Raw genomic sequence first — 544,243 nt, forward strand, 5'->3', positions numbered from 1 at the left:
AGATCCTAGAGAGATCATGCGTGAGAACAAGCTTGGCTTTGTTGAAGATCTCCCTCTTCCAATCAAGGAGGCCAGACTGAAAATGCGACCTTTGGTGAATAAGGCACGCAGTGAGGGAACGCCTGCTTACTTTGTTGGAGCGAGCCTTTATCGATGGGAAGGAAATCACCTGAAGTACTGGACTATACTGACGGTGACCTCAAATCACCTGAATGATGAGCACAAGACATAACTCCATGTCCACATATTCTTGATAATGTCTGGATGAAATACATATTATTTTTTCTTTATTTTTAGGCACACTGCCTAAATGAGTATCCAGGCTCTTAGTTTATTTTTGTTGCCTTATTATTGAGCCTGGTCTAAGTTTTGTTTCGAAAACGTTTCTCTTTTAAAGAATATACTTACTGACCAACATTCTGAGAGACTATTATTTTAAATATGTTGGTCTCTTTTCTTTTTTGAAACTCAATACTTAGAGATTTGATATTCCACCGATAACCTTGTTATTATCCTGAGGTGCAGGTTGATGCTCGATATGACATTATTAGGTTACTTGTTTCGTAGAATCTTATACGCTTTTTCTAGTTGCAAATATTTCATTGTCTATGGTTTCTTTAAATGCCAGGTGGTGAAGAAATTTTACTAAACGTAAAGGTTTTTTTTTTTGTTAAACAGCTGAACACAGATTTATTGTTTTGTCAGGAATCTCCTTCAACTTCCAGTGATGTAACTTTTCGGAGAACTCGGTGGGGCAATGAGTGCTTGGTGTCTTAACGATGAAGCAAAGGTATAATGGTGACATTCAACACAGATACAGATCCAAAAGGACTTTTTTTTAAGTGTTTTGTTACAAAAAGATTGTTGTTTTCAATATATATGGGTACAATTCTAATCTAGAAAACTTCCAACTATTTGCTGACATAGATCATAGATCAAACATGGGTGAACAAAGTATCCACACTCTCATATTTTGCTTGGAGGAGACCTTAATGTTACTTTGAGTTCCCAGATTGATTTGACCTGCGCGTGAAAGTGGTTGAAATACATACTTTAAGCTTTTCATGGAAAGATATGATATAACTGACATATGGAGAGTTAAATTCCCAGATGTTTTATCCTTCACCTGGAGTAACAAAGACAAAACCAGGCTTTCCCGTATTGACTAAAGTATTAAAGAAGAAGATGTCAGTAAATATTCTTCTCTGCCCCCTAAGTGATCATAAAGCAGTTTACATTTCTGTTAAATTATTTATGTTATTTACAAGAGAACCTGGATAAAATATATAAGAGGACGGCGGAAGGAGCTTTTAAAGGTCTCGGAAGCAGTGGTTAGAAGAAGGAGAACAGAATTCTTCATATTTCTTCAAACTGGAGAAGTGCAATGCAAAAGTTAATACCATTAATGATTTATTAATGATTTAGTTATTGAAAACTCTACAACTGATGATCAACAGTTAATATTTAACTTTTGCTCCTCATTTTACAAAACGTTATACACTTCAGAATATTCAGAAAATTATGCACAACACTCCTCAACTCGACAACTCAGAAAGGGATCTTTGTGATCTCCCTTTAAAGGAGAATTCCGGCCAATTTTTATGTTAATCTTGATGGCAAGAAATATGCGAGTACTAATACTTTAACATGGGTGGAGTTCCCCTTTAAACAAAATGCATCTGCTAACTGATTTTAGTACAGTTAGCTCGGCTGTGGTAGGAAATACAACTATTTGAAATTAGTCATAAAAAAATTGTACAGGATTGTACAGGTTGTGCTCTGGCCTAGCTTCATATTTAAGGTTTCTGGTGGAGGATGGATTTAAAATATCTCCATGTCTCTGCTACAACTTGGTGGCTGGTGATCACCAAGAATAACTGGGCTCATCGTGGGACTGGCCTGAACCAGCCAGATTCCCACGACCCCTCCTCTACACGCACGCACGCACAAACACACACACACACACACACAAATCAAAACACAACTGCAGAGGCGCGCAAGCAGTGAGGACACAGAGGCAGAGCGGCTTTGCACCACTTTTAGTAAGACTGTTTTTACTAAAAAAGCTTCATTTCAGGATCCGCAGCGCCTTCTTTTGCGCTGCACACTGGCTGACACAGTAAAGAAAAGGATGAAAAACGTCTTAATGTGAAAAGGAATACTGCAAAATTCGGGATTTAACACACGGAGGAGTGGGAGGAATAACGCAACTCATGGTTATTTATTTTGATGATGCCGAGGAGCCAGTTTCTGCTTCGGATTTACGTCCTAAAACAAGGCAAGTACCCAATCTGATTGTATGACTGCATTAAAGTAACCGTACAGTGAGCTGCAGTGAATTAGGCTACTGTAGTCAAGTAAGCAACATGATTTAAAATATAACATTACATATGCATGTATAAAAGCACTTACAAAACAGCAATTCATCTAGCCTACTGTACGTTTGCGTCCTGTTGAATCACCCGTAGTGTTCACTCGCTCGAGGAAATTAAATCATGAGTTCAACTGGAGCAATAACCGTATTAATGGGACTCTGTTTTCACGACCGCAGTGAGATTGTGGAGTGAAATTGCAAGGTCCATAAAGGGGTCAGTCGTTTTTATTCCCTGATGATGAATGAGTGATTGGATAACAGTTCAGTCCGGGTTCAGGGAAGCTGCTGCAGGGTAGTGTAAAGAGAGTGGCGAGTCTCTGTGTGGCTCCACAGAGACACTGGAGGAGCTGCAGAGAGGTTGGCATCTCATTAAATCAGCCACATGTCTTATTAAAGAAGCTATTTCCTGTTATGTGCAATGCAGAGTAAACTATCTTCTCTCTTACACCCTTGTGTTCTCCCTCCAGTGCTGCAGGCAACACCTTACCTAATTCTTAAATGTCTGCTCTTAGTAATCTTTTCTGTCTTCTCCTCTGTGTTCAGTCTGAAGCCAGAGGATGACAGCAGCCAGTCCTGTCTGCAGCCCCGCCTCCTCCCACTCTTCCCAGCCATCACCTGTTTGCCTCCCAGCATGCCAGAGACACCTGATGAAAGGCAAATCCCTCCAGACCAAACTGCCCTTGCGCTCTGCCCCAGGTGTGTGGCTCCTGCTGGGTGCCATGGTGGTTTTGGTGGGGATGGCTGTTGCGGTGGCAGGCTACGTATCCGCAGCACCGAAGCCCGTCAGCGTCAGTCGAGGCAGCACCCACATTGAGCGGATGAAACTGGCTGGCCCCGTGATCATGGGAGTGGGCCTGTTCATCTTCATCTGCGCTGCCACACTACTGTACGAGAACCGGGATCTGGAAGTCCTCAGACGAGAGTCACCTGATGATCTTGAGGATCTGAAGGGAGGAGACGGCTGGGAGGATTTGCAGGAGCAGCCCAGCTTCAGCTGTCAGGAGCAGTGGGAGTGCAAAGATGGAGAGCAGGGATCTTGGAGCGCTTCGACCCACACACTCCCCCCTTCAAACCAGAACTGTGGACCTCCTCTTAACCCACCTCACAGGAACACACACAACACTGGCAGCAGGCAGTCACCGCCGCCTCCTTCAGATGCAGGAGGTGGAGATAGGGAGGAGGTGGAGGAGCAGGAGAAGGAGGGAAGATCCACTCTGTTGGCCCGAGTTCTGCACCACAGGGAACCAACTCCTCACCCTCCCTCCCCATCCATCTCCCACTCCTCTGTCTACTCAGACTCTTGCAACTCCAGTGAAATCAACTTCAACATACGGACAGGCTTTCCTCAACACTGAACCCCCCCTCCCCCCCAACTGGTTCAACTTCTACTGTATCATAAAATATGCATGAGATTCATTTGGAAGTTTCACGTGCAGACACACTAGGACAAGACTATGCATTCCTCAATGAACTGATGAAATGTTTGTCGGTATGTTTTAGTGCCTCCGAGTGGCGCAGTGGCTCTGAGTCACTGTCTGTGAAGGGTGTTTTGTCCTACATCGTTCTCTGACTCACCCACATTTGAAAGATTGAAGCTATGCTGTTTGATGTCAACTCGCCATCTTGTTGTCTTTGAACTAACCCATGCCCCAAAAACCCTAAAGCCACTGCTTGTTTGACCATATTTGGACGTGAGAAGGATTGTTGAAAACTTATTTGGGTGCAGTACTGGCAGATGGACTCACTCCCTCTCCCTCTCCACACACACACACACACACACACACATGCAGTGGTACAACGTCTTCACTTCTTTGCTGGAGAGGTTTGTGTTAAGTGGATGAGCCAGATTAGGTTTTAATTGAGTCTTTATCTAATCTCACACATACTGTAATCTACTCTTTATCTGAGGAAATTGCGTCTCGGTATAAACAGGAGAAACACACAGGGCCACACTCTTTCTCGACACCTACATCCACGCTATAAATACCAGCTGCTGCTCTGTACACATGCAAGTGTAGACTCCAGTTTCAGTGTTTTCCTGTAATTCAACTTCTTTATTTTCTTTAATTCACATTGTCAGCTGCTCAGTTTTCTCCCTTTGTCTAGTGTGGTGAGTTGAGATATATTTGAATTTCAATCAGATGGTTGATAGAAAAAAAATGAGCAATGACTGAAAGGCAAAATCTGGTAAGGCTGTTATGAGTTATCCCTGACACAGCTTAACTGAGTAAAGCAATCCTATGAGTCGTGTAACTGAAGCCTCACTCTCCCACCATTCCAACCTTTTATCTGCTCTCGCTTCATCATCTGATTCCTACGCTTTATTCAAATACCCCATCCTCCATCTCAATCCTTTGCTTCTGCAAAACATCAACATAAGGAAAACAATGCAGAGTAAAATGTTTTTTGGGGTCCAATTAAGTAAAAGTGAGCCTGTTTGAACAGTCTGAGAGGTAAAAGGGGGTAGGATTTTAATTATCGCCAGAATTTTCTCCTCCAGCCTCTAATTACACAGGGGATCAGTCTGAAGGTTTTTATAGGTGCTTTAGGACCGCAGAGTATTTCCTTGTTGTTCAGGCCCATGCTGGGATCCTGCCATCCAGATGACGACTGAGACTGAAGCGTACAACAATTTCCAGCCACACATTTTACTCACTAACAGCTCCTAGCTCTATCTTTATCTCTAACTTTATCTCTCTCACTCTCTCTCTCTCACACACACACACACACACACACACACACACCACACACACAGATTCAGTAGAGGATTTTGTGTAGGTACATAATGGCATTATAAGATGCTGAATGTATTTCAGTAGCAGGTATGAGTCGGGCAGATGTGTCTGAATCTTGACTGAATCTTGCAACAAGCCTTCTTCGCACTTATAGCTGAGAAAAGCAGCTCTCTCTTCACTCACTCTCACACATACACACACAAGTCCTTCTCACTGTGAGAGATGCTCTGATGCGTTTACATTTAGAGGGAAAGATGCAGGATGTCAGAGCTGCGCAACACTGTTTATCTGCTACACCCATTTTAAACTAATGCAGATTCAACAGTTCTATCTTTGGTTGTAATGTGTTTGTTGAAACTGTTGTAGAGGTTGATTTAACGTTATGTTCATTTAGCAGGCTGCGGTTTTTAGCGGTGTTTATACCGGAAGGGGTTTCTATTATTTTGTCCACCTCCTTTATATCAATGAGGGTGGGCTAAAAAACACACATCAAACCTACATCCTGCAAAATGATTATAAAGTTGTCAGAAAATATCGAAAAATGCCATCACAAGTTTTTTAAGTTGCTTAGGATGAATTGTTTGGTCCTAACAACAGTCAAACAGAAATTGAGTTTAGTATCATATTAGACAAAGACAAGTAACAAATCTGCACATTGCTTAAGCAATTACTCCAACAAGTAATCAACTACTACCCATTTCAGCTCTGTCAGTAGCAGGATTAATCTTGCTCCTGTTTCTGTATATATGTTGTATAAAGTCTGATTCACCAGGCATCAATCTGACACCAAACTGACCAGAGGGGATTTAAATATCACATGCAAACAGCACTGCAGCAACACAGAATACAAGAAATCTTTGAGGTTTCTCATGTGTGTATGTGCGTGGATAATGGTGTCAGCGACACACATTTCTTTGCTGCATTGAAAATGTAACTGAATCAAATCCCCTTCTCTGAGAGATGAATGTGTTTGTGTTGATACATATCTAAGCAGATGAATGGGAGGCTGTAAGCTGCTTAACCCTGCGCTGACTCAGGACACATGAAATTCCTCTGTTCCTTAAGAGAGAGAGGAGCTATGATCGACATATTTTGCTATAAAATATGTGAGTGACTGAGGATCAACCACCCAGAAGATGCCAGTTTAAAGAAGTGTTGTTGTTTTTTTAACTCACACACATTTTCTTTTGCAAGCAGGAAAAGGGATTCAGTTCAGAAGTCTTTGTAAAAAAGTGAGAAGCATCAGCTGGATGGAAATGTTTTAACCATTGTCTACATCTGGCATTCGATATTTCATGGAACCAGAGGGATGAGTTACCAGCTTGGTTTTACATGTAACATACATGTTGTATCTTCTAATAAAAAAATCTAAAAATACAGAATTACATTTTCTGAGATTTGTTTTTATTTTCCCAAAAATGTCAGTTGTTTGATCCTCTTTAGTATCATCTTTCCTAATCGGAGCAGGACAAATAGCAGATGGATTCCAGACTAGTCCAATTTCAGAACTGCGTCTGGTCTCCCCAGCAGGCCTCGTCCTTCAGACAACGGAAGAAGAGTCCTGTTCAGAATGAACTAATATTCTGTGTTTTTGCCATCATGATGCTCACACTTTCTCAAGGTGAGATGATAAAGAAATCTTATCCCTCAAAGATCAACAACGGCGCAATGAAATCTTATTCTGGTTGAAAGTTATTTATAAGCAACAGATTATAGCTGGTTTCGCAAAATTAGGAATGATATACTTAATTTTTGTTAATGTAAAATGAATAAACTTCTTGATTTGTGACATTTTAACAAGGCCTATTTTACCAAGAGCTACAGATATAAATGAGCTTATAGCTAACTGGTACAGATAAGAAGCTGTGTGCTCTCACTGGCAAAAAAAGAAATATCAAATGTCCATACTGTCTATTACTTAAGCCCTGCAATAAATTATTGCAACTAACGATTGTTTTCACTATTGGTTCATCTGCAGAGCCTTTTCTTAATTAATCTATTAATTGTTTGCTCTGTAAAGGTCCAAGGTGATGTCGTCCAACGTCTGTTTTTTTCTAAAACCATTTTTGCTCCAAAAATGACTCACAAGATAAATTGATACCAGTAATCGGAACATTTGTCGTTACATTTTCTGTCGATCGACTAATTGAGTAATCTGTTTGAAATAGCTCATAGTCATTTAGAAAGCATGGGGTAAAAAAAAAATAGTAAAACAGTTCAACAGCAACAGAAACTGAGCATGATAACATGATCATTAGGGTAGGATTTATTGTAGGATGGTTGCATTGGGCTGCACTGGTTAGGTGTACCTAATGAACTGGCAACTGAGTGCAGATTTAGTAAGTTTGCATTCTCCACACAGTGAACCCCACCTCAACGCTCTTTTGTCTGCTTGTTTCCCTGAGCTAGCACTAGCTAACAAGATGAGCGGGGATACAGATTTTTGAGTCTCACTGAAACTCCTCTTATGGCGACAAGAAGGAGATCAGTCCTTCAGCAGTAGCAGCCTATAGCATGGAGCACTGGCTGTGCTCGGACAATGAACTCCAAGAATAAATCTCAAAGATAGACACTGTCACATCCAAAACTACCTGGATTATCATGTTTTTTAATCGAATTATGCTGTAATTGCAGTTATTTGAATATAAAATGGATTAAACTTGAATGGGATTTTCAGCCACATTTCAGATCACATTTTGATAGAATATATTTTGCTCTGTCACCTATTTCACACTGCCAAACAATCTCTAGTTTTAGGAAGATTCCTCCTTGCTTTTGAAGTGCTAATGTGTGACACAAGTTCTATTATTTTGAGGGATTGTGCAGTACAGCCTGCTCGCTGTAAGTAAGGGTTTGTCCCACTCTTGCACTAAGTTTTGCTGCCAACTCTTTCTATTAATTCCAGTATCTGTCTGGTTAATAAAAAACACAATGCTGCCCTAAGACTTGGAGCACTCCCTCAATAACACAAGTTATCCACTTAAAGAAAAATTCAAGAATGCTGCAGAATAAACAAAGTATTTCTGAGATGCTCAACTGCTCGGCAGAATGTGGCTCATCAGTTTGGCTTGATGTCCCTCAACAGCGCTCCAACACTTTCACACATTCAGCGCCCCCTAAAAATGTGTCTAACTACACATTATGTAAATGCTGTGAAATATGAAAAATGTAACGCTTTTCATCAATTAAACTGTTAATAAGTATGTATATTCTCTGTTCTTAGCTTGTTTGTCTTTTTCACTTTTTATCCCGTCGTCTTTGTCTCTCTTACAAAAGAAGTTTCAATAGGGCTTATAAACAATATAGTTTATGAGCCCTATATAATACAGTCAACATCATTTTGATAATAACGTTATTTTTTAGTCAGTTATCTTGATGTTAGACACTGTCTGCTTTGGCAACATGTTCTGTCGAAATTCATGCCAGTAAAGCTTCACTGTCAATTTGTCTTGTTTCTGTTGTGTTTCTTGAGCTCAGCTAAGGAGTAGGAGCAGCTAGAACACCTCATGGAGTCAGCGGAATTTGAGAAAGAGGAATCTATGTTTATTAATTACTATCTAAGCATTATAACCATAGATTAGAACGGATGTAAAGGTTAATAGGGTAAACTTATCAAATGTATTTGACTTTAATTCACTTAGAGCTCTTACAGTGAATACCATTGTCTTGTCTCCACAGCCAGTAGCCTGGACGGTGAGACTTTGGGTTGTGTGAAGGCAGATGAGTGCAACGTAGAGACTACAGTGGAGCTTTTCTCTAACAACCCCAATTTTGTCATGACCAAGCACTGCTGCGTTACTCCCATATGCAACCTGGCTATCAAACTTCCAATCGCCACACTTTTGTATCTCACTGTAGCTGTACCTACCAACTACCTGACAACTCACTGAAGCCTCAAAAGTGATAACATTAAACAACCTGCAATTATTCATATTGTCAATAAAAAAAGACTGCAAGGACTTCAACCGAATGGTAAAGCGATATCACCAGGTTTGAGCAATTTCTGTACTGTCTAATTGATTATTGAATTAGAATTCACCATTTAGATAATTATAGCTTAAACATATTCATTTAGAAAAAATTGTTTGGTACCATATTGAACATGGTCTTTTAACTAAAAAACCCATGCAGTATAATAAATCATTAATTCATAGTGTAATATAATTCTTGTCATGTATATAGATATCCTGTCTACGGATGGAGCATCAGTAAATCTCTGCCCAATCCCAAAACCAGCTAAAAACGTTAGATAGTGAACAAACAAACCACAGAGATGAACACACATTTTTGCTGTTGCAGCAGAACAGGTCAGCTGCGGTTCGACAGCTCCCCAGCAGAGGGCAGAAGCTCCTCTTTCATGAAGTGCTGAAGGTCCAAATCTTTGTCCTCCAGGTCTAAGCTCAGGAATGTCTCCACCACAGACCTGCACCTGTCAGTCACACACAAACATACATATCTGTTTCACATACACTGCTCTCCTGTGTTAATTTTCGTTGTTGCTCTGTAAAGCGGTAGGTTTAACAAACCTGTTGGCCTGCTCATCTGATGATGCTTTGTCGATGCGCTTGATGAGCCTTCCTGTCCTGTACAGTTCAGACACCTGGCCAAACACACCCACCCACAAACATTCAGTCTAAGAGAGCATGCTTGTGTGTGTGTGTGCGCGTGTGTGTTTTTACCTCCACTCCTCTCTGCACAAGGCTAGTTGGCAGACCTGCCAGTGTAGCGATGTTGGCAGCATAGCTGGACTGGCAGATTCCTTCTTTCAGTTGGTACAGAAACACCAACTCATCCCCATCCACTGCTGTCTCTAGAGTCTAACACACACACACACACACACACACACACACACACACACACACACACACACACACACACATTATAAAATAAATTTCCAATGAGGTAAAACAGATCTCCTTAGCTCCTCTTAGAAGTTTTGCTGTCAACATTTTTCTGCAGCACATTAGTTTATCATCATAAAACCTCACTGGACATTTACTAAATGCTTCAGGCTACATTTCATCATTGTGCTAGCTCAGTTGACTATCTTTTAGTACCAGAAGAGACAGCAGGCCAGAGGAGGGTAGCAGGCCCAGCTGCAGCAAACTGTGGAAGTTAGTCGCCAGCAGGACATGAGGAACATCCACCGGAGGTTTTCTCAGCCAATGAGAGATTGATGCAGCCAGCAGGGACAGTCCATCCACCTAAGTGAGAACATTGTTTTTTTCTGAGCATAGATTTAGCTGCTATAGGTCCAACTCTTCAAGTTAAGCTCTTGACACAAACCCTTGAAAGCCTGAGATTGATTAGGTGTCATGACTAGACAAATTAACAGAATATTCCTGCAATAGCTGCTTAGTTTTAATACATGCACCACTTGCAGGTAAGAGTGTTAACGTTTCTTTATTTATTTGTTAGAACTGTTTTTGTTATGCCAGTGCACTTTTGGGGTTTTACATGTAGCACTTTGTTACACTTACTTCAGGGGAACATTACTAATCAAACTGTTAGTCACAACAGGACTGTAAGTCCAATATTCACTGTCATGTAGCTGTTTTTGGTCTATACCTAAACTCCCGAGGGAAATATCTGGCTCTTTACCTCCTAAATGCTCCACTCTAGTGCATTCACCAGCGAGTACCTAACTGTGTCCGGCTGCTGTTTGATGCTGGGCAGGTAATGTACAGTATGTGTTTAGCTAAAAACAGCTAAAGAAATATCAATTATAGCTATTTGAAATTTTTGTCTTAAACATTTGAAATGGGCTTAGACGGCACTCATTCTACCTTTACATTATTCATTTTCTTTTATTGTTTCCTTCTGTTCTCTGCCTCCCACACGTGTATTTCTTCTTTAAAACAAATAAATTTGGTTTGGATCTATCCATCCCTCTCTAGAGTAACCTTGCAGACAGTGATGGAGGACAGAGAACATAATGATACTCAGAGCAGAGTGAATTCCTAGTTACTAGCAGGAAATATACCCCAATTGCCAAAACTAAAAATATTAAACGTTGACATTTTTTTATAAATGAAGCCCTATAACACAACTAAGCAGCAACTATTGAAAAACAATTTGCCTGCAGGTTGCACAAGTGTTCCAAATTGCATTATTACTTCTCTTGCCTGTAGATGGCGCACATCAACACCTCTACAGTATATCTGCAGATCTGAACAGCTGCTGCTGTTTTCTTGCTGATAGGTGGCACATGTTGGGCTGAACTAAAGGTCTGTTCGTGCTACAGCTATAAAGTGGATAATATTGGCTGGGATATACAGTTACGTTCAGAATAATAGCAGTGTGTTAAAAAAAAGTGAATAATGCTCAAAATCCTTAGAATAGCTTTTAATTCCATAATATCAATGCATTGGGAACACTGCACATTCAATTCCAAATCAAAACATGAGCAAAACTGAACAGGTTTGTGATATACCTTTACAGAAAGTGAAGAAAATTAATATTAGGCAGCTCAAAAAATTGCAGTAATTGCATTTTCTTTACAAACTCAAATATTTACTGTATAAACTAAAAAAAGTCTCGAGGGTTTGCTTTACTTTGAATCACTACACTAATATTTTGTTGCATAACCATAATTTCTGAGAACTGCTTCACATCTGTGTTCCATGGAGTTGACCAACTTCTGGCACCTGTGAACAGGTATTCCAACCCAGGACGATTGAACTACATTACACAATTCCTCTACATTATTGGGTTTTGCCTCAGAAAAAGCATTTTTGATGTCACCCCACAAGTGTTCCATGGGATTGAGGTTCGGGGATTGGCCTGGCTGCTCCATAACATCGATCTCGTTCATCTGGAACCAAGACTTTGCTTTCTTACTGGTGGGTTTTGGGTTGTTGTCTTGTTGAAAGACCCACTTCAAAGGTATTTCCACTTCAGCATAAGGCAACGTAACCTCTTCAAATATTTTGATGTATTGAAAATGATCCATGATCCCTGGTATGTCATAAATAGGCCCAACACCACAGTATGAGAAACATTCCCATTACATGATTTTTGCACCACGATGCTTTACTGTCTTCACAGTGTACTGTGGCTTGAATTCAGTTCATAGGGGTCATTGGGCAAACTGTCTGCAGCCCCTAAACCCAAAAAAGAACAATCTTGCTCTCATCAATCCACAGAATGTTGCTCCATTTCTCCTTTGGCCAGTCAATGTGTCCTTTGGCAAATTTCAGCCTTTTCAGTACATGTCTTTTTTTCAGCAATGGGACTTTGCGGGGGTTTCTAGCTGATAGCTTTGCTTCACATAGTCTTCTTCTGATCCTAACAGTACTCACAGGTACACAGGTAGGTAAGTCTTCTTTGATTTTCCTGGAGCTGATCATTGGTTGAGCCTTTGCCATTTTGCCTATTCTTTGGTCCATTCGATTGGTAGTTGACCTATTGGGAGTTGTTTTTTCCCATGTCGTTCAGGCTTTGGATGCCATTTCAAGGCATTTTAAATAATTTTGGCTGAGAAGCCTATACCTTTCGGAACTACTTTATAAGAATATACATCTGGGTATTTCAGTGTGAAATGCATTATAACCAGCATGCACAACATTTGCTTCCTTCCTTCCTTAATTATGGCTCATAATTGACACTTGTTTCTTTACAGAATCAATCACCTTACTAACTGAACACAACACTGCTATTATTTTGAACATGCCCCTTTCAATTACAGATTCAATTACGTACACAGAATGAAAAACATGCATGTCATGACCGTTGGGTATGTTGGTTTTCTATAACCTTTCCATAACACTTACTAGTAAATTATTTGCCATGTAGAAATATCACTACCAAAAATATAATTTATGAGGTTAGTGATGTTGGACTTCTATTATTTTGAACACAACTGTATAATTATGTATATATATATATATATATATATATATATATATATATATATATATATATATATATATAAACTTACACTTTACATTAATGACATTACAAAGTCCTGGAACAAGTTCTTACTGTGTTAGTTCCTTTTCCAAATTCATCGATGAGAACTAATGAGTTGCCAGTAGTGCTGTTGAGAGCCTGGGCCATCTGGAGAATAGAGACACACGAGTTATACTACCTTTTGTTTTATTGTGTGTGTGTGTGTGTGTGTGTGTGTGTGTGTGTGTGTGTTTGTGAGGTACCTGATTGAGGTCTATCATGAAAGTGCTGAGGCCAACAGACACAGACTCTCTGCTCTGCATGCGGGTAAAGATCCCATCCACCAGACCAATCTCTGCCTCCTTTGCAGGCACGTCTGAGCCAATCAGAGCCATGAACACAATCAGACCCACCTGACAAAGTAAAATCAGAACAATGATTCTCAACAGCAGCCTGGAGCTACCAGCACCAGCAGCTACTGGTGCTGAATAAACAGATGTTAAAAGCAGATCATGTGCAATTATGCCACCAGTATTGTCTCCCACTTGTATAACTTTAAGGGTCTTTTGTTTCTGAAAGCTCTCTATTAGTTTTGCCGTAACTGTTTGTCTGAACACAGCCTATCACTGGGTGTAGCAAAAGAAAAGCAAAGAAAAAAATAGTTGGCCGCAAAACATCAAACGACAAGCCAATTTCAGGTAAACAGATTACTGAAGCAAATTCAAATTGGGCCACATACAGAAACAGACATGTCAACAGAGTGTCAACATGTGGAGTATACTGTAAGAGTACAATTGAGCTAGTCAAGACCAGAAGCAGTTTAGCACTGGACCTGTCACAAAGACGATCAAACTTGTATGCAATTGTTAGGAATTTTTTTTTTCTGACTGTCCCACCTGTTTGAGGTAGATGCTTTTGCCCGATGAGTTGGGTCCAGTGATGATCTTGACTCTGCCTTGTGACTCTGAGCTCTGGAAAGAGTTGGCCACAAACACAGGAGAGCACAGCTCTAACAGCGGGTGTCTAAAAAAAATCGTAACATACAGAAATGTATCAGTCCTGCACTAGAGCTGATAAAGGATTTTTAAGGTTGATACCGATACAAATATTTGGTTATTTAAAAATCCGATATGCCAAAATAACGGCCAATATATTGTATATTTTAAAACAAATCCAGAAACACGTTACAAAACATAAACAGATTTCCCTAACATTAGTTATTTGTAGTTATTTATGATTTCTCACTAAAATATTAAGATGATGATTTGTTTTATTATCACAACAGAAGTTCAGTTCTGATAAATAAAATGTATAAAAATAAAGACATGAAAGTTAAAGTCCTTTGAACAAAAACACATTAACAAAAACAAAATCAGTGTTGTCAACAGGGACGTTGTAGAGTGCCCTCTGGTGGACAAACTATGCCAATACGCCAATGCTCATAACATGGTTGGCTGTCTGTTTTTATTTTTTAAATATTCATTTATCAGAATCATTTATTTGTCATTACAAACGATTTTGGTGAATGAATTTTTTTTTTAAATCGGCCATTATAAATGCCGATACCAACAGATCGGGAAATGCCTATAGTCAGCCAATAATATTGGCCCCCCGATATATTGGTCGGTCTCTATCCTGTACTGCATTCTTCATTCTCTATTCTCGCATTGAATACAACTGTATTTGTGTGCACTGTGTATGTGATTAGTAATCAAATTAATAAAAAATAAAATTACAAAAAAAACTGGAGTCCCTAGACAATTCCATCTAGTGTGTAGGTAGCTACCTGCCCTGTGTGACTCTTATCTGCCTGTGGCTGGCTAGTTTGGGTGAGGTGTAGCCGTACTCTTGGGAGGCGCTGCTCATAGCCATCAGACAGTCCAGCTCAGCTGTGAGATCCAAAACCTACACAACACACACATTACACCTGAACAGAGCAGTTTTGACCAATGAAAGAGCAGTAAGTTACATACCTTAACAGGGTTCTGCATGTTAAATGAGACAGAATCTGTGCATGTACATTTTCTTATTTTGGTGGAAAATATGAGTATTTGGAATATACTGTGCATACAGATAAACAACAAAGAAGATTATTATGTTGCAGGAACAGTGTAATAATTGTCTTTGTATGTTTTGATACCATTATAACCACAGGGAGGGTGGGTGAGTGTTAAATTCTCAAAAGAGAGATCTTGGGTGGGGTATCATTTTAATAAAGCTTGATAATTTAGAAACCCTGCAAACCTGCATCTTAATACACTAATTGTATCTTTAACACTAATTTAATTGCCAAGTTGCAAACACAATTATTCATCATCTGAATTTACTAATCACTCTGCCCTAAAGAAAAAACAATAACATTTGCAATTACAGCATGCAAAATCTGTCATGAGACAAATATCACTTGAATAGAACTTGTAATATGATCAAAATAATTTTATCAGAGTGAGAGTCATGTTTCAAACACTGAGACCTGGGCGTGCACAGTGATGTACACCAACCTTGTAAAGGGAGGCGCTCCTCTCGAGGTTTGTTCTGCAAACTGGGCATTACCCCTTCCCCATTCTGAGAAGCAAGAGAGACAACAAGAAGCCTTCAGTGGTTGTGGCCTTTTCTAAAAAAGCGGAAAACCCAGTTTCATAGAAAGAAAGGTAAAGCCCTCTAATGTCACGTGAAAGTCCCCTAGGAGGTGCTGCCCTTGGTTTTTTGGCGCGGTGTGCAAGGGCCCCCTTGACAGAAACTACCCAAGGACACAGGAAAAAGGTATTACAGACGGGGAGCTTGTCTTTTGAAAAAACCAAAAAAACCCAAAAACTAACCTGTTGAAAAAATTTAAACAAAACCATAAAATCAAGCTCCCTTTCAAAGCCCTCTTTCTCCCCCCGGGGGGAAAACGAGGGAAGATAGCAAAACCCAAATCAAGGAGAATTAAACAAAATTTTCCCTGAATGCGGAATCGAATGCTCCAGACAGTGTTGCATATCTGCTGTTGAATCCCAACAAAAAAAAGTATTGTGGGCTCAACCAGGGAGTACAAAAATTTTTGTTTTTTTGGAAAGATACCCGTTAGCTGGTCTCAAGAAGCTCGCCCAGAGGGAGGGAATGACAGCGGGGAACGAGGGTCCAGGTGTTCCAACTCTCTCTGGTACATTGCGGAAGGACGTCCCCCATCACCTCCTCTTCTCTACAAGGGGGGGAAGCATTTTAAAGTTTTAAAATCAACCACCTTTTTAACTTATAAACAAGCTCCAAACCAAAAAAGATTTTGATCGGCTTTTTCACTTTAAAAGATGCCAGTTTTTAAAACCAGTACGGAGGCACTTACTCTCATCAATTGCAGGGTCCACGTTTGGTTTGATGGTGAAGCGGTTCTCAGCTAAGCTTGTTTCAAAATCCACCTACATGTTCCAAATAAAAGGTGGGCAAAAGTTTAAAAAAACTGAAAAACAGTGAGGGATTTTTGGATTTGCCGTGGTATTATTTTGGTGTTACAAGGCGATGAGGGAAAGGAAATGGTGGAGCATGCCCCCTTTTACTAATATCTCGAAAGAGTTGAATGGACTGAGGCAGGTGTCGTACCGTGTCCCTGATACACACTGCATTGTACACTGTCTGACAAACACACACAAACACAGCATCTTGCACACATTTAAGAGAACCTGGCATGTGGATAAAGTGTGTATGGTTATATTGTAACTCCAACCTTGTAGAGACTCTGCCAGTCAGTCACTTTGGTGTGAGAGAGAGACATCCTGCGCAGAAGAGTCTAACACACACAAGCATACACAAACACACACACATTCAGTTTGTGACACAGCAGGTAAAGGGATAAATGGTCTCATATGGAGAAAAAAAGGAGGTCATTGGTCAGACTTGTTACTGGTATGTTACTGATGTTGCGTAGCGAGGACTGCAGAGTGCTCAGGGCGTCGGAGTTCCGAGGTGACGTGAAGAAACGTATCACTTCCTGTCTCCTGTGTAGTACGGCCAGATCCAGTGTTGGCCGCAGAAACCACTGGCTGAGAGAGGAGAGAACATCACTTACACTTACGGTACTTCTAGAAAGTAAACAGTACAAACTAACAAACTTTAAGTTCTCTGTATGTGACAATAACCAGAGGTAACCAGGTATTCTGTGTATAAAAAATAATGTCTGTTTGTTTGTTGTTGTTGTAAAGAAAAAAAGCACAAACACGCAAATGTAGGTTCCCACAATTATCACAGCATGGAATTCAAATCAGCATAATAGCATTGGTGACAGTGCCAAAAACAGATGATGTATTATGTTGGATAAGCTGAAACATGTATCTTGTTGCCATAGATACAAGCAGCGGAATTTAAACCTTGAAATTCCTGAAACAAACACCAATCCTCTGCCCAAATCACAAAACATTAGTGCTGCAGTTTGTTTCTAAACACACAATACTTCAATTTGTCTTGCTTTAGTTATCCTCCAATTGTTCCATTTTAAAAATTGACTTATATAATGGAGATAAATGTTTTTCATGATCATTTTAACCACATACTGTAGTTCTAATTATATAATTGTTATATTCAGTATTATTGTAGTGTAGGCATGAGGTAGAGCACTTTGAATTTGCTTTGATGCAGTGAAGGCCCCTTCATACTTTTTTGTTGTGTGATTGGACTGTAGCTCTAACGGTTGTTTTGATTGGAACTATAAGTAAACTGAATAGCAAGGTGTTTCTCACCGTAGCAGTTTGGAGCCAAACTTGCACCTGCAGCGGTTCAGTATCCCTGCAACAAACAATGAGTACAGAAGTTCATGTAATAACAATTACATTAGACAGAGTAATAATGTCCTGAATTACTATCTTTGGGCCACATACCATAAAGACTGAGTCCTTCCTTTTCACCTGAATGCAGCTTGTACACTGATGGATGAAGTTCGGATTTGAAGATCTGCAGCACACTAAAACAAATACAAAGTCCATGGTAATGTCTCATCCAGCCCTTGACTCTTTCTACATGTCTTGCATTTGTTAAGTAAATGTATAGAATAAGGGTAGGAGAGCAAAAGTAAAATGCTGTCCGGGCTTGACAATGGTGGAACAAAAAACTATTAAAGAGATAATGATATAGGATAAAGATGATCTCTGTGATAAAGAAAACTTTTACCTGTAGGTGTCTCGGTCAATGCAAACAACACCTTTACTACATTGGGAAGAAACAATGCAGTTTATAGAAGCAACATTTTGAATTCCTGAAAACCTCTGCAACACACAATTTTTAATCTGTTTGTAGATGGTATATAGAATAGAAAACATGTAATACAGTAAATTAAACACAATGCACAAATGCATACTACTGCCGCCTGTCTAACAGTCTGAAACCTGTGTAGCTAAATACGGAGCAGTAAAAAAACACTTTTCATTGACAAACTCTTTCAAGGTCCTCATTACAGAAATATGTGTGATCACAGTCATATGTGTGTGTGCCCAGTTACATTAATGTGATTCTTACAGCGTGTAGGAGTGAAACTGTAGGATAGGAACTCCAACACTGCTGTCTTCCAGCTCCACTCCCACTCTCCTCCTGTCCAGACATTTCAGCAGAGCGCCTACTGCCCTCAGCTACCCACAGGATGCACACACACACACACACACACACACACACACACACACACACACACACACACACACACAAAAACATGATCATCTCCAGTACAAAGATAGACTGATGGATAGGATGACATGTAGACACCTGGCTCACCATCAGGGGTGAGTCAAAGGAAATACAGGAGGAGAGGTAGGACATTTTGTCTCTCTCTGAAATGGAGGCAGGAATGAAAGGCAGATGGGCCGAAAGGAGCCTCTGCTTACTGACCTCCAGACCTGCAACAGTAAAACAATAAAAAAAATCAATTTGTTTATTGTGGGAAATCATGAAAATGTATTGCAAATAAAAATCCTCCCTAAAATTGTTGAGGATATTTGGATATTATGGGTAGACATTTGTTTACCAAAGTCCACATATGGATAAGTAACCACTTCCGGTTTGTAGTCTGGGTTTGAACCTGGGATATACAACAGAGGGGGATTTGAAAAAAAATAGTATGTTGAATGATAGAAAACATTATTGTCAAAGGAGTTATTTCACATGACAGAACTGTTTCACTATAGTCTCAAAGGGCTTATGAAGCTGTGTGTAATAGCTGTACAATCACTCTTCTCCCTTATCACACTATCTGGCTGCAGTGTCAAACATCCCTAATCTCATTTCATTTCCTTGACCTAGAAACTGCTTGTCTTGTATGATGTCAAAACAAAACTTTCTCTGTGTGAAATTTTCCTGTTTCCACACCCAATGCTGATAAAATCTTTGTCTCCCAGAACTCACCAAGTTGTCGCAGGAAGCTTGTCATGCAGCGCTCCTGCTTTGCACTGGTAATTATTACATGGGGACTAACCTCTTGGATGACTAAACAGAAAAGAAGGGGGTACAATGTACACAGTATATTAAGGCAAGGACAAGTGTATGAAAGTAACTATGGTGCAAAATGTGAGAGCGCGTAGATGCGATGTGAGCACTTGTAGAATAAGATTTGAGAGCTTGTAGGAAAAAAATCTGGGCTCGTATTTTTTTTTTTTCACTTGAGTCACTTTTCCAGTACAACCACAACTCAGTGATTCCAACCTCTGGAATCTGTCGCTGCAATGTGCTCTCTCGCATCATCACAGCGGCGAGTCGACCTGCGCCCTCGACTTTTGCAACACTTCTTGCAATACATTCTTGCAAACTAATTTGTACCTGTGGACTTAGTCTGTGGAGCTCTGAGCCAACAGGACGGCCGGGGACAGGAGGGTTTTTATCGCCAGATGAGGAACTCTATCCGGCTTATTTATGTAGCATTCAAGCTAGCGTTAGCTAACTAGCAGCCAGCCCACCCTAAATATTGTAAATACCTTTTAATTATCTAAATACTTTTAACAGTCCAACTGAAACACTGTCGGTGAGCTCCAGAAGGACACGGAGAGGTCGAGGTCGGCAGCGAAGCTTTTTAGCGATGTTTCCACGCTGGCCAAGCCCCACTGATGGCGGTTCGTCTGCGGCTGCAAGACCTGGAGCTTACCGCCAGTGTTTCAGTTTGCCTGGTAAAAGTGTTGAGATAATTAAAAAAAATACGAGTACAGATTTTTTTTACAAGCTCTCAAATCATATTCTACAAGTGCTCAGATCGCATTTACGCGCTCTCACGTTTTGCACCATATTTACCTTCATACAAGTGTTGGGTTATATAAATAATTGACATTTATGAGCAGTTGAAAATACATGAAAACCATAAACCTAATCGTATTTAGGAAGAGACAAATATTATGTAACATGCTGTGTATTGTTTACCCCTGGCCAACAAGTGCAGCTCGTAGTTGTCTGAAGTGTCTAGCATGTAGTGTAAAGAGGAGTCCTTCATGTCATAGAAGCAGAGGCCCATCTGTCCATGCTGGGCTAAAACACTCAGTAAAACCTGGTAATCAACAAATACAGGAATCTGACCGTTGCAAATATCTACAGTACTTCGCCAGTGTGAGAAGTGACGTCTGAGCTTACAGTAGGTGAGTCTTCCTCCTCTTCTTCATCTCCATTTATGCCAAGCCGACCAAAAACTATCCCTTCCTCTCTCAGACTCTCAAGTGCTGCCATGACCAGTTATTTCTAGATGTGAACAGTCAAATTACAGTGGTTATTTCATTATAATAAATTGCGCAATGTTTAAATTTAAACTTTCAAAAACAAAACGTTTAGCTAGTTAGCATTTAGCTAGGTTAACAAATTGATATCGGTTTGCAGCCATTAGGTAGCTAGCTAGGCGAGCTAGCTAACTGTAAACGCATGTTAACTACCTTGAACCAAGCTAACTAACGTTCGTCACTAATATATACCCTCAGGATACAATATGGAGTTGATAAAATATTTTCTCTGACAGTCAATAGAGCTCACCTTTACGTACGTCTTTTGCGCGCACATTTGTACTTGTCCCACTGTTGTCATGACAACAGTGTCCCGTTATGCCGTTTCCACCACTGATACTAGCTAATACTATTAAATGCTAGCACTTTTAATTCAGGACCTTATGATTCAGAATAAAGTATTAACAATACTAGACATTACTAAAGTATACCATATAGGCCATTGGAAAAAAACATGATAAATACTATAAATAAAATGTTCTTTTAATTTAATTTGGCACCTGTAGCTGCTGAACACGGCAGCCAAGAAGCTGACTCATCTTTAATCTATCCACAAAGATGCTCATTTAAAGATGAATTCAAGCGTTTTGTTATCAGTGAGCCATATAGATTAATACAGAAATGTAATTAATTCATAGTTTTGTTTAGGAGTAATGAATGAAATAACCAACTGTATCATGCCCATTAAGGCATCATACATTTTTATAACTGACAGAAATTAATGAAAATGGCACAATCACAGCTCTAGGCTCTTTGACTCTTTACAACCATTCCTTAACCTATTTACTATAATCGTGACTCTCTTTTTGTAGCCTAATTATTATTATTGGTTTTATTCCATCATCTCCTCTTGTATAGCCTACCAGGTAGGTGTTCAGTCAATGAAAGAAGATGTAGCCTATAGACCCCTTTGCAGGGAAAAGTTTTGGCTGCTTAATGTTTGTTGGAAACCTTAGGATCGGATAACGGTTTCAACATTATATTAATTCCCCCTTCGTTACATAATGTGATTTATGTTTTCTAAAAGGGAAGCCTCCATACCACCAAACAACACTAGCCTACTGAATTGCCCATATTGTACTTTCTTTTAACATTCACAAAACAGCAATAATGACGTCAAATTCAAAAAGGGAGTCATTTATTTTATACACAAAGGAAGAAACAGAAAGAAAATGTAAAATGCTTTGAAACTTCAGTGAAATACGTAGGCCTATATTATATTGTAAAAAAGAAGATAGATAATACATCCATTTGTCTGGCCATGATATAATATGTATGTAGCCTATATAAATTTTCATATGCAAATCTATACATTCTCAGAATCAAAATCAGCTTTATTTGCCAGGTATGAGGACACATACAAGGAGTTTTCCTTTTTTCTTATTGCTCACAATGTGCTTACTCATACAAAACAAACAACAAAACAAACAATATGTACACACACTATAAACAGAAACAATATAGACAGGTTGAGACTAGTGTAATGAAGAGTGCAAAGTATGGAGGAACAAATTATAATTAGGATAGTTATAATTATTTTAATTATGGAGCATAGTCCAAAGGGTGCTGGAATAAATAATATGTTATTATATAAGTATTATATTACAATATAATTCTTGGTACACTTAAGTGATTAAATATTTCCTATTGTTTCTGTTTGTATGTATTTACTGTAAGTGTACACTTGTGAGTCGAAAGCAGGTAGTGCTGGAGACGAGGGGCAAGAGGGAGTTTGTCCATTTGATTCAGCCTCTGTTGCCCTAAACACTGCCGAACTGACAGTCCACATAAAGCCATCAGGGCAGGGGGATCACCTGGGAAGTAGAGAGAATTTTTTTTTTATAAGATCCAAGTAGATTTAAGCAAAGCAGATCTGTGTAAAAACCCTAATACTCACGTGTGGCACCGTTCAGGTATCGTAGTCGTATGCTGGCTCCTCCTCTCACACTGCTTACTGCTGGGAACAGCTCCACTCCACGAGGGAGGTCTTTGAAAGCTACGCCAAGGAAGCTGCCATCAACAACGAATCCCAGAGTACCTGCGTCGGTGTCCAAGACCAGCAGGATGCGTTCAGGGACGGGGAGAGGTGTCTGTGCCACCTTTGCGTGTGATGAAGTTAAAGATTGTGTCACAGCCTCAGAGTGGCACCTCCTCCTCTTTCCTGGGTAAAGCCCCAGACTCTGTCCAGCATGCCAGAGCTGATTGGTTTTAAGTTCCCAGCCCCAGGACTGTGTGTCTCCACCAATCAGCACGTTGTACCCTGAGGCCTGCAGAGGGCAGCTCTGCCTGGAAATGCCCATGACAGCATGACTCCCTCTGTGGTTGGGGCTCCACAGCACCTCCCAGACATGAAGCCCACTCTTCACCCCCAACTCTGCCCTAACCCCATCGCTGCTCATCTCAACGGGTGAACGTGTCACTTCCTCTTTGCAGGCAGAGAGCAGGAAGTGTGGAGAGCAGTGGACTGAGCTCCATTTTGAGCGACTGTCTCCTGGAGCAACCGGAGAAGAGTTCAGAGTGACAGCGAGGCGAGAGGATGTCGGGACAGCCAGGGGATGGAAAGCTGATGAAACGGAGGAATGGGTTTTGTCTGCCCTGCTGTACAGCCAAACTGAGAGTGAGACACCCATTGGTACAGTCTATGTCATCAGAGAAGAACTGTGGAGAGGACAGACAACAAACTATATTTTATATATATATAAGTTTATACACTGTAAAAAACTACTCTTCTACTTTCAGCTCCAGTTTGCATGAAGTCTGAATGTAAAATATAACTAACCTAATAGACGTATGTTTGAACTTTTATACTGAAAGGAAAAGGGCTGCAACTTAAATAATTTTCCTCACTGTTTTATACAAACCAGAGTTGAGAAGAATAAAGTAAGTAAGGTATATGGTCAGTGTAGAGTAGAGTAAGGTAGAGTAGAAAAGTTGAAAAGTAGCAGACAACAAGGTAAAGAGTAAAGAAGCATGGTGGAGTAGAGGACAGCAGAATAGGTTAAAGCAGAGCAGAATAAGGTGGGAGAAGTAGGTGTTTTTGCATTTACTGTAAATCACATTTTATATTCAATATGTGTTTAGAGCTGTCAGATAAATACAGTGGCGTAAAAGGAACAATGTATCCCTCTGATATGTAGTAGGCCTAGATTGGTGTAGCCTATAAAGTAGCCTATCTTGATATTAAAATAGCCTATAGGCCTACTCTTCTAAGCCTATCTCAAAATTGTCCCGAAGTACGCTACACAGCAAATGAATGCCGTCTTACTTTCCACTAGTGGGTGATAGAACAGGCTTAGGCATATATCGAGAAATATGGTAAATTAGAAAGTCTCCGCGTGCACGTATTTAAATATGATTCGGAATATTTTACCTGTTGAAGCATGTCAGCAAAAACAAACAGTACATAGCCTACATCTTTAAATCTTACCAGATGTTTTGCTGAATCCTGCTCTGTGCTCATTAAACGCAGGCTGTTTCCAGACATCGTCTATCAGTGTGTCTATTCGAGTCTCTTATAAAGCATCTCCTTGGTCTTATCGCGGCTCGGTAACGTAACCCCTCCGCCCGCTCCGGTGTTTTGGTTATGTGTTTTGGGACGACCTCCACGGGAACAGCACAGTCCATCACTTCAGAGCTGCAGTGACAAGGACGGGAGATCTAATGACGTGTTTATTAAACTGAAAAGAAACCTGTATTAGCCTTCCACTGTCTGAGGAGATCACGAGCTATCAATATGTCTAATTTCCCCACTCTAATTTACCTTTTTTGTTATCGCGTTCGGTAATGAATGTAAACATAAATGGCGAAACACAAAAAGAGAATGAAACTCGGGCTTTTATATAATAAGAAGAGAAAAATAAAATAGAACCCAAATCGACTCATTATTGCAGAGTGCGCATGCGCATAAAGAGGAACGGCGAGCAGGGTGATTTAAGCCCTGGATGCTGTTTTACCAAAGTGTTTTACAGAGAACGACAGACACTAGGCAAGATTAAATTTTTCAATAAATAGAGTGCCAGGTGATTTTCGTGACAGAAAAAGGATAGAAATAAAGGGCAGCACTAGTTGTAGTGGTTGGGCTAAACGTGCATAGCAAGATACAACCAATGCAGCATGTGTTGTCCCACCCTCAAAAAAAGATCAACAAGTCAGTTTATGTGGCTCTTGTTTATTTTCTGTTTACTACTTCCCATCATTTACCTTCCCTATATTTCACGTGAGTAGTAAACAAGGTTAGTGTGCCCAATCTGTTCAACCTTGGAAAGGGCTACAGCTATGACTGAGGGAGGCAATACCCTCAAGCCTGACCCTCTTTCATGAAAGTATTTTTTTTAACATGTAGGCTATGAGTAAACATGAGGAGAATGAGCCATTTAAGGATGTCAGCACACAGACTGCAACATTGGATTTGATCAGGGTCCTCATGTAAATCTCCACAGGCCTCTCTGAATTTTAGGTGTGTGCTTTGTATTTAAAACCAGACTATTGAGGCAGCTAAATTAAATGTTTCAGACAAACTAACATGACAAACTGTTAAATGTAAAGTAGCCTACCTTAAACTACCTTAACGCATTGGCACTTGATGTTGCACTTTAGAAAATGAGAGTAAAAGCAGCAGGACAGATAAAGAAGGTAAGGACAGATTGGTGAACAACATGGGTCTTAAAGGGACGATGAACAAAAGTCAACTCAAAAGATAAATGCATGTGTATTCTGCATGAGCAAGTTCATCCTTACATAGATAAACAAACCTCCTGGAGGTGAAGTAAGAAAAACACAATCATTAAAATTAAATAAAACTTTGATAATTATGTAATAAAAGCTAGTTGCTATGATTGTTAATTTAATGTTTTTGTAAGGATTTATGTTGCTGTAACTGGACAGTTAAATCTGCAACATACAACCAACAAATAACAACCAAAAGAATACCATAAGATTTAGGTGTTTTTTTCAAACAGGCTCTTATATAGTATTGATAATCTCATGTCTACGTAACGTTAGCAGATAACTATTCACACATTCACATTCACATTCACATTTTGGCAATTGTGCTTTATTTTGTTTGACATATCTTTATTTATGAAATATAATCTCTCTGTTTATAGTAAAAAACAACAACATAGAACTGCTGTAACAGTAGGTTTTGTCCGTTAAGTAAATAAGATACATGGCAATGCTGGGAAAAAAATCAAATCACACGTTCCTTGCAGCTAAGGATGGTCATCCCGTTATCTGTCCATTTCTCTTCTCGTGGAGTCTGTTTGTCCTGATAACTCTTGTGGTGGCACACTGGTACTTTGTAGCTTGCTTTTAATGTCCAACCGAAATCACACTTAGTCATCCCTTTTTGCAGTCAAAATTAATGTCAACATGTTTTTAAATGTATTGTATAGTTTTATGCAATTAAAGGAATAACAAAAGTATTTGGGGAAATATCAGAAATGCTCCTTTCTAATATTATATATATACCAATTGTACACTGCCGTTTGGACGGGCCGTTGCTATGTGCCTGATGGATCAACAGCAGCTGACAGGCTAAGCTCTAGCAGGGGAACAGAAGACAACCTAAACAAACAGGCTGTAGCAGACATATTGTAGTGTTGTTGGTTGTATTAAAGCGTAAGGAACTGACTGACGTAACATTTGCAGCTACAGCTAAATGCTGTTTAATATGCTGCATCTAATTACCAACTAGCTTGCTGACTTTAGGTGAATTTCCCAAGTGAATGTTTGTTTGGTCGCTCGTTTAGCAAGCTAACAGGCAGAACAAGATGTGTATTCACGTTTGTAATTTAGATAGGAAGGAGACTTTAGCAGGAAAGCTAATGTGTCTTGTTGTTCAAAGTCTGTTTGTGATGTGTAGCCAGGGGTGTAGCACAACATTCTGGGCCCTGGCCTGTAGAAAGGCATTTTCTATGGGCTCTTCCCTGCATGAACAGTTATTGATTCTAGCATCTTTTTGGGCCCTCCTCACATCTGTGCCCTGGGTACTCATGCCATGTTAACCTCCTCAAGAAGTGAGTGCAGCTCTTTTGCACATGCATAACTGTGTGACTCTACATACAGACCTTATTTATTAGATCCTTTTTTCAATATTGGCTTGTATTACAAATGTTTCAGCAAAAGTAGCAGACTGCCTTAACTTGTTGGCACCAACACTTGGCCTAGAATTAAAAAAACAAAAAACAAAAACTAAGTCACACAAAGTTGATTGACAATAATTTGGTGTTTATAGGTGTTAAAAACTAGCCTTAGGCTCTTGTCAAAACTACATGAACTCATTCATGATGGATTGAGATGTGAAAAATAATCACTGGAAGTGCTGACTTTTATCCTCTGTGATTTAAAGGATAATGAAATTTAAAAAAAATTCGGATAGATTTGATGCAGAGACATCGATGATTGGCACTTCAGACAACAGTGATGCAATGTAACAGCGGTATCAAAAGCAGAATGTTCTGTTTGTGTATTTGTAGTCTTTAGATAAGGCCTATTTATGTCGTCACACTCTTTGCCTCAGCTGATAACACTGGAGGTTTAAAGAATTTGACTCTGGTAGTGTTTTAGTTAAATTGGTCTTGTTTCTCACCAGCAGTAGTCTTCTTGCAGTTAATCAGCCCAGCAACTAAAAACACAAGACCCAACAACGGCCCTGCTGTCCCGACAGCAATCTTGTTTTTCTGTGACCCACGTGTCAGTTCTGAAAACACATTCATCACAAACAGTAAATCTTCTATGTAACTATTCAAACGAAGATTTACCTTGGTAAAATTTAAGTAATTCAAACCTGTCACTCTCTCACTCCACTCATAAAACTTGGGCTCCATGAGGCCTGTGTGCTCCACCATACAGGAGATTTTATTTCCAGGTGCATTTGGTAGAGCCAGTTCCCATTTGGCAGTTTGTCAGTGGACGTCATATCAGATGTCACCTCCTTTCCATTTCTCAGCCATGTCACTCTGATTTGTTTGGGATAAAAAAGACTCACACACCGCAGACGAGCATGCCTAGATGTTTGCTGCCCTCCGCCTCAACTGACTGCAGCCCAACAGAGGACTCTACTTGGGGAAAGAACCCATAGACAAAACAAGTTGGCATGAAATAGCACATTGTTCACTTATTATGCACCTATTATGCAGAGAGTTTTGGTAACACTTTAGATAACAGCCAGCAAATTACTGGGTTTCAATGGGAGGGAGAAGAATAGAAGTAAAGGCATTAAAGGAGGGAAAACAACGTAATTTAGTACACTGTTGGCCTACATTACACATTTAGATATGTAATAAATGAGCGGACTTTCAAACTACATGTTGTGCGGAGAATGGGTCCTTGTGAGCGATTCAGATTGCCACCTAGCAAATGTATTCTAAGAAGAACTCCCATTAACTTAAAAACTGTGCCATTTTTATTTTTGCTAAAATAGTCTGTAGTAATCTATTACAACTTTATATGCTTATTCTACATTAACTATAAACCTATATAAATATATAACCTTATAAATAAACTTAAAACTATTTAATTAAAAGAACAATTTCTTATTTTCTTTGGTATTATATACAGATATGCAATGATGATAGCTGAGTAATATTTATGTTAATGTAATGTATAATATGTAGCTCATTTTGGTACATTTGTCAAGTCTGACGAGCTGAGAATATTTGCAAGCCGAGCGAGTAGCCATGCCCTTAAAACATAAAAGGGCCCCTCATAATAGTGTGCAGAGGGGCCCCTCACCGCACTGACTACTACCAACTAGCTAACATATTAGCCAGGTGAGTTGAACTTTATCCAGAGGCTTGGATCCTCTGGGTTCAAAGCTAATGAACAAGAAAAAGGTAAAATCATGGTTTTGGAAGGATGTCAAATGCCAATGAGACTTGGGATTTGCATTTTTCTGCATTCTTTTCTTCCCGTTTCAAAAGAACAGGGCTTTGGTTGAAGCCAACCGCAATTTCTTTTGTTTTCTCTGTGTAGCTATTATATTTTCCGTTAGTGCTGTTGTATTGGATCTGAAGCACCTTATTGAAGTAGATTTGCACAAGATAAACAGTTTCCCCAGAGGAATTTAAACTGGCAGCGGAGCTAACCACAACCAAAAAGAGCATCTGTAACAGAAAGCCAGTAGGTGTTAGATCATGTAGAAACCTGTTGTCGCAACTGAATATTTGACCCAGTCTTGTCAACAGAAACACACAGCAATACAAACAACCTCATTACACCTTTGTTTATGTTACTTCCTTGCTCTTGAAAACAACAGGAGCAGAAACAGCATTGAAGAGAAGCTGCAAATATGCATGGTCACATGCGAAAAGACAAATTAAAATCAGCAGTGAATCGATCTTGCACAAAAAACATGGGGAAGTGAAGCAGCAGAGTGCTTAACAACATGTTTGTATGCAGGTGTGTTCACAGAGTTTGCCCTGTGCGTCACAAGAAGATCTGAAGTGTTGCTGTTCAGGTAATCTGACCACCAATCACCTTGATTTTGTCTGATGTCGTATAATTTATTGAAGTTATTTATAATTTGATCTCAGCATTGATGGATGAACTGGGTTATTCGTAAAATATTTGAGTTAACTTTGAATTCAAGCAGCTGAAGTCACCTTCAGAGGTTGGTTGCTGAAACTTTATGAATAATAGATCACAGTGAAAAATATGAATGTATTCTAAATCATAGTAGGTGTCAAGAAAACACCAGTAAACATCACAAATTATCCATTTATATTTTACGTTGTTACACATGAAGTGCATTTTCACTTTTTGAAAGAGAAGCTTAGTTTAAACTACCTTTATATGCTGTTATGTACAACTTCATGCGGTTTATCATGCTTTGCGTTTCATTTCAGGAGATTAATATGAAGTCATCACTGAGTACTATTACAGTAGAAGTAGGCTGGTCTGCATCAGCAACAAGAAGAGAGCTACATTCTGTAAGTTTTATTTATAAAGGTCTGCAAAAGCTGCCTCACTACATCATTTTTTATTTTCATTTTATCAACTGTACTCAGGTCCTTCTTGCAAAAGAGATATTGATCTCAAAAATATTACCTGATTAAAGTAAAATAAAAAATAAATAGAATTTTTCTAAAGGACGAGTTAGTGTATAATTGAAATCTCAATATTCTTAACGTTGATAAAAAGTGACAGATAACAGTGAGCCATACGAACAGTACGTTACATGCTAATGTTAATAATAAATAAATAATAAATAATAAATAACACTGTAATGACATAGAAGACAAAAAGTAAACACCAAAAAATATATATTGAAGAAATGAAATAATAAAGTTTTATTCTGACCTTAATGCCCTTTCACATTTAATGTTTGAATCTAAAACACCTCTTGATATTCAGTAATTTCACTTATATAATATTTAGGTCTGTTTACAGCCAAAATTAGGCACCATGAGCTGGTCATACCAGACCAAGTGAGGCTCCTGAGTGTACCGGCTACTAGCAGTGATGGAATGTAACTAAGTACATTTACTCAAGTACTGTACTTATGTACAAATTTAAATAACATGTACTTTAATTGAGTCTATTCTTTTTATGCCACTTTATACTTCTATTCCACAACATTTCAGAGAGAAATATTGTACTTTTTACTCCACTATATTAACCTGACAGCTTTAGTTACTAGTTACTTTCCACATTAAGATTCTTGCACACAAAACACATAGTTTATACAGCATGATGCTATATTTTTATTTCAACCCCCCAACAATACAGGCTATAGGCCAACAAGCACAGCTGCAATGACTAAAGGATTAAACACTAAATTGATTGACACAACTGTTTGGATTGTTTCCAGTTTCTAAAATGTGAGGATTTTTTTCTGAATTGAGTACTTTTTACTTTTAATACATTTTCCTGATGATACTTACATACTTTTACTCAAGTAACATTTTCAATGCAGAACTTTTACTTGTAAAAGACTACAGTGTGGTATTAGTACTTTTACTCAAGTAAAGCATTCTGAGTTGAGTAAGGTTCCTTTTATGAGCATTTGATTTTAAGAGGAAGAGTAGGCTATTTTGTTTTTCAAAAGTTACATAGTCTCTCTTCAAAGGAAAACATAACCTAGCATATGTATAAACTAAGGTGTGTCCCCATGTAAATGACATGTAGAAACACAGCTCATGAATTATATTTTTTCTTTGTATGTGGTGAAGAAATATGTTAGAACAGTGTAAACTTTCTTCATTTAATCCTGATATTCAGACCTTTCTAGAAACCAAATCATGGTTTAGAAGCCGATGCATGGTGCACTTCAAAATGATTGTTTCAGTAAAATGCATGTGTTGCATGTTTTTTCTCAAAGAACAGATTCTGCTATAAGGAGGGGTGGTAGTTAGTAATTTACTGATGTGTACCCACAGGAGATTGACGTCTAAAAAAAAACAGAACCAGGAGAATCAAAGACTAGCCTACATCAGTGAGACATAGACTACGAAACAATGGGTCAAAATGTCATGATGTCTTCTGAATGAGGAAATGACCATTTGATGTAAACTGTTTGTTCGCTCAAATAAATAACAAAACAGAGCAACCAGACCAGTAACTTACATAAGAACAGGTAACATGATGTTGTACATTTCTCCATGTGTAAGAAATTCCCCCATGTTGGGCTGCAGGTGGCGCTGGAGCTCTGTAGATGAGAGCAGGAGGAAGAGGCTGCCTGTTTGTGTTGTCTTTGTTAGTAACTACAAACACTTCAGCTTGGAAACCAGGCAAATCTGCCAGCTCATGTTTCATTTGCTTTGGCTGATACGCATTTGCAAATTATTTTAGCTGTGCCAGGCTACAAACTCAAAAACAACAAAAGTGAAAAGGGAACTGGTGGAGGTTAAAGCAGGTGTTTCCACTAAAGTGATCTGATTATTAGAGTTCTTGATTGTAAAAACATAACTTCACCCAACGTCCACTTAACAAGAGGTCTAATAACAAGGTGATTGAAAACACCTGCATTGGAGTGCAAGGCTTACATTTATGAAAGGAACCTGAATATGATATTAACATATACTTTTCAGCATGCATTGTTTCTCTCTTTCCTATAGTTTGTAAAGCACGCAGGCCTACATGATGGAAACTTGTGTCTTTTAATACATGGTAAATTAATTCATGGATGTGAAAAATATAACTATACACAATAAAATATAAAAAAATAAAATACACTGGTGAAAAAAGTATATACCAAGCTGCTGATTAGTGGTAAGGACTAAATACTTTTTGTTTAGTTGGTTTTTAAACTAACTAATAATTAAGCTGTATTTTCCTTCTTTACGCTCCATTTTCATTATTCAACTAATATTATTTATTGATGCGTTTATTTTTATTTTGGAATTTGGACTTGGTCTGATAAACTTTTTCTACATGTTGTCAGTTTTGGGGCTCCATAAGTTTGAACACAAAATGAGGCAATAGGCGTGTTAAGTTGGCACATTGAAAGTGTCGGGAAAAACGCGGATAAAAGGTTATCAGACAAGTCAGAAATAGAATTGAATACATCAATAAAGATTATTTTCATTATTTGGCCGGCAGGTGGCGCTGGAGGACCGCAGACATTAGCAGTGCTGCGTATGAAAGAAGCCGCCTGTTGGTGCTGTTTTGGGGCATGAGGCTCAGAGGATTGGTGGGGCCGTCTTCCTCTCTGACCCGTCGATAAAAAAACACGACCGAGCGGTACAAGGGCCGGGGGATGCACAGAGGAAACACGGCTTTATCGGCAAAAAAACAGGAATGCTGATCCCGCGAAATATGGAGTGTTGCCTCCTTTGCGGAATAAACCGAGTTTACGCTGAAGTAGCCGGTCAGTGAGTTCGTAAAAGCAAAAGATTTGGCTACTTTATTTTTATTTAACCGTTGATACACATCTGCAATGATGCAGGCTGTGGATCGGAGACAAGCTGCTGCAATTTTAGTCTGCCTTTTGGGATACCTTGTCAACAGAGCTGTCGCCAAAACATTACTGGAGGACACAATCATACAAGGTAAAAGTGTATTAAACATTGTGTCCTTAAAAACAAGCTAGTTAGCTGGCCATTTTTGGTGGCTAATGGTGCTGCTAGCCAGCTTGGATGCTGATGTGACTTTAAGTTAGCTAACGTTAGCAAGTTAGCTGGAGGCAGAAAGAGAGGAAACTTCTGACATGTTTAATATCCAGCATAGTTTAATATCTCAATAACCTTTTAAAACTGTTTTTTTCAATGTGGTGTAATGTGCGCCATATCTTCGTAAACTACTTTGCTAATGCTGGGACTGAAAACATGCCCTCATATTTTGCAGAATAATGCAGCAAAGGAGACCAGCTGCTGTGATTTGTCATTTGCAGCGTTACAAAAAAAGAGTCTCTCTCTCTCTCTCTCTCTCTCTCTCTCTCTCTCTCTCTCTCTCTTCTCTCTCTCTCTCTCTCTCTCTCTCTCTCTCTCTCTCTCTCTCTCTCTCTCTCTCTCTCTCTCTCTCTCTAAGTGTCCGTCTGAGAAAGGGGGTAACTCAAAATTTTGTGAAGTAGCCTACGGTATGTTGTTGTTACTGGGTGTTTTTAACCAGAAAGTCCACCTTGTTCAGGTGTCAAACATCAAGTAGATGCAATACCAACAAACTCAGACTTTATACTTGGCATTTGTGATAGAGCTGAAGCTAATGGTTATTTTCTTGGTTAATCAAGTAATTAATTTGTCTTTAGAATGTCAGAAAATAGTTGAAACTCATAATTTCCCAGAGCCTAAGTTGACATCTTCCGAATGCTTGTCTTGTCCAACTAACAGCACTCAACTCAAAGCTTGTCAGCTAACTATCATAAAACATCAAATGTTAACAGAAAGTGGGAGCCAGCTTTATTGATAAATGATTGTTTGTCATTTTCTTAAGCAAATGCCAGCCCTGGTTCTAGCTTTTACAATGTAAGGATTTGATAGAAAACTGCTTTTTCTTTTTACCATTTCCTGACATTTTATAGACAAAGCTATTAATTGACAAAAAAATAGTCAAGTTAACTGATGATAAAAATAATCATCAGCCCTACTAAGTAATATGTCAAGCATTAGGGGTGTACAATTCAGAAAATGTCACGAGTCGATTCAATATTGATAATTCAAACGATTCTCGGTTAAAAACAAAACAATAAAAACAATTCACAGTGTGCATGTAGTTACTTTTCGTATATATGTACTGTATATTCATATCTACATTATTCATGTGTATTTGTTTATTGTTGTTTTATCATTCTGTTATGATGGATGTGTATGATCTATCTATCTATCTATCTATCTATCTATCTATCTATCTATCATGTGATTGCAGTAGACATACAATTTAAAAAAAGAAATTAAAAAATATAAAATAATTTTTGGAATTCTATAAATCAATTTTGAATCTGTAGAGTTAGAATTGCAATTCGAATATAAATAGATTTTTTTTCACAATTCTACGAGGCATCCCCAGTGTTGTGAGATAATAAAAAAAGCCACGAACAAAAGAAGGCAGACAAAGACAATATGCTGCAATAAAGAATTAAATACAAATAGTGCACTTGATAGAATAAAAATTAGTGGATAAAGTTTCTCGTGTCTGCAGATTGCGGTGTATGTTTGAGGATATCCTGTCACTACAGCAGCAGACACATTAAAAGTTTGAAAGCCAGGATGAATCACAATAATCTGTTGGCATCTCATTCTGTCACTAACTTCAAAGCTGCAGCTCATAGTAACTACTAAAGTGGAGCCACATCTGTTTAATCCGTCACTTTTATCTCTCACTTTCATGCATAACCACGCACACATCGCAGTTGTCTGTCTGCTTACATTTTTGTCCAACCCACATTCTCACTACAACTGTGTTTACAGTATGGGTAAAAATATGAATGTAAATATACAGTAACTAATGCTGTAAATCAGTCAGGGTAAAAAAAAGCAGCACTGATTTCTCTCCAAGCTGTTGAGTTAGTTTCTGATATTTTATAATTTTATGATTAGTTCAAGAGTTTTTGAAGTAGTTCTACTTAAGACATCACATTTCCTTCACCATGGAAAATTTTCTAAATTCACAATAACAAGCTCCTGTAAGAACAAGGTATAGTCTGTCCCGGCCTCTCTCCGCTCTCTGTTTTCTCTTTTTTTTCTCACTCTCTTTCTCTGGAGTTCACTTTGCCTCAGATTGACCTTCAGTTGTCCCCAGGGGGGTTATGTTCAGGTCGATACTGAGGACTTTTCCTGGTCTGTCCAGCAGACAACATAGATAACTGGAGCCAGACAGACAATCCACCCGCAGATATAGGTCTCACTCACATTACTGCTGCCCATAATAAACATCTCCAGCAGACTAACATTCGCTGAAGCTGGACAAGGGTTGTCACCAGCTAGCCAGGCTTTTTAATAACAAGATGCTGGTGTGAGTGCTAATGGCAGATCCACTTTGAAGATGCATCATGTCACGAGAGAGCATATTTAGGGAGGGGGTCAACAACCTCCTGAGCCAAATAGCAGAACCAGTGTATGGATTGTAGTACAGTATGTAGATGGTAATATTTACTGTAGTGAGATGAGTCAGTTTGCTCTCCAGCCTGACATGATGATGTAACCTAATTGTTATGTCCCCTGCTAAGTTAATTGGGATCAACCATCGCGTTCTGATCTCACTTAAAACCAGATAAGGCAAAATAGCAAGCTGGACACCTAATGATAGCCCTTATCTTTATTTACAATGACGATATAGAAGTGTGTGTGCATGTCTTTGTTTGTTTTTCCACATTTTGCATGTTTCATTGACCTTTTGTGTTATTCACATTTTGTTCCTACAACATTTTTCAAAAGGCTTTTTTTATAAAGATAACAATACCAAGGCTCAGATTTTGGATATTTATCTCAATGGTAAACAAATAGCTTCCGTTCTTGTGGTTTTCTGTTAGATGTGGTTGATCAAGTTATTACATCTAGAAACACAAACAACAGTTTGTTGGAGATTAGATAGATAGATAGATAGATAGATAGATAGATATTTATTGATCCCAAAAAAATGGGAAATTACAGTGTTACAGCAGCACACAAAATATACATACATACAAGGACGTTTGACATTGACGTTTAAGCATACATTGGTGTAGTTTTCATAGACTTGAATCCTTAACTGCATTGTTGTTGTTTTCTTTTTATTGTACATAAATGATAAAACACTTATTTTTTACTATATATTATAATATTTTACTATACCTTACTTTATTTGAACTTGCCAATATTTCAAGAGCTCTTGCAGTTCTGTCACATCTAGGCATGGGCCGGTTACCGGATTGAAGGTATACCGCAGTTTAAAAAAAGTCATTGTTTCAAAACCTCTAACATTTTCTGTCATACCATTCCTAAGATATAAGCTGTTTTTAGTGGTCAAGGACAGAAAATCCACTTTAGTAATAATCTGTCTCCTTGCCAGTGTGCAGTGTGTTTAAAAAAATCAAATACATTGTGTTCAATGGAAACCCGGACATAACAAAATACTATAAAATAGTGATATCTTTGCTGAAGTTTATCATACTGTCAGAAAGTAATAAAAAGAGCGCCAGTCAACCCTCAAATGTTGGAAAACAGTGTATATAATGTGATGGAAATATGACATTAATGTTTGTTTTGTGTATTAGAATCGATGGACAAACGGGTGGACAAAAACGCTCTTTGTGTTTGTTTGTGCTCATTATTTTTTTCCGCTTTGAGCCCCAGTAACTTGTGATAAGCCATTGATTCTAATAAGCTGCAATTTTGTTATACTAGATGTTGTGTACAAGGCTTGTGTGTACTCACACTTGTACTCAGCCTTGTGTGCAGAGAATATTTGTTTCCCCCTCCTCTCTTTGGAAGAACACACCCAATGGATGCCAGCCATACCATGCATTTCCAGTTTATCACGCCTCACTTTTATGGTGCTGAAAGGCTTTGCCTCCCTGTAACTTTTAAATAAAAAAACAAATACATATTAGTTCAAGCTGTTGTAGGCTGAAAAACATACACACACTCATTTTGTCTTTCCCGTTTTTTGCGTCTTGGGTTCATCTCTTTCTACTTGGATACAAACACACACAACCATCAAGCTGCTTTGGCTGCTGATGCCTTGGATAATTGGTTGAGATTGCAGCATTGGTCAGGCAAAACTCTTTGATCTCTTTATCCTCCATATGGTACTCAAACACACACAGATAATGAGTTAATACAGTAAAGGGCAGTTATAAAGGTGCTGGTTTAGCTGCAGAATCAAGGTCTTCGGTCATTCTCCAGGCGGAACATCTTCCTCTTTTGTGTGTCGGAGCAGAGTGGAGACTCCTAGCTTGTTTAACAATGATGTCACCACAGTAGTGATTTATTGGACGAGGATTGGGAGAGGGGCTGTTGCATTTGTCAATCTTGAGTCTCCAAGGGGAGTTCTTTTTTTAAGTGAGCACAGCTGGTACCCCTTACAACCTATCACTGGGAGTGGGACAGGATGTGAGGTTATGATCTCTTTCTCTTACACACTCACACAAACACACACACACAAACAATCTTAATGCAATGGGGAGTTTCTGTCAGATGTCTTTTGTTTTCCAATCCCGTAGCTGTGACAGTGCAAATGTAATAACGTGGAGGAATGAAGTGAAGGGTCAGAAAGCAGCCACAGAGCAGATCTTCTCACCAAACCTTTCTGGGTAATTATGTGTGTGGTTTGAAATTGACACGTTGCTCTGCTAAACCTCCTAACTTCCACACATGCAAAGGTATCATTTGGTGCAGCGCGTTGTTTTTAGGTGGAGCCTGCTGCACTCGGGCTGAACTCTCAACAGATTTGTCAGAGTGGTTCCTTGCTGACTGCAGGATCCCTGAGTGGGGGGAGGGGGATCAGTCTAGCCAGGGGTATGTATGTGTTGGTGTGTGGTGTTACCATAAAGAGTAACGATGAAATTCAGTTGCCTTGACTATGGGGGAGGTGGGCATGTTTAGGTGAAGGGAGAAGGAGGGAGAAACCCTTTTAGTCTTAATTGAAAGGTCACCATGGGTCAACCAGCAACCCATGATCAAACAGGGTTTAGGCTGAAGTGAGAGTTTGGGTTTATGTGGATTTTAAAATATAGTGTTTTTGTACCAAGTTTGTTTTTATCATACCTTTGGGATATAAAGCTGAAATTGACTTTTTGTTTGTTTTTCAGCTTTTGATATAATCAACCTCACAGTGTTTGACATGCCTTTCTGTGGAGGCAAAAATAGATGTGCATTCTTTGTTTGGCTGTACGTACTGGAAAGTACATTTACTCAGTAGTACAGCGCTTAAGTACAATATTGTATTATACTTTTACTTTACTTGAATATTTACATTTTCTGCCACAGTGACCACATTTCAGAGGCAATATTGTACTTTTTACTCAACCACATCTATTTGATAACTTTATTGACTTTGCAGATTCAGACTAGCAATACATAAAATAATCAAAAAATGTATGATGTACTATTATAAGTTAGGACAAGGCTTTATTTATTCTTAGGGGGATTCCAAAACCACCCAATAGTATATAAAGTAAATTAAATTAAACCAACACGTATTACCTGTAATGATATACACCAATGTATCAGTAATTATAATCAACAACAACCACTTATCCAAATTAACATCGATGTAACAGCCCATCCTGCGGTCACACTTGACAGTTGCCACAGAATATGTAACCTCAGGTCAAAACCCTTCTCTTTTGAGATTTATCTTTTTGCATAGCCCTTTTAATACTACCCTACTTTACTAGGGTTGCATCTAATTATTTTAATTGAATAATCTACTGACCATTTTTTCCCCCTGAATAATCACTGTCTGTAAAATTAAATTAGTGTGACAAAATGTAAAGATATTATCAGACCCATCTCGCCAGTGTGACATGCATTGAACTTAATATTGTTGTTCCATCTATAGGTGCCTTTTAGTGTAAGCTTTTCATCAATCAACAGGCAGTCTGTGTACATTATTTTATTCCTCCTCTCCTTTACAGAAGGAGTTTATACATACAGTTGTTTTTACCCTCTGGTCCAAGGCTTCTTTGAGAGAGGGAAATGCTCCATTGTTTTTGAGGGGAAGTGCCAATGGCTGGAGTCCAGGAAATGGTCAGACAACCGTCTCTCTGTGATTGGCTGGGATGTGGAATGCCATCGCCCTGGACTAAAGGCAAAGGGCCTGGCACGAAAACAAACCCAGTCAAAGAGATGACTGTATTTTAGTCTGCAGTAATTGTAACAGCAGTGTTTTATGTCTGTAGATCCCTCCTCGCTGCAGTCTGTTCACACCAACACTCACATATTTCACAGCTCAGTACTCTGTGCCATTACAGAGGTGACTCTGAAGGTTCACCTTAGCGATGCCAGTACTCACCAGCCCCTGGGAGGAGCCACCATACAGCTCTTCGCCAACCAAACTTCGGTAACCACGGAAACCTCATCACCTGATGGCAACACCTACTTGCGCTTCCCCTACCGCCTTGGGACACCGTTGGTCGTCACCGCATCCAAACAGGGATATGTGCCAAACTCTGTTCCCTGGAGTCCCTCCAGGTTACCTGGTGAGTGTGTGAGTGTGTGAGTGTGTGAGTGTGTGAGTGTGTGAGTGTGTGAGTGTGTGTGAGTGTGTGTGTGTGTGTGTGATGCCCTAATGGAACAGCAGCCAATTGGATTATCACGCTTACCAGCTCTGAACAATGGAGGAGTGAAAGGAAGGAAGAGGAAAGAAGTGCAGTTTGCTGGGTCAGACTTCTGTCCTGCAAAGCAGACTAGATGAAAGCAGGACTATTAAACATGTATGAAGTTGATTTAATGACAGATAGCGTTTATGCCAGATAGTTATGTCATTGGCCAGGTAGATTGCTGCAGTTTGTTTCTTATCTGATTTTTGAAATTTGAAAAAAATGATTTTTATACTTTTTGTGGTATTTATTTGTGTTCCAGTATTTTCCTCGATCAGCCTCGACCTGCTACCAGAAAGAGCTGCTACTCTGATGGTGTATGAAGATGTTGTGGAGATTGTTTCAGGCTTACAAGGTAAAGTGGTGTGTGTGGTGTGTGTGTGTGTGTGGTGTGTGTGTGTGTGTGGTGTGTGTGTGTGTGTGTGTGGTGTGTGTGTGTGTGTGTGTGTGTGTGTGTGTGTGTGTGTGTGTGTGTGTGTGTGTAAGAGAGATTAGGGCAGCATTGGCAAGAAGTCTTATAAAACAATATATTACCTATACATTAAAGAGCCCACTGTTGAGTAAAAATCCACCCTCCTACAATCCACACATGCACAAATATAAGTCATGAGTCTGTCTTTGTTAGTCAGCTTCTTTGTTAAGGTGTGTGTAATTATATTAGATATGGCTTTTTCACTCAGGCAGAATCAATATAGCCTCTTTGTCTGCTGGGTCTTTTGTGTGTCTGTGACCGACAAGGGAGTAATTTAATGTGTCATCTGTGTTGTCTGACTAGAGGAAAAACTTCACAGTAATAAATATGCAGACACCATTAACATGTAAACCTCTTGAGTACACACTACTCACAGCACGTGCCTGAGTGGAGTGTAGCTTCTGCCCTGTGTCCGACACACTGTTTAGGGGCCTAGGGGAGTGATAAACCTTGGCATGTGGCACGAGGAAAGAGAATAAAAGAGGGGGAAGAGGAGGAGGAGGAAAAGGATGATACAGTATGTGCTGGAAAGTGAGGTTGTGGGTGGAGCAGTTGGAGAGAATAGGGGAGAAAGGGGGATGGGCAGAGCAGTGTGCAACAGAAGGAGGAACAGATGAGGTGAGAGGAAAGTGGAGGGGAAAACAAGACAAGAAGAGGAGAGGAAAGGAACACACAAGAACAGAAACAGGGTCATTTCCTTTCACAAAAACAGAGCCACAAAAAGGAAATAACATTCACACCTGAACTTTAAGAACAAGCCTTAGACAGAAACATGGAAGTTTAAAAGATGCACATAACTGTAGAGCTCAATTACATGTCGAGTACAACTAGGAGCACAGTGAACGCTCGTATACAGCTGGATGTGTGTCTCACTGCTCAGGAATGTGCACTCGGTACAGTCGGACCACAATGACATCACCTTGCTGAGTCCATCTACATGCAGATTTCACAGTTTATCCTCTTTTATGTATAATTTTTTAATGGCAGGCAGACACTGGGTGGGAAGCTATGATGCAAAGGCAACTATTAAATGCACAGCTAAGTATCAGAAATAAGCACTACACTGGCCAGGAGGAAAAAGTCAAGCAAGGCATTATCTCTACTATGTACAGTATATTGATCTGGAGTTGCCTCCATTAAGCCTAATTTGATGGCTGACTTTATAAAAAGGCATTAGGCGAAGACGAGGAGTTGAAGATTGCCATGTAAAACATCCTGAAACATCATCAGTATGTAAGATACACTGTTTTGTCAGAATTATCTGTTGAAATTGTAAGGGAAACTTAGCTTTTAACAAATACAACCTTTTGAATCTTGAATGTAGATGGAGAACTGGTGTTTTTTATATTTTTTATTTAACCCTTGTGCACTCAAGTGCCATAAAGCCTACTTTGTTTAACCCTAAAATCCAATTAGAACCCCTTGGGACAATTTCCAGGGATTTGTTAAAAATATGAAATCACCAGCCTCATACTTTAAGACGTACTAAAGTGATCTGGTCTTGGCATTTATTATTAATACAGACTAAATTAATAGACTTTTTTTTTTTAAAAGACTAGATTTTTAAAGAGAGGTTTTACCAATGTATGTATTGACATGCAATACTGAACAAAGTTTTTTGTAATGGCTAGCATTACAAAATATCTTGCATACCAAACAACTTAAAGAAGTACCTAATGTTATTATAACAGAGCAATGTTCAACTACAGAAGTAAGGGCGACATGCCATTAAAACGATTTTTTTAAAAGCTATTTGAAAAGGGTTGAAAACTGAAACTTTAACACTGTATATTCATTCAACATGTCCATGCTTTCTGATTTCTCTCTTTCTGTCACTCCTTAAGGTTTCAGGAATCAGCCCAGTGTTTATTTCCAGCGCAGAGCTCTGAGTCTTCCCTCCAACACATCTTACGCCAACCTTACAGCTCTGCTCACCGTGGCCAGTTCCCCCTCGCACATCCAGCACTTTCCCCACCTGCAGGTCCTCAGCGGCAACGGCACAGGTGAGGCTCAAACTGGCGGACGGTAACAAACTCAATCGTAGAAATAGGGCCAAGGATAGTAATACACAGATGACAGAGGGGAAGGCTGCTGGGGGGGGGGGGGGGGGGCGCTATTAAAGAGAAGAAGCAGTGGTACATCAGAGAGACTACCCTGGAGAGGCCTCTCTATCTGACCTCCTGAAACACAATAACCCGTGTGTGTGTGTGTGTGTGTGTGTGTGTGTGTGTGTGTGTGTGTGTGTGTGTGTGTGGTGTGTGTGTGTGTGTGTGTGTGTGTGTGTGTGTGTGTGTGTGTGTGTGTGTGTGTGTGTGTGTGTGTGTGTGTGTGTGTGGTGGTGTGTGTGTGTGTGTGTGTGTGTGTGTGTGTGTGTGTGTGTGTGTGTGTGTGTGTGTGTGTGTGCTTTGTCTTACACAAGTCTGTGTGTGTTCGTCTCTCTGTCTGTCTGTCTGTGCTTCAGCTTGAGTACCTCTAAAAAGCTCCCCCCCCACAGCACGTACCTTCTCCCTCCGGGCAACACAAAGCTTAAGACCCTGACACACCAACCCAATAATTGGCCTTCCGACAGTCTGGCAAGGTCGGTGACTCAAGTCTGATTGGTTTGTTCCATGTCGTTGTCCTTTGGAGGGGCCGGCGGCCTTCATTTTGGCCAACCTGATATGCTCGGTAGGTGAGCACTGCCGGCACTCAGACCAATCTGATTGGTAGAGTGTTAACCCAGAAATGACGAGCGGGATAAGAGTGACTAGAGTCTCTCAAAATCGGACAAGTCTTTTAAACTGACCTTTGTCGATCTGAAATGAAGACAGATTCAGCAATTGCATGGCTTATTTCTCGCTTAAAATGTTTTCAGAGATATGTTTTTGGTAAAATATTTTATTAAAATATGAGATTGTATTCTAAACAAGCCGCCATGACAGCCTGGCTTTGATTTTTTCCGGAGAAACCAGACCCACGTGACGCGTTTGTCCAGTCAGCGGCAGTCAGCAGTTGCCATCTTTTTTTGGCCAACTTGGGGAGGTGGTCAGTCCAACTGCCATTTCTGCCAACGGTCAGCCGTCGGGTTGGTTTCTCAAGGCCTTTACTTGTGCTTTGTGACATTTTCCACCCTCAGTCTCTCAGACTTTTCACTCTCCCTCCTGTTTCCTTCTTTCCTGTCTTTCCTGTCTTTCCCTTGTTTTCTTTCCTGTCTCTCTCCTTTTATCTTTTTGTGTTACTCACCCCCTCCTGCTGTATGCTCCTTTCTCTGCTCCCCCTCCTATGCACTTCACTCCCACTCACTTTTCTTTTTGCTGCATTTTTCTCTCTTACACTCTCCTCACAGGGACCGAAAAGGGATTTGAGTTGACTCCTGTAGCGGCCATCTCTGTTCACTTATTGGCCAGCGATGGAGTGGAGCTGCAGGTGAATGAGCCAATCACGGTCTCTGTCCCCCTGCCGGCTGACAGTGGCCTGAAGGAAAATGATCACATTCCTGCTTGGAGATTTGACCCACGATTGGGTATGTACTGACAGAAACACAAAAGCTTTTCTGACTTTCTAAACAAAGTTTTCTCATCTACACATGTGTTTGTGTCTTCCTCTAAGATTTCTGAAAATCTCTTTTGAGAGTGCAGTGGCACTTATTCTTTGTAAACTAGGGCTACTTCCATGGGTTAATGATTTATTGAATTGTCAGAATATGAGCATTAACACAAACCACGTGCATATTCACACAGTGCGGCCAAGTCACAACTTGAGTCTGAATGATGAATGAACTTATTCATAAGGTCATAAAAAATGACCGTTAATCTGCAAATCAAAACACAAATACTGCCACACATCGGAAGATCAGAGCGTGGAGGTATAATCTGCTGGAGCTCAGTTAGGTCTTGAACTGAACTAAACAATAGCAAAGAGCTCTGCGGTGCTGGCTCCCACGGCAGAAACCCTTCAAGCCTCTCAGTATCCACTGATTTATTTCAGCAATTCCAAATCTGTGTTGTCAGACGGCCTGCACTATGACACACCCAGTTCTTCTTGGAACGGCTGAGCTAAAAGACTGTGTGATTAGATCATCAGTTGAGTCTGACGTGTCTCCGCAACAAAACATCCGTCTCTGTGTACATTAGTCTCACGTTTCCAGATCAACTGTACATTATGTTTATGCTCTGTCAGGACCTATTCAAATTCTCTTCAAATTCTTCTTGGTTATTTGATGAGCTGAAAGATTTAGACAATTAATCGCTTATTAGTGACACAGTATAATCTGTAGCAAATTTGATATTCACTAAGAGTAATTTTTTTTAAAACCAGCAACAACTGAGGTTTTTCTTGCCACTTGGGGGCAGCCAAAACAAGCTGTGATCACAACACTGATGTATAATAACCCCATCAACGTTGATAAGGAAACTTTGCTAGCAAACACTATTTACACATCCAGCAAAAAACATTAGCATTCATTAGGTCCAGTATTCACTCTCTTTAGCCCTGTTTTTGGACTCCTGAGGGAAATGTTTGGCTCTTTAGCTGCTAAATGTTCCACTGTGTTTACCAGCTACTTGCTAACAGTGTCTGTATGTTGCTTTGTGCTGACCAGGTAGTGTAAAGTGGGTTCATCTGAGATTTTTTGTTGCCCTCTGTGTCAAACGACGTGGTGATAGTATGACAAAATAGTAAAGTTGTGGGCCTGAAAACTAAAACCGTGAGCTGAAAGATGCTGAGGGTAACTGCAGAGTGGGGGAATAATTATTTGTAGGTATGTCACTATAAGTGACTCCTTATAAGTGGTATATAAATAAATGCCAAAAGATTCACTTGCTCTAGCTTGTCAAATGTGAATATTTGCTGATTTACGTACTCTCTTGTGGCTGTCAACTGAATGCCTAGGGGTTAGGGACGTTTTGATAAAACAAGCAATTTGAATATGTGACATAAATGCAAGGACATCCCTTTTTTGGGTGACCAGTTTTCTCAACTTTTCAACTAGAAAAGAAAGCCGGAACAAGAAGTTAACAGTTGTTGCCAAATAGTCTGAGGCGTACCCCAGCAGTCCACATGTGTTGAGTCAGACTTCATGAACATTAACAGGAGTAATTGGCCACTTGTCAGTGGAATTAAATATATTCCAAAGTAAACATATTTTAGTTCTAACTGCATGTGTGATGAGAGTAGCATTATGCTAAATCTACGCTAAATCTAAGCAAGAAACATTTTTATTTGGCCATAAATGTTTAAAATCTGGACAATCTTTGCTCTTTAAGAATCTCGAGCTTCAGTTTAAGGTGCTCAAAGTTGCACTGTAGCTTATAAAAAGGGCTGAGAGAAACACACCAACCCCACACACACACACACACACACAACACACACACACACACACACACACACACACACACACACACACACACCACACACACACACACACACACACGCGTGCCGAGCCTGTAGCAGCGAGTATTTCCACAACTGAAGTCCTCTCCCGACCCCTCTTCGGGCCAGATCTTGTGTTCCATAGCAACCCACCAAATAAATAAATAACAGAAAGACCTGGCTCCTGCTTGAGTTTCTTTACTGTGTGTGTGTGTGTGTGTGTGTGTGTGGTGTGTGTGTGTGGTGTGTGTGTGTGTGTGTGTGTGTGTGTTGTGTGTGTGTGTGTGTGTGTGTTGTGTGTGTGTGTGGTGGGGGTGTGTGTGTGTGTGTGTGTGTGTGTGTGTGTGTGTGTGTGTGTGTGTGTGTGTGTGTGTGTGTGTGTGTGTGTGTGTGTTTTGTGTGTGTGTGTGGTGTGTGTGTTGTGTGTGTGGTGTGTGTGTGTGTGTGTACAGTATGTGTTAAACAGAGAATAGTAAACAAACACAAAGAAAGATCTTTTAAAATCTGTCTGGGGCCTTTTTGGAGGAACACTAAAAGCTCAGTTTTGTTTACAAAGTGCGCACTTGGACGACATGCACAAAAACCAGTTTTTCTTGTATTAACTGCTCAACAACTCGATGTATCGTTCTAGCGTGGGGCAGAATTATGTCATGTACAAAGAGATCAAGTTCACCTGTTTGTATGTCTGTCATTCGTAAACAGACGCACCTTCGTCTGAGTATTTTGATAATGCAAATCAGCTTCCACAGATGAACCGACTACTTTCTGAACCAAACAAAGACCCAGCGTCAGCTGTGTTGACTTTGCATGAATGGAAGTCATATCAAGTAATATACAGGCTGTATTGAAATGTTAAATGTTTGCATTGTATCTTAGAAGTCTCCAGATTGTCTGCTGTGTATTGTACTGAAGCGTGGGAACAGAGTCATTAAACATCGCTGTGTTTATTGGAAACACTCTGACAGAACCAGGGGGAATCCGTGCAGGGCTGGCATGCGTGCATGTGGTGCTGAGTCACACAGGCTTTCTCATTTCTCTTATCTTCGCCTCAATTTCTTGTGCCTTTTCCCTTCTCTCCTTCTATTCATCCTTTGTCTGCTTTGTTTTCTCTGCTTGTTTTTTAAAAATATATTTGTCTTTCCTCTTTGAATATCCTCTCCTTCCCCATTTTTGTTTCCTCTCTCCTGAAGATTGATGCAGATTCCTGACCACTTGAGGTTGTGTAACTGGGAATAAACAAAGAAACAAAGTGGCTCTCACCATGTTAGCCCTAAGAACCAAAGGAAGGGATGTGTCAACTGAGGCATAACAGAATATTTCCTCTTGGAGCAGATTTACTGTGAGCCAATAAATCAGTGACTCCGGCAGTGACTACTTTTTTGTACTTTCACTGCTGGAGCTGCTATTGTGGTCCTTTTCATATTCCTGCAGTCACATGAATGAGCATGCTGCCCCCTTGTGGGATATTTAGGTACTGCTAGAACACTCCTCTCGCACTCCTGAGCTTGAATCTGCGTTTTTAAAAATATCTTGAAGTCTCATAAAAGATTACATTGAGTTTCTTCTAATTAAACCTTAGAATGTATTACAAAGTCTTACATTTAATTAACAAAAGTAATAGAAACTTAGTAGTGTTGTAAATTGTTTTTATATCTGATTGCTGTTTATTTTGGGAAACATATCTTAAAAGTGTGATTATTTCAACAGTGGATTGTGTGTACACTTATGTGGAGTTTCTGTCCGCACCATCAGACCTGTAGCAAACGCTGTCACTATGGCTAGAAACGGTAGCCATTAGGCTAAAATGATTTAATAAAAAATCATTCTTGGCCAAATTGTTTGGTTTTTCTTCATACAATCATACTGAAACATGTTAAATTGCATTCAATGTTTCATTAACAATTACTGTTATTTGAGCTTACTTCTGTCAAAGTATTATTTTTTTGTTCTTAAACATAAATAATTTAAACTTGACAGATACGTTAATTTATTGTTGGTCAAATTTGATTTAAAGCCCGTGTGTGTGTGTGTGTGTGTGTGTGTGTTTGTGTGTGTAGGTGCCTGGATAAAGAGCAGTTGGGGTCACGTGCAGCGGGAGGGCAACCAGCTCTCTTTGACCTACATTGCTCCTCAGTTGGGATATTGGGTGGCCGCCATGTCGCCACTACACTCAGGTGAGATAATGCTTTGATGCGGATTATATTTATTGTAAAAACACATTCACATGTTGTCATGCATGTCCTCACATACTGTATGTACAAAGATTTTGAATAGAGATGAAGTCATAATTTTAACAAATACTAAAAGAATAAACAAACAAGTGAAATCGTTTTATTAAATATTATCAGTTTTATATGGCCTCTTGTCTGTCCAACAGGTCCAGTGTTTGCGAAGGACATCAGCACATACCACACTGTGTTCCTGTTGGCTATACTGGGAGGCATGGCTCTCATCCTGCTCTGCCTGCTCTGCCTCCTGTTGTACTACTGCAGGTGTGCAAATCACATTCAACAGCAATATGGTTCCATCTTAAGATTGTCAGAAGTCGCCAGACATGAGGTCAAAAAGGCATTTTGACAGTGTCAGAAATGTACAATAATATGACTCAAGTTCTCATGACAGGTTGTGGGAAACATGTGGATGTACAGCAGCTGACTAATGTAGACTTTAATTTATGTTGTCGTCCAGTGTAAACTAAATATATAATACTCATTAGTGCATGTATCTCTTGTTATGGCTTCAACATGAATATGGCTTGAATGACACATTTTATTCAACATTGACTTATAAAAAGCAGTTTTAAAGGGTTAATTCTCTTCAACTGTATGTGGCTTGTCCTCTTAATCCATTCATCAGTTGTGATATCAGTACCAAATACATCCAAATCACATGGAAAGTTGTTCATAGCAGGTCACATTAAATAATCTGCAGCATATGACTAGTTACTTAAAATGGTTGATTAATTGAGCGTAAACAAAGCAGACTGGTACTGCACAAGTACTCCGGTACCAGTGTGCTCTACTGCAAGCACTCAGGGAATTCTGTTTTCCAATGCAAGTGCCTGTTTATATTATATTATTTGTGTAGAGGAGAAGCATTTCAAGTCAAACGGATTCCTCTGATTGAATCATAACTTCTGTTGTGTCTCTGTGATGTGCAGGCGTCGTTGTTTGAAGCCTCGAGCGTCTCACCGCAAGCTCACACTGTCCTCCGGTCTGGACGGCAGTAAGAGGGACCAAGCCACCTCCATGTCCCATCTGAACCTCATCAGCAATGAGGTCTGTTTGTCTGAATTACAGAGAACGGTTAAATCACTAGTCTACAAAGCACTGTCCTCGTAAATGTCAGAGGTAGTACTTGCTCAGGGAGCATCTGGCTAGTTGAGGGGTTAATCATTTATCAAACATTCCTGTGGTGGGCAGCCTAATTAATTTCTCAAACTACGAAGAACCATTAGTGTTGCAAAATATGCTCTCTTATGTTGTCTGTGATACAATTACTTCAGTAGATAAGTTTTCCTTGTTTTGTGTCTGGGTTATATTTTAGTTTGCATTGAGTATATTTTAAGATTCTCACACTTACATATCTTGTTGTCTTTAGGTGCAGCTGGAACTTGTTTCCACAGCGACTGAGCCCGATATGACCACACCAATGCTGAAGCCTTCTTCATATGAGCACCAAGACAATCATCGTCAACACAGCCTAATCCATCACAGCAAACACAGCCGCTCCTCGCTCGGCAACAACAGCCACCACGGCTCATCTCTTGGCAATCTGACGCCTCGCAGCAGAGACTACCGCCAGTCCGTGGAGACGTTCCAATTAAAGGCTGCCCTTTCATGCGAAACAGACAGAGGCTACCGTCAATCATATACCTCTGTCTGCTCATCCAGCAACCCAAATTCAGATGCACTGTCATCAGTCAATCACAGACAGGTGTTGGCTAATCAGATGAGCAGTATTGGGATTGTTGATTGCATCTCACCATCCTCTCCTCCCCACTCCCCCATTAGAGGGGAGGGATGTGAGTGCAGAGCTCCTGACTACCTTCTGTCCCGCTCTGTGGACCACCTGGAGCGTCCCAGCCCCCCGTTGCTCTCCCGGCCAGGCCAGCTGCTGTGCTGCGGCTCTGTGGACCTGCTGAGTGGAGGAGAAGGCTACCCGAGAGTGCGTCCTACACTGGTGATCCCAGCGCACTACATGCGTCTGCCTGGGGAGCACCCTCTGTCTGGTCAGGCCCTCCTGCTGCAGACTGACCAGCAGAGTGACTTGGAGACCATCCAGGCTGAGCTCAATGCCTCACATTCCCAGCAGCCCCTGGGGCAAACCCCCATTGACTGCACCCCACGTCCCACCAAGCAGGGTGACGGAGAAAGGCACGGCCTGTCAGAGTCTCTGTCTATCCCAGCAGCGCTTGGGGAAACGGGTCTAGTGGAAATAAACAGTGAGGACACCTTGTTGGCTGAAAAGACTTTAATGGAGCTCAGAGGAGGTAAGCCTTTGCCTCACCCACGAGCCTGGTTTGTCTCACTTGATGGACGCTCCAACGCTCATATTCGCCACTCCTACATTGATCTCCAGCGGGCAGGGTGCCACAGCAACACACCAGGTGGAGGAGGTCAGCAAGGTAATGTCAGCGGTGGGAGGCGTGGCAACGATGCCAGTCTGGACTCTGGTGTGGACCTGAACGAGCTGAGAGTGGGTCGCAGAGGGAGAGATGGAGGACGGGAGGAAAGAGATATTGAGAAAAACAGGGTGAAGGGGACAGCACCAGCCATGGCCTACACTCAGCTGGTGTATGTGGATGATCTGGATGGGGGAGGCAGCGAGGAGGAGATGCCCAAATGCAGCCCACAGGACAGTAAAACAGGACCCATCTTGTCAGACAAAGCTGAGGGTCAGAGAGGGGATCAGGTGCAGGGGGGTGTGGAGGGGAAAAGAGTAGAGGAAGTACACATACAAGAGGAACCGCCCTCACTTTCCTCTTCATCCTCTGCTTCTCCTCCTCCCCTGCCAACACCAGAGGAAGAGACGTTCAGGACTGATCATGCGCTTCTGTCAGTCTCTCCGGATGACGAAGCAGCACATGAGGATGGAGAGGAGGAGGAGGAAAAGAAGAGTCCTTGGCAGAAGAGAGAGGAGCGACCCCTGTTGGCTTTGAACCTAAAATGATCCACAGAGAACCACTTAAAGGATAGGTTCACATCTTTCTCAATTGTATGAATGGGCACATCAGTTTTGTTTTGACATAGACTTGAAAAAATTTGAACTTATCCTTTCAATCATAACCCCCCCCCCACCCCCACCCCTTTTTGCTCATACCAAAACGTGAAGGATAAGACCATTTTAAATTGAAGCCTTTGTTTTTTTTAATAGAGCACTGACAGTATATTTCAGCACTTGGATCCCTTATAGTCCAGAGCATGAAGGGACGATTCCGGACCTTCATGAACATCCAGGTCCCCTTTATTAAATTACCACTTTTGTACTTTTTCGTCCTCACAACACTCTACATAAACAGACCACTCATCAGGAATGATGTACACTTTGCCTGAGGCAAGAAATTAGAATATTTTATGCACATTTTCTTTTTTATAAATAGCCTTGTAAGCATAAAGGAACGTAGAAACAAAAGAGTAGTTCTCACTCAAAGACTACAGCAGCCCTTTTTCTCGAGCCATATTGGCCTCAGCTCACTGACTGTAAAAAACATGTCTTTAAAGTGATAATTTAACCCTAATTTCTAAGATTGTAGAGCATCTGTGCAAAATACAGCAGTAGTTATTTTACTCTTGCGTGTCTTTTAGGAAATAGTCTTACAGCGTGTTCCTGCACAAGAATCAGCCCTGACTTAAACATGTGAATCCTGTACTTTGAATGGTTTTAAGTATGTCGCTAGAATTAAATCTAGCCCGTCACTAGGCTGTATGGGTATTTGTTTATGATCTGTAGAGGGGACGAAGTGTTTGGACTGAACAAATTAAACCACTATCCGCACTGCAACAGATAATGTGACACACCACTATGCTGGTGGGTAAGGCTGTAATACCACTACGAAACTGTAGTTCCACCCAAAATATTTGTGAGGTGTAATAATATGAAGGGTTTTATAATTGTTGAACCACTGACTGGCATATTTTTGCATATTTCTTTTATACAGCTGCTTGAAATGCCTTTTTTTGTAATTTTTATCACTATGATTTTAGTTGCCAACCTGAAGTATTTTACCTGGAAAATAGGCTATTTTTATTTCTTTGAATGTGTTCAGGGCTTTTCTTCTTCACCTGCCTTATTGTTGTTTACAAAAACAAACTCATAACTGCATAGGTTTTACCTGAAACCAAACTTTTTTTGCATGCTGTGTTTCACCGTAATTGTTTTGACCATTTTCTCATGTTCCAAGTGCCTTTGAACAACCTGACTCTACATTGAATTTGTCTAACAGATTACCTTATTTATTTCTCACCTTCTTTTGCCTTCAGCTTTTCTCCTCTACCTCAGCCTTCCCTTTCTCTACCACTTGTGAAAGAAAGCATGCAGTAAACTTTCCTCAGCACTAGCGTATTACAAGCTACACTGCAGACATCCCAGGAAATGTCTACCAGTTGCTGCAATCGTAAAATCCTCTACAGTAATCAGCAAGGCACAGATCTGTCTGTGTAAAGCATTGTAGCATGGGATAAATAAAGCTAAATGTGATTGTATGTCAAGCTAAACTGCAGGTCGTTTCAGTGCATTTTTGCACTCAAATGTTTTTTTGTGCACCTGGGTGGTGCTGACTGTAAGTGTGTGTTGTCAGACTGTGTCCACATGAGAGCGCAGACAAATAATCTACATACATCCACTCAAGGTTCATATAGTCATAGCTATCATATTACAGAGTGTGTATAGTTCTTTCCTTTCTACCTGGTCAAAATGATGTGTGAGTTGGTGTTGTGAATGGCCTTTTCTTTCTTAGTATCCCACAGCAACATCCAGTTGCAGTACAGCATCCTGTTTGTTCAACATGGTTCCTTACATTATATTTGAAGTCTATTATTCTGAATAAACTGCCAAACTGGAATTGTGTGTGTGTGTGTGTGTGTGTGTGTGGGGGGGGGGGGGGGTGTTTTGTCTAATTTGCAGCCTTAAAGTTTTTTTATTTTTCTATAGGTGAATATAAATGAAATGCCTTCTTAAAGTAGTTTCTAACACTGTTTAAGTGTTGTATGTTCCATTGGCATTATTTTGTATGTTGCTCTTTATATCATGTAGCCATGGTGATTTAGTTAAAATTGGTACATTTGTAATGCTATAGTGAGAAAAAAAAAACATTGGCTTTGTTTTTTTCCCATGATATAAGAAAATAGATTACTACAAAAAAGGGTTATTTAAAAAAAGGCTCTATTACCCATATCTATAGTATTACCACCCAGTTAAAGCCTGGCCAAGCCCCCCAAAATAACTCACTAGCTAGCTCCATCAGTTGTTTTTCTAATTAAGTTTTAATTTTTTGTGAATTTGCACCCTTAAAATACAATACAGCTTTTGCATTATTGCCTGATGTTATGATTCTGTCTTGTTGGGGAGTATCCTATATTTTAATTAAAGCCCCCGTGGTGCATATTTGGGGTTGGAAAATTTTTGGTTTTTCTTATTTTTAAAAGAAAAAATTTGTTTTAACTTTCTTTAAAAAGGAAGGGGTTTTTCCCCCCCAAGGCCTTTAGGCGGTTTCGATTTCCTTCGGGATTTCTTTTTTTTTTCCCATCTCTCGCCCGTTGCCAGTGGGTCTCTATCAAAAAACGGTTTGGGTGACAAATTTTTTTTTAAAATTTTTTTTGATGGCGAGGGCGTGAATTCCCCGGCCATCGCAAGTCGGAACTGGGGACCAGGATACCCGCGGGTAGGCGGGGAAAAACGAAAGGAGAATTAGCCCAAAGCAAGGTTAGGATGGCCTTTTTCCCCTTTGGGAAAAGCAGTAACCGGGTTTTTTTCCCCCCTGCCTTTTTTGTTGTGCCCGGGCGGGAATAGCTACGGGGGTTTTGCTTAATTGGCCGAAAACAAAACCGCCAGGCTTTTTTTGTACAAGGCCGGCCTTTTAAACTGTAACCACCCAAAAAGGCCCGGTTTGAAACCTGAAGGGGGTTGAATTTTCTTTGTTTTTACGTCCGGGGCAACAGTAAAACCCCCAGCTAGCGTCCTGACTAAAGAAAATTATAAAAGCCCAAACCCTTTAGAAAAACCCCTTTTTGTTAGCTTCATTTTTGGGGTATGGTAGCTAAAGTTAGCTGTGTGGGGTGTGTTTTGTTGTGTGTGGTTTTTCGTGTGTTTTGTGTGGTTTTTCGTGTGGTTTGTGTGGTTGGTGTGGGGGTTTTGTGCGCGCGGGGCGTGGGGCCTGTTTGCGTTTTAAAAGTGTGAAAGTCGTTTGTGTTTATTCTGGAGGAGTCCCCGGGGCGGAAATTTGGGGGGCCCCCAGGGAAAAAAAGAAGCAGAAGAAAAGAAAAAGAAGCCAAACTCGGGGGGGGCCAAGTCCGCCCGCCCCTGACTCTCAGGAGATAAAAATGCGAAGACGGGCCCTTAAAAATTTTTTTTAATTACCAAACCCACCCAACCCAGTGGAGTCCTCGGCCCAGGGTGATGGTTTGACAGTTTTTGGGAGTATTAAAAAGGGGGGGCGCAAAAGGGGCCCGATTTCACACAACAATAAACCCAAGAACACCCAGTTTGTTTGCCATGAGTGTAAATCGGTCAATAGGGGTTGTCCATCTTGGTCTAGAGTAGAATTTGCTAATCATAACTAGAGTTACTGAGGTAATCCTAATTATAATATGTTTGTGGCTTCTAGTTAAAGCAACCTTGAAATGCTGGGCGATCAAGCACTGGGTTTTTATTTGAAATAGTAATACATTTCACACATCCTCTGTTGTGTGTTTATGGCTACCATACATTTGAATTATGTATTACATTCTGATGATCAGATGTACAAAAGTGTTACATGTTGCATGATCAGTGTCTTGTGACACATGCAGTAAGGTCCTTTCATGTTGTCTTTGTAATTAAATCACCGCTGCCTTTGATCTTATTTGTGTACATGTCCCCTCTCTACATGTAGAACCCTGGCTTGCCCATTCAGAAGCTGCAGGACATCCAAAGAGCCATGGAGCTGCTGTCCTGCCAGGGTCCAGCAAAGAGCATCGATGAAGCAGCCAAGCACAAGTACCAGTTCTGGGACACCCAGCCTGTGCCGAAGCTAAGTTAGTACCTACTTTACTTAGGCAGAGTGAGCAAGAGCATTGTTTATTTGATTGTAATCTCATTTATTTTAATTGTGCTGCATCAATAGTTCATGTTGTGTTTGAATAATTCTTTTATTGAGGAAAAGCATGCATTTGGTACCCTTTGAGCTCTTAATGATTTAGTGATTTTTAATCATCAGCTTGGCCAATAGATGATTAAGGACATGGCTTAATTTGCTTTCCACACAGTATTAGTTCAGCTGTCAGCAGCAGAGGCTCAATTTATCATCTTTCTTGAATACTCTTTCTGTGAACCAGTGCCATCTACTGGTTTTACTTCGTCACAGTCTGTGTTGCTTAAAGCGAGTGTCCCAAAAACATGTCAGCTGTGGAATTCAGTGGGGGTCCATTCATACTCACTGGACATGCTATTTGCCATTATTGAGCTTTTTCTATGACAACAAATGGCCAAAGAGTTAGGCCTATGCAGGAGGGCTACAGCCATGGGCTTGCCTGGTCGACACTGGACCAAGAGAAGCTGATTCGGTCAGCAATTTTAACAAGACACTCATGTTTGGTCAGGATCACTGTCACCTCATCAAATTGCAAAGTTTATACATTCATTAAATATGTGCTGATTGTGGAAAAAAATGGTTTATATCTTTGACAAGAGCTGTGCTATGTTTGTAGACGAGGTGGTGACCAGTCACGGGCCGATAGAAGCAGATAAAGAAAACATCAGACAGGAGCCATATTCCTTACCGCAAGGCTTTATGTGGGACACTCTGGATCTCAGCAATGCAGATGTAGTAAGTAAAGTGTTTGTCTCACGCTAAACAATCTGCTGAATAATTATTTTGCCCATCACAGTATACTTGCACCAGGTGACAAAATTCAATTTTAATATAAGACCAAGTGGGAGATTTTCAAATTTGAAAACCTAGACCCATCAAATGTTGCCATGGCCATTTTTGCTTGAAAAAGGCCTTAAACGATTAATCGATTATCAAAATATCATCATTATCATTATCATCATCACCATCAACTTTATTGCCAGACTCAAGGTCCATTCAGAAGAGACAGACATGACATACAACATACATTAAAAAAGACAAAGATATACAGAGAAAACAAACAAAACCACAATACTGCTTTTCTGTAAAATACACAAGAATAGATGACAATTCATTTAATTGTATTAATTAATTGAAAAATTAACTAATCATAGCAGCTGTAAAATACATTTTGTAGAAACGATACACAAAATAAATAGTTTGTCTTTTTCAGCTGAAGGAGTTGTACACATTGTTAAATGAAAACTATGTGGAGGATGACGACAACATGTTCAGATTTGATTATTCACCTAACTTTCTCAAATGGTAAGCTTTCAGTTCTGATTGTTGTTTATTACTTTGTTGATGTTTAATCAACTGCTCGCCAAATATGTTTACAAGGTATTTAACTGTCTTCTCTCCTGTTAAACATTTCCTTTCCTCTAAGGGCTCTGCGTCCACCTGGCTGGTTGCCACAGTGGCATTGTGGCGTGAGAGTGTCCTCAAATAAGAAGCTTGTTGGCTTCATCAGTGCCATCCCTGCAGATATACGCATCTATGACACGTGAGCGCTCATTACTGATCATATCCATTTGAAGAAGAGCAGGGATGTGAGTCAACAGAAACCCTTTTACTGTAATGTGCATCTTCTTTCCTTTTGCTGCTCCAGACTGAAAAAGATGGTTGAAATCAACTTCCTGTGTGTCCATAAGAAGCTGCGGTCAAAGCGTGTTGCTCCAGTGCTAATAAGAGAGATCACACGGAGAGTGAACATAGAAGGAATATTTCAGGCAGTATATACAGCAGGAGTGGTACTGCCTAAACCTGTGTCCACATGCAGGTATTCCATGCAGTATGCAAACATGAAAAACACAGTGTCAGAAGGTCATCATTAACGGGTTTTTTTTCTCTGCTCCTTTTTGGTTCCATTTTTCTCTGTGTCAGGTATTGGCATCGTTCGCTGAACCCCAGAAAGCTTGTGGAAGTTAAATTCTCCCACCTGAGCAGAAACATGACCCTGCAAAGAACCATGAAACTCTACAGACTACCAGATGTAAACGCTTAAACCTGTCAGTCCTGGATCTCTCTATACAAGACTTATTAATGGCAGGAACTTATATCACCTTCTCTCTCTTGCTTGCTACACCCCATATAGAGCACCAAGACCACAGGTCTGCGGCCGATGGAGAGGCGTGACATCCGCCAGGTCACCGAGCTTGCTACAGAAATTCTTGAGACGTTTCCAGCTTGCACCTTCTATGGGAGAAGAGGAGGTGGCTCACTGGTTCTTCCCACAGGACAACATCGTTGATACATTTGTCGTAGAGGTATCTGAAATGCGTTTCTGTTCTCATGATACTTACTTACGGTCTGTCTGTTGATTCTTTTATCTGTTTAAACAGTTATTGTGCCTCTGTCTTCCCAGGGTGCTGGTGGCGTACTGACAGATTTTGTTAGTTTCTACACTCTGCCCTCGACTGTGATGCATCACCCTCTCCATACGAGCCTGAAGGCAGCGTACTCTTTTTACAACGTTCATACACAAACCCCACTGCTGGACTTAATGAATGATGCACTGATCCTGGCCAAGCTGGTAATGTTACTCTTTATGCAGGGTTGTTGTAAAACACTAACAAAAAATCAACCTGTTCTATGGTACTATCAGTTGTTAATTTTTAAATTAAGGAAAAAGAGAAGGTGGCTTCCAGAGCTGCATGAAAAAGGGCACACTATAGGGGCCTAAATAAATAAATCATCCTTTTTTAAAGTTTAACTTTCTTACTACTGTGTAAGTTATCATGCTATTTAGTTTGTGACTTCTTCTGTGTGTGTTTAACAGAAAGGTTTTGATGTGTTCAATGCCTTGGATCTAATGGAGAATAAGGTGTTCCTGGAGAAGCTCAAGTTTGGAATAGGAGATGGAAATCTGCAGTATTACCTCTACAACTGGAAATGTCCCGCTATGGACCCTGATAAGGTCAGCAGCATGATTCGTCTGAGAACGATCAACTATTAAGACCCAGTAATGTGAGGTGAAGCAGGTCCTAGATTTATTTTGTAGACATAATTGTTAGTGGAAGTAGTCTGTAATTAACATCTCTGTTTTTATATCAGGTTATGTCATTACCTCTGCAAGTTGCACAATCAAATTTAGTGGACTAAAATGCTGTAGTCAAAGGGATTAGTAATACTGTGGAAAAGTAGGATTGAGTTGCACCAGTTGTAAATTCTTCACTAAGTCTGTGTAAAGTCCCTTCTAAATTCTTTGTAACTACCAGCAAGTTTCAAACTAGTGATTTACAGGTTGCACCAGTAAAACTAAAGGGATGTCTTGTTTACTTGATAGTAAAACCTCACAACTAGTAATGTGTAAATTAGTTACTAGGGAAACATCTGTACCACTGTCCAGTCAAATGCAAATTTGTAAAAATGTAATTTAAAATCTTCAGTTATCATCACTATTAAACAGCAGTTTGATCATTTGTCTACAATATCTCTTTTACTCCCCAGTCTAAAGCGTACTTTCCGTAGCAATAAGCAAATGCTAGTTTTGTCAGTTACCTAGTTCAGTTAGCTCAGCAAACACTATAGTTGTAATTAACTTATGAACAGCTGAGGCAACCAGCTTCAGCATCTATAAAACTCCTCTAACAACCGGTTCCCCGCTGTGTGTCTCAGGTTGGCCTTGTCCTTCAGTAGCAGGTCTCTTCTCTGCTGCTACTCAACTGCTGATCAAGAGGCCGTTGGCAACTTTTGCCTATTCCTTACCTGGACATACAGGTAGCCCAAGCTGGACAATGAGAACTACAATAGTAAAACCAACCTGGAGACTGGGAGACGGTTCAAGAACATTCTCAGTTCACCTGGAGGGAAAAACTCTTACATCAACATCCTGAATGTGAAGTCATGCTATGCCTGAGATACTCATACAGTACAATACAACGCTCCTGCCATGCACACTCACATTTAAAACATACTAGTTTGACATATAAGAGGATGCCTTGACATTGTCAATTTTGTTTAGTTCTTTTTCCTCAGCAGACTTGTTGTTACAAGGGACTGGCATGTCATTAATTTCACTGACATTGAACTACGTAGATAATAATCAACCAGTAAACATGACCACAATACCAAGCGATACGTTATTGTGTCCCCACTGTAACTGCAGTATAGAGGGTCTTAATGGCGTTATTCTGTCGTTCTCATATCATTGTGTTCTGAAGTTTCTCTGCTGGCTGTTTTGGGCCTCAGTAGATTTAGAAATACTAAGAATGTGTTTCTGTGATAGCTGACATATAAAAGAAAAAAACTTTCCTTCAAGCATTTAGGAGAAAAATATCGTTTCACACATACAAATAACTCACATACACACAAAGGATATCTTCATGGAAGGACTCATCCAACTGGTGCATTGCTATACGTGTTTTTTTTTTTTTTTTTTTTAAATATATAGTTACCTGTACATTTAAAGCCAGATCATATTTATTCTTGTTGTGTGAGTTTGGGGTTTGGGAGGGCTGATCCAAAGTATTTTCCTCATAGGTAGTGTAGAAGTCACTGTCTGTTTTGTTCAGACAATGTGGATTTAAAGTGTTTTTTTTTTTTTTTTTAAAGAAGAATGTATTGCATCAATGAAGCACAATTTTTGAGTTCCTAAACAAGCAAAGGGTTAGCAAACGTTCCTTGTCTTTTATTTAAAGGGTCAGATTTCAAAACGGGTCAAAATGGGTTGCAGTACAAACCAAGCAACCTTGGTTTGTACAAAGGATGTGAGCTGTTTTCACATTATAAACCTGCTTCTAGAGTAGATTTTGAAGAGAACATCTGAACCACATTTGGTTATATCCACTGATACACTCATGCAGCTCAGGGTTATCTGCATGTAAATGGGTTGTTGTGTAATCAGCAAGGCGGTCAAATAAGAGGCAAAAGTTACAGTAGCCCAAAAAAGCAAAGATGACGTGCTGAGTGCGTAAGCAGAACAGTGAGAATTACAGAATCAAAGGCTGGAAAAAAAACAAATAAAAAATTAAACTACATCCAGAGTGGATTTTATTTATAATTTGTACAAATACAATATCTCAAAATAGTCTAGAAACAGTTTTATATGGTAAAAATGACTTACTTTAAAAGAGTAACGAGCTTAACGAAGTCTTATTTAAAGCAGCCAAGGTCAGTTTTTTGTTTAGTCATTGGCACTCCCAGAGAAACTGACTTCTTGCTGTTACGAGCTGGTTGCAAAGCCATGATGCCCCTTGTTAAACGGCACATTGGCCAGAAGTACAACACTGAAACTTTCCCTTATTAATACATCCATTACCATCAGTTTCCCTTGCCTGCATTAGGATGTTAGACATGTTCTTAATCAAACTGTTCAAAATTAAAAAGAGAACTGAGCTCAACATTCAAAATGTCTCGGGAATCATTAGACGGCATGTATTTAGAGCTCAGTGGCTGAATAAACAAAAGCCTGTATCTGTAACTGCAGCATTTGGAACATTTGAGCTTTTCTGTTTGTTTTTTTGTGGTCCATTTTTAATTGACTTCTCTGGATTTATTTTTTTAATTTTTTTTTTTTTTATATATAATGGTACTGTATTTATGTGTGTGGAAAAAAATATACTGTGGGTCATTTTCTTTGTGTCGTGCAGCTAAACAGCTCTGATATATATATAATTGTACTTTGCAAAAATGTCTTAAGACATAATTCCTGTTCTTTTTCTTTCTTGTATTTCCTAAAACTTTCCAGTCAAATTGGCAACTTCAAAACACATTTTTGAGGGTTTGGAGTATTTGGCATTTTCCTGTGTTCAACTGAGCGATGAATATCTTGTCAGACCACTTGCTCTGTGGAGGAGCTGCTGGTGTACTCAAATGTTAAAAATTGTCTTTCTTGCCTGAGTTTGTTACTTTGTGTATGATGCTCCTGTTCATGTAGCTCAGCATAACTTAAGAGGTCAAGGCTGCTGCCATTTGTTACTTCTGTATGTGATATAATTTTCTTCTCATCCCTTTATACATTAGCAAGAAAAGGACAACTATTGGACAGTCAGTGCTTCAGGGCTTAACTTATTTTACTATGTAAAGGTAACACATTGACATAGACCAATGTTACAGGCATTCATTTAACACCGACATCGGGTTATTGAGTCGGTGTGCCTCATGGATGTTGGTTGTGTCACGGATGTGTTGCCTGCAGCTGAATGAACTTTGAGCATGTCAGTTTTGCTGCTGTGATGATTTTTAAGCCTTGATGTTACTAGCCACACCCTTTAGTGTGACCTCAACACAAAGTACCTGCCTTATTTAAAAGATCTTTTTTTAATTAAGATTTTGGGGTGGGTAGGATGCACTTTTGAAATGACGTACAGCTTTCTCTAACTGAAGAACAATATTTTTAATCAAATCCATTGTGAAGCTGTGAAAAGGCAGAGGAACTTGTACCAGCATCATTTAGACATGACCCCCATGCAAATAATCTGTTTCAGCACACACGTCGGCTATACCAGCATGGATATTTGATTGAATAAACTCACTTTAAAAAGGGACATGAGTAATGCACTTCTTTTTAACATGACAGGGGCAATGGAAATACAAAGTATTCTTTCTTTATGCATATTCAGTTTTAACTGTGAAATGGACTCGGCCCAAAAACGTAACCAGGTTGGGCTGAGATGTATGTTATATTGTCATTATTACTGAAGAACATCAATATATCATCTCACACACACTTGGGTAGGTTTAATTCAGAAGCACAAAAACAAAAATGTAAAGGTCCCGTTATGTACCTGTTTCTGGCCAATTAAATCTCACTAAAATAAAGTCAATTAGAAGGATCATACCAGGGTCCTTTACATTTTTAACCAAGTTATTTTAGGTCATGTAAGCCAGCCTCAAAACCATACAAATTGGAGTTTTTCCTACTACAGCTACTGGTTTCCATTCGTTTTAATGGAGTATTAGAACAGAGACTTACTTGACAAAGAAGGCCCATTCCAACATATGTCTGCTTCTATTTTTAAAAGAATTAAATTCATATTTTTCTGTTTTAATGCGTTGTTTGACTTTGAAAGGTAGTCAACTGCTATACCATGCAATACTAACATAACTGACAAAAATGAAAGTTGACATGGTGTTAAATGTAGGGCTGAAACTAAATTATATTCTGCCCATTACTTACTTGATTGTTTGGTCAATGAAATAAGAGAATTTGTGTAATAAACCTAAGGTGACATCTAAAAACTGCTACAGAAACTCACATTGAAGAAGCTTAAACCAGAATATCCTGACGATTGACTAATTGCTTAGGTATTTCAGCTCTACTTCACTGTGATAAAATACATACTGTAACTATCTCAACCAAGTTTCAAATCCCTGTCCGATATGCTGGAAAAAAATGCAGTCAAAAAACTAAACACTGATGTGTTAATTTTAAGTGAATGAGCTAAAACTTGAGGGTCAGGAAGTGAAATACAATTTATTTTTCACTCTTCAGGCCTGTACAAGTGATCAACCTGAGAAAGAAAAAAATGTAATCATGTCCACACTGAGTCAATAACCTGTGACAAAGGGTCATTAGCAGACCGCCTCTTTTTAGGTTGTCAAAAACCAAAAGAAATCATTGGAAACTAGTGGGCGAAAACATCCAAAAACATAGGAATGGTCCTTTTAATATCTAGGCAGAGTCTCGTTTCATTTTACTGGCTATGACTTAACCTTTTTTCTTTTCTTTGCAGGGTTAGCAACTATTTTTTTCACTTGGAGAGGCTGCAGAGTGCAGGAAGAGGGAGATCCCGAAACCACCTGAGATTCACTCTCAAGTTTTCTTTTCTGACCCTTCTTCTCACCAACTTCCTCCTCCTCCTCTTCCATGTCAACGGGGTCTTTAGGTGTTACTCTGGCTGCTGCACCTTGTAACCATGCAAGATCCAGTGGGGGCACTCTGGGTGTAATGGCATCAACAGTGTCAGTGAACACCTCGTCATCTTTGGAGGCACACCGCCTGAATCCCAGAGCGAGGACACTTTTCAGCCCCAGCAGCTCCGACACACTCTGGCTCAGACGAGGCACCTGGCAGGCCGGCACACCTCTGGTTGCGCTCAGCGCTATCAGGTGATCCGTCATGTGTTTCGGCTTGACAGACTTGCACACAAGCAACAGTCTGAGCTCATTCCTCTCCAGAGCTTTGGTGACCTCGTTGATGCCAATGGACAGTTGTCTCCTAGTTGCCACATCTGTCCAGCCGTTTTTGGGAGAATCCTGCTCCTGTCCATCCTGGCTCCCCTTAACAACAAGTTCTGATGTGGTAGAAGGTTTCTGGTCATTCTTTTTCCTCCACGGGCGAAACACTTTCACCTCTTTTTTCTCAAGTCCAGTGGAACCCAGCTTGTCCTTCAGGGTTTTCAGGATGAAATGCATGTCTTCTTGAGGAAGTTCACCCCATTTTGGACTGAATGGTGAAGTGAAGGAGGTCTTGGCTGGAATGTACTTTTTGATTTCCTTTTTACCTGGCTTTCTTGGAGTGGCCATAACTCCTCTGAAATCAAGACAAGAACACCTAAAGTAAACAAGAAACATTTGTACACAACAAGTAGGTCAGTCAATATATGTGTATTTAAACTGTAGAATGTCCCATTCAAAACCTAATATTTATTTGTATAATGTTAGCACTTTTCAAAAACAGATTTAAAAAGAGCTGAACAAAGGGGATACTGATAGGTACACCTGATAAACATTTATCAAGACTAATGTAAAACTGTAATAAAACTACAAATATTATAAATACAAAGAAATCACGACAAAAAGGCCAAGCATTACAAATAACTTTTTACTGACCAGATATAAGGGATCCTTATCAAAATGTTTGTGTAGATTTACATATAGCGTTACTTATAGCCGTTTCAACCTATTGTATATGCAAGTTTAAGCTGGGTACAACTAGGCTAATATTAATAGTCATGATACAGAAATAAAGTAGCACTTATATGATATTGTGGCATTGTTTTGATGTGATTATCGATGATTCCATGCAATATTTAACTACAGTTTATTTCTCTGAAGGGGAAAAGAAATACAAGTTAGATAGTCTGGCTGTGTGATGGGCAGAGAAGTTTTTCTGACAACGGCATCAACACTATGACCGTTAACAAACAAGAGTTACTTTACCTGCTTTTTAAAACAGCAAAATTGCTTTCCGTTTTCTTTTCTTTTTAAATTGGTGCTCCGTGCACATTATTAGCTAGTCCAAACACACGGGTGGACCACAGGGCGCTGCCATTTTGTTTGAATTGAAATAACTTTATTTAAAATAAGAAGAGGGGAAAAGGGGGTGGGGCTTGGGAGAGGCCCACAGCGCCGACCAGCGTTTAACTGGCAGTGCGACCTGTAGTGCATGTGTGGCACAAAAAATAAAGGAGTCACCTAAAACATACTATGTTTAAAATGGTTTCTTGAACCAAATTAAACTTTAAATGAATTGTTTCATTTTATCCAAACATGAACTTTGAAAATATCTATCTTGTAACGTTATTCCTCTAAATACCACCACACCCCAATGTAGGAGGTCCAGACCAAAACCGCAACCAGTCCTGTTGGAGGGAGTTGAGTGGAGGCAGTCCAATCATACAAATACCTCGGGCTGTGCTGGACAACAACTGGACTGGACAACAAACAGCAGCCACCTGTACAGGAAGACACAGAGCCGGCTGTACTTCCTGAGGAGGCTGCGCTCCTTTAACATCTGCAGCAAACTGCTGTGGATGTTCTACCAGTCTGTGGTCACCCAGTGTCCTCTTCTACACTGTGTGTGGCTGGGGGGGGCAGCATATCAAAGAAGGACACCCACAGGCTGGACAAACTGATCAGGCGGCCGGCTCTGTGGTCGGCATGAAGCTGGACTCACTGGTGACGGTGCAGAGAGGAGGACATTGGACAAACTGCTGGACATTACTGAAAATCCAGCCACCCCCTGCACACCGTCATCAGCACCCAGAGGAGCCGGTTCAGTGGAAGGCTGCTCCTTCCCAAGTGCCGGACCAACAGACTCAAGGACTCCTTTGTCCCTCATGCCATCAGACTCTGCAACTCCTCACTAGGGGGGAGGGGAATGGCAGAGGACAATACATACATACAACATACATACATATATACATATATACATACATATATACATACATGCATACATGCATACCAGTACACATACATACATACATACACACAGTACACATACTACTACATACCCGCACACCTAGTCACTTTATCACTTTAATCACTTCAATACTGGACTCAACACTGACACTTTAATAATAATTTATGGTCTTTTGTTTGTTTTATTTGACAAATGTTCTTATTGTTGTTATTATCATTATTGTTATTTGTTGTCTTTATACTGTCTTTTCTTTTCTTTTTTAATCTATTTTTTAATTGTTCTTTCTTGCTAAAACTGGTGCTGGAATTTTCAATTTCCTTGCGGGAGTCATCCCAAAAGATCAATAAGAGAAGTCTAAGTCTAAGTCTAAGTCTATGTAGCCTAAACATTCTCAATTTTATGGACTGTGTTCATAATTTTTTTAAGTAAAAGTATACAGCCAAACTATGAGTACCACACCACAGAGCAGTAATCCAGATGTGAAAAAAACAAAGCCTGAAGAACTCACACCTCTCTCTGCGGTGTGAGGGGGTTTGCACACCTTTTCATAAATGACAAGGTGTTGCTCATTTTAGTTACCAGTTTCTGAACGTGTTTGTCCCAACACAATCTATTGGCAATCATCACACCCAAAACTTTAGCCTCTTCTCTTTGCTTTACAGAAGTTTACACTGAGTTCAAGTTTTGGTTTGGAACGTAAAGAAAAATGAGTTCCACCCACTAAACTGGTAGTTTTAGATCATTTGAGAATCAGTTTGTTCCTGATCCAGTCCACCACTGGCTGTAGCTCTAGCTGTAGTTCAGTAGTTAGATCACCAATATCAGTTCCTGATAAATATATAGTGGAATCATCAGCAAACAATGAAATGCTCGCTTCATCTAAAACAGATGGTGATTCAGTAGTAAAGATCGTGTAGTGGAACGGTCCAAGACAACTTCCTTGAGGCACTCCATGTTCCAAAAACCTTACCTTTGAAAAACTTTCATTAATATAAACTAATTGTCTTCTATCAGTCAAACTTTCCATCCATGACAATGTGGTTTGTGGAAAACCATACTATTCTAGTGTTTTTAACAGTAAGTTGGGGTCAATTATATCAAAAGCTGCAGTAAAATCAAGCATCACAACACCTATTATTTTCCTCTCCTCCATGTCCTTAAACCAGTCATCAACCATCTGAGTTAGGGGAGTGAGTGTTGTTAACTGTGATTAAATTGTTATTTAAAAAAAAAGAATCTGTTCATAAATAATTATTTCCATTATTTTACCGAGAATTGGTAATAAGCTTATTGGTCTACTATTTGGTCCAGAGAAAAGGCAAATCACCTTCATTCGTGTGTGTGTGTGTGAGTGAGAGGAGAGAGAGAGAGAGAGAGAGAGAGAGAGAGAGAGAGAGAGAGAGAGAGATAAGGAGAGAGAGAGAGAGAGAGAGAGAGAGAGAGTGAGTGAGTGTGACATGCAGCCAATCAGCTCCACAGCAGATCTCTACTCCCTCCTCTGCAGGCCTCTCCTTGCAGATTTGGCAGATTTTATTGCATCGATCAGCTGTGTTGTAATTACAGCTGCGCGGAGCCATCCAGCCAACAGAAGAAATACATTTAACCGAATAACGGGGCTACATCTGCGAAAATGTCTCCTCAGGTAAAATAATTACTGCTTTTGTCTTCATTTTATCTAGTAGTAGGCCTGACGCATTAATCGCTATGAAATGAATAACGGTTGTAGCGGCAGGGTGTTACCCCATCTACCGCAGCCTATAGTGGTATCATCCATCTTTGACAGTGTGGGATGAGTTATTATGTAAAAAAAGCGTGACTAAACATTTTTCATCCTTTGGCTCTGTGGTATTTCTGATGCCGCAACTATAGTTATTGCAAGCAGATTGGGAAGATATTTGACTTATTTGACTGATGTAATACCCATTTTGACTAAACGTTAGAGTTAATTTTTGTTGCATTTAAACTGATTTCTGGAGCATCTAAGTTTCTACACTGAGAGTTAAAGAGTTGTCAGGTTTCCTATAATGGTCTGTTGTGCAATGTCCTAGATCCTTTAAAGCATGCTATTTAAGTAGGCACAAAAGCGTTAGAGTCTTGAATAAAAGCCCATTGTTTATCTCCAACTTGTGCAACAATAGGTCCCCCGGGCTCTGCACCAGGACTAGAATACTAGGCTCAGATTTAGTGTTGTTTGTACCGGATTAATATGCACATTCTCATTGTCTGCGTTCATAGACTGCAACTGCACCAAACACATTAGAGTGATTCATCTGTCAGACGTTGCAAAGAGCAGAATAACTATATTACTCCTTACCCTGCACAAACATAAGAGCCGTTTGAATAATGCATCAGCAATATGGAGTGATATCTTTTTGGATCATTGATTATCTGCAGGCAGAGTTTGAGAAGATTGCTGAGGATGTGAAGAAGGTAAAGACAAGGCCTACGGACCAGGAGCTGCTGGACCTGTATGGCCTTTATAAGCAGGCAATCGTAGGAGACGTTAACAGCGGTATGACTTGCTGCAAAAAAACAAAAACAAAAAACAGAGTGACTTCCACGCAATGTTACGTGAATTCTAAACATGCCTCTTCCCTGTGTCCGGAATTGTAGATAGACCAGTGATGGACATTAAAGGAAAAGCCAAGTGGGATGCCTGGAAATCCAGGAAAGGTAACAAGTTCAGAATTGCTTGTAAAACAGCAACTTATTGTTACTTTGTGTTTTTAATCCAAATATTTTGTGTTTACACACTTTTTCAGGAATGTCCCAGGACAGTGCCATGTCAGCCTACATTACACTTGCAAAGGAAGTCATCAGTAAATATGGCTTGTAAGGCTTGCATTGAACTAAAGCGGGAGAATTAATGCCACAATGACAACAGTCTCCTAAATCTAAACTAATGCTGCAGTCTCTATAACAAGTAGCCTTTTGCTTTCTCATGCCATACTTATGCAGGATGAAGTGTAATTTAAAATTTGCTGGGATTTCTTTTCATGGATTGACCTTTTTTATATAGATTATTAATTGAACAACTTCTATGCATCCTTTGAGATCAGAAATATTACATATGCTAATTGCCTTTTTATCTAATTTATTTAGTTTGTTCTTAAAAACTGTTTACATGTGCACTTTAAAATGTAGCTTGAATCCTACATATGTAGCTTGAATCAAAACAGGACAAATTAAATGCTGTCAAATGTGAAAATAAAATCTTTGTGCTCTGCTTTTGTTTTTTGTTGTTTTTAGCCCAACCTCATTGATGTATTAATGTTGTGGTCCAAATAATAAAAACACCTGACAGTTTGATGTAACACAATTCAACAGCAACACAAACGGCATTCTCCAAAATGACCATAAAGTTGAATCAACACTTTTCTGAAACTGTTTAAACAAAAAATGTAACATTACAACCTTAATGAAGGTATGATTTGTCCCAGGACTGTTGTATTAGACTGCATTAGGTTTAGCTAGGGGTACCTTGTAAACTGACAACTAAGTGTATTTCATGCTCTTGTTCCCCATTACTTACTGTACATTTGAAGCATATTAGAAATTAATCTCTTAATTGATTGTATGAACAGGAGGACTAATTAGAGCAAGGAAGACCTGTTTCAATGTACATATGGGAATATACTTGTTAAAATAGACTGTTGAACCTATCCTTTAGGATTCCTCTTCATTAGGTGTAGGCCTAGTCCAAACCATGCAAAAACAGAGCCAGACCAAAAATACACAAAAGTTCTGAGCGTCTACCTTTATTGTTTGCATTAATATTTTATGATAATTGTTTTAAGTTTAATTGCCCTTATTCTGGTGGTTTGGTTGTTACCACTGCCTCTAAATTATTCTACCTCTCTGCAGAATGCAAACTCATTTTCACTTGAGATTATTTCACTGATAAAATGAAGGTCGATCGCCCCAGGCATGCGCAGTACGATCTTCCGGGCAAGCACCGGGACAGTTAAGTGGGGTAAAGGTTGCTGGGACCTCTAAATACACAGTGCGCACAGCAACACTAACCCTAAATAAATCCACCAGCTGACTAATATTTCTGCTGTGCGTAGATGCAGTTAGCTAAAGTCAACCCATCCTGAAGAAGGTGAGCAGACAGACGCACTGTGTTTGACAAAAGGTTTTAAATCAAGTTTAACCGACATGACAAACGTTGTTGACAGCATTGTCGTTACCTTAGCCTTTAACCGCAGACGAGAGTAACGTCAACGTTAGCTCGTATCATGAGCTGTATACGTAACGTTAGTAACATTAGCTAACTGTTGTTTCTGCTTTAAACAAGCCCGGTTAGTAGTCTGTATTTCTATTTAATTAGGCGCTGAAAGTCAGGTTTCACTTACAACTGTTAGCGAGTTGTTTGGTCCTAAAAGGAGTTTATGAATTAACATAACAGCCTAGCGTCACTTTAAAGCTAACGTTGCGCGTTATATTCCGGAATCATTAACAATGGTAAGAAAAAAGCACATCATTTTGGATAACGTTAATGCTAAACAGACTGTGGTCAAAGTGAAATTCAAGTGTCTAGTTAACGTTATTGTGTACACCTGTCATGGGATCAGATTGGGTAGCTTTTAACTACTCTCGTTTTAATGAGCAGTTATTGTTTGCTCTAGCTACATATGTGGCTATGCTTGACATTTGAGTTTAAAGTAACGGGTGTTTTTCAGGAGAGATGAATCAATTGTTGTCTTTTGATAATGTCGATTGATTAGTCCATATAGCTCAGAAAATGGGGAGGTTTCCCGCAGAAGCCAAGGTGAAGTCTTATTTGCTTGTTTTGTTCTACAAACAGTCCAAAACCAAAAAGTATTATATTTACAGAGATGTAAAACAAAGAAAATCAGGAAATCACCACGTTTGGGTCGCTGGAACTCCGAATGTTTGGCATTTTTGCTTGATAAATGACTTTAAGTATTCACTTTTGGGGGCCATTTTAACGGGGGTCTGGGGGTCCTCCACCAGGAAATTTTGAAAATTTTAATTGTTATAATTGTTATTTTGATGCATTTTATGCGCCAATTTGTTGTGGAAACATCTTCATTTAATTGAAGCAAAACACAAAAATTCAGGAAGCAGGTGACGATTCAAAATACAATGGAATATAATGCAGTACGGGGGCTTTCACATCAGGGACCTGGGCCTGGATCTTAGTACACTTGACCCCAAAGTCCAATTTGTGTGATTATTGTGAACACTGTGTACTGTACCCAGGAATGATTAGGGAATTCATGGCCAAGTCCTCTTGAGAGGACTCGTGGCACAGTTCATGTGTACTCCAGTGGTGTGTTCTACGTAGTGATACATTTTGTTATTACATTGGAATAGCGGGGTCACATTACATTGAAGTAATTGGAGGGAAAACACATTACTTTTCCATAAAATATTAAAGAAGCAGTGAAGTCCCACTTGTACAGTAATTATTCTAGATAGGGTTATTTCAAAGGGAAATTAGTCTCGTTCAGAATAAACCATTGCATTTAAGCTGGACTGGCTGATTTTTGGAACTTAGGTTTTGAATTTTCTGTATATGAAATCTGAAACATTTAATTTAGGACAAAACAATTACAGATGTTTGTTTTGTGGATCCAGTCTGAATTCCTTCCAGGGAGAAAACATGGATAACAATTTGTCAGAGTCTCTGCCAGAGAGGACCTTCCAGTACCAAAGCAGCCTGCCGTCCCTGCCTGTCCCATTACTAGAAACAAGCCTTTCGAAGTATCTGGATGCAGGTGGGATTGTAACTTTGTACAGCCGGCTGTATCACGAGTTCCTCTGTTTCAGGTTTTGTTAACATTCACTATGCAAATTTAAAAACATGAACTCTCTTGATTTTATTTTTGCATGGGTGCAACGATTATTCTCCCCACAACACTGGAGTTAGAGATGTTGTAATTTCTATTTAAAGGCCCATATTGTAAAGAGTGATTTGCCTATTTTTTAACATCATAAATTAGGTAAAAGTATTAACGCTCAATCCACAGAGATATGCACTAAGCTCATACTCCGAAAAAATGCCTTAAATGTCAGGACTTTGGTACGGTTTGATGTCACATCTATACTATATATAGGTAGAAAGTGGCACTACAGTGTCATTACAGTTATTCCCCGGCTGCAGTGATGGTGCAGAGACGGCAGAATCGGTAGACCCGGAAATGGCTGACCAATGATAGCAGACTGGGCTTTTCAGGAGGGTGGCTTGAAGAGATAGTTGCTAAAACAGAACATTTCAAAAAGAGGCTGAATACAGGTTTATTTAGATTGACAGTATGAGAAAAATAATGTTTTAACATAAAAGCACATAAACACGTTCTAGTAGAAACTCAAAATACAAGAATGAACCTGAAAATTAGTGTAAAATGGGACCTTTTAATTGTATGTCAAATTCAGTAGGTCTTTAACTCTACTCTCTATAACAACATACAAGTGTGTTAATGATGTTTTGCATGTTTCATAGTTTTTACAATAGAAGATGTTGGTGTTACTTGACGAATTTTGCATTGTCATGTTTTCCATCAGTTCATCCATTTGCATCTGAGGAAGAGTTTAAGGCTACAGCGGACATTGTGAGCAAATTTCAAGCAGGTGTTGGTAAAGAGCTGCACCAGAAACTACTGCAGAGAGCCAGGACGAAAAGGAACTGGGTGTGTAATTGAGCTGTTAATGTCTTTTTTTTGGTTTTACAGATGTTCTCTTCAGTCATGGATGTTTTATTAAGCTGCTGTTGGTTTTTGTTTCCGTAGCTGGAAGAATGGTGGTTAGACACTGCATATCTGGAGGTCCGCATTCCCTCTCAGCTGAATGTGAACTTTGCTGGTCCGGGGCCCTACCTGGAGCACTGCTGGCCCCCTGAAGAGGGAACTCAACTGCAGAGGACCAGTATTACCATATGGCATACACTACAGTACTGGAACTTGATCCGCACGTAAGACATGTCCACAAACATTTTTACAATCTGTGTTGTTGTGGTTTGCAAGAAGTTGCTTTTCTTTTTTTATTTGAAGTCAGGTATATATGTAATTTGTTGAGTTTTTTCTTCCACTTGCATGTTTTAGGGAGAGGCTGCATCCTCAGAAAGCTGGCAAAATACCATTAGATATGGACCAGTTCAGAATGCTGTTCTGCACTTGCAAAGTACCTGGAGTAAAGAAGGACACCATTCGTAACTACTTCAAGACAGGTAGAATAAACTTGGCTCTTATCTCTAACTTTCAGACACACCTGATTACGCTTTAGCACAGTTTCTCAGCGTACGTATTATTGTTGTGTATGTGCATGTTGTGCTGTGCCACAGAGAGTGAGGGTCCGTGCCCCTCCCATTTGGTAGTGATTTGTCGTGGACGGATCTTCACATTTGACGCGGTCTGTGATGGACAAATTCTCACTCCTCCAGAACTATTCAGGTAGTGATTACACACAAGTACACCCATCACATACATAAATAAACCCAAATATGAAACCTAGTATCTAAGAGAACAAACTTCAGGCTGGAGGTTAAGGCCATGAACCAACTTCTGCTGACACTGCTAGTTGAACTTTTGAAACCATGGAGGAACGTTCTACAGTTTACCATTGAGTTTGAAAAAAATCGCATTCCACCATTTTAGCCGAAAGAGGGCGCTAACAAGAGTCTTAAAATCTACAAGTTGAACACAAATAAGCACTGACTTAAAAAAAAGCATAAGGTTGGCTACATAAAACAACAAAGGCATAAAATAAATAAGAATATAACGTGTGTGCGTGTGTGCGCGCGTGCGTGTGCGTGGTGGTGTGTGCGCGTGTGTGCGCGTGTGTGCGGTGTTGCTGGTGTGGCGTGTGTGTGCGTTGTGTGCGCGTGTGTGCGCGTGTGTGCGCGTGTGTGCGCTGTGTGCGCGTGTGTGCGTGTGTGTGTGTGTGTGTGTGTGTGTGTGTGTGTGTGTGTGTGTGGTGTGTGTGTGTGTGTGTGTGTTGTGTGTGTGTGTGTGTGTGTGTGTGTGTGTGTGTGTGTGTGTGTGTGTGTGTGTGCGCTAAATTCACCCTGTTTTTAAAGGGATTGATCTGCCCAAAGGTTGAAACATTTTGAAGTTTTTATTTAACTTCAGTTTTTAACCATTAATTTGGAGACAGTTGGAGCAAAACATTTTCAGAGGAAGAAACAGCATAATGGAAAACAGGCTTATGTCCTGTCTGCCCACCTGTACCAACAAAGTATCTTTGGGGGGGGTGGAGAAGGGGTGCTCTCCATTTGGGTAACACGGCTCTTTGCATGTCTTAACTCCTCTTAAAAGAGGAGAGAGAGATGTGATGAAGAGATGCGAGAACATATTTTAAACACAATAATAATAATGCACAGCATCCCTACTGTCCTTAGAAATAATCAAGTAACAGTTTAAAGGAAAAATACCCTTTTTAATATAGATCTACTGCAGCATCACGGCACCACAGAATATCACTGATGAGATTAATAATTTTAGTACTTTAAAGAACAAGGCAATGAATCGGTGTTAATGTTATCAGAAACTTCAATTAACCTAAATCACTTAGCTGTTTTCCATTAGTTAATCCATCTATCCATTTTTACTGCTTATCTGGGTTAAGTTCCATTCATGAAAACATTGTAAAATGGTAACAAATAATTTTTGGCCATATTGTCTTTACTGGTTTTCCATAATTATTTCATACTTTATCCGGTATGCCTGTTATACAGATTTTGAATTTCATTCTGTTGGTATTAAAAAGTTTTAACTGTAACTCCCTGAACCCTGGAGAAACCCTGTAATAACAAGCTGGAGGACGAGAAAGCATAATTAGCTGAATGGAAAGCCCCAGGGTTTAACGTTGCCATGTTTTATTTTATGTGTTAACCTGTAGGCAGCTGAGCTATGTGAAAGAGTGCTGTGAAGGAGAACCAGAGGGAGACGGAGTGGCTGCTCTCACCTCAGAGGAGAGGACTCGTTGGGCACAGGTAGGAGTGCTCCCATTTGGACTTTTGGTGTGTCTTGGTGGATAAGACCTAAAACCAATTATGCATCACATTTGTGAAACAGTTGAAACAGGATCAGTACTGTCCGCATTTCTCTGTTTACTTTCTCTGCAGGCCAGGGAATATCTCACAAACATTGATCCACACAATAACACCATCCTGGAGATCATCCAGAGCAGCCTGTTTGTCATATCTCTTGATGAAACAAAACCCTACTCCACTCCAGAGAACTTCACAAACGTATGGACTGCACAGAGTTATCTAATGACCCACATGTTCACTGTTTTTTTTTATTGTTTCTTTTCTTTTTTTTAAAGAAAGTAGTTGATTGTTGATTGTGTGACTTTAAAAATATGAACACAGTTGACCCTGGAAGCCCTTACAGGCAACCCCACCATCCGCTGGGGTGACAAATCGTATAATTCCCTCGCGTTTGCAGATGGCACTTTTGGATCCACTTGTGATGTGAGTTCATGTGAAAATGTGTAATACTAAGAATGTAATGAGAAACACTGGGAAAGCTTATGTGACACATTTTTAGATTCAATATATTCATGTTGCTCATCTTGGATAGTTCCTGTTGAAAACAAATCATTCTAAAATTCAAAACATCAATTTTAAGAGGTTTGAAATAATAGATCAAAAACTTCAATCAAATTGTTTTTCAGCATGCACCATATGATGCCATGGTACTGGTGTCTATGTGTTGGTATCTGGACCAGCAAATCAGAGTTACATCAGGCAAATGGAAGGTAAACATTGACTATTACTTTTTTCTGTAAATACATTTAAGTAGTTCTTGTTAGTTCAATTTAAATGTATCCGTCCACTTTTCACACAGTGATGTCTACACTTTTTAGGGCTCAGACGCAGTCAGAGCCGTACCTCGCCCTGAGGAGCTGGTGTTTACTGTTGATGAAAAAGTCCAAAGTGACATCAGCCACGCCAAACAGCAATACCTTGAGTCGGTAAGCCAGTGTTAAACACCAAACTACAGAAGAAGAAGCCTGATGCAAAATGACTTGTTCATAGTCACAGCTCGTGTGTGTCCACTCTGTTGTTGGTATTACAGGCACAGGACCTGCAGATTGTGTGTTACGCCTTCACAGCATTTGGAAAAGCAGCCATCAAACAGAAAAAACTGCATCCAGACACATTTGTTCAACTAGCAATGCAGTTGGCCTACCAAAAAATTTACAAGAGGTATGGACCGATTAAAAATGGGACCATACCTTCACTAATGTTTAAAGTCTATAAAGTACTGTAAATGGCCCTAAATGACTTTTCTAACCCCTGATAGGCCAGGAAGTTGTTACGAGACTGCAATGACTCGCAAGTTCTACCATGGCAGGACAGAGACGATGCGCCCCTGCACGCAGGAGGCTGTGAACTGGTATAAAGTCATGGTGGACCCCACATGTGATGTGCGTGTCTGAAACCCTGCACTGCGGCAAAACAACAAAGTAAAATTAAGTGGTAACAGTTGGTAACATGTGGTACATGAACATTTTTCTGTCAGGCTGATGCCAAGAGGAAAGCCATGCTGCTGGCCTTCAATAAACACAACAAATTGATGGGTGAAGCCCAGGAAGGACAAGGTTAGTTCATGTACACACATGTCACTAATATGTAATTGGTTGATATTTCTGTACATTACTGTTTAGTAGTCATACCGCCCTTTTTTTCTTTTTTTACTAAACAGTAGTTTGTTTTAATGTCAGTTACAATGTTAACTTAAACCTGCCTACACATGAACCATGGGGAAAAGTGCTCTGTGCTGGTTGTGCTGCTCGGAATTGCCACCGAGCGCCGCGCTCAAAGTTCAAATTATTTAAACTTTGACCTTGTTGCTGCTGAGCTTTTTTTCAAGGCGTAACCAATTCCAGAAGCAACGATGACGTATATTGTTTCAGTAAGGATTGCTATAGCAACATAATGTTCAACAGAAACCAACTGCTGGTGCCAGAACAGTCATTATTTTCACTGGGAGTATTAACCTTTAATGGCTCAGTTTTACATGTTTATATTAGATGCTAAAGGGGGGAACACTGACCATTGTGTCTCTGATTATAATCCATGTCATTTTGTGACGTTGTTAAAAGGTTTTGACAGGCATCTTCTTGGGCTGTATCTTATCGCCAAAGAGGAAGGACTTCCCACTCCAGAGCTCTTCATGGACCCCCTTTATGCAAAGAGGTACAATCTGTAAAGCTAATTTATGTCTTTTGAAACAGTGTTTCTTCATTGGTTATATAATTGTGCACAATCACATGTAAAACTACTTTTGATTTACAGATTTAAATGACCTCTCTCTTCACTATACACTGCCCCAAAATTAATTTTGTAAAAAAGGGCACAGGTGTAACAAATGACAATAACAATGTCCTAGTAAGGAAAGTGAACTGCTCACCTGAAAATAATTAAACTAATTACCCATGTCCTACTATGACACAAAATGTCTGTGGTAAACGAAGTCTGTATCAGCAGGCCCATGTTGCCAACTGTTATTGGCTTATCACAGCTACATTATGTCCATTGTGTATGTGTGTCCGTAGAATGTATGCTAGATGATTAGCAGAAATAAACTACAGCACAAAAATGTTGGCATTTTTATTTCCAACCCTTACTTTTCTTCAATTCAACATTTAAAATATATTAGTTGTAGGGCCTACTGTATTTGTCTTATTATTTAGAGGTCCTGTTTATGTTTAAGTTTTCAATACATTTTATGTATTCAAATTTTACAGTCATTTTCTAATCACTGTTATTGTACACTTGATAGTGAAGGAGTTCAAATGTCAAAATTCTTTGCTCTTTTTCACAACTGCTAAATAACCAAATTTGAGGAATTACTGCTGGCAACCAGTGTGTTAAAAACAAGTTTGGAAGCACAAAGATTTGAGATTTTTAGTAATTTTTTAAAAATGATACTACTACTACTGCTACTACTATTTCAATAGACATTCTTATAAATGGTCTGCTTGATATCTGAACTGCAATACAGACAGGATCAAGCAGACTCAAGACATTGCATTAGTTGAGAAGAGTTTGGGAGGTCTTTCTGCCTCTAACAGAGTTGTGTTTGTGTCTGCAGTGGTGGTGGTGGGAACTTTGTGCTGTCTTCCAGTCTGGTGGGCTACACTACAATCCTGGGGGCCGTGGCTCCCATGGTGCATCATGGCTATGGCTTTTTCTATCGCATCAGAGATGACAGGTGGGCAGACAAGACATAAGCCATTTATCCATTATGCTGTTTCTTCTTCTGGAAATGTTTTGCTCCAACTTTCTCCAAATGAATGGTTAAAAACTGAAGTTAAACAATAACTACAAAATGTTTCAACCTTAGGGCAGATCAGTCCCTTTTAAAAATGGGGTGAATTTAAAACACACACACACACACACACACACATCCTCATTGTATTTATATTCTTATTTATTTTATGTCTTTGTTGTTTTATGTAGCCAACCCTTTTTTTTTGTTCTTGTTGTGTTTTTGTTGCCTTGATTTTATTGTGGAAATACACAAATTCAAAAATGACTTTTGGTTTAGCAAAATCAACGCTGCTTTTAACAGGATTTTCAGAAATAGTCATGATGCGCACCTACGGAAGCCCTAAAATCTAATATAAAATCTCTTTGTTTTTTTTCACTAACCTTTCAGGGCTTCCGTAGCATCAGTGTCAGTCAACTGCAAAAGTTAATTTCAATGCAGTTTTCAACATAAAGGTTGAAGTTGTGCATACTTTCCATTCCAATCATATTCGTACTACATTCTTTTTATTCCAGGATTGTGATGTCCATCTCAGCATGGAAATCTTGCCATGAAACAGATGCTGCGTCACTGTTCAACATCTTCTGTAGCTGCTTGCATGAGATGCTCCACTTGGCCACCACATCTCAGCTATAAGTACTCACAATAACACAGTAATGCACACACAGTTTCCAAACCCTTTGTTAATTGCTGACAGCTAGCGATAATTATGTTCTGAGCACAGATCAATGCAAATGTACAGAATCCGCGCTGCAGGGTGTTAGCCGCAGGCTTTGGCATTAAAAAGTCTATCAACATTCTCTTAGTGAGAAGACTTTTAGTGTAGATTGTTCTTTTCTGATTGTATCATTTTCTGATTCATGTGTAAATTATGTTGAATGTTTAATTTTAAATCCTGACAGTATTAATCCACATTTAACTTAAAGATGAGCTGATGCTAAGGCTCAATAATAACTTCTGGCTGCTGACTGTTTTGACTGAACTTAGATTTTTCTGTGATACTAAAAGGCATTCCAATGAAACCTATAGAAAAAGAAAAAGGTAAATAGAATTGATTTGCCTATGTTTAAGATTAGTGGAAATCTACATAAATATACAACAACAGTACTACGTTGGACTGAAATTGAAAAATAGTTTTCTTAAGAAATCAGTACATGTCTTATCAGTTGTTGTTTTTTACTTTTGCCTTATATGATCCAAAGTATACTCAACAAAAAGAAGTAATTAAAAATTTGCTAGTGATAGTAGGCGGGCACTAAACATAGATTATAATATGCTTCAGTGCCAATAGCCACACAGGCATATGATAGACATTCCCTACATTAATCTCTGACTCAATTTGAATTACATGGTAATGTAACCAGTGTTGAGGTCACAGAACTACCTGTTGTGGGTTTTGTCTTGTCATTTGCCATCACTATTACTGGTCCACATTTTGGTACCTTCCACTTTCCAACCGAAATAGACACAAAACTAAGGGTTGCCATCTATTCTATTAAGCTGTTGCACATTCTTTTTCTATTACTTGTTGGTTTGTGGATTGTTTGTACTTATTTGGTAACTGCACCTTTTTATAGCACTTAAACACTACACAGCTTTCCTTTTATTTGTTCCCTGTCTGTCAACTTAAAGATGGCTGAAGTTCATATGACTTTATATGAGGATGACTGCTGTAAAACAAATTAGCCTTAAACTGATTTATTTTTTTGCTCTCTATGATTGTTGACGATTTTGGAAATGGCAAAATGTAAATAAGATTGTGGTCGTTTTAAATATAAAGAAATAGCTTATACATTTTACATGCAGGTTTATGATTGTAAATTTGCTAAATGTATGGGAATTTGGAAATGTAGCAAAGTTGTTAAAATTAGATGATGGTTCAATACCAGAACATAAAGAAATGTAAAAGTTGCATACAAGCATATTCTACAAAACAATTAGTAATTCCTTGCATTTGTGGAAACAGGACAAATAGGATTCCTAGTGATTGCAACCAATGTGTGACAATAAAAATACAAATCTGCACAACCATGTGTATACAATATTTTGTGTTTAGATACTTCAATTCCATTATTACCTCAAACTGTTAAAAAAATGCTGCATCATGATAATCAAAGTAACCATCAAAAAGTGTGCTCAAATACACAAACTGTAGAGCATAATCAATTTGTGACGATGAGACCCGTTTCAGAGGTATACTCAATGCAATATGATACATAATAAATCCAGTGTATTGTTAACTTTGATCACTTAACATATGTCCTAAGTATTTAGCAGATAATGGAAGATGATGCCAGAAATCAAGAACTAATGAGTCCCAGTGTACGAGGCTCAAGCTTGGAAGAAACAAGGAAGAGAAACAGAGGATAGAATACAATATGCCTTTTTTTTAAGCTGACATTTTGACTTGTGATTGTAGGAAAATGACAGGTGGTAATACAAATAACATTCAAGTGTCCAATGACAATGAGCCAGTATGCACAATACCAGGAGCCTGGAACTGTAGCAGCTAAATGGAATTGAATCACTTTATCATGTACACTTGTGCCTCTATCATTTGTGAAAAAGGCCCAATGACTAATGAACAGTGGTACACTATGGTGGTACTTGCGTTTTTACTGAAATGTGACTTGTCTGATCAAGAACAAACTATGTGACCTAAAGAGGTACAGCTGCACCGCATATTCTCACAAGGCTGAAAGGTCCCTGAGGAAGATCTCCAAACAAGTCAGACCACAACAGTTCCACTGAAGCTGGGCAAGGAAACAAAAGAATTGAAAACAATCTGTTTACAGTAGGACTCCTCCCTATGTCCTCTTTCTGCACCCTTATTCCCTCCCGTGGCCCATCTGTGTGGTGACCAGCATGTGGTAGACTCCCTTTTTGGTCAGCAGCTGTTGATGTGTCCCCTCTTCAACCACCACTCCTCCCTGGAAGACAGCAATGCGGTCTGCGTTTTGGATGGTGGACAGACGGTGGGCCACAATGATACACGTCCTGCCCTTACTGGCCTCGTCCAACGCATCCTGAACCACCTGGAAAGAGCAGAATGACTGAAACTACTTAATTTCCAGTGAGTTTTGAGTACACTTTAAAATTTCAACAAAATAACTAATTTGAGTTATTTTTTATTTCCATTCACCTTCTTATTGGTCTTACTGGTGCCAGCGTTGTTTGTGGGAAGTAATCATTTAGTTACCGATGACTTAGTTAAGCCCTCCCTCCCCCATCACTCACCTTCTCACTCTCAGTGTCAAGTGCAGAGGTGGCCTCATCCAGGAGCAACAATTTAGGGTTGCGGAGTATGGCTCGGGCTATGGCTATACGCTGCTTCTGGCCACCTGACAGCTGCGCTCCCTTATCACCTGCCTGAGTGTTGTACTTCTGCTCATACAAACAGAAAGAGAGAGGGGGGCACATGATGTTGTTATACTGTCCATCGAAAGAAGCATGATGTAATCCACCCACTTTACCGTGAACAGTTCATTGTAAATACTTTCTACTGAAGAGATGATCTGGTAACACTTTATTTAACGGGTGGATTTCTTGAAGCACCTGGGTATGCCAGACTGAGCCTGTGACAGGTTGAATATCATTGTGAACACTGCTGCTAGTTGGTCAGCACACATTTTGAGTACCTGCTTTGTTGGTTGGTGTGAGAGGTGCACCCACCCATTAACCTCTTCTTTAGCTGTTCATGCTTATATGCTGCAGATGGCCTCAAATAAGCTTATGATATCTTGTTGGAAACTGATCCAGGCACGGAGATCATCCTGTTTATTGTTGTCTGTGCATTGGCTAGTAGAATGCTTGGAAGAAAACATCCATGTGGCTGGGATTGGAATTGCAGCTTGTGTTTAATCGCTCCACCTTTGCCCTGGTGCCTCCTCCGATGCAGAGCTGGTCTACTTTGTTGTAGTCACAGCTGGATTTCAGCTTTATTCACCTTTTTCTCTGTTTTCTCTCTGATATTTGCATTTGAAAACTATGACTGCCCAGTTAGCAGTCAGCAAGTTGATTTCCCTATCCTGATGAGTGACTCTTCGTTGCCATATGTTAACATCTTTGTCCAATATTGATCACAAAACATACAGCTAATATTTGTAAAAGAAACCTAAATAGCATAAATTAGCATTAGACATAGTGGCATTGGGAAGGCTCCATGGCTTTTAGGTTGTCCCAGTACCAATAGAAGGTTGTTGTGAGATTTTGTAATGCTTAAAACTGCTTGATTATAAAAACATAACACTTCCCTTTTATTTGTGGCTATGTCATGACTGAGAACAGAGCATTGAGGAAAACAAAACTATCCCAGCAGTTACCTGTGGCAGGCTTTCTATGAAGCTGTGAATGTTGGCCGCTGTAGCAGCTTCCTTTATCTCCTCCAGGGTTGCAGTGCGGCTGTTGTCACCATAGGCAATGTTTTCGGCCAAGGTGCAGTCAAACAGCACAGGCTCCTGGGATACGATGCCTATTTGGGATCTCATCCAGTGGATGTTCAGCTGTTTTGCATCTATATTGTCCAGCAGCTGAAGAAGAAAATGTTAGCAGTAATTATTGTAGGAGTTGTGGAGCTTGTTGTCATGTAATAACGGATAGTTTTGGTCTCCCCTAACTACTGAGTAAAATATCTTTAGGTGCTAAATACTCCACTATGTTTACCAACTAGTTGCTAACTTTGTCTGTGTGTGTAATCGTGCTGAGCACATAGTTAGTGTGCAGTGGGTTTTTAGAGCTTATTTGCGGAAAAAGCTACCTGCTGTGGCCGAAAACGAGGTTAAAAGAGAATTTCAGTGGTTTTCATCCATTTCTATATCGATCTGAATGAGGGATGGTGTAAAAAGCCTGCTGCTCTTTCCAGTTCTCTGTCTCTGGGGCTCAATCTCTCATAGCTGCAAGCAAAGTCGCGGCTAGCACGCAATGCATCATGGTATCTAAGGCACAGCTGCCACAGCCGTGAGCAGGAAAACTTGCTTACTCAGTCAATATAGCACACTCTGTGGAATCTATTTCTCCAATAGACTACATATACAGTACTGATTGTACAGCCACATCCAATTTTCCCTTTAAAGTGAGCTGTGATTGCAAACCAAAACAGTGAAGTTGTGGGCCGACTAACTTAAACAATGGTGAAAAACTGAATAAAGCTCCACAGAGCCAAGGGGCAGTTGGATGATGATTATCTGTGTGTTTGTTTTAAAAAGTCATGTGCATCACTGGAAAATATGGTAACACTTTACTTGAAGGTATCTACATAAGAGTGACCTGACACTGTCATGACACTGTCATGACACATGACAGTGTGACTACAACTTGTCATGATAAAACCGAATGACTCTTGCTAAAAGAAGCGTTATGTCATAAACGTGTATGACTTGTTTATAATGTTTATGACACGTTTATCACAGTGTCATGTCACTAAAGTGTAACCTAAAATATTCAAAAATAGCTGAAGATGGGCTTTAAAAAAAGGACCTTAAGATAGCAATCAATATCAGAAGGCAACAGAAGGAATCCCATCAAGATTAAAAGGAACCTGTTGGTGCAGTAAAGATAAAAACACACATGCTACCCAAGCCTCATCCAGTCTCCAGGTCCCAGTACAGTGCTGTAAAGCCGCCATAAACACACTTGCCATCTAATCTTTAGCTAGCTGACAAAAGGTGAAGAGACAAGTGTTAATCAGTCAGTTACACAGAGCGTGGGTGTGTATTTGTCTTCTCACCACTCTCCCCTCCCTGGGATCGTAGAACCTCTCTAGCAGCTGGATGGTGGTGCTCTTTCCACAGCCGCTGCTCCCCACCAAGGCCAGAGTCTCTCCCTTTTTCACCTTCAGGTTCATCCCTTGGAGGATGGGCACATCAGGGCGTGAAGGGTAGTTAAACTTAACACTGTCAAAGTGCACATTACCATCAAATTTGTCCTGGGGTTTTAAGAGATGACACAAAAGAGTGGTGTGTTATTGTACATGTGTGTAATGAGCTGTATTAGAGGTGTTGTGTTTGGTGTGTGGGGCTATGTGTTTTATACCGGTGACTCTCCCGCCTGTGAAAGATTGTCAATGGCGGGCACTTTGTCCAGCAGCATCATGAGGTGCGAAGCTGAGATTTTGGCCTTAGCATAGTTTGGAGAAAAGGAATTGGCTTCTCCGAGAGCCATGGCACCGTACAGAATAGCAGAAATCACACTGGGAGAGGAAGTCAAAGGCACCTTTTACCTTTCACATTAACGAGTGTTAAATGACATTACATTGATTAGGTTAAGCTGACATGGACCAATGACAAGTTCTATTAAATGTTGAATGGAAAAGGACAATTTACTTTTACGTTATAGCCACCTAATGTTCCCTATATCCTCTTTTAATTTACCTATAATTGGTTCCAACTTAGATTTTACAGTTTTTAACAACATGGCTTTAGGGATGGTAATGATGGTTGTGCAGTCGGTTCATTTTGTCAAATATTTTGCGTTATAACCACAAACCTGCAAAACCAATGGCATTCCCATTAGCTTCAGCTGTACTTTAAATTAGCAAATATTAGCATGCTAACACACCAAACCAAGATAGTGGTGATTGTGATGTATCTGATAAACATTAGCATGTTAGCTTTGTCATGTGAACATGCTGTTAGCACTTAGCTCCAAGCACCACTTTGTGTGAAGCTTCACACTGACATTAGCATGGTTGTAGACTTAGTGTTGTTTTGACACTGATACCATTTCATACAATACAATGTACATCATTTTGATATTGATTTAAATATTGATTTATTCCAAAATTCATTTTTTATTAGAGCAAAATAACATCAAACCGATCACTCTAGATGTTTTGTGCATCACTGTAAATACATTTCCTATCATTTACCTTGACAACACTGGGTGTCTTTGAAAACCTTTTGGAAAGTAAAATCTGGGGGTTTACAATGCATACGTTTACATAAAATGCTTCATGGGGTTGAGGAGTTAATATTTATTTTTTATAGTTTTATGTTCCTTCAGAAGTCCATGTTGCAATGACCTTTGGACTTCCTCTTTGTGTAACAAAGATTATAAATGAAGGTGGATGGCTCGTCCTCAACAATATCACACGTTATGTAACGTTACGTTTGCAGCCTAAAACACGTGTGTGGATCTGTTGGATGATCAAAGGTACAGGTGTCTTGTGGGACTATGTCCTCTGGGTTTGAAGCCAACCCATTTACAGTGTCTCCTTGCATACTTCAGGCCAGGGTAATAATTATGAGACCTATAAACCGGCTCTCCTCCCAACAACAATGCTTGTGTCTGATTTTACCTGCTGTAACCTACCAGTGCATGCAAACTGTTCATCTTCTCTAACATAAACTTAAACGTAATCTCTTGATTAAAAGACAAAGTCATGAGGACTGTTCACTTACAGGAATACTCCCTCAATATCCATCCTTCCTTCCTCAATTAGCCAAGCTCCAAAGCGGAAACAGCCTGCATAAGCAAAGTAGAGCATGGACTGGGTTAAGGAGAAGGTAATGCCATGCACATGGGCATTTTTCTGTGAGTTCCTGTACAGAGAGGAAGAGAAAGATGACATTAAAGAGAGCATTCCTTAAATGAATCAAAATTGATTTTAGTATATATGGATCTGTGGTTTAATTAAATTTTATTTTTCATACTTGAATGGGATTTTGAGGTTTTCCTGATACAAAGCCTCAAACTTGGGTTCTCTGTTAAGAGAGACAACAGTACGAATATTCTCGATGGCCTCTGTGGCAATCTGTAGAAACAAACCATACAAATATGCTGATGCCCACGAATGATGCTTGATGAGTAAAAAAAGGAATTTGCATGTTACTCTGGTGAATCCACACTGAATCCTTACCTTTCCAGACTTCTCCAGCTCCTTCTTGTCCTTAGCAGCGTTTCCAGTGAGCGCCTTCATCTCCACAGCTCCAGCCAGTGCCATTATGGGCACCACAGCCAGGACGAGCAGAGTCAGTTCCCACCCGTACACAAAAGAAATGATCACACTGGTGCCCATGTTAGCTATGTTCTGGGCCAGCATGGCCATTCGTACTCCTGTAGCCTGAGCAGACGTAAAAGATTGGAACAAAACAGATAAAAAGACAACAAATTTTTCTGATATTCCAGTTAAGTGCTTTTAACCCTAAAGGTGCAAACTCCAGACAACAAGTAGTAAGTGCAAGTACATTAGCTTTAAATACGCAAAACTACAAAGAGACATGAAAGTGAAATTTCAAGAAGTAATTTTTTTCCTCCTCTCTTCTTTTCCTTCTTCATGTATATCCGAAATGTAGTCGGAAGAGATGTGTTTTAAGCCTTCAGCAGAAGATGCGTTCGGACGGGTTTGGGTATAGGGTTTGACCATGTTCTGGATGTAAGCTGGGGCTGATCTGTTCGTGGCCCTGTATGCAAGTATAAGTGTCTTGAAGCGGATGCGGGCAGTAATTGGAGAACTTGGAGAGGTTTTAGACAAGTTGAGCTGCTGCATTCTGAAAGAGCTGCAGGGGCTGGATGGCACATGCAGGAAGGCCAATCAGGAGGGAGTTTCAGTAGTCTAGACGTGAGACGACTAGAGCCTGAAGAAGAACCTTAGCCGCCTTCTGCGTTAAAAGGGGACGTATCCTTCTGATGTTATGCAGCATCTATCTACACGATCAGGTAGTTGCAGCAATGTTGGCAGTGAAGGAGAGGGTTTTGTGGTGTGTGTGTGTGTGTGTGTGTGTGTGTGTGTGTGTGTGTGTGTGTGTGGTGTGTGTGTGTGTGTGTGTGTGTGTGTGTGTGTGTGTGTGTGTGTGTGTGTGTGTGTGTGTGTGTGTGTGTGTGTGTGTGTGTGTGTGTGTGTGTGTGTGTGTGTGTGTGTGTGTGTGTGTGTGTGTGTGTGTGTGTGTGTGTGTGTGTTGTGGAGAGTGACTAACCCCTTGTACTTGGGCTGCATCTGTGGCCAGTCTTGTAGTGAGGGCTCCAACACTGTTTTTGGGGTGGTCAAACCAGCTGAGGTCCTACAAGTAAACCGGGAACAGAATACATTCACTTAGAATTAAAAGACTTTTAATATAAGACAGACCTCCTGAAAACCTCACTTTACTGTAACATTAAACATAATGAATAATCAACAAAATAAAAGTTATGTATTAAGAATTGAATTTCTGGAGAACCTCAGTCATGACAGAGAGATAGCAGAGTAGAGAGAAAGAGGGACAAGACTGCAACTTGCCAGAACTAATTAGTTTTTACAAACACTAGAACCTGCTCCTATTTAGATCTGGTTACACTCACCTGTCTCATCATGGCCTTAAAGGCCCCCAGTCTTAGTTTGAGGGTCAGAATCTCTCCAGATTTCCCAAAACAGAAACCCTGTTAAAAGTTTACAGACAGAAGACATGAGCACACCTGAACACTGGCATGAACTTCTGTCGCATCACCTGCATCTGTTTATACTGCAACTGCACTTTCAACTCTTGTAATATCTCGTAATACAGCGGGACAGTAATATCACACTTACGTCGTGATATTACTGTCCTGCTGCATCCCGCTACGTCCACCTATGCTCTTCTATGCCACACTACATCTTGTAACGCCCTGCAGTGGCCTGCTATGACATTAATTACTACGAGTACCATTTGTAGTCACTGTTCCATTATCTTTATTGTGACTATTATTGCCACTGTGCATCACACCCCCAACCGGCACCGTCAGACAAAGAGCCTGGGTCTGTCTGAGGTTTGTTCCTCAACGGGAGTTTTTCCTCACCACTGTTGCATTCACTAATTGCTTGCTCTTGGGGGAATTACTAGATTGTTGGGGCTTTGTAAATTATAGAGTGTGGTCTAGATCTACTCTCTCTGTAAAGTGTCTCGAGATAACATTTGTTATGATTTGACACTATAAATAAAATTGAGTCTGTGTCACAGGTATCAAGGTTTTTACATTTCTAACAATTCCTAGTCGTAGTGCTAATGTAAGTAAAATTAAAGTAAACTTTGGGTTTCATATATGAAACAGCTTGACATTTTGGGAAATTGACACATTAGCTTTCTAGCTTAGAGTTAGATGAGAAGATTGAGATCACCCTCATGTCTGTCCAGTAAATATAAATAACAACCTAGCTTAGCACAACGACTGGAAACGTGTTTTTACGTTTCCTTTTTTGAGTGGTATCTTTTCATCAAACTCTCAGCAAGAAACACGTATATATGTTATTAACAAAATGTCAAATATTCCTCGGAGGCAATAAAAACGTGTGTGTGTGTGTGTGTGTGTGTGTTTGTGTGTTGTGTGTGTGTGTTGTGTGTGTGTGTGTGGTGTGTGTGTGTGTTGTGTGTGTGTGTGTGGTGTGTGTGGGTGTGTGTTTGTGTGTGTGTGTGTGTGTGGTGTGTGTTGTGGTGTGTTGTGTGTGTGTGTGTGTGGTGGCGTGTGTGCGTGCGTGCATACCTGTAGGAACATGGTGACAAAGGTTACAGCTCCAATAACAACAAACATCAAAGAAAGAATGTGGCTCTTTGGTTGACAACCGCTTGATCGGGATGTGCAAACACCTGAGAGGAGAGAAAAAACAGCTTATGTATAGCTTTTGGCAACATCTGACAAATGTTGCAATTAACAGGAAGCCTTATAAAAAAAAATGGTGGTACACAGACACTAAGAGTAACATACAGTGATGATCTTTGAGAAGATGATAGCAAACAGTGGCTGCATTGCTCCATTAATGATAGCACAGATGGTCCCCACAAAAATGTACGGCCACTCTGGAAGGTTGAGACGCATCAATTTAAGGAACGGGATGGAGGGAACATTTCCATCCTACAGAAAGAGGAAAAACAGCTGAGTCACATCTCCTTTCCCTTTACCTCTCCTGTTTTTCTTCAAGAAGAGATTCAGAAAGGGAGACTGTGGTAAACTGAATATAGTATGTAACCGTTGGAATGTGGGGAAAATATGTGTTTAGCAGGAGCAAGTAAAAATATTTTCTAAAATCATAATTTAATTTTTTTCACAATAGCGTCATCAATTACGTAGTTTAGAGCCAGGGGTAAGGTAGAAAAGCCTTCGCTAAGGATGGAATAGCACTGTTCCATCTGTATCACTATCAGAGTTAACAGATTGTACTAAGCAGGAGAGGCTGCATAGTCATCTTGGAATTGAGTAAGTCCCATTTTCTCTATGTATTCTGTCCAATGTTAACAATCTTTCCTAATTCCTAATTCTCGGTTTCTTCTTTTATTCTCCGAATGCAATGTAATACAATGTTATCAAACAAATATAACACCAAATGAAACAAATTTATCCTAATAAGGACAGGGATAGTTTGAATAGAAACAAACATTTTGGATGAATATTTATTTTGACCTTGTTCAATACTAAATTCTAATTGGTCAATGACAGCATTCTACGTTTACATAACGGAGCACAAGTTAGCTCCATGTTCAGCTCACTCACCGAGTTGACCTGGCTTCCATGGAGAGTGGTGCTCAGCGGGAAAGTTTACCGTTCTAATTCGCAATAATTACCGGCTTGCTCTACGTTATTCCTTACTTATTTTACCAACAAAAAAAGATGGGACTACCTCTCCAATTCAACACTACAACCCTGAATGAAAACTGTGACTATGAGATACCCTTGGTTACAGAATTTAGTGGTAAAGGTTGAGTTTGTAACCAGAGAGCCATTCATTCCACTGGTTTTGATTTGTCAGGATTTTTTGTAGCTAGGGGTTCGAGAGCAGGGACCAGTTAAACAGGGAAGATTCCCTGATTCGTCATAAAGGGAATAACCTGGATCTAAAACAGTTAGCTTAAGCAGAGGAGAGAGAGAGGACACAGGTCTAATTACCTCACCCATGCATTTATCACCAAAACCGGTTAAAGACCAAAAAAAAGTCTAACTTGACTATTGGTATAAATGGACTTAAGGTAATGGTGGGGTTGGACTATGAGAGTTCTGATTATCATTTTGTTTAGCTTGCATAGTACATGTTGACAATGTTGACCCAGCTGGTCAAACTCCGGAGATGTTGCACCACAGCTCACTTCTTCTGTCGTGTGATCCTGGAGCTTTTGCACCTCTTTCTCTTTTTCTGAGGTAGTAAAGGAGGAACCTCTTATGGACTTCTTCCTGTGCAGAGAAGACTGAGAGAGGGACTTGACTAAAGGGCTCTTCTCATCCGCAGAAAGCTCCCACTCTGCCTCCTTCCAGTCTTTGTCATTCTGAAAGGTCTGCGGCAGAGAGAGACCACAGAAACAAACAATCAAAGACTGGCCATTCTGAAAGGACAAAGTAACTCAGTCCAGTCAAACCAAATGGTGTGTCAACGTGTTTACAGTATGTGTCTATATTACCTGCATGGTGACCAGTGTATGGTAGACTCCCTGTTCCTTCATCAGTTGGCTGTGAGTCCCCAGCTCTACAACTTTACCATTCTGAAAGCCAGCGATGACGTCAGCATTTCTGATGGTTGAGAGGCGATGGGCAACAATTATGGTGGTACGACCCAGTCGGACCTGCACACAATGATTTTGTGTCCAAGTTAAGGACACTTTTCTCCCCAACTTCTTTTGCTTGGGGACTCTGTAATTAAAGGAATCAGGCTCCCAGAAGCCATCACATACTCGCTTAGTGATGGAAAGGTCATGGACTTTGTCCTCCTCCTACTCCTACTCCTACCAAAACTCCTTGATCTTCACCCCTCTGTCAAATCAGTCATTGTACATGCTGAGGCAAATGATGTAATGAGCAGGCAGTCAGCCAAACTGCACCAAGACTTTGAGAACCTCTGTTTTAAGGCTGATTCCCTGGGGAAACAACTCATTACATCAGGCCCTATTCCCTCTCCCTCTTGGGGGTGTGAGTGTTTACGCTGCCTTCTTGGGTTGCACAAATGGTTAAAACATTTGTGTTGCTGCTGGTTTTATTTTATTGGGAATTTTGATTACTTTTGGACTAGTGGTGATCTGTTTGGGAGCGCTGTCCTCCATCCAAATAGAGATGGATTCAGACATCTGACTTATTTTTTGAAATGGCCTTTGGTATACATTGACAGTTTTTCCAGCTAGACCTACTGTTTGTTTCCCAGCCTATAAGTTATGAGGGTCCCGCTGGAAAGTAGTAACAAGTGATAGGAGATTACATCCAGCCCATGGAGTAAATCTGGCCAATCTGCAGAGTAGCTGCACAGACTCAGAATGTTCAAGCAGCTCACACCACCATAGTGAAATTTGCCCTTTTGGATGTCATATTTCAACAAAACAAGTCTTTTTTTTAATCAATCTCATTTGCTAACTGCTAATAACCTTAATTTCTTGTTTTTAACTGAGACTTGGCTAGTCGTGGCAGACAATGTGCCTACCCTCATTGAATAAGCCTCCCCGCTCAATTATAAATTTATGAGTGCCGTCCATACAAAGAAAAAAGGAGGCGGAATATCCACAAGGACGAAATGATAATGGCGCAAAACCAAGCTCCCAGTACATTACAAAATATACAAGGATATGCTTAAAAATTGTAATACTGAAACCGGTAATTGTTCTTTTCTAATGTCATAAACCGGAACATAAACAATGCTCAAGTTCTTTTCTCAACATGCTTGCAAACAAACTAGTGTTTTTCTGTTACCTATCACAACATAAATTGAGGAAGAATTTAATACATAGGGCCAAGGCTTGTCCGGGAAAGACTCATGAGTGCCACTAGGCGTGCAGCCTGGACCTGACAAATATCAGTTAAAGCTTGCAGCATTTTGTGCAAAAGCATCCTTATCAGTCTGGAGAGGAGTTAGCTGGCGTCCTTGAGGGGGCAGAGGTGCTTGGCATTTTACTTTCGGTGACTGAGTCAAAACGGGGGCAGTGTGATGTCGGGGGCGAATGATGGGAGAAGGAATAGCATATACCAGCTGCTTCATCTGGTCAGTAAACTCCAACATGGGAAAGAGGGGGAAAGAGGGGGAAAGGTGAGTGGAGAGAGCGATGGCATTTCTTTACTATTCTGTAGTACTCTAACCGACACCTTGTGTTCCCAAGTAAAATTGAACTTTGAGAATAACCAGTGTTCTCTGTCCATTTATTGATAATGTAATTATTCTAACAAGACATTAAAACCACTCAAAATTGTTCAGAATAGCGCAGTCAGGATCCTTACTAAAACAAAAAGAACAGATCATATCACCCCAACCTTAAAGTCCTTACACTGGCTCCCTATTAGATACAGAGTTGATTTTAAGGCACTTTTGTTAGTTTTTAAGTCACTGAAGGGGATGGGACCAAACTACCTGCATGACATGTTCCAACAATATTCTCAACCAAGACTCCTTAAATCACAACATAAGCAACTACTACTGAAACCTACTGTCGGAACAAAACAGGGGTAAGCACATTTTAACAACTGTGGCGTCTATCTCTGGAGCCAGCTTCCAGAGAACATCATTTTTGTTTTTTTTTATTTTTAAAACAACGCTAAAGACCAAGCCTACAGGGACAACTCTGGGCAGTAAGGCGATTTTCTGCCACACACATGCATGAATGAGGCAGAGCATTTGTCTGTGTGTGTGTGTGTGTACCTTGTCGAGTGCTGCTTGCACAACAGTCTCGCTCTCGGCATCAAGAGCAGATGTGGCTTCATCCAACAAAAGGAATTTAGGGTTGCGGACTAGAGCTCGAGCAATCGCAATCCTCTGCTTCTGTCCTCCACTCATTTGAGTCCCTCGGTCTCCGACCATCGTCTCAAACTTCTGCTCAACGATAAGAGTCTCAATATTAGTACGTATTGGAAAGAGTGCTTGACAAGCACAGAGGACAGGGAGTCATAAATACAGTCATACCTCAGGAAGGTTCATGATGAAATCGTAAGCGTTAGCCTCCTTGGCAGCTTGTTCGATGTCCCACTGCGTCACGTCAGGTCGGCCATATCTGATATTCTCAGTGATGGTGGTGGCAAAGAGGATGGGCTCCTGACTCACCACTCCGATCATCTCTCTCAGGTAGCGGACGTTAAGAGTACGGATGTCGTGACCGTCAACAGTTACCTAAAATAGCCATAGTCAAACAGACACAGCACTTACTGCAGTGACACAGCGTATAATTCCTTAACTACAGCTAAGTGGATTTAATGACGACTACTGAATCAATCCTTTTGAATGAACTGGTTTAGACATATTACTTACAGATCCTTCCTGAGGGTCGTAGAACCTCTGCAGCAGCTGGATTGTGGTGCTTTTACCACAGCCACTACTACCCACCAAAGCAATGGTTTGTCCACTTTTCACGTTCAGAGACAGGTTATTTAATATCTACAAATGAAAACAATGTCAGATAGACGTTGTAAGTAATATGATGTTTGTCTTAGAGAGTAAACCGAGTCTATGGGGAACGTACTTTGACGTCTGGCCTGGAGGGGTAGCTGAAGTGGATATTCTTGAACTCTATGTCTCCTGTGATGAAATCCGGCTTGAAGCCAGCCTTTGAATAGCTGTCGATGGTCGGTGGCTGTTGAGTCAAGCATTATAACAATATTTTTACTTCTGAACACTCTGTTCTCGTTTGTAGTTTGGCCACATTTCGATAAGAACCTGATTCTTCTCACAACCTCAAACAGACAATGGGAGGAAGGCTGTTAGCCCTCCATGTTAGGGGCAGTATATTTTAAAAAAGCTATCTTTGTTATCATTGCTTCTCTCTGTGCGGATAAACACACGCACGCACACACACCACCATTGTCCCTCAAAGGTTGAGCTGAGACTTGTTTATGTACCTCTTGGAGGCCTCACCCTTCTGTATTTCAGACTAGACAGTAGAAAATGTATGTATGAAAAGCACCTTTGTATAGCAGATGTCGCAAAGTGCTTCATGAGAAAAGGCATTAAATAGAGACACAATATAATAGTAATTCAAATAATAGAGATTAAAATAATTAAAACCTAGGTATCCACAGATCTTAAGTCAAATGGGAGAGAGCTTTGGGGATGGTAGAACTAAAAACCCTGAGAAAGAATTTCATACGTTTTCAGTTTAGCTTGAGTCTGTGTGTTAACTGCTTATTTGTATTCATTTGCACACAGATGGTGTTTGATGAGTGTGTTATCACACTGACAGACAGGCAGGTCCCAGAATAGCTAGAGACAGGACTTTATAGTAGTTACCCTCAAAGTGGTTTCTGAAGCTATATGGACCATTTTAAATCCATTGATTTATAGTTAAAGACATGCCATGACAAAGAAGCCGCTGTACATGTTTGATAGGTGTGTTATATTTGTAAAACCAACACCTTATTTAACCTCACAGTACATTCACGGTTAAAATCAAGAAGGGGAGAGCCACAGCTGTGCAATATCCACCAGATGACCTGACCGCAGGTGCTCCAATTAGAGCCAAATCCAACATGTCTGACTGCAAGTTGTCGGCTGCATCAAAGGGGCTTCCCACAGTGCCAGAGTACAGCGGTGCATGTTCAGTAATACAAACTGACAACCATCCAGCAGCAAAAAGATCATTCAATCAATGTTGCATTTCTTACATGGTCAATAATGCTGTACACTTTATATGCAGCTCCCTGGGCGCTGGAAAAGGTCTGCAAGTTCGGAGAAGTTTGTCCCAAAATGAACGCTCCAATAAGCCACAACAAAGAACACCTTAAAGACACAACACACACACACACACACACACACACCACACACACACACCACACACACACACAACACACACACACACACACACACACACACACACACCACACAAAGTTACAGCAACCATTTTTTAGAGTCTCCCTTAAAGGGGAATTGTTAGGCATTCCGTCGTAATGTGTTACTCACAGTGAGTACAGTTCCAATGGTATACTCCTTACTCAGAACGAGTGTACTTCCGTACCAGAAGGCCAGAGCATAGGACAGGTAGATCATCAGGAAGCAGAAGCCCATGGAAAGGTTAGCAGACGCTGCCTTCTTTATTCCCATGTTCTTTGCATCCTCCAAGTTCTTATTATATCTGTCGTGCAACACACACAAATACACAAGCATAATCACTAGTTCAATGGAAAGCAAAGTTAAATATAAATTAATATAAATTAGATTGCAATGGCAACAGGGCCCTTTGGCATCAACAAATGTTGCATCAGTAGAAAACACAAATTTAATTACATGTTACATACATATATATACTGTGTGTACACACACACACACACACACACGCGCACACACACACAGTACATATAGTATATAGTATATATATATATATATATATATATATATATATGTATATATAAAACATGTTTTTATGGGGGTTCATCCAGTAAAAGTCTTTGCAGGAGCTATTTCTTGGACTTTGATCAGTTTATAAACCAAGAATTTTCTGCCCAACACAGAAATTTTGCTTTGTTGAGTAGAAAATGACCACATGTGGTCTCATGACGTCAAACTTAATATGCAATAATGTCATAATGTGAAAATCTTGCACACACGCACATGCACACGCACATGTACACGGACACACGCACACGCACACACACACACAATACTGTAAATACCTCTTGATTTCTCTGTCCTGCCCACTGAAGGCAAACACTGTCCTGATAGCAGAGAGCACCTCTTCTGCCACAGCTCCAGCTTTGGCATATGCAGCCTGCTCTTTAGAAGTGAAAGACGCCAGCACCTAATCAGACAAGGAGAAAAACAAAAATGTTATTAAAAACACAAACAGGGGGGGGGGGGCTTTGCCCTTATGAGCAACAAATGGATTGCAAGAAAAAGTCTAAAAGATGGACAGAGAGAACGTGAATGTTGAATGAGCAACACAAAGACAACGGAGAGAAGCTTACCTTAGAGAAAAGACCGGCTGAAATGCCCAGCGCAGGGCTCACAGCCAGGATGACAAGAGTGAGTTTCCAACCTTTGATGAAGCCGATGGTGAAGGCAGTGATGAAGCTGGAGAAGGCCTGGATAAGCTTCCCCGCCTTGTCCCCAATACCCTCTTGGATCTTATAGACATCACTGCCCATGCAAATATAAACATGATCTTCAGAGTACTACAACATTTATGTATTACAAATCAAAGGAAAACCATTTTGCTGTATTAATTTTGACTTTAATGTTTTAAATTTAGATTTTTATTATACGATAATACAAGAAATCATGAAAGCAAAGAAGTTTTTCTTTATGATGTCCAAAATGCAATCCATTTTACAGAAGAGGTGAAATAATTAATTGGTTAGTCAATCAACAGAAAAGCGTCATTTTCATTTTATTTTAAAAAGGATTTCTTTTTAAGAAAAAATGACCAAAATTCACTGGTTCCAGCATGTCAAGTGGGAATATTCTATTTCAATTCAATTTTGTACAATTTTAGTTACAGTGCCAAATCATAATAGAAGTCATCTCAGATCATTTACAGATAAAGTAGGTCTAGACCACATTCTATGTACAGAAACCCAACAATTCCCACAAGAGCAAGCATTTGGTGTGAAAGGGGTGAAGATAAATTTCCTTTTAACAGGCAGAAACCTCGGACAGAACCTGGCTCTGCCTATGAAGCGATAGGTAGGGGACAGGGTGAGAGAACGCGAGAGAGAGTGTATATCTGATGTTAATGTCTTGATGTCTTTTCGTCTCTTTTTTATTAGAATTTCTTTTTTTTGGTTTTGTTTCACATTGCCTACTAACTTTTGTTTTTATATTCAAATTATGAAAATTGTTTTAAAAACAGTTACATTCAATTATTTAATTTGTCAAGGGTTTTCCTTTAATTTTAGTTCTGTTAAATTTTTGGAAAAATTTGTATTTTGTTGCTTTGCAAATGTTGAAGAGAAAAAGAGAGAGAGAGAGAGAGAGAGAAGAGAGAAAAGAGAGAGAGAGAGGAAAAGAAAAGAGAGAGAAAAGCGGGCCCCTACAGAAAGGACCCCTACTTATAAAAAGTGTAGGGGGAATGCTTTCCATCCTTTTTTACTGTTTTTCATTTTGTTTTGTTTTTTCCCCTGGGGTTTAAATAATGAAAAATAAATCAATATTTTTATTCTTAAATTCTATTTTGAATTTTCGGGTTCAACTTTTGTTAAAAAATTTAAAAAATAGAAAGGTTAAATATGTTCCCCCACTCTGAAAACGTGTGTTGAGCTCTTTTTTAATTTCCCCAGTGAAAATCAAACCCAAGCCGATGTCCGGGGGGGCATGATGCTGGGGAAAAACAATTTGCGGTTTTGGTGTGCCCCCCTTCCGGTTTGCAAGGCCCATAACCCCCTGCCCATAGGCAACCCCCCCACCACGGCAAAACCCATGTGGAGTAGTAATGGCATCCTTTGAAAAAGAGAAAAAATTGAAAGGATATGTTTTAAAAACTTTTTTGTTTAAATTTTTTCTTTAGAATCTGGTAATATCTCCCACTTTTTAAAACTTTGCGGGTAATTTCTACATTTTCTTACCACAAAGGGCCCAGTAAAATCCAAAATTTTTCTTTCCGGTTAAATTACGTAAAAACTTTTGCTTTAGGGGTTTTTGACATTTCATTCAGTGTTTACTTTATTTTAAAAATTTGCGGAAAACACTTTTTAAACTTCCCTGTATTTTTTCAAGTTATTTACCCAAAATTTGCCCCGTAAAATACGTAATTTTTTCCTTTTCCCGGTTGTTTTGGGGAAAATTCCCTTCATTAGGGGGTGTAACATTTTTTTTACAGTGATTTACTGTATTTTTTGAATATGCGGTAGTCTGTTGTAAAACAACCCGCCCCCCTAGTGATACTGTGTTAAAAAAGACAGACAGAAAATATTTATTAAAAGTTAAAAAACCCTGAAAAATTAAAAAGGAAAAAAAAAAACTCTTATTTCAATTAAATTTTTTCCTTTTTTAAAAAATATTTTTTCAAGTTCCTTTACATTTTTTGCTTTTTTGCGGTGAAGGTAAAATTAAATTTTTTGTTTTTGACCTCCGACTTTAAAAGTACCCGGGGAGATACTTTAAAGGTTTTGAAAAAAAGTAGCGGGTCAGACATCAAAGGAGTACCCCCCTTGGTCCGTGCGCCCAGGTTTCCTTTTCCCCCACCCCTACTCCCAAAAGAGCTGGGGCAGTTTTAAGGGAAGATCAATCTTTTTTTTAAATTCCCGGACATTAAAAACTTGCTGATAGCCTTCGCAAAACGGCACGTTAGCTTAACCCCACCTGTGGGATACTGGGCTAGGCAAAGGGTTTAACTGCCCCTTCCCCCCCCAAAGGGAAAAAAAAGAACCCCGCCCAAACCAACATTTTTCCCCGGTGAGGATTGTGCTCTAAATTTGACGTTTGGGAAACTAACATACTCGTTTTACCTTCCCCGGGTTTTGGGACATTTTTTTTTTTTTGGTAACAAAACCCCCGTTCCGAAAAACATGGAACCCATATTCTGGGAGTTTAAAAGGTCGGTTTCTGCCACTTATGACTTGCGTTGCCCGTATTTGGCTAAAATTTCCCTTTCCTTCTGCTAACGTTAAAAATTTCCCCCTTTTGTTTGGTTTTGGGTTTTGTTTTTTTTTAAATGATTAAAACAAATATTACAGCTATATTTGTGTAGTTTTTTTTTGCTAAAAAAAGACGGGGGGTTTTGGGAAATTTAAATTTACTTTTAAACCCCATTTAAACCCATTTTTGGTGGGGAAATTTGGGCCCCCAGCATTTAGGGAGCGTTTTTTTCCTTGCTTCAGGGTTTTGGCCCCCAAAACCCCTCGTGATGTCCCGCAAAAAATTTGCCTTTAGTGCCCCTTCTTTGCAGGAGTATTTTCTTTCTAAATGGTTTTTGGGGGAAAAGAAAAATATGATTTTCCAAACCCCTTTAAATTAAATTTTTTACAGATTTTTAAACAAAAATTTTTTAAGGACTCTTAAATGAAAATAGTGATTAAATTTTAAAACTCCAAAACCTTCGTGTTTTTCTAACCCAAAATAAAGACCACATTTAATGGTTACCTGCATCCAATGCTGCATTTTTTTTTTTGTTGTAAATTTTATTTTTAACCCCTGCATGCACTTTAAAAAAAAAAATTTTTCCAAATTTTAAAAGTTTGAACCAAAACCAGTGAAGGGGCAATGAGAGAATGGGGGGAAAGAAAAAGCTGGAAGGAAAAGGGGGTTTTACCCATGGGGCCCCAGGGGGAAAATGTCCCTTTTAACAATCTATCATCCCTAAAAAAACAAAAAAAAATATGTACAGGATACGTTTTGCAACCTGGTCTCAAAAATTGAAAAATTCTTTAGACATGTGAAAAAAATCACTAACGGGAAACTAAAAGGGGTTTCCCTTTTGGAAAGAGCCCAAAGGGCCCCCTTCCCTTTTTAACCGGGGAAACCCCAAAAACATCGTGTGGGGGTGGGGTGTGTTTTGTGTGGGTGTGTGTGTGTGTGTGTGTGTGTGTGGGTGTGGAATAAAAGGGGTGTATTTAAAAGGGCTTTCCCTTTATTTTGAAAAATTAAACCCTGTTTTTTTTTTTAAGATTCTTCTTTAAAGGGTCAAACCCCAAGGGGGGCACCAAGTGCCCTGGTAAGTTGGGGACAAGCTACAAACGGGGAAAAGGGCTCCAAAAAAAAGGTGACGGTATTTGTCCAGGGGTCCCACCCTTCCCCCAACAGCTCCAAACCCAATTTGAGTTTTGACATCAAATAGGTAAGCTTTTTTTGTGGGGATGTAAAATGGGTTTAAAATCCGAAAAAATTTTTACACATTTCATGAAGTGGGCGGCTTTGTACCCCCCTGGGTCCCCCAAAGACACAACCCAAATCATCTTTAAATTTTCCACTTTTTTTAAGTAAAAGGTCAAGTTTTGCACAAAAACTACAAAGGGTTTTTTTTAATTTTTTGTTAAAGTTTTTTTAAGGTTTTTTTTTTTATAAGTCCCGATTTAAAAAAACAAACTTTGAAATTGGGCCCCGGACTGAACGAGAAAATGGAACCCGCAGCTTTTAAACCGGGGGTTTTTAAAAGTAATCAATGGGGAAAAGTGCGTCGTCCCTTTTGTCCCTAAGGTTTTTGTTTTTGCCCCTGATGGGGGCCAAAAATATTTTTTAAATTTCTGACACCCTTTGGAAAGGATCCCAACAGAGATTAACCTTTTACTTAAAAAGGAAAACCTAGTTAGATCAGTTTTGTGAAACCCTTTCCCAAAACATCCTCACCAAAACCCCTCGGGGCCGAAAAGCAAAAAAAAGTTTAAAAAAACCTTTGAAATTTTCTGGGGACTTCACTACTGGGAATTTTTTTGGGGATATTCCCAAACCTTTTTATGCACCAAATTTTAATTTGGTTTAAAATTTTTGATGAGAAAATCATGTCATTTTTTTTGTTTTCCTCAGTCCAGAGGACCCCTCAAACCCAAACATCTCTGGATTGGAGGCTCCCCCATCTTTTGGGCCCCTTTTGTCCCCTTCCAGAAATTGGATAGCAAGCAAAAGTCCATGGGTCCCGGCCCCTTTACCAAAAACCTTTTAAGCAGACTTTTTTCCCCCCTTCCAAAACCCAAAAAACTTCAGTTTTTTGGGAAAAACCCCCACCACCTTTTTTTACATTTGCAAATACGGGGTTTTTTAGTTTTCTTCCCGGGGTTTAAAAGTTCAATTCCCTTTTTTGGGGGCAATTCAAATGGGAAATACATTTTTCAGACTTGTTTTTCGCCTCGGGAAACTGCCCCGGTTTTTGGGGCTATTTTGACTGTTTTGTTCACCCTTTTTTCCCAAATTTCTGGGTTTTTTTGCACTTTTTGAGTTAAAAAAAAAACCCCTTTTTTCCTTTTTTTTTTTAAAACCCGAAATAAAAAAGTATTCCTTTTTTACATGGGCTAAAGTCAATTTTTTGGAAAATTTTTAAATTCATGAATGATGTAAAATATTTTAAAAATTTTTTGTCAGCCCAAAGCCAAAAGTTTTAAAACATGTTTAACCCCAATTACAATAAAAAATAAACAAACAAATTTAAATATTATTTGCCCAAAATTTTAAATTTTAAATTTATTACGTAAGGGGATAACAGTAAAAATAAATTACAGTAAAGGGGAAATTTTTTAAATTTTTAAAAAAAGGGGACAGAAAGGGAAAATATTACTGTTAAAACTAAGGGAAAAAGGTTTAAAGGGATTTTTTTATGGAAAAATAAGGTACCGTAAAGTTTATCTGTAAAATAAGTTTTCAGTGGGTTTCTAATACGTAAAACCCAAGGTTCAGTAAGGGGATTCTAATCTGTTTAAAAATAAGTTACAGTAAAGGGTTTTTTACTGTAAAAAAAATTCACGGTTTTGATTTCGTAATGGGGGGTTACAGTAATTCTGGAACGTTTGCCAGTAAATTACTGTAAGGGGGGTTTTTTTACGTAAAAAGCAATTAAGTTAGGAAAACTGTAAATTTGGGGAATTTTCAGTAACTTTTGGCAACCCGTTGCCAGTAAGGTTTTCCGCAAAAATACAATAAAAGTCTAACAGTGTAATTAGTCCCCATTTAAATAATTTTGGGAACGGATGATTCAAATTTACAAAAAATTCATTTAAAGTAAAATTTTTCCCCTTTAAAAAACCCCTGCAATTTTCAAACCGCAAGCACTGCATGACAAGACCTTCCCGCCTTTTTAAAAATAAAAAAAAATTTAAAAAATTTAAAAATTAAATTCAAAACATTTTTGGGGACATTTTCCCAACCCCCCAACAACAACAGGGTTGATCTGTTTATGCAGATCATATAAAGTCTACGTCGTCTGTCCCCTTAGGGTGGGTTACTTTTCCTTTTTGTTTGGGGAAAATCTGAAGATGCAGGGAACAAAAGACCTTGGTTTTTTAAATCCCCCAATTATTTATTTTTGTAAATTATGTGGCCCCTGGCCCGGTAGGCAAAGAAAACCACTGAGGTGGGTTGGGATTGATTTGGGCCCCTCATGGAGTCCGCTATAAAGCGGGCGTCCCTGTCCCCCAAAACCAAAACCCCTAAGAGGAAGCACTACACCGTGGGAAATGGGGACAGGCGTCCCACCAAAATTTTCCCAAGGGCCCCGCCATCGCCAAATAAAAAATACACTCCAAAAGGAGAGAGTTTTTGGGGCGGGCAGAACAGCAGAAAACATATCTTTGGTTGTGGAGGTCATGAATTTTAGGGGGGCAACTTTTTGAAATTAGGAATCAGAACAGGGAAGGGGCTTTAAAAAAGCCATTTTATTCCCCCAGCAAAGGGACAGTTGGACCCCAAAAAACCGGAGGGGGTCTCACCCCCCCCCTTCCTCTCTACGGGGCCCCCTCCCTTTCTTCCCCACAAAACCACACACCCCCCACCACACACACACACACACCCCACACACACCCACACACACACCCCCCACACCACAACCCACACCCCCACACTCACCAAAACCCTTTTTGTTTGGGATCTTTGCAATTAAAAAATAAAAGGAAAAAAAGGCCCGTAAGGGTAGTGAAAAATTAACTAAATTTAAATAATCAAAAAAAAATTAATGAGCGGGTTTCCCTAGGGAAAAAGATTACGTGTGATGGGTGACAACTTACACTCAATGGGGCCCAAACCCCAGGCAACCTTTTTTTTTTTTTTTCTTTTTTCTTTCCATTCTTTTGCTCACACTGGAGGATATAAAAAGCATGATGCATGAATATAGTAATTGAATACAATTCTTTTCCAGAGAATAACTGAGACACTTGTTATGTAAATTGGTGTTGTTTTAAAACCATATCGCTCTTGAAATCTTAGTTAGAAAAAGAGAGTAGCCCATATGAAGTAGACCTACTTTAAATCTCCGTTTTGTTCGAGTTTGGCTGTGGCCAACTTTTCCGTTTTGTCCAGATCCATTGCTGGGTGCTGTCAGGAGATTTCACGTCTCAATCGAAACAATCTATAGGATCCTGTCTGAGATATAAAAAAAAAAAACGAAGAGCAGCTTTAGGATTCGTTTAACGATATTAACATACACATTCATTCAAAACAAAAGTAGAGGTAGCAGAATAAAAAAGAAATAGACCAAAACAGGCGCCGACCCACCGTTCTCCTCCGACCCGTCTCAGTCCTCCGGTCTGTTTTTGACAAAGGTGGAAATCAGCACACGCGCCTCTCCTCTCCCCTCCTTTTTCTGCTTCATATTAAACGCTGAGGGTACAGAAGTCCGTTTCCTTGTAGGCTATGTTTCACCTTAACATCGCTTTCTTGAAGCAGTTAAGGCTGAGAAATAGTCCAGCTCATAACCACAAAGCCGTAAAATTGCATTTTTAGTTTTTTATTTGATTAAACAAAGAAGTTATAGACTAACGTGTCCTAATCAAATAAATAAGATAAATAAATAAAAAATAAAATATATCGAAACATTACGTCATTTACACAGTTGCCTACCTAGGCCTAGAATCGGATTTTGAGTGGTTTAGCCTATTCATTTCTATTTATTTCATCTAAATGAGGGTGGTGGCAATTAACCCCATAGTTGATCTCTGACATAAAGCCAGTTGTAAGTCGTTTTGTATGAAAGTGTCAGCTAAATGACATGTAATGTAGGCTAAATATAATTAATTGAATGGCATGGCACTTTTCTTTTTGTCTTCCCATTAAAGGAAAAAAAACTCCCACAATATTCTGGCTATGTTGTCATAGGGCAGCAGCTTATTATTTATGGGCATTTTTTTGGTTGGCATTTTAATTTGCTTCAAGCATATGGAGCATGATCAACAGACTACAGGCAGGGCTTTAAACTAACACCAGCCAACCCTCCAAATGCTGGTAAAAATTGACTTCTGATTGGCTGGTAACTTTGAAAATCTGTTGGCCATGTTGGCTGGTGATCAATAAAGTTAATTTAAATCCCTGGCTACAGGGTTGACAAGGGCGCAATATGTAATTTGTGCAAGAGCTCCATTGCTTGAGGCGAATTCAGAACCAGAAAGATGAAGTTAGTTTATATATACTGAGTTAGTTTATATATACTGTATATATAGTTGCTTGTTTTGTTCATATTCACTACAATGTAGTTTTTAAGTACAAAATAGTATAAGAGTTATATACTCTTATATACCTCAGTTTTACACTCCAGAAGTCAAAATTGTAAGAAATCTCTACTTACTCTATCTAAAAGCAAGGAAGAGAGTAACACTAAGTAAATAAAATCATGTATTGTTTAAAAGTTGACATTACTGCTGAATCTTAAGTGTGTGTGTGTGTGTGTGCGTGTGTGTGTGTGTGTGTGTGCGCGCGCGCGCGCGCGTGTGTGTGTGTGTGCTATACGTAGCCTGTGTTCATGCTTTAATCACTTGTTGAACTCTATCATTATTTGAAGTACCATCAGGACAGCTTTCACCCTGTGTTATCATGTCACGTTTAACTTCAACAGGTTGAAACACTGCAAGGCTGGTGAACTGATAAGACTTTAAAGGGAAATATTGTAGGCTACTTTTCACTCCACAACATTTATGACAAGAGTATAGTACTAGTTACTTTGCTGACTAAGATTTTACTTAAAAAACGTGTTAATATGATACATTTGCCATAGATTAAACCAGTGGTTGCCAATCTTTTTGGCGTATAACCCCTTACAAGAAGCAGTGTCTATTGGAGCACCTGGTCTACTTTCACTGAGTTGTTAGCAGTTCCACTGCAGAGCCAGTTTGTCCCTAAACTTCTCAGGTTTGACTTGAATACGTTTTCCGGCAGAGCCCCAGAGAGGTAAAACTATGATATTCTACACAAAGAATAATAACAAATAACAAAAATAATGTATCGAAAAAATAATGACAACTCTAATTTATCTTGCGTTTTACAGTAGCCGCAGCCGAGCCGGCATGAGCAAATGTGGCTTGTTCATTCTCCTGCGTGGTGGTCCCGACACTTGCAGACTTCTCCTGAACAGAGGTGGCGCTACTGAGCAAAGGCTACCGACATTGCTATTTCTACGGACCAGAAGAAGAAGAATGCGTCATTTGGATTCAATGACCTACTTTGTCAGACCCAAGCCTCTTATTCACCATAAAAGAACTCATCTTAACCCAGTAAGTTTACTGTCGGTACACAATCCGTCCTGCCTGCACGATCAGTTCTGCGCATGCGCTTAAATACGTAGCTGAAAACTGGCTGTTTCCCTACACTAATGGTACCACGCATGCGTCGGAACATCATTTTTATTTCATTTTATTAACAAAAAACAATTATATCGCAAAAAGTCAATACCAGAGGTGCATATACAGTATATATATCTAGATATATATATCTAGATATATATATCTATATATGTAGGAAAAAATTATATATTAGCATTTTTTGTAGGCTAGACTTTTTTGTAGTTCACAAGTGCTCAACATGTAATCTACACTTTTTAGTAGTTCAGATATATATATTTTTTTAATAAAGATATTTAAATTAAGACTTGTCACTGATCCAAAACTGTGTACCGACATCTGTGTACCAGGCATAGGCGACATTATTATTAAGTGATCAACATGTTATGTTTTTTTTTTTAAATTATCGTTTATGCCAGGCTACGAATTACGAGGTGTTTACGTGATGGCCAGTCCAAAAATATAAAGGAGTTGTTACATTAACATTTGATTACGTGTGGAATGGGAATTCTTTTTGACTGAGGGAGGGTCAAAGTAATAAAAAAGAAAAAAAGAAAAAAAAAAGCAAGACAAATACTGGGCCCAGGCCAGTAAAAAGAATATTCCAGCACCACATTAACAAGCCTCAAATCATGTTTTATTTTATTGTAACATGTTACATTAACATACACTCATTTGAAATCAGCCGAAGTCTGCATTTTTACACTGGGGCAATTTATTTTGCTGCATAAATTGCAGATTTCCATGCAAAATAATGCGGGGCTTGCATGATTTCATAACTCCCTGATTTTTGTTGCAAAAAGTCAAAAATATCTTAGCAGGAAGTTGAAAAATGTTGTGTTTACTTTACACTAGGCAGCCATTTCCCCTGTTGCCATGGTAATGTTATGAAGTGACGCAATTACACAACAAGACAAACACATTCCCTTTTTCATCAAACCGCAGTTGTTCCAAGTGCCCGCAATTTCGTCACATAACTATCCCAGATATTCCATTGAATTTTTTAAGAAAACGTTCCGCATAATCAAGGATTTTTGCAACAAACACAAAAAAAACTGGATTTTTGTGGAAGGACTGAGATCTATACAAATAGATTCTTTAAACAGGAAAGAAATAAAGGCAGTCCTTTTGAAAAATGGCATTTTAGAATAACTAAGCCAGGAACAGAGAAACTGAGAAAGTGAACCTGGCAACCTGCCTTCTCAACACAAACAATATTAATTAGCAAAGGTACAAAATAAAATAAAATGAAATAGTTTTCTTTTTCGAGAAGCTTTAAATCCTGCATGGCACTCTGAGCAATGTTACCCAGCATCCCCTGTGGTATGTTTTGCTGCTGTGGTGCAGCAAAACATGGTCATGTGGTCATGCCCTGCTTTGACGGCCGCATGGGGAGGCATGACCCCAGCCGTTTGGAGGCCGTGTTGCTGGGGCATCATAGGCCTCTGCATGAGCTGGCCCAGCTGGAGCACTTTGCTCTCCTGAGCCTGCTGAGGACTAGCTCACTCTCTAGGGGGACTGTGCACCTCACATCCAGTATTAACCCTAAGGCTGAGCATGTCTCTACAAACACCCATAAATGTTTCCATGTCCTGCATATGGTCAAATGTGAACATAAATGGCTCCTTGGCATCCAACTCCATTGTTTCCGTCAACAACTTCCAAGAAGTAATTTGGTCATCATGATCCATCCACATGAATGACGGCTCGTGCACCCGTCCCGTAAACAGCCTAGGGTTGTTCCTCACAATGTATTCAGCCGTGTACATGTCTTTCCCTGTTAACGGCAGCTCCTCCACTTCTACCTGCTGATAAAGTAAAATACCTTAAGTTAAGAGTTCTCTATAACATAAGAGGTTTATGTCACCAACATGGTATAGATTATAAATTCAAGACATTTTCTCAGGGGTTTCTCGTTGAAATGAGTTGCCCAGTGCTGTCCATTCCTGTGAGTTTTTGTTCTTTCTAAAAGGGACCTTAATACATCTTTTCAGCATAAATTAAGTAGTTGTTATGAGTATATTGTGATATTTTCCTTAGGTTATTGATCACTGATATTACATTGGCATTGTTGTTCATACGGCTATTTTTCTTAATGTAGTCTTACCCACATTTTAAAACTGTAATTTTTAACTTTTGTATTGTTTTTATTTGTCACAAATGGTTGTCTGGTTAGTTTGGCCATACCTTCACTTTGTGAGGTCGGGGAATCAGATAAAAAGGTGGGAGGGTGCCTGCCACCAGCTGTTTGGCCTCCTCTGTCCAGAAAGCAAAGCGCTGTCCGAAGTGCTGCCCATGTCTTTTCAAGAGTCAGAGTATGGTACTTTTAATATAACTTAATTGTAAAGCAGACCAATGTTATCTGCTTAAAATGTGTCCTACCTTGTGATTGAGAATTTCTCCAGAATCTGGAGACACCACCACTTGCGAATGGATGGTATGTCCCTCTGTAATACAAATGTAATATTGGAGACTTGCGCTGTTTATTTTTTAACATTCTTACTTACGGTATATTCTATGAATTACAACTTACATCCAAAAAGTGAAACTGGGTACCAGTACAGATGCAGAGGGCGTACTGTTAAAGAGAAAGATACCGATTACAGATATGTAGGACAAACAGGAACAATTGTGTGGAAATTGTGTAAGCTTACCATAAGCATGAAGATCCCACAGCTCTGTCCATCTGTTTGAAGTGGAAATGGCTGTAAAGTAATACACAGTTACTCAGATGCAATGTTGACAACCAATACAATACACAGTGTCCGCTGTGCAAAATGAAATGCTGAAATATTTCATAGTAAGTAAAGGTATCAAAATCTTTTCCCGTCTTCTTCACCCACGGCCCACTAGCCACTGCTCCTGCAAGTTGTCCTGAAAAAAAAAATGTATGTAAGCTGTTAGATTTAAAACCTGAAGCCATAGAACGAGGCTTTTGCTGAAACCTGAAGCCATAGAACGAGGCTTTGCCTAAACAGGATATCAGTCCAATTAACTCAGTTTGATCTGTATTTGTTAAGGCTGTCAAAGAGTGTCATCAGAATTACAATTTTCAGAGTGCTGTACAGGCCTAACTGGATGAAAGAACTGTATAAAAAGGCACCCATCATGTGTTAACTTTAATTCCCATAGTAGCATGTAACTACATACACTGGATGTTCCCTGTTTGAGCCTTAGACAATCACAGGTCCAACCTTGCTAATGTCCTCTGCTTATGAGTTTTAAACCTGAATATCGTTCGGTACTCCTTATCTCCAAACCCATTTGGACATAATGAGTACAGAAAAATAGCCTCCCTCTTAGCAACTAACAACACCTGTGAAGTCCATATGCCATGAATGCCAGCTATAGGTCAACCGACTGGTTTAAATAATAGAGGAAACACTAAAAACAAATTTACTGTACACAAAGCATGTAGTGGCTTGCTGTTTTTGACTTCCTACTCCATGCTGGCAAAATGATAAGGTCTTTTGACTCCATGGTTTCCTATAAAAATAAAACAATGTTCAGATCTCCATGGACATATCTTCACTTAAAGAGGTGTATCTGCTGGACTAATGTCAACACATTATGCAACTTACTGGCAAACTGGCTTTACTATGCTTCCATATAGGGACTGTATACAGGTCAGCATTGAGGAAAATACAAATACGTATGTCTCCGGGCTGCCTCCTCTACCAGCCTGAAGCACGCATTCCCAATATGAAAGCTCAGAATGTTTTCCATAATTGCAAAAAAAAGGCATTAGAACCATCCAAACTCTTCAAGGCAACATCCACTTGCATTGCTCTCCACCTCCTCATCCAGCCCCAAGCTCCAAAAGTCCTCCCTTCTAAGACACATTGGGCCATCCAGAACAACAATTTCATTTGCTGGACGTGCCCTACTTGGTGGCATAGTAGGGAATGGATGTCCACATTGCTGACCTGTATACAGTCCCTACATGGAAGAATAATGAAGCCAGTTTGCCAGTAAGTTGCATAATGTGTTGACATTAGTCCAGCAGATACAACTCTTTAAGTGAAGATATGTCCATGGAGATCTGAACATTGTTTTATAGGAAACCATGGACTCAAAAGACCTTATCATTTTGCCAGCATGGAGTAGGAAGTCAAAAACAGCAAGCCACTACATGCTTTGTGTACAGTAAATTTGTTTTTAATGTTTCCTCTATTATTTAAACCAGTCGGTTGACCTATAGCTGGCATTTATGGCATACAGTTTCTTGCGAAAGTATTCGGCCCCCTTGAACTTTTCAACCTTTTGACACATTTCAGGCTTCAAACATAAAGATATAAAAATTTTCTTTTTTGTAAAGAATCACCAACAAGTGGGACACAATTGTGAAGCGGAACGAAATCTATTGGATATTTTAAACTTTTTTAGCAAATAAAAAACTGAAAAGTGGTGCGTGCAAAATTATTGGGCCCCCTTGCGTTAATACTTTGTAGAGCCACCTTTTGCTGCGATTACAGCTGCAAGTCGCTCGGGGTATGTCTCTATCAGTTTTGCGCATCGAGAGACTGAAATTCTTGCCCATTCTTCCTTGCAAAACAGCTGGAGCTCAGTGAGGTTGGATGGAGAGCGTTTGTGAACAGCAGTTTTCAGTTCTTTCCACAGATTCTCGATTGGATTCAGGTCTGGACTTTGACTTGGCCATTCTAACACCTGGATACGTTTATTTGTGAACCATTCCTTTGTAGATTTTGCTGTATGTTTGGGTTCATTGTCTTGTTGGAAGATAAATCTCCGTCCCAGTTTCAGGTCTTTTGCAGACTCCAACAGGTTTTCATCCAGAATGGTCCTGTATTTGGCTCCATCCATCTTCCCCTCAATTTTAACCATCTTCCCTGTCCCTGCTGAAGAAAAGCAGGCCCAAACCATGATGCTGCCCCCACCATGTTTGACAGTGGGGATGGTGAGTTCAGGGTGATGAGCTGTGTTGCTTTTACGCCAAACACATCGTTTTGCATTGTGGCCAAAAAGTTCGATTTTGGTTTCATCTGACCAGAGCACCTTCTTCCACATGTTTGGTGTGTCTCCCATGTGGCTTGTGGCAAACTTTAGACAAGACTTGTTATGGATATCTTTGAGAAATGGCTTTCTTCTTGCCACTCTTCAATGAAGGCCAGATTTGTGCAGTGTACGACTGATTGTTGTCCTATGGACAGACTCTCCCACCTCAGCTATAGTTCTCTACAGTTCATCCAGAGTGATCATGGGCCTCTTGGCTGCATCTCTGATCCATCTTCTCCTTGTCTGAGCTGAAAGTTTACAGGGACGGGCAGGTCTTGGTAGATTTGCAGTGGTCTGATACTCCTTCCATTTCAAAATGATCGCTTGCACAGTGCTCCTTGGGATGTTTAAAGCTTGGGAAATCTTTTTGTATCCAAATCCGGCTTTAAACTTCTCCACAACAGTATTACGGACCTGCCTGGTGTGTTCCTTGGTCTTCATGATGCTCTCTGCGCTTTCAACAGAACCCTGAGACTATCACAGAGCAGGTGCATTTATACAGAGACTTGATCACACACAGGTGGATTCTATTTATCACCATCAGTCATTTAGGACAACATTTGATCCTTCAGAGATCCTCGCTGAACTTCTGGAGTGAGTTTGCTGCACTGAAAGTAAAGGGGCCGAATAGTTTTGCACGCACCACTTTTCAGTTTTTTATTTGCTAAAAAAGTTTAAAATATCCAATAGATTTCGTTCCACTTCACAATTGTGTCCCACTTGTTGGTGATTCTTCACAAAAAATAAAAATGTTATATCTTTATGTTTGAAGCCTGAAATGTGTCAAAAGGTTGAAAAGTTCAAGGGGGCCAAATACTTTCGCAAGGCACTGTATGTACTTCACAGGTGTTGTTAGCTGCTAAGAGGGAGGCTATTTTTCTGTACTCATTATGCATCACTTCATAACATTACCATGGCAACAGGGGAAATGGCTACCTAGTGTAAAGTAAACACAACATTTTTCAACTTCCTGCTAAGATACTTTTGACTTTTTGCAACAAAAATCAAGGGGTTATGAAATCATGCAAGCCCCGCATTATTTTGCATGGAAATCTGCAATTTATGCAGCAAAATAAATTGCCCCCCGTGTAAAAATGCAGACTTCGGATGATTTCAAATGAGTGTATGTTAATGTAACATGTTACAATAAAATAAAACATGATTTGAGACTTGTTAATGTGGTGCTGGAATATTCTTTTTACTGGCCTGGGCCCAGTATTTGTCTTGCAAATGTTTTTTTTTCTTTTTTTCTTTTTTAAATGCTTTGACCCTCCCTCAGTCAAAAAGAATTCCCATTCCACATGTAATCAAATGTTAATGTAACAACTCCTTTATATTTTTGGACTGGCCATCACGTAAACACCTCGTAATTCGTAGCCTGGCATAAACGATAATTAAAAAAAAAAAACATAACATGTTGATCACTTAATAATAATGTCGCCTATGCCTGGTACACAGATGTCGGTACACAGTTTTTGATCAGTGACAAGTCTTAATTTAAATATCTTTATTAAAAAAATATGTATATCTGAACTACTAAAAAGTGTAGATTACATGTTGAGCACTTGTGAACTCCAAAAAAGTCTAGCCTACAAAAAATGCTAATATATAATTTTTTATATATCTTACCTAATATACAACTAAGGACACGATAAACATATTTTAACATAATCCTTTTTGAAAATTATTAAAAAAAAGAAAATAGTTTATGTGACTATATCTGGTCATAAAAGTATAAAGACTTGATACAGGAAACGCAAGAAAAACATATTTCAAAAATAAAACAATTAATACTGAAGAGGAGCATGTCTTAGCTGAAAGATATAAAATGAATAAATTATTTAAGGAGTAAATACAATGTGATTTTTATTTTTTTAAACACAGTGGTTCTGCTGATGACCATATTATTTCCAAAATCCTAACTATGGCCTAAGTTGCCTCTACACCCACGACTGCAGTCCGACCCACAACAACAACCTCATCGTCAAGTTTGCTGACGACACCACAGTGGTCGGACTCATCTCAAAGGGAGACGAGGCAGCCTACAGAGAGGAGGTCCTGAACTTGGCAGCTTGGTGTTCGGAGAACAACCTGTCTCTGAACACCAAGAAAACCAAGGAGATCATCGTCGACTTCAGGAAGAAGAGTACCGACCTAGCCCCCCTGTACATCAACGGCGAGTGTGTGGAGAGGGTCCACACCTTCCGGTTTCTTGGTGTCCTCATCTCAGCTGACATCTCCTGGTCAGCCAACATCACAGCGGTCATCAAGAAGGCCCAGCAGCGACTACACTTCCTGAGGGTCCTCAGGAAGTACGACCTGGACTCCAACTTGCTGCTGACCTTCTACCGCTCATCCATCGAGAGCCTGCTGACCTACTGCATCACAGTCTGGTACGGCAGCTGCACCGTGGCAGACAGGGAGAGGCTGCAGAGGGTTGTAAGGTCAGCACAGAAGATCACCGGCTGCCCTCTCCCCTCCCTGACGGACATCTACACCTCCCGCTGCCTCAGCAGAGCAGAGAACATCATAAAGGACAGCTCCCACCCCGGCTCTGATCTGTTTGACCTGTTGCCCTCAGGAAGGCGCTACAGGTGCATCAGAGCACGGACCAACAGACTCAAGAACAGTTTCTTCCCGAAGGCCATAACCACCCTGAACTCACATATGCACTGACTCCACTCCACAGCCCCCCCCGGCCCCCGGACTGTCTTCTTCATTCCGTCCGACTGTGCAATATTATTGTTATACTGTTACTGTTATATAATACCTCATAGGACACTGGAATCTGTGCAATTTCATTTTATACAGTGCAATATTTAATACATTAACCTTTCCATTACTGTGCAATATTTATTTACTTAATATTAGTATTTAATCATTTCATTCCATCACTGTGCAATATTATTTATTGAGTGTTAACACTTACCTATGCTTATTCAAGCTGATTTATATATGTACACTTGACAGTCACTACACTTTATATCTTTGACTTTATATTTTTGATATTTTATACTGTTATATTTTATACTGTTATATTCTTATATTTTCTTGTGTCAACACTGCAAAGGGATTGCTTTAATCTCGTTGCACAAGTACCGTGTACTTGTGTATAATGACAATAAAGGCATTCTATTCTATTCTAAGTTCCTCTTTTGGTTAATTAGAATAAATTAACCCACAAGCAAAAGTGAATACACATACAAATCAAGTAAACTAAGACTTGTTTTAAATCAATTTAAAAAAAAACCTTTATATTTAGTTTTCACTTTTAATATGTTACACGGAAGATGTTTTTTTGTGAAAGATTAGCCGGATGATATATTTACTATTGCGGTTTGCATGACCATCAATAGCCCGTTAGCATATCACTCTTACACAAGGACTTATTGATTTAAGCTATTGTAAACGACTGACAGACACAAGTGAACAAATGTATATTTTTATCATTTGTACGCAAAGCTAAAACGTTATTTCCAGCTGTGGTTCCGTTTGTATTTGACCGTTAACGTAACGTTACTTGTAGCTAACGTGGCTAAAGCTCAACGGCTAACAGCTAGCTATCTGTTGGTCCATGTAGTTAAAGTTGCATTTAATTACACGTGTCTTGTCTAATAATGCTACCATGCCAACTATCACTTAACTTAGCTATAGAACAGTGACTTTGTTGCATTTAGACGGACATAACCAGCAGAATGAGGGCTTCTTTTTGTGTGAAAACACAGCTGCTAATCAGAAGAGTCTGCAGTCGTCCATCAACAGCAGGTGATCAATAACACTTTGTTTAAGCACAATTTTATAAAATGATTTCTTAATATTATAATGGAACTCTATAGTGAAACCTAAATGTGATATTTGCATTTTGACATGTTTCACCTGTAATGCCTGTTTTGTTGGTCTGTTTTTTGCGTGCATCCCTTATTTGCTTTTTGTTGAGTAATCGATGTACTTTATATAGAATATTTAAGTATTCTTTGCGAGATATACATTTTCTGTTCTTAACTGTAAATTGATTTCAATTTGAATTGTCTACGTGCATCGATGTTCTGTACAAATGTCTGTCCTGACGTGCTGTAACCATGTTTTATGTTTCTGCAGAACAGGAACCAGTTTTCAGCTGAGTCAGGCCTGTTTAACAATGTAATGTAATGTTCCTATTTTAACTTTCCTGTATAATAAATATGAATGAATGAATGTATATATGTTGTACATTGTTTTATACCTACTTACTAGGTATTCTGGTATCTATCGATCTATCTATCTATTTAATTGGGTTAGACACTTGCACCAAACAACCTTAAAGTCATTTTTAAACTATGCATGTTTGTAAATTGCTGGTCATGTCATTCAGGAAAAGTTCTTTGTTATTAGATATCTATTTTTGTTTGTTTGTGTGTGACAGTGCAATGGCGAGCAGCTCAGACCAGACTCTTCTGCAGCCCTCCAACAAGCGAGGAAAAGCCCCAACACTCCATGCTGCAACACCTGACCACTAACATGAAAGCCACAGGTCCGACTCCGGTGGCGGAGGACACGAGGGAGGTCCTCACCAACCCGGCGACAGTGAGTGGAAATCAGTCACCCTAAAAATCTGGGAGAAGTGTTTCAGTGTTAGTGTTTGATATTCAGTTTCTGAACTCTGTAGGCACAAGCCAACAGTTTGGTGACACCGTCTGAGCCTTACGTCATCATTTTTAATTAGTCATGGTGATACCGTAAAATAGGGAGGTTTGACGGTATCAAAATTTGGAGACCGCCCAACTCTACTGTACACCAGTCTCTGATTATCCATCAACATACGTTCCTCTAATATTAGTCAAAATTGTTCCTAAATTCAGCTTTTTAAACTGAAAAATTTGGTCTAACTTCATATACACAAGGTTTATTGACCATGAATTCTAAAAAATAAAACTATAGTGGTTAGTGGAAGTGAAAAGCATGCGTCAAATGTTAAGAAAAACGACAAAAGTGTCAAAACAAAGTGTCTAAGTCATCGAAAAAAGTGTCAGAGGGTTTTTGACCCGATAGGACATGGTTGAAAGGAAGACCACTCAAAGGTTGAACTGTTCCTTTCATATAAACCTTTTTTGACCCTCTGCCGCTGCTCATCGTCCCTCGTTCTCTTTCAGGGTTACTACGTGAGGAACAACATGCTGGGACCGGACGGAGATTTCATCACGTCACCAGAAATGAGAAGTGAGGCTGGAAAAAAAATCTCAAGCCATCTCATCTACAGCTACTTTACTACAAGTTGTTTCAACGTGGAAAACCTCAAAGACGATACTCCATATCTTGAAAACATATTTTAACTTTTAAAACGGCTATGAATAGTTACAGTCAGTGATTTACAAAATGAGTTTTTCAATCACAAACCTGACACATTTAATATTTATATTATATAGATGTTAATTTAACATCACACTCTTAGTTGGTTATTTCCCTCAGACAGACTGCAGCGTGATTTATGTTTCTGCGTTAAATCTACTCCGTGGCTACATACGTAGCTGCGTGGAGACACCAACCCTACGTACCGCCGTAGCCTGACGTGCACCCCTTGCCTTCTTCTTTCTTACCCCTGACGTGCCCCTTTCCTTGGTGTTTTTTTGCTTTCAACGCAATCTTCCAGGCAGCTAACCATAACCACGCTGCCTGAAAGATCACGTTGAAGGCAAAAAACACCATTGAGCCACAAACTACTGCTAATGTCTTTCAGAGACATACACACACACAGTGTTTCCCCCCCCCCCAACGTCTCCTTCCAGGCAGCGCGGGAATGGTTATGTTTAGGGTTAAGGTTAGGGTTAGCTGCCTGAAAGGATTGCTGGCCAGCGACGTCCTCAGAGTACGGACTTTATTAGTACAGCAGCAGGATCTGAGAAGTCAGGGAAGTTTTCAAAAGCAAACAAATGCATTAGAAGTTTGACGGGGCGGCGGGTTAGCGTGCCGCGACTTCCTGGAGTGTTGTCATCGCTGTTAGTGGAGACTTCAGAAAGTTCTGGTACGTGTTTGTCGTCAGCATCATTTCCAAGCTTCCCATTCGGTTGTACAGGAGCGGCGGTGCAATGCATTCTGGTAGCTTTGCAGGGACTTTGTACCAGTGCGCCTTCGAGTAACCCGCTCCTCATGTGCATAAAGTTGAATCCAGGAAACTTTATGCACATAAGGAGCGTCCGTCCTCTCAAAAACTGTCTAAAATCTTTATACTCAAAATCATAGGATTTATTGATTATTCCCAAAACAAAGAATTATACTGATAATTAATAATTACCAAATAATTCAAGTTTGTACCTGATTTGACAATAACCAGTGTTTAGGTTGAATGAATGAATTAAATTACATCAAACTACCACCAGATGAAGCCAAGGTGAAATAAATTTTTTAAATCCCTCACTTGTTGAAACCTGCAGCGCCCTCATGACGTACAGACCAACCTCTCTCCTGTGTTTAGTTTTTTCATATAAACGTAATAATGTTGGTGTTGTCCCTCGTACGGATGAGGATTAGGGTCACTGGTGAAACATTTATTTAAATTCTGACTTTAAACTCAGAATTCTGCAAATAAAGTCAGAAATCAAATAATTTTTCACCAGCGGCCCTAATCCTTAAATGCGCGGGGATTACAAAAAATGAAAAAAGCATTTTCCCCATACATTCTGTCTCTTTGTAGTCATGTTGTGTCTCTTATTAGTCATTTTCTTTTCTTTGTGGTAGTTTTGTGTCTCTTTTTCATCTCGTGTTGCAGCATTATTATCTTCATATCAATGTAAAACGTTGGAAAAGATAGAGCAGATGATACATGAATAACACTCAAAAAGCTTAAAGACAAAACTTGCTAATTACTTAGTCATTAAATGTGAGAAAAGTCTTTAAGTCTCATTCATTCATTCATTGCTACCCAAACGGCTCAGATGCTGCACCTAAACCCTGAATGTGCGTAATAATAACATCAATAATGTGTGTTTGTCTTGTGTAGCGGACGCAGAAAGGCTGGAGGGAGGTGATGGTGGACATCGACCCAGAGAAGCCCGTCTCCCACTCTGGCCTCGTCCACACTCGTACAGGTAACGGACCTGGAGACCGTGTGTCACACAGCAGATATGAAACTACATATTTGTTGTTATTTTCACCTTACATGTCAGCTAACTGACAACTGAAGTCGTGGTTGTTAAAGAGGCATGCTGGGACGTGGAGTACATTCCACTGATTCTCCTTTAGAGATCAGGGCTGTAATGTAACTAACTACATTACGTACTAGGGATGATCCGAGTATCCGGCTGAAACGAGTATCCGGTACGGATGAAGCACTTTGGCCGAGTACAAGTATTATACGAGTAATACGAGTCAATATCCGTGCTCGGATTGATACAACTTCTCAACTGGCCACGAAGCGTTCTGTGATAGTCACAGCGCCCCCCCCCGCCTACAAACACGCTCGGCTCTATCACATACACACAGAACACGGAGAAATGCGCTCCCTCGGCCTCTCTCTCTCTCTCTCTCTCTCTCTCTCTCTCTCTCTCTCTCTCTCTCTCTCTCTCTCCCGCTCCGTCAGTCAATCAGGTCCGCGGGTCTGTTACGTTAACGTTTAGGGTTTCTTCAGCTTCAGGTTTGTTTTTAACTTCGGTTTGTAGTACTTACATACTTAGTAACCAGTAGATTTCTGGTGAACGTGGGTTTCAGACACGCTGCTTGGTTTAAATGCAACTCCCGTTGCGTCTCTGCCATTGGAGATTTTTTTTTTTTAACTGTCAGCTACTGTCATTACCTCATAATTGCAACCGCATGTGTTGTATTCATTGTTGCAAAACGTTCTGTATGTAGTTTGTTTGTTACCATGACAACACCATTGATCTGAAGCTTGATGCTGTCATGTAAATAGTTTTCTAATCAGCAATAAATATAACAATTTCTGATCAACCCATATCAATTGAATACTTAAAATAACATACTGGTTAAAGCCCCGCCCATTTCAAGACAACCCGATCCACTTCCGGGTTAAATATGACCACTTCTGGTTTAGGCCCCGCCCAGTCCGAGTACGGATACGGATACAGATAATTCATGTGGTAAACAGATACAGATACAGAGACAGATAATGCTGTACTCGCTCATCCCTATTACGTTCTTGTACTTTTTACTCCACTACGTCCATCTTTGTTGCTGGACAAACGATCCAAAACCCAAATTTACAGAGAAAATCCTCCCAAATCCTTTTAGAACCAGAGAAGTTTTAATTATTTTGATTGATAAACTACTTATTATAAACTACTTAAGAGATTTATTAATCATCAAAATGATTATGAAAATGTGTGTTTGTGTGTATCTATTTGTCTGTCTGTCTCAGGCAGATGAAGGGCGCAGCCACGTGGAGGTGTGTGTGGAGGGCGGAGTCATCATCCAGCAGCTGGCCCGGCAGATCCAAGAGGACGGGGGCGCGGCGCTGACTGCCGACTACGGTCACAACGGAACCAAGACGGACGCATTCAGAGTGAGGCGAACACTTTTAAACTCCACTTTATTAGGAACACCTGTACAACCTAATGGAGTCCAGCCATAACATCTGTACATTACATTGAGACTATATCTTATATTTATAGAAGTTTTAGTTTAGTTGCATAAAGAGTGAACAAATCGACAGCTCCAGTGTCAAAGTAAACGTTGAGTATGTTTTTAACTTCACTTTTTATAGGATGTCATTATCATTTGTAAGACTGGCCCTTTAATTTCTTTTTTCACTGCTGTGAATATTGCACTTAAGATGCTATTTTTAGTTTTCTGCAGGTTGTAAATTGCTTATAGCTTGTCAGAACCAGTATTGTCCGTACTGACCATATTTTAAGTTGTTGTGTTTTCTTTTTGTCTTGAGGAGACATGTAAGACCACATGAATATCCCCTTTACGGGGTCACGGGGTATGACTTTGCCGAGCAGCAGAAATAGAGCTGGAGTTCTTTAGCTGGTGTACCTAGAATTTACTTTATGTATCTTATAGCTTTTGTGCTCTTGTAATTCTGCTGTCTCTGTGAGGACCTATTTAAGATTTGGACTTTAAAGTAGTGAGGACATTATTTGGACAGTTAGGACCCTTTGTCCGGTCCTGTCTTAAGTTGGTTATAGTTGAAAGAAACAGATGTAGGAAGGAGTGAAGTCCGTCTGCTGCCGGCGGAGAGGAAACCAGTGGCTCTTCCGCGACGACTCCTTCGCCTTTGGCATTTTTTTTCTTTTCATTCACATCATACAGGGTTTCCGCCAGTGTATTTAAGAATTTAAGTTTTCATTGTTTTTGTCGCTTCTTCTGAACTTTTTGCAGTTTTTCAACTTTTTGGTTGCTTTTTTTTTGGACATTTGTCACCTTTCAGGAGTTTTGGTTGATTCTTTTGGATTTTGTCGACTTTTTGAGGTTATTTTTTTTTAAGCTGTTTGGCACCGTTTATGTTTTAGCCTTTTGACGTTGAGGTTTTTATTCAATTTTTCCTAGGTTTTTGTTCCTTTTTTTCAACATTTGTGTTTTGTTTCTGTCACTTTTCTCAATCCACACAGACATGTCCAACACGAAGAGAACTAAAAGGAAAGTTTCTCTTTAAAATCTTTTTTTTCTACATTTAATATTCAACTGAGGAGACACTTTGTATTTTCCTAACCCAAACATTTGGAAGAAATTAAGTGATATTGTTATTAAAACGCCTCCAACTGAAGATGTTTGAAAGATTTCTGGCCTTTAATTGCCACCACGGTTTGAGTTGTGCTTTTTAAATCTGACTTTAGTTTGGGCTTAACTACAATCTGAACAACATTTATTAAACTCACTCAGTTTATAGTACGTAAAAAGCACATTCAACAATCAAATGGCTCACATCATGGTCTCTTAATGGTCTTTGTTTATTGAACTTTGTAAATTATTAACCAGGTGAAGAAAGCTCAAGAATGACTGTATTTCTTGAGGAAGTATAAGAAGGCCAAATTCCCACGCCAAGTTAGTGTCAGCTTTTACAGAGGAGCAATAGAAAGCATCCTGGCTGGAAACATCCCAAACTGGCATGAGATGTTAAAACTGCTCAGAAGATCATTGGTACCCATCTCCCGAGCGTCAGTGATATTGGTGAGGTGAGGTGCATACGCAGAGCCCAAGGGATACTAAAGGACAGTACCCACCCAGCCACAGCCTATTCACCCTGCTGCCTTCTGGGAAGAGATATAGAAGTTTCTAATTCATCCTCAGCACTGCTCCACTGATTATATTTTATTTCTGTTTACCATTTTTATAATTGCTTCTACAGTATATTAATGTATATTGTCCGCTATGACGCAGAAGGGAGTTAGAAACTCAATTTATACTTTATACTATATAACCTGTCATGTTGTGACAAAATAAATCTACCCACCTACCTTAAAGAAGAATAAAATTAACGTTTTGGAAAGGCCAAGTTAAAAGTTCTGACCTTAAAATGATTGAAATGTTATTGAAGGATGAGGAAGCAAGCAGCTCATGTGAAGAACCCCCCCCCCCCCCCCCCAAACATCCAAGAGTTGAAGCTGTTCTGTACAGAGGAATGGGCAAATATCCATCCAAGTCAATAAGCAGGACTGTTCAGAAGTTACTGGAAACGTTTTGTTGCAGTTATTGCTGATTGTACTCAGCTTTGACAGCCTGTTTTTCATAATGTAATTATGTTTGGACTTTCTTTTGAGGACATTGTAAAATGTTCCTACCTTAGGGATTCACAGTAAATGTTCTGCAGACATAGATTGTACATGCAATGCCTTTGAAAGCATGTGTGCTATATATGTTGAATACGGGTAGTTTACATGGGCTGCTGGCGAGAGACCGCAACTCCACAGGAATCCTGCCATTTTTTCACATGGAAGCAGGCTGGTTTAGTGTTAACTTTTAATGTAGTTTGTCAGTAAATGCGTTCTGCCTTTTAGTGAGTGTGTGATTTGCCTAGAAACCTTCTATGTGAAAAAAATAGATAAATAGACTTATTTGAGATTTGGAGGTTCCAGGTGAACTTGAGGAAGACATTGCAGATATGCGGTTTTAACACATCTGTGAGGATCCCTGTGGAGGTGCGGTCTCGCCATGTAAATTACCGGTAAACCACGCCCTCTTTGTCCCTCCCCTCAGGCCTCTCCTCCCTGTGCCAAAACTGTGACAGAAAGTTGAAATTGAAAACCAGTAACATTGTAAAAATCTTGACAGCGTAAAAAAAAAAACTGTCACTGAAAAGACACAGACATCATGAAAAAATGTAGACGGACAATGAAGAACCATTATGATGCAAATGTCAAAGTGAAATAATATCATAGGATTGTGAGATTATTACTTTTTGATGTTTGTATTTTATATATCAGTTCAACAGTTTTCAGTGCTGATATTTGTTGTTTCAATGCCAAATTTTATTTTCAATACCACAGGTTACTGTCACTGTTCTAGCTCCATAAGTCAATGCTTTACGATGCTGTGAAAGGTTTGTTTACATCTGCAGCCTATTGTTAACACAGGATTTAGTATGACCCTAAATGCATTTATGTTTCCAGTAGGATAGCGTATGATTAACTGGGAAATTCTTGTGAAGTTCAAGTTACAGGTAAATATAAGATTCTGAATGTCTTTTATTAATTTTGTTGGATGCATAAGCTTTTTAACGCTTGAAAATTAAACAGACATGCCATTCACACATGAGATCATTTTCGGTGTGTGGAAGATCAGCAGTCACTCACACATTTCATTTAACTTCTCACACTGATGACAGGCTAAAAATCATCTCGCTTTTCTTTCAGGACCCTCCACAGTCAACAGTTGGGAAAATCTTCCTTCAAAATAAAAGTAGCCTAACCCGGGTCAGTATTTGGAGACTTAACAGAATGACATATGCAGGTAAATAATGCGTATAACACTATCTGTAAAAACTGTGATATGAACAGATAGCCTTATTTTAAAGCGAACTTATTATTATTTATTTGTAAAAGAATAGGCCTTTGACTCGACATAACAAAGAAAAAATATTTTATTTAATGTTTTATTTATTCAGTTCAATGCAATTAAAAAGCTGATGATCCGTTAATAATGAAAGAAATAATGATAATACAATTAATCATCATAATCCCAATAATAATACATCTATATAGCCTATAAATAAATAAGCAAGGTCCCTAAAACGATGAATGATGAATGAATACAAATAAATACAGAACTGACATTAGTGTCTGTAATGTTAAATTTTATCCCTGGTTAAATAACACTATTGCAGGATATTAAAGGAGATCTACCAACATTGGCCCACTGTGTGTTGACATAAACGAATTTGAAAACAAAAAGCCTGAGCACATATCTTCCTGAAAAAATCCTGCATTTCTGCTGCTTGTCTGCCATACAGGCTTTTATTTTAAAAGTTACAGCCGGAAGTCCTACGACATGTAACTTGACCAAAGACTCACTGGACTTGACGCAGGTTGCTTTGCCCCTCCTTCCGCTGAGCGTAGTGTGTTGCTCCGGTGTGACGGAGACAGCTACTCTGGTGCAGAGGGAGCGGAGAGGGGACTGCGCACCACCTCCGCCCGCAGCCTCAGACACGGGCCGGGGATGGCTTCGCTCGGCGTGGGGCTGCATCTCATCCGCAAGAGGGGAGCAGGCAGGAGCGCCGCGGTGGAGAGGAGGAATCTTCTCACGGTGTGCAGGTGGGAATTCCTCACATTGTTCTTTATTCTAATGGTGACAGAGGATGAAACAATGTCTGACGGCAGAATTGTAATTAATAATTTCAGAGGCGTTTTTTTTGGGGGGGGGGGTTAGCTTTGGGAGCAGGACTGCAACTCCGCACTCCATCAGTATTTAAAAATATGATTTCATTTACATAATAAAGTAATTCTGTGTCTGCTGGATGAGATACATTAAAATATAGTTGAAAAAAACATGAATCAATCAGCTGGCTTAACTCAGGTAAATGCATCGCATTGATTCACTCAAACACTCACGCACACAGATAGCCCACACATTTACGCCCACCACCCACATTCAGCAGCCTCCTATAATCACATTTCACTTTTAATTACCCTCCAAATCAGTTCAGTGTAGGATAAGCCCTGGTTTTAAAAAAAAGTCAAGTCGAGATTCCAAATTCCTCCATCACAACCCCACCCAGTAAAAATGTTAGATTAGTCATAAAAAACAGTTTGTAAGATGTTCTGGTTAAAAAAAAAAGAAGAAACACTTTGTTATTCATGTAACTGCGAATATGTATATTTTTAATTTCCCTTTATTGATGTTTTAAAGACAGTTTCCAATCCCCCTCCACACTTCCAGCACTAGATAGATACTAAGTGCTAAGTGTGCTTTATTTGTTTCAACTATATTGCCTGAATTTAGATGAGTTTATAAAACACATTCAGTGTTTTTGTAGAATATACAACAGTCCAATTAGTTTATTCATTCAATTCAATTTCCTCAATACATTCACAATGATATGCTGGTTATTAAATATGGAGCATGGCTGACAGATGAATAGATAGATGCTAAGGTATGCACACGCAAGTCGTCTGCTTGTTTGCCCTTAGCTCTTTGTCAGTCGTAGTGAAAAGCACTCAGAGTATTAATCTGTGCTCCTCTCAGTTACTAACTGACAGTCCCTGTGATGTGTCACCAAGAAATGGTGACAGTTTAGAAAACAAACTGCTAATGCACCACCTGGTCAAACTGGTGGATAAATATCATTTTCAGGTTTCAGGACAGTGTCAGGTGAGACTGTGCCTGGTTGGCCTTCCTCCATTACTGTCACTGTAAAACAGATGTAAAGGGAGAGTAATTAGACGCAGGTGCTCTTTGCTGGCCTCTCTTCTTCTCTTCTACCTCAGCACCAGCCATCAACTCGCTGGTGGCTCAAGCAGAGGAGGGACAATAGTGGGCAGATTGGCAAAATTAACTTTTTACATATAATTTACTTTTGTTTCCTTAGGTAGCTTTAATGTTGTTGAAATTATCTTCTACGACACTGAGACAGAATCTCATCATGGAAATGAAATGATTCTGTTGAAGACAGATTGATAAATAAGTTTTTGAAAATCAAGCCAAATATCCCCTTTTTCCAGCTTTTAAAATGTGAAGAAATGTGAAATGTAATTCTTGTTATTTGTACATGATAGTAAACTTTGTAGGACAAACATATTACAATATTATTTTATACTGTTTTTCTGTCTTTTATAGACAAAAGGATTAGTCAAGCAGACAAATCAATAGTTTTTCAGCCATATTAACATATACATTATGTCATTGCTTTTAGTTTCTCTTTATTTGAACTATACATGATAATATGATGTTTAACACTGCATATAATATTTTTTGCAATTTTGCAAATTGTGGAAATCTTGTACAAAATTTCTACCTGGTATACAGTATTTGGTATCTTTAGGATTTTCACCACAGAATGAGTCTTTACTGATTGGTCTGTCGACAGGCTGCTGCTTATCAGGAAATTTAAGCTTTAAGAAAAGTGTAGCTTGCTGCTGGGAATGAGTGTGAGAGGAAAGCAGAGACTCTATTATAACTTCTGCAGTAGCTGTCAACAAAACTACACACATGCCATTGAAAAGATGCCAGTTGTTTTTACTTATCTAATACTGGTAATCAATCCACAAAACCTATTCTTTCCGCAGATGTCCAGATCATTTGTCTCAGGCCGAAAAAGCCTCTTAACTTGTATGTGATGCTTTGATAGATGTCCCTGGTTGCTCCTGTCTCTTAAAGTCTTCTCTGCTGAAATGGAGACTTTTCAGCCTTTCTTTTATGTTTGGTGCAGTCTGTCTTTGTTAGACAAGCCGGAGACCCTAATTAGCAAGTTTCAAGATTCTCCATCATGTAAACCATGGAGGAAAACAGCAAACACTGCTTCAGTGGTAAAAAGGGTTTTATAAAGAATTGAGGAAATGTGTTTAAGAGAAAAAAAAACCCACCCTTTTACAATAGTCCACTTTAATATAACTGTAAAATTGTTCAATTTTTTTCTGTTACAGTTATGTAAATATTTGTTTTACTTACATTTTGTAAATTGTATTTCTCTTTAGAGAACTTTGTGCTGTTTGTTAAATAAGGGCACTATTAATTATTCTAACTTGATTCTGTATGTTAAAAACCATTTTTACAATGATATCACATCTAAGACAAATATAATGTAATGTAGTGTAACTTAATAAAACTCACATGGCCTGAAAATCCACCAGGCCAAGACATAGACTGTACAATATTAGTGGACAGCTCATGTGTGATATCCTCCGCAAGAAGGTCATGACTCTGACGAGAGAGGAGTGGCACAGGAGAAGGAGGAAAAAGAGGGCCAGAAAGCAGGCTGCCTTCATAGCGAATCCCTTTGGGTTCACAAAGCAGCTACTTAGAAAGAAGCGGAGTGGCTGGCTCACCTGGTCCAAAGCTGAGATCAGAGACCTCAGAGACACCTGTGACAGATCCAGGGAGCAAGATCTGGGCCACTGTCAGCACCTGATAGATCCACCTGCACCAACTCTGGACATCGACGGGAAGGAACCCAGCTGGAAGGAGATCCAGAAGGTGATCAAAAAGGGTAACCCTGAATAAAGGGTTCAAGGTGGCAATGTGGCTGAGTACAGCACAAGGTTCTGTAGCCATGAGTAACTCATGGAAGAGCTGGCCTGGGTAGCGGCACAACATCTCGCTACAACAAAGCGCAGGGGAAGGACAGGAGATTACTGGTGCAGCAAGAGGTACTGGCATCAGTAGAGGAGGATCGGGCCTGCAGTATGGTTAGAATGGAGCAGCAGGGAGCCTGGACAAGATGGGAGCATGCAGTGGACTCATGGCAAAGCTGTAGAAAGCAGACCCACATCACATACAGTTCCTGATCTATGATGTACTACCAAGCCCATCCAACCTGTTCACCTGGTGATTAGTGTGGTCACCAGCTTGGAACCTCTAAGAGGGGGACCCTGGAGCACCTCCTCAGCGGCTGTTTGAAGGCCCTTGGCAAGGGGCGCTACCACTGGCGCCATGACCAAGTCCTAAATGCCATAGGGAACACCATCATCTGTGGAATTGACCACTGCAAGCACCTTCGCCCAGTGAAGAAACCATTGTTTATGTCTGGGCTGGTGGCTCACCTTGTTTAGTGAGTACACAGAGAGGAGATTAGGTTTGTCTAAATTGTCTATCCAGCTAAATTGTTTGAAAGTGAAATATACATATGTGGTTTAAAGCTGAAATCTATCCGTTTTGATATCTTTTCACAGGAAGTGTGTACTCTGTGGTCACCCGGCTGCTAAGCAACGAGATAAAGAAAGGAGAGATGAAGTCAGATTTTTAGCTGATGTTCAGGGCTACACCCAATTTGGCAGAATTGGCACAACACACACACACACACACACACACACACACACACACACACACACACACACACACACACACACACACACACACACACACACACACACACACACACACACACACACACACACACACACACACACACACTCACTATTGTGGCATTGTCCATTAACTCTGGTTTATGGCTGGTTCACCGCAGGATATTATAATAGTTTCATTACAACTCTAGGAGACCAGAAGTGTTTATTTTCCTTGCCTTGTAATTAATGACATACATGTTAAATTAAGTTTTGTTTGTTTGTTGGTATGTGGATTTGGCAAAATGTGCACTACCAGTTAGTGTCTTTGTCTTTGACATTATTCAGTTTGGGATCAGACAGCAACAAAAAAAGTATTTTATCATTGCAGACAATTAGATGAAACATGGGAATGGATCCCTTGCAGATTAAAGGGTTACTCACTTTCATAAAGTTTGGGAACTCACAGTGGCCAAGATATCCTGACTTTATAGTGTGTGTTACTGAAACACTTGATTCTACAATTACCATAATGCAACCAGTAGCATATCTTAATAAGACCATCCTGGTGTATGCCTATAAAGTTTACCTTTAAGCAACAGTCCCAATAACTTTTTTTAATAACAGCGTGTGCATCGTTTTTTGTCTTCAGGTTTTCTGTAAAGACTCTACTGGACCACTCCTGTTTTGAGACAATAGATGACACATCTCCAGACTTTGTCAACTTTGTTTCCATCCTGGAGCACATTCTCAGTCATCAACTCAAAGGTAAAAAAAACATAAGCAACCCTCTTTTCATCCACATGCAGGTAATTAACCTATACACGTACAGGTAATATTTAAACTGCAAAATGCCATAGTATTTGACTTTATTTGATAGTTGATAGGAGAGTAACAGGAACAAGATGATGTAGAACAATGGTCCTCAGTCGGAAATAAGCATTAGACGTTGTGTCTGTATACCGTCGACCCATAAGGACGAAGAGAATATTGAAAAATAAGCAACATTTTTATGTGAAATGGCTCATCAGTTAAATCACAAGCTTTTTGTTTCCCTTTATTGAGATTAGTGTCAAGTATGTGTCAAGTGTATTCTTATTTTTCTTAAACTGTTGTATAAATACTGGCCTGCTAAAGACCAATATTTGAGGTATTCACTTTCAGTAAGTTTAAATCTTTTCTTTACATTTTTCTTACCCTTAATTTTAAAAGGGTAAAAGAGCCCTTTAACTGTGTTCCACTGCCATTTGAATAACAGCATCTTGTAAATTTAGAGCATCATAAATTTGATTTGGATTCAAGCTTGTAAAACCTCTGTTTCTGTCTCTCTTTCTATCAGGACAGATCACTTGGTTTGGCTATGAGAGTCCTCGGAGTTTCTGGGATTACATAAAAGCCGCCTGCATTAAAGTCCCTCATAATTGCATCCGAAGCATCGAGAGCATGGAGAATGTGCGAGCATCCAGAGCTAAAGTGAGAATAAAACTACCTGTCTCGGGATCTGATTTAATAACGCAAGGCATCAGGGAGACAACAACTTGGATTTCCAAAACGTTAGAAAGTCGAATACAAACAGAGCATTTGAAAGCACACACATACTACAGAAACAGGCATTTGTTTGTTTAGCGTACTTAGCATTATCCACTCAGAAAAATAACAAAGGGAACACAAAAATGTTAAGAACACTCATGCACAGAAAACATAACTAAGTCTTACCACGTGGGTAAGAGGACAAACAATTGATCTATTATTGTTCTATAATCAGGCTGTAGGTAAAACAAGGGACACATGCACATGCACGCACGCACGCATGCATGCATGCATTCACGCACACGCACACTGCTCAATGTTACTTGTTCCTCTCTCTCTGCAGGGCAGGGCATGGATCAGAGTGGTCCTGATGGAGAAAAGATTATCAGAATACATCTCATCTGCACTGAGGGACTTCAAAACCACCAGGTCTTAATGTGGTGCTCATATACTGTAGACACTGTTTCCCCTTTAACCCTATTATAGACATTTTATCAAATGAAGTGTAATTTAGATCTTTTTACACTTGACCTCAACAGTCAGTTATTACAGTTCAGTTGACTAGATCTAGAGAAGTTGAATGATTGCCGATAATGTGCGTACATGTCTTGATTGTAGGAGGTTTTATGAGGATGGAGCAATCTTACTGGGAGAAGAGGCGGGGCTGTTGGCAGACACACTCATTGGACTCAACACCATTGACTTCAGGTACTCATGTTCTGCTGTTTCTTACTGTAACTCTAAAGTCCTGCTTTCTCTCCCTGCTGCACATTGAGTGTTTAGCACTCTCAGCATCAAACACATTTTTTGGCAAAGTGTTATCGGAAAAGTGACAATTATGAGGCTGATCCAAAAAGGCTTTCATGTTATTAGACTTAAAAAATGAGAATGTGGATGGGATAATAAGAGGCTTCTCTTGACTGAAATACAAATATGTTTACGATGAAATCTTATATAATATATAGGACCAAGAAACCACAGAAACCAGAAACAAAGAGGCCAGAGAGTCACTGCAGTCGCAAAAATTGCAAAATTGTGCGATGGGGTAAGAAAGAAAGCTTTAAAAAAAATCATGTACTAACGTAACACACTCCATTAGCTGCACAAGAGACAGTGATCCTCAATGGTAATGGGATATTTGCTGAACACCACAAACAATGTCCTTAAATATAATCATCAAGTAGAATCCGTCTACAGTCTGTCTTACAAAGTCGGTACAAATTTGTATTTACTTTCAGGTTGTTGATAGCGCCTTAGATGAAATTAATAGAAGAGATTTTGAATATGCAAACATGAAACATGTGTGTATCACATAGAGGATTGGAAATTAGTAAATCTGTGCATTTGGTAAAGCACTAGTCTGGACATTTTAGATAAAGTTGGAGGAGGTGAGGGAGAAATAAACCATCATCTGACCTTGCTGAAAGACTTGTACAAAGCTTTTATAAGGTTTTATTTTATTTATCATGTCTTATTGTTTATGCATCAAAGTAGATTAAAGTTGTTTTATTTGGGTCAACAGAAAAAACGTTTAAACAGATTTCTACAAAGTGATCGAAATGAATCACAAATATAAATTACAAAACTTATGTTTATAAAAGTATTCACCTCAATAAGACACATACTTTGATTTTCCATCCTGTCTTTTAGCTTCTGTCTGAAAGGAGAGGGTCTGGACGGCAGCTGCCACGCCGTGATCGACTACACACCTTACCTCAAGTTCGTTCAGAAGTGTGTGAGGTCAAATAACACCCATCATACAGTTAATTGTCAGTGTACTGCATAGCAGGTGTCAACAAGCCATTTTAATGGGATTTATATGTTCCTGACATATACATTATCCACAGCAGATTTGTAAAAAATAAAAATGTGTAAAAGTTTTAACTATGAAAGGTTAGACTTCAGCTGTGGATGGGGGGACAACTATGATTTTGTCATAGGGTCAGATTTACTACACATCCCACTGTTTTTTTGGATGTATACTAATATGCTGGTTCCCTGTGCAGTGCAGACAGCATCAGCAGCGACGAGGAGGAAATGAGGACTATGGGGAGCAGCGGCAGTGAGAGCAGCAGCCCAGACAAAATGGCCACCGCCGCCTCCATCTTCACCGAGCAGAGCAACTTGGTCAGCAAGTGCAAACGCTTTGAGCAGAAGTACCGAATGGCACTGGAGCAGAAGGTGTGTGTTTAACATGGCTGTTATTTTGTTATAAACAAATTGGATGACATTTCCCATGATGTCTGCATGATCATTAGAGGCTTGGACGGGGAAATGCCTGGAGGAAAGGTGTTCCGTGAAGACTTGATCGTTTTTCTTGAACATACAACATCCGTAATGTTGCTTCCCTCTGTGGCTTCAGCTGTTATTCAAGATGATGGAGCTGCCACAGTCTCTGCTCTCCTATTTGGGGTGGCAGTAGCTCAGTCCGTAGGGAGTTGGGTTGGGAATCGGAGGGTCACTGGTTCAAGTCCCCGTATGGACCAAAAAGTACGGAGTGTGGATTGGTGGCTGGACAGTAGCCACTTCACCTCCTGGGCACTGTCAGGTGCTGTTGAGCAAGACACCGTACCCCCCCACCCGCTCAGGGCGCTGGTTCAGCTGGCAGCCCACTCACTCTGACATCTCTCCATTAGTGCATGTATAGGACCTGAGCATGTGCGTGTGTGTGTAGTTCAGGCCTGTGTGTGATTACTAACTAAGTGTGTACGCAGAGTGTAAATTGGAATTTCCCCACTGGGGACTAATAAATAAAATAAATAAAAATTTTGTTTGCTTTGAGCCAAAACAAAAAACTGTGTGTATTCATACTGCAGTGCCTTCATTAGTCAAACACATGGAAAATGTGTGTGTGTGTGTGTGTGTCTCTTCTCAGGGTTACCTGGAAGAGCTGGTCCGTCTACGAGAAGCCCAGCTGTCGGAGGCTGTGTCTCATAGCAAAGCTCTTCAGCAGAGCCTAGCAGACACACACCTCACCCACACACTGGAGAAAGAACAGCTTGAGTACATCATACTGGAACTACAGGACCAACTGTAAGTTCATCCCACTCAGTGTGTGTGTTTGTCAGTGCATATGAGGTCACTGATGAGGAGGTGGAGAGGACTTTGCATCAGATCCAGCTGTGATTTTGACATTCAGGACACAGCAGGAAGCCTGCAGGCGGCAGGTGGTTTGTTATTTGTGTGTTGTTGAAGCAATCACCAAGAAGAAAAGTTGCATCAGCTTTGGTTCTTTGAACTAATGTTCTAATTAGCAGGGGAAAAAAACTTTCTCTGTTTGGTCACTAATTTAATGTAGGCTGCAAAGTCTGTCTAGAGGATTTGTGTCACGGTCCCTGGCGAGAATGGCAATGTGAGTTAGAGAGTATTTAGGGAGTACACAATGCAGGTAAAAGTCTCATAAGGCTCATTAGGCAGTTTGCAAGAGTGTTCAGGCTAAAGTAATGACCTCAAACTTTGTAGTAATGTTTGACAAATGTAATAACGATGTTGATACACTATGTACAGTATGTAATGGTGACACCTGAGTTGAGATAGTTTTTGTTTTTTATTAAGATTGTTTAGTACTATACCACTAACAGAAAAAAAGTCGGAGCTACGGAGTAGCTGCCAGTCAAAGGTGACTGCATTGAATGACTCCCATCCTTTTTTAATTAAAAGAGTTTATTTAATTAAAAAATTGTATTAAACTCAGAACGTCTATGGTCTTCAGAACGGTGCTGAAGAACAATGATTTGCGGTCCAGACAAGAGTTGACAGCCCATTTGACCAATCAGTGGCCGTCTCCCGTTGCCTTGGATGCCAACGCCGTTGCCTTGGACACGCTGCTGTACAGGAAGAGCATGGGACAGTGGGAGGAGTATGTAGATGAGTTTACATTCTTCAGCTTCCAGCTAATTATTATTTTCATTATTGATAATTCTCAATTATTTATAATCAATTGTGACACTGTTCACAAACATCTTAGGCAATTGTACATGGAGTACAGATCTTGCTAATAATCTATATGACGACGCTTCCAGTGTCTTGTGATTGTAATCTTTATCATTCACACCAGTTAGGTTCTTTCTTGCATATCCTACACTGTTATTTATTTTTGGAAGCAGCTTAGTTAAATGACTTTACTACACGAGTAATGCTATTAAATTATGATTTTTAACTTGACCTTAAACATGACTATTATGTTTATTATGGCTAGCGAGATCTGCAAGCAAAAAGATGGAAATTAATGGTGCGGTGCATAGTTCGATATACTGACAGTGGGTTACCTGTTTGAAGCTGCTGGGGGGCCAGAGCGGGAGCCATTAAACAGCTAAACATTTCCTTTCATAACTACACACCTTCCAAGATGGTGATGTAGTTTATTTGTTATGAATTGATCTCTAAATATTTTCTGTTACATTGTCGCTGATTTTAAACCACAAAGAAGATATACCTTTTAGAATTTGTTAGAAATTATGAAAGCGGGAAACTGGATTTTTCAAATAATTGTAGTATAGTGGAAAATTCCAAAGTAAGAAAACCAGTTAATCAAAAAGGGTTGTTGTTTCATTTTCTGTTGATTGACTAATTGTGTCAGCACTATGTGTGTTATGTGTGCTCTTTACTGATCCTGTCCTTTGACTGCAGGAAGAGTTTCCAGAGTCTGGAGCAGCTGTCTGCAGACATGAGTCTCTCCCAGACGTCTCTTGGACCGTCGCACACACTGAGTGTGGAAGCCAGGCCGACCAGCACACACTGGCCCCACCAAGGTACGTCTCCTTCTGCAAGTAAGCACCCTTGGCCAGGAGGGGATCCTCTCTGATGCGGGTATAGGCAAGGGCCGGTATGAGATTCTGATGGTATGATAACCTTCAGCAAAAATATCCCGCTTTAACGGTATGGCAGTTACAGCTTGAGCAACATGTTTAAGTTTTGAAATGCCTTAATTGCGATTAATCGCATTAATGTCATAGTTAACTCTTTATTAATTGCACATTTTTATCTATTCTAAATGTGGCTTGATTTCTTTTTGTCCCATTTTTTTTTCTCATTTTAATGCTCTTATCAACATGGAAAAGTGGATCGGCTCGCTTTGTGCAAATGTTTTTTAATTGAAAACAACATTGGCATGTAGCCTACTGTAGTGTTCAATTTCAGCGTAACATTCTCACTTGGAGCAAAAAATCTCTCACACAATGATCATCACTAAAAGGGTGAAAAAATACTTTGTCGAAGTGGCAGAGAATTTGCATCAGCTGTGTGCTTGGTCATCAAGTGGTATTTCAGACTAGATGTTGCTGCAATAATAGCTCGGTTCACAACGACAAAACACACAGGTCATTTTTGTCTTGTCAATGGAACCATTTGGCAACTTTTAAAAAGTAAACTTTCCATTCAGAATTGTATTGGCATCCATTTCGGTGTCTTGCGCTTGCCATCCACTCAAAACGTAACGTTACTACTCTTTGTGCGACATGCCTGTTTCTGGCTTAGCTTGATCCAGTGTGGTGTTGTAGTTTTTCTAACATCACTAGTTGTTGCAACAGCATGTGAAAAAACTACAAAGTTTGCTAAGCCAAAAAGAACGTTAATTTTGTGATAAAAAAAAATTGCGTGACTTTTTCAAACATATCTTGAAACCGGTAACTGGCCCATGCCTACACGGGTATTGATCATGTGCATCTTTACCATTCAGGTAAAGAGGAGACTCTGTCTCTAAGAGGTCTGTGTGGCTCCCTGACCTCAGTCGCCAGCTACAAGTCTTTGGCCAGCCTGAAGTCCAGCGAATGCTTGGCCAGTCCTGCAACAGAGATCAGCAGCCCAGGCTTCACTCCTTCATAGGGAAAGGAGAGCTTAAAGGTCCCATGACATGGTGCTCTTTGGATGCTTTTATATAGACCTTAGTGGTCCTCTAATACCATATCTGAAGTCTCCTTACCAAAATTCAGCCTTGGTGTAGAATTACAGCACCTAGAGCCAGTCCCACAATGAGCTTTCCTTAGGACGTGCCATTTCTGAGTCTGTAGCCATTGAGGTGGGGGGAACTCATATTTATGTTAAAAAAACTCATAAATTGAAATTTTCGTGCCATGGGACCTTTTTTGAAAAAAAAAGCAGATCTCCACCAGGGCCAGACAGTCAAGGAACTTTCTTAATGTAAGTTATATTGATTTGTAGACTTGTATGTTCTGTACATTGAACCCAGAGCTTTAACAGATAGAAGTCAGGTTTGCAAGTTGAGGAGCCGGTGTAGCATGTTCTTAAAACTCAAAAGCAGCTGTATCAGACCGAATAATGTCTTGTTAAGGAACCATTCAGCTGAAACTGCTGTTACTTCCTAAGTATGTTTTACATGCTTTTGTTTTGTTGGCATTTTTATCTGTGAAGCATCTGTTTTTTCTTTTATAGGAAATGAATTGAAATAATAGACATCTGATGTAAGAATTGAAAAGTTTATGAGATGACAACATGCTGAAAATACAGATCAGAGTTCTGAGAAAACAAAAATACTGAAAGCCTCGATTGTTGTTTCGTCTCATCACTGTTTTGTTTTTGTTTGTTTTGTTTTTTGTTTTATTTGTTTTGTTATAACTACTTACACTTTTCTGTTCCCTGTATCTGTCTTTTATTGTCTGTAAAGCGTCCTTGAGTGTTAGAAAGCCGCTGTTAAATAAAATGTATTATTATTATTATTATTATCATTATGAATCATTCCCTGTAGTTATTAGGGTCTCTCATTATCTTGTGCTGTTTCTGCTGCCACTGAATGTATATAATTGTTTTTTAATCTACTATTCTTTTTGATTTATGATGAATGCACCTCCACTTTTATCAGTTTTAACTTGTCAGCAAACCTTTGCATAATGCCGTCTTATATTCTATTCTTATGTGTACATGTTCTTGCACTTTTCTGTTTGTATTTTAATTTTATTTGATACAGTATTATGTTGTAAATGTCGTGTATAATACAGTGTCACTTGGTTTTGTTATCAGGTAAGGATTCCTGTAATTAATATTCCCCCTTCACTTCTGGATTTACTTTAAACTTAACTCAGATTCAGACTCCTGTTATTATTCCCTTTAATGACTAGTTTTACCACAAAATAGAAAAAAAATCCTTATTATAAAATAACAAAAATTCTGAATGACCTGTGTCAGAACCCTTGTAGGAATATCTTGCAACAGATATTTGTGAGAAGGAGAAACAAGTGCATTTGCAAAATATCAGTTAAACGTAGTTTGTATCATTGGTGCGTAGCTGTGTACCTCAACACTGTACTCAAGACTTTGCCTTTAGCTCGTTCTAGCAGTCATTTGCACAGACCTGCAGCAGATGTTTTATTGGATTTTTTTGCCTTTTTATCCTTCATTTTGAATAAACTTCACTTACTCAACCAGTGAGAATTTGAAAGCGGCATTTGACTTTCTTGTCAACAATGAACTGGTGTTGTGATAAAGCTTGTATAAAAGTCAATTATTGAAAATAATTTCCAAAGAAAATCAGTTGTGTGTATTGGACATTTGAGACGTCACATTATCAGTTTGCTTACATGTGTCACAGTTGTATTTTACAGGCTCTCGTCATGGCTGTACACTGGCACATTTTTTGCTTTTCTCTCTCTTGTCACATGTATTCACAGGTTACAAGGGATTGAAGTCGAAGTGCAAAAACATGGAGACCCTCTCTCTCGGTGTCGGGGAGGATACACTGACTCGGAATGACACACAGAGGAATAACAGAGATTAATCTTTCATCTCTAATATAAGGACTTCAGGCACAATGCACACGGTCCCAGCGAGACAGCCACATTTGAGACCTGGAAAATCAATATTAATCAAATATCCGCTGGCTGTTAAATGCGTCAAAAAGCACGGGATTTGAACACTGATAATAACAAAACATTTCTTTTCAGTTGCGCGCACAGGATTTGTTGTGTTGAATAAAAAACAACAACATTAAATTAGAAATACTAATGAAAATAATATATTAATTTTGTAATTCAAAAAAGTGTCAAGCATTTCATTATTTTGTTCACTTCCAGGTATAGTCTAGCAGTAGTTGTGTTTGATTTGAAAAAAAATGAATGTAAAGCTATCAGGTGTTACTGGTCTGCAGTGGCCCGAGTATCCTCTCCTGGTTGTGTTTGCGGAAAAAGGCCTTTCCAAACTCATAAGTGCTGATCATAATGGCGCAGGCTGGAGCCACTTTGATCAACCTTGGGAGGAAACCTGGCAGAGAGACAACAGAAAAGAGGAGTGATTACATCCCATGTAGTTGGCATGTACTGTAGGCAACTATTATGACTCACAAAATATCACATCTATCTACCTGCAAGCAGTCCACCGATGCCGTCCTGCGCCACAATCTTGCTCATCATGCTGAAGGTGGAGGAGGAGACCTGACATGACACTTATGAGACAAAGACAACAGTCAACATCAAATGACACATTGACGCTACTCAGAAGAAGAACACAAGTGATGTAGTGTCAGTAATGTAGAACAACCTTTTCTGTCGGAACATACAGCCCTGTCAGATGAGCTCAAGTAACTTTTCCTCACCACCACCTGTCATGTTTCATAGACCGGTATGTTGATTTTAAATGATTTAACACCTTCACATACAATTAGCTTTAATGTAGAAAAAATGGTTCATCTTGTTTCACACTGCCTGCCAGCATCACTTATATATTCTCTGTCAGCGTGTTCCAGCTCTTCATTGAGGCTATTTACACTGACATATTTTAGCCCAAAACTCAAAATTCAATACAGACAGACAGTGGGGAGAACAAGTATTTGATACACTGCTGATTTTGCAAGTTTTCATACTTACAAAGCATGTAGAGGTCTGTAATATTTAATCATATGTACACTTCAACTGTGAGAGACGGAATCTAAAACAAGTTTTGGGGCTGTCTCTAGCCAGTACGGACTTTCAGCTCCCTCCAAAGATTTTGTATTGGGTTCAGGTCTGGAGACTGGCCACTCCGAGACCTTGAGATGCTTCCTACAGAGCCACTTCTTAGTTACCCTGGCTGTGTGTTTTGGGTTGTTGTCATGCTGGAAGACCCGGCCACGACCCATCTTCAATGCTCTTACTGAGGGAAGGAAGTTGTTGGCCAAGATCTCGCGATACATGGCCCCATCCATCCTCCCCTCAATATGGTGCAGTCATTCTGTCCCCTTTGCAGGAAATGGACATGCGCTGGCTTGAGCAGGCGGACCCTGAGTGGGCTGCAGGATTTTAATGGATGACGAGGTAATGTGTTACTAATGGTTTTCTTTGAGACTGTGGTCCCAGCTCTCTTCAGGTCATTGACCAGGTCCTGCTGTGTAGTTCTGGGCTGATCCCTCACGTTCCTCATTAACACTGATGCCCCACGAGGTGAGATCTTCCATGGAGCCCCAGATCGAGGGAGATTGAGCTGGGATTCTTACTGGTTGGTAGGTGATCAAATACTTATGTCATCCAATTACATGCAAATTAATTATTTAAAAATCATACAATGTGATTTTCTGTATTTTTGTTTTAGATTCCGTCTCTCACAGTTCAAGTGTACCTATGATAAAAAAATTACAGACCGCTAATTGCTTTGTAAGTAGGAAAACCTGTCAAATCAGAAGTGTATCAAATACTTGTTCTCCCCACTGTATTTGGCATATTTGCGATCTCTTACATTGTGAACTGAAAGAGAACATTTTCTTGGATTAAAAGGAATCCAAGACAATGTTTAGAAGTACTTTAGAAGTTTAAAACGTACCCGTTTGGGAATCGGATAATGTAAAACCTTTGCAATTGTCAGAAGCATTTACCTATTATTACAATAAAGAAGGAATGCTGTAATTACAATTCTTTGCTTGTAGCTCTCCCAGCATCACCTGCCTTCTCGTTTTGACGACATCAAAAGGTAACGTTACAATGGACGCAATCTGAAAGAAATGGAAATATGTATTAATTACTAAATTACGGTTTACTTATGAATTGTGATATTTTCTGTTGAGTTGAAAGCTGAGCAGTTTCAGGAGACAAAGGGAAGATGCACTCACAGAGCCCGACACTGCTCCAGATACAAAGGTAATGGTAAATGTAGGTTCACTGGTGTTATAATGTTGACACAGCCAGCTCTTGCCCTTCTCATAGTTGTACCAGTACATGGCTGAGAAGGGCACGTCTCGGAGGAGCGTGGGCCCCAAACCTCGCCACAGAGACAGCCAGCCCTCTGTTTGCACTGCAGAGCGGATGCAGTCGGTCAGCTCTCTGTACGACTGTTTCTGAGACTGCAGCTTCGTACGGATCAGCTCCAGAGGGCTGATCACTGTCGCTGAACCCACTGGCGCACACACACACACACACACACACACACACACACACACACACACACACACACACACACACAGTTCAACAACAAGATAAAACATCTTCTCTTGCTGCCAGACAGAAAAGGACAAAAACCAAGCAACAATGACATTGAAGACCATTTTTTAGTTTGGTGGAGCGCAAAGAGAGATAACTGTTGTTGTGATTTAGCGCTATTTAAATAAAATTGAATTGAAATAATTAAGTAAATTGTAGTCAACCTCATCAACTGTACTTTTTTAAATTCTCTTTTTAATAATTGCTTATGGGCCGTTATTAAAAACAGAGCTGAACCAAGTCAGGGTCACGATGTGCCAGACTACTTTTTCAAATTGAAATCTAGTGTAGGATGAAATTACAGAAATTCAGGACTGTATGGCAGAAATTATAGGTGGTTGCCCTTGGAAATTAAACCACTAGCATTATTAAAATACTGCAAAAAGCTAACCATGCTGAAACCGAGCTGAGAAGAGCTCTAATAATGCCTTTTCACCTCAAATGTTTTTTGTAAAATATACTGTATATGTTCTATTCTTCAAACACTAATTGAATGCAGACGATCAACGGTAATTGATGTTAAAACCTGTAACAGATCTGAAATCTGTCTTGTTCTCTTGATGTGACAGCAGTCAGCTCACCTCTAGCCATGGCTCCTGCCAGAAGAGGAGCCTCTTGAGCACGGTCTCCCATTCTGACCCTCATCGCTGCACACAGCTGGTCATAGCACGTAAAGTTGATCACTGTAGCTGGGACTGCCATCACACTGGAGATAACACATACAGCAATGATCCACATCAAGATGGTTCCAAGCAGGGAAAATGTCAATCACAAAAACAACACCACCAATAAATGAATAAATGTGAATTATTAAAGAAAATTCCATTAACCTGACCATCAAACTTTGGTGATCTGCCCTAAAAAATTGCACCAATCTGCACAACTTCAAACGAAAGCTCCCTTTACGAGTGCATCAGCTGCCGGCTAAACGACTGATAACCAACCGCATTTGCGCAAAAATAACTATAAAAGGAAAACAGGAAAGGGTTAAAATGCAAGTGGGGAAAAAAAAAGAGACTTCACCTCCAGGGTTGGGGTAGACCGCTCCAAATGCCTTAAATTCCCATGGCGTAAATCTTGACGAAAGGGATCCTCAAACGAGTGTAAGGCATGTAGGAAATGTGCTGTTTGGCTTGGGAAAGTAGGGCATTTTTCTGACAAACTACTAACTTTATATTTTCTTTGGTGAAGTGAGGGAAGGGTGCAAACATTGGTTTGAAAGGGTTTCCATTGGCCCCGGGAATGACCCGGGGGTTGTACCGGCCTTTGGGGTTGCCGTTTTTTACACAACTTGGGTCCACATTCCCTTCAGTAACAAAACATTTCCCTGAAAGATATTGAAAGAAAAAAACACATTTAATATGCACTGTATTAAACATAATACCAGACCAATGTTGTTCATATTCATTACCTTTGGGAAAGGGATTTTTCTGCGCTTGTAGTCTGATCTTCACGACATCCAAAGGTGTAACTGAAAAAAAGAAAAAGACCCAATTGACATACCTGAAAGTATAAAATTAAAGGGGGAAAAATGTATTAATTGGGGTTTTAAAAGTGATTCTTTTATGCCAATTTTACTCTACTGTCTGTAAATCACTGAACACAAACCCTGCTTTTAAGTTTTTTGGAAAAGTGAAGTTGGCCCTGGAGGGAAAACCCCAAAATGGGCCTGCTGGGTTGGGAGTCCCTTATAAGAAGCAACACTGGTTTTTGGGGTGTTTTCCACACCAGCACCCCCAGAACGTCAATACATTTTAAATATTTCCAGTGAAATATTCCCTCACAGTCCCCTTTTGTTTTTAAAGAAAATTTTTTCACAACATTTAATATTTTTTTACTACATTAAAGTTTACTTTTTGTTTTTTTCTTTTGGGTTGGGGTTTTTGGGAACAAAAAACCCAAAAATGCAATAACCTGTTGTTTGTTTTTCCCTTCCCTTTTACAATTTTTGAGCTTTTTTCCCAGCATTGGGAAAAACCACTTGAACCGGCTTTTGAAAATTTTTTTGGGTTAGGGCCCCAACGCCACCAAAAAAAATGCTAAATTTAAATTTTTAAAAAGGAAAATTGAAAAGAAATGAGATGTTCACTGTGGATTGCCTAAAATATTGCTAAACAGTATAGAATTTTATTGGCACTGCATTAGTTTTAGACAAGGTGTACCAACTAAAGTGTCAACTGAGATAAAGGTTAAAAGTCTTTTAAGTAGATTTCCATTATATGCTGAATTGAGTAGAAAACACTGACTGCCAGGAGAAAAGGGAAAACAAATGTTAAGAGAAATCAACAGTATTACATGAGCTAAAACAAGTAAAAACACCAGCCTAGTTCTTCAAAAGAAAAATTACTACACATAACAGATAATACGTCTCTCTAGCATCTTACCAAACAAAGATGTGAGGATGGCTCCGGAGCAGGACGCCACCATCTGTTGGAGTGGAGTAATGCCATTACAGGCTTGAGGAGCAGTACTGTGACCACTCATACTGTTTTCTTCTTAGAAACCAAGATACAGTTTGACATTAGACGTATATAAATCTGCACGTTAGCTATCATGTATAGAAAAACGTCCTTTGCCAAATGATCTAAATAGCGGCTGCATAAACGTTAGTAGCCTACGTTATAACATTATCGTTCCAGGTGATGTAACATTGGCTAGCCTATCGTCACATGAAGAGAGCTCTCTGGCTAACGTTAACCCGAGTTTAACGTTCCCTACCTGCTAAAGCGCCTCAGGGACAACGAAGTCTTCCATGAACAGACACATCACTCTCAGGTCGTTTAGTTACCCGACATATTCTTTAAAAGGAAAGCGTAGGTCAACACGTGTTCAGTGTTATGGTCTTGACAGTTACCAAAGCTTCCTGTAGTTACATAGCAAACATTACGTGATAAAAACGTTTCCTACGCAATATTAATTTTAGCAGAGCACATTCTTCCAATTTTCAGAATTGCACGTTACATCTAATACCATAAATAATACAAACACAATTACACGTATAATGTATACAATGTTTTTGGAAATTGAATAATTTGTCGACATACATTTTAATCTATCTATTTATTTTACCATAATTGCAGCAATGTGGAAACATCACATTCAAACACAAAGAGAGCGTTTACTTATTTTCGGTGTTGCCAGGGTTGAAGAGTTTCCGAAAAAAACATCTCAGTTTTTCAACAGTAACGTTCAGCCAAGCTTTGTTATATAATAATATTAATTAATAATGCAATCTGAACTTGATGCAATTTGAAAAATGCTGTGTATCTAATGAATTAAATATTCTAGCTATATTACCGATTCTAGTATAAATTACTGCTTTTAAACGTGACAGGGGTTATGTGACCGGAAAGTGTCAAACATGGCAACGTAGATTTCCTCCACCATTGGATTTAAAGCGGGAATGAGACGAAGCAGTAATCTAAAAGTTTACTAATTTACAGCTGGCATAGCTAACAGTAGAAAAAAACATCGTGCCAATGGATCGTGTGCTGTAATAAACACGCTAACACAACTCGGGTACCGTTTATTAGTGTGGAATTACGGAATAATGTAACTAACATACGTTGAGCAAAGCAGCTAACCGACAGATCCGGGGAAACGTCGAGACACTAACGTTACGGTAAGACTGCATTTGAATGAGTAGCTAGCTAACCTTAACGTTAACGGCCAAACAGCTAACACTAGGCTAACTTTACTTTGCTCATATATTAACGTTACTATGTAGACCCCCTTTTTGCCTTATTGTTTATCTTCTTTGTAAATAACACTTCCTTTGTTTACAGTAACGTTACACGGGACAAACAAGGACATCCTGGGTATGTTGACTAAAGAAAATAGGGCAATAACGACGTCTTTTACTCAGTGAAAGAGAAATGAATGAATAGAATGAAGCCGAAACGCATCCAGAGGCGTAACGTTACAGGACCCAAGTGGCAAGGTAATGTTATTATTTACAACCGTGTTACGCTAGCTAAATGTTTGTATTATCATAGCCCGTTTCCGTGTTTTCTGGTTGCATTTGAATGTCCCCTATTATGTTAATTTTCACTTTCATACTTGTATGTATAATATATTAAGTTAACGTGATTAACGTTACATGCTTTAATGTAAAAAATAAAATAAAAAATGTCTACTTGCTGTCCCTAGTGTAAGAACTAAACATGGAGATTCATTTTTTATGCACCACATATCTGAAACAAACTGCAACTTTCAGTTCTTTAAATCAGGGCTGAAGACTTTTCTATTTCTATATCAAGTCACGTTAGGCCTATTTGTTTATTTCTTACACTGCACTGTAACTTTTAATCTGGTATGTTATACCTTATTACAATTGTCTGATTTATATATTCTTTTAATTATTTTTTGCTATTTAATGTTTTTATGTAAAGCACGATGCATTGCCTTGTTACTGAAATGGGCTTTATAAAAAAACGCTGCCTTGATTTGCTCTGTCTGTCCAAAGCTGTATTCACCCTCTGCCTGAAACCATCCGTTTTAGCACTTGAATATACATATATATTCACACAAACACATGATGTGTATGTACAAATGAGTCCTTTTATTTGAAGTCATGTTGTAACATTTGCTGCAATAATTACAAGTTTGATATTTGACCAGATCAATGACTCAATTAATGATCAATCATTTATAAGCGACTTTGAGTCTGTGAAAATTGCACTATATACATTCCTTTTTCTAATTATCTCAAATTAAATTGGTTTTATTTGTGATTGATCAATGAGTTTATTAGTGACTACTTATTCAAGCACTTAAGCACTCGTCTCCCTCTCTCATCCTGTGACTCACTGATTGCCTGTTTAGGGAAAGGTGCCAACACTGGTGGTGACAAAGCAGCCCTGAGCCAAGCTAAGCCAACATGTGTGTCCTCTACTGCTCAAGTCAAACCTTTTGCTGGGAAATTGTTTTATCTGGATCTGCCATCAAACAGAATAGCAGAGACATTGGAGAATGACATCACAAACCTGGGAGGGGTGAGACAAAAACACATTTTGCTTGTTTTTAGCATTACATCATTTCAGACATAATTTAGCCCACAAGCAATGATTTTGCACTTTTACTTTAGTTGCTGTTGTATACTTTTATTTCTATTGAAATGTTTTAGTTGTGTTCATACACAACTAAAACATCATTTTTATTTTTTACTTTATTATTTATTAGGGGTGGAACAGTTCACAAAAATCACGGTTTGGTTCATATCATGGTTTTGGGTTCCCTGTTTTCGGTTTAATTCAGTACATTTTCAATACACGTTTTTTTAATGTATTTGGCAAAAAAAAAGTGTAATTGTTTGCGATGACCAACTTATGACTAAGAACATAAGTCCCTTTTATTGTAACATCTTCATTAAAATCGTTTTTTTTTTTTTAATGCAGCTTTGTTTTTGTATAAAAATAGCCACATTAAGGCCATCAACAAAGTAAAGCGTATGCCCAACAAGCACTAGGCATTTACTTTAAACAGTTGCCTATAACATGTCAGTTGTCAATCAAAAATTAGTTTTTTCACTTGAAATAAGTGCAGCATTTTAAAAACAATTAAAGTTTTTTATATATATATATATATATATATATATATATATATATTATATATATTAGTGCCACTATTTACAATAAAAATAAGTGCAACATGAAATATTTTGATGTTTCTCTGGAAGAAAAATACAGTTTGGGATATACTTTGTTACTGAAATGTGTGCGAGGAGATATTATCACTTGGCTCAAGTAACGCTACTTCAATCATATGCTGAACCTGCGCATCCTCCTCGGCTTCATATCTTTTGCTATTAACCTTTGCAATGCTTAGTTATGAATTGGATTGTCTTGTCTGAATCTGCATGGAGTGATTGTTTCCTACACAGCTCTCGCCTCCTTGTGCTGTCAACGGACACACTGGCTGGATGTAAATGCGCCCTCGTACTGAAAGTATTGCTGCTAGCAAAAGCCACACGTGTTGCACAGAGCTTGCACACAGTCACCGTTTTATCCTCCACTTTTTCTCGTCATTGCCAGGTTACACTAAATCTGTAATGCTTCCATACAGCAGACAGAGACAGCTACACTCGGCACCTCATCTGTGCCCACCGCGGTTTCCTGACGGTTTTGGTTTTCAATATTTGCAAAATGCCATAATTATTTTATTTTATTTTTTCATGTAACAAAACAATCCAATCTTTTCAAATGTTTAGTATTGGCTAAATAAAGTATTTTGATAAAACTGTAATTAAAAAGTTGACAGTTTTCAATACTCTTTGCTATGGACATATTTAGGGTGGCTATCCATCCAACCCTGTAAGACACTGCTAACATAGTGTGTGTGTTTGCATCCGTATAAAGGTTGTAAAGCTTTCTCTAAAATTGTTATCCTGTTTTTCTCTTGTTTGTCACTCAGATTGTTGAGAAGTTCTTCAGTAAGGACATTAGGTATCTGGTATCCAACAAGAGGGAGGCTAGATATGTGCAGTGTCTCAGGCAGGACTCTCCTGTTCCCAGCCCGGACACCGGCCCGAGTTCACCTTACCCTCGAACAAACCAGCACCAATCTGGCACCCGTGAGGACAACAGCAAAAGCAAGTCTCAGGGCCAAACGGACTCTGTAAGTTAAGTTAATCAACCATTGTGCAGATTTGTTTCTAGGTGTCCCTTCTTACCAGTGCAATTCCCTCTTAGATACATTTTACTAAGTATTAGTGTCATAGATTTTCATTTCCTTTTTTGTTGTTGCAGTTTGTTCAAAGTCGAGGGAAGTATTTGGTGGAGAGAGTGGTGAAAGAGCAGGTTTGTCACGGCAATACTAATGAGTTTAGTAAGGAACTTTAACTAACTTGTTTCTTTTCTGTGCTAATACACATATGTTTGTTTTAAGGAGAGGGTGAAAATGAACAAGATCCTGTCAAATGCTCTGGAGTGGGGTGTGAAAATCCTCTACATAGATGGTATGTTCATGTTGTAAATAATGGTTGCTGTAACAAAAACTGACAACACTGGGATCATTTGAATTCATAATGTAAATAATGACTTTCTGTGGTTTGATTTCTTTTATGGCCCTTTTTTTATTTTTTATTTTTTTTACTTTTATTTTTTAGATATAAAGGCATATGTTCAGAAGAAAAAAGATATTGTCAGCCGCCTGTGTCCTGCTACCACTGCTGTCAAAACAAGTGTCAGTTTACAGGTTTGAAATCTTAAAATATAAGTATAATAGTTTAATCACATTTTGGATTGTAACCTTAAAAATGATTGTTTTAACATTGTTGAATTTTGTTTCTTTAAATGCGTTTCCTGTTATTCTGTATAGGTCAAAGTTCAGTCAGAAGCAAAGCAAGGCTTTCAAAAATGCAAAGGTAAAATTGTAATGTAGCAATTACCCAGTCTTTTTTTTATTTATTTTTTAAGGCAGAAATGTTGTCTGTTGTTTTGAATGTTTTGTAAATACATGCTCAAATTTTTAATTGTTGTTCCAGGGGGAAGGATCAGTAAACCGTTTGTCAAGGTTGAGGATTCAAGCAGGTAAGAGACAGAAGACTAAAAGAAGCTGACATCCACCCGCTGTCCATGAGTTGTTTATACCTATTGCCTATAAAATGTTTATTTTTCTCTCCTCAGACACTACCGTCCAATCTACCTCACTATGCCTAACATGCCTGAGTTCAACCTGAAGACTGTTCCTCCATGTAGCCCTTTCTGTGTCGAGGACAAGGATCCTCCTGGGAACAAACAACCAGCACACAGGTATGGTGTTTCTTCTCCGCTTTGCTTTCAGCTAATTTGTGGTCAGCACAGTATGTCATGCTTTCACAAGGACTACATTTTTAAAAAGAGCTTCAGAGTGAAGCAAACCTACTAGCCACTTACATATTTTACCAGCATTTGGCTAGCAGAGGGTGCTAATTTTGAACCCTGTCTGTTCTGTAATTGTTTTTGTTTTTTATACTGTGTGGTGAAGCCAAAGACAAACTTGTCAATGTGAGAGAGAGAAAAAACTTAACACCTGATTTTTCCACACTGTTTGAAAACATTTTTCACAAATGTTTTCACTATTTGCATACTTTTCTACACATTTTAGCTGTAAATCAGTCTGACACATTTTGTATATTTTGAAATGTTTGGATAGGAGTAGAATTTAGTTCTGTGGGTTTGAAAAGTGCTTGTCCCCACAATTTCAGTTGGTACTGCTGGAGTGACCCATTGAGACGGAATTCAGATTTATTAAAATGCAGAGATCCCAACTGTTTTATATCTTAGTTTTGGTTTAATTTGTGCAAACTCTGGGAACAGAGGTGCGAAAGCCAGTGAAGAGCGACAACATGGCCGAAAGAAGACGAGAGACAAGAAACGAGGCGGCTACTGCGAGTGCTGTATGATCAAATATGAGAACGTCACAACGGTGAGTTATCACATGTAAAAGCAAAAACTGTCAATGCAATGCCATGACTATAATACAATAATTAATGGTAATGCCACATAAGCTAAAACCCACACAACACAATGCATATTTGTTTTGGATACTACTATTTAAACTACCTAGATTTAAGCAATGGTAGGTGTTTTCCTGTGATTCAGTAGTAACCACTTTCTGCAAGTTAGAAAACCGGTTCATCAAAGTAAAGAGAGACATTATTTAAGTGTTTTTTTTGGTAAAGTGTTATGAAATGATACTAAATGTCCAACTCAGCAGCTGTTAAAGCTCAGTAGCCTCCACTTGCCTGCTGTAATGCTCAATTGTTACACTGTTGGATTTTTCTTTTGTTTAGCATTTAAAGAGTGAACGTCACAAGGCTTTCTCCAAGAGTGACAAATACCTGGTGGTGGACAAACTGGTTTCAACTCTGCAGCACTGCAACTTTCTCCACATCAAAACTCAAGTTAAAAGGTAATTTGTCGACATCCCTTTAAAAAAAAAGAACACTTTAAGTAACATATATTTACAAGAGAGAAATGCATGAAAAAAAATTGTTTTTGATATATCCAGAACTTTTATCTTTCCTTTTCATTCTATTCATGCAATTGTTTCTTTTCTTTGCTGTTAGACCAAAGTGCAGTGTTTCCTCTGTTCTGATTGTTCCTGGACCATGTGGGAAAACTGTACAAAGACACAAGGGAGATCTTGATACCACAGAAGAAGAACAGCATCAGACTCTTGATGGGCATGAGGGTTCTTATTCAGGACAGACTTTAAAAATCCGATCAAATGCTGGTTCTGCTCCTCTGATTAACAGGGAGGGGGAGAGGAGGAGCTATTACACACTCTCTAACAGATCCAAGCACAAATCTATTGCATGTAAACGGACGTGTAGACAGAATTCTTTGACTTCTTGCTCTCAAAAACCTGAGCAAGATCCAATTTCTCAGCCCAAGATGGAAACGTCCCCCTCTAGAGGTGAACGTCTTCCCTCTATTCCCTCCAGAGGTACTCGGGTCAACAAGGTGGCCCAAAAAATAACTCAAGACATGAACAGCCCAACTGCTTACTTCCACAATACGAACGTACAGAATGAAGCTTCTTCAAAATGCCTTGATGTTAAAACAAATCGACAAGAGGAGTCTGATAATAAACAGGATTCTTTAGTGTATGAGGCTGTTGAGGATGGAAACGTACTGCCTGACAAAATGACTGCAAACAACCTCTCAGAAAGGGAAGAAGCGAGCCTTCCTACCCTAAGCTTCTCTCCGGTCCAGAAAATACAGCGAAGGATAAGAGTTTATAAACGCAAAAGACAAAAAATAAACACACTCGTTGAACGCGTAAAGCCGAGTGTCATTCCCAATGGCTCGAGGCTGAAACTTTGGGAACTTTTTCAGTCAAGTGATGACATGGATGTGGAATTTCTGGGCTTTAAGGACTAGGAAATGAGGGGACTGAATTGAAGGGATGAACTGGACTATTATTACTTTTTCATATACTTGAACCAAATCAAATTCTGAGCCATGGACTATACAAGCTACTAGATTTTTCTTGTCTTTAGAAACATCAGTTTAACTATGGTCGAGTGATCTACAGTTGCCTATTGTCATTCAGGGATGAAGAAAGCCTAATTCTTCTATTTTGTTTCATATCAGATGAAAAGCAGCTTCTGATGTGCTGTAGCATTTTGTACACAGCGCTGTATAAGATAATAGCTAAACCAGCAAACGAGGACATTCCCAATTCTCTTTACAATGGCTTTAAAATGACATTTTTGTGTGTGGCAAAAACTGGTTGAAAATAATTTTTTATATATTTAAATTCTCAACCCAAAAACAACACAGAATTTGCAATTTGAAAAAATGTCTTTGAAACTAATATTGCCATAAAATTCGTCTTAAATGTACTGAATTTAGTGACATCTTGATATTGAGTTGCAGCCCTTTTCACGCAATCCACATCTTAGCTAAAGTTGAAAAAGATTTCTGTAACTCATCTTGTCTAATCTAAATTACCTTGTGATGGTACTAAGGGAAATCCTAGCTAATAGCTTTTACCTGGGTTCAGTTTATCAATCTAGAAATAGCTTTAAATAATTTTATGAAAAATACATATAGTGGTTGCATATGTATTTTAATGTGAATACCTGCAGGTTGGATGTGTGGTACTATGTATGACATTTTAGGATTCTTCCTAAGTGCACTTTTCTTGACCTGCCTTTGGGTGCTTTTTCAGATTCATTAGCGCAGCTTCATTTTTTCCCCCGCATTTAGTGCATTGGCATAGCGCCCTTGCTCTCTCTGACTGCTCTTAAATGGATGCACCGGGTCAAATGACAGGCTCTTTGAGGTACAAGCACAGCTGCAAATAAACTGGCATAGGCAACACTGAATGCATTAGTCATTCATTATTTTTTTTTCTCCTCTCATACAGATTATAACTTGTTGCCACTGTGCTTTTATGATCATGGCGCACAAACTGTTCCTGCCTCATACATGCAATTGTATACCACACATTAAAGGGTCCATCCATTATTTATACACGTTTATCCTGTGTGTAGTCTAATGTATTTTAGCGGGTATACTGTACTATATAAATATATGGACCAGAATGGGCATCAAAGTGGGGCATCTGGGTAGAGCGGGGCAATATATCGATGTATCTATTCCCCGATATGAGACTAGATATTGTCTTAGATTTTGGATATATCGGAATATGGTATGTGTTGTCTTAACCTGGTTTTACAGGCTGCATTAGAGTAAAGTGATGCAATTTTCTGAACTTACCAGACTGTTCTAGCTGTTCTATTATTTACCTTGATCCACTAAGTTATTAAATAATTTCTAGAAAATATTTATCAAAAATCTCATTGTGTAAATAATATTTTGTTAAGGCACCAATAATCAACCACAAAATATCGTCGTAATATTGACATTTAGGTATTTGGTAAAGAATATTGGGATATTGGATTTTCTCTATATCCCTCAGCTGTACATGTGGGTGTCCTCCCCCAAGGAAACTTTGAGCATCAAAGACTTCATTTCCTGCATTCTGATTCACTGTAATGCAACAATTTAAATAACTTTTATTTAGCCTATCAAAGGAAAACACTGATGAAAATTCAAATTATATAAAAAAATATAATGGAAAGTATGTTGTTGCATGAAAGGGTTTGGGTTTTTCAAAGGGTTTTTGGACCCCCCATTTTTCTGAGCCTTTTTTTTTTCAAAAAACCCCTTTTTTTTTTCCCCCGCTTTTAGGCGGGCTACCCCTCTTTTAAAATTTTTAAATGGTCTGAATTTTGGGAAGAAAAAAAACTCGAAATTGTGCTGCCCTTTTTTTTTTTTTAAAAAATAAAATTTTGACTTGTTTTTTTAAATAAAAAAAAATTTTAAACGGGAATTTACCCAAAAAAGGGCCCCTTTTTCCCCCTTTTTGCTTTCCGTTTTTCGGGGGAATGTCTTTTAAAATCCAAAAGGGGGGGGACCCTGGGGGGGAAATTAGTTTTACCCCATAAAGTTTTTTAGAGGTTATAAAGGGGTTTTTAAAAAATTTTTCACGTTAAAAAATTGAAATTTTCAAATTAAAGGGTTTTTTGGGCCCTTTTTTCCCTTGTCCCCCCTTTTAAAAAATTTTTAGAAATTTTTTAAAAAATTCCTTTAAAAAATTTATTTTTGAACACCAAAACAAAAAAAATAGGTTAGAAAGTTTTTTTGGTTTGAAAGGGTTTGGAATACCCGTTTGGGGGCCCCCCCCAAAAAAATTTGGGGGATAAAATTTTCCGCTTTTATTAAAGAAAAAAATTTAATTTTTTAAAAAAAAAAAAATTTAAAATTTAAAAAAAAAAAATTTAAATGGAAAAGAAATTTTCTGTCAGTGATTTTAGGGTTATAAAAAATTTTTTTCGGGGGTATTTTTTAAAAAACCCTTTTTTAATAAACCCCTTTTTTTTGGGGGTTGAAAACCCCTATAAAAAGGGACTTCGAAACCCTTTAAAAATAATGCGTGAAATCTTTAAAAAATTAAAATTTTAAATTTTTAAACAAAAAAGTTTTTTTTTTTTTTTTTTTTTTTTTTTTTGATAATAAAATAAAAAGGGGTTAAAAACCATTTGGAAAAATTTTGGAGGCGGAATGGGACAAAATTAAGAAAGGAAAAAAAAATGCCTTGGGGTCTTTTTTTTTTTAATTTCTTATCCCCATTCCAAAACTCCATTAAATTTTAAATTTTTTTAAAAATTCCCCTTTCACAAAAGAAAAAGGCTAAACAGAAGCCGGTTAAGAAAAACATAATTTGATGTGTGCATGCGATCCCCTGCACTTTAAAACCGCCCAAAATTGTACCCCCATTAGAGGTTTTTTTCCCAAAGTGTGTGGTCAGCTTGTTGTTCCCAATTTTTAAAAAAGGGATCATTGTCAGGGACAATTTCGACCAAACGTAAAACCTACATGCAAAGCCCAAAGAAATAATTTCCCCCAATAAAAACTTTTAATACATCATTTTTCCCTTTTAAAGCAATTTGGTTTTAGAACTCACCTCCCCGGGAAAAAATTTTTTTTTTAAAAAAAATAATTTACTAGATAAAGGGGGCAGGTTGGGCGTGTTTTTTCGATTAAAAAAAACCCTTTTTCATGAAACCATAAAATATTATTAACCAAACTAAGCAAATTAATTTCCCCTTTTTGGAATAAAAGGATAGGGAAATCTATCGAAACGTACAAGGGGTCAGGATCCATCACCCCCCTGCCCTGCCACAGGGGACTCAAAGGTCTATTTTTGGGGCCTCCTTTTTCCTTTAATAAAAACCCCCTTCATTTTTCCAACGTTTTTATTAGATGTACGCAAACCAACACAGTCATTTTTTCCATGGTAAAAAAAAAAAAACAAGTTTCGAAAAAGTTTTCAAATCTATGGGCCCTTCTTGAAGGGTAAAAATCCCGCTTAAAATTAATGTAAATAAAAAAGGTTCAATGTCTTTTTTAAATGGCATTTTTAAAAGACTCTAAACTAAATTTTAAATCACAGATAAAAAGGTCAAGTCAAATGTATTATCGCAAATTTCCGAAGATTCTAAAGATCACACTTGTCACTTCAGGCAGCTAATATGTTCATGTACAGTATGGTTCTGTCCCACATCACTTACTGTCTTACAACCTGGTCACAGGCAAACAACACAACACTAAAATCTTTAAAATCACTTTACATATTCTGGATAAAAAAACATCAAGATATCACCATTGTGCCATTTTACAAAAGCATAAGCTTTTAAGTTGGGAAGATGTCATCAAGTATTCAAACCTCTGTCTATTATACAAAATCCTCCATGGTCTGTCATCTCCTCCACTCAGTCAGTTTGTAACCATCAGGAACACCACACAGAGTAACACGAGGGTCGGCCCGAGGAGACTGTTGTTCCGCTGCGAAAAAGTGCATTTAGTTAGAGTGCCTTTTCCATTCACAGCAGCAGTGGAGTGGAACTCTGTCCCTCAGAACATCAGAGAACTCATCACATAGTTACACTCTGTTCAAAAAAACATCTGAAAAAACTGGTTCATAACACATCAGACATGTCAGCATTAATAAGAATATGTATCTTCCCTCAATCCAACCATGCTGCCACTTGTGTCTCTGCTGTGTCAATGTGTAGTATAATTTTGTATATATTTTTTTTAGCCTAATGTCTGTATTATAGCAAACTTGTACAGTGTATTTATCAACAGGATTTGAAGAGTTATATCTGTTTTACTACTTTTTATATTTGTATAGTTCACTGTACTCTTCTCGTTGTTGTTTTTTTTATTTTGGGTAGACCATTTTGAGATCTGTCCAGGGACAACGGATGAAAAATAGCCCTTTGTGGCTAATTCTGGTGCATTGGCAGCAATGTTAATTAATTACATTGTTGCTGTCAAATAAGTTAATAAATAAATGTTGTTTTCCAGTCAAAGCCTAAATGACCTAATACCATTATTGAACCAAAGCAGTGCAATCTGACTCTAAATATTTTGGAAACCTGGTTGTCTTTGAGCCCTCTGCCGTCTACTTGGTGGTTAGATTGATGTGATTTTAACTGATTTGTCATGCTATTGTATGTTCAGTTGATATTCCCTGATTCAATTTAAGTGCAAACCCTAGACTAACCTGTTTCTATTTTGAAGTTTTAAGAATACACACCAGTTAATTCCAGCTTGTTATGAGCTACATTATTTTGTGATAGACACTGAAACAGGATCCTTTTTTCTATTTAAAACTGCACAACTTTAGATGCTAAGCTTTCTGTTTTGTTTGTTTTTGACCCAATGACTGGTGATTTCTTCTATTCTTATTTACCTGTTGCTCAGAGGTAGCTTAATCTCTTTTCTTCCCTTTCAATTGTCAGTCTGGTGTAACTATTGTTCAGCAATTTGTTCGCCATCTACAAAAGAGATTACTTATTTCATACTAAATAACATTTGGAACATCTATTTGTAAAGAGGACTTTCTACAGCCTAAAAGATGAGATGATTCAAAACTATAGAGTAGCACAGCCATCTGACTGTACCCAATCAAGCTTTTGTGGCAGGCTATTGCCATCTTTTAAACGGTTGTGTTAGTGTACATGGGTTCATTTATTTTCTTTTGTTTTTATTTGATCAAATAAAAAAAGAACAGGAGAATGAGTGTAAGGGGGCGGTTTTTAATCCTTTATAAATATTAACTGCCCATAACATCTTCAGACTTAATGTAACATTGTGCCAGATTCTGTTGAACTCTTTCCCCAGAGCCACATCTTTTCTCGATACAATCCTATTGTGTTAGGGGGACTAATCATTCTCATAAGCTCATTAACTCTGTAAGATTTGCTGTGTGGTTCTGGGGCAAGTCCACACGGAGGTTAAGCATCTGATGTGTAGGCCCATCGAATAGACTATATACTCTGGTCTAGAGTTAAAGTGACATGATTTTGTTGATGCTGCCTTGTGTCAACATCTTAAAGGTTTGTGTGAAGATGTCAAATATATTAATGAGAAGTTACCTTATGAAAACGGCTTATGAATTTTTGATATGATGTTCGGTATTTTTGCAAAACTGGAAACCATGACCGAACTCAAGTGATCAGTCTTTTATTGTGGCAGTCTTAAAGGGAAAAAACAATTGAAAAACAGAAACAATGTCACCACACGTACATATAGGAATAAATTAATATTCCCGTTATTAACTTGACAGATGATGGAGTGACTCATGGTGCTTACATAGCAGGCAGATTTGGGCAGGAATGGCGCTCTTGCAGCAATTTAACATGGAGGAAGGTGGAGGAGGCGGGCGTTGATATCATTCAATTCGGGCTTTTGTCCATCCCGACTCCACGGCTCGCTCATATTTATGCATTAGGATTTTCTGCAGTCAGCCTCTGGATATTGATCTGTTTTAAGGAGGTGTCCCCAGTCCTCTCCTCCCATCCATTTATCTCTCTCTCTCTCTCTCTCTCTCTCTCTCTCTCTCTCTCTCTCTCTCTCTCTCTCTCTCTCTTCTCCGTGCTGCTGATCCGCGGGGTCTCGGGGCGCTCAGACGCGCTCGGCGTTCAGACTCGGAAGGACCCCGATGGCCCCCAACCACAAGGACTGCGCTAACCAGACGACCAGCCTCGGCTTCAAGCTCCCCTAGCGAAGGCAGGACCCCGAGAGCCTGCTCCTGGAATACCGCATTGTTTTATAATTTGCAACAAAAGAGAGAAAGGTGATGATGCTGATGATGCGCCCGCGATGGTGGATTTCCCTTTTGTGCGTCTGTGGATTGATGCACGTCGGTCAGCAGATCAACCCTAATGCCCAAAATGGTAACTGATGTTATTTTGGATTGCTTATTACATAAATTATTATCGCGCAAACAAAGCGTTTGATCACCGTTAATGTGCCTGTCTGTTTTTTTGTTGTTGTTGTATCAAACCTTCATCTACTTCATGGTCTCCATCTAAAATATGCATAGCCTATAGCTGGTTCGTGTTATCAAAGGAAATGGGACCAATCGACATTTCAGATGGCGGTGTTTGTGATGAATGTGTCTCGGTATCACTCCTGTTTCCCGCAAGGTTGGGCAGGCGGATAATGAAATCGTTGTTTTCCTCTCTTTGCAGGAGACGCCTTGTCGAGCTTGAAGGCTCTTCGTGATGCAGGCAGGTTTGTCGGGAAGGAGGACACGGTGCCTCTTCGCCTGCTCTACAGCAGGCACAACCACAGCCAGATCACAGAGGATGAGCTCAGCACCAGGGCTAAAGCCAGCCCCGGCTCCACTCAGGTAGCAAACACAGTGTTTACTAGTGATGTCAGGATGGAGATAGGAATCTCTGGATTGTGTGTGTGCGCACGCACCGTGCTCTCTTTTTCCTGCATGTTTGTGTTTGCATTGATTCATCTCCTCCTCTGCCCTTGTCCTCATTGTGGAAATTAATAATTAGTTCATTACGAGCAAAACAGAAGAAGCTTGAAACATTTAGAGTAACAGGCCGCAATAATTAGACTGTTTGCAGGTGAAGTATGGGTCATCATCGCCTTCACATTCAAACAGCTGACCACTATTGCTCTGAACTGATATAGAATATTCAGCTTAGTTATAGGTCCTACATTTTTACTCTGTCCACACTGCACATTTACTGTAGGAAAGCAAACAGGATAATTAATAATGTAGGGATAACTTGCATCTTGAGTGTCCAGCTGGGCTGCTGTCCCAGCAGCTGCCTCACCTATACCAGCTCATCTCCTATTATGAAGTATTCTTCACTTCATTAATACAAATAAATGTTGGTAAAAAATAAAATAAAAAAGGTTAACCGATGAGCTTGATTGATTCATACCTGAGTGGACAATATTATCAGCAGACTTTTGCATATCACAGATACTCCATGGTGGCCGATATGTAGCAAGAAATTGCAGTACAGAAATGGTAAACACACACAATTTTAGAGGTAATTAAAAAACTGTCACCATTACACAGCCTGTCCACCAGGAGGCACTGAGGTTAAAGTTTATTCAACTTCTTAAATAACCAACTTTGAAGAATCCTTATTTTTGTTTTATGTATTGTGTTTAAGTTAAAGAACTTGGCCGATATATCATTATTAGATTCATTTAGCTCTCAAATAAATAAATATCAGTTGGTTGTAGGCTGCTAGCTTAATATGTAAATATTTCCTGATAATCTGCAGGAAAGAGGGATTGATTCCCAAGATTTATTTTTTTTTAAATAAGGAAATACAGTGGTGTGAAAAAGTGTTTGCCCCCTTCCTCATTTCCTGTTCCTTTGCATGTTTGTCACACTTAAATGTTTCGGAACATCAAACCAATTTAAACAATAGTCAAGGACAACACAAGTAAACACAAAATGCAATTTGTAAATGAAGGTGTTTATTATTAAAGGTGAAAAAAATCCAAACCATCATGGCCCTGTGTGAAAAAGTGATTGCCCCAAAACATACTATAACTGTGGTTGTCCACACCTGAGTTCAATTTCTCTAGCCACACCCAGGCCTGATTATTGCCACACCTGTTCACAATCAAGGCATCACTTAAATAGGAGCTGCTTGACACAGTAAGGTCCACCAGAAGATCCTTAAAAGCTACACATCATACCGAGACCCAAAGAAATTCAGGAACAATTGAGAAAGAAAGTAATTGAGATCTATCAGTCTGGAAAGGGTTATAAAGCCATTTCCAAAGCTTTGGGAATCCAGCGAACCACAGTGAGAGCCATTATCCACAAATGGCGAAGACATGGAACAGTGGTGACCCTTCCCAGAGTGGCCGGCCGCCCAAAATTACCCCAAGAGCGCAGCGACGACTCATCCAAGAGGTCACAAAAGACCCCACAACAACGTCCAAAGAACTGCAGGCCTCACTTGCCTCAGTTAAGGTCAGCGTTCATGCCTCCACCATCAGGAAAGGACTGGGCAAAATGGCCTGCATGGCAGAGTTCCAAGGAGAAACCCTGCTGAGCAAAAAGAACATCAAAGCTCGTCTCAATTTCTCCACAACACATCTTGATGATCCCCAAGACCTTTGGGACAACATTCTGTGGACCGATGAGACAAAAGTGGAACTCTTTGGAAGGTGTGTGTCCAAGTATATCTGGCGTAGAGGGAACACTGCATTTCATAAAAAGAACATTATACCACAGTAAAATATGGTGGTGGTAGTGTGATGGTCTGGGCTGTTTTGCTGCTTCAGGACCTGGAAGACTTGCCGTGATAAAAGGAACTATGAATTCTGCTGTCTACCAAGAGATCCTGAAGTAGAATGTCCGACCATCTGTTCGTGTACTCATGCTGAAACGAACTTGGGTTCTGCAGCAGGACAAGGATCCTAAACACACCAGCAAGTCCACCACCAAATGGCTGAAGAAAAACAAAATGAAGCCTTTGGAGTGGCCTAGCCAAAGTCCTGACCTGAATCCTATTGAGATGTTGTGGTATGACCTTAAAAAGGCCGGTCATGCTCGAAAACCCTCTAATGTAACTGAATTAGGACAATTCTGCAAAGATGATTGGGCCAAAATTCCTCCAGGACGCTGTAAAAGCCTCATAGCACGTTATCGCAAACGCTTGGTTCTAGTTGTTGCTGCTAAGGGTGGCCCAACCAGTTATTAGGTTTAGGGGGCAATCACTTTTTCACACAGGGCCATGATGGTTTGGATTTTTTTTCACCTTTAATAATAAACACCTTCATTTACAAATTGCATTTTGTGTTTACTTGTGTTGTCCTTGACTATTGTTTAAATTGGTTTGATGTTCCGAAACACTTAAGTGTGACAAACATGCAAAGGAACAGGAAATGAGGAAGGGGGCAAACACTTTTTCACACCACTGTACATACATAGGCTACATACAAACATTTACAGTTATTATATTTTGTGCTGTTGCCAGTGTTTGGATTAAACCAACCCCTCTAGGCTTAAAGGTAAAGTAGGCTAAGTTTGGACATCACCATCCACCACATCCACAATGTAACAACACTATGCTGAATACTATTGGTGAATACTGAAACCCAATGAACACAACGACACTGTTTAACAAGAAAGCTTGCAAAGAAAGCTTAGAATAATTTGGCCTTGTCTATAATAATCAATACAGTACAGTAATAATCGTAATCACTGTTACTGTGTTCACTGACTCAGTTCAGTGAAGCAGCATGTCTGCTGGGTTCATTTCAAGAGATGAGTAAATTAACATTGTGCAAACCTGTCATGCGTTTTTAATTTGTGCAGCTTAGTTTGTGCAGACTAGCCTATTCAGGGTTGTGATCGTGGCGAGGGCTACAGATGGTAGCATGCAGGGAGGTGTTAACCCTTTGTCTCTCTCACACCTCAGACAGAGCTGCAGCATGATGGGTAAACAAGCTAACAGGAACCATCTGCCATCAGATATAATTTTAATGTTTTCCTTTTGAAGCAGAGACTAACCTCCATCACAGGTTTATCACATAACAGTCTTTCTGTGAACTGGAGTTTAAAAAAGACTAATTTCTGCAGAGCAAAGAAACATTTTTACTTTCTAGATAGATTATTCAGAAAACTTGCTCAAACTATATCATCATGCCTAAAACCTCATATTTTCACAAGTCAATTACCAGCCAGTCAGGATAAGTGTGTAATTCCTGAATTTACAGCTCAGGTGGTGCTTTTGTTTTACTCTGAAAAAATTATTGTGGCAGCTAATAAAATAACAGGCAATCAGTAACAGCCTCAAAGTTCTAATAAAGTCATACAGTATACATTGCAAGTAAGGAATAGATCCCAGGTAGGAGAAGGAAGAGAAGAGAGTGTTTTTTTTTTTTTTTTTTTTTTTTTTTTTTATATTCTCCAGAGAGTTGAATCTGGGCTGCAATTAGCCGTCATGTCAATTGCATAAAGCTTGATCAGTTATTTGGCTGTTTTTAGATCAACAGCCTAAAAAAAAATCTGTCAAATAGTTCTGAAAATGGGTGACACACCAGAGGTTATTTTTAGACTCCTGTTGCATTGCCTATTTTCATTTTCAGACACAAACGGCTTCACCACTGAATGAGCAGTGGGGAGTTCAGCAAAGTGCTCATGTTGTTTTGGTGGAAAAACAAATGCTTCTTTAAGTGGAATCTGTGTGTGTTAGTCTGCCTTCCTGCGTCTCTGTCTGTGTGCAGTACATTGATAGCACTTAGATAGTTTGACAGTCGTGAGTGGAAAGTCAGGCCTGCTCTAACTCAGAAATCAATGTAAGAAGAGTCAGTGGTGGCCTCAGAATATTGGTCCGGCTTAGTCAAGCAGAGATATGCTTTCATTGAACACAATTACTGGTACCTCCTCCCATCATGGATCCAATCTGCCAGATTAGATTTCATCACAAGTGTGCCATGGAAAGGGATTGCCCTTTGTACATGCTCACGCACGTACACACGTACGCACGCCCCCCCACCCACCCGCCCTCTCTCTTACACACTCTTATATGCATTGACCATGCACAGACACACGCCTACAAACAATAGCGTCCTCGGTCAATGGGGTCCTCACGCGCAAAGGTCATCCTTGGGTGAGCACCAGGGGCATTTCCTCAAAATGGAAACAAAAAAAGCCACACGCACCCCTCCCCCCTCGTTGTCATGCGGTGTCCAGTCTGTAATGAAGGTAGCCCATGGGACGAGCCTGGGGGAGGGTGAGCTGCGTTTTAGCTGAGCTCTGGGACCCCCTAGACCTGCACAGGAATGATTGTGGGGAGTTCTCGTTGACCCAAGGGCGTGCAATGCGGCGCGTACCATGTGTCCAAAACTGGAAATGAATCACAGCAGCACATGCTGTCAGACGAATAAAGAGTGTGCATTTGTGTACATGTATCATTGCTGCCTGACAAAAATGTGGTTCAGAATAGGTTTAGGTATTTCAATGAATCCTTGACTTTGTGAAACTGTTACAAAACCAGTCTGGTAATAAAGAAAGTCATCAATGGTCATTGAGGTACAATAAAATGGGCATGTTTACTGTATGTGTGTGGGTATTACATACACTTTATTTTTGATTTTTAGCAGTGAAGTGTTATGTGAGATATGGAGAAGAAGACAGACGTTGATGTCTTAATTAAAACAGTTGTATTTTTTAGTGCTGAACGACAATGCAGCCATCTGTTAATGTAGATGAGAATTGATTCTTGCATATAATAATATATTGATGAATGAATTACTACAGGTAACCTTTATCAGATAAAGGTTACCTGTAGTAATAGTAAATAACCTTTCTTCTCTGCTTTTTTTAGGTGAACCATGTGGCCCAAGCAATCTTTCAAGTCGATGCATTTGGCAGAAAATTCATCTTGGATGTTGAACTGAACCAGTGAGTATTACATCATTAAATCTGTCTTTCTTTCTGGTTATCTATCTATTTTTCAATGTGTCCGTGGGTTAATGTCTTCATTACAGATGTGTTAATTTAGTTAAGCTTATGTCGCCACTCGCTTATTATTTTCAAATGCTGTGGCTTGGCTGACAATCGCAAAAATGTTTGTGAATGAATGAAGGTGGCTTAATTTCTTTCTTAATTTCTTTCTTGGTGCCTAAACGTTCACTTCCTTATTGAAATGATTCCAGCAGTAGTCATGTCATTCTCTGGCGTCTGAGCATCACTTTTGAGTAGAAATTCACATTGGGTTTTTGTTTAATGTAAATCCCCAAGGACATATTGCACGTTAATCGAGTGCTGACTCCAGTATTTTAACTAAGGTCGTTGTGATTCTACTGGACTGAGGTCATATTTTCCTGTTCTCTGAGTGCTGTTTATTGCCTGTTTTTTGGGAATGCACTCATAAGACATAAATATCTAATGCTGGTGTGTGCTGAAGTGGGCCATTGTATTTGTATTTGTATTTGGTGTGTGTGTGTGTGTGTGTGTGGTGTGTGTGTGTGTGTGGGGTGTGTGTTGTGTGTGTGTGTGTGTGTGTGTGTGTGTGTGTGTGTGTGTGTGTGTGTGTGTGTGTGTGTGGTGTGTGTGTGTGTGTGTGTGTGTGTGTGTTAGAGGTTCCATCATAATAGGAAGTGATTTACGGTAAAGGCTGGAGCACTGCCCCGTCAGACACTGATATTGATCACAGCACTGCTGATGGAAAGCGAGCAACTCTCTCCTTATTTTCTCTCACCATCTTACCATTATCCCTCATTCTCTTTTTGCCTCCACCTCATACATCACCCTTTTTGACATCCTTCTCTGAATCTGTCCGTGTTTGTTTTGTTTCTGTTTTCATCTGTCACCCAAGAACATGCCTTGTGTGTCTCATTAGGCCCCATACAGAAAGCCTGCAAACACACATACAGTGATGCTGCCTGCTCATCACAGTGGAAGTCTCTCCCCTACTGAGTGAAACGTTACATCACAGGAATTCCCACGTTTAGATGTTATGTTTCTGTGAAGCCTACAGCTCACTGCGTGACGCATCAACCAGTAAGGAACAGAAATGTCTTCTCCACACGCACACACACGCGCACACACACACACACGTACACACACGTACACACACGTACACACACGTACACACACGCACACACGCACACACGCACACATGCACACATGCACAAGCTGTCACAAATGCACATACACTTTCATCAGCACTTGGTTTGAACATGCTGAGTCATTAATCATGTGAGTAGTGAACTTACGGCGTCCTTTTTCCAGAATGTCTTAACTGGATGTGGTGCAGAAAGGTCCATCAGAATGTCGGATGAAAGGAAACACATCCTGTTTTAGTTTACCAGAGAGTGAAGTTGCCTCCAACCAGACAGTTCTGTTCAACAGTTTGACATGTGTGGTTCTGGATAAGAATGAGAGACTGAGATCCGTGCAATAGAGCATTGAACTGTGTGACATTCATCAGTTTTCTCTAAAAATCATTTTACTTTTTGTAAGGCTGAAGCAATAAGCCAGTAAATAGAAAAATAGTTTATTTGTGTTTGTACTTCATTTTCAATTCTCGTTCCAGCTTCTCATGTGTGATGACTTTTTAGATTTTTGACTGTTGGTTGGGGAAAACTAGCAATTTGTTAATACCACTTTAGCTTTAAGAAACTGTTGTGTTAAGTAATGAATGATTAATTGATCGATCAATTGATAGAAAATAAACAATACATGTGGGGTTCTGAGAAATTCAATTAAATCGAAAAACAATCCACAGATTAATCAATAATGAAAATAATCAGTAGTTGGAGCCCGGTGTGTATTGTTTATTGGTATATAGTTTAAATTGTGGGGGTGTTTTGTTTTTTTGTTTATAGTTTTTTGTCCCTCGCAGGGGTAGATTTCCAGTTTGTTTCCCTCTGTGTCTGAATGAGTTAACCCCAGATTCCTCCACTTCCATCTTCATCGTCCTCTACCACACTCCATTTTGAACTGATCCTCTGTTTGACAGCCACACGGATATTGTTTACAAATAGCTTTCATGCCAGACTTATTATGATGTGTGTGTGGGTGCAGGTGTAGGAGTTTTTTTTAGCTGAATGGGCCAACATTTGTTTTTTGGGACATCAGTAACAAAACCTAATTCACTCATTTTGGTCAATGACCTGACTCTGCTGCTGGGCATTATCTGTGTTCAATTGTTGCCATGAGCAAACATGAAAGGAGTGTGCTCTGCTTTAGTTGTCAACTTTGTCTCTAGTGCTTCTCTGAACAGCCGTTTCAGAGTCTTTTCCTTGAGGTAATGTTTAGCCACAGACTGCGAAAAATAGGAGTTTAGGCGTTTTGTTATAAAGTCATGTCTTGTGAATTTGAAGCATGTGCATTTTGGACACTGGATACTTGTATGTAAATTTTCAGTCTAGTGTTCTTGATTTCAGATAGGAATATTCTTTGTTTGTGTTGTCCCCACAGCAACTCTGTGGATGCTTGGACGGTTGGTCTACCACTTTGGTCCAGACTGAAATGTCTCAATAACTGACATAGATTGCCATCGCATGTTGTATGGGCATTCATGGTCCCTGGAGGATTCATCCAACTGACTTTGGTCATCTTAAGAGTTTTGTTCTATCACCATTATGAGGTGAAACTTTCAGTTTGTTCAATACTTTGTGTTATGACTAAACACCTAAAACAATTATGACATTCTCATGAGCTCAGGTGTACATTGTGTTTAGCGCTAATTTTAGCATGCTAACACACTAAACTAAGGTGGTGAACATGGTATTCACCTGCCTAGCATGAGCATGTTAGTATGCTGAGGCTAATAGACATTTCCTTTTTAATTGTCCACATATGTGCTTGTATTTTTTTTAAATTTTTTTAGATGTGACCTTTATTGTAGGTTTTCCTACCTTTAGACCATCCATCCATTCTGATTATCCTGTTCAGGCTTATGCAGGCTGCCTATTCCAGCTTGCACTGCACAAGAGGCAGGGTAAACCAGAGACGGTATAGAACTGAGACGCCTATATCACTACACCTTCAAATGAAGCCACGCAGCGTGTAATATGCTATCTTTTGTAATAGAGAATCTTTGGCTAAACCCTTGAGAGGATGCTATCCTATCACAAAACTTGTGATATGAGTGGCATGTATATTGAATATAATCAAGTATATTAATGTGTAGTAGTTGTTAGCTCTTTCAGTAGCCAAATGCTGTATTGACACGAGTCACTCATCTGAAGTGTGACAGTCTATAGAGAGGAAGTCAGGAGGGGGTTAAGGGGCCTTTATTTACCCCTCCTTCTTTGTCTTCTTCTTACTTCTTCATCTCAGTATGGCTACAATTTCCCATTCATGGGACTAGAGTGAGCTGGAAATGTGCACAGAGTGGGGGGTTGTCTCTTCTTTTTAATCATCTTTACACACACACACATATATACATCTCCACCCTTGGTTGCTCCTACGCTCCACACCCATTCTCCACTCAGCCATGCCCCTACTACCCCTTTACCACGCCCCTCCCACCTGCTCTCGCTGAATAATAGATGGTGCTTTAAGATTAAGGAGGTGTGTGTGGTGTGTGTGGTTGTGTGTGTGTGTGTGTGTGTGTGTGTTGTGTGTGTGTGTGTGTGTGTGTGTGTGTGGTGTGTTGGTGTGTGTGGTGTGTGTGTGTGTGTGTGTGTGTGTGTGTGGTGTGTGTGTGTGTGGTGTGTGTCTCTCTCTCTCTCGTCGGGCCTCAGGTGCAGAAGAGGCACGTAAAGTGTTGTCTTAATTTGAGTTAACAAGACTGAAGCGAAGGATCAATACTCAATAAACAAAGAGAATCCGTCAACATACACAAGTTGATTTTTTCTGGAATATTTAAATCGGGGGTCTTCAACGGTTGTTAAGTCAAGGAAGGAAAGATGGAGCAGGGACCCCCTACTACATACATTGTATGAAATTAACTAGACCTACGATAACATCTACGTAGGGTGGCCTAAAGCCTATATACATACAATTTTTACATAGAATCCTAAGCTATTAAAATAACCTAATAATAGTTGGCATGATTTTATAAATTATATTTCATTGTTAATGTACATTTGTGGATTTGTGGCTATCATAGCAACTACCTTATCTATAGGCCAGTAAGCAGTGGGGATTTATACAATGTTGGATTATGTTATGTTTTTAAGTTTTGAAAAAAATTAACAATAATTTGGTGGCCCCCCCTGCGTTTACTCTAAGGATACCCTAGGGACTCCCTGTTGAAGACCGCTGTTTTAAATCATGGATTGTTACATCATGCAACAATGATTATAACATACATTACATGTTTATAGCTAACAGTCTTCCTTTCCTTTGACTTCTAATGGTCAGGGTACCTTTAAAAAAGACCTCCTACCTGAGGTGGAAACTTAAAGAGCCCCAATTATGATTATTTGGATTTTTGTGTGTAATAGATTTATAAAGTACAGTGTCTATAATTTATTTCTATTATATATACTGTATATTTAAATTATTTTATAACCAGATATTTTCAAATATCATCCTTATTGTTTGTATTGATGATTCAATGGGGAGAGTTTCTTTCCCATCCAAGCCTTGGAAGTGCTCTAAATTGTGACGGAATGATGAGGGGAGGACCCAAATGCAGAGATACGAAGGCAGGCAGGAGCAGATACACAAGGCTTTATTACAGTCTGTTAACAAAAAACGATCCAAGAAGGAGCACAAAGACCAGGGGAAAAATCCAAATTCCAAAAGTCCAAAAGATAGGCACGGTAGCAGGGCAAGATGGAAAAACAATAGAAAACAACACTGGGGGAAAAACTCACAGGGTGATCAGGAACGTTGCAAACACATGGAACAGGCAGGCTGACAAAACAACAATGATCCAACAAGAAGCAGAGGAAACACTGGGGTTAAATACAAGAGGTAATTAGGTAATGAGGAACAGGTGAGACATCAGGTGAATCACATTAAGGCAGGGCAGGGCAATCAGACAAACAAAGTAAAGGTAGACAAGACAAGACAGGAAGCCGACTTCAAAATAAAACCGGAAGTGAAACACACAGACGCTTACCGGGGGGACGGAACAGGACACCGCACACGGGACCTGGGAAAACACTGAGACATTCACAGGGAGGCAGAAACGGGAAAACAAACCCAACAAAAACCCCAAACCACAACACTAAATGCCAGTCATCTAAGAGTGTCTTTGGAGGAAATGAGTGGTAAAGCATCTCCTCCTACTTGTTTATGAGCAGCATAGTGGGAGAAAATGCCGGCTCTAAAATAATTTTGTACCCAGCAATTATCTCTTGTTCACTTGCAAGACAAATACATTTATCAAAATGCCATTCAGCTGATGTCATGTTCATGTTGACTTTATGACTTTGAGTGGACTATGTTAATTTAATCTCTAATATGTGTGTAGGTGTCTGGCAGCCTGGGACTGTGAAAGGTGCTGAGTCTGTGGTGTTAGCCGTGCGTGTCCCTGTGCTGTGTCTGCGTGCATGTGTGTATTTATGTGTGTGTTGCTTGTGCATGAACCTTTACATCTCCACATATATGATTTAGCTCTCTCTCATGCCCCATTCTAAGATAATCTATCATCCACCCGTGTCTTGCTCCCTGCATCCTGACATTGCTACAACCCAACTCCACTCTTCTCCTTTTTTTCCACACCCATCTCTGTCTCTCCTCCTCCGTTACAAGTCTGTAATTTATTGTAGAGAGGCGTGATCTGAGTTACTGTGGAGTTAATGAGAAAAACACTGTGTGTGTGTGTGTGTGTGTGTGTTTGTGTGTGTGTGCGCTTGCGAAATAGTTAAGGATGGAGAGAAAGAAGAGGACACAGAGAGAGATGTGTGGATGTCCTTCATGCATCCTTGGTGGGTTGAGTAAGTGCAGGAGATAGGGAGAGATAGAGTGGTGTGTGTGTATACCCTAAAAAAGAAAATGGTCCTTGCTTCCTCTCCATCCCTATCTCCTACTTTCTTCTTCCTCTTCTCTCGCCTCAGGCAGGGTCCTCTTTCAGATCTGTGTGTAGTTTATCATACACACGCACACACTTTAGCACATTGCTTTAGCTATCACATTGGGAATGGTTTGTGAGTGTGTCTCTGATAAAATGCAATGCTCACAAACCGTGTATTACAGACTGTGTTTGCTAAGTGGCTCAGCGTCACATCCTGACTGTGTACAGTATGTCCTGGTAATATACAAGTCAGTTCATGCGTCTGTTTTGTAGATTTTCTGGTGTGCGTCAGGTGCAGGTAGGTGCGGGTACAGATTCATTTTATGTAGGTGAGCAAGGTTAATTTAGAAGAACAAATAGCAGCATTGTGCATGCCTTGCAGGAGTTCTTTAGACATTTTGAAAACAGACAAACAGTGTTAAAGTAAAATAACATTTTACAGATTTTTTTTTTTTTTGGAGTCTTAAAAGAAAACTCCCATATGTATATCGAAGCAGTTTTGTTTTGTTGCTGCATAATTCTTTTTGTTCATACCACCGTTAAGATATCAGATCAAAGTCCACATGAGACCTCAGCAGTCTGAGGTCCCCAAATGAAGTGGGTATCATCTAAAGTGACAAAAGTATTTTTGAGTAAAAATTCTCCTGTTAGTGTTACTATCCCTCCATTGCAGCTTAGCAAGGAAACACTGTCCAGGGAAACAAAAAGATAGAATTGTGTAACTCCGACTGCTTAAGTCTTAAATAAGGTTTAGTTAGGCTTGTTCTTTAAAATGCATTTTTTGTGCAGAATGAGGACTGTGTGTTTTATTCCCCATCACTTACATTGGTGTTGTGTCAGGATGGGATCTCTTAAGGCCAGTACAAACAGGAGGAAACAATAGCAACCAAAAGTAAGCGTTGAATTACTGGCCTAACCTAGTGCTCCATCATTCTTTCTTCCCATCTCCTTATATTGCTTTTTTCCTCCCCCTCTGTCTCTCCTGCCCCTCTGTTCCCCCTCTCTCTTCTGTCGAGCCTTCTGGACTCAGTATGGAGGATTAGAAGAAACAAAGAGAGATCCAGGAGCTGACTCTCGATGAAGACAGGGACAGAAGAAAACACTGTTGTTCTCTCAGCAGGAAAAGATACTAAAGCCTCTCTAAAGACTATTGTATCTTATAGATTACTAATTTCCTCTGTCATGCTGAATAAAATTCAATCGAGATGATTATTTACTGTCAGAAGATTAACTATTTAACCACTGCCCAAAGTCTGATGGAGTCAGTTGATAGATGGAGAGCACATATAAAGCTCTCTGCTTGATTCTTGCTTTTTGTTTGTTCTGTAAGCATCACTATTTCTTGTTCGTCAGTATTCCCATTGCAAAAGTGTGCTGGTGGAATTGCATGTCTGATAAGTGATTGGAGAGGGAATGAATTATAGCCTGGAGACCTTTAATGAGGCCTCAGTGGAAGGGGAGGGTGAGGTTAAAGGAGAGAAGGGGGTGGTGGGCAGGTGAAAGCAGCTGCAGCTTTTCTCAAAGAGAAACCTCCAGCCCCCTCTCTTCTCTCCTTCAGTCCTTGTCACATCTTTATTTCTCTTAACAACCTTCCATCTTGCTCCAGCCCCTCCTTGTTTTCACCTGTGCACTTATCCCTTCTCCTGTCTCTCCTCAGCACTACCCCATCCTCATTACAGACGCCTGACACAGCACATGTTCAGTCCTTTGTGCGGTGGTGCTCTTTTATTACCGGGTTAGATGGCAAAACAATCCATATTTTGAGCAGAAGTCCATTTGATGACTACAGTGTTGCTTGTGTGCAGATGTGTATGGATGTAAGGATGCATCTGATTACATTTGCTTCATTTCTTTTGTTGTGTGCTTGTGCTTGTGCTTGTGTGTGTGTGTGGTGTGTGTGTGTGTGTGTGTGTGTGTGTGTGTGTGTGTGTGTGTGTGTGTGTGTGAGACATTGAAGTGTGTTCTAGGTAGGTTGGCTATGAAATGTTGTAAGCTAAAAGTGGAGCATCTACAGATCCACCTATGAAATCTTCAACAGAGCAGGAAAGAAAACTCCGGTGTAGCGGAGGATGAGCAGTCCATTTAAAAAAGCAATGAGCTGAGAGAATGAGAGTTGGCTAACAGACACGGAATGAGACACAAAATGAGCAGGAGATGTGGGTGCTGTTCGCTTCGTCTCTGTTGCAGCCACACATCTGGTCTGCACAGACGCCTTCAGGTGCCAGATCCCACACACTTGTGCCATCATACTGTACAGTTGTTATTTTTAAGCTCTTGAATAGTGTAATTATGTGATCATTTATAAACATGCTCCTATTTTGGTTTTCCCTCATCACTTTTTTCTGTGTATTCTTGTTAATGCAGTCCTCAGCTTGTTTTACAAACTGCCTCCCTGATCATCATTTATGTTGAAAGTTTGTCCACAGAGAGATCACATGCAAACAGCGTATGACTAAGTCTGCATTTCTGTCATTCTGTCAGGAACATACAAAGAGGCAAAGAGGTCCCTCACAATCATCATGTATACATCTGTATGTCTACTCATGATAACAGGAAGAGGGGGGAGGCTTTGTGTGTTGGTGGGGGATCTCTCTACATTTGTGTGTATGTGTCAGTGTGGGGGATGGGGTAGAAGCTGAGTTTGCGTCTTTGTCTGTCAGATAAATTATTTAAATCCTGCAACAATTAAAGTTGAAATCTGTTATCTGCGTCCTCCATTAGAGGCCCGTGTGTCTGCACTGCTGCCTCAGTATGCTCCTCATTTGCTCCCCCCTGTCTGAGCTCAGCGTGGGGCCAGATAAAGATCACAAGCTTTGAATCTTAACCACACATCCCAGCACAACAAAGGCTAACAGCACACGCCCGAGACCCAGGGACTCTAATGTACATACCAAACGCCTTTATCACAGGAGCGTGTGAATATTTTGAAAGTGAATCTTTTAAGTGCAAAATGTTGATGTGTTACTTGTGTCTCATGAATCATGGCACATTTAAATTTCAGGATATCATGGACAGCCTGACGTGATGTGTGAGATGTGTAATCTGAGGTTCGAGCGTGTGATCTGTGTACAATGGGGGTTGCCTGTGTTACACATACAGTTTTTTTCCAAGAGAGAGCTTCATGCTGGTTCATTAAGGGATATCTGTTAGGGCCCTGATCTCTGTATTCACACCTTTATAACTTTCACCGCCTTTTTCCTTTCCTCTGTCTAATTATTATTCTCCCCTTGACAACCATTCTCTCCCTCTTTCCATTTTACCTCAGCCTCTCTCCTCTTTTTCCTGCATATGTTTTTATTGCTGTAGCAAACTGCCCATTAGTCATCGTAGAAATGAGGTGCGTGTGTGCGTGCATGTGTGCATGTGTGTGTGTTTGTGAGGGGGGGGGGAGAGGTTTCATTTGAATAACATATGGTATATCATCAGCTCAGATAATATTTGAAAAACATGTGTCTGCCTTCAAAAGAAGAATGATTTCCTACCATTTGCCTTATTATGATTTATTACAGTAACTGATTTTTCTTTGTTTTCAATAGTTTGTCCTTTTGTCAAAGATATCACTGTTATTAAAATGGTGGATCTTAAAAAAAGGTTTAATACTTTGAGCGGATTCATGACAAAGTAGAATGATAATTTGGACAGATGTTAGCAGTACATTTGACAAAAATCATGGCACATACCCTTATTTGCTTTCTTGCCAAGAATTTGATGAGAAGATTGATATCACTCTCATGTCTATATGCCAAATATGAAGCTAAAGCGGGCAGATGGTTAACTTGGCTTACCTTAGAATAAAGACTGCCCAAAAAATGTCAGTTTACAGTACATTTTGATTATTATGAGCCTTGAACCATCAAATCTGTGTCATATTTGCTTTAAATATGACTAACGATGATTTTTTGATTATTGATTAATCTGCCGATTATTTTCTAGACTAATGATCTATGAATGTCAGAAAATGAGTGAAAAATGTCCATCCCACTTTCTCAATGTCCAAGGTGATGTCTTTAGATGTCTGGTTTTGTCAGTCCAAATCCAAAAGATATTCAGTTTAATATGATGCAAAACAAAGATAAGCAGAACATCTCCATATTTGAGGCTGAAAACAGCGTTTTCTTCCATTTGTGCATGAAGAATTACTTTAACGATTAATCAATTATCAAAATAGCTGCCACTTATTTTTTTGCCTAATTAATGCAGTGACATCACACTTTCACCTACATCTTCCCCGTCACTGTACCCACAAACTACTTCTGTGACACTGAAAAAAGGCTGATTTGTACGTTGGGTGAACAAGGTAAAAATTCATCCCATCTACTCATCTCCTGTCAATGCCTGAATATTAAAAGGAAGTTGGAGTTAATTGATAGCTCTGACTGCGAGTATACATTAAAATGTTTTGGTTGCATATTGTTATGTCATTTCTTGTACTCTGACTGATAAACAGCAGCCCTGCCATTGATTTAGTTTTGGACAGTATTTCAAGGCTGCTGATTCAGCAAATGTAAACTAAGTTTAATCTGATGAAATGAGTTTGTTAAGCTGATTGTACAGTTTGATTTTTATACTGCTCTGTTCTGTGCTGTGTGTGTGTGTGTGTGTTTACACACCTTACACCTTTAACTTTAACTGTGATATATTTTAAAACAGGCTTACGAAGGGAGAATTTCCCATTCATATGCCGCATTCCTGTGTTTTGTGTGTGTGTGTGTGTGTGTGGGGGGGGGGGGGGCGGGGGCTTTATGTGCCCTAAAGCTCATCTATCTCTGTCTCAGATTGGGCCTGCAGTGTGTTTCTCCATTGGGATTCATGGGTCCAGCTCTGCTGAGAAAGCACACACAGAATGATTTCTTTTTATGTATGCCACTCTTTCTCTTCCTTGCTCTCTCAATGTATTTCCTGCCTCTTACCCATTTGTTTGAAGGCTGGATTTGTGTAATTGTGTTTGTGTGAGTTTGTGGGCTGGAAATAGCCTTGTCCCTATACGCTGGTCATAATTAGCCAGGCTGATGCTGTGAAGCTCTGTGCTGTCAAGACTGAATACAATCATCCTATGAAATACAAACACTCATGCGTATCTGAGTGACACTTTAATGAAAATCACACATTTTCTAACTTTAATTCTCCCTTTTCTTTCCTCTCTGTTCCCAGTGATCTGCTGTCTTCAGGGTACGTGGAGAGGCATTTGTCAGAAAAAGGGAAAAGCATCATCACCAATGTAAGATTCTGCAAATCATCTCTCCTCATGCTTATTCACACTTTTGTTTTTTAGCAATTGCAGGTAGAATGGAAGTTACAGTGTTTTATTGGAGTGGTCTTGACATTAAAACCACATTTACCCCTGATATGACCATGCAATCTGTATCTCGTTATGTGAATATAGATAAAAAAAACAGTTAAGCACAAGCTGCAAATGCATGTTGAACAAATTGCATTAAAATGCTATTGGATCAGCCAATTCTCCACTTTATCTTTCTTTTTTATAAGCCCAGCAAAAGGCCACAGAAAACCTCTGTATTTTCTTCAGAGGCATGGTGTATGTTTACCCGACGCTGTTGAATCCAAGACACAGAAGAGTGGCTGAATTGGCTCCAATAAACATTTGTTCTCAGTTGTATTTTGAACAGCTGCAATTTCCTCCAGACCCCACAGGATCCTCTCCCTCCCTTAGCCTTTTATTGGTTAATCAATCTGTTACTTTGCACATGCAGAGACATCTCAGCCCATTCAACCATCCATTCTTTGTTCATCTTAGATTCCATAAAACCAAAGTGGCCTAATCCAATCCATCCATTCAATTTGCATGGAATTGAGATTGCTCTGATAATCCTCTGAAATCTGGACTTTAGATACAGTACAGGTCACCCACTGAGGCGTAATGATGTATCACATAAGTGGAGGGGATCATAATGGTCAGGATTTCTTCAGCTAAGCAGCAGATTAGTGAGATAGATACTTTTGAAAGCATGATCCACATTATTACACCACATATTGTGTGATACTGTCACTTGTAATTAAGGAACTTATTATGTCGTTCTAATCATTCTGTGAATTAATTTACCTTGTATCCAGAATGTACTCTGTCTGCAAATTCTTAATTTTTGTATAATGGAAAGAATAAAGGGGCAGTTTGCCTCTTTATTAATGGCTGCTGTTCTGGAAGGTTAATATGAGACAAGCTGCTTTTTGTTACTCTGCTCACTAAAAAAGGTCAAATGCCATTGTCAGACAGCAGCTGTTCTAATAATGCAGAACAGGAATGCTTGTTTGTGGCCAATCCACCAAAATGAAATATCTACGAAATCAACGTACTACAACTATGTTGTGTATAATTGTTTATTTGTAGGGTACAATGCACATTTATCAGCACAGAAATTAAAAAAAAATGTAACGTGCAATTATTTTGCTAATGCAATTAAAACCAGTATTGCTAATTTGTACCCGTAGTATAGCATAGCGTTATGCATTGTAAAGTTACAATTCATATAACATAAATATAATTTAATTAATCATAACCCTTTGTCCCAACAATTCTAATCCAAAAATATAACCAAGCAAGTATAAAACAGTGTGGATAATTAAGAATCAATCTATATGAACAGAATCTACTTTTTTAAACTTACATACTGGTGAGATTAAATATCTAAATGATATGACGATGGACATTATAATTGGCTTTGTTATGGAGTAATTCAAGTGTTTGTTTATAGAGTGAGTCTATTGGCCCTAATATAGAGACTTTCATCAACAGTACTGCTCATTAACCTTCAGCACTTCTCACAAAGGCCTGATACACCCGGAAGTGTTACAAAAGTATTGATAGAGTACGTCAGTGCCTCTATAAATAGTATGACAAAATCTGTTTTATTTTCACATTGCCCAGCTCTTTATAGTATGTAGTACATGAGTGATAAGTGCAGATAGACGGAAGTACTTTTTATAGTGGTACACACACTTTCTGTCTCATGAATAGCAAAATATGATATTTATTTGTGTACTGTCCTTATTCCTCTTCTTTAGCTAATTTCCCCAAATTTCAAACTGCACTGACATCAGGGGGCAGAGTGCCTATTTGTTTACCAACTGACTGACCTTGACCTTTTCATTGTGCATTGTGTTGTCCAGAAGATGATTTATTACCTTTCAAGAGTCTAAAGAGAGAGCAGATCAGACCAATTTAGCAACACACACACACACACACACACACACACCACACACACAACACACACACAACACACACACACACACGCACACACACCACACACACACACCACACACACACAGAAAGTAGTGTGCCTGAGTTGATGTAAGAGTGTTCTCACCCAAAACCCCAGCACGTGCGCTGGAGTTTTGGGTGTTTCTTGCTTTGTGAGAAGTGGAGCAGAAGGTTCAGGGCGCAGGGAGGAGACGCTGGGATAGTAGAGCACAGCACCACTTATAAATAGCCCTCTCTGTCTCTTCATCTTAGTCTTGCGCTACCTCTCTTTACTCAACCGCTCTCTGTTCATCTGTATCTCCATTTAAGATATTTAATCTACTAAACTTGTACAACTTCTTTTGTTGCAGCCCATATTTACTGTAAGTTTCATCTCTCAGACAGTATATCCAATCTTTGTTCCTTTTTTGCCAATAATGCACTTCTAACTGTGCTTAAGTCTGATTTGTCAGTTCTGGTCATATTGGATGTGAAAATAGAGACAGAAATTATAGCGGGAGTGACATAATTTTGGGAATGAAAGAAGGCAAAGAACCGCAACATTCAAGAAGAAGAAAAACAACAACAAAAATCTCAGCACGACTAACACAATTTAATTTAAACAATGATCTACTGAACGTCAGCTTGAACAGTTGAACAATTAGAGCAGATGAGTTTCACATGCATGCACGCACGCACACAAGCACACACACACACACACACACACCACACACACACACACACACACACACACACACAGGTCCTTTCCTGTTTCAGCATGACAACATTTCCATAAAAGAGCCATGTCAAAAAAGAGTAGAAGAATTGGGTTGTTATGGCCACAAATCATTCCAACACTTTTGGGATGAACTGGAATGCCGACTCCCATCCGGGCCTTACTGCACAGCATTACTAATGCACTTGTGGCTCAATGGGAGCAAATTTGTGTTCCATAAAATTATCATTGTAATGCTTATAGTTCATGTTTTCAGATACTTTTGGCTATGTAGTTTAAAAACCACAACAAATGTATACAGGCATCCTCACACAAACCCATAAGTCAGGCATGGATTGGGATGAAGTTCACAGAGAGCTGGAGGTTAAAGTGGACGTGGCACTGCTTTGCTGTGAACAGCATCAGACTGTAGAGCCGAAATTGATCCTCGGATGAAAGCTGCGTTTTCCTCAGGGAGGCTGACTTCCTTCCTAATGGCTGTTAGACAGCGAGAAATGGACCAGGAAGAGATGGCCTGCAGAGCACTTAGACACTTAGATATCATATACGTCTATAGAAAATAATTTGTGTTTACGCTCGCAGAGAGGGAAGAAACACACACACATATAGACAGATGGAGAGTGAATATGGAGCATGAGTGGTTGACGGCAAGTTGTGACAGAGATGGAAAAACTTTCCCAAATGGCCGATGCTTTGCCCTCCTATTGTGGGTAGAAGTTAGTATGGAGGACAGAGAAGTCACAGAGCAGTTAACACACAAATGGTAGGATGCATAGTACCCCACAAACACACACACAAACAGTACATGCACACACACATATCTACACCACATCATACTTGTTAGAAAATAAATTCTGTGTGATTTATTGCTCTGAACTCATTTCCTGATGAAACATGGTAATGAAAGCAGCAAGTGGGATCCTTTGCACTCTGTTTGAGTGCATGAGACATTTCAGGAGGCAACCATGTGTATGATCTTAATCTGTGAGTGTTTGTGTTTTGCTCACAGGGAGGAGAGCACTGCTACTATCAGGGGAAGGTCAGAGGCATTCCTCACTCCTTTGTAGCTGTCTCAACCTGTCACGGATTGCAGTAAGTACACATATTATGTGACTTTATCGGTGTGTTTCTCAGCCAGCATTGCTGCCTCTGTGTCCAGCCTCTTCAGCCATGCTTCCATTCATCTGTTAGGTCGTTGTAATTAGTTTGAGTCAGCCCTTCTCTGTCTCTCTGCATTTCCTATTACACAGGTTATCATTCACACAGACAGGTGCTGTTCAGACGTCTTCTCTTCTTTTTTTCTTCCATGCATTGTTTTTTCTTTACAGTTTGTGCTCAAAAGCAGAGAGACGGGCAGAGATGTGGCATGCTCATGTATTACAGTGTTTCACAGTTGCTTCCACACATTTATCATTTTCCAAAACCTCAGACATTTAACACATTATACAGTGTTTATTTGCACTCACTGTTTTTTACGTTACTTATTTAGATAAAGCTGAATTCATTGCTATCTGTACAAAAGTAAGAAAAACAGTGCTAGCTACTTGTCAGTCTCATCTACTGCTCTTTCATAAACAGGAATCCTTGTATGAATGGCATGTTCCATTATTCTTCTTGGTTGATATGACTTTTTATATTGAATAACAGTGACAGTGAAATTCAAGGTTTGAGGTGCAAAGAATGATCTAGGCTTTATGAAATATATAACACCATTCACATCTGCACATCATTGACAGTATACACTATTGCATCTGATTATCCATTTCAGTTGTTTCTGAAAACATTATTAATCGGTCCCGATTCCATTACGCCTCATCAAAGCTTAATTCTGTCCAATATATCTTTCTTCAACATAACGTCAGGCTAAATAACCAAATCAGTGCAGAGAAATGAATTCATCTAATAAAGGCAAGTGGGTGAAATCAGATTTATATTTGCTGAATAAGCTAAACTAAACTCGGGCTTTTAATAACGTTTGCATATTTAATGTGATTGTGACACCATGTTGGGAAATGTTTCAGCACAGCCAATTAGTAGGGCATGAATGAATCAATCCAAAACTTGATGAACGTGTTGCACATGCAGTATAGTCTCATATATAAGACACAATAGTATATACAGTGACAGACAAGATGAAGTGTTTCCTGCAGACTTCTGTAATTAGCATGGCTGAATTTTGACATGCAACTTCTAATTAGTCTAAATATTAGTGTAGCATGTAATATTACTGTTGTCATGTATCTGTTTTTATTTGCTGTAGTAGTATTAGATGTTGTACTTTATTATTGATAGGATATATTTGATTGAAATCTCAGGTTTTGGGGTTTTCATTCCTGATTTTAATAATGTGGAATGAAATGCACAAGCTGACATTTTAAAGGAGACAGAGACACACCCATAGTATACCCTGCACACACTAATTTGTGTGTGTGTGTGTGTGAGGGAAAAATAGAGTGACAGTGAGAGCGTATGAGTTAAGGGAGTGCATAGAGGTGTCGAGGGCTTAGACATTAGAGCAGAGTATTTCCCTCATGCTGAGTCAGGTATTTACTGTACCTCCTCTTCTTAGTCACATGCACCCGCACACACGCACACACGCACGCGCGCACGCGTGCACGCGTGTGCGCGTGTCCTTCCCCTTTGGATGAGGTCCACCGGAAGTGGAGGGACTTCTCCTCTCCATAACTATTATCAGCTTTAGATTCAAATGTTCATGCTCAATGCTGATTGGTGCATAGATGTGTGTGGCATCATTTTTGATTTCAACTGAGCCCCTCCACTGTAAACCTGTAAAGACAAAAGACTTAAAGACAAACATACAGATTTCTTATGTGCAAAAACAGGAATTGTTCTAACTTTGGCATAAAAATTGTGTCTTCATGGTGGATCCCATCGCTCTGAAGACCTTCAGTCCTTTAAAGTAATTCTGAATTTCCCCTTCTAGTCTTGGCAGAAGACTAGTTTGGTTTGGGTTGCCAAGAAATATATATAAAAGGCACTCAAAATCAGTATCACATTTCTTTTGTGAACTGCAACAAGGGTTACATGTTACCTTCTGTTCCAAAATACACTTTCTTCATATTATTTACAGTTTTTAATTTAACAATGACAAAATATTGAAAGGACAAACGGAACAATAGAGGGAAAATATAACATTTTCTTTTTCTCTCTCCGTGTGTGTGTGTAATCAGCTGTAAGTAAAATGTTAGACCTGGACAAAGAGTGTGTGTTGAAGGCCACAGAGGTAGAAAAAAAAGAACAGAGACAGATTGTGTATGTTCCTGCAGTGTTCACTCTTCAGATAAAGTTAATTAATAGATGATGTCCATTTTTTTACAGGACAGTTATGATTTTTATACTGCTTTATTCTTTGCATTGACTGTGTGTGTGTGTGTGTGTGTGTGTGTGTGTGTGTGTGTGTGTGTGTGTTACACCTACAGTATATGTGATAAATGTATTTAGGATATTAAGTGCATGTAAAGTCATTCAAATATTCAATAAATGTTAGTGAGGAGTTAAAATGCACTCCTTTCAAAGTAGCCTTTGTCATTGCAATCTGTGGTCAACCAGTTCAAACTCTTAGTTATTGTTCCAGAGATAAAATCCTTAGGTGACCTTTGGGTTATGCTGTGTGTGTGTGTGTGTGTGTGTGGGGGGAGGGGGGGGATCTCTGAGATGATTGGATGACCTTTTGTTTCACATTACCCTCCACCTCTCGAAAGCTGTTCATAAAGCAGGACAGCAGATGATTCTGTCCAAAACTGCTGCATGTACAGTAGCAGTGCATTACTGTTATTATTCAAATAAATACTCCAATAATACAATAAAAAACCTGGGCAAGCACTGAAATTACTCTAATCTATCACACTAATGGCTGAGGATTCAGATCCATTATTACATTTAGTGATGAATATAAACAACAGCAAATGTGCTCTCCATTTCTCCCCTCCCCACCTCTCTTTCAGTGGGATGTTTTTTGATGGCAATCACACCTACATGATTGAACCTGGAGGACAGGGCAGCAGCAATGTAAGTACTCTAAAATATAATTTATTTTGTAGGAGCTTGAGATGGCTCCTTCTGGGGCTTTATCAATTTTCTTTTCTTCCATCTCTTCATGTCCAGCTGCCTCTTAGCCTTGTTGAATTTTCCGTGGTCAGATATTGTTATATCATTTTTTGTATACAAAATGTAGTTATCCTTGAACATCCTGGTGGCCTATAACAGCAACGCCCACGGCTCGCATCCAACTGAGATCCTGTATTGCATGTCATACCCCCCCCCCTCTCTCTCTCTATATATATATATATATATATATATATATATATATATAGTTATCCATGAGTCATCCATGTTTAGGCTTTGGTTTCCTGGTATTACTGTATTATTCATACAGGGGTCACTTATAGTCCTGAGAGGATGTTGAGACTAAACCAGAATCAGCTACAAATCACAAACCATTTGTTGCCTTTTTCTAATGAACCATGAGTTCGGCCTGCAGGTCACAGGACAGAGAGAGATTTGCTGGAATCCAAAGCCAGCAGACAGCAGAAAAGACTACAGCCAGTTAGAACACGCCAGTTAACACAGGCATTATGGTCAGAATGGAAGGACACATCTGAGATTGTCTAAAGAAGCCTTGAGCATGAGAGTGAAAGAATAAGCTACTGATACTTTGTGCGCGTGCGTGTGTGTGCGTGCATGCGTGCGTGCGTGTGTGTGCGTGTGTGTGCGTGTGTGTGCGTGCTTGCTTGTTCTAATTAAAACATCCAGAAGAAGTTTCTGTCTGGTGTTAATCAGTAAGGGGAAGACTAGATAAGAGAGGTCAGGGATTTGTCTCTGTGTTTGTGTGTGCACTTATTTGAAGAGCCGGCCTGGCACACAGAAGCTTCTTAAGATGTATTCCAGTGTGGCATTTTAGTGCCAATGGTGTTGAAAGAGTGGAAAGGAGGGGAAATAAAGATAAATAAATGGATGTAAAGAGCAAGTGTAAGGCTAAGAAAAATAACTGAGAATTGATCAGAAGGAGACAGGTACACAGAGGGAGGCGCAGCTGAGCCAAAATCACAAAGTTGTTGTCATATTAAATGTGATTAGATTGCTTGGCATTGTATCTTGGGAAGAGAAACTGTAAAACAAGAGGAACTACTTGGTTTGGAAAGGCAGTTGCTATGTCACAGTTATACATTCAAAGAAATCTGAAGAATATTCTGGATGTGATAGATTTATGAAAGATAACTGACAGAGAAAGAAAAGAGAAAGAATGAGAAAACCACAATCCTTCAGCCTACTAGGTTTATTTTACATGTCACAGCTCTCTCTTCCCGCCCTTCCACCTCTGACTCCCTTCTATTCTGGCCTCTTCTTCATCTCCTCTCTGCCTTAGTCATTCCTCTCCAGTGTTTTCTGGAGGGACTGAATTATTCAAGCAGAGAGAGAGAGAGAGATCTTAACTCAGAATATTGCTGCAACACTCGTTTTCAGAGATACAGTATCTAGTAGCTTTTTTTGGTAATTCACAAGGCCACAGTGACGTAAAATGCACATAAAAATTGGAAGAGTTTCTCCACTGGTTTATTTTTTACAAGCATGTCGCGCCAAACATTTGTCAAAACACTGGTGCATATCAAATATAAAAAAAATACAGCAATTCATCCGTATATATTACACATAGAAAGCCAAAAGACAGGTATAATTTCAGATATAATATACCTATGTTTAAAAAAAATATATTTTTTATGTTTTAATCTTACTTAAAGGGTTACTTACTGATGTAAATCCACCTCTGTGTCATGGCAGTGTGTTTTGATGAACGGTGTTTGGCATCCCACTGTGGCTCCAGTGCACAGAGCTGAGGTCTGCCGAGAGAAACTGCGGATCCCGGCAGAATTCTGCTGCTCTGCTCAGCTCAGCTCATGCACTGCGGCCACGGAGGGAAGTCACACACCGTTCATCTGCACACACTGCCCACACTGCCATGACACAGAGCTGGATTCAAATCAGCTAAAATATACTGTATCTTTAAAAATATACTGGGTAAAAAAAAAATAATCATTATCATTGAGGTGACACATTGACAGTGGTGGAAAGTAACTACTGTAAGTACATTTAATCAAGTATTTTACTTGAGGATAATGTTAAGGTACCTGTACTTTATTTCCATTTTATTTATTGTTCACATTTATCTGGCAGCTTTAGTTACATTGCTGTTACAGATTGCACATACACAACATAAATATGATACCGTGTTATGGATTAAACCACCCAAACAAATATAAATTATACAATAAACTTAACCTTGACTTTAATCAGCTACAGTTCTGAAATGCTACTTAGACATTAATACATTATTAAGTATAGTCCAATAACAGTATATGACAGTATAACAACATGGCCCTTTTTCTGCCTAGTGAGTACTTCTACTTTTGATACGTTGAAACAGTTAGCTGATAACACTCTATACTTTTTGAATGAAATTTAACTTCTAGTTTAGCATTTTTACATTGGGATATTACTACTTTTGCTCAAGTTAATACTCGTTCCACCACTGCACTTTGGGCACAGTTGCCCTTACTGTTCCAGTGTGTTCAGTTTTATCATTTAGTTGTAAAACATCAGCTCTTAACTGGGCTTAAAGATCTATTCTTCATCTTCTTAGTCAAACGTAATTGCTGTCCCTTATTTTGTTTTTTTTGGAAAAATATTTGGAGTACTCCATTGCCGTGTGGTTTTGGGCTTTTAAGGGGGGGGTTCCTGCTGGTGACAGGTTTCCGACAGCGTCCCCCCAACCCGCAACAGCTGTCGGGCACCCGACTCTGGGATTGCTCCTGCGGGCATGGCCCACTGCCCTGTCTCGCCCCTCGCTTCTGGGTTTCGTGTATCCTTTCTCTTTTTCCCCTCTGTTATGTATCTTTTTCTTTTGACGGGTTGGGGTCGCAAGTCTTCCTCCATTTTTGTCCACGCTTTACGGAAAAAAACCTAAGTTTGGCAGTTCCTGGGGTACACACCCACCACACACCAAAAACACCCCCAAAACCCCCCCACACAACACCAACCAAAAACAACTCCTACTTATCTTCCCCTTTTCTTCTCCATCTCAGCGTCCGGCCCACAATTTTTTCCCTTTATGCGACTAAGGAATTTTTTTTTTTTATTTATTTTGTGGGGGAAAGGGAAAGGGGGGGGGGGTTTTGGGTTTTTCTTTTTAAAACATCTTAACCACCACACACCCCACCCCGCACACCCGCTGCACCACACACACACACCCCACACCCCAAAAACCCCACACCACACACCACCACACACACCGTGCACCCCACGCACACACAAAGTAGGTGCCCCGATTATTTAAGGGGGGTTCCTTTTTTTTAAAAGGTCAAAGTTTTTGTAAAGACCCAAAAACAAACCACTTTTTCAGTTAGTAGTATTTTAAAGCAAGGCTTTTTTCCCCCGATAACCCAAAAACCGTCCCGGTTTTTGTCTAGTTTTTAAAGGTGGAAAAAAAAAAATATGGCCGGAAAGGGTGGGGGTTTGGAGATGGATAAATTTGACATATGGTAAAACCTTTGCCCTTTTTCCCCCAAGGGAAAAAAAAAGTTATGCGGGAAATTTGCCCCCTGTTCCTGAACCCAAACTGCTTCGTCACCCTTAAAGCCGGGGAAATTTTTTTTAAAATCACCCCTTTTTTATTTAAATAGGGTTGTGAACAAGTAGACAACAGTTGTAAGCAATACAGAGCGCCACAATTTAAGTTCCTAAGCTTAAAATGTGATTACGTGACTGATAAATCTTGCACTTCTTGAGTGTGTAAGTGTCTGCTTGAGCAGGTGCATGCAGTCAACTTGGTCTGATGCTGTGTTGTGTTGATGGTGCAGTGATCATGAATTCAGGGTTGCAGCACATTTAAACTATGAAGGTTAAAAAAAAACAAGACATGGTAGTATTTTGATAAAAGGAAAAAAACCTATATACTTATAATAAATGAATTGTGGACGAGGGTGAAAAAGCTTCAGAAAGATGTAACAAGCAATCATACATTTTCTTTCGATTTGTAAAGTTTAACTTGCAGGTTTTTGTCTACACAGTGTTGAAACAGTATACTATAATGATTAGTATGTAGTACATACTGTATAACATTTTCTAAACGGCACAAACACAAAATACAGCCGAGGTGGATGGGAATGCACATGTATTGGACAAAGTAGAATTGGGACCTGATGGTCACCAAATAAATTACAATCCATCCTCTGGACACCATGCATTTTTTGTATGTATGTTCATCTTCATCAAATAGTTGTTCAATTATTTTATTCTGGACTAAAATTGACCGTCTGATTTTTCTCTTTTTTTAAAATATCTTTTAAGCTGTTAGCATCTCTGCATTTTTATAAAATATTCCCAAACCTAGGAGATAAATGAGGAGGCGAGGGTGGGGGAGTTGGAGGGGGAAGTAAGGGGTGTTTGCATTAGGTGCCAATAGGAGTTTTTTTATACTAGCTCATGCTGGGAATAAAGCTCAGTGTGAGTTGGAACTGATGGGATGAAAAAAAGGAGGGGGGGGGGGGGGGTTGTCTCCCTGTGGCCTCAAGCCAACTTCATGTTACTAAACCTGGACCAGTTTATTCACACATGCAGGCAGAGTGAAAATGAAAAGCCTTTCACCCTGCTTTATATTCATGAGCCAGTAGTCTGTGTCTGAGGTACCATCTCCCATGGCAACCCAGGCTCCACCCCTGTCTCTTTGTAGCAGGACATATGAAAGCCATCTGTGTTTAAACCCTTAATCTCCATCACTACACACTCCCTGTCGAGTCTATATGCTGTGGTTGTATTTGGGAGGTTGTGGTTGTATATGGGAGTGATGATGTGGGGAACAAAGAAGACTCTGCTCCAGAAAAGGCTTTATTACAACGGTTAATTCAGAAATAACTGCTCTGATTATGATGTGTGTATGTGCTGCACATAAAACTAAAACAACTATATTATACACGTTTGTTAATGATTGTTTTATTAATCATCAGCCACTGAACTCTCAGTCAACATGAAAGTGTCACAAAATTATGGAGTTGGTTCCAATTATGACTGCTGCAGTTTAGTCTTGTGGCTTTTAATTCAGACGGTCAGTCCACCAGGACTACATCAAAGATAAGACAAAACACTGGAACACTAAAAACCTCATTTTAAAAGAGTGCTCATTGTTCTTAATTAGCTTTGGCTTCTCTCTGGAGCCTATGATGTGAAAAGTCAAATATTTACCCACAAAGCAGATCATAGTTTACGGCAACTGTCATTTAGTTTAGTTGCTTTTTAAAGATCTGTGTTTTTTTTTTATCATTTCAGCCATGAAGGTTGAAATAAAATCTTGCTCCAAAGCCAAACAAAGCCTGTATTGTTGCATTTTGCATTGTCATAAATTACAGTGCATGAATAAAATTAGTTGAGCAACACAATATTCATAACCAATTAATCTAATTTAAGCAATTTACCAAATTCACTATCTGGTTTTAGTTTCTCCAATGTAATATTTTGGGCTGTTCCCTATTTTATAACATTGTAAATTTAAAATGTTTGGGTTTTGGCTTGTTGGTGGTTCAAAACAAACTCTTTAAAAGACTCCAAACTGGACTCTGAAAGGAGTCTTTATACTAAGTATATAGTCCCGGTGAAATAAAGTAAAATGAACTTGAATTATAAGGGCTATTTTCTGTAAGAATTGATCATGAAAGTCATTGTGAGTTGCATGTATGTCTATGTAACAGCTGTCTGCAATTTTCTAGATTTGTGCACTACGTTTGTCATTTGAGATCAGTGTAGCTGTGGGAGGTTGTACAGTAGATGTTCACTGAGCCAGAGACTTTCTTGAGTGCAATGACTACCAGCCACTGCTGGGAAACCTATTACTTAACACACCTAATGTGCGCTTATCAGATATACAGATTCTAAACAGATTAATTACTTGGCGAGGCTGAACAAATGTAGCTCCTATCATCAACCTACGGATGATATTGCCAGAATTTGTTATGATTTGGAAATGAAGCTGCTGACATTTGTTCAGTGGGACATTATGAAAAAGTAGATTAACACCTGTATAACATTAACAACCTTTATGCATCTTTTATTAACTTTTACTGTAAGTCACTTAAAGGCACAGTCTGTTAATGTAGAAGAAACTAAAAGGGTACCGCACGGTGTAAACATAGCTTTGGCATCGCTGGTGCAGACTGGCAAATGGAAAACTTTAATATCAAGTCATCATAAATGAATTACAGAAGGAAATATACCATTTTATGGCAATACATTTTGGGAAACCAGAACCTCAACAGCCATTTTATTGTCCATAGCAATTTATTAATTAAACTGTAAATGTGGTGACAATCAGTTGAAACCTTCACCGGAGCAGATACACCGGCCACTTTATTAGGTACCCCATGCTAGTAACGGGTTGGACCCCCTTTTGCCTTCAGAACTGCCTCAATTCTTCGTGGCATAGATTCAACAAGGTGCTGGAAGCATTCCTCAGGGAGTTTGGTCCATATTGACATGATGGCATCACACAGTTGCCGCAGATTTGTCGGCTGCACATCCATGATGCGAATCACCCGTTCCACCACATCCCAAAGATGCTCTATTGGATTGAGATCTGGTGACTGTGGAGGCCATTTGAGTACAGCGAACTCATTGTCATGTTCAAGAAACCAGTCTGTGATGATTCCAGCGGCGCATTATCCTGCTGAAAGTAGCCATCAGAAGTTGGGTACATTATGGTCATAAAGGGATGGACATGGTCAGCAACAATACTCAGGTAGGCTGTGGCGTTGCAACGATGCTCAATTGGTACCAAGGGGCCCAAGAGTGCCAAGAAAATATTCCCCACACCATTACACCACCACCACCAGCCTGAACCGTGATACAAGGCAGGATGGATCCATGCTTCATGTTGTAGACGCCAAATTCTGACCCTACCATCCGACTGTCGCAGCAAAATCGAGACTCATCAGACCAGGCAATGTTTTTCCAATCTTCTATTGTCCAATTTCGATAAGCTTGTGCAAATTGTAGTCTCAGTTTCCTGTTCTTAGCTGAAGGAGTGGCACCCGATGTGGTCTTCTGCTGCTGTAGCCCATCTGCCTCAAAGTTCGACGTACTGTGCGTTCAGAGATGCTCTTCTGCCCACCTTGGTTGTAACGGGTGGGTATTTGAGTCACTGTTGCCCTTCTATCAGCTCGAACCAGTCTGGCCATTCTCCTCTGACCTCTGGCATCAACAAGGCATTTCCGCCCACAGAACTGCCGCTCACTGGATGTTTTTTTTCTTTTCGGACCATTCTCTGTAAACCCTAGAGATGGTTGTGTGTTTAAAATCCCAGTAGATTAGCAGTTTCTGAAATACTCAGACCAGCCCTTCTGGCACCAACAATCATGCCACGTTCAAAGTCACTCAAATCACCTTTCTTCCCCATACTGATGCTCGGTTTGAACTGCAGGAGATTCTCTTGACCATGTCTACATGCCTAAATGCACTGAGTTGCCGCCATGTGATTGGCTGCTTAGAAATTAAGTGTTAACGAGCAGTTGGACAGGTGTACCTAATAAAGTGGCCGGTGAGTGTATATTTGTTGCAATTACGCATACAATGTACTATGTAGCAATTAGTCAATTATTTTTGTTATCCAGAAAAGAAACAGGCCTCACATACATTGTGATTTCTTTTAATAACAAAAAAAGATCAGTGTAGAAAAACATGGGACATAAAATTGTAGAATAACATGATGACCACATAAGACTTTGTAGAAATGTTAAGTGCTCGTTACGCCAAACATGCAAAAGGCAGGAATTTAACTGTACGTTAAATTTGTCTTAGTCACTAGTACTACCAGCACTGAACGTTACGCTTCCAGCTGAGTAAGTTTTAATTATTAGCAAACATGTTCAGAAAAACGGTTTGCTCATTTCTGTTTTTAGCATTAAAGTTTTAATCAAAGTGAAATCTACAACTACACATTCAAATTAACACGGCTAACTAATTCCTTAGATTCATAGTTTTTTTTTTTATTAACACTTTGGAAAAGTATTCTACAATATTGATTACTACTGTTAGAAAAATACTCAAGGCTTTAACAAAGTCAGTGAACAAAGGCAATGTAAACTGGCACAGTATTCACATAATTAGTGCATTAAAAACTTCAACAGCGTTGCTTTACAGGGCAATGTGACATTAACAATTCATGATACACAACAAACATCTATTAACAGGTGAGTCACTTAGTAGTTGTCCATTCAGAACCACAGAATTTAAAGTAATGTCAGTAGTGATAACAGAAGACTTTTATACTGTAGGCGTTACACAGGTAAAAGTGTCCAACATTTAAAAATGTAACAGAACAATATAACTTTGCTGACTAGCTGGCACTAGCTTTTTGGCAGCTATCATCAAGGTATCTTCAATATAAAATCAATAGTGGTCATTTATATTCAGCCACATCACAAATGCAAGTAACTATTTGCTTTGAGCTATTAAGTTGGTCCACTGGACACTTCAGGTTAGAAACTACTGTTTAGTGGTCCTTCTCTGCTGGTAAAATAGTGGAAAAGACGAGTTGGTTGAACTGGCTTTCAGTATGTTAGACATTGTTTGCACCAGTGATTTAGTGATCGTCATTTCAAAGAAAATATCATCCTTCATAGTAAACGCAGTGTTCTTTTAACTTTTAATCTTCTGAGTTTAATCTTCAATAATTAGCAATTTACAGACCTGGACTGACTGACTAAATCACTCTAGGGGCTGTAAATAGCTCTCATATTATTAACTTTCATCTAACATACTCTATTAGTATCTGTTAGTAGTATCAGTAGTGAACTTCATGTAGGTTTATGGACAGAAGCCTTTAATGTGATGATGTTATCAGCCACTCTTCTCTTACTGTTCCTGTGTCAGCACGGGAATGTCAATCTCTATGGCAGACATACGTGAGCGGGAGGAGTAGCGGTGGCCTGCGTAGCTCTGTGAGGGTGCGTAGCTCTGTGAGGGTGCGTAGCTCTGTGAGGGTGCGTAGCTCTGTGAGGGTGCGTAGCTCTGTGAGGGTGCGTAGCTGTAGGCCTGGGTCACTCCCACCTCTGAACCATAACCATCTGGAGCAGAAACCTGAGACATGTACACCTGTGGCGGTGCGGGGGCAACCACACTTTGAACGTAGCCCTGGGAGGTCACATACGGCTGGGCGTCAATTACTGTGGGAGGATAGGTCTGTGGTGGGAAAGGCTGAGGACCATAAACTGGAGAAGGAGGATATCCATTGGCAGTAAGAGGCTGGGTGGACAGAGAAGTCGGCAAGGAGGGCAGAGGCAACCAGAAGGGGGAAGGCAGCTTTTTACACATACAGTACCACATGAACATCAGCAGGGCGGCCAGCATCAGTCCTCCAGAGCAGCCTATAGATACATAAACAGCAAATCCGTCTGAGAAAATGTTGTCATATCTGATGTTCATTTCCTTGGTGCGGAACAGGAACCACACTGAGGGTGCGATGGCGATAGCTCCACCCAGGAACAAGAACATCCCAGCCACCAGGTGACAGCCTGCATTGTTGACCAGGAATCTAATGGTTTTAATGTCTGGTTCAGGCTTGTCTGAGCAGCAGCAGGTCTTACACATACCTGCCATGCACAGCAGCAAGGCTAGAGAGCTGAACAGCAAGGCTGTAGGGAGACAGAACTGCAGTAGCCGCAGATCCAGCTGGTCCACTTTAGAGTACCACTGTAAACAATAGAACACATGACTTCTTTTAGAACAATTTAGGACAGAAAAGCAAAATCAGAGGAGAGCACCTTTCTCAAAGTAATACCTCTGAATCGTAGTAGTAACATCCTGAATAGCCATCCTGTTTCACACATTTAGCCCACAGCCCGTCATACACGCTGATATTCTTGGCATTACGATTGAAGGTGACGAGTCTCGTTACACGCCACTGTGGGATTAGCGCTGCCACAGCAATACCTCCCAAAGACACAAAGGCAAGAATGAAGGCAAAAGCGTTGGTGGCGTGGATGTCCCGGCACGACATGGCGGTGCTGACAGGAACTGAGGCCACGAGGAGAGGACCTGTCTGAACAGATAAAGAGAGGAAGTCAGAAATAAGTGGCTGGCCAGTCCAATTGAAAATGATGGGGCCATAATGTGACAACAGTAAATATTTTTTTCTTTTCACAGAACTCCTGATTATAGAAAAAAAGCCATGCTTATACAAGATTTTCCAAATAGCCCCATTACAATTGAAGAAAGCTAACTGTGCCACAGACTGACCTAGCTATGGGCAACCCCCCTGTATTTATATTCACCACAGCATAGTTGACCCAATATCTGCTGTCCCCGAGAAACAATGCTCTCATTTCATTAAAAGAAAGAGTGAGAGTGTCTACACTGCAGTGCATTACATACAGTAGATTGTACAGTTAAACAATGAGCAACTGAATTAGATGCTTGAGGTCTCTCTGTGACAGCGTGCACCAGTAACTGTGACTTTATCTGGAGAATATATGTGCTTTTATACCATCAAGTCAAGATATGTTGATGTACTCAGATTAAAGCCAAACAATTTATCTTACACTTTCAGATGATACAAAACACAGCTCTCTCGGCTTTAAACAAATCCAAAGAGAAGCGATCAGACCACTCAGGTTCTGGCTTTTCTTCACTGGTTAGTTCACTAGAGTTGATTTAAGATTAATTGATTATGTTCATAGCACTTGATGAGCTGGCTACTAGCTGTTGTGATAAATTGTTGGTTAAGTGGTTGGTAAAGTGATGACGCAGGCTATGTTCCTCAGGCTGTCTATTTTATATTCTGGTTCAAAACTAAAGGTGAGCAAGCCTTGCACTTCTGAAGCTCCCTGTCTGAGGATCTGAGGCTTGCAGTTTGCAACATCTTTGTTGATTATCAAAACATATTTTTAAAACGGGCTTTTACTAATGCTTGCACAAAGTTGTATTTGTCCAGCTGTAATCACCTTATCTGTTTCGTTTGTTTATTTCACCTCTCACTTATGTATTTTATTGTTGCGTGTTTTATTCCGTTTTACCTTTTTGCATTTTTAGTTGCCTGCATCATTTCAATAAAAGTGTCTGACAATCCACTGACTATACCAATGACATCATTGTTTTGAAATCAAATATTATGATTAACGTTACATCATAACCTAGTAATAACAGGTTATTATGAAGCTATTAACGCTACATGCAACAGCTTGCCACATGACGCCTGTATGTGTAATTTCCCCAGCTAGCTAGCTTAACGTTAGCTAACTTATGTTATGTCAGCTCTTTTAGCTCGTGGACTGAAAGCTAACTGGAAACACCTATAACCTGATAAATAGCTGCATATATCAACAATTTGGTCACTAAAATATACAGTCGAATTATCGACTAGCGTTAGCGTTAATTAACACAAAATGGGTTATATTTAACGCTAACGGTAGTTACATTAGCTAACGCTAGTTACATTAGCGTTGACGTTGGCTAACTAGCTAGCTAGCTGATGGCTAAAATGTTAGCATTAGCTACAACAACCTGTTGCGTCCTGAATTTGTGCGTCCTGAGTAAAGCTCAAAAATGGCAGTTACATTTAACATTGACTACAGTACCTTATATCATTTCAGTATGGTCCTCTTAACGTTACACACTCGATCCAAACCACACTGGAGTAACGTTGCACCGCCTTTGCAATGAAGGAACGTTAGCTACAGTTGATAAACAGGATGTGGCCTCAATAGAGATGGGTGTTTACCTCATCCTGCTGGTTTCTGCCCTCAGTGTTGTCTCACTGGTGGTTAACGCATGCGTGCAGAGCATTAAATCACAGTGTTTATAAAATTAAACATAGAGCAAATTAAAAGTAGATCAAATATTAAGGCATGATGTATTAAAAAAAATCTTATTATTCAAAAATCTATTAAAATAATAAGAATACACTGTACATGTATCATTTTGATGATACGGTGCAGATATCTAGGGCCAGCAGCTTGGTTTTTTACTTTTAGATCCCTAAACCGTAAATTGCCAAAACATACAATTTGGTGTGCTATTTACAGTCATGTACAGTGCAGAAAAGTATTTTGGAACACGTCAGAGGTTAAATAATATTCAGTCCAAACCCGCTTTAATGTCCTTTTTTTGTAGCAACCATAAGATAGTAGGCTATGTGTGTCTGTCCAATTATTTGTCTCCCCTGAGTTTGACAGATGTAAATATAGCTTTTTGTGCCAAGTGCAATATTAACAAAACTGACAGTCCACCTATTCAACATAGGCTATAGGTCATCAATACAGATGAGACTGAATTAGCAGCTTGTAGTCTAATTTTTGGACACTTTAACTTGAACACAGCTGTGTGACTTCCGTTTGTCTGTAATCTGTCTCACTGATGAACTTGATTGAATTCTGCTTTTTGTGTCTTTCAGGGCGATGTCCGCATTCACATGATTTATAAATCTGGAGGGACTGAGGGATTTAATGATCTCCTCAATGGTAAGATGATGACTGAATGCAAGAGGAGGAATTTAATATGATTAATATTTATTTAAAAAGGTATTGACATTTTCTATTCATTGAATGTTTCTGTTTTGTAGGTGATTTTCCAGAGCCGCCTTTTCCCAGCCCTCCATTTCCAGGGTCCAAAGTTGTTCACAGGAGAAAAAAGAGACAGGTATGACTCCTCTGCTGGCATATTTGTTGGGAAATCCTCATCATTAGCAGATTAATGCTCATGAATGAACTGATGTTGACTTTATGATGTGCATATGAATGTTTGTGTGAGTGTTTGTGAGATAAAGATTGAGGAATGCTGTTTGTCCAAACTTGATTATTACGCTGTTTCCTCGCCTGTATGTTTCATGTAAATTCCTAACGCTAAAGAGAGAGTGCTGTTTCTTTACTCTCTTCCCACACAGCAGCTCTCCATCCCTCTCTCTTCTTCTTTATGAAATATTTACCTTGTGAGTTGAGGCTGCTTCCTCATCTTTTCTCAGTCACAGTCAAATGTCTGCAGCTGTCAGTTTCTCAACCCTCGGAGCTGCTCATCATCTTTATTTGGAACCTGGAAAAAAGACGAACCTGGTTTAGCTTTGCAAAGTTCATCCTTACTGATTATTGGTGATGCATGAAACATGAGTTGATGTTGGTATTTACTGTGGATGCTGTTCTGAAAATCCATTTGATGTTTAAAAGTCTTGGTGAAGGAAAGCTAGCTGTCTGTTATTTATTTTTTATAAAAGTGGCAATTGTGTTCTTCTTCTCAGGCTCAACATGTGTTGCGTAGTGTAGAAGATGAGACCAAATACATCGAGTTGATGGTGATCAACGACCATTTAATGGTAAGCATGATATGATATATATGTTATGATAGACTGTACACTGCAATATTAATTATATAACTCCAAATATTACCTTTATTGTGCATAAAAGAAACAGTTTGGAGCCACTGACTTAAATTCACTGGGAATGAAAACAATAAATGTGACACTGACACTGGCTCCTTATACACATTTAAATGGCTTAAATTGAATTTGTTCCATTTTGAATTTCTTTGTTTCCTCTCCATCCCTCTCTCTCTGTCTCTCTCTTCAGTACAAGAAGCATCGGCTTTCTGTTGGGCACACAAATAACTATGCTAAGTCAGTGGTCAATATGGCTGACATGGTAAGAATTGTATTGATCCTCTTCTTGGAAAGCTTGCCACAAGCACTCCGAGGTATTGGAGCTGAGCATTGCACTGATTTCTCATTTAGCCAACCTTACTCTCTACATTTAAAACCTCTCCTGGCCAATAATATGCTGCGTGCAGCCATTAACCAGCCAGTCATGAGTTTTCAGAGGACTGAAACAGCAGTGACATCTCAACAGTACTGAGGCAGATATTTCAATGTTTCATTATTTGTAGCCATGTCTGTTTGATGTGGTGCTGAAATCTGACCTGCCACAGGGTCATGTCTGTAAGCTGATAGGCTGGTGAAGCTGGGGAAAGGTCACACTTTCTGTCGTGCCCTTGGAGAGGATCACATAAGCAGACTCTATTTGGGATGTACACATTGATTTACATATGCGAGTATGGTTGCCTTTTTCCCCAGTGTATCCTGTCCCCAACCACAGCACAGAGGCCGCATTCACATTGGCATCACATATGAAAAATATTACAGCAATTACTTATCACAATTAACAAATTATAGATTGTAGTTAGTGAAACGCATCCTTGTTTAGAAAAGGAATTTTCAGTTATGGTCCCTTTCCCAAACCAATGTCCACCCACCACATAAGTCACATGTCACATGCAGGAAACATCTGTCACCATAGAGTCTGATAGACACAGTGCTCATTCCCAAAACAAATCAGCATTTATTGTAAAGGAAATGGTACACTCCCTTTTAAATTCATTGACATGTGCATGTATGGTTATAAGAAAAATATAATCCTAACTCAAAGTCCACTTTTTCAACCACATCTCACAGATCTAATTTGTGTAGTTGTTATCTCAAGACATAAACCTTGAACTAAAATATTTTTGTCAGATGACGAATACATTTTTGGGGAAAAGGGATGGCACCTTTTACTTCTTGTTAATGCTCTTCTGTGATTTCTAAATCCAACATGAGAAGGTGGTGTTAGAAACGTATAAATGTATGTGCATGACCGAAATAATCTTTACAAAGTAACGTAATGCATATGATGTTTTCTCCATTATTCGCACAGTAGCTGGTTTGAGATGCTCCTATCTCCAGTTTGCGCCTCAATGTATTACCTTAACTTTTGAATTTCAGAGCTAATTATCCCAATTTCTAAAAAAAAAAGAAATACCTGGCAATCTTTGGAAAAACCCAAAAGTTGTTTACCAACACTTACTGGTGCTCTGAAGATATATCCAGAATCTCTTCCAAGACTCTTCCAACTAAAATATAAAAAAAACATTTCATACTCTGCACAATAAAAAAAAAAAAGGTTTTCAACTCATCTCTCAAATTGTGACTGCATTTTCTAGCCAAGGAGCCGAGAGTGACATAAGCTCTTGTTGTGAAGCACAAGCAAAGCATGTATAAAATAAAATGTTGGAAAGAAAAAATCAATATATACCACTATAACGGAAAAAATATTTGGTTCACATACAAAGTGAGCAAGGACATGTCTTTTCTGGCTGCCATCTTTGTTCAGTTTAGGAAACAAAGGATGTTACACTGGTCTTTTCTAGAAATACCTTCAGAATGGTAGTAAGTGTTGTTAAGTGACCTTCTGGGTTTTTCAAAGATCACAGGTACCTGGTAGGGCGGGCATGTAGAGGTTTAGTCCTTGACGCAGCAGCCGAGGGTTCAACTCCAACCTGTGGACCTTTACTGCATGTCATTCCCCCTCTCTCACTCTCCCCTTTCACAGATTATTTTGTATATCTAAGAATTGGATGCTTAGCTCTGACTTGAATGTACAGAGGGACAAACAAGAACTCTGATGGATCTCAAACCCAAGTGGAGCTGATAGGGTGAGGTTGTAGGGGCCAGATTGGCTTTGGATATTTTTTATGTCACTTCCTCTCTGCTCTGTCAGCTTTGTCTTGAGACTGTTGGCATTTATCTTAAACAAAGAGGCTTTGCTCTTGTTCTCTTCTCCTGGTACCCCAATAGATTTCCATCTTATGAAAGCAAACATTATTATTTGTCAGTTTGCTCTCTCTATGTCCTTCAGACTGTTACCCTTATTGACTGCGTCTAGCCGGTTGTAATGTGCTGCTGTCAGGTGGCAGGATCAGACTGATCACACTGACTGTCTGACTGGTGCTGTTACAACAGACAGCTGGAGATGTTGATGAATATGAAGCATGTCAGTCAGTTTCAATATCCATCCATTTATCTTTTGGCATTTTCAGATTATGACTTTCAAAGATAACTTGCTGACAATAAATCTACTTTTGACTGGCCAGATTTTCAAGGAACAGCTTAATACCCGGATTGTGCTGGTTGCCATGGAGACGTGGTCAGCTGACAACAAATTCAACATTGACGATGACCCTATGGTGACGCTGAGGGAGTTCATGAAGTTTCGAAAAGACTTCATCAAAGAGAAATGCGACTCTGTTCACCTCTTCTCGTGAGTCAGAATAGTTAATGCAAATATTAATGTGTTGTCTTTTATATATGTAGACTTTGTTGTTCTATTTTCTAGCTGTTGTCTATTGACATTGAGAGAAATAAAAACCGGTCCTGATTCTGATTAAAAGGATTTTCTTGTGTGCTCGGCACTGAGTATCTTTTTATCAAACACATAACTTTTTTTCTCATCAGAGGGAATCGTTTCCATAGCAGCTGGGGAGGAGCTTCCTATATGGGAGGGGTTTGCTCCCGGACTAAAGGAGGGGGAGTCAATGAAGTGAGTCTTAAACCACAAATGAGGGATTACAGATTTCCCAAAACTCCAAATCACTGTCAGCTGACTTTTGAACAGATATAGGCAACATGAGTACAATCATGTTGCCAGTGAATCCTAATCTTTTGCTCTGTATTCTCTTATTAAAAAGGCAGCATATTTAAAATTTCTTATCAATTTACTGTGCATTTATTCCTGTTATACACTGCAGTTTTAGCCATTGAGTTTCTGTTACTCAACTTAATGAGTGAATCTAAGGATTTTGGGATGCCTTTGTAACACCATTTATTCTTTCCAGCCTTTGTCTGATATTCTGTTGATTTATTTCCCCTTCTCTCTCTCTCTCTCTCTCTCTCTCTCTCTCTCTCTTTCTTTCCTCTCTCTCTCTCTCTCTCTCTCTCTCTCTCTCTCTCTCTCTCTCTCTCTCTCTCTCTCTCATCAGTATGGGAAAACCGATGAGATGGCCATAACCCTCGCTCAGTCTCTTGGACAGAACATTGGCATCTTCTCTGATAAGAAGAGGATCCTCAATGGTACACAGTTCAACCTTAATGAATTTGTTTTTCTTACTTTTCCAGAAAACATTTTTCATTCATTTTTTAAGCTTCCTTTCTATTTGATGGGATTTTTTCTAGGCGAGTGCAAGTGTGATGATCGTTGGTCGGGCTGTATCATGGATGATGTTGGGTAAGTAACTTTTACAGAACATTTCCTCATCAATTCATCTCAACAGACAGACAACAGTTTCCACAACAAATTGACAAAAACCCTGCCGTAATCTAAAAATGTCCATTTAAAAAAAATTGTTTTTTGAGTCAGTGAGCAGTTTTTTATTGATATTTGAGACAAAGTTAAATGACCAGAGTTGGATACAATGTTATACTTGCTTTAATGCTAACATCACACTGGACTGAAAAAACATTGCATATTTATTTGCTCTAGAATTTGTTTTTTATTTGAAATGGATGTGTATTGTCACCAAAGAGTTAGATGAAAGCAAAACACAGACTCAGTTTATACTAGTGTATATGTCCTATATATCTCAAAGCAGTAAATAGTTAATAACATTTTTATAATCTTTATTTTATTTGCAAGGAGCGATGTACAATAATAATAATAATATTGCACCAGAGTTAGCATGAAGCTAACTTTTATCTTCAGTCCTTGACAATTCGCAATTAAAACATATAATACACATTGACAAAATAGCACTTAAAAAATAGACTAATATCACACATCATATAACACACACACACACACACACACACACACACGACACATCAGCAAAAAGTGTATGTAAGAAGAATTATCTCCTTCTCTAAAATTAAAAGTGTTTATTTGTTTATCAGTGTAAATATGCTGATATTAATATTTTCATCCACTGGAGTGTGATTGTAGTTTGATCATTCTCCACTAGGTGTCAGCCTATGTGTATTTCCTTAGGTCTATGGCTTGTTTATGTAACTTAATTGGGCTTTTTTAAGCAGAAATGTGTTATATGATCTGATGCTTTCTAAGATTAGAAAATAGGTACTACATCAGTCTGTGTATGTTTTGTGTTTCCGGTTTCATGCAGAAATCATGACAGTGTTTGTCTTAAAATGCGTTTTTGTACATCTGCAGTGTTAAAACTGTATAGGCTTTCTGTGAGCATACGGATGTAACTTTGTGTTGTGTCTGTAAAAGCTTCTGCGATGTGTGTGTGTGGGTGTGTGTGGGTGTGTGTGTGTGTGTGTATATATATTTATATATATACCCCTCTTTATATACCCCTCTTCTTAAATACTTCTTACGTTCCCCCTCTATCCCAAATGGGACAGCAGGTGAGCAGAAGCTTGGCTAGAACGTTGCCTGTGCTGTTTTTAACCAACTGGCTGCCTCGGAGGGGTTGTCAGTCATCACAACCTTTCCCGTCTCATCCAACAGCACTATAGTCGCTGTGGCCCCAGCTTCTCTTTGTTATCCAAATGATATGAACAAATACAGGTCAATGTCCCTTTATCGTTATACACAGACTAGGGGTGGGGGAAAAAATCGATACAGCACAGTATCGCAATATTTTCAGTGGCAATACTGTATTGATACACAGGCGCCAAGTATCGATCCTTTATTATACATGTGTTGGTCAGTTTGTCTGCTTGACAATCCCATTTTGCAGCAATAAAATTGAACTTTGATGAACAAACGAAATATATCTTTTTAGATAAAACAGATGTTGACAAAGTTTCCTTTTGGGGACATCATTTGAAATTGGGAAAAATTAGAAGTTGGAAAAAAAGGTTATAAATTGCAATATATCGCAGAATATTGCAATATGTTTAAAATCGCAATAATATGGTATCGTGGCATAAGTATTGTGACGATATTGTATCGGGAGGCATCTGATAATTCCCACCCCTAACACAGACTGTATTTTTCATAATCATTTTGTACAATTTTACATGTACTTTACATGTATTATTTAGTTTTTGAATGTCACCGGCTGATCAGCCAAGACAATTTTATTGATTTGATTATTCTTACTATTATCAATAGGCTCCTTCTCCTTCATGCCCTTTGAAAGTCAGGACTTTTCATTACTTCCTTTAATCCATGTTTAACCGATTGATACAGTCTGCAATGTCATTCTCATCTTAGGCCAATTTTGACTACCTCATTTCCCTGTAACAACAGTGCACTTCCCTAACACTCCCTGTCCAGGTTCTGCTCTATTGGTTTACCATAATAAACCTGCTATAATGTCACTGCCACATGACAGAGGACAGGTGACTCTGTGCTCCTATGAGCCTGTCACTGTGTATGGACCCGGCCCAGATCTATATTCTCTAAAATAAAGTCAATGGTATTTCAGACGCTTGTATTCAATGAGCAACCTCAGTCATGTCCTGGTCAAGTCATGGACATTTCTTTTTATCCCTCAGCACCTGCATGTCTGATCAACTTAACCTGACTACTAACTGTTCTCACATTTCTCACAGGGTTCTAGCTGTATGTATGTATGTTTGTGTGTGTGTGTTCACATATGCACGTATTTTTGGAGCATACATTATGTTTGAGTTAGTATTTAGAATTGTTTAATATAGTATAAACATATACATATCTATTAGGTATCTTCCCTTTTTCACGAAAGACTTGATTTAGCTGTGAACAAACCAGAACCAAATATGAATTATAAAGGTTGTAACTTTGAATTTTATTTATATTTTCTGATCTAATTAAATCAAAAAGTCTGATATACTGTATACTGTAACAAGGACACAGATTAATCATTGTGGTTCAGTGTGGTTCAGACACCACTTAACAGCCACTAGGGGGAGGTAGACTGACTGAATGAATGATGAAAGAAATGATTGAGGATGCTAGTGGATCTTTTTCTGGTACATTAGTTGCTTTATGTACTTTATGAAAGAAATATACACACTTCAAGCAAATAATACTGTAGTATGTGTTTTAATCTATGGAAATACATATTTTAATCCCATGGTTTTATGTGCTGTGAAATGAAAAGTCTTCTACTCCTCCTGGTGACCAGTGAATAATTCAAGCATGTTTCGTCTTTGTTTCACCCCTTGTTATGGTTTAAAGGGGAATAAACACTACAAGATTTTGATGAGATTGAGCACTGGTGCAAATTTTGAAATCAAAGATGCAAATCTCTCTGATAGTCGGGACAACTTTAAACCTGATTAGGTTAGGAAATCTACCTGAAATATTGTAGTGTGCTTCATCCATCATCAAGGCGTCATTACTGGCTCCTTGTACAACCATTATCACTGCAGGTGGTTTCATGTAGCTACATTTCATATCAAACGATGACAACCTCTCACTGAGTCTGTCTGTTATTGCATTGTCTCTTGAGCCAATCCTGATGAGCTGCGCTACCAGAGGCACTCTAGTTAAACATGTGCCAGCATCATAATCAGCATTAAGCGACGGATTGTGCAGCAGAAGATATTTAAGTGCTGCTCAGGTTTCTCAGGGTCAATGTCGTTAAAAGCATCAAAATGAACACTGGACATTTGATTGTAATAGATGTGCTCATATACTTCAGATGTACTTCAAATGGTATTGTTTGGGCTTCAGGTGAATGTGACATAAAGCTGGATTTTTATGATATTTTAAATTTGTTGAATACTGATCATTTTAGTATCACATGATAATGCAATAACTGTTTTTGTGAATCATCCACAATATTTAAGTTCATTTCCAGGACAAATTCATAAATGCATCTCCATATGATCTTCACAATCTTAGCTCTAATGTATATCTACTTCCATGTTGTTGTAAGGATCTCCTCAGAACTGTGAGTATGGTATGGTAAACCTGTGGTAATACCTGAAATATTAATGGAAAGGTGAAAAGAAATACAACATTTATTAAATATGACAAATCTGCTATGGCATTGTCTGTTTCACTGAAATTAAATATAAGGTTTGAAAAGTTGTGTGGGTAAAAACATTTATAAGTGTTTTGTCTTTGGGGAACAAGGCTTGTCTCTCCCAGTATTATCTCAAGATGCTCTCTGTATCCATGGTAACTGCATAATATGCTGCGGTTGTGTTGAACAGTTTCTACCTGCCCAAGAGGTTCTCTGACTGCAACGTGGAGGAGTACCATAACTTTCTAAACAGCGGTGGAGGAGCCTGTCTGTTCAACAAACCTCTGAAGGTATGTCACACTCACATATACTCATACATGTGTATTTTTAGTAGTTAGAATATTAATTCTGCCCTTTCCCCCCTCAGCTGTTGGATCCTCCAGTGTGTGGAAATGGCATCGTGGAGCCAGGAGAGGAGTGTGACTGCGGCAACCCAGCAGTAAGTTACAGTAATGTAGATGACTGGAGGCTAATATGAAGCTATACTACCCTTAGGGTTAACTTAACAAAACCACTTGCTGTATCTGACTAATAAGAAGTAACTTGATGGAGCAATGTCATTGGAGAAATCAAGGTGCTGCCCACAGTGATAACAATTATAGAGTTTGTCTGGAGAAACCTCTGTTTAAAGGGATCATTCTGTTAGATGAGATAATGTATTACATAAAAGAAATTACGTCAAATCAAAGGAAGACAACTGAGAGCCACTGTCTGTCTTTTAGGAGTGTGCCAGAGAGGGGGAGGCCTGCTGTGACAAGTGCACCCTGACCCAAGGGTCCAAGTGTAGCAACGGACTCTGCTGCAACAGCTGCCAGGTACACAACAGGACACGGCAACACCCTTCATCCTCTGCTGGGGTGTAGGAGGATGCCTTTTTTGGTCTTCATTGGCCATATCCACTTGGATGTACTTCAATGTTATACTGCTCTGGTTTTTCAAATTGCTAGCAAAGAAAACCTTCTCACAATTAAAGTAATGTTAAATGTACTGCATTTAACATTACTTTTACTAAATTGTAATTTCCCCATTGGGGATTAATAAACAGATTAAAATTAAAATTAAAAAATTGAATTAAATTAAAATTTATATAGCGCTTTTCTAGTTTTAGCGACCACTCAAAGCACTTTTAAAATACGAGCCAACAATCTTACACTGGTGGCAGAGGCTACCATGCAAGATGCCAAATGCTCGTTTGTAGGGAAGGAATAAACATTCATACCCAGATGACACAGCCAGGCTCAGTATATTTGACAGCACTTTAACACTCTCAAATACCTGAATAAATAAATGAATGTAGTTGAGTTGTGGACAAGTACACTGACTTGTCATAGATAGAGTAATGCTAGTTTGGGATGTCAAGAGGAAAGAGGAAGAGAGTGCCGGGAGCCAAGAACTGTGCAGAGGGATGACAATTCCTGATTAAGTCCCTGTTCCTCTGACACCACGCCTGATTACAAACACTCTTAATTCTATGCTTCTACAGATGGAGTTCATGGGAGTTGTGTGCAGAGACGCCGTGAACGACTGTGACATCCCAGAAAACTGCACAGGCAACTCCAGCCAGGTGAGCATGAGCTTCCCTTACAGAGTTTTCTGCATCCTGGGTCGTAAAAGTAATGGTTAGAATATTACAGGATATGCAATACTTATACAGTGCATCACAGTATCTCTGAGGTTTTCTTTGTATTATTTGAAGTGTCCACCAAATGTGCACAAGATGGATGGCTACACGTGTGAAAAGGACCAAGTAAGATATTGAGATACTTTACGTTTAAAAAGTCTTTACCTCTGTACAGGTGATGCCTTTAAGACACTATATTTCTCACTACAGGGTCGATGCTTCAATGGAAGGTGCAAAACCAAAGACAGACAGTGCAAGTACATTTGGGGAGAGAGTAAGTGGGATAATCCTATGTGCAAATTGATTTGTATTAGCAAATCTGCAAAAGACTACATGCATCTACTGTAAATGTTAATGTTCATTGTGTTGTGCCTCTCTCAGAGGCAACAGCGGCCGACAAGTTCTGTTACGAAAAGTTGAACATCGAAGGGACGGAGAAAGGTAACTGTGGGAAAGACAAGGACACCTGGATCCAGTGTAACAAACAGTAAGCGAGTCCTTTCTGTGACTGAACCCTATGCAGTTCTGTAATTGTCTTATTTTACTCTCTGTGATGTTTGGATGCATCTTTGTGTTTCAGGGATGTTCATTGTGGGTACCTGCTGTGTTCCAATATCTCACCCGCCCCGCGATTGGGAGAGCTGCAGGGAGGGCTGACCTCTTTCTCAGTAGCCCAGCACAGTGCTTCGCTTGATTGCAGGTACACGTCATTGAGGAAACTTCTTAACAAAAAGAGCCTTGCTCCCTGGTTCTGTATTTCAAGCTGTGCACAGCAGAGCAAAGGCAACATTCACAGTTCTATTACAATTAAGTTTGAAAGGATACATTTTCAGTGGCCCCGTGTCTTTTATTCCAACATTTATGTGAATTCTACACAGTCTCTCTCATGTTAAGTGCTGTGTCTGACTGCATGTTTTGTTGTTCAGCGGTGCTCATGTGGTGATCGACGGAGACACTGACCTGGGATACGTTGAGGATGGGACCGCCTGCGGAACAGACCGCATCTGTTTCAATCACAAATGTCTCCCCATCCAACAGTTCAACTTCAGCACCTGCCCTGGGACCACCGACAAGACCGTCTGCTCTGGACACGGGGTACACGCACGCACGCACGCACGCACGCACGCACAATAATAAGTCAGTGATGTATACATGTATATGTTTACCATAAAGTTAACAACAAGTACATACATTTCTAATATGCTTGACTGACTAAGCTTGCTGTTACTTATTAGAGAGATAGATAGATGCATCAAAGACCAAATAAAAATAAAGGTTTGACACCTCACAGGTATGGGACAGTGACAATTTTTACACTATTCTTTTTTTAATTTCATGCTGTAGGTGTGCAGTAGTGAGTTGAAGTGTGTTTGTTACCTGGGCTGGGCAGGAGAGGACTGTAACTCCACAAATCCTCTCAGTTATCTTGTGGTCGGACCCACTGCTCCAGTTTCAGGTGAGAGATGTTAACTCTCTTACTATTTGTTGCCTCTATCCATACCTCTCTTCCTCTCACATTTTCTGCATCTTTTCTTCATCCATTCATCTTTGCTTCTCATACCTCTCAACTCTTTACACCTTGTTCTACTTTTAAACTACCTCCCCTTCATCAATCCCATCCACAAACATTATGTTGACGCTTTTTTTTATGTTTTAGCTACTGTCAGGTTTCATGTCTGCTCACTAAAACCAGCTGCATTTGTACTCACTGAACCATGCATGTCATCATTTTTGTTTGTTGTTATTTTCACACTCATTCTTTGTCGACAGGCTGATGTCTTTGATGGAGGGACTTGAGGTCAGATTTGAGTTCCTTTTCATTGTATTTGTCCTGTCTTTGATGTCATATCCTGATCCTCTTCCTCTCTCACCTCAACTTCAGCGTCACCTCGGTTGGCTAATTCTGAACATTATTGAGTTAGAAAAACAGACCGTTTGTAATGTTATCCTGAATGGGAACCAACTGCACATGTAAGTTCCCCTCAGTAGTAGAGGTAGTAGTAGTGCTATGGGGAGACAGCAGTTTGTTCTCAGTTTTGTCCCCCTTGTTCTCCTTTTACACTTTTCCTGCTAAGTGTATTGTGTTTTTGTGTTCTGCTGCAGTGTTTTGTGGTTTGTGTATCCCCTTGTGTCTTCATGATTCAGGAAACAAGAGACACACATTCAATTAACACACATTCACCTCCCTACTCTGCTCTCTCCCTCTGTCTCAGGTATCACCAGTACCAATATCATCATTGGGGCCATCACAGGCTCAATCCTCGTCCTCGCCCTCATACTAGCTGTTACTGCCTGGTGTTACAAGTGAGTTTTCCTTCAGCCTGCATTTGTCAAGTTTTGTATCCGTGGTTCCCAACCCTGTGGTCTGGCCTCCCAGTAGGGGTAACCGGGAGTGGTCAGCAGATATTTAACAGAATAGGAAAGATAAATCATATTTCTGCTACACACAGTAATGTTTTTGAATTGCACAATATTCTTGGACCTTGAGGACTAATAAAACAAATTCAAACAAACCAAGAAAAAAATAACAAGGGGTTCCCAAGTTGATATTGCATCATTTTGAGGGGTCACAAGTTAAAAAGGCTGGGAATCACTGCTTTATATAATGCAACACATTTAACAAAAGTTATATTTTTGCTGGACTGAGGATATTTTTTTCTTCACAGGAGCTACAAGCAGAGATGCTACGTTGAGTCTGAAGTTCATCGAAGATTCTGCCGGTTTGATCACTTTAACTCTATTTCCACTGTGCTGCATTTAAGTTAATTTTACATGACATTTACATGTTATGAGAGATAGTGTCCTGTTAATAATGTTTTTTAACACATTTTTTGTCTGATGGTTAAAAACATGGATATATACATCCTAAACCCAGTGCAAAATCTACATTGCAAATCAGCTGTAGGAAGAAAAATATCCTTGTAGTCCTGCAAAAAGACCAGTGGTGGAAGAAGTACTCAAATAAAACTATCAATACCACAGTATTAATTTACTGGGGTGAGAGTAGCTAAGTCCGTAGGGAGTTGTGTTTGGAACCGGAGGGTCGCTGCTTCAAGTCCCAGTAGCAACCCAAGTGTGGTTTGATAGCTGGAGAGGTGCTCTTGAGCAAGGCACCGTACCCCTCAACCGCTCACTCTGACATCTCTCCATTTGTGCATGAATAGGTCCTGAGCATGTGTGTTTATTTCAGGCCTATGTGTAGGGATTTCTAACAAAAACAGAGTATAAATTGTAATTTCCCCACTGGGGATCAGTAAACAGTATAACTTATTATATTGAATTATTGTTACTCTGTTATAATTTTACTTCTTTAAAAATACACAAGTATTATTATCAAAATGTACTTAAAGTATCAAATGTAAAGAAAAAAAACATTTTTCAAATGTCCCCACTTGACTGCTATTACGTATGTGTATAACATTATTAGATTATTATTAAAGATGTATTAACATGTAAGCAGCATTTATCTGTTGGAGTTGGCCGAAAGTGGAGCCATTTGTTTATATTGTGGGTCAGTTTAGTCTGTGAAAACCACAATATTTTAGAGGCTGATCCTACTGTTGTGTACACAAAATATTAAACTGAAAGTTAACTAGTAACTATAGCTGTTTCATAAATGTAGCAGAGTAAAAGTTATCTGTACAATGTAATGGAGTAGAACAAAGTACCTCAAATTTGTTCTTAATTACAGTACTTGAGTAAATGTAAATGACTGCTTTCCACCACTGAGAATGGCATCATTATGCCACTGCCACTTGTGTTAAACTGTAAGTAGGAGGGAAACCTAACTAATACAGTTGGAGGTTCAGTAGATTTAAATGCAACACAGCCACAAGCTATAACTTTGCAGTGCTGAACATGTGTTTTTGGCGAGTTGTTGGAAGTTAATTTATTGAACATCATAGATTTGTGATAAATAACTTCATAGAAATATCTGAAGGGGGACTATTTCTGTAATTACTGTGATTTCATATCTAAAATAATTCTTCTGTATATCCAGGCAAATGCCCCCAGGTGACTATGTAACAAAGCCTGGGGATGCAGACTCCTTTTACAGTGACATGCCTCCAGGTGTCAGCACAAACTCCGGCTGCAGCTCCAAGAAGAGGTCAGCCTGCCTGTCGCACCTCCAGATTTGCACCCTGTCCTTCACTCCCTCCATCCCCTCCATTTCTCAGAACATCTCACTGTTTGGCTTCAGGTGTGCCATCTCATCATCACTCATTCAGTCACTGGCAATTGTGTGTGTGCATATGTGATTCTTGTAAATCACTGGTGTGTTCATATCATGTGTTGTTACCATCATGGCTTTTGTGTCGTGTTTCATTCTGTAAACATTTTGGAGTTGAATCAAAATGTTTTGAAAACGATGAACATTTTTCAGATGGCGTATTCAGCAGAAAATACCTCACTGCTACATTTCTCATATCATGTCACTTTTAGCTGCCATGATGTTGTCTTACGGCTTATAATGTTGCCATCTGCTGCGCTGGTGTCTTCATATTCAGCCTCTCCCTCGTCTCCATACTCTCCACTTATCAACAGGAGCCGAAGCGTTTTAGTGATTTGTAGCAGCTTGGACGGACAATGCTGTTCTGATAATATTCTGTCCATGCCGTGTGTGTTTGTGTGTGTGTGTGTGTGTAGATCTAATGGCCTATCCCACTCATGGAGTGAGAGAATCCCAGATGCCAAACACATCTCTGACATCTGTGAAAACGGGCGACCGAGGAGCAACTCATGGCAAGGTGAAATCAAAATCCCCACTCATACTTACAGTAAGAGAAAACCCTGCTTCTGTTGCACTGAAATCTAAAACCAAAACTAATGCGGGAAAAAAGCAGGACACCTGTGGTGAAAAAAGGAAAGAAAAAAACCTCATGTCTTTAGCATTATTGCATAGTTGTCTAAACTTCTGTAGCTAAAACACAAAGTTGCCAGAGCCAAAATAAGTGAATTTGTTTTGGGGATACACATCACAGTCATACTCCTAAATGTTCTCTCTTGCATTAAACATCACCCCTAGTAAATATTTTGCATGTGTTTATTTTTTGTTTCTTTGCAGGGAATCTGAGCGGTAATCGTAAGAAACTGAAAGGAAAGAAGTTCCGTGCTCGCTCCAACTCCACAGAGTAAGTTCTCTTCGGGCAAGCTGGTCATGTCCTGAAGTCAATGAACACTGAACATGGGATGTGCAGATAAGGAAAAGCTTAAGTGGAAAATAGACTTAACAGGTTCTTTAAAAAGGATAAACTGGTGATATGCTTTACATTTTTTTTATGTCAACACATGCCATGAAAAGACCAAAACAGAAACTGTTTTAGTCAGGTCTCAACTACCGCAACTATCTTGTCCCACTGGTTCCTACTGAAGATGTAAATCATCAATCAAAAAAAAGAATAAATACAAAAATGATAATAATAATTTCAAAACACCTGGGCACTGAAGGTTTTAGCAGAGGTTCCTCCAACAGAAGCATAAACTGTATTTGTTGGGAACTATTTTCACCCGTGGATTAATACACGTTTGGGTGCGCTCAAGAGCATTGACAGGAATAAACTACGGTTCACCCAGTGAACGGTGTGGCTCATTTATGTTTTTAATAGTGTTTGAACAACAATGAAGGTCTATGGCACAGAGGAATAACGGACATCAAACTGTAGGTAGATAGATAGATAGATTGATTGATTGTTTATTTCATTTCTTTCATTAGATTTATCTGTTAAACGTGTAGCGTATAGCTATGAAAAACACAACACTGTCCCAGAGATAGAGAGAGGTACAGTTTGAGGAGTATGTTACACTGAGCCTCACAACTAGTCAAATCGCAAGCCAGTAAGATCATGTTGTCTCTTGCAGTGTGAAAGCCCGGTCTGGCTTGTGAGGCTGTATTACATCTCAAAATAACCTTTTCTTACCTCATACCTACATACAAGTAAAGCATTTGCACATATGCCTGTTGACGGGGGCGATTCTAGGATCAGACCTTTAGGGGGGCTCTGCCCCTGATGAGAATGTGACATGGATACAGTGCCTTGTAAAAGTGTTCTTAAATCGCCCATGCCTGTTGACTGTGAATGAACAGTGTGCATCGGCTGCCTCCGAGCCTGGCCTGTTGGTGTGTTTCTTTGTTTGTGGGTTTGAAGGTCTTGGCTTACAATTGTCCGCAGTGCACCTGTTCTCATTGCAAGCATGAGACTGACTGCCAACTGCTTGGAATGATGTGACATGTAACCAATATGCAACTGAGCCTGTAACACACGACAGTTGTTTGTGATTTCCATGGTGCTGTTTTCATCTGAAACCACACACAGGTCTGTCCGCCATCTTCTCACCATTTTCTTAATTGCATCTTGGTGTTTGTTTAGGATATCTTTGCTCTGCTCTGCTTTCCTAAAATATTTCCTCTTCCTCTCTCCCCCCCTACACTCGCTTATTTCTGGAGATTGTCCTTTTCAATTTCTATTCCTTTTCTCTCTTCTCCCCCTCCCTTTGTTGTGTCCATCACCCCCTTCCCCCTCCCACAGGTATTTAACCCCTCGCTTCAAAGAGTTTTATGATGTAACTAAATGGGTAGAAGATGTGAATAGAAACACTCAAGGACCTTACCTTAGGTATTATCTCAGACCATGTCCCGTACCCCACACGCTTGTCTAAAAACCCCCTCACTTTTGGTTTGATTTGTGGCTTGGTCAATGAAAGTTAGCTTCAATCTGAATATTTAAAAGTAAAATCTCAGAGAAAGTGTTGTCGACAGCTAGCATGTTGCGACTTGGGGTTCCTAAAAGGGGTTGCTTTACATTATGTTTCCAATTTTTCATCATTCTTCCTTTTAGTTTGAGAAAGACATTCGTTTTTTTTGATCAGCTGCACTCAACTTTACAGACTTATTTTCAGCAAATGATTCTGCAAAAACAACAGTCTCTCACTGCCTGTGATAGTGTGACAATTCTAACATTCCTTATTCCTCCTTATTCCCTTCTTTGCTTCTTCCCCTCAGTCTCTTGTTGCCTCTGCATGTTGCGTGTTGTTCTGTCAGTAAGTGTCTGTGTGTCAGCCTCACCTCGCTCTCAGTGACCTCACGTGCCTTTGCGTCAGTGTGATATCACTGCCAAGCCTCTGCGCTGACATCATCACTGTGCTGTAGGCCTCCACTGTGATGATGTTCAAGGTCTATAGATAATCACAAGCCACAAGGTTTCCTTGAGAACAGCAAGGAAAGCTCATGGGCTGTGTTCAGTATCCGTACCATGTCATGGACTGTTTTTGTTTTTTACTACTGCAAGTTAAATGTCAATAAGTAGTGTAGTCTATAGACCTTCACATGTTCAGGAGCACACTCCTGACCTTCTCCCGTTAATACATCTAGTGAAGGACAGAAACAGTCCAAAGGAGTAGAGAAATGTAGAGGGTTACATCGGGGAGCCCTGGTCTCAGAAGTAAAACTAAAGACATGTTTTTCTCACAGACAATTTTACATAATTGACTTTTTATTTCCAGCATTTAATCGGCACAAAATGCTTCTTATTTATTTGTCAGCTGCTTAGAAAGATCTATAATTAATCCCAAAAAAATCACAGGTACAGTTAGCATACAAAGACGAGCTAATTTGCTAATTAATTCTTTGGTCATAAACCAAAGCATTGGACAAATTGTAATTTTGACCGGAAGAGTTAAGGGTTTCATTTACAAGTCATCCAGAGGTGAATGTGTGTACCACATGTCTCAGCAATCCATCCAATAATCATCTCATTTAAACCACAAATGTAAACGTAATGCAAAAAAGTCAGGGGCACATTAAAGTCAGTAGGATTCATTCTCTGAGGACCATGAATGTCTGTATAACATTTGATCTTAATTCATCCAATACATTGAGATATCTCTGCCTGGACAAAAGTGGTGAACTGCCATCCATAGAACCACACTGCTGACTAAAAAAACAAACCTTTATTTATTAGAAAAGGATAGCCAAAACATTTCAGTAAATCCCTTTATTATTTGTGGCAATTTATTTTAGTAATATTGATAAATAAATTGTCAATATGGGAATCTATTGTGAAAAAAAAGAGGATTTCTGGAACCAGCGGTCCACCCGCCCCCTCCTCTACTTACTTATCTGACTTATCCAGGTATTGCGATCACCACCCAGCAGCCATGTAAACAAGCTCCTGTTGATGGGGCAGGCTTTCTGTGGCTCTTTCATTGTACGGGACCTCTCCCTCTGATTCTCTGGGTGTTGTTCTCACCCAGCATCGGTCTGGTCTGTGGTCCCAGTTACCTCATCATACTCACTGCTCCCAGCATTCCTCATTTAAACACACACACACACACACACACACACACACACACACACACACACACACACACACACACACACACACACACAGCTAGCAGCTTGTATTTTTAACAGAGACCAAAGGTGAATTTCTGCTAATTCTGGCCTGTTTGTGTGTCAGTGCTGTCCCCATAATGAAGAAAAAGTAATGCTGTGGCAAGGTGAAGCATGTGAGTTGCAGTAAACTATGACTAAGCCCACACCGCTGCTGGGATTTGTGTATAGAGGTTGCCCCTAAAAGCTGAGCCATAGACACACATACATGATCTGTCTGTCTCTGTGCTTTTTGGTGAACAGCATTTGGAGCTTTTAAGATCAACCTCTTTCAGTAGGAAGGTGAAAAATTGGAGCATCAGGAGGATGTTGCCCAAAGTCACAGATCTAACATTAGCTCCTGAATCTAGCCTCATTTATCATCTGTGTCTTTGACCAACTTATTCCTAAACCAACCAGAATATAAGAGGGCAATATATTAATAATGTCACTTCTTTTTTTCCTCAGGACGCTATCACCTGCCAAGTCTCCCACTTCCTCTACAGGATCTATTGCATCCAGCAGGAGATACCCGTACCCTATGCCCCCTCTCCCCGATGACCAGAGGAAAGCCAACAGGCAGAGCGCCAGGGCAAGTACCAGGAGCACATTACATCATTCAAATCCAGATTATAACACTGATTTTGCTAAATAGATTTTTAATACAATGGAGATTCAAAATAGGGCAGGTCATTATAGATTATTACATGTTAATGTAAAAAGTAGTTAGAAAATCTAATCTTTTGCCCCAGACTGAGCTATAAAATCTGAACCAGGACTCCTCACAAAACTTTTCAGTATTTCAGTAGTTGGATAAGTCAATAGTTCAATATGTGATGACAAGTCTCCATAATGTAGTGTGTTCATGGCTTTACAAAGAAAAAAAAAACTATGAACACTGAAAGTTACTGAAACACCGCTAATGAGGATCATGATTTAAAGGCTGGTGTATTTTTGTTATATCATAAAAAGACCAAATAAAATAATAAGCCTTATATTTTAAGTACGAATGTTAAAATAAAAATGTCTTTTCTTTCATTTTCTCTTCCCCCAACCCTTTCTCTTTTCTGTGCATTTCCCTTCCTCTCATCTCCTCAGCTGTGGGAGACTTCAATATAACAGCCTTCTTACCCACTCTGCAAAAGACCTTGAGGAACTACACTTGTCTCTCCTTTTCTATGAATGAAAAACACAAAAATGTAACAAAAATGACTCTAAGCGATTTGAGAGAAAGAAAGAGAGAGCCCACCACTGGAGTGGAATTAGGCAAAGGTGTGTGTGAGTGTGTACAAGCATCTCTGAGGCTGTCTTGCCAGACAGCGGCATTCAGTGGGTATCTACAAGGTGTTGTTGAGTGCCGGCAGAGAAACCAGCTCCACATCCACTTCAGACCAGCTGGAGCTCAGACTGAGCTGTTCCTGTCCGCTCAGGCCACATCTATGGAACTGGAAACCCCGTCCACTCCGACCCCCCATACCTGTCCTTAAACCCCCCCCCCCCATCCCTGCCGTTTTGAGCTCCTATCTAAAAGGGTTAGTGGAGCCAGGAGCTGGTCATCGTATCAAACTGCATCTCTGGATTTGTTGAGACATTTTGACGCACGTGAATCACTGTAGAAACTCCAACACTGTATGCATGAGACAACCCTGTTTATCAGCGACCTCCTCCTACTGAAAAGACAAGAAAAACAGTGGTCTGATCTGAGAGGAAAGCATGCGAGGCGGCAGTGATTTTTTACCTTCTGTATACCCTTTCCCTCCACTATAGGTAACCCATATTGTATTACCAGTTATATAACCGATGACATGGACCCAACCTGACCCCGCCCTGCTCTCCCTCCCCCCGGATTGTCTGAGCGTGTGTAAATATGTACAGTGAAAAAACCCACAAAGTATGTTTTGCTTTTATGTTGAAAAAGGAAAGATCGAGACGTCTCTTCCTGCTGTATTGTGTTGTAGACACAAAAGCGGATCTCTGTAGAGACCCCAAACGTGTTCTTCTGACTGTGATTCCATTTTTTCCTCCCTCTGGCTTTTTTCCTGTGTGACTTTCTCTATCCACAGCAGAATGTAAATGTGTTTTTATTTTATCTTAGCACTGGTTTTCATCCATCTCTGGGAATACACAGACATCCAGTAATGACTGACAGCATGGTTAAGATGTTGATTGTGCCCAATTAAGATTGTTGAGTATTATTTAGGAAACTTTACATAGTTTTATGTACCATTCCTGAGTGAAATGAATGGGATGTGTTGGTGTGTGTGTTGGGTGTAGTTATAGACGTACCACTTTTCACTCATGGTGGTTTTGGAAATTTCCCATTGATAATGATGAGATGTATTTAGTTCTCCCTGATTCTATATTTAGATGTTTGAGACCAGTGTGCTCCTATTTTCACAGTGGGCAGCACATAAAGTTGCTCAGATGAATGTGAGAATAGTAATAGCGTGAGTGCGGTTGGTGACCGGCTCAGGTGAGGAATCTGGAAACTGTAATTGAAACGTGCATTTTGGATTTAGCAGTGACGATTGAGATATTTAGCCTTGTAAATGATCAACTATGCTGTACAGTGCTTGCTGTTTGAGCTTGTGAAGACCAACAGCATGACAGTTATATAATCAAATTATTTCTCTGGTAGGCTATTTGTGAGGCCATAACAGGAAAAATGAATGTCACTGAAAGACTTTTCCCCCTCATCGCCTATTTGCTGTTGTCTAAAAGTTTGTGTACGACAAGCTACACTGTCAGCAAAGGTGGGACCGGGAGGAAGTTGCAGGGTTAAAAATGATTGAGAACAGTTTTTGTGCTGATGTCATGCCAGTATAGCAGTTTAAGATGGATTGTTTTGGAAACTAGTCCCAGATCACTCCACAAGAGGAAGTTCTGTGTATAGTTACAACTCATTGTTCTACCTTGTGTAGAAATTGTTGTCTTAAGGCATTCTGTTTGTCATTTTACTGTTGTTCAGTTTTGTTCCAGTGGGCACTCGTTCATTTTTAATTTATGTACGCATTAGGACTGTATAGGTAATGCGATCGTCACAATAATAGACTAATATTGCTACTAGCATCTTTTTTTATTAAGTACCTTTGTAATGTTCACTTTTTTCTCTGCGTTCTGTACAGCAACGATTCAAAAGGTAATTAAGTGCATTATTGTAATTATGTGTGTTGATGAGTTTGAATGAAAACAGTTTTTTGAAACACATTCGTCCTGGGGCCAATAGAAGTGGCCGTTCCTCTGGCATGTGGTAATCTGTAACATATAAAGGATTGGACACACATACTGTAATGTTGTAAATGTGACCTGTATGGGCTCATGATTTGCCTTCTGCCAGAGCTTTCTTATTTGCTATGGTCTTCTTAAAGTAGTGGTCAGTGTCTAGTGGCTCTTTTACCTTCCTGGGCTACCCGAGGCTGTGGAGAGCATTATCTCAGCGCTCTTGAGTAATATTTTTAACATCATATTAGTGTGCTACAGCAAGACATTTGTCCTGGTGTCATGGACATTGCACTGTACTACACTCTGAGGACTCTCCACTAAGGATGGGACCACGCAGGCTGCAGTGATTTGGGTCAATCCAAACATATCTATTGTATCTGCCTGCGCACACAGCTGGACTGACAGATTCTGACAAGACAATTTTGGTAAAACGTCCCCACAAATGGGCTGTCTGTCTCTGACTGGCCAGAGACTTGAATGTATTTGTGTACCACCCAGTCTCAACCATGTGGTCCCATCCTGCCAGACACATCAGCTGCAGGACCCTTTATAACCCCCACATGTACTAGTTCAAATCTAAATACTGCAGTTGCTGTCTTTTTTTATTTTTATATTTAATTTTGCCTGTATGCTGTACAGACTGAAAATGCAAAAATCAATCCCCATATTTTTTCCTCTTAATCATTCAGTATTGTAATATATTTAATATAAAATAAAACTTTCATCAACATCTGTCTATGCTGACATTTCTTAGAACTTCAGATTTTATTTGTAGATGAAAAGAAACACTACAGGTGTACTGGAAAACTGACTTTATTATTCTTTTGTATAACAATATAGTAAATTGGCAACACACTTGGGACGCACTGATCCAATACTGATCTTATTTAGTGGATAGTATTATAAAAGTAAGTGTTTCCACTACCGGTAACATTTATTTAGTCATGGCAGACTGCCACAGTAATTCCTGGACACGTTATCTTAAATAAAAAATTAATTCAAAGCTTTTAAACTTGGGACAAAGAGAGCACTAGTATCGGATCATACTCTCTATGTATGTATAACACACCAATAAAAAAATAAATACAATCTTCAGGTCTTATCTTCAGGTGAAACAGGATATAACTGGTGAGTACACCTGGTGTACCTTTCCTCTTCTTTCAAAAGGTGCAGAAGGACACTGTGTTATTCAATAGCCCAATCCCAAAGTGAGCCCTGAGGACTTAAGACTCACAGACTTAATTGATCTTAGGTGCTAATAAGTGAGTGAGTGTGTAAGGCCACATGGGCTCAGAGAAGGTATAAATGAGATTGGGACAGCACTTCACAAGATCACGTTACCTTGGTGATGTTTAATACATTTAAATGTTTAAGATATTTGTTGCTTGTTTTACAAGCTGGACAAACAGGTCACTTCTGTTCCGTGTGTCGTGCTGTTTACCTTTGTAACTTCCGGATTTCCCTATGGTCTGCGCGGTACTGTGAGTAATTCCCTTTTGGTGACCGGACTTTGGGATTGGGCCAATGTATCTGGCACTACAGCTGTTACTGCTTTTGCTTGACCAACATTTTGTTGGTAAGTTACCAATTATGTTACAGTGAACTTGTGGAATCTCAAAATCATCTTCCATCACTTCCATGGACATCTCTGCATTGAAGCTGTAGTTTCTGTTGTCACGTTTCTCAGTGCCATTAGAGTTCAACTAGTTTTACACTTTTTTGATAACAACTCATCCGACATCGTACACTACAGCTCCTGCTGAAACGTGTGATATGTTGTCCGTGTTCATGACAATTGCTTGTGTGAGTGGAACCTCAGTGTCTGCAGTCTGTCTTGATGGATGGCTTCGTATGCCTTTGCTGCGTCTTCATCAAGTGATTCCCGGATGCAACTTTTCAAAGTGTCGACACCAAACCCAGTGGAGGCAGAGACGGGAACCACGTGTCTGAATGTCATGTAGTTTTTTGGTATCATGTCATCAGGCAACAGATCAGAGAACTCTGCAGGAAGGTAAGACAGCAGAATAGAATGATGATACAGGCAATACAAAGGGTTGTGATTCTTGTTTTTTGTTCTAATCAGCCAATATGAATGTTTTAATGCTGTACCTTTTTGTTTTTTTTGTATATCTGTTGACACTTTAATTATTGCAGTTGATCCCAATGTTAGCTCTTTCCCTGTTTTCCTCTAAACTGCTCCAAGACATACATCCTCTGACTCCACCTTTGTATCACTCAAGTACATCAAACTGGTATGCAGCTACAAAACCATCCTTGAAATGAAAAAAAAAACTGAACATCAGCTAGTAAAGAAAATTATAAAGTTAATGAATAAACATTAAAATTCACCATCTGGGTTTTGGAGTTGGTCCTTCAGCTCTGCTAATTTGTCCTCAGCATCAGGGAGGTCCATTTTGTTCACCACCAACAAGGCCGGCTTTGATACAAGCTCCTCTTTGTACAACTCCAACTCCTTGAATGCCATGGTGAGAGGAGGAGAGGATGAAGAAGAAAATACATACATGGTGTGCGTGTGTGGGGTGGATAGATCCGGCGTCAAGTGAAAGAACAATGGTAAGAAAAATAGTTACAATTAGAACTTTATTGCAAAAATCCTATAAATTCTGAGCCTTTCAAATCCTCATTCTCACCTTGGTAAGAAGCTGAACAGCTTCAAAGGCCGACCTGAACGGTGTTTTACTTGCCAGTTGGAAACCGCAAACATCTACCTGCAGCCACACAAAGCAGAACCACATCAAACACCATTTTCATCAGCAGGTAATTCTGACCACATTCAAACATACTGTATGTAGGTGTCCGCTTATGTACTTTCTGTCACTACGCACCACAAACAGAATCTGCTTGGTCCTCTCCACGTGTTTTAGGAACTTGTGGCCCATGCCTTTGTTTATGTGAGCTCCCTCGATCAGGCCTGGGAGATCAGCAACAGAAATCTACCAAAAATAATAAGAGCACCACTCAATGAGAGAAACCCACAAAAAATAAACCAATGTTTAATTAAATTTTATTTATAGCATCAATTCATAACAAGAGTTATCTCAAGACCCTTTACAGATAGAGTACCGGAAGGTCTAGACCAAACTCTATAATTGACAAGGACCCAACAATTTTAGTAATTCAACCAACGGACAGTTAAAGGGACAATGCACCAATATGCCTTACCATACCTGTTTGTAATCTTTATACATCAGTTTGCCGATCTCTGGCTTCAAAGTTGTGACTGTGAAACAACAAACAAGTTGGCATGTTGACCTGAAGAATTATTTAACTTGACAGTACGGTACATGTTTGTACATATGTGTAGTAATATGTACTCACAAGCGTAGTTGGCAATCTGAGGTGTGGCATTAGACATGGCAGCCAGGAGAGAGGACTTTCCTGCATTTGGGAACCTGATGGTGAATTACCACCAAGAAAAACAGATAATCAAGTGAATCTCAGTTGAAATTAACCGATATGTTCATGTTTCTCTCTGATCTTACCCAACAAGGCCTAGGTCAGCGATGAGTTTGAGGTCCAGCCTTAGGTTTTTGGTCTGGCCCTTACTGGGTTCAAAGGCAGAGTGGTAGGAGCCTCCATGTCCTCCTTTCACCACCATCAGACGATCACCCTCAGTATTCAGGTCACCTTGAATAGATGGGAGGGTTGAAAAATTTAAGATTTTACTGCAAAATCAATAGACTACTCCCATTTGACTTCCGATACGCTAGGTTTTATGCCATATGATGTAATATGGACTGTTCTTGTATAGCGACTTCTTAATGACTACTCAAAGCTTTTACATAGGACAGGAACCATTCACACACATTCATACACTGTGGCCAAGGCTGCTGTACAACGTGCCGCCTGCTCATCAGATAAACATTCACACACACACACACATTTACACTTGGAAGGCGCAGCATCGGTGGCAACTCGGGGTTCAGTGTCTTGCCCTTCAACATGGGACTGCGGGCCCAGGGATCGAACAACCGCTCTACCACTGAGCAACAGCCACCCCTATGATGTACTTAACCACATGAATCAAATAACCTCAAAACAAAATAAGGGCTTTATTCTAAAACGGTATCACTGACTATGCTGCACATGCATTTATATAAAATAGGGGAGGTATTATACCAAAGAAGTATGACATACCAAGTATTTTGCCATCATCAGTGGTGACTGTGATACCAACAGGTGCCAAGATCTCCTTGTCCTTCCCTCTCTCTCCCTTCAGTGCTCGGACACTGTAGATAAATTAGAATCTGTTATACAACATGTTGGAGGATCTCTGACGAAAATAAATCATCAGCTGATGTCAATGATTGGTGAATAATAGCAAATAAATATTCTGACTTGGCACTTTAAATGCAACTTAAGGTTGTATATCTATCTCTCTCTCTCTCTATCTATCTATCTATCTATCTATCTATCTATCTATCTATATATATATATATATAGATATAGATATAGATATATAGATATAGATATAGATATATATATATATAGCAACAAACCTGCTGTTGGCTCCTGCTCCACCTACAAAACGTTTCTGGGGGTATTTGTCCTTGATCCTCTTTAAGGTCATATTCTTTGTAGCTACCACCCAAACATCTCCCCCGTTTCCTCCCTGTCCCCCAAGACGGGGTAGACCCATACCGCCGCTACCTCCACGGACAAATAGGCGGAGGTTATCCACAAAGTTTCCATACTGCAAGAGGCGGAAAATAGACATTACAGAGATGAGAATAAAAATGTATTGATGGTTACGTTTGGTTTGAACACAAATGCTAATGTTGGCATACTGCTATTTCAAAGATATAGATGCTTGTTAAACTCTCAAGCCAACATGAGCGAGGAGTCCTAAAAATGTTACTGATTTATAAAATCACAACAGTTACTGAGCTTGCATGCTAACGGATCCATTTGAAAGCTCAAGGATAAGCTACATTGGGACTGTTTGTCAAACATTACGCGTTAAATCACTAGCTACTTGACAAAATGTCAATGACAATGAAGTCTATTTCCATGGCCAACAAATAGTTTCCATGCTTAAAAAATATATAATTGTTGTCAAAGCATTTTACGCATTTAGTATCACATAAAGCTGTGAAAACACGTTAGTCAATGATGATGTTTTGACAGCAGTTAGCAAGAGCCTGCCACACAGCTAGCTACCTAAAAGTTAGCTTGCCAGCCTAAGTCACCATTACATTTGTTAGTAAAGACACACTGTGGGATTTTTCCATTAGATTCAAATTATGTCTGTACTGTACTTACTTTCCGGAAGCATATTCTACTGAACTGGACCATCTTCAGTGGCGTCTATTGCCACGGTTTGGTGTTGTAGACTGAGCTAGCGGGTAATCGGCATGTTGTATGAAGGACCGGAAGCGTTGGGTTCCTTCCAGCTTATTGGATCATAAGGGCAAAGAGGCGGGACTCTGCAAGGGTGAGTGACAGCTGCTGAGACCCCGGTCCTTTTCTATTTATAAACGTGAGGTTATAGCCCCTGTAAATACAGAAATAGTTTATGAATACTTATGTTGAATCCCACGATCAACTACACTTTACTTTTACCTAATATTCTAAATATATGGCAAATTGTGCATATAGGAGCAGCTGCTCCATCAGAATGATTGAGCTACCCAAATAAAATTGCTGAGGTGTGAAATATCAAAATGGACTAAAGGTAGGTCGTTTTGTCAGGTGGAAAATGTATGCCTATCAAAATGACTTGGTGCCAGTCCCGTCGCCAGACCTCAGTCTTAAGGGGGCATATGAAATGCATGGGTGGGCACAATTATTATTAGCCTACAGTACGTATAATTATAAAAATCGTATTATCTGTTTGCGCAGCACGTAATCTTCAAGTTAATGTTTAACTGTCAAACATAACCAACAATATGACTAGGTAGCCTATAGCCTACACCACACATAGAAGCAATGTTATGAATATCCATAAAACACTTGTCTATACAACATTAGATGAAACAGAAGCATCTCTCAAACATGTTAAAGCAGTCAACAGATGGATATGCATTGCCATGAGACACACACACACACGCACTCGCACTCACATACACACGCACAGACACTTTGAACCGACAGGTGTCATGCCAATGTATTTATCCCCATCAGGATTTTTTGTGTCCCCTGGCCGCGGGAGCGCGCGTGCACACAGCGGAGTTTAACTCCTGCCCTTCGTTTACAATTTGCTAAATGGAAGAGTTATCAATGACATCAGATCGGGTTGTGATGGATCTGCACTACGATAAGTCTATGACGTGGAAATGATGCTAATTAATTTAACTGCACTACAGAATGGCGACAACGATGAGACCTGATAAGGATTACTCCTTTCCATTTAATGACATGGAAGGTGACGACTTTGGTGAACTTGGAATCACCTGACTGTGTAAGTAGTATCTCACATACACATGAAAACTATGAAAACCTGAATCTAGAAACTTTTGACCCCAATGAACATAAACTGTATGAAATGGAGAACAAAATTGATCCTGATAAATATTTCTACAACAACATCCACCGCACCTGTCAGGCTCCACGGAGTTAATAGCATCAGGCTCAGACTGTCGTCCAGGGTCTCCTTCTCCAGCTACAACATTCAGGAGGCATCGGTGTCGTATCCAATTTGTTAGAGGACAATGTTTGTGGGCTTTTAAACTACTTACGGATATCCATGATGACGAACTGAAGCGAGTTAGCCGGCGAAAACTCATCCAGCTTTCAAAAATGCGCGGTAACTGTTGAGCGACTACGCTGACGTAGGCTACGTCACGTACGTAACCTAACCTTTCTTTTTAGTAAGAACGTGATAGGCTGTTGCAGTGTAGATTCCCATCAATCAAACAAAATCAAAACAGTGTTTCTTTATATTTTTAACGTTTTAATGATAAAGAATGCAACATTAATGCAACACAAAGTTATCAACTACGATAATATAAAATTAAAGTAATTTCTTTTAAGAGATCTGTGCCTCAAGTGGGTGGGCACAAGCACTTTTGGGGGCGGGCCTGGCCCCCTATGACCTGCCCATAGCGACGGGTGTGCTTGGTGCTATCTTTCCTGCAAACAGTCTTAATGTACTCATTAGAATATATAGAGGCCTTTATAATGTTACACTGTATACTTAATGGTCCACAATGGGGAAAATTGTTTTTGGCTTCACCGTACTGAAAACTGAAAACAACACAAAACAAATTAATGAAGACAAGCATTGGGACATAGCATTAACAAACCATCCATCCATCCATCTTCATCCGCTTATCCGGTATCGGGTCGCGGGGGCAGCAGCTCCAGTAGGGGACCCCAAACTTCCCTTTCCCGAGCCACATCAACTAGCTCCGACTGGGGGATCCCGAGGCGTTCCCAGGCCAGGTTGGAGATATAATCTCTCCACCTAGTCCTGGGTCTTCCCCGAGGCCTCCTCCCAGTTGCATTAACAAACAATACTTTTAAAGGACATAAATAGGCTACAGTTTAAAAAACAGAGAGCGATTGGATCTTGAGCATTTGCCTACCTTTAAAGGTCCCATGAAAATTTCACTTTAAGAGGTTTTTAGCATTAATATGCCGAGGCCTGGGGATCCTGCTCTGCCTTTGAGAAAATGAAAGCTCTAACGGGCCGATCTGGAATCGTGCTCCTTATAAGGTCATAAGGGGCAAGGTTACCTTCCCTTTCTCTGCTTTGCCCTACCAGACAATTTGGCCCACCCATGAGAGAGAGAGACATTTCCCCCCCCCCCTTCTCCTCCTCAAAAGCTACAGAGTCAGAAATGGCACATACTAAGGAAAGCTCATTGTGGGACTGGCTCTAGTGGTTGTAATTCTGCACCAAGGCTGAATTTTGGGAAAGAGACTTCAGATACAGTATTATGGGACCACATATATTTAAAAGCATCCAAAGACTGGGACCCCTGCCTCAAAATTACTTGATTTCATTCAGGTTACCAGATGGAATTCAGGCTACCTTTAAAGGGACAATACAACATGTAGCCTACTAGATTTGGGCAATGCATTTCTTAAAAATAAAACTCTCCACCTAAACCCCACTCAGTTAACAGCAGAGTGTCGGCGGCGCTGTGAGGATACTGAAAGATGCTCTGATCTTCCGGTTCTCTTCTTTTTCCGTGAACACGCGCACGACTGCCGGTGCAGAGTGAGATGCGCATGTGACGACACAACACAGGACCCGGTTTTCTTTCTCTTTCTCTCTCTCACACACACACACACACACACGCGCGCGCACGCACGCGCACGCATACTGCCATCAAGGCACAGAGAATATCTAGCTTACCTTTGAGGCAACATTTAGACTATGCTATTGCCTGTTCAGAATTAAATAAACCAGCACAACTCAAATTTAACTGGTCCGAGGTAAGTATATATGTGTGTGTGTGTGTGTGTGTGTGTGTGTGTGTGTGTGTGTGTGTGTGTGTGTGTGCGCGCGCGCGCGCGCGTTTGTGATGACGAGAGAGAGGTTGGCTTATTATCTCATGCAGGAGCCCGGATAGTTGGATAGGTCCTCCCACCGGTGTCTGCCTATTTATACGGTTAGAAACGCAGCCGTGGGTCGTGATAACAGGACGCGACTGGGACATTGAGAGATACATCACAGTGCGGTAAGAGATCGTGTTCTTGGCCGATTGTTGAGGATGCCCGTGAGTGTGTTTGACCTAAATTATGCAATGATGGTGACATAGCCGCTGTAGCATGTGCTCATTGTGCCTTATTGGATACAGGCAGCAAGGATCGCTGCTCTGAGTCAGGAGTTTATAGTGGGAGGTTTGAGCACATTAGGATAAAGTATGATGGTGTAGCAGACTGCTACATCATCCATCATCCATCCATCCATCCATCCATCCACACACACACGCACACACACAGACACACACACACACACACACACTCAGGCTTTCTGTGGACAGGACTTGGTCTGCGGTCCCAGTCACCTCATCCTCACTGCTCCCAGCATTCCTCATTTAAACACACATTTGCACGCACACGCACACACACGTTGATTTGAGGTTAATTTTGCTGCATAAAATGAACTCAAGTTGCAAACATGAGGCTGTAGTTGTAGGCCTGTGAAAATCAAACACACTTTTAAAACCGAGCCTGTACTAAGTCAGAAAAAAGAGCAATTTTGATTGAAACGCATTCAAGTATAGTTTCCATATTAATGGTAAAAGGCTTTTTATTATTCCACCATGTGAACATGAACAAGTGTAACATTAAGTTTAATTTGTTTTCCATATATTTCCCACAATACTCAGTACACTATTCTAGAAAAGTAAGGCCCATCCTCTCTACACATGCTGCACATGTGGCACCAAAAAGGCTGTAAGCCAGTACAACAAACAAAAAAGTAGCATCAATAATATCTTTTTTGTCACATTTTAGTTGTGGATTGTTTTTTACTTTCAAGCAGTTTGAATGATTGTAACTGTTTACTTTTGTATTAAATTGAAATTAATTAATTATGAAAACCCAACAACAACAACAGTAGGCTATTGGCTAAATAAAGCACACACATGCTCATTATTTTCTCCTGTATTTGTCACCATAATCTCAACCGTATAGCACTGTCGTTGGATAATGTACTATTTACATCTGTCAAAGGCACTTGAATTAAGGTAATAGTAGATACCAGATAATAATAAGCTGCATGTTCAGGGGACTAAATAAAAACCTAAACAGACACTACATACTGCTCTGTGTTTAAATAATCTTGGTTTTTGCTGATTACCACACAGGATACATTTGAAAAGCTAGTATTTGGACCTTATTGGGATTCTTTTGTGATACACACTGTTTTTTACATGTGAAGTGAAAGTTCAAGCAAAAAAAACAAACTGTTTTGACTGTAAACACAAAGACAACCGATTACAGACAGGTCAGACGGGGAGGGAGGGAAGGGTGCACGTGAAATTAGGCGGACTCCCGGCTATTGGCAGCAGGGAGACATGGGGGTTTTAAGGGAAGTAAGCCAGAGTTTTGGGCCAAAAGACAAAGTGGCGTGGCCATTGTTTTGGTTAGTATGAAACTGGGACAAGTGGGCACTGTTTGCTGTGGCTAGTGGGTAATGTTTTGGCGGGAGTGCCTGTGAGTTTGTGTGGTGGTGGGTGGGTATGAGAAGAGGAGGAGCTCTGTCATGATGCCAGCACCACATTCTCATCCTGCTGCTGTTGAAAAGGGCGGTAAGGACATAAACAAGCCCAGTGGGATTAGGTCCCACTCAGAGAAGTGATCAGGGGGGATTTACTGCCCATTGGGCACACAATGGCGCTGCCGCGTTACACACCACACATGCTCAACGGCAACGTTTCACAACAGACCCAAGCCTATATAAATCTGATTAGAACTCCCTTTTGTTTAGGAAGCGGCCCCGGGGTTAACACAGGCTAGCCATGCCGCGGGCCATGTTTGATAAGACAGGGGGTGTGTAGACGTTGGCGGGACGGCAAAGAGAAAAGCTGGGGGCACGTTGTGTTTTGGCGGGGTGTTTCCACGTGTGTGAAGCCCCAGACAGACAGGGAGGCCAGTGGCTGTGTATGGGAGCACAATAACAGGATGAATAACACTCTCCCCCCCCCCCCCCAGTTAGTGCGTGTGAGTCAGCTGATGGTGGTGGATGGAGACAGGATCTAAGCTAACATGAGACAACAACAACATTGGCAGACACAAAGACAGAAAGCCGGTTTGAACCTGTTCAAATAATCTGAGCCGTAAACGTGGAAGCAGTTTGGGGGGACAAAGCACAAACAAGCCTCTGCTTTTAGTAGAGTATCAAATGGACAGCTACAGAAATGTCAGGAACTTTCTTCTCATTTCTTTCATCCTCCTCAGTGCTCTCTCTGGCCCAGGCTGCAGCCATGCCCCTTCTAGAAGAGACCACTCTGCCACAAGATCACCCACCCACTGTTCCTGTGGTCATCATAGGTAAACATATTGCTCCTAACCTCCTGACCTTTTAAAGGTTTCACATTGTTACTCCAACTTGCCCCAAATCCTGCACACAATCTTAAAGGTGTCTTTCTCAATCTATCGTTTGTGACATAATGCTGTGTGCTTCTTTGTGATGCTAATCCACCATTTCTCAAACTTGGGGCGTTTTTTAGGCAATGGCCCATCAGGTATTTGTCTGTCCTACCTGCTGAGTGGACACAAACCTTACCTAGACACAGCAACTGTTCACCCAAACCCAATAATATACAGGAAACTGCAGGAGACAAAGCACCTATCCATCACTGAACAGGTAAAACACAAATAAAGCAGATGTACACAGCATGTACACATGATCACATTCACTCAGGTGTGTCATGATAGGGACTATTTTTTTGTTGCTGCAGGATCTGGAATATTTGAGTGAAGGTCTTGAGGGGAGGTCAAGAAACCCTGTGGCTGTGCTTTTTGACACACTTCTGCACCCCAATGCTGACTTTGGCTTCGAGTTCCCCCCTGTCCTTCAATGGAGGAGGGACAAGCAGCAACACATCCCTCATCTGGTGCTGGGGAAGGCAACGCCTGGAGGTGCTTGGCATGTAAGATACAAGGTTTAGTCTGCCACACCTTTTGTAATTATCCATATTTTATGTTAATCGTTTGGTTCTCTGAAATTGCACTCTACTCTTCTTTTTTTCAGGCAATGGAAGGCTCCATGCTGACTATTAGTCTTGGCATTTGGATGGAGCTTCCAGGGGTTAACTACAGGGACTTGACCAATGGGAAACGCAGGTACTAAGAGGTTGACAGCTGCAAAGACATGGCTAAAGTCTTGGTTTATTTCTGTGCTACCTCTTTCCTAATTGTCCCTCTCTTCTCTCTAGGGATGCCACTAGTGACAGAGCCACCCCAGAAGAGATCTCATCCTATTACCGTAACTATGTGAAGCTTAAGGGCCTCCAAAAGAATTTTGTTGACAACACCTACGTGACCTCTGTCCAGAAACTCTGCCGGGGGCACGAAGGAGAAGGTCTGGAAAATGGGCACACTGATCAAGGAGATGGAGGGGTGGGAGATGGTGGGAATGAAGGATTTGAGGGAAATGGAGTTGAGTGTCTAAATAATGGAGGAGGGGGGGCTCTCTGGGAAGTAAGGGGATACCAGCAACTGCAGAATGACACTCATGTGCCATTCTCTTTGTTCGCTGAGAATGTAGTTTTGGCCACCGGTGCATCTGATTCACCGGTTCGATTAGGTGCAGAGGGTGAGGACCTACCATTTGTATTCCACAGCATCTCAGATCTGGGGTTGGCTGTAAGCCGTAGAAAACTGGACATGAACTCTGATCCAGTTTTGATTGTAGGTGCTGGTTTAAGTGCTGCTGATGCAGTTCTGTGCGCTTGTAACAGCAACATCAGAGTGCTGCATGTCTTTCGTAAGAGCGTAGACGACCCAGAACTTATCTTCAAACAGCTGCCCAAGACCCTGTACCCAGAGTACCACAAAGTCTACAACATGATGTGCTCTCAGACCTACACAAATGTGGCTTCCTCCTCTGCTTTAAACAGACCCCAGGCAGTATGTATCGCCTCTTCAGTATGTGCCAAGATGTGCCCAAAGCCCCAACTTGCTGCAGGCAACATGGCTGGTAATACCAGTGTCAGCCTGTTCCCAGACTACACTAGTTTCCCCGAACACTGGGTGGTGTCCTTCCAGTCTGACATGAAGTGTTTGTTGCAGGGGAACAACTCCCTCAAGGCCTTCAAGATCTCCATGGCCCTAGTGCTGATTGGGACTAATCCAAACTTGTTTTTTCTGAAGGGTCAGGGCCAGTACCTTGGTCAGGATCCAACAAAACCCATCTCCTGCACACAGAACCCCATTGACATCCACCCCTACACTTTTGAGTGTACCAAGGAGCCAGGTCTGTTTGCCATGGGCCCGCTGGTGGGAGACAACTTTGTTCGCTTTTTGAAAGGTGGTGCTTTAGGCATTGCCTCGTGTCTACTGAAGAGACTCAAGAAGAAAGGGAAGCTCATCAGCAATGGAGAGAATAACTTTATTTGAAAACATATGAAGAGCCGTACACATTGGTCGTAGGGCAGATTTCAAGTGCTCCTACCAACTAATGTAAAATATGAAGGGGAAAGGAGTATGTTTTAATCATTTAGGCAGCGTTTTCTCATCAAATTTAAGGCATTTCATACAATTTTCTGAGACCAAAAAGACAATGGATGTACACTAATTAGTTTCTAAAGAAACAAAACACAGCTTTCAAGAGTCTTGTTTGACTCCAAAAGAAGTCCCCAGAAGTCCAAGCTATATGTGCCAATGTTTTCTAGTCAATCTGTAACCTCACAACTGAATGGGACCTTATTTTCATCAGGGTTATTTATTTGTTCACCATATGTCTTTCAATCTATTTACTAACAGTTAAATTGGTGTCATATCACATCATACTTTAAGTCGTATTTTAGTTTTTATGCTCAAAACTATAGGCAACTGCGCTCATTCTCAATGCAATTTATAGCTATAGTTATGTAAGTTAGGGACAATTGCAAAAGCAATCTGTGGTCCCGCTGTTGTACAACCTGGAGTGGTGAGTGTTAGTAATAGTGAACGCACACAAGATTTAACTCGGAATGTGTAAACCAACAAGTTCATAGCTAAACAATCTTAATCTACTGATTATTCTGAGCCTACCTTTTTAACTTCAGAGGATTATTTGTTTAGCTGCTATTGTAGGTAGCTGGAGCCATATACCTAAGAAAAGTTTTTTTAAATCTGAACGGTTGCTTTGGTTATAGTGCGAATGAAAGGCTTTCTTGGGCCACATGACTGGCAGACCATGCTCTGATAAGACGTCGGTTTAATTGCAATCAGGCTCGATGGCCTATCCTGTCCTGGGTAGCCCGGATGTGAATTATTTCATCTTGAATTTTCGGATCTTAATTTGAGCAACCTGAATCTATTGTTTTGAAATTTGGAAACTTGAATTTTAAGATCGGTAGTTGTGACCATTGGGGAAAAAAAAATTTAAGTTCCGCTTTTGAAATTGCAAATTAAGAAATTTAAAATTCTAAATGTTAACTTCAAATAGGTAAATTCAGAACTAATAAATTCAGATAGATGACTTTCGATATGAGTAAATAGTAAAAAAATTAAGTATTCAGTGGCTGTTACAATTCAAATAATTATGTCACTTATTTGCTTCCATAATCTATGCAAATAATTTCAACTGCACATCTGAATGTATTCTTGTACAACAATTGCTATGTTTGAATTCCTGGCATAAGATATGGTCTTAAAGGATCATTTTGGTGTTTAATATTTTCTTCTTTTTTATTTATTTGAATGGTAAAAATCTTGGCAGATTTTTATTTTTGTTTAGATTTACATTCAAAACAGTAATACCGATAATTATGCTTTTTTTATTTCCAGAAAGATGGTGAACATTCTCCCATTTGGTAGCCAACTTTCCATTATGAGACTTGTAAACTTCTCATCAAATCAACACATTCTTCAAATTGTGCTAACCAACAATAATACATTTAGACAAATTAAAGCTGGGCATGGTGTTTACCAAGAGGGTTCTTTAGGGGCACAAGAAATAATATAAAATAGGATAAAACAAGAAATACCAGTATGGTCCTTTTCAACTTAACAATTGCCAATTACATCATGACAACAATATAGTGAAAATGTAATACTATTCTTGCCATAGCAATACATTTATCTAAACGCAACAATTACACCACTTGTGCGCATTTTCTTTTTCTTTTTGTCAGTCACTCATGAAGAGAACAGGCTTTCAAAAAAAAGAAAACTTGCAGAAAACCCATTTTTAAAATCGAAATAATTTTATATTTTTAGCAAACCAAATCTTAGTATCCTCTTTGTATTTTTTATAATTACATAGTGCCATTTTTTTTTAGCATGTTGTGGCTATCCTCACGAAGGCTAACATCTAAGCTCCATCTTAGAACTATTCAATCTACCTGACTGGGTAATATGTAAATTACTTATTGTCTATCACTGTAGCCATATCATGTTTCTCTTAATTGTGAAACATGGCACACAGCTTTGTTTACTTAACACTACATAGGAATTGCCAAGTCAGACATCTTCCATACCTATTTCTGAAATACACCAAAGCAGGTGATGTCCTAAACATGATCAACACGAAGACTTTAATTTTTTTTCCACATTGCCCAACTTTACATGTGTGATGATAAAAAATTAATAATTTTTTAATACGGCTTTGAAGCAAACAGACAATATTGTTTTGTTAAGTGTCAAATAAGAGAGCAGAGCAATCTATTCATTTTTACTTTAGTTTTCTTCATTATTTAAACACGGTCTGCAAGAGTGTGATGCCATATGCATAATTTGTTTTGTGTGCTGCACAACTCATGGTTTGTTTGTGATGTGACACTTTGATCCCTGTGTAGGGAATTTTTTTCTTCTGCCTCCTTCAATACAATATGATAGAGTCAGTGTTGGGGGTAATTACTAAAATAAAACGCTACTGTCGTCACATTACTTTTTCCACTAACAAAGTTAATAGTTTAACACATTACTGTATAAGTTTTAGTAATCCTATTAAACTAGTGGAAATGTTATTACTTGTGTTAAATATTGAATTTTAGCTGAATTATGCCTTGATGCTTTTTTCATTGACTTCTGAATATTGTTTTGATATGAATATTAATTATATGCATGCAGGCATGAACAATTGCCTAGCAGCAGCTGCTGTGAGCAGAAGACATAAAAGTGCTACAAGAACAGATGTGGGAAGAGTACATTTAAGGACTGCAGAGACTGGGTGACTTATTAGTAAAGATAACTCTTATTGGTTTGAATTTACTTAAAGGAAACTAAATAAATATGATCCTGGACACAACTGTCCACTGCTTTCAGTTCCAAGAGCAATCTGCTTGCTTAATTAAGCACCAACAAGTTTATTGTGTGTCCATTCACATACTTTTCATTTTAGTACCGATTTGTATGAATTTTAGAAAGCAACTTGCAAGTACTAAGTATAATAAGCAAAATAATCCCATTGTAATTTAAGAAAAGAACTGTGTTTAAACTTCCACAATACAAGCTGAATATCAACGGACAGATGGGCTTCAACTATCTGTACAGAAAGGCCCATAAATCTTGTGGCATGATGACAACTTAGCGGAATAGTTTCAGATGTGTAAAAGTGCCTGCAGGCTCATAGGAGATCATTTAAGAAACAGCTACTTGAATCCCTCTTAAGTTTCTAGCACAGCTAAAACCAAGAAACACATTTGGTCTTAACTTTAAAACCAAGGGATAGCTGCTTTCAGCATGCAGAGTTTAAATGCTCTCTTGTACAATTGAAGAGTTTTTATTGTTTTGTATGTCACATTTTTTATTATTGACAAATAAAACTGAGAGAAATCTCTGAACATGAAACTTTTTACTTACATTGCTCGCTGCCAGTGGCTTAATTAGTGACATGTATTGATAGATAGCACAGGTAGAACAGAAATACGAAAGAATGACAAACATTTTTGAACATTTGAGCCGTTATGAAGCATTGTAGCTGAAATAAAGATATCAGGAGTTATCTGTCTGTTAAATATTTCTGGAGTCCTTTTTATGTGGTGTTGATGGAGTTTGACATACTTTCTGCGCCTTTTGAAATGAATTCCCTCTGGATGACGTTAAGATGAAGGTATTTCATCTTCTCCTGGTTAGTTTGGTGGGATTGTACCTAAAGACACACACACAGAGAAGATTTCATCTCATAGGTCTGTCCATGTCAGGATGGGCTTTTTACATCCCTCATGCATCATTCCTTAATGTCCTTAGAGGCATTTTGAACAAACAATAAAAACAGACCAAATTAAGTGTTGTAAAACGGGGACAGTGTTTGAACAGCTCAAAGCAAACAGGCTTCCTATAAACCATGTCTGGAAACTTGGTTTTCAAAAGATACCGGATTGTTTTCTTAGCAGCAGAGTCTGTCCCCCTGATACGCATGACTGGCTGAGCATGAATCAGTAATCAAACAGCGCACGCACGCACGCACACGCACACCACACACCACACACACACACACACACACACACACACACACACACACAACACACACACACACACACACACACACACACACACACACACACGGCAGCTTACATCACCTCGGTTACCCAGGCAACCACTGTGACGAAAGAATGACTAAGATCTGATTGGTTAAACTGAAGCTACACAGTGGATCCATATCCATAATTCTTAATTATATAATGTCTGCATCTGATTATAATGACAGAGGCTAGCATCTTTATTTTAGTTTTTTTAGTTTAGTTAAAGATGCAGTAGGTAAGACTTATAAAACTAACTTTCTGTCATATTTGCTGAAACTGACTATGTATGTAGAACTACATTAGGCAAGTAATTTAAAAAACATATCCAGCTCCTCTGCACCACCTACAGCCTGTAGTGTGATTTGCAAAAATTCACCGCTCCCTGTTCAGATGCTCCAGTCAGGGCCGGGGGGGGGGGGGTCTGACTGCGTGTCAATCACTGCTCAGGCACACACATTCATTCTCCCTTATGGGGGTGGGGGGCTTAGGAGACTGTTTGGGCTTTAGCAGAAAGGGGGGGGGGAGGGACTGGGGAGTTTTCAATATTCAAATTAAAAGTCTGGACTTAGCCAATCTTCACAATCCTACCTACAGCACCTTTAATGGGATAACAAAGTTACTACACATCTTACAGAAAATGAAATCCAGCTTCTCACCTAAAGAGATCATCTCCAACACTCTCGTCCCGTCTGCTCTGACGCTCTTCCTGAAACAAACAGACTCAAATTATGAATGCAAGGTTTAGACAGATCACACACAGATAAGAGAGATAGTGACAAAAGTACCTCCGCTGCATCTTTCAGCCATTCATCCAGATCAGAGTGTTTGCCCCTGTTGTGAACCAGTAGATCAGATCCTCCAATGATATGGGATGAGCCCATGGCACCTGGCGCGCAGATCTATCCCACAAGGACATTTATATGAAAATTAAAAGGATTCTTTACATATGGCAAAAGTTTTCGGAACTTTGTGATGGGGATTAAAGTTGATTTATACCCTACTGTATGTATCCATCATTGAAGACAATGTTTTCATCAGGGATACATGATCGACTCTTAAACCTACTCAAAAATTGGACATGTGTCTTGCAAATACTTTAAATTTTATGAAGAAAAATAATTACTCACTGATGCGTTTGGAGGGGAAAACAAGTTAGGAAATTAAAAAAGCACTTGTCCACTGGCACTGATATGATGACAGATATTTTCTTTTTTTAAAACGACATGGATGATAGGGTATTATTTCTTCTTAAAATTTCAATTGTTTTCACTTAAGAGGTGAGCTGTATAATTTGTGTATAATCAGTGGAGGATTACATCTGTTGGCACCAGAGATGGGAAGTAACGAAGTACAAATACTTTGTTACTGTACTCAAGTACATTTTTCAGATATTTTTACTTTACTTTACTATTGTTTACTTACTTTTTACGTTTACTCCTTACATTTTAACACAAATATCGGTACTTTCTATTCCTTATATTTTACAAAATTGGCTCGTTACTTTAGTTTTGTACAAAAGGTTGTCTATCAGGTGTGATTGTTAGTGCATGTCGGAGAATAGCGCGGCTACGTGCCTCACACCGCGAGCGGGCGCACCCACCACACAGAGAAAAAAGTGAGAGCAAAAAAAAAGCGACTAGCTGTCCGGAGGATAATCAGTTGAGATTGTGTGTGTGCATCCTTGAGAACTGTAAGTCTTATAAATGATGTTGTCAGTTCATTAAGCCTGTTGTTGTATTGGTCTGTAGTTCTGCACATTTAAAGCTAGTTAGCTAGTGATGTTGTTGTTTGTGTTCTTCACCTGTTACCTAGGTTACACCTGGCTGTTGATGCGATATAATGGAGATTGTTGAACGCCATGGCTCACGTTTGTATTTTAGGTGCAGTATTTACATGCTACAGTAGTTACTCTGCATTTAGATAATGTAATTAATAGTGGGTTTTATTGTTATTATTTACAATCATATATGATTCCTATGCATTGTGAATGGTAGCCTTTACAATGTTATTTATTACAGCACATAAACACACAGCCACAGCAGAGCCACGCCCGTGTTTGTACTGTTGCTTGATTGTAATAAAGCATCAAAAGAGAGAAGTTGTCTCTGTCCGTGTTTTAACAGACACAACTGGGGCCAAATTGGAAACCAGAATCAGCTTTAAATAGTCCTAATCTAATCCTCACTAACAAGTTTCAAAATTTTTTACTGGAGTTCCCGTTATTTTTTGTGTCATCAATACCAAACGTAATCTAATTGGATGGTAATATACAGACTTCTCACAGAATCACAATTTAATTCATATCTTGCTACTCGGTCAGATAACTAACCTGGAGTCCCAGTCTCTGTCACAATAAATAAGCTATATGTTTTAGGCCTGTTGGCAAACATCCATTTAAAATGTAGCCAATGGTATATAAAGAGCCTTTTCTCCATGTCCACTGTAGTTTCTCAGCGTGCTCATTAGTAACATGTGTCTGGTCCAGGGAGCTTTGTCATTCTTTTTTACTTTTATACTTTAAGTAAATTTCCAAACCTGTACTTTGTTACTCTTACTTGAGTAAAGAAGTTAAATCAGTACTTCTACTTTTACCAAAGTATTTTTTAACATGAGTATCTGTACTTCTACTTGAGTACAGGAAGTGAGTACTTTTGCCATCTCTGGTTGGCACACATGCAACTACAACTGAATAAAACACAACAGAGCCTCTTAGGAGTTTTATAATTTGTAAATACATTTTATAAAGTGCTGTTCCTGAATTTCAAATGAGGCTCTACTGTGTGTTTCTGTTGTGTAAGTAGCATCGTAGTCTGACCTTGCGGAAACATTTAAAGTTCTTTGCAGAGTTGTTGCTCTGCATCCTCTGTGGTTTGGTTTTGGGAGGTGCAGTCACAGTGAGAGATCTAAACTCCACCAACACCAGCTTTTTAGGAAGGTCATCATCAATCTTTGACTCCTGCAAAACAGCACAGTATTAAGTCAACATTTGTCTGATGGACAGCTATTGTTATTTCTAGCAAAGAATAATGTTGTAGAATATATAAAAACACAACATAAGTGATTTATACAACAATAACATGGTGTTCAGACTAGAGCTGGGCAATATATCGATATTGTATCAATATCGTGATATGAGACTAGATATCGTCTTAGATTTTGGATATCGTTATAGGACACAAGTGTTGTCTTTTCCTGGTGTTAAAGGCTGCATTACAATAAAGTTATGTAATTTTCTAAACTTACCAGACTGTTGTAACTGTTCTATTAGTTGCCTTTACCCACTTAATCATTATATCCACATTATTGATGATTATTTATCAAAAATCTCATTGTGTAATACTTTGTGAAAGCACCAACAGTCAATACTACAATATTGTTGTGGTATCGATAGAGGTATTTGGCAAAAAATATTGTGATATTTGATTTTTTTCCATATTGCCCAGCCCTAGTTCAGACAGTATCTCCAGTGAATTCTGATGGGTTTTCAATGCTGTGTAGCTAACAAATACTGGATTCATGGGGCCCGATACCAATATGGATATTTAAGAGCAAGATAATCTGATAATACACTGTCTGCTTTTCTAACATAAGCTATTTAAACATTTTTAATAAGGATATTTTTAATTTGTTTTTTATTTTATTATTATTATGTGGTTTCAGATTATACTGCATATGGGAGATTTTATATGTTACCAACACAATGAATACACCAGCTAGCCACTCTTATAAATTCTTGGATGTGAGCAGACGTGAATCTAACAATCTGGTGATTGAGACTGGTGATTTGCAGCCGCAGGAAATGGTAGGTGCTTGTATTGACTTTGATGCGTCCAGTGCTTCCTATCTGTCCCAAGCTTCAGACTAATTGAAAATCCCAATTTTGACAATTTATTTAAGCTAGATAATAAAGCATCTAGGTACAGATTGAAATTGAGCTTATTCCAAGGGAGAAAGAGAGAGAAAGATTTTTCACAGAACTTACTTGGACCTCTTGTTTAATTGTGACGGGTTTTGGAGGGTTCTTAGTCTCTTCTTCAGGCTGGCAAATATCAGCATTGAGTAGTTCTAAATCCTACATGAATAAAAAGGGTGAAAAATGTGCAGTAACAGTGAAACAATTATGTATAAAAACCAAGTGTGTGCTGAGACAGTTTGAAATTGTTAATTTTTGCTCTAAATTAGTGGTGCAAAAAAGAACGCGACAGCAAATCCTCTGTCCTCACCTCAATGAAAGACGCCTCGTCATCGCCAAAAGGCTGTTTATCTTGAGTTGTACCAGCAGATGACACCTCTGCAGATTTGCTGGACTCATGATTAGTTGTCCTGTATTCTGAAGGATAACCCTGCTCTGTCTTGATGGAGACAATGCACTGTTCAGACGTTTGGTTCTTATGGCAACCTGACTCTTTTTCCAGGCCCACCGGCGGCCTCTGGTTCTTTCCATTTTCTTCTGGGGGGAGCCGTTGCCTCTTGCTTGAAGACGGAGCCTCAAAAGTATTTAATCCTTGTTTCTGTTCAGTTGAGCTGTGCATTATTAGCTGTTCTTGCTGGCCTTGATTACTTGCAGGTTGCTCATCAAAGAAGTCCATATCCTCAGACATAAGAGACTCCAGTTCATCCATCTGTATCTCTGCCTCCATCTCCTTCCTCTTTCTACTCTGTGGCTCTTTCTGGACAGTGTGGGAGACCCTGTCTGACTGCCCTACAAAAAGATCAGCTGCGGACCCCAGTGGATTCTGGGATGCTGCTGCAAGGACTCTGTCTGAACGTGAGTATGTTGCTTTAGACATGGCTGAAGTGTTTGGTGCCTGTATGCTGATGGCTGATTCCAGTACAGGCCGTTTTGGCTCTGACATGACAGAGGAGAGCTCATCCTCCAAAGGCCTTGATGACAGGGTGAAACAAAGAGAAAGGTAAGGAATAGACTTTCAACTTATATTATTGCCAGGTGATGGTATGTACATTGTCATTGGGTAAAGAATTTGTATAGTTAGTGCACTTACATGCAGTACCACTGATAAAGTCCTTTTCTCCGTTTTAAGGAGCAGATGTTTACCTTTTCTTGTTGACTGTTTGAAAGAAACTGGTCAGAGCTGATTGTTTCTGTGGGGAAGCTTGTGCAGGGAGTTTTTGTTTCTGAGGAGACTGCTTCTGTAGGAATTTCTTCATGCCATCGCTGGCACTGGGAAGGGATGGCTGGGACCTAATGCCACTACTGGCTGCACCTGAAAGTGCAAAAACACTGATTGATTGGTTACAGCATACAAGCATGCAGCTGACGTTCCTATTATGAGTGCTTTAAAGTGAAAGGTTACTCACTTGCTAAGAGGATTGATACCACTCTCATATCTGTCCCCATCGCCTGCTGTGCGCAATCTTAGCCTAGCATAAAGACTGGAAACGGGGAAACTGATAGCCTGGCTCTGTACCAAAGGACCAAAATCAGCCGACAAGCATACGCCTAAAGCTTGATTTATGATTGTGCTGAGGGTCCACACAAAGCTATCGCCGTAGCCTACGTAAGTGGCCTGAAGTTTATACTTGCGTGTGTTGGTGTGTGCGTTGATTTAGCAGGGCCAGCATGTGTGTGTGGGGAGTGTGTGGTAGAGCGAGTCAGAAAGTGTTGGTGATTAGCTTCAGAGTAAGTGCCAACTCTAGAGGGATAAGGAGGCAAACAAATGGCATTTCCATTGAATGGTACCAGCTTTGCTTGACTCAGCTGGACTTTAATGTGGTGCCTGTTAGCACCTGTTAGCAGGTAGGTACCAGGGACTTATTTCATAATGGAAAACCAAAAAAGGCGAGCAGAGTCTAGGCAAGTCGAGCAGGTACCAAGTAATGGAAAAACGCCAAAAGTGTCTCTCCTGTGCTTTCTGAACACAGTGAGAAAACTTTAGCATGAACAGTTAACCCTCTCCTTGATTTCATGTTGTTTATGGAGAAGGAGAACCAGGAAATAAGTAGGGGGAAATGCAACGCTAACAAGCCATGGCCAAGAGACTTAGGGAGGTAGGGAGGTGCACTTCAAGTCACGGCATAGATTTTACGCAGAAGCATAAATCATGCTTAAGGCTCAATAATATATATATATATATTGTTAATATTTGTTCTATGATGTGTAACAGAACAACAAACTATTTAAAATGTACTACAAATATCATTAAACAATAAAAAAAAAGGTCTAGAACCTGCATCTGTTGTTTAAGTGACCTATTTATGAACAATTACAATTGAGAAGAAATGCTTTGTCCATACAGCAAAGCTCCATGTTGTGTTGCAAAGAAAAATCTAATCTGTTTCACACAGATTTCAAATAAATTAAATAACAGAGAACTAATATTGGATGCTGTTTGTATGTCTCAGACATTAGGTATCAGAATCGGTATCAAGAAAGGAAAAGACAGATTGGTGCATTCCTGATTCAATCATGCAGCTACCTGTCTCAGGCTTCTTCCTCTGTGAGGCCGTGTTCTCTACAGTGTTGAACGATGAGCTCATTGTATCAGCCACGATGCACTGAGTGGTCGTCTTGAGAGCTACGGGTTTAGATCCACGGAGCTGACTGCTGTTATGGTTTTGCTTGTTCTCAGGAGTCTCCCCTACAGCGCTCACCTCTGTTCCTTTAGATAGCTCTGTCCTGATAAATAAGTACAATTTCACACATCAGACAGGCCTTCTCGTCAAACAGACAAATGAAAAGTTAGGACAACTTTCACACATAATAAATGTGTGTCTGAGTGATTGTCGGTACCCTTGTGATGGCTCTGTGTTAACTGCATACGCTGTGATGTTCTGAGATGTTGTAGGCAACACAGTCTCATCCACCGCCACGCCCTGTGATAGGGAAGCACTTGGGATTCTGGGTCCCACTTTTGGTGATGAATCTAAAACAAAGATAGAAAGAAAATCAAAGAAAAATGATTTAAAGGAAGAAAACTGAAATAAAGACTGCAAAGAATGCTTTTCTGTCTGGTTACCCACCTGAGTCGAGTGTTAGACTGGATGGATTGCAGTACTTGTCACAGGAAGCATAGATGGTAGCCAAACCAATTTCGGACTCTATGATGACTCTGAGGCCTTTTCTGTGTCAGCGGAAAAAGAGAGAGCATTTGGAAGTGTTCACAAATCATGACTTTGACAAATTAATTGCCAAACACTCAGAAGTTTGTGCAAACCTTTTAACAATGTTGTTCGCAGAATTCGCCCACTCTGTAGTAGAGGAAGGAAGCAGAATTTGGGAGCTGCCTGTCGCAATATCAATCACACAGCTCTGTGGAGACTCCAGCAGGTCCCTGGGCAGAGAGCCCTCCTCCAGTAGCTGGCTCCGGCCACCTCCAAAACTTACTGCTGCACTCAGGCGCTTGTGCTGCAAACAACATTGAAAAGCAGGAATTACACAACCATGACTTTTTATCTGTACAGCAGATCAGAGAGAGACAGGAGGGACTGCTTGTCTTCTGACAATAACATTATTATATTTCTCCTCATCAGAGTCTAACTGAAAGCTCAAACCTTGGAGCGATCCATAAATATTTTAGTTATTGTAAAAGCATTTCATCTGAAGACAAAGTGCTATACAATAAGGGAAAATAGTCATAGAATGAATATAAGAAAACAAGGATAGAATGCTTTAACTAATGGAAAATGAGATGGAAAATAAAACCTACTTATACATATATATATATATATATATATATATATATATATATATATATATATATATATATATATACACTAGAAATAGAATGCATATGATAATTTCCATGCACATATAGATCAATAAACACTACAGCAGCATCTAAAGGTCTCTATTCTCTTCAACTTTCTTATTTAATGTCCTTTTCTTTTTCACATCAGTGTAGAAGAGTATATTTCCTCGAGTGCACTCTTTATTTATCAGCACCCAGGTCTCTGAGGTTATAAATGAACACGACAGAACCTACTTTTCGAGGCAGCACTGGTCTTGATCACATCAAAATAAGCATTTATTAGCTACCAGCTATCAGCCGATAGGTTCAAAACATGCACATGCTCTATGGTGCATGTGATGTCATCTGGAGGTTCTAAAGGAAAGACACAGTCAACTGCTGAAAATATTAGTCAATTCATTAATCTGTTTTAATTGCAACTTAATTTTATTTGTGCTCTGGTAAATTATAATGGACTTACTTGTCTGTGGCAGAGAAAAAAACAGTGAGATAGATACATTAATTCTACATTTCTAATCTGTTGTGAAAATAGTTAGTTGCAGCTCTTTTAAAACCGGGAGCAGTAAGTCCCCCAGAGGATCTCCGGCTGCCAACTGCCTGGCAACCGATGTTAAGCTGATAAATAAGATGCTGACAGGACCAAGTGACTTTCCATCATTTCTTAAGCTAATGACAGAAGAACAAGCAGGGAGATGGACAGTGATACAGCCTATAACAAGTGCTTATTTCTATAACTCTCTGTGTGGTGTTTCCTTGACTAAGGAGGACAACTGCAGAGCAATTATAACTGATCACCTGAAACCCCCCTATTCTGTGACCTAAGGGTTTGCAGAGCATGAAAACAATATTAGGTCATCACAAAGAAAGAAGTAGACATACTTGTTTGGCACTGAGGAATATGAAGGTCTTCCCGGTGAAAAGCTGTTTGCGAATCGGAATCGTTCCAAGGTTAACATCCTCTCTTCTCAAGCTGGGCTCATCGATCTCAGGGATGAAACTTAAAAACAATGACGGATAATGTTTGGTTCAGTGTGGCCTCTGATGTTCAGTTCATCCTCAGTGTGAATGTGTATACATAAGGATGGACTGTTTTTTACCTCTCGGCTTTAGGAGGGGGTAATTTTTGCTGAGAGGCTTTGCTGAGCTCTAAGAAAAACTCTGGCTTCACAATGGGACGACAGCACAGCAGAGCAGAAATAGTCTAATTGGGAAAACAAGGAAGACAGTTAAACACATTTTCAGGGACAAACATATCATGTATCCACCTAATGAGAATACAAAAGTCTAGTCCTCCTGACCTTGACAGTGACTTTAGCAGACTGCATGGCCAGGTGGGTGCAGTCCTGAGTCCAGCTGTTGACCAGCTTTCCCCCCAAAGCCAGCAAGGCCTGAGAGAGTGACACCTTGCCATCATTGTCCAAACATGACGAACACACCACAGGCTTTTGATGGTCCACACTAATGTGAAGATGTGACAACAAAGAAGATTCATATTGTAACATGAAATATTAGCTGCATTTAGCATTTTTTGAATTTGGGGAAATAAATCTAGGTGTGGGTACATTTAAAAGTAAAAGATGATGTCAGACTTAGTGATCACAAATCTGTGATGTGAAACATAACTAGCCAGGTATTGGTTTAGTTACTTACCTGAATTTGCTGTAAAAAACCCCAAATGTAACATTGTCTCCTGACTTTAGGTTCACTGGTGTGTTCTCTGTCAAGCGCTGGTTGTTGACAAATGAACCGTACTTGGAGGTGTCTTTCAGAGTCAGGGACTAGGAATAAAATTCAGAAGTCAGTCAAACAAACCTTGCTCCATCTTCCTGTTCAATTATTCATGGCTCAACAATAAACCCACCCTTTCAATTGCAGTCCATTTTACATTTAAACTTTTTTGTGTCATGTTGTACAGTTTTGCATAAGGAATATACATGCAGCTAGAACTCACTAGGATTCTCGCTTTGCATCTTGGTATAATTTCTAGCTACAGAGAAATGCAGGCTTCTGTATGTTATTCATTGATTAAACTGTTTAATACATTTGCATAAAGCCAATATGAATTCTATTGATTATGGCATTGCACATAATCATGAACATACAGTAGCCCTGACATGGAATATATTGTGCATATGATGCAGTGCAGATTCTGTTGAACACATTAAATCTATTAAATAATTAAATATATATTGCAGAACAATGTGTTGTGTCACTCACGTGGTCAGTAGCAGTCAGATGCGCGTGAGCCCTGCTGATGGACTGGTCGTTGGGTAAGAGGATGTCACAGTTCTTGCGCCCCACCACATACTCTTTATTTGAGAGGAGATAGTGGGTCTCACCTGCGTGTGACAGGAGGCAAGTTATTGACCTTCTATTGTAAAAATCACAATAACTGGTGGTTTTACAAACTCGTCTATTTACATTGAGTGCATGTGACTTTTATATGCGTGCCAATCCTCTTTCCATAATTATGATTCGGGGCGACTAAGTTGTTAAAATCCTACTCCTCCTCGAGCAAGATACTGAAGCCCAAATTGCTCCTCATGTGCCTCGGTCGGTTAAGAACAGTTCATTTTTTTTACTTTTAGCGTTAATTGTTTGGTTTTTTTATCATAACGTTACGCACTCTTTACACAGCTAACGTTAACAGGCGTTAACTTTAACCCGCGAGTGTGTAAAGCTAGCGTCACAATGTCAGCTACGACAATAAAAAGTTACCTCCAGCCTCCAGGGGTGTCAGTATCCACATTTTACTGCTTCGTGTTGCCTTTGCATATGTTCAACCCACCAGTAAGTCAGAAGTAAGGCAACATTTTAGGACAATGTACAACAATTATCAACAAGGTGAACTCAACGCGCCACCGTGTGACGTACAAACTGTGCGCCGTCACTGTATTTTCAAAATAAAAGTCTTAACCCTTAGTCATCAATGGTTGGGAAATCTACATGGTCTCCAACGAATTACAGCAAATTAATTTTATTAAAGTAATATTGTACATTTCTAAAGAAAAAGAATGGTAATAGGCTTGGTCTTGATGTCCCTAACACTCATTGGTGCTCTACAATGGGAAATAAATAACCATTTTAAGGAAAAGTGGTGGAAAGTAGCCTACGTTTACTCCAAATAGGCTGCCTACCTAGTATAATTTGTGGTACTTGTACTTTACTTGAGTATTTCCAGTTTCTGCTACTTTATACTTCTACTCCACTAAAACTCAGAGGCAAATATTGCACTTTTTACTCCACTACATTTGATAACATTTGTACTATGCAGATTCAAAATAATAAATCAAAATATAATTAACAAATGATTATGATGTACTATTTTTGGTTTAGATAAGACTTGATCCCCGGTTTGAATTGACAAATGGATGCATAATGTATAATATAAAATACATAATTCTAAGATGTAACATTGTTAACACTTTAACATAAAGTTCTGATTAATTTCAGAATTTTAACAACCTTTAGTATGTTCAAATAATGTTGATGTGATTGCGATAAATCCCTAAGCCTGCAGATTCATTGGAATTTCTGTGTGAATGACTTTCGATTTTGATGCTCTAAATTCCACATAGACTGACATGATGTCTTTCATGTGTTTATTGCTGGTACTCAGTGAACTGCCAAATATGTATGGAATAGCACAATATATGTACATTAAGTTTTGGGGTGAATTCCCTATTCTGTAGGACATTGTTCAGTCGTAGAGCTAGCAAGTAATACAATAATTAAGTGAAGTTAATTGGAAACAAGAAAATGCATTTCCTGCAGACAATGCGTAGGAATGCTGTGTAGCTGAATTACTAAAGCTAACCTGGTTGAATAGCTTATATCAGTAAAAGCTGTAAGAATAGTTGAAAAAGTAGGAATGGTTTAATTAAGTTAAACTAAAAAAAAATAATTAAATGCTAAAGATAACCTGGGTAAATAGCTTAAATCAGTAAGAAGATGTTGAAATAGTGAAAATAGAAAAGTAGGAATGTTTTTTATTAAGTTGAATAACACCACTACATCATACGGAGCTAGAGCTAGATTTCTAAAGTTGAATGGCTTTAATAGCTGAAAGTATGCAGAAGATACGGACAACCAAAAAACGCACAGAATAAAAAAAAAAAATCATATTGGGGTTAAAGGCCTTTGTCAGCGTTGATGTACTACAGCGGGGATCAAACCCCAGTCCATATCCGCTGGGCCATCACTAGGGGTTAACTATATTTATGGAGAATACATTGGGTGAGGTATTGCTGTGAGAATCGAACCCCAGTCTCCCACACAAAAGGTAAGTGCCATAACCACTATGCCACCACTGTAATTTCTGTGTGACTGCTATACATGGTAATATATAATGTATCTGTGTGTGTCTTTATCTGTCTCTCTGTGTGTGTCTCTATCTATCTCTGTGTGTGTGTGTTTGTGTATCTGTCTGTGTGTGTGTGTGTGTATGTGTGTGTCTATCTATCTCTTTGTGTGTTTCTGTGAGAGTCTATCTGTGTGTGTGTGTGTGTGTGTGTGTGTGTGTGTGTGTGTGTGTCTCTGTGTGTATTGGTGGTTGTGTGTGTGTCTCTGAATGTATATGTGTGTGTGTGTGTCTGAGAGAGAGAGACAGACACAGACACAGGCAGATATAGATGTAGACAGACGGACATACAGAGTACGGTTCCCTTGGTTACTAAGACCAATAGGAAGCCTTTTATCTCTGTGATGTCATCTCTTTGATCTGTAATCAGTTAACAATGCAGCTGTCACCTGTGCCACCAGCTATTCAGACACTGAACAAGCTCTCAAACAAATTGTCAAACTGGAAAAGTGAAAAGTTATTTTCGTCGATTGACCGCATTTTGAACACCAGAAGGCCTTTGTTAACGTATTGATATAAAATTCATGTGGATAAAGTTTAAAATGTGGGCATGTCAGCGCTTTTAAAACTGCATTATGTACAACAGCATTCCCACAAATTACAAATGACCAAACTCAAAATTAGACATTGGCCTACATTAGACATACAGTACATTTTTATTTAATCTTTAAACATTAACCAGAAACAATCCAGACATTCAGACAGTGCCATCAACAACAAACATCCACAACACAATTTTAAAATGTTAAATTATACATAAACCGAGTTGATAGATAAGTCCTAAAGTCATATGTAGATTTTGTTTTCAAATTCTGTACCGTTAAGTCCCTCACAAAACCTTGTGACAAAATGGTCTTTATTTGTTGAATAAAGATGGTCTTTATTTGTTGAATCCAAAATAAAAAGCATACATTGCTATATTGTTATTTTTTCATTAATTGCTGAACTCAAAATAAAGGATCATTGTCGTAATTCCACGGTTTGCCTGAAGCTGGTCTGAGACGGCCTCGTCCCCAGAGGCAGGGTAGTTTGTGATTTACTCTCATCACTGCAACACTTGTACAAGAGTCAGGTTTACGGATGATCTCACACCAGTCTGGATAGTCCACAGGTTTGGATCCACTACAGGGAAATTCAGAGTTAGAGTAAAGATGTGCTACATCCAAATATATTTAAGTACTTTTTGGAGAACAGTGTGAATTTAAAAATAAACTCACTGGTCACAACATCCTACACCAAAAGGCTCCATGCAGACACACTGGAAACAGTCATTGGTTATCCAGCTTTCTCCTATCCCATACACCTGTCCCATGTGTTCACAGCTCCCTGAAAATTTAAAATATCCGTTACTGTGACACATACGGCAGTGGATTTACTTGGGTAGCAGTAGAAATACTATGTATTTACAAGTAAACGTCCTGCATTAAACAGGTTTACTTACAGGTTAGACAGTAGAAGGGAATAACAATTAGCATTATCAGCAAATACTGGTAAATAATTATAGATATTATATTATAGTTTTATTATTACTGATTCATTATGCAGCATTTAAATGTTACAGCAGGTCTGCATAGAGCTAATGTTTAGTACTTTATATACCGTTGGTTTGTTTATTATAAAGCCTAAGTATGCACTATGTTAAATAATCATAAGGTTTGGTTGGAAAAACCTATATTTGCAAAGTGATTGTAGCATAACTGTCTTATAAATGAAGTGGGATAAAATGTACAATAGCGCCCTCTCAAAATATAGTGAAGAAATATAATAAAGGTAAAGTACTAATACAAGTATCTCAAAAAATGATTAAATCACTTTCTACCCCTGGACATGTACACATAAAGTCTGTAGAAAACACATGTACAAACAAATGTAAGTTCCACACATACATTTACGTGCATATACTGCACCTTTAGTGTTAAAGAAGCACTCGCCACTGTTATACACAGAGAAACATGGTACACTAGCACTCAGTAACATTAATGCCAAAAGCACTCTTCCTGCTGTGTTGACCATTTCTGAAAAGAAACAACGCACAGGTTAGAAACAACAACAACCACAACCAAATTTAACAACCAGATGAGAGAAATGCCTGACTGTTATTCTCACCTATTGTAAAGTTTCCAATATGTAATTATAAAAATCTTCCCTTTCTTCTTTTTCTGTTCCTCTTGCCTTCATTCACCCTCTTGTTGTTTTTCTATTCCCTCTTTGCCCCGTTCGGCTCTCTGCGTCTTCTCCTCAGTGCCACTGATGCTCTCTCTCCCTGTGGGCTCAGATATTTATACTGAACCAGCACGTCTTTATCTCTACTTTCTACATTGCTATTTGTCCGCAACCCCCCTTGCCCCCCACTCATTAATTACCTTCTATATCTGCACGCACACATACAGTATAAAGACACACACACACGCATGCATGCATACAAGCAATATTATTACAATGTTCGTCATTCACTGTTGTGCTGCTTCACAGAAATTGCCCCAGAGTATATAGTGTGCACTCTTTCAGATAACATTTGTCTCAGAGGTGCCATTTGACCCTATCATAAGATCACACTGGTGACCCTGTCCATAGGACAACGAGCCGGTGGCCTATTGTCCTACCCACAGAGTGACCCCTTGACCCCTGCTCAACATCCAGATGCATGTATACGTATTTTATTGTGACATCCAATGGAAATAATGCTTAAAACCTCATTTAAAAAAAGGCCAAATTTTTTGTTTTTAATGTTAAAAGCTAGTATTATTTCTGTTCATTGATAATTGTCTTTTTCTTACAGCCGACGAATGATCAAATTCATTGATGCACATCAGTTGCTTGATTCAATTTAATTTAATGTTGTGCAAATTACAAGATTCGGAATCTGGATTAACTTTCCTATTAAAAGTCTCTTTAACATGGTATGTTTTGCGTCATTGTGGGGGTGTTTTTGGTCAGGTGCAGGAAAGGGGGCATAATATTTAAGGCCTTCTCTGTAAAACTGGAGGCTATTTTTGTGTCAGAGGATGGCTTTCAGTGTCTTTGTGCTGGAAGTTGTTTGAATAAACCACCCTGAGTCCACTGATAACATGCACCTATGTGGACATACGCATGCACACACACACACACCACACACACACACACACACAAACACACACACACACACACACACACACACACACACACACACACACACACACACACACAAAAACACACACACACACACACCTATTGTCTGTGCAACCAGGATACAGGTTAGCAGAGAAGTCTGACGTCCCACACCCTGACTATTGTGTACATGTGGTGGAGCATAATGACATAGTAATAGGGTTTCTTAAAAGTTCAAATGTCAACCCTTTAAACCTGACCAGCACACAACATTTGCACACACACACACACACACACACACACACACACACACACACACACACACACACCACACATTTGTTTGTTATTTTAGAAGATTTCATTGTCTCAAGGCTTACTCTGCAGCACAAAACCAAAATAAGGACACAATTCTGGTCTTAAAATTAGAGAACCATCCCCAACAGAATCCACAAGTTTAAAATCAAACCTGAAATTTGTAATCAAATGTAACCAATTCAATTCAATTCAATTCAATTTTATTTATAGTATCAATTCATAACAAGAGTTATCTCAAGACACTATACAGATAGACCACACTCCAGAATTTACAAGGACCCAACAGTTCTAGTAGTCTCCTCCACAGATCGGATGAGTGATATAGACACACAAACTCAACCCAGACGCCCTCTAGTGCTGCAACAAACTGATGTATTCATTGTTTAAAAGAAAGGCTCTGATGACTTCTGTGCACCCTGACCTGTATATCAATTTTTCTAACTGCTGTCAGATTATTTTTGGTTTCAAGAATAGTATTACCCAAGACAATCCTTCAATGGCCTATTACACGATATTGTCTATATGAATATGTCATTTTGTGATACCCTGTTGTTGGCTTTGTTTTCATAAATTGCAATCTTAAACAGTAACTCATTTTATTATTTCCAACATCAGTGTCACTGTTTTTTCAGCCAGTGCTCCCACAGACTTGTGCACATTAGGATGTAACCTATCAAACTATTACATAATAAAATGCCCATTGAAAAAATCATTGGCTGGTAGGTAGGACGTTTCATTACCCAAAAGTCCAAAAGCATGTTCCCTCTTGTAAAATCACTTAGTTAAAGTACAAAAATAGAATCTCTAGCATAAACCAAGCAATATCTTATGCAATAGCATGCAAATCAGAGATGTGGAGACAGTAATGAATCGCTGCAGATGATGTTAACATGCCATCAGGCTTTATTTATATTCTGCTTGGATCAAATCACAGATGATGACAGAAAAAAATCCTTAATTGCACATTTCTACAGAAAAAAAGCCAAAAAGGCTCCTCAAGAGAATTTAGGGAACACAAATGCCAGAGTTATTAATAAAAAACTGTGGAGAGAATAAAACATGAGTGAACCAGTTGTTATCAGTTTATGATCTGATGTCACACACCTTTTACAATGCCATTAAAAACACCTGTTTGCTCAAGGAGCAGGATGTACCTGCACACTTCCAGTGTAGGCGGTCAGTCTTAATTATTGTGAAGTTTGTGTGTGTTTGTATGTTTGAGATAGTATAAAAGGAAGTATAAACAGTAAAACTTGATCTTTAGGGACATTAATGTGTATATATCAACACCCGTTACCTGAACTTCATGGGAATTTTTCAGAGGTACAAGGATCAGAAGTCAATGCCAGACTCTGTAGGAATATGTCTGATATTTAGTTGACATGATGAAGCACAAAAACAACCGAATATCAAACATATCACACAGCTTCTAGCCAGTCAGAGCCTCAGCAGATTGAAAAAGCCTGTAAACAAGAGACAATTCAGTGATCACACAGTCAGTCAGCTTGTTTCAGAGTGAATGTAGGACACAGACCACACCACAGAAAGAATGCATTAAGTATAATATGATGAAGAAAGACCTGACAAACCTGTCCAACACAAGAGAGGTAGGGCTTGAGGGAGGGAGTCATTATAACAGAGGTATGTAGAGATCCTGATGGCATTGAAAGTCACCAATCGGTGACACTACTGGCTTTAGGAAAGACAGGGTGGAAGAGAAACAGTGGACAGCAAAAGCAAGAAGAGAATGGGCATAATCCTACATCACACACAAATACAAATGTAAAGCATACATACCAAATCCCTTTATCCATACACAGTGTCCCCGTGTCCATTAAGTAAAAAAGTGGTTACTTTGAGTTAAAAAAGTTAAAAAAACAATAATAAAGTGATTCATAACTAACTGTTAATGTGTGTGAGCAATGAGCTATTCCTCAGTGGGACAGCATTTATATATACAACCCTGTGGTTTGGGGGGGGCAACACCTACACTCACTCTCTCAGTAACACACACACTCAGTGCCCCATGTAATTAGAGGTATATTGATTAGCTACTATGGCCTGCAGCCTTTCCTCCCCACATTAGCCTCATCAATAGATGTGATGTTCATCCTGCTGTGAGCTCTCTCTCTCTCTCTTTCACACACACACACACACACATGACAGCAGATGCAAAGTCAAATCATTTTCAGTTATTGCCTGTAGGGAGGGCATGGCGGTCACTTCACCGTCACTATAGTTGTGTGTTTGCTTTAACAATTCAAATATATCATATGGTTTATATCTCATAATATCCCCTTTTATTGTATGCATTCATTAAATGTAGTTAATGTTTAGTATTTTATTAGAATGCTATTATAATAATATGCAGAGAGCAGCATAACAAAAACATTGACAGTAAAGAAAATGTGTTACCATGAATCCCATCCTGTGACAGCCTCCACAAACGTAAAGCTTTTTTTGTTTTGTTTTACAATATCTGAATGATCACCAAAATATCTGTATGTGGGAGTGCATCAAGAATGTTAATTGGACATTTGTTCAACATGGCAAGAAAGACAATCCTTACATTTTGGATTTCCAAAGTTAAAGACTTGTACTATGTCAGGAGATGGTATGAATGTTGGTCATTTGTGGTGGAAAGTAACTAAGTACATTTAATAAAGAACTCTACTGTACAATTTTGAGTTTAGTTTAGTTTATTAGTTTATGGTGTTGTGGGCAGTCCTCCTTAATTCATTATAAAAGCAGCAGCTTTAGCCTCTACGGCAAATGTCCAGCTGTAGAGCCGGGCAAGCACTTGCACTTGCACACATATAAATCTACAGTATATATATAGTATATATAGTATATACAGTAGTAGTGCTTGCAGAGTAATGCTTCAAAAATAATAATAATCTAATGATATAATATAACACTGAGAGTTGTGAATGCTGCCACCACCGACAGGTAATTTTACGTTTGACACTTAAAGTACATGTTACAGCTCATACTTCTATATTGCTATAGATAATGTTTTTATGTTACAGGTTGTAATACTTCTAACACCATTGCTGTTTGGTATGCAAGTGTGTGACTTACTATCATACCTGGGTTATGTTAGGTTAGGTTAGGTTCCGATGGTAAGTATCTCCGACTGGATTAACAAAATTTGTAATATTCAGAATCTCAAGTAAAAGTTTAAGAAAACTTCAGGGGCAGTGTCAAGATCAACTATGCACCATGTTGATTTCTGGTTGTCAGGATGACCTCTGGTTGTCAAGGTGACTGGTGATGGTATAATCACTCCATGTGTCTGTTTTTTGGGGGGAGGGATGTGGTGGTAATGAAAAATACAACACTTTCACCTGAAGGTGAGTTTTTGTTTTAAATCAACAATAAGCAGATGTAAATAGGCAATAAGAAGTACATTGTGAAAGTGAGAATTTATTCTGTATCCAAAATAACTCATAAAGACATTAAGCATTTGATTTGTATTGTGTATTGCGTTCATGTCATTCCTTTATTCACAATCATCAAACAGCGTCATCAGCGACAGACAACATACTATTTTAACACGATGCTAGATTGTACGCAGTGTTTTAAGATTGGACAGTAACCTACATTTCATTAACAGCAGCCCTCGTTTATGACATCAGTGAGACTGAATGTCCCGCCTCTGCCGTCTCTGTATCCTCTCCTGGTATGAGGCTGACCTTGTGAGCCTATTGGGGCGGAATGATAGCCCTCTGATTGCTTAATTGTGAGCCTGGGGGAGTATTTTAATCTCCAACAGATGGAGGGCAGTGTGAGGCAGAAGTAATACAGGGTAATATAAAACAAAATGATGAAAAAAGGAACTATATGTGGATTAAAAAACTAATCCTTTATATTCAGTCTAATAATTTACATGCACGTCTTTTTATAGCCACCTCCTTTAAAATAAGGAGAGCAAAATCATTTACATTGGATTCAGTCCAATCTTCAAAGTTACTATGCTTTTCCGGCCGCATACAGTATTAAGATCTTTGAACAAGTCAAAGTTTTCAGTTTGGTTGAACATGTATAATCCATTTGCTATAAGGATGCAGCCCTAAAATCTCTTATTTAATAAAACATCAATAAATGATTTGACAATTTTAAAACTGTCAAAGTACAGCCAATTCATCAATATCTATATATATACTGTATATTCCACATATTTCACCTTATATCAACATATATATAAAAATGTAGCCCCATCATTAGGATACAGTTGTGACCAATATACAGTATATTAATCCAGTCCAATGCAATTTCTTAAATAAATTAATTGTAATTAATCTGTGACCTACAGAAATACAATCATCCTACAATAGAAACTTACTGAAACTTATGAATCCTATATTTTTAAATCTTTGTTGAAAATGTTCCAGACCAGTAAAAATATGCAAAACTTTCTACCAGGAACACAAAGCTGCTGTTCTAGAAATAATCTAAAAATGTCAAATGCATAACTAAAAAAGTATTTTATTTATTGATATTTTCAAGTGTTTTTTTCTCTGATAAAGATGGTTCTTTAGCTTTAGAATCGGCCAGAATACAAACGGCACAGCCAGACCTGTTATAGAGCTAGACAAACAAAGGCATTGTGTTCTCTGATTGGTCAGCGCTCACTCACTCACTCTCTCCCTCCCTGAGGCAGGGCCACTAAGATAGAGAGAGGCAGACAAGGTTAACAACGATTATTCAATACCTATTTCTATTTTCAGCGTTGGAGGTGGAGGAATTACCTAACAGAGGGGGGAAAAAAACTAAGTAAGGGCCAGAAAAGCCAAATGTACAGCAAAAAAAGACACAAATCAGTGGTGCGGATAGTGTGCAGGTTGAACAGTGGCAATAAAAAATAGACAGAGGGGAATTTTGTTTCTCTTTTCCTGGTTCAGACTTATTTACCCATTTACATGCAGTCAAGTAACTGACATGATAATATATACGTATATATATTTAGATAAATAAAATAATCATATTAAGGGAGGAATTTCTCACACACACATTATGACATAATAAGGTTTCTTAAAAGTTCAAATGTCAGTCAACCGTTTAAACCTGGCCAGCACACATTTTCATAATGACATCATCCATTTATTACAAAAAGCATTTTGCACCAATTTACATACAAAACAAAAACATATGCCCACATCAAAATGTAACTACATTCTTTATTTTCTTGTATAAAAAACAAATAACAGATGAAATAATCATTAACATCCCATGAGTGACCTAAGTAGTTCTACTACAGCTCCTACCTGTATGTGTGTACCTGTATCTGGTGACAAAGTATAAAAAACTATATCTTTTTTTTAAACCGATGAAGTGATGTTGAGTGAAAAACACAGGTTGGAAGAGCTCATCTCTTCTTGGGAGCCGCTGCTTTCGATGCTTCTGGTTTAGGGGCCTCTGCTTTAGGTGCTTCTGGTTTAGGGGCCTCTGCTTTAGGTGCTTCTGGTTTAGGGGCCGCTGCTTTCGGTGCTTCTGGTTTAGGGGCCTCTGCTTTAGGTGCTTCTGGTTTGGGGGCCTCTGCTTTAGGTGCTTCTGGTTTGGGGGCCTCTGCTTTAGGTGCTTCTGGTTTAGGGGCCTCTGCTTTAGGTGCTACTGGTTTAGGGGCCACAGTCCTTCTACACAGATTGCTTTAAGAGAAAGTTCAACATTAGAAAGTGTAGTAAATGCATCCAGTACAAATCATTTCGAGAGCATGCATACTTTTTTATGTATAAATATATATTTTTTTAAATATTTTGTAATTAGTCCAGTATAGTAGCAGCCATACCTTGCTATCTGTGCATCTGCTTTCAAAAAGTTACACACTGCGCTCTCTGCTGCTAGTTGCTGTTTCTGTGTTTCCAGTTGTGTTGTCCAGCTGGTCTTCTCCTTATCATGTTCAGCTGTAGGTATTATTATACGACATGACAAATTTTAGTGACAAGTCACAAAATAAAAGCAAGGTTGGGACCTTCACTTGATATTCCAATTTATCAACTTGAAGAGAAATACATTTAAATGCATTTGAACCACATGCTCGGTAAAAGAGGGAAAAGTTGCTTTGTCTCCTCTTTGAATTACTGAATGAATTACCACTTTTTGGCATTTAGGCCCATAAATCAGTGCCTACCTTTGAGATTATTGGATTCTGTCTCTACTGCTCCCAGCCCATCTTTTGCCAATTTCTGCAAAATGGAAAAGCAAATGTCAATGACACAAACCTGAGTTTTTTAGAGAAATCTTCTCTACACAAACTAACATCCTGCATTTATACTGTACATCTTAAACAGTAAATATTTAAACACTTCTGTAAGAACATTAACTGGATCTGCACACAACACAGTTCTGGCATCAGTGTTACATGATCAAGTATAAGGATGTACTTCATGTATTCCCCTTACTTGGCTGAAAAAGATGACTTCTCCTATAATTTTCTAACATTTTGTCAATCCTTTTCCCATTACCCCATTTTCTGTGCCCTGAAAGACTCTTTTTAGATTGATGATTTCCTTAGACATTCTAAGAAACACTGTGGAATCCCCTTAATCCACAATGAAGCCACTTGATCAATGTTGCAGACAAGGTTCAAAGTCAAAGTATCTTTATTAGTCTCCCCAAGTAAAAAATCGTGAATCTGGCAGCAGAGGAAGGTTTATCTTATGTGATACGCATTTCCATGCATTTATTGCCATTTGAAGTTTAGTGTTTAGAAACATGACACATTCCAGTACAGTACCACTTGGGGGCAAAGACAGATCCTATTTATCATTTATAATAGAGTTTTTTTTTTCTAAAATAATAATAAAATAACTGTGTAAAGCAACATCCACTGTTATAAATAGTTTTATGGCAAAAGTAATTTGGTACCAATATAACAAAATTGACCTATTGGCAAAGGCGTGCCATGTATACAAGCAGAGACAGTAGATGATTTCAACAATAAATTTATAAAATCATACAGTAATGTAGGAAAAAGTGCACTGTTGCTGGAGTTTACTCGTGGCTTTTGCCAATCCTTGCTCTTTAGTACAAGACAAGCCAGATTTTCTTAACAATCAGGTTCTTTGTACTCCTTGTGTATACACCTTATGCAAGTCAAATCAGTTGTTCCTCCTCACAGAAAGAGACTACATTGCAAACATCTTTCTAATGGCTATGAAGAGCAAGGTGATTCATCTCAAAAGGTTATAAAGTATTTTTTTAGCCGTTAGGTGATCACATTTAACCCCTCAAGATCAAGTTCCTCTTTCAAATGTGGAGCATTTAATTGCCTTTTAATTAAAAACAATGTCTCTCTGTGGAAATTAAATCTAACACAACTTTCACAAGGGATCACTATTCATTAGCCTGCTCTCTCTGCTCGCATCATTCAGTTTTTCCCCACCTGGCCTCCCTGGCAGACGTCCACTTCACCCTTCGCCTTATCGACTTTGGCCTGGGCCACGTTCACGTCCACTGTCAGCGCTTTGAGCTCAGATTGGGTCTTCTCCAGCTTGGCCTCCGTCTCTGTCTTATCGTCCTGATACTCTGCCAGCACATCGTAGGTCACCCGCAGCTTGATATCTAGAAACTTGTTCCGTTTTTCCTCCTTGTCCTGCTCCTTTTGCCGTATTTTAATAGTCCCAAACAAGACGACAGACACGACTAATGCCACAGGTATCAGAAACTGTACCTTCATGCTTCAAGGGAGCTGTGAGCCGTATTGTGAGTTGTTTGTCCTTGATGATGGATCTAGGCCAAAGTGTCGGCAAGTGCTCGCGCGAACACAAAGGCTAATCTCAGTGTCGCCCTACACCTATCTACGTTTACGAAATTAAAATCAATCAACCAAGGAGACTGACTCACCTGCGCTCTTAGTTTGGACTATCATTGATGTGTGTTGGGTCTAGCTGCTCTGCATTCCCCCAATGTGTCATAATAAACACGCCCTCTTCCTGTATGGTATCTGAGGAAAGGTATATGCTGTCACCATATCCTGCGCACTTTGATGAAACCATATTGGGCATACCTTATAAATCATAAAATTCAAATGACTGACTGTTCATTCTAACACCAAATAGCCTACAACAATGTAAACGAATTGTATTAGTTATATATTTTTAACAAATGTATTTACTGTGACTTAAAAGAATATGTGGTTAAATATAAAGCAGCCTGATATTCTTTAGGTTTATTTAGAAAGTGCCGGAAGAAGTAGCCTATTCAGATTTTTTATTGGCCTATCCCACTGTAAGAAAAACAAATTGTTTTGATGTTTGTGGAAATTGTATTTTGACATCAGTTTCTCATTGCTCATCGAAACCAACAGTAAGCCTATAAGGCTATGTATGTAGCCTATGGGAAACAATGATCATGTTGCAAAGCGTAAGACCGTGTTTGTAGGGAGAGGTCGAGAGTCTGTTGAGGAAATACTTGAATTGTCACGCCCAGCCTGTTGAGCAGGTGGAGCAGGTTACAGGTATAGGCCGACAGTGAACGCGCAGTCACTCCGTGCACGTTTGGAGAGACATGAACAACAAGTGTCCCGGCGGCAACACTCTCCACCACTTGGCCTCTTGTGTTTTTTTGTCGTCTCAACCAAGATGAAGGTCGCGATTTGTTTGGCCTTCCTGAGTGTGGCTGTGATGGCTGTAATGATTTTCCAAGCCGTGCGCCAGGAGTTGAACCTGCGTGTTTTAAAAAGCCGCATGGTGGAGAACACGGAGCAGGTTAAGAGGAAGGAGGATGCCATCATCGAAGTGAAAAGCAAAATCCAGGCGATGAAATCAAAGCTGGTGTTTGTCAACACCAACATAGATACGCTGAAGAAGAAGAAGACAGACGGTGAACAAAAAGCACAGGAGCTCAATAAAAATCTGCAGACCTGTAACACAGAGAAGGTAGGTACACACACACACACACACACACACACACACACACACACACACACACACACACACACACACACAACACACACACACACACACACACCTTTAAGACAGAGCCTGTACTAAGTCAGAAAAACGAGCAGTCCTGATTGAAACGTATTCATGTCTTCAAGTATAGTTTCCACATGAGTGGTAAAAGGCTTTTATTATTACATTGACACACACACACACACACACACACACACACACACACACAATCGCACACGACGCATGCTCATGATGTCCACTATTGACAGTGTGAAGTTGGCATAACTGGATCAACTTTGCTGTTATATTTGATTCATGTTTCTCTTGAACCCTTCCTCATGCATTACCATGTCTGCTGACAAATGCTTTCACCTGTGTCCTTATTAGCAAGATGTTGAGAAGAAGACCTCAGGTATGAGAGAGAGCCTGAATAAACTCAAAGGTAAGACAGCTTTTGTGTAACTTCTGCTGTTGCGTAATCATCTCTGGCCAGAGACTCAAAAGTGTGCTTCTGTAAAGTGTGCTTCTGTAAAACACTGGCCAATCCCAAACAGATGCAGATAGGAGAATGTACAAACCATAATGCATCTTTAACACCTTTAATAGGTTTTCTATTGGCCTTTAAAAGGCAGATGTTGGATTGGAGCTGCTGAGATCTGTCAGTTTGCACCCTCTACTCAAACACTTGTGATTAATAATCCAACCATAGACTGTTAATATTAATTGACTGAATATTAACAGTCAATGGCTCAAACCTATAGGGCTCCAGGCACACTGTCCTTGGCATGACTCACTCACTGAGCTTATCTGCTCCAATTTCATTCATTTATTGTGTATTAAATATGGAACTTCACATTTGTTTATCTCTGTTATATTGTGTCATTTCCTCAGCTGATCACGAACAAGCTAAAAAGAAGGCTCAAGAGGACATTCAGAGCTTGAAACAACAGATTTTGGATAGAGACAAAGCTATTTGTGCTTTTGCTGATACCACCAAGGAGGAAGCACGGTAAGATCAGAAACGCCTACTTGCATCTTCAAAATAAGACTGTATTTGTGGTCAGCAAGAGCTGACCAGATCATGAAAAACTATTTAACAGTTCAAACCCCTTAATCCCATTAGGCAGCAGAACCGCATAGAGCCATGACTGTAACACTAAAGATGTAAGGCAACCTTATGTCATCAGGACTCAGTACACCAAATTAACAGTTTTTTCTACTCTAAATTTTGCAGGAAGCTGTGTGGACTGAAGTAAACTCAGAAACATTCACCATTGACTGGGAACAATAAAAAAGAGAAGCATGTCATGCAAACGAGGATAGAATTTGTAATATTGCTGATGTGAGTACAGCTCTGATGGTTTCTTATGAGAAAGTAACAACTGTGTTGTTTTGTACATTCATTAACTGGACAAATTGCACAGTCATAGGGAATAGGGAAATATGTTGCAAAGTTTTGTACCGTTTTGTAATGTTATTATTTTGGTGGGATTTAGTTATGCCCTTTGTCTCTGTAAAATACTTGTCCATAAATAAATGAACCTGACTGTCATGCAGATGCAATTTTACCCTGATTAAACCAGTAAAGCTATAATTTTAACACCTGAACCAGCCTGCTTCTGTTTTTGTTGCCCTTCCCTCGATAAAGCATCAGTGACTACCAGCAACCACAAAAGTATATAGGCATATGTTTCATCTCTTGAGGTATTTTGGGTGTGGCAGAATTTGTTAACCAAATGTACTGCATTGGGGTAAATAATAAGCTTATGCTCATGGAAATATCACATCAAGTCACATAGAGTGTGAACAATTTCAGTTTATTAAACACACATACACTTTAACTGCCAAGCAGATACACTTATTATTAAAGCCACAAAGATCAAAAATTGCCCCATGGTATCTGGAGTTTATATAAAATATTGCCTGACTGGTGAGCTTTCTGGTGTTCTTTCCTGATTTTAGAGGGCTGTTTACACTGCAGGGACATTACCAACACACTTGAACTAGAAATTATATGTGATGTGCACATATTTCTGACAAATCTTATTCTTCTTTATCCATTCAACAGAAACCAAATTATGGTAACAGTTCAACGACATGCTCCTCTACCTCCCCCTAGTGTAGAATCGAGGATTATACTGACCGTCTTTCTGCAAATTTCAGGTTTCATATTTAGGATCTACTTAGTCATTATCTACCTCTACTGATGAAGAAATGTGTTCCTTCATTAGTATGCATAGTTTGTCTTCCATGTCCTGTCCTACCTCTTCAGCTGTTTCATTCTTGGTGCAGCCAGTCTGTCAGGTTTGAGTCTGCACCCTCAAAGTGCCTCCAGCTTGTTACTAAATGGTACATACTGTTTTGGTAAATGGCATAACAAAGGTGCAGTTTCTGGAATAAACCGAGAGACATTGGTTGAATCAGTCAGAATAATTTATTAATACTCTTTATTGATTCCCAAAGGGGAAATTACAATTTACACTATGTTGTTATTACACACAGGTCTAAAATATATACAAGCTCAGGTTCCTAGACATGCACTAATGGAGAGATATTAGATTGAGTGGGCTGCGACTGCTGAACAGGCATCCTAAGTGGTTGGGGTGATCGGTGCCTTGCTCAAGAGCACTTTGGCAGTGTCCCAAAGTTGAACTGGCATCTCTCTAGCTACCAGTCAACATTCCGTACTTTGGTCCATATGAGGACTTGAACCATGACCTTCGAGTTTCCAACCCAACTCCTAGGGACTGAGCCACTACCACCCCCAAATTTAACATTTCTTGAAAAGGTCAATGCACTGAAGTGACTGGAAAACAAAATGTGTCTTAACGCATCACATATTTAATTACTTGGTGTTCAGTGAAATTGTTTTTCCATTACATTTTAAAGATGACTTTTGTTTAGAAAAACAAAATGTGTAAACAATTGTAAAACAATACTACAATAAGGGAAATAATTGCCTTGGGACCTTTAGCTCTCCTCCGCAGACAATCTTTATTACCTGTGTTTTTTTGACGAGGGGGTTCAGATGTCCTCAGGTCTTTTGGTTTTTGCGAAGAGGAAACAAAGGGATATAAAGTGTGGTTTCACCTTTTCAAATGTGTTATTGTGTAAAAAGTTTTTGCCATGAAGGATTGTGTAGTTTTACAAATTTGCTGTGTTCTATCTCAGGTGACCATGGAACTTGTGCCTCAATATACAGATTTAGACAGGCTTTTCAGGGGTAATGAACAGGCTTTATTATGCCTCAATAGTACAAAAATGACTTATGTAATAAAATAAAATACGTAACAACCTGTAACAAAATACTATCTCTTTTCAAATAAATAGATATGAAATAATGTTCTAAATATGACTTATTCTGTGTCAGCTTCAAAATCCAGCTTCAACTAAATATCTCTTAAAACCTTTTCAGTGTAAGAAGTTAAGGTTGTTCGGTGTCCATGTGAGCTTTGAGATCTCTAGCTCCTTTAGACACTGAAACATACAGTATGTGCTATAGCTTTGCACATAGTGCACTCTGCCTCCCACTTGTTCCGACCGGGATGGTTCGTGGAAAGTCTTTTTTGCAGTACAACTGTGAAGCTGCACGTATGCTTCGGCATTTTGTGTGTAGTGATGCTCCGCTGTCTGATCTGCTCCGCTGTCTGATATACTCCCTGTATGTCCTCCCTGTCTGATCTGCTACCTGTATGTGCTCCCTGTATGTGCTCCGCTGTCTGATCTGCTCCCCGTGTGTGCTCCGCTGTCTGATCTGCTCCCTGTATGTCCTCCCTGTCTGATCTGCTCTCTGTATGTGCTCCCTGTCTGATCTGCTCCGCTGTCTGATCTGCTCCCTGTATGTGCTCCCCGTATGTGCTCCGCTGTCTGATCTGCTCCCTGTATGTGCTCCCTGTCTGATATGTACACGTTGCAGAGCTGCCCGCAAGGCAGCCTTTTGGGAATTACGTCACACAACAAAGTACCGTAGCATTGTGTGCAAAACGCCAGTCGATTTAAGAACATGCTTAATGGTACCATGAAAAACAGTGAAAAACGGGCATTTTCATGAATTGATAAACCCCCCTGGACCCTACGTAAAAAGTGGGCATGTCCGGGCAAAAGGGGACGTTTGGTCACCCTATTCTATGTACCTGAGTTGTATACTTGTGAATACCAAAAATCAAATCCTCACTATTTTAATTCAAATTAGGTGTGACATCTTCACGATTGAAACCACGTACAGCCAGTCACATGCAAGGTCTAAATCACGTGATTCAATGACGCTGCTCGTTCCGGAAGTTGACAGGCGCTAAATGAATCTGATGACACCCTGAAAGTCACCGGTAAAACAATAAGGCCGTAGTTTTAGTTTTTGAGACAGCCAAACAGGAACATGTGTTAAACATTCTAAAGGTATATAATTACATGCTTTTACGGTAAATCAGTGGTTATTAAATCGATAGCCCATTGTTACGGTGCTAGCCTTATAACCGTTAACGTTACACAATCAGTTATAGACATCAAAATACAGGCTGCTTGGTCTCTGTGAAAGGGTTTTCACTATCCTCGTCATTTTAAACAGTGTACAAATGGCAAGGAGCCTTGGTCGAATATACAAGGGCTTTCAACGCCTCGGCTCACTCTCATCTACACAGACTCAACTCAGACACCCGCCTACCACCGTCTCAGTCAGGGGGACCACCTTTGTACGGACCATGGTGGTAAGTAGAATGTGCACTGTTTTGATGAAAGTGCTTTAAAGGACTGCTTGCATCTTTATGAATGGGATTTTCATCTGTGTGCCCTGTGAACTCACTCTCCTCTCAGTGCTACTAGATGTTTCTCAGTGCAGTGATGGGTTCATCCTGTGATTCAATGTAAACGTGTGCGTTCCTGTACAAACACTGGACATTAAGGGGAATAGAAAATGTATAAGTCAGGTCAACCAAAAAAGTTAGTGCAAAATTCTGCAGCCCTCATAGTTAAAAATCCTTATTGTTATTATTATTTACATGTTACGTATTTTTATGAATGGAACTATAAGATGTGGGTAACATACTACATAACATTCAATATCATATAATAATCTTTTTATAATGCAATATTGACATACAAATACGTGGCCACTTTATAAGGTAACCTGTAAAACACCAATCCAATACAATGGCTAAGTTGTTAGTTAATGTTCCATTTTGATTGACACTGTCAGAGAGGTACAGTATTAATTTAACTGAATGTTTATTATTGAGGTTGTAGTTTGCAGGGGTGTTGAACTGTACTGCATCATACTGAGAGGTGTTTTTAAGATTTTGCCAATCCCATTTACAAACATGAGGGGGAAGAATATTAGAAACAGATTTTGATGTAACGCAGTCCGGTACAACAACACTGCAGACTCCAACCCCATTTGTATAGTGAAATGATTCCATCTCAGTTGATGTAAAACCAACATATTTACTACAGTTTTGCAAAGGGATTTACTGGACAAAAACAGTTCCAATAGGCTAGACATACTACCCAAGAAAACAAGGTCACAAAAACAGGTGTGTATGGCTCTTCTTGTGATCTTCTAGAAACAAACATATCTTTATCTATATGCATTTCTACCATTTACAACATTGCCTCCAAGGGCCTAATACAACTAGAGTTATAAAAGGGATAGAGACCTCAGTAGAAATGGTATGATGGATGACAAATTTCTATTGTTCTACTTTTTACAGAATTCTGTAACATTCCCTGTTGCAACACAGCCAACACAGTCCCAGATACAGTAGTAGACATAGGTTGTAAAGGATTTCCCTGTTCACCAGGCGCTGCCATCGCTCTTTTTCTCCAAGCCCCGGGACTTCAGCCTGCCTAACTCCTCATGGGGCTCGGAAATGATGCGGTTGTACGAGCATTATAACAGTCAGTGTGAGGTGGAGACGGAGGAAGGAGAGAAACAGGAAGGGCCATGGCGGAGACTGCCAAGCTACAATCGCTTCCTCAAGTATGCTACCGGTAAAAGTGCAGACTGTGACATTTCTCTGTCTTTCTGCTTGTTTTGTTTAGAAAATAGAGTGACGAATAGACTGAATAGACTGATGGTGGAAGAGTTTTTTGTTGTTGCAATAATCAAGATCTGAGGGTTAAAATGTTTTTGTTCCTGCTGTATTTTAACAAAATATCTATTTATTGATTAAATGTTGCTTCTAGGCCTGGTTTGGTCATGACTGGTTTGAGTGGACATGGCCTATCCTCAGCGTAAACTATTTTTTGTACTTGAACAACATATATATATATATATATATATATATATATATATATATATATATGAAAAATCCCTTCCACATGGTCACATTGTTTTGGAAGGGATTTCTCATGGTGATGAACCTACAGATAATTATCACACAGACCTGCAGCTAAATTTTTAGCTGTCCGGTTTGTAACTTTACTGTTTTGGTTTACTGTCATCAATCTCATGGCGTTGTGTTCAGCCCCAGTGAAAAATTTGCAGTGAAAAATATATGAATATTGGACATTCAGGTGGCCAAAAACATGACTCAAAATGTATAACTGTTGACAGTTCCCTTGTGTGTTTTTCCGTCAGGTGGAGTGTATCTTAGTAAGATAATCCAGTCAAAAGCTCGTCTTTTTACCCGGAACATCAGAGACCCGGGGGCAGCATTTGAGTATGTTTTGTTTGTCAACAGTGAGGAGCAGAAGTGTATGTGTATTTTCCAGGCTGGACACCTTCTGGAAGGGCCACCAGGGTGAGATAACCATTAATGTTTCTGAACACATTATATGCGGGGGGGGGGGGGGGGGGGGGGGGGGGGGAGTTTACATACTCCTAACAGTACTCTACTCTGAAAACGACACAATGATACCTTGAATATTTACATTTAATAATTTTAAACAATTTTCAGTCTTGGTCTGAGATATGCTTGTTTGGGGCACCACGGTAGAGGATTCCAGCCACAGACCATTGTTGGAAGTCATACCCTTCACACTCCCCCATTTTCTGTCTGCCTCTATATTATCCACTTCTAAATAAAGACAAAATGCCAATTATGTAATCAAAAGGAATAATCTCATAAAATAGGCTATTTTTAAATCCTAGAACTTAATAAAATAATAATTAAGTTAATAATAATAATAGACATTGTGTGTGTTTCCAGACATGTCCATGGGGGGGCAATAGCCACTATGATTGATACTGTGACAGGTACTCATGCAACTATACTCTCTGGACCCGTAATGACTGCCAACCTTAACATCAACTACCGCAGGTACAGTAAGAATACATTTTAAACGCATGCAAAGTCAATTTGTTTTGTAAATAGATATAGGTATTTTGTCATACATAGCGCAGCAGAATTAACATATGGTGCTTTGTTTAAAAATTCAACACAATGTAAAATATCTTACCGGAAATGTTATTTTTTCATTGGTTAGCATAATGATAGATGAAAGGTTTCTGTACATTTTGAAGACCCAACACCCTATATTCAGCAATATGTACTAATTTTAATTTAATCACATCTCAGTATTAGGTGCTCAGGAGGAGCAGTCTGTGGAGCGTAATTAGTGTGTACTGTATTACTATCATGATCAGTTTGCCCTGACAAACACTTGTGTTGTCCCCAGGCCCATCCCACTTGGAAGCACAGTGTTGCTTGAATCTTCTCTGGATAAGAAGGAAGGCAGAAAAACGTTTATTTCATGTAAAGTGACCAGCAGCGATGGCTCCAAACTGCACACAGAAACAACAGGTAAAGTACATTTTTATCCACACGTGTCTGATGGGACATGTTGGTGTGAAAGCTTGTAGTTGGTCACATGTCTGCTCTTTGATCTTCTGTAATGTCACTGTCCTGTTTTCTTTCATGCCTCTTGTGCAGCACTGTTCCTGTCAATCAATTTCAGCCAACTACTACTGGGAGAGTGACACAAGCACTGTCAACAAGCTGAGGCTGCAATATATATATGTGTGTGTGTGTGTGTGTGTGCGTGCGCGTGTGTTTGTATGTATAATTGGTTTGCAGTATTTTGTGAGGAGTGTGTACTTATTTGCCAGCTGATTTAAGAAATAAATATGACATTTTATCATATCTTAACATCCATACTTTTCTGCTGGCCAACATGTTATAACTTATTACCAACAAACTGTACAGTTTCATGAAATACCTTTACTTGATTACCTCTGCTTAGTGTTACTAACACATCAACAACAGTATTTATCTAAACATATTTTATTGAGCTAAATGTTAGGGTATTATTTATTGTAACTTTTACAATATTAATGGTTTTATGTCACACTGGGGCCTTTGGAAGTGAGATTGTTTCTCAAAATGTACTGATAATGACTATTTAGTTTCCTCCAATAAAGCTTTACCTATTGGTAATATATGAATTGAGCAAACCACATGTTTATTCATTTGTCAATGAGTTAAATTGTTTGTAACAGGGAATGAAAATTGCATTACTTTCCTTTTTTGGTTAACAAAATTCTAAGGTTTTTGCTTCCAACCTTATAAATAACAAGGGCGAATTTGTAATTACTACGAACACATAAGCACTCACTGATAAAAATGTCCTGCTTAAACCACTTAAAAGAATTAAGGAAACTTTTGCATCAGATAATTATGTAGCTCACGCAGGACTGGTCTTTGTATAAACTACTAAATTTTTTGAACAAAAAAAATAATCTTTGTGATTAAAGTCAACTTTTACAAATTTAATTATGTACAGTAGATCAAGCAAGAGTATTTTGCAATTGGATCTGGGTCTTGAATTGGATATAGGATTGCAATGAGATTTTGCCAAAGAGCATGCAAAACTCTATACTCAAGCTTCTTTTAATTAGTCCCATGATCAAACTTGACAGTTAAACTGATAATATAACTAACAGCATAATATAGTAAATTGCATAACTGTTAACAACACTGTTATTCCTATATTTGATAAAAGTCAGGATTTTGTACAAAAATATCCCATTTGATTCATTTGTCAAAGATGAGTGAAGAATGTCATATGCTGCTTTTTGTCTGTCAGTATTTCATGCGTTTTTATTAAATATGATGTATTTTTTAAATTTATTTCAAAGTTAATTGCAGCTATCACTTTGACAAATTGGTGCAATCAAAGAGATCTAACATTTGAAACGCATTAGTTAACAAGACTGAGTTTCAGGCCTCTAACACATTTTAAGTTATATTTTCAGGTGTGGGTTGTTAACTGTTACCCCACCATGTGGTGGATGTGGTCGTATTTAAATACAAGGTGTGGATTTATATGCCATGAGAATATCATTACTTACAACGGAGACACAAAGGGTTCAAACTTAAAATCATCATGATAGCAGTGTCATCTTGTTCATAGGCTGGTTTGTCTCACTCACTCTGACTCTTTGAACATGTTTCAACAGTCAGAAATGACTGATGCATGCCAGGATATGCCGGCATCACTGTCCACATCACAGAGATCAGTGCTGCTCAAGCAGTTACTGCAGACCACGATGCCGAAGAAGTGCACCTCTGAAAGACCTGAAAGCATATGGAGCACTATTTAGATTATATTCGCACTGTACCAGCTATAGTTTGAAGACATTGCATTCTATGATTTTTATATTGGACTATGAAACATGGGAAAGTAATATTAATATATCATGCTGTAACACTAATGTTTACATGTTGGGGGAACAGAACTCGCTGCTTTAAACAACTGACCTTCTGCAGCTATGGAACAAACATAAAATTACATAAAAAGAGAGAGAGTTTAAATTTTCCTAAGGAGGACATTTTTATTCTCATAAATTTAACATCAAAATGTTTGTGTTATTAGTCATGTGACCATTTCTAACTGTGTTTTGTCACCTACCAACCCAGCCAGCAACCACAAGGCTTCAATACAGCTCTTAATTTTACCCAAACTGTCAGAAGACTTACAGCTGGAACACAACGTATAGCAACTATTTTCATTTTGGCGCCCATGTTATACAATCTGTCAAGCCACACCGGGTGCTTATCGTCTGCATAGGCCTGTACGCTGCAGCGATAGTTTTGGTGTCTCCTCTATTTTTTGCACATCTGGTATGAATGGCCAGGCTCTTGATCAGGCACGAATCTATGCTACGCAACACTTAAGAATGTTTTATGCTTCTGCGACGAATCAACAGCGTACCCCCGCAGACCCCTCTGCGTCGCCCCGAAACCTTCTTCAAGCCCTCCGTCGTAGCTCGACGTGCACCTTCAAAAGAAATTTACTGCGCGTCAAGGCAACGCAGACTGCAAGGAATTTGTTGTTGTTTCAAGCAGCCTACTGTGGGAAGTAGCGACATGCTAGTTCACTGACTTACGCTTTGCAAATAAACTTAGACATACACTCACCTATAGGATTATTAGGAACACCATACTAAAACTGTGTTTGACCCCCTTTCGCCTTCAGAACTGCCTTAATTTTACGTGGCATTGATTTAACAAGGTGCTGAAAGCATTCTTTAGAAATGTTGGCCCATATTGATAGGATAGTGTCTTGCAGTTGATGGAGATTTGTGGGATGCACATCCAGGGCACGAAGTTCCCGTTCCACCACATCCCAAAGATGCTCTATTGGGTTGAGATCTGCTGACTGTGGGGGCCATTTTTGTACAGTGAACTCATTGTCGTGTTCAAGAAACCAATTTGAAATGATTCGAGCTTTGTGACATGGTGCATAATCCTGCTGGAAGTAGCCATCAGAGGATGGGTACGTGGTGGCCATAAAGGGATGGACATGGTCAGAAACAATGCTCAGGTAGGCCGTGGCATTTAAACGATGCCTAATTGGCACTAAGGGGCCTAAAGTGTGCCAAGAAAACATCCCCCACACCATTACACCACCACCAGCAGCCTGTACAGTGGTAACAAGGCATGATGGATCCATGTTCTCATTCTGTTTACGCCAAATTCTGACTCTACCATCTGAATGTCTCAACAGAAATCGAGACTCATCCGACCAGGCAACATTTTTCCAGTCTTCAACTGTCCAATTTTGGTGAGCTCTTGTAAATTGTAGCCTCTTTTTCCTATTTGTAGTGGAGATGAGTTGTACCCGGTGGGGTCTTCTGCTGTTGTAGCCCATCTGCCTCAAGGTTGTGCGTGTTGTGGCATCACAAATGCTTCGCTGCATCCCTCGGTTATTTCAGTCAAAGTTGCTCTTCTATCAGCTCGAATCATCGGCCCATTCTCCTCTGACCTCTAGCATCAGCAAGGCATTTTCGCCCACAGGACTGCCGCATACTGGATCTTTTTCCCTTTTCACACCATTCTTTGTAAACCCTAGAAATGGTTGTGCGTGAAAATCCCAGTAACTGAGCAGATTGTGAAATACTCAGACCGCCCCGTCTGGCACCAACAACCATGCCACGCTCAACGGTCAATTAATTTTACTGTCTGTTTTTTTTTTTTTTTTTTACAAAATCTAAGCAAGAAAATGCCAAACAAAAAAGATTAATATTTTAGCACAACAGTCTATGGGGTTTGGCATCCTGAGTACCGTTTTGGTTAACATCTAATATTGAAGTTCATCAAACATGGCAGTTAATACTGCTGGACTCAATTAAAATGTAGAAAAAGAGCTTAAAGGTGCTCTAAGCAATGTCACACGTGTTTTAGGGTACATTTATTGTCACATACAGCAAACTCTCCTCTCCTCACTATCCGCGAGCTGTCTGTCCCCAGAACACATTGTAAAAAAGATGCCGTCTCTGTAGACAGCCTATGGTCTACATAAAGCAACAAAAATAAACTGTACCCACCTGCACCGCGAAGCAAATACAAGCAGTTTTCCAGCGTTTCAGCCAATAACTGACTAGAAGCATTTCGGGGGTGGAGGTGTGGGGGTTAGTGCGAGGAAGCACAGAAGTGAGTGGGAGGGGCTATTCTCTTTTTGTTTGAAAATAATTTGAATGTCAAAAAGAAGTAACGTCACCCAACATCGCTTAGAGCACCTTTAACATGTGTCTTTTCAATTAATATTTCCGGTTGTTCTCAGTCACTGCTTATTATATCTGTGAATTATTTCTGATAAAGCGCACTGATTTATTTGACATACAACTTATAATATTCATCATACCAGTCTTTTGTAGGCCTATCTTGTTTATTAAGCAATGTGCTTTGAATAATCCTAAAATTCAGTTTAGTTCTCACACAGTTTGGTCTGATGTGTGGTTTCTGAGTGTATATGGGCTCATCAGTACAGGCCTGGTGGTCTTCTGAGGGCCCCTCACATCTTTAACCTCAGTAAAGTGCAGTTGGAAATGCTACCTTAGTTTCTAGTGTGTGTGTGTGTGTGTGTGTGTGTGTGTGTGTGTGGTGTGTGTGTGTGTGTGTGTGTGTGTGTGTGTGTGTGTGTGTGTGGCATGGGTGGCGGATGCAGCACAAATGAAAAAATGAACACCATCAGTTATTTCTTCTCCCCAAAAGAGTCATGTGGTCAAGTTGGGTTTGAGGAAGTGGGTGGGGGGTGGTTGGGCAGTTGTTTTCATCGTTCATTTCAAACCACCTACAACAAGCTCTGTCCACTGTAGCACTTTCGTAATAGATTTTTACTTTATATTTTAGCCTAGAAGAATTTACTTACATTCAATTTAATTTGACCTGTAATTTTTTAAAACAAATAATCCTGCTAAAAGTAGAAGCACCTGACAGGATGGTGAGGTGTCTGTCAGTGACATGACTGTGAACAGTTATCTTATTACGGGTCTCCTTTGGCAGGGGACCAGTAATGGGTCAATTAGTAATTTGACAGAACATTAATCAAAGACCCTTGTGAATGTCAATCAAGTAAAACTACATTCCTGTTTACAACCACTCGGAAGATTTTGTAGTGAGTAATAAGACTGGGCTCTGCTAATTATTGACCATGTGGTTTGTGACTTTTAGATTTAATGAGTAATTAGTAATGGTAAAAAAAAAAAAGAATTGCCCGACTTATCTGGATGTTTGTGGGCCCTTATAGTTACCAACAGCTTGTGTTTGTTAAATATTAGGTAAATTAATTATGTAAAGTTAGGCTACTCTAACTGTCATATAAATGTAATGGAGTAAAAGGTACAATATTTGCTTCGGAAATGTGAAATATAAAGTAACTTAAGAATACCTCAACATTGTACTCGAGTAAATGTAGCTACTTAGTTACATTCCACCGACGACAGGCTATTCGTGTGTCTGGACCCAGTGTAAGCGCCATGTCTTAGGAACATTTACCACAATGATGTAAACCGAGAAGACATATCGATTATTCATCGTTTTCATTGTGTCTGCAGTTGTCCTCCCTCAGATAAAATGATAACTCTCTACAAATAGCCCACTGCATGTACAGAGCACTGAAGGTGGTCTTTACAAGACACTATACCGGCATATGAAGATCAAATTGAATGATTTTCATTCCAAATTAATAATTGTATGATTCCACCCGCCCCCCCCCCTTTAATGTGAAGTAAAAGGCCTTTACATTTACTGAAATGTAATGTCTTCTATACATTGTGTTTTTCCATTATCGTGGCGGAAATTTGTGGCAGCAACATGGGATTATATTTCTCAACTGAGCACTACAAAGCAAAACTCGATCCGCTGCTATTACGTAACAGCCGGTGACATAACTCTCTCCAGCCTGGGACGGCCAGGGCGCACAGAGAGTCCGGTGGGGGGGGGGGGGGGCGCAAGGCTTGTGAACGGCCGGCCGGTCCAGCTGCACTCTCTCCTCTCTGCTGCTGCTGCCTCGGGGGGAATTAATTTATTTCAAAACAACCACACAAGAGGAGGTGTACTGCTGAATAAAGGGCCGCTGACAGAGAGGGGTAAGAAGATGACGAACGAGTTTTGGGACCCGCTGTAATGAGAGAAAAGAAGGCGAAATGGCAGTGCATGTTTTCAAATGCCTGCGCCGGCCCGGGCGCTAGAACAACCAACAGGTAGTAGGAGCTCGAGTTTTGTCACGTTATCGTCCGAGTCAAATGGCGGCAGGTGGAGTTCAAAACCGACTGACTTGGCAGGCGTCTGCGGTATCTGTGTTTGTTTGAAAGTGTGTAGGGCCACCCACTGTTTTGACAGAAGAGTTATGGAATATGAGGAGCCCGACGTGCCCCCCGCTGACAACCCCATTAAAAGAGGTAAGAGGATCCATCACTGAGGTTTTATTCTGCAGCATGTGTGGGCTGCTTAAACTGCAATGCCTTTGCATGTAGCATGCAACTTGTTTTAGCTGAGTTTTATTCTCATGTTTACATTCTAAAGTGTTATTTTGTATCTTTATGTCCCTCTATCTTACACAAAGCAAACATTATCTGCCAGCATGCCATTCTTTGCACACTCCCACCCACATCTATCTCCTCCTTCCTACTCTTTATCTCACTCTGATCACCTTTCCTGCACCGACTGACTCTCAGTTTCTATCTTTCCTGTCACTGTGTTCACTGTTATCTTCTTTTCCTCCACTCTCATCCATCTTTAACCCTCCTCATCCCTCTCACTTGAGTGTGGTTAAGGTGCTGTGAGTGGGTAAGAATGGCAGTAAGCCTGAGTAATCCTCGGGGATTAGTTCTTATTTTTGCCTCTGTTTTTGGTCAATGCTTTACTATTCAAAGCCTCTCCCTGGCTGAAATCAAACTGTTGGCACTTGAGACAAGACACCTTTTCTCCCACAGAGACCCACTACACACCTTTATACTCTCATATCATGGCAACACAATTTGCTAGAGTTTACCTGCATTGCTTCACTAATGTAAGTGCAGTGAACAGAATAAAGTGTCTTTATTTAAAGTGATAGAACAACATCTATACCATTTACTCACGTAATAGTAACAAGATCACAGTTGAATGATACTCTATTACAACTCTAAGTCCTGCATTTTAGATTTTACTTAAACGGACCAACGTCAGTGATACGGAGCATTGCAGATAGTTTTGATTGCTTATGCTTACATTCCACCCATTTTGTTTAAATTAAGTGATGTATTTTGACTTAGGGGTACTATAGTACAAATACAGAGATTAACAGAGAGGACAAGCGCAAAACTGAATTTAAATTATGAGTCAAATATATACACAGCTATGGTCCAAAGTGATACATTTTCAAGTGGTAGATATTTGACATTTTTAATTGAAATGTAATCATATACCCAATTTTGTAAGGAAACACAGGTTAGTCTTTTTGTCATACCACAATTGTTATTAAACTATTTCAACCTCACTACCTTGCCTTGGGTCAGCTCATGCTGTGCAGCCAAATATTAATCAAACCCACAGAATCTTAAATTCTTATGAAGATGCCCAAATATACCAAATAATAATAATACCAAAAAAGAACGCCATAAAAGCTACATTAGGTGTAAGGATTAAGGGGTTAAAGGTTTTTGTAAAAGAACAACATCAGCTAACTTAATAGCTCGTGGAACTGCTGTAATGGTGTTTCAGTCTGGTCAAAGTGGAGTTTCAGTGTGGTTGTACAGTTTTTGATACTGCTGAGATGGCTCTTCTTAAGGTGATGAGTGTCTTGGTTTTAGTGGCTGTTGTGGGTGTCTTCTCATTTTTCTCGAGCGCTGGGTTTAAGTCTCTGGTACTGCTCCACATTGCATTTCCTCCTGCCTTTATAGGTAAAACTCTGCTCCTGTTCATATTTGTTTACAAACTGTCTGTGGCGTCCCTCAGGGATTTATTGTGGGTCCAATCCTCTTCTCCATATACTTTATATGTTATTCCGCAGTAATTTGTGAACATATTATCTGTATCACAATAGTAACACAGTAGAATCTTTCTGTAAACTAAAGTGATTTCCAGCATGCAAGGCCTCTTCGTCTGTCTGCTAATTTCTTGCAGCTTAATTCAAATTAATATATGGAGCAAAAATACTTTCAGTTCGTAAATTCACAACCGGTTTGACCTTTCTAATGTGACAAACGTTTTAATGTGACAAACACATGTTGGCCTGTGACGTTTGTCACACTTTTATTATATCACAACTAATTTTTTTTTTTTTTCTAGCAAAAATACATTTTGCCCCAAATTTAGTCTTCTCCACTAACTGCCAGTGGATTGTAGGATTGATATTCATGGATTTTTTGGGGTTGTTAGGGGTCACTGCTAAGCTGCATTTATGACATCTTCATGATTCATGAACCTGATGTTACCCTGAGCAACATCCAAACCTACCTATCAGGTCTAAATGTATACATGTGTTTTTTGTATTACATATTCAATATGTTGTTATTATATATTGATCTGTTTTACTTTTGAACTAGTTATCCCAACCATCAGAGACTTAAAACACCATCTGCCTTTGTGACTTCTCTTACACTACATTATGTTACTTTGACATGAAAGAGTAATGAGAAGGTAATAAAGTAGCTAATCTGGCTTTATTATATTTATGTTTTGTGTCTTTTCTGTGCTGTATGGCTCATGGTTTATATTCAGGCAAAGTTATCGGCCTACTCTCTGGGTTCAGAGAGTAGCTTCACTGCTGTTATGTAACGCAGCAACTGTCACTTCAGCAGTCAGCTTAGATGTCAGAGTGTAGAGATGTTAGGGAGATTTTTTGACTGATTAAGTGGTGTTAATGTTTGTGCCCCTGTAATCATGTAGCCGTGTGTGTGTGTGTGTGTGTGTGTGTGTGTGTGTGTGTGTGGCCTTGTTGACAGGTGTGTCTTTCTAAATGGGTGCATGCTGTGTCACATTTAGTCTGTACAAAAGCTGACTTTGGCCATTACATTAGTTTTTTTTACCCATGCCATTAAACACAGACTGCAAACCATTATTCCATTTGGCGTAGAGATCAATAAGTCAAAATTAAATAATAATACCACATTTCTGAAAAGACAATTGCGTAGCCCGAAAGTCAGTATGTTGCAGGTAACTTTCAATTATTTAACCTTGCTCATTCATTTCTGTATGGGATTTAGCAAAGCACAAACAACATACTGCTTTAATCTTTTAAGTGGGAGTGCAGTAATTTGGTAATTATATAAAGAACAATTTACAAATGATCTTAATATATTTTAGGGAACTGACTCATGAAAAAAAAGACAGTCACTCATCACACTACTTGCTGAAACCATATAAATGTGCAATGCTTATGTTATTTAAAATGATAACAAAGAATAAAAATGCATTGCTCTCAATTGGAAATATAGCCTATCCTTTTATTTAGCCCCAAAAAGTATGATTTTTTTAAGCAATCCGCTTCAAACATTTGCTCAGTTAGTGTAGACATTTCTTTACATTTTCCATGTGTGCATGCACTGCACTGCTCTGCTTTCATTCCATGCTTTCTGCTTATGAAGCAAAACTGATTTGATGATGGGAGGAAAACAGTGGAAACCACAGAGGGCCTGATCTGGCACCAGACAAAGACCAGCTACCTATATGTCTTCCATTGATACTTATCTCCCCTGCCTTCAAAACTCTCTGTCTCACACAGACACACGCACACATACGCACACACACAGCACACGCACACACACACACACACATGCACACACACACACACACACACACACACACACACACACACACACACACACACACACACACACACACACACACACACACACACACACGTCCATAAATAAACCCCCTGTTTCAGAATCGACCCTCCGTGTGTTTACTCACACTGCAATTCAGACTTTCTCACAATTGTGGTCAAACAGGCAGACAAAAAATAGGACCTATTGCTTCACAGACACCCACCTTCCTCTGCCTTTATCTGTTGTGTGTGTGTGCGCGCGCCATAGAGTCACACAAACATAGACACACAGCAGTGTAAATAGGAATCCTCTAATTCTACCTCTCTATTATCAGTGAGGCTTCTTATCTGTCCTTAGGCCTTTGTACATTGGAAAAAAATACTGAAACCCTGCACCAAACTGCCATCCAGGATTTGACAATGAAAAGTTTATCACAGCTGAATCTGTAACTTGAACCCCGGGTTAGTTTCTGTTACATTTCATACTAGTTTTATTTAATCCCTTGATGAAAAACCAACCCTTTGCATTTCATTTTCACGATGTCACATAGTTAGATGGTCATGTGCGTATTTGATAGGTTTTGCTACATTTCACCATTCCAATAAGTTAAACTATTGTAAGAATTATATTTTACTGCCAAACTAACACTGCTACTGTGCAGGTTTCAGTGATGGAAAGAATTATTCAGATAAATGATCTGAATATTTATTTTCACCACTGTTACCTGCATTTACCGGTAAAATTAGCAATACAAAATTAAGTAAAAGTCATGTATTTAAAATTTTACTAAAGTAGCAGAAGTATTTGCAACACAATAAAAAAAAAAAAGTCTTTATTATGCAGAACACCCCCTCTAACTGTTATATTATATAATTAAACCGTTGTTATTGATGCCTTAACCCGTAAGCGGTACTTTCAGGTTGTAGTTGGTGTTTTTGTGATTGTTTAGTATAGTACATTTATCTGTGAAAAATGATTTTTGAATTTAACGGGGCAGAAATAAATTCCAAAAACTTCAGTAAAATACAATTAAAAAAGTATTTGCGTAAAGTACTTAGCCTTTTCCCCAAACTGGCAGAAAACAAAAAATTTCCCAGACACCAGTGTGCTGTTTTGTGCTGGTTTTTAGTTTGGGGGGTTTAAAACCCGTTTTAAATTTAAAAAAACTTTTTAGCACCCGGCTGTTCTGTTTCTCAAATATTACCGGGGTGCTCAATATGTAGTACCGCTTGTTAAACCTTAGATTACATAAAACTAACTTTTTTGTTCCCTTGGGCAGGAGGACCTGGGCCAAAAAGAAATCATTTGGTAAATTTCCCCATGGAAAAATTTTTGGGGAATGGGGTGTGTGTGGGAAAGACCTTGGTTTTTTGCTAGAAAATTTTGCATGCATTTTGGGGGATAGTTCGTGAAAAATACCAATTCCCTGTATAGCAAAACCGCAAACCCCCACCCCGTGGTGTCGGGTGGAGTTTTTTTCCCTTAGCAACCCCAGTTGGGAGCTGGGTGGTCACCTGGCTGCCCCCCCCTTTATAAAACCACACACACACACACACACACACACACCACACACACCCCACACCCGGGTTGAGAAAAATACCAACTACTAGGCTGTGGGAAACCCTTTGGGATCTAAAGCAGGGTGACACATAACTCTCGTCTTTTTTTAACCCTTCCCTTTTTGGGTTTAAAACTTTTTTCCACCTTTAGCACCCCTGGGTTGGGTTTTTTCATGTTTGGGAAAACCCGCCCAAACCTTTTGTTAGGGGGTGTTATATAAACAAATTTGGGCTTAAATAAAACCGTTTTTTTGATCGGTGCTTGTTGGGGTAAGAGCACATGTTTTTAAAAACCCAAAGAGTGGAAAATCCTGTTGGATTTTTCTTCAAGGGGGTGGGGTGGGGGGGGTTTAGATGACGTCATGGTGAAACTTTTGTTTTTTTGGGGCATCATTTAGGGGCCCATAGATGGAGGTTGTGGAGGGAGAAAAATTTCAAGTATACAAAGTACAAATAATAAATTAAATTAATTTCGAGGTACTTGTACCTTTTTAAATTGAGTTTTTTCCCTTTTCCCGCCCCTTTATTGTTTTAACCCCCCTTTCAAAATTTTAACCGGGGATCTGCTCTACCTTTCTGAAAACAATTACTATGAAAAAGGGTGATGTATTGTTTTTAGATTAAAATTATAACTTTGTTTAAAAAATTTTTCCTCCACCTCGTCCAGCTGGCCCAAAATTTTTAAAAGCGCTTTTCTTTAAAATGTACCCCTAAACCCTTTTAGATTATGCACATAATAATTCCCCCCGTAATAGGGTATAACCCTCATTCTTTTTTGGATACATGCCTGCAATACTTTTGAACGTTTTGAACGTTAACCTGAAAAGAGAATCATTTAGTTGTGTGGTATTGATACTTTTACTCAAGTAAAATATCTCAATACCTTTCTTGAAACACCCATGTCCATCATAAGCTTCGGCCGGAAAGCATAAAAAATACAAATTCAAATCTTAAGTGTGAGTTTGAGAATAAATACAATTTTACTTTACTGAAATTCTTCTTTAACTTACATGTTTTACTGGATCCGCAGGTATTCCTGTTGAAAATGGTTTGATTTAAATTCTCAGGGAGAGTCTTAAAGGTGCCAGACACTATAAAACACTATTTATTTTAAACGTGTATAGTGAGGGGGAGAAGGATAACAACAAAGGTAAAAGGAAAAAGTACCTTGAAAAAGAAGCCAGGGCAGGGGACAGTCCCCCCCTTTCTTTGTCTCTTTCTCCTCTCTCTCTCTCTCACTCTCACACACACACACACACACACACTTACACGCACACACTCACACGCTAACAAGGAAGGTGAGGCGGTGACTGACACTCAAAAGTCTGAATATGTGTGCTGAAGTTGCAGGGAGCACCTGACCCGGCTTGCTAAAGGACGAACGGAAAAAGAAGACAGATTGAAAGAATAGATGGTGTGAAAAAAGTGTTTAAAAAGAAAGCGTATTGTTAGACAAAGTGAGAGGACAAGTGAGTTTGTGAAAGTGGGACAAACGTCGAGACAAGTGGAGGATGATGCGAGGTAGGGATGAAGTTCTTTAGTGTGTGTGTGTGTGTGTGTGTGTGAGAGCGTGTGTGTATGTGTGTGTGTATGTGTGTATGTATGTGTGGGCAGTTCAATCAAAGATGTGTTATCAATTACTTTAAATACATGCTTTTTACTCATCAAAGCTTCTCTTCGATCCTGATTTTATAGTTTATCGAAAGTGATTAGTGCAACCTGATGCTTCTGATGCACTATGTAGTTATAAAGATGTCTAATGTCAGTCATGTTTAGGTTTAAAATCAAATCTGAACTAACTGTATTCATGCACTTAGACACCTGTGGGTTCAAACACGTCAAATCTTTTTTTTTTACTTTATCATGCTATGTGATGAAGCTTTTTCCACTTTTCATTAATATTGGGTCGCACAGGGAAACCCTGAAGTTGATTTAAACATGTATTTGATGTTTAAGCTTTAATCAACCATATTTTAAGTAGCTCTGTAACAGATCACATACACACACGCGTGTCCATACAGTTTAAAGCACACCCAATGAACGCAGATGTTCATATTTGTTTTGAAACTTTATTGGGTTTCTCCAGAGTTCAAGACTGGCGGACTGTTGGGTATGTTCACATCAATATATGTGTTTCAGTTTTAGGGTTTGGTAACATGACTCAATTCTGAGCTCTCTTTGATAGATAAGATTTGAATCATGTCTCAGATATTTCTTCCCTCTCTGCCTCCCACATGAACAAGATAAGAAGAACAAAAAGTTAAAATGTATTCGTTTTGAAACAAATTTCATACCTGCAAACACTTCCACAGAATACTTTAAAACAAGAGTGACAGGAAAACAGGATGCTTCACAACCACAGTGCATCAGTTTGAATGGACTGACTTCACACACATACAGTAGACAGGATGCAGAGGAAATGCTGATATTATTGTAAAAATGTGATAATGAAAATGATTAAAAGATGTGATTTCCTTTACAAAGTAAACTCACACACAACACCTAGAAGCGAAGAAGAGACAGATGAAGAGAAATGATTATTCTTTTCAATGCAATTTGCTTACACAGTCTTTCTCTATTGCAACATGCAAGCGAGCAAACACACACACACACACACCACACACACACACACACACACACAACACACACACACACACATACATATAGATGTAGAAGCACACACGGATCCGCAGGTGTTTTTAGATGGCGCCTAGATATAGCATATCTCAGCCGTGCAGCTGTGTGTGGATACTGTGTGCATGAAAAAGAGAAAAGAAGGCTCCCATTGCTGACAATATGACTTTTTGTGTGTTCAATTAAGCAGTAAACATTTCATTATCTAATTCGCTGATGTTACACACTCACTTCATGCAGTCTGAATTTTCGCACACACACATTCTGTATGGCTTTGTTGTTGTGTTCGGGAGATTCCTGTGTACATTCTTACACAGTTTCTTTATCAAAAAGGATTTCCTTGTTCCTCTGCACTTCCAAAGCAGCAAAAGCGGTTGGCTTTAGATCAAAGCTAACATCAAAATCGCAGGTGACACATTCCCCCCCAAAATATGGTAAAAGAAATATAGCACTTGAGCTGATTCACCCTTTGCTACTGTCAAAACATTACCGCTCAACACCCCCCCAAGTTCAGCTTCAAAGTAAAATATGGTAAATCTGATGCTAATGGGTGTTCAGATCAGCTTTGACAATTTCGTTTTTCTCAGATAACTTACTGTAGGCAGTTGTTCTCACTATGTTATTGTCTTCAAATAATGAATGAAACTCCTACTGAGTTCTCACATTTATGTTACAGCCAACACAGTTTGATTCAAAAACATAAAGAGCGGTAGACCTGCAGTCAGCATTAAAATATATGTAACCAGAAATGTGTAGTAACAATATATTAATACAGAAGGGTGGGATGAAATACCTCTTATCTCTTAACCTTTATTCAATCTGATGATAAATAGTTATGTTTCTTTCTATTTGTTTCTCTATTTTTAGGTTTTGTCTTAGATCTTTATTTACAAGTTACAGTTAGGATTGAGATATTCCTAAAGCATTTCGTGTAAAGGAAAATCATTTGGACAGGAATATTTCAATTTTGTTTCAGTAAGTAATCTTTAGAGCTTTTAAAGGTTTTTTTCTGCACTGCACGGCAGGGTCAATGAATCTAAAGCTGAATTTGTGATGACATTTACCTTAAATTTACTGTATTTGTAATGAGAAAAGAATGCATTACATATTAATAGTATTTAAATATTTTGTTACTTACCAAGATATCACAATTTACTTTCTTCCCCATATGCATTTTGATGCAATACAATATCTAGTGTGGTCTTGGTAGTACCTAAGTGATGATGAATGATGCCAACATCTTGCCTCAGCAAGTCACTAAAATTTAAATCTTTAAAGCATTATTTTTATATATTACAGTAGATTGCGACACCAACAAAAAAGCCTTCTTAATTATCAATAATAATGACAATAATTATGATTTAAATTATTTTATGCAAGTTATAAAAACATTCAACTTACTGTGGTGTTGTTGATAAATAAAAAGATCATAATTTGTTTGTTTGTTAGTCTGTGTGTGTGTGTGTGTGTGTGTGTGTGTGTGTGTGTGTGTGTGTGTGTGTGTGTGGTGTGTGTGCATACAAACTTTGTTTGCACTCATTCTTGCGTCAAAGGAAAGTTTAGTTTTTTTGTCCGTTTACAGTGCAAAGACCAGACTGCTGACAGGTGGTTTTAGGCTGTGACTGAAATTTTAAGTGGCAAAAACACACACACACACACACACACACACAGACACGCACACAGACACAGACACCGCAAACTGAAATAAACTCTTTCTAGGTTGTAATTCAGAAATCAAAACGTTCCTTAAATTTTCTTTTCTTTTTATCTGATTTCCTCTGTATCTTTTAATTGATACATATTGATGACACTTTTTTCCACCTTTTCAAGCTTGTTCTGTGATTTCTCACATTAGGAGGTAGTACTCTGTACTTTGTCTTGTCATCAAGCTTGACAAGACTTAAAAAAATTGAGAACCAAATTTATTGTCCAGCGTTCAGCAGGAAGTTATAACACCTTGAATGTTTCAAAGTGTCTGTTTGCCGTTATACACGGAAGCTTCCGTTGTTTGTACGACAACTCTGACAAAATGTTCTTCGTCTTTCATTGATCATTCTAAAACCTGATCAAAAGATGTAAATCAGTCCATCTCTGTACAGCAGTGTCCTGGTATACTTTGTATGAGGAAGCGTGGGAGGTGGCATTTTTTTATTTTGACAACCCAAACCAGAACATTTCCACCACTGCACTACTGAACTCAAACATCTTTACTTCTTAACATCATCTCGCACATAATGCATTGATTTTAGGATGAACAATTGACATCTAGTTGATCAGTTGTTTTGTGTAAATGGCTGGTCTCTCTTCAGTATGAAGATGTAATGCAGCTGTGTGTGGTGTGTTCATGGTTAGTTTCATATAGTACGGTGTTACTGAAATGCAGTGGAAATATAAAGATATTGTTAACAATGACATAATGTAACTAAAGTAAATAGTGCTACTTGGTCCACTGGAAAACAAAATGAATCTTCATTACTGATTGAGCAAATACGCACATAAGATTTACGGCAGAAATGTATTTTTAACTTTATTAATTGGGTCATGCTGAGGGGTTGAGCAGGCCTACCACATGAAGCTAAACCAATATACTGTAGGTAACCATTTGCCAGTAAAAAAAAGTTAAATTCTAGATTAAACTTACGTGTATTTGTAAAAGAAGCACGGCCTTTCAGCCATATTGGCTAAAAAACACCCACAAAACCCCCTTCTCTGTCACTAATAAAAACACAAATGGAAGAAATAAAGGAGGTTTAGTTCTTTTTTGGTGTTTTATCTCTCTCTCACTCACACACACACACACACACACACACACACACACACACACACACACACACACTAGGAGATGCTGGGTTTGATTGGTCTTAGCCTGTGGCTGAAGATAACAAGGTGAGACCATAGTAAAATCGGCTTTGTTTATCTAAATATAAGGATAATTTATTAACTTGATTCTGCTTTTGACACTGTGCTGTGTCAGTAGGTTGTTTTATAAAGAATGATCAAATTTATGATTGTATGGAAAGTTGATGGAGAAGCGTTGTGATTGCTGTGTGTGTTTGTGTGTGGGACTATGTGCGTGATCAGTGAAAGGTTGTGGGTCACAGTGGATTTCCTGTTGTTTGAGGTTGACAATCAGAAGTGAAATAGCAAAGAAAAAATACAGAGACCACTTATGTTCTTTCTGCCTATCCTGCACTACCGATAGAAATACAAGCATAATCACAGCTCAGTGACTTTATCTGATGACTTTAAATGATATGATAGAATATTTATCTTGCAGAAAAGGTTTCTATTGAGTTTATTAAAACCAAATAATCCAGTCAATAATCTTTTACAGTGTCATTATCTCGGTGAATTTATAAAATACTCTAATCCTTATCATGGTGAATCTTGAGGTCAATAAATCACCTCTATTGGCAGCAGCAGCCACAGCAATTTCATCTCTCATTTTAGCTTCATCGCACATGCTTGTACTCTACGTGTGCATTTAAAAGCTCTATTTCACCTTAGACTGGCTGTGCTCCTCAGGAGCCTTCCGTTGATCCCTCTGGCACCAGATAAAGAGGGCACACACTGACACACTAACACACACTCGTGAGAAAAGGTGACACAGTTATGCACGGAAACGCAAATACTACTGTATATAAGCATCAAACGTAAGAGCTTGTCTCGCATCTTCACTACATTTGTGGAAGGAAGAGAGAGAAGATGACAGGAATAGATAAAAGGAGAAATTATCTAGCATGAATATATGACAATACGTGACTCTCCTATTCCTGAATGTATGTCATTATTTAATGAGATGTTTTTTTAAATTCATAATATAATGTGAATTATACACAGTAACATTGTATTGGTTTGTCAGGACATAGCCTACTATACAACTGTTCACACCCGTCCCCAACACAGGGATTTAGACATTTCTAATACTTCAATGGATCAAAAAGATTTTGACAAAAATCGCCACTAAGCAAAAGACTGAGGGGCGTGAGAGCTTGCAGAGATCAGGGGCCCGGGGGGAGGCAAGAGGGGGGTGGGCCGTTACTGGCAGTGATGAAGTTAGAGAGAGTGCATTACTGGCAGCTGTGTCCTTTATGAGCGAGACAGAGAAGGATTCACAAAGAAAGAAATGACATGAAAGAGGGACAGTCACAGTGAAAGAGAAGCCAGTCAACCACTTAAAAGGACTCTGAGGTTGACACCTTCGTATTCTCCGCCTTTCTCCATTTGCAAATATTCCACGTCCTCAGAATTTTTTGTGGTTATTTTGTTCTTTATTATTAACGCAAGAGGTGTTCGAGAGGAAAATACCTTTGGTTCACTCAACAATCAATATATGTTTAAGGGGAAGTACAGCAGACTGAAGTTCTCACAGTGGGAATCGCTTTCCTGTTGACTTTATTGGGTAAAAATATGCTGTGTCATTGTGGGATATTTTACTTCCACGGTGAGAAGCTGTATGCTATAGAGATTAAGATATACCATTGGATATTGAAATTATTTATGAATCAGAAAACATATTGCATTCTATAATATTATTCATAGAACATAAACTGTTGTATTGTTTTAATTTAATTGAGACATTTTAGCTTTTCATATCCTGCTCAGTATTGTATTATCTGAGTGAGTGTGAAGCGGCACTTGTGTGGAGGAAAGTAGAAGAGGACTCCATTTGAAAATATTAAAATAACTACTTTTATTTCTGTTTGTTCAGCTCAGATTGAAGTTATCCCATGTAAGATCTGCGGGGATAAATCCTCTGGAGTACATTATGGAGTCATCACTTGTGAGGGCTGCAAGGTGAGATGACAGCATGCAACACATACTGTACACACACACACACACACACACACACCACACACACACACACACACACACACACACACACACACACACACACACACACACACACACAAATTATCAGTATAAAAGGAGCAGAAAATACACTTTAGAGAGTTGATTCTCATTCTCATGTCTGTCCATTCAATATGAAGCTACAGCTAGAAGCCTGTTAGCTTATCTTAGCATAAAAAACTGGAAATGTAGGAAATCACCCTACGAGCACCTCTAAAGGTCATTAATCAACACGTTATATTGTTTGCTTAATCTGTAAAAAAGAAAAAAACAAGTCCAACAACAACAACATAGTGTGGTTTTAGGGAGGGTTATGTGTCAGACTAATTCTTGACCGGGTGAAGTTAATTCTTGGAGTTTCTTCCTGGTTGCCAGAACCAGGCTAACTGTTCCCTCCTGAGACGGTATCCTAAGCTAAGCTAACCGGTTGCTGGCTCCAGCTTTACACTGAACAGACGAGAGTGGTATCAGTCTTGTCATCTAACTCTCAGCAATACAGCAAATGAGCATAATTCCCAAAATGTTGAACTATTCTTCTAATAGTAAGAGCTAATCTATATATTACATATATACATATATATATTATATATAACCGATAAGTAACAAGAAATGTGAGCATAGAAATGCCAAGTATGTTTAAGGTAGCCTAATTAAGAAACAATGTCCCGTAACATAGTTTGTTTATCACAGCTTTATAAGCTAAACTTTAAAAAAAATGTTTGTGTAGGCTATATTTAAATATGTCAATATATATATGTTTATGTATTAAAGAATACTGTACTGTACATACTAATGATGTGTGATCATTACACTGTTGTAAGTCTTAAATATCAATATTTGTATCTGCCTCAAAAATCCTGTTTCTGTCGGGCACTGTTAACCATGCCATGCTCACCACCCCTCAGGGATTTTTCCGGCGTAGCCAGCTGCCTACTGTATCCTACTCCTGCTCCAGGCAGAACAACTGTCAGATCGACCGGGCCAGCCGCAACCGCTGCCAACACTGCCGCCTGCAGAAGTGCTTAGACCAGGGCATGAGCAGAGATGGTGAGACTCAAACACACCGACACAGACACACAAACTGTATTCTTCATCCACAGCATTTGGTTATTTTTATGTGTTCATTTTTTGTCCTCCTCAGCGGTGAAGTTCGGACGGATGTCCAAACGTCAGCGGGACTCTCTGATCGCTGAAGTGGAGAGGCACCGACAGCAGCAGCAGCAGCAGCAACAACAGCAACAGCTTCAGGGAGACGCCCATTCTCTCTTGTCCTTCCCCACCAAGGCTCTTCAAGACCGCTCCCCACAGCTCCTTCAGCCCATGGCCTCAGCCTACTCCTTCACTGGGGGGGCCGAGCTGCTGTCCTACAACGCTGATGTTCACCCTTACCTGGTGTGCTCCCCGAACGAGACGCAGGTGTCGGGTATGATCTTCCGAGGCTCAGGTGTGTCTCCCACATCGAGATCTCAGGAGAGGGGGGACAACAGCGGACACCCTGACATAAGAGGTGAGGCACTCATGTGTGTACACACATGACTGTGTGCTGTTCCTTTCATCCTCTTCTGCTTATTTCTTATTTGTCTTCTCTATTCCTCACGTCAGAATTTGACTCCAGACAGCCATCTCATGATCTGGTGGCGATTCATTCCTACAGTCCCCTGGAGGATCCTTACAACCTCTATCCTCACTCTCTGAGAAGCATAGGTGAACAAACAACAATGTGGCCAAACTTGAATAAAGTTGTGTTGTATTTTTAATATTTACAAGTGCTTCTTTTTCCTTTGCAGATGAGCTGTGTGCCAGCATTGTGCGTTCTCACAGAGAGACCAGCAAGTACAGAGTGGAGGAGCTGCAGGCTCTCAGATGGAAACTGTTTAGCAGAGAGGAGATCCAAGCCTACCAGAGCAAAGTATGCCAACCTGATGACTGTTTTTTGGTTCTCAAACCTCCTCTTGCATTTGTGTGACCTCACGCAGTCTCAAAACAAAACATGCCATTTCAGATGGCTTGAGGCTGAGGCTACGTTTGACTAATCATACCGAAAACTGAGAAAACGTTTATAATTTCCCTCTCCTCTTCTTCTCCCTCTTTGATCACACGGGATGTTCAATTTTAAAGTGAATTACTTTGTTAGTCTTCCAAGATTTGCTTTTCAGCAGCACATATGCTATAATTTTTATAGGATAATAATATATATTATTTTATACAGAAACATGCTACGCTGAATCAGTAGACTAGAACGTGAGGATTTGTTTATGTGGGATGACTTCAAGTTTAAGTCCCTTTTTTTGGTGGATTGGAACATTATGTTCAACAATCTTATTCTCGCTCCCAGTCGGTGGATGACATGTGGCAGCACTGCGCCATCCGACTGACTGATGCCGTGCAGTATGTTGTGGAGTTCGCAAAACACATCCCAGGCTTCCGTATGCTCAGTCAGAATGACCAGATTGCTCTCCTGAAGACTGGTGAGTTTACCTGACACTTACAATAAATCAGTGTCTCCTTCAATCCCGAGCTAAAATACTTTTAATCTCTATACCATCTTTTAAAAAATCCTTTATCTTCCCTCTTCACTCAGGCTCCATGGAGGTGGTTTTGGTCAGGATGAGCCGCTTCTTCAACACCGAGAACAGCACCGTCTTCTTCGACGGGAAATTTGCTGGAGCTGAAGTCTTCAAGTCTTTGGGTGAGGATTTCTCTACACGTTGCTCCAACCTGAAGCACAAAGGCAATTTTAATATCATTTGTGCAGTGAGCACAATATATGCATATATGGTGGTTTATCAATGCTCTGTGGTTTCTTTTCTTGCAGCATGTGGGGATTTAATCACAGCAGTGTTTGACTTTGCTCATGGTATGTGTGCTTTAAAGCTCACAGATCAGCAGATCGCTCTATTCAGTGCTCTGGTGCTGATCAACTCAGGTAAGATCACCTCACCTGTCTCTCAATTATGTTGCATGTTATTCCTCAGTTTTGAAAAATATAAAAGTGTGAAGATGCTACAGTAGTCAGAGTTGGTTACCTGCAGAATAAGCAACATATTTCTGGCTTTGATCTCTTCATCAGGCAACATTCATTTTTTGGAAGCAGGTTTTTCTTCTCATGTTCTGCAGGATTTAGCCTGGTCTATGTTGTCAGGTGCTGTGGTCATCTTTAAGACCAAAAAGTTAACATTTTGGAAATAGCCTATAGTTTATTCATTTTTGTCCAAATTAAGCAAATTACATTTTTTATCAATATTACAAAACATTTGTAAAAACAATTGTAAAAACATTCAATTAATATTGCCCAAATACACGTACAAGTCCTCCTTTTAGCATCTTTTCCTTTTTTGCCCTTTTTTGGCCATTTGGCCCTCTGGTTTTCTCCATCCATTCCACACAAATGGCCTTGCTGCCCCCCAGTGGCTGTTAGTAGGCATTGTAATTTGAACTGGCCACAGTGAACAACTGTTGAACGATCTGAGTTTACAGTAAGGTGTTAAAATAAATCCCTCTTTGCTTTTTTGTCTTCCTGTGCAGATCGTCCATGTTTGGAGGACAGAGGCAAAGTTCAGCGAGTGCAAAGAAGCGTAGAGTTTGGACTCACACACATTCTACACAGAGACAACCAAGAAAGTCTAATGCACAAGGTACAGAGCAGATACTTTCTCTTTATTTATTTTATCCAAATACATATTATTATTTGAACTGCGTGTTTGTCACTGTAGTAAAGGGTGAATGTCTGACTGTGTCTGTGTCGTTCCTACAGCTGTACCAGAGGATGGCAGTGTTGCGTTCACTGTGCAGTCTGCACATGGAGAAGCTGCGCTGGTTCAGTCTGCGTTACCCGCTCACTGCTCACTCTCTTTTCCCTCCACTTTACAAAGAGCTGTTCGCCTCTGAGGCAGAGCTGCTGCCGGCAACCATTCACTGATAATTCACTAGAATATGCAAAGACACACATGCACACATTATTTCAAGTCTCATCATTACTTCTTGACAGAATCTATTTTTCTAATAATGACAATAAATGAGAAAAGCACAGTAACCATAGCGTGTTAAATAGGCTACATGAATTCCAGCAAAGCTTTTTTGGTAGATTGTGTCGAACATAAATTTCAATATTTTGATAGCTGAAAACTATTTTGATTATTCCAGGGAAATTGTCGTTGACAGCACATTGCCAGTCAGGTACGGTATTCATTTTCTCTCAGGATGTGCTCTTGCGAGTCACAGTTACTAGGTGTCACAGTGCCTCGATCATAGAGATTCAGAGGCAGGACACCGACTGTTGTCAACTGAAATTTAGAACGGTATTCCAACCAGAATCTATCTTTATAGTAGAAAACACTGACCTCCTGTAGAATCAAAAGGTGACTCGTTGCCATCAGTAAATAATATACGTATATATACACTGTACAAATAGAAAAATAAAATAGATCTCTCACTCTTCCAGAAGCCTGCAAAATAGCCTGCACCCACAAATTACATACATATTTAAAGGTTGTTAATATATTGCATAATACATTCTCTCTTGAAAACAGGAAACATTGGTATGTGTTATTACATATTTAGTGTTGAACAAACCCAGAAAACAAGAGACAACCTGCCTCTTTTTGCCTCTATTTGTACGTCTGTAGAGAAGTGTCTCTCCTCAGGTTGATAATAAGTCCCACAAAGCAGCAGAACTTCTCAAATGTTATTCTTTGTGTTTAAATAAATCCTCACAGGCGTTTATGTCTTTTGAGCTTAAACATATTTTGCATTAAATGTAGAAATTGAATTTAAAGTGCGAGAGGTACAGTAGAAGTCTCTTCCACCGTGTGCAAACCTTTCCTTTTTTCAGATTATGTTACATATTTTATGTTTTGTTTCCTTTACATATCTTTGACTAAAGCCATAAGTAAAGATATAATGAGAGGCTTCAGCATTAAGTACTGTATGTTCGGATGTAGTCCTCTCTGTTCCTGGAACAGCTGAGATTGTGGTGAAGATAATTCCATGTAAATCTTCTAATAAATGAGGCTGGGAAACCAAGTACATGTGGTAACTTTATTTGTCTTTTGCAAACTATGCAATACAAACAGTTGAGTAAGACTGAGATAAAAAAAAAGATCTTATTATGTTATGATAAGACTAATCCTGAACTCAACAAAAACTGTTTATTCATAGCAGACATCGTTCTAAAGTGATATGCATGATATATCATTCTCAGTAGCATTTTGGAGAACATCCAGGGCCAGGCACCATATACTGTAGAGCTGGTGCTGCAGCTTTCAACAAAAGGAAAATATGAATCATTGTGGGTGACCCTTTAGCAGTGGAAAGTTGTTATCAGGTCGTCATAGACAACAGCTGTTGCTAACCAAGTTAGGAGTAAGCAAATTAAAAGACTGAGTCAATTGGGTGTGGTAAATATGACGATTTTCCTAAGAAAAAAGAAGATAAATAGATGTTTTGTCAAATGGACCTCCATTCATGCTAGAAAGCTAGTTCCAGTTATGTTTCTATCTCCTTCTCTGTGTGTTTGCTGAAAAGCAACTTTCTACATGCAGTGATTTTTGCTTTCATATTTCAGTCTGGTTTGGAAAGACATCAGGTAAACATTTCCTGTTGTGATGTTGTGTCTCTCGTGTTGAATAGAGGACAACCACAGAACAACTTTCTGCACAAAGTTTTTCTGTTTCTGTTTATTTAATTACTATTTCCCCACTGGTGGCAGCTAATGAACCCACAGTAACCTGTTTTAATGTCCTCTCCTATGGTTTCTTCTTTTTTTCTTGCTAAGATACTTTTGCTGTTTTGGACTTGTAAAGTTCATAGAAACATTAAGTGTTATTGAACAATTTAAAAAGTGAAAAAAGTAAAGGAGAACAGCTGGAAATTATCTGTACTGTCAACTCATACGCATAATAAAAATCTGTTTTCAACAGTGTTAAAGGAAGCAAAATTTGTTGCATTGTCGCAAACCACAGATCTCTTTTTCCAGGATGAGTATTTTAAAAAGTGCATTGCAGCCCTGCTGGGTTTGTTTGCCACTATTTTCTCTGTGACCTCTCAAGGGGATTTCTACCCGGGACAAACAATTCTACAGTTTCTGTACTCCCATCATTTACCACCACCGACCAAAAACTTTGATCCTGATATTCACTGTTTATGATGAGAAAGAGCTTTGGGCAGAGCAGCAAAGGAAGTCTAATCCTCCCAGTTTAAGCTGTGGCCTCAAGAGAGCAAACTGTGGGAACTCATTAAATCACAGCATACAGCTGCACAGGGAGTTCTTCTCTGGTCTGATTTGGCTATTTTTTTATTTAGTTATTTTTCTTACAGGAGAACATGGTGGGAGGGATTATGAAGAGGTCACAGCCAGTCTTCCAGACTGGAATCTCTGAGGACACAGTAACCCTGGACTCCAACTCAGCCTGAGATAACAAGGAATTTAAGGTCTTTAGTATTAATCTCTCGACAAACCACATTCAAGGTAGCAAACACAGCATTATCTTGATACTTTTATTTGTTGTAAAATATTTTAAATCATATCCATATTCATTCTGTTAGGTATTTTTTCAGTGTTTTACTGAAAACTAAGTGTATCAAAAATATATATCAAGTATTTAAAGGACCACTCCACTGATTTTGGTAAACATGGGCAGGGAGGGTCTTATGAAACCCACTTGAGGGGGGGGGGGTGGCAGTAGCTCAGTCCGTAGGGAGTTGGGTTGGGAACCAGAGGACCAAAGAATGGAGTGTGGACTGGTAGCTGGAGAGATGCAAGTTCACCTCTTGGGCACGGTAAGGTGCTCTTGAGCAAGGCACCGAACCAGCCTCAGCCACTCAGGGTGCTGGTCCAACATTGGCAGCCCACTCAATCTAACATCTCTCCATTAGTGCATGTAAAGGACCTGAGCATGTGTGTGTATTTCAGGCCTGTGTGTAGTGTGTAATAACAACAGAGTGTAAATTGTAATTTCCCCATAGGGGATCAATAAAGAATATAAATGATAGAATGTATTGCATTATGGAAAATGTAGGATCCTGTCTTTTCTTGACCTATATATCAGGATATGTAAGGCTCTGCTGGTTTGATGAGAAATATAAAATATTTAAATATTTAAATCTAACTCTATAGTCCACCATCCCACCTTCCTCATGGAAGCACAACATCACTGGAGTAATCCCTTCAAGGTCACTCTGTGACAGAGTTTGGTAAAACTGTAACCAATTATTTATTTAGACACAGGAACTGTGATCCACATGTGGAGCAACGATTTATGTTTTCCTCCTTGGGTGCTCATGGGGATGCACACCCCTGAAAAAAAGTAGGCTAGTAAAAAAAATGCTCGTGTTATAATGGAGCCCCCCTAGTGTCAGCTGAGAAAACGATGTAGGGCCTCCCCTCGGTTTTCTAAACTTTGTGCACTGATTCATAATCCGTGCTCTCGGTTTTATTAACATGAGCAAAGTAGAAAAGACATTCACAGATTCGAACTTCTGGGATAGAATCCTGCTGGAACCGTCTACACCGACACAAAAAAAATTAAAGATTAAATAGTGTCTCCAAACTTACTATTGTAACTTGTCTCCTCCTATAGGAGGAGACAAGTTGTAGGCTACTACAGCGTGTAATAAAATAAAATTTGGAGATACTATTAATCATTAAATTAATAGATATTTTTGTGTCGATGTTGTAGTTTATAGACGGTCCATAAGCACTGCCAGATGAGACCAATCTTATTTCTCCAGGGTGGAGGACGTTTCGTTTTGATAAAAATTATTTAATGTACTTTCGCTATAGAGAAATTTATCCCAGAAGGTCAAATCCGTGAATTTCTTTCTAACTTTGCTCACGTTTATAAAACCGAGAGCACGGATTATTAATCCGTGTGAACAGTTTATGAAACCGGTTTAGTTTAATTTCTCAGTTGACCCCAGGGGGGCTCCGTAGCCTAGCCTACTTTCAGCAGAACCTTAGGAAATGAACAGCGGCCAACACGAACATAGGCTACGCTTTTTAACTCGATAGTAAAGCCGTAAAGTAGGTTATCTTAAGACCCAGGACAGCGCCACTTCTCACAAATACAGATAGGATTGGAGATGAGAAGTTGAATTGACACGTAACCGCGATTAGCGCTCACACGCTCCACTTTAGCACCAACCGCTATGTTTAATTTTAAATGTAGCCTGCTGGCAGTCTGGCACACACGTGAGGGCTCGAGCTCCGCCGGAGCAGCCACGGTATCCGCGCCTATGCGTGGATCCACATAATTATGCAAAGGCGTTAAAGCCAAGTAAACATTCACAGTAAATGGTAGCCGTTTCATTAGTGGGCTCTTTGGCAGAATAAAATAGAACATTTTTGTTAAAGGGGAATTCCACCAAAATTAGATTGTTTATAGACATTGTTTATAGACACGGGCTCAATGGAAGAGAAATAAGTGACGAGTTAATAGTTTAACAGCCAACCTGAAGAAAAAAAGAAAAAAAGGAATGAACTAAAAAAAAGTGTGCATCATGTCTCATATAAGAGCAAGATTTCAACAGATCACCTATGAGTCATGTTGAAAAAACTTCCTTCCCTCCCTCTTTTCCTCACTCCGCCCCCCGAAACCATACAACAACCATAAAAACAGCACACTAGCCTTTGTTGGACCAATTAACTGACCCGTCCGCGCGCTGCCTGTGCGAGCGTGCTTTCTTGGCCTCTGGTCGTGTTTGAACAGTCAGCCGCAGCAGCGCCACACAAGTTGAATCCGGACAGGCAATACCAAGTGTGCAATGGGGTCGTCTGGGGCTCTGGTCTGCTCCGCCGCATTTGTCTTGGTTTTACTCAGCTCAGCATCCAAGGGTTGGTATTTTCCCACTTCTTGTTGTTGAAATTGTTGTTTGCTTGTGGGCTGACTCCATTTTGGTTCGTCTGAGCTGCTGTAAGTGCGTTTATTTTGCCTGTAGACATACCGACATTCCTGTAGCGAACGATTTTAGGTCTTTTTTATATGCTACATGTCTGTTTTGATGTCTCCACTTGTGGGATGTAGCTAAGTACAATTACTTATTACCGTATAACTTTCAGGTAATTATGCTTAACTTGACTCTTTGGCTTTTACTCACTACATTTAAAAGGCAAATACTTATTGCTACATTTATTTCATGGTTAAATCTTCTTTGAGGATACAGATTTTGCATGAGGTTATGTAATATGATGCACTGTTATAGATTCTACTAACAATATGTAGCCTACATGTTACAAAATTAGCTCCACCCCAAGCAGCAACATGTAAATATGTTATATAATATATCTTTTATTTATTTGATACAACACTGACAGTATATACTTCCTTTTCATACTGTCAGAACATTTTTCTGATAATACCTCTAAACCTTACACCACTTTAAATGCAGGAATTTTACTTAACAGAGTATTTTCACTGCTTCTATGACTTGAGCAAAGGAATTCTTCTTCCATCACTGGCTGTCTCTTAGTATAATTTGTGGAGGAAGAGTTACATAACTTTGTCTGGGTTTCTGCCTCTTTATCTTTTGTGTGTACAATTTTTCAGATGACCGCACCTTTGAGCAGCGTGAAGTCACCTTTGACCTTGACAAAATCATGCAAGGTGCGTGTGTTCACATTCTATTGCAGTATCTCTGCAAGGACCAATTAGAAGCTCAGATGTTCAGAGTGGCATTTGGCCACCTCTCTCTACTTCAAGAGGCTATTTTAAGGGTTAGGAGACTGAGGTTTGAGGAGTACTCTAACGCTTATTTTTACGCATGAAGTTTGCATGTCACTACTTAACATTTGAAAATGGCTATGTAACATCTTTGTGGCTCCGCAGTGACTTTGCTAGTAAATTGGTAGAAAACCACTTTAAGTTTGTTAGGATAAGATTTTAGGTTATGTATGACTGTAGTTTATGTGCAGTAGGTCATGTTCAAGTATAGAAATGTAAGTATTTTTTGTCTCTGTGTAGAATCATTTTTTTTGTCAATCATTGTTTAAAAATATATCCATTTGTCTTTCAGAAATGGAAAATCCAGATTCCTTCATGTTGCAGAAAGAGTCGGACTTGACGGACCTTTTCAATCCCAAAGGTACTGTTTGTCTTTACTATTATGACCTTGCTTTTACATAAAGACATTTTTTCACTGCTCAGATTTGTCTGCCTAGCTTGTTGTAGTCTAGCCAGTAATGAATCATACAGCCATAGGTGTCCTTAACATTTATATAAACAAAAATTGTGAAAAGTACTGCTTAATAATACAGCCTTTATTCTGTTAGGGGTTTCCAGACCAGGAGTCTTGACACCTAGAGGACGTTCGTATTTACTTTCCTCTCTTTCTTTTGAGTTTTCATTTACTCTTAACTGTACTACTGTAAAACTGCTATAAAAGTGTCAAATCACAGTATGATTCCTGTCTTTTCCTCTAAGGTCGACCAAGTTTCTTTAGTGGTCCTCCTAGCTGGGACTATCCTGTTCAGTTCCCCCTTGCCCGACCAACCTCCGACAATCTCCAAGCCATCTGTCTCCATGGAGACCATCGTCCCCGCTACCCAATATCTTACTTTCCTCCCTCTGGTTTTAGCAAGCAGAAGCGAAAAGCCAATGCTGTTAATATGGCAGAGTCCTGGTTTAGTATGTGCTGCAAAGGGAACCAGACTTGGGAAAGGGAAGTGACTCTGTGTTGCGCCACACAGGCGGTAAGTTTTCACAACAGCTCTTGTAGCTAATTCAGCAGTGTTTACCCTTTATCAATTTATGATATGACATCCTGTATATTGTTGCTTAAATTCTTCTCACTAGTCTCAACATAGTACTACAACAACAAGTACTTTCTCAAGAAGCATGATAAAGAACATAATGAGATTATGCACTGAGAAGATCAAACAATTGTGATTGCATGATAAAAACCAAGAAACAATCAATAACTCATGTGGAGGAAGTCTTTCTTAGACATCATCTTAATTGCCAGATTAATGTGATATTCATATCAACTCCTTTCAACTCAAATCAATTAATTTCCTGAAGCTCTAATGTTCAGGCCTATTGTCCTATACTCAAACCTCTTTGAGGCGTTTATGTTACCCTGGACATTAAAAAGGCATGAAAACATTCTTCACATTGCCGAGTTGATTGTACGTGCATGTTTGGGACAGAGTTGAAGGCCCTCGGTGCTTCCAGTTGATAAGCCCATTATATGCAGCCCAGCTTGACATAACAGACAGGCTTTGGTATGAGCACCAGTGGATCTGTCTGAAGGCGAGCAACAAACCTGTCTCAAAATCTTCAGTGAATAAAGCATATCAGTAAAGCATATCTTAACCTTACCTCTGTGCCCAAAAGTGTCAAAACAAAGATAATCAGAAAACGGTATATCACTGAAAACACCAGTGACACATTTATACAGCTTTTCTCTTCCACACCCGCCCTCTCTGGGCTCTCAGTCACTGAGCTTGTAGATAATTTCAACTGCAAAATTACAAATGTTATTGATGCCATTGCTCCCACTAAGGTCAAAGTTGTCTCTGGTAAGAAAAGATCTCCTTGGAGAAATGTCCTACTGGTGAGAACAGAAAAAAGAAAGTGTCGAAAAGCTGAACAAAGGTGGCGAAAAACAAATCTCCTGGTCTATTATAACACTTATAAAGAGAGACTTCGCATTTATAATTTGGAACTGAGGAATGCAAGGAGGTCCTTTTTCTCTGATATTATCTCTAGAAACAATAATAATTCACATGCTTTGTTTGCTACTGTTGATAGGTTAACAAACCCTCCAGTACCAGTAGCATCTGAACTTTTATCTACCAAGGCCTGCAATGACTTTGCCTCCTTCTTCAAAGACAAAATTCAGAAGATTAGACAAACAGTCAGTGACTCCATATCAAGTACAGGATATGTGTTGTCAGAGTGTTCAAGCAAAACTAATTCCAATATGACAGAATTTAATACAATTTAGTGTTGGTTAAGTGGGTCTTAAGATACTGTACATTATTGCGGGTAGCCTATTCTCACAACCTCAGGCATGCAAACTTCATGTCATGGAAGGATTGAATGCATAAACCCTGACTGTCTGAGATATTGTTCTGTGCCAACTACAGTGGGAGCTGTCAGTCCAATCCTTCTGTGAGGAGGACTCCTCAGTAAAGGATCGTCTTTATCACTGCTGCGAACAGAAGGGCACGGACAGGCTGAACTGCTTCAACAACAACGCTCCAAACCAAAACTATGAGGCAACAGAGGAGCTGCCAGTGCCGCCGCTTTCCTCTATCACCAACTTTAGCTTCGACTCCAACACTTGCCAGAGGTATGCAATAAAATGAGCACCAATAAAAATGTTGATAATGACAATTGAGTCTTAATTAAGTAGCATGACCAAAGTTCATCAGTGAAAATCAAGAGTAATGATATGGGTTCTACATTTCTCGGAGATTATAGAAGAATGGAGAAAAAATCGGCACCTTTGAAAGTTGACATCCACTTTCCTCCCGGACGACCCACTGCTGACACCATTGAATCCCTATGTCGCGACCAGAAGTTACGCCCCCTCTATAAAACCAATTGCATGCCAGGTGAAGGGTACAAATGGGTGGCTCGTCAGGCAAAAGCCATTAATCGCATAGAGAAGGGATTCAAACAGTGCTGCAAAAAGAAGCAGGATGTGCTCAACTGTGCTGATTTGAAGGTAAAGCAAGACCTGCTAGAAACCTACAAACATAAATATTTAGCATTATTTAGTATTTTTTTCTTCCTTCTCGTGTCTTTTCTCCTTTTGTATTTTAGTGGCGTGATGAGCTTGACAAGTATTGCGTGGGCGAGAATGGTGACCATGTGCATTCCCACTGTTGTTCCGGTGAAGCGGCAAATGATCGATTCAGCTGTTTCCAAGACATTTCTCCCGACCCATATTATAATAGGACCTCTGTCGCTGAAGAGCTCTCACTTAACAAACTCTGTGACTCTCACAAGATCATCAAGAACAAGTAAGACCAAACTTCCTACAACTGGCCTTGGATTTGTTTTTGTGTCTGCTTCATTTTCTTCCTCGTTCCTTTTCATTTTTTGGCATTTGTACCGTTTCTCTTTTTTTATGTTTCTTTTGATGCTTTTTGTCATTTCTTCTGTCACAGAAAGATATCAAGCAGCCTAACATGCTGAAGTATCTCTTTAAACACCCCATCTGTGCACGATGTAAAGTTAGAAACATTGTAACAATGCCACTGTGCTTTAGGTTTCCTGTTGGTTTTCCTCTCAAGAGCTTTGTAAGCCAATGCTGCCGTCCCCTGCTTGAAGTCGACAGGACTATTTGTTTTCTGGAGAGTGTGAGTTGAAAAAAATATTCCCTACAAAACTTAGCACGACAAATCAGAAGACAAAGTTTGGGCTAGGAAAAATTAAAATGAAATATTTGAAAATGAAAGTTTAGGAGCTATTAATCCCCCAAAAATTCTAAAGCTATTTCTTATTTTTTGTTATCTTGTTGTCTTCATGAAATCAGCTTGATCAAATGTCAGAGACATGTTCATCAAGGAAGGCCTCTCCTCCAGCTCTCCGTCGCTGCTGCCGCATGTCTTCACCTCAACAGTGTATCTCCAAAATTCTCATGGATGCCATCACCAAAGCAACCACCTTTCGCCAGAAGAAGATGAAAAGGTGCCCTCTCTCCTAAACACTAATGACCCTACTGGCACTGGGCCATTCAGGGAACCTGCAGCAGAGGTGAACAGGAAATGTCGACGTCTGTAAGAAAATATGGAAATTCTAACTTCATCTATTGCCAGTCTTATTTTCATTTTTTAAAACTGAGATCACATGAGATGCATTTTTCTGTGTCACTGTACCACTATTGTTATAGGCTGCTGTTTACATATTTGATTATGAATGCATTATATTGATGTATTTGGAGCTGCAAGATCATTCTTTTTACAGGGTTTTGTGGTTAAGATCATATCTACAACAGTTCTAATAAAAACGTTTTTAGATGTACCTTTCATGTGGTTTACTGTCTTCTTAGATGCAAGGCCTATGTTGTTAGTTAAACCATGGTGTGCCTAGTACAATGAGTTGACATTAAAATCTCTGTTAAGTCACTATCTATCAGTGAAAGAAGAAACATAATAGTGGTACACGGCTGAGAATATTATATCTATTTGCAGTATTTTGAACATGTCCTGGAAAAAATCCTGTATTACAGTTTTTCTTCATTGTATACACACACAAAAAATGGAAGTATGTACACAAATCAGAACACCTCAAACTTTTGCATCAACAAGACCGCAGACCACAGAAAAGAATGAGATTATTCATATTTCTATGCTCTTGCTGCTGCTGCTCTCTGACTGCTAGTCAATGGGTGCAATGTGAGACTTCACTATCAAATGATTTAAGATAGTTTGAGTCACTGTTTACTGTTATGTCACAACAAACAAACAAAATAATAATATAAAAATACAAACCAGCATAACAGGAAATTGGAAATCAAAGTGCAGCTTGTAAAGTAAGATTATTAACATTAAAAAAATATTACATTGTAAATGATGTATTCAAAGCTATTGGGGAAAAGATTGCCTGTTTTATATTCTACACTCTTAAGCTTGAACTTGAAAAAGGGGTGATGATGTAGCTAGCCCAGTCAAACTGAAACGGAAACTGTTCCACTGCAGTCCACTGGGGGCGCTGTGGTGCTGCCGCTGCGACACGACCATCAGAACTCAACTGTCGATGCTGTCTGTGATGAGAACAGCCAAATCGTAATGGCGACTGTCGGAACAGCAGACTTGGGATCAGCGGCACCGACAGGTATCTCACAAATAAACCTTCCTCCTCTGTTGCCTTTAAACAAACTAACAGAAGTGTGCATCACTTTGTAGCAACGATAATGGTGTGACTCGGTGACTGGCTTTCTCAAGTCCCGGTTAGCAAGTTAGCTAGCTAGTTAGCATCGAGGTTTCCAACGTAACAAATGAACAATTAATTGGCTAGCTTGTTTAGCTGCCTTTTGATAAACCGTAGTTGGTGTTGTTGCTAATCACACGAAGATTTAGCTATCTTATTAGGCCGCCAATATTTAGCGCTATATCAAATTATCTATTGGGATTAATAACATCAATAAATAACGCTAATTCCCGCGACCACGTTGGCTCAAGTGATGCGTTTTGTTATTAACTTAAACCACGGTGTTTGTATGTTAATGAGTTGTCTAGACGCAGTGGGATGACTATTCTCGGATTTAAAAATACCCGTATATTGTTTAGTAAATATATATGAAGCGCTAAGTGGCTGCTGTTCCAAATGGGTCTGTCTGTAGGAAACTAACCTGGTATCCCCCAGCCCTCCTCGTCTGTTACACCCCTCCTTTTCCTCTGTCTGTCCAGGTTTGTGGTAAAGCAGCTAGCAAATCCATTTTCCATTTGGCACTTAACTAAGCAACAGTAACCTCATCACTTAGCGTTACTTTCCAAAGTTCCACAGTTGAGGTGATGTAATTATCTGAACAAATATTGAACTTATTGACTTCCTACATTCTTTTCACCAATGATATATGCTTGTCATACCTATTTAGTTAAGGAATAGGCTCAATTGACTCTGTTGTCCCTGTTCAGCTGATGAAAGGTTTGCCTCTTATATTTCACATCAATGGAAGGTGGTTTTCAGTGCCCACACAGATCCAGATGGCTGGTGGGCAGTTAAAGTGCTTTCAGAGGTGTCTTATTTTCTAGACAGGACAGATGATGGAGAGGTTAGATCTAGCTAATCCGTTTAGTTGTGCCACTGATTAGCTTCCTTGTGTATAGAGTAGTTGTGCTTCCCTTGGTAACCACCCAGACTGAATCAGTGAATAAAAATAGTGGCTTCAAAGCACTCATGTAGCTCTATCAAATACACACACAGTCAGTTGAGTGACAGTAACATAATGTGGTATCCGGTATATTAGCCCTTATTTGCCTTGTTTCCTAAAGGGTCCAAGAAGCAGTTTATTTATGGGGTGCTCATAGGCAGAAAATTATGTCAGGAGAGTGTGCATGCCCCATATTAGTTGCTTGTGTATGCTGCAGGCTACATGTGAGCAAGGCTAGCAGGGATTTGTTTAGTATACAGAGAAGAACAGATGGTTTGCCTATTGTTGTTAGGGCTGTCACTGATGAGCTAAAGTCATTCCTAATTGGGTTGAGTTGTGTAATTCCTACTCTGAGTCTGCAGCACTGTGTGTTCTAATCTAGTTCTACATTGACTCATCAGAAAAATTGCAATGTGATGAAATGAGGACTGAGGTTGATGATTCATGTTATTGTTTAATCTGATTTTATTTTCTTGATTAACTGTTTTGTCTTTAAGACAGCAGGACAATATAATGCAATGCATTTCTTGTTTTAGCCTACTATCAGTCCAAACCCACAGATACAGTTACTATCAGATATGGTAAAAGAAAAGCAACAAATTGTCAAATTTAACAAGCTGGAACTAGAAAATGTATTTTTGCTTTAAAATGACTTATAGGATATGTCTATTATCAAAATAGTTGCTTATTAATTTTCTAATTGACTAATTAAATTGATTGATTAATTATTTCAGCGCTACATGAAACACATTTTATTGTACTTACACACAGTTAGTAAATGTGTTCAGTGTTGCTCATTTACTGGGCTAATCCGTTTAGGTTGACGATGTCCTACTCCACAGATATTAGGACTCGGTTCTGGAAAGCATTTCAGCGAGGTACGACGCATGGGTGTGCGCGAGTGTTTCTGTGTGAGCAGAGTGTTTCTGCGTGAGCAGAAACTGCATGAGTAGTGATGATGATATAGTGTGTTGTTTTTACATAATAAGAGGGAATGTGGGCAGAATGATGCTCATTGTGTCCCGGAGGATTGTCATGTGTCCCCGTTAACTGAGAAGAGATGCATGGCATTAAGTGACTCTACCTTATTATTAACATCCCCACCTTTGTTGGGTTTAAGTGTCTGGATTGAATCTGCTGAGCATGGATGAATTTTCACAAAAAGGATTGTTACTACAGTTGTATAATCTTCCCAACATCCTTTTGTATATATTGACCTGTGGCACTGCAGCATTGAAGTAACCTACATGTTGCCATTGGTTACAGGCTAGCAGTGCTTGCATAGTGGGCGAGATAGTAGGTTTAAACAGCAAGTTTATGTAAGGCCATGGGAAATTATGTTTAGTATTTGTATTCATTTCAACTGTCTGCCTTTCGTCTTTATTTCTGGTAGTTCTTATGCTTACCTAGAGGATAGATCATGTGTTGTGGTCATGTATTACAATTTCAATTCTTATTTTCGATTATCCAGCCAGTAAATTTGGCACACACCCAGAGGTCTTTGCTTGGTGAGGGCTTGGATTTTTAAAATTTTTATTTTTTACAAGATACTACTTTTTTGCTGAGTTTGCTGAATGGCTTAATTTAACAAACATTAGCATATTGGCGTTAATCAAATTTAAAAATGCAGTTACTCTGAGACACAAAGTAGACTGTTACAGAAAGAGCTAGAAATTGTAGTTTTGTGGAGGAGGTCCGTTGTGACTGTAGACACTAAGATAAATCTGGAGCAGCCAGCTCAGGGGAGGAGTAGTTCCAGTACAAACAGAGCTGGTGTATCAAGGGCAAGAGATAGTTTCTGTGGCCATATTTAGTTCTGGGTTCATCATTGGCCTCATAGTCATCAGCCAGTGCTGTAAATAGCCCTGCTAATTAACCAGCAGAGGGTTTTTTTAAACAGTCATTAACAAATTATTCCACGTTAAAGCAGCCAACTTAAAAGTAAAAAAAAAAATGTTTTCAAGCATCAACTTCACGCTGACTGCATGGGTTGACATTTACATAGCAGTAAACAAATATTTTCTATGTAAATATATGATGGAGTAATGGCACCCTGAGCAGAGAGGTGTGTTTGTGTGTTGTAATCTAAGTTTTTCTGTTCTTTGTTTTGATAGCCAGTCTGGCCACGCATGTGTGTGAGAGCCTTGTGCGTCGGTATCTGACCCCGAGGGCCGTGACAAAGCGTCGGTATTTGACGTGTTGGGGAACGGTCTGTGAGAGCCGTGTGGAGGCAATCCCAAACCACTTCTTTTCTGAATATCGAGCACAGCTGCTTTTAAGGCTTTAGTGTTATAAGTTCTCAAGAGTCAGTGTCATTCTCACATTGTAAATACCAATTTAACTTTGTTTTCTGTCTTTAGGGACCAGTGGCATCCGAAAAATGGCTCCTTCAGAGGTAAGGACGTCAGAAATTGTCTTACTAAGTTTACAAAATAACTCTATATTATGTAGATTTCCAAGTAAAGTAAATGTTGATACAGTCAATCCTCAGGAGGGAAGAATAACAGGTTTTGCATCATCAGCATGAATCGTAAGAGACAGTCCTGTTTGTTACACAGGTGATAACAGGTGAATAAATGGCTTAAAAACACTTGGTCAACTCTTTATTGTTTTGTTGGAGAATTTGTGTATATTGTATAAATGTATTGTATATTGTAGGGGTGTATATCTTCATTGGTGTGACGATTCTATTTTGATTATCCTGTCAACGATTCCATATCACAATGCATCTCCTCAATATAAATATATATTGCTACACATGGTTTTCATCAACAAATTCAAGCAGTCAGATATATATGAACTCCTTTTTTATTGTATTTGCTCTTAAAAAGGCTTCCTGAATATAGTGGAGTTTGAACACAGCAGACAGACAGTACCTATACATGCACTAAATGGAGAGGGGGCTGCCCATGGAAAGGCACCCCGAGCAGTTGGGGGTTTGGTGTCTTGCTCAAGAGCACCTTGGCAGTGCCCAGGAAGTGAACTGGCACCTCTCCAGCTACCAGTCCACCACCAGACTTTGATCCGTATGTGGACTTGAACCAATGACCTTCTGGTTCCAACCTAACTCCCTACGTACTGAGCCCCTGTCCCTACTCTGCTCAGAAGCACAAACACACTCAACAGACCATAATTTAATGTTTTTTTCCTCTGCCCCTCTCCTCAGATGCCTGGCTCTTCAGGCACAACTCAGAGTATGAAGAAGACCATCGGACACCGGGGGGTTGAGACCACCACAGGAGAGACTACCTATAAAAAGGTTAGAACAGGGTGGAGGTCAGTGACACCATTGGTTTTGCTGATGGTGTTTATATTCTAAAATTAGTTTGGAAATTCAGCTTACTAGACATGAAAAAAAATAGTCAGTGAAACAGCAGAAGTCATAGGGGTAAAATCTTGTTTGTTTCAACACTTACTGTTTTTTTCCTCTCTGAACCCTGTAGACCACATCATCTGCCCTAAAAGGTGCCATCCAGTTGGGCATCACTCACACAGTTGGCAGCTTAAGCCAAAAGGCGGAAAGGGATGTTCTCATGCAGGACTTTGTGGTGGTCGAAAGCATCTTCTTCCCCAGGTTGATAACAGCAGAAGTTTTAGTTGAAAAAACCATTGTGAATTTGTGGTTTCTGATTTTATGTAGTTTAATTGACTGTCTCTCTTTCTCTCATATATGTGTTTTCAGTGAAGGCAGTAACCTGACTCCTGCTCACCACTACAGTGACTTTCGTTTTAAGACCTATGCTCCTATTGCCTTTCGCTACTTCAGAGAACTCTTTGGCATTCGACCAGATGACTACCTGGTCAGTACTTGTACCAAACACAAACTGTCGTGTTTACAAGAACTGCTCTTGTTTTGGCTTTAGTCACTGTTTCTAACTTTTCTTTTGTAGAACGGTTTCGTTCTGAGGTTTAACCACTATACTATACATATGAATTGTAAGGCTTTCCAGTTTTGGCTATCCAATGAGAGATCATTCTTGCAAGACAGATTTCTGACCTTGTAGCTCCTGTAGTTTTTATTTCTAAAAACAGTTTTTTGTCTGCAATACTTTGTCGGGTTTGCAAGTGCCTCAGCAGCTTGGAAGGTTTAAGGCTTTCCTTCACCAACACATGGCCATAAATTGTTGACACTGTGGTTGTGGATCTTCACCATCACAGGTCTGAGTGAAGCCTTAATCCAAGTATTTTTTGTCGTATTTCTGGCTTTTTGGGTTTTTTCCCTCTTGATTCTTTCTTTGCTGGCTATTTGTTATATCAGCATTTGGAATTTCACACTCACAGAAAACTGCTCGATATGCCAACATGTTTGCTTTGTTTCAATTCAATACTAATACAGACTCCTCTTCCTCTTGAAGTATTCTCTGTGTAACGAGCCACTGATCGAGCTGTCTAACCCCGGAGCAAGCGGATCCCTCTTCTATGTCTCCAGTGACGACGAGTTCATCATCAAGACTGTTCAACACAAAGAGGCAGAGTTCCTCCAGAAACTCCTACCTGGATACTTCATGGTGAGCCTGACGAATAAGTATAACAGACAGTGTGATTGTGTTTGATATGAGTGATTATTATTGCAGTATTTATAATTATCATGAGAGTAGGAGTCTTAAGAGTGGGATCTCTAATTATTCTAATAACTGTTCTACTTAAGTGTGTCACATACCTGTTTTCCATATTCCTCCTCCCTTCCAGAACATAAACCAAAACAAGCGCACCTTGTTACCCAAGTTCTACGGGCTGTATTGCGTGCAGGCAGGTGGGAAGAATATCCGTATTGTAGTGATGAACAATCTTCTGCCTCGGATCATCCCCATGCACCTCAAATACGACCTGAAGGGCTCCACCTATAAGAGACGAGCTTCCCCTAAGGAAAGAGAAAAGGCCGTTCCCATTCACAAAGACCTGGACTTTATCCAGGACTTGCCTGACGGTCTGCTGCTCGAAGCGGACAACTATAATGCACTGTGCAAGACCATTCAGAGGGACTGCTTGGTGAGTCACAGAGATACTTGTTTTTCATTTTTATTCACGCCCCTCAGCCCACATGGTATTACAGGACACATTTGTATGCATTGTTTTTAGGTCATCATAAAAAAATGAAACAGTTTTGTTTTCCTGTTTGTTTTGTGGATAGCTTTTCTGTTGGGTACCAACAAGCGTTATTAAAGCCCCTACATTTCTCAAATATTTAGCTGGAAGTTTGACTAAGCACCAAGTGCAATAGGCTTTTTGGAAATGTGCTGAGCTCTACCACTGCAGAGATGACTCAAGCTTGCATGAGACTGCAAACTAATTGTTTCTTATGAGGGACGATACATTTTCAAGTGATGGAAGAGAGTGGTGGGATTTATCATATCACACAGTGGTTTATCAGACCTGATAAAGACAAACAACTTGTATAACAGAGGCTACGTATAATTTATTGATGTGGGAACTCTAATAATTTCCTCCTACTTTAAGTGTGTCACATCCGTGTGTGGAAATATCTCATTCCATTAGAGGCTAATCTGTCTTTGTGGTCACTGTTACTTTGTTTTTCCACAGTCCACTTAAATTTAAGAGACAGGGGTATAAATCAACAACTCATTTATTACCATATCATAGTATTTAACTTTATCTTAGAAAATATATTCAAACATTTGAAAAATATTTAATTAATGGTCCTCAAAACACATAAACCATTGTGGACATTTTTGAGTGTAATCAAGCAAAATAACAAATAATAACAATGTTGTTGTGAGTCTGTGGTATTCTCAATGAAACTAGTATGAAACTATGAAACTTGTTATTGTTAAGACGCGAGTGCCTTTAGTAGGGATGTCACGAGACCCGGTACTTCAGCACCAGCTATAAGACTGACGTGTTCTTCTGATAACAAAAAAGATGAAAAAAACATGAGACCCCCCCCCCTCTCAAATGTTTAAATTAAGGAATTAAGTATTGCTGTTCATTGATATCGTGACATCCCTAACCTATAGCCATGTCGACTTATTTATTATATTTCTATCTTTTATGTAGCTCTTGCAGAGTTTCAAGATAATGGATTACAGTCTGTTGATGGGCATCCACAACATGGACCAGGCCAATCGAGAGCGTAGCGGGGGCAACCCGGGTGACAGTGGGGGGTCAGAAGGAGCAGTGACCCCAGATCAGCGCCGGCCACAAGCTCAGAAAAGTCTGTACTGTACAGCCATGGAGTCCATTCAAGGCGAGGCTCGAGGGAAGGGAGTTTTGGATTCAGAAGACCAGTGAGTCTTGACCACAAGCAGAGTTGAAACTAAACTAGTGTTTTGTAGTCTAGTCTGTGACAATGACAATCAAGTTATTTGTTATTGATCATGTGGCCTTGTCCTTTCAGCATGGGCGGTATTCCATCTCGTAATACTAAAGGAGAGAGGTTGCTGATCTACATCGGCATCATTGACATTCTACAGTCCTACAGGTTTGTTCAGAGCAGCCAAATCAGTTCCTCGTATAAACATTCATTCTGAATTCATGAGCAAGCTTCCCACCTTCATAACCTATTTTTATGACTTCTAGTAACTTGTTTTATTATCTTATTATTTAGGTTTATTAAGAAGTTGGAGCACTCTTGGAAGGCCTTGGTCCATGATGGGGTAAGAGCCTACACACTACAGTACTATCATTCATGGCTGTACATTTTAATATACAGTGTGGAAGTGGAACGGTTAGTCAATTAATTGATTAGTCGATGACTGAAAGAAAACCACAATTTTGATAATTGACTAATAACAAGACAATACCTTTTTTGATGACATTACCTTGGGCTTCAGGAAATGAGACATGTTTCTCTAGTTTACTTGATTAATTAAAATAAATGGCAAATTAATTTGATAATTAATTGATAATTATTCAACAAAAAGTTTAACAGGACAATTTTGATTAGATATAAACATGCATATCTAATAGCTCTGTTTCTGTTTTACTACTTTAGGACACAGTTTCAGTTCACAGACCTGGATTCTATGCAGATCGTTTCCAACAATTCATGTGCAACACAGTGTTCAAGAAAATTCCACGTAAGTAATGCATTTGTGTGAATTTTTTAAATGTACTTAAATTAATTGCCTGATACCTGATTTCTATTGACGACATAGAAATCCCAGGGGTAAAAAGTAGGCCTGCAGGATTTGGGGGAAAAAAGGAATCACAATTTTTTTTAGTTTAGAATTGATATTTCTCACAAAATGTAGTAATTATTGCACACATGAACCATGACAAAACAAAACAAATTGGCAGTAACAAACCTTTAGCACGTTGTGTATCACCACAAGCCTCTAAACATAGAGGTAACAATGAAGAGAAGGGAAAGCATTGCAGCGCTCGGGAGCTCTTTAAAACCGATTTATGACAGTCTATGTTTGAAACTCACGGATGAAAGTAGTAGTGTTTGTGATGCAGTTGGCTCGTAAAATTAAATGAGAATCTAAGTCTAAATCGTGAATTGAGAATGCTATTTTATAACTATTAATTGTGTAGGCCTAGTAAAAAGTCTACGTGCCCATATTGATCATTTCTACTTTTATGTGCTCCATCTTCAGTAAAACCATCACCATCTAAGAAGAGTCGTGGTGGTGTTCCGGGAGGTCTGAGGAGGGCCCCCACCCTGGGAGGTCCCACCCCGCTCTCCCACGCTGCGGGACAGTCAGCCGTTGACTCCAGACTTGTCTACCACAGCCACTTTAAAAGCACAGATTCAGAGGCAGACAGCGGTAAGAACCCAGACGTCACAAGCAAAGTGATAAGAACGTTAAGTAGATCTATTGTTGTCATAGCTTTGCTGAGATTGGAGATACTGCTGTTGACATTTGGTTTATTAATGATACCTTTTCCCAGGTGTTCAGTTGGGCAGACCAGATCTTGTTCCGAGGACCCCTCCGCTGGGAGAAAACTCTGCTGACTATGAGGCCAACCTGTCCACCTCGTCGCTAGGCAGCACAGGAGTTGCCTCCACCTCTCCTCCCCTACGGTAAAGCATCTCCAAGATATCAATGCATGGCCTTGATACTTCCACCTCAACTTTCACACTTTTTAATTTTCTTTTGCTCCAACTTTTCTCCATAGGTCTGTAGGGGTAGAAGTTCATAAATCGGCAAACACAGACATTGACCATCACAGGTACAGAAGGCAGTAATAGGTCATAAAATACAGCCTCATCAGACTGAAAATTAGATGCATTCTTTTCTCGCTTGTGTAAGTTGTTTTGAATTAACGGCCTTTTCTCTGTTCCAGTTTGGGGGAAGAAGGGGCGGTCGATAAGTCAGGCAACCTGTCTGGAAACGAAGAAGTAATTTCACTCTCAGACATAATCCCTGAGACCAACATCTGCTTTGTAAGTATAACAGATGAAACTATACAGCCGTAATTAAAGATTATTTATAGTATTATTGTTGTTGCAGCAGCAACTATTAGTTGAACATTACTTGTTATCTTGTACTGACATTAGTTTCATCTTCACAGTAAAAAACAGACATCTGAAGACTAGGCGTTTCTGGATGAGGTGAAGTGGGCGGAAATAACAATAAAGAGAGTGAAACACCCATCCAACACGGACCCTCTGTTGCACCTCTGTTGTTTTCTCACACATAGAGTTTATACAGGGATCGCTGGATCAAGCAGCAAGGTGCAGTGGAGGTTGTGACAGTGACGAAAACAGTGATGGGAAGATCAAGAAGAAGGCGGTGTGTCATCGACATCCCAAAGCCCAATTTTCTCTAATACACACCTGGATAATGCGTATTACCCTGAATTGGCAGCGCTGTAGTAGCTCTGGCAGCACTACATTGATAAAAAAAAAATTCCGTCATGTTCCAACAAGAAGGATGCTTCGATGACTAACTGGACAATAATTAGTTGTATATTGTGAAAGTCCATGCCCCAGTCACCGGTGGATGGTAAAGACAGTCAAATTATTCGTGAAAAGTCCTCTTGTCCAATTTTCGCAGCATGAAGCAATTTTGAGATGCACAGACAGCATTTCAGCATGAACACACACTTTAGAGCACATGAAGGGCATAGCCTGCATTTGTAGGAGTGAATACTTCCCTCTCCATTCATGCGGAAGTCTAAGTGGCTTCACATTTCCGTGATTCACACTCGAGTGTTGCCATTTCCACCCATCCATTTCCCCCTCGGCCCCTCATGAGCAGGGGCACTCTGAGCTATCAACGGTCCTTGTTTGTATCAGCACTTGCTACTGTTGACTCTGCAATCATGTATGCATTTCTTTTTACTGATTGTGGATGTACAGTATTTGACAAAATATTTTGAAATAGCACAGGGATGGGTTGAACCAGACTTAACACGGCAATTTTTGTTTCACGTTTTGTTATTCCGTTGGAAGCCACGGTGGTGCGGCTAAGGTCCAGCTAGATCTTGCCACTGCTGAATGTACTTTACAATGTTTTTCTTATGTAGAATGTGTCTTATTAACATGGCAGACCACATTTGTACAACCCTTACAAACCTCCCACCCTGTTGAAGACCATATGTGCTATAAATGAATACAGAAAGGAGCTGTTGACCGCATCGCTGACCAGTAGATGCTGTTAAATGAAGTCATGATATTAAGCTAGTAGAATAGTAGTAATTTCCAGCTACTGTCATTCATCTTCGTCATGTCTGTGCCTTTACATGTTTGTCCCCTCCTTAACGTTTGATGTATAGTATGTCTGACATTTTCTACAGGTTATTGTCACACAAAGAAACCTGCCTTATCACTACAGCTAAAGTCATCAAACTGCCATTTGTATGTTTGGACCAACAGTCAGCTTAAAGGAATTCAATTTTAATGCAAACACTAGTACAATCCCTTTTTGGTTATTCGTGCAAACGTCAAGCGCTCAGTCACTGGTTCATCAGCTCAGCTAATCTTGTAAACTCTCCCAACGTCAGACAGTAAGGATGTCTGTCTCTTAATATTCATTTCTGCTGGTAACAGAAATGACCTCTCGCCCACATCCACGCTTGACCAATATTAACCATGTGTGTAACTATTATTTGTAATTTTTTTGTATGTAGCCTTACGCCGCTCTTACTCTGCTTTTCATAACAATTATGCTTTGTGCTTTGTTTTCACAAAATGTTTTTGTGTTGATGTTATTTAGGGCACTATGCAAGCTGCAGAGGCGGCTGGCTGAGAGGTTCCCCCCCCCCCCCCGAGAGATTTCTGATACAGAAATTTGAATCACTACCAAGTGACCGTAGCAACACTCAAGATCATAGATACCATCTCATTTAAGGAACTACTGTTTGTTTTGTAGGCACATTTGGTCTATGCAGCAGAGAGGGAGAAGGGAAAATGGGAGTTGTGAATATAGAAGGAACAAAAACTACGTATGTTCATCAATGCACAGTTGAGGAGTCTTTTGTAGTATAAGTCAATCACTGCACCAAAGAAAGGAGTGGGGAGTTCTTGCAAATGTTAAGGTCCAGTACAGTTAACAGGAAAATGAAATCAGGACACTCCTCGATACCTGCATTTACTGATGTGTAAGACATGGTAATAACACTGGGTTGACCTGTGTTTAAGGATCTATTATTGAACTGGATATTTGTTTTCCTAAATAATTTCACGTCTGATAAGCTGTATCTGACAATTTTTTTTTCTTTATCAAACCATTGGTTTACTTTGTGGCCTGAGACATTTAAAAGATTTACCCCACATTCCTGTGAAATTCAAGTTAAATTTACTACAGTTGTGGTAGCTCTTAGAATCTGTTATTTACCACCTTTTATGTATTTGGGGTAATGTACTTGAAATTATTTTTTTCTGATATGCTGAAATGTAAAATATTGATTATTTCAAACAGATCAGTTAAAAGTTGTATTTAGTTGGTTGAGTCAAACAGCCGCCAAAGAAAACACTCCAGGAAATTCTTTCTCATAAGAAAAATCCAGATTATATTTTGTGACAACTGGATTTTGATGTTTTATGTTGTGACATTATTTTTGTTGTTGTGTGGTACTGTGCAATTGCTGGATGTAGACCAGCTGTGTCACAGTTATGTACTACACAATGACACAAGAGAAATGTCATCCTATGGTGCTTAAAGGGCGGTGCACTCAGTGTAGACACTACAGAGTATTTGAAGTATTGCAATATGAACCACAATCTACCACCTTTTCAGCTCTAAGAAGTATATTTATTATGATTAATCGCTGCAGGCTGAAAAGATGAAAGTTGTATTATGTACCTTTTTAGATGATTGTACGTATACTGACAAAAGGATGTCTGAAACTTTATAGTGTGTATTGCCTATGAAGGGGGACAAGTTGACAATTTCACTTTTTATATTTCATGTTTAGATTGTGATATGATAGACATGTTTTCGCCATGATGATTCTGGGTTGTTAATCTCCCACCATTTTTCAACATGAATGTTTCACACGGCTTACGAGCCACCATTGCTGGTTGTCCTATAATGCTTCAATTACTATATTTTTACTGTGTATAAAATGTGTATATGTACATAGGAGTCACAGAAATGCCTTCTCATGCAATATGTGCTGCCTGTCCCTCCTGCCATGTTTCTGTTATGTGCTGGTGATGTTTTCATGTCTGATTTTAAAGGATTAAACATATTTTCTAAATCTTGGTTTGGTTCCTTTGTTCATGTGTATCATCCAACCACCTTTGACTAGATGTTTGTGAATAATGTGTGTTGAAAAAACAAAGTACTACCATCTTTTAAGTGTTGATTTTAATTATTTCTCAAGAACATAACACTGTTAAACACCCTGTTACATAACTTCAGACTCCTCATCCACCAAAACCTGCCCTGTAATTTCGTACTGCAGGGCGCCCCAGTTGAACACGTTGCCTGAAATGAAGTGTTTGTCATCCATATAGCGTTTAATCTCAGCGGTGGGGATAATATAGTCCCAAAGGTGGACTTTAGTAATCATACCAATGAATGATTGTTTGGCATCAAAACTCCCTCCATGAGTACCCTGCTTTTGGCCCAGGGTGATAATGGGTGCTCCAGTAATAGGCCCAGCTTTGATGTATCTCTTGATGGTTGCCTTGCCGTCCACCCACAGCTGAGCCAACCCGTTGTCGGAGCGCCAGGTGGCACACATAGAGTGCCAGGTGTTTGGAGCAAATGACAGTGACAGGAAGTCTGTGGCTTCGCCCCGAGCATGCATCCTAATGACATCGTCTGAATTAATCTTAAAGAGCACAAAGTCATTGCTCTGGGCAGAGGTGGACAAAGAGAAGAGTCCGTAATTCCTGGTGAGATCTGTTTTGAATCTGAACAGATGTTCCAGGTGTGAGAAACTGGGGCAAAACAGATTTTCAAACATTACTTTGAACAAAGAAGCTTTATAATTACACCACTAGTTACCTGAGACAGGTGGTCACAGAGCTGAATTTGGTTTGAGATGTCAGGAGTCTCACACGATCTGTGTTGCTCTCTTTTGGAAAGACAAACACTTTGCCTGACAGATCTGCACAGGTGGAAAATCAAAACCAAGAAATTCTTTCAGATGAGGAGAGCGAGCAAGAATACTGACTACATTAACTAAAATGTTCTGTAATTGAAACAAACAAGTATTCAATCTATGTTATATCATTCAAATACTACTCCGTAAACACAAACTTGTGCACAAAGCTTTGTTGATTGAAGGTTGACATACCTTGGGGTGCTGCCCAACATGTTGCAAACATCACCATCAAAAATAAGAGTGTCCCCATCTGAGACAAAACAAACAATATTTTACTGTTCAATGAAAATATTCAAATGTTTTTCCAGCCATCCTACAATCACTTCAACTAAATAATGCATCAATTAATCGCTGTTAGGCAGCATCTGCAGGTTCCAAGCCCCAAGTTTTTACATCAAATTTTGTCATTAGTGTTTTTCCAATCGGCAATTGAGTAAATATCACTTCAATCAATTAGTTATTAGCCTATATATCATGACAGTACATTCAAACAAATCAACAAAACATAAAGGATCAGATGCAAATGACACATTTAACAATTAATCGGTAACTATTAGGAGGAGATATAGTTTATTTCACCTTGTGGCTGTGTCAGCTTCTTGTCCTGGTTGCCCCAACCTCAGGATGACTGAACTGCTTGTGTTTGTGAGAGGAGTTGTTTGATCAGCTTTCATAATGGAGGACTCTGGACTATTTCCCAACCGTAGGGTAAATCAAACATCAAAGGGAGAACTTTTTGGGGCCTATGGGACATACTGTGGGACACTTGCATGATTTATTTTAGCCTTAGGAAGGACGTTTTTTTCCACAGATAGACACATCAAATGTGCACACCTGTGCTAGAACTGTGTACGCCTGAATTCACATGTGTCTTTTGTTTGTAACATACACCGTCTTTAAATATCTGCTTTGTTGACAGCTCTTTAATCTTGCTTGTGCACCCCAGTGCTTAAAGAAATAGCTCTTACATTTTTGCAGTCGGCCTTTTGAGATTTTGCATAGCTGCAACACTTAAGCATGGATTCAACCAAACTTTTGGATCGCATTGTACATTAAAATTGTTATTAATCACCCTAACATTTTCTCAAAACATTTTATGTTATGCATAGTATTTCCTCCACAGTTTTTTTTTCTGTTCATAAAAAAACACCATTACCCAGAAACCCTTACGATGACGTCGTAAACCACCGACATCAAGATGGGGCTTGAAAGTACTATGGTCTGGTAAGGAATTATAAATATGGTTAAAGTTAAAAACTGAACAGGCTATTTTTTTTGTAAAAATAAGTTATTATTTGATAAACGAATATGCATATTTTGACGTATTTTGCTTGAAACTTTTGAGCAGTTTTATTTGTTTTTTTTAGGATTTGGGGAAGCCTGAGTCACTCCATAACCTAACGTTAGCTAACGTTAGCCAGCAGGAGCTTCTAGCCCATCGCTAACAAACGGCTTTTTAGTCAGTTTATAGACATTTACCAAGTTAGCTATATGTTTACTGACGCTAGCCAATGTAGTGTTGCTATCTTACGTGTTTAGACGTCAACTGTAAAGTCCAGAGTGCGCCTCACGTTGGATTAAAAATGGCTTTGTTTATCGCGTAGCATTAGCTAGCTAACAAAACTAAAACCCACTGTCATTGTCAAAACATGCAACTAAGTGGGATCTATTGTTGTCTTTGTTTGACCAACCAAGCTAACATGTTATTAGGTTATCACGAATAGACTGTCTCTTAATTTTGGATGCATTCAGAGGGGAACATAACATTAAACATCCTTCTGTTTCGTTAAACAATGTACAGTTTTTCATAACGTAACGTTCGCAGTAACTACATGCAGGGATTTTAGCTACATGCCTTACATTGTATATGTTCAGGTTATTGTATTTACTGGGGCTTCAACAATAATTTTCATTAATGTGTTATATATTGATAGTTTTTTTAATTAGTAATTTTGTCTATTAAATGTCAGAAAATACTGATAAATGCGTGTCACATTTTCCCAAAGCATATTGCTTTGTTTGTCCAACCAACAGGCCAAGACTCTAAAATATAGACATTAAAACTGCAAATCTTCACTTTTGAGAAGCTGAATGTTTGAAGTGCTTGGCATTTCTGATTTTGATCAATTACTTTTATAAAAACTGTATTCTCTGTTGATCAATTGATTGATTCATGAGCTTATTGTTTCAGTTTCTTTCCCCTTTACATGTTATACACAAGACTGTACATACATAGGTTAAACAGTGTTTTTATTAGAGTTTCACATGTATATTGTCATACTATCAACATACCAACATTTGTCCAATCAATGTAATTTACATTTTATACATTCTTAACGCTGTGGTTTTTCTTAGTGTGGACAATAGTGAGTACATGCGCAATGGAGACTTTCTGCCCACCAGGCTTCAGGCTCAGCAGGACGCAGTTAATATTGTTTGTCACTCCAAGACCCGCACTAACCCTGAAAACAACGTGGGCCTCATCACCATGGCGAAGTAAGAGGCATTGTGTTTGAATGAGTGTACAGACACTCAAAATATGTTCATATAATAACACAAGTGCTATTTCCCTGTGAAGTAACTGTGAGGTGCTGACCACACTGACACCAGACACAGGCAGGATACTGTCCAAGCTGCATGCTGTGCAGCCTCGTGGAAACATCAGCTTCTGCACCGGCATCAGGGTGGCACATGTGAGTTTGTGACTTTCATTACACAGTGAGTCTTCTCCTGCTCCTTTAGGAAATCAGCTGAAGAGCTGGTAAACAGTGTGAAATATATTTTAGGAACGCTAGGACATATGGAGAGGTCAGTTATAGAACGGGCTCGCCTACATGTAATGAAGCCATCGTTAATCACAGCTGTGTTTTCCTTGTTATACATGCCAAAATGTCTGTTGTGGAAAGATCAGTTGTGTTTTATTCTATTATGTCATATGAATGTCATAATGTTTCTTTTTATTTTCATTCATGTTTCTCTTTGTAGTTGGCGCTGAAGCACAGGCAGGGCAAAAACCACAAAATGCGCATCATAGCATTTGTTGGCAGCCCAGTGGAGGACAATGAAAAAGAAGTGAGCTTACTTCTAACATAATTCGATGTGTTTTGCTGATATAAGTGGTTATGTATTACCCACCAAATACTACATTTGGGACATTTTATATTAATAACCAGGAAAGAGACTTTCAACAATATCAGATCTCTTTGGATGGGATGGTAAACATCATCTTGGAAAAGTGTCCTGGTCACCACACTCTTACTTAGTGCAATTTGAACACTATCTGTATACGCCAAGCGATATTAACACTTAATTATTCACACTTTGGTTATCTAAAGAATTCACCGACTAAGCCATAAATGTAGAGTAACACAAGTCTCCCTGGGTTATTTAAAGAGTTAACGTCAACACCAAACATCAGTATCTTTGAAGAAATTTAACACCACTTACCACTAGTATTTTCTTTCTGCAAATTGTGCCATTACATTATCGGTGTAAATATGCACACAGCAAAGGAGGAGGAGAAGAAGACATACTTTTAATAATCCCCACAGGGACATTACATTACAGGCCTCCCTCACAAAGGAGAATTACGTTATCTGGATAACATTGCTGAGTGAAGCATGGACATGGAGTGATGTAAAAAGAGCTGTTCTAGCTGTTGTTATCTAGCTTAGTTTCTGTAGTAATGCTTTCAGGTCCCTGATAACACGTGATTGCATGTATGTGTTTGTGTGACGGAAGTTTTTTTGTTTATTCGTAGATGGTCAAAATGGCAAAGCGTCTAAAGAAGGAAAAGGTCAATGTGGATGTCATAAACTTTGGAGAGGAGGTATTTTTTCATCACTCAACATCTTAAAAAATTAAATGTGCTCTTGTGTGTATTTTTGCCATCTCTAAGCTGTTATCTGGTCCACATGCTTACCCTCGTTCTTTCTGACCCCCGCAGGAGATGAACACAGAGAAGCTGACAGCCTTCATCAACACACTGAATGGCAAAGAGGGAGCAGGCTCCCACCTGGTCACAGTCCCTCCAGGCCCCAGTCTGGCTGATGCCCTGCTGTCCTCACCTGTCCTGGCTGGAGAGGGAGGTGCAGTGTTGGGCCTGGGTGCTGGTGACTTTGAGTTTGGAGTGGATCCCAGCGCTGACCCAGAGTTGGCCTTGGTAAGAGAGCAGGGGAAATACACTACAACAAGTCACTGTAGTGTGTAGCATTTGTATAGTTCATTCACCACAACTTTTCTTGTCTTTTTCCACTGAATCCTAAACTACTTTTAACGACCACCTTTTTAAAAATATTCTCTCTTCATTGTATATTTGTGTGGTGGCATGCTATATGTTGATTTATGAGATTTTTTTCTTCCTTTCTTCTCTTCTTTCTAGGCTCTAAGGGTGTCTATGGAGGAGCAGAGACAGCGACAGGAGGATGAAGCGCGTAGAGCCACTGTCGCATCAGCTACTGAAGCTGGCATTTCCTCTGCAGTTGCAGATGGTCAGAAAAATGTCCAACAACTTGATTTGCTATTATAGATGCCAACTTCCTTCAGTAGAGGGTTTATAGCTCCCAATGTGAGTGTGTTCACACAGTGTGTTTTTTCCTTTCTTTCTGTTACAGAGTCTGAGGATGCCTTGTTGAAGATGTCTGTTCCCCATACGGACTCATCCACACCTGCTCTACCAGACTTCAGTCGCATGACAGAGGATGAACAGATTGTCTATGCTCTGCAGATGTCCATGCAGGGAGATGGAGCAGGTGAAACAAACTTCAATTTAGTTTTCTGAATTTCCCTGGCCAGGAGAATTGATAACCTCTAATACAATCTGAGATTCAGTATGCATCACATCACATTATAAGGAAGCACACAACCAGTTTGGTGTTGTGTGCCTGATCTTTACTTTATAATTTGAATCTGAATGATACCTCGGACAAACTCCAGAATATAGAACATGTTTGCCTTTTATCACTGTAGGTAGATAGAAGGGAATATATCTTAACTGCCAATTTGGATAATGGTTACCTGGAAATGTTGACATTAGGGCTATTGTTTTGTTTGTATTAGCACTCTAATACAATAACTTATCCCAGGTGGAGTCTTTGGAGTCTCAAACATTTCCACATATCCTGCTTGTGATTACTTTACAGTTGGCGATAGCAGTTTGTACTAGTCTGCGGTCCATATTTACAGAGTATTTTATCTGCACTGAATTTAACATGAGAGTACAAGCATGGTATTGCTCTTGTTACTTAAGATAGCAAACCTTATTATGCTTTACTTTTTGTAATTAGATGTGGATATTAGATTCAGTTCAAAGTGTCCAAATGTGTTTTTTGCACAGAAGCACATCAGATAGAGTAGGTTAAAACTGACCACTATTGTCCATAGACCCCATTTTCCCCTACTCAACCATTTCTGTCCCATTTTTCTTTCAGAGTTTGGTGCTGAAGACATGGACACAGGAACTGACATGGACTCCAGTAAGGCCAAAGTAAGCACAAACCTTTAGTAGTTCTCATTTGTCTTTTTCATCAGATTGAAAAGCGCTAGGTAACAATGTCATTTTCTGTGTGCAGGACGACGAGGACTATGATGTTATGCAGGATCCGGAGTTCCTTCAGAGCGTCCTGGAAAACCTTCCTGGAGTCGACCCCAATAACGAGGCCATCCGTAACGCTATGGGGTCTCTAGCTTCCCAGACGGGCTCTAAACCCGACGCCAACAAGGATGAGGAGAAAAAGAAATGAACGCCCAAAGAGAGAAACTTAATATATGATAAATAAAAAAAGACCTGACAATTGCACCGCATGTGTTATCCACAGTAATGTTATTACTCTCCTCCATACAGGAACCATTTTATTCATTTTTTGTATATGTAGCTGTGTAAACTTAACTTTTGCCTTGGCAGATTTCCTCAATAAATTTACAGAATACAAGGTGCTACTTCATCTGACGCTTGGAACGTATTTACAATTCTGTTCGCCCAGCATTTAATTTACATATACTGTACTTACCAAAATATCAATGGATGTTGCATTGAAATGTAGAATCATGACTGGTATTACACAGCTACAGTAGCACCCAGTTAAACATGTATATCACTTGCAAGATGGGGATATGATTATGATGGGCTTTATTTAACAAAACAGAATTACAAGATTGTGTGAACTAGGCCTAGGGAAGAGACAAACTTGACAAGGTGACAACACTGTTGTCATACATTCATGTAACAAACAAAAAAGGCAAACAGTCTGACAAATGTGAAAGATGTTTTTTTTATGAATGTACCTTTCTTGCAGAATACTTAAATTAGGAATAACGCATCTACATTTGTGTTAATGTAAAACCAAAATGGCATATTTTATGTAAACCGTTTGTTAGCAAGTACTCACAATGTCTAAACAAATAGTCACAGATTGTAAAGATCATTGTTGAAAGAATCAATCAATTTTATTTGTCATATTCCAAAAAACTGCAGTAACTCCATCAGCTCCTTCAACTTGTGCATAATTGATCATAAGCAGAATGTGACCGTCAGATCGGCAAAGAAAACGCGTTAGTCTGTCCTACAAGTCTCGGCGAAAGGACACCAAAGCTCTCGACATGTCCTGTTGTCTCGGTGCCCCCTCTGATGGAGACCATCACCATGATAGACGCACAGCTGGTCTTGCTTGCATAAGTCGTAGTTCGTATTAGATTAGTATTTTCTGAGATGGTGTTTGAAAGGGTAACATTTACCAATACGTTTGTGTGATTCATCTATAACTTTGTGAACAACGCGGAAAAAAAAAGAATTGTGGCTCTTGAGAAGTCGCGCGATTTGGTGACGAGGAACTTATGCGTCCGAGGGGAAAGTCAGGAACCAACTTCGCCAAACAAGCAGGTAGTTGAAATATTAAATACAAGCGTGAGCTAAGCATAAGACACATTCAGCATTGTATATTTGGACTGCATTAGCTGATTATTACACTGATCTAGCTAGCTAATAGTAGTTTTTGACTACGTGGGAAAAGTTGGCCGGTTGACGTTAGCACGTCCGGCTAACTAGCTGTTGAATGCTAAAGTTTAGCTAGCTGTTAGCAGAAGGACCCACTTGTTGCAACGTGACAGTTATGTTGGCCATGCTAGAGCTCTTTATATGCTATTTATGTTATATCTGCCTATTTCTAGTCAGTAACGTTAAAGTGTGGAGCAGAATAATGTAACTATGTTAACGTAAACGTTTACGTAACGTAAACGAAACACTATCTGTTGTGAGACCAGCTGTCACTTTTTATTTCAGTCAGACATACAAGTATCTTTCGTAGCTGTATCAACGTGTCGTGGTTACATTAACACACACACCTATATATATCCCTATATACACACACACACACACACACACACTGTATATGAATTGTGACTCGCGTGTTGCCCCAATAGGTTTCGATCCTTGTGCTGGCAATGGGGGACATGAAGACCCCAGACTTTGATGATCTGCTGGCAGCTTTTGACATTCCTGACATTGATGCTAAAGAGGCCATTCAGTCAAGTCCAGAGGAGGAACGGGATGAGGTGGGGACCAATGCAGAGCAGAGAGAGAGTGAGTCTCCTTCATGCTTTCCCTGCCCTCCTGCCTCACATGATGACCCTCCTGTGGTCAGTGTTATTGTGAAGAACACAGTGCGGTCTGAGTCTTTTGAAGAGGATGAGAAGTCTGTAATGGATAAAACAGACAATCCCTCAATTAGTGGCTTAAATGTTCAGGTCAGGGTGGGTGACTTCACCCCACAGCTTGGTCTTAAATTGCCTGCTGATGCCCCTGTTGAGCTCCAGATTTCTAATGGCTTTGAGGGATCTGTCCCCAGGGATCAGGGACAGTCCAACACAAAGCACATGGCACCCTTGTTCCCCATTGAGGTCCACACTGAAGGCTATTGAGGGTGAAAGTGATAAAGAAGCTGAGGTGGGATCGGTCCAGCACACAACTAATGTCATGAACAGGTTGAAGCCCCCCCTCTTCCTCCAATCTTTGACTAGTGCTGGTCACAACTCCTTAACTCCTCCCTCCCTACATTTAGTCAGCCCTCACCTTTCTCACTCCCCCCAGAAGAAGGAAACTTGTCTCCTTAGTGATCCATCACTCTCCCCTTTACCAAAAAATGGGAGTATTCAGGCTGGAATTAAGCATGTTATGCAGTCAGATGAAGATGACTCAGAGCCAGACTTAGGAAGTCCACTGGTGATCCAGGAGAGCCCAGAACCTATAATGTCCTCCCCTCCCAAATTTAAACACAGAGCAAAACTACGGTCTGAACTACTTGGGTCTCCTGAAACCACTTCCTGTCTTGTTACTCATTCTCCTCGGCTGCCTTCTCTGGCACCTGCTAAACCTAAACCCAAATGTGAGGGTGACAGGCGACCTACCTCCCCCAGTTCTCCCTCCACAACTCCTCATACACAGACCCCCCAGAGCTGCCTCCCCTCTCTCAGTAGGGGCTCTGCATCAGTCCAAGAGGAGAAATATCCAGAGCATGTGATAGATGAAAGGGACTCGCCTGAGAGCCCACCTCCCAGTGAGACAGGTCTTATAGTCCCCAAGAGAAGCAGCAGCCCTAATCCTGTCCAAACAGCAGCAAACATCAAGGATGTCCGTCCCCAAGAGGAGCTCATGGAAAGTGAACCCAGAGAAGAGGAAAGGCCAGGTGGCACTGAGCAGCTGAGTATTAAGGAGTCTGGAGATGGAGAGAATTTCAATGAGGAGAGCTGTGGTGCTGCTGCAAAGGATCCTGGGTCTGCTAGTGCTGCAGAGACGGTTTCATCTCCATTGCGTCCTCTTAAAGTTAAAATCAAAATGCCTAAAGGCAGCATTACAAGGACTGTGACTGGTGTTGGAGCTAAAAGAAGTGGAAAAGCTACTACCAAGGGTGTAAATAGTTCAAAACCTTCACCAGAACTTCATAACACAAGATCCAGGAGGGAGTTATCACAGCAATCTCAGTTGCCTGCAATGGCAATGCTCCAAGTGGCCTGTGCTGCAACGCTGGAAGGTGCTAGTATGCTCAAAGACAAAACCGTAGTGGACACCAAGCCTAAAGTTTCCCCAACAGCTGTAAGCATCACCAAAACAGCAGCCCTGCCCTCCATCTCTGTGTCCACTCCCAGAGTCAGCCCGGGTGGGATCAACCCTCGCAGCTGGGGTCAGAAAACTGTGAACAGTGGGATGATGCTTTCTGCCACTTCACCTCTGCTCACGCCTCAAAGTAGCAGCCGACCAGCCTCTATAGTTAACAGCACTGGGGCAATCATATCCAAGACTCAGACCAATCTGGTAGAAGCTTTCAACAAGATCCTCAACAACAAGAACCTGCTGCCCTGTTATAAACCAGACCTGAGCTCACCTCTCCCTGCAGAGTGGGGCCTTCCTCTACCTGCACAGGTAAGCTGTCATTGTGTACAGGGGGGAAGCAATCCGTAGATTATATATACGTTATAAAATATAGTTAACTGAATGTTGTGGGGTTTTAGACTGTTGGTTGACACAAACACTTAGTTTGGATGTGGCACCTTGGGCTCTGGCAAATTGTGACTGACATTTGTTTTACACTTTATGGACAAAACAACAAATCAATTAATAAAGAAAATAATCTGCAGTTTATTGGTAATGAAAATAAATGCAGTCCGAATTAAAGATGTTCCGATTCCAGTATCGGTATCTCCTCCAAGACCGCCTAAAACGCTGGCATCGTAGTAGAGTAGTCCTGGAGTTTATGCACCGATCCAACCACGTAATAAATCCCTAAAGAAAATCTATGTTAAAGTAGTTTGTGTTCTTTTTCCATTTTAACTGACTGTTAAACTGGATAAAAAAAAGAAAGTTCTGTAGCATTCATATATGAGACACTGGTATCGGACCAGTACTTCATTTCAGGTATCAGAATCGGTATCGCGAAGCAAAAATAAACTGCAACCAGATACCCCTGTCACAAACCCATCCATCTGTTTTGCAAGATTTAAAGTTAAATCTGCTAATGAAAAGCAGCAACGCTTTTTCAAAGATCAAAGATAACTTGGTTTTCATTAAATGTAAAAAGAAATATACAGGAAGAGGATATGTGCAGTATAAGTCATCTGATATTGCATTATAAACAGTGTCAAAAGTGTAAAACATTTTCACTGTACCAAATAGGCTCATGTTCCTGGCAGGCTAAATTCCTCCTGTAAAAGAACTAGGCTGAATTGGTGCTATTAATCATAATTTCATGACAAGCTCACAGCATTGCTTTGGCATTTATTTCATATCGATGTCAATATCTAAGAAGATGAGTGTCTGACTCCCTGCAGGGTTACCGCTGTTTGGAGTGCGGGGATGCCTTTGCCCTCGAGCAGAGCTTGTCGCGGCACTACAACCGGCGCTCGCTGAGGATTGAGGTGACCTGTAATCACTGCGCCAAGCGGTTAGCCTTCTACAACAAGTGCAGCCTGCTTTTACACGCCAGAGAGCACAAGGAGAGAGGCCTGATCATGCAGTGTTCCCACCTTGTCATGAAACCTGTACCTGTGGAGCAGATGATTGCCAGCAGGAACCCACGGCAACTGGTTGGTTAAGAGTGTTTCTGTCTCAGCACCATTGTTTAATTGTTTTGGAAGTGATTCCGTTGTGTTTCTCTTTGTACATTCCTCATTGGTGTCCTCTCTCCATCTCTCTTGTCATCCTCTTCAGGACTGTCATCATCCTTTTTAGCTCAGGCCGCCCCAAACCCAACACCCCAGCCACATCAAGCAGTATCCAGGAAGAAGGCAGAGACAGTGCAGTACCTGAGTAATAAATGTCCTGAGTGTCAGGTTCAGTTTAGCAGCAAAGAAGAGGTGGCCGAGCATTTCCAAGAAATCAAACCTGCACAAACCTCTGTAAGTCTCTTGAATGTGAGGGGAAAAAAAGAGCAAGACATTTAATTTGTTTTCCAATGATATGAAAATGAACTTTAACTTTACTTAACGCCTCTCTCTGGCCATTCCTTCTGTTCTCCAGTCATGCACAGAGTGTTCCCCACCCATGCTCCTGCCCAACAGCTGCAGTGCAGCAGCTCATCAACGCATCCACCAAGGCTGCCCGCCACACGTCTGCCCAGAGTGCGGGGGCACGGCCAAGCAGCCGCTATTTCAAGCACACCTAGACGAGACCTGTTTACACTTTGCACGACGCATTGGATACAGGTGTGATATCGTTGTTCTACCTACATCACATGAATTCTATTTATAGGCCCGTGTTTTAATTATGTCTCTCCGCAGATGTTCCAGTTGCCTGGTGGTTTTTGGAGGACTTAACTCAGTGAAGTCTCACATCCAGCAGGCTCATTGTGATATGTTCCACAAATGCCCTACCTGCCCCATGGCTTTCAAATCTACTCCGAGCATACAGAACCACATCAGTGCCCAACACCCAACGCTCACTGAAGGACAGACCATGTATGTGTGTGTGTCTGTGTGTCCGTGTGTCTGTGTGTGTCTGTGTGTCTGTGTGTGTGTCTGTGTGTCTGTGTGTGTGTGTACACAGACGGGATTTTTCTCATGAAAAGAAATGTTTTCCTTTCAAATTATTGACCCAGTTTTTTTTTTTTTTTTTTTTTTTTTATCCTTTTACAGGTCAATCTATAAATGTGTCATGTGTGACACAGTTTTTACAAACAAGACCCTGCTGTACATCCACTTTGACACTCATTTAACCAACCAGAAGGTGCATGTGTTTAAATGCTCGGAGTGCACCAAGTTGTTTTCTCAGAGGAATTCCCTTCTAGACCATTTCAAGGTACATGCATGCTTATATAGTGTCTGCTATAGTTCACTTAGTGTTATAAAGTCAGCCTTTTAATTAGAGCTGCAAAGATTAATCGATAATCAGTTTGTCATTTTTTAAGACAAAAGTAAAAAATTCTTTGATTCCAGCTTCTTAAATGTGAATATTTTGTAGTTCCTTCCCTCCACTGTGACAGTAAACAGACTATTTGAGTTGTGGACAAAACAAGACATTTGAAGACGTCATCTTGAGCTTTTCGGAAACACTTATCCACATTTTTCACCATTTTCTGACATTTTATAGACCAAACAACTTATCGATTAATCTAGAAAGTATTCAACAGATTAATTGACTATTTAAATAATTGTTGGTTGCAGCCCTACTTATGTCTCTCTTGATCTGTTCTCCAGAGCCATAAGACGATAAAACAAGAGTATCCTTCAGCTCCAGCTGCTGCCTCTCGTTCACAGCCTTCAGTGAAGCTGGAGAGCTCAGATGGAGAGGAAGAAGAGACAGTGAAGACAGAGCGGATGAAGACCCCCTCAGTGTGGAAGTGTGCGCCTTGTCACGCACGCTACACAGACCGGGAAGACTACATTACCCATATGGCTGAACAACATAGCAAGGTCTGGGAGTCCTCCATCCCCTCCTGCTGTCCAAGATGTACAATTTTCCACAATTAATTACGTTTTTGGACATAGCTATAAATGAAGAGATCTAGCCAAATGTGGTCTGTGTTTGTGTTGTTTAGAAACTCAAGAAGTTTCCTTGTAACAAGTGTGAAAGCTCCTTCACCACCACCTCCAGTATGAGACGTCACAGCAGAGACAAACACAAAGTCATGAATCGTAGCTTTCGCTGCCAGTAAGTATCCCACACTCTGCATCCTCTCTCCATGTTATGGCACACATGAGTCTGGTGGCAGTTTGTGTTGAAACTATTATCATCAAGTGGATTTCTGTAGTGACCTTACTGATTTTAATTGTTTAAGTTAAAACAGTATTTTGACAATGAGTGAAAAGGAAAGATTCAGCCCAGACTGTGCCCAGTTCAAGTTTATTATCGCGAAAAAACCTCTAGTAGCCTGTAAAGTCGTGTAGTTATTCTGCATTTTGCCGCATCGTATCACAAGTCTGAAGCCGAGGATTGATAACCTCTTTTGTTTGTAATGTCTTAGTTTTTGTAAAAACTTCAGGTGTAACTAGACATCCTTTCTGTCTGTCTGTCTGTCGTCTGTGCTGTCTGTGTTGTGTGTGTGTGGTTGTGTGGTGTGTGTGTGGTGTGTGGGGTGTGGGGGTGTGGTGTGTGGTGTGTGTGTGTGTGTGGTGTGTGTGTGTGTGTGTGTGTGTGTCTGTTGTCTGTGTCTGTGTCGTGTTTTCGTGTGTGTGTGTGTGTAGGTTATGTAGTGAGAGTAAGAAAACATTCAGCAGCAGAGCAATGTTGGAGAGGCATGTTCAGCTAAGCACAGCTGGACCCACCGAGCCAGGACACACTAATGGTAAGCCACTCATCTTCTTCAAAGAGAAAACACTTTTACTAAGATGTTAGTCTAATCCTTGATGTTCCACTTCCGAAATTGCTACGTTGCAGCAGGAAATTCCACCGGATGCATGTATGTCCGTTTCCTTCCGCTTTCTTTGTGTTAAAATTTTAACCCCCGGTGGATTAATGAGGACTATTGTTGACTGCTCCTCAGATCTCTGCAGACATCTAGCTAGACTATCTGTCCAATCTGAGTTTTCTCTTGCACACCTTTTTTACTTTTTTTATATTTTTCTCCCATCCCAGAATGCTATATGTTGAATAGCCAGACCCTCCTCCGCTCTGCAGCGTGTGGATGGTCTGGCAAAGCGAGACTACTAAGGTGTTAACAGCAGGTGTCTTGCTTTCCGGTCACAGGGAGGCGGAGATGAGGCGGACAGTTCCTCAGAACCGGACGGTAGTTCTGGGGCTTCCCGGAGACGGAGAGGGGCTGTGAAGATGGAGCAAGATGAAGATTCTACAGATGGAGTGAGTCCAGTGAAGAAGTTGCGGTCCACCTCTACCGCTCTTGCCACCTACTCCCTTCCTGAGTCCGGGTTCCGCTGTGCGCCCTGCGGCTTCACCACAGAGGACCAGGGAATGTTCCTGGATCATATCAGCCAGCACCGGCGAGGAGGGACGGAGGGCGGCGGCGGTCAGCAGTGTCTACAATGTGGCGCCTGTTTCACATCCAAATCCTCCCTGTCGCGCCATCGCTTCATCACCCACAAAGTCAAAGCTGCATCCACCAAGAACCAGCAATCCGTCAGCGTAGCACCTCCCCCTGGTAACAGCAAGAACCATGATGATAAGAGTTCTCTGGACGGTTCTTCACCAGCATCGCCTTCCTCTCACTCCTCCATAGCTCAGGGAAAGGGAGAGGAGGGCACACTTGCATGTAGGGTGTGCAACAAACAATTTGCTAAGGCAACAGATCTGACTACGCACTTCAGAACTCACGGCATGGCTTTTATCAACGCAAGGAATGCCGGAAAAACTCCCTAAGATTCCAAATGTGTGGGGAAGAGCTGAGGTGATGACAGAATATTTGCATGTGCCTTTTTTTTTTTTTACCGTCACCTTGTCATCAAAGTGTGGGTTAGCACACCTATGCACTAATTTGACCAAAGAACAGTGGTGGAACGGAGTTTGCGCGTGAATAGATTGTGAAACAATTAAATGTGATTTTCACTGGTGGAGAGATACGATTAACTCAGGATCTAATGCTGCAATTCTGTGTTCAGTAATGTTACTAACAAGATGAGAGCTAGTTCCCAGTCACTGAGTAGTTCCATCAACACAATGTGCCTGTAGAGAATGTGGTCCTACTGTTTTATTGAATATCTATAGACAGCGATGGAATGTCTATTTTGATTTTGATATTAACCTCCTACTGAAAATGGTTGGATGGTAGTTTTCTGTAAGTCCTTCTTTAACATTTTTTTAAATAATCATTGCAGCGGTTTATAATACTATAACTGAGTTACTTTTTAACGTGGATAGTTTCTTATTGCCAGCCATTGATTCCCACCTCTAAATGCAGCCATTGGCTTCTGTACATTTTAGTACAGTGAGACTTCCTAAAAGAGGTAACTATCAGATTTTCTTTTTGCGTTTTCACGTACAGTGTAAAGTCCCAGTGTAAAGTCAGTCCTTTCTGAGCTGCAATAGCTGGATATTAACACAAAAGACTTTAGAAGACACCCACTTTTAAAACTCTGACTACTGAAACTTAAAGTTTGGAATATATTTTTGCACAGTGGAATTTGTCCCCCATCATGCGTCAGGAGGGATAATTACAGTCTATGCATATAGGGGAATGTCGGTAAAATGCTCTGTGTCCCTGCATGTTTGTATGAATGTGGACCAATGACAATTACAATCTAAAAACTCAAACAATGCTTTTGGAAATTTTCAGCAATAATCTGAAGTGTACACAATTTGCAGTCAATGGGGTAAAATGGAAATGAATGTATTAAATACCTTTTTTTTTTTAAGCGGAATGTACTGTATTTACATTAGAATACCTGATTTATTCCTTTTCTGTAAGCAAGAGATGGAAGTAAAATAATGTATTTTGGTAAATGGGATGCGTTTGTATTAACCTTGTGTTCTGGAATTACTGTAAACAAAAGATCAGTATGTGATTGTCTATTCTTATGCTTTCCTAAAATAAAAACACCCTGTATTGTTAGAGCATTGTTCTGTAAAATTTGAATAAAATTGTTGATATGAAAAGGTTCGGGAGAGGAAGATTTGGTAGAGATACCTTAAAGATTTAGAATGAAATGTTTTAGTTAGTGTTAATATTTTGTGCTGCTCATGCCATGTCTGGTTGAAATATCTCCGACCACAGTATCCATAGACTTATCTTATTACCCATGAATCTGCATCACTGAGTTTTTTTTTTTAAAGAACTATAGTTTTAATGTGCTGTAATCATTAGTGACCCGGGTGTGCTTGTGTTTAATTTCTCAGGAGATTATCCAATGCTTTTATACTATAAAAATTAACACACAATGTTCAATTTAACTTTTTTCTGTTTTTGCATTGACAAGGCAATTTCTAACCAAATGTTTATATATATAAAAAAAGATGAATAAAAACTGGCACATTGACTTGTTTTATTTTGTCTTTAAATACCATTTCAACAGTAATTTGGTGTATGTATTAATGTTCTTTATTGAGTTTAATCATATGAAGAAATCCCACATAGAGGACATCAGTGTTAAAACTTTTCATTCTATCAAAATATACTTTCTTATGATTATATAGAAACAGAATATTTTAAAGCAATAATAAAGATACCATACACATTAACTGGTCATATGATTATCTTGTGTACTGTACTTCCTTATGTTAAAACAACCACACTCCTATGTTTACGCACAAATGATCTCACACAATATATGATAAAAATGAATTCAACATAAAATAATAAACTTGAAGAGTTACATGTCACAAGTGCTAAAGCTCCTGCTAGTTTTGCAGCTGGATGTGGAGGCTCTCTGTTCTCACAGCAACAGGAAGCCCATGAGGAGAAACAGAAGGGGCTTCATGAAGGCTGAGATCCCCTCGGCACTCAGCGACGGAGCTCCTGAACGAGAATGACATGAAGACTGAAGACAAATATTTCCTCACTGAGAGCCTTACAGCCCTATGAAAACCTTTTTTCTTAATACGAGTGGTGGGGTCGAATATAAAAAAAACTATTTTCTGCCAATATGTAAATTCAAGCAGTATCTGTTCTTACCTGACTTGGCAGAGCTTTGTGTTTTCTCTGGTGAACCGGTCCCTGTCCTTTCAAGAGCAACCAGCTGCTCATCTCTCAAGGCAGCCAGTTGTTCACTGGTTACCATGGCAGCGTTGTCAGGTCCAAGAGCCTCCAGCTGAGCAACAGAGAGTGCCTGGAGGGAACACAGGAACACAATCCCTTAAGTAATACAATTTGTTAGGTTCGGCATTCAAAATATTACTGACAAAATTTCATCAAACTAACTAACTAGCTTGTCAAAAAAGTCATAGTATATTATGTCAATAAAAGTGATAAAAATCCTACTATAGCATGTCAAAAAAGTGATGAAAAAGTCATGGTATATCATGTAAAAAAATGATTAAAAAAAGCCATGGTATATCATGTTGAAAAAATTATAAAAAGTCATAGTATTGTATGTTAAAAAAGTGGTCGCTTAGAATGTAGATAAAGTGATAAAAAAACATAGTATTGAATGTTAAAAAAAAGTATAAAAAGTCATAGTATAGCAAGTCAAAAAAAGTATAAAAAAGTCATAGTATAGCATGTTGAAAAAATTATACATGTTGAAAAAAGATAATATAGTGATAAAAAGTCATAGTACAGTATGTCAAAAAAGTGATGAAAAAGTCATACTATAGCATCTTTTAAGAAAGTCATAAAACGTCATAGTATAGCACGTCAAAACTTCATAGTATAGAATGTCAAAAACAAAGTCAAAAAATATATAATACCATACTATGTAAAAAGAGTGATACAAATGTCATACTATAGCTTGTCAAAAAAGTCATAGTATATAGCATGTCAAAAAAAAATCATAAAAGAGATGAAAAAGTCATAGAATGTAAAAAAACCCGTGATAAAACATTTATAGTATAGCATGTCAAAAAAGTCAGTGATAATAAAGTCAAAGTATATCATGTCAAAAAAAAAGTCATAGTATAGCATGTCGAAATAATGTCATAGTATAGCATGTCAAAAAAATGTCATAGTATAGAATGTCAAAAAACTCATAGTATAGCATGTAAAAAAAGTGATAAAACATTTATAGTATAGCATGTTGAAAAAATTGGATAAAAAAGTCATAGTATAGCATGTCAAAAAAGTCAGTGATAATAAAGTCAAAGTATAGCATGTCAAAAAAAAAAGTCATAGTATAGCATGTCAAAAAAAGTCATAGTGCAGCATGTCAAAAAGGTCATAGTATGGCATGTCGAAAAAAATCATAGTATAGCATGTCAAAAAAGTGATAAAAAGTTATGGTAAAAAGGCTTAAAAAAATTATAGTATAGCATGTTGAAAAAAGTGGTAAAAAGTCATAGCATTTGATGTCAAAAAGAGTGATACAAAAATCATAGCATGTTGAAAAAAAGTGATAAAAAAGTCATAGTATAGCATGTCAAAAAAAGTATAGTATAGCATGTCGAAATAATGTCAAGTATAGCATGTCAAAAAAGTCAAAGTATAGCATGTCAAAAAAGTCAGTGATAATAAAGTCAAAAATGCATGTAAAAAAAACATAGTTAGTGTCGAAAAATTAAAATATGCAGCAAAAAAGTCATAGTATAGAAAGTAAAAAACTTAGTATAGATGTAAAAAAAAATGAAAAAAATTTTTGTATAGCCCCCGTTGAAAAAAAAGGGATAAAAAAGTATGTAAGAAAGCAAAAAAAAATTAGTGCAGCATGTCAAAAAAGGGATAGTATGGCTGTGAAAAAAAAACGTTAGCATGTCAAAAAAAAATGATAAAAATTTGGTAAAAAGCCCTTAAAAAAATTTTGTAAGCATGTTGAAAAAAGTGGTAAAAAGTCTAGATTGATGTAAAAAAAAATGATACAAAAAAACATAGCAGTTTAAAAAAAGTGATAAAAAAGTCTAGGTAGCGTCAAAAAAGTCATGGTAAGCAGTAAAAAAAGTATACTTAGATGTCAAAAAAAGCCCAAATAAGCTGCGAAAAAAAATAATGTGTCAAAAAAATGCAAAAAAAAGTCATAAAAATGCTAAAAGAGAAAAAAAGTCATAGAAAAGTAAAAGAAAACTGATTAAAACAGTATAGTATGCATGTTGAAAAAATTTGGTAAAATCCGTATAGAAGTCAAAAAAAGTCAGTGATAATAAGTTTAAAAATAAGCAGTCAAAAAAAAAAAGTCATAGTTAGCAGTCAAAAAAGCTAGTGCAGATGTCAAAAAGGTTAAGTTGGCCTGCGAAAAAAATATATATGCAGTCAAAAAAGTGATAAAAAATATGGAAAAAGGCTTAAAAAAATTTTGGATGCTGTTGAAAAAAGGGGGTTTAAAAAGGTTAAACATTTTATGTCAAAAGGTGATACAAAAATTAGGTTTAAAAAATTTTGGGAAAAAAAGTCATAGTATGATGTCAAAAAAAAACAGGAAATAAAAGGAAGTTTTCTGCAAAAAAAATCATGTTAAAATGTCGAATAATTTAAAAATATATAAGTCAACAAAAAAAAAAAAGTTAGTATGCAGTCAAAAAAGTCATAGTAAGCATGTCGAAAAAATGAAAGTATAGATGTCAAAAAAATCAGTGAAAAAAGTCAAAGTATAGATTCAAAAAAAACATAAAAAACAAAAAAAAAGTCTAGTTTTAGCATGCAAAAAAAAATGGGTTCTGTATAGATTCAAAAAAAAACATTTAAAAGGGAAAGTAAAAAACTAAGTATGCTGTAAAAAAAGTGATAAAAATTTTTGTTTTTAGCATGTTTTAAAAAAATTTGGGTAAAAAAAGTAAGTATAGATTTAAAAAATTGGATAGCGTAAAAAAAGTATCTTTGTGTCAAAAAAAAGTATAGATAGCAGTCGAAAAATTAGAAAGGATGTCAAAAAAAGTCAAAAAAAGCATAAAAAATGTATAAAAAAGAGAAAAAGTATAGAATGTAAAGAAAAAATGATAAAAAGTTATAGAAAATGTTGAAAAAAAAGGATAAAAAGTATAGTTAGCTGTAAAAAAAAGCAGTGATAATAAGAAAATTTAAAACATGTCAAAAAAAAGAAGTATGCAGTTTTAAAAAAAGTTTTAAAAGTTTGCTGTCAAAAAAATGTCTGATAGCGCGAAAAAATCAAAGTTAGCATTAAAAAAAAAAGGGTTGCAGTCAAAAAATGCTAGTTAAACAGTAAAAAAGTTGTTGAAAAAAAAAGGGAAAAGCTCAAAAAAAAGTTGTAAAAGGTGAAAAGGTAAGAAAAAAAAAGAAAAAGCATTATAGGGAAAAAGTGATAAAAAATTATGGAAAAGGGTTTTAAAAAAATTAGTTATTCCGTTTAAAAAGTGGTAAAAAAGTCTAGCATTTGATGTCCCCAAAAAAAAGGTCAAAAATCTAGATGTTTAAAAAAATTTTAAAAAGTCCGTTTAAAGTAAAAAAAAAGGAAGTATAGATGTAAAAAAGTATTAGTTTAGCATGTCGAAAAAAAAAAAGTCATAGATAGCTGTTAAAAAAAGTTATGGTATATTGTTAAAAAAAAGCATATATAGAATGTTTTAAAAAAAGTCTAGTATAGCTGTCAAAAATTTTTTTGTTAAAAAAATGGGTTTTTTTTTTGGGCCCCCCCCCCCCTTTAGGGGGTTTTTTTGAAAAAACATTTGCTTTTGGGTTTTCCCCCTAAAGGTCAAACCCCAAAAATAGGGAAAAAAAAAATCCTTTTTGGACATTTTTTTAAAAAACCCATCTACATCAAAAAAAACAAAACCTTTTTTTTTTTCCCCCTCTTCTTCCTTTGTTTTTTTAAAAAACCCCTTTTTCCCCCCCTGCCTTTTTTTTAAAAAAACATTTTTAAAGGGAAAAAAATTAAAAAAAAGGGGAGCCCAAAAAGCCCCGGGGGAGTCCCCAAAAATGGTTTTCCCCCGGGCCGTTAAAACCACCGCCCCCACCCCCCATCCCCTTAGCATTGATGGCAAAAGAGTGATCCCAAAGATCATAGCATGTTGAAAAAAGTGATAAAAAAGTCATAGTTAGCATGTCAAAAAAAGTCATAGTATAGCATGTCAAAAAAGAGTCATAATATAGGATGTCAAAAAAGTCATAGTATAGAATTTCAAAAAAATGGCATAGTATAGCATGTCAAAAAAGTTATAGTATAGTGTGTTAAAAAAAGGGATAAAAAGGTCATAGAAAAAAAGAAAAGTCATTATAGCATGTCAAAAAAGTGATAAAAAGTCATGGTAAAGTATATTGTAAAAAGCTTTAAAAAATCATAGTTTAGCATGTTGAAAAAAAGTGGTAAAAAGTCATTGGATTAGTGCTAACCACCAAGCCGCAGTGCCACCAAAGAATTTAGGTCAAAAACATAACATAGTATGTCGAAAAAATCCATTAAACATGCATAGTATGGTATGCCAAAATAAGAGATAACAAAGTCAAAGTATAGTATGTTGAAAAAAAGCCGTTAAAAATCATAGTATGGTACAGTATGTCAATAAAGTGATAACAAGCCACAGTGCAGTACATCAAAAAAAGCTACAAAAAAGTCACAGTATATAATGTCAAAACTTTCACAAAAAAGTCATACTATAGTCTATCAAAAAAAGTCATATTGTATTTCAAAAAGGGAATTAAAAAAAGTCATAGTATATATGTCAAAAAAGTCATCAAATGTCACAGTGTAGTATATTTAAAAAAAGTCATTGTATAGTATGTAGAAAAAAGCCATTAAAAAGTCAGAGGAGGGAGCCCAAATAGCTCAGTTGGTAGAGTGGGCATCCCAAATATAGAGATTTACTCTTTAACACAGCAGGCCAAGATTCAATACCGACCTGCGGCCCTTTACTGCACGTCATTCCCCCTCTCTCTCCTGTTTCATGTAGTCAGCGGTACTGTCAGTTAAAGGCCTAAAATACCCCAAAAATAATCTTCACATTATTTTTTAACCTGGGTCAGCATGTACAGTGACTACTTGCCTGGAGCACTGAGCATACTGAAAACTGTCATCATAGAATATGTTGGAAAAAGCCATTAAAAAGTCATATTATGGTATGACGAAAAAAAGAAGTTTGAATGAAGTCTGTAGGTGAAAGTATGGAGGAGAAGTAGCATTTAGAAGTGGAAGAGGTCTAAAGACGCTTTAAAGATTGTTCCATTGACTTTCAATGTAAAAGAAATAGCTTATTTTAAAAACTATAAATGGTGACAAAAAGTTGAATTCAAGTACAAATGTCCTGCTGGAATCAGGAATAAGGAATAAGATGCCAAAAATCCAACAACCATATCTGACAGATACATGTACTGTACTAGAATAAAATGTACAATATTTCCCTTTGAAATATAATGAAGTAGAAGTATAAAGTAGCATAAAATGGGAAATATTTAAGTTAAGTTCAAAAACTTCAGTACAGTACTTGAGTAAATGTACTTAGTTACTGTATTTGGCTCCCAGCTAAAAGAACAAGGTTAAAGAAATGTACTCACAGCTAAGTTGTGTGGTGGTATGAACGAGATGCAGGACTTGCTGAGAAATGAGAAGACAGATGGGTTCAAAGAAGCCAACTCTGTTGCATCCAACCCAGCTGAGGGAGAAAGAAACAGCTCATCAGTGTTTTAATAGGAAGCTACTGAGCACAGAACAGAATTAAAATGAAAGCGGCAAGCAGCGTTAGACGGACCCTCGCACCTCTGCGCATGTTGGGGTTACTTGCGGACACCGCAACAAGCAGTCGTGCACTTGCAAAACACTCGGACATAGTGTGCATGGTGGAGTGTGCATCAATGGAAATGGTGTATTGCAAATGTTATAGTATAGGGGGCCAGGCAAACTGATGAAAACAGTAACTCTCTGCTGAGTTCACTGATACCTCACACAAGGGTATCCATCACATGGTCCAAAGGGTAAGAAAGTGAGCATGGCTTAAAGGGAAACTGTACAGGTTTTTTTTTAAATCTTAATTATAGCTAAATGCTTCTGAATCATTGGAATAGTTATATGACTTTTTTCAAGTTGAATGGTGGTCGTCTCACTCCCCACTTTACGGCCTGTGAGCGGAAAAACCACCCTTGCAACTTTTGGCTGGAAGCCGCCGGCTTCAGTGTCACAAAGGATTGCGTGTTTCAGGTCTCACAATATAACAAGCACTGCACACTAACGCCCATTCAAGAACCGGCTAACAAGGTAGCAATGGAGTTTTTCACACTATCGTCGCGGATGAACCGGACAAAAAAGAAGCATAAAACTAAGAGGCATTGTCAGAGAAACAGAGAAGGAGGAAGTGGCAGACTGACTGAGCAAAGAGTCATACACAAGTGCATGGAGGAGCTGCCAAATATCTATTCCGAAGCTGTAGGGGGAGCTCTATAGAGAAACTTGCAAGCAAAAAGTGAGAAAACGGCGAAGAAACGGCCAAAACTGCATGGCGCCCCTTTAAGTAGAGGGGCATGGTCAAGGTATAGGTGGCTCTCTGCTGAGTTCAATAATACTTCACAAAGGAATCTATGAGAAACGCTTAATAAGTTGTGAGACAGGGCGTGGCTAAAGCATAGTGGGCGGGCCAAACAACAACCAATGAAAAATTATCTCTCTGCTGAGTTCAATGGTACCTCACACAAGGGTCTAAATCAAACAGTTCAAAAGGCATGGAAGGGGGCATGGCTTAAGTGTAGGGGGTTCTCTACTAAGTGCAATGGTACCTCACACAAGACTCTACTTTAAACAGTTCAAAAGTTATAGAAGGGGGCGTGGCCTCAGTACTGGGCATAGCTTAAGTATAGGGGATGACTCAATATCACATGCAGACAACACATCCTAAATTTATTGTAAATCGGATGATGTTTGTTGTATGTGGCTGTTTTACTGATGCCAGCAGGCACAATTATGAGTTATTATTGACCTGTAGAGTTTGTCAGGCCTGGACCCTTGTCAATCATGACAAATTTACACTGGAGTTACACCCACCATCTTCAAGGCCTTAAGATGACACAGACCCAATTTGAAGTTGATCGGATCAAATCTGTAGGAGGATCGTTAAAGTACGACACGTGGAAATGGCGGAAATGGCACTGATTTTGTACAGTGAATTTAAAATAGTGGACTTCCTGAGCCAAGAGTTGATCCAAGAGGCTGTTTTGTATTTCTCAACATGATACCCATGTATATCAATACTCATTAGTCCATGTGAAACCTACAGCAAGGGCTCAATTTTTTAAGTTTTGCAGGGGGCACTTGCAAGCCATTTGTGCATGCCTATCTACATAACTCTTAAAATATAAAATTTTGCACCAGGCCTGATGTATGTGGAAAGTTTTGTGAGTTTTTGAATATGGGAAAGTTCCCAAAAAGGCAATTCAGTGTGTAAAATAATAATTCAGTTTCAAAAGGGCCTCCACTGTAGTTGGCAAACACATCACAGTAGTTTTGAGGAATACTACAGTGGGATTTGATCTCCTGCACAGAACACAGAGTAGAGGTGATTTTCTAACCAACAATGTTGCCCAGCTCAGACACTTGTGCTTCATTCCAGTTGTTGGGATTTCCAAATGCAGACACAGCAAGACTTGTCAACTGCCGCGCAACATTGAAGGAGCAATGAACACGACCCACTGAGCCCACAGCGTCCCTGTGACACAAACAAAATCACGTTATAACATGGTCAAAGTATTTGATTCTGCTATAGAGAACGCATACTCTGTGACAAAAAGCTTAAAAGTAATGTCACTATTTACTGTGAAATCAGATTAGCTACAAAACTATTGAAGAATTCAGAATGATTTGTTAGTAGAATTATATATTAAAAAAGTGGGTAAAGGCATCACAACACTTGCATGATAGGTGAGGTTAAGTAAACACATTTAGTTGCATAAGACAGTTTGTATAGTTGTTTTTATTCCCCTCTCTTGACCGATCTAAAATGAGTGAGTTCTGTATGGTGCACACACTTGAAGGCGGTCATGTTGAGCTGTCTGATCTCGCTGGAGTTTAGGCCACAGATGAACTGGTTCAGTGCTACTATGTCTTCTGCTTGCAGATACTGCACTGTCAGGTTGTTATGTTTAGCAACACCCTTCCACACCGGCTTCATCTATTGAGATAGGTAATCTTGATTAGTAAACATCATAATAATTGGTTATAGTGTCATGAGCATTTGAAGCTGCTTTTATACTTCACCTGGGACTCATTCCAGCCACACTGGGCAATTTCCTCCAGAATATCCAACGAGAAGGGGAGCTTCTCCAGGTCTGCATTGGAGAAGCCCCGAGTCAAACATCCCATCTGCGTCACAACACTCTCGTTCATCTGTGACACTGCGCCAAATGCCTGCACAATCACAAAGAAATACTCAAATGAACCAGACTTTTACTCAGAAAATACTGTGATGAACATTTTCTTATTTGTTTGTTAATATCATATTAGTATATAGATTAATACTTGCAACTACAGCATAAAAAGTTAATTATTCCCATTTTGAATGAGTTTGTATATTAATATATTTTAGTCATCAGAATTTGTTTCTGATGACTAAACCTAGAAAGAGTTTGGTAGAGCTTTGGCAGAGGACTTTCTCTAACAACAGATCTATAATGTCATGCCTTGAGCTACATAGAGTTGGGTCATGTGCCTGGTTCACATTGTTCACCAAGTAGCTCTTCGTTAAAAAATAGATTGAATATTCCGGACACATTTTTCAATGTTTTCCAAAAGTTCTGGTGTGAAATATGGTGAATATTGTGAGAATTATTGTTCTATCTACAGATTCAGTTTTAAATTGTACATTATTTTAAATTATTTTTACCCATTAGTTTTTATGATTAAACAAGTTGTATAAATTCAACATTAGTTTTTTGAGGGGAGGGGTTGGGAGAGGTTTTTTTTTCCAAGAGGGGGGTCCATTGAAAGTTTTTAAAGGTGCCCTGCCACACATTTGGTTACCTTGTTTCAAGCCATCTAGTGTGGTATAGAAAGCTTGCAGGAAGACTCAGCTCAATGTGTTCCAGTTCTCATTAATATTCAATAATAATGAGCTAAGCTGCTTGACTCTGATTAGCAGCTAACCAATGAGAGCCTGGCTATCAGCAGCTTTTACCCAGCGCAACTGTGCTAGCTCATAAATACTAATGAGCCCAGGCAACATGACGTCAGACTGACCAGCTTTTGTAATCAGCCTCATTTCTGCCCTTATTTCTTTTCAGTGGCTAAAGCTGACAGAGGAGGTGGCAGTTTATTTTCACATTCACAACATAACACAAACACATGTGCACCTAACATATTTCAAAAAATGCAAGTATTAATGTTTTGTGTGGCTGGGCACCATTAATAAATCTGTGACGGACCTTGCTTTGTTAACAAGTAAAGGGTCAGCCGCACTTCACAACAGTCCTTTATTGCAGTCACCTCACTGTCAACCCCACAATGAAACCCAATGAATAAAAAATAACAGAAATGTAGAGTCCTCTGCTCCCTAAATGATCAGAACCAGGATTAGTGCCTCCACTATACCTTAGTTGCTTTTTTAATGAGCATGGCCAGTTGATCTGCAATAAAGCCAGGGATGGCGGCAAGTGTTTCTAAAGTAGCGAGGAAGGTTTCAGCTGACATCTGATCCAGCTGTGCGGCTGTCCAGTAGACGTTGTCCATTTCCAATTCTTCAATCACCTTCACAGTGAGTGCTTTACCATCATTACTGGTACTGTTGACTAAGAGAGAGGTGAGGAATAGAAAAGTACAGTAGAACATTTCTTTTGCTTAACTCTTCAGAGACACTTGAAAATACATGCGTTCCTCACCTAAATATTTTACCCCAAAAAGTGATAAAGTTCCCATATACTTTGGCCCTCTGGGATGTGCCTGAGGTCATTGGGAAGTTAACACTCAATTTTGTGTTCCAAATGTCAGTGTGATTCTAGGACTTACTCACACAGAGCTAAAGATGTTAGAATAGAGAATTTCTATTTTGTCCAAGTAAAGCATCTGTAAAATGATTGAAAAACACTACTGTAAGCATATTAGAAGGGCTACACACAAAACTAATACCCTAGCCACATGTCTGCACTTAAGACAGAAAAAAATCCAGAAGAATAACACTCAGAAAATGGATATTTTATGAAGTTATTTCTACAGATATGTCCGTGCGTTTTTCTTATTTCCTTTAAGAAAAAAGCCAAAGAAATGCAAAATATTAAACTTCTCAAATACAAAAACACATCCACATCAATCACACACATACTTGAAATAACTATTTTTATAAATTTATAGAAATAAGTAATTATAAATTGATCAAATATTGAAATGCAACAAGAAGGCCCTTTTGACACAGCTGCAGCCATCACAGGGTTAAAATGTTCTGTTCAAGTTTGGTACCAATCAATTCGTCTTGTTACTGGCTAAACAGGTAGGCTGGTTTCATAACATCTAGTTTTAACTGGAAGGAATAGACGTCAATCTTTCCGACTTTGGTCCTCCCTGAACTGCGACATGATTGGCTTCTATTAGGGCCATCTCGGGTTGCACTAGACTGATTGGCGGACACAACCTGTCAATCGAATTCTTAGACGTCAGAGAATCTGTCGGTGTGCAGAGTAACAGTGTGGCAGACCCAGGGGAGAAGAGAGATGCGATCAAAACCAAGAAATAATCAACTGTTTAGCTTTATTTCTGTGGAAACTTGGCCAGAAACTACAAGATTGTGGGGGGACCAGCTCGTTTTGGATAAAATGGCTTGGATATTCTAATTCCTTGGATTGTTGGCGATGTAGGAAAAAAACGTTTTTGGCGATCTTTTACCACTGTGAATAAAGACACAAGGAAAAAGGTATAGATTCACACTCCCTTTAGACACTAGCGGTGCAGAATTGTTCTGTTTATCTTTATTTTCTTTGACTTTATAGTTGTTTAACTGCTATAAATCCATATATGTGTTGATGTGTGGGCTTAATCAAATCACCAGACTAAGCTTTCAAAGGGTGTGCTGCATATTTAGTGCTTGCAATTTATGAAAACGTGTATGTGTAAGTGGAGAAAACAGCCTGCTTCAGTGGAGAAAACGTCCCGTCCACGGCGGTGCTAAATATCACTAACTAAAAGAAAAACAACCAACATCACAAGATGCATCTTCCTCACCTGCTCTCTTTTTACGAGCTGAATTTGATTTGGTGGTGGTGATGAGATCAAAGACTTTCTTCCTCAGGGCATCTGAGGTCTGTTTCAGGCTCAGCTTCAGGAAATAGAGAACGTCCTTCATCCAAGGCTGACAGAGACAGAACATGAGAAATAAATACACAATTAATGGCAACCAGAATAGCACAGTGCTGAACTTCTCCATTTTTAGTGATTTATTGATGAAAATGTCCTTATTGCACCTTATTGGGCAGAGCAGATGTGACATTGTCATCCAAAAGGAGGAGAGGACCCAGTGCTTCCATAGTCTCAGCTGACCAATGAGATGGATCCCTGCAGAAGATTAAAAAGAAGCGTCAGACTCTTGCTTTCTCTGCCGTAACTTCAGCATCCACAGGGACCTGTCCTACCCAAAAGTCTGCGTGACCAGCTGAATTATATCTGCCCTGTGGCGTTGAGGAATGTACTGGCAGGAAGCCATGGCCTGTAGGCTGGAATTGAAGACATTAGGGGCCATGAGCAGCAGTTGGGATGGCTGAAGCTCACACAAAAGCGGTCCAAGCCTGGACACATCCTCATTGGTCAGCTCAGATACGTTATTCCCCTGCAAATGCACAGAAAATGATTTGGTTGCACACACAGACTTACAACATGAAAATAATAGGTGTGGAGCAGTAGGTATGGGCAGGTGACAATTTAAAGGAAAGAGCTGAATAAAAATGTAGAGAAACATAATGAATGATGTTCATACAGGGCTCACTGAATGGTTAGATAAGTATATTATATGGCCTTAACAGTTACCAGATCTGAATCCAAATGAATCCCTATAAAACATTTTCAACCAATGTGTTAGACATTAACCACCAAATGAAGGAATCTCTTTTGGTAGAGTTCCAAAGACTTGGACCATCGATGCTAAGGAGCATCCCTGCTGCTCTAAAAGTTTCTGGGGGTTGAACCACTGAGACAGTTTATGTTGGCATTTCCTTTACTTTGTCAACCGTTTGTGTCTTTATATACATTGGCCAGGCAAAGCAGAGCTCTCTGGGTAAGTGCGTGGCGAGATGGGGAACGTTGAGGTAATGAGCTCAGGTTGGCCTCCTTCATCTTGTCGAGGAACACAGGACACACAGAGTCGGGCAAATCCTTCACCTTCAAAGGCCTGGGATAGTGTAAATAAGATAGATAGATGGAGAGCCGTTACATTTTATGAAAGATTTTTTTTTTTTTAAATGAAGTGATATAGAGAAAAGACTTTGTTTACGGCAGGTGAGAAAGTAAGTATGTGGGAATGTTTTTCATCTCCTCCTCAGTGATGGTTTTGAAGTAGTCAGCTCTCTCTTTCTCCAAAGTCGCAAAAAGCTTTCGGGCAGCACATCCTGCCTGAAAGCATGTTTGTTATAAATTGGTTAAATCTACATGTGTGTTATACATATGTTTGTGTACATATTGTATGTGTGACTTAACACATACCTGCACTTTAGAGAGCCACTCTGGAGTCTCTGAGATGGCCTGAACCATGTCTTGCGTGTCATTGTCTGCTACTTGGTCAATCATCTTACAGGTTACTCCCTGAAGAACTGAACGCAGCCTCCTGTCTCGGCCAATAATGTTTTGAATGTAAGCATGTAAAGCAAGGGCAGGCATGTACACACAGTAACAAAACATCTATCTATCTCTATCTATCTATCTATCTATCTATCTATCTATCTATCTATCTATCTATCTATCTATCTATCTATCTATCTATCTATCTATCTATAATACTAGCCTGTAATAGACATACACTACTGGTCAAAAGTTTGGGGTCACTCACAAATTTCCATTGCACTCCATTGTAGACAGAATACCAGCTGAGATCAGTTGCATTGCTTTTTTAACCAGGGCAGCAGTTTTCAGATTACATTATGTGCTGACATAATTGCAAAAGAGTTCGCCAATGTTTTTCTAGTTAGTTTTTTAAAATGATATCAGATTAGTAAACAGAATGTGCCTTTGGAACATTGGGTGAATGGTTGCTGATAATGGGCAATGTAGATATTGCATCAAAGATCAGGCACCCACTCAGATCAGCTGGTATTCTGTCTATAATGGAGAGGAATAAAAATTTGTATGTGAACCCAAACTTTTGACCGGTAGTGTACATTAGATAAAAACTTTGTTTTGTTCCTTTTTGTTTTTGTGGAGACTCAGAAGTGATTATTGAAATCAAGTGTAACTTTCATAACATGAAGACAGTTTTCTGCCAATGTTAGAGCATTTATTTAAGTTTTTACATATAATAATTTCATATATGATATGTTGACATTTGGTAACCAATATGTGATGTTATAAAGACACACTAAAGATTTGAAACCAAGTTTTCAAGTGTTTTAATGACTTTAAAAATGCCACACCAATTTGAATTAACACCTCTGCTAGACACAATGGAAACCATTTTAGCCCTGTCAGATGTTTTTTGAAAGGATTTTGTATTGATTTGTATGAAATAGGGTTAGTGTGATTTTGTTAACTTCTGTATAACTTACCATTGAAGTTTATTTTCATCATACATCTTTTTTGCCAGGAAAGCTGCCTAAGAAAAAAAAAAAAGTCTGAAACATTGCACCAATTTTTGTGTGGAGGGAGATAGGAGGTATTCAGGGACATTACCTGTGCCTGATTCCACATTTTATCCACCACTTGGTCCAAAGAGGTGATGTTTGCTTTTTCCAGCTTGTTTAGAGGAAGGCTGCGAAGCAAAGGGCCTGACATTTTCTGCACCAGCTCTGAGGGAACCACGTCTCGGAGCAACTACAGGGAAACCTTTGATTATATCTAAAATTATGTTCACAGTGTTTATACATGGTATAACATTTGAAAACAATTAATCCTTTATTTGATTTTGATATTTAGTCATTAAAGTTAGCTTCTCTCTCTCCTTGCTCACCCCCTGCAGCATGGCCATCAGCTGCCCCTTCCTCATCAGCTTAGAGATGTTCTTCAGGCCCTCTGTATCATTCAGGATATCCTTGACATGCTTGAGCACACAGCTTGGCAAACCTTGTGCAACTGACTGAAGGGCTATCAGGTCCTTACCAGACACCTTTTTACACTAAGGGAAAGCAGAATTAGATAAGTATTGAGCAAGAGATCATGTGAGAGATAAGTTCCCAGCAGCCCTGCAGGCTCACCTCCTCGCCCAGCAGTTTGTGGACCAGGGTGCGCTGCTGGTCTTGTTTCCATGGGACGGTGTAGTTTTGGACAAATTCCTTGAGAACTTTGGCAGGGATCTCGGACAGTTGTTTGGAAGACAGCAAGTTAACGCTGCTACCCAGCCTTTGAAATTCTTCAGCGCTGCTGGCATTTGACATCACAGACTTGACAAGAGCTTTCTTCAGCTTGAGTCAAGAGAGAAAAAAAAGACAAAGTGATTACTGCAAATCATGACATTTTTGTTACTTCTGTCCTGGCTGAGGGGGACTTGGGTGAAAGTTTGGGTAAGTAATACCTGTGTGAGTTTGGGGTTGCTGCCATCATCGCAGTTGTTAAGCTCAGAGAGGAGTTTCCGGCTGAGGTCAGGAGTCAAGTCTAGAGCAGCAGAATAATGACAGGCCAGTATGCCAAGCCTGACGAGGTTCAAAGACAAAAATTTAGTGATAATTCCAACCTTGAAATGTAATAAGCTCTCCATGTACATGTCAAGTACCATCATTTGTATGCAAAATTATTAGTATAAAGTGTGTATTTTTCTCTCTCTTATAATGAGTGATTGTCTATAATAATACTCTCTCTTATATATAACTAAGACGTTTTCTCCTCATAAAACCCCAAAGCTACCCTGAAGATTACACAGTAAACAGTGTTTTATATATGTTTTCAGTTTATATTTTATCATTGTTTTTTACTGTAAATCAATTTGAAACTATGTTTTGAAAGGTGCTATATAAATTAAGTTATTATTATTATGCACTGATTATGCACACATTCATGCACTAATACACACTTGTCCACATTCTCAGCAAACGTCTTTCCACCGAAGCATTCTTGAAATTTTTGGAGAAACTTCTCGCCCAGGCTGGGTTTCATGTCAGTGGTCATACTTGTGGCGGATTTGAACTTGGCTGAGCGGAAGTATTCACACAGCTAGAAGAGAAAGTGAAGGAAACAAACCAATAGAGCTACAAATTAAAATCTTGTAATTTGCTATACCCAGTTTCATTTGCTCTTCATCCTTCTTTGCAAACCCTCTTACCTGTTCTTTGGGAGAAGAATCAAGATCACTTGGTGCTAAACGGGAGATGTAAGGTCCCATCATGTTCAACGCATCCAAGTTCAGCCATTCCAGTTTTCCAGGTTTGCAGCACTGCATCGGCACTACAAAGTAAACAAGTCTGTTACAAGTCACATTCATGCTTAACAGAAAAGTGATGTCCGTAAAAGGCAGGAAACAAGACTTCACAACAACCCATGAAGGATTTATGGGTAAAATTTGGGTGTTTGCTGTACCAATAATTGTCGCCAGTGCTAAGTCCCATCTAAACAAACACATTTGCAAACATACAAACTGAGTGCCACAAACACAGAGCAGAAGCGGCATTTCTTCAACACAAACAATCTACCACTGTACTTTCCTTGCTCTCATCCCATTTCTTTCCTGCCTGTTATGTTTAATGGCAAGATTTCCCACTGGCTTTGTATTATTGGTATGTAAAAAGCTTGTTAACCTCCCACTCTTCCTCTCTGTCTCTGTTATTTTCATCTGGTTTACTTTATTTCAGCTGCTTCAGTCACCTTTTTCTCTTTCTATCTCTTTCTTTTTAACTGCACCCTCTTCATCTCCCAAGTGCTTGTGTTATCCTTAGCGTTGTCACCTTAGAAGGAGTTAAGAAGGTCTTCCCTTTTATCTTTACCACTTTGTGCTCCCTATCTTTTCTAGCTTCTGGACCCTTTTTCTTTCATCTTTCCATTTTACATAAGAATATTAATGTTTCTGTTTTTGGCATGAACAGTTATAGTATGTATCTCTGACTAGATTTTATTGTAGAAAGTATTTTTTTGGCATGATGGGCTTAACTTATTTCTTACTTGATTTGGAGTCAGGTGGGGTCATTGTACAGTTGAAGTAATTCTGGGTGATCTGCTCTTTTCCCCATTTTACCACTTCTGTCATTTGGTCTATAGACATGGCACCATACACCTCTCTCAGCATCTCCATCCTGGAAATGACCATCAATTTCACAATTTTAAGAAAAGTTCCTGAGAGACAGTGGACCAAGTAATTAAATAAAAGCACACTCACATCTTTTTCAGGTGTTCGCGCATTCCTACATAAGTAGGAAGGTTAATTTCTCTTAAAGGCATATCCTGCAGCGTAGGTTTGGCAGCCCACAGCAGTGTGTCATAGTCGTCTAAGGTCATGTTGTTTCCACTCTGTGAGGTCAAAGTTGCCCAGGACAGAGGGGCCACAAATGCTTGCATGTAACATGCAGATGCCACCTGTGAAAATGAGAGAGATGGCAGGAATCATGAAAGGGAGCCGCATTTGTTAATGATCATGTATTTTTTTTTAAGATCTTGGCATTAGTGGGGAGTACTGACAGAGGAGTTCCTCATCAGCTTGATCATGGCTGGAAGACTGCTGGAATTCCACATCTCATTTGTCTAAAAAATATAGAGAGAGAAAAGAGACAACTAATACATGCTGGCTAACACAGGTACAGCTGAGACAACTGATGAATAAAATGAGCCATCAGCCGTAAACATCATTATTTGAATGCTTCAATCAATAGCCAACAATTATTTACATTATTTTTATGTGAATATATCTAATTTAGTTTTAGTGATTTAGTGTTTGCGTGTTGGTGTGTGTGTGTGTTTGTGTGTGTAGTCATACCATTTTAATGACTTGTGGGTTTTTGTTTGGTCCATCAGGAAAGACTGACTGCATGACATTGACAAAGGTAGATAGGAGGGTGTCGGGTTGCTTAGAGTTTCTGTATGCCATAGGCAAGTTACTGAGAGAGAAACGAGAGATTTTGGTGGGTAGAAATAGTTTTAAAAATGAGATGTTGATTAATTTCATCCTTTATTCATCCAGTAAAATTCCATTTTAGCCTTTTTCAGGAACACTTACAATACAATACATATCTTTATAAAAAGATTGGCCATACATTTGAATAAGCTTACTTTTTTGCCTCTTTAAGAATATTAACTAAACACAACAGGGACTCTCACAGAGACACACTTACAAAATTACCTGTTGTTGAAGATAGTTTTCAGTTGCATCAACATAGGGGCCGGGTATCCTGTAATATAGCAACCTTCCATATTAACATGTTGAACAGGTCTAACACATCTGTACTGGTCTTTGCCATGTATTAATTGTGACTTAGGTTACATAGGGCACTCATGATGAGCGCAAACATACTCTCACAGTCATACACTAAGGAAAAGACTGTGTTTGCCTAATCACAGTCTTTTTCTCTCTCTCACATAAATTCATTTGATAAAAAAGTGCATTGAGAGTTCCCTCACCCTTCATTAGGCACTTCCTCATCTGATGAGAAAAGACAGACAAAACATCATCAGACGTTTAAGGCAAGATATTTAACTGTTTAAAAACAGGTTGGAAAATTACTAAAACTGTGCTAACAATGTAAAACATTATATAAGGCTCAAAGGTGACAGTCATGGTGTAGAACAGACTGGTGGAAACAACTACTGACAAGGAGCTGTGATGTTCTGTAAACGTGTAAGAAACAGTGAGTGTTCATGGAGTTGAAACAAGACGAAAGTACCGATGTTCCGAAGTAAGTCATAGCACACAATTATTTTACTCACTGTGACAGAATGGAATTCAGCGTTTTTTGTCAAACTTGATTATTTTACTAATAAAAAGATGTTTATACATTTAGAAAGTTAATACTTTGTCAATGGTAGATAATTGTTTTGTAAATCATCTATAGAAATGATTAGGATGCTATAATAAAGTTTCAAGTAATGCTTATAATAATTAGATAATGATTAAAAAGTGGTTTATATAGCATATTAAAGCAACATTCATTTTGGCCTAATTAAATCTTTCTGGTGATCTATAAAAGAGATGATTTGTAAAACATACCCATCATCACTGTCCTGCACAACATTAGAATGATTTCAGGAATGGAAAAACAAAATGTGATGATCAAATATTATTATTGCAAAAGACAGCTGAAAGAAAATTAGGTACATACCAGTTTTTGGGCCATGTCAGTGAAGTCACATTTATTTGCAGGCAACTCTTTTGGTGGCGTAGCTGAACAGGGAATAATGAATAATTGTGAAAAGACACATTTATGGACACATTAACAATATGCATATATTTGGCCAGTTACAAAAAGAGAAGAAGCATGTGATGGTGTTGCAGGTTACCTAAGGCTTCACAGGCCACGATGAGTAGAAAGAAAAATAGTCTTCCTTTTGCGGCCATGATAAAAAAACTGCCTACCTGTTGAAGATAAGGGATATCTTTTAAAGTGGGCATTAGTATCAACACATATTACAAATGATTTGCATTATTTGCATTTGGTTTCTTTCCATAACAGAAAAAGTTATCACGTTTTATTAGTTGTTTTATGGTTGGTTGTTATGGAACCTGAATCTATGCGAGCCACCCATAGTTTTCTGACATACTTCCTCCTCTGAGGATTCGTGATCTAGTTACCGCCTTAGTTTCTCATCCTATGGGAGACTCCACTGACTTTGGAAAATAACATGCTGTGAAAAACATGTTCAGAACGTACATGAAGTACTTCTGCTTTTCCCTTCTTTCGCCATCACTTCAGCAAAAACAAAAACTTTGTTTCATCTAAAGCATATGCATATTTGCAAACTTAACCTTTATCTAATTTGTGTTTGCAGTTCCCATTGATTTGATTTTTCATTTAAACATGCCCAATGATGAACAGTGGAGGAAAAATAAGAAAAATATAACAATGATTACCTCATAAATGGACATCACAACAACACAACACATGGACCTTATCTAAACTATTGTAAAGTCAGACAAGAATGTCTAATTATTTTTCTGCTGGTTATATAATCATAGATATTTATCATTCATCATAAAATCACCATTGAAACAAAAAGACATGTATTATCAGTATTCATTTCAGTTATGGTACTGCTTCGACATACTTAGATACCTGAAACCATCAACACATCACAAAGACTGAAAAAGAAAATAAAGGACTTTAGAAGTTGATTTGTGTAATAATGAGTTATTACTTACAGAATCTGTGTCTGCTCCCTGGTAGATTCTAGAAACAACGCAATTTTAAATACAGGATATCGACAAAATTAAGAGCTGCGTGTTGTTCCTCTGCCTCGCTCTCACGTCTGATGTGAGTTGGCTGGGTCCTCAGTCAAGCAGGTGCATGGTACTGATGCTGTACAGTATGTGTGTGTGTGTGAGTGTGAGTGTGTTAGAGAGAGAGAGACAGACAGACAGACAGACAGACAAACAGACAGGGGTTATGAAATATTTTTTGTGTCAAACAGGAAATGAATAAACCTTGGTTAGACAAAGGTGAGATAATCCTATAAAAGTTGTTAAAAGCTGTAAAACTACAGCTTTCAGTCTAATTCTTTACAGAAAACCAAACAAATCTGACACAATGATACACAAAGCTGAGAGATAAAAGAATAATTCTTGTTGGACGAGAAGTTGTACATTTATTTTTGAGGTTAAATAACAGGATGTGATCATTATTTATTAAAGCATATATCATTTCAACTCACAGCAATAGCTGTTACGCCAAATAAAATGAGCCAAAATCAAACAAAGGAAGATAACTACATTGTAAAAGATCCATAAGCAGTAGCTTTTGAAAATGTAGCGGTGATACTAAACACACTTCAGTGTTAAGGCCACTGCAGGTGCAGGTGTGATGTCGGCTAGATGCTAAATTCAGTTTAATGGGAAAACCCCACATTGATCTCAGACATTCAAAGTGAGTAATCTTTCTCCATAAAATGTATACTTGTTTTAATAGTGTATCATTTTTCTTTCCCACACAAATATGGATCCAATTTCCAATGGCACAAAAATTAATATGTATATAACAAAGGAACATGAAACATCGGAAAAAGAATTTAAGAGAAGACAGACCGAAAAGAGAAAAACTGTCCACTAACTATAGTATGTCCACTCAACAACTTGGACCACAATGCAGACCACAAAGACTGATGGTTCTGGTGGAAAAGGTAGTTGCAAGCAGTTAACATGAACTACAGCTTTCAGTATATTCCTTCACAATCGTATTGGTAACGTGACAACATGATGTGACAAATGGCACAGTGTACTGTGTGTGTAATACACACAGGACATTCTCTTCTCATTAACGATTAATTACAGGAACAGCCGCTACCATCTTCCCTATTAGCTAACTTCTTCTGTGTGTATAATAGGAAATCTGACACTACAAACAGTTGAACAATTAATGGACTAACGCAAATGTAAATGTGTCTTTGTTGTTACTAAAATGGAGTCCATACAAGATAGACACTAAGGAAAAGCACCGTGACTGGGTGTGGTTCACTTCATGTTTCCTTCCATTTTGGAGCCAATAACTGCATGGAGGTTTGGGTTGGTGAAGTGATCTGAAAAAGACCATTGACATTTGTCAGTGGGTAAAATTAAGCGTGTGTGCATTAACAGTATTTTTTAATTAGTTAGTTATTACCTAGGCAACAACTACACTTCCTTGGGTACGTTTAAAGGATAAGGCTAGAGTTATTTCAGAGTTTTCTTTTAGATATTTATTGTCAACAATTATGCATCATCTCTCGTATTTTGTCCCTACCCTGTCAGTGGCCACAGTCTCATTCATTTCTACTAGGTGTAAGTTGAGCTTTAAAAATTCCTTCAAAGTATCATTTTTTTAAAGGTTTAGAATGAAAATCCTAAAGCAGTTGGACACATAAGTTTTTAGCTATTGTTATCTAAACTACGTAGAGTCAAAAGTGCATTTGTTTTGGCCTATTTTCTAAACCTTTGTTGATTACATTGCTTTTTGAAAAAAAAACAACAATAGAGGTCTAAGGCAAAGGCTTGGGCTAAACTGACACAAATTAGACCAGAGACCCCCGGCTGATAGGATTTCATCCCATCTGATAGGATATTAGCTTTTAGAGAAAATGTGTGTTAAACCCAAACTAGTCATCATGTTACTCATGGATGGAATTAAGCTGGAAAAAAAGTATTCCCCTTTTTGCTGGGGACCCCCTGGAAACCCTAGGGGGCCTTGGTCCCCACTTTGGAAACCAAATCGGGCTTTGGCTACACAGACATAAATTGTTAGTAGGATCAATTTGCTGTTGTCTTTTCAAGGGACAACTCAATAAAATCATAAACATATATTTATATATATACTGTACATACTGTATATATATATATAAGAATAAAAAACAATCAACTGTGTGTGTGTGTGTGTGTATACAATTTACCTGCAGCAAACTCGCGGATGTCAGCGGGCATTTTAAGAAGCACATCTCTGTGAGAGGACAGGAAATGAATGAATAGTGAATAGTAACTGCACAACCACAGTATGACACCTGTTAAGGAGACTGTGTAAGTGTTTTAAAACTAAAAGTTCACAATAAAAATTTATAAGAGATGCAGATTTTCCTCAGACATTCTCAGCTCAGACTTTGAGTTAAATTGTTTGTGAATGAATACATATTATCAGATGTGAGCAAATGAAGCATATTCTGGTAAATAACATGATGTTGTATATAGCTAAATTGGTCACATACGTATTTAAAACATTTTTGCATTAACCTTTACTTGATAAGGCTTTAATCTTTTTTTTTAAAGCACATAGCTCTTGCACATGGTTCTTATTTTATTGAGAATTTAAGATGTTGATATATAGAAATACCAATTTGCCAAGGAAAAAATCCTTCTGTCACACATGTAGCCTAAATACAGTAGGACCTGTTACTAGTTATAATTTACTTAAGGTTGCCTCTATTGTTTGTTTGTTGCTGGTTTCTATTATCATACTTTCTATTAAATAGTTAGCAATGAAAACAGAGGACACTACAATAGGATTAGAAGGAGAAACAAGATGAGATTTCTTACAGATATTTACAAAGGCTGGCATTATTAAGTTTGGACTTATTTATCCTTGAAAGACCTTGACCATGTTGGATTTCTTTCTCTAACACAATTAACTAGCAATGGTAGAGTTTCACAGCATACACCGTGAGCAAAAACAACAAAAGATGAGCTAGCGTTAAAGTTGACTGACCTCAAAAAGTCGCCAATCAATACCTCTACTTCTGGATGCGACCTGATATAATTCTCGTTGTCGATTCTCGTCTTAATCTAAGAATCAAAAGAAACTGCATGTCAGGCTTGCTAAACAACGGCATACAAATCAAGCTGCGGTTTGTGGCTTGCTTTTACAATTTAGAGTTAGCTTTGTAGCTAACGTTAGGGCAGTAAAATTCACCCGGGTGTAACGTTACCTTGAACTGTTGCAGTTTTTCTTGCTGTTCAGCACTCAATACACCAACGTCTAGTTTCGCCAAACTGCCCCTTCTAGCCATTTTTTCTCTACAGATGTTCGTCTACTTACTTACCTTACCACTTACTGACAGTCTAAAATTGGTATTTAGCTAGCTAGCGTTAAACGTTTGAAGGCATTTCACGCAGAATGAACTGTCGCCCGTTACCGACACAGCTGCGGTCTGGTAACAACTGTTGCTATGGAAACGACCTACAGCAATTAAGGGCTGTGTCCGCGAGGTGGCAGCATATTATAGGATATAGTAGACTGCAGCAGAATAACCAGTTCTCATTTTGTTGTTGTTTTGAAGGCTAAATAAAATGAATCCACTTTTTAAAGTGGGAATTATTTAAGCATAAAAAAACAATAGGAAAATAGTAGCCTCATAAAAAAAACTATAGGCTGCACTTTCTGTCTTCTCTACTTTTCCAAGAACAGTGACTCACTATGCAGTTTTTCACTGAAGATCATCAACTTTTTTATCATAAAAAAAGGTGTTCTCTGAATCTCTTTCCTGAGGATGGATGACTGGGGAACTGTTTGAATTTAGTTACATTGTCATTAAAAACTATTTAAAAGATCCTTTTGATGTTTGTTTATTAGTATAGCAACATGCTGTTGAGCCTGTAACTCCATGATCCGTCCACTCTCTGTGCATACACTTTCCCAATGCTTTCTTGACTAGAAATCTACGTGACCCTAGACTTGCTGAGTGGCAATTTGATTTCATTAAACTTAGATGCAACATGTAAACACAAAACTGAGATAATGGAGGTCTAGAAACTATATTTTAGCACAGAGGTCCCCCCTTCAAGACAGAGCGGAGAAAACAGATGATCTTCTAATGGTTTTGACATCAGCTTTGGCAATTCTTTTTCAAACCTTGTAAAGAATATGTGAATACTGAAATGCAAATGCAAATGATATATTTGATAAACCTCAATACAATTCTATACAAACAAAAGCGGTGCTACTTAGGCTTATAATGTGTACAGCTTGCCTACACTTTATCAACACACTACAATGGCACAGACACGGGAGAGACGACTAAACACAAATATAACAATATAAAGGTATTTTAGGCATTATTTAGAGATAAAAACGAGTCAGACTACACAAGCTCTTCCTCAGTCTGCTTTCAACAGAAGCTCAATGAAGAACCATAACAATCTTAAGTCATTATCCTTTTGTCATCAGTGACACTGGGTTTGGATAGTTTTATTCCCTCTCCTGCCTGCTCATCACTCCCTAAGGATAAAGAAATAACTTGTTGTTAAAGTGCATGGCTTCTATCCTCTCCTTCACCCACTGTTCTTCATTTCTTTCCTCCTCTTTTTCCACTTTGCTCAATGGGGGTTCTTGGCAATGAGCGGGTGCAAAGGTCACCAGAGTCTGCCCTTCTGGAAGTGTTGAGATGGAGGTTGGCGGCCAAGTAGAGTCAACACACTGGGTGATGACACTCCAACTCTGGAGTTTAGACATAACTCTGTCCTTGTGTCTGAAATGGAAAATAGAGAAGTTGACTGAAATAATTTGCTTTGGTTTCAAATCTAGAACGCCCATCCAGTAGCTATTATTTAACTGTTATAAAAATTCTATTTGCCATATACATACACTACCTGAATATGTAGGCAGCCAAAATGGCCAACAAGAGAACAAATGAACCACAGGAGATCCACAGGATGTAATGTGACACCGCCACTCCAGTTGGAGAAGGTTGAGGAACTGCAATAAAGACAGGGGCAGACTGTGAGAAATCCTAATGGTGCTGAATAACATCAATGCAACAACGTGTTGGAGTGTGACTGAATGTGTGTGTTTGTGTGTGTGAGATAGGTGTGTTGAGCCATGTTTCCTGTGGGGTGTTTCATTGTTGAGCCTCAGTTAACATGATGACATGGCTTCCTGTTGAAACCCAGTGGAGCAGAGGGGGCTTTCAGCACTAACAACATTTAAGAGTTCCTTCTCTCATTCTTCATTCTTCCCTCCCATCGTTAATGCACACACACACACACACACACACACACACACCCACACACACACACACACACACACACCACACACACACACACACACACACACACACACACACACACACACACACCAAAGTATTTTACAGTCTGCTAGCCATCTTACCATCAGTTACTTCATCTGTACCAGAGCCTTCTATGTATACTGGGAACTGCAAGTTAGAGAAGGTAGAACACAAGAGACGTTGTGAGATAGTCAATGCAGGACAATTTAAATACTGAATGCAGCAAATGTTAGGGGACCATAAGGATTCCCTAGGATGACTCTTACGGTTGTGGCATCAGTCCCAAAACTCCATGGTGATGGTGTCTGTCCTCCATCCACTAGTTAAATCAAAAGTAATGCATTAAAACTTAATAAAAATCCTTTTACATAGACTGGAAGATTAAATTTGGATCATGTGAACCACACTAAAATGGTTTGAGGTCTATTTATCTGATTGATCTTAGTTTGTCTTTTTCCTATTCATGATACAGTGTTATTATGTAAAGCCAAATTCCCTGATCTAAAATTAAACAAAGGCCACATTCTGGTCCCAGACTGCACAAGTTAATAAAATGGATTACATGGTCAGCTTCTTACATCCCGATGTCTCCAGTAAACTACTTAAAGAAATAGTTTGACATTTCTTACATGTTTTTTTTTCTGAGAGACGATCAATACCACTCTGTACAATATGTCAAACATGTCTGTACAATAAACATGGACCTTCAGCAGAATACAATTATCTTAGCTCAGACTAGCTAATAGACTAGCTAAAGACTGGAAACAGGGAAACAGACTGGAAACTGCTTAGGGCGTGCGCTCACCAGCTCACCCTCATCTTTACCAGGATCTTCAACCTCCCTGGCCCAGGCAGTCATCCCGCCTTGCCTAAAATCAGCCACAATCATCCCAGTGCCAAAGAAGTCTCCCATCACCAGCCTAAGTAATTATCGTCCTGTGGCCCTCACCCCGGTAATCATGATGTGCTTCAAGAGACTTGTTCTCCAACATATCAAGGACACCTCCCCCAGACCTGGACCCCGATCAGTTTGCATACCGCGGGAACCGATCCACAGAGGATGCCATCGCCGTAGCTCTCCACTCTGCCTGAGCTACCTGGAGCAGCAGCAGAGCTACGTCCGGATGCTCTTTGTGGATTACAGTTTAGCTTTCAATACAATCATCCGGGACATTCTCATCTCCAAACTGGTCACTCTCGGCCTCCCCCCTCTCACATGTGCCTGGATAAAGGACTTTCTCACCAATCGGCCCCAGACAATGAGACTGGGCCCCCACCTCTTCTCCACCCGCATGTTGAGTACCGGCTCCCCACAGGGCTGTGTGCTGAGCCCCCTCCTGTACTGTCTCTACACCCACGACTGCTGACGACCCCACAGTGGTCGGACTCATCTCAAAGGGCGTCTCCCTTTGAGATGAGTCCGACCACTGCGGCAGCCTACAGAGATGACGTCCTGAACTTGGCAGCTTGGTTTTTGGAGAACAGCCTGGCTCTGAACACCAAGAAAACCAATGAGATCATCGTCGACTTCCCAGCAGTGACTACACTTCCTGAGGACTACAACCTGGATTCCAACCTGCTGCTGACCTTCTACTGCTCGTCCATCAAGAGCCTGCTGACCTACTGTATCACAGCCTGGTACGGCAGCTGCACTGCAGCAGACAGGGAGAGACTGCAGAGGGTTGTAAGGTCAGCACAAAAGATCATTGGCTGCCCTCTCCCCTCCCTGATGCACATCTACGCCTCCCGCTGCCTCAGCAGAGCAGAGAACATCCTCAAGGACAGCTCCCACCCCGGCTCTGATCTGTTTGACCTGTTGCCCTCAGGTAGGAGCTACAGCTGCATCAGAGCACGGACTAACTGACTCAGGAACAGTTTCTTTCCAAAAGCCATAACCACCCTGAACTCACACATGCACTGACTTCACTCAGCCTACCCCCGGCCCTCGGGCTTTCCTCTTCCCTCCTACTGTGCAATACTGTTATATACAGCAATACCTGAAATTACTGTGCAATATTTATTTATGTATTATTTAGTACAGTGCAATATTTATTCATTTGTTATTAATACTTTACTACTTTCTGCATGATGTGTATACAAGCTCCCCCCCTCTCTTTGTTCTTGGCCCAAACCCGCCTATACTTTTTTTGTTTGTTTTTTTTTATATTTTCTTTTGCCAAAAGGGTTTTTCAACTCATTGCCCCAGAACTCACTTTTTGGGATAATGCAATAAAAGGGGATTTTATTTATTCTTTCCATTCATCTTTTTTAGGGCCCACTAGCCTGCTCTGTCTAAAAAACCCGGGCCTCCAGTGCTCACTAATTCCACCTAAAAATTTGTAAATTTGCGGAAAAAAATAAAATTAAATACAAAAAGACATTTGGGGGTTTTAAATTTTCGTCTTGTCCCCATAAAAGGAAACCACTAAAATAATGCACGTATCCAAAAAACAAGGTGTTTTTTGGTATGTTAAAAAATCTTTTAGAGGCAAAACTTCCTTTATTTTTTAGCAATTTATTTTATTTTGCAAAAACTTTTTACTGCATCATGCATTCTAAAGATAAAATTTTCAAAGGCAAAAAAAAACAGGAGGGATACCCTATTAAGTTTGGGGGAGGTTATTTAATCTTTGAAAACCCAATTTTGTGGGGTGGAAACAGGAGGCTTTCCTCTTCAGGCTGTCATGACTATTTTTTCTGTTCCAAGGGGTCCAAATAAAAGAGGGAAAAAGTAAAGGAGGTTTTAAATTAAATTTCCATGCTCTAAAACCCAAATAAGTCAAACGCTTTATTTTACTTTTCTGGGTTTTTTTTGGTGTGTTTACCCCATTTGCAGGTGTATCCATCCCCAGACCACAAATTCTCAGTTTTGACGATCATCTAAACCCCCAGGCTTGCATCAGTGATGTGTGGGAGCGCCGTCTTTCTTAAATCTATGTTCTACATAACACAACAAAAAGAAACCAGAAAACACACCCCCATGAGTCACCAGGTTTTACTTTTTTTCGGGCCAAAAAGCCAACATTGCATGAGACGAAAGGGTAAAAAGTGAACACATACACCACCGCAGTGCTTGCCAAAAAACTTATTTTCTCCGCACGCACCTCCCAAAAATGGGACCGGAGAGGTGGGGTTTAATCTGCAGTATTTTAAATTTGTTTTGAGGCATGGGAGTTTGGCAAATTCCAGTGACCGTCCCCCTCACCCTTTCCCCTTTCCTTCCCCCTGTCGAACTGAACATCTGACGGGGCTGGCTTTATGGGGAGCAAAGGAATCAGGGTGGTGTTTAAATTAAAACCAGGTAGCCCAAAACCCACTTTGGACTGGCCCACCTGACGCCCAAAAACTTACAATCTCCATAGGGAAAAAGTCCCCGAGGGGCGGGTGGCGTTGCCAAATGCTCGTGACACCGGGTAACCATTAAAAGGGTTCTCATCGTAAATTGTGTTCCAGAGCACCCCAAAAGGGGAGCCCCAAAGGGTATACATTTAAAACGGTAAAGCCTCTGGGGCTAAGAAGGACTGAAAAAAAGAGAAAAAACGGTTTTTGTTGTTTTACTATGGGGCCTCTCACCAAAAATTTTCAATGCTGTCAAAGATTTTTTTTGTAAAATATTTTACCTCCCACACATATGATAGACTGGGACATTATAAGGATTCATTGGGGAGTCATTGTTAATTTGTCCTTACCTTTTTTTGATAAAGGTTTTCAGTTTGGCCTTATTGAGGGTTTGGGGGACCCACTCACGCGGGCTTCCCAGGGCCCTTTTTTAGCAGGCAAAGGGTGGGAAACTCGGGGGTCGACACAAAAAAAAGAAAAACAGCTAACATGAATTTATCACATTTTGCACTTTCCTAAATTTCTCCGTTTTTAAATATACAACTACACTACACATCCACCTCATTCAAGGGAAAGGGTACAAAAAACGTTAGTTTTTTAATGTTAAAATGCAATAGTTTTTTTAGATTAATGCTTTAATGACTGTGGGGTGTTGGGGTTATAGATTAAAAGTCAATTTTTTTTTAATTATCGTTTTAAAAAATAATAAAAAAACAAAACATTTTTCAATTTTTTTTAACCAACCAAAAACCCAAACCCCAAAACTTTATGAAAAAGAGTAAAAAAGAAAAGCAAAAACCCCCACCCCCCCTGGGCCTTTTTGGGCCGTCCCGCGGACGGACTTTTCCCCGCTGTTTACTCCCCTTTTACTTTTTCATGAATGCAAGCATTTAAAAATTCATAAACCACCAGAGCATAACATTTGGAAAGCTTAGAGCTGATGTTTGATTAAGCCCAAACAAAAAAGATAAGATGATTTATAGCAGTTAAAATCCAGAAAATAATGAAATACAGAAATATACTGCTCCGCTACTGTCTAAAGTCGAGCGTGCATTCACACCTTTTCTTCGTGTCTTTTATTCACAGCGGTGAAAGATCGCTAAAAACACACATTGCCAACAATCCAAGGAATTTGAATATCCAAGCCATTTTATCCAAAACGAGCTGTTCGCCTCACAATCTTGTAGTTTCTGGCCGAGTTTCAACGGAAAAAAGCTAAACAGTTTATCATTTCTAGGCTTTCATCACGTCTCTCTTCTCCCCTGAGGCTGCTACAATGTTACACAGCACAGCACCGAATTCTTTGACATCAGCAGATGGCTGACGTCCTGACTGACTCCCGCTGGCAGGTCGTTTTACCCAATCCATCTAAAAAAAGCCCGAGATAGTCCTAGTCAAAGCCAATCAAGTCGCAGAGTTGATGGTAGAACTACGTGTGGGAGAATGACATTTGCTTTTTCAAAAGGAAATAAATAAGAAAAACGCACAGACACATCTGCAGAAATAAATTCATATAAACTCCATTTTGAGTCTTTTGCCTTCTGGATTTTTTCTGTAGTAAGCTGAGACATGTGGCTATGGTATTGGTATTGTCTGTATCTCGTCTGATGTGTTTACAGTAGTATTTTCAAATAATTTGACAGATGCTTGACGTGGACGGAAATAGAAAACCTCCATTCTAACCTCTGTAGCTCTGTAGTCTATATATAATATTTTTAATTAAATAATGAATGTGTTATGTTAAGGACTAGATGAAAAACTGAACTATCTCAGTGCTCTACCCATAAATAATTTCTCACTTTTTTAATTGTCCCACTGATGCACAACCTCTTTAATTTACACTAAAAGTCCTTACATTCAGAATGTGTAGCATAATTCACTTTGCAATGTGTTATCACCGTATTGTTTAGAAACATCCTTAATGTTTTTGTGACTCACCTGCAATGTTTACTTTTAAGGAGAACCTCTCTCTGCCTCTGTGATAACAACTGTACCTCCCAGAGTCTGTCAGTCTTACTGAGGGCAGAGACAGTGACGCCCTTCTCCTCTCAAATGTGATTTGTCCCCAGTCTCTGTCTCCTTTCCCCACTGTCCTACTGTTCCACTTCCACTGTAGCCTTGGCTTTGTGCCCCTTGTTACTCTGTTCCCTTCCTCCCCCTCCTCCTCGTAATCTCTGTCGCCATCCATCCCATTAGCCTCCCAGTCGGATTCATCCTTTAGCAGTCTGTTCGTGTGAGTGGTGGGAGAAGCTGTGTATCCTGTAGCTGTACGCCCAAGGCTTCTGTTTTCTCCTGCATAAGTCAGGTCAGGGTGGTATCCCTCACTTACAGAATTCTCCACAGTGTGTTTGAAACTTTTCATCAAAACTTCAGTGTTGCTTCCAATGTTTACAGTGGATGTTGGGGTTGCATCAGAAGAACTATTTCTTCTGTTGGTGTTTGAGCCTTGGCTGGACACACTGACCTTTACCCCATCCACCTCCACATGACCGCTGCAGGTCAAAACCAACGAACTGCCCGGGGATAAAACCAACACACCAGGGGGAGGGTCTGCAGAGAAAAACAAACAACAAAAAAAACAAGCTTTGAAGAATTTAAACCAATACGTTTGCAGCATGTCTTGAAAATGCAAGACTTATTGCACATTCAGACAGTCTATTGTACAGAATAGCTATTGGTTTCAGTTCACTAGGCTCGGCACAGATATGATGCAATAACCAAAAATACCAACTCTTTTAAACTTCCTCTTTAAATAAGTCTCCCTTCTTTACTGTTTCTTTTTCAGTTCTAAATCATGCCCTTTTGTGCAATCTCTCCCATATTTATATCAGAAATTCTGCATACTTTTTTTAAGACGTTTTTGGGGTTTTCTGCCTTTAATTCTTGACAGGACAGTTAAGTGATAAAGGGGAGAGAGAGGGGGAAGACTTGCAGAACATCATCACAGGTTGGATTCAAACCCTTGACTTCTACGTCAAGGCATAAGCCTCTCAGGACATGTGCGCTTGCTCTGCCCCTGATCCAACCTGGCCACAAATGATGCATAATTAGGGGAAGAACCTAAGTACGCAGATTTTCTGATTGCATTCAAAACTCACACAAATGTAGCTGTTTATCGCCTCTTATTTGACATACTGGTTGGGTGGGCCCGGTGCCGGGGTGCCAATTTTTTTTTGTTTTCCCCTTTTCCCTTTTCGCTTTGCTGTTTGTTGTTTTTTAACTTCATTTAAAGACATGACGAGATGTTCCCGTGAAATCACCGTTTCTAATTCACCGTCCCTCCGCCTTAACTTCTCCATCATTCATCAACCATTTAATGGTGGGATCCATCTTCAAAATATTTTTCGAATTCCGGGTGAACTTGTACCATTTCTTAACTAGAAACCTTCGTTGCATGTACCCGACAAACCCCCTTCTTTCTCTCAGTTACTTCATGGCTTGGCTCCTTGGGGCCCCCCGCGCCCTTACCATATTGCTGAAGCGTCATTACGACCCTGTCTTCCCAAACCTAATCCTCGGGGCTCCCTTTTCTCTTTTCGCCATTTTGCCTTGCTTCACGCCCCTTTGGCCCAACCCGAAAATTTCCCCACCTTTGCTTATTTGGTTCCTTTTACCCTGGTTGTTTTCTTTCATCCCTTTCTCCTTCCAAAATATACACTTTTTAAAGCTTGGTCGTCCTCCCTAAAATTGATCACCCTATGGACCAGGGTTTCCCCCAAAATTTTTTCGCTGGGCAGGTTTTGGATCATTTTTACTAATGGAAAATTGTATTACTAGTAGTACACAAGCTAGCACAATCACTTCCCTTGGGTCCTCAACTTGTTTGACAAACAAGTGCTTTCTTTCCCCCCCCCTTTTAAGTCCACCCGGGGTTTATTAATTTTGCTTTTATCGCCTCTTTTTGTGACTGTTCCTCAGAAGCATTGCTCCTGTAGTGCAAACACACTTTCTCTCTATGCTCCCACATTCCCAGTTCCTTCTCTTTTTGCCTAGAAATCAGATATAGTAATCTATTACTGTAGAACTGTTTCAAGATTCAAAAGATTGTATTGCTGTAAAAAATGGCTGTGAAATCTACAGTTGTTTACTTTAGATTTCACAGTAACATTGCTGTATATGATTTTTACATTTCACATTTTACATTTACACATTTCAAAATGGGTAGGTATCCATCTATCAACAGTAAATATTTTAACTCTTTGGAAGTTATGCTTAGGTTACATTTTGTATCTTGTAATCAAAATGTAAACCTAACGTGCAGTGAAGGAGAGACACCACACATCCTTCCTGCTGCTGTCAGACTTTCTAATCATGACTGCTCCTAGTAGACCACATGCACCATATTTGACAATTTACTAATGTGCAACATCAATGTACACCTCATTATGTAATATCCATAACTCTAAATTGTAATCTTTCTGTCTGTATACTCAACTGTTTTAACTGCTTTATTCTTGCATTTTGATGATGCGTTTGTCATTGCACTTTCCCTTTGGTGCAGTATCACGGAAAATGTCCCCACTGTGGGACTTATTAAGGATCTTATTTAAAATGTTTTATATGTTTGTATTTTTCAGATCTCTCAATTGCCATGATGACCAAAATATTCAACGGGGAAAAATGGAAAGCCACCATATTATCAGTCATTACTTTGCCAACTCATCTATGGTAAGTTAACAAAAATCTTAATATTGACATCAGGCTAGGTATAATAAAATTAATCATAATTTGATAATATTAATGATAATAATAATAATGAAAATGATAATAGCATACCTACCTTGAAACAAATCCGACATCACCATCTTAGACACTCATCACATGTGGTGCAATACAAAGTAATTGTAAAGATTTCTAAGAAGTTTCTTTTCATTTCTGTTTTAAATGTTCATGCAAACGTTCAATATTTTAATTTTTATTGTTCAATGTTTTATTTTATTTCAATGTTGCCATTGTGTTATTCATTGCTCTTTAGAACGTGTTTAGCGTTTCATCATAGCGTGTGTTATGTCATGTTCCTGTTCAATAAATCTTAAATAAATAACTGTTAACAATTTTCTTGTTGTCTGCAGTTTATTTTAAATATTTTAGAATAGGGGTGATTCTATTATTGCTGGCTACTATTAAATCCCAGTGACACAGTTTTTAAATTGTACAGTGAGAAACTGAATTTACAGTGATTAAATGGTACATACTGTTAATAGTACTGTATTGCCATTTACAATATATCAAAAAAGTGCTTAGCTGTTTTTGTTTGTACAGTGAACAAACCAGTAGGCCTACTGTAAATGCAATTGAAATCACAGTGTTTCAGGAAAGTTCAGAAATTATGATATCAAAGTAAAAGGAGCTTCATCCCCTCCCTCCCAGAAGTTTTTAGTCCAGTACAACAAACACAACCAAGGCTAAAAAGCACATTTATAGTAGAATCTAATTGGTGAGCTGAGAGTTGGCAGCATATGGTTATTCATAGAGACTGCCAATGAAGCCAGATGTTAACTAAAAAAAAAAAAGGTTAGAGGCTAGTATGAAGAACATTTCCATGAACTTCCACAAAAGCTTTATAAAACAATGATTTCGATGTGGAACGACACAGAATGACAATACAGATAATTTAAATAAATATTTAAATGTATGTTTAGAAAGAATCCTAATTTAAGTTCTGTAAATATGATGTGAAATTTGAAACTATAGTTGCGCTGTGCTGAACTGCCATCAAAGCAGGCTGCTACTGTGACTGATCTTATCTCCAGTCAACTACAAATCCGAATAGCTCCCGGGGCGACATTAAGGTCATCTTAGCAAACAAAAAGACCTTACTTTTAAAATGAATTGAGTTTTTGACTTGTCCTTATTTTGTCAATACCTGAGCAATCTTCATGTCAGGATAAATTGCATTGATTCTGGTGTCTTACCTTTTCTGGGACAGGTTCCGTCAAAAATGCAGTGGACCGGTGTGGCGCACAGAACACACAGCAAAGGGAGAATAATTCGCATTTTTGCGCATGAGTCTCCCTTCACCCAATCCTCACACCATCACTTAGACGCAAACATCAGTTGAGAGATAGTTTGTGACTCCTTTTAACCTTCTCACACGAACAAAAAACAACTGACAGACCTCCACTACAAACAGGGTTGTTAGTACAGACCGGCTTCCTCTGGTAGCAGCAGTCTGCTGTCAGTAAGACCCGTTATTGTGAAATCCCAGCTCTCGTCTTCCCCTTGTTCAGCCCGTTACAGAGGAAATCCTCCTCAGCGTCAAAATAAAAACCCCATGAGAGCTGTAAATAGGCCTGCAATTAAATGTAGGTTAAAACCTGTCATACGCAGGAAATCCGTCATAGCCTACTGTAGTTACTGTCTGTAACTGTACTATTCCGATTTTGTATTGTGCACTTTATTCTAATTACATACCATAAATGCATGTCTAATATAAAGTATGTAAAAACTAAATTCATGTCAATACAATGTAAAAAAAAAAAATCATATTCCTTTTCTGATTTAAACACAACTCAAAATATCTCCTCTGAGTGTTTTTGCCATATAAATGACGACAGATCTGTGTTTTTGTGGTTAAACTAAAGTTTCCAGTTATTTTTACACTTTACCTCATTTCATGCCCCACCATGGCATAGTCATTTGTACTTTACACTTTGGTTGCTGTGCTTAAAATAACATTTGCATTGACACAGTTTGTTTCTCTCATTTGAAAGAGAGTTGACATGTTTATTGACCACCGTATCACCAGCTCAGTATTCCACCCTAATAGATCTTAAACAATTCATGGGACCAAATACTGTACAGTACATTCATTTCCAGCATTGTCTTTGTAGATCATGTTAGCTTACTGTTGTATCTTCAGTCATAGAACTGCTTTGTTGAAGACTGTGGAAACAGATCCAGGTTTTTATCGTTCCTCTGGTTACGCAACTTAGTTTATTATCTCACCCTAATCCGGGTCAGGGGTCAGTAATAGTTAGGAGCAAACACAGATGAGATGTTGTACTTTGATTGATAGATCAGAAACCAGAAACAGCTTAGAGGACCACAATGTTGGCATTGTTAAGGCATGATTATTCCTAAACACATTCCCTTTATCCTTGGACAGATAAACATTTAAAGCACTTTACTGAAGTGTAACACAGTTCGACAAATCACCTTTAAATGTCCGTTAGTGCCGTTTTGGTTTTCACAGAGTTTCTTTGCACTTTTCCCAGGTCTTACATAAAGTTAGCCAGTGGCAGTTTGTCTTTTCATTGTGTTTTTCAGACTGTGGTGGTAGGAGATATTTACATGATCTGGCCCATTTGTAAGACCAAAAATATAATAATAAAAAAACTTGCAAAGAGGAGGAAAAGCACTGAGAGCTTGCTTTGAGTAGCAACTCAACTAGGCCATTATAAAACACATCAATATGATGCAAAATAAGAAAGGAAAACGCATGAAGTAGAGGTATAACAAGTAGGAAAACAGATCAGTGGGAGATAAGGGACACAAGTCTTGCAACAGTCTCGGAGTGTCCTGAAACATAAAGCACCGTTCTCACTGAGAACTATAGTGAACACAAAGGCTGGAGGAGAAAAACACTTACAGATAATAATGCCGGCACTTCACTGAGTGAAAGTCTTGTTATTCTGCTCATTTATTCAACCCATTGTTGATTTTGAGAGATGCTGCGTGACTTGGTCGTGAGTGAGGCTAAACTTGGTTGTGAGTGAGGCTAAACTTGAAATAACAAGTGGTAACAATCTTTTAGATCATTAATAGTAAGTTCACTGTTTCTTCACCCGCTGCTTTCCTTCAGTTAAATACTGTAAATCTCATGACGTTCTGGTCATACATTAACACAGTTCTCATATGCTGTCGGAACATTTCCATTCAATCCTAATTCATGGTTGGCAAAGTCCATGTCATAAGGATGTGCCACTTCTTCCTATGATTGGGATTTATGTGATTTATAATAGACGCTTCAAATGAGAGTCAGAGAGAAGACGGAGAAGCTGTTTACAACAGTCTGTGTGCTCTCAGTGTCACAGTTTCTTTCCAGCAAAACACACAACACATCCTGTATGTGTGTGCAAACGTGACGGACAGTAGTGGACAAGCAATTCCTCCATTTATTCTGAATGTTTCACTCAATCTGGCTGGTTTCCTTGGCAACAGAGGGTGGGTCTGGGCTGTTGGATGCAATGGTCCGAGTCTTCCAACCAAACAGAGCTTCCTGTCGGAGAGAGGAAGAGTTGTGTCGATATGTATGTATAATTTTAGATGTGTTGTAACTGTTTCAACAAACATTTTCATGTTTGTTGTTAAGACTTGAATGGGAAGTAACAGCAGCTCACCTGCACAGTGCCCAGAGTGACGGTCCAGCCTCCAGGTGAGTCTCCCCCATGGGCCCTCACTGCTGCGGGGGTGAGGACACCAGCATTGAGGGCCTGAGGTGCAGCTTCTTCTGAAGCTGACGCTAAAGTTGGAGGGGTTTGTGTGGGTGAAGCAGCAACAGCCTGTGTATTTTGGACTGGTGCTGCGCCTCTCTCCTCCTCGATGGATATATCTTGTGTGCCGCCTAGAACAGACGAGGAGCTTGAGAGCGGTGGAACCGACACAGAGACACAACTGGGTGCTGGGCTGGACTCCCCTGAGGCGCTGGGAGGAGTGTGAGCGTAACTATGTTTCTTCCTGCGGAGTGTGTCAATCCAGGTTGAGCTGTGTCTGGAGGCAAAGTTTGCCAGGGCCAAGGATGAGAGCCTCATGTTCTTCCCTGAGGTGATCAGCTCTCCAAATCCTTCCTGGTGGGCAAAGGCGTAGCCTGACCTCCTAGAGCCGCGAGCGCCCAGACGGCCCTCTGACACACTGCCCACCCCACACCAGGCACCTCCCACACTACGACCTACCGGCTTTCGCTTCTTCTGTCGCACCAACTGAGTGTAGCGCACCTAAGAAAGGAACAGAGACCTGTTTTCAGTCTTTGTACTAAGTTAATGGAATGTGCTTCTCAAAACGTGGAATTCTTCCTTTAAGGTTGCAAAATTCTTTCATTTTTTCCATTGACAACATTGTTTTTACTCTTTTTCCACATGTGTGCCTTGTATCTACTGTTATTATTATTTATTATTATATGCACTGTATTTTTTTCTGAGCTACTTTTTCATTTTTATTGTAGGTCAGGCACACACACACACACACACACACACACCACACACACACACACACACACACACACAACACACACACACACACACACACACACACACATGCACACACTCACACAAACTTTCCTTGCCACTTTTCTATTTTTTACCACTTTTCAACTTGACAGGGGCTCCAGTTAAATGCCCAGCTGGCTTGAGACACAATGGCTAACAAGGCGACACACTGAGCTTATCCTCATGAACTAAAGTAACTTGTGTAAACTAGGGTAAACTGATTCAGTCAAGTCAATATTTGCAGAGAGGGCCAGTGACGATAAGCATTAACTCATCATCACAAACACACTCAGATGAACTGTTTTTTACATGTGCAGTGAATAATTGACTGATACCAGTTTGAAACTGACCTGTTGGGAAGACGTGACATTGACACTGAAAAAGATGGACACATCAGTTTGTGTGTTTGCTCACCGTGTCTGAGAGCTGAGGTTTGAGATCCACCTTAAGGAAGCGGAATGCCAAAACTGGAACTATGCATATTGCAGTCGCCAGTGCAATAGTTAACCACACGACTGGTTGCAATAATGTGCTCTGGGCACTACCTGCATGCACAAACACACATATACAAACATAAACATGAAGAAATATGTTTCAGGAGTTAACAGAATTTAACACACACACACACACACACAACACACTGTAAACACAAGAATATTAGGCAACTTTACATGACGATCTTACTGGTGGTGTGAAATTATTTCAGCAGTTGACTACAGTAAACATAATGAAGATATTCTCTATCAAAGAGACAATATTATCGTCAGATTTTGGCTTATCACATATGAAAAATTCAGTATTGGTCAGACCTTCCCTTGTGTGTTTGTGTGTGTGACAGACAAATAAAGAGAACTTAGGACTTACCACAAAGTGGAACTGATTTGGAAAGATCTTGAAGAGGGTCTGACTGTGCAGCGCGAACATGATGGTGAAGTATAAGCCCAGTGAGCCCCACACAAACACATGATTGATAACAGTCCAGAAGCCTGTGTCAAGAGCAATCTACATATTCACACAGACAAACATGCAAAAAACACACAATTAATACAAATTGATGGAACCAACAGCAGTTAAAATAGAGATTGCAAGCTGTGAGGAAAGCTAACACCACTATGGCCTCTCTCACCTGTACGCTGACCACAATGACCAGGGCGGTTGCTGTGGTGACTGCAAAGGTCTGGTAGTCAGCGAGTGGCACTCCGGTGCTCTGAGTGGCATTGGACAGGACGGCACAGGGGACAAAAAACAGCACTACTGATGTGTAGATGCCCTGCGCAATGCAGATGAAGAATTCTCTCTTGTTGAAGAGGAGGTTGAGCTGCCCGGGCTCATACAGTTTAGGATACTCCAGACTCCTCTGGTCAGGAACATCCTACAATAAGAGAGGAAGTGAGGAGCTGCATTTACTAAACTAAGGCTACCTTGCTTTGCTGTGGTCGTAACTACAGATATTTCCTGGAATTGTTATATTTCATAAAATAATGAACAATTTCTAGAGTCTACATCCATGCTAGCATCTGTGTGAGGTTGTACTTAGGTTAATGCTAACACCAGCAGGTTAACATACAGTACTTACAATGACAATGCTGACATATTTAGCAGGTATAATGTTGACCATGTTCACCATCTTCGTTTAGAGTGTTAGCACTCAGCACTAAACAAAAAGTGCAGCTAAAAGTTATCCAAATGCGGGTAATTTCTATGTTCTCAAGTACCTGTACAAGCTTAGTCTAGCATGGCTGTGTTGAGTTTTGCAAAAGACTGTTAAAGGCTATGTTCACAGTTTAAAAAGAAAAAAGGGAAATGGACATTTTAAATGCAGTTTGAATACACATTGGTTCAGCCAATGTGGATCAATGTACATAGGTTGGTTCCAAAGAGTGTAATATTAATAGGCTATAAGCTGTAGGTTGGTGATTTTACCATATTGACCCAGAGGAACATTGTCCATTTAATTTAGGGCAAAAACCATGCTGAGAACATAAAACCATTTGAAAGGCCTCCTTAGCATATCACATGAAGAGGATATTCAGCTGGGGAACATACTGTAAGACCCTTGTGATTAGTTTGCAGGCTTTTGTTCAAAAATTAAAGTAAAGGACAAATGAAAAATTCGACCTGATGATTATGATAGTAGAAAAATTCAGGGATCAGCAAAGTTATAAGAATTCTTCCTGAATGTCATTGTGAATGTCATGGCAATACATTCAGTTTTTCAGACATGTCAACCTCACATTGGCACGGTAAGCTTCATCTTCTGGGGACCATGAACGTATGTACCAAATGGTATGGCAAATCATCAAATAATTGAGCTATTTCAATCTGGTCCAAAGTGGTGGAATGACCAAAAGACCAATATTGCCATCGCTTGCTAGTGTAGCAAAACATAAGGCTACATCTTTCTTTATTGTTCTGTTGTTGTGGCTGATGAAGATTTGAACCGCAACAGAGAATTCACCAACATCAATGTGGTTCTTCAATTTAATGGAAAGAATACAGCATGTACAGTGTCCTTGAACAGACCTGGTCAAATATCCCCATGGCCAGCACAGGGAGGGAGGTGTAGACAATGTTGTAGAGAGTGATGAAGTACTGATCATACACCGTCTACAAGATAGAGGAGATGGACATTAAAAATGCAGACAAAGTGAATATCACTACAATTTCCTAACCCTGATTGTTGAAATACAGGCTTTCCCATAAGCTCTACTCTCTGACCTGTGCCGAGAAGCCACAGAAGAAGCCGAACCAGAAGTGCACCATGGTGAAGGCAAAGTTCTTGTAGAAGAAGTAGCAGAGGAAACGACACATGCGCAGGTAGGACCAGCGGCCGTGCACCAGCAGGAGGCGCTGTAGGAAGCGGAACTGGGAGAAAGAGTAGTCACTGGCCAGCACGGCCTGGATTCCCTCCTGACCTGAGATACCCACTCCAATATGAGCACCTGAAGGAGTAGAGAGAGAGATAAAAAAAAAAAATAAGGCACATAAATCAGTTGGAAAAACTGGGTTTTTGTTCTTGGCTTTTTTGTAGGAGTTTTAAGGTGAATTTTCTCCATACCGTAAGAAATGCATTTTAACTCATGTAGATAAAATAGTACCATGTTTTAATAAGGCATCCTTGATAAAATGTTTATAAGTTGCATCTAATGTCTAATTAAAAGGTCATAAATTATTCAACAATTTCAGGTTTCCAGTTTTTATGTGACGCTAAGCTTCATATTTACTGATAAAAAGGAAAAGGGTATCAATATTTTCATCTAATTGTCTGTAAAAACAAATTACATAAGTTCATTTACTTTATGAAATTGAATTTAATATATATACAGTATATACAGTATATACTGTATATATATTAAATTCAATTTATAAAATATAAAGTATATATAAAGTAAATTAACTTTTATTATGCCTTATTCAAAAGATGTTCAGCTAAAAAAAATGATTGAGATTTGAAGAGCATAAATAACAGGATGTGAACCAACCCCACCCATTACTGCTGTATTGACTGTATTTCTGCTTTGTACTTGCATAAATTAATTTGAAGAAACACATGCCAACATGACGAACATCCACAGACAAACACACAAAGTGAAGCAACACTTACAAAACACAGAATATTACACATTTAGAGAAACAGAACATTGGGTTATTTTCTTAACCAAACCATTTGTTCCCCTTATAAGCAGCTTTAAAGTTTCAATAACATCTTAGACTGCATGTTTTTATGGCTGCACCATTTCATTAAATGGAAATATTCAATGTTGTCTTCTTTTTCATTCTATACACATTTCCAAAAAGTTCAGACTGACATATTTTGCATGTTTGGGATTTCCACTAGAATTAAAAATACATTTCTGTGGGTTTGAATGTTGGTCTACACAGCATAATGAGTGGCCAACCTGTGGGCCAGTAGGGTTTAGGGGGCACTCACTCACCACATTGAAGACACTTTGAAATCAGTTCCTTACTTGATGAGGACATCCCCCCTACTGCAACACACATTTCCACACAACCTTCATCACCACTAGTAACAACAGGTAGACAAACAACTAGATACTGGCCCCCATGTGGCTAAACCCAACTTCTCTCTTTACTCTCTGTCTCAAAACCTATCCTGTTAGACTTCCCCCTCACCGAAAAGCAATCATCCATGTCTGCACAACTCACTCTTGATCATGCTAACGTCGTTTGCTCCATCTCCTATAGCCAGAGTGACGGCCTTCTTGTGTTTCTTAATAAGCTCCACCACCTGTGCTTTTTGCAGCGGGGTGACTCGGCAACAGATCACGGCTTTGCACGCACATGCCGTCGACACAAACTCTGTCTCCATGTCTGCTTCTAGTGCATGGGCCTATGAAAGAAAAGGAGGAAGAGATAGACGTTTGAGGGCAAATGTTAAGGGTTCTGAGTTGCAGCCATGGAAGAAAAATATTTTAAGAAGAATATGTGTGGTTAATGCACAGTTTTGGTAACTCATTATTTCCTGACAGTTGACAGTTTGATTTTCCATGGTCCCTGCTTACATTGTGTATCTCGAGTATGGGGGTGTGTTATTCATACCAGGCTGTGACCGTTGATTACGAGGGCAAACTCTCCAGAGATGTTGTCCATGAGGTTGGAGGGGGGAGCAGGAGCAGAAGGAGGAGGGCACTGCAGCTGTTTCCCTCCTCCTCCATCTCCTTCTTGTACTTCTTTGAACCCGTTTTCCATGAAACCTCCTGCCATCTCCTCCTCCTTTTCTCCATCTCTGGTTCGTGATAGGTCAATCATCCTTTGCTTCGCCCTCCTGGAGAGGAAGACAAACAAACCCAACATCAACAGGGCTTGTCTATGCCACAAAACCAGAAGCAAACACAAAATGAGTATGTAAGGAATAAATGTGATTAGTGAAAGAGGAATGGCAGAGAAGGAAAACAGACAGCTGAGAAAACAAATCAAAGAAGAGACAAATATAGGACACTGAAGTTATTGCTGATGCTTCAGCCCCTGGCCTACCTCTATGCATCATCCACATCACTGTAGTGCTCTGTGCGGTGCTCCACAAGAAAAACATTTAGATGGCGTCATGGTGTTGCTTTGCTATTTATGTTTTAACAATTTGACTCTTGAATGGTAAACCTTTGGCACTTTAAGAAGAATTTTGTTTAGCATTAATGTCCTCTTTGTTTATGGTATTTTAAAATATTTTAACATTAAGAATCAGAATGCTTAGTTGTGTGTTGTCCTGTCTTTCTCATAGCACTATGAGCTCACCCTGGTAAGTTCCTTACAACTTTAATTGTAATGGCAATACATCTCACTCTCAACTTTTTGCAATTAACTTAAGCTACGGGAACTGTAGTATGCAATCGTCAAAGTTTTAAGTGACATGATTAAAGGGAAATACAGTGTGTACTCATACAACATGCAGTACAGAAGTAGTCACACAAACATCAATCACACCGTGAGAAATATCTATGCATTCATATAAGTCATTGAGTTCATTATGGAGTCAAAAACGAGTAAAAATCAAAAGAAGGACTGGATTGTTGCACTAGTACCAATAATAACATCGTTATTGACAGGACACAATCTTTGACAAACTGGTTTTACACTAGAAATGGTAGATTATTTATTTTTGAAAGAAACTACTATGTATGTAGTATGTAACTATTAGTTATTGTAGCTCTTAGTTACTGACTTTATAAAACAGACTTTTTGGAGCAGTCAGTACAATATATTTGTAGGGTTGTGCTTTTAGATACATGTAGCTTGGTTGTTTTCATGTGTTAATTTAACTGCAGCGGCTAAATCAAAGCTTTGGTTAAGCACTGGATATTGTTCAGTCAATTTTCTTTTTAACAGTAGTTGAAACACTTTGCTTCCACACCTACTCACTCCAAACATGTATTCAATGTTACTCTGTATCAGAGATGGGAAGTAACGAAGTACAAATACTTTGTCACTGTACTCAAGTAGATTTTTCTGATATTTTTACTTTACTTTACTATTTATTTTTGTGGCGACTTTTACTTTCTACTCCTTACATTTTAACACAAATATCGGTACTTTCTACTCCTTACATTTTACAAAATTGGCTCGTTACTTTAGTTTTTACAAGAGGTTGTTATGTCGGAAAATAGCGCGGACACGCGCCACACACCGCGAGCGGGTGCGCGCGCCACACGGAGAAAAACTGAGAGAAATGAAAAGGGGACAAGCTGTCCGGAGATTAACCAGCTGAGATTGTGTGTGTGCCTCTTTGAGAAATGTAAATCGTATAACTCATGTTGCCAGTTCACTTAAGCCTGTTTTGGTCTATAGTTCTTCACATTTAAAGTAAGTTAGCTAGTGGTTCTGGTGTGTTCTTCACCTGTTAGCTAGTGGTTCTGGTGTGGTCTTCACCCTGTTAGCTAGTGGTTTTGGTGTGGTCTTCACCTGTTAGCTAGTGGTTTTGGTGTGGTCTTCACCTGTTAGCTAGTGGTTTTTGGGTGTGGTCTTCACCTGTTAGCTAGTGGTTTTGGTGTGGTCTTCACCTGTTAGCTAGTGGTTCTGGTGTGGTCTTCACCTGTTAGCTAGTGGTTTTGGTGTGGTCTTCACCTGTTAGCTAGTTTGCACGTTGATCTCAATGAAGCATCAACAGTTTCACAGCTTTATTCGCATGAGTTTTTTTTTTTTTGACCGAACTTCAGATTCTGTAGTTCAGTTGACAAGTGGATGGAAACTTAGCTAGACAGAAGTTGTCTCCGTCTGTGTTTTAACAGACACACCTGGGCATACACCATTCTGCATTAATTCACAGCAAATCATTGAGGCTTGATGGCGCTAACGTTAGCACATAGTATATGAGGGCGCTAACGTTAGCACATAGTAAGGAGGGCAACATGATTGAAAATGAAGAAAACGCAAGACATTCCCATCATCCTCAGCCTTATCTGAGAGAGATGTTTTGAGACAGTAGACATCAAGAAGGACTCCTGGCCAATGTGCTGGGGAACTTCTTCATTAATGTCTGTTTAGTCATTCATATTTTTATGTTAGGGGGAAAGATTAAAAATAGAAACTGGATCTGTGAATTCTCACAGAATCACAACTGAATTCATATATTGCTAGTAAGTCAGAATCTTATTAACCTGAAGTCCCAGTCTCTGTCTAATAATCATATATGTGATGTTTTAGGCCTATTGGCAAACAGCCATTTAAATGTAGCCTTTGCCATATAAAGACATGTCCTCCATGTCCACTGAAGTTCCTCAGCGTCTCTCTAGTAACATCTGTGTGCTCCAGGTAGCTTTCGCAAGGCTACTTTTACTTTTATACTTTAGTAAATTTTCAAGCCTGTACTTTGTTACTTTTACTTGAGTAAGGAAGTTTAATCAGTACTTCCACTTTTACCGGAGTATTTTTTAACACAAGTAGGCCTATCTGTACTTCTACTTAAGTACGGAAAGTGAGTACTTTTGCCATCTCTGCTCTGTATACTTATTTTCTGATCAACGCCTGCCGTTTGTCATTGTGGATCAGTGTGGATCCTACAGTGTGGAAAACAGAGACACCAAATAGACTGAAAGACAGACAGACTGACCCGAGCTCCTGCCGTACGCTCTGGACAGTGTGTCCACTGATGATGAACACATCGGTCATATCATCTGTCAGCATCTTGCAGGAGTAACCTATGTTGACAGCCGTCTCTATGTGAGAGAAAGATAGGGGGTTACAGCAGAATCATTTCAGCTCAACATGTTGATGATAAAGAGAACATGTGCCAGATTGACAAGTTGAACATCTTTATATCTTTATTCATATGAGAGAAAAGCGGTCTAATTTCCCTGCTTGGGTAAATGTGCCAGAGTTATCAAAAAAGCAAATTTTCATCTGTAGTCCCTTGGCAGGTCAACACATCATCATTAATAAAAAGAATACAAGAAAGATAGAAAGCAAATTAATAAAGAATAAGAAAAGAAAAGAGAGGGATACAAAAAAATAAGTACAATACAAAGAAGGGCAGTACCTAGGATGAGGTAAAACAACTATCAATTACATAATTGTGGCTGGCACATGGACATGGCCTTATTGATGATTGGCCCCTGCTCACACACAACATATATTCTTTTGTCTAAGGGACACAATATTGATATTGCCTTTCTACTTCTCAAAGGGTGACAGTTTGGAGGATCACCATGGAAAACATGTAAAACAACTGTCAAGATGCATGCTGGTTAAATCTAAGTAGAATGTTGTTGGTCCATCTCTAGAAATCTGCAGGTTTGCCTGGTTTTATGTTGACCATTCTGGAGAATTTTCAGTGCGTTTGCACTAGACTTGTTCATAGGGCAAAGTGTTGTAAAGAGCATAATGTAAACTGGACGTGTACAATGTATGTACACATCAATGTTGCGGACAGTATGCCTGGTGTTACCTTTTAATTTCTCTTTGTTTGCTTTTTGTGTGTGCAAATTACTGGGCTTTTTCAAAAACTGCGTGCAAACAAAGTGAAACTGAAAGTGTGTGTAAAAGTGTGTGAGTCTCACCCTGCTTGTCTCCAGTGAGAACCCAGATCTTAATGTTAGCCAGCGAGAGGACAGCAATGGTCTCTTGGACGCCTTCCTGCAGCTTGTCCTCTATAGCTGTGGCACCCAGGAGCTAGACACACACACACACACACACACACACACACACACACACCACACACCACACACACACACACACACACACACACACACACACACACACACACACACACATAAATTCCAGTTATCGTACCATTAGGGAATTCAAGAAGGGAATAAAAACAATTACTTAACTTATGACTTAAACTGGCTTACCAGTTCAATTCAATTCATCTTTTTAAATAACCATTAATGAAACAACATCCTGCACTGAGAAGTTCTGACAGTGTGGTTTAGCTACAGTAAAAAAGGAATTCCCCTCACCAATTAGGGTCTGGACAAAACTAATAAAACCAAGTTTCCTTTTTTTACAGTGCCATTTTTGTAATCTGTTTGCAGAAGGAAGTCTGCATAAAAAACAAATGGCTTACTGGAATGTTCCACACAAAGAAAATGAAAGTCAGACACACACGCATCACACATGCATGTACAGTCTCAGAGCAAGTCACTAACCATCATATCTTGTTCTATCTGCTCATACGCCGCTGCCAGTCGGTCCTCTCTGCAGCTGGCAGCTTTGTCAGCGCAGCGGTGGCTCTCTGACCATGTCTCCCACTCGTCCTCTGACAGGTCCCTGTATGCCAGTGCTAGCGTCCGCAAACCATCTGCTGCATACTCCTAGAGCCAAATATATACAGACATGTACAAACACAAACATATACACCCATTCTGACATGAGGGTACACATGAGAAGAAACAATAAAGTCTTATTAGGTTGATTGTGTTCCACAATCATTAGGTCCAAATTTAGGCCAAAACTGTCAGTGTCTGCCAAGGTGTCAAGGTGATATACAGTATCTGATCAGGAAAAACTAGATGCTGAAGAAAGGATTACTAACTTACAGCATTTTTCAGATTGAAGGACACTAGATGGCAGTATAGCTCCATCTATCCATCCATGAGTTAATGTGCTTGTTGTGTGTTTACTCACATTGAGGTGGTCTGAGGTGATATTCATCAGTTCCTGGTTAGAGGGGTGAAGTCTCTCCAGCAGCACAGTGTCAGCTCCTTTACAGTACAGACAGATCCTGCCCTCTGGGTTACGCACTGAAAATGAATAACAGAGTGTAATGAAGATAAAATACTTCAAGAAATCTATAGAACTCTTCCATCACCTTCAATTAACCAGACTCTTTCTCATCTTCAACAAATGTTGTTCCTGCATACAGTGCAATTGTAATGTAGGGTGATTTATGACCAGTGGTTTCTGGGCATTTTTCCAGCACCGATCACAGGAACACACAGTGAAATCTCACTAAGGGAAACGATGTAAACATGACTAATAGCATATCTCCTGTCAGTATGTAGGAGTGGATCATGACTTAAATACATATTTTTGATTTAAATATATAAAGCTCAACTGATTAGATGAGTCCGCTGCTCTGAAGGCCAATTTGTATTAATGGTATCAAAAGTTAAAAATAAGAATGTAAATAGTCCAAGATCCCAGGTTTAAAGGGATTTTCACCTGAATGTTATGTCCCTGTACAGTCAACATTGTGTTTTCTGCTGCAACAAAGAGCTCATCGTTGTAGCCTATAGTACCTTATAAGTACTAATATGTATATAATATAAAAATAATATATAATATATAATATATATATATATATATATATATATATATATATATATATATATATATGAAAAGTCTTCAGGCAATAGAAAATGAGGGAGAATACACACATTATACAACAAAGTCTCTTTAAATATGAATAAAATGGTTTACAGAGTTGTCACTTTGAGGATGGGGTAATCATGTCACCCAGATTTAGTTTTAATCAATGTTTTGAAAATGGTGATCACTGCACACCTATAACAGACATCCTCTTGCGTATGTTGTTGAAGTCCAGTATGGCGAGCAGAGTGTAGGTGACAGGTCGTCCCATCTCTGTGGTGGTTATTGTCCCAGGTGTTCGGGAGCGAAACACAAAGCCAAAGTTTCGAGCTGCTGTCACTAGAGCGCTCTCATCTGGAGACTGAGCCTTATAAAACAGCTCTCCTGGGAAGACAGAAAAATTATGATAAATCTTGGATGATAAATAACAGACAGATGTTGTGTTGGTGTCATTGCTACCATTTAACCAACCAGATTCCTCTCACCCCTACCCTCACTCACCCTCGCTCTTCTCCTCACTCATGACGGTGTGACAAAGGGAGAGCAGGCGGAAAAACTTGTGCGTGTGTGTGTCTCCCACTTTCACTGATTCCAGCAGGGTGTCGTCATAGAAACAGAAATTGGGGTCCGCCAAGGGGTTGAAGGGAGTGAAGTCAACCTCTGAAAATAAATTTTGAATCAGGGACTTTGATAATACACCATGAACTAGGAGTACATACATATGGATGCAGGTGAATGAATGAAAAAAAAAAGGTTACTTACTTTTGGCTGAGGTCCCAACGGGTCTGTTCCTTCACCTAACACACACACACACACACACACACACACACACACACACACAACACACACACACACACACACACACACACACACACACACATGCATAAGACTTTGTTGTGTATTTAACATATGTGTGTGCATGGTGAATACACTCAGTGGCCACTTTATAGTGACACCTGTACAATTTAATGCAATACGATATAGCTGTTCTACTATAAAGTCTGCTTTTATGATACCTATAATGTTCAGGTACTTTTGACACTGTCACAGAGGTGTTACAGTAATTCAAATATGTGTTTTAATCAGGTCAGCATGCACTGGACTGCATCTTATTCATTGGTGTTTCTAATATTTTTCCCCCTCATGTGTGTAAGTAAGGAGGATAAAAAACATAATATGGTCCAGTACAACACCAACTTTAACTGTGTCCTCAACATTAAACGAACATCAAAATTACTAATTTCCGACAATGTCAACAAAAACTACACATTAGAAACGTTGTAAGGATTGAATTTATGCCAGAACAGTTGCACTTAATTGCAAAAGACTGTATAGGTGTTTTAATAAAGTGGCCATTTAGTGTATTAGTGTGTGGTGTGTGTGTGTGTGTGTGTGTTGTGTGTGTGTGTGTGTGTGTGTACCATAAGTCTGTCCATTGATGGAGCACTTATTGAAGCTCATGATGTTCTGAGTGAGAGTTCCAGTCTTGTCACTGAAGATGTATTCAACCTAAAGGAAAAAAATTTAATTGTAACACTAAATTTAAAATTACACAGACAAAGTAATTGTTAAAGCAAGAGTACAGCTATGTTTTAAAAACATTGTCGTTTTCTGAAAAAAAATAAAGAACTTTAACTGGACCAAAACGGTCTTCTACTTGTGATAAGGGAAGTCAGACTAGAGTATTTCTGATTGATATGCATGAAATTGTTTTATGATGGAGGATCTTCTGACTTATACTTTTGGCTTATACTGAACAACATAAGCCCAGAACAGATATGTGAAGCCTCCTTGTCTCTGAATTTAGACTCCATTTAGTCTGCAGGGGCATTTCATTTGTGAAGTAAAAAAAAAACATGTGGGTCCTTCATTCGGTTACTGAATAATTGATGGAAAAAGTAATAGAAATGCATTTGTAAAAGAATGTACGATTATTTACATATACACTAGGATGAATGTAGGATTGAAGGACAGAATAGACAATCAATAAATGAAATATCAATATCACACACAGATACTGCTGTATTGTAAGTGTCGATGCCCACCTGGCCCAGCTCCTCGTTCAGAGTGGTGGTCCTGGCCTCAGCTGGTGTGTTGCACTGTGAGCAGAACATCTGCTTGTCCCAGTTAATGAAGTAGCTGTGACCCAGCCTGATCACCTCCACGCTGACACACAGACAGTTGAGAAAAGGACATGGTTACAATGGCAGTAAAGTAAAAGTCATCAAACAAATTGAGGTTCTCCAACACTACACATTCACAAAAGAGTGACTGGACAACAACATTCTCATTGGTTAGTACTTTAGGTCAGCCTGAAGTAGCTCACAGAGCAATTCACACCCATGTGCTAGTCAGGGAGTAGTGAATGTAAAAACTTTGAGTCATCATTCTAATATACACACTTTTTGTGTGGACTTGGACTTCTCCTCACCTGACATAGAGAGAGATAGGCACCACAGTGTTAAGAATGATGACGTAGGACCAGAAGGAGAGGAAGGCTGAGAACATGAAGTTGTCCACAGGAGGGTCCCAGGGCAGATAGCTCTGAAACAGGGAGCCTACCTCTCGCTCCCACACTGCGTTACCTACAGCCAGGATCACACCCATACACACCAGGAAGCCAAAGATCTGATGGAAAAACACAGGTGACGGAACAACACAGACAGAGTTAGAAAGAGTACAATCATATATCTTACATTTGGATCTCTGGTCAGTTGAGCCAAATTAGGACAGAATAGAGGAGATATATGAAACTACATTCATGCCACTGAGATCACGTCCTGAAATAGTGACAGTATGAGCCATGAAAGTGAGAGGTTTGGGATGTCCTACCCAGAGGACCAGAGTGTTCATCAGGCGATCGATGCTCGTACGCTTAAACTTTGTGCGACCACTATTCTGCATTAGCTTGGAATCTGGGCCTAAGACAAAAAGAGGGAAAGTTAGACCTGCTGTACACATCACATACATGCTTTCGCACACAAATAAACACAGACCTGCAAAGATAACCAGGCCGTAGCAGGCTTCCGTGTTGCGAAGGACACATCCTCGTAGCAGCATGTTCTGGTTGGTTAGGGTGTATTTCTTGTCTCTCCAGTACAGGGTACCACAGAAACGATCCAGCTTGTTGTTGGGGGGCTCACACACCACCTCACCTTCACACACACAAACACATACATATCTAAATCATATGCTATGCTATCATACATGTTCACCAAATACAATTACAGAATTGGGTTTGTTTTCTTAGCTGTTTGATGTAGTGTACAATCAATCAGCCATGTGATGTCATGCCGTTGTCATAGACAAAGGCCAAAATACACACACCTTTCATAAGTTGATACGAGACAATGTGTGGGTTGATTTGCCATAGTAATGCATTTTCTGCTGCAGGCTAGGAGAGTGTGTGGGCGCGCTGTGCTAACACAAAAGTATTTTGTTGTGTGAGACAAGTGGGAGTGTGATGATAGGCTGTCGTTCAATGCTGGCATGGGAGGGAAGAAAGTGTGTGCGTGCACATTTTGTCTTTTTCTGTTTATGTGCGAGCGTGTGAAAGTGGATAAAGATTGTGTTAAACACTAAAACCTAACCATGTTGACCTATATACTATTGAGAAAGGAAGATAAACCAAACCAGACTTGAGAAAAGAGGATGAGTTTTCTCATAACTCACCATCAAACGAAGCCAAGTTGTTTGGGTCTCCAAGTGCAGATGTCACTGGGACAGACTGACGAACCTTCATATTGCTCTCTCTGCAAGATAATACAGCGAACAGCGATTTAGATGTAGTGTCCTGTTGCTTCTGCAGATTGTACAGTACTATGGTAACATGTGTTTTCTGACCCGTCCAGCTCGGCTGTCTCGATGTAACAGAGTCCGTGAGGTTCGCTGCTGGACAACAGGAGCAGGTCAGCCTGAAAATAGATCCAATATCTGAGCATCCACTGCACTGCACTGACGGTACAGGAACAAAATTAGCAAGGCTCAGATGGCACAGTGTTGATAAATGAGAGTATTTGCATTTGCAAACAAGTTAGTAATTAACAACAATAAGGAACATACTGTACTGAAATCCAATTAGCAAAAGCATTTGGTCTACAATACAGTAAAAATAGGCTATTTAAAAAGTAAACAGTCCACTGCCATGTAGGTAGATAAAGTAGTCTTAATTAAAATGTGCCATGCAAGACTACTGAGTGTGCATTTTTTTTGTGCGCTGATGTACATTACTGTGACAGAGACACTTACTGCCACAAACTGGTTGTTTTCCAGTTTAATGATATCACCTACTCGGACGTTCATCCACTTTTCATTCTGTAGCCTGAAACAGCAAAACATTGTTGCTATCAAGAAAACCATGCAACAAAAAGCTGATAAAACTTGAATAGTTCATTTTACAAATTTAGATTAGGAACAAAAGCCCTGGCGAGTGCATAGTTGCAAACAACGAGACAGGAGACTCACGAGCCACGGATGAGGACCTGAGACTGACGGTTGTTCACTTGGTTGTCGCTCTTATGACGAAACTGCAGGAGACAGAGATCTATGTGAGCTTTTCAACAGCTAAGTCAAGCCCACCATATTTAGGAGGCCACTTGTTGTGTGCTACATTCAAAGTAGTGTCTGCTAGAAATAGGTTTATGTACGGTGCATAAAAAAACATGCTCACATAGTCATCTGTGGCATCCTTAACTGCGGTGATGCTCAGCACAAGAGCTAGAGGCACAATGGTAGTGAACCAGGAAAGGGAAGAGATCTGAGGTATTAACTAGACAGAGGCAGAGAAAAGGTTGATGTGCAGATTAGTTTGAAAACAGACACAAAGGCTGAGTGTAACCAGAGATAGCTACATCTGACCCGGAGCTAGCCCCACAGCAGACCGCTCAGCTTCTAAAAACCTGAGTGCACCTGACTGCACTATACTGGGTATTTAGGTGCTGGTACAGTGTTTCCAGTTCATTTAGTGGGTTTAAGAAGCACTAAGGTTGTACAATTTTCAATTGAAAAGTCTATTGAAAGAATATATAATCCTTCACCTCAGGTACTTAAAACACAACAAGACTAAGAGTCAGCAGCCATGCTGTACTTAATGACAGCATGCTAACTTGCTGATGTTTAGTAAGTACACTTTTCTTTTACCATGTTCACTATCTTAGTTCAGCAGGTTAGCATACTAACATTTGCAAATTAGCATTAGGCACAATATACAGTTGAGGTTGATGCCACTAGCTTTGCAAGAATTTAGTCATGAACTAAAGTATTGGACAAATTTCTATTTTGACCTGCTGGATGAGAAAAAGTCGATGATCACCAAAGTCATTAAGATTCATCCTCTGGGGACCATACATGTTTATAAAAAACTGTTTGCCTGAACTACAACTCTGCTGCTGGCTACGAACACAAAACTCTCGATAAATTCACACAATGTTGAAAAGGTTGAACGTCAAAACTGTGAAAATTGGGGTTTAAAACCTTTTTGCAAGTTGGGACTCAGTCGACTGCAAAAGGTGTTCATGTGGAACCGTTTGGTGGAATGTGTTTTATTCCATATATTCAAAGTCTGCAGTGGCTGTGGTTTCAGGTCCTTTAACCGAGAAAGCTGTTAAGGTCTGTCTTTTATAAATAGCTTCTTGTCACACGCACGCACAACTGTTTGAGGAGGGGGGCATTTTAGGCCTTTATTGATATAGAACAGGTGAAGACATGAAAGGGGAGAGAGAGAGAGGGAATGACATGCAGCAAAGGGCCGCAGGGCGGAGGCAAACCTGCACCCGCTGTTTCGAGGAGTAAACCTCTATATATGGGCTCATGCTCTATCAAGTGAACAACCCAGGCGCCCAAATAACTGTATTTTGACTGGTTTTTTTGACTGTGTTACCTGTTATAATAATTTAATATACTATTAGAACCTGGAAGGGGTGATGCAGGACCCTGAAGTGAAGCCCATTTCAGGTTGATTCAAGACCCCTCCGTGCATTATCACCCTTGACCCTGTCGGGGTGAATGGCTCGCTCTATATTATCCCTAGTCTATAACCATTGTATCCACTGCGTTCCACTTCCGGGATTGCCACCAGAAATTCCGCCGGATGTCCCTCTTTTTGGCCGGGTGTCCGGTACCTTCCGCTTTCTTTATGTTGCAATTTTAAATTCTGGTCAATTTATGAGGACCAAGGTTAACTGCTCGTCAGATCTCTGCAGGGTAAATCCAGATAGCTAACTAGTTCCTTCCAAGGCTATTTTGCAGCGGCACCATTACTCCGTCCGGCGCATAGCGCCACCCATGACGATTGTGATTGGTTTAAAGAAATGCCAATAAATCAGAGCATGTTTTTCTCCCATCTCTAAATGCTGTGTGGACCAGCCAGCCAAATTCAATTAATTGAATTCTCTCAAGCCAACTATCTCTCTCTTTTTCTCTTTTTCTCTCTCTCTCTCTCTCTCTCTCTCTCTCTCTCTCGCTCTCTCCCTGTTCCATGTGTAGGCCTACATCCCTCTATTGTATCCCTTCATGCCATTAATTATTCATCCCAATAGCTCCTCTTCTCACCTGCAGTATGAGCAGGAAAAGGAAGTAGGTGTTGGCTACTTCCTGGAACTGCTCAAACAAGTTGACTGGCAGAAAGGTGACGATGTTGTACTTGGATGTCATAATGCAGTTACTCTGGATGAGGAAGAGGGAAAAAAATTATACGGGCTCTCACAATATTTCAGTTGAATTGCTTCAAAGATTAAAATACTCTCTCTAATATTATATGACCATATTTTGAAACATACACAGGAGAAAACTGTCTTACAGCGTACTGAAACTTTTCGTTGTACTCTCTGTCATTGGCTCTGACCCTTCTCTCCTCCTCTGCAAGAACACAAAATGAGGATGATATCACAACAAAAATACATACAATATATAAAGCACCCAAACAACTGCATCTCTGTTTGTCAAAGTGCATAACAGGACAAATTGTAATTCCTAAAGAATGTCAATATTAGTAAAATCCTCTGGAGACATGGACAAAAAAAGAGAGTTAAGGAGACAGACAGTCCACTATGTTTGTGAATTTATTTATAAATCAATGAAGCAGGAGTAGTCTGCTGGAGGTTCTGTTATTAGTATTGGGTCAGACACAGTCATTCTGTCTCACATACAGACAAACCACAACTAATAATCGGACCAATTACCTCTGGTCTTTAATTATCTGCTGCCTCTGTCTTTTAATGGCCAAATGTGCAGTATGGAACAGATATGCAACTCAAAACCTTGGATGTGTGTGTACATCTGCATGAGTCAACAGGATTACTGGGAGCCATTACAGGTAGTCACAGATAAAGCATTCAATTCATTATACTTACAACTTAAATCTATAGAGAATAGTAGTAAAACAGTGAAATTTATTTTTCACCCCTCTTGACCCTGCTCTTTATCCTCTTGCTGTTTTTAGGTTTCTGTTTATGCTGAAGCACGGTAGTTTGGGAGTTTCCATCCTCCTCCACCAGGCCTGTCTCCTCTAATATTGATGAGGCTGCTTTTTAAATGAAATGACTGGCCTGTTTTGCACAGGGCTGTACTGAATTCACATGCACGCACACGCGCAGATCTAACACTCAGGGCCAAAAGCATATGTTTTGCACAAAGGAACGGTACTATACCCAAACCACAAAGTCCTCCACAAACTTTTTACTGATGACTGACAGGTAATGAGGCGCCACAGGAAAGGACATCACACAACAGAGGCCTGTCTCATAAGCACATGCACACACATAAACAAAGACCCTGTGGTTTCCTGTGTTTCTGCAGCACTGTGAAGCCATGTTTTATCTTAGTCTCTGCCGTACCAAACAAACACAGGCCACTGAAAGAGATCGCATAAGGTAACCTTTGTTGTGACAGGTTATAAGACAGATTTGATGCAGCAGATGAGCTCCAGTCAACTACAGACCAGCAAAATGTATATTGAGAAAATGATCACACAGGAACATCTGTTATGTTAACAACTTGCTTGCATGTCCAAGACCTTACAAATTAAGGTAAAAAATCATTAAATATTTCTATCAAGTAGTCCTGGTCATTGATTGGCTATATTCCCCACAAATGCAGCCCAAAATATAAAAGCAATATCTTGCACAGTATAACTATAACAAAATCAAATTAAAATCATCTCAACATATAGACCCCATTGTAACTAACAATAAACAATAGGCCTCTTCAACATATAAGCTAAACTATTCTTGTTTTTTGTTAAATAGTTCCTTTTAGAACTTTACAGACTGTAGCTGAGTGGCAGCAGGAGAAAATAAGTACACCTGTAGCATAAGATAAAGTGTTTTAGTGCATCACCCGACAACATCTACTCTGTATAAAGTGAATTTGAGTGGGGGAATGTCACAGCTGTTAGATTTTAATTGCACCATATAAGAATCCAGCTGTGCTGGTGGTTTTTGATATACTCTCTTCTAAACTTGGGTTAGTATAACAATATCAGATTTGTCTGTTTGTGGAGCTGCACATCCTTTAACATCTATTCTGCTGAAACTCTTCCAAACCAGTCCCTCATCTTTCTTTTTCCCTCTGGCACGCCTCCCATCTACCTGAAGGTCGTTACGTTGCTTTCTGGGGGAAGTGTTCACCAGAGAGGTGTGTCAGACAGGCAGTGCAAAAGTTGCATTAATCCTCCACAAAGAGGGCAAGATGCTTGTGCCAGGTAAGCACAGAGACACTGATGTCAGGACCAGGCAGTGCCTGTCCCAGCTGTGCAAGCTGACCAACCCAAGCTGAATGCAAGAGCATCTTTAGCAAACTGCCCATTAGGCTAAGTGTTTGATGTCTCTGACAGATTCAAGGGCATTAGAAGCCCTGACGCAGACTCAATGCTGCAAGTCTGTATAAATCTATAAAGCTCCATTACTGACAAACTTTCAGTTTCAGGCTTACTCTGCTGCGAGCGAAAGGTTTCTATAAACAACTGAGACATAAAGAAGCACATAAACATTGATTAACACCTAAATACTTTCATCATACTATTTTACACAGAATGAATAGCTTAACTGTAGTCTAATCCAAAAACAGTCGTTTTCTTTCATCCCTGTCTCTTTAACACTCTTCCCCTCCTTGGCTGGCCATGTGAGGACACGTGCCACAGCTCAGAATCTCCTTATGCCTCCATGAGTGATACACACTCTCACAACACACTGAACGCAGACTGAAGTCATAATAATAACAATAATAACCAAAGAGTACAGAGTGAGCTATGGGAAATGCTATTGTTATTGCCATGTCTAAACCTAAATCAGGACCAGGCTCTGTGCAGACGTGATCATCGCTCACTATGGCTGATTTAATACACACACGCACACACACACACACAAAATCAAACACATATACACACACACACACACACACACACACACACACACACACACACACACACACACACACACACACACAGTGATCTAATTTGTTGAAAAACGATGCGGGTGACACAGTGACAGACTACTGTTGGGCTGGAGGTCAAATGAAGGTGCACAGTGTCATTTGGGATAGTTAAGCTAAGGAATGAGGATACAGACAAGGCAGTGCAGTGACAGCGGAAGCTGGCGCCTGGAAGATTGATCAGTGTCTCAGGCAGCAGAGACAACAAGGACATCATCCTTCTGCAGAATTCAGATTCAGATAACTTGTTTTGCACAAATTCATAATCAACACTAATCAGCAATGAGTTCTGAGTCACATTAGACCATGGATGTATCATAAGAACGCATCAGACAGGTTATCTCCTGGGACATAGGACTGAAAACACAAATATAACAAAGGTGACAATGATCCCAACACACTGGTTGGCAGTGAAAAAGGGAAGACATGATTATTGAGTGTGTAGAATGACAATTATTGTTATTTTGTGGTTATTAAATCAACTGTTTAGTAGTTGTTGTCAGATGCTGATGTAAACCGCAGACATGTAAAATGATAAGGTGTACAGTGTACACACACATACACAATTTTTTTTAATTACAACATGAGGTGAGGGAGATGAAGAAGAAGGAATGAAACTCTGACTCCGTTAAAATGAGGATGAGAAATTATGTTTATTTGAAGAACAGTGAGATATAGATTACAATCAACAACAACGTGATGATGATGAAGACTGCGGGACAATATTAAGCTCAATTACGCAGCCTTTAAATTGTCACACAAACTCATACCTGTCCGCTTCTTTGTCGATTTGACTCCATTTACTGCCTTCTGTTTCTTTCTTTTCAGGGGGAGAACTAGTGGAAACCATTTGTCCGGGATGTCTTTTGGTACTGTCATCTTGACTTTTCTAACAGTCACTGTCTAAATTCTTGTTGTGCGCTGTTTCAATGACCGCCGCATCTCCGCAAGGACGCGGGGATGAAGCTTCGGTCCCAACTTCAATCAAGTTGGATTAATCGCGCACCGTCCCATCCCTGCCTCTCTGTTGCTTCCTCTCTCGATAGCCTCTCCAAACGCACTTCTTTTCAACACGCACGCACTGCCAAACACTTGGTCCATCCCTTGCTCTGTTTTCTTCCTATCCTGCCGCAGAAACACTGAGGTCATTTTTATAATAAGGCCAATCAGCAGCTCCACAGTTAATCTGTCGCTAGGCAGAGTTATATATATAATAAATATTAAATATGTAGGTTGTAGACTTGTTTATAGCCTACAGTAGGCTAGTTTAAGCCTATCCTAAAGGATGTAAAGTTTTTAAAGTTTTTGTCACGATGACGCACATACGCAAATCACAAGTGTGATCAATTCTGCACCACAGCAGCCTCATCAATCCACTGACGCACCATGTGCAAAGTCTGCACCGTCAGCTCAAGTCTCATCCACAACGTAAACACTGTCCGCTGTAAGCATTACGTAACCACATAGCCTCTGGGTTTGACGGACGTTACCATGGCAATCACCTCTGCAGGGACGCCACAACTGAGTGAGACGCTGGATGAGGAAACTGGGCGCCATTTTGGATCTAAAGAGCATCAGCGTACAGATTCATTGCTGTGACTTTTAGAGCCAAAGTGGCTCGTGCAGCAGTCTAGTTTCCTGCCCGTTTTTTTAAGGGAGAAGGTGCACTGCAGTGGGCAGGGCCAGGCAGGTGCCAGTGCACGTGTGCAAGCCTCGTGTCGATACATTAAAGATGCCTATCACACACTTTCTTTCTCTATCTATCTCTCTCTGTCTCTCTCTCTCTCTCACACACACACAAACACACACAAACAGACAGAGACCATTTGGTCTGTTAGAACCATGATGAGGAGACTGTAGGCTATTTATTTTGACAGAACAGGAAAGGTAGTACAAGAGTATAAGAGGACGGCATACATCACTATGAAATTGCATCCACAGGGGAAACCCCCAACAATTATCAATGCCATTGCATATTGCAGCTGTGTATCAGCGTTTGCAGGTTTTCAAAATTTGTAAAACGTATTTCCATGTCAAAATGTGACTCATGGGGCTCATATTGTCCTGTAATGCATCCTTGATGCTAAGATATCTGAGGCTCTGCCTTCCAACCATGCACATAGGCAAGGCAAGGCAAGGCAGCTTTATTTATATAGCACATTTCAACAAAAGGACAATTCAAAGTGCTTTACACAAAATCAGTTAAAAAACAGTTAAAAAATAAAAACAGATAAAACACGTGAATAAACAGTTAAAAATATGAACATAACACAAGAATAAAAGTTACAGTGCAGCATAAGAAATTAAACTTTAAAGAAATGAACAGTCATTTAAAGAAAGGCAACACTGGACTATCACTGCCCCACTGTGGTCCCCTTTGCACTTGGCAATAATATGCATCTTTTATTCAGACTTACTGTGGATATTAAAAGTCAGATTATATTTACAACTGGCCTTATCATGCTGCTGTCCTCACTGAGATCTGACTTGACTTGACTTTTTAAAACTAAGGAAAACGAGGTTAGGGAAGAATGTGTTCTATTAAGTCCTTTCAGCTGTGATGATATTGTCTGTCTCTAGACATCCACCAACATACAGTATGCCATTAGCCTATATATTAGGTACAGTAGAGTAAGTCATTTACTATAACACATGCTCAGCATGCTCTTAATGCATCCCTGAACAAATCCAGACTTTGTTTGAAAAATGAGATTAAAATCTATCCTCCATACATCCTGTGTGCATTCATACCTACATGTTAATGTATTTAAGTGCTATCTGACAGCAATCCGGTCAATAAGAGCACTTATTAACACCATCTAAAAGTCAAGACTCTGAGGGGCCTTGTGAGCTTTCCCGCCAACAGATACCCCCTTGTTTCACCATCATCAAGCCACCAGGACCACTGGCATTTGAATGCAATTGAATGCACTAGTAATGAGTGTGTTGAGTCTCAGGTACTGACCTGGAGGGGGCCTCTTTCTGAACATCTCCACTCTACCAGCGTCCTTCTGCTATAGCCCATGAGAGTGTCTGCACAGGGAAAGAAGAGTAGGAGAAGTAGCGTTTATTTTAAAGAGAAGCACTGAGGAATGAGGCCGGTTGAAATAGTTATAAAAAAAGGAGGTGAAGTGAGAACAATATAAACCAATATTTTCTTCTGAAACAAAGTGTGACAGGGAAAGTGTTCACTTTAAAAGCAACAACAACAAATGCTTGTATTGAAGTGATGCATTCATTAATTGTCATTTTCAGGATGTGAAAAACATTTGCCTTGCAGAAGAGAGAAAGTACAAAATCAATCAGGCATTACAACCATGCACACACACACACACACACACACACACACCCACACACACACACACACACACACACACACACACACACACCCACACACCATTTGGTCTGTTAGTGCCATAATGAGGAAATGACATTCAGCAGGGAGCTGCATCTGTCTCTGTGGCATAGTGTCTGGGGACTGGTGGCTCAGGCCAGATCCACTGTCAGTCTCCTCCTACAGTAGAAAAGAAAGAGTAATGGAGCGGCATTTTTCCCAGCACTCTTATCTTCTCACTTTCCCCTCTCCACATTTATGCTGACCTGTTAATATCACACACCTCACTGCTTTCACTCACTGTGTTTCATCTCGGTTAACAGCAAAAAGATGAGAGATGAGGTTCCAAGGTGAGTTAAACATCCCAGTCTTGGGTGTGTAGTGCATACTAGAAGGTACAAACAGTATGGGAGACAGGGGATCGAGGCAGCAAGCCGCCAATCAATACTTCTGAGATAGAGCGCCTGTACCTCTCTCCATGTGATTTGGGCCGATCAGCTTTCAGCTACAGTTTCCAGAATCGCTTGTCATACACTCTTCTCTTCTATTGCATGCTTTCTACTCAATTTCTACACTGCTAATGGAGACTTTGCAATGAGAGTTGTTTGCCATGTTCTCTCTCCTCCCTCCGGTATTTCAGTTGTCACATCCCTCCCTCTCTCTCACTCTCCATTTGTGGCTGCTGTCTTGTATAACACTATAGACCTGCAGTGCCCTTATGAAATTAAGCTGGCAACCCCGGGAGTGAGAAACACTGGGGACACACTGGATATCTGAGCACATTTCTTAGCCTCTGGGCAGAACTCCTTTCATCTCTCTCACTGGAGTCTGGCTGACGTTTTAGGGGATTTGGAGCAGCAAAAATCCTTAATGAAAGGTGTAAAGTGCAACATCCTCACATCTTAAACATCACAAAAAACAAGCATACATGTACTGTTATATTCCTGTAGAGGCAGTTGGTCACAGTAGGCCATTATGTAGATAGGAACCCTCTTGGTGTGAGGCAACGAGGCAGTTTGTCGATGTAACCTCAGGGCATTTTACAGGTTTGCTAATTTCCTCGTTTATTGTTTTTAAAACTAATACTTTGCATAATATTGGCATGGCATCCTATGAATGCAAATTTTAGATGACTACTATTGTTACTATCAAACCAACCAACAAACTGAAACAACAAAAGACAAGAATAACTCTTACAAAGTGAAACTTTTATGCTCTTAGCCTGCTCTAAGGGGAATATAGTGCAGTTCTTGAGGAGTAAATCAGTTACTAGATTTTTATTCTCTTGTGATTTACTACCACAACAGATACACATGTAGTTTTTTTCTTGTATCTGCATGACATCCTGTGAAAATGAACTACAAGTTTTACTGTAGGTCACTAAAGTTACTTTCATAAGGAAGCAAGAGAACAACGAATGACAAAGATAGCTTAGTTAAGTCATCATGTTCTTGGCCTGCTCTAAAGGCTGGTTGTACATTTCTTGTGGTTGTGTGTGTTGTACAGTAATGACCTCATAGTCTTTTTGCCTATTGCTCATTGTTGTTATTTTTGTTTTTTTAATAATCTTCCGTGTGGTCTGTGCTCAGCTTGGTGCATGCTCTACACACTCAACACATCTGTCTTTAAACAATAGTTAAGCTGCTACGCTCTTCTGATGTATCATTGGAATTAACTACAAGATTTCATTGGAAAGCACAGAACATCAAACACCAAATGGTATAGAATATGAAACCACCATGTAATTGGCAATTTGGACATTTTTAAAGAAGAAATGGAATTACGTCTAAATGGGCCGTTAGACATCGATTAGAGGAAATGCGGTGATGTCTGGGGTCATACAGTGACATGAATGACTTTCACTTTGACTTAGGGAAAATGTTCTGACTAATGTCAAGCTTTAAAATCAGGTTAATCCCCTGAAACTTAAAACTGCACTGTACAGTAGGCTATCTACTGTATGAACTGAGCAGCTTTAATGTAAATCACCTTGTCGCAGTAATAGGCTACACGCTGAACACTTCACAACAAAAACCGAGAAACATCAATATTTTCCGCTGAGAAAGTAGGACTGAACCGTGTGGCCATTTGTACATGATAGAGCCGGCTAACCAGCGCTACAACAGTTTAGAAAAACCCAAACCTACCTTCTTTTTTTTTTTAAAGTTGGTGTTATAAGTAGGTTTCTGGTGGACACATCCCCGTTGCTCTTCTCGCTGAGGTCATGGTGAGGTTCCGGGCTTGAACTGGACGTGTACGGTCAGTGAGTGAGGCGGGAGGGGGAAGCAGGGACCCGGGATGCGCTGGAGACAACGTGTCGAGGTGAGGGAGGCTTTGGCTCCGGCCAGGGGAGAGGAGAGAGGAGGGAGGCGGGAGGGAGGGGCCGCACCTTATTCACCTTCTCCACCTCCATCTGGAGCTCCCGCACTCAGGACCTCAGAGCACATTCACTCAGGATGTGACATTTTGTTCTCCGTAAGTGGAGGTGTTTTCTTAGTATTAGGACTTATATGCCAACTGTTTGCAACTTTTTAACTGTTTCATTAGGGCTATTTAAACCCTACGATGGCGTGTTTCGGTTTTTAACACTATAGGCTACACAACAATGTATCCACACAAACTATATTTGCTGCTTTAACACCCGAAACACACCCTTTGCCAGTAGCTATGTGCTTTTCTCTCCTTTTGTGTCATACCGCCCTCTACTGCTCTGTCAGCATTATCTGCTCTAACATCTGCTCAGGGTCGCAAATGGAACCTATGCTGCATCTATTCAACAGTTAAATATGTTATAATAATATTTCTATTATAATATATCTTTCATAAAAGGATATACGTGTAAAGGGAATTCATTTTTACTGTGGTTTCTAGTTATTAGTTTTTAAACATTCAAACATGCAGCCCAAAGACAATTTTGACTTCATCTGACGTTATTGGTTAATAATATTGGAGCATGCGGATATATGCTCATACATGACACAAGCCTTTACTGTTGTCACAAATAATTAATGAAATTAAATTTCTTTCTTTATAAATCTTAAGGAGCATGAAGTTGGAAATGTCTTTGTAAAATGGGAATTGTTTGTAAATGAAATGCCACAATGTAGATTTAAACAATGCTTCATAAAAAAAATAAGATAATGACATCAGTAGATCTATATATATATATATATATATATATATATATATATATATATATATATATATAATAGCTAGTACTGTAAGTGGACCTTGATTTTGGCTTGTTACATTACACTATCATGTACACCTTATTTACACAAAATGGCACATGATAATACTACAATTCTATTCAACTTTTTGTAATTAATCGATAATGACAACAGTCGTTAGTTGTAGCCCTAGAAAATTACATCAGTCCTTTTATTGTAATGCAGCCTTAAAAACCAGACCATTATCAAGCCAAATTAAGATTAGCCGACACATCAGAAATAGCCTACCGATAAAGGCTACATACTCGCAAACACTAAAGGTCCATGGCTGGAATTTTAAATTGACTTGGATACAGAGGTGACTGCTGGGGTCTTCAACTTTGGTGACTTAAACGCAAAAGAATTGGAGTTAAACAAACTTAAGATCCACTGATGCCAAACAAAGAGCAATATGTGATTGATTTGGACATTTGCTGTAGCCTACTAGCGTATCTGTTAAGTGAAGCAACAATGGTACAATTTTGACTTTGTGTCTTGTCACCTGCCTAATATAGTTAGGGTATTACCTGTTTCTCTGACCAAACTCTTTATTCTTCTTTATTTCCACCAATAGAGTCATTATGAAACTGAGGTGCATGCCGAGCTCAGCAGTTGCTCAATGAGTGTACATGCTGTTGACCCAATGCCATTGGCAACATTATAGAAGGCCAGCCAGCGGTCAGAGGTCTGACCAACCTGTCAAAGGCATGCTACCTATCTCTTTGTACTAACACATGCCCTGGAACTTCAGTATCCACCAAAACTGGTGCACACTTTTGAGACACGTCATAGGATATTTGGTGGACATGCACCCTAACTCGTCATAAATACACAAATCCTACAAAGTTCTTACTGCAATTAATATGACATATATTGCAATTTCAACGTGATTCCTAGTGATTCTGTTTTTTCTTGTATTTATCTTCATCAAAACATTGCAGATAAAGTAACCAATGGTATTGTTAGAAGTAAAACCTTTGAAACAGTTGGTTGTTAGGAGTTAAATCAATGTTCTAATCTCAAATCTGTCTTTCCATCTTGATGAGATTGTTGTTGTTCTTAACAGGAAAGTCTATTTATCTAAAGTTAATCAAAATTTAGTGTTTCTGGTGTAGAAATAACAAAACTTGTATAGAAATTAATGCATCATAATTTATTTACCAGAGGTCGTAATCTGGTAGTTCATTCACATTTGGGATTAGGTGTATTCTACCCAGAAAAGTAATTTTATCTAACTAAGTAATATCAGTAGTATTGTGTATTATGTTTAATGACATTACAGGGTTCATTCTCCTTAGAAAAAGCCTTGAAGTTGACTCAAGTAATACAAAGACATTTTGAGTGGGTATTTCTCTCAAAGTATGCATCTTGACAGTAACTAAACTCAGGTATTCAAACTCTGCTTTCTCAAACATAATTCACAGATTATTGTCTTTAACTGGCTCATAACAACATATTTTCATTACAGTAACAGAGATTTGTAGCCTTTAACTCTCCTCTATTGTCCCACATTGTGCTGGGCTGCTTGATTTTGTCACTGATAGTGGAGAGAGAGGAGAGGCTCTCAGGAGGGTCTGGGTCAGGCAGGTGCCAGTGGATGAAGAACAAATATATGAAAGAACCTATAACACCTCCAACAAGTGGGGCCACCAAGGGCACCCAGAACCAGTAGTTGTAACACCTGGTGAACAGAAAGAAAGGAGTTCAGATGAAAGTTTACTTAAAGTGGCTTTATTCAATATTTTTTATATTGACACTAAATGTGTAATGTAAAAAGGTTTGCTGACAAACCCACAGAAAGTTATTGCCCAACTCTGCAGGTCTACTGATCTTGATCTTTGCCTCTTTAAGCTCAATGGTTTGGTTTTATTGCATAGTTAATGATTTCATTATGGCACAGTTAATGGCTTCATTATAGCACAGTTAATGGTGTCATTATAGCACAGTTAATGGTTTCAATGTCACTGCATTTCCAGAGGCAGACACACGCTATTTTCAGCAAACTCAGATATTTTGCAATACCTTTCTGGCACCAAACAAAGTTACAGAACAAATTACTGACTTGCTTTTAATGAAAGTTGGATATAAGTTGCTATTTTTGGCAGTTACCTAAAAGACCAGTGAATATTGGAGTTGCACCTGTCAAGTGGCCAGAAACACAACACTGATGGGATGATATTGTTGCTCTCTGTCTGATGTGTGTGTAACAGCTTTATAAGGCCATGTCAGAGATGTGTTTTTCAAGTATGTTTTGGAGTTATTCTGTCCCCTAGTGGGCTAGAATCTATCACGTAAGGGGAGACACATCAGGTGCATAGGGTAAAACGTTTAACTAACTGATTTCTCACTGAGACTTGCCAAGATGATTACTTGCACATACATAAAAAAATATTGTTTTGTATTACAACTTCTCCAAAAATTTGTTTAAATACACAAATACGGCATTATCTAATTAAATATGTGGTAATTTGCATACATTTCCAGCAGAAATCTGAACATTGGATAAAGCCTCAAAAGCCTCAGCCTTGTTTCATTTTGTTGACATGTTCGAGTCAAAGTTTTTTACTGATTGAATTTTGGATATCTCTTTTTATAACTCCATAAATCCAAAAATACTTTCAACAGCCATAAAAAAATCAGTTTTCAATATATGTAGGAATAAAATCTTCTGTAAATAAGTGTATGAATGACATATTAACAAACCCTCTGTAAAACCTTCATAATATAGATGGGAATTAAACTGGAACGTTTGGTATGTATGTGCTACTGAAGTGGAGAGTTCTGGCTCTAAGTATGAGAAAAAAATACATTGAGAATGTTTGGATTAAATATGCAAATCAGGCATCATCTAATGCTAACTTTTGGAAAATTTAGGATTATAGACGCAAGTAGACAAAGTTGTAAAATAAAGACCTACATGTATATTGTGGATTTTTCCTTTCCACTATGAAAGAAGACATCTTATGGAAGCAAATTCAAATTCCCAAAATCTCAATGTTGACCAGTGCATGTAAAAGGTTTCTACTAAAAACAATGTTTTTGCCTGCAGTGTCTTGCCTTAATGCAGCTTTAAAGCTTTAGTGCTTAACTTCTGATATTAATGAACGTCCCTACATTCAAGCCGTTGCCAACAACTCTCTCTGTATTTCTCTATTTCAGAAGATTGCCTTGTCCGGTGACTTTATGGCTCAGAAGCTTGAGAAAAGGTAATTACCTCTGCTGAAGAGTCCATATTTTGTGCGTGATCACGTAAGGCTCATGTGGAAGCAGCGACAGTTTTGTTGTCATTACTTAGAAATTCCTCATGGGAAATGACAATAACTATGTACTATAGATTTAAATAGATTAGATCAAGCACTAAGTGTATTAAACAGCTGTAGAGCGACAGATAAACCATAGAATCATAAAGAATAACAACTTGCTTCATGGAATAAACACTAATCAGATGTTGTGAAACAAGCTGACACTTTATGTTCCTTTCATCCTGCAGAAAAAAGCTGATAAACTCTGACATATTTTCAAGGAATCAATGTGAAAGGTGTGCAAAGCCAAACAATCAAAATGTCATTATAACTTTGTTTGAATGATTTGTGTAGCTTTATCAGCAAGCCGCTAAAGTATTGATAATAAATGTGCATTCTTGAGTCATCAGCTTTGAAAGTTGGATGTGTTAAGTGCTGCCCTATGCGTTCTTCATGTGAGATAAGATACTTACGTAAAGACCTCAGTGCCCCAGCCTGCAGTCAGTGTGAAGAGGCGTGGCCCCAGGTCCCGAGCAGGGTTTATTGCAGCACCACAGTTGGCTGACATTGACATAGAGATCCCCAGGACGATCACTGCCACTATAGGAGGAATCAGCTCTGAGGGAGCCGGGGTGTTTCTCTTTTCATCCAAACCCAGTATGCACAACATCAGCATGCCAGTGCCCACTACCTAATGAAATGTGTAAATAAATGAGTTCAAAAAAGGTACATCTGTTAAAGTACGAATTAAAGTTTACAAGAAATCCCCCACTAACCTGGTCAAGGAAACTCCTACCCAAAGTGATGTACTCTGAGGGATATGTGGCAAATATAGATGCTGTCTCATTTGGGCCATAGACAGTCAATACTCCTCCACTGAACTCCATTATGGCATCTGAGACAGAAACCCAGAGAATACAACAAATGTGTGCAAAGCTTCTGTTTTTATTATATTTCTCCACCCATAGTCAGAAGTTTTCTTTAATTTATCATGCTGTCTATGTGTAAATGATGAAGTGCAAGACAAACCATAGTAGACCAAGTAGACGAGCCCTGAGCCCAGATAAGCCCCCAGCACCTGGGAGAGGCAGTAGGGCACCAGCTTTCCCCAGGGTAGCTGGCCCAACACACAGAAACTCAGAGTTACCGCTGGATTGAAATGAGCCCCTACAGAGACAAATAGAAGATGAAGGGAGTGGAAGACAGGAAGGAAGAAGACAGAAGTGAATTACAGCAAGAGAGATTTAAAGATAATTAAATCTCAGATTATTTGTAGCCATGCAGTGTGTCATCTGGTGGAGATCTGTCAGAATGAAGACCTTGAAAAAAATGGAGGAGGCCTCTTTTTCAAGAGTGCCTGTTATTAGTGTGATAAATCTGGAATGCTAAGGTCAGTGAATCACTGCAGCAATGGAAAAGTCTAAACTCAGAGTGTGAGGCAGAGAACTGAATATTGCTGCTGTATATTACTTCATGTTTATCTTTCAAAGACTATATTAAGAGTTAAAAAATCGTATCACGGGGGCGGGTTAGCTCAGTTGGTAGAGCAGGTGCACATTATTGAGGTTGACTCCTCGACACAGTGGCCGTGGGTTTGACTCCGACCTGCAGACCTTTGCTGCATGTCATTCCCCCTCTCTCTCTCCCCTTTCATGTCATCATCTGTCCTGTGAAATTAAAGGTCTAAAATGCCCAAAAAAGTAATTCTTTAAAAAAAGATCATATCATGGGAAAAGTAAGAGTCCATTTCATTTACCTGAGATGTTCTTGGTGAGGTACATAGCTGACATCACGCCCACAGAGAAGGCCATGTTGACTGACAGGAACTGACCTTTAGTCTCTCTGCTTGTCTTTACCTGCGCTGCAGCAGAGCAGCCAAAGAGCTTTACAGCAGATGAAAGGGGAAAGAGTGAGTGGGAGAAAACCCTTAGAAGGCACGAAAAGTAGAGAGAAACCTAACTTTTGGGGAACAAGAAAAAATACATGTGCATATTTTGTAATTTCTTATTGCTTTCTTAGTGATTCATTATTTATAGGTCAAACAAACCTCAGTTATAAAATATTAGTTATCCCAGGAAAAAAACATTTCTTTAAATGTGATTGATATCCTCTCGTGAACTCTGTAAATAAACCATCCACTTCTTATCTAAATTGCCACATAAGCAATCTGACAATCTGACTCTGACCCCCACAGATGGTCTACAAATCACTGATCAACATTTAATTATGTATTTATTACAGGTTATTCAACTTCACTTTAATGGTGTCATACCAATTCATGTAAATACCAAGGCCATTAAAGTTTTTGGCAACAGTAAGTTAGTAAAATATATTTATAAAGTGCTTTTCACAGACATATAAGTCACAAAGTGCTTTACAGGGGCAAACACAAGAAAAACAATGCAGAGTAACACAATAGTAACACAATACACAATCAGTATTAGACAATAATGTTTAAAGTGCAGATCGGGTGCAGACTAGCCAAACAAACACCTGTCTAAACAGGTGTCTTTGTCTGATTTTTAAAATAATCCACAGAAACAACAAGGTGGAGGCAGAGCATTTCATAATTAAGGTGCCCAGCCGGGGCGTTGGACTGGTAATAAAAAGGGGACCCTAGGGCCCTTGTGTAAGGAGGGCCCAAAAAGATGCTAGAATGAATAGCTGTGGATGCAGGGAGGGGCCCGTAGAAAACGCCTTTCTACAGTGACCAGAATTTTGTGCTATGCCCCTGGTGCCAGGAACTCAAAAGATTGATCCCCTTGGGTGCATGGGACAATTTAGCATATTAGATCTGAGCGAGCGAGCTGACAAATATGGGGGAATTGTTTGCAGGAGCCTGACTGTGCAAAAAACAGTAGTTTGGTGAAAAAAAGTGCTGGTGAAATGACACGTAAAAGGCCTGTTTGGATAATCATGTAAATTCAACATGAACTCTGACAATTAATTAATTTAATGAATTATGTCAATTTATGTACATAATTTTACACATTTTTCTTATTAGTTCAGTAATGTTTTTGGAATACATTATTTTCTCTTTTAGACTAAATTAGAATAATAAATAGTGTGGAATAATATGCTCACTACTCTACATACTAATAATAATACCGGGAACATTGTGTAAATCTCACCTAAATATCACATTGATTCTAAGAAGAATTTAAATCATTTACATTTGCCATTTATTGAAAGCTACCTGCACATGTTACTAGATTCTAAAACTTCAAATAAATAAAAAGAGTTTTGTTTTGATTTATGGAAAATAATATGCACTTCATTTTGGAGCCGATTTAAAAATATAATGACAATTGGAGTTTTTATATGATGCTAATATTGCCATTGGTCAGTAAAATTAAAGGAAATGCAATCTATATTACTCACAAGTCCAATGTATTCAAAACTAAGAATGGATAACATAAAATAATTAACTAAAATGTATTTAAAAAAAAATCACATTGCAATTGAAATTGAAGCTATTTGATTTAGAGAAAACTGTTTAAAAAAAGGACACGTCTAAAAACATGGAATTGTTCAAGTTTATGTATTCATTCATTATGCCTGTTATAGCGTGTAAAATGTTTATTAAGGGATTTAAAGATGCTCACAAGATGCTGAAACGATGTGGACCTTATTCATAACTAAAATTAGACAACTGGTTAAAAATAATAATAATCTAAAAGCCTAGGTGTCACTTACCAGCAAGACAAAAGTTCCCAAGAACTCAGCCATGCACTCTCGCACCAGGGCGTTCCTCACTCTCCCGACACGTCGGTTCAACATTGCTTGAGTTAAATCCTTCTTCTCAACTCACACTGAGCTCTGTCTCTGTTGTCAGAAACACCAGCTGTGCTTAAAAAGTTTTTTGCCACAACTTCCACCTTAGCATCTGAAGACCTGTGAACTGTATCCCTTCCACTTTTCTTCCTTCTCGTTTTCCACAGCTGGTTAAACAGTATTACCCATTTATTGGGTGGTGATACCTGATGATTGGCTGGTGCAGAGAGTGCATGTGCCTCAGCAGTTAGAGGTTATATGAACGGAGGCCATAAACAGTCAGATTATGTGTTGACAACACACTAACAGAGACCAATAAGTCACAGAATATACTGTATATACAGCAGAAACCTATCTACAGCACTACTTTCCACCAGACACCCGTTACAGATGTTAATTATCTGTGCTCATTCATCCCTATGTTTCTTCATGAAGGCATCCATTTCTGCGAGACAGCCATAGGTAACACAGACATACTGAATTAATAAGAATACTATTGTGTGTAAACCACAAAAATGGCAAAATTAAAACATAATTCTATTAATGGATATAGAAAATAAAATCTCTAAATTGGTAAATGATTTCCATGGAATTTAAGTCCAAAAATATATAATTACTGGGTAGGAAGCCCCTCTCATCATTGGAGAGCAAGATGTCAACGTAAGCCCTCTTCACTGAACTCTGGACTACTAATGGCTTATATAACCCAAATAAATGCTGTGTAGGAGTACAGAACCGTGTTATTGCTGATAACTTTTAGAGGCATATCACTGTTGCATGAAATATGTTGACATCAGAGAAGAGATGAAGACTGTTTGGCACAAGTCAGTCCCACATCCTCACTGGTGAGAATGCTTGGATTTCTGTCATTTCTACTGCTATTAACAGAGTTTGAAGTGAAGTGATGACTATCTCTCCACAACATAAACCTTGACATGGTGCGTGACATGTATAAAAGGACAGGTACCTTAACCCCACTTCAGAGTTTTGTCACCAAGACCTTTTCTGCCAACTGGATGCAGGATAATACCACAACACACTCTACAGGACATAAGACTAAAAAGCATCACTTTAAGTGAGGATTTATTAAAAAGCAATATAAATGCTAAATGCAGTTAGCTTCTATTTACAATATTTTTCAACATGTGTTTTTATTCACAGGTGCCACATGACTAGCTTCTAGCTGACCAAAGTATCTGTTTTAAAGGTTGGTCGACTTGATAAATGTATGAGCCATCAGCGCACATTAAACATTAATATGGCCAATGCAAAAACTTCCCGGGCTTTGAGGTAGAAGGAATCCTGTAGCTAAAGTGAGAAAAATACACACCTTTGACCTGTTCTCCAAGATTATATTTCCTTTAGGGAATTGTTATAATGACTACAAATTGTTCAATTGTTTTAATGGCATTATATGCCCAGTTAGCTCATTTAATCCATGTCAAGTTCTAAGCCACTGCAGGCAATTGATGGCTTTTAGTTTCTTGTTCTTCATCAGTCACTGAACTTTACTGTGCACAAAGCACCTCAACAATCCTCATGTTTCCAGATGTTTAGGATGACGACGAAGCACCAGGTCCACAGGTCCAGAGGGCAGTTTTCTGATCAGAGACCAGACCTCCAGGCGTCTCATCCCCACCACACTCATACCGTCAATCTCTTCGACCTCATCACCAGGACACACCTTGTCCACAGGACCTCCTGAAGGGGAAAGTGGATTAAATAAATATGTCTGTACACAAGGAGAGGTCAACTCCAAGCTGTAAATAAATGAAAAGGTATGTGCATTTGTATGATATTTGAATATTGGATATTCATTCTGATTGGGGCAAGAAATATGACGTTTTAAATATGTATGAACAAAATGGGTGTTCTATTTTCTGCCTGCTTACAAAGACCTTGCACACCACAGACAAGTTTAAAAAACACTTAAAGACAATAGTCACATTAGGTCTCTTGACTATACAATGAATTCCATTCCCTATTTTTGTAAGGCAGTAGAGTATAATAAATATGTATAATGAATAATTTAATAAATCAAACATTGAATACATTTTTCTTTGTTTGAGAAGATAGAGCAACATATGTCCTTATACTTTTGGTCTAGAGTTGTTCCATGGTTTGGGCTCTGATTAAGAAAAAATAATGCAGCAGCAATCAGGGATATTTTTAGACAATTGTGTGGTTTTCTGTTTCAACATAACTGTGATCCTCTGTACAAATACGTCTATAAACATGGTTTTCTGAGTTAGGAGTAGAAGATGTTGTATGGCTTGTAAGGAGCACTGATCTTAACCCCGTCCTTTGGGATGAATTGGCAAGCTAGGTCTTATCATTAAATGCCTGTACCTGACATTACTAATGCTCTTGTGGCTGGACCTTTGGTCATCAAATGTATTTTATGTCCTACTCTATGAGGGGAGGTAATATGGTATTTAAATCTCTGCATTTCTCTTAGGAGATCTGTAATACTGAGCCTCAGTTCTCACCCTGGAAGATCTTCTGTACAGTAAGTGGTCTGTTCCCCAGATTGGAGTCTACACCTCCCTCCAGGCTGAAGCCCAGATCCCTGCTGTTCTTCTCCAGACGCACACACAGAAGCCGACCTGAGAGAGCAGCAAAAGCAGAAAAGACACAGATAAAGTATCTCACTTTGAACTGCTGCAGATTTAGAACAAATGTATTTCAGAACTCCGATAAAGTAAGACTTCTCACCGGTCTCAGTGAACTGAGTCTGTGTTGGTCCCTGATTATTTCTCTGCGCTCCCCTCTTACAGACACTGTTATTCTCCCCCCTCCTCAAGACCACCACCCCCATCTCCCGAGTCTTTGTTCTCCTCAGGACCCTCAGGGCCTCCCAGTGGGCGTAGCTGCCCAGTGACGTGCCGTTGATTGACAGGACTTGGTCCCCTTCCCTTATGGAGCCTTCCTGGGCTGCAACACCGGAGTGAAACACCTTGTGAACCTGAGAAGAACACATTGTAAGACAAATGAAGAGACTGAGGACAACGCATTTAAATATTTTCAGGAGAAAGCAGAAAGGGATGTTTCCTCACAGTGACTGGCTTGTTCTGATCAACGCCTCCCGCCACACTGAAGCCCAGTCCCACTCCTATGTCCTTATGAAGAACCACAACCTGCACATCGTCATAGTCCTGCAAAACCAGAAGGCAGAGAGAATAAGAAAGAAGTTGGAGTTGCACACTTTTTGGACTGTGTATGCCTGATATTGTGGTATGTACGAAAAGTGACATCATTCATGGTAATGATAAGATTGTTGGCTTAAAATCACAAAGAAGTTACTGATGCTGCTATTTGTACCTGCAGGGTGCTGTCCCCAACACTTCTGACATCCTCCAACAGCCTGTCCAGCTCCTCGCTGGGCATCACTGACACACAGGACAGAGCAGACATGTCTGAGCTCAGTGAGGCTGTCCGCTGGCTTGTATATTGCCACTCATTGCTGTCATTGTCAGATTCATTCTCAACTCCAGCAAAGTTACACAGATCTGAAAGACTATAGGGAAGAAGGACAAGAACAAATCTGATAACTTGTTGAATGGGAATACCTTCAGCATATCAGAAATGTGATAATATATAAACAGTACCCACCTGACGCAAAAGCTCTTGTGATCCGACTGGCTCATGTTACTAGTGATGGTCACAGAGGACTCTCCAGAATCTGAATCATAGTTTGAATCCTCATCCCTCTGTGTACTTTCATCATCCTCCTCCTCATAGTCATCTTCATCATCATTCCAACCCTTAACATCTGGGTTCCAGCCAGCTACCCAAGCATCCAACACCAGTTTTTTCCCATGTGGAGCAGGTGTTGTGACATCTGGAGAGATGAGGTTGAAGAGGTTGCTGTAGGACGAGGTAGCGAGGGGACGAGGGGAATCTCGTCCAGAAGCTTTGGCTGCTTGTGTGAGGACAGAAGGACTTTCATTTCCACTTTCTGCAAAGGGAATGGTGTTTGCTGTGGTTGGTGAAAGAAAGGGTGAGTGGTTTGAAGAGTTTGTTGGAGTCTTGTCTTCATCACTAACAGGTGAAGTAACTCTAGTGGATGTTGTTTTCTGCACACCAGCGGAAGTGTCACAGGAGTCGAACAGTGGTGAGGGTTGCGGTCTCTCGCTTGCCTCCTCAGGGCTGGAGATTTTGTTGAAATCTGTCTCGTCTATGTAAAAGTTTCTGCGTTGTGTTTGAACTCCTCCATATAGCGGGATTTGTAGTGTACTTTTGAGTCTGGAATATTTACCAAAATCTTCAGCACAGTTGTTACCGCTGTATGTTTCTTTCTCTTCATTCTCAACCAACACAATTCCTTCTCCCTCTTTCCTCCCTAATCTATGTCCAACCTCGTCCACCGACAAAGACCTATGTGACACAATCTCCTTTCTTGCTCCTGTACCCTTCTCCTCCGTTTTATTACCTGCCTCCTCTCCCTCTTTTAATTCCTCCCACTTGTATCTCAATCCACCTATCGCTTTTGCCGACCCGCTCTTTTTCACTCCATCATGAGCACAACTGAGTTGTGTTGGCACAGAAAAGGCCCGTCTTGGCATTAGGACCTGTCCTGTAGCCAAACCCTGGACTCTCTGTGTGAGAGCCTCAAACTGGTTGATCTTATTTCTCACACTGGCTGCAGAGGTGGCCGGCAACCCCTTCTTCTCTACTGGTTTCTTTGTGATTTTCTGTGGGTTTGACTCAAACACATCTTCATCATTGCTGCTATTGTTTAATTTGTTATTTTCTTTTGCTCCAACATCTATCTCTTCTTCTTCCCGCCACCCAGTTATTTCTCTCAATGTCCCTGTTATTCCATTTGTCTCGCCCTTCACCCCACCCAGGGTGCCACTTGCCCTTCTCTCTCTCAAACCAAACAAATTGCTCAGAGAAACTAATCTCTCTTCTTCTAAGAAAGTGTTTGACAGTGGAGGTGCATTAATTCCTTTTGCAGCCCTTGCAGATCGTAGCTTAGCTGCTACAGAGGACCTGCTCCATGCTCTATCCAGAGATCTAGTGCCCATTTCCTCTGACTCTCTACCCCAGTTAACCCCCCCTTCTTCTGAATGCCTGCCTTGGATCTTTCCCTGCCACTGACACCCTGAAAATCTGTCCCTGGTCCTGCTTGTCTCTGGAGAGAGTGTTTTAGAAGTGTCTTTTTGTGTGCAGGTAAAGGACTTCTTGCTTTGCACTGGCATGAGGCCACTTTTCTCCCCTGATAAGAAACGCCTGGGGAGGGTTTCCCCAGATGCCCTATCATATGAGCTCTGCTGTGACGAGATGAGGATGTCTGTGGTTTTTTCTTGGTAATGAGACACCACAGGGGTAGAGAAATTGCTAATTTTGCTGCAATCCTCCATTTTACCATAACCAGCTGAACAGTAGAGTCTCTCAATCCGTTCCATTATACTCTGACCTCCTTTAGGCCCAAACAAAGTAGATGTCCCTCTGACACCAGAGCCAAGTCCAGACAGGGACCTCAACCTAGTAGGGAGAGAATGACCCTTACTGGCCATATCCAAAGTCTTCCTCATGTCCTTCTCTGGGCTGCTCTCTCGAACATTACTTGTTCCCTCAGAGTTATAGGCCTGTATTGAAGACATCACGCTGGCCCTCACGCCTTCAACTTCAATCTTTCTTTCATCCAAGCCTCGTTTGGTTGACAACATGAACGTGTCAGAAATGTTGCCCCGACCAGGGCTTGATACCCCTGTCCTCCTATCTAAACTCTTACTTCTACTGAACAGGTTGTATCTCCTCCAGTCTGTCCTGTCTTGTTGTTCAGATGCAGGGTTACAGTTTCTATCCCTGTCAATGCCAAACTCTGTAATAGTTTTGTCTGCTGTGCCATTCTGGTTCAACTTGGTAGACATTTTATTGCCTGACGTCTCCTTTTCCTCATACTGACCTTTGACACTGCTTTGACTCCCAGTCCTGCTGTGATAACCAGTGACTGGGCGATCCTCCTCTTTGTCTGTACCATTTGTGCCAGTGTGTGTACCATATCTCTCTTTCTCACTGAGTTTCTCAGTGGTCTTCCTCTCCTCCTTCAAAAAACATCTGGGTTTCCTAACACCTGGCCCGCAACTAAGACTGTAAGAGGGAGAGTTTGCCGAGCGGACAGTGAAGCGTGCTCCTGTCCTCTGCTTGTCGTACTCACTCACTGGAGTAGGGAGCATGGACAAGTCCATTGTCTGAGAATAAACAAAGTTAATGACCTGCTGTCAAGTGCCAAATCCCAAAAAGAGAGCAGAAGAGGGAACTTGATATTTAAGCAATTCCAAGCAACTGTCTTTTAGACTGCAATCTGGAAGAAAGTTTGTCTGCAGCTGTGTGTAAAAAGCAGTGACACAGTGGAAAAAATTACAGCCTTTTAGTAGTTTCTTGCACAGAAACAAATCCAGCATTGAAAAGCATTTCAGCGATGCTCCTGATGATTCTCTGTTTTGTGGTCTGGATGAGAGGAGTCCTCCGGGATCCTCTCCTTGATTTCTTGTCGTTCTGTCCCTTGGAGTCTTCGGTTCCCCCAGCACGATTTCAGGGAACTGCTCCCATTGCCTGCCAAGCATAATAATGTACAAATTTCCATCCTGAGAATGGATTGGGCTGGAATGTTGTGATATGTGGATTGTGGACTCTCTGGCTCCTCAAAATGGTCAAACAGAATCACAGAAAGGTGGAGGACAGTGAGCAAAACACATTACAGAGAAGTTTAAAGTGGACAAAATGGAGAAGAAATGAAAATGGTTAAAAGAAAAGAATAGAAGAAAAGATAGAGCATGAGGGCCAAAGAACCAAACACAGTACAGAATGCTCACTCCTGTCAGTTATGCCATTTTGCAACACACCCCTTACCTTTTGACATACCCCTTACATTGACTCAATGAGCCCATTCACAGAACAGTGCACTTTGTTGTACACACATATCATAACAACTGTTTACACAAGCAACACAGTCATGAATACCTGTCAGCGTCAGCAAAACCTGAACCAAAAACTGGAAAAACTCACCTAACTGCAATCTACCCAGCAAAAACAATGCATTAAAGTGCCACAATGAGTCTCTGCGCAGCACGTATCGGTCCCATACAGAACCAAAAGGAGACTGACTGAAACTATGTAACAGTGGATTGAACAGATAAGATGGACAAAGATCAGGGATAAAAACGTTTTGATTTACATAGAGCCGGTTGAGAGATAGATGGAATTACTGATGGACAATGGCTCATTAGGGATATCTGAGTTCACAGCCATACACAACAGGCATTGTCAGTAACCCAGTGGAAGCCTCTCTGATCATTAATCAAGTCAGATTTTGGATCCAATCATCTCTATTGACATGACAGACTCATTGATCTACTGTACAAATACAATAGGACAAAAGAATCAGATAAGCACTGCCTTAACAGCGGGTCATTTTGGACCACATTCTCTGTGGTTCTTTCCAATGCAAGTGAGCCTGAGTGTCGATTTACAGAAACACCTGTTCTGCTGGGTCACAAAGCCTCCCATCTGGGTAACCTAGGCAACACTGCACTGTTTACTTTAAACTCGGATTGAACAGCAAGAAAGACACAAACGCACCCAGACTTCAGACAAAGAAACACAAATTTACTCATTCACATAACTAAAAATTAGCTTATGAATCAAACATTCACAAACACATGTGCCTTACCTTATCTAGGAGTGAAGAACCACCGTGTTGACACAAGTTTATAATGAAGGCAGCACTATGTAATGACATCAGCTACTAACTCCTCTCTCTCTCTGCCTTCTCTTTCCATCAGCTTTGCATGATGGAGTGTGTACAGTGACGCAAACCTGCCACACTGGTTTATCCTTTCTTCTTCCTGTCTCTCTTTCTTTCTCTGTCTGTTTCTCTCTCTCCTCCCCCTCCCATTGTTGTTTCTCCCTCTTTTCGTCTTCTCATAGGGTAGCATTCCTGACTGCAACTCAATGTGTCACACACTAAATGGCTCAACAGGGAGTGCACACTCAAACCCATGCACACAAATGACACACACAGGCACACACAGACAGACAGACACAAACACACACACAAACACACACACTTGAAACTCTCTCTCACAACATTTCATAGCTCAAGGGAGAGGAGATTCAGTGCAGATAATTGTGTGTAACAGAACACAAATGACATTTCCCAACACAAGCTTATCATCACACCACCTCAAGGCAAATTTAAGTTTAATCATCTGGATTGAGCAGGTATCAAAATACATAATAACAGAGCACCTTTAATTGGGACCAGGGACCACAAGGAGCTTATGTTGACCCAGAAATACCAGCAGGGATTATGTAATATGGTTAAAAGTACACTCATATGACATATGTTCAACAAAACAGAATTCAATTGCAGACACACTTGTTGAGAATCTTTGGGACTGTAATGTCTGAATGACTGAAGGAGAAACAAAACCCGATATTGCTGATAAGCTTTTTCCACACAAAAGAAGAAAGAGAAGCATTGTTGAAGCAAAAACTGGATTAAGCAGAGTGGGAAGATGAATAAACAACCTTTGAATCACAGATGCATAAGGAGCAAGCAGACATAGATACATAACATTTAAAAACTAAACACCAGTAGCCTACTTACAGTTTTGGTTGTCATGTAGAGGCTCACGTTCTTACTGCTGCTTTTTTGCATGCACCTGCTCTTGTCTTCCGTTTGAGACAGAGGAAACTGTGGTTACTTCATCAGCATGCTGCAACACTACATAATGGACTTGTTAACATCGCTGTGTTCCTGTCAAAGTGAAAACAAACTGAGTCAGACACGTTGATTGTATAGGCCAAGTCTTAGAACCTCAATGATCATACAGCAATACAGAGAGAGGGCTGGTAGGTCACATGGTCGTCTTAGGACAGAGATAAGTCTGTGTGTAGGGGTAAATAGCTCCAGTGTGACTCCACAGACACCAACCCAATTGTTCTTGACAGAAGAATGGCACCCAGCCTCTCTGCGGGACCAATGCAAAAGCAAATCACTGTCCTGCTCACTCAGACACACTGTTAAATAAATTCACTCTTTAGGGTTTATAACTCAGAGGGCAATAATCAGTAGGCTAGGTCACAGTGCAAAGGGACCTATATATAGTCAGCACCTAGCAATCCAGTGTCAAGCAAACAAAAATAAACGGCAAAAATGTGAACTTTTTGAGAACTAAGTGATTTAATGGTCTACATCTTTGTGTTTGTGTGACGGTTGGAGCTGGAAACTACAGAATTCACTGGCCTTTATTTTCTGTCATTGGGGTGTTTGTTGTGAAGTCATTTTCAACAGCAGATGGCAGAAGAGCCCAGAGTAACGTCAAACATAAATATCACACTGCCTGTACCAGTCACGTGACCACCTCGGAAATCAACATACCGGGCGCTTGGCGAAATGTAACTTCACCTTCTTTTACTTCCCTGTAGTCTGTCTGTCGTACAGCGTTAGCTTCATGTGTTTTAAAAACGAGCAATTAAATGAAACAGTATGCCTTTCAAAGGCCAAGTGTTGGACCTACTTTCTGTGATTTAGCTTTGTTTAGCTAACGTTTGGTTAAGTTTAACCATTTCAAAATGCGGAGTGATTCTCTTCTCTCGAGCGTTAACGTGGTGCTTGTAATGGCCTTCGGTAGTCTGGTGAGTCTGTTTCACTTTGTAACTGCATGTTGTATCCAAGTGTTTAAGTTAAATCTCAAGATGACAACAATCTAAATGTTGTATTTTACTAGCTTAATTTTCACAACAGTTTACGTATCCTATTCAAACATGATCTCAAAAAGCCAAACTGGCTTAATTCTTACCAATAAACACAACATCCTGTCCACCATGAAACCGGAGTTGAACTATTTATTGATGAATCCATTTGTAACGCATACAAAAACAATCATACTACACCAAAAACACTCAGACGATCACACTACGGTTGATAAACTGTGTGGTTTCCCAGATCCTAACTCCCTCGCGCCACACACCTGTGATGTCCTCTTTCTAATTAGCACACATACGCGCAGGTGACGTAGAGTCAACAACATTCACACAAACCTACCACACACACGCAGGACAAGTATGAATTGGCTACAACAGTGTGCATTAAGTTTAATATGATGTTTTATATTTTAATGAATATATTTAATTACTTACATATTCACACACATAATGTGTATTTGTTTCTTTGGTTCTGTTTATGATCCACTGGCATCATGTTCAATACGCTTAAATAGGGTTATGAAAGAATCTACTAACTCTTGACTTTCCTCTATGGTAGGTGTTTGTTTTGTTGTTCATCTTTGTCAAAAGACAAATTATGCGCTTTGCCGTGAAGTCTCGGAGAGGACCACATGTTCCCCTTGGCCACAATGCTCCTAAGGTAACGCCCGCACCATAATTTACCAGAGGTGTGATGCTTTGCAGTGTTTTGCTTGTTAACTATAGCAGTTTTGTGTGTGCATGCGTTTGTTTGTTGTAGGAGCTGAGACAAGAAATTGAAGCCAAACTGTGCCAGGTCCAGAAAATCCACTTTGAGCCTCGTCTGCTCTCCCCAGATGATGACCGGCTAAAACACAAAGGACAGTCTGGTTAGAGAGAGACATACACACACACTAATACACACCAGTCCTGAAACTATCTACGTGAGTAGTTTTATGCAGTTGTACAGAGGAATCTGTGTGTCTCTTGCAGGTTCCCATGACTACCTGTACAGGATGAGAGCACTGGATGCCATCAGAGACACTGGTAAACTTTGCAGTCACTGATGTTAGTCACAGTTCGTTTTGTTGTCTTGACAGACTGTTGCAATGCCACCTGCACTTTCTGTCAACAGATCTTCCTTTCCGTGAACTGGGTGGCACATCCACCGCTGTGACGGGTAAAAGACTTCGGACCTGGCTTCTAAATCTACGAAACTCTCACTGCGTGTTCCGAGACAGTCTGAGCTCGCTCATCGACAAAGTGCTGGATGGGTACAACAAAGCACGTCACGGGGCTGAGGTCAGCGCCTCTGTGTGCATTTGTGTGCCAGAGTCTCTTTAAACACATCGTCATGATGTGTTTAAAGAGTAAAGTAAAACACAAAGTTAAACTCAAGTTGCCTTGACTTGACAATATTGGAGTATTGTGTCACACAGTTCTTGTCTAAATTAATAGCAAGAACTAGGCCTGCACGATTCAGGGAAAAATATGAATCACAATTTGTTTTGTTTAGAATTGATATCACGATTCTGATGATTTTTTTTTTTCTCATGAAGTGTAATGTTTATTGCACACATGAACATGACAAAACAAAACAAATTGGCAGTACCAAACATAGATTTTCTTTAGCACCTATAGCACATTGCGCATCACCACAAGCCTGTAAACATGGAGGCTTCAATGAAGAGAACGGAGAGCATTACAGCGCTTGGGAGCAATTTAAAACTTATTTTATACAATCTATGTTTAAAACTCACAGAAGAAAGTAGTAGCATTTGTGATGCAATTGGCTCGTAATATTAAATGATTACATTTTTTTTTTAAATTGAAGTTATTTAAAAATGTAATCGTGAACAGTGGGGAATCGAGATTGGATTTTATAACTGTTTATCTTGCAGGCCTAGCAAGAACATTGAGTTTTAAAATGTGAATACCACCATAATCTTGCCTTGTAGTCCAGTACCATGAACATCCATATACATATGGCACACATGATTGCGCATATGTAATGGTTTACATTATAACGCATGTTGTGTGGTTGACTGTACATTACACTATTGTAAATTGTTACTTATTTATATAGTATTCTTATGATTAGCATGGTTTTCCTTTTTACCGTATAGCCCATCCTGGTGTGTACTATATACTGTGTAAATGTACTCATGTCCTGTCTTTGACTCCTGCTTTTGTATGTAGGCTTTTGGGGAAGCAGAATTTTTTAAATACCAGGAAGCTCTAACCGAACTGGCGTCTGTGTGAGTAAACATTTTCTCACAGTGCTCCCTTACAGCTTTTCTTTGTTGCTAATCCCATCGTGGAATGTTAATAATGCACCGGGAACACTGTGTTTCTCCCTTTGCTGTTTCAGCGTCAAGTCTCACAGCAGCAGCAGCAGCACTCCGAGCCAGTACCACCAGTCTGCAGCCAAAGACCTGACCAGCACCACGGAGCCTGCAAGCTCCTCCTCCTCCCCCACCCAAACCACCTACCTCACATCTTCAATGCACCAGCGTAGCAAGCGGCCTGGACACTTCCTGGAGCTGAAGAACTTCAAAGACAACTACAACACTCTGGACAGCTCCTTCTGAGAACTTGTGACGCCCATCTAAAAGAAAGATCAAAGATAAGGTAGTGCTGCCTGTATTAAAGTGCCTACGGACAACGGGTCACTATCGCCAGATAGTTAAGAGTGAAATGAAAAATACTGCCTTCATGTATTAACACATATTGCCTGGTTTACAGTATAATGCATATCGGACTCAATGCTCTTTACCTAAGTGTAGCTTATGCGTATATCCTGTATTAATGCATGTTCGAGTGCTAGAATTAGGTGGAAAAGTGACTATAGTAAGTAGGGTTGGTTCGACCAAAACAAAACCAGAGCCATGGGGCTATGCAATGACATAAGACAATCATATATATATATATTACAGTCTAAAGGCCTATGCAGACTTGTTAGAATAACCGACTGTGTTTAAACACGCTAATAGTAAACAGTTTGTAGAGAAAACCAGTATTAATGGTGGAAAAACACACACACACTGTTTGTCACTTATGTTTACATCTATGTATGTCTTTTTTTAAGCCTTAAATGTTTGTCTCACAGAAGCCATACTTGATATAATGAATTTTGATGATTAAGTGCTCTTTTGATTTGATTGTTCTTTCAGTGCAATGTAACAGTATTCCAGTGCATTAATGCATTCTGAATGTTGCATCAGGGCAAGTCTTTTCCTGGCCTTTTTTAGACAGGGACTAGTATTGAGAATTACAACTGAAGCATGTGATGTCCATGCTTGAATAATTTTATTTTCTGTGGTGCTTATTGAACAAGTTACCATCCAAATAAAACTGACCAACTGTCAAAATGTTTTACAATGTTCTAATTTCTAGTGTGCGTAGGGTCCAGTAGAGGGCACTCCCTTCATAGTAAAAATCTAGTAAGAAGTCAAAACAAGCATTGTACAAATTTTCAGTTATTTATTTTGCGAACCACAAATACATATAGATTAGAATGTACTTCATAAAAAACCTATTACCATATACAATTTGTCTTGAGGTTTTATAATATAAATAAATATAAAGAAGAAAGTTGTTAGGTAGAAATTTAAACAAATCACAAAAATCAAATCACATTAATATATACAAAAAAGGTGACTGTTCATACTGACAGGAAACTGAAATGGTTTACAGGAAATATGTAGAATAATGACACTTCTATGAAGCAGTAATGTCAAATGTCTTCAACATCAACATTTTTCCTTCTGCTGTCTCTGTTCATGAAGTGCCATATTGTTTGGGGCTTAAACATTCACTCAGAAAAGTCATGGATGAGTACACGGACAACAGATGAAAATCATCGGGTTAATGATTTTTACATGAAACCTTTAGCTTAGTTAGCTACAGTATGTTTGCTACATTACCGTATGTAGACTGCCATCCTGCATTTCACTCAACAGTTCTGTTTTGAACGGCAACGCTAAACTGTCAAACTCAAAAGGTTAAAACAGCAATCAAAACAGGGCAGCACAAGAAAACACTTGCATACAGCACGCAGTATTACATGTAAAACTTCAAATGCACATCAGCGAAATCAGCATGCCTACTGTATCTACATTCATGTATCTACTGTACATTAAAGCTAACATACATTCATTCATTCATTAATTCATATATTAAGCACAGACACTGCATGCCCTGATGCGTGTGTGTGCCGCCAAACACCACACAGTGTCCGTCAAGCGTGTTTGTGGTCTATGTGGAAGTGTTGATGTAGTTAGGTAGTCCAGGAAGCTCAACTCTGACATCCCACCTATTAATGCTATCAGATGTGGTTGTAGAGCTGCTGTTTGTTTTCAGTCTGAATTGAAAAGATGTGGTGGTTCTGAGCCCTCCTTGACAACTGCTGTCTTTCTTCTGCACAGTGTCTTTATGACCTGATCTCGATGACTTTGATGAAAGGTAGTGGTTTGCTGGATGAGTTGGACGGCTTGAGTGGTTTACTTGGGGACAAGAGGAAGAGAAAGTAGTTATTTGTAAATTGAAACAGTATAAAATAAGCATAAAAGTAATTAGTATGAGTCTTATACAAATGTATGACTAGAATAGGTGAATATTTTTGTTTGCATGTACTGCATTTTCACCAAATTAGCATTATTATTTATTAACTAATGCATGGGCAAGAAAAGGCCCTGTAGGACGTTGGCAAAGAAGTGATAAAAGAGGAAGGGGAAAATAAGTTACCTATAGACAATCTGGGGGTTGCGCTCTGTTGAAAGGTAGGAATTTGATCTTTGTCCTCCCAGGAAGTAGTCCATCTGGTCATGCATCTCTCGGTTCTGCACACACAGGAGGTCAGGGGTCAGTTCACATAGTAACAATAAGTAAGTGACCACAAAGCAGACAGTGGATGCATCTCCTTCCCTTTTGTATCTCCTCTCTCTGCAGAGATCCGTCTGAGTTATCATTTCTCCTGTTACTCACTTCCACTTAACCCGGACCCTTTATTCTTAATTCCATTGAAAAGCCATAAATTATTATTTTTTATAGGAGAAGACGATAAGCAGCACTTACCTCAGCCTCCAAGAAAGCCACTTTCTCCTCCAGCTCTTTGATCACACGATCCCTCTCTTGGATCACCATGCGGGAGTTCTGGAGCTAAAGACGAGCAAACACACAGTCAAACAGTCAGTAAATCCTGCACAAATATGAACACAGAGACCATGTGTTTGCTTTACAGAGTCTCACACATGTGCGCCTCACCTGTTCAATCATGTGTCTGACTTTCCTTTGTTGGCTTTTTAGCATGTCATCCAGATGGTGGATCTTTTCTTTGAGAATAGCCACCTCCTTTTCCAATTGCTCACTCCTAAAAATCCAAAGAGAGAGTTAGAACACACGCAACACATGATTTGACGGTCACAGATTGTCAATGTGTTTATGTTAGCTGACCTCTGATCCCCTTTCTGGCCCTCCTCTCTGATCTTGCGCAGTTCACGCAGTTCTTCCTCGCGGTTGCGGATTGCCTCCCGCAGGCTGGCACTCTCCTGCTCCATCCCTCCCAGCAACCTCTGGAGCTCGTCGATGCGCTTGTCTTTCCTCTCGCTTGCTTCCTCTGTAATCTTCAACTTCTCCTCCTCATCGCTCAGATGCTGCCTCAGCCTGCTGCCTTCAGCCTGAAAGAGACAGAAAAAAAGAGGGGATGCTTTACTACTTTAGTGGGTTTAGTGCAACCAAAATGCAGTTTACATTATTTGTAAAGATGCTTAATGAATGTAAAAAGAAGCTCTGTATATGTGCGTTACCTGCAGCCTCTCTTTTTCCTCTTGGTGTTTCTTTTCTGCTTCCTGTAGCTGTGCATACAAGCGCTTACTGACCTCCCTCAGCTTGACTCTTTCCGCTTCTTCATCTGCCTCCTAGTAGAGAAAGAATCAAGTTTTAGATTAGCAAATAGATACCGTGATGTCCTAGAGTGGCCAAGTCAGAGTCCAGATCTTAATCCAATAGATGGTCAGTTATTGTAAATACTGACTGTTATTTATTTAAATTATGTTGTAGAGGTCTGTATTCACTTGAACATTAAAAGGGCCATTTTCTGTTAATCAGTGTCAAAAAACCCACACCAACTGTGATTTAATGTAAAGTGTTGTTACGACAAACAGACAGATAGTTTCATGATGACATTATGTAAAAAGGCTTGTCAGCAGTTGCATGACGACCAGTGTTTTCCTATTAATTCTGCAACACTTCTGGGAGTGAACTGTAGCATGAGTCACAGATAAATGCTATAATTGGCACAATAACTATTCAACCAACCAGTGTTGTCAGCTCTGTGTATTAGTACAAAACAAAGCAAAGCAAAGTAGTGGTTGCTAAAAGAGTGTGGCTCAAGGACAGCAACAAAACTATTAAAGGAGAGGCATCTGTGGAATGCTGAAAACAATGAGGAGGGCCTGAACACAATAACACATGTAGGGAGTGGAACAATGTGTTCTGGAACGGCTCTCACACATTTACACACACCCCTGGGTGCTATGAGCATACATGCTCGCTGTCATTTAAATCCGCTCTTTTTATCCTATATCCCATGCCTGTTTGTCTCTCTCTTAAACTTTATACCTCCTCCTAACTGTGTGCCACTTGGATTGCTTTACAGGCATCGCACGAAACATACTGGCTAACATTGTCCCGATGAAAACACAGACCGTGGATTGCGGCTATGATTTGCATGCAAAATTTGATATGTGCATTGCTCACACACATACTACATATTTACAACCATGAATGTTCACCTGTGCGTCAGATTTCCCTCCTCTGCTGGGGGCAGGCGCAGCACTCTTTCTGAAGGGCAGACCAACTTTCCACCCGTTTGTCACCGGCTGGAGAGAGAAAAGAAGGAAGTCAGCAAGGAAAGAGTGAAAGACAGAGATGAGAGAGGTGGAGGAAATTGCATTAAGTACACAGGATGTAGGGTGAACAACAACAACAACAAAGCAAAGCAGCTCATAAAAGATCTACCTTGTTTTTGGCTGCCATCTGCTCCCTCAGCGTCTTCAGGCAATACCTCACCTATGTGAAATACAGACCTATCGTGAGATTCTGAGATACTATCATTTATAATGTTTTAACATGTGTGTGTTCCAGGTTCTATTTAGTGATAAACACAATATTTTATTGTCAACAGAGAGACAAGAAGTCTGAATGCGGGAAGGAATTTACATCATGCAAACATGCAAATTGTTACATAATCCAGGAGACAGTGTTTAAAATGTGTCAGAGCTAAAACAAATACTGTCCAGAGACTGACCTCCTGTATCTGGGAAACTTCATCTGACAACATCTTCAGGCTCTGTTGGTGTTTCTGCTGCTCTTGTCTGCGGGCCTCTAGATACACCTGGAACAGGGGAAGACAGGGATGTTAAACACCAGCGCAACACGAAACAAACATACACCATTTATTTCTCCATAAACAACAGCCAGTGGGCCAAACCCACCTTGATAACCTCCACCTGCTCTTCTGTTGATTTGATCGGTTCAGGACTCAATGATGTCCTGTCAGCGGGCGGCTGCACCAGTGCAAACGCTCGTCCAATCGGCTGAAGATTAGAGAGCAGAGGAGTTAACAATGTGGCATGCACTGTGTTTGGCTGAGGATGCGTGGATGGGTGTGATCCATTTCCAAACATTGCCACTGGTTTTGCTGAATCTGGGGGAGGAGTTGAAGCATGCACATTGCAACACAACACTTTGAAGAACAGCGAGGAGTACTTCTGTTTAATAATTTTATAAATGATGTTATTAAACTATTGAATATAACTACAGAATACTGTACATTCTCAGTCTTGTCCTGGGAAAATTATTTCTGTGCTATGTGGTGTGTGTGTGTGTGGTGTGTGTGTCTGACGGAGACTCTATAATCAGAAGGCAGAAATGTTTAGCCATCATCACTATGGAGACTAACCCATAAACATCTGGTGCTTCTTTGGAAGTAGTAGTCAGACTTGGACAACACTATGAGCAGAGACACAGAAGGATGTAGGGGGAGGTTAAGTAACTGCTGCTCTGGTGGTCTCGTTTTTTAAAATCTAACTTTGGCACTGGTTTCTGGAGAACGATGGTTGTCTTGAGCTGTTTTGAATGGGCTTGTGTGGGAACCACGTAATGAAAAGCTGATCAAAGCTGTGGCATGATTACAAGTAATTTGTTTCTCTGTACGGTTTGTGTGTAGGAAGCAATGTGCCGCAATACTTGTGTAAATACACAATAGCTCTGAGCTTATTACTCAGGAGGATCATTGGGAATTTTTTTAATCCAGATATGGCCTGAATGATTGCACCTTCACCTTTTTTTTCTCATTCAAAGAAATTGCATACTATGGAGAGAAAAGAGAAAGACTATTCTCCCTCATGACGTACAACAAATCTCAAATTGCATCCATTCTAGATGAAAAGTCAACTTAAATGCCCAGTAAAAGCATATCTTAAACCCTCATGTATCCAAACCATGTAATCTGTAGCAGTGATACATGTTTTTCCACTGCACTGGTGTTACAGTCAAGGTTATAACCTTAGTTATAATAATGCGCAGGAAGTTCTTCTTACCTTGTCCCTGTGCTGCTCCGTGCTCCGAGATGCCTGGCTCTGGTCGTGTAGTGTGAGCCGCATACGCCTGCACCCCTCCTGAAAAAGGCAAAGAAGAAATGAGACGTTGGGTGAATCCACAAAGAGACCGTTATGTGATGGAGAAACTGATTGAGGACTATTTTGAGGAGGATAGGGGAAGAAAAGAGGAGGAGAGACTGAGTCATACTCACTGAAACAAACAAGAGGGAGAGAGTAACCAGTAAGAGAGAGAGAGAGAGAGAGAGAGAGAGGAGAGAGAGAGAGAAGGGTACACACGTCAAAGAGAATGCGAAAGTTTTTTCACAGCTGCACAGAGACAGATTGTTTGAATTAAAGTGTGTGCTATGGACGTCAGAGGGACGGTTAGGCGGAAACTCTCCAGGCGCTCACAGCCAATTGAAAGCAGTGGTTGGATTTCTGGGAAAGTGGGCAGAAAATGTCATTTCAAGCAAGACAGAACATTTCCACGACAACACAATCCTCACAGTAGCCATAAACTATCTGGCGCACTAGCAATATCAGAGGGAGGAGTAAGTCAGAAAGAAAATAATGCTCAGAACGCTTTATAAAGCGAAACACACAAACCTTCCCAGTTATTTCTCTCTTTTAGTCGCAGTAGAGAAGTCACTTTAATAGGAAAAGTCTCGACCAGGATGTGACTGGGTGTGTGTCCTCCAGCATAGGGAACCCCCTTATAAGGGATACCCAGGGAGTGTGTGTGCAAGTATAAATACCAGTATGCAGATGTGAGGGAGGACGTCGAAGACATTTGAACTAGAGCTCGATATTCGGCATTTCCCGAACTATCGGTATTTATAATGGCCGATAAAAAAATTAAATTAAAAACAAAACTTTTATATTGACAAATGAATGATTCTGATTAATTCATATTTAAAAAAATAAAATAAAAAGCAGATGGTCAACCATGTTATGAGTGTTTGCGTTGCATAGTTTGTCAACCAGAGGACACTCTACAACGTCCCTGTTGGCAACACCGATTTCTTTTTTTGTTATTTTGTTTAAATTCAAAGGACTTTAAGCTTTATATCTTAAGTTTGTATTTTTTATACATTTCATTTATCAGAACATTAATATATTGTGATGTTCCTCTGTTCTGGTGTGACAATAAAACAAATTATTAACATAACACATACATATGTGTGTGTGTGTGTGTGTGTGTGTGGTGTGTGTGTGTGTGTGTGTGTGTGTGTGTGTGTGTGTGTGTGTGTGTGTGTGTGTGTCGCGCGATATATCGGAATAATGGATTTTTAAATAACCAAATATTGTATGTATGGCCTTAAAATTCGGTCGGGCTCTAATTTGAACTACAGCTGAAACGATACTTCAGTAATTGATTGACTCTTTTAGTCATTTTTCAAGCAAAACAATGGCAAATATTTCCAGATTCCAGTTGTGAGGATATGCTGCTTTTCTTTGACTTACGTGATAACAAATAGACTATATAATTTACTTTTTTATTATTATTTATTATTATTTTTTCCTGATATTTCATGGACCAAACAGTAAATCAATAATGAACATAATTGTAAGTTGCAGCCCTATTTTTACAGCCCTATAAATGAATTGTTTTCACAGTTTATCGTAAGAATGACAATCAAAGTGAGTGCTGTATCTCTCCCTCTGCATTGAAACCATTTCTGATTTGCCCCGGTCTTGATGTCAGAGCCAGACAGGGGAAATAAACTGGGTTGTGTTGTGTGATGCTGTGAGGAAATAAAGAATTAAAGAAAAGTGTTGTACGGACAACAGAAGGCCTTTATGAGTAGCTGGTTTTCTGTTCAAGAAAACAGTAATGGAGAGAAAGCAGTTAGGGTAAGATGTGACTAAAACACAAGTAAACTGGCAACAGGAACATTAAAAAAGGCAGAAGAAGTAGCCCAATAGTCAGTGGGTGAGGGGTCCAACTACAACAAACAAAACTCAGGGAAATGAAAGCCAAAAATTCCCCTATGGTTCAACATGCTTTCCTCTCAGATTACAGACACCTGAAAGCTCTTTTAGGCCCAGTGATTAGGGGAGGGAAAAGAGAGGAGGGATAGAAAAGGGGGGAACAGTGAGAGTGTTGTTAATAAGAAACCTGTCTGGCTCTTCATGGACGACCAAACAGACTCGCTAATCCTAGCTCTACCACCGACTATTTACACATAAGTCTCTCTGCGTATTTGTCCCTTTTACACACACACACACACACACACACACACACACCACACACACACACACACACACACACCACACACCACACACACACACACACACACACACACACACACACACACACACACACACACACACACACACACACACACACACACACACACACACACACACACACACACACCACACACACACACACACACACACAGTAATACTAGACCTCCTGAGAACACAGACAAAGGGACCAGTTGGATGCGCCCATGGACGGTGACTTATGCGCGCACACATACACAGACTACACACACAGAAAAATACACACAACAACTCAAAGTACACACTACCTTTATACCAGGGCAACCTGAAACTAAGTACACAGCATCCGCACTGCTGGGTGCAACGACAATGGGCACAAAAGATCACGGGGTATGGACGGACTGAAAGGCTTAAAGAGTATGAAGACGCTTTTTGTTTCGGACTTTGGCATCAGCAGGCCTTTAAATCATGTGGGTTACATTCGCTGAGAAGTTACTGCCAGACAGAGACTGACAGAGCTGCTGAGTTTGGGGCATAAAAACTAAATATACTGTAGAGCTCTGTGGCACTTTAAAAAAGATCATGATGTTCAGTCTCTCCTCACCTCAGGCAGCAGCAGGTATCATGGTCGTACACTGTAAAATGTGGTGTGCCTGCAGGTGTTGTACAGTACCTGCAATTCACAAGTGTGTGAACTTCAACATACATTAAATCACCTTATCCCTCTCATGAGCTGCTTTCCCACACCTGCTGCACGGATGTCAATGCTGTCTTCTGTCCAGGTACATTACAGCTAAACCTCGGCCTCTGAGGCGACAGGTGTGAGATGACTAGGGCTAATGCTCGGGCTGCAGCAGGTATTTCATGTTTTAAAACCAGTGCCCATACATATGAGAGTTAAGTTACCTTACTTACCTACCTTACTACATACAGTAGGCAGCTGAACTTTGCTGAAATAAACTTCAAAATGATGACTAAGAAAAGGAAATATTTGAGTAAAAAATAAGCAAACAAGACTAACAATGTAAGCATTCAATACCAACTTTCCATACTTAACTGATACTGACTACTGATACTCAAAGCGTGCAGACACGTTTGACCACTGTTCAGTGCTAGAATTAGGTAGAAAAGTGACTATAGTAAGTAGGGTTGTTTGACCAAAACAAAACCAGAGCCATGGGGCTATGCAATGACATTAGACAATCATATATATATATATTACAGTCTAAAGGCCTATGCAGACTTGTTAGAATCAACCAAAAGTGTTTAAACACGCTAATAGTTAACAAAGTTTGTAGAGAAAACCAGTATTAATGGTGGAAAAACACACACACACTGTTTGTCACTTATGTTTACATCTATGTATGTAAAATAAGCAAACAAGACTAACAATGTAAACATTCAATACCAACTTTCCATACTTAACTGATACTAACTACTGATACTCAAAGCGTGCAGACACGTTTGACCACTGTTCAACATGAACTGCAACAATCAGTCGATTAATTGATAAATTGACTGAAAGAAAATGTATTGCCAACTATTTAGATAATCTATTTCTCATTTAGTCATCTTTAAGCATCAATGCCAAACTCCTGCAAGTTCCAGATTCTTAAATATGAGGCTTTTTGGCTTTTCTATAGTCAAATTGACAATATATGAGGATAGTTAATGAAGTGGGGGTTTAGACTGTTGGTTGGACAAAACAAGTAACTTGATATTGTCACTTTCTGGAAAATTGTGATTTTCACTGTTATGGTATTTTATAGACTTAATGATAAATCAAGAAAAGAATTAGCAGATTAATCAATAATAAAAATAAATGTTAGTTGCAGCTAATTAAATCTTTTAGTCTGCAGCTGTAGTTCCCTGGGTAGTATTGTTGCCCTTCATTCAGCCAACAGTCTATACAAAGTTAAAGGGTTAAGTGAAAGGTTAAAGCCCCAATATTATGCTAATTTTATTTTAACTTTGGAAACCTATTACATTCACACAAAAAAAATAAAAGATAATTATATATATATATATATATATATGTAAATAAAACACAATAAAGGAAAGGTGAAAAGCCAAAAAGCATAATATGACCACTTTAAGTAAAGTCTAAAGGGCCAGGATAAGCTGAGATGTGAAGTGAAGCGAGCATTTGGAGGTTTGCTTGTGTGTTACCATCATGTGAGAACCTGAGCAGGTGAACGCTCATGGTAAACAGCCCGTCCAGGATCTGAGTCCTGAAGTTGAGAGCTGCCATCAGGACAGACTCACCCTATCATTTCAACAGTCATCTTTTTTCCTGCTCTGTCTGGCATGCAAAACCTGCTGTGATCTTTCCTCTACATGAATGCATCTATCATGCTTGACTCATTCCCAGCCAGTAACGTCACACTCCTGACTGAGATGATGTCGGAGGATGAGGAAAGACAGAAGGAATGTGTTAGGTACACATTGCCATCCCCTCCCGCTCCCTCAGATCTCCTCCTCCATCCACCTCACTGTCCCCCCAGCCCAACTTATCCCCATGGGGACCAGAGCCTTCAGCCGCTCTGCTCCCCAGCTCTGGAACTCACTCCCACCCGACCTCCGCAATATCAACTCTCTCCCCCTGTTCAAAACTAGACTAAAAACCCATCTGTTCCAGCTTGCTTATCTGTAAATACACTGTTCCGGTTTTGTTTTTTTGGTTTTGTTGTTGTTTTTGTTTTTTGTTTTATTTGTTTTGTTATAACTGCTTACACTTTTCTGTTCCCTGTACCTGTCTTTTATTGTCTGTAAAGCGACCTTGAGTGTTCAGAAAGGCGCTGTTAAATAAAATGTATTATTATTATTATTATTATTATTATTATTTTAGGTCACACAGTGCAGGGAAACTGTGGGGGGATAATTGTGGCATTAGTTTTAAAAGTGCCCTCAAAGAAAAAAAAATCCTCTCAGTACACTGGGTTTTTAGGGAGGAGAAATTGTGCTGTAAGTTTCAAATGATTTACAAATAATAGCTTGATTTTGGTTACTATTATAAACATTTTGTTTCAAAGTCAGGCCTGGTTGATCCTCCTGTTTTATTTAAGATCATATCCACTCCAGGAAAGACACTTTTTAACAAAAAAAAACACTGAAGGCCTTTTGCTGCTACATCATGCACACTATCTCTCCTCGTGTATCTTCATGGACTGAGCTCTCCCTGATCTCTCTGATATTTTGTGTTAATAAGTCACTGTGAAAGGTTACATGTACTGTTCAAGGTAAAATACCTCGGTTGTTCTATTTAGTCTGACCTGAATAACCATATCACGTACAGTATGTAAATAGCTGTACAGGTAAGCGACTGTTTGATTACTGCATTTGACTGTGCTAGAGATTAATTTGTTTTCTGTATGACGCCCATGAAAATGTGCATCAGTCGCATGTTAACATGCAATGTGAAATGGATTAAAGATAAGTTTCACTTAATGCTTCAGGAGACATTCCTGAACACAAATAATCAGTTTATTATTAGGTGTGTGAGTGGAGCTGCCCTTTGTACACTCTGACCTTTGTTTACAGTTACGCAACAGTAACTGATATTTATTGTACTTAAATGTCTAGACTATTGACACAAATGTTTAATCCTGCTCTAGATTCTGCTCTAATCACGCTTAGTTAGAACTAATTTAACATAACCATGGTGGAGAACACTCTACTCTGTAATGCCCTTCTTTAGAGAATATCATCTGATCTGAGCTCAGTGGCTCTGTCGCTGCTAACAGGTATTCAACTTAGCGGGAGGCTACTGATAAGGTGAAAGTGTCATGTTGCAACCTCATAAACCTCAGTGCAAGTTTACAGTTTGTATCTTCAGGCGAGGTAAATGATTAAACCTCTAGGACCACAGACAAAAGAGACCACCTAGTGTACGTGATCACTCATTTACAGTACAGTAGTAAGGGTCTGAAAGGTCCGTGCAGAAAAACAAGGAAGTGTGAGGTTTAATCCTGTTAAAGAACATTCACATGCACAGGTGGTCCACATTCTGCACAAACATGGTGTTTACAGGTTTGTCTCCTAAACTGCTGTCACTGTGTGTCACAACTGCAACTGTAAGCCCTTAAATGATGTGGGCAGAAGGCACCTGTGACAGGCACAGATGTTATTTGGGTTAATTCTGAACTTCTGCCTTTATGTGTGTGTTGGGACTTGAGGGGTTTATGGGCTAATACTTTAATTACAACAAGGCCAGACTTAATACTACACCACTTAGAGGAGACGAAGCCTGAAGATCCAGAAAAATCACACAGAGACTCTGATCCACTTGACAACTGAGCACAATCACGTCAAGACAAAAAAAACTGAAAAATATTTTAAGTAAAAATAGGAGCCAACAGATTCAAACGTCAGAGTGGGCAAAAAAAACTGCCTTTACCTTTTGGTTTTCTGGTTGATTCCCAAATCGCTTATTTGACCACAATGCACTCATACAGGAAGTAAACACACAGAAATACACGAAGGCCTACTTTATTATTATATATTAAAAAGACGAATTGAGGAATCCGACAAACCGAGCAGCTTACCCCATGTTCTTGATTTCTGATGTCCTCGAATGTGCACAGACTTCTGGAGCCTCCATTCATCTTTGATATAAATAAATACTCCTCACACAAATAAATAAATAAATAAATAAAAAGTAACTATATAAAGCTCCCTCCGTTAGAAGAACTTCCCGTTAGCGGCTCGGCCACGGTAGCTGGCGTTACTGTGAACAGTCTTTGCTCTTGTGTCTGTTCCCTCCTTCTCAGCACATTGTGATAACTTTTCTCATCACGTCACTGTGGGAGTGAGCGACAAAAACCCAACCCGCCCACACACCGACCGAAACAGCCAAACGGGGAAACAGGGGATATCTGGGAGGGGCGGGTCAGACGGCTGCTGGAGTTATGCTTCTGATCGATGCTTTACATAATGATGATCACGTGAGTGCGGTAGGCCTATGCTGGAGCTGATATGTGAAATACTTTGAAGCTGTGAGACACTGAAGTTGACCATAGTTGGACAACTAGTCTGCTGCTAAATGTTGCGCACAGCACTGATCAGTTTACCAGACTGAATTATTAATTCATGAGGTTTAAGTGTCTCATATTAGCTTACTATGCAATGGTAAACAAGATATTAGATTCAGTGATTTAAGAGTTTTTATAGAGACAACTCATTTTTATTTGACTTTCCTTCCCAACAGTACTTGCATTTACAAATGTTAATAGCCGGTGTGTGTGTGTGTGTTTTCTTCTCAAGTAAACATTGTACTTTAAACCCCTGCTCACCATTTCCTAAAGCATAGTTTTTGTGTGTATGTTTCTTTCATTAATTTCCATACCGTAAATTTGCCAAGACGTTGCTTTAGATAAGTCAGTAAGTAAAGTAAAGTAAATCAAGTGGATTGTATTGGATTGAAGTCACATGCCACAGTAAACAACATGCTACTGTTCTGTCTTAATATGTTTCCTTTTGTTTGCTTGTTTGTGCAGCACAGGTTTTTTTCTTCAGTTTGTCCTAATGAATATATAACCACAAAAAAAACCTTTAACTTTAACAAAACATCATGTAGACTTGCTCACTGTGACCTAAAGTTAAGTCAAGTCAATCTGTACAGCAAAGGACACAAGTTTTTTATACCATAGGACAATCAATGGAAACCAGTTGAGACACATTCAGTAAAATAGTAGTAGCAGTAGTGTGCTTGCCAAGTTGTCAACAGCAATAAAATATATATGAATATAATATAATGATATCTGAATCAGAGGTATGGATGTTTTGTCTATTAATGTCAAGTGTTTATGCAGCATTACTGTCAAACATGAACAACATATTTTCTAGAGTTGACTGAGGTCACACATAGGCAACAAGCTGACAAAGCACAAACAACAGAAAGAGTTTCAGCTGATTCCAGCAGCAGCTGATCCAGGACGGCACAGACCTCAAATTGGATAAAGACTTTAATGCCATTAATGGCTGTTGAGGAGAAAACAACAGGGGATGAGGCTAAATGAATTTGAACCAGGACCCAGAAATACCTCACACTACACAACAGGAACATTTCACAAATGAAGAAATGTTGCAAAATTCATTAATGAAAAACAATTCTAAAAAATGTATGTTAATAAGTAAATTTTCCGGTAACTCTTGCCTGCGTTAGATAACTGGCCAAGAATGTAGTTAACTTTAATGTGAGAGTGGTTGTTGTTTTTTAATGATTGATTTAGGATTTGATATGAGTTTATTGTCACCGCAGGCGACAAACACACCTCAACCTTCCTACTACAGCATGTCATCATGTGTCCCAGCTACTGAGCAATGATCTGAGTCATAATTATGTGTTTACATCACACAGTCGACTACTCTCAGACAGATTGATCCACAGATCAGACAGTTATGTGTTTACATCACTGTACACCTACGTCTGAGTCAGAATCCTGTGTTCACACAACCATTTGGTATCAGAGGTACAGTTTGAGTTCTAACGTCTTGTTGAAAAAGGAATTGTTCTCAATCTGAATAAGCCATCTATAGCATTCTGCTGAAGCGTTCATAAAAACATTTCTAGGGTGCACTGCAGGTTTCAGAACAATTAAAATAGAGCATAGGAAACATTTGTTGTGTTTGAATACAGCAATGTTTTTTATAACACCACAATAAAGACTATTTGACCACCACCACCTGCATGAGCAGATCTGATCTCATTGTACAAAAAATGCACTGCATGTTGTTCTTATACTGGATGTTAGAATTTTTTATTTTTTATTGTTCTTGCCAATAAAAAGAAACAAAATGTCTTTTATGTTACTTCAGTGGAGAAAATACACTTAATTGTGCCAATTGTTAATTGTTGAAAAAGTTTAGAGACCTTTCTTTGTGTTGTCATGACCTCAGTATTTCTATAATCCTGGCCCTATCTGTTGAACACGATAGCTATGTACAGCACTGACCACTCCTCATCTGTTTATTTGATTTTTATTTGTTATCTTTTTGAATGTTAATGCGGAACAATTACGACGTATTCGTCATTGTTTTTGACTAGCTGCATCCGAGCCTGGAAGACTTGTATTCCCACATGGGGAACACCTGGAGGCAGGTGGAAATATTTATACGTTAGGGCTGCGTTCTGTCTCAGCAACCATACAGTATATATGTAATAGCAAACACGACAAGATTTCAAAACAGAACACACCCAGCTCTTGGCAAATCCGCTCTCAGGTTTAAACTTGTGTGCCTAAAAGCTGAAATAATATGGAAACCCAATCCCACCCATGAAAAGTATGCTCACTCATAATTTATAGTCTAGCAAAACAGGTACTGCACACAACTTGTTGGCACTGTACACGTTTGGTCACAATGGACGGGTGTAGTACTGGTATCATGGACACTGCATCTGGTTCTACAGCAAATATTGAAGGTGTGACTTCATGCCAAAGTATTTGATCCAAGTAAGTCATTTAAAGTTCAATTCCCGGCAACCAGGAGAGGAAAAAGGGCTTTTTGTCTTTTGTAGATCAATCAAACAATAGCACAACGGGAGGCAGAGTAAGTCTTTCAAAAGCAGCAAGGGACCCGTACACTTCTGACGCCACTGTGGTGTCTCAAAAAATTCAAACACAATCTTTTGATGTGTGCCAAATAGGATGTAAACACATAAATAACCAGAGGAGTTGGTGAAGTCTCCCTCCAGGGTGCTGACTTTCATCTCACTTTCAAATGTGGGATAAATGCCGGAAGTCATAAAAAGGTTTTTGCCATGAAGCATCAAGGCGTGGATTTTTTTCTGTTACCATGAACATATTTTTTTCTGAAATAGAAATAGATGAGTTGAATCAGCAGTTACGTTATAAATATCTTGTTGTTCTGTAGAAGTTTCCTTCAACCTGTTTTCACACATTCCTGACGTGTGTCACCCAGAGGTGCTCCGGGCAGCAACACACCATCATCCATCACTAACCAACAAGAGGCAGGCCTCTGCCGCTTGTAGCGGCCTGCATCTCACACCATAATCCTGATTGCATCATTCAACCTTCAACAAACACACACTATTCGTTTGTCTGAAATCTATCATGATAGGGTGTGGCAGGTGGGCTGATTACTATTTCCCACCTCTCTAAGGTCAGTGAAGAAGGAGGCTGATATATTTCCTCTTTTTATTGATTGATTGATATCTCATGCAAAAAGAAGCAGGCAGAAGTAAAACTTATACACTCCTGCCCCTTTACACCCTTTATAGCCTGTTAATGAAATGAATTACTACAAAATAATAAGTACAAGGATAATAAATCTATAATCAATGAAAACATATATTCAAAAGTTCTTTAGAATGTAAAAATAACGAATTGGTGTGTTGTAAATATCCACCGTTATGAATTATTCTTATTGTTCTTTTTTGAAGTATAATTAAAGATTTCAATGAATTTTGATATGTGCTTCCCAAACCTCTACACAGTAATTTAAATACAGTAACACCATGGAACAATACAAAATGATGAGGGATTTGTAGTCTAGAATGTGCTTCGCTTTAGCCAACACAGAAATACTTCTAGACTGTTTTGTTTGGATATTCTGTGTTTTATAATAGATTTATGATAGTATGCAGAAAGGGAGGCCCAAATTAATCGGTGTGTGTAAATGATGGTGTAAATCTGTGAATATGTCCACAGTTGGAAACGCAGGCCTCTGCCATACCAACTGTGTCAATTTCTGCCCTGCACCATGCTTCTTACAGTTAAATCAAAATGCAGATTTCATTCTGTAAATCATTACACTATAGAGCAAATTAACTCTCAAAAAACAGCTTCACAATTACAGTATTGTGTGTGAGTTTTTTTTAGCAGGTATGTGTTATGCATGATTTACAGATGTATGTGTTATTGTACATTTTGTTAGTTGACAGCTGGGCTACAGGGAAAGTTAAAGTCTAGCAGGTAAAGTAGAAGCCTGAACTATTCAGCCAGAACACACGGAAATGTGGCTCTCTTGTATCAACACATCAGCCAAGCTGATTTCTGCCCTGCACGGTGGTTATCTCACATGAACAAAAACTATTTTGCAGCAAGAGATATGAGGTCAAACCAACAACACTGGAACTCAGTCATGGCTGCAGCATGTTCAGGGAGTAACGGGGCCCGGCCTACGAGAGAGATGGATTTATTGGATACTGTAGTGTATTTCCACTCCATACATTATGGAAGGAAGGCTCATGACGTTTAGATGTTTTACTGTCCCCCCAAAAAAAGGGATAAATCTAAATCTAAAACGCTTTTCATAGCAGGACATTTGGACTTAGCAGCACAGGCATGATTAGTAACATTAATGATGGCACCATTCCAAAAAAAAAAAATACTGAATACTGAATATATGTATATTTTTTGTGATTAATGTTATTAGTTACGCCTGTGCTTTTCCCGCCATGACATGGTACAATATCTGCTTGTCTACAGCATTTTGTCGGTTCAAAACCAATGTTTGAGATGTGAAAAGACAAAGCTGTAATCAGACTGTGAATGGGAATTAAGCATGGTACAGGACCTCACAATTACTATTATATGCTTAACGAGCTCCTGCAGTGTTATCACATAACTCATTCAGTAACACACTCCTGTGAAACAAGAATTGACAAACCTTAAATTCCAGAAGCACTGCCCTGCAGCCGGAACAGAAACATAATCCATCTTCACTATCTTGTCACATGTGCTCCTTTAAACATGGGAACATACGCTATCAAATGTGATTCTGTTAAAGTCTTTGTCTTAATTCTAAAAGTTAGCTTGTATTTTTTGTCTATCAAACATATTCTTCATACTTGTTGTACATTTTTTTTTTTATGTTTTACATTTCACGCTTTTATTTAGAATAGAGCTGCTAAAGGCTAGTGTGTATGTGTCTTTCCTTATAAGTTACATGGTATTAAACCTTTATTTACTAAAACAATAGCCACTTTTTGGGGCCAGCAGTAACAGGTTATGATCACAACAGACATACCATCACATTGCGTTCTGAAATACATTTTACCAAAGTAGAATTGGTGTGTTATTGCCCATTAACTTTTTTTTTGGGTCAAAGATGGGTTGACTTCCTCCTGCAGTATACTTTTCCAATGAAGCCACATGACTTTTGAAGAAATTCTCTGGTATGTTGAGTGTAATATTACACTTGAGTGGGCAGAAAGCCAGTCATATCGGATCTGATAAGGACAATAAACATAGATGAATTTTACTTAAACGGTTTAACTTTTATTGTTCATATATGTATAGGCAATAGAAAAATTCTCAATTACGTGAAGTACAGTCACAGTGTGAATATGTTTTTCAGTCAATAATTAGATAATCTTTCAGTTCAACAGATTTATACTGAGCTGTCTAACAAATCATATTAAGTACCATTTTCCAGTTTCACTGAAAAGATAGAAACATTGCCGCAAAATGTAGTATTATGTATTGTATTATGGCTCCAAATGATTGTTCAAAGTGTTTATAAAAATCAACTCAAGACCCCCAATAAAATCTATAAATGTTAAATACAAACATTTTACAAAAATTATTCTGATAAGAATTACAATAAAACAAAATTTTAAACAATTTTAAGGCATTGTAATGAAATGACAAGAATATATTTAAGTGACTTGCTATAAGGGAATGCATAGAAATTGTGCAGCTTCTACAAATATACTTGTAAAGTTTTTGTTGGACAGAAAGATATTTTGGCTATTAAGTGGAAAACCACTTGTAAACAGTATGTGAATATGTGATATTCTGATAGTTATAAACCATAGAAAGTGTGTTGAACCTCTACCAGGAAACTACTTTGGATACAGTGAATAAAAAGACTAAACTAATCTAAACCTTCCCACCAACATGAGGTTACTATCACATATTTAATATTGTATCCCTGTACAAGAGAATCCATTTCAGAAGTTGTGTCATATTCAATAATTCTGAATTCCTAGAATGTGTACCGTGAGACATTAAAGACTGGACGGTGGAATACACACAGAAGCGACATATTTATATTCCCAAAACAAGTGAAAATATATTTTTTATGTAAACAAAATTCAGATTTCATTCAATACGAATAATTTGCGATGGTAAACCATTTGGTTAAGAAAATCAACTTTCAGAAAGCCAGCATGAGAATTATAGTGTTACATTGCATATAATTACTCTTTGCGGCAATCATGAATGCACTCAAAGTCAGTGTTTGGTCCATGTTCGTCAGTAGTTCTACTCAAAATTTGTGCATGCTGGGGTACAGAATGTTCAGTCAGTTGACGGTTGTGCTACAGAGAAAACTGAAGTCAACCAAGGTAAACTGTCTACTATAAGAGATGATGAGAGGATTTCAGATTTTTCAGTCAAAACCAGACTTAGTACCGTGCTTAGTAAGTGCTCAACCCAGAATCTCAACCCTAAAATGGTTTGACATACTCAATTTTATTTAAGAAATGCAAGACACATTTTTTTAATTATAATTTTCTGTGCTTCTAGTCTTATTTCACTTCTCACAATTCAGACTTTGTGGGGTAGTGAGTCCTTCCAACTGTACCTTGGAGTATGTCTGTGTACATTGTACACAGAAGGAGGGACCCTGAAATGCTTTGTTTCCTTCCATTCACTCTGGTGAGGAAAACCATTCCCCTACTAACCTCTACCATATGTAATTTAACTCTCAGGTCCTTGCATCCCTCCCTCATTGTTGGTGATATAATACAATTCTACCTTTTGACTTTAGTCCTAGTCTACAAAGCATCTAACCAACAGTACACTTCACTCAATTTTTTCTTTACAGTGCAACCATGTCCCTAAAGTGCTGTGTTAACAGGAGCTGGTCTGGAGGTTGCTCTCAGTGAGGATAGAAGTGATGGTGGAGGGGTCATATAGGCTGTCGTCATCTTCATCTGAACTGAGGGCTGATGAATCCAAAGCTGGGCGCATTGCTGCCTGCGTTTTTCTCCTGTGACACACAATAATCAGTGATATTACTAAGACCATTATTAACTGTTGACACACTAGTTGCTTCATTGGCAACTGTTAGTGCTGCTAGGTAATCATAGCTCTCCCTCTGCTGGCACTGTAAGGGAACAACATGCATCTACAATTTAGTAGTGGGAGCATGTCTGGAATTTAATTTCCCCTGTGGTGCATTAGTAATTTGGCTTTTTAGTTTGTTAAAATACGCTTTCAAACATGGGTGATTGCTGATTTGTTTTACACACACATCACTTTAACATACTGCACCTCAGGGTGAATCACTACCAGGTGTCTCAAATTGTGTGTGACAGACAAGGAATCTGGGTTTGCTGCTAATAACGTCATTTACAAGCAGTTTTATTAATTTTTTGATATAAGGAGGAGACACACACGCATGCACTCGGTGCCAGGAAGTGTCTTGCATAAGCCCACAGAGAATAACAAATTGGATGAGAGAAAAAATTAGATACAAGAAAAGGAAATGCTTACTTGAGCTCAGTTTCTAGGGCTGTGACTCTGGCCTGCAAGGCGTCTTTGAGCTCCATCTGTTCCTCCATGTCTCTCTGGGCCTTTCTCCTCAGCCCATCTATCCTTTCCAGCTCGGTCTCTCCTTCATCCACCTGTCTCTTTAGAGCTTTGACTCTCAGAGCAAACTGCAACACAGGATGAGGTTAAAGTGTTGTTCTACTGTGTAGTGTGTATACGAGTGGTATTGATGTATTCCCATGTCTCAACAGTAAATTCAGAGGTGGATGTGTTTACCTGGTCTCTCTGTTCAGTGTGTGTTTGTTTCTCCTCATCCAGAGTCATGCCGAGATCTTTTAGTTTTCTCTCCAGACGTCGTTGAGATGCAAACAATGAGTTCTTCTCCCTTTAGATATACAAGAGAAGAACATAGCACAAGATGTGTGAGCATGTTAATGAGGAATACTGTCCCCATTTTGCCTATTGCCAAAATGCCCTTAAGTAAGACATTTGCCACGTCATTGCTTTCATGATGCTCCATAGCCAGGTGTTAAAACATTTGAGATATTCAGTTGTCAAACAAACAAGTAAAAAAAATGAAGATCTACTAGACTGCACCATGTTTTACATCTGTACTGTATACCTTTCCTCAGTCCGTAGGCGTTCTTCCAGCTCCTGGATCTTGTTCTCCAGCTGGGAGACTCCTGCTGAAGAGCGAGACTGGCCCTCCATGTCAGCCACACGACTCCTCAGCTCCTTCAGCTGCAGGGACAGTCACGGAAAAACAGCAGGTCAACATACCCAAAATATACTTGAGTGGTGTCAGGTTGGGTATCTTTTGCCAAATTGAAGATTTAAGTAACTGATGATTACAAACGTCAGCAAAGCGAGATGTTGTGCATGTGTTACATACATGTCTCTCCATGGCGTTCTTGTCCAGCTCCAGATCCTGTTTGGAGGATCGCTCCTGCATGAGGTCAGAGCGGAGTTGATCGATCTGGTCTCTGCTCCTGGCCACGCGGTCTGTCAGCATCTCCACACTGCTTCTCTCCTCCTCTAGCTCCAACTCCACGCGCTTCAGCTTGTCCTGACAGATCAACTTTATTAGATGCTCAGAAAGGACACAGTGTGCACTGAATTAGACCCAGTGAGAGATTTGATGGTGCAGTGTTTGGAAATGTAAGCATATAAATACTCTGGATCTGTTTTATTCCTGATAACATGCATGCGCATTTAACAGGTGTAAAGGTTAATATTTTACCCATATTTGTTTTATTTACAAATAGAAGTACGAAATGTGCAGAAATATGCACAGACAACTATTACCAGCAGAGAGCCATGTAGCCATGTATGTACGATACACTTTATTGTCCCCTGGGGGAAATTCATTTGGGCACAATGATGCTGCATACATTACAAAAAGTGAATAGTAATCTATATATCAATATAGCTGGTGCAATGGCAGCAACTAATAAATAAATAAATACAAGATCACATTTAATAAATATTTAAAAAAAAAAAAGACTACTAGTCAGCTGCCAACATAAAACATGGCCACATATTGTACAGACCCTCTAATAAACTCCTGACAGTATTGCACTTGAACAAATTATTTTTGTAGCGTCATTATTATTATTATTGTCATGGTTTATTCTCCCAAACCGGTGAGCAGATGCACATACTGGATCTTACCTCCAGGATGCGAATTTCCCTGGTTTTCTCATTGTGGCCGTTTTTGTTGGCCTCCATCTCTCCCTCAAGGTGGCGCAGTCTGTTGGTCAGAAGCTCTTTATCCAGCTGGTGGTTGTCTCTCTCCTCACATACAAGCAGAAGCTCCTTCTTCTGCAGTGACATCTAGTTACATTTATAATAATATTAAAAACAACAATGCCAGACTGAATTTCCATCAAGAAATAAATAGGTTATTTTGCATGTTTATACCACACGGACACATGAATACAGTCAGCCAAGCGTGCACCATGAATATTATGTGTCAAAACTACTGAAAACATTCAGACCAGACATTCAAATAAAAACAACAACCCGGCCAAGCAAGTGAGTGAGCATTGCATACAAACACTTTCAACACAAACACATACCTCTTCCTCAAGTCTCCTTAGATTTATCTGACTTTTTTCGAGTTCACCCTGAGCGTAGTTTGCGTGACGTTGCGCCTCCTGCATTTCCTTGCGTGCCCTCTCTCTCTGTTCCTCCAGCTGAACTCTGAGTGTCGTGCTTCCTCTCTTGAGGACACGGTCAGAGACTCATACTGACAAGGAAAAAAAACACAGAGGGTGAATTCTTTATCTGATAATCCTCCAATGAGCAGTTAGATGATCCATGCTGAAGAAGCTTTCATTTATTTGCAAAGGTATAAAAAGAATATCCCCATACAAATAGCAAATGGCAACGGTACACACACACACACATCCCTACCTCTAGGAGCATCCTGCTAGGTTGATTTTAAATAGGAATGTCCATTCTAGTCCCATATCTATTTTGATGAATCTCCCCTTATTACCTCTTTGTTGAGTTTCTCCAGAGCTCTTTCCTGCTGTTGTTTGGTCTCCTCCAGCTGGTTGAAGGTCTGTTTGAGTGCTTCCTTGTCTTTCTCCGTATCCTCCACCCGCAGGAGGAGTTCACGTTGCTCCTGGCTCAGTCTGGAGGCTTTTCTCTTGGCCTCATCGAGCTCAGATCTTAGCCTTCTCACCTCAGTTTGGAGGGCCATCTCTGCTTCGGAGCTCTCTGTGGCGTTGGACTGCAGCTGAGCCTGAGGGAACCACAGAGGATGTCCCATTAAATATGTCTGCTGCTATCAGGGTAGCTAACACACTAATGGTATATTCCACACTGTAGAGTGTGAGAGGATGTAACCTACCTCTAATCGTGAGAGTTTCTCTTTGAGACGTGTGTTGGCCTCCTCCTGCTCCTGCTGGGCTACTTGGAGCGATTTAACGTCCATCTGAGCTCTAATGAGGCGTGTTTTACTAGCTTCAACTTCCTCCTCAGCTAATGAGAGTTTCTCTTTGAGCTTGCTAACTTCATTCTGTGTCTCTCCAAGCTTCTCCTCCAGAGCTGAGATGGTGTCTGGGTCAGGGCGCTATAAGCAGGAAGGCAAGGGAATAAAAATTGACAAAAAAAATACAAGAGATGATGGGATTAAAGATGAGAATGTCTAACCAAATAGACACCCAACTTAGTTGTGCTAGCCAGGGTGATTTATTTTATTTATTATCTTGTAACCTCACTAAGATTTAACCAACCTGTCTAGTTTTCTCCTGTGCCTTGGCAACATCCTCTCTGGCCCTCTGCAATTGGTCCTTAAGCCTGTCAATCTCATACTTGAGTTCTGCTTCCTGGTCCTGGTGAGATTTTTTGATGGAGATGACCTCCATGACCTTCTTGTCAAACACTGCCCTCTGCTTCTCCACCTCAGACTTGGCCTTCTGTAGATCAGTACTGCACCGCTGAAGTTCCTGAACAGTAATATGGGCAAATGTTGGTTAAACTGCTTAATTTCTGTCAAAGACAGAGGCGTCAGAGAGCATGTGAAGCTGAGTGCATGTTCACCTGGTGGAGAGTCTGTGTGTGGCCAGGGTCCGGTATCTGTTGTTTCATGGTGCTTACTTTCTCCTGGAGCTCCTTTAGCTCCTCCTCAGACTCCTCTTTTTCCAGACGGGTTTGCAGGAGTCTAAAAAATGTAGATCAAATACAGTTGATCCAAACAAGTTGTACCATAAAAACATATTGTAAGTACTGCTTGATTATGTGATCCGCAGAAGTTAGATTCTCAACAAGCTAATAACTCATTTCAGTATATAATCTTCAAACAGGAAATAAATCAGCATTCCCTGTTACCACAACAGTCAGACATACAGTATTCACAGAAAACAAGTCTAGAAAATGTTTTTTTGCTAAACAAAAATGTAAGATCATCCACACCACCCCAATAGTTCATGCTAATACAGTGTTACACTGTATAGACACAATGAAGACGTAAACAGCCAAATGTAAAAATATCCACATTGTTAATGGTGTTCAGCACCACTGCTCAACCACTAAATATGGTCCATATTCCCATTGAAACCTATGGTACTTGACGCTTTATGGTACATGTTTAAACAGTCGTGAATTAGGGCTGTAAGTGTGGATGGTCTTGGAACTACAGCCAGACAGTTGTTAGCACAGCTAGGCACATCTACATGTCGGAATATCTAAACACAGATACTGTTCAATTAGTGACTCTCACGGTGTTCCAGGGCTGCTGGGTGTCTCTCTGACAGAGAGGGGGAGAAACATTGACCAGATGACATGAGATGGACACACATTAGTAGTACAGCAGGTGCACAGAGAAACCATGAAACGACAGTGACAAAATATGTATCCAAGTGAGCATCGGAAAGCCCAAATGCAGGTAGGTAATAAAGACTACCCTTGTGGGTTTATTCTAACAATGCGTTAGAATAAACTCACTCTTGCTTGGTCGTTCGAAGTTCGTCTTTGGTGGCGTGAAACTGCTCCATCCAATGGCTGCTCTCGTCTCTACAGTCTTCCAACTGCTGTTGCAGGGAGCGAACTGACGCATTCACACGCAAGCGCTCTGCCTCGATCCCAGCGTGAGACTAAAAAAGAAGAATTGAAGGCATGTTTAGATAGTGCACCTACTCTATGCATGGTCAATGCACCGGTGCATGCAGCTTCTGTGGATGCTCCACAAGCTGACCCTTCAAATCATTCTCAATAACAAAATCTATTATAAAGATGATATAAAAAGATGGTCACAAAAGTGTTTTCTCAGAGTTTTGCTGATGGGGTCTGTTGCTCTAACTTTAACACATTTTCATGGCTAATGAAAGCTATGATGAGCTGGCTACTACACACCTGAGACACCTGCTCCATGCTGCTGCGGAGCTTCTCCATGTCAGCGCTGTACTGCTCTCGGAGCACCTCGATCTCTTTGTCATGTGTGGCCACCTCTTCCTTCAGAGCTCCTTTGAGAGCTGTTAGCTCCCTTTCTCTCTGTCTCAGTGTCTCCTCCAGCTTCTGTTTCAGCTGACACAGCTCCATCAGCTGTGCCTGACAAGACATCAGGTCCTGCAGACAAGGAATGCACGGTATTAACTTAATACTCTTTTGATGTCTCAGTATTGCTCATGTGTTTGTTTACACAAATCCTTATGCTTCTTAGCAGGAATTAAAGATAATCTAGCTATTGATTGCAAAAATATTTTCCAATTTTTCAACCTGTAAATATGTTGCTACATGATAAAAAAATAATTACTTGAGTACCAATTCAGTCTTGTTTTTTTTTTAGTCTCAGCTTTTTTTCTTTCTTCTTTTTTTTGAATCCAATAGGGGGTGAGATAGTATCTCCCTGAGCATCTGTGTGGGTTTGTGTGTTACCGTCTTGTTGCCATTCTCTTTTCTCAGTTCATCCTGAAGCTCAGCCAGCTGGTCCTCCATTCCTCTGACCCGAGCCTCGGCGTTCTCCCTGTCCATACGCAGCTGAGTCAGCCTGGGGGGAAAAGAGGACAAACAAACTTCTCAAAACACTGTGAATTCAAATCACATACTTGATTGTATTGTGAATAAGTTACAGTAACGGTTTGTTGGAATGGTGAGTGGGTGCTGAAAACAAAGTGGGCTTGTCATGCACCCCATCCAAGACCCACAGACAATGGTACCATGCCCCTTCCTGCTTTTTTGTGTGTGTGTGTGTGTGTGTGTGTGTGTGTGTGTGTGTGTGGTGTGTGTGTGTGTGTGTGTGTGTGTGTGTGTGTGTGTGTGTGTGTGTGTGTGTCAGTGTGTCGTTGTGTGTCAGTTGTGTCAGTATGTGTCGTAGTGTGTGCAATGTGTTTTGTATGCAGCTGTGTCCTCACTCTGATTGGGTTTCATTTAATTCTTTCTTCTTCCGGTCCAGCATCTCCCGGAGCTGCAGATTTTCATCCAGACAGGACTCCAGCTCAGCTTTCAGAGCAGGATCAGAATTGCTAACAGAGTTCTACATAACAAGCAGACATGATAAATAAATGAGAGCAGTGAAACATTAGACATAAGGTAGCTCTGGTGGCATTAACAATGGGTTTTAGCAACTGTTAAAGCGGGCTTGCATTTGCCCACGGATCAATATGCACAAGGGATTAAGTTCTTAGGAGCAATTAGAGATTAAGGCCTGCCCACCTTCCTTAAGCCAACATATAATGAGTCATTATTAAAGTTAGATTATTATGTGTGCACCTTTGACCAGGCCAGAGGGCTTTAAGGATTAATGTGGGGGTTAATCTGAAGCACACTTCAATGAACCCTCAGCCCTCCTGGTAAGATTGAAAACTAACTAAAACTCTAAGGACAGTACTCTCAACCAACAGTTTTTTTTTTACTTGATAGTTGGTGCTCTCATTTCTAGGAGTATTGAATGAGTGTTTATGTGTGGCATTGGATGTGCACCGTGTAATCAGAGTTGATTTAAAGTGGCAGGTTACTCTCTGAATGTTAACATCCTCTGGTGGCAACCAGTTCCAATCAGCCAAGTGAATTTAGGAAGGCTTGGTGGGTCATCCAATGCCCTGAAACTACAGTAACAACCACAAACTCTTGCACACATTCTCTACATGTCTTAGTGTAAATTGTGTCTTATCCACCAGAGCAAAGTACAGAGAAACAATTCAGCACTGCTAATAATCTCGCACCTATTGGAGCGAGATTACATCTTTATTTCTACTTTACTTACCCTTCTTTCCGCCTGCAGGGCAGTTTGTAGTTCAGCAATCTTTCTTTCAAGCTCCCACTTTTCTCTCATCCATTCTTCCTCAGGTCTCTCTTTGGGCTGTTGAAGAAAAAGATATATGTGGACATCTTACATGTTAGCAGTTTGCTCAAAATAGTTATACATTTACAATCTAGAGCAAGAACCTTCACAGAATGCCAAATTCTCAAACAGGACAAACCTTTAGATTATGAACCTTCTGAAAGATGACCTTGGCTTTGTGCTTGATGACAACATCACTTTCGTTGGTCCTAAGTAAAAGTGACAGCGGACCAATGTATAACACATGAATGTAATTATTTATTACTATTGCACTGTCAACTGTAAAGTCTGTACGTGTTTTGCCACAATAACATGTAGGTCCATACCCTTGTCTCAGAATGTTGTGTATAGTCTGCATGACCTGCTCCTCCTCAATGGTCGTCTCTGCACTCTGACCCTGGTCCAGCAAAAGGTCAGGAGTCACCTTGAGACATAGATCAGAAAACTACTCTTGCAATGTTGCGTGCTATGTGGCGTTTGCAGCTCACCAAAAATCAGCTGTGATGCCCAGCCATAAAACGTTGTATTCTTACTTGTGCCTCAGTCGGACTGGCGTGCGGTGTCTCTGCAGCGGGATATCTCCCTGGTGAAGTCCACTGGTTAGTGGAGTGTGTGGGAAATTTTGTGACAGCGGCCTGGCTGCGTCCCAGGCTGCTGTGAGTTGAGGATGGCGGGGAGGTGTAGGGGTTGGGGGTGAAGAGAGGAGATGTAGCTCTGGGATCTTGTTGTTCAGGGGGGTGTCCTCTCTGTTGGCCACTAGTGTTACCACCATCAAACCTGTTTATGAGCCTGTTGACAGGAGTCTGTCTCTGAGTTGTTTGTTGGAGAGGGTCAGGGTTGGATTCACTGTTTCTCACTGACCGGTTTAGCCCTGCTTTGTACGAACCATCCCACATATTCCTTTCCACTCCCCCCTCTCTACCACCGACATGCCGAACTTGCTCTCTCTCCCTACTTACCCCAATTCCTCCATCCAGATTCCCATAACTACCAGACTTTCCATCCCCTGGTGGCCTAGATAGCTGAAAATCCTCATCACCTACCCCTCCCTCTCCATCCCTGTCCAGCAGCGACCCATGGGACTGGGCCCGGCGTAGTGCCCCTCCCTGCCCCCCTTCTACAGCTGCCCCTTGTGTTCCGGGCTCCGTCTTCTCTCTCCTCCGGGGTAGGCTATTGTAACCAGGGGAGGTCCTGAGCTGGACCCCATATGAGTCTCCTTTCTCTCCGTCCTTCAGGACGACGTAGGGCTGGCCAGCAATGCCTTGCACCCTGACCGCCACACCGTACTTGGAGGTGGTCTGGGACTTGGTTTTGGGCCCTGGCTGTCCCCCGCCAGTGTCATTGAGTTCATTGATAAAGCGGATCTGGACACCATAGTCCACTGGGGTCATCCGACCTGAAGATGGTGTGCTCATGCTGGTAACACATTAGAAAAAGAAGAAGGAAGATCTCATCAAAAACAGCTTTTGGCTAGTCTTCTGCATTCAACCAAAAGACAAGATATTTGCTTTGGTCTAGTATTTTCATACCCCAAATGTTTGCTCTTTATGCATTATTGTATATTACATCAAACTACAGTACATTTGTTTGGCAGATGCTTTCGCCCAAGATATACACACATTTTAAGGTTCAGTGTTTTGCACACTTCAAAATTAAAACAATTACAAGTATAATTAAGAAAGCAACTTCTGCACAAGTCCCTGAGCCCAAAGAAAAGTTTTTGTGTGTGTTTAGGATTTGGCTGAGGTATGTGTATTGAAGGTGTTCAGAAGCCTGACTAAGACTGAAAAGCTCACAATTTGAGGTAAACAAATAAATGGTCCAGTTTATTGCAGATATATCGGTGTCTATACCAGCCTATGAGGAACACAATCTTGCAGTACACAAATGTCAAAAGGTTTGAGATCATTTAACAATGTCACTATTACACAGTTTATCCACCAGACAGCACAAGTTTACTTTGTCCACTGAAAATGTCCTGCTTAGTATCTTGGTCATAATTCTTTAAAAACATAAATCTAGGGGATCGGTATTTTATGTCTTTCTATTGGTCGATATATCGTTATCAGATTTTTTTTTTAAGTGTACAAATATTGATTTCAGTATTGGCCTAATAAATCCAGTATCGGTTCGGGCTGTACTCACAATGGCAGGTTGAGGGTCACAAAGAGAGAAAAAAAGACCGCTACAATGCAATCAAAAGCCAGTTTAAAACTTCCCTCAAGTTAGGAAATCAGGAAAGAATACCTAGACACTCATTAAGATAATGCCACCCTGAAATTTCAAAATGTTGTCAAAGCGTATTGTCGAACACACAGGGACACAGATGTATAGGCAGTAACACATAGTTTCTGGCTCTTGACTGCTTGTGTGGACTTTGTTCTCAGTGCGCTCCATTAGTCATTAACCTGAAAGCACACACCCACATATCACTTTCCTCTTGTAAGGACCAACTAAGCTTTTCCCCACTTTTGGAAGTTTCCCAGCCAGATAGTAAACCTTTTTCCCCTCTTCAAAACGTTGACAGCTTGAATAGAGAGCAGGCAACTAGTAAGGACCTTTTTATTCATTTACAGTACAATTTCTCCACTTTTGTGTTTTTCTTGACTCCCTAATCCTCCCTTTGATAGCCCTTGATGAGTAGTTCTCAAACTACTTCTAGACCATTTCAACTGATCACACCTATGTCAAGGTTTAGTATTAAGTCCCGGTCAGCCTTATTTGTCACTCGCTATAAAAGTACTGAACTCGAGATTCCTGATATTACATTGACAGACTGACCATGCTTTGTGTTAGGTCACATTGTGAGATCTCATCCACATGCCTATTACGGGTATGATTCATTAAACTGACACCAAATCTATTACAACACTCCCTCCCTGACCTCTGCACAATTTATTTCCTCTCCACTGCTTTCAAAAGGTGAGAGACATAAATTGGGCCGAGAGAGTGAAACAGGGAGGGTGAAGTGAGAGAGAACACTCTGCTTTTCTTCTCTTATCAGTGCCTTGTGTGATAAAATCCAAAGTCAAGCTGGTCTGTGCACAACCCTCCCCCCATACACACAAAGGACTGACTCAAAAAGTAACCATCAAATCGCTAACTCTGAGACATGAACCCATACATATTACATATACTGAACGCCTACACACACACACACACACACACACAACACAAACACCACACACAACACACACACCACACACAAACACACACACACAACACACACACACACACACACATTTTAATATTTCCATACAGATTTTTCAAGCTGTATGACGCAGCACACACCAAGCAAAGAATGAGATTCAGTCAGCAAAGTGAGCCAAGACGGATGATTATCTTACATGTGCCTGCTGTGAAAGCAAAAACTAATACGTAAAACAACTTAGATAATAGCAGTAGTAGATGATGGAAAGTGACTGGGCTGGCAGCGAGCTAAGCAACGCGACAAGATTGACCTTCGAAGGTATCTGTGTGCTTGTGGTGCGTAAACTCATCAGATGTGCAAGTCCATTTTGTTCCCCATAGAGGAAGCACCATGTCACAACACATTTGTGCAGTTGAGCATCAGCCAGTCATCACAGCAAGGTCAAGCACGTCATGCACGGATGAATGTGCCATATGAGGGCAATGTCCGTTGAATTCATATGAATCTGAACCATGGTGATCTGTATAGTCTAAGTGTCCCAAACAAACTTACAGATAAGTAAATGTAATGTAATTATTACATTATGTTTCTCTTTTACCATCTGTTCATCTGCATCAGTTTAATGTCTGTATGTCAGTGAGGGGGAACACAGTCCCAGCTCCAAGGGGGACAGGGGTGGGGGGGGGGGGGGACCCATCCCATTGTCCAGCTGATGTGGGGCAGAAAATGAGGGCAGCAATTCTGAGAATGCCAAAATGATCCCCATTGTCTTTCAGTCCCTCACGTAGATGGTTTATGTGATTACAAGTTGGTTTGAACGCTGACATTTTTGTCCCTATACACTCCCAGTTTTAGGTTTCTTCCCAAAGCTAATTTCTTTCCACACCTCTCCTTTTCCATATTGAAAGTAGGATTTTAACTTTAAGTTATTCTGTAATTTGTCTGCTAATACAGTACCTGTCCTGTGAAATTAACATGGTCAGTCACACCTAATGTTCTTGCTTTTTCTATTTGAAAGAAGCACTGTGTGACTCTGTATCCTTTAGAGCTGAAACAATAGTCGATTAATCATTAATTAGAAATTAAATAATTGTACTTTAATTCCAGCTCCTTAATTGGGAAAATTTGCTGCTTTTATAATCTCATGTGATAGTCAGGCTGGGCAATATAGCGATGTATCGCTATTGCGACATGAGACTAGATATTGTCTTAGATTTTGAATATATCGTAATATGGTAAGTGTTGTCTTTACCTGGTTTTACAGGCTCCATTACAGTAAAGTGATGTAATTTTATGACCCTACCAGACTGTTCCAGCTGTTCTATTATTTACCTATATCCACTAAGTCATTTATAGTCAACCATACGATATATTTGCAATATCGACATCAAGTCAAGAAATCTTGATATTTGATTTTCTCTATACCGACAAGCCCTATGTCATGGTAAGAGATTTTCCCCCTTATGTGATAGATGAAATTTTTTGTTATGTTCAGGCATTTATTAGATCAAATAAATAATCAAGTAAATAATGGGAAGATTTATTGAATATTTCTAAAACTGTAATTTTCAGACCTAGTGTTCTTTTACTAAGCTGCAGGCACTCAAGCAAACCATAGCTGTTTTATTAATAGGATGTGTATACCAACAAGCTTTTTCTCTTGACTCTGCCAGTCACGCTGCCCTGCAGTTATGCTGACGGGCTCTCTACCTCTGGCCTCAAATTGAATTCTGCACAGTTAATTGAATTGGAGCTGCTTCCCTGTTAAGATCTGAGATGGAATGGAAAATACAATTAGGAGATTAGAGCAGGTGTGGAGAGAAATGAAACAACAGCTATGTGTGGAATCATGGAAGTGTCTGCGTGGTTAATGTGATCAGATCATATCTGGCCTAAAACTGATTCAGCTGGAGTGAGCAGCAATGGATCAAGGTTATTTAAGTCTTAACTTTTTTATGTGCTTCTGTGCTTTTAATATGTACAATGTATTGTGACAATTTGGACATTGACCATGTCTGATTATTGTCTATCATTAGCCTGTTGATTATTTGTTCATTAAATTGATTAATAGTTTAGTATTTAAAATGTCAGAAAATTGTGTAAATAGTCCATTACAATTGCCCAAGCTGACATCTTGCATCTGCTGAGGATGACAGAGTGAGATGAGGTTAAAATTGACAGTAAAAGAATAGATGGACCTAGGACTGTGCAATTAATCAATTTTTAATTGTGATTATGATTTCTGCTCCTAACAATCCCAAAAATAGAGTAATCGAGAAAAATGATTATTCTTCACATTACGTTTTGCAAGTCAACTCAAGCTCAAACGGGAAAAGTATTGGAGGGAAATCACAGTTGAAAGTGTTTTCACTGATTTGTTTAACTGTTTTTTTTTATTTTATTCCAATACTTGGAATAAAATAATCTTTCCAAATCAAAAGTCAACATCTTTCCAAAAGTCAATGAGTAATTGTGTAAAATAATTGTGATTTCAATATTACCAAAATAATTGTGATTATGATTCTTATCATAATCGAGCAGCTGGGCCTAGAGTTAAGGTTTTTATGTCAAACTACTGGTTTCAAAGTGACTAATGATTTTAATGATTTAATGATTTATTTGTCAATGATATAATAGAGAGAAAAGCAGCAAATACACACATTTGAAAATAATTACTTCTTTACTTGCTAAATTACTTTAAATAATCAAATCTATCTTCAGAATTGTTGTCAAAGCATTGAAATCGATTGACTACTTTAATTTTTTGTTTAAACACTATATACAGCATACTGTTAAGCCAACATTTACAAGCTGTAAAACAGTAGTTTGCTCCTTTTTTTCAGGAAAATCATTACGTTTTACAGGCATAACCTAAAAAATAGAAACATGAAGGTGTATGTAACAGCGATGGGCAAAACAGTAGCTCATGCCTCCTGTGTCCTTTAAGGACAGGCAGCCACTCAGTCCTCAGGGTATTCTCCTTCTCCATTACATTCTTGACATAAAACCAGGCCCTCTTCCTCTCTCAAGCGGTCAACCTCTCTCCAAACTTGCCACTGCTCGCCTTTCACGCTCAAACAAACAGCCATTTATTCCTCTTTTCAAATCCAAAGAAGTTCATTGGCATAACAAAGAGATACTTCAGTGTTACCAAATAGTACACAAATGACACCATATTAGGAGCACATAAATACGCCCCTCCCTCACCCCACATTCCAGACACTTGTTTCTCTGTCCTTTCCACTTACACAGGCTGTTAGTGAGAGTGAGTGTGTGTGTGTGTGTGTGTCTGTGTCTGTGTGATATTGATGTATGGGATGTTGGATTCTAGCTGCAGACTAGAATATCTGTACCTGTAACCTTGGAAGAACAGTTATAACTCTGTCCAGATTTAAGAATTGCTATCACGTTTATTCTGTCAATGCTGTGTATATTAAACTGTGTCAGCATGGCCAATGGCTCAGCAAGTGAAATGCTATAATTATTCAGTTTCGTGGCAAAATCCAAAAGCCTTTTCCCACACTCCTGCCTGCATCATCAGTTTATCTTAAAGAGCATACCTGTATTATAGACCTGCTCTTCAAAACGTCCTTGAGAGTTTACAGAGAATAATTTACATGTCAAGCTATTGTATTATTATATTGCATATCAAGGCCTAAATGGATTTGAAATGTGGTTACATGTAGCCTCTTGTGTCTTTAAGACAAACGCTATCTATGATAAATCCTTCTGGTAGGAGGTAACTTTAGGCTAGACCTGTTTTGAAGTGAAACCTTTTAATTCCTTTGGCATTTTACACCATATATAGTTTAGTATTTAATATTTAAGTCTTACATTTTACTTTCAGAAACTTTTCACCCTGGGAGTACTTACACATTGTACAGAAACATTTTCAGGCATCCCTCACATTATGTATTTCACATAACGTTAACAAGTTATTCTGAAGTCACATTAGCTTGGACCCTAGGTTACCATCAAACTAACGTTAGCTACCAAGCTAACGTTAAACTGGCTGACAGAAAAAACTCAGTGATACCTTATTGTAAAAAATGATTACAGAACTAACTCAAACAAAGTAGTTAGCGTCACAAAGCAAGCGAAAAACATCCAACAAAGAGCATAACGCTAACTGTCTGACAGGTCGTGTCTGTCTGGTTAGCTGTCTGGCTATTACAAGTCCAACAAAAAGCGTCAAGTTACCTCTTTTTCCAAAGTTATTCCTTTGCTCCAATTTTACACTTCACTTTCCTTGTGTCGTTGATAATTCATATGTTTTCCATCAAAGTCCATACAGAAAAGTGTGTGAAAAACCAACTCCTACGCAAATGAACACAGCAACAAGTTCATTTTGCGGCGACTGCAACCTGTTACCTCTGTCGGGGATGTAACCGTACCGCCCCTCCTCTCCGGAGGGAGCGCTGTGATTGGACCAGTGATCTGACGAAGGCGGAATCAGAGACATCGGCTACGTTTGCTATTGGTGAAATCTCTACGTCACTCTTCCGTTGTGCTGGACCACTTTTGGACCTTTTCACTTTAAAACGAAAACCCTTTGTTATTGCTTTAGATGCAACAAACAAAAACTAATGGTATGACCCAGATAAACAAACAATTATCAGGATCAGTGATAAACGAAGATGAAGACAGACTGGTGACTCCATGTGTTTGTTTCTCTCCAATTTACCAGTAGATGGCGCAACTATCTAGGCTACCAGCTTGTGGCTCAGCAGCATCTGAGCCCTTGACAAAAAGCTCTACCTGCTGCAAGTGCATGACCTTCTTTAATATGAAAATGCAGTTGAAAGAGAACATGCAATGTACTACTGTTACTTTGCAGATATTTTGTTCACGTAAGCAGCTGTTGGGTTGATTTGTCTTAGACATGTCTGATCGTTAAATTTCTAATTCCGATTTTGTTGTCTGTAATCCATTGTTATTGTAACCCATTTTGGCCAGGACACAATTTTGAAAAAGAGATTTTTTTTTTTTATCTCAATGACGCTTTCCTGGTTAAATAAATTGTAGCCCATGTAATAAAAACACCAGTTCACAAATCTACCATGTCTATTTAAAGTAGGCCTACTCATATATTGAGATTAATTTATGTTGAGAGTTGTGTTACCCTTTGCACAACATAAGTGCAAAGCGTAACTCTTCAGTAGGCTACTTAGTGATTGGTTACTTGTAATAACATTCAATTTAACGTGTTGGTAATGCTTGTTGCCGGACGTCTATTGTAATTGTGCCAACTAGGCCTACTGATCAAGTTCGGAGATTTCAGTTGTGTATCCATTGAAGTTATTACAGTAAAACTCCTTCCCCGCCCCGTACACACTGCCACTCCCCAAACCTCAGTGACATCCCAGTCTGCGCACACAACTTTCCTCTCCATCTCATCACCTCGACAGACTAGACGCATCATCTCACGCTCCGGGAATGGGATCTTTACTGGGTTCAAAGAAAAACTTCGAGTTCTTTCGAATTTACGCTCTACAGAAGCTACTTTTCAAACTGCAAGGATAGTTGTTAGCCTACTACAGGTGCAGGGTGACAGAACGAAGAGCCACTGGCCAATGACATCCAAGGCGCACGAGAAGTTGTCAAAGAGTTAGACGCAAGACATCAGTTGAACACCACGAAGTGAACGGTCTGAATTTGAGGACTAGGATATTCTAGTAATTTCAGACCATAGTCTACTTCTATCGAGGCGTGCGTAAACTATTTGTGCGTAAAGTTGGAGCTTGCGCACGGTTCAAATGTTCTAGTGTGGCAGCTAATGCAGGAACGTAAAAGACAACAGGCTTGTCAACTTTTAAATCTGTGAGACGTGTTTATCCCTTCAAAGCCATGGCAAGATGGTTCAGAGATTTCCCCATCAACCTGAAGACTGGAAATGAAAGGGTCCGCTCGGCCTCTGAATCTGGTCCGCAAACTCGACCCAAACCCTCATTTTCTCGTGACAGTCTGAAAGGAAATCCGCGCAAAGATGGGGGAGTGGGGGGGTTATTGGCAGGGAGAAATAGGAAAAATTCGGCTATAGAATTGGGTCGTAACAACGCTGGTTCTGCTGGGACTGTCTGGGATAGTCTCACAACTGGAAAAGGTCGCAAGAACTCCAAGGTCGAGACTGGGACATCAGATGAGATCCGTCAGGTCAGGACTTCTAGTTTGGCGCAAGCCTACATCAGCAGGATGATCAAAGTGGACAAACAAGACAAGACCCCAAGACTCAATGGGATAAGTGAACAGAAGCAACCCGATAATGAAAAGGGAAGGTCTGACATTAAAACAACGGTGAGTAACTTGTAGGCTTACAGCTTGAAAAAACTAATGCAAACTAATGCAACCCCCTATTTTTGATCTCTGCATATCATCTGCTATTATTTAAATTACAGTCTGCAGAAGGTTACAGCTGCATGCAGATTAAATGTCAATATAATGTACAATGCAAAACTAATTTCATTGTGGGCTTGAGGTCAATTTCTTCCCTTTGTGTTTTCCCTCCCAACCTCAGTGCATAACCATGTATTCAGTTTCCATCGCCCTCAAAAGAATACAATGCAGTTCCACTACATTGTGTCACATCAAACAGGCAAACATAATGTGCTGACCTCTTTGCACTTTTTCTGCTTGTTCCTCTATCACTTACCATACCACACACACCACACCACACACACACACCACACACCACACTATCCCCCCCCCCCACACACACACACACGCACACTTCCGCTCTGTTGTCTCCAGGTAAATCTGAATACGAATACTTAAAGCTGCTCAGCATTGTTGTTTTTTCTGATATGTCTTTTCCTGTTCACAGCTCATAATCCTGGAGGACTACGCAGATCCTTTTGATGCAGAGAAAACCAAGGAGCAGAGGGAGGCTGAGAGAGCAGGAGTGAATGATGGGTACATGGAACCATATGATGCCCAAGTCATCATCACAGGTGAATTTAAACTCACCATCTATCTCAGCAGTTACAGTTACATTATTGAAAGGCCAAAGTGGCATCATCTGGACAGCTACAGCAGTAGTTTAACTGCAACTACATTTATTTACATCCTACTGTAGTACGTATTTGAATGCCATCTTTGATAAGCTATGTACATTTTATTCAAGCCAAGGAATACTAATTTCTCTGCAGTCACACTTAAATTCCTGCTAAAGGGCCGTTTTAAAGGGACTTAGGGCCAAACTAGACCCTCAGTCTCTCTGCTGACTTCCCTTCCAGCTGGCGGTTGCCGTAGAAACAGTGTTGTGCAGGGACAATGGGTGCAGCTTCCTCTTCCAACTTCCTGTCTCCTGCTTCTGTTTCCTTTGCCCCATTCTCTTGATAGGAAGTTGGCCTCAGTGCCCCCCACCCCACACACACATATACACACATAGACACACACACACACACAATACTTTATGGTCCCTTACGTGTAAAAAGAATCAAAAGACGCTCGCCCCTCCCCAAAACGTACAGGTCCCCCTGCGTGGTCTCGCCCAATCACTTCCCAGCAGCCAGGAAGTGGCCTGGTCAGCCAGCAAATCATCAGCTGTGTTGACCTTTTCTTCCTGTAGCTCCATTGTTTGGTCACACAATAGTGCAGACACACAGGCTACCTGTCAGTCGGTAAAGAAACACAAGAAGTAAAATTCCCCTAAAATTTAACAACATGTCATGTCAAAGAGATTTGTAAGTTAATCCAGCCCAATGAACACAAATGTAAGTCTAAAAACTTTGTTTGAAACTAGTGAAGATACAATGCATTACGTTTTTGTATTACTGAAATAATTTTTTTTTTTTTAAATAAGCACACCACTTAGTTTGAGTTGATGGATACACTTAACAGTGTAACAAAGTAATTAAAATGTGCTTTAAGGAATTGTATTTTAATCGTACTTATCTTTTGCAGAAGTGTCTGTTTTATGATTCTTCCTTTTCTAAAGTTTCCCATGCACATACTGTACATTTCATCAAATATCACTCATCTCTGTGGATATGGAACGAAAAAACGTTGCGCAAATGAATGCTGGGAAGCTTGCAGAAGCTGCATGCCTGACTACAGGCTAATTTAGCTGAAAAGTAATTAAGGTCATCTTTTTTTCCATTGTAATATACATTCAGTTGCCAGTTCATTAGGTGCCTAACCAAAGCTAACGCAAATGTTCCATTTGAATTCATACTGTTTTAGAGAGATGCTGATTAATCTTCATGGTCATTTTGAACCCTGTTAATGTTTTGTCCACCCCACTTGCATCAATAAGGTAAAAAGACAAATTGGAGACACCTCTCGATGTAACCGAAGACAGACCCACAGCCCCACAAGCTACAGCCTCCTAAATGATCATTAAGTTGAATCACCACATCTCTTGAATTGTTTCAACAAAAAACTAAACCTTATAACCTTCATAAAGGCAGGATATTTTGCAGGATGGTTGTATTAGACTGCATTAGTTTTTGCTAGGTGTACATAATAGGCTGGCAACTGAGTGTCTAACTTCAAGGCAAACCTTATCTTACACTAGAAGGGTAGAACTTACTATTGTTGTACATTGTTGATCTAACTATCTTAATGCATGTTCATTTTTAACGGAATGAGAATATTGTATTGTGAATGTGTAGCTGGATATTTTATAGGCAGATTGAAAAGTCATTTTGCCATATTATGTATTTGAATTTGTTTGATGTTGGTTGATGTAATAATTTAAACAGAAGGCGAGACTCCAAAACTGTGAGCAGAAAGCATCTCATCTACTAAAACTAAACGTTGTGCTGATGACTGAGTGAAAATACACATACATAATCTTGTCCAGGTGCTGAGTTAAATAAACAACCAAAAAGAAAATATAATTATACCTCCCCAAGAACCCTGTCCCCTGCTCCGTTTAAAAGTTCTTCTTGATGATGTTTTGAGGCCAAATCGGCTCTTTGTCAGGTATATAGTTATTCAAAAAAGGTATCAGAGCAGCCAATTTGGGCTCAAAACATTTCTAAAAGAAAAAAAGAATACATTTTAAAAAGGGCAGATGGCAGTGTCCTTTAGAAGATGCAGTGCTTTGTCTATTATGTCATTCAGTAAGAAAAGATCCTTCATCCTAAAATCATTAACAAATTGCATGACCATTGTGCTGCAGAGGTTCGTAGACGGGGCTCCAAAGACCTCCTGAAAGTGTGTGTTCTGCTGGATCGAGGCAAGAGAGAGGGGAAGGGAGAAGAGGGAAAACCCACTCCCCCAAATATCTATGACACACCGTATGAGGGCGGTCTGGAAGGCGACAGTGGGGGTGTGTGGATCCCTGTCACACGACCTGAGTCTGACGTCCGTCCCGCTGGAGAGTACGAACTGCCCTGGGAGTGGAGAAAGGAGGACATTGTTAGAGCACTAGCAGGTAGAGAAAAAGACAGAGGGATGATGGGAAGGGTGGGGGTTTAGGGTGTGGAGGAAGGATGCCATGAGTTTTATTTGTACAGTAATGCCACAACAATTTATTGTTTGCTTTAGAGAGGAAACAAAACAATCATGCTGAATCAATTTCCAGAGATGTGTTTACTTTGGTAGCTCTGGTATTCTTTAATAGAACTTTATTATGAAAGGTTGATATTGTCTCTCCTGCTTCCTTTAGCTCAGTTTGAGGCAGTGGATTGTTCTTCCACGAAAGAGAACAGTTCAACCTCTGCCCGCCAGCAACAGCAACAACAACAGCAGCAGCAGCAGCAGCAGCAGCAACACACCCTGAGGCAGAAGAACTGGAACCAAAAAATACTTGTGCCATCTTCTCCGTCCTCCTCCTCTTCTCCCACCTTTCCCTCCTCTCCTATTCTCAAACTCTCCCCTCTCACGCCCCCATCTCCCTCTTTCCCCACCCTCAAACTCTCACCCTCTTCTAGTCCGAACAAACTTTCCCCTCCGTCTCCTACCTCCCCCAGTCCCCCACTGGAGGGGGAGGCAGCCAAAGTGGACCCCAGCCCACCCCTGGAGAAGCAGAGGTAAAGAGGGAGGAGGGAAACATTGCATATGATATTTCTAAATGTATTATTATAGAGCATACACTTTATTAGACTGGACACGGCAACACTTTGACTCTATCCAGTCAACATCAGGCTTGTGCAACATGACAAACCAAGGTATGCACATAGTTTATTACATCATGCTGACATCTTGTTCAATAAGACCCTCAAATACGTTGCATTGTCAAGAAGCAAATAGTTGGAAAAACAGTGACGATTAGATTAGATTATACTTTATTTATCCCACGACGGGGAAATTCTGTCGTTACAGTAGCAGCATAGCAGCAACAGCAAAAAACAAGAAACAGAAAACAAAACAATGACACACAAACAAGTAAGCACGAAAGAAATACAAGGCAAGAAATACAGGCAAGAAAATAGACAATGAAAATATGGTAATCACAAATAATGACAGAGCCAATATTTGAATATATTAAAAAAATGGCATCAGTGTACATGTTCAAAAGACCCCATTGACTCAAACAAATGTTTATAGTTTATAAGCACAAAAGGAGAATAAATACATTTAAACCATACAAGGTGAGCCAATATGACTCTGTATGCAGATTGTGCTCTGGTTTACTGCCCCAGGTCAGGTGAATTGGAAAATACCCATAGAACTAAAGAGTCTAAATCTGTTTATATTTTAGTCATCTGACAGACTTGTGATCTACCCCTCACTCACTGTGATGTTGAACCTTGAACAAGATTAGCGGATTGAAAGAATTAAACAAATGAAATGAGGGTTGAGACATTTGGTTGCCTTTATGTGTAATATTAGTTCTTATCTAAATTAACCCCACATTCCCATGTCATTTTGCAGAGTAAATGGCACTTCCTGTCTGCTTTCTGTGTTGCTCTGCTCGCATTTGTTAGGATAGTAAATAACAAGCGATCTTTTCTTTTACCTTACCACCTGTATTTGTGAGAATCTCGAGAAGAACCGCACCCTCCTCAGATTTAGCTGATATTTCTCTTAGTAAAAGTTTTAAAGCAGTCAATGTCACAATGCCAAATGCCAGTCCTCAATATACTGTACATATTTTACACTTGAGGAATCTTTAAGTGAAATTTGGTATTCATCATTGAGAGGATAAGCCAGCAGCAGCAGCACTTGAGCACACCCCCATGTTAATGTGCTGAACATAATTGCTGGAGGGAAGTGCACCCTCAAGGGGAGACTTGAATAGACGAGACTCATTTTCAACTGGAAGAAGCATGGCCTTTTTCAGATGGAACATGTGGGGAACATGCTCAGAGCAAGTTAGCATTTGTTCCTCTCATGTTGTGGCTGAATGCCAGTGTGTTTCGCCTCCTAGCATCAAGGCCACATACCGTTGTTTATATATGGCTCTAGCCTGTAGCCACTGTCAGCATCACCTTGTGTCCTAATAGGCCTCTCTCGACACTCAGCACAGCCTGGAACATTTTGTTTGTCCATTTTATTTATCTCTTTGCCTTCTCAAGTTCACCTTTGGCATCTGTAACTTATTCAGTCCACCATATATGTCGGTCTGATTTATGGAGACTGTAAATCTCTGTTGGTGTCTGTGTGTTTCATTCCTCCTGTCAGTCTCTTTCTCTTTTTTTTTTCTCTCACCATCATCGCATATCATTAGCTTGACATCTGACTTATCTCCATATGTCGCTGCGCTATATGTCAGTGATCGGCTGTCTCTATCCCTCTGTGTCTCCCCCTCCCCCTCCATCCCTTGCCCATCCAAGCTGGTACCATGGCAATGTGAGTCGGCAACAGGCTGAGGCTCAGCTGCAGCGCTGCAGGGAAGCCAGCTTCCTGGTGAGGGACAGCGAATCAGGAACCAGCAAGTACTCCATTGCTCTAAAGTAAGTTTGAAGAACACGGAACAGGCATGCTATAATACATAGCATCTACATATTTATTGATTGCATTATTTTTTATCCACTTTTGCTTCATTGCAATCTATTTTTTTTCTTTGGCTGAATTAAAAGTGACTGTGGCACATTGTCCTTGAAAAACAATATGTTTTTGGATTTTAATATTTTATTTTATAATGCCACACACAGTCTTTCTGCCCCGTTTAAAAATGGGCATGCATGGCACATTTATCTTGTGCTTTAAAGTGTATTTAAAACAGTACAAAATATATTTAGGTTTTGGTGCCCACTGACTTCACCTTCAACAGTGATTGACCCTGAGTTTGTCAGTAACTGGCATTACAGTGGCAACCTCTAAGGCGTTAATGCATGAGAATTTGTGTCTTTTGTAGAACTGACACTAGTGATAAGCGTGCCAGGAACAGGTTCTCTAGTCTAGGAAAAGGCTGAAATCCTGTGGTGCAATTGTGTGTATGTGTGTGTGTGTGTGTGTGCATGTGCCTGAGTGCACATTTGTTGTATGTTGCTCATTCATTTGAAAGTCCACATAATTAACCCCATTTACACATCCATTGAACTTAGAAATTGCACAGCCTCATTTTGGGAGAGACAGATAATAGAGCAGCTTTCTTTTTAGCTACGGGATTGTTCATCTTATAACTCTTAACGTAATTGTTGCCGTGTTTCTTTTACTTGCAAGCTTATCTTTTCTGACAGTATATCTTTATTTTTTTTGTGTCTTGTTCCATTAGGACCAGTCAGAGTTGTGTGCACATCATTGTGGCCCAGACGAAGAGCGTTAAGGGTTTGGGCTTCACACTGGATCAGAGTAGTTGCGTCTTCTCCAGCATCCCTGAGCTGGTCCATCACTACTGCACGCACAGACTGCCTTTCACTGGTGCAGAGCACATGACCCTGCAGCATCCTGTGCCCAGGCCACACTGAACATGCGTAGTAAAGGATGATCAAATACACTGGGACATTAAATGCACATGTGCAGAGACATACACACAGACACAAACATTAACTTGGCAATACACTTATACACACACATACTCGAAGATATGCTGCTTTGGCTCGTCCTTTGTACTACCTTAATACATAATTTTGTATCGCTTCCATATGCCACCTAGTGGTCAAAGTAAAGCATTACAACAACCATTGATCACATTGTTATAGTGGTCAATGGTATTATAGTGGTAATTGTTCCCAATCTAAAAACCACACTGAATGTATTTATAATTACAGGAAAACCAGGGTATTTGCCCCAATGTCTTGTCCATTGGCCCTGCAGACCATATCATGCAAACCAAATTGATTTCTATAACACCAGAAACGATGCACATGAAGTCCTGCACTTATGTGAGCAATCGGGCATTTGAAGTTAGTGGAAAGGTTTGTAACTTCCTGCTCACGCAGATGTGCTGACCTCATAGAGTAGAGTCTTGCAATCCAGTTAAGCTTGGTCTGTGAGGTCAATACACCTGATTGGAGTATATTCGTTCATCCATCTGACAATCAGCCTATTGATCTATCCTGAAAATCAGGCTCATTTGCTGACCACTCTGTCTGTCAAGAGAAAGAGCTTTATTGATAAGACGATTAGAACTAGTGTAGTGGGAAGGGGTCTTATAACATTACAGTACCCAGTCAGCAAAATTGTTTGAGTGTGTGTAAGTGTGCACAATAAATATGTCCATGCACGTGCCTTCACTGTTACTTTAACGAGGTTGTGATTTAAAGACTTACTTGTTTGTGAATGAAACTAAAAACTGTACCCTAAAAAGTACAACAGCATAAATAATGTGTATGTAAGTGATTGTTTTTTCATTGTCTGATTTTTTTTTACGCCAACCGTACAATAATGGTGGCTGTATATTATTGGTGTACTTTTATTCAGTAAATAGAATAAAATCCACATTAACTGCAGACAAACAGTGTTATTAAAAGACATGCCAGCAGCAAAGTCAACGCAGGGTTCAAGGAGAAAAAAGCCCTGAAACGGAGATGAGAAGCTAACCAGAGTGAATTTTTGACTTTTATCTTGTAGCTGTAAAACCATTGACCTGAGTGTGAAATCAATTACAGTTAAACACATGCAAACCCATGCATGCTCGTCTACTTGTAGCCAAAAAACATGCACATACATAACCTACACATACAATGCAAATACATAAATATTCAAGACACAAATAGCGTTTACTTACACAACTCGAAAGGTGGTGTATTTAAATCCTTGCCAACACACACGAAGCTTCTCACAAAACACAGTGAAGCCTTATCCTCACAATAATGCATGGAAGCGCGTGTTTGCGGTAAGATATGGCTAACCAGTAAATACCTGTGTATTGGTCTGCATGTGTGTGTGTAAGTGTGTGGGTGGGTGTGTGTGTAAGTGTGCAAGTGTGACTGTGCCCATGTGTTCACCCATGTGTGCATTTATGTGTGTGTCTGCATTCCTTTATGTGTGTGTGTGTGTGTGTGTGTGTGTGTGTGTGTGTGTGTGTGTGTGTGTGAGAGAGTGATAGAGAGAGAGGGACTCCAAATTTTTCTGTTCAGGGATTACCAGGTTGCCATGGTGATTAGTTAGAGTAAGGTAGGGCCTTCTCTACAGGGAGCAAAGAGAGGGAGGTGAGTGGAAGAGAAAGAGGGAGGAGAGACAAACTGCAATATAAAAAGAGCTATGAATAACCGTGGCCATAGTGCCATAGTAGCAATGTATCTCCCCCACAGAATACCCTGCTTAGTTTGTGAATGGAGAGCAACATGTACAGAAATGATAGAAATAGGTCCAAAGTTACACACTTCTCTTACTATCAGCTCACAAAACTGATTTTTTATCACTTTATTGATCATAAGACACATCCTCAAAGGGTCAAAGGGTCACAGGGTTGACTCCAGAACAAATATTGAACCCAGGCTTTCCGGTTGAGGAGCCAACTCTTATAATAGCTGCCATCTTGCTATACCCAGTGTGTCACAAATGGCAATGTTACACAACAGCAGACGCGATAACTTTCACCCTTCCTTCCATCCGTGTGATCTGTTGTGGTTAGACCTCCATGTTCTTAATTAAATCACAAAGTAGGTCAAAACAAACAACAAGGCCCGGGGTGTTGGACACATGATTTTTGCAGAGCTTGTCAGTCTGTTTTTGGGAATGTTGCGTTTGGTAAACATCTAGCTTACAATCTTAAATGCTTCTTTAAGTTTTCTTGGTCTTACATATCATCACCGTTCAGTGAAACCATCTATCTCTTTTTTAAGTGATTTTTAAGCTAAGCTAAATAAACCATTTAACCCACTGGAGTATCTGAAAACTGCATTGTCATAGAGAGCTTTTTGTCATAGCTTACAAAAATTGACAATTTGAAGATACATGGTATTAGTGGTGAAAGAAATATTCAGATCCTTTACGTAATTGTGAAATACCACAATATAAACATAAAAATGAAAGTGCTGCCTTCAAAATGTTACATAAGAATAACTACAGAAGTATTATCAGCGAAATGTACTTACAGAACAGCATTTAAAGTTAAAGTACTCATTTTGCAGCAAACTGACACTGGTATCTGTGTGCTTTCTTGTGCACTTTGATTTTGCATCTAGTTGAGGTTACACTCATCAAGGTGATCATGCAAAAACATTAACTATAGCTGCCTAGTAAAGGTAGTTGAGTATAACGTACAACATTTGCCTTTAAAATGTATTAGGTAAAGAAGTATAAAGTGACATGCAGTACAAGTACTTTACAATTGTACTTAAGTACTATGCTTGTGGAAATGTAATTTAATGTGAAAGTAATCATTTATTAAACTTGTCTTCATGTTACACTATTAATCAGTCTGTGATTCATAGATCAGATTTCTACGTTGTTAATCAAAGCGTTGCCTAAATATGACAGAACTGCAGGAAGTAATTCAGCACCAGAAGACAGAATGACAGTAAAAAAGGAAGGGACAGAGGAAAGAGAAGAAAGATGGGGAGAGCGTGAGGGGGTGTTGGGGGAAGACAAGCACTCGTGGGGGTCCCAGCTTTTAAATTATTTAGAGAGACTCACAGCACTCAGTGCAGAGGAGGAGCACTGTCAGGTCAGCTCATTCACTGCAGAGGACTGCACAGACAGAGGCAGAGTGTATAAAGATAGCATGAGAAGAGGAAGACATTACTGTGGAATAGTTTGCCTGCATGTGTGCATGCATTTTTACATTTGTGTGTGTATGCAATGTGTGTGTGTGTGTGTGTGTGTGTGTTGTGTGTGTGTGGTGTGTGGTGTGTGTGTGTGTGTGTGTGTGTGTGTGTGTGTTGTGTGCCAGCTGCACATGTTTGTTCTTTGTGTGTGTGTCGGTGATGAAAATACACAAAATGAAGGAGAAACAGGTCGTTTCCTCCTGGAGCTTGCTGGTTTCTCTTAGTCACCACGGCAACCGCCTCCTCTCTCCATGATGCAGTCCTATTTACTTAGTTTACTCTTCCCCCATCCATCCCTCCCTGCCTCCCATGTTCTTTTGATACCCCTCTCAATTTGCTGCATTCCCTCCTCCCCTCATCATTCAAATCAGTTGTTATATTTTTGTTGTCATCAGGCATCCAACTCTCATCCTCACCTTGTAGAAAGCATGTTGAAATACCCAGATCGGAGTTGCAAGCTTCTCAACGCTCAACACAATTTATGTCTACCTGGCAAACCTTCCTTTTTAACTCCTTTCCCCTACCTGCCCAGTCTTTCTCCCCTCCCTATCAGCCTTTCTGAATCATGCATGTTTGACTTTGTGTTTGGGGATTAGAGGTCACTTTGGTGGCCTAGAGGGGAATAACCAAAGAAGGACATTTAATAAAAGATAAGTGACAGGAAGGGAGAAGAAAGAAGAAGAGGTCACTTAGGAAAAGGCAAGAACTACCCCTCAAGCTTCTAAAGGATGAAGATTATTCATAGAATAATGATTAAATTAGGCTCAGGCAGTCCTGGAATAGAGGGTGGTGTGAGGTTACTTTAGCAGGCACAGACAAGAGCAGAGCGCCTCACACCCAGGGTCCAAAAGTAACTTTTTTTGTCCACCAGCCAAATGGCTAGTAAAAGGATCATCATTGTTTGTCCAGCCTCTTGCATATTTTACCAGCATTTGGCTAGTAGATGATACTAATTTTGGACCAGTCATACCTCAACGCAGATCTACATTTACAGATTTACCTGGCCATACCATGATTGTGTTACACTGAATGATTTTAGTCTCTAATTTATTTTCTCAGTAAATTATTTGCAAGTGGAGTAAAAAGGCCTTGATGCAGATGATGCATCATACATTGCTTGACAGAAAAATACATATACATTTAAAATTAGAAGATCCACAACACCGTTGCTGTTTAAGTATTTGACCTGAGGTTAATAAGAAGATAGAGTTGAGATATGCCATTTCGTTTGATGAGGTTACTAGTGAGCACCACAGACACTGTACGTACCTTAGAGCAATGAATATTATATGGTGATGATGTGTGACTTTGTGCGAGGAAGACACTGGCATCGCTAGATGATCTGTGGAGCCTCTGAGGTATGCCACATCCGCCCCTCCCGCATCCTCCCCCTGCTCATCTGCGCGCCCCCCGCCCCGCCCCCGCCTCTCCAGCGCGTCGCATCGCTGAGCGGTGTTCAGCACGGAGAGGCAGCACTGCACGATCCAGCGCACAGTTTACCTGGACCCGCTGAGGTAATTATATTCTCCCCTTTTCGGGTGAAAAAAGTGCGGACCGACGAAGAAACCTGACCTCACCATGCCAGGTAGAGAGTGAAAAGAGCTTTGGATCGTTGGGGTCAGGGGAGTAATACTGCGGGTGAGCTTGGGGTGGCCTCTCCATCGCAACACCTTTCGGGCTCGGAGCGCGCTCGGACGCACGTATGATGATGGACGGATGGCCGCTGCTGCTGCTGCTGGCTCTCCTCGCCATTGCGGGAGGTGAGTAACGTGTCCGTCTAATGGCTCCATCGATGCGCTTTTGTGTGCATCGTCACCTTTGTAGGGCCAAAACCATCACGCGTTCGTAAATTCATAGGATCTGAATGGGTTTCTTGAAAGTAATGTGGGAGTGAGTGTGGAAACAAAAGGAATGTTAGATGCTGAAGAGAGGCAGACGTTGAGAAAATGACTCTTTCATTGCTGTGTCACCATTTTTCTCATAACGGCAGCGAGCGCGACGGAATGATGTAGTGGAGAAATATTGCCCACTCCATATCACATGCGCACACAGTGTAGAAACACTAGCAAATACAATAGCTAACATGATTATCCGTTGACAACCTAAAATCATTTATTTTTTATTTAGGGTATCTTTTAAACTCAATATAGGCCTTACTTTATAAAGTAACACTATGTGGTTAGTGTTTTTAGTATTGGTATCACAATACTGTTATAGACTTATTAGTGAGCCTATTTGTTTGGAAGAATATGACACATTTTGCAGACATTTTAAAACATTTAAATGTTTCCCACACATCGTTTTTTGCTGCTAGCAGGCTGGGCATTAATTAGCTGCTTGAAGTGCACACAGCAGAAATATTTGTAAATGAGCAGGCAACCTACATTAACCTCAAAAAAACTCTGGGCCATTGTGGCATCAGTTATGCTTACCTCTCACATGAGGGGAGGGGGGAGAGAGAAATTATGTTATCACCCACTTACTCCCCTCCCTTCTCTCTCTCCCATTAACACTGAGGTCTTGTATTGAGTGGGCAGGTTAATGAGAGACACGTTGAGCAACTTCTACATCCTGTCACCAAAGGACAAATGATGTGTCATTCAGCAGCACAGGAACAGTATAACATCCTTAACAGATAAATGGTCTTTTTGTCTTCATATAGGACATGTACATGTAGATAATCTATGTCTTATTTACAACGCAGTTGTTGCAGTGCAGTAGTAGCAAATTAGGTATGTGTTAAGTGGAAAGCCATTAGGGTGTTTGGACATATTTTACCTCGTAAATAGGCTGTAATTTGGTGTTAATTTCTGCTCAGGGAGGGATTGCTGGAAGCAGAGTGGAAAACACATCGGCTGATTGGTTGAAATTACGGCTGCCACTGCCTCAATATACCCAATCCATAGTAGTGGTAGGGCAGAGGTCAAGTAAAAAACATAGCCACACACATACATACCCACACAAACACACACACACCACACACACACACACACACACCACACACACACACACACACACACAACACACACACACACCACACACACACACTCATGCCTGGCCATCTGCCTGCATTGACTAACTGTTCATTATCACCCATGGCGACAACATGCTCCTGCTTTCTCTCTGGCACACATACACTTCCACTCTTTCTGACACAAACACACACGCACATGCATATACTGAAAGAGAGCTTTACACCACACAGTTCACCCCAATACATCCAGCGAAGCATTCACAGAGATAGAATACAGTAAAAGATCCCTTTACTGTAAACTCTTTCAAGCTGCCATTTATCAGTTCAAGCTCCAACTCCAGACACACACACACACACACACACACACACACACACACACACACACCACACACACACACACCAAACAAAGCAAACACAAGTAATGTTTGTAATACTGTAATGGTTTTCGTCATAATAACAATGTTGGAATTATATTGCACTCTTCAAAAACACACTGAGTGTTTTATAGATATAAGAACACTGAGATATACTGTACATACAAATTTGTCATACAAATCAACCATCTTCAGGTTACGTGCAAGGAACAAGCACTAAAATGGGCACCTACACACAGAAAACTTAAGTCATATTTTAAAAGTAGGTCAGTTAATGTTTTAGTTTGTTGGTGATTCAAAGTACAAACATACCAAGTGTTTAACATATACAAAAGCAGATACATTTAAGATAATGACTACTCACAAGAGCACATTATATTCATAAAAAACATAGTGTACAGGAGTAAAATTAGGTCTTTGTAGTGCGAAATAGAAAAATCTAACTAACAAAAAGTCAATAAAAACTACAAATAGAACTACCTAAGAACCAACTACTGGAATATAAAATGTAACAAGAATATGTCCTGTTTATGTTCCTCTAAACTTGCTAAACAATATTCGGTTCCCGAGTTTTGTTGATCATTCCCTAAGTTTAAACAAGAGATTTGTGCACAAGAAAAAATGCTACCAACACGAAATATTCCTTAAGGTGCTTCAAAAACAGTGGAGTACTAATGACTCATCTCCCCTTAAGGGCGAAAATCTGATTAGCATCATCCTCAGAGACTATATACTCAATCCACATGGTCGTACGCACACCATGGACATGAACACATTTTAGAGATTTCCTACAAAAAAGCTACAAATTACATAATTGTAAAAATTGCACTTAGAAGGGACAGCATTTGCACCAACTCTGACTAAGTCATTTGTAGATGTGGAATTAGAGGGAGAAAATCATAACCGTACACCTCCAGACATACAACAATACTTTCTTAAATAAGACTTTAACATGCACAGACGTGCACAAAAGGAGTCTTACATTCAGGGCCTATGCTAGGGCGCTCAAGGACATTTCACCACCTGTCTCAGACGCTGCCGCGATGTGGCCATCCTGTTGTGTGAGGAGGATGTCTCTTGTCATTTCCCCTGCAGGCCATGCATAATAAACAGGTCTGTGGTGCTGAGTTGACCTGATGCGTGGGTTACTGGATATGTAGCATGGAGTACGTCAGATTCATCACCCAAGGACGTCTAGTGTGCTCGGATTAGTTTTACAGCATCACTTTTATCAGCGGTATCTTATAAAACAGATGTGTTTGACGCACAGCCAAGTCATCCTCTTTGCATGTATGACTGGGTGAGGGTATGCATGCGCCATAATCTTTGTCCTCTGCTTTATGAATGCACTTAGTGAATATCAACAAACCATTTTTCTTGGCAGCGCTACAGTCTAGAAACTTCTGCTCAGTCACTATAGCCTGTCATCACTTTTCTGCTGCACTGTTCCAGCCCACTGATCTCTGCAGCATCTCAACCTGCACATTACAAGCACCCTCCTATTGTTTCTCTCTCTATTTCACTTTCTGTCTTCATCTTGCTCTCTCATTTCCTCTGTCTCTAGCTTTTTGGACTGAGTCCCAACACACAGCAGCAACCGGATCTTATCAGTGGATAGGGGCTCCATCTGTGATAAGAAATGTACCGACAGTCACCAAACACAGGCCTCTATTTGTATTGTGAGAATGTGTGTGATTCTGTATGTAAAACCACATGCTCTCATGTGGGATTTGTGCGAGATTGTGTGTGTTTGTGCAAGAATGTGTGTGTGTGTGTGTGTGTGTGTGTGTGTTTGAATGTAGTAGCAGCACACAGCAGTATGTGGCCCTGGAGATTAGAAGGAAGAATAGGAAGAGAACAGAGATTTAATAGAACATTAAACAGTGAAGAAGAAGTGGCAGATAAGAGACATTTGGAAAGTTGAGAGTTTTACTTGTTTAATGCAAGTGTGTTTGAAATAAAAAAGTTTGATTTACATTGAGGCAAGGTCGTGCTTATGTTGCTCAGATGCAGGTGTGTAGAAGTGTATTCAAGATAACATAAACCCTCCTCTAGTGATAAGATGTATAATAACATACCATGCAATCCCTGAAATATGCACCACTACAGTTGGAAAGCCATACCGTCTTTCATCAAACAGCTGAGCTCCTTGGGCTGTAAATAATACAAACCATACTGCATATCCCCACTGTGAGGATTTCATAGCTTCTGTGCTTTTCAACTGTAGATTCTTTAGTAGTCTAAAACCAATTTAAAACTTTCCACAGTGTTTGACTATACCTTTGATAATCCACAATATAAAAAAGAAATTTGACCGGTATATAACATTAAATACAAAACATCATTGGATTAAGATTTTGACTAGAATCAGATAAAGAGCTTTGTAGGTTCAAGCTATAGGTAGATGTGTTTCTATATTTGGATGAATGCTTGGCCCTACTTTATGTATTTGTAATTACAGGCCTGACAAAAGTCTCTGTAGAGTTTTGTGAGGCTAATTTGTAAGAATAAACTTTGATGATACATTATTGCTAAAACGTTCAAACTACATGATATCTAATAAATGAAACTAAGCAGTTACTGCTGTCTCTTTAACTGATCTTTTTTCTCTGCAAGTCTTAATATCTATCAGAATTGTAAATAATGATTTTTTTTCATCAGTGATGAATCAGCCAATTACTCTCTCAATTAATTGATCAATTGGCTGATTTACATTAAATGTCATAAATAGGTATTTTTATTCTGCAAAAACAACCTACGATCTGATTTTATATAAGGGCATTGTGATTAGGTTAGTATAAGTATTATTATTATGGTATTGTTCATAAGAAATGAATTAAGTACAGAAGTGTAGTAAATACATACAGAAAGTTTGACCATTCATCATTAGTAGTAATGGAAAATGCATGAACTCAACTGGCCACACTTTTCTTGACTGTGGAGAGTGTCGAATTCAGGGACAATAAAGCTTCTTGTGCCCTCAGTTAGTCCACAGTGGGGATGGCTTTGTTTTTGGAGAGCTGTGATATTGCGGTTGGATGGAGGATCAATATTAATATCTCATTCATGGGAAGTATGGTGCCAATTGGGTGTTGCCAGTAGATTAATGCATCTCTCCATTATTGATTTAAAAATATTTCAGCATACTGCCAAAAATCTACTTTGGCAGAGCACAGAGCAGAAAGCGACCCTACTTTCCCACCACCCTTTTCTCATTTGAGCGAGCTTATAAATAGAGATCATCGCGGTAATAGTCTAAGCGGGATAATTCAATTTAGCTCTTGCTTTTACCGCATTTTCTCCACATTTGTCTCTACAGCATGTGTGAACAATGGCCCCTATGTAGCTTTATAAACTGCAACATGTGCTGTTAAATGTAACAATGTTGAAGTTACAGCCATTTTCCAAGAATCATGAGTAAGACCCACACTGTGAGGTTCATCAACACACCAAGATCAAGGTCTTTTAAAAGAAAGAAAAAGAAACGGACATAGTAGTGAAGCAATCAAACACTGAACATGGCTACCATCTTGTCTGTTCCTCTGCTGTCACACGTCTGTGTTTGTGTGTGTGTGTGTGTGTGTGTGTGTGTGTGTGTGTTTGCATGCATGTACATGGTGGTGTGTAACTTCCCTTGCTCCAGGGTCTAATGGGTGAGCCCTGCTGAAATATTCATAGTGTCACATTAAGTTTGCAATATTTGCACTGGAAAAGCAGAATACAACCTACCAGCAACATTACAACTAAGCTCGGCCTTTAGCATGACAGCGTGTCGTATAAAGAGAGATTTCAGACTTTCTTTTGTAGCACTGGGTGCTGAGGATGAGGAGGAACATGTTTGTGCAGTGATCAGGCTGGAGTGTGTGTGGATATTTTTATCCCTTGCTCTTGAGATAAGAATAAACCAGAAAAGCTCTCTGTTTTGGTCTCTAATTTGTCTCAGTGTCGCACAATATTAGTCTATACTTTCATTCTGAGCCCATGCATGCAAATATTTTAGTGAAAAAAAAGCAGAAAATATGAAGACTCAGAGAGTGGATATGTGAGACAAAACTGCACGTTCTTTTTTTAATCCTCATCTCGAGTCAGATTTGCTTCAACAACACACTTTTTTATTCTAGTAAGTGCAGGAGTTGATGTGGAAATATATTGAAATAATACTGAAACATTTCAACAGCCTATGTCACAATGTTAAGATCCTGAGAAAATACACATATATATATATATATATATATATATATATATATATATATATAGAATCAATTTAGCCTTGGACTTTGTGTTGGCTTCTTGTAAAGCAAGTGGGCTTTGACTGAGGAGCTTTTCCCTAAACCCACACAATTACTTCTACTCAAACAATATGATATTAAAGATGAGTGGTTTATGTTTTAGGTGCTTTGGTCTTTTAAGCAAATACATTACATTAATTAATTTTTCATCCATTTAAGGGCCCAGATGCTTCAGGATGTTTGATATAATGTGAGAAAAATAAAGCAAATGCAATCCTTCTTACAAACTGTTTTTGCAAAGAAAAACAACTGCATATCAGTTGGAAAAAATTAGCAAGATGTTTAACATGGCATCTAGTTAGTTTGAAAAATAAGCTACCATTATGAGTATGGCTGATGGAAATGAAGGCCTTTTCTGCTTCATCATTGTTTAAGTGAACTGTATTAGCTTTCTGTCTTATCCAACTGTATTATTGCTTTGGGCTTCTGAGAATAATATACATTACTCATATGGTTCTGGCACAGACAGTAATGTTTATTTCCCTCATGATGTGCACACACACACACCACACACACACACACACACACACACACACACACACACACACACACACACACACACACACACACACACACACACACCCCATCAAAAAAACACAGGTGCCTGGCACAATAAACAACCAGAATGCTACATGTATACACACATGTGCTGACAGGATGTGTATTGATGATGGTGGATTTGCAAGAGTAGGGGCAATAAATGGACACTGGCTGTCAGCGACGGGGAGATGGAGATAACAGGAAGGATGAGAGCGAGGGAGACAGTCAGGGGAGTGAGGAAAAAATACGGGCCGGCTCAAATGATGGAAAGACGTTTAAAGAAGATGAGACAGGACGCAGGAAAGAGCATGAGATTAAAAAGGAAATGAGGGGGAGCGAGGAATTGCATGTTTAGTTTGAGGGGCATAAATAGAGTCCTCATTGATCCAGAGACAGAGGCTATCATTCCTGCTCAGTGAACACAGCAGTGCTACGGGGTGGAAGGTCGAGATCACGGGGGAAATAGAGGGGGAGGACTGACTGGCAGTAGAGCTGAGAAACAAATTCTGGGGGAAATGATAAAAACAAGAAATCAGTTTAGTACATTTGGGAGTTTATTTCTCTCGTTTTTTAATTTTTACATCTTAATGGAATTAATCCCAACGGTTATTCTGTTTATCTCTGTCATGTTTTTTAAAATTGTATTTCCCATCACGTATGACACATTTTTTTAATCTTTGTCGTTTGTATCTTATATATAGTATTTAATATTTCAATACAATTGGTAGAGCTGCAGTTAACTATTTTTAAATCATTGCTTAATTGGTTAATTGTTTTATTAATCGATTAATCATTTGGTCCATGAACAATCATCACATCTTATCATCACATTTCTTTAGGCCAGAGATGATGTCTTCAAATATCTTGTTTTGTCCAATCAACAGACCAAACCCCATTAAATGAAATATATTTTATTTACAATGGTATGAAAAGGTAAAAGTCCTCACATTTAAGAAGTTGGAGCTAGGAATAGTTTTGCATTTGTTTTTGATAAAATACTTATTTTCTGTCAATTGACTTCCTGATTAGTGTTTAGTTTTGCACAGATGATTTATGTAAAAAAAAAAAGTGTAATAAAGAGGAATGTTTGGGTCTTTGTATTTAATCATATATTATTTTTGATTGCTCTCTTTTCCCATTTATTTAGTTTTTTTAATAATCATTGTTTAGTGCATAGACCCCTCTTGAAAATGAAAGGGTTCATCCTATGTATCCTTAAATAAATACAAAAGTCTGTGTTAATTTATCCCACACTAGTGTTTGTTTACAATATCCTGCTACGTTAATAACAGGTTCAGATACTCCATTGATACCACACAGTAAGCAGCCTGTGTTTATCTCCAGGGGGAACGTGTGAGGGAATTGTGAGAGGGACTAGATGCAGCAGAAGCGAACAGATGCCAGAGAGGCATGGAGTGAGAAGCGGGAGAGAGAAGGAGGCAAGAGGAAGGGCAGAACAGTTGTTTTTCTACATGAATCAGTCTCTCAGTAAAACACCTCCCCTTGTGTGTGCTATTGTGACAGCCCTACCTAAACTTAACCACTCACACAGATATGACTGCAGATGGAGGGATGTCGGACAGGTGAGAGAGAAAGTAGAGAGAGAGAAAGAGAGGGGGAGGGGCAGATGGGGAAAGACTGGGAAAGAGACCTGAGAGATAAAATGAAAATAACCCAAAGCTACAAAAGACTGGCAGTTGGAGAGAAGCGCAAAACAGCAGACGAGAATAGATTGAGACAGAGCAGAGGCCCGAAGAGAGTGATAGAGACAGAAAGGATAGCTATAGAGACATTCAGACTGGTTGACTCATAATTATGATGTCAGATCTTGTAAGAAATGTGCATCAAGCTGTGCTGACGTGCTCCAGTCAGCAGCGATGAGTAATGCCATAGTTCAAAGGCTTCGCATTCTCGATACACATGGATAGCCAGCTGTCAATGCTGGCAGTGAGGGCAGTGACCAAACAGACAAACCCCAACAACACCACTGATTCCCTGCCCTTGTATGATAACTATACTATATGATAAAAGAAATTCAAGTGAGCCACAGATGGCTGTATCATTTTCTTCTCGTGATAGACGCAGATGATGATAATGATAATGTGTTCTCATTACAGGCGGCCTCGGGGCAGACACAGAGGAGCGGTTGGTGGAGCATCTCTTGAACCCTGCCCACTACAACAAGCTGATCCGTCCTGCGACAAATGGCTCCGAGCTGGTTACCGTGCAGCTGATGGTGTCGTTGGCCCAGCTCATCAGCGTGGTGAGTGTGCACGCGTCTGGGCTTGTGTGTTCGAATCTGTGTGCACCTTTCACAGCATGAGGACAATCAAATATGTTACACATCATTTTATTTTGATATAATGCTGACTAATGCTGTTCCTCCTGACCTACTGACTCTGCAAAATGATTTGTATTCAGCTCTCATGGTTAAAGCTGAAAATGAAGATGTCTAATGATGTAAATCCCAGGAAATCTCAAGCCAATCTGATATTCATTTAATCCTTGGGCCAAGGCCTGATCTGTTTCATGGAACTCATCTTGAGATTTCTTTTTTTTAAAGACATACCAACCTTTAGTGGTGGAGAAGTATTAAGATCTTGTACTTAACCCTTGTGTTGTCTTCCCTTTGACCATGAAAAACGTTTTTCCAATATTTTTCACCCGTATTTCGACTTAAAGTTTGAAATACGTTGGCAATTAACCAAGCAATGAAAGATGTTTTCAAGATGCGTATTGCACTACAACTGCAATTGAACTACAATTCAGGATATCTGGGCTTTTTGCATCAATGTTATGCCATTTGTTTTAGAAGGAAGTCTGTCACACAAGTCTATCAGCTTGATGGAAGTGCTGTAATGAATCACTGAGGTAGCCCTTTAATCCTAGTTTATAATGTATATGTTTTCTTTTTCTGCAGCATGAAAGAGAACAGGTTATGACCACCAATGTCTGGCTAACACAGGTGAGACTTCCCACTCTTCTCCTAATCTTATTGCCCTAACATGTAGTAAACAATCTGCCACACAGAGAAAAAGAAATGAAGACAGAATAATTATTAAAATGTAGACCGAACAAGGAATTCCTTATTTGATTGTTGATGGTTTTACCTGCCAGGTAAGTGTAAATTAATCACATACCACAAGCAACATGGATGGTAGTGACGAATGCAGACACAGAATAATGCTCACTCTAAAATACATTACAGTATACATGCTATATAAATTATATAATCATGGGCCAACATATTTATTAAACCAGTAGACCATAGTACATGAGCAGTGGTCCAGTTTTTGAAGGGGACAGGTACATCCCCGTGTTCTATGTTCCACTAGTTGTGGCTGTGCAGCGTCTAATCCCGCCTCCACTCATGTGGAGCAGCAGCCCTGAGAACTGACATGACTGGTGAAGTGTCAGAAAGGAAGAAAGACATCAAACAATACATATCCTCCACAACCCCAAATCTGACAGGTGAAATATGAGTTGAAGAGAGTTGAAATGTATGAGCAGGAAACACAGATTCTTTTTTTATACCCAAATCACAAATTGTCAGTCTGTGGTTTTGGATGAGACCTCACACTGTGAGTAATGTGACCCTGACTGAGCTGAGCTGTGACCCTCTTCTACATGACTGGCTATTTGTAAGCTTACAGCTGAGGCCTGTAACATGGTAGAACATGTGGGTGTACACATTTACATATACACACACACACACAACACACACACACACACACACATTGCATACAAATGCATCCACCTGCACTCATTGTCAACATATGTTCTTGTTTACGGGAGGAGGGAAGGTGTTAGGACAAATTACACAAAATGTACTGTATGTTTAATTTGGATGTAAATTTAGATCTAAATGAAACTTCTCAAACAACCTTTTGTGTAAAATGTCTGCTGCACTTTTGAAAATAGGTTATTTATAGCTTCATGCATTTTTCTATCTCATGTTGACACACTTGCAAATACACCTGCACCTGAGCAAGTTAGAATTTATAACATGGAACAGAGCGTATAATGGCCATCAGTGCTCTATGGATCCCTTGCTATTGGTAAGCATGGGAGCCAAAACCAGCTGTCCTGAGCCAAGATAAACTGTAATGACCATAATGCATCACAGTTACTGCAGATGACCTAGCAAGAGCATTGCAGCTCCAACATGGCCAACCTAGAAGAGCCAGACAGAACTGCTCTTGCAGGTCACGGAGGCTTCAGTGTAGCAGTGGCAATGACTGACCCAGAGCATACAGAACAAGAGAATGCTGTCTTTTACACAAGGTTACCAAGATGTTTGCTGAAGCAAACACACACACACACACACACACACTAATCATGCTGATTGGTCTGTGGCTGCGTGTGTTTAAAGGACAGGGGTCACGGTTGGCATGAGCGCTTCACTCTCTCTCTCTCTTTGGCTTCTAGTTAAAAGTATGATGTAAGCGTGGAGGGACACACAGCACAGGATGTTCCCCAGGCTTGTGATGTGTCATTATGACCACAGACAGACAGATAGACCTCCTCTCTGCTCCTCTCAAGACGTCATCTTTCTGCTGTACTGGCGCATGAGTGATTAAGTATTTGGTTTTTATTGGCCCTCAGGAGTGGCAGGACTATCGTCTGACTTGGGTCCCTGAGGAGTTTGATGGGATGTTGAAGGTCAGGCTACCCTCAAAACACATCTGGCTGCCTGACGTGGTGCTCTACAACAAGTGAGTCAATAACTCACCCTCCTGCCACCACATCTGAAGACACATGAAGGCTCATGCATGGATAGATACATGCATGCTCATAAATATGCACAAACAAACCACATACAGTTCTTATCGAACTGATGATTTGATCCAGCTGCCACCATTGTACTGTAAGTCACTTTGGATAAGAACGTTCAATAAATGCTGGAGTTTCACTGTGTAATACATGCAGGCCTGCCACATATGACTGAATATGTCCACTGTAATCTGTTCACATCATTCATGCTACATTACATTCCTATACAGTACAGAACACTTCAAAGATGGAGTCATCTGCACAACACACCCAGATATGTACAGCTGACGCATACAGTTAACCAAAAAGAAGCACTTGAATATATTTACACACATCCAAATTCTTCTTTCTTTTTGGGTTGTTATAAAATGTGACGTGTATCTATTTATCTGCATGCACACATGCTTGAAATATATCTATGTATTTGCATTCTAATTTAGAAAGTACTTGGATTCGTTTATAAGGGATCCCCAGGGCCAACAGTACTCCAATGCTACAATACTTTGCGGTAATTTGATTAAACACCAATTTAATATATACACTAAACAACTATTGGCTATTTCCAATATTCCCAATTGTTATCCCAGACTTGAGGGTAGGTTAAAAACAAACCGTATGGCGAATCAATGCAAAATCACATATGTAAAATAATCCAATTTTATGTTCAATGCTATTAACTGTAGTGCATTATATAACACAAACACACTTTTCAAGAAACAGAAACTTCAGTTAAGTCCAATTAGCTTGCATGTCTGAGGGAGGTACGGATGCAGACCACTTGTCTCAATGTAATGGAAACTAAGTGTCAGCCTACAGTATGGAAATCAGCTCATCAGTACAGAGTACAGTGATCTGTCTGGCCTTCTCCTATTTCCTGGCTTCAGTTCTTACTTTACTAAAGATTAAAAGATCCCTGACCCGCAGAACTCTGGATAAAATGATCTTGCTAATCCCACGAGCCCCAGGTCGACACGCTGTCCTCCCATTCAAACTCCTGGAAACAGCAGTAGTATAAAGCTGCTAATTTGGAAGTAGATTTTGTAATTGAATCTGCAGGAAAGTTGGTGGGCAGGTGGGTCAATTGTGTAATGAGTCAAAATTATAAATTACAATCTTTCATTATGTCTCATCTCATAACATTAATCATCATTACTTATATTTTTAAAAGCTTACGTTGAATGGAAATTCAATGTGTTGTTTTAATGTTGTCAGCTGACTTCTGACCGAAATTTCTAATTCCAGCTGTTTAACTTGACCCAGTCTGACCTGTGAGCTGTGTTTCCTGTCTAGACTGCATGCTCATCCTGTTCCTTGTGTTTGTAGAAGCAGGTTTGTGTGTGACCCTGCTGTCCTGAGACGCCTTACAGCCCCGCAACCTCCACATCCGTGTATGTGTGTGTGGGTCTGTGTGTGTCCTAGAGCTCTTTAATTAAGCCGTATTGCATAATGAGATGCGTCATGTTCCACAGATCATAAGACTCAGGGGAAACATCTCATTATACTTTATGTTAACTAAATTTTTTTTAACTAATGGATCACACAAAGGTTTCTGTTTATGTCTGACACCTTCTTTTTGTCTTTCATCTCCCTTTTCATCGCTCTCAAACAAAGTGCTGATGGGGTGTACGAGGTGTCATTCTACTCTAACGCGGTGGTCTCCTACGACGGCAGTATCTTTTGGTTGCCCCCAGCCATCTACAAGTCAGCCTGTAAGATCGAAGTCAAGCACTTCCCCTTTGACCAGCAGAACTGCACGCTGCGCTTCCGCTCCTGGACCTACGACCGCACCGAGATTGATCTGGTGCTCCGCGCTGACGTGGCCAGCATGGACGACTTCACGCCCAGCGGTGAGTGGGACATCATCGCCCTGCCAGGCAGACGAAACGAGAACCCAGCTGACCCCACCTACGTGGACATCACCTACGACTTTATCATTCGCAGGAAGCCTCTTTTTTACACCATCAACCTCATCATCCCGTGTGTTCTCATCACCTCGCTGGCAATCCTGGTTTTCTACCTACCCTCTGACTGTGGAGAGAAGATGACGCTCTGCATCTCCGTGCTGCTGGCTCTCACTGTGTTCCTGCTGCTGATCTCAAAGATCGTCCCGCCCACTTCACTAGATGTCCCTCTCGTAGGGAAGTACCTGATGTTCACCATGGTCCTGGTCACTTTCTCTATCGTCACCAGTGTGTGTGTGCTGAATGTACACCACCGCTCGCCCACCACACACACCATGCCCCCATGGGTTAAACTGGTGTTTCTCAACAAGCTTCCTGCCTTGCTCTTCATGCGCCAGCCCAGGAACAGCTGCGAGCGCCAGCGGCTGCGCCAAAGAAGGAGGGCCCAGGAGCAGAAGGAGGGTGGGCGCAGTGGGGAGGCAGGGGCCTTGATGGTGGGGCTCGGGCTGGGCAGCGCTGGCGGGAACGGAGGGGGAACCTCCACAGGGGTGTTCAGCAAGGAAGACAATGACCCTTGTACCTGCTATGTGAACCGGGCGTCTGTTAAACAGTTTGGAGGGGATCTGGGAGGTGCAGGAGGGGGATCCATGGATGGTCTAAACAGGGTGAGGGAGAGCCGGGAAGGGGGCTCTGGAAACCTGCCTCGGGGAAAGCAAGCAGCAGGAGGTCCTGCTCTGACTCAGGCCCTGCTGGCTCAAGCCTGTCCGGGCTTTGAGGAGGCTGTGGAAGGAGTACGCTTCATCGCTAACCACATGAAGAGTGAGGATGATGATCAAAGTGTAAGTTTATATTATCTGTTATAGAGTTGCTTGATTGTGGAAAAAATAAAATCACGATTATTTTGATCAATATTGAAATCACGATAAATTACCACGACTACTCGATGACTTCTGGACAGATGCTGCAATTATTGAACGTAAACAGTGGAAAGGTTAAATGACTCAACAGTAAAAAAAAAAAACTCATACAACTGTGAAATTTGCCTTAATACTTTTCCTATTTAAACTTTATTTTTTCTTTCAGAATACAAGAAAAACGGAATGAGCTATAATAGTTTTTCTTGATTATTCTGTTTTTGTGATCATTGGGAGCAGAAATACTAATCATGATTAAATTTTGATTAATGGCACATCCCTAATCTGTGTGTGACCATTTACACCATTACAGTAATAGTCTCTGTTGCTCCCTACCAGAGCCCGACCAGTACTGGACTTTTTAGGGTGATGGTGAACAAAATTAGATAACAATATATCAACAGCTATTAATTTCCTTACATAAATAAAAAATAAATATGCCTTTTATGATATAGTATAGATACAGTACTATAGATACAGTTTAACAATAAACTCTATAGTCAGAGAGAACAGTAATAGCCAATATAAATTTAAGTATTTAAAGCTGCTCTAGTGAATATCTTTACATTAAGAACAGATCAAGTGACTATGTGTAATGCTCATAGTCACTAACCCACATGGAATAATCACTCTCTAGCTTTACTGTTTTGGTTCACTCTCGCTCCTAGAGACACTAGGCAGCTATTTTCAGCAACAAAATGAATTTTTTTTAAATGCTGATTAACCATTGTGTGCTGCCTTTCCAGCACCAAACAACGACAGACACAGTTAGCAACTAGCTGAGCGTTAAGTGGAAAGAGAGAAAGATATTTCTGGTTTGGTAGAAACTAAAAAAACAAAGCTGAGAGTAAATATTGGACTTAGGTAGCCAGAGACACAAGTGCTAATGTTGTCACATGACTGCTAGATGTGTAAATAGGCAACACGTTAATTATGTCAACTTTATAATGTGATAATGTCAATGTTTGTTTACAGCTTTTTGCTCCGCGTCCAAGTGGTGAAAACAAATAAAAAAATGAAACATTCAAATTATATTGTTTAACTAGATTCTTAACGTTAAACACAAAATCACAAAATGATGCTGATGCCAATAAATCCTTTATTGCTGCAGTTTAATGGTCTGCAATTTCTTGCCAACACACACTTCAATATTATATATTTATATATCTGTGATAAACAGATTTATATCAGCCTGCCATATTAAAATGAATTATTATCTTGTCTCCATGTGAATAAAATCATAATGTAAATTATTTTATGTTATGTGCACATTTTGCTAACCATAAAAAGCATCATGAGCAGCACATATCTGTCCTTTCAGTGCCAAATCAAGTTATAGTGACAATAGAGCGGCACATGAGTCCTGTTTAGTTCTGCAATTTTTGAAACGCATGGGGGATTACACCAGAGCATAAGCAAAGGAGACAGATCTGGTGACGCAATCATAGCTCTCTGAATATTCAACACAGACATGTAATTATAGCAGCGGCATGACGTATGCATAGAGAAAGAGTACAAATGGAGAAGCTCTAGAATAGAGGGACCAAGAAAGTAGAATGAGGGTGGCATTTTTCATTGCTTTTCCTTTAGGCATCTTAGAAGATCAGCCTTCTCTCCTAGAATGAAAGAAAAAGACACATGAATTGACAATCCTCAGTAACTGTCCTTCATCGACATGGTTATCATCTCGTTGCCATGCCATCGGCTTTAAAATCCTCTGTCTCCTGGCACAGTGAATGGTGTGACAGCCCTTCCCCTCCCCCTCTTCCCCCAGTCATCATCGCAGGGGTTACAGTGTGTCAGCACGCCCCTCTATCTCTCTGCCCTCCATCACTCTCTCTCGTCTCTCATGTCCTTCTCCATCTCCTTGACTCGTGTTGGACCTCATCAGAGCCGTGTGGCAAAACGAGTCTCTGCTCACATTAACCCTTCACCTCCATTAACCTTCAGCATAAGGAAAGGCAAGGGGGTAGTTAGAGAATGAGAATGAGAGGTGGGATTCTGCTCACTCTAATCTGTCTCTTCACCCCATCCTAAACCCCTTTTGTCCCTCCCCGTCCACAGGTGAGCGAGGACTGGAAGTACGTTGCCATGGTGATCGACCGCCTCTTCCTGTGGATCTTTGTGTTTGTGTGCGTGTCCGGCACATTAGGCATGTTCATGCAGCCACTTTTCCAGAATTACACAGTCAAGACCATCACCAGCTCGCCAGGCTGACCATTGCCAGGCCCAGAACACGCTGACCTGACAGCTCCCCCAACCAATCAGCACAGCAGGACAAGAGCCAGAGGTGGGGGGGGGGGCAGGTCTGGGATGTATTGTGTCTACTGAACTGGAAACCAAAACTGGAACTGAACAGCAATCACGCCCATTACCTTTATAGTAACATTTTTTGCAACGAACAACTGTTTTTCTTGAATGAAGAAACAGGTAAACACCATCATACTATTACAGTATCTGCAGATTTTTGTCCAGATGTTTAATGGACTGACCTCCCCTTTCTGGTGGAAAGGTCCCTCCCTGCGCTCCTCTTCAGCCAGTCAGGGAGCGAGGATGCTTTGATTCCTTGTTGAACCTTACGCCAGCCTATCAACACTTTGCTCCGCACTATCGATGCTGACTGCGTAATTGACCCATGACTTGCCCGCCTTCAACTATGACATTACTCATCCTTAATATTGACTGATGTCAGAGGGAGCTAATCAGAAAGGGAAGGGAGGTTCATATCAAAGTTCTTATACATTTATTTTATTTACGCCAGTGAAATGATTTAGTATATTTTATCATAGCATAGCGGCTTACCACCATATAGCATTAGGAATATATTACTAAGATTTCTCTATGTGTTAGCTCATGCGAGGTTCTGTTCCTGATAGAGAGGTTATGGTATGTTGTATGATTGTATAGATTAAACAAGAATGTGATATAAACTGTACTACACAGCCTGTGATGCACACACTAACACAATATGTGTACAAGCAACAGATTGTGAAGGAAAATACATGGAGCGGGAAGAAAAAGCCAGGTTGCATTATTTTGATAAAAGGGATAAAGTAATAGATGCATGAACAGGGTTTTGCTTTGAGAGTTGTGCACATTAAATCGAGGACAGCAGCAGCCCGGTGTGCCAGAGGGCCCAGCTGCAGTGACAGGAGTTCAGCTCCAGAGAAACTGAGGAATCTGAGCCAAGATGGTGGATAGGACCTCCTATATGATGGACAGTAGAACATGATTTCCCCAAGATGGAGTATCTAGAGCTCAGTTGAAATGTAGCAAAGATCAGTATTAGAAAAAGTAACATGTAAATCAAATTATATTGATGATGGGAAGGGAACTCTATCATGGAAACTAAGATATTATGTGTATTTATATGTAATTTCATATTTCAGTATGTAATGTTCAAAGCATACGTGTGTGTGTGTGTGTGTGTGTGTGTGTGTTTCTGCAAGTATGGAATGTGCGCCCCACACCCCAATGCATTGTCACGTGTCAGATACAATATTAAGAAGAGCATACATGTGTGTCTCCTCCTCCCTTCTATTAATCTCTGGCAACCTCTCTCCAGTTCTCTCTCCTTTATCTGGTCTTCCATGAACAAACACATTTCTGACATACTGAATCCATTCTCATAATTTCTCATTTATCGCAGCAGTTTTCTTTTTTATCATGGACTGGCTGATTTGTCCACAATCTTCCCAGGTTCCCTGACAGCTAAGTGAGAAGCAAAAGGCACGCAGGAAGTGGTGGGTGAATTTTCAGTCAACAAGAGAGAAACAACAAGAGGGCCAACACAGTAGCAGTCGCACCAGGCAATAAGTCACAGATGCAAAAACAGAATAGAAAAGATAGGTAATAGTGCAAATGTTATTGACTTTATAATGATGTTGGAGACTGAATAAAAAATTGATAATCTGACCACAGCAAGCACAATCCAGATAGTGAGGAGGAATAAAGCAGAATAGGCTGAGACAAAAGGCTGTTAGTGTCGTTTCTCCATCGGAAAGCCAATTTAAACTCTGAAAAACTGTTTAATCCTCAGTCACTGTTGTTCGCTGTGGTTTTGCCCAGCTTTTCTTTGGCCAAGTCTCAGCTCAGCTCAGTTCTGGATTGGGAGCTGTCTCTCGAGGATGGGATTACCCCGGGATCCCAACAGATCTCGGACAAGTGTGAAAAGCCTATCAGAGACCTGTGAAAACTGTAGTCTGCAGGGCTCCACACAGACAAAGTGCTGCTGTCCACTCTTTTTCTCTATCTTTGACCTTTCCCTTATCCTTCCTTTTTTCTCACTTCCTCTCTAATCAGGCTCCTCCCATCTTTCACCATTCTCCTTCCCGACTCTCAAATCTGCTCCTGTGCACACCTTAACCAGTCCAATAAAGGTTGTAGGTTCAGATTAATCAAAGTATGCGTCGTGTGGCATGTTTTTACTCTCACACACAAAACACCCACACACACACACACACACACACACACACACACACACACACCACACACACACACACACACACACACACACACACACCCACACACACACACACACACACACACACACACAAAACAGACACACACACAGGCATTCTACAGTAAATTACTGTATTACCCAAACTTCCCATGAGTCTTACACAACAGGATAGAATAAAAGAAAGGAATATTTCCTGGCTTTCTAATGTGGAGGCTGGCAACTTCCTTTATATATACTCACAAACACGCATACCTTCACACTCCCGCAGTGCTTTTTTTCTTCTTGTAGGAAACAGGGCTTTTAAACAATCATGGGTGTAGGGCCTGGCCAAGGTCACTTTGTTATTATTATTCTGCTGTAAAAACAGTAATGTAGGTATAGTTTTTACCTGTTCATATACACCTTATTAACTCAACAACAGAGGTCACTCATACTTAACTACAACCTCTTATACTGTATATAGTTAATTAATATGAGAAAGATATATATTAGCTATGTATTATATAATCTACATCCATCGACTGCTGGAATAAAGTGCTGTGCCAGCATTTGCAAAGCAGATTAAAAGTAATGCAATAATCTTCTGCCGGATTCGATTGAGGGCCACTTGCTGCCACCTGGTGCCTATCATGTGTACATTCACATCTTCACGGAATAAAGTACAACTGACATTGTATTTTTGAAGTATAGGTTACATTTATTCTTTCCAGGGAGAAATTCATGTGCTTGAATGTGTTACAAAATACATGAAAAGAAAAAAGCAACCTAGCATAGTACAGGTGTGGAAACACTGACTTAAACTCTCCAGAAATTTACATACAACAAATACAGCCAGTAATGGATTATTTGGACATTGCAGACAAATACACCAACACCCAACATTTACTGCTCAGGTGACTATTAGACATGTGTGTGAGTGTGTGTGTGTGTGTGTGTGTGTGTGTGTGTTTGTGTGTGTATTTATGAATTTGAATCCCATATGTCCACAGGATGTCCACTCCTGTGTCTGAACTTTTCCCTCCCTAGACTGTATGGGTCTGCAGAGACATCTTTGTGTTCACTTTTTCTTCTCTGGCTTGTCGTTGTACTCCAGGAAGAAGTCGTTACAGGCCACAGTAAGAGCACCGACCAGTATGATGAACTCGGTGAAATCTACCTCCCCGTCGTTGTTGGAATCCAGATCTCCCATGACCCTATCCACTGCCTCCTTATCCTGGGCATTCTGCATGTGTGAGGATAAAAAAGAGAAATGTAGGCTGGGTCTAATTTATATGCATGAAGCTGTGCATCTTTGCATCCCTAAGTGTCTCCTTACCCCCAGGTAGTTGCCGAGCTCAGTGGTAAGCATCTCTTTGAGTTCAGCCCTGCTCAGTGTATATTTGTCTCCCTCGTTTCCAGAGTACTTATGGAAGGTCTGGATCAGGAGCTGCATGGCGTTCTCCAGAGTTGAGGCATTCTCTGAGTTGGGCAAAGACATTCTGGAAAAGGAAAGAATAGGGGAAAGGGTGAGAGGAGGAGAAAGCAAGAGCAGTCCATGTCAGTACTCCTGCCTGCAAACTCTCAGGAGCATGGAGCCTTAAAGGCTCTCTTGGTTGCTCTGTTACAAACTTAAATGCATCCAAACACTCTCTCTACAAATCTGATGACTTTAATGAGATCACCTTCCAATCAGAAGGTAGGCAGTTTGATCCCTGGCCCTGCAGTCCCATGTTGAAGTGTCCTTGGGCAAGACACTGAACCCTAAGTTGCCCCTGATGCTGCACCATCGGCGTGTAAATGCGTGTTTATCTGATGAGCAGGTGCACCTTGTACGGCAGCCTCGGCCGCAGTGTGTCAATGGTGAATGTGTCCTGTACTATGTAAAAGCGCTTTGAGTAGTCGTTAAGACTACTCAAGAAAAGAAAAGTGCTTTATAATAGCAGGCCATTTACATAGTGACAGGAGAGGTATATTTGGCAGAGTTGGATACCCTGCCCAGCCCCAGAGTCAAGTTTGCTCTAACTGTTTCCACATCAGGAGTGTTTCTTCCCTGCCAGTTGTCCAGATAAGATTCTGCTACAAATTAAACTGATCCTCAATCAGTATATTGCTTTGCCCCAGCGAAAAGACCTCTAAGAGTCAGGACATAGACAGCAACCAGAAATGTGAGCTAGCTGATAAGAGTGAAACTCAAAGCTGGTAATACAGCCGAACTAGTGGAGGAGATGTAACCAGGACACGCAGAGGCAACCTGATCTGGCTTTTACTTTAGCTCCACCGGATAGCAGAATACACCGGAGACAGGTGTAACTCTTTGCCTTTCTTGAACCTACATCACCTCTGAACTGTGAAGACTTTTCCCTCCCTGTCAATCACTTCTGACATCTGTCTCTCTTCACAAACACAACGTTCCAAATTCTCACAAATCAGCGGCATAAAGAAATGATCAGAAAGACATTTTTGGCGAGCTTTTCTCAAGATAAATTAAGATTTCATAAATGATCAGTAAATTATTGGAAAGCTCATCCTGTCGTTGATTTTCACAAGTATTTTCAACAGGTATTCTACCTACAGACAGCATCATGCATTAGCTACTTTAAAAGTACAAATAGTCAGAAACAACCTCAGAGAGAAACAGCTTTTAGAGTTGAAATCTGTCCTCAACATACTTCTTTACCTGAGTGGAGGATGATTGATGGCCTGCTGGTCAGGTGCAGAGAGAGAAGGCAGAAGCGACTGATGAGAAGGATGAGGAGGACGTCTTAAATACATCCCTCACTCCACCCATCCCACTTATACTTCCTCCTCTCTCCCTCCTTTCACCTGTTGCTCCTCTCTTCTATCTCTGTTTACGCATCAGACACCTGCTATCACCTAAATGGATAGACAGATGATCCACCTGCTCTGTCAGAGATGACATATTGACAAGAAAACAATAATTGTACAGTGACTACAGCATTAGGTAAATTGAAGTACCCATAATGTCACCACAAGCCACACCACAAATGCTGTTGTTGTAAACTTGACTGTAAATGTTGTCGTTTTACTCTTAGATATCAGTCTGCATGGAAGTTAAGTGTAAATAGTGAGTTTGTGACATGGAAGTAGTCTACATATTTTGACCTGAATAACTGCATTCCCTGAGCACGATGAGTTGTTGTGGGATGCCATGACAATGACGTATACTGACTATGTTATAGTTTGCCATTGTCACATTGGAGTATCCTGCTACCCTGTTGCATTACCATTTTGTACTTTATGTCAAAACAAAGAACAGACTTAGAGGGTGCGCTAAAATAAATACAGTACCAAGAACAACATGAAAAACTTGATAACCCTTCAATAACCGGGGGTACAGTATTTGATACAGTATCCGAAAGATTAGTGTAGCACCGATAAATGGAGCCATCACAACTGGCAGCCATGTAGAGAAATTTCCATACAAAGACTTTGTAAAACACACACAAAGGCAAACATGCTTATGCAAGGACACACACACGTGCACTTTCACAAACACATTTACACCTCAAGCTCCAAAATGCTGCACATGCAAACAGTATAATGGACACAGTTAGAGCAAAAGGACATGAAAATTAAGTAAGAAGCAAAAATAAATGACAGAAACACACATGATCATGTATACTTGAAGCATCTTGAAGATTGTGAAAACAAACATTGACATTAATGTTATGAATATAAATTAATTAATTAGTTAAACAAGCACGACAAGATGTCATAAAACGCATGTTTGATCTACCGTCCTGGTAAGTGCATAATCTGGTTTGTGTGTTGTTGCAGTATATTGTGTCAGTGTGGGTTTGCGCAGTGCATGCATGCTTGTATGGACCATATGTGTATGTATAGTGTTGCAAAGTGGAGGATGGTACACAATAGGAAGCGTATATTGTGTCAGGATCTGGTTGCAATAGTTGATGCATCTAAGGGCTCCTGAGTTTGACTACTCAGGGATGTCACAACTATATTTAGCAGGTTTTGCATGTTGCAATGGAAGGAGCAAGTATCATTGCAGCAGTGCCTGTGGGACAATGTCAAACCATATCACGGAAACCACTGTACGCATACAGTAGGCTATTTCCCTGGGTTTCTCAGCAGAATATTTGTTTATTGTGGAAGATAATGGGTAATGTCAGCAATTAGACACTTCAATGCAACTTAAGAAAGATGGAATGCCAATTAAAAACTATGCACAATATAGTTTTATTACATAACGCTTTTATTTTGAAAATACAGTAAGTATCTTTTGTAAAATTGGTATAAAAAAAGACACTCCCAGTTTAGAGTCCTTCAATGTGTCCTTGACAGTGGAGATCAATATGATGTGACTGAAAAAAAGGCTGATCTGGACAGACATTAAGAGCATAATACAACTGGCTGATTAATTGAATGAAAAGGATTATGGACTGTTGTGAAAAATGTCAGGTCTAGAACATTTGGAAAAGATACTTAAAACACGCAAAACAAAAAGGCTGTTAATTAGCCGATCCACCGGCTACATTAGCATCTATGATGCATTTGCACTGGATCCACTCTTGCTCTCGCTGAGGGAGTTGGCCAGGTAGCCAATCAGAGTGAGGTATTCCTGGAAGCTGACCTTTCCATCGTTGTTCACATCCAATCCCTGCTGCATCTCCTTAACGGCAGAAGCGCGATCTGCATCCTGAACACAAAAGGACAGAACATGGTAGCTCATTATGAAAAAAAAACCATTGTTTTATACTGATGGATTATTTGTTTACAGTGAAGAATGATGGAGAACAGTGAAAGGTTCTCTAGTTCCATACCTGCATGAGGCCGCCAAGCTTTTTCTTTACCAGTTTCTGGAAGCCGCTCCCGCTTAGGTTCTCCTTCCCACTGGAAGAATTAAGAAATGTGGTCACCACTGTCTTAATGGCTGACTCCATATCTAGAGAGAGAGAGAGAGAGAGAGAGAGAAAAGTGGAGCATTGAGCGTTGGAAGTGGGAGATATGGCCATATCTTAGACACTCAGACATGATGCCGTTGGGCACAGTTACCATGAATTATAATTATTTTAAAGATATATTTACATGGGGTCTTTGGTGGATAAAAGGCTTTTCTCAGTTACTGACATTCTCATAACCTTGGAATCCTTGTGCATGCTGAAATGTTTAGATATGTCTCCTCAACATAAACATGTGAGAAAGGTGAGACACACAAGTGATGTCAGCATAGAAGAAGAGGAGTGAGTGAGAGGCAGAGCCTAGAGGTTCTCCAAAGTAAACAGAGCAAGAGAGAGGGAGTGATGGAAGGTTGAAGAGGAGGGGAGTCTCTGAGGTAAACACAATGGGAGCTGTGATCTCTGACGGTGGACATCTGATCCTCAGAAGCCAGCGGGAGGCTACAGGTTCAGATTACTGCCCACTGCCCGTCTGCTGCAGCACACCTTCCCTCACGCCAATACCCTGCAAACTGTATCAAGAACTACAAACATCCCAACGCATAGATTAAAGTTTTCCTAAAACAAAAGGTTTAGGCTCTTTCCACTCACTGCGTTTTGCTAGTTGGACCTCACAGGAAGGACAGAAACTAGATGGAAACTTGCTTTCATTGGAGGTAAATCCTGTATCAAGATAATAGTTTGGTCCAAATGACATGCTACATGCTAATTCTACACACATTTTGATGATGGTGTGCACAGTGGAAAAGTGACAAGAAGTCTGTTCGTATATACTGTAAGTGCACTTATCAACTTCATTTATTAGTGTGTTGTTGATGAACAGTATTTTCTTTTCACAGAAGACATTTTGGTCCCAGTAAAAAAAAGCACAAGTGCAAATAATAAAATGAATGACAAATGAGTTCAGTTTTAGGGTCCTTGTATTGTGCTGATCATAAGAGAGCACCAGGAAGATAAAAAAAAAAAAAAAAAAAAAAAGTATATGTGTAGTAAATATCTCTGCTTTCTGCCTTGTGAAGTGGAAAAGTGAAAAAATTAAGCATAATCAAAAGAACTTAAATCTGAGTGTGCTACACTATTTTCCCACAATGCACTGCAAAGTCAAATAGAGAAGCTGCTCTTGAACAGCTGCAATTGTGGTTAATGTTGATTTTCTGATACGAATTGCAAAAACAGTATGTTATGACAATGTATCAGTACATTGTGTATTTGATTTTATGGGGTGTGCAATTATTATGTAATATTAAATTGGGAGACATGGCTACAGTTTGACCATTGATGATTGCACATATAGCATAATTTCCTGGCACAAAAGTCTGCTGATTTCTTTTATAGAAAATTGTAAAAACAATACACTATGACAATAAGTATTTATTACATACTGTATATTATTGGTTTGTAGCGTGGTTTTAAAACGGAGCTTTTGATGTTGTCTATAATAATAACTGTGAAAACAGTGGACAATAAAAATTACTATTTTATTTTGTCACATGAAACTGGGACATAACGTTATACCTATAGACAGGTCAGCACATAATGTAATGTATCAAGACATAATTCAGCCAGCAGAGCCGTCTCTCGAGGTTTCCGCTCTCATTTAGCTTTCTGTTGTCTCAACAAACAAAATGTTCAAGGCAACTGCTCTCAGACAATAAAAGGGCCTGAAAAAATGCTGCAGATACTTGAGTAGAGTTGATAATTATCGCAGCAGTGCGGTGCCAGGCTGCAGGATTTCCACTGTGTATCAGAAACTACCATGAGGCAGCGGTGGCGACAGGATGGGTGCCTGTGGTGATGTTGTTGGAGTAACTGTAGAAGCTGGCAAATCCCCTATCTGACACAGATGTCACACCTCAATGCTCACACCATGCCACCACACTGGCCTACATAAAAAGACACCACACACACACACACACACACACACACACACACACACACACACACACACACACACACACACACACACACACACACACAACACACACCCCACACACACACACACACACACACACCGCCAATAAGGACTTGTCAGCATTAACCTAATTACTGGGAGAGTGAGAGCAGGCACTCATACCTGGATTCTGTTTCATGTTTCCCTACCATGCCAACACAGACGGACACACACAGACACACAACTCTTTCCTACATACAAGTGTGCATCTGTCATCAGCAAGCTATTCATAATTATTTAATAGGTTACTATAATTGTCAAACATCCTCTACAAGACAAACAGCAACACAGGAGCAGGCACACCACCAGTGTCGTGTGTGAATGCACATATATCAAAATGTCTGACAGGCCATATCCATTAACGTCTCTTCCACATGTAATGAGATGAACATGAAACCAAGTTGGCTTCGGTCACAACTGGAGACATCAGGGCCACTGAATTACAAATGGGTGGAAAGGAACATGTAGTGGGGTCTGGCTGATAAAAGCAAGTGGTGGCCTGACTAGGAGTGTGTGCTGGGTACAAATGCAGCCTCTCAGCACATTCAGATTCAGAGCCTGGAGATTACCAAGACTCAAGTGTAATGAATGTTTGTGTGAGACACAGTGCATTGTTTTATTTGCATTACTGGTTCTTTTGATGGCATTTTTACTGAAAGTTTGCCCCACACACACATGTAGTTCAGTAAACCGACCCTTTTGGCTTGAGACATTTCAAATAAACAAATATCTACTTGTGACCCAATCTTCCATTTGCATACGTCTATGGATTTTAACCTGGTTAATGAAAGAGGGATATTTTCCCCTTTTTAAAAATTATTTTAGAGGCCTAACGTTTTTCTTGTCAAATAAAAAGCATGGATGAACATCTGGATTTTATATTTTACCATCTTGTTTCTTACAATCCCTCAGACATATCTAGCTACCTTAAGGGATCCTGATCCACAGATTTTAAACTGCACAAACCAGCTTTGAATTTGTTTAAATTAATGTTGTTAATATAATATGTAATATCAAATTAGCTATATCTCTGACAGATTTTAAGACCACCAATTGATCCATTTGTTGTCTCAATGGGTTATTTTAGCATTCTTTGAATTGTTATCGGGTTTATCAGTTTCCATCATTTTGTATGTTCATTGTGGAACTTTTTATGCCGCAGTCTTGGCCAGGTCTCTCTTGCAAAACAGGTCTCCCACCCCACTAGGACTTACCTGCTTTTAAAGAATAAATAAAAGATAAATACATATTTAAAAAAATATGTCTTATATCATATTTTACTGTGTAGTCTTCATGTTTTAAATGTGTTAACAAAGGCCTGCAGACAGGGTGTGTCTTTTTAAATAACAACTGCCAATAATACAAATCCCCCTAAAAATAAAAATGATCTAAACCAAGCCGAAGCCCTAATCTTATTAAAAGCACTATTTCTGAAAATCTAGTTAATGTATCAACAATCCACGCAACTAACTTTATGCACTCATAGCAAAATCCTTGAGGCCAAAGACATCCAAATGAAGTCATTAAACCTCATAATTAAATTAGGGAAAAACTTCAAAAAGGCCCACTTTAAAAACTAGGCACAGTGTGTAGGCTATCATCGTGTGTGTGGACACAGTACCTCCCAGATGAATCAAATAAAGCATAATGGACGTGCAGACTTTGGTAATAGTTCAGTCAGTGTTGCAACTGACTGTAAGACTTGACAAGTACAAACCAGTTCAGAGCTTAGTGAGGTAGGGCCACCCAACCCAACCAGTCCCCTAACCACCCAAAACCTGAAGCAGGGCTATCAGAAAATGTGTGTAAGTTTAAGTGTAAGTTTGGACCAGACTGACCACAGAGCACCAAAGCCATTATTCTGCGTTGCCACCTGAAATTTCACGAGCTAGCATTGACAAATTTCAGGGAGTGATCAACTCCATCTTGCTCGTGTTGTTTGCGCTAAGTGTGACTGACTCACTTCCTCCATGAGCACGTTACCTGTCATCGCCCAGGTAGCTATTTCTCCTGCGCGTCATCAACTACACCCGGCCGATGCCATTTGAGTCTTATCATAACGTTAATAATTCAGACTGATAAGAGCCAAATCTGACCGTCGGTAGAGCGATCAACAGCATGGCATACGACTGTTTAACGGGGCGAACACGGCCTCGGCGCATTTGCCAAAACTAATCAGCGCTGCGTAACGGAGATGTCAGGGGCTTGCCCGCGTCCCACATTTACATTTAGCCCTAACTAATCCTGACAATTTGTAAACCAGCCAGAGGCAGGACGGACACACAGCAAATAAATAAGTAAACGTGAACGTCAAGACTCCGGTTTCTCTGGAAGTGTAAAGGGATTGGGGTTAGATTACCAAGAGAACCTGACCCCATGTGGCCACCAAACTATTGGCAATAGAGAAGATCTCTAATTATGCAAACTTTATGACAGCAGAGGAAATAAGCTAAACTAATCAGTTTGCCAAGAAAACACAAACAATAAAGCACAAAAGTATAGTCCTCAGGATACAGCAGACTCACCGTTAGGACGGGAAAACAAAAGGCAAGAAAATATTTTGGCAACTGCGCTCCTTCTTCCTCACAGATTCTCCTCTCCAGTCCTGCGTTAGATTAACCAGCAACACATATCTTTTCCGTGATTTAACTTCTCACTCCAGCCAACTTTTTTTCTTTGTCATAGGGCGTGTGCCTGGGAGAGAAGGAATGTGGAAAGAGGCGCAGCTTGAGTACTACAGCCGTTTCTCACCAACAATTTGTAACAAACATTAAGAACACAGTTTTTTTTTTAAAAAACAAGACTGTCTCATGTGGTTCATTAAACATTTTAAGTTTAATATATCTGTTTTATAACTCATTCGTCTGCATTTTTCCTGGCACACTTTCTCTCAACATGCAGGAACAAGCACGCGCCCATGTTAGGTGCGCGTGTGTTCAAAGCTTTCCCAACAGACAGATGTACTCAAGCCACACCCTGGAACTTAACTAGATTGTGCAAAGAATTGAAAGATAATGTTCAGTAGAATGGAAACATTTGAACAAACTATCATATGAAACCCTGAGCAGAAAAGAAACACACACACACTTTGCTTTTACAAACATTTTGTTGACATTTTAATTCCAGCTTTAAACAGAAAATCCTGCTCTGCCAACACCACACCTCTGTTTGCTTCCAGAAGGACATGATAAACTCCCTCATAGACCTGTAAGCACAAGCAGCTGTGAGCGTGTGTATGCTGGGAAACAGCTAGTACTGGTTCTAATATTGCTGAAATAGTATTCTGTGAGAGGACAGCATTAGAAGAAATGCAGACTACTGGTAAAAACAGTGTTGTGCAGTTGAAATTGACTTCAGGGTGTTTTTCATTTGTCTGTTTTCCCATTTATTTCAAACTGTATGGCACTCAGACAAGCCGGTAACACATCAAACTGTAACAGAGTAACTGAGAGGACACTCTGTTGGCTAAACCCCCCCATGCTTGCTTGCAAGATGCCCAATTAGCTGCTAGAACTCCAGAGTGTTGAGCTCTCCATCATTGTTGTTGTTGTACAATAAGCTCAAAAGTTGGTCAATGGCAGCGAGGTCGGCAGCATTCAGCAGGAAAACAGGAAGATACATTAACAACTAAAAAGCTGACACCCCTGGCACGGTCACCAGTTAAAAAAATGAATGTAACTACAGCTGAGGTTGTTTGGCAGAAGGATCTATGGCTCTGTCACCATCTGGTGGCAAAAGTGGTTGTTTCAGCTGTTAATGCAAGAAGAAACACATGGAAATTTCCACACTAGGAAAAGGCAGCCCTGTATTTTGTGTTAGGCCTCAGGAACTACTTTCTGCCAGTGTGCGCTTATTGAACATGACAACACAACCACAACTAGACTACTCTCTAAGGTTAAAGAGAAACTTTTAAGTCTCTGAAGGGTGGCAACTCTTTCTTTATGACAAACTCTTTGTTTTTGTGGGACATACGCACATCAGATGTAGAGTTGTATCTTGTCCTAAAATAACAAAGAACTGCTCTAGATCACGGAAGGGTCCACGGAAGGAGTGGAAAAAGTAAAATTTGCTAAAATATTTTTTTTTAAGTATTATTAGACTTAGAAGTACAGTAAGACCACATGCATTAAAACTGCCCACGTGGAAGAACACAAGCGGCCTTCTGACCACAAGTATGACTAACAGTTAATTATATGGTCACAGCAAAAAGGGCCAATGTGGCATCCAGATGATAACTCTTTCAATATGAATCTGCCGTTATGAGGAAGCTTTTTTTGTTCGGAAAAAAAAGAGGTGTAGAGAAAACTTATGTTCCGAATTGTTTTTTATCGGCCTAACTGAAGGTGTCTCTTGTCTTTTAAGCAGGGTGGCTGAGCACTTGGCACAGCATTGCAGAGTCCGTAAAATCAGTGCTGTAGCCTTTTCTTTTGTTTGCGCGTGTGATTAGTTCCTTGTCTTGTGTCTGACTGTGTGTGTGTGTTTCTGCAAGAGTCATTGTGCCTCCCTCCCATTTTTCTTCTGTGTTTTTGTGGCCCTGAGACACGTTCCTCTGTCCCAGTGTGTTGTTTTAACTGTTCGTAAATATTACATTTTCTGATGTTGTCTGAATATAAAAATAAAAAATTTGGAAGACAGACAGACAGACACAGACACAGACACAGACACAGACACACACACACACACACACACACAACACACACACACACACACACACACACACACACACACACACACACACACACACACACACACACACACACACACACACACACACACACACACACACACACACACACACACCACACACACACACACACACACACACACACGGTGCATGAGTTTGATGTATGAGGTTAAAGAAGCAAGCTTGTGACCAGACGGTTCAATCCCCAGACCAACAGAATAAACTCTGGGTGGGGAAAGACAAAAAAGCAGCACTAAACCCCAACCGCTCGTGGCCATCAGGTCAGACTATGGTTGTACTTCCAGGTATGAACGTGTAACTGTGTGAATGTGACAGGCTGTCTTTGCAAATAAGAATTTGTTCTAAATTGACTTACCTGGAGGAATAATAATAATTTAAAAAAAAATGCAATCAAATGTTCATGGTAATGAAGGACCATGTCACCTTGGTGTGGAGCTCTATGACACAGAGGAATAAGCTGCATCAGGCTTTGGATACACAGGAAACACTAAAAAATCATTGTTGCTTTGGTTTGTTTTCGTTGTAGTAAATGAGAAAGGTTTTAGAAAATAGTCTAAAGTGAACAAGTGAAATATACAAAAGGTGACTCAATTAGAGTAACAAAAGTTTAAAATTTGCTTAATATTTCAGTGCATGCAATAGATATTGGAGTGAAACCCTCCACCTGCTGTTATGTATTACACCAATAGGTAAACCACACAAATATGTACTATGCTACACTGGTGCATTACTGCAGTATTGTTGTTTGTTAAACTTACAGTCCGTATCTTGATAGTTACAGAACTCTGATGTAACCAGTCTATGGAACGCATCTCTGCTCAGTGTGTCAGGGGAACCATCGCTGGCAGCATACGCCTTAAACTCCAACTCACGTCAAGAGGCGGATGGGGTATGATCTTCAGACAATATTTTCAGGAAAAGTAAAAATGAGAATTGCTGTTTATCACATTTAATATTACATTACAGAACATAGTTATTATGTGATGCAGATTAAGTTCAAGTTTGGACAGAAGACAAACTGGCAACACAAATCAGAGCGACTCACCAGCTCAGGTATGTGTGTGGGTAAATTGTGAGGACACAAGTCTTACTGGTCTTTTTATAGCCGACCTCTCCTAGTAAAGAAGATCTATCATTCACTCATTTCTCTCTATATATTTACAGCTTGTGTTTTCTGAACACTAATCATTGGAACCACTAAAAATGTAAACCGTGTTTCCCAAACACCACTGACCTTTTTCCATGACGCGATTGCATTTTCAGATCTCAGTGTGTAAGCAGTATGTGGCAGGATATGGGTTTCTGGACTAACAATCAGTTAGGACTGGTTCTAAATATTACAAATAGTTTAAAGTTTTGCTCAGTTTTCTTTGCTTTGTATGAGTGGTAAACTGTGGGCAAAAAGCTGCAGAGAGCAAATAGAAAGCAGTAAATTAGATATAATTACACAGTCTGTGTTGCAAAACCTTCTATGAATGAGGCACTTGGGTTTTACCTCAGAAGACTTGTATCATTTAAGCCAAAGCTCTGACAGGATGTGCACAGTTGGCATATTAGGGAAGCAGTTAGTGCGAACACGAACACACACACACAACACACAAGAAAGGAGTGCGCAGCTACTAACACAAAATAAATGACTTATAGAGAGCAATGAGAAATCACCTAGAGGTATGAACGCATTAAGGTTTTCCATGGGGCGATGCTTGTCTTATGATTAATGTTTTTGTCTTAAATTTGTTTGTCTATATTTCAAAACATAATCCGTACTTCTTGAATTTCTTGATTGCCTGCTGTACCCACTCATCCATCATTTGGCATTCAGAGCAGATGCATGTCCTGCTTTAAATATTTCATGCAAATAAATACATTTTAAAAAAGTGTGGGAAAAACTTTAGCAGTCCTTGAAGTCATTCACGTATATAGCAGCAGCACAGGTTTGATTTACAGTGTCTCCTTTCACAGACTTTATTAAGTAGTATTAGGGAATTTAAACCTGCATTCAATATTGCTTTTTTACAGAGGCAGCAGTAGAAATTGCATGTGTTTTTGTTTGTGACATTACTGCTGAAGCTACAGTACAGAAGTCTCAAAACATTATGAGGAGAAATGGCACCAATGGTAAAGGACAAATTTTCAGTACTTCTAACAACATGCACAGAATCACTGTTACGGATATATAGTGTTTATGTAAAAAGTTTCAACATTTAACCAGCTTGGTGTTTTCTAATCTCAGGCACAATGACTGACTGACAAAACACTCAGTGACTATAAGACGTGAAGTCATCATAGTCAATCTCACCCTCTCCTCTCTGCTTTTCCTCTGCTACCGTCAGCGAAGGTGTTGCTTCACCCATCCAGACACAGGGAACATAAAAGGAAGAAAACAGCAGAAAAAGTATCCCAGAGGAGAAGTTAACATCAGTCGGGCAAAGACAATGCAAGAAGAAAGGAGTTGATTTATCTGCAGTGGCACAAACAGTAAAATATCATACCTGTTGTATAGATCTGTTGGTAAATCTAGCTTTTTACAGATTCCACTGACTTTCAGAAATTGGTTGCACAGCTGGTCAAACAACCATGAACATATGAATTATTAACAAAAATATCCAGTTTCTTACCTTGCAGAATCATCAGGACATGTCAGTCAAACAGGATCAAATGCAGATGGGGGCTTGAAATAATGGTGTCTAATAAAATTAATAGATGTTTGTAGGTGGCATTCTTTGGAGATAAACATTTGTGTGAGTGAATGAAAAGAAGACAATAGCAAGTTATTTCAACACAGGGATGTGCCAAATTTATTATGCGCTTGTGCTCTTGTGACGGTAACAGGGCCAAATACGAACATTCTAACATATAAAGTTCTCTATGCTGCCATAAAGCCCACGCAGTATGCTGTTCTGCATCAACACCCTATAATCTCCATTTGGCTGTAGGCCCTTGAACCAGATACATTTAGCAAGTTAGCATGTAAACAGATAGCAAGGAAAACATGCTTTTTTTTTTTTAGAAACAATGTGCCATGACCTCAGTGCCATGATCAACCTAATTGACAGAAACAAATGTTCCATTCATGATAAAACAATAATTAAGTTAATTTTAGTGCACAACATGAGTTCTATACCTGAAAAGAAACATACATGCTCAACATGTTGTTATCTTACATGCCAACCAATTATATTTATATCTATATTATAGCCAACCTTTGTAAAATAAGTTAATTATATATTTCTGCATTTCAATAGAGTTCTTTAACACATTTAATGCTACAAGTACAAACATCCAAAACAAAATCAATGCAGACTTCTCAAATTTCACATAAAATATTAACTAAACTCTTTTTTTAGCAGTTCATGCCACTCTTTCTAAAAACTAATGATTTAAAGATAATCTGACATTTAAGGCCAGGCTTAAGCAATTAATACATAAAGATGGCATACTGTAGGTACAGCGTAGAATCAGTGAATAGGTAGACGTCATCAGTGCACAGTGTGATTTGCGGAGGAAGAGGTGCAGTGTGTAAATAAGACTATACAAAATCTGTTCCTGCATGACAGTCAAAGCAAAGCAACATCAAACACCAAACAATCTAACTAGGTGTAATCTCCCCCTACACAAAGGGAGAACGTAGCACTGTGTGCAGGAATGACTTTCACACTAACGGATGTTCATCATTAGCTGCAGGTGCTCAATCCCAAATAAAATAGATGTGGGGTTTTCTATGGTTTGAACAGTAGAATAAGGAGCACACAAAGGCTATGCAACTATATGTGCATTGTACTTCACTAGTCTCTGTAGCTTCTTCTCTCTTAATTCCATCACAAAAACAAGATGTAGATGCAATTATTTCTCCTTTATTAAGAACTAATGTGTGTCCAGGTGCATAGGTGAAATATAAAACAACCCAGAACAGTGAAATTAAATCATAAGTTGAACTTTCTTGGACAACAGATGTAAGGTGTGAATTAAGATCCTGTGAAAATGGTGACAGGATGATAAATGTATACTTGTAAGCGTTTGTGGTCCAATATAAAATGTTACCTGATGAATAAACTCTCATCCGTCATCACTGCTCTAAAGCTACTTTTGACAGATCCATCAATTGCCATGACTGCATCAGCCACGTCCTCGTCCGCTCTCCTTCCTCCAGTCCCCTTTGGATCTCTCCTTTTTCTCTACAACTTCCCGCACTGAAAACTTTTTCATGACTTCTATTTCAAACCCCTCCATTTCTTCCTCTATGGCGCTGTCCTTTTCCTCCGCGTCGTCATCTCCTTCCACCATGTCTTCCAAAATATCTCCCAAGTCTTCGACAAACTCTTGAAAGCTCATCTGATCGTGGACAAAGAGTCCATTCTTAAAGAATTCAGCAGCTAGCTTTCTGACCTCTTCTCTTTTGGAATCATCCACTCCTGCCTCCTGTGCCTTGGCTAGGTAAGACTGGAGGATGGCCTCAAACTCGAAGAAGGGGACAGGGAGCAGCCCCTCAGCCTGAGCACAAGTCTCCAGGGAGTCACATGGCTGTGGTGGTTTGGGGTTGTGCTGGAGGCGGTCTCTCTGCTGGACCCAGTACTCGGGCTGTTCCACGGAGGGTTGGCGGTGTGTGTGAGGGGGCTTCCGATCTCCCCACAGGTGCTCTGCCCTGTGGCCGTGATTACCATTATATTTGTGCTCATCTTTGGGTTTCTCGGAGCTTGATCTGTCCTTTTTCCGATCCCCATTGTGTTTTCCATCTTTCTCTCCTTCTCTTTTCCACGGTTCTTCTCTCTTTTCCCACCGTTTCCACTCATCCTTCTTCAACTCCTTACCATCTTTACCACTGTAGCTCTTCCACTCGTTCTCGTTCCACTGTTCCCTCTCATCCCTCCACTTCCTTTCTTTACCACGATTTTTTCTCTCTTCCCACTGTTTCCTTTCACCCTTTCCTTTCTCTTCCTTAGTATGCTCTTTGCCATTTTTACTCTTCCAGTCACTATCTTTTTTCTTCCACTCTTTCTTCTCTCCTTTCTCTTTCCAATCTTTTTCCTCCCATTTCTCTTTGCCACTTTCCTTAAAGCCATCTTTCCCCTTCTTCCATTCCTTCTCTCCTTTCCATTCCTCCTTGCCCTTGTGCTTCTCTACATGGTCTTTTTTTACCTTCCAATCCTTCTCCTTACCCGCCTTCACTTTCTCATGTTTTGCCTTTTTCCAGTCTTCCTTCTCCTTTCTCTCACTCTTCTCTATCCACTCTTTCTTTCCTTCCCTATCCTTCCAAGGCTTTCCTTCATCACCCCTGGTAGCCTTTTCTTTCTTCCAGTCTTTCTCCTTCGTCTTGTCATTGTGCCTCTTTTGTTTACCTTCCTTGTCTTTCTCCTTGTCAAACTTTCCTTGCTCATGTTTTCCCTTTTTCCATTCTGTTTTAATGCCATCTTCACGCTCCTTTTTCTCTCCTTCCTTCCATTCAGATTTATCTCTCTCTTTCCACTCCTCCTTCTCAGCCATGTCCATTTTATCCTTCTTCACATCTTTCTTCTTCTCCCTCTGATCATCCAATGTTTTCTTAGGCCCTCTTTCTGTAGAGCCGGCTGTGCCCTGCATGCTGTCCTCTGGCTGGCCACTGGAGGGCAATGTGGTTGGCGTCACAGGTGCTTGAGCTGCTGAAGGAAAGAAGAAGTCACTATATCTACACTACAAAGATGAGAAGTGAGCATTCCAGTGAAAAAATATATTTTTTTTTAATAAATAAGAAGAAGAAAAAGGAATAATCATACTGCACTTTCCCTAACTGTCCAATAACTATCATCTTTCTACATCTTCTAGCCTCCTCCGTGTCCCCTCCCTACCTCCTCCCTCTGTCCCTTTGTACCTGAGGGGAGTTTTAATTCAGTCACAGTGGATCTCAGTGTTTCTAGTTCTCTCTGTAGGGCCAGGACAGACTCCAGCTCTCTCTTCATCCTCTCGTTCTCTTTCTGAAGGACAGGGAGAGATGCCATCTCTTTCTTCAACCTACTGTTTTCCTTTTCCACCTCCTCCCAAAACAGCCGCTCCTTTGCTCCCTTAGCTGCCTGTCCCTTGGCTACTTTTAGCTCTTCTTTCTGTGCCTGTTTGAAGAAAGAAAAGAAAGAAGAGGAAAAGAGGGTCCTGTGAGAATACTACAAACTCAGTGACACACACACACACACACACACACACACACACACACACACACACACACACACACACACACACACACACACACACACACACACACACACACACACACACACACACACACACACACACACACACACACACACACACACACACACACACACACACACACACACACACACACACACACACACACACACACACACACACACACACACACCACACACACACACACACACACACACACACACACACACACACACACCTGGAGTTGGGCTTGTAGTACAGAAATCTGCTGGTTCCCTTCGGTAAACGTATTTGGAAGCTCTGTACTGTCAGTATCTACTGGGGGTGGATGAACCTCTTGATTAAGCCATTCCTGTCAACAAATTGCATACAAAGTGCAACCCAATGGAAAGATTTTAGATGACTTTTTAGAATTACCATTGCCAGACGGAGTAGTCAAAAAGTGAGAGAACAGTAAGTGTTGATGAGGCGGGAAAGAACAACAGTCCAGAGTAGCACAGTTGGTAGACAATAGCAGTAAAGTTGCCAGTGTTGTGGGTGGTCTCCTGGTGAGCATATCACACTAAAAATTAATGTGGCGGTACTCAATGTACTCTAAGCTCGGTGCAAAAATTGTATTTATAATGAATCACAGAAAGAACACTTTCAATTTCAAGAAGACAGAATAGAAGGACAAAAAAGAAGTGACAAACTGATGTCAGACTGACCTGTTTTCCTGGTACCTCTGCATCTTTCAGCTCCATTGTACCATAGTCACTCTCTGTAAATGTTTAATGCAGAGCTTACTGTTCATGTAAATAAATACACTGTCAAACAACACAAGCAAAAACTTTGCATATACAGGGGAATAAATGGCACATACCCAAACAAGCTTTTATGATTAAATGTGTAGTCCTTAGCTGAGTAAGAGCATTCATACACTGTGTAATATCCAAAGTAAAAGGTTACGGACTATTTATTTATGGAAACATTGAATCTACAATTTTTTTAACTTTTTGATCATGCTATGAGCATTTTATTATATTTTTAAAAACCTATAAATCGGGCGTTACACTAGAAAAGATGTTGGGGTCAATCACAAAAGTATTGATTTACATTGTGGTGATGTAGTATAAAATGTTCATTTAACAACAGAAAATAAGCCTTGTTGCAAAAACGCATAAATCGCTCTCTTTTGCTCACACAAGCTTAAAAGCATGCAGTTCCTTTAAAAAGGTGTCATGCAAACAGTGCACATTCCTGCTTGCACATTCAAACACAGATATATGCTGTGGGCAAGAAAGCACATTCCTACACATGTACAATGTACACACATAACCTACCCTCATCCAGGTCCATGAAGACACCTGCAGGTATAATACACCGCAGTCTCAGAGCACCCTTTGTCTAGTTTACTGCTATTCCTTCATAATTCATAAATACATTTCTTCTAAACAACCTCAGTGTAACACCTTCATCATCAACAATTCATTTAAAATGTATTAATGTCTACCGTCCCAACAGGTCATATGCAGATGCCTACCTGAGAAAAAGATGGTGCCAATCCCTAACAGAATGACAGCCCCCAGAATGCACTTGTTCACAGAGAACCCGCTGTCTTCCTCCCGCTGTGGCAGCTGAAACTCTTCCTCTCCTTCCTCTTCCTCCTCTGTCCTTCCAATCCGCTCTAGAGCCGCTAAGAGAGACTTCCTTCTCCTCACCTCTGGCTCTGCCTCCTCTCCAGTCTTCTCAGTCCTCTCCTCACCCATCTCTGAATCCACAGGGGAACCTGGAGCAAGGAAGAGAAGAGTATGAAAAGCTGTTGTTAAAGTATTACATTGCGATTTCCAGATTAATCTATTCTACAGGTACCCCCCTAAGGTATGTTGTTTAAAAAAGCTAATAATTTAATATGTAGGTATTCCTTACACCCTTTTTATTGCCTGCCATATTTGTCATTATAAAGCTGTTGCACATTACTAGCCACAAATTTGCTCTTGCACTCACAAAGTTGGAGTTAGATAGCACAGCAGCTATGGCACTGTAAACCATCTGATGCTGCAGTATACTCCTCATGGGAGTTGAAACTTGCTTCTTATTTGGCTTTGCTATGCATGGCACACTGGTTAATTTGCTCCATTGCGTGCCTTATTTTTCTTCAAACTGCATAAATAAGACCTACATCTTGACTAAATGGCCTGGAAAATGATTCAAATGTTTCATTTTGGGACTTTGGCACTAAATTTTCCAAACTATATGCATCACAATTGATTGTAAAAGAGCAGTGGAACTATAAAAGTGTAAATAACTCACTGACACTGCACTCCAGTTTGTAAACTAAAAGTGTATGAAAGAAATGCACAACAGATCAAAAGAAGACTCATTTTAATGCTGTAGCGAGTGAAAAAAGCCAAAAACCACACCGCAAAAAAACTTTAGAGGTCCCAGTCTCTTTGAAGCCAATTTACTTCTGCAGAGTGTCATGCAACTAAAAGTTTCTCTGTCACATCATGCTCCCTGCCTCGTACCAACCACAGCCTCTCCAGAAAAGCGCCTGGCCCAGATTCCGAACAATTCCATAATCAGCTGGTCCACCAGGTACACTTCAAACACAAATATACATGGCTTAGTCTCCAAAAAATAAAGGAAATGATACAGGCATACCAGGTGATGATCTAATGACATAATAAAAAAAAAGACAGATTCTGAGGTTATTATACTATTAATGTCAAAATTACGGTTCAAACCGCGAAGAGGTAGAACCCTTCTATGTTTGTCTGTTTTAGTTATTATTATTATTTGTGGTCTACTACGCCAGCTCAAATTCCCGTGAGCTGGAAGGAGCTAGAAACATGAAACTTGGGGATATAACTAGAAATGGTGTGCATGTGCTTCTAACAAAATAAGAACCAAATTGGCCACATGGTGGTGCTGTAATTAAGGCTTCAAAATGCAAAGTTTGAAAGGCCACGCCCCCCACAACTTAAGTCCGATTGACTTGAAATTTCTCACACAGGTGCAGCTTCAAGAATCATTAAGGTCCGCCTAGAAAACATTTTGAAAAACACATTTTTGAGAGCTCCTCCTACACCAAATTTTCAGTGAATCATCAATAAATCAAGCTTATTACAAGTTGTATAAAGCATGTCCATTTCTCAGTTACTTTTCAATTTATTGACCAATGAACTTTGAAAGGGGCATGGCTCTGGACATAAATGAACACAAATCAGCCACCGTAAGGCCAATCATCACAAAAACTCACAGGGTATATTCAAATAAGTGCCCCAGATGTACCCAGACAGATATACATACGCCACTAGGAGGCGCAATAAGCGCAAGATAGGTGAGTGGCATTACACACATTTTACTATAAAATCACATATTCATTGTCCAATCAACACAAATCTCTCAGGATATGTCCTCTTAAGTACCTGAACCACACCCTGAAAGTTTCATACCTCACACCAGGAGGCGCTATAAATGTAAACAAACTGCAGTGGATATAGCGCAAATCATGCTATAAATGACTAAATGTGTGTCCAATCAACACAAAACTTCCAGGAAATGTCTACATAATGACCTTACACATACACTGCAAGGCTCATTCAAGTTGCCCACCAGGGGGTGCATTAAATGCCTAGTAACTGGACGTGGAATGACGCAAATCAAGATTTAAGCTTGGAATCGTAGCTTGTGGCTTTATTATTAGAAATTGTTTTTGTGTAGGTCATCTTCTTTTTTCAAATTGCCGTTAGCTGGACTGAGCTACATATCACACTGAATTGAAAATAAATGTTTTTGACAAATCAGTTGTTGGCATTTTAAACAAAGTGCAGTTTGTCCGATCAATACAAAGCTTGCAGGATATGTTTTATATAACGACGTTGGACCACATGTCTGAAATTACTTTTAAGTTGCTACTGAGAAAAAAGGTTTGAACCCGCAAATCGCAGCTTGTGACTATATTTAAATGACTTGTTGTTCATACCTGCCTGTTTCCCTAAATCAGTCCTTCTCAAAAACAGGTTGGACTCCTCCCCTTCATGTTGAAGCTCCTCCCCACTCAGCGTATGCAGTGTTCCTTGCTGTGCGAGCCTGTCCTCTTCCTGTGTAAACTCCACCCCTCCCAGACTCTCTGTGGTCAGCAGTGAGGCGTGGGGCTCATCAGGGGAGGGGGTTATGTGGGTGTAGGAGTCAGAAAATGAATCCGGGTCACAACTGGACTGTGCTGGGGCTTCAGGTAGGCCCTCTGACTGGCTGAGTGCATCACTGTCAGGGTTGAAGCTGCCGGAGACTTGCAAAGAGGTGGCAACAGGGGCATCAATGACAGCGGTGGCCACAGAGGTGTGTTGCTCTGTGCTTGTGTCTCCACTTGGCTCTGCTGTTTTTTCTTCCGGTACCTGGGTAAAAGAATCAGGTCATTAAAATGTGTTACGTTATTACACAGTCAATCAAACATTTTAGAGCTCCCTTTTAGCGTGTTTGGTTTAACACAAGCAATGAGTCTAATTCAAAAGCAAGTTTGAACTTTTGAGCAGAGAGTTGGATAATAAGTTCTACACCTTTTGTATCTGTACGGTAATGATAGGTAGTGATCGTTGTGTTTTGTTGTGGTATTGTCGTGAAAATATGTAAGGTAAGGTATAAGCAGAGATGGGAAGTAACCAAGTACAAATACTTGGTTACTGTACTCACGCAGATTTTTCAGATATTTTTACTTTACTATTTATTTTTGTGCCTACTTTTTACTTTTACATTTTAACACGAATATCAGTATTTTCTACTCCTTGCATTTTACAAAATAGACTCGTTACTTTAGTTCCAAATATTTTCAGTGAAGTTTTCGCGTCATCAATACAAAATTCAATCTAATTGCATGGGAATATACGTAAGGGATAATGTAGAGTGAGGCGGTTGTTATAGCGAATACAACCCCGACAAGATGATCAGGACCCCGACGTGAAGTGAAGGGGTCTTGAATCAGCCTTAATTATTTTTATAATATGCTGGCTTTAAATAATTTACTATCAAATTTGAAAAACACATAGGAAGTAAATGCATTTTTGTATTGTTATCAAAAGAAATTTGATGTTTGTTTCAGTAACTTTATTAAGTTTGCATTAATGGTCAGTTACATTTGTTCTGCTGTTAGCAATGACCATGCCTTGGTTCTCTTGCATTTGGTAAAGTAACGTTAAGGTTAGTGAGCGTTCACTTTATTTGAAAATAATCTAATAGCTGATACAATATATGCATATATAGCTATATTTTAAAAATGAATTCAGTAATTTGATTTAGTGTAACAGTGTTGTAGTAATGTTGACGTTACTCAAATCAAATGCTTTAACTTGTTAATAAATTCTTCAAATATAAATTGTGTATTGAACATTATTTGATAACTTAATCAAGAAGCTGTAGCCTTGTAACAGTTGAAATTAATCATGTTCTAGGTATAAATTCTTAGGTAGAAAGATAATAGAGTGGCTACACACAAACTGGCCAATCAAAATCAAGCACTCCTGGTGGCTATGGTATAAACCGTTTAAATGCATATCCTCAGGCAAAAATGAGTATTCAACCAAAGGATGTTATACTTACAAAATAAAAGACAGTAGAATGCCTTTGATGACCAATCATAACCTGTGTAACAAATATAACATTACAGACAATTATGTGTACTGCTGTCTTACCAGGTGGTCCTCAACAGGGAGCCTCTCTGCAGACTCTGCACTGTTTTTGGGCTGGTTCTCCACAGAAGCTGACATAGGAGGCAAGCAGGAACATAATAGTTTAAGGTCCCATGAACGATGACATCGTCCATCAGCACAACATCACGATGGTGGCTCGTCCATCGCCACAACATCATGATGGAGAGGCACCATTGTGGTGTCACAATCCTCACCCTGTCAGATACACGCTAATCCTAGTCGCGAGCCCTGGACGGGAAATTGACAACTGCGCGGTCTTAAACTAGCAAAGACATTTGCGTCAGCGAGAGAGAAAAGGCATTAACGTGAAACGCTCTCACTCTTTCCTTTCTCCCCTCATTGGACTAAGTTTGTCGACATTACTACTATTATTACTATTTAGGTGGTTACCTCCCCTTTCTCTGCTGGGCTCGGCCAGAGAATTTGGCCCACCCATGAGAAAGAGAGATACATCATGGTATGCAAACAGCAAAGCATGGCAGTTGGTCAAGGCCACACCCCCACCCTCCACCTTGCCAGACGCAGAAATGGCACATCCTAAGAAAAGCTCATTGTGGGACTGGCTCTAGTGGCTGTAATTCTGCACCAAAGTTGAATTTAAGACACAGTATAGGCCTATATAAGGCCTATATAAAAGCATCCAAAAAGCAGCATGTCATGGGACCTTTAATATATTCTCACGATTCAGGTTGTTTTGTTTAATTGTAATTAAACAAAATTAATTAATTAATTATCAGAAAAGGCAAATGGGCAAAACTAAAAACTAGCAAATTTAAAAATAAAAATATTAGACTTGTGTGTTAGAAGTATGTTTTTCCTTTTGCCATGAATTATCTCACAATCCTCAAATTATGTGTGACAAACACCTGCACCAGTGAGGCCTTCTTCATGTTGCTCTGTCCCCTCTGCCAAAGGCCTTAGGGTTTCAGCGACTGACTCCTAGGACAAACAGACAAACAGACAAACAACAGTCAAAAGAAACAGACGTCAGGACATTCTTACCATTTAGATATTATTGCTGGAACTATCCAGGCTATTTGGACTGCCAAGGTGCCTATGAACAAGGCTGTGTGTGTGTGTGTGTGTGTGTGTGTGTGTGTGTGTGTGTGTGTGTGTGTGTGTGTGTGGTGTGTGTGTGTGTGTGTGTGTGTGTGTGTGTGTGTGTGTGTGTTTAACTAGCCATCAGGCAAGGCCTCTTAAGCCAGTTTGCCTTTCTGAATAATAAAAATTTGCGCTGTCAGTTAAGCGTGTTTTTAACGGCATTAACGCAAACCCATTTTTAACGACGTCAATTGCTTTATCGCAAGATTAACGTTCTTTTTGGCCTAGGAAACTTTTTAGTTTTTTCACATTCTGTTGCAACTAGTGACGTTAGAGAAACTACAACACCACATCGGCTGTAGCTAGACCGGAAACAAAACAAAAGGCACGCCGCACACACTTGTTTGGGCTTGCGAGGTGGCCAAAGAGTAGTAACGTTACGTTTTGAGTGGATGGAGAGCGAAAGACAACAAAATGGAGCCCAATAAAACTCTAAATGGAAAGTTTACTTTTTTAAAGCTGCCAAATGGTTCAATTGGCAAGACGAAAGAGACCTGTGTGTTTTGTCGTTGTGAACTGAGCTATCATCGCAGCACGTCCAGTCTGAAATGCCACTTGATGGCCAAGCACACAGCTGATGCAAATTCAAAGTATTTTTTTCACCATTTTATTGAAGGTGTTATATTGTGTGAGAGATTATTTGCTCCAAGTGTGAATGTTACGTGTGAAAGTGAACACTACAGTAGGCTACATGCCAATGTTGTAAAAAAAAAGCAAGCAGAGCAAAAAAATAATGGGACAATGAAAAAAATAATGGGACAATGAAAAAAATAATGGGACAATGGGAAAAATGTGCGATTAATTGCGAGTTAACTATTAACTATATTAAATATTTTTATTGTTTGACAGCACTAATTAAAATCATAAAAAGAAAAGAAACAAAGACAGCCTTATTACAGAAACCTAGTTCATATGCAGGTGACCCAAAATAAAATCAAGTGGGACAAAGACGCTTTTTTTTTTTTTTTAAATAATGCATTTTCATTGAGGTCATGAACAGCAACTCCACATGTTCCAATGGTTTTTATAAAGTGGTGATACCTCAGGAGTGAGGAGTGTCCAGCTGTTGTTAGCACTGGTGCCGCCAGACATGGCCCCCTAGAGGCTTTGCCTGTCTCCTGCAACACAAGAGGAACATACAACACAGATTAGATTAGGGGTCTTCAACGTTTTCAAAACCAAGTACTCCTTATCTGAGAGAGAGCCAGAGCACAAGCCCCCTACTACATATTGCATACAAGTAAGTTGCATGTTAAACTGGGCCTCCAATAACATGTATGTCAGCCTAAAGCCGTTATGCATACCTTTTTTGCATTGAATACTAAGCTGTAAAAAAAAACTTATTGTATGATTTTATAAATCATGTTTTAATAATAAACATAAATGTGGATCTGTGGATGGCAACCTTAGTGACTACCTTACCTATTGGCCAGTTAGCCTATCATCAGAGGAGTTGGATTTTTTCCAAAAAACAGGCTGGTTTACATTTGGTAAAATGTTGGATTCATGTTAAAACATTTTAAATTTAGAAAAAAAACTACTTTATTTTAATTAATAATTTGTTGGCCCCCCCTGCAATAACTCAGAGGACTACCTAGGGGTCTTGGACCCTCTGTCAAAGATCTCTAGATTAGATGATTACTAGGAGTTTACTAAGAAGTAATCAAATTAAATTAATCCTCCTTTGAATCTTTATATGCTCTGCATCAAAGCTGGCTGTGTGATTTAGAAATAGAATTTCCAGATGGTTAACAATGCACTTGTTACTGAAGCAAGCGCGTTTATTGTTCAGAGACTAGTGTTAGGATGACTGTGTGAGTACTGCGGCTTAAAGAAATGTATATCTTTTGTTTACCCATGCTCAGGATTTGAATACATGCCTCACCCATTCTGCTAATAAAGGAGCTACTGTAACACATGATGCTCTGTTGTGTGTGTGTGTGTGTGTGTGTGTGTGTGCAGGAAGTCCAGTTCCCTGGGATCATTCAGTTCGTCATTAGTAGTTTGTGTGTGTTGTGGGCCTTTTGCTTACCCTGGCTTTTGACTAGCTGGAACATGTTTTGGCAGAGATACCAGTAACTAAGGCCAGAACCATTCTGGAGATACAGACAGCAGAATGGGCTGTGCATTTAAGAGCTAGAAGTCTGGTAATAAATGTCTACAAACCACAAAATATATATCTATTCTTATGTGTACATTGCTAGGAAATTACAAAGTCTACAGTAAGATAGACATCTGGGGAAACTGTTTATCCTTCATGTGCTTGTGCTAACACAACTTCAGACCAACTTCAACTTCAATTTCTCCTCCTGGTAAGATACAGGTTAGTGTCAGGTATTACAACTGTATAAAGCATGTTTTCTCAAACAGCAGAGGAGGACATAACATGAGATGCCTTATTATCAGGCACAGTCTGGCTTTCTTCAGCAAATGCAGAAAGAGCTAACCACTTACATAACAAAACATTGTCTGGGTAATGACACACTTCACTCCCCAAATTCAATTCTATCCCAGCTCTGCAATTTAGGTCTCCTAATCGAGTACATCCCAGGAGAAGGCTACTGAATCTAGCCTAGGGCCCTAGGAGCATTGTGGGGCATATAGTGGAATGGCTTAAATAGATTCCTGCTAAATATAGCTACCATGAGATTGATGAGAGACAGAACGAGGGAGCATGCAGAAGATGGCCATGGGGAACACAACAGAGGCAGAAATGTATTCTGAGGACAGTATTAAAAGGATTATTTCAACTGCACCACAAAGCCAATGGCTTTTAACAGAAAATAGTTATTTTCCTTGCCTTGTAGTCTGTTCTTAATCTCTGAGCTTTATGAGTAATTTCCAATTTAACCTGTAAAGCTCTAGCTTTTGGAGTCTGGTTTACATCATATCTCTATATTTAAAGATAGGGCCTACTTGACTTCCTGCCTGATCTCAGTTCATTAATGCAATTTCAAAAAAACAATAAAATGCCCTCAGTTTAATTTACGTGTCACCTTGCATTAGGCAATAGTAGGCCAAACTTTATTTTTTTCTTGAACAAAACAGCCAAATGCACGATTACAGATGTAGGCCTATCTTATTATCTTGGTCTCAGCAGGGAAAAATTACCAAAAAAGGTCAAGAGAATAAACTGCAGGACAGGCCGGGACTGCAATGTTAGGCTGTCAGCAAAAGCACCATACCCAACATGTTCACAGCAGTGCACACACAGTAGCATCATCATCAACAAAGCAGGCAGTTCATTACATTATTATGTAGCTTAGTTATTTATACTGCTGAGTGAAGCAGTGTAAAGCCTGTGACAGGAAATGTCATGGACTCAAAGAAAAAGAAAACTTCACCGAGTTTAACTCCAGTTAAAGACCAGTGCGAATAAAGTCAAACATTAAAGGGTTCAAATTACACGAACAGCGTAGATAAACATTACCCTTTAAAAAACAAAACTTTTGACCGTTACAATAGTCAATCGAGCAACCAGGAAAAGTGAGTGAATCGACGTTGGTGACGTAGCTACCGTTAATGGAAAAACAAACTACAACCGAACAGATGTAGTTACTTAGCAATAAAAACACATGTAAGTTACATCCAAATTCAGGTCATTCTTACCGTTTTACGTCACTTTACTTGAGTCGCTACTGTCCCTACAGATACAATACAGCAGACGAATCTCCCCATCCAGCTTGAAACTTAAAAGTTCCCCCTGAATTTGCATGAGCCACGCGCCTTTCGTCCAATCATAGGCATCGTTGGCTCTGGTACCGCCCCTTGCCCTCCAGTTCGACCAATGGCAATGCGGAGTCACTGTTCTTTACTGGGGAAAGGGTCCAAGTTGATTGACATACGCAGGTGAGATGTATGTAAAACATACATCTTATATACGATAACTTCACCAGAGCAGTCCTCGGCACTTAATGCCCGTAGTCCACAGGGTGGGGTTGCTTCCAGGCTGATATTTTTGGTCACAGTATCCTCGTTTCCCATTTTAGACAGCTTGTAAAACGCATCCTTTTTTTCTTCAATACAAGTCATAAATTGGACCTCTAAAAACCTATTATGCTACATTGCAAACGTTGTGAAATAAAAAATAAATAAAAGCTTTACCTCATCAAAGTCACATAAAAGCTTAGTTTGACACCTAAACCAAATTATTTGCATATCTTTATTTTTTTAGCAGTACAATATAGTAACTGTATAATTTACCATAATAAAATGAACAGAAATGCAGACATAAAGGTAATAATATGTTTTCTTTCACAAGTTCCTTTATTCAATGCACACCAGTTTGTGTTGGGAACAGTGAACATCAGGACTGCCAGTCACCAGGATCTCAGATCAGCAAGGTTGAATTAAGAAAACTGACCCAGTCTTGCAGTGAACATTTCTAGCTTCTGGAAATGTGCAAATGTGTGTTTTCTGGAACCCAAGACGAACATCCTACAGATACTGAAAAACAAAACAAAACAAAAATATTTTAACACATTAAATCATTGCATGATTTAGTACACCTATATCTTATTGAAATTGCAGTTGTTGTTTTTTTAATTGAGAACCTTCCTTTAAACAGTACAAAACATAAATTGCTCCATATATAAATTTTGCTTTATAGCAAATTAAAGTTTGCTAAGTGCTCAAGTGGTAGTTTGTTGTCATATGAGACAAGACTCGTACTTGCCAACGCTTTGCCAGCACCGCTGATCAAACACTCCATTCCCAATGAAATAAAAGCTGGTTTAAATTACACTATAGGAGCCAATGGAGAAAAGTGGAAAATCAATGTTTGACCACTTGATCTACTCTCTGTCAGTCCAGGATCTCTTTGATGCACCAGCAGCAGAGGAGGAAGTACAGGCACTCCTTAAACGACTGGATGAACCCATAGGCAACATTTCCTCCAAGGAAGTTCTTGCCTCTTCCCAGACCCATGGCCATGTCCCTCAGGTGCCGTCCCAGAGAGGAGGGCATGGCCTGGGGAAGAGGACGCTGGGGATGCATGGCTCCGGAGAAAAAAAACAAGGCAACAAGGCAAGCCGTCGAGAAGTAATAGGAGGTGAGGCTTAACAGATCTAATCAGACTGGGCTAGTGCAACAGCTGAGGTCTGCTCAGTATTTCTGGCACAGTTGGCTCCTCTACTTATAACCTCCTGTACAAACTGCAGGCTGCCTCCATTCACAACATGCTTTTTCTCGACTGTTCCCTGCTTTTAAACATCCGCTGATTGATTAAAGACCTTGTTTACCTTAGCTGTGCGCTGTTCCCCTCTGTAGTACCCCACACACAGTCTCTCCCTAGGCTCTAATAATCCCTGAATCAGCCCCCTTCTGTTGCAGGCTCATCTGATCACAAACAAGAGAGTTCCAGTAGCTCAAATACACACCCCACTCTTTGTTTAGGACAGTATGGGAAAGGCAATCCTACTTTCTGGCAGTGTGTGCTTTGTTGTTTCATTTTCCATCAGTGTTTTTGGTGTACATTGATGGAAAAAATAAAAAGATTTTTGAAAAGCCTATCCAACAAAGTGATAAACACTCAAGCTTAACACAAGCCTTTCATATCAAATACCAAACTCACAAAGAGAGATGAATGATATATGTATTTATATTTGCAATCTATATTTTCAGATACAGGTGTAAACAGAAATGTTTCCCTAAAAACAAAACAAAGTATTACAACAGAAACATATAAAATCAATATCTGTGCACACTATTTGAAAGTAACCTTTGGCTTTTACAAATTAAAAAGTACAACAGCATCGTCAACACTATCACCATCACCAACAACAAACAACACATTTTTCTGAAAGTATTTTCATGCAACAAAGGCATCCTTGATGAACGATAACACAGGACTGTATCACCAATAAAGCAGAGGGGCAGGTGTGTCTGTTTCAGCGCACGCACACACACACACACACACCACACACATGAGAGAGAGAGAAAGAGAGAGAGAGAGAAATGGCAGATCTTAAAGCTCTGGTTTTCCTATTGCTGAAAAGCACCTGAACAGGCAGTGTGAGAGTATCTGACTGAACCAGAAGTCACCCTGGTATGTGCGTGTGTGCATGTACATGTGAGCCCACTTTAGGGTCTGAGGACTAGTTGACAGTTCAGGTTTAGGTTGAAAGATTCCTCCTCCTGTTTCAAGAGTTAGACCTCAATCTCTTTGACAAGTTCAATTGGCTTTAGGAAGAGCTACCTCAGTGCTGTGGTGCATGCGTTACTTGTCAAATAAGTCATTAAAGTTACAACTATGTAAAACCACAATTCAACACTAAGCTGACCAGTCAAAAGTTGATGTTATTTACAGATGGTCAGGAAATATCCCCCCCCCCACCATGGTGACATCAAGTATCTGTGACTATAAGCTGAATGCAAGAATGTGCATCAGGGAGATTGCCATCACTGGATCCGTTTGTGTGTTTTCTGGAGTGTCATTTTTGCAGTCTTTGTTTAACTGAGAGGCTTGTGTGAGATTCTCCTGTAGTTCACTACATTTGAATTAAGTACATAAGGTGACTGCATTGAAGTGACATGACTGCATTGAAGAAACAAGGCACAATTAAAAAGATACATAAACAACAACATCATCATGAACTGAGGGAGGAGGAAGAGGAAAGGAGAAACAACACTGTGAACTTCTCCCCCCCAGATCCTCAAAGAGTTTGTGAAAACAGCACACTTACAAGGAACATTTGGCATAATATTAGCAGTGCCCCAAAAACATTTATGTCCTTATGTTCAGTGACCCCCAAACCGCTTGTCTTTTTGTTTTTGTTTTTTAGGGGACATTATTCCCTCAAGTGATCACAAAATAAAGCAACATCACAATAATCTTTTTTGCAGAAGGAAATTCATTGCTCAAAAACATTTCTCATTGGCCAAAGTTTAAAATGGTCTTAACTAATCTCCTTTGCTTTCACTCAGAATCCTCAGTAAATATATAACCCATAGATTGTCAAACACATACTAAGAAGTCAATGAAAAGCAACAGTCGTGTTTGTGGGTGACGTCAACGTTACTTTAAAAATCTCCTTTTTGATGTTGTATTCAGGCACAATGACCGTAATTATTCTCCCCACTAAAATAGGCCAATTGTATAATTTTTGCTCCCATTGCTGTAAGCACACAAGACAGGTAACTGCTGATAAGTGGCATGGCTTTCTCTGTTGTTAGCAACCAAGTTCATGTTCTTTGGCATGACAGGTGGTGCAGGCCGTGTGTTGTGTAAAGGTGTATCTGTGTTTACGGAGGAAAGGGACATGCAGCTGTTTAGATCCTGCTCAACTCAGAATGTTCAACAAGTAATGTGTCTCAAGATAACAGACGAAAAAAGAAAAGAAATTGTCATTGGCATAGCAGTCCCCCAGTTTTGCATACAGGCTTTCAACATCACCAGCTATCATTTCAGGGGTCAAAGTTCAAAGGTCCTTAAAAGGGGAGTGGTTGGGGGTAGTGTGGCTCTCCTGATTAGATTGGAAGCAAACTCGTTTATGCATATTCACCAGGCAGAATGTTTTCAAAGTCAGGTTTGCTGCTGAAGTGCTCCAGTGACAGTTTATGTTCGAGCCTGGGTCTGTCTCTGAAACAAAGAACCATAACCATCAAGTTTGTGTTTTGCCTAATATGCTCCAGCAACAGTCTGAGGAGGGAAATAATTTCCCTGAATGTGACAATACATGCTCAAAAGCACTGAACATATCATTAGATGTCCCATTTATGTATATACTTTTCAGTTCCACTATGTTTTTGTACAAGATTCTATTAAGTGTTCTGTTGTTTTTTTCATGATTGGATGTTGAGATATTTTTTTCTGCCCTCGTCTGAACTTAGCAAAGGGCTCCTCCCTGGTTCACAGTAGACTGTTGAGACATCGCAGCAGTGCTTCTCCGTTGTGGAGGGAACATGCGCTTGATAGTTGTTGGGGGTCGAAGACTGCAGGTCACAGTTTGGCTTTCAGAAAGGACAGGAATATGTGGCAACAGCAGCAAGTGAATGATTTTACAGAGGAACTGGTGATTTTTTTTATTTTTTGGTTTTCTTTGCAATGGTGTGTGTGCTTATGTATTGTATATCTACAGTATGTGTGTGTTAAGTGTAGTGTTGGTGTGTGTATTATAGCGTATGAAGTGTTGTGTTTGTCTTGTGTTGAATTGCTGCAGGAGTGTGTGTATATTTGGTGGAGTATCTCATTGGTGTGTGTAATGTCAGGCCCTGTGTTCCACTGGCTGTTGCAGACACACTTCGCTACCAGCTGATACGATGGGGAGTCTGTTGTCCATGTGGTAACTGATCAGGTGACTCACACTTTCAAACCGATGGTCTTTTGTACGGACCTAAAAGACAAAAAAAACATATTAAAAGGCAAGTAAAAATACATGCACCAACGTGTATTAGGAAAACACTACTTACAAAATTACCCTGGCCCATTCACGCTTCCCCCTCCCCTTTATAATCTTTCCTGCCCCATAAAATCCTCCCTGACTCACCACTCCTTCTGGGTCGACTAGTAGCAGGTGTTTGGCCTGACCCCCCTGCTGTCCTGTGAGGACGTACTGTCCTGGTGTGGTCCCAGACTCTCGCACCAGGAAGTCTCCATCGCGGGTCAGCAGCCTCTCTGCTTCCCTGCGACTTAAACTACCATGGAACCAGGTCTCACACTGCAACTGCTGCACCAGAGGGGGCGCTGTTGTCACTGAACTTGGCCACCGTGCCCAGAGACCCCCAGGGCATCATCAAATGGCTCTTGAAAAATAAATACACAGTTGTTGCATTGTATTTATCTGTTGAAACCCCCACATGCTTGTGTATATAGGAAAAAAATATCTTCTGCATTGCCATGTCTATGTGAACAACATTATTTGACAGTTGCTATATACTGATAGAGAACAGTGCCTTTAATGTGAAAAGCTTTACACACGTCAACCAATCATGTCACGTGAAATGGCCCTGTAATAGACAAAGGCACTATAATTCCCTTATCTTGCTCCAACACTGCCTTCTGTGGGAAACTCTAGTCTTCAATTAGCCTGTCATAAGAAATGAACAGTACACGCTACTCGCTCATCTCCTCAGTCAATAATTAACACTTATTCTTTCCACATGGTTGGATTTGCGTTACCAGTAATTCTGGTCATTTTGATAACAACCCACACATCTTGTCATTTACAAGAAATCATCATCATTATCAGCTTTTCCAGTTATTTAGTTTCCCTGCACTACTTCAGTGTTTTTTTAGACAGCAGTCCAAATGATATTCCCAACACAGCATTAATAGACTGGGTAAGGCACTTACTCATATCAAAAGCATCTCTGTGAATATTTCCATTAGGTGCAACTGGGGGTCGGGGTTTGTCAACATTGACATATGAAGGGTCATCAAACAGTTCCCGTCCCCCATCTTTAGCACCCACTAGAAGAAAACAAATAGACATCAGTGACATTGGCATATCTTAGCGTTTCCTCATCAGACAGACATACAGACACTGACCTGGTAGAGGAGGCAGAGGCTGCTTGTGAATTTCATTTTGGCCTGGCTGTCCATAAGGCTGCAGAGACAGAACCATTAAACAAATAATGAGTCATAGCCACATGTGGGCATACTTGTGTGTAACAAGAAATACAAATAGATTCCTATTAAAAGGGTTACAAAAGGTTTGATGATTTGTCTACCGCACATTGAGCAACTACTACTATTGCCTTTTCATTTTCTAGGCTGAGAACTAGGCAATTGTGATGCATACAGTAATGTACAGTTAATAAATTCCTTACAAGTGTATCATCTCTTAACTGCAGCATGAGTACTGTTTGGGTGTGTTGAAGCATGCATATGAGTATCCCATCCCCCTGTGTGTTTACGTGCACTCTTCTCACCAGCGTGGCACCTGGGCGGGTCCTCATGTCAATTAGTCCACCAGGGGGAGGCTGTTTTCCAGGGAAATTATTATAGTATGGGACGTCAGGAGGTGGAGCACCCTCATCATCTTCTTCCTCCCACGCAGAGCCGTCAAACGGGGCCATTCTAAGAAAAGGGGTGATACAAAAGCAGACACAGAAACAGGATATGGGTAACAAAATACAAACACAAGCTCAAGTTTTGGGCTCATGTTAGTGACATTTTTCACATTTACCTGTCATGAGGTGTGACCAGTTTGGGGGGGTTCTTTAGGTACTGTTTGAAACGCAACTCAAAGGCTTGGCCGATGGTGCTGATGACTTCCTGGGCTAAACCCTCTGGACACTCCAGGATATGACATGCTGAAGGAGAGGAGGCACAAATGACTAATAAAAAAACTGCAGCAACATGTATTTGAATGAAATATGAACTCAGCCAGACAACCTGCAAACAAAGTTTAATATTGTGTACGCATGTGCATTTTCAGCAACAGTACATTCATGTACATGTGCCTTGCTCAAGGACCAATGGGCAGCAATTACTGACAAAGGAAGAGGGCAAGACACATGTGATGTCACTTTACCCCTCTCTAGTTCAATCTTAAATTGCACAATTGCATAGAGAACAGAGGACAATATTTCCAGTGGTTGTTTACAGTGAAGAGTTGGGTGGTATCCAAAATTTTATACCGTCAAACTCCCTATTTTATTGTGGTATACGGTATTACCGTGACTAATTAAAAATTATGACGTAAGGCTCAGACGGCAACTTTTGGCTTGTGCCTACACCGTTCAGAAACTGAATACCAAACACTAATACTGAAACACCTCTCCCTTCTCCTTAGGTCGGAACCCAAAAGGCCGCCAAACTGCAGAAGTCATGTTCTTCTTCGAGAACAGGTCACTCGGTGCAAAGACTTGCCATCTTTCCCCTTCTATCTCTCTCTCTCTTTTCGTCTCCACACTGTCACGTGCTGACAATCACACATTTTTAGGCATTAAATAAATTATATTTAATAGGGGTGGGAAAAAAAAATCAATACAGCATAGTTGCAATATGTTTAAAATCGCAATAATATTGTATCGTGACATGAGTATTATCGTATTGTGAGGCCTCTGGTGATTCCCACCCCTAATATTTAATTCTTTTCCCCTATATAAGTGCATTGCATTTTTTTTTTTATCACGGTATTGAAACTGATACTGTTGCTATTTTTTAGACACGTATTACTGTCCAACCCTAGTTAGAACCTTATTGTACATGATGTAATCCCATTTTCAATATATATTTGGTTTCACTTGCTCATTTCTCCATTCCCAATCATTGCATGGAAAATTGAGGCACATATGGCACTTAGCATGAATAAAGCAGAATATGCCAAACAAAAATTCCTGTTTAGTGGTGAATGTATTGTTTCTTCCTTCACTCTGCACACTGGTTCTGTAATGTCTCCGCTCCAGTGGGCGGCTTGTCAAATTCAAAGGAGAGGGAAAAATGAATAGAAACATGTCATTTATTTAATAGGATTCATTTGTATTTTAGTAAAATGGCTTGTTGGCATTTATTTGCAGTATTTGCAGAAAGTGCAATTTAAAAACCAGCCGGTTTTAGCAGCCAATGAGACTGAATGTAGAGACATTTGGCACTCATGTACAAAAGGCTCAAACCAAGGGCCTGAAAAAGTTCAACATCACTTTAATATGGTTTTGTTTTAAAGTGTCTATTTTTTGTCAGATGCTGCCTGAGTGAATGTGTCATTTTGCTGTTTCTGCTCACCTCTCTGGTTGACTGGGTCTTTGGCCACATATGCTACGTACTCAGCCGTATCCTGAGGGAGACAGGGTAAGACATTTAGGGAAGGAAGGGAAAAAAATGATAGGAGGAACAAGTGAAAGGCAGGTTTAGAATAGACATGTTAAAAAGAAGTAGAAAAAGATGAAGCAAAAGATGCAGTCGTTAAGTCGTACCAGAAGTTAAAAAACATACATTGAGCTGAAAGAGAAATGACAGGGGGTAACAGGATCAAGCTTGAAAGAGAAGGACTGAAGCCATTGAGGCAGCAATGGAGTGAGTGGCATTCATAGGAATAGACAATGACAGAAGACAAAAAGGAAGAATATGCAGGCTGAAGAAAGATGGAAAAAGGCCAGAGTGAGATTTGAGCTGAGAGAGAGAGTGACTCACTGGGTCTCCTCCAGAAGCGAAGGAGATGGACTGCATGTGATGATTGGCGATTATCTGTGGAGAAAAAGAAAGAGACGGAGAGAGGGTAAAGGGAAGAGAGAGAGAGACAGAAGGAGAGCATGTGGGTGACATGAAGTATGTGGGAAGTGAGATGAAAGCATGTGGATGGAGAGACCAATGTGGAATCATTACTAAAAAAAAAAGTGTTTTTTCCCCTTCATTGAGTGGCATCAACTGTAGCAGAAATTAAAAACTGTGAAAAAAAGTGGGACAATGGATGGAACACCATTTGTCTGCAACAACCACGCTGGATCAATAAGAACATTAACACGTGCTAATGCTCAGTGCACAATATGTGGTTTACATCCACGGCTTTATTTGTGATCGGAGATAAGTGCATGGCATGTGTCTTTATGCTACGTGTTATTGTGTGTGCACTGCACTACTGTATGCCATCTCCCCAAAGAAACTAACATTGTTCAGCAGCTATTAACTCATAGGCGAAGATCACATCTAGTGCATGGATTCTCTGTCCATACCCAATTGGGGCCAGGCCGTAATTTCTCAAAAGCCCCCCAGGCTTGAATCGTGTCAGATTTGTGAAAATTTCCTTTTTTTATTTAACAATTTTATTTAATGCAGTATAGTATAGTGGTGTAATGTCATGAATAATGTATGGCCTGTGTAACACTGTGTGTGACCGCCATCTTCTGGATATCTAATCAACTTACACACCAAGATAAAGAAAGCAGGCCTAATTTTTTGGGCCCGATCATAGCTTGAATCACATCCTGCCCCGTGGCAATGTAGGAATGAAAAAGCAGTTAAGAGTGATTCGCAATGCATCCAGAATAAATGAGGCAAACAAAGTTGAGAAGCTCTAGATTATCTGGGCATCTCAAAAAGGTCACGACATTCAGTGCGCTGATCAAATCACAGAAATAATACCTTGAGTTCCAGTAGGTTGTGGTTTATTAAGATATTTCCTTGATGTCAAAGACAATTGAAAATAGTTGGTTTTTTTTACATCAATTAGGTCTGTAAAGTTTCAGTTAACTAAAATCTGATTTATCATGAATTCATTAATTAAAGCGTATAAGCAGTGAGATGAGTGAGTGTCCATCTTTTAAAACATATCCTCTGAAATGATCATAAAACTAACTGTGCGCAGGTAATCCAGATTAGTAGACAATACATATTGAAGCAATCTTCCAAAGACAAATAATAATAGTTTAAAATGGGGATGATAAGAAAATGTACAACAAATTGCCATTCTATAGTTCATCTTCAAAAAGTAAATATAATTTTGTTTAATCCTTAAATCCACACGAAACCCCTGACATCTTCAGGTTTACTCTGCTTCAGTAAACTGCACAGGATATGTGTTCTCTGGAAACCAAACATACCTCTGGCTACAACTGAGCTCTGACAATCAGAGGCATCTCTGACTCACAGTCAAATCTCTGCCGATCAGGGACAAATCTACCCAACACAGAGCAAAAATACACACAAAAGCAGCAACAAGAATGATCTGATTTCAGTCTAACCTGTTTGCAGTCGGAGGCAAGCAGATTGAGGCTGCTGGTCGAGATGGTGAGGTTGATTGTCATGCCGGCAAACTGCAGGTTACTCTTCCCCAGGATGGATGTCATACAGCGTGAGGAAGGCTGCAAAGGACAGGGATGCGGGCCATTAGGAAGCAAACAAACAAGGTGCACAAACAATAATACCTTTTTTTTTTTTACTTCAACAATTCCCAGTAGCCCATTGAGTCTTCCCTGCCTGTGCATGAGCCTGTGGGTGTATGTGTGGAAATGCCTGTAAATGTGTGTGGGAGTGGAAGAACAGCTGCAATTTGAAAGTGATCCTGTCTCCAAGGCCAACTGTGACCAATGTGGAGTAGACAGAACAGCTCACATACTGAAGGCTGGGCCAAGAGCATCACGCAGACCACGCCAGCATTAATGTGCCAGCCCGTTTATCCCAATCCTCCTCCTGTTCTTATGGCTTTCATCTGTTCCAGAATATTTGGCTCACGCTGTGAGAAAAACAGTATCAGGGCAGGATGCACATGCTCAGCCACATTAACCTCAGTCCAGCCAAATCAGAGGGACTAGACTAGTTTAATCTATTCTAGTTTACATCCTTTAACTGTATTTTGTCTGGTGTGCCAGACATTCCTTGGTCAAACCCTACTACGACAACAGGCCGCTGGATTTAGCCACCTGTTTTATGGACTGTTTGGGTGGATGCTTTTAGTTTTACAGGAATACTGTGCACAGGCACACACAGTATTCACTGTGCACAGGCACACATTGTCTTTACACAGAAGACTGTTGGCTGATGGGTCTGCTTATCTGTAGTGCTTCTTTGGACAGACACTGGCTCCGCACAAGTTACTACTCAACCTCTCCAGCCTCCCTTGTGACAAGAGGGCGGGAAAAAGGGTGATCAGAGAGTGTTTGGTAATTACCTGCGAGTAGCCCCCTAACCGCAGAAGTGTACAGTCATCCTAAATCAAGATCTGTGTGTGTGTGTGTGTGGTGTGTGTGTGTGTGTGTGTGTGTGTGTATAAGGGAGAGTGTGTGACTAAATAGCCAACTGACCACAGAGTGGACAATCAAGCTAAATCTAGCTCTTACCCAACAAACTCTTCCCACTGCCACCCACTTAAGCCGCATAAATAAATAATGCTGTGTAAGGGTGTGTGCTAGTGTACATGCTGCGTACCTTTCTCCTGCGCTGGGCTCCTTTGGCTCCGGGCACGGCCTCGCACACCACAGAGATTGCCTCCCTGAAATATCGACAACATGCAAGTGTTGCAATAACATGTCATTTACCGCCACACTTTTCCACAGAATCACAATTATTTGGATTAAATGAGATCTGGCGGCAGGTGACTAAACTGTGCTTGTCTTTGCCATGGAGACAAAACATACTACAGAAACCAAAAAGGAAACCACAGGATTCGAGAACATTCTAATTTAGGGCTGTGAAGCGCGCACGCGCGCGCGCGCGCACGCAACACACACACAAACACAACACACACCACACACACACAACAACACCACACTACCACACACACACACACACCACACACACACACACCCACAAACACCACACACACACACAACACACCACACACACCACACAAACACCAATCCACACACACAACACCCACCACACACACACCACACACACACACACACACCACACACACACACACACACACACACACACACACACACACACACCACCCACACACACACAGAGAGAAGAGAAAGAAAGAGAGAAAGAGAGAAAGAAAGAGAGAAGCAAGGAAAAAAAGAGCAGAGTTGGACATAAGTATATGAGAGGTGTCTCTAAGTCTGACCACGCTTTAACCATCTTGCCCCCCACATGCACAAACAAGAAATTGAGTGGCAGACGCCAGTAACGGATAAGTAGTGTGTAATCTCACCTTGTGACCTGAGTTCTGGTGTTAAAGTCCAGCGCTCGCATTGACTGTAGCACCTCCACACAACCCATGTACTGACCAGGTAACAGGAAAGCAACAAATTTAGCATCATACATTTTCTGCATCTCAGTCCCATGACAGATAAAACACAATAGATGGGGAAAGCAACAGCGGTTTTCTTATCTCTATTTAAGCTTCTAAAAATGGGAATAAAGGTGTGTGTGTGTGTGTGTATGTATATATATATATATATATAAAAAAACTATCCGGAAAAAGTGATGTGTAATTATGTATTTTAGTTAGGGGTTAGTGAGTGTGTGCCAGTCACGTACCCGTACACTGTAGGAAACACCGGCGGTGCTGACCACATTGTCGGAGTGCAGCCAGCCGCGGGTAGGCTTGTTGACAAAGGAGCCATGGCGCGTCCACTCATCTCCTCCAAGCTGCCCTCCTTCCACCCGTGCCCTCCTGGACGCCCCTCCCAGCCGGTTCATATCCTGCAGAGGAGGTCGAGGAGGGGGAGAAGGAGCGGTTAAATGGGAAATTGGGTGATGAAATGCAGGGGTGGAGCTAAAGCTGTTCTGGTCATCCCCGGAGGACTCAACAGAGGCATGGGGCTGCTGCTGTCTGTTCGAAGCCTTGAGTCCTGGGAGCAGAGTGGCAGAGACTCCCAGGCGAAGGGATCCCATCCTGGGGAAGAAGGAGCAGAGGGTGGTGGGGCTGTTCTCAGCTGGGCGGGGAGAAGAGGGGGCCAAGATGGGAGTGAGAGAAGAGGAGGATAGAGAAGAAGGTAAACCAGGGGAGGGAGTGAGTGGGGTGGCAGGACTGGAAGGAGGGAACGATGATGGATTGGAGTTTGTTTCATCAGTTGAGCTCAGCGATTCACTCCGAAAGTGGGTGTACTTGGTTTTTGGGACAAGCTCCATAATGAATCTACAGTGTCAGTTTTTCTGTCCGCACAAGTTCACACAGGCTCTAGTGATTCAATCAATGTCTCTTTGTCTCAGTATTTAAAGTTTTTCTCTAAATGGACACAACGCCATCTGTCTGTCTCCCTTTGCGTAAGTGCGGCATCCATCTGTCCTCCACTCATTACCAGGCAGCCAAAATCAAACTGCTTTAAAATCGGCTTTACCCACAATGAAAGCAGAATGAGAAAAGGCGCAGAGGAAAAGTGGGGTGTCCCAGTTAACGGCAGAATGCAGAGGAAAAAGTTAGTTTGTAGTGCACCAGTGCAGATCATGTTGTCAGCAGTTCACTTTTGAATCCGCATGAATGTTCATTGTGTTCCCAGGGACTGATGATGACAGTCTTAGCTTTCCACAAAGTGTTCATCTTGGTTTTTTCGCCATAAATGTAAAACAATATCTGTGAGTATCTTGTCCAAACTTAGTAGCCTCACAGTGAGGATCAGCTATCCAGCTGTCGGCAGCACCATGGAGAATCAACACAAGTGATTGTCTCTTAACACCCCCTCACATGTGTGTCTTACTGCACTGACGGGTGCGCTCTTGTACGTGATGGGTTTACATGCGTGAGGCTGTATAAACTTTCCCTGCACACAATGCTTCTTAGATTATCTGTGTGTGTGTGTGTGTGTGTGTTGTCGTGCACACAGGCGTGCATGTGAGAAACAGCTCCTCTTGGTAGCTCTATCCTGCTTGACACGGACTCATAAAAATCCTATTAGCAGCCAACGAGGGGATTGCAAGGGGGCTGCACGCACAAACACGGCAGCAACACATGCAATGCACAGCTCCTATTGGTCGATACTACAGTGAGCACCTTCAGAGCTAAATGAAGAGAGAGCCCCGGAACTGCTAAAAAAAAAAAGAAAAAAAAAAAAGAGAGAGTAGGCTCACTGATGTATTACTAGTATCCAACACAGTACACAGCACACTTTCTTTAACGCCTACTTTCAAGTACATTATATTTTCAAATCTCTTATAGAATTCCTCTTTTATTCCCTCTCTCTCTTCCTCCAAATGGTTGTACTTGTCCCCTCTGAATGGCCCTCGCTCTCTCCCTCCCTGCGTCTCCTTCCTCTTCTTCTTCTCTCCTCTTCCAGATTACTTCTGGCACAGCCTTGTTCCCTTTTTCTGCACTCTTTCCACCCTTCTCTCCGTCTCCTCTCTTCTCCTGGAAGCCCTCTCTCTTCCTCCACACAATGTACTCTGCCAATCTCTGTCTCTCCAACGCCTCCGCCCTCTCCCGCGCCACCACTTCCTCTCTCCTCTTCCAGATGATCTCTCGCTCCCCCTCGCCCCCTCCCTCGTATGCTCGCCCGTTCTCCAGGCTGTCCTGTTTAACAGTACCCCAGCCTAATATATTAATGGTAAGGTCTAACTTTCTGCCTTTCTAACTTTAAGATTAGATAAGGCTAAAGGCTAAGCATGGTCACCTAGTTAGACACCATTAGAAAGAAAAAAAGTGAGTATTTAAGACTGGGCCAGCAGAGTTGAGCCCGTCCCTGACTGAAGTTCCTGATATGGCTAAAACAAGTGAGGCTGGCTTGGTTCAAGTTTGTTTTCTAAAACTGGCCACCTTGGTTAGGATGTTTTTTTTTTTCTAGAGCACCATTAGATAGTGGTAGGTTGAGTCTGAGATGTTGTTTGTCTGGTACAGTGACAGACACAGAACACAGTACAGACACTGCACTAGCACGGTGGTGATGTAACACTAGAGAATGTAGGTCATTGGCTGATGACGACTACTGGTGGGCTTGTTGTGATGGTAATGAGACCTGATATGTTCGGTTTGAACTCCCAACCCAGGGTTCCCTGAATGGTGCTGGAGGCTCATCAAAGTTGAACGTGAACTCACTCACCCAGCTGGAAATGCTCATTTAAAACCGCAACTCGTTGCTGATCTCTCTATGCACCTCTTGTCTCACCTAGTTACTTTATTACTGCCAGGTTCAAATAACAAGCCCAGATTATAGTCAGTTACCTGAGACATGAGCATTAACACAGCCCCATATGATATGAACAAGCCAAGTGTTATATTCTGAAACCACTTATTATCTAAGGCAGGACTTCTCAAACAGCAGGTTAGCTCTCAAATCAATTACAAACTACTGTCTAGACACGCCAAAACAGCTCATATTCTGCATAGTCCAACCTAAAAGGCAAACAATAGTCCATTTACAGTTAACAGTCTTCTCCAGAGTACCAAAGTCTCACAAACAAAACTGTGTGCAGCAGTTTGACCTCAGTAGGAGGCAAGGCTACACCTACAGTCTTGAGGCAAGCTGGCTGGACTGCACCTCAGTGATGTTTACACACTAGTCATATTTACAATCCCTTGACCTTTACTCCCTCAAAAAGGAAAGCAAGGTTTACACAGACCTTGCATGGACCACTTACACAACGTTGTGAATTTGGCACCGGTGTTTCAATAATGCCAAGTGAGAGGGTTGATTTTTCCACTTGCTAACATTTCAGAACTTTAAACTGTGTCTGAAGTACAGTGAACCAACTGGTAGTGGGTGTTGGACGCACAGCAAAGGAACAGTCGCCTACACCAGTCTAGCACCACAGAGGGATTGTCTAGCAATTCTAGCTAGTCATCCATCTGGTCTTGGCTAAAAAGCACCATGGAGGATCCAGTCACACTCTCGCACTGCCAGACAGGCTGGGAGGATCTCCAGAAAGCTGCAAAAAATTATGGCTGGAAAAGTCACAAAAGACACCCAGTATTTGGACAACCAAAGAGCATGCAGAACAGACAAAACAGTCCGTCACACCTCTAATAAAACCAATAATTAGTCTTGAGAGGATATTAGCACTTAAAAAGGCAAAAGATCCAACAGTAATGGGCACAACAGAGAAAAATCCAGGTGTGTTCTCAAACACCGGGGTGCTAAATTGCTCTATGAGCAGAGTTAACCCTCGTCTTGTCCAAGGATGTTTTAATGCACAGAACGCAGTGTAGGTCAGGTGACTGCAGAGGAAAGGACCCTCTACATGAGAATAATTCCTGAGTCACCTACACACAGACAGTAAAAGGACTGGACAGTCACGAACATAACACACCTAATGATCAGTGAGTAATGGCCTTGAGGCCGACCAGCTGTACAGAGTGATATGTACAAATGAAATTAATACGATTATCTCACTTATCCAGTCATTCCTGATGATTGGCACATCAGCTTGACTGATAAAGATGGTGGTAGATAAAGGTGAGATCAGGACAAGCGGGGCTGCGCCGACTCGCACTAGAGTAAAACAGAATGGGGAGGGGGAGACAGGTGACCTGAAACAACCCTGATTCTCGGAGACTGCTGTGCTCCGCATAGACAAAGAATGAAAGTCTAAAAACTGCAAACAACCATGGACTTATCAAGTCTACTGCTTCTAATCTACTACATATAAACAATTACCTAATAAAACAGCACCAGTTTGAAAAGATAAAACAAATTTTACATCGGGTTCTGTCTGCAGTTGCTGCCCGTTGCTATGGCAACAGACATTAAAAGAGATGCCTGCGGAGGATATATAACGAGAAGTCTTGACAACCGCAGAAATCTTCAGACAAAGAGATAACTGCTTTGTCAAATCACATGACAGCAATTAGTTGCTGCATCAAAGGCTCCACATTAGAGCTTTGTTTTCAGCCAACAGGAGGATAAACTAAAGACTCCTACAAAGATCAATAGGTTTCAGGAAATGATCAAAGTTTGACCGGCATCGCGCCAGCCCTAAAACCCAATTAATGTTGACATCCCATGTCAGCTGCATGCACTGACTCCAACTAGGGCATTTAAAAAACAATATTATTTCAAGAGAGCAATAATCACTTTCCTAATAACAGTATAAACAACTACAGTAACCACAACACTGATGTTTAGAAAACTTGCATTAAAACCTGATTATCTTGTGCAGCAGCTAACAAAGATAATGATTGTATAAGGTCCTGCAGAGTATGCTCAGAGAATAGAAAATCAGAAGTCACAAAGAAAGTCTATATTTACAAAAAAACAAAAGTCTAATCAATTTCCCTAAGAGTTTTTTAATGAATGGCAAAGCATAGATAGTTCCTTTTTTGGTTTAAAAAGCATACGGTTGATAATCCATGGTAATCATCTAAAGCTGGGCTCCATATTCACATGAGAACCACATTAATGTTTAAACAGCCTCAGACTGTCCGGTCATCCGTCCTCTCCTTCCTCTTTCTGGCTCTCCGTCCGTCCACTCCCTGAAAAACGTGCTTCTCCTCTGATCCACTCTTCCGCTCGATTAATTCACAAAGTCACTGCCGGCAGCTCCTCTCCATCTCTTTTCGTTTGGCTGCCTGTTCTTTCCTTTACTTCCCTCCTCTCTCTATCTCTCTCTCTCTCTTTCAGCAGATGGTGAAATGGCAGTGCTGCCAGGATGGTCAATGGCACTCCTTCATTGTGCTCCTCTTCTCCCCTCACGCCTGTCTCTCATTCCCACTTTCCTTTCACCTCTGTCTCTTAGAGGGACGGGCACGCTGTCTGTTCTCCCCTCCCCTCCTCCCAGTCTGAGTGGGTGATGCTGCCTCCCATTTACTCTCTGACAGTCTCTCTCTCTCTTTCACACGCACACACTCACGGCTGCTGCCACTGCCCTCCCCACCTCCCTTTCTCCCATCCTACCTCCTTCCTGTTTCCTTCCCTTCCCCCCACCTCTCTGCAGCCTGACTCGTTTAACAGTGTACATGTGCAAGACACTGCGCCCCTGCACATTAATGCACACACTCCAAGGGGAGATGGAGATTTAGAAGAAGGGTAGGGGGAGGGGGGTGTTTGTGTGTGCATGTGTTTGTGGGGGGGGGGGGGGTCCATGTTGGCTATTCAAGTCTCCTCCCTCATTCATGTTTGGTAACCTGAGAAAGAGGGAGAGAAAAGAGAGAGGGAGGATGGAGACAGACAGGAAGCCGCCCTCTATTGGCTGTGCAGAGTGTGATATGAGGTCACTCTATATAACCTTGATGAAAGTGGACAAATTAAAAACGTAAACAAAAAGATTTTCATTTACATGATAAACATATGTTACTAGAGCTCTCTAGGAGAAAAGGACCAGGTTATTACCAGGCAAACACAATAAATAATTGAGTGATTCTATAGAGGAAAACAGAAAGCAGAGATCCCACAGATCAGCTCCAGACATTCAAGCGTATCTAATGAGAAGGCAAGGCACTGTTGCAGAAAGCAGAAGAAATCACCCTTGGAGTGAAAAGGTACACAGCAGAATGTATAGCAAGCAGTCCTCAAATAAACCCCCAAATTTTTGTCCCTGCAGTACTACGTTTGACCACACTACACCATCATGTAGTCGAGTGTGAAGGATTCAAATTAGAGAACTGCAAAGTAGTAGTGTCATCCATCACCGTACACCACGCAGTGAGTGGTGGTCATTGGTGTAGACAGCCCCCTCCACCCATAGCCTACAACATGCCTGTAACCAGTGAAACACATGACACAATGTGGCTTAGGGTTGACAAAAAGATAATTACGTATTCTTTTAGAACTTTATACAATTCAGTAAGTGACTCATGTATGTGCTATCCGGAATTTATAATAAAAATACTCACTCGGTTGTTTATTACGTTACATCCAACTAAAACTAATGCCATATACTGCAACAATCCTGCAAACAATTCTACCAACATGAAGGATATGAATTTAAATTTTTTATGCAATACATTTCAACAGCACCACACACAGCCGCCTCCACAAATGACCATTACGTTTAATCAACACCTTGTTAAAAGAGTTCAAACTAAAACTGAACATAACAACCTTAATGAAGGGAGGATTATTGCAGGACTGGAGGATTTATTATTGGACTGCATTAGCTTGAACTGGGTGTACCTAATAAAACTGGCAACTGAGCGTAGTTAACAATAACTCACTCAAACCACAATAAATTTACATACACAGGGCTGCACAATTACTCATGCATGATTACACCAAGGCTTTAGTTTCCAGTTTGACATGATTGTAGAATACTGGCATAGCTATATTAAAATATTTCTTTTAGACTGCTGCATGGGGAAACTTTTAAATCATTTATGATGCCAAAAGGTGTTTTAAAAATAGTTCGGTTTTCTCATATCTTGTAGGTGTGCAACAATATTACGTATCAGACTGTATATAGTTTATTACATACTGTGTTTTGTTCAGAATTTGTTGAATAATACAGCTAAGAAACCAATCTAAACTTGTCACACAACGCTCCACTTTCTCATTTCAGTCTTAAACTTAACAATTTGATAAAGTTTAATTATGAAGAATGGAAAAATCAAGAAGACTTTTAAATTCACAATATATTTAAAAAAAGAATCAGACGGAATTTTGTGAATTATTACACCCCTTCTAAAAACTGCAGTCAGATTCACAATATCTAAAAACCTAATTTAGAGCATTGTGGCTGTAATCATGCAGCCCTAATAGTACACTTCATTATCTCTTCATTCTCTTAAGGATAAGAGGGTCAAATGAATGCTTCCAAGAAAGTTTGCTTACTTTTATGGATTATTCAAACCTCTCATCAATCTCTAAATACTATTATAACTACTGATTTACATATTAAATGAGAGTTTTTAACTTTCCTTTTGACATTACATTGTGGTGAGAAAAAGCAACCCCTTTGCCACTGTGTCCCGCTGTGTTTTTGATTAGCTGCTTGTATCGTTTGAATGTCTTACCATATATTCCATTGGCCAACACAGGCTGCCTGTGAGTCTGTAACCCTAAAAACACCAAACTGCACATCAGCATACTGTACACACACAGACACACAAAACTGAAGGAGCCAATCATAGTGTGCTCCAATGCCACCCTTGGAGCTACTTGACTCCCAGCATTCTTTGCTCTCAGAATCAGCCGTGGAGAGGGTCATGGGACCTACTTCATATAAATGGCTTATGGTTAGGCACACAGACACACAACATTGGCATAAGACAGAGATAGAGCAAGACTGAGTGGGAGAAAGTGACAGAAAGTCAGAGAAGAAAAGAGGTGTAGTAATCCAGTGTGCATGTTGAAACACTCTGTGGAATGAAAGGAATTAACTGAAAGGGCCGCACATGTAGGATGTCTGTGTCCCGGCATGCTCAACGCAAGTCTACGAGTGTGCGTTTTGGTTCCATGCAGTAGATGGAATAACCGTGGAAGCTGCAGCTAGTCAGTATATGCAAGATGAAACAGTTGGAGACAGGCCGGGACAGAGCTCTGTTTGGATCTAATGCACATGCTGCAGGGCCAAATCTGCTGTCTGCTCTTATACTGTCTGCCTGTGTGTGTGTGTGTGTGTGTGTGTGTGTGTGTGTGTGTGTGTGTGCGTGTGCGTGTGCGTGTGCGTACTAGGCCGATGAGTAGACGAGACTCATCACTGACCTTTTCCCTACAGGACTGCTGCCAGCCGGAGACGCTGTCTAACATCAGTTCACATTACGGAGACAAGAAAGACAATGATGAAGACAGTGAGCATAGAAGGAACAGAAGGAGGGTGGGTGTATAAATGACAGAGGAGAGCCTCTCTGATTGGAAAAGACGTGCACACACACCCGTACAGACAGCAAAATGGCAATCACATTTTCAAAGATTAGGAGTGAGGGTGAACATTAGATTAGACAGGCATTCAGCAGGAGGCCTATCTGCTGGTTTCATAGCTCACCATACACACAGCAAACATGTGAGCTGGCTATTTTGGGTCGCACCAACCCCCGCCTCCTTCACCACCCCCTCTAACCACACTCCCACATCTCTATCTCCTTCCATCATTCCCTTCCTGCAACTATTCTCTGCCTCCCTCCACTTACAACTTCCCCCTTGCTTCAACGGTTTATTTGTCATAAAACAGTGCTATTTCTTCACTTATTCACATTTACAGCCAAGCACTTCCAACTTAAATGCAGCCGTAGCATCGAGTTATGAAACTGTCAAGTGCCAAAGGGAATGCTTTGTCAGATCTTGTTTACATATGGTCAAATATTATATATATCAAATATTTCTTGATTTATGTCACAACTTTGCCAATTTTATACTATTTAATTTCATCAAAGTGTCTCTTTCTGTATGGCTGCTTGTGCTAAAACATTACAGGCAGCTGTGTTTAGGAAGGTTGGCTTGTTTTGTGAAAAAAAACAGAGGGTCTGAGTTTACATTACTCAAAGTAAGGTATCTAAAAAAAGTATAGTTCTGTATACATTTTACATGACATGTATTAATTTGGATAACACTTTTGTCAAATGAGTACAACATACAAATGAGGTGCAATCCCAGCCAAAGTGGATCAAGGAGAAGCATCTGTTCCATATTCCAAGGGACATGTATTGTATTGGCAACACCATAAAAAGAAATGTCCTGACAATACTCAGTCCTATTCTACTTACCCAGGCTTTCCTTTACCAGGTTGAAGTGAACATTAACACAACTCAAAGAAAATTGAATGGACGTGGTTTAATTAATTTATTCCCTCACACATACTGCTTACATCTTTTTAGATTTAAGCAGCTCTTGCAGTGCAAAACTGCTTTACAGCTGCTCAAATAATAGTTGGTTTTAATCGCTACTTTTTATGGTTTTATGTCCAATTTTACCTACTTTGCATTATGTCACTCAGTATTTGCAGAGCAGTTAAATATGTCAATGTGTTGAGTGTTATCGTAATATTATTGGTGATTTATTAATGTCTGAAGTCAGTCTGAGGAACAATCTAGAGCATAAAACAGTGATAACAGCTCTACCAGGGACAGACCAGGAAATCAGAATTAAGTCTGCTACAGCCGTGATATTAACCCCTTAGTGACCTTTTCTTGATAGAGGTACAACTTCAATATCCTACCCAATACGTTACCTAAGGCTAGACATGGGTGGAGGAAAGAAGGTGACTTTAAAAAAAAATAAAAGCAATCTACAGCATGAAAACAGATCAAACCCAATAAAGACATCAAGACATTTATCATCTTAAAAGTACATGACACAACATATCCATACTTTAATGATATTTCCAATCAGAGCCAGCCAATCCAATTGGGTTATTTTGTAAATAACCCAAGCTACACTCTCGTCTCATTTTTAATATTGTACAGGAGAGGACTTTAAATCAGATTGTGGTTCACATAATGTACCAAGCACTGAGCATGTTGCACTCCGGCGAGCAGTGCAGGAGGAAACGCAGCTGAGGCTCTGTCCCATTGTGTAGAGGTAGAGACGGACAACCACATGCTACGACCTCAAAAACAAACTCCTCCAGTTTGTTTCCAAAACACACTCACACACAACCAAACATACCCCTACACCGGCAGACAGACAGACAGATATAGTACACTCATCAGACAAAGACAAACACATCCTCACACGGACAGACACACACATGCACATCACGTCCTGTCAACAGCCTTGACAACTTTTAAGCAGCTTAGTACCTTGCCTCTCTGTTTTTATCAATAGCCAACTATCACAAGACTAATTCAAGGCTAATATCAGCAGTGCTAACATTCAGTGCTGACAAAATATTACGTGTGTATGTCTGTGGGTGAGTGTACTATGTGTACTATGTGCACAAGCGCACACACACCTGTCAAAGTGAAGCTGCAACAATCACAAGTGTCACGCTGTACCGTCAATCAGGACGAAAGCTTTTAGTGACTGATGTGGTTTGAGCAGAATTGGACAGATCCAATTTTAATCAAGTGGATTTTGGATTCTGTCAATGTTGTGATAGAGATGGCTGATATCCTTCGGTTTGACTGACAGATTGTGTCTCAGACGGTCTTTCCCATTTGTGTTGTTTTTTGGTTGTGTGTGTGTGTGTGTGTGTGTGTGTGTGTGTGTGTGTGTGTGTGTGTGTGTGTGTGTGTGTGTGGTGGTCTTGTTTGTCTGGCATGTGTCTGAATCAACCATTTTTTCAGATCAGCTGTTGGAAATTCTCTTCCGCTCCATTTCATCAGCGAAGATAACTTCCATCATATAATTTCATGTCAGAGGGCGGCTGGTCTGAGCGGTGTGGCTGACCATGATAAGAGCACTGAGCCCACTGCTTTCAGTCGCCTCAATCATCCCCCATACCCTTGAGTCCGTGTCTATAACATTCTGTCTGTCCTTTACTCATTTACAGTGAACTTTAACTCTGTCCCATGACCCTGTTTCAACACATCTGAGGTGTGTTTTGCAGATCGGTCTCTGTAGATATGCTTGACACAGTAGAAATAGTAGAGTCAAATTGTAAGATTGCTGCATGACTATATCCAGATTTGTGTGTGTGTGTGTGTGTGTGTGTGTGTGTGTGTGTGTGTGTACTGATATGGACATATAGGTTATTTCACTCACAATTTACAACAAGATGAAGAGATTTAGCTAGACTCTGACACCACCCGGACCGTATAGGCTTGTTCTCAAGGCTCCAACTAACAATTATATTACATTGTTCATTTACCTGTATATCTATGTTGTTTTGCCTATGTAAAGTCTGAGAAAAGTGAAAAATCAGAATTTTTCAGAGGTGACTTATTTAAATGAATTGAGTTGTGTGACCAATATTCCAAGATGCAACTACATTCAGTTGAGTATCATATAAAACAAAGAAAAGCAGTAAAGCTACATTAAACAAGATGAAACCAGAAAATGTTTGGCATTCTTTGTTGCATTAAACAGTTAATTAATGTCTTTTGACTTATCTATGCATAATTTCAGCTCTGACTCATTTAGGGAATATGGCTGTGTAGCTAAGGAGCATTTTAGTGAGCTATTCTCTATTAATTTAGTCTACTGAAGCTTGAGGCCACTCAGTTGACTTCTCATCAATGCCCATTTTAAAGTAAATAACGTTACAATTATTTCACAGTGACTGTGCTGTGTTTGCACAGTGTTTCTCAACTGGCAGCTACTGAGACTTTACTCAAATAACACCTGAAAAGTCGTCTGACACCGTCAGGACGAACACAAGTTGAACATGTATGCTAATGTCCAGTCTGATCAGGAGCAGCACTTTTACAATAACCCGACAGCTACACTACACAGTTCCGTCTTAATGTATTATATATAACACAAGGCTATTGTCGTTGTGTCACCACAACGACAATAGGTTACCTATTTCCGCAAACTTTTGATATGTACAATTACTGCGGTACATTAACGCACAGCACGCAGCAGAGTAGCCTACAAACCATGACCCAAAAAAATGCGTGGTCAACTTTAACGAGAAACTTACCAGCTCTTTTCCTCCCTTTCTCTCGAGTTGCTCCTCCTGCCCGCCAAGCTGTAGCTGCACAAACTTCAGCTTAATTTCATCTAATAGGACAAAAGGCCGATGATTTTGTCCGTCAGGCTCCTAAAAGTTTTCGGAAACTTCATAACATATTTTTCTAAACTTCTTCTTCTTTCCTCTCCCTTTCCTTCCCTTCCTCCTCCCCCTGCCTCCCCCTCCACGTTCACGACATAAGCCACTTCCGTGAACAAATGGCAAACGTCATCTGGCCCCGAATTGTGTGTGTGTGTGTGTGTGTGTGTGTGTGGTGTGTGTGTGTGTGTGTGTGTGTGTGTGCGTGTGTGTGTGTGTGCGTTGTGTGTGTGTGTGTTGTGTGTGTGGTGTGTGTGTGTGTGTGTGTGCGTGTGTGTGTGTGTGTGTGTGAGTGAGTAAGTAAGTAAGTGCGTGGCCCTGTTTTGCACCTGGCCCATTCAGTGTTGCGCAAAAGCAGAAACCCCAGATAGAGAACCAAAAGCACAGTTAAAATAGCCTACTACATGCAAAGTATTTGTTGTGGTTCTTAATTACCACAAGACTACAATTGCCTGTATTTTTCCAAAAGACAAAATCACTGTATTATCATCATCATAATTATCAACCAGTTGTTATCCCCTATAGCAGCCCTGTATAATTCCTTTATTATTGGCTATGGTACATATTGATTTATTGCCATATAAATGTATATTTTTAAATATTAGGCAGTAGGCCAACACTGTATATCCTGCACTCGCAGTTGCCAGTTTATTTCCAATATAACAGTTCTGCAATAAATCCCACCTTCATGAAGCTTCACTTCTAGTTATCTGTTATAGCGACATGTTGAGTTAACTTTATGATCATTTTGGAGGCATTTTGTTTTGTGGTGTAGTTGAGCTGTATTGCATTATACAGAGAGGGTAATTGCCTACTCTCGCTGATATAAATGGGTTAGTTAATGAATAATAGAAGGATTTTTTCATTCCAACTATTTAGCTTGTAACAGTCAGTTCCTCATTGCCATCAGCAGTTCTGATGCCTGTCGCTGTCTCTGCTGATTTTCATACAAGCTCCATATATTTTTAAAGTGACTCTGTGCGTAAAGACAATAAAAATACCAACAGGTTAACATGTCCTTGAGCAAGGCATTTGGCTTAACCCCAAATAACTAATAGACTAAATAATAACAATAATATAATAAAGCCTAATATAATAATAGCAAAATAAAACACCCATGGTTAGTCAAATTACAAAAAATACTTTATCAAAATTTTGAAATATGTAATGCATATATCGACAACTTGGAATTTTCACTTATATAAGAAATGTGTCTTTAATCTGACTCATTATTTGCTTATTTTGATGTTTCATCATATCATTTTAACTTTCCTAACTTTTTTTTGTTTAAAGTTTCCGGACAGAAATTTGCTTACATTTATTTGCAGACCAATCTGCAAAACTTGAAAAAAGGTAACCTAAAAGTAAAAATGATAAGGTTAAACACCATGGAAATATTAGGCTGTATTACATTTAAATGTTCTGACAGCTAAATATTATATAATTGCTCAAATGGACTAAGGTAATTTGGTAATATCTGGGCGAGAAAGCATGAATGCACAAGGAGTTATTTGGCATAATGGATGCAACCCTCAGAACTTCAGTGTACTCATTTTTTATTCTTTGCATATAATGTATCAATATATTCTCAAGGAAAGTAGCTTACTGTGAAAAATAAGCAATTCACCTTCCATTAGGTTTTAATATGCGGAGCCAGACTCGCGGTTTCTTTAACTGTCCATATTACAGACATGCCATCATTCGCCACCTAGAGACAAGAAAGCTGTCAATCATCGGTGTTTGACTCCTCCAGCCAGCAGAGGCAGACGTGTTACAATGATCTCTTTTGAGTTAGGTAGAAGAGAAGAAGTCGAAGAAGTCAGCTGTTAGCATCATGCTATCGTTCTCTTAGTACCCATCTGAGTGGCGATGGTGCAGAGTGTCAACTCGCAAATAGACAAGTTATCGCTAACGTTCGTGTTGCTGATTGCATTCTTATCGTATTCAACGTTACTTTGGCCAAACGATACTGCTCCGCATCATCTATTGATTCTAGCACAGCATGACCAGCTTTCAGTTACCTCCGGGTACATAAAAAAGGCTGACCAAATAGGACAGACCTCCGTAAACCTGATTGGCTCTCGGACCTCTCTGGAAACCGTTTCTTATTTGTGATTGGACGGTTATCGACTTACGTTTTCAGTGACATGTAGCCACAAACGGTTGGATACGTAACGAGGTCATATGCGCCTAAGGAGTAAGTTTCTTCAGATTTTAATGAGTTTGGTTACCAAATTATAGGAACAATTAAATTGTATTCATCACAGTATGTGGTAGTGGAGAGAAATTGGCAGTTTATACAGAACATAAGCTCCTATAAATGTGTACTTGAATGCTAGTGCTTGCTTGTTGCTAGTCCCTCTCCAACTCTGGGTCAAGTAGCCTAGCAAGAAGACTTGCTACATGTATAGTTAACGTTAGATAAGATGTGTCAAATAAGTACTTGACTCTTTGGTTTATGTTAATATAAATTCAAAAGTTCAGTTCATATTTCGTCGGGTAACTTGACTAGTGTTAACGCAGTGCAATCAAGTGAAGATATAAGCATCTCCTAGTCGTCCTGTGCCTCGCATCCCAAGAATACAAACAACGTAAGGCTACACGTTAACATACAGAGAGATAGTTAAAACCACCGGTGTGGGATATAGTTGAACGTCCTGCACCGAGACTGTCTGTACGTTAACGTTTGACAGCTGGCAGCTGTCCTTTGATCATGATCCACCTCCTCAGTTCCTTGCATGTCTTGAAGTCCTCTTCAATGCATTTCCACGTCAGCGAATTTATCTTAACTCATATTGGCATGTTTTATATTTATGTGTCAATCCTTCACATATGATTCTGATTCTGACATCTGACATCTGATTCTGATGCTTTAGATAAATTGTAGTCGACATACTAAACTTGCAGTGTCACCAGTGTATAGCTTGGTTATCCAGTATGAAGGTGTATCAGTGTCATTGATGCATATGTGTCCACTGTGGTCCAACTTCATACTATTGAAAGTACAGTCAACAGACTCATTCCAGAGAATTAGTATATTTTCCCCCAGAGATAAATTATTTGTAATAAGCCACGTGCACTATCTTACTCATTTAGTCAACCTGTTGACATTATGTCAAGAAAGCCCTGATTGGAACTCATTGTTAGTTGATACACTGTCTGTGCTGCTGAAATGCAAAAATTGTGCACACTTTCCCCTTTCTTGTCCTCCTTTCTCTAATCTGCTCCTTTGTATATCTCTTCCGGGATACTCCCTGGTAGGAGACAACTAGGAGGTTATGAAGAAGAAGAAGACCTGAACTGTAAAGAAACATTTTGACTCCATGTGGATTCTTCATGTTGACGTAAGATTGAAAATTCGAAATTTACTCATAGCATAATGGGTCATCACGAAAGCAACAAAATGTATATACATTTAAATTAAATTTAAGATACATTGCATTTTACTGTATGATCAAGATAGATTTGCTATTGCCCAGTGAGACCTGTGGCTTTGTTCAGAGAGCAAAATATACATGCAAATGCTTGATGAACAGTGTTTAAGAGGATCATTACTTTGTCTTTTAGCTTTGCTTTTCCCAACCTGAGTAGAACATTGGTGCGAGTGAGGAGACTGGCGGCTCAGCTCTCCAAAGCAACCATGTCTACAAACCCCCAGGGCTCCAGTCGGTCATTGGCAGCCAACGGGGATGCTCCCACTGCAGCCATTCTCATCATTGGAGATGAGATACTCAAGGTGATTTAGTGTAGCTAAATACTTGTGTGATTGCTGGATTTGTGTGATTGACAGTATCCCACAGAGAATCCTTGTAAGTTTGTGAATTTGAGGACACCTAAATAAGCTCTCACTTTTTTTCTAACAAATCTGTGCACTTGAAAGTATAATTTTATTGATATATATACATTCTAACATGACACCCTAATGCAACAGTAAGCCTCTGCTCTTTGGACCCCTACTCAGTCCAGGATTCGCACTGTCTAACCCAAGGACAACTCTGTGATGGTTAATTTATGTGGCAGCAGTGCTTAGTTTTAAAATGACAAGATCACCACTAGTTCTTGACTTGACAAGTTGACATGACCATGATTTAAACATGAAGGCTTTGATTTTGTCCAATGTCATGTGTCAGCCTCAAAACATGCTCTCTGCGAGTCATTGAATTTCCTCAAGCAAGACCTTGGAGTCATTGTTAAGTCTTTGAATGTAATGTTCAAGTGAGGGTGAAAAACACTGGATTGAAACTAATTGAGGGTCTCTTCTCGTCTTTTTTTGTCTCCCAGGGTCATACACTGGACACAAACAGTGCCTTTCTGACACGAGCACTAAGAAAGCTTGGAGTGTCTGTGCAGCGCATAACAGTGATACCAGATGTACAGGAGGTCATTGCCAAAGAGGTGGCCCTCCTTTCCCCTCAGTTTACGCACCTCATCACCGCAGGGGGCATAGGCCCCACCCATGATGACGTCACATTTGAGAGCGTTGCCATCGCATTCCAAGAGGAGTTATATTCCCACCCTGAGCTCACCCGACTGGTTGAGGAATTCTTTGGGGTGTTGGATAAAAACCGTGCTGCTATGAAGCTGGCCATGGTGCCTCGCTCAGCCAAACTCAACTATGGAACTGACCCTCAGACTGGACAACTGATGCGCTACCCACTGGTGAGTGAAGGCAGGATGTTGGGAGAATAGCTTAGGTTTTTCATCATGTTGAATATACTTTATATTGGAAATTCCGCCGGATGCCCCTCATTTTGGACGGATGTCCGTAACTTTCTCGCTTCCTTTGTGTTGGCATTTTAAACTCTGGTCGATTCATGAGAACTATGGTTAGCTGCTCCTCGGATTTCTGCAGGGTAAATCCAGACAGCTAGCTAGACTATCTGTTGAATCAGAATTTTCTGTTGAACGTATTCCACCAAAACAAGTTCCTTCCCAAGGCTATTTTGCAGAGGTACTGTGATTGTGTCTGGGCCTTAGCATCGCCCAAGACGATTGTGATTGGTTTAAAGAAATGTCAATAAACCAGAGCATGTTTTTCTCCCATCCTGGAATGTTGTGTGGACTGGCAATGCAAGACTATGTTGGATATAATGGATCTCCACCTGCTGACTGACTGCCTGCCACTTTTTGTTAAAATTGTTGGCCCAAATATCTGCTGTTCTGTGTATTATCTTTTCAGTAAGCTTTTTGGGGGGCAAACATATGTTTAGCTGACAAAACTTTCGTAAAGATCTGTTCTGGGGTTATTTAGAAAGACAGATTGCAACATCAACTGCTTAGCAGGAGTGAAAAGAGGCTTCTCTCAAAGGGCAAAATGATACTGAATATTTACAAATAAACACAGTTTAAGGAATACATGCCTGCAAGCAGTTAGCTGAAATTCAAACATTTACATGTTTTTTTCCTGAATGGAGACTATAGTGTGTATGGTTAACATCTAAAATAACTTTATAATTATATTTACACTGAACAGTTTAATTTAGACATGCACAAAACACAAACATGTACTGGACTTCACTGGAAGTAAAATGAGTAATTAGTGCCAATGATGAAATGAAGTTATGACACAAATGTTTGCATTAACTACATTAATTCATACTTTAAGCTATACTAAACATTACATTTATTGAATCATAACACAACGTATGATTCACTAGAGGCAATGCCTTCCATGAGAAACTGAAACTAGGTCAGACCGAAAACAACTGACAACTTTGTCTTTTAAGCAGCTCACTTAAAGATAATAAATTGGCACATTCATATTTAATATCAATATAAGTTTCCAGGCATTACATAGAAGCTAAACTGTTTGGCAGACTTTAAAACTGTGTAATAACAAAAAAGGTACTAAGATTAGTTTCAAGATGTTAACTACTTTTTAAAATACATGTCATTAGAAGTGATGGTCGATGTACCTGAAACAGGAAATAAACACAGAATCAATGAACCTGTTTAATGAAACACAGATTGTTTGGCCGATATATTCTTTCCGTATATATGATGTGTCCACCTTCTTCTCCCAGGTCAGTGTGCGTAACGTGTATATCTTTCCTGGGATCCCGTCTCTGATGGAGAGGGCCTTCAATGGGTTGGAGCACCTCTTTGCCGGTTCAGGAACCACTTTTCACACCCGTGAGGTAACACCATGACCATACCTGTCATTTACAAAACCACTTGAATGCTGTGTTTTGATAACCAAAGATCTTTGCGTTAGGTGTTTGTGGATGCAGACGAAGCAGAGATCGCCCCTGTGCTGACCAAACTGCAGGCTGATTGGGGCCGGAAGGTGGCTCTTGGCTCCTACCCTGACTGGTTGAGCAACTATCACAGAGTCAGGCTGGTCCTGGACTCAGATAGCCAGGAGGAGGTGAACAAAGCCTGGGCACTGCTGCTGGACGAGCTGCCCAAGGGAAGCGTGGTGCCCTTAGTCACTGACCCGGTGTCCATCGCCACTTCTGAGGTGTACGCACTGGCCAACAGCGGTGAGGGGGAGAAAGAGGGCAGAGGGTGGTGGAAGATGATAGTTAAACTAAGTCAACTTAATATAAAGTGAATATTGCAAAGAACTTATATACTTTACACGAGCATTGGGACCAATAAAAAATCATTAAAGTAATTATCGCTGTAAAACCATTGTGACTTATAAAAAAGAATATAACTGGCATGAGACTGAACAGATATATACTCATGCATCAATAAGATAAGTAAGACAAGGAAAAGCAGATATTTAAACTCTGCATTTGACATAATAAATTAGGAATCATTTATATTCTAACTAACAAAATGTGACTGCATTTACTGAGAAACGTCCTCTCGCTGTGGATTTTGTTCCCCACAGGCACAGCGTTGGGTGAGAAAGTTATGTCTGCGTTGAAAACGATAGAGGCTGCACTGGATCAGTATTCGACAGAGGAGGTCTGCATCGGCTTCAATGGAGGCAAAGACTGCACAGCGCTGCTCCATCTCTACTATGCAGCACTGAAACGGTAACAGGAGGGGAGAGGACTGCTGAGACTATTAGAACATTAAGGGGAAGGGATGATTTAATCAGGAAAAACAAATGACCCGAGAGAGTCAATTTAAAAACATAATTATACTACATATCACTGTAAGAAGTAGGTGAAGAAGAAAATGAGTTCAGCAGTAACTTGACTGAGACACAACTACTACTATTGGACTTTTTATTGACCTGTGTCGGACAGATAGTGACAAGGGTAAACATCTAATCTTTTTCTGTGTACCTTTTATTTATCTTCTCCTTTTTTTTCCTCCACCTGTATCTATTAGTCGATATCCAGATGGGAAAGACAAGGTGAAAGCCCTGTATATCCGAATTGTCTCTCCATTCCCAGAAATGGAGAGATTCCTTCAAGACACGATAAAAAGGTGAGCCAGCAGTCTATCCTATTGTATACTGCTAATAATCACAGCTGACTGTTTTTCTTTTGTGTGCAGATGTATGCATTTATTTGTATATATTCTACTCAACAGGATAACAGCTATTGCCAGTCCAAATAGTTGTGTATTAAGGTTCTCTTATCACAAAAAGTCTTCTAATCCTCTACGTTACAGTTCCGCAACTCATTATTTGGCGATCTGTCTCCCATAGATATGATTTGGAGATATTCTCTGTGGAGGGCAGTATACGGCAGGCACTGAGCGAGGTGCAGGAGAGGAGACCGGAGCTGAAAGCTGTCCTGATGGGCACCAGGAGGAGTGACCCCTACTCACACACTCTCACAGCCATGTGTCCCACTGACCCCGGCTGGCCAGACTACATGAGAGTCAACCCATTACTAGTGAGATGCACACACAAAGGACAAATTACATATATACTGTCTCATTTTTCTCTCTCATTGTATGGTGGTAAGAGGTAAGAGGTAATATATGTAAGAGGGTCTAGGATCATCCACTAACATTGACACCTCTTACCTCTATTGTTATTTATCAATTCAGATGTTTTAGTGTGAGTGGCCCAGTGTTGGAGATATTGGTCATAGAGAAGTCTGCCTTCTCTTGAATATTATGGAACTAGATGGCACTCAGCTTGGAGTGCCGAAAACCCCCCAGGAAATATCTGTCCAGAAATCATGACCAGGTTACTTTCTACCTAACTTCACCCACCAACAGTATCACCACACAGAAGGAAGCATACCTACGGACAAAAGGCACATGCTTGTGACAAAGCGAGATGCAAACGTTAATGGCGTCCTCAGCTGAGCTATAGCGTTAGCTACAGTCACAGCTCAGCCAAGGAGGACGAGCCTCTTGTCCATGACGATGCTTCATCCTGTGCGGTGATATGGTTGGCGGGTGTCGTTTAGTAGAAAGAAAATAGTTCTTTAAGCACCACAAGCTGAGTGCCATCTAGTTCCATTATATTCCAGAATAGGCAGACATCTCAATGGCTGATATCTCCAACACTGGGCAACTCGCACCTAAACAATCTAAATTTATAAATAACACTACAGGTACGAGGGATATTTATTACTTTTGATATTAGGGGGAACTGTACCTTTTTTAAGTAACGGTTAGACATGTATTATTTATCTATCTTAAAACATTTTTTTTAATTATAAAAACAAAAGCCAAGCAGTCCTTTAGTTTCCCAACATTTTTTAAGTTACACTGTACATAGTGCTGCAGGAAAAACTGCTTTTTGACTGGTAATACAAATCAGTTTTCACTAGTCCAGCCGGGCTATTTCCTGCTGTTACACTTAATGCTATTTGTCATCTTGACTGAAGTTTCAGGGTGCAGATCTACAGGGTGTGAACAAAATATCACAGCACCTGCACAGGGAATGCAATTCAACAGCCCTGCAGTGATACTGCATTTGTGAGGCTTTAAATGATGATAAGAAGATTTGGCCCCCCTCACACACACACAAATACAAGTTACACCTGTTCAATATAATGCTATCCAGTGAGGAAAGGCAGTTTTATTTATATAGCACCTTTCAGCAGCAGTACAATTCAAAATGCTTTACATAAAACATTAAAACAGTTAGAAATTAATACAAAATTAAAAGCAATTAATACAAAATTAAAAATCACAATGCAGTAAAATGAATTAAAAAAGGATATGTCAAAAAGAAAGGTCTTCACCCTTGATTTAAAAGAGCTAAGAGTAGTTTCTGACCTGCAGTTTTCCGGATGTTTGTTCCAGATATGTGGAGCATAGAAACTGAATTCGGCTTAAACCGTTTAGTGATTTATAAACTAGCAGACGTATTTGGAAATCAATTCTTTGAGGCACAGGAAGCCAATGTAAAGACTTCAGAACTGGAGTTATGTGATCCACTTTCTTGGTGTTAGTAAGGACTCGAGCAGCAGCGTTTTGAATCAGCTGCAACTCTCAGTGAGTCAACACCTCGATGACAAAAATATTTAACATCAAAAACTTCACTTAATATAAGTTATTGCTGGTCTGTTGAGCTCCTAGAAATGTATTATGCAGGTTTTTATGATATTTTTATCCTAGAGTCCATCTTTTGTAGCCAGCTACCTCTGATATTTCTGCTTTTTCATCTGCTCCGGCTTACTGAGATAGATGTTTTGCTGTATTTTAGATTTGCTAATGTATTTAAAAAAAATAAAAAAAGGCAAATCCTCATTTATGTAACCCTTCATCACATGAGTGCATCTGAAAAGGACCCACAGAGGATGAGTGATTGAGCTAATCATGAAATGATTACAAACTAATTAAATGCAATATTATCCAAAACTCCACAGGACTGGACGTATCATGACATCTGGTCATTCTTGAGGACGTTACATGTGCCCTACTGTATTCTCTATGATAAAGGGTAAGAATGTATTCAATCTTTAACACTTTCTGTATCATCAATTATTCACAACATCAGAGCTGAAGTGCTACACGTCTCTGTCGACCTGCAGATACACTTCACTGGGCAGTATGGACAACACCTGTCGGAACACTTCCCTCCAGATGGTGGATGAGAGGGGGGTGACACGATACAAGCCGGCCTACCTCCTGGAGAACGAAGAAGAGGAGCGAAACTCCCGTGCTTAATGTAGTGTCACTTCTCACCGTGTGACCTGTTGCTGATGGAGCCTGGATTTCAGATCTCGGGTCAACCCCTGCACACATATACAACTCAAAACAAAAACAGACATTTAAAAAAAAAAAAAACACGTTTGTGGAATATCTGCAGAAGAAGATTGCTAAGGTGTGTGAGCGTGCGTGCTTGTGTATTTCAGGCTGAAGTAAATGCTCTCTGTGCTGTTGAATAAAACATCAATCTGTGTCATCCTTTTCCATTGTCATGTTACATTTTAAGTTTCTCTTATACAGACTGCAGCATATTGGGCTTTCAATATTGCTCTTGTATGTATCTTATTCATGAATCCATTTGTGTTATGTCTAAATCCAATAAGAACAAGAAAGACAGCCTCTATCAAAATGTAATAGTAAATAATGGGAAATGGTTTTCTGTCAACGTGAGAAAATCAGGTCATGCGGTGTGCAGCAGCGTGGATAGACTACTGAAGGTCAACCAACCGGCTCATATTGACTCATCTGTGTCTCACTGAATATCCATATTTGCAGAGTGCAGCTTATTTAAGTGAAAGCTAACTAAAAACACCCTCCTTGATGTTGCAGTTCTCTGTCAGTACCTCACGGGCGCGTTGTTCTCACTTTTTTGCATTTAGCACACATGATTACAATAAATTACCTTCTCTGTTTCCAGACATGATTGAATCCAGGCTCATCGATCCGCTCTCTCTCCCTCTCCCCGCCTGGAGATTAGTCAACGCCGCGCAGCGAGGATCGATACCGGCCGATCTAATAAAGCGGGTCGCTTACGAGGCCACCGCGGGGAAGCACACACTGTTACACCAGCAATTACCACCGCCAGCCCGCCCTCTCCTCCATACCCCTAACTTATCTGCCTGGGCTTCACGGCTTGCTTGATTTATTAATAATAACTGTAACAAAAAAGACAATGAGCAGAGGCTTGATAATCACAGCAGAAATGTGATGCCGGGGCGGCCTCCAGCTCACCCAGTAGGCTGAGTCCTGCAGAGGCCTGGGTTCAAATAATCTTTAAAAAAAAAAAAAGAAGAAGAAAGAAATGTGATGCTGGTAAAAACACCGGGACACTGTCTGGAATGATGGAATTTCGTGGAAGAAATTCTCTGATCCCAGAGTCATAGAGAATGTGCGTGTGAGGTGGACCCCCGTGTGTGACTCAAACTTTGTCCTGCTTGCAGAGTAGCCTATATAAAGGAACAATCAGATTTTTAAATATTGATAAATCAATAAAACTAAGTCGTATTGTTTAGTACTCAATGTCTTCTATCATAATATTTCCCCACCCGGGTCTCGGTCATGGTGCAACAAAAATGTAGCAACAGATGAACACTAAATCAACCATGCAAAACGAAAATCCGGATAACATAAAATGTATATATTTTATTTTAATTTATATAATTATATATATATTATATATATATATATATTTTACTTTCTATGAGCCTTTGCACCGTTTGAGCAGAACAGTTCAAACGAAGCCCCTTCCATTCAGAAACTTCCATAGTCCTTAGTTGTCTCTGCCTAACATGATCTGTGCACTGCATACTTAAAGTGATTATTATATTGTATTTATGGTTTTTTCAACAAAACAGAAAAAAATAAGTAGCCTAGTGATCCCAAAAAAGTACAATTATAACTGATTCTTGGTTAACAGTGCACCTAAACCAAGTACTGCAGTGACATGCAGTAAAGATCTTCCACTTCTGCAGGGATACTATAGATGGTATATTTATTTTGACAGTATGATATCTCTCTAAAGTTGATAACGTTTGTCCTTTTGTTCCATTGCCTTCCACAGTTCAATCTTTATCCTCTTTCAGTTGTCACTCCATCACTCTCACTTGCCTGTTTCATCCTTCATGTCTGTTTTGGCTTCACTGCTGTACACCCACTATCTACTGTAGTCATCACACCACTTCCTTCCTCACTGCCTTATAACACTGGATTCTAGTTCAGTCCTTGTGAATTTCAAAACGAAGTTTTGATTTTGACCAGGAAGACAGAATAAAAAAATAATTACAAAAAAAACGTCTTTGGTGACAAAGAGGGAGGATATGTATTGAGTTGCCTAAAAGTATTCTGGACCAAAAATACTTTGTTTGAGTGTGGCCCTCAACTGAATATTTATGAATATCTTTTATTTTATTTTTTTCTAATTTCAATTTCACTTGTGCTTTTAAAAAAAGAGTCTGTTTGAAATCTACAAAACTGCAAACAAAACACTCAGATAAAGAAACGTTTGTGTCATCATGAAATGGAACAAGCAGAAATAAAAACAAATGGCTATTTCTTTTCCCTCCTGTGCCTATTCAAACTGTATTGTTCTCCAATGACATATTTTTGGTGGACTGGCGGCAGTATGATCAGAGCAGCTGCTTAAGGTGATGTGAGGATTAGAGGAACTGGGGTGATCAGAGTTACCGCCTCATTATTAGGACCATAATTCATTGTTACTCTGTTGAAACACCCTTGTTTCTCCAAATCTCCTAGGTAGGACAATAACATACAGGGGCGTAGCACAAAATTCTGGAGCTCTGCACAAGCATTGTCTTTATGGGCCCCTCCCCACATCCACGGCTGTTCATTCTAGTGTCTTTGTGGGCCATCCTCACATAAGGGCCCTGTATACTATATATGTATATTCTCCTTTTCCCTCCCAGTCTGATGCCACTGTAACATAATCTACAGAGTTAGCCGTGTCTGTGATATGGACTCTGCTTGACTTGGTGTGACTTTGTACAAAAACAAGAGACAAGCTTTGAAATCAGAGTGAACTATCCATTTCAGACCCTCAGATGCAAGCCTGCCTTGATGACTGCAATGCTTTTTTCTAAAGGAATATGTTTCTAATCCAATTTCAATTTCTTACGGTGTTAAACGAGACTTGGAGCAGCATGAGACAGCAATTGAGGCAATGTCCTAGGAGGGATGCTTAACACAGAGAATGAATAGACACTCCGTTGTCAGAAAGCATCAGGAGAGAAAGGAGACCTTTGAGTCTATGCAAATTACTAACCCATCTGCATGTAAAGCCAACAGACCAGAACACGGGAAATAGGATGTTCAGTATCAAAGTGTCACACATTAAAAGTGGATGAAAGTAAGGGAGAAAGAAAGGAAGGAAGGAAGGAGGCTGCTTTGCTTTGCTGCCACGTGAAGTGTGACTGACTTTAGCTCGTTTGTGTCTGGTTTTGGTGTGTTCAAATAAAAGTCAGTCTCATAATCCTAACTTTGTCACAGCTCGCAGTCCGGTACGCAGAACCAAGACCCCCTGCCTGTACAGCACACGTGGGATGCATTTAGAAATGCCTTTCACACAGAAAGCTTGCTTTAATGTAAAGGGCCATGGGTCTGTGAAGCTTCAACCAGCGCACTGAAAACGGATGAGAAGAAATCTGCTCAGTTTAACTCAACTGGAGCTCATTTGCACTCAACAGCCATAACTGAAACATGGTGCAAGGTGTTAGAAAGATGAGAGATGATTAACACTAGAAAAGCCCAGCCAATGTGAATGATTTCTGTTTTTGAAGATTCGGGCTGCATCCAGAAAGTGACTTTTCTGAGGCCAATATAATGTTTGAATTAATGTAAGATATCCCAAATCAGGCATTAAATTATTGGTATGTCTACCTCTTTCATGTGACATCTTGTTCACCTTTTTTATCATTAAAAGTTAGTATTTGCGACGTTTTTCAGTGCATCCTTGGATTTCTGTGTATGCACAACATGAGAAATGAATGGATTTAAATGAGAACACATTCATAAAACTTTTGCATGTTTGTTGACGTAGCTATTGAGAAGCAAGCTGAACGTCAAAACAGCTGTGTGTTTCAGCACACAGCAGCAGAAATAATTATAGTTATTGGCTACCTGACAGATGTAGCTACAGCCAAGCACATACGGCTCGTTTAGATTTTATTTAGAACAAACAAATTCTGCTTACATTCAAAGAGGAAGTATGGTAAAAGCTCCGTCTAGTATTCATAACCTGGAATGCATTAGTAAAGCACTACATAGAAATATAATAATATTTTAATAGCCTTAAAAGAAACAGATTTGACCAAAGCTGGGTGTGTTGTGATGTGGCATCTTCAGTAATGAAGGTGTTCATGCAAATGTGTTATTTCAATTTCAGACTCCTTTCTTCAAATTTATTTTTGGTGACATTTATAATATGCAATTTGAGAAATGATTTAAAAATATGTGATTTTCTGATTTTCTGTGGGAAGTACTGGCCTGTCTAGTGTTATCAGAGTCAAACTTTTAAACTAGCAATAATAATAATTTACTGTCAGAATTACTTAACAAATGAACAGTTACCTTACCTACAGCTTTAAAGCTTGAGGGTTTCTGCATCTATGCAAAGACTGCTATATATATATATATACACATACATATATATATACACATACATATACACATACATATATATATATATACATATATATATATATACATACATATACATAACATATATATATATACATACATATACATATATATATATACATACATATACATATACACATATATACATACATATATAATATACATACATATATATATACATACATAATATATATAATACAATAATAATATAATTCTGACTCTACATAATAAGTTAGTATAATCAAGCTATATTATATATTAAATTGGTTATATATTATATAATAAATCATAATGCTTTGGTTTTTGTAGCAATGAATGTCACCTTCTGCAGCGAAACAAGCATGTCTCAATAGTAAGTCAAAGCTTGATTGACTAGTTGAATTTCGGCTTTACAATAATTATCATGTACTAATACAAAATCCTAATGCCAAAATCCTGCCTATTTCCCTTTTGAAACACTCAAACAATTGCACATCACCCTCTCAGTTCTGAAACAATCAAATTATTCAATGAACTGCAAAAAAGCTAAACAAGTCCAACATCGTGTCTGTGTTGCACAAAAAAATTGAACCAAGACAAAATCTCAATTGTTTCCATAATATTTCCTTGCTGCTTCCTTCTTTATGACAAACACCATAATCTAATTTCTCTCCCCTTATCTAGTGTGATCATGTAACTGTAACTCACCATTTCATTTCAAGACGTAACCTGCCAAATAAGGAAGCGCTTGAAAGATTAGATCCCAAAAAATTGATCAGGTCACACACAATTGGAACCATGTTTCTAAAATAGCTGCAGATCAGATAGCAATCCAGTTACTATTTAATTAAGCTTTCTTAGTCACGACTCAGTACCAGCCATCTGGAAATCTGCCAATGTTCTCCCCTTTCACAAAGGTGGTGATCCTGCAAACATAAATAACTATAGGCCCATTTCTCAATTGTCAGTAGTAGCTAAAATAATGGAATCACTCATCAGCATGCAATTAAAAGACTATCTAATTAACAACAATATTCTGATCGAATTTCAATTTGGTTTTAGTAAACAACATTGTACAATAACAGCTGTTTCAAAAGTGGTCAATGACCTGGTCAAGACCTTGGGCAATAAACAGTTTGTTTATTGATTTGTCAAAAGCTTTTGACACAGTGGACCATAAAAATACTCCTTCAAAGACTCACCTCTATTGGACCAGGAGAACACAATGTGTGCAAGTAGACGGCCTCACTTCTGCCTCCCTAAATATTTCAAAAGGGGAACCTCAAGGCTCAATCCTTGGGCCTCTTCTTTTTATCATTTATACAAACAACCTCTGAAATAATATAAAAAATGCAAACTATCATTACTATGCTGACGACACTGTTCTCTATTGTTCTGGGTCCACATTAGGTCAAGCAATCACAAATTTACAGTGCACTTTTAAATCTTGCAACATAATCTAGCTACTTTAAAATTGGTTCTAAACTTTAAAAAAAAAAAAAGTCATGACTTTCAATCAGGATAAATCAAATAAATGTCAAATGTCAAAACCATTTGTACACTTTCTGGTACAGAAATCGAAGAAGTGTCACATTACAAATACTTGGGCATTACCATTGCCTGTCCAAGATTTGGTTAAAAAACTGAAATTGAAGTTAGGTTTTTTTCTTTAGAATCAAGTCCTGTTTATCTTTTGAAGCAAAAAAACAACTTAAGTGCAACATTCTTGTCTGTCTTAAACTATGGTGATATTTCATACATGCATTCAACCTCCCAGTGTATTCATGCTTTGGACACTGTTTCATGGAGCCTTGAGATTCATCACAAACTTAAAATCTCTCACTCATCACTGTTTGCTGTATTCTAGGGTCGGGTGGTTCTCCCTCTCCATTTGGCGTTGGATTCACTGGCATCTTTTTATTTATAAGGCAGTATTAGGACTGCTTCCTCCTTATCTACATTTCCTGATACTGATACATCCTCCCGAGGTCTGCAGGGACATATCACCTGCGCTCACAAGATCGTTTTTTATTGACAGTCCCTAAAGCCCGCACTGACTTTGGCAAAACGCTTTTTAATTTTGCAGCACCATCTGCATGGAATTAGCTTTAGAATGAACTCCAGTTGAAGGAGTTGGTCTCATTTTATTCTTTAAAAGGACCTTGCAGAAAGGGAGTCTGTATGTCACTGTTTTTAAATTGATTTAGGACACAGGTTTTTTATGATGTTTGAATATGATGAGTAAAAGTGTGTCTATGTATTTACCTGCAAGAGTCTCTGTCTCTATTTGAAACCGTGCTGCTGCCACTTGCCAGGACACTCTTGTAAAAGAGATTATTAATCTCAAGGAGTTTTTTTTTATCCTGGTTACAGAAAGGGTTGAATGTATATATATATATATATATATATATATATATATATATATATATATATATATATATATAAAAAATTGCACCTCTGGTAGCTCCCACCATAAAGATCTGCATGCTTGGCAACTTGACGTAGGCACTGGCATTACAACTGGAGTTGGTCCCTGGGCACCGGACTATGGCTGCGCACTGCTCCTATTTAGTTAGGAATGGGTTAAATGTATGGGGAAAAATTCTTTGTATATATAAATGTACCTGAAAATAACACTTGTTTTATATTATAAAGTTTGGTGTATTGATCAGCTGTGAGGGCCATTGAAAATATTCCTAAATGCATTACTTGGAAAACAAGTGAAGTGAAACCTGCCAGAATAAATAAAGAAAAACTGAACTGAATTCTGAAGACTCTAAAGGCGTTTATGTGGAAGGTCTGCTTCACAGATTTAGCCTCTTAAGCCTTTTAAAAAAAGTCTTTTACTCTCCACTGCATGACGGGTGAAATATTCACCCTGGGAATCGTATAGTGTATCTTATTATAAAGTATTGAATAAGTAGATGCAATATGTGCAAGAGATGTCAAGTGACAATTTGCCGATTGGTGGAGATTTTAACATCCTTGTCCTTAAATCCTTGATCTTGTTAAGAGCTCTTTTTTGCAGGACTACATAATCCAGCACATACAGCTGAGACGTTACCGTGAGTAAATGACACCCAGTGCTGCTTACGGATATGTTGGGAGCATTAGCTTCTGACAGAAAAACACTTTTTCCTGTTCTCAGAGCTTCTGCTTCCTCATGCTAGAAAATGCTTTTTGTCCAGAGCTGTGAGAGTGAGAGGTCAGGAGATTTCAAACTGTGACTTCCTGATGCAAAAAGGTTTTTAGAAGTTGGCAGATGTTATGTTCAGAAATGACAACTAAATATTAGATAAGTGAGCTGGAAAGATCAGTGGAGCTTAAGTTTTCCCACCTTTTAAATCTCAAACTGGCTCTGCCCATCATTAACATTTATACTGTATCTCGGTAAAAACAGTCAAAACATAACAGCCAAAAGTTTAAGAAATCTCTTGAATGACTCCATTTAACATAACTACAGCATCATAACAAGATTAAGATAGTCTGGAAAAAGATATTTAAGAGACAATTTCAGTGCTGGTTGCTTTATATTCTTCACAATTCCTGTATGTTTTTTGCTAAAATGTACGTACATGATGAAAGCTTCTAAAGGAAAGTATGCCCAAGGAAAGCCAGCTTGGCCTTGCATCACTTCACTTCCCAGAGGATTGTGGATGCTGTGACTTCAATAAAACAAAAACAAAAAGCTGACAAATGAATTCAAAATGTTGAAAGACATTTTTCTCAAAGATCTTGAGTCATTTGTTTGCTTAAGTTTTCAGAAGGATACTTCCTGGAACGCCCTGTCACCTCAGTTCACCTTGTTGAAATACACAGTGCAGGATTCACAATGTCACCACTGATCAATGTGTTGATTACATTCTAAGAAACTTTATTGTGAAAAACCTCCCTCCGATATTCAAGGAGAGGCTCGAGCAACATGCGTCCATGACAACTTCTTTCAGTGGACCCTTAAAAAGAAAGGAGAAACATGTTACACTACCCTACAGTGACTTAAAACTACCCGACAAAAATATACCTTGAATTTATTTAAGCAGGTTTCTGCTGTAAAAAGCATTCAAATATGTAACAATGTATTTAAAATATGTTGACACGTGAGTGTGCCAGTAAACAAACAATCTCTCTCTCTCTCTCTTGCGCTCTCTAATGTAAAATATAAGCATTGTTTGCTTCTTTTAATAGTCATAGTT

The 544,243-nt window shown here is 39.8% G+C and overlaps 42 protein-coding genes, 4 long non-coding RNA genes and 1 pseudogene across 82 annotated transcripts; 21 read left to right on the forward strand and 26 right to left on the reverse strand.

Moving 5' to 3' along the window:
- Positions 1-1,793: 1,793 nt before the first annotated feature.
- On the forward strand, positions 1,794-6,484 carry LOC116691566 (uncharacterized). Its single transcript, XM_032519303.1, has 2 exons — positions 1,794-2,278; positions 2,918-6,484. Exon 2 carries the CDS (start codon positions 2,932-2,934, stop codon positions 3,727-3,729), a length of 798 nt encoding a protein of 265 aa, XP_032375194.1. The 5' UTR covers positions 1,794-2,278; positions 2,918-2,931; the 3' UTR covers positions 3,730-6,484.
- An 868-nt stretch (positions 6,485-7,352) lies between these two features.
- msh5 (mutS homolog 5) lies at positions 7,353-21,048 on the reverse strand. The gene is made up of 24 exons (XM_032517957.1): positions 20,959-21,048; positions 20,569-20,673; positions 20,362-20,485; positions 19,360-19,440; positions 18,983-19,036; positions 18,733-18,854; positions 18,484-18,593; positions 18,139-18,174; positions 17,850-17,932; positions 17,712-17,757; positions 16,880-17,018; positions 16,703-16,765; positions 16,492-16,611; positions 16,325-16,397; positions 16,172-16,183; positions 15,501-15,541; positions 14,786-14,904; positions 13,896-14,022; positions 13,263-13,412; positions 13,093-13,167; positions 10,167-10,313; positions 9,789-9,926; positions 9,636-9,709; positions 7,353-9,538 (listed from the first exon to the last, which is right to left on the reverse strand). Exons 2-24 carry the CDS (start codon positions 20,659-20,661, stop codon positions 9,418-9,420), a joined length of 2,148 nt encoding a protein of 715 aa, XP_032373848.1. The 5' UTR covers positions 20,662-20,673; positions 20,959-21,048; the 3' UTR covers positions 7,353-9,417.
- Positions 21,049-21,829: 781 nt separating this feature from the next.
- Positions 21,830-24,377, reverse strand: LOC116691738 (SPRY domain-containing SOCS box protein 4). The gene is made up of 3 exons (XM_032519602.1): positions 24,136-24,377; positions 22,606-23,366; positions 21,830-22,522 (listed from the first exon to the last, which is right to left on the reverse strand). Exons 2-3 carry the CDS (start codon positions 23,336-23,338, stop codon positions 22,353-22,355), a joined length of 903 nt encoding a protein of 300 aa, XP_032375493.1. The 5' UTR covers positions 23,339-23,366; positions 24,136-24,377; the 3' UTR covers positions 21,830-22,352.
- Positions 24,378-26,846: 2,469 nt separating this feature from the next.
- LOC116690795 (SLA class II histocompatibility antigen, DQ haplotype D beta chain-like) lies at positions 26,847-27,820 on the reverse strand (annotated as a pseudogene).
- A 4,454-nt stretch (positions 27,821-32,274) lies between these two features.
- Positions 32,275-52,268, forward strand: fam171a1 (family with sequence similarity 171 member A1). 2 transcript variants are annotated; one of them, XM_032519704.1, is made up of 9 exons: positions 32,275-32,698; positions 39,037-39,264; positions 39,647-39,739; positions 41,701-41,859; positions 43,182-43,358; positions 47,263-47,379; positions 47,583-47,697; positions 48,366-48,483; positions 48,806-52,268. In XM_032519704.1, the coding sequence occupies exons 1-9, from the start codon at positions 32,587-32,589 to the stop codon at positions 50,375-50,377; spliced, it is 2,691 nt and encodes an 896-aa protein (XP_032375595.1). In that variant the 5' UTR covers positions 32,275-32,586; the 3' UTR covers positions 50,378-52,268. The 2 variants fall into 2 exon arrangements, with proteins under 2 accessions (XP_032375595.1, XP_032375596.1); XM_032519705.1 differs by lacking the exon at positions 32,275-32,698 and adding an exon at positions 37,223-37,374.
- Positions 52,269-53,547: 1,279 nt separating this feature from the next.
- On the forward strand, positions 53,548-61,017 carry nmt2 (N-myristoyltransferase 2; the record flags this gene model as incomplete). The annotated part of the gene is given in 12 exon segments (XM_032517963.1): positions 53,548-53,745; positions 54,297-54,438; positions 55,111-55,229; positions 55,708-55,799; positions 55,921-56,037; positions 56,143-56,313; positions 56,418-56,526; positions 56,629-56,688; positions 56,690-56,800; positions 56,899-57,066; positions 57,313-57,450; positions 58,152-61,017. Coding segments are annotated over 12 exon segments (1,446 nt in total), but the record flags the coding sequence as incomplete, so codon positions are not given.
- rpp38 (ribonuclease P/MRP 38 subunit) lies at positions 60,790-63,777 on the reverse strand. Of its 2 annotated transcripts, none has more exons than XM_032519711.1 (2): positions 63,639-63,777; positions 60,790-63,007 (listed from the first exon to the last, which is right to left on the reverse strand). In XM_032519711.1, exon 2 carries the CDS (start codon positions 63,000-63,002, stop codon positions 62,178-62,180), a length of 825 nt encoding a protein of 274 aa, XP_032375602.1. In that variant the 5' UTR covers positions 63,003-63,007; positions 63,639-63,777; the 3' UTR covers positions 60,790-62,177. The 2 variants fall into 2 exon arrangements, with proteins under 2 accessions (XP_032375602.1, XP_032375603.1); XM_032519712.1 differs by having other exon boundaries at positions 60,790-63,030.
- Positions 63,778-66,060: 2,283 nt separating this feature from the next.
- On the forward strand, positions 66,061-67,846 carry acbd7 (acyl-CoA binding domain containing 7). The gene is made up of 4 exons (XM_032519713.1): positions 66,061-66,262; positions 67,015-67,132; positions 67,234-67,293; positions 67,383-67,846. The coding sequence occupies exons 1-4, from the start codon at positions 66,251-66,253 to the stop codon at positions 67,454-67,456; spliced, it is 264 nt and encodes an 87-aa protein (XP_032375604.1). The 5' UTR covers positions 66,061-66,250; the 3' UTR covers positions 67,457-67,846.
- Positions 67,847-68,571: 725 nt separating this feature from the next.
- On the forward strand, positions 68,572-78,061 carry crot (carnitine O-octanoyltransferase). 3 transcript variants are annotated; one of them, XM_032519708.1, is made up of 17 exons: positions 68,572-68,722; positions 70,225-70,364; positions 71,152-71,276; positions 71,376-71,557; positions 71,688-71,812; positions 71,927-72,035; positions 73,483-73,576; positions 73,709-73,834; positions 73,958-74,059; positions 74,263-74,346; positions 74,455-74,562; positions 74,667-74,797; positions 74,895-75,018; positions 75,114-75,192; positions 75,697-75,790; positions 76,689-76,808; positions 77,381-78,061. In XM_032519708.1, exons 2-17 carry the CDS (start codon positions 70,250-70,252, stop codon positions 77,499-77,501), a joined length of 1,839 nt encoding a protein of 612 aa, XP_032375599.1. In that variant the 5' UTR covers positions 68,572-68,722; positions 70,225-70,249; the 3' UTR covers positions 77,502-78,061. The 3 variants fall into 3 exon arrangements, with proteins under 3 accessions (XP_032375599.1, XP_032375601.1, XP_032375600.1); XM_032519709.1 differs by lacking the exon at positions 68,572-68,722 and adding an exon at positions 68,861-69,084; XM_032519710.1 differs by lacking the exons at positions 74,667-74,797; positions 74,895-75,018; positions 75,114-75,192; ... (1 more) ...; positions 76,689-76,808; positions 77,381-78,061 and having other exon boundaries at positions 74,436-74,562.
- A 410-nt stretch (positions 78,062-78,471) lies between these two features.
- On the reverse strand, positions 78,472-94,436 carry abcb4 (ATP-binding cassette, sub-family B (MDR/TAP), member 4). Its single transcript, XM_032519706.1, is given in 22 exon segments — positions 78,472-79,900; positions 80,103-80,249; positions 81,188-81,394; positions 82,591-82,788; positions 82,896-83,052; positions 84,263-84,403; positions 84,515-84,615; positions 84,721-84,924; positions 85,778-85,861; positions 86,139-86,216; positions 87,294-87,355; positions 87,358-87,397; positions 87,516-87,662; positions 88,889-89,074; positions 89,198-89,359; positions 91,411-91,581; positions 91,672-91,875; positions 92,014-92,139; positions 92,225-92,335; positions 93,363-93,477; positions 93,658-93,829; positions 94,368-94,436. Coding segments are annotated over 17 exon segments (2,442 nt in total). The 5' UTR covers positions 91,822-91,875; positions 92,014-92,139; positions 92,225-92,335; positions 93,363-93,477; positions 93,658-93,829; positions 94,368-94,436; the 3' UTR covers positions 78,472-79,693.
- LOC116691805 (uncharacterized) lies at positions 94,434-96,128 on the reverse strand. The gene is made up of 3 exons (XR_004332552.1): positions 95,931-96,128; positions 94,659-94,830; positions 94,434-94,492 (listed from the first exon to the last, which is right to left on the reverse strand). It is a non-coding gene; the product is annotated as an uncharacterized LOC116691805 (long non-coding RNA).
- A 5,206-nt stretch (positions 96,129-101,334) lies between these two features.
- On the reverse strand, positions 101,335-102,090 carry LOC116691806 (uncharacterized). Its single transcript, XR_004332553.1, has 3 exons — positions 101,824-102,090; positions 101,573-101,691; positions 101,335-101,408 (listed from the first exon to the last, which is right to left on the reverse strand). It is a non-coding gene; the product is annotated as an uncharacterized LOC116691806 (long non-coding RNA).
- Positions 102,091-121,325: 19,235 nt separating this feature from the next.
- rundc3b (RUN domain containing 3b) lies at positions 121,326-133,982 on the forward strand. 2 transcript variants are annotated; one of them, XM_032519495.1, is made up of 13 exons: positions 121,476-121,570; positions 125,907-126,022; positions 126,594-126,727; positions 127,128-127,213; positions 127,403-127,492; positions 128,435-128,515; positions 128,791-128,965; positions 129,660-129,817; positions 130,497-130,643; positions 131,414-131,535; positions 132,462-132,619; positions 132,825-132,831; positions 132,871-133,982. In XM_032519495.1, the coding sequence occupies exons 1-11, from the start codon at positions 121,476-121,478 to the stop codon at positions 132,605-132,607; spliced, it is 1,350 nt and encodes a 449-aa protein (XP_032375386.1). In that variant the 3' UTR covers positions 132,608-132,619; positions 132,825-132,831; positions 132,871-133,982. The 2 variants fall into 2 exon arrangements, with proteins under 2 accessions (XP_032375385.1, XP_032375386.1); XM_032519494.1 differs by lacking the exons at positions 132,825-132,831; positions 132,871-133,982 and having other exon boundaries at positions 121,326-121,570; positions 132,462-132,620.
- A 271-nt stretch (positions 133,983-134,253) lies between these two features.
- slc25a40 (solute carrier family 25 member 40) lies at positions 134,254-140,098 on the reverse strand. Its single transcript, XM_032517964.1, has 10 exons — positions 139,897-140,098; positions 139,563-139,673; positions 138,590-138,649; positions 138,388-138,505; positions 138,206-138,310; positions 137,760-137,884; positions 136,812-137,095; positions 136,613-136,694; positions 135,096-135,176; positions 134,254-134,995 (listed from the first exon to the last, which is right to left on the reverse strand). Exons 2-10 carry the CDS (start codon positions 139,660-139,662, stop codon positions 134,862-134,864), a joined length of 1,089 nt encoding a protein of 362 aa, XP_032373855.1. The 5' UTR covers positions 139,663-139,673; positions 139,897-140,098; the 3' UTR covers positions 134,254-134,861.
- Positions 140,099-140,439: 341 nt separating this feature from the next.
- dbf4 (DBF4-CDC7 kinase regulatory subunit) lies at positions 140,440-148,552 on the forward strand. Of its 2 annotated transcripts, none has more exons than XM_032519488.1 (13): positions 140,440-140,800; positions 140,964-141,118; positions 142,003-142,172; positions 143,590-143,793; positions 143,925-143,975; positions 144,064-144,133; positions 144,284-144,360; positions 144,496-144,541; positions 144,662-144,707; positions 144,804-144,929; positions 145,476-145,584; positions 145,952-146,070; positions 146,228-147,044. In XM_032519488.1, the coding sequence occupies exons 2-13, from the start codon at positions 141,058-141,060 to the stop codon at positions 147,042-147,044; spliced, it is 1,896 nt and encodes a 631-aa protein (XP_032375379.1). In that variant the 5' UTR covers positions 140,440-140,800; positions 140,964-141,057. The 2 variants fall into 2 exon arrangements, with proteins under 2 accessions (XP_032375379.1, XP_032375378.1); XM_032519487.1 differs by having other exon boundaries at positions 140,443-140,800; positions 144,284-144,372; positions 146,228-148,552.
- Positions 148,553-153,098: 4,546 nt separating this feature from the next.
- On the forward strand, positions 153,099-211,590 carry adam22 (ADAM metallopeptidase domain 22). Of its 5 annotated transcripts, none has more exons than XM_032519480.1 (32): positions 153,099-153,418; positions 153,716-153,876; positions 158,852-158,928; positions 170,099-170,165; positions 173,888-173,970; positions 176,844-176,907; positions 189,329-189,395; positions 189,497-189,573; positions 190,166-190,240; positions 190,494-190,565; positions 192,829-192,995; positions 193,190-193,274; positions 193,714-193,804; positions 193,907-193,958; positions 197,840-197,939; positions 198,017-198,088; positions 198,372-198,464; positions 199,133-199,213; positions 199,346-199,396; positions 199,481-199,544; positions 199,652-199,757; positions 199,851-199,970; positions 200,197-200,365; positions 200,615-200,726; positions 201,484-201,574; positions 201,937-201,990; positions 203,271-203,471; positions 203,918-204,018; positions 204,336-204,402; positions 205,798-205,884; positions 208,107-208,230; positions 208,737-211,590. In XM_032519480.1, exons 1-32 carry the CDS (start codon positions 153,322-153,324, stop codon positions 208,755-208,757), a joined length of 2,949 nt encoding a protein of 982 aa, XP_032375371.1. In that variant the 5' UTR covers positions 153,099-153,321; the 3' UTR covers positions 208,758-211,590. The 5 variants fall into 5 exon arrangements, with proteins under 5 accessions (XP_032375371.1, XP_032375373.1, XP_032375372.1 ...); XM_032519482.1 differs by having other exon boundaries at positions 203,271-203,378; XM_032519481.1 differs by lacking the exon at positions 205,798-205,884.
- On the reverse strand, positions 184,570-188,695 carry cldn12 (claudin 12). The gene is made up of 3 exons (XM_032519497.1): positions 188,514-188,695; positions 186,719-186,979; positions 184,570-186,630 (listed from the first exon to the last, which is right to left on the reverse strand). The coding sequence occupies exons 2-3, from the start codon at positions 186,935-186,937 to the stop codon at positions 185,794-185,796; spliced, it is 1,056 nt and encodes a 351-aa protein (XP_032375388.1). The 5' UTR covers positions 186,938-186,979; positions 188,514-188,695; the 3' UTR covers positions 184,570-185,793.
- Positions 203,890-226,707, forward strand: osgin2 (oxidative stress induced growth inhibitor family member 2). 4 transcript variants are annotated; one of them, XM_032519490.1, is made up of 8 exons: positions 203,890-203,903; positions 216,315-216,319; positions 220,987-221,586; positions 221,736-221,828; positions 222,008-222,144; positions 222,239-222,430; positions 222,532-222,623; positions 222,716-226,707. In XM_032519490.1, exons 3-8 carry the CDS (start codon positions 221,544-221,546, stop codon positions 223,896-223,898), a joined length of 1,740 nt encoding a protein of 579 aa, XP_032375381.1. In that variant the 5' UTR covers positions 203,890-203,903; positions 216,315-216,319; positions 220,987-221,543; the 3' UTR covers positions 223,899-226,707. The 4 variants fall into 4 exon arrangements, with proteins under 4 accessions (XP_032375381.1, XP_032375384.1, XP_032375382.1 ...); XM_032519491.1 differs by lacking the exons at positions 203,890-203,903; positions 216,315-216,319 and adding an exon at positions 219,313-219,508 and having other exon boundaries at positions 221,494-221,586; XM_032519493.1 differs by lacking the exons at positions 203,890-203,903; positions 216,315-216,319; positions 220,987-221,586 and adding an exon at positions 219,111-219,263.
- On the reverse strand, positions 211,658-217,655 carry gtpbp10 (GTP-binding protein 10 (putative)). Its single transcript, XM_032519496.1, has 11 exons — positions 217,419-217,655; positions 216,144-216,375; positions 215,381-215,574; positions 215,019-215,110; positions 214,364-214,508; positions 214,200-214,273; positions 214,049-214,101; positions 213,707-213,814; positions 213,512-213,589; positions 213,210-213,333; positions 211,658-212,861 (listed from the first exon to the last, which is right to left on the reverse strand). The coding sequence occupies exons 2-11, from the start codon at positions 216,174-216,176 to the stop codon at positions 212,647-212,649; spliced, it is 1,116 nt and encodes a 371-aa protein (XP_032375387.1). The 5' UTR covers positions 216,177-216,375; positions 217,419-217,655; the 3' UTR covers positions 211,658-212,646.
- On the reverse strand, positions 226,156-238,561 carry nbn (nibrin). 2 transcript variants are annotated; one of them, XM_032519486.1, is made up of 17 exons: positions 238,378-238,561; positions 237,877-237,998; positions 237,310-237,437; positions 236,958-237,117; positions 236,757-236,860; positions 236,539-236,656; positions 235,126-235,316; positions 234,932-235,032; positions 234,702-234,834; positions 234,388-234,587; positions 233,007-233,175; positions 232,174-232,834; positions 231,933-232,022; positions 230,766-230,906; positions 228,736-228,849; positions 228,607-228,656; positions 226,156-227,577 (listed from the first exon to the last, which is right to left on the reverse strand). In XM_032519486.1, the coding sequence occupies exons 1-17, from the start codon at positions 238,406-238,408 to the stop codon at positions 227,544-227,546; spliced, it is 2,547 nt and encodes an 848-aa protein (XP_032375377.1). In that variant the 5' UTR covers positions 238,409-238,561; the 3' UTR covers positions 226,156-227,543. The 2 variants fall into 2 exon arrangements, with proteins under 2 accessions (XP_032375377.1, XP_032375376.1); XM_032519485.1 differs by having other exon boundaries at positions 233,007-233,181.
- A 2,092-nt stretch (positions 238,562-240,653) lies between these two features.
- msmp2 (microseminoprotein, prostate associated 2) lies at positions 240,654-242,345 on the reverse strand. Of its 2 annotated transcripts, none has more exons than XM_032518944.1 (4): positions 242,171-242,345; positions 241,927-242,034; positions 241,237-241,345; positions 240,654-241,141 (listed from the first exon to the last, which is right to left on the reverse strand). In XM_032518944.1, the coding sequence occupies exons 2-4, from the start codon at positions 242,030-242,032 to the stop codon at positions 240,967-240,969; spliced, it is 390 nt and encodes a 129-aa protein (XP_032374835.1). In that variant the 5' UTR covers positions 242,033-242,034; positions 242,171-242,345; the 3' UTR covers positions 240,654-240,966. The 2 variants fall into 2 exon arrangements, with proteins under 2 accessions (XP_032374835.1, XP_032374834.1); XM_032518943.1 differs by having other exon boundaries at positions 242,126-242,345.
- A 939-nt stretch (positions 242,346-243,284) lies between these two features.
- LOC116691507 (uncharacterized) lies at positions 243,285-248,571 on the forward strand. Its single transcript, XR_004332494.1, has 2 exons — positions 243,285-243,327; positions 248,451-248,571. It is a non-coding gene; the product is annotated as an uncharacterized LOC116691507 (long non-coding RNA).
- Positions 248,572-248,609: 38 nt separating this feature from the next.
- zgc:174935 (neurofilament medium polypeptide) lies at positions 248,610-251,370 on the reverse strand. The gene is made up of 4 exons (XM_032519196.1): positions 250,806-251,370; positions 249,552-249,606; positions 249,210-249,324; positions 248,610-249,069 (listed from the first exon to the last, which is right to left on the reverse strand). The coding sequence occupies exons 1-4, from the start codon at positions 251,097-251,099 to the stop codon at positions 248,790-248,792; spliced, it is 744 nt and encodes a 247-aa protein (XP_032375087.1). The 5' UTR covers positions 251,100-251,370; the 3' UTR covers positions 248,610-248,789.
- Positions 251,371-256,581: 5,211 nt separating this feature from the next.
- On the forward strand, positions 256,582-260,701 carry them4 (thioesterase superfamily member 4). Of its 2 annotated transcripts, none has more exons than XM_032519558.1 (7): positions 256,582-256,710; positions 256,880-257,018; positions 258,105-258,297; positions 258,887-259,049; positions 259,458-259,568; positions 259,927-260,051; positions 260,181-260,701. In XM_032519558.1, exons 2-7 carry the CDS (start codon positions 256,887-256,889, stop codon positions 260,225-260,227), a joined length of 771 nt encoding a protein of 256 aa, XP_032375449.1. In that variant the 5' UTR covers positions 256,582-256,710; positions 256,880-256,886; the 3' UTR covers positions 260,228-260,701. The 2 variants fall into 2 exon arrangements, with proteins under 2 accessions (XP_032375449.1, XP_032375450.1); XM_032519559.1 differs by having other exon boundaries at positions 256,586-256,710; positions 258,108-258,297.
- A 5,246-nt stretch (positions 260,702-265,947) lies between these two features.
- Positions 265,948-283,851, forward strand: rorc (RAR-related orphan receptor C). Of its 4 annotated transcripts, none has more exons than XM_032518975.1 (12): positions 265,948-266,237; positions 266,343-266,431; positions 278,687-278,772; positions 279,732-279,873; positions 279,968-280,333; positions 280,429-280,530; positions 280,614-280,735; positions 281,162-281,294; positions 281,408-281,515; positions 281,642-281,752; positions 282,352-282,461; positions 282,581-283,851. In XM_032518975.1, exons 1-12 carry the CDS (start codon positions 266,197-266,199, stop codon positions 282,743-282,745), a joined length of 1,575 nt encoding a protein of 524 aa, XP_032374866.1. In that variant the 5' UTR covers positions 265,948-266,196; the 3' UTR covers positions 282,746-283,851. The 4 variants fall into 4 exon arrangements, with proteins under 4 accessions (XP_032374866.1, XP_032374864.1, XP_032374863.1 ...); XM_032518973.1 differs by having other exon boundaries at positions 265,948-266,233; positions 266,315-266,431; XM_032518972.1 differs by having other exon boundaries at positions 265,948-266,431.
- A 3,553-nt stretch (positions 283,852-287,404) lies between these two features.
- Positions 287,405-292,793, forward strand: ecm1b (extracellular matrix protein 1b). The gene is made up of 10 exons (XM_032518977.1): positions 287,405-287,656; positions 288,369-288,425; positions 288,835-288,903; positions 289,091-289,126; positions 289,242-289,510; positions 290,909-291,114; positions 291,246-291,492; positions 291,591-291,790; positions 292,039-292,129; positions 292,306-292,793. The coding sequence occupies exons 1-10, from the start codon at positions 287,587-287,589 to the stop codon at positions 292,474-292,476; spliced, it is 1,416 nt and encodes a 471-aa protein (XP_032374868.1). The 5' UTR covers positions 287,405-287,586; the 3' UTR covers positions 292,477-292,793.
- A 654-nt stretch (positions 292,794-293,447) lies between these two features.
- On the forward strand, positions 293,448-306,259 carry pip5k1ab (phosphatidylinositol-4-phosphate 5-kinase, type I, alpha, b). 5 transcript variants are annotated; one of them, XM_032518967.1, is made up of 17 exons: positions 293,448-293,606; positions 295,488-295,523; positions 297,006-297,040; positions 297,812-297,904; positions 298,089-298,219; positions 298,328-298,445; positions 299,001-299,153; positions 299,335-299,634; positions 300,661-300,890; positions 301,001-301,084; positions 301,211-301,259; positions 301,598-301,682; positions 302,205-302,375; positions 302,500-302,632; positions 302,728-302,790; positions 302,896-302,999; positions 303,124-306,259. In XM_032518967.1, the coding sequence occupies exons 1-17, from the start codon at positions 293,561-293,563 to the stop codon at positions 303,165-303,167; spliced, it is 1,875 nt and encodes a 624-aa protein (XP_032374858.1). In that variant the 5' UTR covers positions 293,448-293,560; the 3' UTR covers positions 303,168-306,259. The 5 variants fall into 5 exon arrangements, with proteins under 5 accessions (XP_032374858.1, XP_032374861.1, XP_032374860.1 ...); XM_032518970.1 differs by having other exon boundaries at positions 293,449-293,606; positions 302,896-302,995; XM_032518968.1 differs by having other exon boundaries at positions 293,450-293,606; positions 302,728-302,781.
- An 86-nt stretch (positions 306,260-306,345) lies between these two features.
- Positions 306,346-307,832, reverse strand: LOC116691391 (serum amyloid P-component). Its single transcript, XM_032518985.1, has 4 exons — positions 307,690-307,832; positions 307,303-307,360; positions 307,011-307,113; positions 306,346-306,916 (listed from the first exon to the last, which is right to left on the reverse strand). Exons 2-4 carry the CDS (start codon positions 307,358-307,360, stop codon positions 306,406-306,408), a joined length of 672 nt encoding a protein of 223 aa, XP_032374876.1. The 5' UTR covers positions 307,690-307,832; the 3' UTR covers positions 306,346-306,405.
- Positions 307,833-308,229: 397 nt separating this feature from the next.
- On the forward strand, positions 308,230-312,912 carry LOC116691388 (26S proteasome non-ATPase regulatory subunit 4). The gene is made up of 10 exons (XM_032518980.1): positions 308,230-308,334; positions 309,466-309,606; positions 309,689-309,803; positions 310,096-310,182; positions 310,871-310,939; positions 311,057-311,272; positions 311,492-311,600; positions 311,724-311,861; positions 312,540-312,595; positions 312,681-312,912. The coding sequence occupies exons 1-10, from the start codon at positions 308,309-308,311 to the stop codon at positions 312,849-312,851; spliced, it is 1,128 nt and encodes a 375-aa protein (XP_032374871.1). The 5' UTR covers positions 308,230-308,308; the 3' UTR covers positions 312,852-312,912.
- Positions 312,913-313,730: 818 nt separating this feature from the next.
- znf687a (zinc finger protein 687a) lies at positions 313,731-322,933 on the forward strand. The gene is given in 14 exon segments (XM_032518987.1): positions 313,731-313,987; positions 314,527-314,976; positions 314,978-316,522; positions 317,428-317,656; positions 317,659-317,682; positions 317,807-317,994; positions 318,116-318,300; positions 318,376-318,552; positions 318,730-318,892; positions 319,291-319,506; positions 319,632-319,744; positions 320,287-320,343; positions 320,345-320,377; positions 320,773-322,933. Coding segments are annotated over 13 exon segments (3,993 nt in total). The 5' UTR covers positions 313,731-313,987; positions 314,527-314,547; the 3' UTR covers positions 321,407-322,933.
- An 86-nt stretch (positions 322,934-323,019) lies between these two features.
- Positions 323,020-346,516, reverse strand: otoa (otoancorin). 2 transcript variants are annotated; one of them, XM_032518966.1, is made up of 32 exons: positions 346,195-346,516; positions 345,169-345,215; positions 344,242-344,322; positions 342,953-343,109; positions 342,094-342,169; positions 341,916-341,977; positions 341,218-341,239; positions 340,940-340,988; positions 340,577-340,697; positions 340,282-340,344; positions 339,983-340,179; positions 339,769-339,899; positions 338,936-339,057; positions 338,687-338,826; positions 338,192-338,309; positions 337,875-338,081; positions 337,631-337,795; positions 337,354-337,494; positions 337,230-337,276; positions 336,175-336,295; positions 335,966-336,084; positions 335,722-335,863; positions 335,112-335,305; positions 334,944-335,034; positions 334,705-334,831; positions 333,085-333,281; positions 331,756-331,905; positions 331,527-331,669; positions 331,071-331,207; positions 329,070-329,167; positions 323,655-323,808; positions 323,020-323,498 (listed from the first exon to the last, which is right to left on the reverse strand). In XM_032518966.1, exons 5-32 carry the CDS (start codon positions 342,149-342,151, stop codon positions 323,416-323,418), a joined length of 3,399 nt encoding a protein of 1,132 aa, XP_032374857.1. In that variant the 5' UTR covers positions 342,152-342,169; positions 342,953-343,109; positions 344,242-344,322; positions 345,169-345,215; positions 346,195-346,516; the 3' UTR covers positions 323,020-323,415. The 2 variants fall into 2 exon arrangements, with proteins under 2 accessions (XP_032374857.1, XP_032374856.1); XM_032518965.1 differs by lacking the exon at positions 346,195-346,516 and having other exon boundaries at positions 345,169-345,551.
- A 428-nt stretch (positions 346,517-346,944) lies between these two features.
- Positions 346,945-357,817, reverse strand: il6r (interleukin 6 receptor). Its single transcript, XM_032517965.1, has 8 exons — positions 357,525-357,817; positions 353,546-354,159; positions 352,018-352,070; positions 349,712-349,922; positions 348,537-348,593; positions 348,372-348,417; positions 347,855-347,960; positions 346,945-347,733 (listed from the first exon to the last, which is right to left on the reverse strand). The coding sequence occupies exons 1-8, from the start codon at positions 357,604-357,606 to the stop codon at positions 347,484-347,486; spliced, it is 1,419 nt and encodes a 472-aa protein (XP_032373856.1). The 5' UTR covers positions 357,607-357,817; the 3' UTR covers positions 346,945-347,483.
- A 484-nt stretch (positions 357,818-358,301) lies between these two features.
- On the reverse strand, positions 358,302-383,537 carry atp8b2 (ATPase phospholipid transporting 8B2). The gene is made up of 30 exons (XM_032518986.1): positions 383,470-383,537; positions 381,275-381,629; positions 377,875-377,933; positions 377,628-377,741; positions 375,748-375,846; positions 375,543-375,604; positions 375,327-375,399; positions 374,922-374,992; positions 374,751-374,830; positions 374,075-374,233; positions 373,911-373,999; positions 373,510-373,706; positions 373,124-373,244; positions 372,500-372,587; positions 371,837-371,875; positions 371,580-371,738; positions 371,274-371,462; positions 370,395-370,510; positions 369,917-370,081; positions 369,326-369,437; positions 368,380-368,485; positions 365,376-365,601; positions 364,983-365,166; positions 363,534-363,757; positions 363,339-363,422; positions 361,942-362,187; positions 361,681-361,817; positions 361,230-361,362; positions 359,952-360,545; positions 358,302-359,830 (listed from the first exon to the last, which is right to left on the reverse strand). Exons 2-30 carry the CDS (start codon positions 381,381-381,383, stop codon positions 359,741-359,743), a joined length of 4,125 nt encoding a protein of 1,374 aa, XP_032374877.1. The 5' UTR covers positions 381,384-381,629; positions 383,470-383,537; the 3' UTR covers positions 358,302-359,740.
- Positions 383,538-388,316: 4,779 nt separating this feature from the next.
- Positions 388,317-394,492, reverse strand: aqp10a (aquaporin 10a). The gene is made up of 6 exons (XM_032518981.1): positions 393,986-394,492; positions 392,046-392,172; positions 391,319-391,456; positions 391,066-391,184; positions 390,763-390,980; positions 388,317-388,728 (listed from the first exon to the last, which is right to left on the reverse strand). The coding sequence occupies exons 1-6, from the start codon at positions 394,067-394,069 to the stop codon at positions 388,491-388,493; spliced, it is 924 nt and encodes a 307-aa protein (XP_032374872.1). The 5' UTR covers positions 394,070-394,492; the 3' UTR covers positions 388,317-388,490.
- Positions 394,493-395,114: 622 nt separating this feature from the next.
- si:dkey-92i15.4 (uncharacterized) lies at positions 395,115-402,973 on the reverse strand. 2 transcript variants are annotated; one of them, XM_032518963.1, is made up of 7 exons: positions 402,684-402,973; positions 397,676-400,627; positions 397,385-397,580; positions 397,120-397,218; positions 396,779-397,028; positions 396,553-396,669; positions 395,115-395,764 (listed from the first exon to the last, which is right to left on the reverse strand). In XM_032518963.1, the coding sequence occupies exons 2-7, from the start codon at positions 400,258-400,260 to the stop codon at positions 395,601-395,603; spliced, it is 3,411 nt and encodes a 1,136-aa protein (XP_032374854.1). In that variant the 5' UTR covers positions 400,261-400,627; positions 402,684-402,973; the 3' UTR covers positions 395,115-395,600. The 2 variants fall into 2 exon arrangements, with proteins under 2 accessions (XP_032374854.1, XP_032374853.1); XM_032518962.1 differs by lacking the exon at positions 402,684-402,973 and adding an exon at positions 401,745-402,062.
- Positions 402,974-403,448: 475 nt separating this feature from the next.
- ltap1 (lipid transport auxiliary protein 1) lies at positions 403,449-415,956 on the forward strand. 3 transcript variants are annotated; one of them, XR_004332470.1, is made up of 8 exons: positions 403,449-403,714; positions 404,343-404,444; positions 404,544-404,652; positions 404,756-404,809; positions 404,898-405,064; positions 405,962-406,020; positions 406,134-406,595; positions 415,717-415,956. XR_004332470.1 is itself a non-coding variant. In XM_032518982.1 (7 exons), exons 1-7 carry the CDS (start codon positions 403,652-403,654, stop codon positions 406,351-406,353), a joined length of 774 nt encoding a protein of 257 aa, XP_032374873.1. In that variant the 5' UTR covers positions 403,449-403,651; the 3' UTR covers positions 406,354-407,137. The 3 variants fall into 3 exon arrangements, 2 of the variants coding, with proteins under 2 accessions (XP_032374873.1, XP_032374875.1); XM_032518982.1 differs by lacking the exon at positions 415,717-415,956 and having other exon boundaries at positions 406,134-407,137; XM_032518984.1 differs by lacking the exons at positions 403,449-403,714; positions 415,717-415,956 and adding an exon at positions 404,140-404,160 and having other exon boundaries at positions 406,134-407,137.
- Positions 407,313-419,409, reverse strand: tuft1a (tuftelin 1a). 2 transcript variants are annotated; one of them, XM_032518978.1, is made up of 12 exons: positions 419,139-419,409; positions 412,366-412,443; positions 411,259-411,360; positions 411,072-411,158; positions 410,783-410,833; positions 410,557-410,643; positions 409,570-409,680; positions 409,217-409,440; positions 409,028-409,133; positions 408,839-408,922; positions 408,509-408,603; positions 407,313-408,267 (listed from the first exon to the last, which is right to left on the reverse strand). In XM_032518978.1, exons 1-12 carry the CDS (start codon positions 419,196-419,198, stop codon positions 408,195-408,197), a joined length of 1,158 nt encoding a protein of 385 aa, XP_032374869.1. In that variant the 5' UTR covers positions 419,199-419,409; the 3' UTR covers positions 407,313-408,194. The 2 variants fall into 2 exon arrangements, with proteins under 2 accessions (XP_032374869.1, XP_032374870.1); XM_032518979.1 differs by lacking the exon at positions 419,139-419,409 and adding an exon at positions 412,972-412,991.
- Positions 419,410-424,821: 5,412 nt separating this feature from the next.
- Positions 424,822-441,407, reverse strand: cgna (cingulin a). Its single transcript, XM_032518073.1, is given in 22 exon segments — positions 424,822-426,552; positions 427,059-427,222; positions 427,332-427,440; positions 427,678-427,796; positions 427,948-428,121; positions 428,727-428,888; positions 429,134-429,264; positions 429,267-429,303; positions 429,556-429,804; positions 429,913-430,134; positions 430,298-430,510; positions 430,605-430,725; positions 431,284-431,310; positions 431,508-431,656; positions 431,916-432,128; positions 432,438-432,549; positions 432,914-433,035; positions 433,765-433,860; positions 433,982-434,051; positions 434,169-434,239; positions 434,376-435,258; positions 441,194-441,407. Coding segments are annotated over 21 exon segments (3,582 nt in total). The 5' UTR covers position 435,258; positions 441,194-441,407; the 3' UTR covers positions 424,822-426,413.
- Positions 441,408-442,368: 961 nt separating this feature from the next.
- Positions 442,369-450,667, forward strand: she (Src homology 2 domain containing E). Its single transcript, XM_032518074.1, has 6 exons — positions 442,369-443,287; positions 443,814-443,940; positions 446,118-446,372; positions 446,607-446,970; positions 448,717-448,836; positions 449,601-450,667. Exons 1-6 carry the CDS (start codon positions 442,841-442,843, stop codon positions 449,791-449,793), a joined length of 1,506 nt encoding a protein of 501 aa, XP_032373965.1. The 5' UTR covers positions 442,369-442,840; the 3' UTR covers positions 449,794-450,667.
- A 3,789-nt stretch (positions 450,668-454,456) lies between these two features.
- chrnb2 (cholinergic receptor, nicotinic, beta 2) lies at positions 454,457-473,206 on the forward strand. Its single transcript, XM_032519058.1, has 6 exons — positions 454,457-454,799; positions 463,334-463,479; positions 464,137-464,181; positions 465,822-465,931; positions 467,601-468,729; positions 470,869-473,206. The coding sequence occupies exons 1-6, from the start codon at positions 454,742-454,744 to the stop codon at positions 471,019-471,021; spliced, it is 1,641 nt and encodes a 546-aa protein (XP_032374949.1). The 5' UTR covers positions 454,457-454,741; the 3' UTR covers positions 471,022-473,206.
- Positions 473,207-473,948: 742 nt separating this feature from the next.
- On the reverse strand, positions 473,949-476,361 carry s100t (S100 calcium binding protein T). The gene is made up of 3 exons (XM_032519059.1): positions 475,923-476,361; positions 474,582-474,744; positions 473,949-474,488 (listed from the first exon to the last, which is right to left on the reverse strand). The coding sequence occupies exons 1-3, from the start codon at positions 476,015-476,017 to the stop codon at positions 474,324-474,326; spliced, it is 423 nt and encodes a 140-aa protein (XP_032374950.1). The 5' UTR covers positions 476,018-476,361; the 3' UTR covers positions 473,949-474,323.
- Positions 476,362-477,458: 1,097 nt separating this feature from the next.
- si:ch211-105c13.3 (protein S100-A16) lies at positions 477,459-482,845 on the reverse strand. The gene is made up of 3 exons (XM_032519552.1): positions 482,659-482,845; positions 478,048-478,169; positions 477,459-477,923 (listed from the first exon to the last, which is right to left on the reverse strand). The coding sequence occupies exons 2-3, from the start codon at positions 478,165-478,167 to the stop codon at positions 477,768-477,770; spliced, it is 276 nt and encodes a 91-aa protein (XP_032375443.1). The 5' UTR covers positions 478,168-478,169; positions 482,659-482,845; the 3' UTR covers positions 477,459-477,767.
- Positions 482,846-484,933: 2,088 nt separating this feature from the next.
- LOC116691708 (uncharacterized) lies at positions 484,934-505,108 on the forward strand. Its single transcript, XR_004332534.1, has 2 exons — positions 484,934-484,963; positions 503,734-505,108. It is a non-coding gene; the product is annotated as an uncharacterized LOC116691708 (long non-coding RNA).
- On the reverse strand, positions 487,848-501,765 carry pbxip1b (pre-B-cell leukemia homeobox interacting protein 1b). 7 transcript variants are annotated; one of them, XM_032519546.1, is made up of 12 exons: positions 501,392-501,765; positions 498,824-498,900; positions 497,548-497,620; positions 496,664-496,731; positions 494,962-495,373; positions 493,502-493,576; positions 492,517-492,762; positions 492,317-492,340; positions 491,702-491,754; positions 491,233-491,346; positions 490,828-490,918; positions 487,848-490,471 (listed from the first exon to the last, which is right to left on the reverse strand). In XM_032519546.1, the coding sequence occupies exons 2-12, from the start codon at positions 498,872-498,874 to the stop codon at positions 488,955-488,957; spliced, it is 2,724 nt and encodes a 907-aa protein (XP_032375437.1). In that variant the 5' UTR covers positions 498,875-498,900; positions 501,392-501,765; the 3' UTR covers positions 487,848-488,954. The 7 variants fall into 7 exon arrangements, with proteins under 7 accessions (XP_032375437.1, XP_032375436.1, XP_032375435.1 ...); XM_032519545.1 differs by having other exon boundaries at positions 487,848-490,474; XM_032519544.1 differs by having other exon boundaries at positions 487,848-490,494; positions 490,824-490,918.
- On the reverse strand, positions 502,023-503,066 carry lenep (lens epithelial protein). 2 transcript variants are annotated; one of them, XM_032519554.1, is made up of 2 exons: positions 502,458-503,066; positions 502,023-502,228 (listed from the first exon to the last, which is right to left on the reverse strand). In XM_032519554.1, the coding sequence occupies exon 1, from the start codon at positions 502,775-502,777 to the stop codon at positions 502,586-502,588; it is 192 nt and encodes a 63-aa protein (XP_032375445.1). In that variant the 5' UTR covers positions 502,778-503,066; the 3' UTR covers positions 502,023-502,228; positions 502,458-502,585. The 2 variants fall into 2 exon arrangements, with proteins under 2 accessions (XP_032375445.1, XP_032375444.1); XM_032519553.1 differs by having other exon boundaries at positions 502,454-503,066.
- shc1 (SHC (Src homology 2 domain containing) transforming protein 1) lies at positions 504,679-518,874 on the reverse strand. Its single transcript, XM_032519548.1, is given in 13 exon segments — positions 504,679-506,115; positions 506,269-506,472; positions 506,475-506,524; positions 507,075-507,191; positions 507,270-507,327; positions 507,653-507,800; positions 507,910-508,036; positions 509,451-509,502; positions 509,859-509,912; positions 511,406-511,525; positions 512,589-512,652; positions 513,319-513,389; positions 513,648-518,874. Coding segments are annotated over 13 exon segments (1,788 nt in total). The 5' UTR covers positions 514,242-518,874; the 3' UTR covers positions 504,679-505,986.
- An 8,588-nt stretch (positions 518,875-527,462) lies between these two features.
- Positions 527,463-535,795, forward strand: flad1 (flavin adenine dinucleotide synthetase 1). 2 transcript variants are annotated; one of them, XM_032519549.1, is made up of 11 exons: positions 527,463-527,820; positions 528,885-528,967; positions 529,191-529,359; positions 529,905-530,282; positions 531,647-531,760; positions 531,838-532,105; positions 532,462-532,609; positions 532,911-533,009; positions 533,233-533,422; positions 535,358-535,431; positions 535,523-535,795. In XM_032519549.1, exons 2-11 carry the CDS (start codon positions 528,960-528,962, stop codon positions 535,656-535,658), a joined length of 1,584 nt encoding a protein of 527 aa, XP_032375440.1. In that variant the 5' UTR covers positions 527,463-527,820; positions 528,885-528,959; the 3' UTR covers positions 535,659-535,795. The 2 variants fall into 2 exon arrangements, with proteins under 2 accessions (XP_032375440.1, XP_032375441.1); XM_032519550.1 differs by lacking the exon at positions 527,463-527,820 and having other exon boundaries at positions 528,870-528,967.
- The last annotated feature ends 8,448 nt before the right edge of the window (positions 535,796-544,243 follow it).

The sequence above is a fragment of the Etheostoma spectabile genome, chromosome 6 (genome assembly GCF_008692095.1).
Source record: "Etheostoma spectabile isolate EspeVRDwgs_2016 chromosome 6, UIUC_Espe_1.0, whole genome shotgun sequence".
In the NCBI taxonomy this organism is placed as follows: domain Eukaryota; kingdom Metazoa; phylum Chordata; class Actinopteri; order Perciformes; family Percidae; genus Etheostoma; species Etheostoma spectabile.

Bases quoted from the DNA above. Each gene is read 5' to 3' on its own strand.
- aqp10a (XM_032518981.1), bottom strand. From the start codon at position 394,069: ATGTTGAACCGACGTGTCGGGAGAGTGAGGAACGCCCTGGTGCGAGAG. The intron at 391,185-391,318 runs GTTTGTCTTGCA...TTTCTGTCTCAG, and splicing joins CGTCTACTTGGTCTACTATG to ATGCCATAATGGAGTTCAGT. The intron at 388,729-390,762 runs GTAAGTATCTTA...TCTGTTCACCAG, and splicing joins TGGGGCACTGAGGTCTTTAC to GTGTTACAACTACTGGTTCT.
- osgin2 (XM_032519490.1), top strand. From the start codon at position 221,544: ATGAGACAACAACAACATTGGCAGACACAAAGACAGAAAGCCG. The intron at 221,829-222,007 runs GTAAACATATTG...GGCGTTTTTTAG, and splicing joins TGTTCCTGTGGTCATCATAG to GCAATGGCCCATCAGGTATT. The intron at 222,624-222,715 runs GTACTAAGAGGT...TCTTCTCTCTAG, and splicing joins TTGACCAATGGGAAACGCAG to GGATGCCACTAGTGACAGAG.
- ecm1b (XM_032518977.1), top strand. From the start codon at position 287,587: ATGGGGTCGTCTGGGGCTCTGGTCTGCTCCGCCGCATTTGTCTTGGTT. The intron at 288,426-288,834 runs GTGCGTGTGTTC...TTTGTCTTTCAG, and splicing joins CCTTGACAAAATCATGCAAG to AAATGGAAAATCCAGATTCC. The intron at 291,791-292,038 runs GTAAGACCAAAC...ACTGTGCTTTAG, and splicing joins CACAAGATCATCAAGAACAA to GTTTCCTGTTGGTTTTCCTC.
- lenep (XM_032519554.1), bottom strand. From the start codon at position 502,777: ATGCATCCCCAGCGTCCTCTTCCCCAGGCCATGCCCTCCTCTCTGGGA.
- rpp38 (XM_032519711.1), bottom strand. From the start codon at position 63,002: ATGGCCACTCCAAGAAAGCCAGGTAAAAAGGAAATCAAAAAGTACATT.
- gtpbp10 (XM_032519496.1), bottom strand. From the start codon at position 216,176: ATGGTCCAGTTCAGTAGAATATGCTTCCGGAAA. The intron at 215,575-216,143 runs GTAAGTACAGTA...CGCCTCTTGCAG, and splicing joins GTAGAATATGCTTCCGGAAA to TATGGAAACTTTGTGGATAA. The intron at 214,102-214,199 runs GTGAGTACATAT...GTTGTTTCACAG, and splicing joins TCAGATTGCCAACTACGCTT to TCACAACTTTGAAGCCAGAG.
- LOC116691738 (XM_032519602.1), bottom strand. From the start codon at position 23,338: ATGGGTGTCTCACTCTCAGTTTGGCTGTACAGCAGGGCAGACAAAACC. The intron at 22,523-22,605 runs GTGAGTATTAGG...TCTACTTCCCAG, and splicing joins ATACCTGAACGGTGCCACAC to GTGATCCCCCTGCCCTGATG.
- msmp2 (XM_032518944.1), bottom strand. From the start codon at position 242,032: ATGGTCAACACAGCAGGAAGAGTGCTTTTGGCATTAATGTTACTGAGT. The intron at 241,346-241,926 runs GTGCAGTATATG...TTAAATTTTCAG, and splicing joins GTGCTTCTTTAACACTAAAG to GGAGCTGTGAACACATGGGA. The intron at 241,142-241,236 runs GTGAGTTTATTT...ATTTCCCTGTAG, and splicing joins GGTGTAGGATGTTGTGACCA to TGGATCCAAACCTGTGGACT.
- slc25a40 (XM_032517964.1), bottom strand. From the start codon at position 139,662: ATGAGTGGTCACAGTACTGCTCCTCAAGCCTGTAATGGCATTACTCCA. The intron at 135,177-136,612 runs GTAATTACAGCA...TTGTCTCATAAG, and splicing joins AGAGCTACAAGCAAAGAATT to TGTCATGTCAGGTCTCCTCC. The intron at 134,996-135,095 runs GTAGATAGATGT...TCTCTCTGCCAG, and splicing joins CATCGGTGGACTGCTTGCAG to GTTTCCTCCCAAGGTTGATC.
- msh5 (XM_032517957.1), bottom strand. From the start codon at position 20,661: ATGGCAGCACTTGAGAGTCTGAGAGAGGAAGGGATAGTTTTTGGTCGG. The intron at 17,019-17,711 runs GTGAGAAACACC...CTCCTCTCTCAG, and splicing joins TTTGGCTCCAAACTGCTACG to CCAGTGGTTTCTGCGGCCAA. The intron at 14,023-14,785 runs GTAGCTACCTAC...GATTTTTTTTAG, and splicing joins ATAAGAGTCACACAGGGCAG to ACACCCGCTGTTAGAGCTGT.
- il6r (XM_032517965.1), bottom strand. From the start codon at position 357,606: ATGCGAATTATTCTCCCTTTGCTGTGTGTTCTGTGCGCCACACCGGTC. The intron at 354,160-357,524 runs GTAAGACACCAG...TTTTCTCTGCAG, and splicing joins CGGAACCTGTCCCAGAAAAG to ACCCTCCCCCTGGTGTGTTG. The intron at 352,071-353,545 runs GAGTCACAAAAA...TTTTTTGTGTCG, and splicing joins TAAAAGTAAACATTGCAGGT to ACCCCCGAGTTTCCCACCCT.
- crot (XM_032519708.1), top strand. From the start codon at position 70,250: ATGGATAACAATTTGTCAGAGTCTCTGCCAGAGAGGACCTTCCAGTAC. The intron at 73,577-73,708 runs GTAGGAGTGCTC...CTTTCTCTGCAG, and splicing joins AGAGGACTCGTTGGGCACAG to GCCAGGGAATATCTCACAAA. The intron at 76,809-77,380 runs GTGGGCAGACAA...TTTTTATTCCAG, and splicing joins TATCGCATCAGAGATGACAG to GATTGTGATGTCCATCTCAG.
- pip5k1ab (XM_032518967.1), top strand. From the start codon at position 293,561: ATGGCGACTGTCGGAACAGCAGACTTGGGATCAGCGGCACCGACAG. The intron at 295,524-297,005 runs GTACGACGCATG...TTCTGTCTTTAG, and splicing joins CTGGAAAGCATTTCAGCGAG to GGACCAGTGGCATCCGAAAA. The intron at 299,154-299,334 runs GTGAGCCTGACG...CCTCCCTTCCAG, and splicing joins TCCTACCTGGATACTTCATG to AACATAAACCAAAACAAGCG.
- si:dkey-92i15.4 (XM_032518963.1), bottom strand. From the start codon at position 400,260: ATGGACTTGTCCATGCTCCCTACTCCAGTGAGTGAGTACGACAAGCAG. The intron at 397,219-397,384 runs GTACAAATAGCA...CTGGTTTTGCAG, and splicing joins TTGGGGACAGCACCCTGCAG to GACTATGACGATGTGCAGGT. The intron at 397,029-397,119 runs GTGAGGAAACAT...TGTTCTTCTCAG, and splicing joins ATCAGAACAAGCCAGTCACT to GTTCACAAGGTGTTTCACTC.
- s100t (XM_032519059.1), bottom strand. From the start codon at position 476,017: ATGTATTTAAGACGTCCTCCTCATCCTTCTCATCAGTCGCTTCTGCCT. The intron at 474,745-475,922 runs GTAAAGAAGTAT...TTCCTTTTCCAG, and splicing joins ATCAATCATCCTCCACTCAG to AATGTCTTTGCCCAACTCAG. The intron at 474,489-474,581 runs GTAAGGAGACAC...TCACACATGCAG, and splicing joins AGCTCGGCAACTACCTGGGG to AATGCCCAGGATAAGGAGGC.
- rundc3b (XM_032519494.1), top strand. From the start codon at position 121,476: ATGGCTTCGCTCGGCGTGGGGCTGCATCTCATCCGCAAGAGGGGAGCA. The intron at 121,571-125,906 runs GTGGGAATTCCT...TTTTGTCTTCAG, and splicing joins AATCTTCTCACGGTGTGCAG to GTTTTCTGTAAAGACTCTAC. The intron at 130,644-131,413 runs GTATGTAGATGA...CTTTGACTGCAG, and splicing joins AGCATGGGACAGTGGGAGGA to GAAGAGTTTCCAGAGTCTGG.
- otoa (XM_032518966.1), bottom strand. From the start codon at position 342,151: ATGGCCGCAAAAGGAAGACTATTTTTCTTTCTACTCATCGTGGCCTGT. The intron at 339,058-339,768 runs GTAAGAAATAAG...TTTACTTTGTAG, and splicing joins CCCACCTGACTCCAAATCAA to TGCCGATGCAGTGCTGCAAA. The intron at 335,864-335,965 runs GTAAACAAAGTC...ACACTATCCCAG, and splicing joins TACTTACTTTCTCACCTGCC to GCCTTTGAAGGTGAAGGATT.
- she (XM_032518074.1), top strand. From the start codon at position 442,841: ATGGCAAGATGGTTCAGAGATTTCCCCATCAACCTGAAGACTGGAAAT. The intron at 443,941-446,117 runs GTGAATTTAAAC...ATTGTGCTGCAG, and splicing joins TGCCCAAGTCATCATCACAG to AGGTTCGTAGACGGGGCTCC. The intron at 446,971-448,716 runs GTAAAGAGGGAG...TGCCCATCCAAG, and splicing joins CCACCCCTGGAGAAGCAGAG to CTGGTACCATGGCAATGTGA.
- cldn12 (XM_032519497.1), bottom strand. From the start codon at position 186,937: ATGTCGTGCCGGGACATCCACGCCACCAACGCTTTTGCCTTCATTCTT. The intron at 186,631-186,718 runs GTATTACTTTGA...TATTGTTTACAG, and splicing joins GTTACTACTACGATTCAGAG to TGGTACTCTAAAGTGGACCA.
- nbn (XM_032519485.1), bottom strand. From the start codon at position 238,408: ATGTGGATACTGACACCCCTGGAGGCTGGAG. The intron at 237,118-237,309 runs GTAAGTAACTAA...TCTTCACATTAG, and splicing joins GTTTTTTACAGCAAATTCAG to TGTGGACCATCAAAAGCCTG. The intron at 230,907-231,932 runs GTAAGTTCTGTG...GCTGTTTTGCAG, and splicing joins CAATTAAACAAGAGGTCCAA to GAGTCAAAGATTGATGATGA.
- rorc (XM_032518972.1), top strand. From the start codon at position 266,197: ATGCCTGCGCCGGCCCGGGCGCTAGAACAACCAACAGGTAGTAGGAGC. The intron at 281,295-281,407 runs GTGAGTTTACCT...CTCTTCACTCAG, and splicing joins GATTGCTCTCCTGAAGACTG to GCTCCATGGAGGTGGTTTTG. The intron at 282,462-282,580 runs GTACAGAGCAGA...TCGTTCCTACAG, and splicing joins AAGAAAGTCTAATGCACAAG to CTGTACCAGAGGATGGCAGT.
- fam171a1 (XM_032519704.1), top strand. From the start codon at position 32,587: ATGATGCAGGCTGTGGATCGGAGACAAGCTGCTGCAATTTTAGTCTGC. The intron at 39,265-39,646 runs GTGAGTGTGTGA...TTTGTGTTCCAG, and splicing joins GAGTCCCTCCAGGTTACCTG to TATTTTCCTCGATCAGCCTC. The intron at 47,380-47,582 runs GTGAGATAATGC...TCTGTCCAACAG, and splicing joins CATGTCGCCACTACACTCAG to GTCCAGTGTTTGCGAAGGAC.
- tuft1a (XM_032518978.1), bottom strand. From the start codon at position 419,198: ATGAATGGAGGCTCCAGAAGTCTGTGCACATTCGAGGACATCAGAAAT. The intron at 410,644-410,782 runs GTAGATCTTTTA...TTCTCTCTCCAG, and splicing joins AGATGGCAGCCAAAAACAAG to CCGGTGACAAACGGGTGGAA. The intron at 408,923-409,027 runs GTGAGGCGCACA...GCTCGTCTTTAG, and splicing joins TCAGACACATGATTGAACAG to CTCCAGAACTCCCGCATGGT.
- ltap1 (XM_032518982.1), top strand. From the start codon at position 403,652: ATGCGGAGTGATTCTCTTCTCTCGAGCGTTAACGTGGTGCTTGTAATG. The intron at 403,715-404,342 runs GTGAGTCTGTTT...CCTCTATGGTAG, and splicing joins TAATGGCCTTCGGTAGTCTG to GTGTTTGTTTTGTTGTTCAT. The intron at 404,810-404,897 runs GTAAACTTTGCA...TTCTGTCAACAG, and splicing joins GGATGCCATCAGAGACACTG to ATCTTCCTTTCCGTGAACTG.
- flad1 (XM_032519549.1), top strand. The intron at 532,106-532,461 runs GTGAGGGGGAGA...TGTTCCCCACAG, and splicing joins GTACGCACTGGCCAACAGCG to GCACAGCGTTGGGTGAGAAA. The intron at 535,432-535,522 runs GTAAGAATGTAT...GTCGACCTGCAG, and splicing joins TGTATTCTCTATGATAAAGG to ATACACTTCACTGGGCAGTA.
- LOC116691566 (XM_032519303.1), top strand. From the start codon at position 2,932: ATGACAGCAGCCAGTCCTGTCTGCAGCCCCGCCTCCTCCCACTCTTCC.
- atp8b2 (XM_032518986.1), bottom strand. From the start codon at position 381,383: ATGACAGTACCAAAAGACATCCCGGACAAATGGTTTCCACTAGTTCTC. The intron at 371,739-371,836 runs GTAACCTTTTTT...ATTTATTTTCAG, and splicing joins GGGACCTCAGCCAAAAGTAA to AGGTTGACTTCACTCCCTTC. The intron at 365,602-368,379 runs GTCAGTCTGTCT...CTTCCTCTCCAG, and splicing joins AGCGTACGGCAGGAGCTCGG to GAGGGCGAAGCAAAGGATGA.
- LOC116691391 (XM_032518985.1), bottom strand. From the start codon at position 307,360: ATGGGGACACTCTTATTTTTGATGGTGATGTTTGCAACATGTTGGGCA. The intron at 307,114-307,302 runs GTATGTCAACCT...CCACCTGTGCAG, and splicing joins ATGTTGGGCAGCACCCCAAG to ATCTGTCAGGCAAAGTGTTT. The intron at 306,917-307,010 runs GTAACTAGTGGT...ACATCTGTTCAG, and splicing joins TCTGTGACCACCTGTCTCAG to ATTCAAAACAGATCTCACCA.
- LOC116691388 (XM_032518980.1), top strand. From the start codon at position 308,309: ATGGGGCTTGAAAGTACTATGGTCTG. The intron at 310,183-310,870 runs GTGAGCTTACTT...GTTTATTCGTAG, and splicing joins TGGAGGACAATGAAAAAGAA to ATGGTCAAAATGGCAAAGCG. The intron at 311,601-311,723 runs GTCAGAAAAATG...TTTCTGTTACAG, and splicing joins TTCCTCTGCAGTTGCAGATG to AGTCTGAGGATGCCTTGTTG.
- chrnb2 (XM_032519058.1), top strand. From the start codon at position 454,742: ATGATGATGGACGGATGGCCGCTGCTGCTGCTGCTGGCTCTCCTCGCC. The intron at 454,800-463,333 runs GTGAGTAACGTG...TTCTCATTACAG, and splicing joins TCTCCTCGCCATTGCGGGAG to GCGGCCTCGGGGCAGACACA. The intron at 465,932-467,600 runs GTGAGTCAATAA...TCTCAAACAAAG, and splicing joins GACGTGGTGCTCTACAACAA to TGCTGATGGGGTGTACGAGG.
- si:ch211-105c13.3 (XM_032519552.1), bottom strand. From the start codon at position 478,167: ATGGAGTCAGCCATTAAGACAGTGGTGACCACATTTCTTAATTCTTCC. The intron at 477,924-478,047 runs GTATGGAACTAG...TTTTGTGTTCAG, and splicing joins AGCTTGGCGGCCTCATGCAG to GATGCAGATCGCGCTTCTGC.
- pbxip1b (XM_032519540.1), bottom strand. From the start codon at position 498,874: ATGTCTGGCGGCACCAGTGCTAACAACAGCTGGACACTCCTCACTCCT. The intron at 497,621-498,823 runs GTATCACCACTT...TGTTTGTCCTAG, and splicing joins GGACACTCCTCACTCCTGAG to GAGTCAGTCGCTGAAACCCT. The intron at 496,732-497,547 runs GTGTTTGTCACA...CTCCTATGTCAG, and splicing joins AGAAGGCCTCACTGGTGCAG to CTTCTGTGGAGAACCAGCCC.
- adam22 (XM_032519480.1), top strand. From the start codon at position 153,322: ATGATGCTGATGATGCGCCCGCGATGGTGGATTTCCCTTTTGTGCGTC. The intron at 153,419-153,715 runs GTAACTGATGTT...CTCTCTTTGCAG, and splicing joins CAACCCTAATGCCCAAAATG to GAGACGCCTTGTCGAGCTTG. The intron at 199,758-199,850 runs GTAAGCGAGTCC...TTTGTGTTTCAG, and splicing joins TGGATCCAGTGTAACAAACA to GGATGTTCATTGTGGGTACC.
- dbf4 (XM_032519487.1), top strand. From the start codon at position 141,058: ATGAATAGAATGAAGCCGAAACGCATCCAGAGGCGTAACGTTACAGGA. The intron at 141,119-142,002 runs GTAATGTTATTA...TTGCCTGTTTAG, and splicing joins TACAGGACCCAAGTGGCAAG to GGAAAGGTGCCAACACTGGT. The intron at 144,134-144,283 runs GTATGTTCATGT...TTTATTTTTTAG, and splicing joins GAAAATCCTCTACATAGATG to ATATAAAGGCATATGTTCAG.
- them4 (XM_032519558.1), top strand. From the start codon at position 256,887: ATGGCAAGGAGCCTTGGTCGAATATACAAGGGCTTTCAACGCCTCGGC. The intron at 257,019-258,104 runs GTAAGTAGAATG...TTCCCTGTTCAC, and splicing joins CCTTTGTACGGACCATGGTG to CAGGCGCTGCCATCGCTCTT. The intron at 258,298-258,886 runs GTAAAAGTGCAG...TTTTTCCGTCAG, and splicing joins CTTCCTCAAGTATGCTACCG to GTGGAGTGTATCTTAGTAAG.
- acbd7 (XM_032519713.1), top strand. The intron at 67,133-67,233 runs GTATGACTTGCT...CCGGAATTGTAG, and splicing joins CGTAGGAGACGTTAACAGCG to ATAGACCAGTGATGGACATT. The intron at 67,294-67,382 runs GTAACAAGTTCA...ACACTTTTTCAG, and splicing joins TGCCTGGAAATCCAGGAAAG to GAATGTCCCAGGACAGTGCC.
- zgc:174935 (XM_032519196.1), bottom strand. From the start codon at position 251,099: ATGAAGGTACAGTTTCTGATACCTGTGGCATTAGTCGTGTCTGTCGTC. The intron at 249,607-250,805 runs GTGGGGAAAAAC...TCCATTTTGCAG, and splicing joins ACGTCTGCCAGGGAGGCCAG to AAATTGGCAAAAGATGGGCT. The intron at 249,070-249,209 runs GTATGGCTGCTA...TTTCTCTTAAAG, and splicing joins GCAGATGCACAGATAGCAAG to CAATCTGTGTAGAAGGACTG.